At 40.7% G+C, this 576,716-nt stretch overlaps 4 protein-coding genes across 4 annotated transcripts; 2 read left to right on the forward strand and 2 right to left on the reverse strand.

Annotated features, from left to right (window-relative positions):
* Positions 1–40,790: 40,790 nt before the first annotated feature.
* On the reverse strand, positions 40,791–71,640 carry SLC15A4 (solute carrier family 15 member 4). Its single transcript, XM_009493191.2, has 8 exons — positions 71,056–71,640; positions 62,590–62,885; positions 61,572–61,740; positions 60,597–60,674; positions 55,603–55,771; positions 50,974–51,129; positions 45,463–45,621; positions 40,791–42,081 (listed from the first exon to the last, which is right to left on the reverse strand). The coding sequence occupies exons 1-8, from the start codon at positions 71,623–71,625 to the stop codon at positions 41,933–41,935; spliced, it is 1,746 nt and encodes a 581-aa protein (XP_009491466.2). The 5' UTR covers positions 71,626–71,640; the 3' UTR covers positions 40,791–41,932.
* Positions 71,641–76,046: 4,406 nt separating this feature from the next.
* On the forward strand, positions 76,047–134,747 carry GLT1D1 (glycosyltransferase 1 domain containing 1). Its single transcript, XM_075718988.1, has 12 exons — positions 76,047–76,114; positions 84,574–84,722; positions 88,222–88,327; positions 93,724–93,775; positions 98,669–98,705; positions 99,902–99,958; positions 109,549–109,644; positions 110,730–110,779; positions 117,850–117,893; positions 119,408–119,528; positions 127,495–127,593; positions 134,601–134,747. The coding sequence occupies exons 1-12, from the start codon at positions 76,047–76,049 to the stop codon at positions 134,745–134,747; spliced, it is 1,026 nt and encodes a 341-aa protein (XP_075575103.1).
* Positions 134,748–162,373: 27,626 nt separating this feature from the next.
* Positions 162,374–440,016, reverse strand: TMEM132D (transmembrane protein 132D). The gene is made up of 9 exons (XM_075718639.1): positions 439,938–440,016; positions 374,199–375,087; positions 325,807–325,953; positions 264,358–264,538; positions 205,841–205,984; positions 169,827–170,032; positions 168,409–168,682; positions 166,458–166,649; positions 162,374–163,555 (listed from the first exon to the last, which is right to left on the reverse strand). The coding sequence occupies exons 1-9, from the start codon at positions 440,014–440,016 to the stop codon at positions 162,374–162,376; spliced, it is 3,294 nt and encodes a 1,097-aa protein (XP_075574754.1).
* Positions 440,017–561,737: 121,721 nt separating this feature from the next.
* On the forward strand, positions 561,738–563,495 carry FZD10 (frizzled class receptor 10). The gene has a single exon (XM_009483160.2). It carries the CDS (start codon positions 561,738–561,740, stop codon positions 563,493–563,495), a length of 1,758 nt encoding a protein of 585 aa, XP_009481435.1.
* The last annotated feature ends 13,221 nt before the right edge of the window (positions 563,496–576,716 follow it).

Consider the following 576,716-nt stretch of genomic DNA (forward strand, 5'->3'; position numbering starts at 1 on the left):
ATGATAGTAACGTTTCAAAGTACCAAAAATATTTGTAAAAAGAAACGGGAGAATATAAGAACATGAAAAGAATAAGCAAGAGACAAACAATACCTTGTCTGTATTTCTAATAAAACATCACAATTATGGACATATGACCCACAAGGAGACTTTTTAGATTGTCACTCAAACCGTTTCTTTTTATTCCTTCATTTGAAGTGAAGATGTGTCTTTGGCATTACATACGAAGGAGGAAGAAATTACCTGGTATTTTTATTTTTACTTTTCTGTTTGTCTTGTAAGTTGAAACAGAATAATTTTCCCTCTTGTGTTTTTCTTTTAAATATCTTAAAAACAGGAAAATTTTCAATTCACTAAGCTCACAGTGGACCAAGAACATTCTGTTTCTAAGTGAGCTATAAATAATCTCCTGTCATTTAAAGAATTCAGGGGATAAGTATTGACTAATAATTTCCATGGGGTGTCTCTTCTGAATGCCTAAGCCTCCATTGTTTCACCCTAGCTAGAAATATGTTCTGTTTGAAAGAGTATTCATTTTACTTTCAGGTTTGGATTGTTTATTTAGTTGTTCGTTTTAAATTTCCACAACCAAAGTTCCCATGTTTCACCAAGGGAAGATGGTGCTGTTTTATGTTAGCATTTAGAAGTAACAACCGATGGGATTGCCCCACTGGTGCATTTTAAATGTACCTGGAACTGAGATGGTCACAGGCCAAATATGTACAGCCTGGATTTGGGGTTTTTTTGCCAAGTCCATGAATTCATAATTTTGCTCTGTAATTTTCTGTTTATTCTAATGTCACCAGCTCTCATCAAGCTCTGAAAGCTAGAAGAATGGACAGAAAGACGTTGATTGTCCCCAAACTTTTATTTCCTTGTACTGGGAGAGCTGGCCTCTGGACAGACTGTTGGAAGGGAGGGAAATATTGCTGAAGCAAGATCAAGAAATATCTGGAGCTATTTTATAGAATTTTTTTTGCCATTGGACCAGCTAAGACTGAAAATTTTAGGCTAGATTGTAAAGCTGATGTTTGAATAAAAAAATACAAACCCAGTAATAAATCTGAAGCAAATACAAAACGGAGTCGTAGATCCGTTGGGTAAACTGGCAGAACTGTGTTGACTCGGTGCCAGTTTACACTAGTGGAGGACGCAGATCAAAATCTATACAATGAGGCAACCATTGTCATCCAAAACCTTTTGTAACTGAAAGGAAGATGCTATATCCAGCCTTTTGGAAAGCAGTATTATGTCCTGACTGTTAGCCGGAAGCACTTGCATTGTCCTGTCTTTACCCATGTATTTCTTTTTTTTTTTTTTTGTATTACTAAACTCAGTAGTTTGGTTTTTTTACTTGGACAAAATCAATCCTGCCACCCAGTAACATAGATGGACGTTTTAACAAGATATGCCTAGTATGCATTGTAGACTGAAAGAATGTAATATTTATTTATACATGTTATACGAATTGTAATTAAAATGCTTTACATGGCTTGACAAATTAACCTCTCTTTTCTGAGGGGAGGGGGGTCCTTTTGTCATTTCTGTGTTGAAGTACTGCATCCACTGCCTAACAGCTGAAACAAAATTTAAGCCGCTTGCTGAAGACAGGAGAATAGAGATGTACGAAAGTTTTTCACTGCTCTGACCCTTCTTTTGTGAACAGCTTCCCCTTCCCACCCAACATGTGGTGATGATGATGGATGGCAGGAGAAGGCAGCAGTCAGACACAGTTCATGGCAGTGTCACTATTCATCTTGTTCATCTTCATGCCTACCATCGGCATGAACAACTCCAGGACTCTTGCTTCTGATGTGTGCAACTTCTGTGCAGCCCAGTCATAATTAATTATGTTGCTTCTCTGATTGATACAGTAGGTTCAGATGGAAGCAAGTTTCACTGAATCACAACTGACACATACAAAGCACCCTGTATCCCAAAGGACCCCAAGCTACTTTACAAGCTAAGCACAGCGATGCATCAGCCACACCTCAGGGATCAGTATATCTTCCTGGGAAAACGCAGGTGTCTCTGAGGTGAAAAAGGCATTTACAGCACGGAGCTGCAAAATACAACAGCAGAGGAACAAGAAAGATAGTATGGAGTAAAAATAATACACCAGGGCAGCACAGAATATAATTGTTCCAAGTGCATTTTTAAGGCGGCTCTTAGCGTGCTGAACAGCCCCTGTTACAGCACATAGGAAGCATGGCACCTCCAGTAACCCAGTGCTCCCGGCGCTTGCTGGTGTACTGGTACAGCACTGGCTGGAGAGGAAAGGGGTAACTGGTAAATCACTGTTTCTAGTCCAGGCACCTTGACTTTGCTCTTTGCTTTTGGCAGCCGAGGCTTTATAGGATCGGAAGGGAAAAGGGTATCTCCATCTAACATAAACAGTTGGCTACCGAGAGAAAACCTAGTGAGGAGAATTCATCTTGCTCTGTATTTTCATGATGACATGTGCATGTCTGTCTTGGTCTTGCTATCTCACCGCACTGTCTAAGAAGAGTATTCCACAGCGAATGAAAACATTATTCCTGATTCACCTCCTTTCCAAAAGCTCAAGTGCTTTTTTCAAGAAAGAAAAACATGTCTTCATTGAAATGAAGAGTGGGGGGAAATCAAAGTTTCCCATCAGAAACTATTTTGCAATTCCTTTTCAAAAACAGTGATGTAAATTTTTGTTGAAAGACACACTCCTGTATTAATGCAACCCAGATTGGATTCAACATTCCCAAAGAGGAGCAGAGCTCTTTGGTTATGAATAGGAAAATTATAGCTTATTCATTGAAATAATCACTATTTTTTGCTTTTTGCTTGTTGACTGCGTATATAGTTCTCTGTTGTCTGCAGATTCAGACTTAGGCAGTTTGTTTGAAATAACTACCCTTTGGAAAAATTAGTTTTAATATACAGTGATGATCATTGTGGCATTGGCCAATACACACGTGATGCCTCCTTGGGAGCAAGATTTCATTGACGATTAGCTGCCTGTCAGGTCTCAGTGACCGTATTTTGACATTGTATTTAAATTACGAAAAATAGTCTCTGTAGAGTCCCTCAGAGCAGGTAGTTTCAGAGGCTCGCACACGTAGAGTCCCTTGACTGTAGCCTGTAACACTGGGTTGGGCGCTTGCCGTTCACAAATACATACGGCATTTTACACATACTGCAGATTACTGTGGACGTTTGTTACAGTTCTCACTTACTCTTTATCTTGTCTGTGTCGTAATAATAACTTTGCAAGCGCTGATAATCGTGTACAACTGTCAGCCTGAGCACATGCATGGCCAAAGGGAGAGGCTTAAGCGGCAGTTTCTGAAGTGCTGCAGGACTCGGGGGCAGTCAGCGAGGCCACTTTCCCAAAGCAAATTAAATGGCAACATCACATCCCTGAAGCACATAAAGTGGTTTTGTCTGGTGTTTTTTTACTAACACATGCCTGTTATTGATGTCTTTTAGTTCCTGAGTTATCAACTAATGGACTTCAGCTAACCCACATGGGCAACACGGTGGGGTTTTAAAGCTGTAAGAGGAAGACACCTATCGTAATATGACGTTGTACTGTAACGAAGAGGAAGAACCAGTGCTCCAGGTTCTGTACCATATATGTGGTAGTAGTTGAAATGTGGAAACTGTGTTCAGACTGGGCATGATGTGTTTAACAACAGGCCCGCGTGGTGCAAGGCCTGTGATGGCTGGGGGGAGGAGGACTTGGGAAGCCTCTCCAGTCCCAAGGTCCTGCTTCAACTCTTTTGTTAGTCACAACTACAGCATTTCTGTCTAGATCCACACATGCTGTAAGTCTGTGTGTCTCCGTTGAAGCCATCTGGTAGAGCCATGCTAGTTGACGGCAGCCAGGAGCCCGGACTTCTGATTTCATGTATATGAGAAGTCCCTGACTGTTTAGGAAGAGTTTTAAAGCTGCTTTGCCACATGATAGAACTGAATTTGTGTGCTTCCCAGGATGAAGGGTTTGTTTTCCCCTGCCATGGAAGTGGGAAGTGATAAGGCTACCAGGAATGCTCCGGAGACTTGGGTGGGATGGGGGCAATGCCTGCCTCTCCTGGCACAGCCTGCTCTCTTCCTCTGCACCAGCAATTGTTTCATATATCTTGATATTTCCTTCACTAACATCTGCCAGCGTGGCTCTTTAGGATGTTGCTTCAAAGCAGGGGGAGCATCTCCCGCTGCTCGCAGCAGCCTGCTGCCGTCCGTACCTGCTGCCTAGGTCCGGGCTGGCTGAGCTGCAGAGCGGCTTGCTTGCTTTCCTGGAACTCTTGGCACTGTGCTCCTCTGTGCTATTTGTGGGTCTTAAGCCCCGAGGAAGCTTAGAAGAGGCCATTGATTTTGACTCCTGTAACTCGTGGCTGAACAGGAGCACGTCTTCAAAATCGCATGGTCTTTGCAAAGGAAGACAGGCTGTATTTGAAGAGACAACAGAGGGAATTAAAAAAAGGGAAAAACTCAGCCCTGCCTTCGCATTTAATTTTTCTGAAGCTACAGAACATGGTGCTTCAGAGACAGAGGCAGATACTGAAATTTTTCAATTTATCTTCCACTGACCAAAAATTCTGTCAAAGCCCAATTCTGAGTGAGCCACCGTAAATGATCATCTCAGCAGGGAGGAAACCACAGGGCTGTGAAATATCATTTATTTGAGAAATTCACATTGGGTCAAATGCCAGGATTTACATTTCTTAAGCTTTGCTGTGCTGCAGTTACAAAGGCACTGGGATAGGGCGCAGAGAGCTGCTCTGAACATCGCTCTTGGCAACGTGCCTTACTTGCCAGATGAGGGAATCTACGTGTGCCAGGGGTGCATGGTTGCAAAGATAACACACTGCAAGGTACATTTTTCTGTCAGGGAGCCAAGATGGAAATTCATTAATAATAATTTGCACTTAGAGGAGAGCCTTTCATCTGAGAAGCTCAGTGAATTCCAATTGTTGGTAAAGGATAAAAATGTGAGCTGGCTGAAGGGACCCTGTTTTCTCAAATGAGACAGTGCCAGGTGAACACATTCCCCTTCCCAAGGCCTGGGTGCACAGCTGTACCTGTCTGAGGGCTTGGCCTGTCTGCTGGAGGGAGGTAATTAGTGAAATCACCTGGTGCAGTCATTAACAAGGAGCCCAGCCTGCTGGGGGAGGGGAGGGCATTTGGGTTGTTGCAGCTGAAGGTTGAGCACTGTGTGGAAGCTGTGGTCAGGTAGTGCAGCATGGTGCAAGGCAGCCATGGGATGGGGGAGCGATGGCTGCAGGAGGATGGAGCACGTGAAGGTGAGAGAAGAAGTGAAGCTTTGCTGTTGCTGTGAGGCCACTGGCTGCTGGTACAGAGTGGACCTTGGCAAAAAGTGAGTCCTGCTTTGTTTGGCTTTTTTTTTTTTATTGATGGCTTGTGTTTAGAGGGAAGGAGAAATCACTTGCTTAGGTGTCCCAAGTTTGGGAATCAGCAAGAGAAACTGTGTGTTGATCATGCCTTACCTTTGCAAGGGGAAGGCTGCTGCTAAGGGAATAAGGTGCAATTTGGCTGGTACATGTGCATGGGAACACCTCCTAGTGCAAGGTCAACATGGTAGGTACATTCTGGATCAGATGCTGGATCCCAAATCTTTCTGATATGGCTTAATGGCTAGGAAGTCCATATTCCTTCAACTAGTGAGCATGCTGACTTGCCCTCAGCTTCTAGAAATACTTTGACATTGATTAAACTTGAGAGATGACCTGAAGAAGGCACTCACTTTTGGAAAGCAGGGATGCAGTTAGTTCATGGTGCTACACCCAGCTTGCCGGGCTGAAAATAGGACAGTGACCCCAATGCTTGCACATGTATTTCTTCTTTCCTTCTCGTCAAGCTCCAAGACTAAGTAGTCATAACAGCAAGAGTGTTGCTCTGTTTTGAAAGACTCCTAAGCTGGGTGTCAGTGCTTAAAAATAAGCTGTCAGCAAAGATGCAGCAGCAGACAGAGATAATGATGCAAATTATCAAATAACTCTCCCTTTTGATTCTTATTTTGGACAAACTCAGCCCCATTCTTTTTGTGCTTATTCTAGGGAGCGATTAAGGCTCTTTGTGTGAAGTGACAATGTCAAAGCCAGCCATGAGCATCTTGGAGACGATACATCTGATGTTCAGCTGAGCCATATCAAGTTGCAAAGACACGCTGTACTAATCATCCCCTTGACTGCTGGAGGGGTTGCTTTGTGAACTATCAGGCACATTGCAGCCAATCGTGCATCTTTCTGGAGGTGCAGTAGCATGTTTAGAGATAGTTGGTAACTTCCCCCCCCCCCTCTATTTTCCCCTCAAGCCTGTATCTGAAGGTTTTTGAGGTAGCCAGTTTCCAGCATGCTCTATGGCTATTTAGGATGGTGAGCGCAGGGGATGCTGGAGTTCCTCTGTGCTCCAGCTGCTGGAGTAGCTTCACAGCCCTCCTGAGCTTTGTGCTGCAAGACAACTGCAAGGGTCAGCGTTGATCCTCTGAATTCAAATAACGTGAGTAGCAACTGAATTCCTGGAAGCCACAATTTAGGTTGGAATCATAGAATCGTTTAGGTTGGAAAAGACCTTTAAGATCATCCAGTCCAACCATTAACCTAACACTGCCAAGTCCACCACTAAACCAAGTAAGGGTAGAGTAATAATTAATTTCATGATTCCTGGCTTGGTGGCTGGATTATTTTTAATGAAAGTAAAAACTAGGAATCATTAAGATTGGAATCCTTCATAAACAGATTGCAGCACCATAATTATCTGGGCGCTGCTGTCTGGCTACAAATGCAGGAGAGGAGGGCAATCTTACGGAAGGCTTTGGGTAGTTTTGCCCCTGTCTCACACATGGCCTAGTGGAAGAGGCACCTGGCTGAGAAATGCCTGTTCTGCTGTCAGCCATATCAAACTCTGCTCATTCACTGCTTGTTTCTTTCACTGTTGGATATTTTAAGCTGCCATCTAGCTTCCTGAGATTGCTGATTTAACTTTCAGCAATACTAATGAAAAGGCACTGGCACAAATTCATGTTATTCAGATCTCCTGCCGTCTGCGGGGAAAGAGAAGGTGGAAAGAGACGTGGACAGTTTATGTTGCAGAACTGAAGAATGAGAGCAAAGTCCCATGACGCAAAAGATAAAGACTTAAGTTGTATGAAGGCTAGGATTGCTTTTTTAGTTTGCTTTCTGTAACATATGTATCATTTCCCTGACTGTTGTGGTCTTTCCTGGTTTGGAGTGATAATTTTTCCTGGTTTGGGGGTAAGATCTACGCAACCCCCCTGAGGCTTAGGATGGCAGGGTTGCCTGGCTCTTGTTATGTGGAATGGGAGCAGCACAGCAGGTACCGCAGCCTCCGCTCTGACAATCTATGCTAACATCTGAGGAACTGCATGATGAACAGTGCTGTTGGTAAGGGCTGTCCATATAATTGATAATCTGGCCATATGTGATAGTGACTTATTCTAGGGGCAGGTCATAATTGTATGTTTTCTGATGATGGGGGAGATTTTGGTTCCCAAACTGAGTTGTACAGCTTATGAAGCTCTGGGTTGGACAGCCGCACTGCAAGCAGAAAGCCCCATTTGAGACAGACGGGCACCCAAAATGCTGTGTAGCTAACGCCTGTCGCTTCAGTGTCATTTAGTAGCAATTGCTATAGGAGCAGAATTATCTGGGGACTCTTCTTTGGTTATGATGACACTATACATCTTATAAAACTGAGCTGAGGTTACCATAATGATGAGACTCTATTAATTTAATATGATATTGCTACAGGGCCTCTTCATGGATTGTCTGAAAAGATTAATATTCTTTAACAGAAACACTTTGGCAAATCAAGTCACCATTTCCCATTCTTCCACTCCACCCCTGCATTTTGGGATCTGCCATTTACTTTTTCCATCATGCCTCTAGGTTCGTCATACCACATCCATCAGCATGGCGTGAGTTTTACACACTTTTTTTTAAAGCGCTCCAAGAATATCTTCTCTGCTTTGTAGGGCATTGTGTCTTACTATTTTAAAGCCTACTATTACAAAAATAAAATGCAAGATCACGTTGGGAGGGAGAGGGAAATGAGCGGGTCAGATAACTGTCAACTTCAGGGCTTTTTGGAAACCCACCAAGCAGACTAACAGGGAAGTTTCCCCCAAATGTGGAGCAAAAGGGATTTGTTCCCAACCGGGAAGAAACGACCGTTGCAAATCCAGACGTCTTCCCCCATCCACGTCTCTACCCGTGACTACCAGAACTCTGCAGTGTTATTTGTAGACCTGCCCTTTCCCTCGGGTAGTGCCAGTGGGACCCAGGTAGCTACAGTTGGGTGCGTGGGAGTGAGGGTTTCGTTGCTGCACGAGTTGCAAGTGGCTCTGAGGAGCTAAGGGAACCTGGATGTCTGTGCTCGGACTTCAGCTCCCCCCAAGGCTGCCCCGGTTCCTGCCCTCCAAACAAAAGCCTGTGGGCTCCGGCGATACAAGCTGGCATTGGCCCGACGCTTGTGGCTAAAGGGAAGATTCCTAGACATGTGCTAATGAGAGATCCAGTTCATCTCCAGTAGGAAGGAATTAAACGTTTATATAAGAATTACAAGTGTGCCACTCTGTAGAAGCGGCTGGAGTGAATTATCACCTGTGATAATGTGTGATCGTGAGTGAGTGCTGTGGTTTGTCGTAGCAGTGAATGGTTATGAAGCGTAGCATTTCTCATTAAGTTCCACAGAGCTCCATGTTTGCGCTGGTCTGTGAGTACAGACCTCTTGTAACACAGGTTTTTGGAGAGCCCTCCATGTTTCAGGGTCCTTCCTGGCAGTCCTTCTAGTAGCATCATCTGCCCATGAAGTAATTGCTGTAGCAAGGCTCGTATTTATTCAGCTGCTAGCTGTAAAAGGAGCGGATCGAAACACAATTCTTCTGTTTAGAAAAGGCTAAAGACACCGAGGCTTTTTGTTTTGTTTTGCTTTTTCAAGTCTTCCCCACTATCCTCTACCTACAGTGGGAACAAGCTGGGCTAAAAAATCTAGTCTAGTTAAACCGAGGTAGCTGGAAGTGCAAGGCTAAAGATGCCGATGTCCCGTGCCTCTTCTCAGTGCCGTTCTGTTCACCCAAGCAGGTGTGGGCATGTCCCGCAGTTTTTCAGTGACACAAGGATTGCCATGGTAAGCTCTTCCTGCAACTGCACCTTCTGGGTTGTGGGACTGATGGGGCCAAGGCAATGGCATGGGAGCCCCACCGGTAGGGCATAGCCAGCTGCACAGTATTTAAATATTCCTGCATTTGTCTGGTCCCTAAGTAGGTTGACAAATATTGTGTGGACCTGTAGCAAGTTATGTTTCCTTTTGCATAAGCTGCTGGAGAGTGATGGGGAGGAGAAAGTGAAAGTGTGTGTGGAAAGGGCAGGAGGAGGAGAGAAGGCCTCTGGGTCTTCCCAGCTTTTGTTGTGTCTTATTTTAGTTCAGTATTTTTAATACCTTCGTTTAAATTGCCCTTAGCTTTGGATTTATGAACCAGGTTATGCTTTGATAAAATAACCAGTCCTATGTACTTACAGGTTTCATTAAAAAGATGAGCAAATAAATATAAAATGAAGCAGGCATATTGCTAAAGTAATCCGGTACAATTTCACCAAACTACCAGAATGGAATAATGCAGCAATCAAAGGCTGCTATTAAAACTGAATCCATAAATCAGTGGATTCAAATTAACCATTCACCAAATTAAACCAGCAGGTAATCCAATTCAGTGACAGGGTTGATGCTAAGACAAATTGCTGTGTTGGTCTCATTGGAAAAACATACGGAGAAGCCAAGTCCTTTCAGTTGATGATAAAAACCAGTGCTTTGGCCAGTGCAGTCCTTCAGCTGGTGAAGGGCATGAGCACATGGGAAGTAGATGCAAATGGGACATTAAACGAAACCCTTCCCAGGGATGTACCTCAGTGCGGACAAATGCAGAAAATTGATTTGCATGGATATCTTGTATAAAATTATCAGCATCCACAGCAGAAGCGTGGCTCTTTGGGTCTTGTTCTCTTCTCCCAGTCCTCCTCTTTTACATTGGGTACCACTGAATGCTGCAGCAGACTTGCTCTGGAGACAGTGACTGAGTTGCAGGTAACCCTGGTTCTCTTTAGACCTCTCAGTGGCTGAGAAAGGGGGAATTTCACAGCCTGGTCTTCCCTTCTAGGGTACTGCTACTAAACATGCGCATGCCGCTCTCTACTACAGACCCATTCGCAGCAGAAAGGGGGGTGTGTATGGGGGAGGGAGGAGAGCCAGAGACCATCGTGCTCTGTGGTGTCTTGAGGTATCGTGATAACGCTTGCAGAAGTCTGGGGAGAGATGAGGTGGCTGTTTCCCACCTCCCCTGCTTCTAGACAAGTGCCTGTGTGAAGCAGTATCCTGCACTGCCAGCAGGATCATTCCATGGCACAGAAAAAGCAATAATAAATGACCTTTTTACTTCGCAAAACCTGTTCAGTTAGCAGTAAGCGTATGTTCTTTCAGAATTACTCTGATAGCAGCATGAGGGCAGAGAGGGGGAGGCCAGCCAGGAAGCTTGATGTCAGCCTTCTAGCTGAGGTAATGGACATAAAAATCCCCATATGCTGAGAAGTCATTTTAAGAAAAAGTATTAACCTAATTAGCCCATTTGTCTCTTCTCTCATCAAGCATCTTTCTAACAACAGTTATTTCCTGCCTTAAATTAGGAAACTAAGACAGGTAATGTCATAACTCGTGTTTTGGAGTTATTGGAAAAAGTCATCTTGCTCTTTAGAATAAATTCACTTCAAATTCTGTCTGCAAATTTGCCCACTTTGTGACTGTATGGGCTAAGAATTTCATTCTGCTAAGCTGGTACAGTGAACGCTAGATTCAGAAACACATCTATGGCCCTTTAGTAGGAAGGTCAAAATAATAACCAAAATAATCATGAATTTCAAAACAGAGCCTTTATTGGAAAGCAGGAATTCACTTACAGGTAATGGCCCCAGGGAAAAGCAGTCACATGGAGATGGCACACAAGCAGCTGCATTTGTATGTTTAAATGAAAATGGATGGTTGAACAAGGCTTGATGCCGTTTTGGTTCTAAAAAGGCCTGCAAATATGCTTGCTAGCAATTTCCCATCAGAGTCCTATGGCTTAATTAGACAAGTTTAATTATTTCAGTTCCGTGCAGCATTGCTAATCTGCAAGAATTGGAAATTCCTGAAACTCCCTCAGATATCAGTGACACTGGTTAAAAATGCAATTTGAAGGCGTTTGCAGATCCCTCAGTAATGCAGAGCTGTAGAAAATGCCTCTCTTCAGCCTTGGGCTGTTAGGCAGAATTTGGGTGCATTAGGAATGCCGCTGAACACTACAGAAGAGCAAGGGCTATTTTAGGTGTGAAGTCTTTCACTTGTAAGTGCCTGAATCCTTTGGTTTAAATGGGAACTTGGTGTTCCTGGGTTCAAGGATGTGATCTGGTAGAAAGTGGGTAAAATCTTGTTAAGTACCTGGTTCTGTGTCAGTAAGATTCAGCTCCAGAAAATCTTGATCCTTTAGCTCGTCTCTCTGAGCTCTCCACCTAGCAGAAATATTAGCAATTACCTGGCAGAAAATCTTCAAACCGAAATAGCCGGACTCATTTGGCATTGTGCAGTGCCCCTTAGGACTAGGCACTGTCTGTCCTGGGCTTCCATCCAGAGGTTTCGTCATTATGGTGTTTGTGAAGAAAAAATTCTAATGCATCTATTATAAGAAAAAGATAGCTCTAAGATTTCAAGGTTAAATAAAACCAGGCTGATAGTGGGGAAGACGAGGAGTTGGTGTATTGCTAAATGGCCAAGAAGAAATTTCAGGAGCGTGAGTGCTAACCTGATACAGTGAAGGGGAAATTACCTAGGCGGAAATCTGGGCCAAGATTGCAAGAGGTGATTAGCTGCTTAACCAGTGTCGAGACATCAAGAGCGCTGTAAGGCTGCTCTGTATACAAAGGCAGGCATGCGGTACTGTCTGCCAGAAGATGGCACTCCAAGTATGGCATGCTGCATGTTTTGGAGCCCTGTCTGCTTGGTCATAATCTATTGGGTAATAGTTTATGCGCATGCAGACCTAGAGCTGATGGAGTTCTGTGCAATCAATACAGCCTAAGGTTTTGTAAGCAGCTACATCCTTATGCCTAAAAGGGGTCTGTGATCCAGGAAATTTTTTTTTTTTTTCTGCAAACAAGAAGTCACTGCTGAAACACTGACCTTGGTGACTTAAGCTCTGAGAGACTCCGGGTTTTGTTGCACGGTTCTAGCATCGCTGTGTGTCTCTTGGGGAGAGGGGTGTGCCCTTGGATAGCACAGTCCCACTGCGGTGGAATTCCTGTCTGCAAATACAGATCTAGTTTCGTCAATCTTTATAGCTGCACCTGGAGTATAACAGGCATATTAGCTTCAGGACCTCCTGGAATAATTCAGTGTGTGGGGGCGGAAATGGAGCGTTTTTTCTGAATGAGTAAGAGTTTAAAAATGAAGATGAAAACTGTAACTATGACGGAGGTGTCTCATACCTAAGGTGGAGCTGCTGCTCTTAGCAGCAAGAAGACGTTACCAATTCCACAATGTGTCTTGTCAGTAGAAAAATTACTTTTAAGGAGGGGGCAGGGAGGGAGAACCTCTAGAACTGTTCTCTCTGCTTTACATCAACCAGCGATGCAGAAGGACCATCAGAAAAGCTTATGTTAGTTGCTAATAGTCTCTGCAGAGCGCAGATAGTTTTATGAGAGCAGCTGTTCTCAGGCTATGGGCTCTCTGCGTGTCCCTACCTGACTGAGAACATGAGTCGTAAAGAAGGAGAGAAATAGGGCTGGGACTCAGCAGCATGTGAGGTCCTCAGTGAGTGAGTTGCTGGTGGCCACGTGGGTCCTGTTGCCCCAGGGTTACTATGCTGTTGCTCCTCACGCTTACGTTGTGGCTTAGGCCATCCTGCGTGCTACCTCATTGTAAACTGGGTCCCTTCAATCATATTTCTATCCACAGATAAAGCTATAGTAAAGTAAATTGATGCTGAGGATATGGCACCCCCCATTTTCTTCCTCTCTTCTCCCAGGCTGCTCAAGTCCCTTCGCAGAAGCGCACCCCTCTTGCCCCGCTCCGGTTGCGCTTCCTCCTATGAGCGTGACCTAAGGTAACTTTAACTATAGCAGAAGAGGAGGCTGCAGGGTATCTCCTCCCTCTTGTACCCCCCCGGGTATTCGAATTAATAGCACACAGCTGTGTTGTATCCTGCTGCACTGTGAGCACTCCTGGCAGAGTGACAAAGGCAGCTCCGCACCACCCTGCTAGGGCAGGACTGAAGGGAAGCGCTTAAAGGAAGACATTACGTAGTGCTTGGGAAATGAGGATTGGATATTGTGCATAGATTTCCATACAAAATCTCCTACTGCTGTGTTTTAAACGTGCAATGGAGCAGAGCCTGAAGTGGTGGCTAGGGCATGACACCATCAGCGGGTGTTTTTCCATGACAACAGAGATCAGAATGTGAAGGATGCACGCCCCTGCTCAGCAGCGGAGCATCAGTTCCCCTCCTTGATCGATAGCTTTGAGCAACCTAGGAGATGCAGTACCAACTTCCATACCAAATGTTTTCCCAGGGAATGCTCCAGGAGTAACTGCTCCTTTCACCTGCCATCTTGCAGAGAGTTGTAACGCAGATGCCTCTTCCCTCCCTCAGCAACCCCCCCACATGCTGTTATTCCTTTCCTTTTTTGCATTATGGTCCATTCACGCAGACTCTCCTTAAGCTAAAAGCACATAAAGTTTGTGAGCAGTGGAAGATAATTACTTTTGCTTTGCAAGTACAATAAAATCTTTCTCTTTTCCCCTTCAGCATCAAGCAGAGTTGTAAAGGGGAATAAGTTAATCTTTTCCTATCAGGCCAGTAAAGGCACTGTGAAGTCCATCCAGAGCTCATCTTTGGCCACTTGGGTGAGCACAGCCGTGCAGTTTTTACAACCCAGAAACTGCCAAATCTGCACTTCTCTCCCTCATCATTTACCAGCAGATGCTTCTGTTGCGTTTAAGCCCAAATATTAATGATGCTCTTATTTTTCTTTTTACTTTTCCTTTTCTCCTTCCTTTAGCACTTGGGGAAATAATCCCATTGCTGTGATGTTAGCATGCTTTAATTTTCCTATCTGGAAACCATTCTTCTGAGGCTGAATTTAAGAAAACAAAATGACAATCAGTGGCCTCAGACTTTGTACTGCTAATACAGATTCCATGGATTTCCTTTTATCATGCTACTGAGCTAAATGAAATTGCAGAAGGCCAGTGAGCAGCCTTGGTTCATTCTGATTCCCATATGCTGCTCTTGATTATGGAGTAAAGACAGGTCAAATAGCTCATCTAAATGAGTAGCTGGTGAGGCTGGGACCTGTGAAGGACAAAGGAGGTTGGCTTAAGCCAGAAAAGGCATTAAGTTCCCAATTATACTTCTGGAAATCCTCTCCAGATCCAGGCACACCCACTGAAGAATCCCAAGAGGGGTAATCCATCTGAGCAATCAGTTCAGCCTATTGCAAAGTTAATGTGGGTCTGTGAACTTCAATTTTTATAATTTTTTTTTTTTCTTATCTCTGCTTGGTTTAGCTAAATGCTGCCAGAGCCCAGATTTCTGCCTTGGATTATACCAAGGATAAGATGGTCTTGTGTGCTAGTGGGTGGGGAACAGCCTTGGACTAGGGTTCACTTCTGGTGCTGCTACAGTTTTCTCCTTAGGGCATATAATTCTCCTCTCTGTTTTCCCTATGAGCAGCCAAAACACATGCATATAAACACGTGCCTCAACAGAAATCCATCCTCTGCCCTCTCGGGAGCGCTAGAAGGCAGCGCTGAAGAGCCCCAGCAGACTGAAATGCCTCCCCAAGCTTGCGAGAGAGCCCCGTTGCTAACTGGGGGATCCTGACATGGCTGAATCCCCAGGAATCCCTGGCTGCTCTCCAAGCCACTGCATCAGGATGACAGCCGAAAAGTAGATCTCATTTTCTTTTCATTCATCAGGAAGCCTGCCTCTGATTACACACCTTGGGGTTCCCTTTATGCTTATGCACTTCCCACAACTTATTAAGCTCTTAATGGATTGCGCAGTCATCAAGCTGCAATGTGCCACCTCATTGGGGCGGCTTGTGTTGGCTCCTCGGGCTGTGTTTTTGGGTGGATCTGGGATAGTTCTGCTGCCGCTGGTAAAGGTTTGGCGTAGGGAGCTCTTCTATGGTCCTTGAGGAGAAGAAGCTCTCGTCAGGCTCCACAAAAGTAATGCTGACGTGAATTATATCTGGATGCTTGTGAGCTGGAGGAGTAAGGTAGAAACAGTTCCTTCCCCATTTAGTTCTTTCTGCTCAATTTTGAGTATAACTTACAAACTGAAGTAATGGTAAAAACACCCCTGGGTTATCAAGGATTTGCCAGCTTGAGGCTAGAGAGGAGCATGAGCTTCTACCAGTTTTCTGCTTGGTAGAAGGGCAAAAGTGATCGAAGGCAGAACGCTCCACTCTCTCATTACAGCTGAAGCTTTAACTGTGTCGCTGATGACCCATAACTTTCCTGCAGGTTGATGGCTACTTAGTTCTTCTTAAACATCCACTTAGTCTAATGGATGGATTCACTTTCTATTTTTTTAAGAGCGTATGTGGCTGTATTCTGAACCGTGTGCAATGATTTTTCCACAAATAATCCAAGTATCTGAGTCGGCTTTTTCTTTTCGGTGCTCTAGCAGCATTCAAGCCTGCGTGGTCCATACAAAACAAACCTTGGAAAAAGCAAAGTGAGCTGCTGTCTTACAGAGAAAGGTAAGGGAAGACCTCGAAAAGGCAAATTAGAACTAGGGGGAAAAAAACAAATGTAAAAGAAATACCCTGACCTTTCCAGGAAGACTGAATTGTCATCAGTCTTCTGAAGTTTGATTGCCACTTCTGATACTCCTTGATTTGCATTTCCTCTTCATGACTTCACATATGTCCATCATCTGATCTCTGCCCCAGCTGCTAGGGTATCTTTTCTCCTTTTTCCTTACTCTGCTCTGAATAATTTTACATTTTTATTCTCTTTCTTCCATTAAAAAGGTCTAGGATTTGGGTTTTGAATGCAGACGTTGGCCAAAAAGTTCAGATTCTGAACACCATTTGGGTAGAAGTCCCACCGGTGCCATGGCCGCCTGCAGCCTCTCAGACACATCTGCCATGGAATCTGCCTTTGAGTTCCAGCCTCGGTGACAGTTCTTGTGCCATTTGGTCACCATTTGAAGCTCATTATGCCACTCTATCCCCATACTCGGCTCTTCGTTTGATCTTGTCCATGGCATCTCTTGGGGCTTTTCAAAGAGCCTCGTTGCAGGCAGGATTATTCCGCCAGTGCCCGTAGATAATGGAACGTGAGGGCTGGGACCTGAGCGCTGATACACATTTGTCTGTCTCCTTCCTTCTGCTCTCACCAGGCCCTGTTCAATTGCCCTTGTCGCTGTCTTGGTCTTTCCTGCGTACCTCTGCCCTGGACACTGCCTGTAATTGCTTTCACACAGGGTCGTTACTCTACATCTCTGCTGTGTTCAGCGAGCTTGCAGCACTGTAAATAAAACCTGTCTGCTTCTAGTGCCCTGTTACATGCATGCTTAACTCGACTGAGCTCAAAGGGTGCCATATGCTGAGTGCATCTACAGTGCACGTACAACAAGATCTGTTAATTCCAGGAGGAAGCCATGCATCATGTAAGAGATAATGAGATAATAATTTAAAGTGACCTAGGAGACCATGTAGCCAAAAACTTGACACTTTTTAGAAATATTTTAAAATTCCATCATTTTCCCAGGAATTATTCTGAAATCCTGTTCCATCTTTATAGTTGTATACAAAGTATTATTAGAATATGGTTTCAATCACTCTTGCAAGCAGAAATTAGAGTCCCGAATCACCCATCGCTTCCAGATTGTGCTTGGAAATATGAGAAAACTGTCTTTCCAACTTGAGGATTACAACCACAAAACTGCCTTGTGCCGTTAATGTGGTATTTTGGTAAACACACAGAGTTTTCCCCAAGTCTTGCATATGCCTTCTAGGGATGTATACTATCCCTTATTTAGTTGGGCAATGATTTTTATCATCGTACAATAAATACCAGATTTTGCTGCTATTTTCACTGCTCAGGCTATCAAAGGGAAGCCTTAACCTGAACACGCAGCAAGCGTAGCGGGGTTCCTTCTTTCCTCACTCATAAAAGCAGAAAACTTGGCAAAACTTAGCAGCAGAGTGTTGTAGGGAGGGCCGCTTTGGGGGAATGATTCTGTCGCATTTAGTAATCAAGGCAGAAAGGGAAGAGTCAAATACTAAGTCCCTCAAATCCCCAAGGTAAATCTGCTGCTGAAAGCTTTGTTCTACGGTTTGTTGCCAAAACCTCTGTGTGTGTGTGTATACACAAATATTATACTGGGGGTTGTTTCACTTTATACTCGAAACAGTTGCAAAGTGAAAATGGAAAATATTGGCAGTTAAAGGAGAAACAACTTTATGGATGAAATAGGTGGTGTGGTGTTGATCGTGTAGGTATTAGCTTAATTATTGCGCAAGTGCTTTCCGAAAAGAATCGTAGAGCGATCTGCTATCATAAAGTATATTAATTTCTGTACTGGAAGTTCCACACTGTCTTTCTTAAATCATTTGTGGTGCATTAGGTAATAGAAGTAAAGCAACGGTTTGTCTAAAGGTATAATTCTCCTTGATGAAGCTTCCTCAGTAAGTGCCTTCTTGAATCTGGTTTGGCTTGCATTTAAAATCTTCGTGAATGAAAAATGCCTGCCTCGAACCAAAACTTTGAATAAAGCAACAGCTGTTTGGGAAAGTTCTGGTTTTAGTAAAACTGGAGGCTTTGAAACTCTTTAATGTGCAGCAAGTGGCTAGAATGGCAGAGTAAGTTTCTGGAGAGATTCCATGCAGCAGGTGAATGCTTTAGGGATGATGCTGGTTTTATTGCTCTATGTTATTTTTTTATTATTATTTTTTGTTTAGACTTTAGGGAACTCTGGTTCAGGCAGCCAATGCACTTGTAGAGCCCTTGGGCAGCTCTGGCTCGTGCTGTTCTAGTCTAGCATGACTACCTCCCCAGGAGCCACCTCCTTGGAAAGGATGCTGGTGGAGGGTTGGGGGGACGCATGGGAGGAAAGCTTTTCCCAGAGAGGTTGTTGCAGAAGCAGGAAAGCTTGAGGGGAGGCAGGCAGCTCTCCTGCTGCTTCTAATAATAAAACAAAGCATAGAGGAGAAGAGAGGGGTTTTGATCATGTTTTCCTCCTCCACATGATTTAAAGGTCTTTAAGTCGGCAGATGTTGGTGGAAGTCACTTTCCTGTGGCTTCGGGAAGAATCTGGACCTCCCTGTGAAGCCTTAATCGCAGGACTGACCTTCTCGGAGGAAAACAGATACCACGGAGGGCAGGCGGGGGTGTGGGTCTGCCAACTCTGACCCCACTTCAGTTTGGTCTCGTACTTTATGCCCAAGAGTGTCTACATAACGTTCAGCCAGCCAAAGATGCAAAAGCCTTCTAATTAGATGGGCAGAAAACATCCTCTCTTAAGAGACTGCCGCTTTGCCTGGCGTGAGCTGCCGCGCTCTTGAGCTGAAAATGGAGCAGGCAGAGCCACCCGTCTGAAGCGTGGAGGTGACGAGGGAGAGCATCGAGCGCTGAGTATCGGTCTGTGCCTGCCGCTGCCCTCTGAACGCAGCCTGTGCCTGGCCGTGCGGGACCACTCCTGCAAACAGGGCAGAGCTACGGGGGGCTCCTTTGGCTCAATCCCCCCGAGGTCGGGAGAGTTTTGATTTGGCTGATGGGACGCGCTGCTGATTCCCAGCCTTGCTCACGCTCGGCTCCCTCTCGGCAGTTGTGAGAGCTCCGCCACAGCGAAGGGACAGCAGAGGCGGTATCTGAGACCAGGCTTTGCCCTTGCTGTGGACTTCTGTATCGCCAGGGTTGTAGCCTTGTCTGAGTTTCAATTCCTGTGAGCCAGAAACACTTGTATGAGGTACTTTAAAACACTGAAACAGTAGCATAAAAAGCTGACTGGTTGCCCTCTTTAAAATGAAGGGAAACTGAGGCTAAGGTACAAAACTACTTTTGGTGGCAGCAGATGGTGCAGAGCTGCGCTGGGGTAAGGGTGTGTGCCTGGTCCCTGTGCCGTCTCCATACGCCTTGAGCGATGCTGCCTCGCTGCGAAAACGCGTTTGGGTTCCTCTGGCTGACCTGGAGCAAAATGACTTTACAGAATGTGCAGGCGGTACCTACCAAATGTATTTGCACTGTGAAATACTCCCAGGTTCAGCCACCGAACGACTCCATCTAATCAGAAGACCTCTCCCTTCTCCTCCCCACCTGAGAGTGCCTTCAGAAAGATTACTGCCACAATAATTCTGCTTTCCGTCACAGAGGCTTCACTGCGCCATAAAAATGACACCTTCTGTTGTACGTGCGTGCTTCTCTGTCACAGATACCCAGCTCCGCAGGGCCAGCCTCGTTTCCCAGCTTCGAAGCATCATCTTCTGTCTCCTTCATACATCATCACCAGCAATGCACAGATATTAATAAAATTCAGACGGAGGGAATGATTATTGTTGGTTATGTCAAGTAAATTTAAATGGTTTTCCCTCTTTGGTAAATCACAGCCGGCAGTCTTATTTCATAAGTTATGTTGACTCCCTGGGATGGGAAGGTTGTGACTAACAGCTGTTGTTTTTACAAAGTGACTTGCCTTGACTGGAGGCAAACAGAGGCAGAGAAACGGAATGTGATTTGCGGAGTCGCGTAGCGGAGGCTTGTCAAATGGGGCCATGTAAAGCCCGGCGATAAACGTGGGCCCTTTGCTGGTTTGTGACCAACGGGAGCTTTGTGGACTGTCAAGTTCAGCTCCTGCTTTGGAGAAAGCAGCTGCTTCTCATCCGAGAGCACCCCGTGTTCCTCCTGTAAGTGGCATTAGATGCATGTATTGAATTAAATCCCAAGGTCTGCCTTTTAGGAGGTAGCTCTGCCTTTTAGGAGGTAGCTCTGCCTTTTAGGAGGTAGCTCTGCCTTTTAGGAGGTAGCTCTGCCTTTTAGGAGGTAGCTCTGCCTTTTAGGAGGTAGCTCTGCCTTTTAGGAGGTAGCTCTGCCTTTTAGGAGGTAGCTCTGCCTTTTAGGAGGTAGCTCTGCCTTTTAGGAGGTAGCTCTGCCTTTTAGGAGGTAGCTCTGCCTTTTAGGAGGTAGCTCTGCCTTTTAGGAGGTAGCTCTGCCTTTTAGGAGGTAGCTCTGCCTTTTAGGAGGTAGCTCTGCCTTTTAGGAGGTAGCTCTGCCTTTTAGGAGGTAGCTCTGCCTTTTAGGAGGTAGCTCTGCCTTTTAGGAGGTAGCTCGCAGATTGCAGAAGGCTGCCTGGTGCCGAGTGAAGAAAAGCCTTGTTTGGTACTTGCCTAGGGCCCTCGGGAGGATGAGGAGAGGAGAACTGCTGCTTGGTGCTCTCCAAGACCATGGCAGGGGCCCAGCCTCCCCCGGCATGGTGGCTCCACAGTTGTCTCAGTCAGGTGGGGTGTTTGCGTTTTAATTCAAGTCTAGGTTGTGTCTTTTTTGGTTTTTTAAAGTACCTAGTGGGCATCTAGGACCCCTGAATGCAAGACAACCTTATTCGTTCAAAGACGCTCCCTGGCCCTGGGTTGTACGGTGTTCCCAGGGGGTTATTTCTGTCATACAGTATTTAAGAAAAGAAAATGCAAATTGCAACAAAACCAGGAATAGGATCTTCCAGGCACTTCTGTCAAACAATCATTTTGCCTGTTGTCTGGGCGTTAAACGAAGCACCATTTCCTCCCAGCAGACTCCTGCCCTTCCCTGTTCCCCCTCGCGGCCTTTCTTGTATGCACCAACCCTTGTTTTGCCCAGCCGATGGTGGTTTATGTGGGTTTTTTGGGTCTTGTTTTTCTTCTTCCCCCCCCTCCCCGACATGACGTACAACAGTCTGCACTGAGGTCAGGTGCTGACAAGCTCAGAGCGTCTTTTGGCCTCCGTTGAACTCAAGGGAGCTCTCGTGGCCAGCTGCCTGCTCGCTGCCCAGGGAACGCTGCCAGCATCGGGCAGCGTGGAGCTGGGTGCTCATCTCGCTGCCGGTGCTTCAGGCTCCTGTGAGGCTTGGAGAAGCTGGTGATCCGTGTTCCTTGCTCAAGGCTTCTCTCTTTCACGCTTATTTGCCTCAAGCAGCTCTAACAGCACCTTTTGCTCTGCCCCCATCGTTTCATTAGGTAGTAACAAGCCATCCAGGCACTTGAGTTGGAGACTTTGACACTCAAATTGTTTCAATGGTAAACTTGTGCCTGCACAAGAGGCTTGTTGCCATCAAAGCTTCTTGTAAACAGTCTTGGTAATTACAGCTCTCTACAGCTGACTGAATTTTCTGCTTGACATGTTGATGGCCTTAAAAATTAGGAAAGAAAACGACTGCTAGAGAGCTAAAAAGCTGCTTTCTAAAGCTCCAGCTTGTCCTACAGCTTGTTGGTAGGGTTGTATTGGTAATTCAGTTTTGTTTTTCACTTGCTGACCAAACTGAATGGTTAGGTGGCTGGCCAAGGGCATGTTTATCTGGGGCGAATCAAAAACTACTTCATCCTTCCTTCATCTATCCCACTAAAACAAGTCCACTGTAGGTTCAGTGGTTTGCCTTTTCTGATGTGAAATAAAGTATTCAACTTCCTCTTCTTTAAACTAAGACCATTCCTAAGGACACCTATTGTTTTGATACAGATTTTTACCCCCCATGCCCTAGTTTGAATGGCTTTAGGGTTTGGCTTTTTGTTGTTTGTTGGTTTTTTTTTTTTTTTTTTAAACTGTATCTGTTGGATGGTGGCTTTTCAGAAGAGAGGTTTCAAACCACCTCTACAGAGATTGATTTGCAGAATGTGACCAGGAAGATTTCTAGCTTGTGCAAGACCCTTTTCCATTTGTTTCCCAAGTGAAGCTGGACTTAACTTTTTGCTTAAAAAGAAAGAAAAAAAAAAATTCCCCTCCCTCTCCCAAGTCTGCACTTAAAATCACATTGGATTGTTTGGGCTCAGCAAGCTGGACCATCTCAAGCTTTGTCACATTTAACACAGGGTTAACTTGATTTGCGGGAAGGAAATTTTATGGTGCAGAGCACAGTGGGTTTAGATGGTGCATGGAGTCACTGCTGCTCTCCTCAAGCACTCAAACTCCAGCGTGTGACGCTGCTAACCTTGGAGAGCGATTACATTAAGGCATGTTGCTTTCATAGTGAACCCTGTTTTGACGAAAGCATCCCCCAAAAGCAGACAATAGCTGTGCTAAAATATTCAGGCTTGTAAAATGGAAGAGGAGGTAAAAACCTCATAAATCTCATGACTGGGGTGATGGGGAAAGGCATGCACCTCGGGACTGCTCCTGATTAACAGCTCAAAGCCAGCGTACCTGCTCAGAATGTTACGGTGGCTCCCCTTTTATTTCAGCACCAGCTCTGAGCAGCAGCAATGCAGTCAGCCACGTGGCAGAATTAACTGCGCTTTCATTTCTGAGCTGTTCCCCAAGAGGAGGGGAAACTCTCGGCAAGGTGACAGCAGAGTGGGAGCTCACAGTGCTGCTGCACATCTCCGTGATTAATAGTGCACTGCAATTTCAAGAGCTGTCAAGCAAGCACCTCTTGTCTCCACTAAAAACCAGTGTTTAAATTGGGCTTCTTGCTGTCAGTGTTCCTGAGCTTATTTGGTATTCAAGGATGCAAAGAGGAACATAAATAATTTGATATTCATACTGACAACTCTAGGCGCTGCCATAGCCCCAGTTTCAACAATGTAATGGACAGTATGTTATCTCATAATGTGTTTTGAGATCAGAGCTGATTTAAAGGTTATTCATCCTGGGAGAAATTATGCTGTAATTGAATTTATCTTGCATTTATCTATTCAAGGAAACATAACTACAGTTTAAGGGAGAAAAATACATCAAGGAGCTAAATTTTTATTATCAGTTTGTATAAAAGATACAAATTATTCCAACAACCTTCCTCTGCTGAGCTGTATTACTTGCTGCATAATCGAAGTCCAGACTGGAAAATAGAGACTTCTTTCAGCAGATAAAGCTCTACGCCTTTAACTGAAAGGATGGCTGAAGATGATAGTGGGGCGAAGCAGCACAGAGCATGGAAATAATCAGGGTTATGTAAAATGAATTAGAAAGTAGCTGTCTAGGGTTTAAGGGAAAAAGAGATGTTCAGCTGTGAAACATGGAAATGGAGCTATAGCATCCCCAGCTTGTGAAACGGGAGCTTAACGCGCTTGGTGGGGGAAATGGGTAGATGGTGACTCCTGTCCCTGTTAGATGGCCAGGACTGGAAAGAGCCCTTATTCAGGTTAACAGATGGGGAAAGAGCACGTGAGAAGCCACTGACTTCTGAGAGTCGTGTCCCAGGGCTGCTCGTAACCAGCCTGTGCTCCCTCCAGGGCATGCACAGTCTCCCAAGCGTGGTGGCCTGGAAAGGGAGCGAGAAGTGATGTTTGAGCATGTTGTCCACCCTTGGCAGGTACAGCAGCACGTGGAGGCAGCGGAGCAAAGTTCTCCCTCTCGGGCATCTCTGAGTACTTGACCAAAGTCAACACAATGAGGGGTGAGAGGGGTGAAGCGACAGGACCAGGGACGCACAGCAAACCTGGGGCAAAGCCGAAGCTGGAAGGTAGGACCAGGCAGCGCGTGCGGTGCCAGACTGCGCATGGCTTCATTAGCTTTGAGTTGCTGAAGTTGCACAGAGGTGCCTGTGGCCCACTTCTTTCCAGAAGCTCCCCAAGCCCTGGCTGTGCTGCTTTCCCACAGTGGCCAGACCTGGGCTTGGATCGTGGGGCTTTTGCTTGTGAGCCCTGGCAAGTGGCTCGGGGGAAATGTGAGGATGCCCTTCTGGGTACGGCACTGCCCTGGCAGTTCCTTGGGGGCCTGTTTCAGCGCATGTAGCTTTGAGGCTTCCTGCGTGGGACTTTCAGACCATATACCGACAATGTTGAAAAACGCTGCGGAAGAATTAGACGTCATTCCCGTGACCAGATTATCTCAACAAGCTATTTTTAAAGGGAAGATTGCCCTTAGCTCATCAAAACACTCCTGAATGTGGGTCTCTCTCTTGGTTTCCTTGCCCAAATACTGCAATTTTGATAAAGGGAAAAGAATTCATTTACCTCTGAGATAACAAATTTTATGCTAAATTTCAGCCAGATGGTACAGAAAACAGCTGAGAGATTATAGCCCCCAAACCAGGCTTTAAATAGAAATAAGTTGCTATAAAGCTGCCACTAGCACAGTTCTAACGATGGAAGAGTTATTTCCCTTATTCATTTTCCCGTTCCTTATTATTTATCTTCCTGTTCTTCATTATCCATGTCATTTCACCTCTCCTACTGCTCGTTACGTCTGAGGGAAGAACTCTCGCTGTAGAGAGCCTCAGGAGCAGCAGAACTTCATGCTTTGCTTTGAAGATTTATTCAGAACCCATCTTTTACTTAAGAAAAATATTCTGAAAGATGCCGCAGCCTGGGATATTGTGCATGAGATTTGCTCTGGTACCAGGGAAGAAGTTGCTTGGATGGTCTTGGTGGCACTAGCCCTGCTTATTGCATCAGAAGTTACTTGTTTCTGGAAACCTGCAGCCTTTTGGGTGTGCTCTGATCTCTGAAATTCTCCCGTCCTGGCAGACTGGCCATGAGCTGCTGGACACAGAGTGGGCAGGGGACTCCAGGCCCCAGAGAGAGCATTTGGTTGTGATGCTCCCTCTCCTCCCCTCATGCTCCCTCTAATCCAGGCTCGTTCCAGGACCACACGTGAGCAGTCTGTACAACACCCAGATGATCTTCTGAGGTCCCTTCCAACGTGGGCCATTCTATGAGTCTCTGACACCCTGCCATTCTGGGGGCCTCTTCTGTCCTAGCCCCATCCTGCTTCTCCTGCCAGGGAGCCAGCTACTCACATGTAGCTCTCCTCAGGTGTCCCCTGCCCCAGTGCAGGCTGCTCAGCCCCTCGACATGCCAAGCTATAATGCTGTGGGGTTCCTCACTTGCTTCCCTCCTTTCCTTCACCCTACTGAGGATTATTTGTAGGCCAGCCTGTGCTTCACGTTTTCAAGTCCAGCTCTAAAACTGACTGTGGGACAATAACACTCTTCCTAAAGTGTTGTGGGTTTGTTTTTGTTTTTGTGTTTTTTTTAAAAGCAGCAGTCCAGCAAAATATTTATTCTCTCAGAGAGCTTCCACAGCCTGAAGTGATTGCACAAGCACTGAATGTTATTTTAGTGGCACTTGAGCACAGTCAATATTTGGACAGTACCAAGAAGCAGCCAGCAGCCTGAGTGATGCTTACACACAGCGCGGGCAGAGCAAGCCCGTTGTTTGTCCTCTGTGTTCAGGGATGCTCCCTGGTGAGGCTTTTACCTTTGTTCAGAGAGTGACTATGAAAATGAAGTGTCCTGAAAAATCTCAGCTCTGGGAGGTTTCCAGCTCCTCAGAGAAAATAAAAAACAAATAGATGGCAGAGCAGCCGGCAGTCCTACGAGTAACCTACCCCTCCTTCAGCACATGGGGCTGAGCCCCAAGAGGCGTTTTCAGAGTTAAGGAGTCCCCAGGCGTAGGCTTGGGGAGGTGTGGGGGGAGGCGGAAGAGCAGGGAGCGCTAAGCAGAGCTCTAGGAGAGCTGACTTGAATTGCCCATCTTCCTCCAAGCTTTCTAGGTGATCTGGGCAAATTGTTTACCCCCTTGGGTTCTTCACGTGGGATGTAGATATGGTATGTGCTGTCCGACATGCTTGTCTGGGTGAAAAGTGACTGATTAGGTTATGTGCTTGTACAAGGTCAAGCACAACGGGTCCCTTTAATTCCCAATCTTAGGCTTGAAGCTGGTGGTGGGGTGGAGCTGAGTCTTGCCAAACTGCCCATCAAGCCCTGTTACCTGCTTGGAGGTGGTGGTAACTGCTAATAGGTGGTTTTCCTTGCCAGCTTAGGTTACTCCATGCTCATATCCTCACTTCTGCTCTCAAGCCTTGGCCCTCAGTGCAGAGAAAGCAGTGAGAGGTAGGATGAAACACAGAGAAGATCTGGCCTCATGTTAGCAGGAGTGTAGGCTCATCCATTTGAATGTTTAAAGTAATTTCTTCCTAAAAGAGAGCAGTTTAGGTCTCTGCTTCAGAAATTCTGTCCCTGTTCCCTGGAGGATAATTGACAGACAGGAACGTGCCCACCTGGGTTTCTTGGAGGGAGCAAGATGGGATCCTGTGACCCCCAGAGTTCCACAAGCATCCCCCATCAGGCTGCTTGTCTTTGTTTTACTTGTGATACAATCTGTGATTGCGGTGTCACGGCTATGAGTGACGCAAGCGGAGTATGCATGGGTGAAGTCTAGGCTTTAACTGGGGGAAAAATGTTTGTCTATCTCTTTGCTTGTATACATTGGGTCAGTTAAAAATTCCAGGATACTGGGAGTTAATGAATTGGCTGAACTGTATTTGTGCCACTGGTGGAGCTCAATAGTCCCCCAACCTTTATCCTTTTTGCAAACAACCTTTCCAATATTATTCAATAAAAGAGCTTTCCAATTTAATGCATCGTTGCCTCTAGATGGCCATAAACTCTGAAAGCACACCCAAAGCCCAGATGACTTTTAATATTTTAACACATGCACTTTCATGTCTTAGTTCCATGAGTTTTTGCCTTGTCTGCGTCCCTCCAGGTGCCAGCAGCACTCAGCTTTGCTTCACGGTTCTCACACCTTCGCACAAAGCATAGCGTAGCATTGCTGACAAGCAAGAAATAGAGAAGCAAATGCATTGACTGATACAGAGTAGAGCTGGAAAATCAGTTTGATGGAAAACAAAAGGAGAATACCTCTCCGTATAATAACATTTGCTGATGGCTAAGCAGTTATCACCTGAGCTGCCCTGGGGGAAAATGAATTTTGATTTCTCAGTTGGAAAATTTCACTATGATGTTAGTGAAGGGTTTAGGTGGAAACAACTTGGGGGAGGGAGAACGTATTTCCTTCAAATGCTTCCTCATATACGGATAGCGGACTGAAAGGGGTGACTCTTACTCAGTTTTTTTCTTGAATTTTGTGAAGTCTGGAAAGACTCCTCCTGGGAACAGAAGCTGCCTTTGCTTGTTGAATGGTGCAGCCGTGCCGAAAGCGGTGTATTGGCCCTGGGAATGGAATAGCAAATGGAATAGGTAGGATAGTGTAATTGGTGCAAATCTGTGATTTAAGTATGACCGTTAAGGGAAAGCTGGATCCCCTCCTTATCACTGACAGAAGGCAAGGAGAGAGGGATTGAACTACTCGGGAGCAGTTCAGGAGGCCCCTGAAGACGCCGTGCTTCTCGTGGCAGTTGATCCATTCTGGCCACCTACAAGTGGGGGGCTGCTCCCCCAAGTGCTTAGATGAGAGGTGTTCATAGCACGCAGGACTGAAGTCCAAAGAAAGTCCTGCCACAAACAAACAAAACCAGAAGGTGTCCTAGAGCTGTTTTTTCTAGCGAGCCTGAAGCATCCAAAATACGGGCAGGGGTTCCTGCAAAGGCCAGCAGATGCCACCATCGCTGCTACAGGGAGAGGGTGGGCTCACCCAACCCAGATATGTGCTTGGAGCCGGGTCCGTGCGCGCTCGAAGGCGGGCAGCGCTGGAGCCGGGTCCGTGCGCGCTCGAAGGCGGGCAGCGCTGGAGCCGGGTCCATGCGCGCTCGAAGGCGGGCAGCGCTGGCGCCGGGTCAGTGCACGCTCGAAGGCGGGCAGCGCTGGAGCCGGGTCAGTGCGCGCTCGAAGGCGGGCAGCGCTGGAGCCGGGTCAGTGCGCGCTCGAAGGCGGGCAGCGCTGGAGCCGGGTCAGTGCGCGCTCAAAGGCGGGCAGCGCTGGAGCCGGGTCAGTGCGCGCTCGAAGGCGGGCAGCGCTGGAGCCGGGTCAGTGCGCGCTCGAAGGCGGGCAGCGCTGGAGCCGGGTCCATGCGCGCTCGAAGGCGGGCAGCGCTGGCGCCGGGTCAGTGCACGCTCGAAGGCGGGCAGCGCTGGAGCCGGGTCAGTGCGCGCTCGAAGGCGGGCAGCGCTGGAGCCGGGTCAGTGCGCGCTCGAAGGCGGGCAGCGCTGGAGCCGGGTCAGTGCGCGCTCAAAGGCGGGCAGCGCTGGAGCCGGGTCCGTGCGCGCTCAAAGGCGGGCAGCGTGCCAGGAGGGCGAGCGCTAAACGCGAGCAGGGTGGCAGTGGCAATCTCTTCCCCGATGGCTGGCTCGTCGGAGAGCGTTAGCGCTCAGGCTTGGTGTTTGCCTGGGAAGGGTGACGCAAACGCAGGCCGTCACACAGGGTGTGCTGGAGTAGCACCAGAAAGGTAACGTGAATATGCGGTTCGCGAGGGGGAAAGCATACCGAGTGGCAGGAGAAGATAACACCAGGCCAGACTTTGACTTACGTTCATTCACAGAGGGGAAGCTCTTCCCCCTACCAAATCTGGCCAAGGACCGTTGATGCATGGGCTACGTGGAGGGCGTTGGACTGGATTCCCTGGCACAAAGAAAGTTATTCGGAGCACGTGTGCTCTGGACTTGGCTGTTTGGTGTGGAAATCCTAAAAAATCATGTGTGTTGCCACACCACGGCCTTATCCCTATTTCTAATCTAGTAAAGGGTACAATACTCCAGTGCTAGATGCTGAGGCTTGCCTCTTTGCAGCTGAAGCTTGAAATTCTCATGGCTGAGATGCGTCTGATGCACAGCCGGTGGTGCTGAGTGCACGTAGCGTGTGTGGTGTAATACGCAGTTGTAAACTGTGGAGCAGGGAGTGCAGACTTGCATACTCTCGTTTTGGATGAGAAGAGAGTGTCGAGGAGGTTTCGGTGGCTAGTGAGGTGCTGCAGTCCATGGTTAGGCTTCGGTTTCCAACAGGGGTATGAAAAAGCTTTAACGGCTGGAAGAATTTCACATGTGGCTATGCTAATTATTTATTTGTCTGTTATTTTGCCACACTTGGAAAAGAAACACAATAATTACCTAAGCCTGTGATTACAGTTTACATGAAGAAGTCTTGAATCTGACAAGGTGTTGATTCTATTCTAATTCTTAGTTTAAACCCTTAAAACAAAGACTCTCAAGGTGCATTAACACAGCGACGAATTGAAGAGCGCCTCAAAACGCCCCTGTCAGATAAATCAGAATCATTACCCTCGTTATACAAATGGGGGGAGCTGAGGCACAGATAATTGCCTGTTAAAATAAATAAATAAAATAAAATAAAATTTAAAAATAATAAATAATAAATAAATAAAATAAATAAATAAAATAAATAATAAAAAAAAACCCTGTTATTTGACCTTGAAAAAGTCATGTCAGGTATGGCATCGAGGTCCTGGCCATGCCTGGCACGGCGGTGGCCTCCAGCCGACGCTGCAGTGCGAGGGCCCCTCGGCCAGGCTCTGCACAGCTCGCGCTTTCGTGCCTTGCGAGGCAAAGCTCTCGCTGGGTTGTGGCGCGACTTCCACGATCCACGCTAATAACACAGTCGCTCATTTCCGTAGATGCAGCGCTATTTCCATGGTGACAGCAAGAGTAGCAGTAGAAGGGAGCAAAAATTTGGGCTGAACAAAGGCCTTGTGATAGTAAGGAAGGAAATGGATGTTGCTGGAACTCGCTGTGCAGCTGCACCTTGGGCTACGGCTGCTGTGCAACCCCTCAAGGACGCTGAGACAGAGGCAGGGAGAAAATTGTCTGAATTACGGTCAAGGTGAGTGGCAAATTGCTCAACGGCTCATCATGGAGAAGCTGCAAGATGTGTGTGAGTAGATTGAGGCCATTCTTCAGTGGGAATTGGGGGAAGAAGGGGAATGTTCAACTTAACGCTGAGCACGAGCTTTTACGCAATCGTACCACACTGGTAGGGGGAGATGAGGCCACTCGCTGTCACGCTGACGTGTAGGACTCTGCTAAACTGGCAACAAGACAAAACGCAAATAAAGCAGTAGGTTTGGTCAGTCTCAAATGCAGCCTCAGGCTTGAGGCTCCTCCATCAGAGATGATATCGTTTTGAGGAGAACCCTAACAGACAAGTCCGGAACGTGCTAAGCACTGAACAAGCAGAAATCCTGAACTGAAGTGTCTTTTATTTCTCTCTAGATGTGCGCTTGGCTTACGGAAGGATGAGTGCTGGGAAGAGGGAAGCAATGCCACTTAAGACAGCTGAACAGTTTACTGTTTTGTTTTTTTTTATAAGTATCACAGCAATAAAGGGTGAGCTAGCAGAGAGGCTGATTTCTGGGGAAGCATATAAATGAAAGTCATCTTTTAATTGTGAGCAACCGTGATGGACCCGAAGGAGAGGGGATGGATGGGGGAAAAGGCAGTGGTTCTCTTCTGTCCTGAAATGCTTCATCCCTCAGTGCCACCCATACGGCCTGGAAGCAGCGGCCGGGGCACAGCTGCAGGCGCCCCGGGCTGGTTTTGCGGCACAGCGCTACGAGCTCTGAAGCAGCAGCCTGCTGGGTCACCACATCAGCTTCAAACTCAGCAGATAGGAAGCAGTGGCAATAAGTTAAAACCTCTCTTGCACCCCGGCGACGGCCCGCAGGGCCCTGGCTGGGTGCAGAGCCGCCGGCAGGACCTCAGACCCGTTCCCTCCCGTGCCGGGCTGCCGAGGGGCTGGGACGCTGGGCTTGAGGTCATGCTGCTGCCGACACCGGAATCGGAGCTCAGAGGCAGGTTTGCCCAACGACAAGGCGTTGGCCTGAAGAGGTGTTACTTTATCTCAGTTCACATGTGGACAGAATTCACTTGATTTTATTTAAGAAAAAGCAGTAGTGGAGTGAATGGGCATTTTCTAATACCATTTGAACCTGCTGTCTATTTTAATTTGTATCTCATGCCAACAGCGATGCCTTAATTGTAGCTGTCAGCCTCTCGGTAGATAGTCACTTTACTATGCTCGCTATAAACAAATCTATTTTAAATCCTGGCAACTAGGGGCAAACATCTCTATAAAATATCTAGAGCTGGGCAAATGCCTCAGCCACTCTTTTCCTCCCCTCTGTAAATCGCACTTGAGCACAGCTCCGGCTACGCTCACATCGCTTTTGTGTTCTCTTCCCACGGATGCTCTAGATTTGTTTTTTTCCTGGCACATACAGGGCTCTTAAGTGGGCGTAAGGAAATGTTAATGTGAAGTGAAGTGTTTTTCTCTCATGCCTGTCCCTGAGCTCCAAGCCTCCATCAGAACTGGATGAAAAATGACTAAAAATGTTCATCTGCCTTCCTTCTCCCCATGTGCTTCCCCACAGTAGATCTGAAGCATTACCAAAACTGCTGTAATTTCAACAAAGCTTAAGAGAAAGCAAATCGCCGTCTTTCTCCAACACTACCTCATTTCCCACGTTCCAAAAAAACCCCAACCAAACCCAAACCTCAGCCCCACCCCAAAGCAGTTTCCTCATCCCAAAACTCTCCCCCCGCCTCGTGCCTTGAGGAAACTCAAGAGTTCTGGCTACAGCAGGCCACCGCAGGGACTGCAAGAGACTGAGATGGTGCCTCTGCTCCTTATGGTCTAGCATTTGACATCTGGGTGGGTTCCAGCAGTAATAACCTTTTTTTTTTTTTTTTTTTTCTCTTTTTTTTCTGGGCAGACCTTTTGCTCTTCAGGTACATGAGCAGTCAGGCAGTCTCAGTTTTCCATCTGCAAAAAACCCTTTTAAACAAAGAATTTGCGTAATACTGCGTAAACCTAAACTGTATAAAGGAAGACAATACGATGTGCCTCTCATTCATAATAGCTAGTCGCATCCTACTCCTACTAGAGATGGAAAAGGCTAAGAGCAGGTCTGGCACTCTGTTAATCTAGATTTGCTTTAGACATCCCAGGCACGTGGATCCCTTGGGAGCCCACATCGTCCTGGCAGAGGCATGGGCAAGCCCTGTCTCGGTGCTCTGCCTCGCCGCGTGCCGTTACCCAGACGTCATTCCGTCGCCAGATGCTCTCTCTTGCTAGACTTGCATCGTGCTTAGCACACGTAAGGAGTTCCTTTCTCGGGGAGCCCGTAGCTGATCTCCACGAGCGGAGTGGAATAAACTCTGAGCAAGCTTAGAAGGCACGCCCGTCGTACGCAGCGCCGCTGCTCTACAGGGAGGATTGCCAACGCCGGATCTGTTCGAAGCGCTGATGCTGCTTGCGGCGGCTGGGGGCTGCGTCCCCTTCTCCAGCACTGCTGATCGCTCCTCGTCCTTTGCAAGGCGCGTTGCCCCCCGAAACAATTTCCACGTGCCCTTTCACAGAGCGGGGAGAAGGGAGGGCTCACCAGCTGGGTGGGCATACCCAGGGCAGCTGGGGACCTTCGGTACCGCCTGTCCTTCACTGCTTGTATCTGCAGCCGCTCTGCATCTCTAAATTTTATTTCGCAGGCACATTTTAAATTGCTACATGTATATGAAAAGCAGACAACAAGGTTCTCTGCCTGCCAGGGACATGAATCAGGTCAGGGAAGTGAGAATAATAAAATATTGTCTAATATACTGCAATAGACACAGCAGATGCTTAACTTTCTTTCAATAAAAATGACCCCGTATCATTTTATTAACTTCAGGGATGCATTAGGCTCTTCTTCAGAAGGCAGAAGAAAATACATCTATTGTACCCAAAATTACAGAGGAAATTGAAGGAGGATGTTATCGTGGCGTATTTTCCCACTACATAGTCTGTAGGACCAAGTGATGCGGTAGCACAAGTTTAATTAGAGGCAGCTCCTGTCAGGTCTTACTCATGTGCAAAACTAAACAAAACTAATTTGAACCCCGAATTAGCCATCTTTTCCAAGAAATGTGAAAATCAGGCTGCTGGATTCAGCAGGTATTAACTGCTGAGAAATCATGTAAAGTTTCTTAGAACTTTTCTGGCGTACGCACAGGCAGGCACGCCGCGCGTGTGGCCATGCATAGCTAAGACCACGCATTTTGGTGATAGCCAAGAGCAGACAGGCTTCCATTGATAGCCAGCTGCTGTCCTGGGTATGGAAATTTGTAAAAATTAGGACAACATAGAATCTGCAGATTATGTCATATTTTCTTTCACTACAGCAGAAGGAGATTTCAGACTACGTTGTTTGATGCTCGAGAGCACTTTTTCTTCCCGGCTCACTTGGGTTCACTGCGTTGGTCAGGTAATGGTGACTGTGAACATGAACTCCCACTAACATCAACTTCCCATGACTTGCTGAAAGAACTGATTAGGATGGCATTAATTAATGCTGGGCTTTGGGGTCACAAGTACCCCTACTATAAAAAAATGAAGCAAACGCTCGTTTGCAGGATCAGGACCCAAACACTGGAACACATCTGTAAGGGACAAAACTCTTGCTTTCACTGCATCAACATACAGACTTTTGCTTCAGGAAGCTGCAAGCTGGAGATGAGCTGAAATTATTATTTTTTTTCAAGATGCTCCAAGTGCTTTTCTTACTCTGTGGAGTGTGTTTTGATGTCTTCCGCTTTTACTTCAAAAGGCTATTTGACCACATTCCAGTTTGACAGCCTTATAAAAATATTTGAAGTGTTCCAGCAATACGAGAGTGCTTTGCAAAGCACACAGCTATTTTAAATTATTGTAGCACTTCATGCTTTTATAAGTACTTGAATTTGGACAGTTCTGTATCATGTAGAACAATTTCGTAACATTAGAGACCATCAAATTTGATGAGTTGGGATTTAGAAATGATGAGGATTGTGGACATGCACAATATAATTTTTGAAATTGTTGAACTTTTGAAAACCTAAGAGCATCACTGACAGGCTTTACCCACCATCCTCCACTGTTTCTGGGCCCAGTTAATGGCTGTAAATGATATCAGACCACTACACAACCGAAGTGCAGGCTACCGTAAGACAGCAAAGAGGGGAAAAATGGTAAAGGTTAAGCTACCAAGACTCAAATCTGTTGAAAGAGGACTTAAGTGCTTCTCTAGACTTTTACTATCTGTTTGGCTCCTCTACACTGCAAAAATGCTTTAAAATTCACAGTTTTGCTTATTCTGTGGTGTAATCGCTTGTCTGCTGACTTGCTACGTTGACCCTTCAGGTTCAGAGATGAGACTGAATTGCAGCACTTAAACAAGTTATTACCTGTCTGTGGAGCTCTTGTCAGTAGTTACAGGAGGGCTCTCAGCCTGCCCTCCGTGCGATCTGACATGGCGAGAAGGACACTCGCAGTACCAGCGAAAGGTTTGTGTTCGGTTACGTTGCTTCAAAACTGGGAGATTAAAATGACGTGCAATTAGCAGGGGCTGAGCAGTGACCAGAGTTGTCAGAAGTGACTCAAACATGTCCCTAAGCTCTCCTTCGTACTATGAATGCTTTTCTCATGTAAATCAATCCAGATAAAAGCTGCTAAAACTGGTAGTCCATAGAGAGTCAGTGTCAATATGAGGAGTCCACACAGAACAGCTATTGACAGACTAATCTAGATATCTGCCATCACAGACAATGCCCAACATAACCTATTTAGACCTTTAATCTATGACTACCCCCTCTACTTCTTTTTTCTAGTCTGATTTAGAGTAGCTCTTCAAGCACTGATTTTGAGCACTGCGCTCAAATCTACTGCTAAGTCACAGCAGAGACCATCTGCAAACAACCTCCGAAGTAATTTTTTTCGTAATAGCTTCACCTTTGACAGATGAGACAGACCAGAGGTGTAGTCCAATGGTCCATGATGCCCATCACTACTTAACTTACAAATCTAAGGTTTTGTTTTTGAATAAAAGTTATTTTTATAATCTGTGTAGCCCAGGCTGTACACTACTAATTACCATAACAAGGGGTTGGGTAATCTACAGCGGTAAGAGAAGGCAGGTATAACAAATCATGTAACATGACCACTACCGGGTTATACCTCACTGTAACTGTAGAAAAACTAACTGTACATTGTAACTGTAAAAAAAAAAGCCCAAATATTTTCTGTATTATCTGTTAGCACCAATGTTAAACTAAACCAAAGCATGGCCAGTGATTTGTCCATCTCCTGCAGTGCAGCTCTGACAGCCCTCCAGAAGTATCTCTGTAGGATTTTCATGTAGCAACAGTGAAGAAATTAGAAGATGCAGTAATAATTCAATCATTTTAAAGCTACTCAGCTTTTAAACATATATGGCATTGTAAAAGCTTGGGTTACAGCAGAGATCCCCTTCTGCTGCTTTTATTCTACTTTTTCCTGCCATTTTAAGTAATTTACCTCTTACAGTGCTTGTGCTGCATTTACAAGCAGAGGAACACCTGGTTCATGTTGCTGAGTTATGCCTTTGAGGGGAAATGTCTGCTGTTTGAGAGTAATCATCTGCCTCCCTTTAGTCCTTCAGGCTTTTACGTAGAAACATTTGGGTGGGTTTTAATTCATTTCTGGAAGAACCAAGATGAAATTTATCAACTCTTAAACTGCAGGTTGCAGCATCTAGAAGATTCCTTTTTATGCCAAACAGCTGAAATACACAACCAGCTTATTTCATCCAGGCTAGTCTGCAGGGGTTCAGACCTTCAGAACTTCAACCTTTTGAAACGTTTTCAGGCTTTCGTGCCTCAGGACATATTTGCACAAAATGCCATAGAAGTAGAAAGCGTTGAGCCCAAATGGCATGGTCCCATCCCTCGGGTCTTGTTCCACCTAAACCTACAAACAGAGAGTCCAGAGGATCACCTGTCTGTTTCTTTAATTACTTGGGAGAGAAGGGGAAGGGCACGTTCCCTCTCTTACCCCAGGAATTCTGGCCAAGCCCAGGCTATCACTCTGGTCACAAACTGCCTGCTGTACGCGGCACTGCTTCTGAGGTCTTCTGTGCCAGCTGGTGCACAGAGGCAGCAGGAACAACAAAAATGACCACCACCAATGATTTTGGTAAAGCAACAGTTAGCTGAATTCCTGCCATCTGTGACATCTAATACAATACTAAGTTCTGCATTAAAAGCCTAGAAAATTTTGGGACGCCGACCAAAAACCACATTTCTTTTAATTTGTTACGAGCTGACAGATATTTAGATGGTACGGAGGTTATCAAACAGTAAAGCCTTAAGAAACAAGCAGAAAAATTCCTGATATTTAACATAAGCGGAATACTGGGATTTGCTGAAGTCAGTGAGGGCCCTCATATTTATCCAGCCAAGAGCTGAATGGTGGGGTATAGCTGTTATTGTGAAATCGTACTGAGTCAGCAAGCTGTCAAGTACTTCACTGACAGTATGTTACACTGCAATAAAAAATAAAAAATAAAAAAAAAAAAAGAGGAAATAGAAAAACGGATGATGACTTCACTATTAGAAATGCTTTATTAGCATAGCTTTACCTTTTTAAACCTCCAAATACGATAGCCAAGCCAGTGCTCTGCAGTCATCCCTAGCCTTCAGACAATTTTCTAATGTGACCCAAAAAACCCGCCTCCCCAAATGCATGGGCAAAGCTCGAAAGAGAAGCATCACAGCTGCTGTAACGTCACGTGAAGTTGTGCATCTGTACATCTGCTTGCCGCCATCCTTTGACTGACAGCTTTCCATTTCCGACCTGACCATTACGCTTCTCCCCAGAGATGGCAGTGTGTCAGGAATCGGGGGGACACAGCTTATCAAATGCTTGGGACATCTTTTCAAAAGGAAAGAACAAGAATTTAAATGTAAAGTTGCACTTCAGAGGCGTCACTAGGATCGCACTTATGTCCCTTGGCTCCAGAATTACTGCAATTGCATGATCCTCTGCCGAGCTACAAGCGGGATGAAAACTCACTTCAAAGTCTGCCAACGTGTCATCTTAATTATGTCACCCTAGGAACTTACTCCAGACTTTCCTGCGCAGGACATTAATTTGCCAGACAACATCAGGAAGTTGCACTTTAACTCTGGATCACTTTGACAAAGTTCTAAAATGTGAAATTAATTAATGGGAACCCTTCCCCACGTTTTAATTATTGCAGTGTCTGCCTAGCAATCTGCCTAAAACTTGGAGCTATACAGCAGCCCTTAGCAGCTTCTCCCTCAAGCCCCTTCCTCCTAACGCTGAGCAGAACACTGCTCTTCACAGATGTTTAGTTTGCAGACTAGTAGTTTATAGCATCTTGCCTGACAGTAAAGCCATTTGTCATTATGATCAAGTTAATAGTTATTATTACTCAAATATGCTATAGTCATTTTGTGTTGATACACGGTATTAACCAGTTTCCATAGCTACAGCAGACAGAACAATTCAAGACCTCAGGGTCTCCCGAGAGTTGAGAGCCAAGAGAAAACTGCTCTCGAAAAGGTGATGGGACAGATAGGAAGAGATTGTGATGTACAGCATTCAGTGTGCAGAGATCGTCAAGCATATTTCACGGCTTTCAGCAAGCACGTTATCTGTTTGAAGCTCCATCTTCAAAAGCCTAAGCACTATTTACCTGGTTTTCCCTTGTTCATTAAAGTGTTCTATCCCTGTCAAAAGTGATTTATGGACTCTGTTGTATCACTAAATCTCATTACTGACTAACGCTTCCTAGTAAGGGGGATGAGAAGTCTTATCAGTAAGATAGCGTACGGCGGCTATGCACCGAAGGAGGGATACGGCACTGGAGGATGTCTATGCTACCGTCCCAATGCGCCCGCAGCGTGCGCGGACTAGAGCCAAGGCTGCGGGGTGGGCACTGGCGAGACGCACCCCTTGAGCAGCAGAGCCAGCCAAGGGCCCTCCGTACCAGCCTCGGCTGTAGCTCTTCCAACGGGTACCTAGCTAGCTCAGGACTACGGAAAACGCACAGACCTTCCTTCCACTAAAGGATGTCTGTTAACGTTGCATAGTTATTTTGAACTTACTCACTGTAGGAGAATGGCCTGATAAAGGAAACGTGTTTAAGAAAGATGATAAAAAACCCACATATAATGGAGTATGGAATTAATGAAAGAATGGAAAGAAAAGTAAGCTTTCATCCTTTAGGGTATAAAGTAGCCACTTAGACTTCCTAGTTCTTTCTATTCTGATTGTTCCTCAATATGCTAGGTTATTTTACCTCCTTTTCAAGCATTACTGCAGCCACTGGCAGAATGAAGGTAGTGGGATGGATTGTAATTAATTCCCAATTCCATGCTTGTAAAAGTGTAATGTTTTTCATCCTTCATTATGATCTTTTAAGTCCAACAAACTCTTAAGTTAGAGATTGCTAGTCACGTAGTAAGGCTCATTTGAAAACCGCTGTAAGTGGATCCAATTACTATGTAACTAGGTTTTGACAACTATTCTTTCCACTGACTTAGAGAACAAAATCTACGCTGTGAGTACTGTAATAGAAAAATTAATTCCAAGATGGAAAGGACTATTAAACCATATTGTGTACATGACATGAAAAAACTCAGCCAACAGCCAGACTGTGTTATCTGTCACTAGGCAATCTTGACTGAAGGCGCTGTTCATCACTATTCTGAACTTAGCGCTACCTGGAGCAAAGTGTCTATTTACGCACTTCTCGTTTCATAGCTGCTGACCTTAACTCTCTTCTCTGTTCTTTCACTGCAGCTACATCCTCGCTCTGGGGCCAGCCGGTACCATGCTCTCAGGTATGTGCATTATTCCACCAGCAGTGCCGAGTGTTGGTCTACAAATTCTCTGCTTCCTCGGAGATGAATTTGCATCTCAAACTATTGACTGTTCAAATGGAAAGCATTGTAATCTGTTTCCCCAGAGGGCTTGTCTGCACTAACGTAAAACTTGCCCTGCACATAAACAAAATCACTCAGATGATAGATAACATTTTTCGAAAAGCAATTTCAAAACACACACACAAAAAAATGTTAAGAACTCCATGCATCTTTTAATACAGGTTTATTGTTAAGCTGAAACCTTGTCTGACAAGTGTCAGCCCTGAGCAACTCTTGTTAAAAAAACCAGAAAGACACAAACACAACAAAAAACTCACAGGGTTCGCTACAGACTTTTAAGGGAAATACTGTAATTGAACTCACTCTGGAGGTTTATATAAGCAGAAGGAATGAAACAAAGACTCCCCTTTGCTGAGGAGGGGTACTCATTATAGAGTGTAGACGCAAAGGCATGAGAAAACTGGTCTTGCCGTACTCTTGAAAGATCCACAGTTGTAGGAGCAATGCATCCACCTTATAATCTCCAATGAAACACAGGTCCCAGGCAGCTGTTCTTCATACCTGCTTAGATTAGAGCTTGCATAGGCATTGTAAGGTACACGCTTACTCTCTTCATAACCCTTTATGAGTAAAAGCCATGAACTTTAATCAGATCCCTGCTCTCATGTTGAACGAGTACTTACTTTTCGATGTTGTGCTTTGAATTTAAGACACCTGGAAAGTCAGAGGCTTAGAAACGTCCGTTGGGGTGACTCCTGTCAGATCCTTCTATTGCGCCGGAACAATCTACGAAGTGACTGTAACTAAATTCAAACTGTACGCTTCAAGGTATTTCATTAATGAGCTGCAGTGCTCAGTCACAAAGTTAATTGATTAGTCTTACTTCTGTGACTGGAGTGGAAACACTAAAAGATAAGCCAGGGAGGAAGAATCAGCTAAGACTTTGAGTCACAAAAAAGCCTTATCCCTTTGATGAGAAGTGTCAGATTAATCTTCATAAATGGTCATAATTACTTGTGCCTGGAGCTCAGCCAAGTCATTCCAAATAAAAATTAAATTATATAACTAATTGCATGTTCAGTCTCCTCTCCAGAGTGTTAGAACCACCACAGCCCTACAGAAACATGCAGACATTTACCCTGTTACAAGCATACAGGAAAAGACATTTGCCTAAATATTGAGTAGGCTAACCTAGTATTTATTGATTATATTTTTCCTTAAGTAATAGTTTCCCTAAAGCTTGCCTATACAGACTGTCACAGTTACTGTTAGACACCTAGCTCCTTTGGTAATCTGCAGATGACTCTCCATTCTTCATTAAACGCAGTTTTAACTATAATCGGCAGACCCATATCAGATGGGAAATTTATGAATGCTGTTGAAAAATTATAGATCTCGGGGGAAAAAAATAGTGAAATTAATTAAGTTCGGTTACTGGAAAAGGGATGAGTGAGTATACAGACACCAAAGCTGATGACATCTAATACCAGAATCAAGACTCATCTTGGGGGTTCCAAGAACAGTACTAATACTTCAGAGGAAGGAACACTTCTAAAAGCAAAATCTTCGTAAATCTAGTAGACTACTACTTAGTGGGCACAACCCAGTTCTCTCCTGTGATTATATACGCTTTGGAAATGGATGAAATAAACAGGAAACACTACAGATCCACCCCCATGTCAGAAGTCCAGGACTAAATCAGTATACATTCGAGAAATTATTTGGTCCCTATACATTCCTTATGCAGCCTGTACCATCTTAGTATTACATCTTTTTAGCTGGTTGTAAATGGGATTCCAGAAACATAGCATGTGGAGCTTTTAAAACAAAGTTAGAAAAGGAAGCTGGCTTTTCCTCATATGAGATGTTGCTTACTTATTTTCTTTAGTTATTCCAATTCTAAATGATACTAAGTAACACAATAGCTGAAGCATCTCCACTGACTTACCTTGGCAAAGACAGGACAGCTTGCATACCGCTATATTATCTGACAAAACTAATAGGATGCTGCTGTACGTTCAGAAATCTAATAGGATTCCACTGTATATTTAGGAAATAAAAGCTAGAGAACAAATTATTTATAGTATAATTTTATTCACCTAGAAACAAAGGGTCAAAAGTCACAGCATGGAAGTTCACTTTATTTTGTAAACTCATTAAAAAGATGTCCATGTACAAAAGGACATTTTAACAACGTAAATGCAGACAAAGGAAACTATAAAAATTCAACACATAAAAAGTTGAGCTTTTATTTTCTTTCTGCGTAATCCCTTGCATCTTCCATACCAGTCTGTGCACAACCTTAAGTACAATTGTTAGAATCGTTAAAATTCAAGAGGCTGAACATAAAACCATTTGCTCTGCTATAGGAATGTGTTGCTGAAAGATACAAACCCTGTAGCATGTTAGCTAGAAGTAAGACACAAGACCGAAGGAACTGGCTGAAAGGCTTCTAAATTGTGCATCCATCTTCTGAGAATTCAATCTCAGTTTTCTTTCTGCAAATACTTAGAGTATTCCTTAGGGAAGTAACAGCATTGGACTGAACAGTGCTTTGTCAAAAAGATGTATGTCTCCGTATTGCCCTAATACATCTAATGCAGATTCAAAAATAAAAACATTTCTGAAGTAAAACCATTTCAGTCCCAACAAATGTTTATTTTGCACCAAAACTTACAGCAGCTGTATGACAAGCTACTGTGACATATAATGCAGTCTTCAGTATTGGCTACTGACTGCAAGTTTGGACTTAAATCCTTGAGACACTGCCAGCGAAAGGTCAATTATAAAACTACGTTTCTTTTTAATCTGAGCTAATCCGCACTTTAATTTGTCCCTGTTTCTCCCCCCAACATGACTCTCAGGATTGAAAAATTATTCTTGTAACCATTACTTGAGGTTTCTGTAAAATGCTTGCTTTCTGGTGTCCTCAACGTAGGCTTGAGACTGTTGAGTGTTTCTCTAGATCCACTGGTTCTTCACTAACCAGAGCTTTTTCAGTCAGGAAAAATCCATGTCACATGTGACTCGTTATACTCAATTTCCAAGAGTTAAGTAAACATCTCGTGATTAACAAAGAGCAACTTGAATGCCTAGAGTTAATACACTTCCAAGATTTGTTTGTCCTCTGCCAGGACTTAGTGCAAGAAACGAGCCCCGCCAACATAAGGCACTTACCTACGTTACACGAGAGGGGCAGGGGCGAGAACTCTTGTAACATGCAAGTCTAGTAAGAGTCTCACTGGAGAAAACACAAGCTCTCGCTGACTCCGGCTGCACTGCCACTTCATTGTGAGCTGCTGTAATGAAGTCTGCTCTGTAACAGGTATCAGATCCTCCCGTTGGCCGCCACTTCGTTAATCTTCGATTTTTGATGATCATATTTCACAGAAACAATAAGGAAAAGCAAGAGGGTTGCTCCTTGGATAGCAGCCAGCAAAAAAAAATAATAGTTTAATTGGCAGCCATTAATATTACCTGGAAAGAATTGGGGAGGGAAAAAAAAAAAACCCATTAATTAAAAATATACAAATAACACTGTCAATCCCTTTGAGCTTAAGTAGCGAAGACTCTTCTGCAAAACATGGGCAAAACCAAACCAAATCACATCTCCATTCGACAGCATAGTTTTGTTTTTAATTATCCAGAGCAAAAGATGGAACTTCTGAGGAAGATGCACACATACAAGGATTGCTTTCTTTTGTGCTTCAATGCATTAAACCAAGTAATGTCCCTGAACAAGCCGATATGCTGTTACTGCACGATTTCTCATGAACAAAAATTTGCTGGAAGCTCCTCCCTACCACTGTGAGAACTTTGTGCAAAGACTACACACATATAGCAGTGGGCATGCTTCGTGAGAGTCAAAAGGATTTTAAAAGGCTAATAAGCTAATAATCTCCCTTTCTTCCCCCTCTGCCCCCCCCCCTTTTTTTTTTTAAGTCTGGTTTCTATACTGCAAAAATTGCAATGCTTTGTTGACTTCAGATAAAACAGCTCAAAACATCAATGTGTATTTTCATATATGATTTACTTCCTTTGTAATGTAAGTAATAGAGATCACTTATCATTTTGAGGGGACAATTTTTGAGGGGACAACTCGTTTCAAAAGCAAAAAAAGAAAACATCCCGGTGCTGTGGCCACTAAACAGACTTGAAAAAGAAATTTCTGCAAATAAAGCCCTGGACTGTAAACTGTTCAGCAACAGCTCCCAGTGAAATGCAGCATTCAAGATGGAAGCAAAACTACACTCATACAGGTTAGTAACTTAAAGCCTTTACCATCTTTACTAGATATCATTATTATTATTAAGGAGCCTGGAGAATGCAGTGAAGTGATAAGGCTTTAGTCAAGGGAAAAAAAAAGAAAGTCTCATGTTTTACAGCTTAATTGAAACAGGTAAAAGTATGATTTTTTTGTACTATATATACACACTAGAGAGTCCTCTCTAGCAGGCTTTTCAGCCGTGCTTAAAGCTGTATGGTCTGTCTGCATCTGGAGGCCTGTACCTCCCTTCTCTGCTAAGTCAAAGATAAAATAAAAATAATCAAAAAGTGAATGCTATTAAGGAAAAAGTTTGGCAACTCTGTAGATATAAGGAAAGCAATTACTGAGATTTTCTCTCAGCCTTCTTTATGTGGTTTCTTTTTGGTTCAATTCATCTTTGACACTCCCTCAAAGTTGTTATAACTTAGTGATTTGTACCACATTAAATAATGTTGAATTAAGAAAGCTCATTGCGAAAACATTATTCCTCTATTAAGAGATGTGCACTAACTATTGCTGTACTTCCAAGAACAATATATTGTGGCTCATTTCCAACACGCCAACATGAGCCACGGCCAATTGGACCATTATGATTATCAAAAAGGTTAGGGAGAGTAAAAATAGTGAAGTATACATTGATCCTAACAAGCTGTTCATGCAGCATGCCTATAAATGTTCAGATTAAATTACTTTAATTACTGAAACTTAAGATTCAATTAAATGAACTTATAATAAAATGCAATAAAATTAAACGGAGTCTTTCCTTGACATTTAAAATACAATATACACGTGAATCTCCATTTCAAGAGCAGATACGTTTAAAGAGTAGTAATTATCCTTTATAGGAAGGGATATTAAACCTGTGAAATCTCAGTTTTTGTCAGAGAAATAACAGTCATTTCAATGGCAGCAATCAACACTGAAGTGCCAGCAGAGAGTGAGCCTTCTCAGTAGATTTTGGAGGCAGTCAGTTACCTCAAATGATATCATGAGTTAGCATAAATAGCAGAAACTTGGTGCACGTGCTTACAGTTATTTTACAGCATCTAACGAAAAATTCAGAAGAAGTCATTCATTCATAAAGACTCCTCCTTACAATTCCTACCCTGGAAGACCTAAGTAAATTTTAGATGTGACTTTGATAACTTTCAATAATGTTATACCAAATGAAAATTGAGTTATAAACAGTTACTGATGTAAGCTGTTAAAACAGTAGCTACTATGGATGCTACAAATCAAAATCACCCACTGAGCGCTTCAACCTTGAGCCAGACGTATAGCTGCTGAGAAGGCTCGATTGTGTATCGAGTCTCCGGACTAAGGAAGGTAGAAATACCCAGTTCTGACAGCTGGCCAAAGGACAATCCACTGAGCTGAGCAGCTTATTCAAAACAGATGACCAATGAGTCATGAAAGGCAACATCTTCCAGTCCTAGCCAACTCTGGCTATATTTAGCACAACCTAAATATTTTACAGAGAGAATATTAGGCACTGTCTTCTCTTAGGCTGCTTCAGAAAACAAAAGGCAAGAGGCTAAAAAAGCACCATCAAATATCCAAATATCACATATATTAATTTGTATGAAATTATTATCCTCCTACTGAGCCATTAGCAACTGAATTATCTCTATACAGAATTGGAGAAAAAGATGCTCTTCTAATTTTGAAATTGACTGGGGGAAAAAATCTCCATGTGACTGAATTTTCATTTGGTGAGGACAATTCCATAAAGTTAAGGCTACTTGTCATCTAGAGAACAACTTATAAACCAAAAGATGACAACTCGTGGCATATGTACTGTTCCAGACAACATTACTTTTTGGTAGCATGCAAATCAAGCTTCAATGGCAAATTCTCTCACACCAAATTTAAAGGAAGTTTAGGCTCCAATTTTAAGCCATGTATACACAGTAGGTCTAGCATACGTTTTAAGAACTTCTCACACTCCTTCTGCTGGAACTAATTACCCATTGATGATGGTGTGATTTTCTGAAATCCCCAAGGTGCCACCTACTGGTACCAACAATTATTTTTAATTTCAGCTGGCAACACAAAGCAGATGATACGTTGGACTTTAAGAGTATAAATAGCTAGCACACAGAAATGCAAAATTAACTCATGGTAATTCTGATGAAGTCTCTTGAGACTAAGAAGCTGAATAATCACTGAGAGAGAGATGGGTACATTTTACTCCCCATAACCGCAGAAAGTAATTTCAGTACTTTATACCAAATATATTCTTCTTCCACACATAATTTAAATATTTTTTACTAAAATACAAAAGTTTATAAGTCATTTCTAGTGATGAAATGCAGTAACAGCTGAGCAGGTAACTGACAGGCCTTACAGCAGCAAAATACTATATGCACGTTTCCCATGCTTTCACGAGGGCAATGCATCGTTGTGCATAGTCACGTTACTTCATACTTATATGCAAGATGAAACTTTGTCTTTAACAAAACAGCAGACAAATTTATATTTTTAAAATAATAACTGTGCTAAGACTCAACAGTTTCACATGCTTGATGCTTAACTGCTTCTGAAGGAAGCCTTCTACTTTATAGACTATGAATACACTGAAAATAACTTACCAAAATCCGTGTGATTACTCATCCAGCCAATTTCTTTAATAGACACCAGTGCCAACAATCCAGAGCCAACAAATGATCCAATCCCCGAAAAGAAAAAAAACAGCCCCATAATAGCACTCTGCATAGATTTGGGAGCAGCTGAATATGCAAATTCTAGACCTGTATTAAAAATATAAAAAACAATGCTATTGGAAGATCGAAGAAACAATACTAGTTCATTCTTGTTTAGTGTTGTAGAAGTTACAGATGTATACAACTTCTGGTATGTTAAAGACCTAAAACTAGCCTTGGATTTCAGGAGACAGGGAATTTAGGTAGTGAATCCCTATCAGTTCCCAGTTCCCTCTAATTGCTTTATGAACCCTGTTAACAGTCATCAATATATCAACCCATTAAATGGACAACATTTGAGACACACACTTTGATCTTATTAATATTACATGTGTAAAATCAAGAAATCTTCTGAGGAAGCGCATTCATTCTTCTGTCTAAAATTATCCTCAAAGAAATTTATTAAACTAACTCCAACCTGGCAGGTTCCGTGTTCCCCATTTCACTTGCTTCTATATTGCCTCTCTGTTGTGCAGTATCTACGAAACACACGGCATTCCCTGCTGAGAACAAAGTACTCGGGAACTGAAGGTCACTCTTGCATTGACCATGCACATTTATTTCTCACAGACTCAGTGTCTGTATCTCTGAATGTGCAAAGAAATTAATTGCAGCTGGAAAGGCAGTAATCAGTTTTAATTTAATTTTGATCTAGAATTCTCCATGCTCATTGCTTGCTGGCCTATTCTTTTTAAGGCTTGTAGAAACGGGACTTCAACTTTAAACTACACTTACTCAAATTTCAACCTATAAAACCAAGAAAAACATACCAGTGACATCAATTTGAAAATCTGTGCTACTGAATTTTAGGACCAACAGAACACAGAGGGTTAGGCTCCGCCTTGCAAAGACTAATGCCCACGATTAACTCTCCTTTTTAGAATAATACTCCTGTCAAAAATCAAATGGGATTATTCACAAGAGACAGTCAAATACATTCTTTGTAGAGCTTTTTCTCTGACAGGTGAAATGCTTGTTTGAAAACAGTCAGCTTCATACTGAAAATTAATGCTACCTCATCTAACATTTTTCTTGGCAAAGAGAGCATTATTGACCTGAAAATGGCACAAATCTTACGTCCTGCATAATAAAGGTATGCTTTATCTTCACCATTACTGGAATCTGACTTTTGCTGCTCCAGACAGAGTTTAATGGAAATACACTGGCATTTCTTTTCAAGAAAAGGCTTAACACTTCAAGCCAGATAGGTCAATTTGCCTGTTGTGAGGGAGGAACTTTGCTCTTGTAAAAGAAACAGAACTGTGTGTTCTCACTCATCTAACAGCCTTCTGCACTGCCACCTGAGACATCTCTGATAACCAACACACTGCTTCTCTTTTCCTTTGCAAAACACGTTAGAATGGGCCAACAGCAACCTGTCTGTGATTCTAGAAGGGAACCGAAACATTCTTCATGCAACTCAGCTGTGTGGGTTCCTGTAAATTCAAACCGTAACAAGAGAATCTCTACAGAGATGGAGAGACATCTGCAAATGGTGAAGGGGGGGTGGGGGCGAAATTATATTTGAGAATTAAAAACTCAGGTTTTTTTTAGGATTTGCTACTAATATAACAATTCAGATTTTTCAAGAAGTATTTATCTGGCCAATCTCACTTAGGGAAAAAAAAAAGCAGACTAAGGATAGGAGTAGCTTGGTTTTTAACCTCTTGTTAAGCTATCATAGCTGCCCCAAGTCGCCAGGGTATCAGTCACATTTTGGCCACCGGGCTTTTGTACATTCTGTACAAGTTAAGCTCAAGTATACCACAGGAAAGGATCTGGCCCATTTCTTCTCTTGTTCATTTTACAGATATACTGGATGCGAGTGTTACTGCTGGAAAAAGATCTTAAGACTCAAAACAAAAACCAAAATGGGTGTAACACTATGCACTTTTTGCAACAAAATAAGGCACGTTTCTGAACTTGAATAATGTTTCCAGCAACCCTAATATTTAATCGGGCATAAAGAATATAAAGTCTTTTCTTTGCCTTCAACGATTTTTTTTGCCTGCTGGCAGCCATTGATAACAATTTCATGCTACCTCAAACAAGCAGTTTTGAAATTAAACCCTCTAGTTGGTGTTGTCATGTGAGATTATGATTCCCAGTTAAATAAGGGTGCTTTAAGAGGATTGACAGAGTAATACAAAAGATTAATGCAATGTGTGTCATCTTTGTAAAGGTACCTCAAGTGTAACTAATGTGGCTTAATAAGAATATGCTTAGTTTTACAGTAAACAAAAAAACAAACTTATGTTTCTGCTCTTATGACATTTAGTCATTTCACATTTTCCAAATCACTACAGTTTTGTAACCACTAACACTTTGCTTATTTTAAAGCTGAATTTCATAGCACAACAGATGCCTTTATCAAATTTAGTATCAAATTGGTAAAGTATGCTCTATTAAGTCTTGAGAGGCTTTCTTAAAGATACTAAGAATTCAGTTTAGGTAACAATCAGAAGGCAGGAAAAAACACTTTGTGAAACAAATCAAATGGAAGTGTAATACACAAAGCAATTAAGATCCGCATAGAATTTCTGGTGCAAAGAGAGAGAAGCTTTTGCATTTTTCCTAACATTGACCAACAAGTTTTGAAGTTATAAAGCTGTTGGTACAGACCCAGCAAGTGCAGAACAGCAGGGTATTCACATAAGAATAGCGTTACCCTTAAACACTTCACTTTTCATAAAGAAGTTCACTAAAGCAGTTGAAAAAAACCAACCCTCAGTTTGGAGTTCACCAAATAGAGAATGCATCAAGTCCTTGACCTTTCCACAAGCTGCAGATAGGTTTGTTATTCTTTCCTTGTGAATACCTATAAACTAGTAAACAGTGACTGACAGAAACAAGAATGTGTAAGAGGGAAGAAATTTATTTAGTTTTGCAGAACACTTGCATTTCTGATAAGTCATCTGTTTATCTGAGTTCAGATTTAATTGGCACATTCCCTAAAGCTGTAACTAAGGGTAATTCATTTTACTCTTTTGATAAAAATGCTAAATACAGCCTTAGTTTTCATAAGTAACTCAATTAAGCAAGACTTCCATCTTCAGATCTTTATGGTGTTAGGGTTTGTGGTGGCTACTGTTCACACATAATGAAAGGTACTGTCATATAGGACAGCAATGACTATGCAGATACATCCTCTAGCAAAAGATATATATTGATTGCACTGCTAAAGCATACTTCCCCTTTAAGAATCTAAAGTGGTTAGCATCTTGGGTCTTAGTGTGCTTTACAGGTAACGAACTCCCCCCACATCTTTGTAGTTGTTTATTGAAGCAAATTAATTCAAGGACTTGCCTATACATCACTGGGGGGAGGCAGAAACCACACAAGGAACCAGGAATGGGGCTGTTAGCAGATACCAATGACCTCGGACCTTCAGCCATTCGGCACTTGCAGGTGCATCTACAATAATGACTGCTGCAGTACAAAAAGTGAAGAACTATGATTTCAGCTGGTGCAACCCAGCAGGACCTTACATCCAAATCTTGGTTTTACTGTCATGAGGGTTTGTGCTAGGTGCTGGTTTCCAGGTACATGCCGTGCATGCATAGAGCTCACTGTTTGTTGGAGAACCCTGCATTCAGGCTGCAAATGGGACACTCCCAACAACAACCTGGTGCGAGACATCAACCTACTGTCCACCAGGAAGGAAAGAGCACGCTGGCGGTGCATTTGAATGCATACCGCAAAACTACAAATACACACAAGACAAAGCCACATCTAAAAAGAATTCCTCCAACATACTAAATAACTAAGGTAGAGTTTAATACGTGATGGATATGCCTAATTCTTCCAGTCACATGAAATCCCAGGCCACACAGCTGGAAGAAAAGCTTAGAGCAAATGAGCAGGTAGGAAAAAAAACCCCAAACCCACATGTTCTTCTACTTGCCAGTCGATCCAACCACCTTGCTTTATTTCCTAACAGCTGTGATGACAGTAGAACACATGTAATCAAGATGGAGTAGAAGTTCTCTGTTCCACTAAGAGGGGAACAAATGGGCCATGTGGCAGCCGGGGCTACTGCCAGCAAGATCTTACAGAATTAGAGAACCTCATTTTAACCCGCTGTGATTGCCCAGCGTGAGGAATGAAAGCAGCCTCCTACAGGGGAAACGAAACCAGGAAATTCTGTCATAAGGAATCGAAGAAAAAGACCTATATGTAATGCCAGTTTGAGTGGATGATCTTCAAAGTTCAATATTCTGAAACAGTATTTCAACACATTAATAAGTAACTACAGCTAAGCAAATACTAAATGATTTTTAAATCGGGTCACTGGAGGAGATCCAATATATTGCATCAGGTAGCTCTGCAATACTATTGAAGTAGTACCAGAATAGCTACTTCTACGATCGTGAAAGGTTTCTGTTACTGGTAACTAAGCATTGCTCCCAAGCACTAGATATGCAGACACTGCGCTAAGAGATTCACAATAGCATTTCACTTGTTTAATCACAGTAAACCAGTGTCAGGCATACCACAGTGACAACAGATAAATTGCCAGTGCTTTCCTCCTGCTAATGAGCCCTGCATGTATATGAAACAGACCAGAAAATAAGATTTTATAGTCCTATTCACCCTCTCCTCCCACTTCACTTTTAGCTTAAAAATCAATATGATCACACAGCTGTCCACTACATCACACAGAACAGTATTAAGAAATTTAAGATCTCTGGTGAGATTTGAACAGTGTTTCAGTTTGCCTAGTATCACATTGAAGTACTAAAATGATGACAGAAAAACTGATCTATAAGTAAAGCAGATAAAACTGTATAAAAAATAGCTACTTCATTATTAATATTCACAAAAACCCTAGTTTAGATTGAGCGTCACATAACTTTTCTTATTTCAGAGATGTAAAAACTCAAGTAACATGAATCTAAACTGGCGATAAATCTTTCTAAAGATGGTTTATTTCTTCCTTTTTCCCTCAGAAGGGTGCTTCCACTTACTAATTGACTTTCTAAACCGTGATCTCAGTTTTTAAGCCAAAAAAATTACACAGCACAAATTTTATTTGCAACCCAGACAAAGATTCAGAGGACACAACAGTGCATTAAAACTATTCTTTAAAATACAATATTGAAAGAGTATATTGTTTTCCATTAGGGCTTGCAAATATCCAGTGCTAAGTGGATGACACGCAAATATTTAAATGTTGGTCTGCTTGAAATTCAGTCTTGAAAACATATTCTTATCTAGCCAATTTTCAAATGTGAAAGACAATTGTGTGCTTTGTCACTTATATTAAGTTATATTGTATAATATCGTATTCGGGAACATTAGAGCTTATTTATAATGATTTGAGAAGTAAATATTTCTTTTCCAGAACGCATCATTTATGATAGATGTGAAAGCAGATTTAAAACACACAAAGACTCTTACCTGCTATACTTGCAAATATTTCACTGAATCCAATCAGCACATATTGAGGAATCTGCCACCATATTGGCAAATCTGCAGCATGGTATGTAACATTTCCAATTGTCTGATTAATTGTTTTAACCTTTACAATTTTCAGTCTGTTGCTTTCCAAAATTCCTACATGGAGGCCGGGGGAAAAAAAAAAAAAAGATTGACCTAAGATGCAAACACTGTTTCTTCATATTAAGAATTAAATTAGGATTCAGTCCTGCACTGCAACTACAAATTATAAAACAGGAGTATGTATTTCCTTATTTCCTAACATAAAGCATTTCAGACTACTTTTGCTATTGTTATCTCAAGACATACAGTTCTTCCGCCATAGAATTAGTGATTATATTCTTATTCAGTAGCAATAATTATACAAATACTTAACCCTTTTCCAGATGGATTAGCTGAAAGCCTTCTCATACAAACTATGTTGTTGTTTTTAAAGACAATCTCGTTTTCACAAACTACTACAGTGTCGAACCATTGCATCTGCCACCATAGTATTAATAAATTAGAAACCATTTTGCTTATCAAAATGGCTAGGCTAGTCCTGTAAAACTATGAAAACCCTCTGTGAATATGATCATGACATTTATGTGACACTTATCATCCCAAGAGATCCAAAAGCTCATTAGAGCTTGATTTACAAGCAATATACTGCGTAGAAAGCACTTCATGTAGAATGAAAAATAGACAGGACAGTGTAAAATGTAGCAATTTTTAGCTTGCTCAACACAACAGGTTAGAGTAGAAAGTGACTATCAAATAATGCTGTAGGGTTTTTGTTGAGTTTGCCCAGATTAAAGGATTTGCCTCGCTGTTACATAAAATGCACAGAATAGCTCATAGTTAAAAAAACCTCCCTGCTTCACCCAGGAAGGACCTCTATAAAAGAAGCCTTGACATCCTTGGAAATAAGGTGGATTTATTCATCACCAATTCAGAGGAGCAAGGCTGAGTCAATGCCACTACTTCCTATAGTACGTTACACACACTGCCTCCCACTTAGTGCCTGTCAGTTTTAGTCTCTTTCTACTTTATGAGCCAAGATCTGACCTAATCGTGGGGCACAAGTTATCACTCCTGTTACAAAAAAAATTGTACAAGGCTTAGATGACAGGTGCGATGCTTCATGGATATCATACCATGTACAAGTGATTAGATCTGCTTCCTCACTTCTAGCTTTTTCTTTCCTAGAGGCAGCCGAAGGATGACATGGACACTTAATGTGATGTTGACTGAAGTTATTGACAGCACTTTTCATATAAACAAGCACAAGCAATTTCTAATGCACAATATAATATCTGCTCTCCTGTTTCTTCCCAAATATGCGACATACAAACCTCGAGGGGGCCAACCAGATCACCATCTCTCTGCTAAGTGACAGTGTTCCAAGGGAAATGCCTGATGTTCGCAAAACCACCTCCTACCATAGAATCATTTAGGTTGGAAAAGACCTTTAAGATCATCCAGTCCAACCATTAACCTAACATTACCAAGTCCACACTAAACCAATTAAGGGTAGACTAGACTAACCCATGGCCCAAAGTGCCATGTCTGCCCGTTTTTTGAACGCTTCCAGGGATGGGGACTCCACCACCTCTCTGGGCACCATGACATGCAGTTTCTTATTAGCCCTGGTCATGGCCAGAGACCCAAGCTGGGAAGAAAGCACAAGGAAAGCTCCCTGTAGTCCCTGTACATAGTCTGTAGGTGAGGCCATAACTAAACAAGAAGTTCTAGAGATCACATGCTTAAGAATAACATCGTATTTCATCATTGTAGGGAGGGAGAGCTCCGACAACCAGACTGAGGGAGCACACCTGAACAACTGCCTTAGAAAGTACTTTGAAAAGGCTGGAAACCTGCATTTGTATAGCCCATGTTTATTCATTCATAGCAGTTCAGCATCTATTCAAGTACGAAATCTCACAACAGCTCTACAGTCTAATCCGAGACACAAGAGTTGTAGAGGGAAAACAGGTCAGACTTACTGAAGTTTGTTTAAATACCACCTTGAGCCCCCAAAATGTTTCTTAGAATGAGTGTTTTCCTTAATGACATCTGGTTTTGAGGTAAAGAGTGTTCTGAACTTAGTACCTCTTAGTGCCAGGCCACCACATTTTCTCTTGCCTTCTTCAGTTCTTAGATTAGATTACCACTTACCCATCTTATTTTTAAGTATCTTTCTTCAGCTCTTCAGCCACCTCAGTGCCTTCTGAACTATGAAGAGCTGATGTAATTAAAATAAAGCTGGATTTCTTGATGTTTTGATTTTAATATAGCTGACAAACATTTTAGACTGGAACTTAATTAAAATGTAAACAAAGCAGTACAGTCAGCTAAGAATTCAGGCATAATTTCATTCATATACATTGAACACAAAATTATTGCACCTCAAAACATCTAGTGATCCTTAATGTGTTTGACACTCTACACAACATAAGCAGATTTAGGAGGCATTTAGCCACACAGGAGCATAACCACCACATACGAAACTTGGCTATAAATTTATCTTCAAAGCCGAGTACTTCAGAATCTAGAATCTATTGATTCTTTCTTAGACTTTGATAGACAAGCTTCAAGCTTAATCTTACAGTTTTAGTAGTTAAAAGAATCTTAAGCTCTTGCTATAATTGTTTAAACTCTATAAATGAAGTAGATTTTCCAGTTGAATAACCTTAAATCCTGCTGCTCAGAATTTACGATAAAATGCATGAAGCACAGCAGATGTTCATTAAATCTAATCAGTTGTATTCTCACACAGTTTATAAGATATTTAAAATAATCTAAACAATCTAATAGGCAGCCTAAATAGTATCCAGAACTAATGCCAGTTAGGTAAGTAAGTTAAAATGGACATATGGCACAAACAAATCATTAAGACACTTCCAAGATTGCAAGTTAAGATGTTAACATCTTCATGTGTTTAAGATTTTAATCAGTATCTCTAAGGCAGAAATGGTAGGAAATAATGTTGTATTTTAAGAATACTAAATTATGGCTTCTATAAATATCATTTAGTGAGAAAATAAAAATTTTATGAAACATATAAACCAACAGAAGCTTTTCCCCTTGCTAGAAATAAACAGTTTCCTATGCCCCAAATTTGTCACAACTGAAGCTCTTAAATTCATGTTATGATGAAGGGGTGCTAAATTACTCCAAAAGGTTAAACTTTCCAACCAGACTGCAGATAAGCAAAGAATTCACCTTCTCAGTTTCAACTGTGGAAGAGTTAGGGAAGGATCAAACCAACAAAAGCACCTGTTACATTTGTAGGTGACTAGAACACAAGAAGGCATTTGAAATTTTTAAGTCAGCTATATGAAACCATTCCCCAACTCAGCTATCATAGCTCAATATGCTTTTTTCCCCCCCAGTACTAATAAAGACAGATATTGCTTTTTTTGTGAGCCAGCAGGTTCTATTTAAAGAGCTGACATTTAACTGGTTTACATCATCTTCTTTTGCTGGTAGCAGTGTCCTAAGTAACATGGAATAAGAGAAACATTCCTATTTTAAGTTTAAATGACTTTGCTTTAAGAACTTGCCCACATACAAAGTGACCTTGGCCTAACAAGGTAATTATCTCTCTCATTGAGAGAAATCTTAATAGCCGTATAAAGTGTCCCTCTCTCTAAAATATAGGAGATTACAAGTGCTGAAATTAATTTATTTAATGCTATAATGCTTTATCAATATGTTCATTACAGTGATACTAGGTGAAGGCTATAGGTTCTATGAAGCATTGCTCAGAGATGTTCAGTTCCACATCAGCAGTGCTTAACAACTTTAAATCATCCCAAAAGCAGCTGATTTATGGTTTGAACAGAGTTGCCATCTTTTTCCTTTCATGCTATGGCTAAGCTATTTTACACTACAGTAATCCCCAAACATTAGGGAACATTAAAGCAGGGGTGAAAAAACCCAAAGTGGGAGGAAACTCTTGTTCGGCCATAACCTAACTTTTTTATTTCAGGCAAAGGGAAAGGGTTTTAGGTAAAATTTCACTTTTTTAATGCTTGGAAGTAAGACTATATGAAGGAAGATACTTATTTCTGAACTAATTTGTTTTTCAGGATAAATAAATTTTCAACTTCAAGATAAATGGTTAATAAATCACACAACATGGACTTGCACAATACCATAACGTTTATTTTAGGAGGACTAAGGGCCTTATATCCAAACACTGGGCAGTTTGTTCAGGCAACCCAAACCCTGATCATGAAGCTAAGGCATTTGTTGAGAAACTATGGTCAGAAAACAAATAGTTCTCCTCTACCAAGCATACTAGAAAGTAACACTCTATGTGAAAACCTTAACGAACAAGTTGGTGTTGAAAGGTATACTTGCAGTCTATTTCAGGCAGGAAAAATGGTCCAATTTTATTGCAAATGTTAAAAACACTTTAGTAAGTTTTTGGATAAAATCTCCTTCATTGTGGGAAATGCATCCATGCAATTGCATTCTAAACTATCCCATGAAAAAGACTTCTGAATAATCCTGAAGTAAAGATTCATAAAAGTTTTTTAAAAATGCTGTTGCAAGTAGCTGAGTAAATAGCTATGTAAGTAGATCTCAAAGTTGTTTTCTTACCTGCAGCAAATGCAGAACACATTACAAAGAACATTCCAACTGCAATCCTCTTCAGAGAGGACGGGAGCAAGCCATTCCTCTTTAAAATGGGGTCCACCAATTTATCTTTTAAGGGTATTAGGATCAGAATAAGCACTGCATCAAACATAGTCAACCAGGCTGCTGGAAACTGAAAGGACAGACGACTTCAGTTAGCAATTTCATACTTAATGGTTGATTTTTACTATTATTTAATAAAGGAAGAAATATTTTCCATGAAACACTGAGATCCCAAACAAACCACAGTACGCTGATAGACACTGGAGAAAGGAAAATAAGAGTGTGTAAAAGCTGAAGAAAATAAACACTCAGCTATTCAGGTTTTCATTTAATTTGGCAGTTCATAATTCTGTCAGCTCAGAAGCACAAATGATTCCTCACCACAGTAACTCCAACAGTGTTGCATATTCTCACTTTCAAGATGCATCTCCAGCTGTGCTGAGGCGGGTGCTGGCTTCTTTGGTTGGGTGGTGGTTTGTTTTTTTTTTTTTGGGGGTGGGGGGGGAGCTTTCTGCTGGAACTGAAGAACAGCAAGTGTTCAGAGCAAAAAGGTTCTTTACACAAAAGCAAATAATACTGCACATAGTTCCAAGGAAAATGAGGAATAAGAAATTACTGGGCAGATGAAGAGAGTACTCTGAGAAAACAAAATGGATTTTTTTTAAAGATTTCTAAGTTTCAGCGGGCTCATATTTTAGGTCCTTAATCTGAGTTAATTTTTGTTAAAGCAAAAGTTAACTATCTAACTAAAACTATATGAACTCCTTTTGAAACATGAAATGGCCATTAGCATTATCGCAACATCTGAGTTTTTCTGCATACATCCAGAGATATGTTTAATGGAAAAAAATCACTGTCCTTTGGGAGCTTTTCTGCCATTAAGATTTTTTTAGTCATAGAACATTTGTCCGCGGAATGATTGATTGTGCCACTCAAATCTAGTAAACAAAATGTGCAGATTATTTAAATAAATACATCCCAAGATAAATTTTTAAAAGCATTCAGAGTTAGTATTAATGGCGCACAGGTCAGGAAGTGATTTAATGTAATTAAATAGTCCAGACTGTTCTGCTTCCAATGATATACTCTGACAGAATTAAACTTTTTCCTACTTCAGTCATGAAAAATATTTCATAGGCAGGTTCTGTAGTTCTTCCACTATTAAGCTTAGAACTTTCAGAAACATGCCACAGAACAGTAGAAACAGAGTTTTACTAATGTAATACAAAATTCAATTAAAATTAAATTACACTTGTCAAATGAACAAAGAGTATTGTGTAATACATGCATCCTTTCTCATTTGCAAGATTCAGTAATTGACAATGAGACTCCCATCTGTACAAATGAGTCTATTTCTACCAAGCTTAATAATATTTACTGTCTCTTCTGAGCTAAAAAACCAAGACAGTACAGGAAGATTTATAAAAATGTTCTGGTTTGGAGATATTTTTTAAAATTGCATTTAGAACAGTGTGATACTGTACTATGCATCACACTAACTCTTTGACGTAAAATACAAGCACTGCTTGCTCTGTGCGTTTCAGCTGCAGATTCAGTTTTCGATATGAAACTGTTTCTGTGTGTGTGGAAACTCAGGGTTAGAATAGATGAAAATTTTCTAGAGATTATCCAGGATGAGCAAGGGGCCTGTAACAATCTAAAGCTACAGCCACAGTAACAGAGGGAGACAACCAGATTCCCTTAAGGCTACAAATCTGAACCACTGCAACCATCTCAATAGCCCAAGCCCTCAGCCTCTAACGCACCGTGGGCGTGCACCCCTCACGGCAGATGAGAGCCCTATTTCACTGACTGGCTGTAATCACTCCAGTATGGCTGAGATGATGATGAACTGCAAAAACAAGAGTTAGCAAAACGTGAACCTTTAGTTCTTCATAACTTGCATTATAAATAATCCAGCCACCAAGCCAGGAAACATGAAACTGCTACTCTACCCTTAACTGGTTTAGTGATGGACTTGGTAATGTTAGGTTAATGGTTGGACTGGATGATCTTTTCCAACCTAAACGATTCTATGATTCTATAATCAAAGCAGGCGCGTGCACTTTCACAGGAGTTTGCACCAAGAGCACCAAGTCTTGGAGCAACGTCAAGCCATGTCCGTATTAGGCTTTGGCAAAATCTCCAGCTAGCACTAGCGTATCTATGTGGCACATTTTTAGCACTCTCCGCATGCAGACATGTTCTAACAACAGTCATGAAAAATACTATTACTGTCTTGCTCTGCATTACAGTTGTCACTGCAGTTCTCCAAGGAACCCAGGCAAACACTTCCTGGTTCCTAGTTTGCCAACCCCAAAAAGTTATGATGATGGTGGTAACACTGAACTCATCCTAACCTCTCCTTAATGTTTCCCAGGCATTTCAAGATCATGGCTTTGAAAATGGAATAAGAAGCTGGTTTGGCTATATGAAAACATTCAGCAGTTTGATACATAAGATGACATCCATTGCTTAGGAATCTTCATGTACTTTGAAAAATGCACAGTGAATTCTGCTGAGCTAGTAAAATTCTCGCTTATTTTGAAATATTTAGCAAAACTTTAAAACTGTCCATTTCCCTCTCCCTCCCATTCACCTTTTTGTTTGCTTCAAATATCACACCAGCATTAACCTGCGTAACAAAGACTGATTTGTGTAATTAGAGTCAAGTATGTAGGAATTTTTTGTCATTGCTGAATTTGATAAGAAAGAAGAGAAATACCAAATGCCTCTGGCACTGCTGTATTTCATACAATCAATCACTTGGGGGATTTTTGTTTAAAATGTATGCTTTTCCATTTTCTATGCTATCAGGAGCCTGCAAATTAAAAGGGCATACACATATTTCACTCTTCTCATATCAAGAGAAAATATGTCTTTATTAGTATTGGGCAGAGGTGCCTAGAAGAGCTTAAGGAACACCTAGACCTGATAAGCTACAATGCTGCTCATGTGAAATGTTGTATTACCGCCCCTTTTCTTAATTACCTCAAATCACTTAAATTTGGAGACACCAAAGTAGTCAGAATTGCCTTCAAAGATACTACCTACATAATGTAGACTACAGGTCAGCATCCTTCAGGCAAACCACATACCAAGGAAGACAGCAAAAATCAAATTAACTTACTTGACTTATGCTGCTAGATCACAGCAAAGTATTTCAAAATAAAACAAGAACAACAACACAACTGATGCACTGCAGAAAAAGGAGCCAGTCACTGTTACGCAAGATAGAAAATAATTATTTAGAAGTATCAAGACAGGCTAGGATCACTGTTCCATTATCCTTGCCTCAAATTCTGCATACTTTAAGTAAAAATAAAGCCAGGTAACTAGCTTCTAAAGCCACACTTTTAAGTCAGAAAAAGTGGCTGCATAGCATGAGTGGTATTTCAAAGTCTTTTCAGCAAAACCAAACAATGAAAGCCATTATTTTTTGAACTAATTTAATTAAACGTAATGCTCTACTTACAACTTGAAAACAATTCTAACACCCAAAAAGGCAGTGAGGAAAGCTCAGTTTGATAACCAAAGTTCCAGATTCATTTCTACAATAAATAGTCAGACTGACAATATTTTTATTTTTAACATCCAGACTGACAATGGGACTCAAGTCCGGTGTGCACTTTGTTAGAAGAAAGTTCACTTCTCTAGTCCAACCATGACAATGTTCTAACAAGACAGTCATGTGGTTCATAATAACAGGAAAAAACCTAAGAGTCCCATCTCATATGCGAGCAATAAAGAAATGTGAAAAGCTCAATGAAAAGAGCAAAACAGGTGAAATATAAAAATTTAAATGTACTAACCTGTATTAAAGTAGAATTAGGTATATGCTAAAAAAACAACCATCCTGGATGTAGTCCACAATTAAAATTGATGCAACTAAAACAGAAGCCTCAGACTAACTAGAATCTTTGAATAAGAAAATATCTTATTTTTAAATGAACAGGCAACTCAAACACCACAAAACTGAACCTTGAAGTGAAAGTGGCAATGGCTTTCCATGCCCAAAAGCTATGCAAAAAAAATACAGAGAGAACTCTGTTGGAGAAATTGCTTTAGATCCTTTTGTTGATGGCACATATTTAACCGAACAAGTCTCAGACTACTCTTTCTTTAGTTTTTTTAACTGTGTAAAAGTAACTAACTAGTATTGATTGGTTTAGAAGTCTTACTTAGCCAGTATCACTAACTTCCATTAAGCCTCCAGCTGTGATTCAAAAGCAGCTCAGTTTTCAAGCAAGTTCAGAGAAAAATTAAGTGCAAGCATTTTTTATTTTTGATCTGTAAAAAGAAGACTAAAGCCATTCTGTCTTATTGATATTAATTTTAAATAAAACAGAAGAATCTTAATTTTAAAAGAACATTTAGTAAGCCTGTTAATAACTTAGATTTATACTTTTTTGGTTTTACTTCTCAGTACTGTTTCTGCAATTACGTGATGCCAGCCTTTCTTGAGAAATATTGATTGAACAACTTCCTTCAATATGCTAAACTGATTCAAGGTAAAGTGAATATTGATTAAGCAATATAAAGTTACAAATGTATCTCCGATTCCAAATTTGCAAATACTAATGTTTCAGTTAAGTATGGGTATTCCTACTGAGTTTGTAGGAATGCTTCTTTACTACTTACAACTTTGAAAACTTAGGGCATATAGATCTATAAGCTTTCTTCAAAGATCATACTTTGTCCACTGAAAGATAATGACGCTCTTAATTAAAGCAGTGAAAATTATCTGAATACATTCAAAACAGGATGGTGTGCACTCCATATACTAGGTATGCCAAAATCTCTGTATTATGCATCGTGCTTCCAAATGCCTGATGTCTGTGGCCATCGATTCCCAGGAAGTTAAGGCAGTGACTATGGGAATTTTTGTACAATACTTACCTATTTTGCATTTCAACTAAAGAAAACATACTTTTCACTTCTTTTGCCCTGCTTACCGTATGAATAGAGTTGGTGTCATTTGATATTTCAGGAATTTTCAGATGGAGACTCTGCAATACATATGTTGTCTGCATCTAGCATGAGGAAAGATGAGTTGAGATTACTTGGACAAAGAGTACTGAGAGGAAAGTATTTTTACATTTTTAATAATCAACAAAGATTATACCAGAGGTAAAGTGCTAATATGGCAAAACAAAAAAAATTATCGTTAGACCATTGCAAGATTTTTTTTAACCCTTAGATTTATTTTTACTGAAAGCACAAAGAACCGTTCACGTGACTTTAAAAACAATTTCTGCATGTTTTTCTCCCAAAACATATTTGCTATCCTAATTCATCTCACTAAGACAGAAGAACCAGAAAGGAATTAATTAAAATGAAACCTAGACCACTTACCCTGGCCTATCTGACTCTATTTACGAAAGAGCCCCCAGAAAAATGTGAAATTAGATACTCTGGCATACTGGTAAGCTAAAACAGCTTTCCACAACAATTCTACCTAGCAAATAAAAAAATTCAGAAGCAGCTACCATCACACAGTATTATTTTTGCTAACATAATGTTATTAAAATTATTCCTGAGATGCAACCCCAGGTGTGTGAAAGACAAGTAGTTAACGTTATTGAACACACGGGTATTAAACAAGTGAAACTGTCGATACCAGGGTTCTGAAAAATCCTCATCAATATTCATCATCTTTAGAATCACAGCTACTGAACACTAACTGTAAGTAAACCTTATAGAACAGTTTTCCCCCAAAAGCTTTTGTGCGTTTCCTCCAGGTAACTGCTCTGGGGGGTAGTTTTCAGACAGGAGTTAGACTTATAACCCAGGCTCAGAATTGCAACTTAATGCTACTGCCCCGAGGCCTTTCAAATACAACTGGGAGAAGAAGTAGTTATGGCCCTTAAATTAGAAATTATGGTTTTTAGACATGTAAAATAAAAATGTAACCATCTGGAACTACTCACTTGAAAATACACTGTCCAGTAAGGTATTAAAGCCAAAAAGACAGGGATAATCTTGACGAGAGCTTTCACATCTTCTACTTTATCTTCTCTGAATGGGCCCCCACGAGACAGCTTGGCCATCTCAAACAGGCTTTGCTTGCGAGGTTGCTGAAGTACTCCCTGGCCTTCGCTTTTGAAAAGAATTTGAAATGTTTAGTTAAACAACAAAAATTGATGTAACTGGCAATCTTGTGACACTTGATTATAAAAAGCTCATGCATTCCCAAAGTAAATTGCTCGTGTACACTCCAGCAAAACAGCTAGGCCAGAATGGATCATCAGCAGGTGAAAGCACAAGCTGAAAACTTCCATTATAAAGGTTTCCTTACTTCACATCCTCCCCCCACCACACATAAGTAAAGTTCTGCACTGCAGTGCCATAAGAAACAGTATCACAAAATACAGGTTATTCTAATTGACTGAATTGTTTTGCAATCTGAATACACGAAAGCCGGTTGCAGAGGAGGCACCTGACACCTCTTATCATCAGTGACTACATTCAGCCACCAGTATTCCATGGGCATCTCTTAAGAGGGGAGTAACCATTCGGAAAGCAAAAAGCCAGTACGCATTTTGGCTGCCCACCAAGCCACTTACAACATGAAGTGCAGATGATAGTGGTTTTCAGATCAGAAGGCATACAGCAGAGAAGAAAGGTAACTAATGCTTAAAAGCAGCATACTTAGGTTACGTTACACTTTCAGAAACTCTGAACTGGCAAGAAATAGCATTCAACTGAAAATAAGAGACTTCATTGGGCATGGAGATCCAGTGAACTCAAAATGCACCTCTCCTTCATCCCAGAACTCCCAGAAAATATCTCCAGGACTCCAATTTTCCAGTTCCAGTTCTCAAAGCAAAACTGCATATTCTAGTGTATTCTCTAGTGTGACTTACTGCCAGTTAGTTTGAACTAACTAGTTGCATCTTTTAGGCTGATTCACTGAATTCAGACTATACAGAAGAGCTCATTACAAACCTATTAGCTGAACGTTCCACATGTCTCTTTCTTGAGCAACAGGAATATGCAAGAATTTTAAACATGTCTGTGAAGGCACTGCCATCAGGCGGTTTTGTGATGAAGAAACTCTGACCACATAAGAAAACCATGAATGAAATCCCAATGCAAACTGTCGGGATACTATATCCAATAACAAAGCTCACATTCTGTTGAATGTATGCAATGCCTCCCAGAGAGAGAATAGCTCCCAAATTAATGCTCCAATAAAACCAATTAAAAAATCTTCTTGTGGCTTCTGGACCCCGATCTTTGACCTGGAAAAGATTAAAAGCAAGTCATTCAGTTTCTGAAGAAGATGAAGCCTGTTTATTCAAATTCAATCAAGTTCAATGCACTGAAGAGTTTAGGTTTAATTTAGAGTCATACTGAAATGATTTCAGTGGTCTGGGCTTAGCATGGTATTTGATGAAATGACACCTTACTGAGCTACCCCACTGTATAGTGATCTTACAGAAGTTCAGCACAGGGATAGAAAAGCCATACAATACTAAACCACATAGCTTCCCCACAGAGGTCGATATTATTTCTACTGCATTATCTCTGCTTTGGTCATTTCTCTAGACAAAGCTCACTCAGATTAATGTCCCACAGTCAACAGAAGTTGAAATAACTATTTTTTAGTTTAAAAAAAAAAAATCAATCTACCTAAAAATTCATGTATTAGTAGTATTGCAACAATTGCTTCTGCCAACTGTATACACATAGCAGTTAACCATATTCCATTTTCTAAGTCTCAAATGACTACTTGGTAATTAAAGCACAAATGTAAACTTTAACACAGTCCTAACGCCTCTCACCAGAACATAAATTGAAGATTTGCCATTATGATCTTAAAAAAAAAAAAAAAAAAATTAAATTTGGGTTGCCTGGGGTGTCACAAGGCCCCAGTAAGCACTTATCCCTCTATTAAGTCAGCACTGTTCATAGCGCTATTCTTCTCCCTGAAGCTCTCAATGTCTCTCCAGTGAAAGTAAAGGCATCCCTGGCTTATAGAATTATCCTGCACAGTTTTCACCATCACTCTTTATTCTGTATTGCCTACCATAAATCACCCCATGTTTTGTAATTAAGTCACAGGAACCCAGCATCACTCATAAGATGTGATGTAAGAGAAATTATGCAAGTCAAAATTTGAAATTCATTAAAAAGATCAATTAGACTATAGAAGAATTCATAATACCAATTCGTCACTGTTTTATGACTGAAAGGCCATTAACAGTGACTAGCAAGTCAGTGCCATGCACCAGTCTTGCCGAGTCAGTTGTTTTTGATTTCTAATTGCAAGTTTCTCTTCCTCATTTGCCAGATCTTCAAAAGATCTGTGTTTAGTTCACAATATGAAAAGCAAGCTATGTCTTGAAAGAAGTTTTTAACATTGTCAGTTCTGATTTACAGCTTCAAGTTTCTCAGTGGTGCACAAACCCATCTGTATCATTTAACCAAGCCTAATGAAAGAAATGTTAGGGCATCTATTCCTACACATAGGTAATAGCATTGTTAGGCATTCAGGTAGGTCTGTTAGCATGTCAAATACAACCCTGGAGCCTAAACCCAAGAAATTCTCCCTTTCCAGTTTCAACTTGGTACTCATTTCCTAATTTTAACAGTCATCACCTGCAGTAGTGCATCAAGCTACGAATTCCTTCTAGACCCCAAATGGCAGCAGGATATTAGCAAACAATTCCATCGTAAACCCAGTGCTCCAACTTATCTAAAGAGTTAGCAATCTATTTTATGAAGTTTCCATTTCTTCACCATAAAGTCTACTTCTGCAAGTAAGATGACTTTCCATCCTCCCTCTTACAAATGACCTTGCTCACATCTATGCAAAGAAAAGCTGGGAGATGAAAGCAAACTTTGATACAGGTAAGAACAGGGCAAGCACAGCATGATGTGTATCAAGTATTATCCCAGCCTACAACCATTAGCTCCTCAAAACTTCCTGAACCAGGGATGGCTTCTATCTACTTAATAAATTCCTCTCCATGAACTTGTCCAGCCTGCCTCTGAACCCAGGTCAGCTTTCAGAATCCATAATATCCTGTGGCAAAGAGTTCCCCAGCTAATACACGGTGGGAAGAACCGCCTCCGTTTGTCTGTTTTGAACCTGCCCTGTACCAGCCTCACTCGTTTTACCTAGTTCCAGGAAACAACAGAAGACTGCTGAGCTTTATCCCATCCCTGGTCCATTTCCTCCTCTCTCCCCCAACCACTATGTCCACAAACCGCCGTCACATCTTCCTTCTAGCCGCCTTTTCAGAGATAGGAAGTTGTAGACTGTTTCATGATTCCTTGCATGGAAACTACTGACCGTGTCTGTGGCCCTTCCCTGAAACTTCCTTCTCCATCTCCAGTATCCTTTTTGAAAGAGTGACCAAAAAGGAATGCAATGCTCAAGGGACAGACGCACCATAGACTTACAATGGAAAGAATCCATTTTCTGCTTCCTTATCAAACTAAAAATCACACCACAGCCACGTTTGAAATGCCACTATGGCATTTTATTGACAAACATTAATAACTTAATAAAAATCACACTGAACTAGCTGCTGGAATATCTTGTCAGAGTGGAAGAACTCTGAAGATGTCTTACCAAAACCGGAAAACACAACAGAGTCAAAAGGCAATCCTTGTAGTTCCTTGCAAACATCACATTGGCTGCCCCAAATATTAGCTATATTACATTTACAGTGGACTACTCAAAGTTTCCCCTTGCTGGCTATTACTTGAGCTGTGTGACAGCAGAAAATAGATTGGTTTATTCTCTTCCTAAGTAGACGCTACATTCTAATAAGGGACCAAGAAGAAGAAAACCTTGTTAGAATTCTATTATTTTATTTTTATCAAGGACAAGTATTTTTCATAAAACTGCAGGAATCCTCCTTTTCCCCCTTATGCTTGCATTATTTTCAATCACCCAAGCAGAAAGAAAAATCAATCACTCCCTCTGCTCAATTTTATCTGTGCTCAAGCATAGCAGCATTCTCCTTGTGGGGCCAACATCACCAGCTTCATTATATTCTTAACATCCTACCAGCAACTGCAGCAGGAAAATGATGCACGTAAATGGCGCAAGTGTGGTGTGGGTCCTGGATCGAATCTGTTCTGTGGGCTAAGGGTTCCACATCCCTGCACTGAAAGTCAAAATATGTATGTTTAAAAGATTCTGTCCCCATCACAACAAAACAGCTTAAAAACAGTAGTAGTGCCTACAAGGTACGAAAAAGGTCGCCTTCTTGGATTTACCATGGTTTAGTCAGTTCCTTACAACAGGAAAACACAAACAGTATCAGTCAAATGCCATGGCTAGAGTGCAAGGCTTCCTATCACCGAATAAACTGTAATAAAACTGTTTCAAAGGTGCCCTGACTCAAATGAACATTAGCAAGTATCTGATACACACAATTAATTTGCTCTAGGTAACATGTTGTTTTGCAAATGAGCTCAGATTCAGACATTTTCCACAGAATTTACCAGTGTTGGACAGCTGTCACTTATTTAGATCAACTCCCACTGCGTAATATCCAGCCCTGAGTCTCCAGTTCACTGTTCTGCATTCTTCAAACCTTTCACACCTTTTTTCCCTACTAAATGGGACAGCACATCATTCTCCAGGAACACTAAGGAACAATCCAGTAGTGCTGCTCCTTCAATAAAAATACAGAATGACCTACTGTACCATACAAGGAGGAACCCAGTTTCCCTAATTTTCCTCTTTTAAACTATAAGGCACATTTTAATTAAAAAAACCCAAAACACACAAAACCCAAAAGACAACCCCCCCTCCCCAAAAAAAAAACCTAAACAAAAAACCCACACAAAAAACCACCACCAAGCAAGAAATTAAGGAAATTAGCAACTCTAAGCTTTCTGGCCACAGCTGCTTTGTCAGTCATTGGCCACATGTCAATGCTGCCTGCATTCAGGTGGGCCTCTAAAGAGGAAATAAAATAATCTTGCTACTTTCAAGACACCTAATATAATTTTTGCCAAAGAAAATCTAACCTAACACTTGATTTTTCTACAGTCCAAGAGGTGTTTTTCTTGATATATCTGATAACGATCCTTTACATATAGTTAATCCAAATGCAGAAAGAAAAGCACAGTGACATTCTGAGTTTTATGACTGGGACCTACACAACACTGGATTTGAAAATAGTAAAGGAATAGTAATAGTTCTCAAAATCAAAATTTCTAATACAAAACACTTGTATCCAACTGATTACGACCAGTTTTCACGATAAAGAATCCTGAGTGGCTGGAACACTATGGGAACACACTGGGAACGGTGTAATCATTAGGTTATTTACAGCCACTTTCAGCAGAGGACACATCAGCTGTGTAACTCTGCACTGCAGTACTCTAAACTCATTTAGGACATAAGGTTAACATCTTACAATCAGAACAAAATTTTAAACGCAACTAAAACAAAGAAAGAGAGAAAGAGTAACTAGATCTTTAGTTACAACACCTGACGAGAAGTCATGACAAATATCTGACCGACAGCAACTTCCACAGCACAGCTGTCCCTAAAGTTAATACTCAGACCTCATTCTGGCTTAGAAGAAAGACGATCGCTTGCTGAATTATCCCTCCCCTGGATTTTTCAACACCAACATCTTTCTTAGGAGATGATCCAAGTACCAACCAAAGCAGTTCACACAGCTTGAAAGCAAAAATATTACACAGTTCAGATATTAAGATTCTACCAGATTCTCCTGATTTTTGTGTACAGAGCCAGGAATCTACATGAGCATCATTGCTTCTCCATAGTTTCTGTGTTTAGATGCTTTGCTTTGTCACAAAGTAATTTCCTAGCTCTCCACAGCTAGGTCAGTTTCAAAGAAGCGGTTTTCCACAGGATTTCTTATTTTTGCCGCAGCTAGTGCCTATCCGGTGCCTACCATTCTACTGTGACATCTGATTTCTGGCATCAACTTCTAATGAAGTCAAGTATTTCCTAAACCCCAACATTTCAGAGTTCCAGTATGTCATAATCTTCCCTCTCCCCCTCTTCACATCATGACAGATCCAAAGCTATGACCTCCTATTTGATTCACATAAAAGGAAAGAGAAGATTATTTAGCAGTTACTGACATTAGCAGTTTTCATTTGTTCCTACAATCAGCTGACAGTCACAAGCGACAAATGTAACAAAAACATCCAAACTTATTCCAGCCAACTATGTGAGCAGTTGCACAACAGAGCAAGGATGAAAATGTAGAAGCTTACCCTCGTCCTCAGGCTACAAAAGGAAGAGCAATGGCAACAGTTTTCCACAGTCAAATTTACGCTTACAGAATTCTGACCTTCTAATCCATCGCTACAGACACCAGTTGTTCTGTGAGAGCAGCTGGAGAGAGCTCCATAACAGAGCTACACAGTACTACTCACTTGCTGTATAATTTCAAGTTTTTATACTAAAGTTTGGCCAGTCCACATTCAAAGTCTGCTTCCTCTCACTAGCGTCATATCTATTCTATTTCTGTCAGAACCAGAAACAAATTACTACTGCCCATGTGAATGCCACAACTTCAGTTTTTAAACTGTTATCTGCAGAGTCTCAGATGTCCATAATCTCCTAAGAAGTTCAACAACAACAAAAAAGTAACTTGCAGTTAGTGACCTTCAATTCTTTATACATGGTCCCCCTATTCTTCCCCAGAGGCTGGAAAATCTAAGTTCTACAAAAAAATAAATAAAGGTTGGAAAATCACTCTAAAGCCATCTTCACACCAGCAGTTTCCAATAGCGTCCTGCCTCTGGCGATGCAACTGTAACAACAACAAAGGTAGAGGATTTTTGGCAGGTTATGGACTGATGGCTTTAATGCCTATGATGGCAATTCAGAAAGGAGATACACTGTGGGTTAAAACTAGCGCCGCTAATCACCATTATTCCCCCAAAAGATTCATCTAGAATTAGAACGACGATGATAGCTGATACTAGATCAGTAGTCTACCACTAATATTGGCGTCAACGTTGAAGCTAAACCAGCTTTCACAATAACGAGGGACAGTCATATTGTTTCCTAACTACAGAAAGTCACAAACTGCTCCATAGAACAGGAAGTGACTGCAAAACGCTCGCACTTAAAAGGGGAACTGGAAAGCGCCAGGTTATACATATCACATGATATAAAACACTATTCTGAGAACCATCAGTTCAGATTCAGACTTGTACAATGGATCAGTCTGCAACTTCTAGAAAAACAGCTCTTATTCATAAACACAGTTAAGTAAAGCTGGTCTGTACCTGGTTTGCAGTAACTGGGATTTTGCTAAGCTGACTGGCAAAAGTCATACACCAACTCTACTTAGTCACTTGTAACAGCACTTCTGAAAGCATCCATTTAACAGAAATTAAGCAACTACATCTTTTTAACCTCAGAGGAAAAGAAGTATTGGAATTCGGTTCCCAATTTTCCACAAAGTGATTCTTTTCTTCTAAATAAAAAAAATTCCTCATTATATTTGGGTTCTCCACCCAAATTATAGATCATCTGTTAAAACTGAAAAACTTACATGAATTTTTAAGAGATCTGCAATGAAATGTAATTAACAATATCTGAAAGGCAGTTCATGTCAGCTAAAGTACACAATACACAATTCGCATTTTCCTTTGTTTGGTATTTAAGGGAAAGAGGACAAATCTTACCAACACACGTCCAGCCAAAACACGTTTGCATTGTATTCTGGCCTCCCAAGAATGTGCCTCTGGGAGACAGACTTTACTCTCAGCAATATATATCCATCTACGCAGCAGTTTGCTACATTCCTATGCAGGGAGAAGGCACCCAAGAGGGCCCAAAACTGCACAACAAGGTAAGTGGTATGCTGTAATATATTTAACAATAGATAAGCCAGAAAAACAGAGAAGGGGAAAAACTCAGTCCTCAGCAGAGCTCTACTGATTATTATGAACCAGAAAGGAGTATTTCTTTTGCTTCACCCTACATAAATCACTGTGAATTATCTGCAAACCTAGCCAAAAACTGTTTTCCATGAAATCCTGGGGGGAAAGCCTTTAAGAAATCCAGCTACAACAGCTACAGTTCTATTGGCAATCGTTCCTCTTTTGCTCTGTTCCTGCCATTATTTACCTCTTATATTTAACGTTCATAAAGCGTTCGGGGGATAAGCAGTCAGTTTTGAAAAACACCTTACAAGATAAAGTCATATTAAAGCTATTTCACTTGATGGGCTCATGCTGGCTTAGACAGAACCAATACACTGGGGACACGCAATCCTAGGCTATAATAATGTTTTACATTTATATACTGCCTCTCACCCAGAACTCCAGAATTTATAATATATGAAATGCCAAAGAATGACAAATGTAAACTGCACAGCAGAGAACACAGGTATGTTCGGCAAAGATACTGAGGTAGATCCTACCTCTCCCAAGGAATTTCATGGCAGTTCTCATACCTGCACTAACCAGAACTCAATGGGCCAGTAAACAGACATGCACCTGGATTGGAGGTGTGTTCCTTGCTTTGTCATCGAGAATGGTTTGGTTAGAAAAGCTGCTCAGTACCTAAGCATCTGAAATTCTCAATTTGTAAAGCAGAAATTACATTCCAATTCAACATCAGAGTCAGCATACTACCTTAACGTAAGATTGTAAAAAAATACATGCAACAGCGCATTCCAGTTGATACGGAACTATGAGCTGTCCCTCAAATATCTTCTGTAAAGCCACTTGGTCCCGCAGTGATGATCCAATGAAAGATATCACTGAAGTGGATCCGAGTAAGATCGTTTGACAGGACGTGTCCTTATGGGAACAGCCCAGGTAACATGCTTACCATGTTGAGAGCACCTTCCCACCTGTCACTGGCGCAACATTAGCCTGCACAAAAATATCCCTCAAGGGCACAGTGAAGTCCAAAGAACATCTAAAGCATAAGAAACTGATTGTTCTCTAACCATTTACCACAGGATGATAAAGGCCTCTCACCACTGCCCTAGAATGCCCACGCTATCTTTGCCAAAGCTAAAATGTGTATCAGATATTTCACCTGATGAGCTCTGAGGTCAAGTTAACTGGATACAAACTCCACAATGGAGGATAATTAACAATCTACTTAGTGGCCGCTACATATTCAACCCAACACCTCAAGATAGCGATGGCTTAGCCAAATCAGGTACCACACCTAAGGCAGGGCTACCAGCAAACCAAGGGTCGCAAGATATCAGACACCACACAAGCCACCAAAATTATATCAAACAGCGTACAACTTAACAGCTTGCATTACACAAGCTGGATGATCTGATTCCCTCTGAGACTTCACACCTCCAGAGATGTGACGCAGTAGGCACGCTGTCCATCCCACCAAAGCCCCTCTGCATGACTGACAGCCATCCCCCGGTTCAGATCGGCACCCACCAACGATTCGGCAGCTGCCAAAGAATACTTGACCTGGTCTGCCCCAAAAGGGGTGATGTTGGCCTTGACCGACCCGACGCCCAGCCCCACGAGGACCAGTCCGACGAAGGTGGCGGTGGCACAGTAGCGGGTGGCTCCCACCTGGGAGCAAGGCGCCATGGTGGCATTGGCCGCCGGAGAGGAGCAGTTCTCTACAGGGAACAAGGGGATGTCCCCGCAGAGGCCCTGGCGGGTGTGCGGTGCGGCGATGACGGGGAAGGCCAGCATGCCCAGCAGGTAGAGCGCCATGCTGAGCAGGATGGTGCCAAACTTGCCCAGGAGGGCGTCAGCCAGCCAGCCACCGAAAGGCGACACCAGGTAGGTGATGCCCATGAAGAGCAGCAGGGCCTGGCTGGCCTGGGCACCCTCCCAGCCGTAGGGAGGCCCGTTGAGGAACAGCACCAGGTTGGAGGTGATGCCGTAGAAGGCCACTCGCTCCAGCAGCTCGGCCAGCAGCACGGCGGCGCAGGCCAACCGCCGCCCGTGGAAAGCGCTGCTCGCCGCCCGCCCGCGCTCCCCGCTGCTCAGCAAGGGGCTGCGCTCGCTCGGCTCGGCCTCCTCCATGGCGTTCCCTCCTGCCCGGCCCCACGGCAGCCCCGCCGCACTTCCCGGCCCGCCCGGAGGAAAGTTCGCCGCCGCCGTCGCACGGCGGGGCCCGGCCCGCCCACGCGGGGGGGAGGGCGCGACGCCATTGGCTAAGAGCGCCGTCGCTCCGCCGGCAGCGCCGTCACGTGGGCGACTGGGCTGCGGGGAGTGGCGGCCGAGGCCAGAGGAGGCGGGGCTAGCGGGGGGCGGGCCATGGCGGACCGGAAGCGGCGGGCTGGGAGCGCTGGGCGGTACCGGGGGGGCCGGCCGGGCGTCAGGGCCGAGCAGGCCGCGGGGCCTCTCTGCTGTGCCGGGGCAGGGCCGGGCCCGGTTCCACCGCCGGGCGTGCGGAGCTTCAGCGGGGAGGGGAGGCGGCGGCCTTCTCCCCGCAGGGCTCCCCTCGCCGCTTTCGTTAGGCTGCCAGGCGGGGTAAAGAGGGCGGGGGGGGGGGGCTGCAGCAGTGAAAATTGATTTTCTGGTTATTTCGTGCGTTAGTCCAGGCTGGGGATGACGTTTTAGGCGTTAACTGGAGCTGTGTGACTTTATTTCAGCGCGGGCTTCCATGGGAGCCCTCATTTCCTCCTTAGGTTTATCCAGCAATAACAGGGATGGCGAAATTAAAACGCGGTTTGTGTCCCTGCTTTGCTTCTCAGTCGGAAAAGCGAGGATTGCCCCTGTAAATTGGTCAGCCTGAAAAAAAGGCATGACTGTGCGTGGTAAATGACAAAGCGCATGATTCAAACGAGAAAACAGCTTAGCGGTTGCAGGATCGGGGCCCTAAATTGTTCTTCTGTTCCACCGTTGCGTATGTCGAGGTAAAGGTCCTGAAAGTGCGTGATTGTCTTCAAGAGCAGATCTTAAAGTCGTGGTTTTGGCCAGAGGAAAGTGGGAAAGGTACTCCTGGTTGTGTGTTTTCAATGGAAAAGGTAAATGGATTGACATCAAATAGTTACACCCAACATCTAGGTATGACAAAATTTTTGGAACAGCATTGGTAATTGAGCAAGCGATGCTTGTAAAAGTAAATATATTCATTTAACGATGAGCCTTTGTAAATAACATGCCGTAAAAATGACTCATTAAATATATTTGCTCTCTTAAGTAGCTACATTTCATGACCAAGGACAATGAGGACGATGCAACTAGCTGTAGAGAGATCTCTTTTTGCTAACTACTGTAACATGACTGAGTCTGTAATTTAAAAAATGACATTTCAGCTCTTCCCAGCTTAATACAGAATATCATATCAATTGTGATTACATTTTCTAAGGGGTCTGGTAGTATTTGCTAGAGACTACAAAGTAATTAAGCATGCTTCGCATTATGGTATATTTTAATATATGCAGATGTCACGTTCTAGGCCCTTTGTAATTTACCTTTGTGAGTGGGGCGAGATTTTTATATTGGCCTACCCCACCGCTGTTGCAAACATCTCGCAATGCTAAATAGTATTTGCAGTGTACATTATAAAATGTTATTTAAATCTTAAGGTATTGAGAAGTAGGTACTCTCACTAAAATTCAAAAGCTTCTGTTATAGCCTGAACATTCCCTTTGGAAATATAGCAGCGTCAGGAAAGCAATTTCTGATTTACGTCCAAACAAGAACACTTAGCTACAGGCTAGTTAGAACTTCCTTAAGATACATCCATGACCCTTTCTTCGACTACAACGAATGTACCTATTTCTATGCAGTGATACATCAGTGCCTGTACGTGTTTTCAAAGACACGACCATACTTGATGCTGCAAAGACTTGTAGATGTTTGATTTTGTCAGTCAAGGCCTATATAGCATAAAAACCATGTTTGTAGAGTAAAAGAAAAGTATTTATTATATTAGATACTACATAAACAGTAATAAAATGTTAAGATCTCTTTGACTGTTTCCTTTATTTCCTCTTTATTTCCCAGATGACTGGTTAAGTTTCCTCATTTGTCTCATGGGGCAGGCCTTGTCTTACTTTGATGTTTGCATTTTTGTCTTTTTTTGTGTTATACACTAAACGTGCTGGATAGCTGTAGTCTGGTTTTAGAGCTAGCAGCAGTGAAAAGTTACAATGGCAGATATTAAAACCGCAGCTTCCTTTTAACCCTAAATATGACTTTCTGAGCGTCGTCACAGATCCTGCTTTAGGCCGTGCAACTAGGGAATGTCCCCATTTTGGATTACGTGGGCTGTTTTAGGACTGCAGCAACGGGGCAAGGTGTGTTTCTTGCTTGGCGCACACGCTGCCAACCTTTTGTGGTGCGATGCAGCCGGATGGCAGCTGGATGAGCTGTGTTGCGTGTGGGAGATCTTGGAATTTTCTGTTGGGAAAGGATATAGAGTAGCAGGAGACTGAAAGGCAGCTGCAGAAGCTTCATGCAGTCCGTGTGATACGTCGAAGGTCTGTTAGGCTGCGAGTTGGGCAGCGGTGACTAACAGATGAGTCGTGCCAGATTTGAGGGTGGTTAAGTGCTCTCAAAAGCCCAAATATGCTTCATATCATCCACTTACAGTGAAAAAATGTCAAGGCTAGAATCCTGGCCGGATGGACAAAAGCCCTCTAAATGTGAGTGGGGCTGGGATTTCATGCCAGAAACGCTTTCTAAAATGGTGATGGAAATAGCTCCTGCCTACCCTTAAATTAGCATTTATGCTATATTTAGCATTTCTGCAAGATTTGTTGCTCTTCTCAGTTGTAGCCATCTTTTTTTAGTTCGCATGGAGTTTAAAATGGTCTGAACAATGTTGTGCTGAATTATTTCTGTGATAACTCAGCGAGATGCAGGCAGTTGAACATAGCACTGCAGCACGAAGACCCATTAGCAAAACATGAGCCGGCGTACCAAAATGCTTACATTTTGCCAGAATACACTCCGATATATCTATCACTCCTAAACCCTCAATTCCTGAATACCTGTCATCCTCAGAGATCCACACAAGTTATTTGAAGAATTAGTTTTAAAAATTATTAAGTTTAAGAGCCTTTCTCTGGATGTGGCATATTTTTCTCCCTTTACCTTGACACTGAGACTTGAAGAGTAATTTAAGCCACAATAAACAGGCACTGCAGTTTGCAGACCACCTTTCCTCAGCCTTGGGGAAACATAAGCATCTGTGTGGCCCTGTGGTGAATTACATCAGGGAACCAGAACAGGTTATAAGTATACAAGCAAAAAACTGAGTTTTCTGTTAGATCGAGCCCTCCTCCTCATCTGTCTCATGGCCATAAATGTCCTGCACGCGCTCTCAGTGTTTTTACAAAATGTCGAATCGAGTTCAAGGCCGTGGATATCTACAGTCAGCCACCTGGCTCCCAACAGACTCCCTAAACTGGCCACTCAGTCTTGCTGCCTGCTGCCCCACCCATCCCATCTTAGCTGCTCTGCCGTGTTTCTGATTATAGTTGGGGTTTATCCTGAAGACTGGCTTGATAGTTTGGGATACAGTTGTCTTGGTCCTGAGTTCAGGCTCTTCCTTCTTCTTTTCTGTGCTTCGTTGTATCTTTGGATTCTGCCTGCTGCTGTGGAGGCTGTGGTTCCTCACCGGAGCTTTCCCCTGGTCTTACACACATAGAGTCATGGAGTGCTTTGGGTGGGAAGGGACCTGTAGAGCCCACCCAGCCCAGCCCCTGCAGTGCCAGGGACAGCTTTAACCAGCCCAGGGTGCTCAGAGCCCCGTCCAGCCTGGCCTGGGATGGTGCCAGGGACGGGGCCTCCACCGCCTCTCTGGGCAACCCCTTCCAGTGCTTCACCGCCCTCATTGTAAAAAATTTCTTCCTTTGGCTCTGCTTCATCGTATGGCCTTCCTGATATTTAAGCGTGGTCTTTGACCGTCCTGTTGCCTTGTTCTTTGGACTAGCACGTTCCTCTGGCTTTTCTGGTTGTTGGCATCTCACCCCCAATGAGTTTTTTCTCCGTTCCCGCACTGAACGCGAACCACGTCCACTTTGGGAGGCACGTGGCGGCCGCGGCGCAGCGGGGGCACTGCCTCAGGAGGCGGTGGCTGGGACCAGCCTTCCCCTCACGTTCTCCTCAGGAGGCCTCCTGTGCCACCAACAACTGAAGGCTTCTCTGAGGCCGTGGTTTGAGCACATCGTCTTCGTGAGCGTTTAATGAAAACACCTAGCACTATCTGGAGGTGGGCGGACGGGGCCGGATGCTCCAGGCCCGCAGCTTGGCTCTGCAGTCAAGTGCCCTCTGCCCAGGGCCACCCGGCCGTCCCCTGCCCCCCCCGAGGGCTTCGCGGGGGCCCGGGCACCGCGGCCTTCCCGCCCCGCTGGCCGCGGCGGGCGGGCCGGGGCTGGGGCAGGTGGCACCCCCGCTCCGCCGCCCTGGTTCCGGGAGGCCGCGCCCGGGCTGCCGGCAGGTGAAGGAGGCGGCGGCGGCGGCGGCCCGGGCGGGCAGGAGGGGCCGCTATGAGGCTGCTGGTGCTGGCCTGCCTCCGGGCGCAGACCGGCAACGCGACCACGGCGGCCAGGATACGGTAAGCGCCCCGCCGCCGCGCCATGCCAGGGGAGCGGGGAGCCCCCGCCGCCCAGCCCGCCGCCCCCCTCTCGGGGTCCCGGCCGCCGCCGCTGCCTGCGCTCCCCGCTCATGGGCGGGGCGGCGGGGCCGGCGCCCCCTCCCTTCGCGCTGAGGCCTCCGCGGCGGGCGGAGGGGGCTCGGCGCTGGCGCTGGGGCAGGGGGCGGGGGGGCCGTCCGCCATTCGCCGCCCGCGCCGGCGCACGGAGGCGGTGTCCGCTCCCCGCTCCTCTCCCGCCGCGGCCGCCGGGCGCCGGGGGCGTGTGAGGGGGCCGGGGCCGGGCGCCCAGGCAGGCCCTGTCCGGCAGCGCCGGGGGATCTGCCGCTGGCCGGGGAGCCGGGGGGCTGCGGGGCCGGGCCCGTCCCCGGGGGGTCGCCCCCGCTGCGGCTTTGCTGTCCGGGCAGCGTGTGCCCCTGCGCCCGGGCTGCTGGGGAGTGAGGGAGAGGGGAGCCGCGGGCTTATAGAGTCGTAGAATCACAGAATCGGTTAGGTTGGAAAAGCCCTTTAAGATCATCCAGTCCAACCATTAACCTACACTACCAAGTCCACTCTAAACCAATCAAGGGCAGACTAGGCTAAACCATGTCCCAAAGTGCCACCTCTGCCCGTTTTTTGAACACCTCCAGGGATGGGGACTCCCCCACCTCTCTGGGCAGCCTGTTCCAATGCTTGATCACCCTTTCCGTGAAGAAATTTTTCCTAATATCCAACCTAAACCTCCCCTGGCGCAGCTTGAGCCCATTTCCTCTTGTCCTATCGCTAACTACTTGGGAGAAGAGCCCAACCCCCCCTCCCTGCCCCCTCCTGCCAGGAGCTGCAGAGCGATCAGGTCTCCCCTCAGCCTCCTCTTCTCCAGGCTGAACACCCCCAGCTCCCTCAGCCGCTCCCCATCAGCCCTGTGCTCCAGACCCTTCACCAGCTTCGTTGTCCTTCTTTTCGGGGTTCCCCCCCCCAAAAAAAAAAACCCAAACCAAACCAAAGGCCTTTCTGCCCAGGGCAGTTTGCTGGCAGAGGGGCCGTTCGCCCTCGCAGGGTGGCCTGGGCTCAGCAGGCAAGAGATCATAGAATAGAATAGAATCATCAAATCGTTTAGGTTGGAAAAGACCTTTAAGATCATCCAGTCCAACCATTAACCAGATGTCCCCTCACCAGCCGCCCCACAGAGCCCTTGCGCAACCGGTGCTGGTCAGCGGTGCAGCGCGTTTCCTACGGGCTTCCCGCTCCGCGAAATACCCGGAATAAGGTGAGAAGCCCATGTGAAAAGCAGCAGGCTCCGGGAGCTCTGAAGTAAGGGTCTGTATGGGAGCCGTCCTAGAGCAGCAGTTGTGCGAGAGCTGCTCCAGTCAGCGCCCGTGCTGCGGGGATTCAACATGCAGCTCTCACGGGGATTGCGGACGTGAATCTGTGTGCTTTGAAATTGTTTGGGCTAACAGAACTGCATAAATAGCCTTACTGTCCCCACTTAACTTTGTCTGTGCTGTGGAAAAAGGATGTGGCTGACAGCATTTCTGAGGGCTTTGCTGTGCGTGTGAGCTTTGGTTAAAAAAAAAGAAAAAAAAAAAGTCACCATAAAAATGCAACAATTTCTGAATGGTTTTGTCCTCTTGAGGCCCGAAATAAGGACTTGATTGCTTCTTACCTGTCAAAGAGTCATCCACAGTTTAGTTGTTTTTCTTAGGATGAATCTCTTAGGATAGCCGACCGCTATTACAAGTTTTCCCTGGCCTTGATCTGCGTATTATCACGCTTTCAATGTTATGCACAGAAATAGTCCTCTGACACTGGTCAGTTTTTCGCGCTAGTTGTGTCATGCCAAGTTCGGTCTTAGATTTGTGCGGGGCTGCTGTATCGTGTAAGATAGCGGTAGAACGTACCTCATGCCAGTCACCCAGGCGTTGACGATAGAAAGCAAATGGAGCGTAAAGACCAGAGAAAGCTGAAGCTTTCTGTATTTTAAAACGATAATTGTTAATAAAATGTTGAGATGAAATAAACATGTTCTTATGTTTGTAAGACACATTTTTATACCTGTGCATGTCAGCACAGAGTTTATTCATGGTGGTTTGTATCGCGTTCTGCATTTCCTTTCCTCTCTGGCCTTTTGCTCTCATCGGATGATACAAAACCAGTTAATCTTGGGGACATCAGTGCTCATTCTTCCTCCATAAGATTATTTCTTCTGCCTTTACAAATTGAATATTCGCTTACCTTCATCTTCCACTTCAACTTTGAGGAAAGTCAGGCAAACATTTAGACTGTGGAGCCATTCAGAGGTAATCTAGCGGAGAGCAGGTTTTGCACTATTTCTAGTTAAACTAAGCCTGAATAAGCCAGACAAATGTCCACATAATATTTCAAATTGTCTTTTAATCACACTGAGACTGATGGTGATCGTGTGAGCACACTGCATCGAGACGCAGTGGTTTAGCAAGGTGCCTTTGCGTGAGTCACGGTAACCAGCAATTGCGGTTAGCCTTCTCCACCCGTGACTTGTGCATGGTGGCCTAAGATAATGTGTTTTAGCGTGAAAGAGGGCATAGACTCGGTGAGATGCAACAGCTCAGTTGACAGAGGGTTTTAACGTATTACCATGTTAATGCAATCATTTGCAGCTGTGTGAACGTATCTGCAGGGATCTGCGTAGAGAACACCAACTCGCTTTAGCATCCTGGTGCTTTACAGGCATACCTTCTACAAAGTGGAAGCTGCTTTCTCGTGCGCATAGAGCTTCAAACAGAAAGAAAATAACGAGCGAAAGGTCAATTTAATTCACCTTCACAATGAAGGTGGAATAAGGATTCTAACAGAAATAGTGTTTGAGAGTCAGTAACTTATGTCATGTTCAGTTGCTGTCTTATCACCTACCATAAATGTTATTTATAGTAATAATATAAATGAGCCCGTTCAGCGAAAAAAAAAAGTCTGATCAGGAAAAAAGGAAGACTATTAGCTAGCAATTAAATCCATCTTCCTGACTAAAAGTCTAGTCAAGTAACAGCTATCGCTAAAACCATCCTACGCAGATACTTCCATCTAATACTGGTTTTCTTAAGACTTTATGCCATTTAAAAAAAAAAAAAATCTACATGTTTGGGCTCAGTGACTGTGGCAGTGGAAGTGACTGCTCAGCTTTGAGTTGTGCTCTATAGATTTAACAGTAGTTGACACATAGCTGCTTTACAGAATAGACAGCCTAGGGAAAGAGATAATATTTCTGGATAAACCCTATTTTGTGCCTTTCAGGAAGTGTCAGTGTATCTACCTACCACCACCGTTCTGGAAATCAAAAAAAAAAAAAATCTACATGTATGGCTAAACGCTTGGGCATGTCACTTCTCACACTAATCTGCCATACCTGAGGTTAAGTGCATATGGTAACCTTTGTAGCATATGTGCTAATACACAGAAAATATATATTCCAATTAATATTTGGCTTCAGTTGTGTCTGCATACACGCTTATGAATTTATTTGTTCAATCTTTTTTTTATATTGTACTCTGGCAACTTTTGGTTAAGTATAAATGAAACAATGAAGTTGTCTCTAGGTTGGACACTTGCCAGCATAGATTAATTTTATGGCTTAATATGACTGGGTATACTATGTTTATGATATTATGGCTCTTCCTATAACTGCTTCATCTTTTCATAAATACGATATTCATTTCCTGAGTTTAAAGTAACTGGTGACAAAGATACCAGAATCTAATTTGGCTAGAAATCAGCTTGCTAAAACAAGCCATATAATGAATGCGCTGTGGGCTTTATTCACATTGGTGTGCATAATCTTTAATCACCTTAAAAAATATGAGCAATGAGTAGAGAATAAAACACTAAGCGAAAGTCTTTGGTTAGGCTGCCATTCTTCAGCCTTAGAAAGGAGATCAAAGAGGGTGTTAGGAAAGAAAATGAATGCATCTTTTCTGCCCCTTGAAATGTTCTGTTCATCTTTTATTACTTGGTAGTAAGGAGCAATAGAAATCTTGAATTAATTGGTTAATTAGAAAGATTTAGAGGAAGTATTTTGTCAATATGTAAATATCTTTTGGAGAGGGAGAGATTGCTTCAGTTCTCATTTGAAATGGGACGGTTGAGATAGCCGTTCTGTAAATCTCCAGGTAATCAACTGCAAGAGAATTAAACCCACAAATTCAATAATGCTTATCATTCCTCTTTACAATTATTTTTCAGCTTAGACATTTATTGGAGTAATTCTGAGCCCCAGCTTTTCTTCTGTTTAGTCTTACCCTGTCTGCTACCATTAAAATCACACAGAAGAGCAGCACTCGTACGGCAGAAGATCCTCTTCTCTTCGTGGTAGATCACAGGAGGTCTTGCACCCACCTACGTCTGTTTGCACAGGTGCTGGCAAATTCCTGCTGCTGTTTGCGTGGCCATTCCCAGAGCAGGACAGCTGCATGGCAGGCGTACATCCTCCACCTTTGGAACTGAGATGCAGTCATTCACATGGCCTGCACTTGATGTATGCTGCATCCCAAAATGTTTCACGTTGCTAGACCTATTTATAAGGCAAGATTAAACTTTGCAAAGTTATTTTGTCCTTCCAAAGGACAGTTATTGACTTCAGCACATAGAAACAGAAGGATTCTCTCCGCGTTTTCACTCCCATTTTTAATTTCTGTTCTTATTTGCGGTGGATTTTATTCGTACTTCATTCGGGCCAACACAATTTGTCTGTGTTGTTTAAAGGAGAAGTTTGAGAGAGAAATAAAATGAAGAATACTTTGCTTTAACAAGTATGAAAAAAATTAAGATAATTTACAAAGAAAACAGAGAAGATCAAGCAGGGTTTCAACTCTTGTAATTCGATCAGCTTCAGTGGGAATTGCAAGTATTCAGCTCTGGCCGAGTTTCAGAAAAGGCACTGGAAGTGACTGCTCAGCTTTGAGTTGTGCTGTATAGATTTAACAGTAGTTGACGCATAGCTGCTTTACAGAATAGACAGCCTAGGGAAAGAGATAATATTTCTGGATAAACCCTATTTTGTGCCTTTCAGGAAGTGTCAGTGTATCTACCTATCACCACCGTTTTGGAAATCAAGCATTCTTTGTCTGCAAGTAATTCCATTGAAATAGCAGTTGAAAATTAGAACGTAAATGTTTTTGAGAGGAAGACATCACAGAAAATAAAGCAAGTTTCAAAACTATACTACTTTAGAGGTAACCATACTTTTAACTCACTTGTGTCTTAGCTTCAGCCATGCTGTGTTTGGAACTATTAAACTATTTCTGTATATGAAGGCCTGTGAACTGCAGATCCAGGTGAAGGCGGGAAGACTGCTAGCCGGGATAAGTGAGAAGTAGCAATCAATAATGTAGGAAATAAAAAACTGAAACATTGTAAAACATCATCTGGAATTTCATAGTTGTGTTAGAGAAAAAGGTTTTTCCATAGAAATCTTTAATAAAGTGAAAACGTGTCAGAAAAGGGTTGTACCTTTTAGCAGTATCTCTCTGCATATAGTTTAGATCCAGAGGAGACACTTAGAAGTTTCATGTGTAAGCCTCATGATTTCCCAAGAGTGTAAAAAATATAACAAAAAAGATGAATTCCTGGAAGACTAAAATCAGTGGGGCTGGGAAATAGTGTGTATAAATATCACAGTGTAAGCAGTGACTAATATAATGTACTCTGAGAAATGATCTTTCAAACTTACTGAATGACTGAAGTTTTCCCTGTTTGGTTACTTCCTAGCAAAACACCCAAAATCTGGAATCCGACAGCCAAACTCCATTTTAGAAATATTATTCTCCCCAGGTAGTGGCGTTGGCTTCCATGAGAGTTTTGGTAGAAGGGCAAGATAAGGCAGAGCAAAGCAAATCCTGGATCCGAGCAATGATTACTGGTTGTTAAGACACTTACTTGGAAATTTATCTACCATGTACAAAACCGTGATAGAGAGAAAATGTAGCCTTGAGATTTAGCATTTTCAGTGTTGTCTTAGATTCACAGACAGCAGCAGCCGTGCTCATTTTTATTTTTCATTCAGAAAGTATTTGTTTGTGAAATGGCAAAATAATGTGAATACACAGTTGCCAGGAGGAGAAAATATATGGGTAATGTATCTTTTCTGTCTTGGCTTGATTCAGGGACATCTGTGACTTCATAGACAGATCGGCCTTCAAAAAAAACCTCCTGCAATAGCTTTGCAGCACCCTCTTATCATGTTCCTTGATAACAGCATATGTGTGAAAATCATAGTCGGCTTTTTTTTTGGTTATAAAGATGAAAAGTCATTTAGAAAATATGAAAATACCACTGTAAATTTCAATACTTAAATACTACCCAATAACTCTGCTTCTACGCACATATATTTCCATATATGCATAATCTGCAGCCTGTGACTAATCATATTGAACTCAATGGTATGGTTATGGGAGTAAGGCCTCTTTACATCTGGGAATTCAAAGTATTCTGGGAATAATTTGATAATTTTTCCTTCTTAAGCTGTATGCACATTTTTTTACATGCTCCTGAGTCATTATGTGTAGAAAAAAAATTGAAGAAATAGAGGTAATCCACAATTGCCGAGCCTTGGAACACTTGAGGGAGTCCCCCTCTATTTACTGCAGAAACAGCTGTCACTCAGCTGTGAGATTTGGAGCTGTGGAAACTGTGGAGGAAAGGAAAAGTATTCATTCCTAGTACATTAAAAAAAAAAAAAAAGATGCTTTAGATCGAAATTCCTAGCTAAGTTTCTTGATTCCTGATGTCCTGAGAGAGTTATTTTCAAATTAATTGTAATATGCAAACATATTGCTTGTACATGATAGTGATTTATGGTAATTGGAATACTGATGGGAAAAAAATCCTTTAGACTATTTAATGAGCACCTGTGAAATTATGGAATGCATGCACGAGCATCCCTAGTATTTGCCCGAGAGATTTTCTTTCCACAGCTGCAAGATTTGGGCATCATTATTTAGATATAAATTGAGAACCTCTTTCAAAAGGCAAGCAGGTACTTGGTACAAGTTCATGGGACAACTGATGTAAATAATTGCTCAGCAGTGTAAATAAGGAGCTTACAATCTGGCTGTATTTTATTATTTATTAGTACTTATTATAATTTATTGGTCTTGTTTCAAACAGTGACGTTAAAAGTAAAATGAGTTTCTTTTTAGAATAAGGAAGAAATACAGCACCATATGTTGTGCCAATGGAGCTCTGTCTGATATAGTGCTAATACATTCCTTCCAAGGCCTCAAGACATTTTACAACATTTTTAGCACCAATTTTGCAGTAACGACTAACTTCTGCAGGACAGAAAATTACATTCCTTGGGAGGATATGAAATGATCAGGAAAGGAAAGAGCCGACATTATCCAAGAAGCTATTGAGTTAGCAGGATTTTAACACCAGAACAATTAATAAGCTATGAGAAATAAATCAACTGGAACAATATGTAATAAGCAGAAAGCATTCTTGTGGTCTTTTTGTAATATTGAAAATTGAAACACGACATGTCAGCAGATACAGTGTGCTAGTTTCTGTCAAAACGTGGATTTTTCTCCTGTATTTTCTCCTGGTTTTTGGCTGATGTAATTGGAAAGATTGGTAACTGATTCTGGTTTTGGTGGGGGAAATTATGAGCCTAGTGTATGAAAGAAAAGACTAAAACAAAGCTCACTGAAATGCCTAAAGTAAAGCTCCCGGTAGTCAATCAGTTTCTTGACTTCAGCAGTCTTTTAATCAATGTTGTAATATGAGGAACCACTGTGTATAAAGATGAATGGGTAAGCTGACGCTAGAATTGGTGGGTTTTGTTGTTTGGGTTTTTTTTTTTTTCTTTTTAGCAATTGAGATTTTAAAAAAAGACTGTGAAAGTATTTGTGTAATTACTTCTGTGTAGTTTTTTTCTCATACTTCCATTATCCTGTGCCTGTTTTACAAACGGGTAACTAAGACAAGAAGCAATCAAACCCACAATCAAACAGAAAAGGAATACAGTTTCAACTCTCCACTTCTATTTATGTATTCTTTTTTTGCCTGTTCTGTATTTTTAATAGCATTGATTAGCTGGACATATTTGTGTTTTCTTCACTTGGTGGCCTTTCTCCAGAACAAGGATCTGAGAATCTCTAAGACCAAGGTCTAACACGCTCCATTCAAAAGGAAAGGAGTCTTCTCAGCATATTAAGCTGAAGCTCAATCAGGAAAGATCCCGATCATACTTCACTTCTGCTGATTTCCAAAGGTGGTGTTGATACAATTTTCCAGGAAAAAAAAAAAACCCTTGTAAATAGCTCCATGGTTGCTTGAACAAAATTAGCATAAAGGTGAATGTTGGAGCAAAAATTATTCAGGAAAAACATTTTGATTAAGCTTATTTAATATACTGGCATGCCTACAACATTAATAGTATCTTTTTTATTCTTTTTCTATTTGTTCCCATAACAAAGGAATCATCTACATGCTGCGGGTCATATCTGTGTTCTTAAAGATGCTTTCATGTATGAAAGTCCAGCTGAAATAGCACATCTAACCTCCACAGAGAAGTTTGATGCAGCCCTGGCCATTCATCTTTATAAAGGAGGCAGACTTCTGCAAGGTAATCCTTTTTCTATTTTGCAATAAAGATACCTCTTAAACAGGTACTGAAAGAGAAGAGAATGAATACAAACAGTTATAACTGGCTATAAATGTATGAACCCATATGTAATGTAGTTACTCTGTTTATCCACTTCAACAAATGCTGAACATCTTTCTTTGTGGGAGATCTGATCCAGAGAGGAGAGAACTAAATAAATGTGCTTTTAAAGCACATAGTGCATTCATAATTAAGTTCTTTAACTACATTAAGATAAGAGCATTATATTAACAATGAGATACTTTCAGCAAGTGTGTTCTTTCAGAAGACAATGACTTGGCTAAGTATAGGCTGAGCTCAAATAGAAGAAAGCAGAGAGGCTAATTTGGTATTTCTGCTCAAAAATGAGTCAGGGTTTTTTGGACATGAAATAACTTTGCGATGTCGTTCATGCTGGCTATACTGTAGGAGACAGCATGTTACCAGACAAATAATAAAATTTTCTGTTGTATCTAGCCATGTAGAACAAAACTTAGCCTGCCATTAATGATACACTAGAAGCACTGGCTTTCAAAATTACAGACACTGTCACCTACTGAAACTGCAAGTGTGTATCCATTTTTGAGATCACATTCGTATTGTACAAATCTTTTCACTTGGACAAAGGTACATAATTTGATACTTGCATTGGATCTCAGTGTAAGTTGTTGTGCTAGTTTTCAGGCTTCAGAAATCCCCCCACAATTTCTGCTGGTGGGTTTTCAGAAAGCCTGAATTATTATGTCTGGCATGCTTGTGTATCTTTTGCTACAACGGGGCTCTGATTTCAGTAGGGATCCTAGAATACAAATAAAAAAATAATTCTGTAAGATGAGCTCTGCTAACATAAGTATTAAGACTTGTCTCGTTGGAATATAGAGGTGATTGTTTTTGTGACAAGACCTAGAATTGTTTTGGAGGAGGCTTATGGAAGGTCTTAGAACTATCTCTCTTTTTGCTAAGGAACAAAAAAACAAGGTTGGGTTTTAAATGTTTACTGTAAAACTTTATTGCAGTTTTGACTTGCATAGCATTACCCGAATGCTGTTGCTATTAGCTTTTCAAAATCCCAAGTGACCTACAAAGCCTGATACTTGAATGATTTACAAAAGCTCAGTAATTTAAATAAGTCAGAGTCACGCTGTTCCAAAAAGCATCTGCAATAACTGAAAGAAAAATAAAACAGAAATCTGTGAAAAGCAAGGCAGTAAGTAGTATGATTGCTGGGATGATCCTGGTCAAAGTGTAAAAGTTATTGTAGACTTCTTGAAAGAAAAAAGTGAGTCAGGACATTCCTGATTCTTCTAACATTTAATCTTTCCATACCCTGTATTAAGAAATACCTTAAAGAAGTTTGGTGATTACAGTAATACTACCATTACTACCATGCTACCAGTCTTTTTGGCCTCATCCTGGAAACTTTGTTTACACGATTGGGGATGTATGATCAACACATGTAATAGATGACATAAGAATTATTTACTTTTTTATTTATTAGAAAGGCAATGTATGTTTTATATTGGATTACAGAAAGTCTGTTGAAGATTAGTGCTGTGGTGCTTTGATAGCCCACATTAATTCTCTTTACCTGCAAACATTAGTGTACAATATCTAAAAATGTCAGGGAAAGTCTTTTAAGTAGCCAGAATGGCAATTAGTCTTCCATCCTTTTTGTTTGTTCTTTCATTTAGTAAAGAGAAAATTAGCAATGCTAATAAATCCTCATCTTCCAGCTCACTTAATTTTCAAATATAAATTTGAAACATATAGTATGTTTTCTATCTTTGTCAACATATTTATTTTGTTCCTCATTTGCTTTAAGATTTCCTTATTTGCTTGTTTTTAATCATAAATTTTAATTATAAGAGTTCACTGAATTTAACCTATCATTTCCCCCCCCACCCCCTAAGACACTGTGGTAGCTATGGAAAGTGTCACCAGTAGTTTTCACAGCCATGAACGTTCAAGGTCAGTTATATTATCTCTCAAAAGGAACAACCTCCATCAACACAGTAACTTCTAGTGCCCTGCTTGTTGGTCCAGTGCTGAGGACAGTGTTGTCTACTGAGTCTTTCATCCCTCTCCATCCGATAGCAAGAGGGGAAAAACAAAGCATATTTTCTGCCTTTCTTGATACACAGTGTATAGTGGCAATACAGCCTAACTGCTTATTCTTGTTCACAGTCAGAAGGAAACCTTGGCTTCATCTGTTACAGCTAACAAATCTGCAAAACCCACAAAATCAGTCACCTTAATGACAGGTTTTGTAGACTGTCTTACTGGAGACTGTTTCTTTTGCAAAACTGCAGTCCCATTTGGAATTTAAAACTATGTTCTGCATGTAGTAATTAGCCACCATGAGGTTGTTATTTGTTAGCTTAATGTGGTGTAAAACTGACCACTTAATCTGTTTCAGTGCTGAAACAATCAATGGTAAACATTATTGTCTGCTATCTTGATCAGTTTATGGAGAGAACCTGACTCCAAGTAAAGTAATACTATTAGAAAGGAATATTGCAGCACTATTGGCTTTTGTATTTTCATCTAAGCAGGCTTTGGCCTCCTCCATGCAAGTCTGGCTCCTGTTAGCATAGAAGTGCTACACTGCCTGTTTTGGTGGCTTTACCCTTAGGCAAATATGAGTTTATTCTGATGCCGTTTATCAAAACTAGGTTTTTACCAACGTGCAGACACCACTAGGATATATATGATTTTGTTGATACTCTAAAATTTGAATGTTGATAAGGTCTTGTGCACTTACTGTCCCACAACCAACATGCCTTCCTCTGCTTTTACTGTTCTGAGCACTCTAAGGCATCCTAAAACAACTTTCATAACTTGGGTGATCATAGACGGTCTTGGAACAACCAATTATAAACACAGATCCATCTTTTGGGATGGAATTAGGCAAAACAATGGTTTACTGCCTTATTTAATTTGGTGACCTTTTCCAGTGGTGTGGCTCCATCTACATTTTTTGTAGCAGTAAAATCGGCTTCAGAAGTCAATATTTAAAAAACCAACCAATATTTAAAAGACCAACTTTGCAGGATGGTCACCCAAACCACCGTATTGGAATGCTTGAGGGGGCAGTGAACGAGTGGCTGAGGCTAGATACCTGGGACCAAACTTTACAATACTCCATCTCATTAAAATGTGAATAACATTTAAAATATATATGCTGTTTGGTGGGCTGCCAAGTGTAGAAACTAATTGATTGTTTTTACTAAACGTGGAAAAGGCAACGAAAATCTCATAACTACACACAACGGACTGACATGCTGTGAAAGTGCATAGTTATTGTATGGGGTTTTTCAGTGCCAAAACCATAAAAATTTAAGTTTCTTCAGGTTTCTTTTTCAAAGGCTTTTGCTTACAGATGTGATACAGTATTAGCAATATACTTTTCACTCTTAATGTCCCCTTCTAGTCATTACCTGGACATGTTGGTCAACTTCTCATCATAGCCATTGCTTTGCAGGTAGCAGAATTCCTTTTGGAATCATCTTTGGTGGGACAGATGTAAATGAAGATATCAAATGTGAAGAGAAACATCGGGTAATGGGAGCAGTGCTAGGAGAAGCCAGGTAAAAGCATGTGTGGAAGGTTTATGACAGGAAATTGCTTTTTTTGTAATGGCAGATCTTTTAGGAGCTGTTCCATAAATGCTTGGAATCACTGGGAGATGTGTAGGCCAGCGGACAAAGGATAGACTGCTTGAAATCCCTGTGATCTCTACATATTATTTTATGATTCAGTGATGGAAGTAGAACAGTTTCTTCATAAAATGTAGTCTGTATGCCATCTATTCATTTTATATTTGCTCTGTTACAGTTGTTTCGTCGTATTTATCCATGTAAAAGTTGGCAGAGGTAGTGCTGAAACTTGGTCTTGGGCTCTAAATTTTCAAAAATACTCAAGTCCCATTAAAAGCTAATGAAATCTGTGCTCTTGCTAACTAATCCTGTACTTTGTCTGCTGAATCATAACTGTTTTCTAGAATAATAGAACTATGCATGTGATGAGGATATAAAATTCTAAGGCAGGTAAAAGAAATGAGAAGAATAATAGCAGGTAAAAGAAATGAGAAGAATAATAGCAAGAATACTTAACCTGGGATTTGGCAGCACATTGCTCGGTAGAATAATCTACTTTATGGGTAGGCATTGTAAAGTCAGCCTTTGATGGTTACTGTAACTGTGGACTGTAGCAACTTGACTGTGGTTTATTCAGCGTGTTTGTAATGGATACAATTTTATGCAATCAAGTTTTAATTTCTTACCAAAATTATTTTACTGTTTATATTTGCAAAGATTTAGGTAAAGAAATACACATCTAAGTATCTCCAACAATATCCATACAGTTTCCATTTGTACAGAACTACCCTGGCCATGACAGGACCGATATTTGGTATTTAAATAGAGAATCTTTAGTAGTGGAGGTGGTTAACGGTGGGTTAGTGGTGGAGGTATGATTATTTAAATAGCAAATCTTTGTTAGCGGTGGAGGTGTGAATATTCTCATTAAATCTTACTGTAGTAATATTATTAGCCTAAACAAGGTTGGACCCTGTTTGCCAAGGCCCTGTGCCAGAAGTGCTAAATGCTGCTCCAAGTTGTTTTTCTTTAAAACCTCTGTTTCTTAGTAAATTCTGGTTTATGTTACGCATATTCAAACATATAAAATATTCTGTATTGGCACTAACATATTTTATGCATTAAGGACTATCTGTACATACAGACCAAGCTGCCCAGCAGTTTGACTTAAGTGAGGTGACAACTAAAAATAACTGGTATGTGTCCTGTTACCTCACAAAATCAAACCTGTTCTCAGAGGCCTCCCATTTAGCTTGTTGACAGAGTGCTTGATTGAAAAACAGGTGACAAGTGTTTTGTTATTTTTTCCTGCTAGTGTGATCCATTCTCTAGATACATGAACAAAGAAGCAGAGACTGAAAAAAGTCTTTAAGCAAATTCTCTCAATTTTTTAGGTGAATTGAGAAGGGAGTATTTTCAGGGCGTTTTAAAGTCCGGAAGAGTTCTAGTGACATGTCAGTGTAGTCATCAAATTTAGTTTAAGAACTGATCAGAAATCAGAGAAAACTACTAAAAGCCAAAAAGGTTTTTTGTAGCATTTCTCATTGTTCCAACACCCCCAGAAAAGAAGTTTCCTTCTGTTTGATCCAAATGTCTGTTGACTTCAACAGCATTTGATCATGTCCATGGTGGGCCAGTAAGCCCTTTTCTTATTGGAAACTTAAGCATTTTATGTACGTAAAGCTTCCAATGGATGATATTAGTTTAATATATAGCTTAAGTCTTACCAAGATAGAGGCTAAGGTTGTCAGTTCATGTGTAGCCAGCGTAATAGCTCACTGAGGGCAGGGATGGCTCTACTGCTACCTCTCTTCCTCTCTTTCACCTTTCTTCTGCTTGTGGCTGTGTGATCCACCCTTCCTTGTGCCAGGATTGGGCTGCTTTCTGAGCAGGTTGAACTCACTAAATGGCATAAAATTGGCTTCCCCTCCCCTCCTCCCCCCGCCGCCCCGGGTTAGTTTTCTACCCCTTTAATAAGAAAAGTCAGCTTGTGGAAGGATATGAGAAGGATTTCTTTTTGGTGTCAGTAAGTTGCTACAGCGGGCCACTCAGCCTCATGGAACTGTACTGTGCCCGAGCTTCTGGTGACTTGAATGCTCTGAAGAGTCATCACTCCAGAACTGAGCTCGCATATGCAAAGGGGTCCCCAAGTGTACAAAGTGAGATAAAATTTAAGCATCTGGAATGTCTTATCAAATCCAGTGGTACTGCTTGCATACTTACTCTCGGAGAGCTTAAATATCTTGCTGAGCAAAGCTTGCTCAGGATACTATCTCTGTTCATTCATCACAGCGTTCTAGCTAAGACTGATAACTACAGTGGTTCAGATACAGCAGTATGGATTTTGGTTCATATTAGCAATGAGGAAATGCGTACAGAACCTGCATCAGGCTTATATCTTGTAGTTTTATCTTTGCTAATACCACTATATGTTCTAGCTATTATTAGCTAACTTAACGCTGGCATAGATATGCTGTTCTGTCTAGAGTGCCCTATAAAATGTGGTAGGTAAACAGATTTTAAAGACAGCACTTAATCACGCTCATTGAAAAATCATTAGGGCATGTTCTTACATCTTAGTGTGGCTTGTAGTTGAAAAGCAACTTAAGGCCCCATTCAAGACAAAATTTATGCACCTGTTTACTTTTGTTATCAAATAATCAGAAGTTATTTAAACAGGTCTGAAGGAAGAGAAAAGAGATATCTAATGTGTCAGTTAAATTTCAGCTCTGTGCAAAATGAAAGTTCTATAAAAACAGAATCTCTAAATGTGTCCATTTGATCCACTTCTGTGTTTAAAATATGATCTGTCACAAATATAGTGAATATATCTTATGTAAAAGCTGTGCTTTACTGAATGTTTTTTTTTTAATGATAGTTAAGTTAGGAACTTGAAGTATAGTTTAGTAGCTTGTATTTCCTATGTTTCAAAATATATCACTGCATCCTTATGCATTTCGTATTTTCTCTGCTACAAGAGAAGTCAGTCAGTTTTCTAGAAGTTACTCTGAATGGATCTCTTCTCCAGTATTATCACTAGTATTATTTATCGCATAGTTATTAAAAGAAACATTGATTTTTTTTTTCTTTATTGATTGCAGGGTTCTAAGCAGAAAGTATCATGAATTGTAGATTACTTGTCCAGTACAATATAGCACCACATTCCGTAAAACAAAGTATTGAACACTGTCTAGCTTTATAATGGGTGTTTCATTTTTAATCAAATTCCTCTAAATGGTGGTTGTACTCCTCTGGGGTATTTTTTTCTATTGAACAGTATTTTGTAGACTTAGGAGCAACAGTCTTTTTCTGCTTGTTAATGTGATGTATTGAAAGTGTAATTGCAAAAACTGGAAAGGGAGCATGTGCAACCTGACAAAACAAGCATTTGCAAAGGCTTTAATAACCTTAAAGCTGTCAAGTTGTATATGTGAAATTCATTGTAGTACCATAAAGCAGATACTACAAAACAAATGTATGGGAATAAGGTTTGTTTCAAGAAACAAAAGTAGAAGTTATAATTCAACATTTATGTGACTTCTAATGAATGATTGTGATTTCATGTCCTCAAATTATAACATAGCGTCTCCAATGGAAAAGCACTGTTCTGCTTAGAATGTGCTTCATATCTAACCAGAGTTGGCTCAGGACAGAAACATTACATTCATTCTATGAAAAAGAAACACTGAATCCTAAGTGTAATATGTGATAACCTCTGTTTTATATTCAATATCTATAAAAGCAATTAAAAAAAAAGGAATTTTGCTGAGCAGACACATTATGTCTCATATGAAGGAGGCGTTCAAACATTTCTATTCCACAGGACTAATAGTCTTCACAAATGGTCCCATTTGTGGTTCTAGTTAACACTAAAGTTCCATTTAAGAACAGTCAAAGGATGCGTTTATATTTCATTACAACTTAAAAGCTACATTAAAGCCCAGCATGTTCTTAAGATCTCTTCTGAACAGGGATTCTCTATTAACTCTGACTCTATAAAAATATCTCATGTGACTTCTTGGTATTACACCAAGCTCCCAGTAAGAATAACTTGTTTATCTAGTGTGTTTAGAAATCAGACTTCTGTGTCTGAAGTCTCTCTGTAATGAGACACCCAAAAATGAAAACTGTTCATATCAATGCTGCTTTTAAATGTTCTCTGACGTAACTTTTCTGTTATGTGGAACAATAGTGTACTACATAGATTTCTCAAAGGCACATAAGTAGAAGTCCAGATGAGCTGTTATAAACAGCCGTAAGGGAAAAAGTGGAAGTAAGCTTGGGAGCCGAATTCTCTTCTCCCTCGCAGATGAAAACCCTAGCCACCAACTTACTCAAGTACACTTTTGTTTGCTTGTTCTTACTTTGGTGTTATGATTTATATACATCACAGAGGAGGAGTAGGTGGTGTTCATATACTATTTTACAGTTCATTCATTTAAACACCCCTCTCATAACAAAGAAAAGTCTTAACCAGAGAACAGTCCAAATGCCCTTCTATCAGTATTACATCTGGCTAGTGTAATGGTCTCTTTGCCTGAAACGATGACTGTGGTAAATCTCATTTCTGGGCACCCAGTTCTTCCCTATTTATTATAAAGGAATATCAGGTGTCTAACTCAGCACTGCAAATTTCGTCTCCACTGCAGATGCCTAACATCAGAGCTACAGAGCTGAGTGTCCCAAGTCTGTGAGATTCCAGAGTTGGAGCCCAGTCACTGAATCATCTTTCTTCTTTTTTAGATTATTTAATTCTGGTATTTTTCCTGAAGAATAACCTTTTGGTCTCTCAGATGTTTGTTACTCATTGACAGCTTTGGCTGCTTAGAAATAAGGGGAGGACATTGGGGAAAGGTTTAAAAAAAATCCATCTGGTCATTTGAATTAAGGTCAGTTGCAATGAGTTGCAAATAGTGGGACTGGGTATTGTCAAACAACAATAGTATGAAACAAACTGGACTTAAGATCCCTTCTTAACAAGCTTTCTGGTTGTGAAGAGGGCTACTGCCACTTGCAAAGATGTAGAAACAGGAGATGCTAACTCACTACTGCAGCTGTACATATTAATTATATATTATATTATTATTATATATTAATCTAGATAAACTGGGGGATGTTCCCATTATTTGGGGTTTCTCTTACTTTAGGATATCCTCACTTTAACTCCCACGAGCTCTAAGTTGTAAAGTCTGAAGAGATACCATTTGTTTAACCACTATTTTCTGGTAAAACAAATAGAAAGCCTGCTTTCTGTCTTTCCATCTATAATCATTTGTATAAGCCTCTGCTCTTTGTTCTTATAAAGATTTTTTTCTGAAGTACTTTCCTGTTTTTATGTTGAAACACTTCAAGCAGATGATCCCAACTGTTTTTGTCCATTTAACTAGGTTTGCCGTGGCTTTCACGGTGAAAATGAAGGAACTGGCAGCAGCAGAGTGGGTATGTTTATGTGATGAGGGTGATGCTTATAGTATTAGCAGCTATGCATTCTCCTAAAATGTTTTCTAAATAATGCTAGAGAATTGCCGTAATCTTCATATTCTCTATTGCTGTTTTTCCTTTCAGAGAAAGCATTTCATATTTATGTACTTCGACAGGTCAAATAGATCTGGCATTTAAAAGCTGTTTAGTATTTGAAAAGAGTATACAGCAGTTTAGGAAGTGCTTCTCTGTAACATTTAAAACTAATCATTACTGTTGTTATCGAGTCTCCTGATGCCATATGCATATATTGTTTCTTTTTGCATCATTTAATAAACTTCTTTATGTTGCCAAAATTCAACTAAACAGCTTTACTTACAATAAAGAATTTGGAAGAATAATTTGAAAATATTTGTTTTGTCAACACTGGAAATAGAATGAACTTCTTAAGGTGAACTGCAGAGGTAGAACTGAAGTTATGCTCAGCCCAGCAATATGTGATATACAGCCCTGTTGACCAGGCCTTGAGGGATATGTAGCACATAAATAGCACTTAACTTTCTCTAAAACTCATCTCTCCTTCTGAAAACAAAATGAAACACGCTGTCCTGAATGATATATGGAAAAAATAAAATTATTTTCATCTAACAGTATAGTGGTTAAATACATTTGGCAATGTATTTGAAGGAGATCATTTAGCCAGCAAAGAACTGGGAGCAATAATGGTTCGTTCTCTTTCTCTTCATTTAGTAGGTACCATCGCATCTGCTGTATTGCAGGTCTACTTAAGACATTCAGTGCCATTATTTTTAGTATCTGATGCTCCTGCTTGAAAATAGACTGGGTCAACATTTTCACCCGTATGTGGTTGAGTTGATGGCAGGCTGCCAGTGGAGAAAATTGAGACAAATCCTTGAGGTAGACGGTGCTCAATCCTGGTTTCTGAAGAGCGGAGGAAGACCATAAAGAGCTGCCAGTCATTTGAGTACAAGGAGCGCTTTTGGGTGGTGTCAGGCTGCACTGGTGACCTGTGAAAAACTCCCCACCAGGCAGCAGGGCTTGCTGATCTAGCTTGTTAGCCCGGGTGATTTTCTGTGCACGGTTAGCTTTCCAACTAACTTGTTGGCTAAAGACTTGTACTGGATCACAGAGAACTGCAAGGGACACCAGATCCAGTGAAGGGTAAGCAGTAACTATTTGGCTGACAGTAAGGGGCAACACGCTGGGATAAAAAGAGCAAGGCAGGACCACCCTCTTCCAGCTGCAGCGAGCTGTTAGCTCCGTTCACCTCATCTTGTGAAACATCAGCTGAAGCTGAACAATAAATCCAAGAAGTAGAAACTAACTGCTTGGTATCTCTTCGGTTCTAATTTGCATCATAATATAATCACTAATACAGCCTTGCCTAAAAAAAATCACTTCGAGTGGAGCTTGCACAACAGAACAATTTTAATAGTCAATACTTTGTTTCAGCATGAATTGATTTGTTTTATCTATTTGCATTAAAAGGATACATGAGCAGACATAGGATCTGGTATTTACATTACAAATATAACTTGGTTTTAATTGTTACCACAGTGAACTTCATGATGGGTAAACATGAAAGGGTGCAGCTTCTGTCATAGATCTTATGCCAGTAAATGACAAAAGTAACAGAGTATAAGGAGGAGAAACAAACATGAACTTTGAAATCCTTTTGAAGTCAGCACCTCAAATGTTTTTAAGTACTTAACTTTGATTGATTTTACCTAAACACCTTTGTGCTCCGGGCCTATGAGACTCGCTCAGTGTTTTGGAGAAGGTCTGTGGCAGACAGGGAATTGGAGGCAAGTCTGTCAAGTCCTAAGCTGAAATACCACCTGCTGACCTGTGTCTTAAATGCTGGGGTTTTGAGTTCTTTTTCTAGCTGTATCTTCATATAAAGGGTGAGAGCAAATGCCACACATTTACTTTCAAACAGTGAGGAATATAAATATGTCTTTCCATACCTAGGTCACAGAATATTAACACTTTTTACATAATAGCTCACACGAATGTGAACTGCATTATTCCTCCAATGTGTGCTTTATTAGTTAGACAGTCAATTAAGAATTTAAGATGCGAACATGTAAGCAATTGCACTGTGCTCAAGGGCTGTATCTTCCAACAAATTCTTTTCTATTACATTGGATAAATTATCTTTATTTATGAAGTGCGTAATACAGCATTTGTAATAATCTGTATTCCAAGTGAGTTTGAAATACTGTAAAAGATCTTGTGCTTACGGTCAGTGTTTTATTTCAGTAGTGTAAACCTGGTGCATAAGAATTACCTAAGCCAATTTTATTAGCATTCAGTTTCATTTTTCCATTCTCCTCAAGGCCATTTAAAATAAAGAACATAACAGAAAATTGATCTATAAAGTGTGAATACATCTGTACGCCCTGTTACACAGTATTCCTGCTATTTTCTTCTTGATGATCCAAGCCCTGGCAGGATTATATTTACTCACCATAAGCCATTAAAGGTCCAGCAGAGCATGAAACCAGATGCTCAACTTAAGCTTATTTTTAAAACTTAGTGGTTTTAGGGAACTAAAAGCCTATCTTCACCCACCAGAGTTTGAGGCAGAACTGTACCGTGTGTCAGCTAGGGAGGCAAGGCTGGCTTAAGCTGCCCTCTGCCCCATTTGCTTTTTTCCACCTTCTGTTTTGCTCCGTCTGTGTCCTAGCGCTGAATTTCAGCTATCCCACTTACCCTGCAATTTTAAATTCTGGAGTTGGCCTCCAGCTTGCAAGGCCGTCTCCATTGTTTGCAAGGCTTTTTTTAGGATTGTAAGATCCGATATAATTTAAAATGCGACTTATTCATAGGTGAGAGAAGGATCAAGAAATGTTAAATAATAAAATAACTGAGTAAACCATTTTTCTTATTCTTAAATGCTTTGAACACAAAAGTTCATATAGCTTTTGAAAGATAAAGTCCACAGAATATCCTTAGTTTTCCACTGTACTGTAAATGGTGTTATTTTCCCCCCACTTCATTTATGTGCGGATTTGCTGCTTGTTCATGTAGTTTTTGTGACTTTTTAAATCACTGATTCTCAGAAACCGCCCCCTTCCCATCTGTGAGCCGCTTCTTGATGACTATTCACTTTTTTTATGACCTCTTTTCTGTCCATTTCTTTTTCCATTTCATTTTTAATAACTAAAATAGACTGTCATGACTGGCCAGTGGACTGGAGGGGCAGTCACATAGGAGTGATAGGGAAAAAAAAAGTTTGCAAGTAAAAAAAAAAAAAAAATCGCTTTCTTGGCTTCTTGTTTCCTGAGCTGACTGGTTCAGGAATTGGGTGCTTAGCAGTTTGTTTCTGCATTAATTCTTGTTCTCCTAATACAAGTTCTCTTCCTGCCAACAAGTCCTTATCCTGCAGTGTGATTTCACAATCTGCTAAGGATGGGGTGGAGGTGGGAGAGGAGAAGGGAAGACCAATGTGCAGCTTGACATGGTGCACTGGTATACGTGATGCTCTGCCTTGGTTAACTCTGGCTATGTTGTTCCAACAACTTCCCACATTACGAGGCAAGTCTGCATAGCAATATTTGTCTTGAAGAGTTCAGCCGTGTATCTATCGGCAGTGTATCCCACTATTCAAAAGTGGAACGGTTGGAGGGGCAATCTAGTAGTCCTTTTTCTGTCTGAAGTCTAGAAAGAGCCATGGCAGGCAAATAGTGACTCAGAGAGTCGCAGCCTGCTAGGACTGTGCCTCTCTACGGAATGGAGTTGGCACCAAAGACGAGGCAAGATTTAGTCTCACGATAAGAAGGACTGGTGCTCTAAAGAAGGTTGGTTGTTTCTAGACGCTGTGATGCTAAATTAAGCAGTAGCATTAGTGGAACTGCTTGAAAGAATGCAATTTCAAACTGAAACATTGCAGGTAATACTGAGCAAATCTATTGAAAACTGCACCAGTTGAGTAATACCTTCCTTACAAGCACTGCAACCAGTGCTTTTAAAACAACTAGGAATTGTCTGAACAGAAAGCGTAGCAAAACCACTTTGAGCTCAGAAAACTCTGCTTGTTTGCTGGGGAGTGGTGGTGTTGGATTTTTGGTTTTGTTTGTTTTTTCAATGTGGAAAGATCCCAGGAATATTTTGATGTTTTAGTGGAAAAAAATGTATTCCACAAATTCATGATTGGAGTTATAGAAAGATAATGAAATAAGAACTTGCTTATTTAATCACCTAAATTAAGTAACTAGCATAGTAGCACTTCAGGAGTAACTTTGGAAATGTAGGAATTACCTCTTTTACTATAGCTATTTTAAAATAATTTCTTACACAATTTTTATTTGGTAATATCCTGCAGTAACTACTACTGGCCAGTTTTCCTGGGTAGACAAGCCTACATATATTTGACAGCAATTTTTGAAAAGGTTAGAAGTAAATGGTGTTTGTTTCATGTCTGATGTGTTTCAAAATTCTGTTATGGATAAATGTAGACTGGGGTTTCAAAACCAGCTATAATTTTTCTTTCAAGACTAGCATTTTTTTGGGAACTAGGGCTGTTCTGTAGTTGAAAATCTTTTTATTCTAGGGAAATATTTTAATTTTCTATGCAATAAGCAGGTTAATGATTATGAGAAAGGATACAGAGATGAACTAAAAATATGTTTGTACTAACTTGGTAATTGTGTTAATTGCAAAATTGATTCATTGATACTGTAAATGTTCACAGTAAATGTAATTTAAATTGCTGACTGTTAGCTTTTGGTATTACTTAAATGTATCTTTCTAATAGTCTGTTTTGATTTTCAGTAGTCAAAATCACGTTGATGCGCATTTTGTTATACTAGTTGGGTTTTTTTGAAGATTGAACAGATCTTTTATGGTGAACTATGAAAGTTACTTTTCTTCTCCTTCTCTTTAAAGCCAGATGCTAGGAAGAAAATATATGTCCAAACTCAAGGTGAGAGTTTTGAAATACTGACTAAGGCGTTCAATTTATCTGAATCCTGTGTTTGGTACCTGCACATTTATATATCTACCCTCTTTGCCATGGAAATACTTTGCCGAAATGGGTATGGGGTTTGAAGCGCTGGCTCCGCTGAAGTTGAGCTTTTTGCCATTGACTTTAATTGAGGCAGTATTTCAGTCTCATAGCCTAAATTTTCAACTCATTTGGTGTTTTTACAAAAAATGTTTTCCCACATACCTTACAGTAGGAATCTGAAAGATAAGGTAACACCGAGCTTTCTCCTAGGTCAGTACCCTAGGAGCAGACCCTCAGTCTGATTTCACACAAGATGCTGAATGGTTATTCACTGAAGCTCCAAATTCCTGTAAATGCTTTAAGTTGAGTTCCCAGAACAACACCACCCAGCAAGTATCTAATCCAAAGGATATTGAGTAATGTAGGGAACACTCAACTCAGCATTTTAGATATGATTACTTAAGCTACAGCTCCTGATTTTGTTTGTCTAAAAATAACTGTCTACAGATTCCAAGACTCATTCCATTTTGTATATTTCGCTTTCAAAGAAAATAAAATTATTTTCAAAACTGTTGTGTTGAAATAACTCATTGTGAGGTCTATTTAGCCCATATTTAGTCTATATTTAAGCCCCTTGTGAGATAATAGTTAACTAAGAGATTAAATAAATTAATTAAATAGTTTCATTAGTAAAATAATTAATCTTTAACATAAGGCAAACCAAGTAAATTAATATTCAGTTTAGATTAATATTTAATTTTGATACAAATTTAATTTACTTACTTTGCCTTAAGTTAAGGACTTGGGTCTCAACTGACCTGTATCTGTTTTAGAATAAAATGTTCCCTCAGATAATATTATCTCCTTCGTAGATGTTAAAAGGCCAAATTTAGCATGATGTAAGTGAGCTTAATTCCCTGGGTTGCTAAAGAAGTTCATACACTGTGTGATTGTGCAAAATTTTCAGTTGGATTTCAATCTGATGACTATGGAAGGATTGTGCAGACAACCTGACATTGTTGGGAAGAGAAAGCTTGAGATGGAAATGGCTGTGTATGGAATTCAGCGTGCTTGACAGAAATACTGTTTTCTTAGGGCAAGACTTCTAAAACTGTACTTCAGCCATCCAGGGACCAATCAAACATGTTGTGTTTCTCTTTTTTTCAATACAGGAATTAAGACTACACCCAGTGAAACATTTGACTGGTATAAATTTCTACAAAATGCAGGTAAAACTCACTTTTTTTCTGTATTCACTATATTTATTCTTAGTCAGTGATGAAAGAAATTTAGAATGTGAAGGCTAACTGATTATGTAATAAATGACTCAATGATACGAAAAATTAAAACCTCTTAATATTAGATTCAGGCAAAATACCAATCAGATTAGTCTGGTTAGTAAACTACCCAACTGCCTCCCGATTTCTGGTCTGTCCGGGGCTGATTTGCACCAAAAGATAAAATGGTCATGACATATGGGTCAGTGTCCCTTAGAAGGTAAGTTAGACCGAAGCACCCATACCTGAGCATGCTGTGCTTTACCGCTGTGTGATAGAAACTGCGGATGTCTTTTGCAGAAGAGCAGGTGAGGTGAAGAAGTGGTGAAGAAGGGAAGTATGTGTTGATGTTCTGTTATTTGGTCTTGATCTAGAGCCTCTCTCTGTTTTCACCAAAGTAATGACATGTAAAGCAGATGACTTAATTTAAGGTCACCTGATCCTGGCAATGCTTTAATTGCTACAGCTGCCTTTCCCCAAAAGAAGAATTTGTAGGCATTTTACTGGGGTAAAAATATTTCAGTATTATATTCATCAATCTGATCTCTGATAGTACAGCTGTTCCCTGTGTTACGAATGAATCCTCACTATTCGATTGCTTTATCACATCAGTAAATGTGTGCCATTATTCAAAACCGGTGTCCAATTTTAAATTGAGCATTGTGAGGTTATTTAGTTCTCAGTAAATCACGGCACACAAGCACAGCACCACTAAGATTAATAATTTTCTGAAGTGAAATGATTTGTCACTTGCTAGCAGAGCCTTAGTGTTGATTGGATCTCATGTCCAACCATTTTATGATTAAAAGAGCAGTCAACAGATTGAGGAGGGGGAAGCTCCCCCTAAAGTGCATTTCATCTAATATATTAGAGACAGTTTTTTGCCTAATGTGTACTAATGCAAAAGTGCAAAATAATTCATAAATAATGTACACGAAAAGCAAACTAAAATGTGACTCTAACATCTGTGCCTATTAAATAATAACTTGAGAACTGGCGTCAGATTATTCAGTATTGTTTTTTATGACTGTTTCATCTCATTTATCTTATCAGTCTTGTCTCTATTTCCATCTCTGGTGGCAGCCTACAATTTCTACTTCTTTTAGTACTGCACACAGAGGCAGGTTTTTTGGCTGTACCTTTGCACTTACCACAGACTAATTAGGAGTTCCCACTGAATTGCTTTTCCAGGGATTTGCAGTTTTAAAGTGTTTAAAATTCCACTAAACTTGGAGCAATCAGTAGAAAACTATCAAAAATAGAAGGCAGTTTTGCTCAGAAGAAAACGATTTTGATAGTGTAGGCTCGCACAATGAAGTGCACTTAAAAAGATCACTAGCTTTTATGCAGATAAAGCTGTCCAATCTCATTCACCTCATGGCATTTATGATCCTTTTTTTTTTTTAAAAAGACTTTTTTTCATGAAGTTCTATTCCATATCTAAAGGCAGGTAATGATTTTTATGGGAAATATTTCTCCAGATAACTCTTGCCTGTATCTTTAGCAGTATGCTTGAACATTTGTCAAATTCAGAATTCCTGGGACTGAATGTAAAGAAATAGCACATGCCCTACGATAAAAATTATAATACCTTTGAGGCATCAGTATCAAACATCCTTGGTGATCAGGCCATACATTGTCAAGTTATTCGTTAAAATGAAATAGGCTCTTCAGAATATTTCAAGACTTTTTTTTTAATAGAACAGACTTCTTGTGAATATTTTTTGTACTGATTTCTTTTCAGTCATAGAAAAGCCTTAACATTTGACTCATGTTAAATATAACACCAGTACATAAATAGTCTCTTTAGATCAGTGTAATGGCTTCAAAAATAATGTAATGGTAGATTTAAGTGAGTGGCAGAATGCATCAAATACATTTTACTGTGGGAGACACTTGCCCACCCCCAGCCCTCAAATGTGAATGGTACTAAACCAAAAGCTAAGGAATGGCAGCTTTTTGTACATTCCATCTGATAGTTTGGGTTGTTAAGATAAATAGCAATTGCCTAATACAAACTGAAGCAGTGCTGGGAAAGGTTTTTTTATTGTTGTTATTACGGGCACAATACAATCTCAGTACAAAAATCACAGAATTAGTATTTTTTTCATAGTCTCAGCAGCAGACTTGAGAGTTGCAGAGGTGATGTTTGTGTAGTATTAGTGTGCTAGCTCCCAGCTGCAGTATTTTCAGTGGCTGGCTGTTAAAACATTTCTCTACAAAAAAAAAGAGCTTTTAAAGTTAATTTGCATTCTGGTTAACAGTCAGCTTCACAGCCTTTGTCTTATGTGGATGAGAGACTGTAAACAGCAATAGCCAAACCAAAAAGCTGAACCAAGTGCAGATTTCAACACAGACTTCAAGCAGCCAATATTTTCAGTATATTTAGTAACTCAGACTATTTAGGGAAGTACCACAGCCTGTGTCAGTCTGGAGGTCAAACCAGATGATCAAAATGTTTTTCTCTGACTTTATAATACAGGAATCTATGTACAGCATAATCAGTTTTGTTAGCAATTTTAGACGCCTGTCTGTAGACTTGAGAGAGACAATGGAAGTTCAGGCTTTTGCTGCAAATTGATTGACAGAAAATGACAAGACAGTCTAAGTAAATGCGAAAACTGAGACTGCTCTTCTCTAACAACTTAGCTCAAGGATGGAGCATAGCTACTTAAGATCACAGACAGGCTTGATGTCATCATACCATGATGAAAGGCTCCTTTTGATTTCAGTGGAATGTGGCTGAAGCTTGTAAGATGTAAACCCTAATAAACACTTCCACATCATGTGATTAGGAGACATAGATAACGAAGTCTATACTAATGAACTGAGAAAGGTCAGCTACCCAACAGATAAGACTAAAAACTGGTTTCCTGGAAGGTGGCAGAGGATCATAGGATCAGATGCTTATTGCACTATCAAATAAAATATGGAATATACTTTTGTAGTTTGATTTTTTCTACTCTCAGATAATTTCTGCTTCACAGCACATCTATTTTCAGAGCTTGAAAAGTTTACATAACCTGTCATGACACAGACAGGGTTTTACAGAGGCATTATATTTTCCTAAAGCTATGCTGGAAAAAAAGACCCACATAAGAAAAATTAAATAGTAAAAGTTTGTGCAGATATATAGCTGACCATAGAAATAATGATATGATAGCAGCAGTAAACTGTGTTCCCCAACAGATCTGAAAGCGCAGAGCTTTTTTATTGTCTGATCTGTTAGAAATAATGAGAAAGGGCAAAAAAGGATCAATGGAGAATTTTGCAGTCTAATTTTTCTGGGTTAGTAGCCCGCCCGTGGAAGTTAACAGGTTCATTTAACTTCTGTTGTCTTCACAAACATATCAGCAACTCTAGCAATTATTCACTGTTGAATGTGAATAGCACTATAAACACTTTGGATATAGTTATTACCGCCACTTCCCCTTAATTTCTAAGAAACAAATTGCTTTGTAAAATAAAAGCTCAACTTCATAAAACATTAATAAGTGTTTGAGATCTGCAGGTGGCCAAGTATGTTGCTGAAATAAGACCTAATTGTCAAAGTTCTGTGTCATCAGTGACTTCAATTAAAGAAGCTTGAGAGTCAGTATAAAGTAAGACAGCGTGTTGAAGCTGTACTGCAGTAGGATACCGCCATGTCAAACAAGCTGGAAAACTTCGCTGGTCTCAGCAGCTTGTTTTTAATAGTTGACTTGTGAAGGAGACATAAAATCAAACTCGTGGTGCCAAGAGACTAAAAGAGCTAATGTATGGTATTTCTGCTGTGTGTAGGGAGATGAACGTCAAGAAGAACTACGAATGGAAAGATTTAGAGTACCAAAAATACATGCCAGAGTTAGACAAATTTATCTATGTTTCAAACTAAAGAAAAGAAAATAACCATCTTAGAGACTGAAATACCAGCAATAAACCTATGGATGTCCTTTTCTAGGAGATCAGTTAATCCTTTCAGATGCCTAGCAGATATGGGTAGATGAACAATTTTCAAGAGGAGTAAAAGACCTGCTGTGGTTCAAAGTGAACAGAAAGGAAAATGAGAAAGGTCGTTCACCCTCATCATCTTGTCATGGCTTAGATTTTGTTTCTGAACAAAACCAAAAATGGATGACTAAGCCCAAATATTATGGACTTGGTATTGTTCTCTAAAGGTCCATAGAACACAACAGTGAACTTGAAGTCAGGGGTTGGAAAATCAATCTTAAAATCTTTGATCATCCTTGACCTAATATTAATAAGAAATGTTTTGACTGCAGACTGTTTCTTTATGTTACTGGGCAATCTTTGTATCCTAAATTATAATCTACACATCCAGTATTGACATTCTTGATAAAATATGCTTAACCTCTAGTACAAATTGGATTTAAAGTTGTAAAGGAATGAACACATCTTAAGAAGTTTGGCTTTGTGAGGTTGTTGGTTCAGGTCCAAAACAGTAACTTTGAATGAAAAATCACATTGTTCCTTTTTATATTTTTCTCCTCTCTAGAGATTTTGAAAACACCCTACAAAAGCACAGTAAAGACTTATTTATAAGAAAAATATTTTTATTTTCTTTATTCGAGCAAATGGTGAGAAAATTGCTCACTTAAGATGTTCTCAGACTGCTTCTTTACCTCTCAGCAAGCTGATGCTTGATATTAGTCATTCACTTAGAGGCCTGCAGCTTTCCAGTAAGATTAAAGATTTGCAGTAATATATTTATTTTTACCGTACATCTATGATTACTGCATTTTTTTCCTGATAGTACCTAGATGGGTGGAGTTAAATGAATCTGGTCTTTCAAAATCTGTTTAGATAACACTTCTACTTATTCTTGCCTTTCTTAGAAAAACAGTGTCCTTACTAATGCTTCAGAAATGATTTAGGCTTTTGTGTTAGCTGTCTGTGTTCATGTTGTGCTGTCCTGGCATCTAAGTACAGATTTTTATAAAGCCTGAAGTGTAAACTATCATAGTGCGTCATAATAGTAAAATAGTTGATGTGACAAACAGTTCTACAGTTTCAGATAAGGAACAAACTAGGAGCCAATGAAATCTTAAATAATAAACTGCGTATTTCCAGTGTTACATTATGAAAATGTTTTTCACTTTTAATATACTCCATTCTCTCATTCTGTTTTGCAACTGAAGACCTCAAAACAGTTTACCAAAAGTTAAACCAAGTGTCATTGCTTCATGTCAAGCAATTATTAACCTGCTTGCAGATGAATGGGTAAGTCTAGATGGATAAGTCTAGATTTCAGAAACTTTCTCTAGGCCACGCCATGACTCAGAATCACAGCCAGCAGGAGAGCATGAATCCTGAGTATTAACCACATTTCATCTATTAGCCAATGTGTTTTGTGCCAGGCTCCAGTACTATCAACAAATACACTGGCACAGCAGTTGGATACCCTTTTGATCATGCAATTCCACTCTGAAATTTTAAGCGCCAGTGTTACATTGCTGTATTTCAATTTTGAGCAGCGTAATGCCACTTCTGCTCCATCATGACAAAGGAGTTGCATGAATGTGGGAGTTCCGTGTCAGCCTTAATCTTCCCCTGTGTCTGTCCCGTTTCAGCTCACCTGCAGTTCATTTGTTACCATCCCCATGGTCCTGTGTGGCCTATCAGGACAACATACCGTCAAGCTGATGAGAGGAGTGAGCTTTCGTAATCCTATCAATCACTGTTCTTGTTTGGCCCTCTCACATCTTGCTGAACAGGCGAGCTGCTAAGCGGGCACAAGACTAGCTGTGGCCAATGTGCAGCTGGTTTTTATAGATAAAGCCAATGTTACAAATCGTTCCACAGCCATAGACAAATACTGACAACGCATGTTTAAAGGAGCATCTCTTACTGACATTAAACAATTATTTTTGACACTGAAAGAGCTGTTGATTACAGTGACAAGACTTGGCTTGCGTTTAGCGTATAGTGATTCTGAAGGATGGCTGGAAAACATGTACCATGCAGTTTGGTTTTTTTTTTATTGCCAGTGATTATGTGCAAATCTCTCCATTTTGTATTTTCTTTGCGAATCAAACAGAAGGGTGCATGAGCTAACAGATAATGAAGCACAGCGCGCTGTTCCAAATCTTTGCTTTTGTAACACTAACAGAAATGGGGAGAAACAGACACAAGCGTTTTTTTGTTATTTGGGTGTTTGCATGTCGTTCAAACAAGATAGTGACACAGTGAATGTATCAAAAGAGCAAATCAGTTGATTGTGCTGTATTGATATATTTCCATTTCAGAACTGAATCACACGAGGCGGTAGTATCTTATTGCAGATTAAGTAGCCTATCTGGGAAAGGCAGAATGATAGCAAAAATTCACGTACTGAAAGACATGTTTCAGCTCAAGGAAAAAGAAAAAAATGTATTCTTTCAAATACCAGTTTTCACCCAGCTGATGGCAATAACAGCTATTGCAGTTATTCTCTTAATAAGTTCCCCTTTTCAGCGTTCTTGTGAGGACAAAGCATACTAAAATGATTGCTTTCTTGTACAAATGGCTACCTTTTTTTTTTTTTTTTTTTTCCCCCCCCCCCACAGCAGGGGTGCTAGCAAGGCTTGAGAAAGCAACAGGTGGGAAAAAACTGATGCAGGCATCATCTAGATGTGTGAATTTAACCGTTTTCAGTAAATGAGCAGAAAGCTAACAAGACACACAAGCACTGCTGAAGTTTGATCTTAAATAGACAGAGAATGAGTAAACTCCCAGCACTAAACAGTGGCAGTGATGTGCTGGTAATACAATCTTCTCAGGAATGTCTTTATCTGCTTCTGAGTGGATTCGGTGGGAAAAGTCTGCCTGTAAAAATGAATTAGATGATGTCCAGGATCTACAGCATACAATAAAATAAAACTACAACTGGTTCTCGCTTCGCTAAATTAAACGGCAGAAGCAAATCCGTTTTTGACTAGCCCTTCTAGGACAGTTTTTAGCAATGCCATGTAGAATCCAGTCTGTAGTCCAGTGTACCCAATATCTGCTGTTCCAGAGAAAAGTGCATAAAATTTCATGAGAGACAAGTAGGGCTTTGTAAACTTGTATGAAGGCGATAGTCTGCAGGGAGAGTTCAAGCTTGTGACTGTCTTTTCAAAATACTAAAGGTTGAACAATTGGGCAATTTTCATTAATAAATATTATTTTAGGTAATTTCACTAGTGAAATAATTAGACTGTTATTGATGAGATTCTTGGAAGAAGTACCTTTAAATGCCACAGGAACTGAATGGCAAAATCCAAATTACAGAGTACAATTACTGTCTGTAGGGCCAGGTTCCTGTTTCTCTTTCGGGTTAAGGTTTTCATGCAGGGAGCAGAATGGCCGTCAGGACTGCACAAAATTGGTCTATGAGGGCTTTTCCTTGGCAGAGCACTTTAAACCCTTATCTAATAAAATGAAAAGACTGAACGCTATTAAGACAGAAACAAAAAGATGTTAAGAGATAAAAAGAAGCAGTTATTTCAAGCGTAGTTAATGTTGATTAGTGTACTGTCACATCAAGAGCGCAATAATTTTATAGGCTCTACGTGAGAACAGGAAGACCTGGTTTCTCACTACTCTCTGACTGAGCTTTCAGCCCTGACTTTAAGTTTATTCCAAAACAGCCAGAGCTGAACATCGATAGGTGGGAGTTCATAATTTAAAATGAATATTTGTGCCATATGGATAGTTAAAATGCAATCTGAATTTTGCTGACACTTTCTAGTAATTTGTTTTGTGTGAGTTTATATCCTGAATTGAAACCGCTGCTGCATGTCTTAAAAACAAACAGTATTAATGGCCCATTGCACCAGAAGAATGGCTTTTTCAATCCAAATGTTTGTGTATTATAAATTACAAATTATTTCTTGGTCCAATAACCAGTGAAATATCACTTACCGTGTGTGCTGCAGCCCCTCTTGACAACTCGAGCTGTTTGAGTTAAATGAAACAGACTCAGTAATGAACCCTGTGACGGGGAGCGCGTAAAAGTCCCTGAACTGGATTTTCATTTTAAAAGCAATGGCACTTGAGTATCTCATGAATCGCCACTCTTTTCATGCTCCCCCTCCCACAAAATAGGGGTTTGATACAGAGCTCATGTTAATCCAGTTCCTTGGCATGAAGGGAGGTATTCCTGGCATATTTCTTCCAGGGCCTGGAGCAGACCCTGCAGTTAAGTTATACACCACCATGAGGAAACGTAAGCTGGTACCAAGTTTGAGCGCTCTTAAATTACAAATTGCAGCAATTCAGCGGTGCTGTATAAGCAGCTGAGTTGTTCCTGCCGCTGGTGGAGCGTGGAAGGGAAAGGGAGGAGGAGGTGGCCTCGGAGAAGGGAGCTCTGCGGCGTGCAGCAGCCGCAGATCACCGAGCCACCACGACTGTCCTGCTGCCTTCCTCTGATAGACACATATCCCGCAGACAGGCATTCTGACCGTGCGGCATAGCCCTGGTAGCTATGTGACATAGCCCCGGCGTGGGACCCGTGCGTGAACGTCCCACAAACAGCCTGCTGCTGAAGAGCACCCGTTCGACGCTCCGCGTTGAACTGCCTGGTGTTAGACAGAACCTGTCATCCGTCCTTGCCATGAGCTCAATAAATAGGCGAACTGTAGGGCAGCAAACTGATTTGTTCGGTCCGGTAAATCAAACATAACATTTCAACCCCTCTAGTGTTTATTAAATTACGTTGTTGTTATGTGTGTTCATTCAGCAATTTGTGAATTACGTTGTTTTATCATAAACGCATTTTACCAAAGTTCATCACACAGTGACCCTTCTCCAGAAGTATGTTCTGAATTAATTGTGCTGTCGTAGAGCCAATGGCAACTGCAATATCATACATCAGATCTTCCTTTTCTAATATAGCCTACAACATTATTTTTTATGGGTTGTTGCTGTGTATTTGCAAGAGAGATTTTCCATGTTAAAAACTCCCACGTTGAGATTTTTTCCCAAATTATTTTTCATTTGTGTTTCTTAGCAATAAGGTTAAAATAAATGCTTTGCAATAATTTAACTTCTACTTAATTATTCTGTAGCAGTGCTGGCATATTAGGGATAGATAACTGTGGGCATTTACCTGATCTTTTATAACAAGAAGTTTCAGATCAAGAGCTCTAATCCCTACAGCCTTACATTAACTAAACCTCACAATATCCTTGAAACAGATATTGAGTTATTATATGGATGCAGTTTTTTTCTTCTTATGGGTAGAAAAATTGAGAAACACACTGATTTGTATAGTTGCCTTGTCAGTCGAAGCTGGGTTCTGGTGTTCAAGAATACCTGCCACCAGCCATTTCTCCAAATCCCACACGTTAACTGCCTCTGGAAATAAACTCCTGTGCCCTGTAAAATTATATGCATGATTAAGTTCTCCACTGAGCTGATGATTTAGGATTGATGCAAGAGCAAGAAATGGAGGGAATAATAATGGGAATTTTTCAGAATCCACCTTATTGCTGCTTTTACCGCTTTATGTGCTCATTCATGAAACAGTTTGGAGTGTTCAGCTTTTTTATCTGCATTCAGACTTCTAAAATTATTTGTTACAGACATTCCTACAGATGAAGGCACTTTACATATGTTTCTTTTGATATGCGGACTTCGAAGAGTCAAAGACCCTCTGTATTTAGTAGATGTATTTTCAGGTAGGTACCTGCTATTTGAATCCCCTTATTTTGTCCCTGGATTCAGATGCATTTCTTTTAATGTTTCTAAGTTTGGCATAAGCTGTTTTATTCATTGCAGAAAACTTCATAACTTATTTACATTTAAAAAAAGAAATGCTCATGTAACCATTGATCTGTTCAACACATTATTTCTGTACTGTGTCTTTTCCAGCCTGCTTGGAATAACAGAGCATTAAAATCAAAGTAATATTTGATGATTTTACTTGCTGGGAAAACTGTTTTGCTGTTACATACAATATTAATGGGAGAGAAAAGAAGAGTTCACCTACTTGAAAATAACTTTTTTATCTTACTGTCCTGTGGCTGTTACACTGATTTGCATGTGTGCTGATTAATATCATTGAAGTGACAAGCAAATTTCACCACCCATCGTTGTGGCTCAACACTGTAAACTAGGCTGAAGTTTTCTTGTTGTCACATAGGTGAATGTTTTGCCAGGTTCTGTTTGTGTCTGTAAAAGGTTCAGGTATTCCAGGTTGGAAATTTAGCCTCCGCTAGTCAGCTTGCTTTTATAAGCCTTTACCACCTTGTGAGGCTTAGTGACAAACATAGTTTATTAAAGTCAAGTAACTGGTTTTGTTCTATCTTGGTATTGAAAGAGCAGCAGATTTCTCTTGTGCATATAACTTGAGTATTAATTGTCATGGTTGCAGTTGCTTCCACATGTTCCTTTACATAGGAAAAAATTCAAAAAAATTTGTCTTAGTGGCCAGAGTCACTGCATTATAGAGAACATTGTTCTCTTGAGATGATTCAAAATTAATATCTGAGCTTAATTAAATAACACTTAAATCACAAGAGATTGCATGAAGCAGAAGTGCTAAATACTAACTTTCAGATATGCTAATCACTGGAATTCTGAGGAATAATGTGAGGGCTGAGCATGAAATCTGGCACACATTCAGTCTTTTAAGTAGTAATACAATATTTGCCTAATTCTTCTTTATTCATGCACTATTTACATTGATTTCAGAGAAAGAATTAAATTAAATTAAAAATTAATAATTTTGATTAATACAAAAGATGTTCCTCTTCTGTTTTAGATTGGCACAGACAGGATCCCAGTGTCCATCTGGGCATAATTGGACCTGCAGTAAGTTGTTGTTGTAATTTTTGTTTTATCTGTATGTTTATTCCTAAATACTTCTGTTCACTCTCATTTGAATATCGCAATAATTCTTTCCAAACTGAACGTGAGTCAGAGGACTTCTAACTGTTACAGAGATAAGAAGGTGTAAACCTAGCAGTTGTAAAGGCTGCTCACAACAGGTCTAAGCTGTGAAGTGGAAGCGATTCCAGTGCTCGGACTTCCAAAGTTCAGAGTTCTGCGATGAGCCACAAGGCCTCCCTCCTCACTCAGCATGTGCTCTGCTCCTGCATTGCAAAAGGGAAAGCAGCTAGGAGGGTTTTTCTAAGAGGATGTGCACTGAGATAGTCCAGTTCTATTCAGTTAGGTTTTTATTAATGCAAACTGTTATCAGTAGCACTAAAATAGTTTACAGCAGCTGTAGATTTGTTTTACATATACTGATTTTTTTTTTGTTTGGAAGACTTGGCCTGGTTTTGTAAAGGGCGTTTGCAGCTGGATCACTATAATTTTATGTCTAGCTCAAGCACATGACTTGATAATGCTATTAATCTATTATGGGCTCTTAGAACAAAATATGTAGTGTTTCATTTGACTACAGAAACAACTTCTGAAGTATCAAAATATTTGGATTCTAATATTCGCTTCTGTTTTTATACCTGTGGGCTAGTACAAAATTTATTAGAGAATCAGAAAGTATTAAAAATGTGAACTCCTGCAAATAAAAGGTTAGAAATGCCTATTTCAATATGAATAATGAACCTATCAAATATTTTGAAAGGCAACAGTTGCCATCTAGAAGAATTTTTTTGGCAGGTATTGTTAATGAGGATTTTTAATACTGTGAAGGTGATATCAGATGCTCATTATCCCTGTTCTTACATCTTTTGTTCACGTGGAGGACTGCGTCTTTGTTCCATTCCATTTAGGTTTCGGTGCCAGTTCTGGTAGTCTCAATTCATACACAATTAACAGTTGTCAGCAGGTGCAGAATGATGTTAGATTCCTGTCTGACACCAGACAGCAAGGACAGAGCTTGAGCTGACAAATAAAATTGGTGAAATCTGTTTCAAATTTAGGATCTGAGTGCACTAAAGCCTGGGATACAGATATCTGAGAGGGAAGGTGGGGTTGAATAAAATAAATAAAATCAGAAACTGAGTTGTTCTTATATGTCCACATCTCAGATTAAGCTTAGAGTTGGTATCATTCCTTCCAGATGAATTATATATGCATCAGTAAAAGTGCTGGCCAATATTAATGTGAGATTTCATTTTTTCCCCCTAAGTCATAAAGATCCTGTTTAACAAATTTGGAAGTTACAACTTCTAATTCTCTCTTTTTCACAACAGGGTTAGATGGCAGCTCTTCTGTGTTTGCTAACTCTCTTTAGATAAAACGTACAGTTGGGTTGCTGTCTCAAAATGTTGTCATGAGTTTCTCAGCAATGGTTTGCTCTTCATGAAGCACCAGCCCCTGAAAGAGTTTAAAATCAAAACTATCACAGTCATTATTAGGAAATCGTCTTCTAGTTGTGGAGGAGCGTTTGAAAACATGAGCTTATGAAGCGTGAAGATAAACAAGAAAAATTATTGAACCCTCCCAACTCCACCCCATCATTTTTAAATCAAGTAGCATGATTTCTGAGGGAGTAACAAGACTGAACTTCTCTGAAGAGGGAAGCATGTACTGCTTTAGCCAAGTCTGAGTCTGTTCTGAATGCTTAAAAGGGAGTAAAGGGTTGTATAAATTTTCTGCCAGTCCTTTCTTTTCTAATGGTCTCTTAAAACTTGGTGTTTGAGTATCCACCATTGTTTCCAGTTATTTCCACTTTGAGATGCGTCTGATCGCACCTGCAGAAACTGAGGCATTTAGAAAGGAACCATCCATGAACATGTAAATGTTTTTATGATTTCTGTTCAGTACAGTGCTGAAAAAGTACAAAGCTACCAAATGCATGGTTATGTTCAGAACCATGAGAGAAAGATGAGTATTTCCCAAATCTCAGTCTAACCAATACCCTACCTAAATATCTGCTAGCACAGTATTTGCTGTGGGCCAGATCCTCAACAGTAGCGACTGCACTGCGAATTGGTGAGGGAGAGGGGGAAAGATGCCTCTGAGCCACCGAAGTGCTTCTCCTAATTCTATGCCAAATGAGATTCGTTCCCACAGCTTCCCACAGTCCGGCACAGGGACCAGGTGGAGCTGCAGGGAGACTGTCCTGCTGCTTCTGCTTCTAGTATGTGGCTTATGTCAAGGGAACATACTTTACACTAGACTAACAAAACGAATTGCAAGACTTTCGAGAAAGAAATCAGTTGTGCTGCGTATATATCCATAGCAGCAGCAGTCTTGAAAAGGCAGCCTGTAGTGTTAATCGAGCCAGTGGAAAAAGTATGAGTAGGCAGCTGGAACAAACTCTTGCTGATGCTGGAAGGGTACTAAAAGCTTCACTGTTTCATCTGGTAATGTGTTTGTGTCCCTCTGTAAGCCTCATCTCTGATTCATCTTCACATGAACCTGAAAACTTGCAGGCAGTCTGTTTTATAAGAAAATAAATAAAATCCAAATGAGCAAATAAGAACTATTTTTCTGTTTTCTTATTCAGTTTTGTTCTTTGTAAATGTTGGGACACAGAATTTTATTTTTAAAAGATGTTTTTACATTTTTATTTTATCTGCATTTTTTCCACGCTAATACACAAAATGATTTGGAAGTGAACTGGTGTGGAAGGCAAATCTAGAGCAGGTGTAATGAAACTGTGCTTTAGAATCAAAAGATGCACTTGCTGCCTCCAGTGAGGATTTTAGACATTTTAGTCATCTTTTTAAATTTGCTTCACTTTTTCATAAGCTAACTCTTTACAGTAAGCTGCCAGAAATAACCCTGTGGCAGTGCATAGGCGGGATCAAGGACTGAACCTCCTTAAAACGTTTAAAAATGTATTTCTCCCATAGTACTAAAATATTGCTAAAGGATGAAAATAAATCTCAGCTCTATAGGTATTTAGCTCTACTTTTCTTATTCCTGTTACGTCTCAGACCACAAAATCTTAAGAAAATCCATGCCATTATCTGTGAAGCGAGTCATATTTATTGTGAAAATTTTAAAAAAGCACATTAGGATGATGTTAATTAAAAATATAAAGAACAAAAGGCCCACACGCTCATTTCTGCTTTGCTTCCATAAGATTATAACCTTTCCCCTACATTTGCTATGCGTGATAGTCTCAAATGGTGCAATCTAAGTAATGTTGAAGGATTGGATCCTGCATAATGTAAAATTTTTAGCATCTATCTCCCTTTCCAGTTTTCCTTTTGTTCTTTTCTGTAATGAAATTTGAAACAATAACTAATTTTCAGCAGCTCTATATTCCAAGAATAGAAGCTTATGAAACTTCTAAAAAGGCCACAAAATTTGTGTCCAGCTGTTGGTAACCTCTTGAAGCCCACTTTGTACTCTCTGTGTAATTCTTAACCATTCTTGTAGGCAGTACAGAATATTGCCATGTTTGTAATGATACTGTTTTTCATTGACAGCTGTTTTGCATCAACAGCTATTTTTCATCTGTCCAACTTCTTTCCATGCCTATTGAGACAGTTTTAGTTGAATATCTGCTTCCACAGATGGAAGGACCTATCAGGTCATGTAGCCCATCTATTTATAATGGATGGCTGTTACCTACTGTATATCTCCTGGGCTAGGTCTAAAATGAAACAGCTCTTCACTCAACTACACTGAGTAACTAGAGGAAGTCTAATAACCTGCTCCAGAATATCCTAGAGCACATTAATTAGGAAAATCAGATAGGGGACAAAGATACAATTTCAAATTCTTTAGCCTGCTGAGGAATATGAAATTCTGCCAGCTACATCCTGAATAAATGTCCTACTCACTGAGATATTTTTTAAAAGGTAAGAGCTACTGCTACCATTAAGCTGACAACTCTTCTAAACCTTTGTTTGCTTGTTCTTCAAGAAAAACTCCCTGAAAATGAAACTTTTGTTAGAAATGTTGAAATGAGCTGTTCCAATATGTCTTAAAAAGGTTCTATATATTTTTTTATGTGAAATTTTGTTAATTTAGATCCTACTAGCAAAATTGTTTCAGCTGAATTAAAACTATATTTTTTACAAGTTGTTAATTGTCCCAAATTGCAGTAGTAGAGCTACAGGTTAAGCCAGAAGATATGGAATTTCCTTAAGCATTTAGTATGTGGAAAAGATGATGTAGAATGGCCGAGTTTAGTATGTTTGCAAGGTTCTTGTATTTCTGGTGCATTTGCTGCAGGCAAATTGTGTTGCGTTGCAGACAACGGTTGTGTTTTCAGTTGCAGGGGAAGCTCAGTTCAACAGAGCCTGTTCAACAATCGATCAGATAAAAATTGTAATGTCGGGTCACCTGCTGCTGTGAATAAAGCCGATTCTTTTCACAGTGGTGCTGCCAAAACCTCACAAACCTGAGCAATTGAGCAAATTGTTCCTATCCGTATTGAATATGCTTGCAGATAGAGCTTTTCACTCTTTAGTACTCTGGGGGTTATTCTGACTGAACTTTAAACGTACTAAGACCTGTTTTTCCCTACAAACTATAGAGGGCCACAGTAGTCCCAGCATTATAATGAAGATGTTTCGGGACCATTTGCTTCCATCGGAGTTAATTTTTATATTACAGCAATTTAATATAGTGTATTTATAGAAGATTTCCTAGATTTTTATCATGGTAGGCCCCGTGCTTAACAGGCACCTTCATCTTCGTGCAGCGTTTGATCTGTGAGTTTCTGCACTGTCAAACACGTCTCAGTTGCCTGTCAGCAGAGCAGAACTTCCTGAATAGCATATCTGGTCCTGTTAGGTGTGGTTTCTTGCTATGTACCCACTCCCCTTTCCATGTGTCATGTTATTTCATCTGTTCTGATAGAAACTATTCACATGACGCAAGCTGCCTTCCTCTGATCTCTGCTAAACTGATGAGATGTGCAGCTCTTCCTTTGGGCGGATGATTTTTTAACAAAAGATGATAGGTAACCGATGATCATATTTGTCTGCTGCGTTGATAGGTAAAAAAATAAAATGTGGCAACAAACACTCTACCTGTGGAAGAACTGGATCACGGAGACATTTTCAGTGGAAGTAACACACTTTTCTTTTCAGTAGCTTTTTCTGAGACTGTGCTAAGTTGCTAGGCATCCTGCCATAGTCAGTTGGCTTTGGAAGCATTCACATCTTTTAAGTGCATTTCCAACTTACTGAACAGCTTATGTTGTATCTAATTTCTGTTATATTGAGCCTGTGGTTAGATAACTGTGCCCCCTCAAGTTCCTAAATGCAACTCAGGGGGATCACTTCTCTAAGTCATTGCTACACCCATCCTCAAAGGAATATTTTAACTGAATTCTCATATTCAGGCCAGGCTTCTTGGAATATCTACCAATAGAAGAATACAGCTTAAAGGATTGTTCTGTTTATGAGGCAGATGGCAATTCCTTGGCTTCCACAGAAGTAGATGGGATAGAAATTAATATCTTACAAATTTTATGAGTCACAGGCAGTAGTTTTTCTAATCCTTCTAAAGAAGAAGAACAAAAGACCATATCCCACTGCTCATTAAATCACTTGCAAGTACTCCATTGATTTTAAATGAAACAGAGTATAGTTCCTCATGAGAGGAACTCGGCATCCAAATAGTACTTTGGGCAAAAAGCTGAAAAGATATGTAGAAATAGCAATTGTGAAGTTCAGTATGAAATATCCAAGGAACCTGTGACATGACTTACTGGTTTAGTGTATGGATGTGTATCATACTTCGTCATCAGGATCAGGTAGTTCAGGAAAGGGCACTTGACTTCCCCGCCCTGCTGTTACCAAAAATACTTTCTTAAGCAGTTATGCAAGCCTTTTATTTCTTGCATTTTGTAGGAATTCATTCCTTAGTGCAAGAGTGATTTGCTTGAATCTTTTAATTTATGAAGCCCTGTTTTCATGAAATAATTAATCTTGTGTTCAAAGTACACAATCATAGTTATCAATTAAATTCTGACTTTTTTCCAAAAGTTTTCTGAAATGCTTTGTGAGTATTGTCTATCTCATAATGTGAAAAAACCCCAAACCAGAATATTAACATGTGTTAAAAAAACATAAGCCATGTTGTTCCCAGTACTTACAACTGCTGCATGCTCTGCAAGCTATCATAAGTTAATCTAATATAGTCAGTCAGCCTTTATAAAAAAAGTCTCGTTCTGTTCTTCATGTCTAGCTAAGGATTTCCAAGTTCTGTTTCTTTCTTTTAATCACGTTAAATGACAAAAACAGACATAGTTAAGCTTTGTAAGTAAGCCTGCTGGAGTTGATTGCCCAGCTTAGACAACTTTTTAATAACTGTAGCATGCCTTCATGTTAGACTGTATTTTAGAATTTTGTGTTTATTAGTTTTCAAACAAATTGTTTCTGTCAGTGCAAAGCATCTATCTGACTGTCTCAGTTTACATGCGGATTGCTTCCTGCGATAACTAAAGCCTGAAAAGTTACTTTCCTTCCTCACATTGCTTACTCCATACATAAAGGGAGACAATTGCTTGGCACATCAGTGCATTGTTCCTCACTTAGTAAGTTGTCAAATCGGTCACTTGAATCATGTTAGCCTTAGCAGAGTCATCTGAAAACAGTCATTCATGTTAAATAGATCTAGCTCTAATTAGAACCTACAGCCAGAGGGATGTCAGGGGGGAAGAAACGGAACCTCCCCTTCTGACAGTAGCCCAAAGCTACGCTGCATTAGAGTAGTCACTCAAAGGTTTAGAGTGGAGTAGGCAATTCCCGCTCTGCTATCCGGTGCACTCAGCTCCCTTAGCTGGATATTCTAAGTGTCGATCACTCATGAGAGCGTTTGTCTGAAGAGTCAAATGCTACTACCAAGTTACAGATCTGTGGTATGATTTTAAAGCTCAGCACATTCACGTGTTTAAATATTTTAGTAAAAGATATGCTAAAATTTATTTTTCTTTTCTGGGTATTTCAAACATACACTATAGTGCTAAAGTAAAGCCATATACCTGTGTGTATGTTCCTTTCTAGGTTGATCCACTTTTTACAAGTGAAGTTAAGGAAAAAGTTAAAAGGTAAGAAGTTAACATTAAGCCTTTTGTCGGCTCCAAGGGAAAGCGGCTGGCTGACTAGCTTTTTAAATCATGTGCGTAAATGCTTTTTTGTGTATACAAGTGAATATACATGCACAAATCTCTATGTAACTAACAAATGTGTACTGGTTGTTTGGCATGTAACATTCTCAGCCTAGGTATTCTACACATCTTAAGTTTTAGAATAGCCAGTAGATCTTTTCATGTTTTGTGTTAAATCACATCTGATTTAGTGTGATTTATATTTATTATTCATTTGGGTCTTTTCATTCTTTCTTTCATCCTGGCTTCTGCAAGATTTTGCATGCTTGCTGCTGTTGGGTAAACGAGTAGACGGACAAGATAACCCTGTATAGCTTTTTTCTGTCCCTAGTTTATATGCTTCCTGTTTGAAGGATATAAATGTTAGAGAATCAAGATTTTTTTGTGTGTGTCTGCAGAACCTAGAATTGTCTGACTTGAACGGAACAACCATATTATCTCTGATTGATAATATCTGATAGTAAAATCTGCATAAAATACGTGTTTTGCAATTCCATTTTTGGAGCAAGAGATGATTTTTTTTGTTTTCTATCAGGTTGTTCATGGGAAACATGACTCCTGTAATCAAGCATTTGTACTCCAGTTGATACAGTTATTTATCTCTACAGAAGCTGGATGTTACTGCACAATCAGAAAAGCAATGTTTAACCAAGTGTAGTTGGCAGGGAGCAGCCCCTAATGTCAAATGCACTTGTGTTTCCATCTGGCTTAGTGATCTCATGTTGAGGGTAAAGAGACAGGAGCAGGCTCATCAAGTGGAGGAGGTGCTGACTTTTCCAGAATGATCACTAGTCTTAAAGATCTCATTCACTTCATCTGAGACCAAACACCTAATTACCCTATTGTTCCACCCTTCACCCTTGATTTGATTGACCTTCGTTAATCTGAGGAAGATGAGGACAGTAGGAATGTAACCCTTCAGAACAGAAGAGTGCTTATAATAAAAGAGGAACCAGAAGAGATCTTTCAGAACCACATTCCATCCCCAAAAGCCAGCATCTGAAAAGTCAGCATCTCCAGCAGTTGACCATTCTGATGATCACACTCCATTTCCCCAAGTATTTAAACTGTGTGTTTTTTATAAATCTCTGCATGCATCTTCCCTATATTACACAAATTCTTTAAGGGAAAATTGCACCCCTATCCATTGATCTCGGCTCCTTCGTTTATGAGACTGATTGTGGTTAACAGAGCGTGGTGTTAAGTGATCAACTATAAAACTTCAGAACAGCAATGAAGTGGCAGATGACAATGTATAATTGAGTTTATAACCGCATTTAGATAGAAAGCTAACAAAAACATGGTAAAGTGGCTTGCCCATGAGCAAGCGATTGTTAGCATCAGAACCATGCCTGAATTGCTCTGACCACCTTCCATCGTTGCCCTAAGTTTTAGGAAGAATTGTTAGAGCATGTTCTTAGGAGGTGTCCTATTTTTGTGCATTTTATTTCTAGGGCATCTGGAGTACATTTATTACAGGAGATGCCACAAGATGATCTTCATGCTGCTATGAAAAGGTGCTTTGCTGTGGTGAACAGCTCCATTTCAGAGGGGATGTCTGCTGCAATTCTAGAGGTAATTGCATCTTGGTGGTGAGGTTTTGCAGTGAGGTTACAGTGAATCTGAAATTGTCTTTTATCACTGGAAATGTGTGTCAATATTTTATGTCCATGTTTCAAAGCTAGTGAAGACAAAACTAAAATACTTCTTTTTTGCCAGCGTTAGTAATTAAAGTTTTCTTCCCTTGAACTGACAGTTTTTTATGCGTTGGCTATTTATTTTTTGAAGGACAGAATGTAATTTTATCAATGCTGTTAAATTAACAATACAGACCTGAGATACAAGAATCATTCTGATTTACTGGGGTTGTCACTATTCTTGATTCAACATCCACTTCCTTATAATAGAGAAGTTGCTAGAATAGACTTTCATTTATTTTTACATCATTTCAAAAAGCAATCTAAGAGCTGTATTTGGTTATTTAATTCTGAAATGATTAATAAATGAATGACATGCTCTTACTTGTTTTGCCATCGGTATTGAAAATTAATAACCAGGTTTACTTCATACCTGTCAAAGTAGAGCGCTGCTTAGTATGACATGCTTTCTAGGAAAAAAAAAAATGTACTTAAAACTTAAAGTAGAAATTCTTTGGACAGATGCCTTTTACTCTTCCATTTTTTTTGGTGACTGCTGAATGTTGGTTTGTGATGATCTCAGAAGATCACAGAAACTATTGCATGATTGTATTAATGAATCTCCTATTTCTGTTTCTAATGAGCAATCACATGTTGCATTTCCAGCATGCTTTTCTTCCACACACCTGAAAGTGCTTCATAAGTAAGAACTAAGTGAGCACTGTAAGAATTATGAAAGTTAGGTGATGGTAAGATAGCAAATGTGTATTTCCTTTCTAAAATGCCAATGCTCAGAGGTGGAAGCAGATGCTGTTTCACAGCAACAATACTCTATAACCAACAATTACTACAGACTGTGACATTTCCAAACTTATCAGTGTGGCAGGCGAGACAAATTTTGTATGTTCGGTAGTTGAGATGAAATGGAGTGTACCAACACCGCACACAGCCACAACTAAGTCAGTGACTTTAGAGAAGTGGAAGTTAAGTAACTGTCACCTCCTCCTCACCAGTTACGTGTTACCTTCAGGACTGCTCACGTAACAGTTGACCAAAACCCAATCATCTGATTTACTGCCCGGGAGTGTCAGTGAGTTAGAGGAGGGGGGAAAAGAAGGGGCCAAAAAAGCAAACCAGAAAGACTGTTAAGAGACACAGCATCCGCAACAGAAGTGCAAGTGTGCTTGGCCCAATACAAATTGTTATGCAAACTCAGGACTGACGGGAGAGTTGGTATCGTTTTCCCCCAAATTTTCCCATCAGATTTGAGCAGTTAAAAGGCACTTTCCTTAGCTTTTATCAGGAGAGGGAGCTATCTTGTAAGTTCAGTGTCTTAACAAGTATGTGTAACTCAAAGCAAAAAGATAATGCCAGTTTACTTCAGAGGTAATGTTGCGCCTGCCTCAGGAATTATTGATTTTTGCTCTCCTCTTTTGAAGTTGGAATTCTGACAAGTTTTGCATCTGATAACTATAAGACTAAATCAACAAGGAAGGTTTTTATTTGAGCTTTTCTCTGTGTGGCTGAACTATTCAATTCTCCTATCAGGACTATTAAATAGTCAAATACCACCTCTAGTTGAAAGCTGTTCCTTTAAGTTTCCACTACACAGTTATGTTGAGTAATTTATTCCCAATTCATTTCCAGACCTGTCAAAAAAAAAAAAAAAACAAAACCCTCCAACAACTGTTCTTCTCACTGAAAATTGCTACACGAACAGAATAGTAAATACTTTCTGTTATATTTTTCTTCTTTCTCTAAAAATTACAAGACTGTTCTGGCAAAAGAGCATTCTATGCAGGACATTAGCTTCTTCCATTTTGATGATTTTCTTACATCAGAAAAAATTATATACTAGGATGAATCATCAAGAAGTATTTTAATTTTTTGAGCTGAATTTATTTATATATATGTATTTTTACATATATGTAGTAGATTAGTTAGTATTACTTTTTTTATCTTACATGTAGCTGTGCATATCATGTCCTAGGCCATTCTTATGATTGATACATTTAATTCTACTGAAGACAATACCTTTACTAAAAACAAAGTTAATCGACATTTAATCTACCTTTAAGTCCTAATCTGAGTTTAACAGCTAAACATGCTAAAATAAACCGGCAATTGACCATAGCGGAAAAATTAAATTATGTCTTCTGAGTGCAAGACTTGAGCTATAGTAGGCTGTTAGCTATTTCCTTGTACATGATAACTTTTTCATAAAAAGAAGAGGAAAAGATCCTGCTCTCTTTTCTTCTGTTATTACATTGGCGAAATAATGTCAAACCTAATAGTCAGGTTTGGTTTGTGTTCATGCATAATCATGAGTTGAAGATGAAATGCAATTTCAAATATTCTGAAGTGGGCTATTTCCTCCTAGAAAATCTATAACCGTAGGTGTGACCTGCTTCTTTCCACCAGCCTCAGTCCTATATTGCCTTGTTGTTCAATAGTGGAGGAAGGACAGCCTAATCGCTGAACTGATAACTCTTGGAGTAAAAAACTCATTGGATAAACTCCAATAAACTTGGAGTTTATCATGGAAGTCATGTAACAGGGAGAAAAAGAGGTGGCATGCTTCCAGAAGCCTGAGCATGCTAGTTCAGGTGCATACTGGTTACAAGCAAATGAGTTACCAGTTACGGGTGCAAACTGAAACCTTGCATTATAGGAAGGAAAGCCCAGTAGACATGGCAGAGGTGGCGTGAGACAACAGCTCCCGTCCCAGCTGAGTCAGGACTTTATACAAGCAGGGTTAGGTCTTTAGTTATCTCTTGAGAAACTAGCTGAAGCTTGCCCTTTTTAGTAGCTCAGACCTGTTTGAATTCTTCCTCTAAAGTTATAAGGGTGTTAGCGTTGTATGTCTGTTTACTAGACAGTTGTACAGTGGGATTTGATGACATGCTTATAAAATATCCTACTGTAAAAATCTCTCTCTCAGAGGAAGTGTCAATCTAATAAAGTTAAGTCCCTGCATGAGCTGGCCAGCAGTAGGAAGGGCCATCTGTTAAGATCTTGTTAGATTAACAAGGCAGAAAACTATGTATAAAAAGCTTTCGGTCCTAGGCTGGAGATAACATCTTGAATTTGGAAATGCAACTTGCATTCTCTTGAAAGTTCAAAATTTAACAAAGTCATGAATCTGTAAATAGTATTTTAGTATGAGATAAATGTATAATAGATAAATTAGATAAATATATAACCGTATCTATTTCAACTTGCCTTAAGGTATGAAAGAACTAGAAATGGTAACTAGTTACTTTGTCATCTAGTACTGCTATCTCAGAGATTTTGCCTAAAAGTGATCTATTTTTTTGTTTGGTATTTGAAGAAGAGAAAACAAACATTATAGCAAGCATTTAAAATACATCTCTTCCTCAGAAAACTCAGGAGTTCTGCATGTTCCTGGGCATGTGATGGTGAGAAAGGCACTACTATTGGAAAATTTTGTATGGTCTTTATATAGTTGGTAAGAAAAAGGTTTTGACTCCAGCACCATTTCATCAGGGTACTTTTTCTGTGCTCTCAAGAATATTCCAAGTGTTGTAAAAATCATTAGATTGTTACGCTTTTACCAAAAAAGGTCAATTAAAAAAAAATCATCATAGAAAAGGAAGATGGACAGATTCTATTCTGCTGTAGGGCGAAATCCAGTCTTACACAACATGTGAAGTACAGGCCTAGTAGTTTGGAATACAAGTCATAGCAAACTATAAAAATAGAAAAATAAAAATGAAGGGATGTTGTAGAGCAGTAAAATTGAAGAGGGGGGCCAACAAAAAGATGCATAGGCTAGGAGAAAGAAAATGAGGGACAATCCAGAAGACAAAATAGTAAATAAAGTCTGTATTTACTCTATAGGCCTTATATTGCTGGTTAGAAATACTTATTGTGTAACATGCTTTCAAAGCTGAAATTTACACCCTGCATCCTTCTGAAATAGCTTTAAAACACATTTGCAGTCAGAATAATGTAACAAAACAGATGGCCAATGGACTGAAATGTTATTTTGTGCTATTATTTGTGGAACCTAGGTCAGTAAATTATACATATTTTCAACAATGCAAATGATTCTTTTTACTGCCTAAAAATAGACTAAGTATCTAAATTAAATTCTAAGCTACTTCATGCAGTAATTATTTACAGCCCAATCCATTTGTTTAAGGCTAGCTGGTATAAAGCCAGCCCCTCATCTTATGTATTTGGCCATCTGTTCTGTCTTTCGGTAGCTATAATTCATTGGTACCTATGTGTTTTGGGACCTGAAAGTTTTCTTATGTAGCAGTTACTGCCCTCCAACTCTATGAGACAGAACAAATGTCTTTCCCTTTAGAGTTCAGAAATTACGGGAAATGAAATATAAACTTAGTGATGAACTTCAATGAGTCATCAACTATGTAGCATTCAGAAACAGAAGTGAAGGAACGTATCTTGCGACAATTTTTTTTTTTTAAATTTGCGCTACAGTTCAATCTAAACTGCAGCACAGCAATACAGTGCCAGCCTAAGCAGTCACACCATTAGGTACAGCCCAACACAGACCTGCCACAGGGCACTCACGTATTTGATGATCGCAATTGATGTGCAGCCCAGCGGCAGTGTCCACTATTCACTGCATCTGACATGCTCAAATCCAAACTCCTCTCTGTCTTGCAGGTAACTCTTGCGGGGATAGTGCCACTTCCAGCCATCAGTCCTGGGGTTGTTGTGCTGTGTTTTGTGTGTTTTCTTTCCTTCTTTCCTTCTTTCCTTCTTTCCTTCTTTCCTTCTTTCCTTCTTTCCTTCTTTCCTTCTTTCCTTCTTTCCTTCTTTCCTTCTTTCCTTCTTTCCTTCTTTCCTTCTTTCCTTCTTTCCTTCTTTCTGTTTTTTAATGGTGCTCTTTCCCTTGAACAGCCAATAGCTTGTTTGGAAAGTAGCCAGACCTGAAATACTCTTACAGTTTTGGTTTTTAAAAGGAGAAGTACAGAGAGGTGAGGAGAGGGCCTCAGGGAGGTGACAATGAACGCTGACACGCTTCGCTGCCACTATCAAGCTCTTGATTTTCAGTTCAGAAGTTCAAGTAAAATATCTTCATTCCCTGTTCATTGAACACGTTTGAATAAGATCAACAGCCAGCAGACTGAACACAAGGGCATTTAAGCCTGTCCATAGGCAGGGCTGAAAAAGAGCTGAATCAGAAATTCCATCTCTCTTTGAGATGTTCGTGCTTTTGTGGGAACCCCTTGTTAGGTCTATAGTTGGGTAATTAGAGCCAAAAGCAGGTTCCTTGACCTGAAGGTTCAAAGAGTAGAGGTATCCCTCCTTTCCCGGGTGAACTTTGAAGTTCTGTGAACTTTGCTGTACTGATAAGTAGATACTGTTGTCGTGTGTTTTGGAAATCTACCTTTGAAAAACAGATTTGTTTAACAGTGAAGTCAGAGCAAATGACAAAATAATTTGTGGATGACCAAGAACTGTATTTCCTCTCACCAAAATTACTCTTTTTTTTTATTTTAACAAAAGCTGTATCTCAAAAACTTTAGACACTTCGATAAATTCAGAAATCTGGTCTGTAGTTTTTATGTTTCTCATTTATTTATTCTGGCCTGTGTTCACTTCATCAATCTGTTTGTCTGAATTACCTCCAGCTGATCCTGTAGTTCCTGATAGAAAGTGCAGAACAGGTTATTTCATTAAGGGTTATTATTATTTTTAGAGCTAACTGCTGCAAACCAGATGTTCATGCCAGAAGGGCTATAGAATTTCTTTGTCCAGAGTAAATTCATCTGCAGTGGTGATTTAAACAGTGTTTCTCTTGGATATTTTAAGCTATTAAGACATGTTGCTAAGTCGCAGCAGTCCCTCATGTTCAAAACATAATTGGTTCTGTACGTTATCAGCCAGGGTATTTTTGTCTTCCGTTTTGTCCAAACTATAAAAAAGCATGGTTTTCTCCTTGGAGTTTTGTTTTCTTGCTACGTAGACTGAAGCAAAACTGCTCCCCATCCGGGAGTGTAATGACAGTAATTAAAAATGCATTCACTCTGAAGTGACAGGGAATCAGTATGAAGCAGATTGAAGATTTGGGGGAGTGAGTTTCTTTCTCTTGTTTGACACTGTGATAATTGTACAGTATGTGTTTTTCTGGTTTTACAGTCAGTGCATCTCAAGACTTCAAATTCATCAATAGTAATTAAAGTTTCAGATCAGGATATGCATGAGTAACAAAGTTGAGTGGCCACAGTTTGCACACTAGTTACTTCAAAATCTAAGCTGTATTTTTTAGAAGTTGCCAGGCGTTAGGTCTCTTGGAAATGATTTACTAGCTGTCGTGGTTTAGCCCTAGCCAGCAACTAAGCCCCACGCAGCCATCGCTCACTCCCCCTGCCCCAATGGGATGGGGGAGAGAATCGGAGGAGTAAGAGTGAAAAACACTCCTGGGTTGAGATAAGAACAGTTTAAGAATTGAAATAAAGTAAAATAGTAGTGATAATAATAACAATATCATAATCATAGTAGTAATAATAATAATAATATCCAAAGCAAGTGATGCCCAATGCAATTGCTCACCACCCGCCGACCGATACCCAGCCAGTTCCCGAGCAGCGACTGCTGCTCCCCGGCCAACCCCCCCAGTTTCTATACTGCCCATGACACCGTATGGTATGGAATGGCCCTTGGGGCAGTTGGGATCAACTCTTCTGGCTGTGCCCCCTCCCAGCTTCTTGTGCCCCTGGCAGAGCATGGGAAGCTGAAAAGTCCTTGACGAGCATAAGCAGTACTGAGCAACAACTAAACCATCGGTGTGTTATCAACATTCTTCTCATACTAAATCCAAAACACAGCACTGTGCCTGCTACTAGGAAGAAAACTAACACTATTCCAGTCGAAACCAGGACACTAGCTTTGAATAGATGCTGTGCTGCATCTCTGCTCCTGTTTCTGCAGGCAACCTGAAGTGCTACAATGTTGAGACCCCGCACTTCCATTCCTTTTTTTATGTATGTACATACCTGCACACGTACATATACATACAAATAAATGAATAAATTACATCAAGCAACCATCCCATAATTTGTGTGGAATTCAATTCTACTTCTTCAGATGTATTCCTTGGTCTCTGAGGAGTCCCATACCAATAGTTTTGTATATAATACATTTTGAAAGCATAATGTGTTCTGAAAGCATAACCTTTTCTCTCCCCTCCTTGCTATAGTTCAGCCAGAAGCTGCATCACTGCATACTTCCCTGCATTCCCTGAACGCTCAAAGTCCAAGACAGGCTATAGTAACAGATGTTGTCAAAAGAAAAACTTCCAGAGCCCCATATGAGCAGTAGGAATCAGAACTGAGGGGAAAGAGCCAAGTGATTTCCACGGTCACCTTCACTGTCCTTGAACTACCCACGTCTCTCCAGTTCTGCACGATGTAGAAAAGCCGTGAAAAGTGTGTGTTTAATGGAACAAAAGAACAGATACTTTGTTGGGGAGAACTGGCCTTTTATGCTATGAACTAATCTTCTTATCTATGCACAATAAGGGTAGGAGTTACAGTGAGAACCTTTGATCTGAACCTTAATTTTATCCTCTTCACACCTTCCATATGTCGGGAGCTTCCAATGGGAAACAAACTGCATACTTTGAGGTGGAAAAGAATAAAGAATGAAACAGCTATCCATTGATATTCTGGATTGATTGCTTCTGATAATATGTTCAAAGCTACAAGACTAACAAAAATATAAACAAAATATTTCAGAGAAGTTCCATATAGGAGATCACCTTAGTCACGGTGTTTTTCAACTAAAAAGTTGGAGAGATGGAAAGAGGTTTGGTTTGTTGTTTCTGCTTTTCGTTTTAAAATCATCATCATGAACATCTCAAAATCCCTGAATCCTAATAAACTGTTGTTTCCTTTATATTCCTCTAGGCAATGGATTTAGATATTCCAGTGCTGGCAAGGAACATTCCTGGGAATGCAGCAATAATAAAACATAAGGAAACAGGACTGCTATTTTCAGATCCCCAGGTAAGAAAACAACAAATCTTTAGACGTTTCCCTTCCAAAAGTTAGGTTCATTTTCCATTCCATGCTTATGTCTGTTTGGAAACTTGGCTTTTACTCTTAGCAGTTTTTCTCAGATTCTCCTAAACCTCTAGGTGTTAGACTGCCTTTCTTGAAGCTCTGCTGTTGTCTCACATTCACTTTGCAGTTCACTAAACTTTTACTAGGTGTCAGCCTTGCTGAATGTTTGTCTAGCCTGTGCTGCTTTAGAGCCCTGCCATCTGAGTGGGGCTCAGTTCTCATCAACTTGTTGCACTTTAGTTCTGAAGGTTCCATAAACAAACCCTGGAAGAGATGCCATGCATATGTCGTATTGCCCTTCAAGTACTAACTGAAATATGAGCTCATATTAGACAAGCAGTAGCTAACCAAAAGAGAACTATGAGCCTGAAGTTTTAGATAATATGTTATCTATAATTTCTAGCAGTAAGCGTTAATATAAAATGTTATTAGGTCCAAGATATTGCTCGGTCAGAAAATAATTGACTAAAATTAATCAAAGTGTTAGAATGGAGATTCTGCAAAGATAAGCAAGAGTGGGGGGAGAGGGAACACTACCCACATTTAAATGCTGGAAATTTTCACTTCAGTATACTTTCCTGCAATATGGCTTTACTGTCACATATTCATATATGTTGTGGCAGATGACTTTCAGACACAGATTCCATTAGAGTTTTTATCCAACTGAAGATTGAAAACCTTACTAGAACACTCCATTTGATAATTTTGCAAAGTAGAAAAGGTATCGTATTTATTTACCTTGTGGGGTGTGTGATTAATGCATCCTATTAAGTTGTGTTTCAGGAAGGTGAGGTCTCTCTGTTAGTTTTGGAGGCTTTTTAAATACAAAAATTCTTGCAGCTCATGATTTGGGTTTGGGTTCCCCCCCCCCAGAATATTCAGTGTTTCCAAAGGTTTCTACAACAAAATTTCTTTGCTAACTTCTGGAATTTATTTTGTTGCAGAAGTGTTCCCTCTTCTTACAATATCCCTTGGAAATAGGGTGCTTCCAGGCTAGAGGAGGCTGAGATGTAAAGCTATTTGCACAATTATTTGTACATGTATTCCCTGCAAAAAAGCCCATTGACTTCCATATGCTTCTTCAAATCTTTAAGGATATATGATCATGTTGAACACTCAAGACTGATGGCTCTCCTGATATTAATTCTGATACATTCTGTTGTTTCCCTCAACATGCCAGTTATATTTGGCTTGGAATTCAAGTACATTATTCATACCAGACCCAATTAGCTTCATCCTACATCCTTGTAAGGAGCCTCTTCTGTGATCTCCAAGCATCCTACATTCCAAGTGTTTATTTGGAATTCAAGATCAATTAAAAATATGCTATATATTTCCTCACTTAAAGGAAGGTGCAATTTTAACCACAGAAGTCCCAGTGACATCAGTGACTGTACAAATGGCTAAGGACTTTCTTCTATATCAGAACTAGAGTCACAGGCTGTAAATATGTCTAGAATGCTATAACCTTAGTTTGTATAGAATCATAGAATAATAGAATGCTTTGGGTTGGAAGGCACCTACAGAGATCATCTAGCCCTAAACCCCTTTTGTCTGTGCTTCCTTCTCTGCAGCTTGCTGTGCCAAAGATCAGAAATCCCCCTATTCTGCTGCTGCTTCTTGACCCCCTTTTTGCTGTTATTCTGTCTCTGTAGAACGCAGAATCTCATTTAAGTGAAGATGGTAACTTGCATTACCATACTGGCTATCATACTCCTAGGTGATATTTGTATTGGAATCACTGACGTTTGTGCAGTTACCCTATCTTAGAAAGGAAAGTAATATCCCTGCTTTCTCTGTAAAACAGCAATTATATCTCATTTAATAAAAGCCCTTTTATAATTTCATTGGTGTCAAATAATGTATAAACTATCAAAGTTTGCAAATGGGTCAGGAAAATACTTGTTTGCAGGCTAATGCTCTAATCCCGCTGCAGAGTTGTTGAAAAACTTGGTTCTTGCAGAGATGAGCTCAGAATGCCAATCATCGTCACTCATGGTTTCAAAGATAAAGTAACCATTTACTCTTGTTCCTTATCTCCCTAAACCATATCAAATACAGTTTCTAAACCACTTACACAGTCTATCAGAGGTTGGGAGTTATATTAGATCAAAGAAATGCTATTAAGTTAGAACACTTAACAGTTTCAAGGTATTCCTCATATTTTTACTATCGGAAGAAGGAATAGTCTGCCCATGGCACTTTGAATACCGCCTTAGAAGATTCAGTCTGACAATAGGGATGGAAAAACATATATTCTGGTAAGAAGTTTCCTGGTTTTTTGTTACACTGATTAGTTCAACATCTGAAGTATCTGGTAAACTATTTTCTGCTCTAACCTCAATTGCAGCAGGTTAGTTAGGGAAAATGGTTTTAATCATACAGAGATACTAGTGTTGTATTCAGGTGCTTGGGAAAGTCTGTCGCTGTCTTGAAGAATCTGGGCCGCCAAAGATTTTTAAGAATTTGTCAAAGAAATTTTCATTGCTAAGTTTAGTGGATCCTATCTGGTTGTGATGATACAGACTGTATCGTAGGTCAAGAGTAGAAAGCATTGCTTATTTTCAAGTTGTTACTGATCTGGGGAGGGAAAGCTTTACAATACGGTTAGCTTAGATATGAGCAATTGTGTCTGGGCTGTGGACCATCTTATCTTTTGAAAGCTAAATTAGAGGGGTATAAATTGACCATTTCACAATGAGAATAATTTTAAATTGTGAATGCTGTTGGTTTTCTTCTTTCATTCTTGCTGAAAGTGAGCTTTTGTGGCTTACAGAAAAGTAGGAAATTTTGTGCGTAAATGTAGTCATCATTAACCATTTGCACATAGGCTGAGTCTTCACGACTAGAAATAGCGAAAGCCTTGCCAATCACTGAAGACAATACTCAGATGGAAACAGTTAATGTAAAAGTGAAAGCTATGAAACATTTTGTCCTTGATACTACATCATCTGTGCACATTACTTTTAAATCATAGTTTGATCCTGCCACTACTTGAATTTACAAGTTTATGGAATATTTGACACTGAGTTAATGGGACTGAAATAAAAAAAATAAGTGAGAGATAAGAATAGCCAGCGGCTTTTGGGCAATAAATAATGCAAAACCATGTTAAAATGGAAGACAGAAAGAGTTATTCAGCATCCTAAATTTCAAAATTATATGTTCAGCGTCTGTAAAAGCTCACAGAAGAAGGAGAGCAAACAGGAGGAGGTAAATAAACTTCAAAGCCAATAAGAGAGGGGCCAAGCATAAACAGAGTTTGAGAGAGAGCAGGACCTGGAAAGACTACTGTTAGCAGAGACAACTTTTGAAGTGGTAAGAGGGAATCGCGGCTCAGTTGGGTACAGGCAGCAATACACTGAAGGTGCATTGGTCTCCTCTGCCAAACACGGGTCAATGCCACCAGGGCTTCAAGCCAGAATATAGCCGAACTTTTTAGACCATTGAACCTTCACACTGAATAGACTAATTTGCAATTTTTGGCAGTGCCGGCAATCACTGTTTATACTCCCCTAGAAATACTGGCCCATTGCCCTGTGAAGTACACAGATGTGCCAGCTAACTTCTGAGCTTTGCCTGCCATTAGGTAGATGTGTCGCTGCTCTGAATTTACATCTGGCATTTGCCTTCCCTGGGGTGATTCTCTGTTGTTTAAGAAGCATGTTCTTTTATCTGCTGAAGCTGCTATGAAATGGTTTAATTGCAGACTTACTTTCATTATATAAATAATATATTAACAATGCATCTTATTTTCATTATGCGTGAGCTGCGGCACCGGTGTAGTTCTCGAGGTAATTGAAGGACTATTCATTCTTTTTACTCAGTGCATTCATTTTCTAGCTTTATCTCCCAGATACCTGTATTTCTGGGTCTCTGCAAAATATTGTACAGAATTTCTTTTAGGTACTATATAGAGAAGCTGACATTTTCTTTAAAGATGATTGGTCAGGTTACCAGGAGAAAAATGTATTATGGATGTTGCTGTTGAAAAATGCCTGTGTTTGAAGTGAAGTACTACCCATAAAAAGGGCACATGTAATATCAGTTCTGGATGTACGTAAGATGATCTTCTCCCCTGTTTTTTCTGGGTTGTGGCCAACTACTGAGGTTCGACTTTTACACTGTGTTTTTCTGTCACATATATAGCAATTATACCCATTTCTGTATGTGAACAAAAGGCTTATTAGAAATCCGGATGTCCCCCAAGTAGTAAGCTAGCGTGCATCTCACCTCCTTCATTTTAGCTGCTGAAGTGCATACCCTTATGTTTGATAACTGAAAAGTAATTTGTGATTTTTGCCCTTCTTTCACCAAAAGTGAGGCTCACTTCACATCTACGACAAAATATGAGAATGCACAAATATTTGTGCAGATATCACTTGCACAAATACTTGCAGCATAACAGCTGATAAAGAGACATGTTATCACAACGTTAATAGTTTGTGTAGCAATGGCTTCTAGAAAAGAAAAATTAAAGGCTCGATTTTCTGAAAGAGCTCTGAGTTCCGAACGTCTGCATTCTGCACGTGGGAGCCCGTGCTTCAGACTTACCACAAAACTGCAACTGAAATGCAAGTCAGTGGGAGTTAAGGGAGGCAACTGAAAAATGAAGTTACTGCTATCTAAGGCTGAGCGTCCAAAACTGAAAACAAGCTAAGCCAGCCGCTCGAAGAGTGCGAGACAAAACCCAGATAAGTCACAGTGAATCTTCCCATTGGCTTCCAGTCAGATTGCAAGTGACTTGTAGGTGGTCACATGTGATTAGTAGAAGTAGGGATAAAGCTGAGAAGTCCTTATTCTCCGTCTCGTGGTATTTTTCCATTTGCTATTTCTCCCTCCTGCAGTTTCTCAACTTTTATGCTTTGGACTCCGTTTGGCATTTTCCTGAAATTATCCCCAGCATTAAGTATTGTAACTGTGAATAAGGATCTCATTTCTTCTATCATTTACATGTTTCCAAGTTTTTGTCCTCTATATCCACATTTTAAAAGAATGCTAATAGGACTACCTGTCAAGAAATGTTACATTGCTGCTTCTGTTCTTAGGTAATTTACATAAATTATTTTTAAACATTACTTTAAATAAAATCCTCCACAGGAGCATAAAATTAAAGTTGGAATGTAGTTCAGTGTGAACAGTACTTATTACTGTGATTATACAGGCAATTGGATGAAGCCAGCCTAAGTCGTACAAGACTTTCCCACCTTCCCTGTTCTGTATTCTTGGCAGATACGGAGGAAGGAGAAGAGCGTGTCTCTAAAGTCGGAGTCATTGGCTGTATCTGCAGTGTCTGATAAACGCAGCCTCAGGGTGCTCTCTAGACCAGACCCACCTATCTTCTTTAGGGACAGACTCACAAGCAGGCAGAAAACACCCTCTTCGCACCACACGGGTCCCAATAAGGAACTGAATACGCTAGATAAATCAGCGCGTGCCTGAGTGCAAGGTAGCTGCGGACGGAAGGCAGGCTGGATGCTGGGCATGTGGCCCTCATGGCTATTCCAGAAGCTGCTCTTTCAGTGCTGTGTGGACAGAGCAAAGATTACAAGCAGTGCTGGTTTTATGTAAAATAAGAGGTTATCGTTAATATGCATGTATGAAACTCATCTTATTCTATTACCTACTTACAAACCTTTCCAACAGAACTGATGCACATCTCTGACTATTTAAATTTCATGGCAGTGATGCATATATTGATAGTTTGTCTTGTCAGTGAGAGTCAAAGCAGTGATTATAACATGTTCAATGTGATTTCACATATCAGTGTTTCCCAGGGGTTACGTTATAGTTATGTATTATGCATAGCCATCACTTGCATTACAACAGCAACATTGATTCTGTGGTAACCAAAGAGTTTGTATCTGTGATTGTATTTATATGCACTGTGAGCTTTGGTTTGCAAGTATAGTTTGCTAGTTAACCTAGCGTTGCTATGAACTCCGGTCTTATTTGTGGTATTTCCTTTCATAGCTGACAGATTGTGTAAATAATATATCTCCTTCTGCCATCCTTTTTGTCCCCCATGTCCCTATGTGCTGATCTTCACTACGAGTTGTGTAGTAATGTATTATCTTAATTTTCCATTGACACAATAGCTATCCGCTTTTCTGAGCTGAACCAAGACACTGGTTTGCAAAGATCTGAGTACATTTGTAATCAAGCTAAAGTATTGGAAGTTGTCTCTTGATAGAAAATTAGACCAGCTGCTCAGAATAGATTAGTTCAGACATCAAATCTCCTTTCACGTGTTTGAAGTTCACAATTTCTCTTCCCTAGAACTAAATCAGAGTGGCAGAGGAGCAGGCAAAGCAATAGTTGTAATCTGCAAGGACTAGTATTTTGCCCATTCATATATGGCTTTTTTGCAGAGCTTGTTGAGCTAACACTGCTGTATCTGTAACTGCCCAGATGCAGCGACTCCGGAAGAGCTTGTTGCTGCATGCCTGCTCTTATCTTCATACTGTGACTATATTTGTGTAGTGAGTTTTTTAGTCTTACTATAAAATTAACTAAAGATGTTACAGTAGCAATTAGATACAAGTTTAGCTGAGCTGGGATCAAACAATCTGATGCCAGCTGTCCTCCATGCAGGAAGCCAGATGAATTATTTAATTTATAACCAGCCTGGTTTTCTAACACTTGGGTAGGCAATAATTTTTGTGTCATTAAATTTGTTGCCCATATTTGCCCTAATGGTCTTGGGATTGTCTTAGATTTTAAATACCTTAGTTGGTGGGCTGCATAAAATAATACATAAAATACTTGTTTATTGATCACTGTTTATAAATAAACTGTGGTACTTGACCTTGAAAAATGACTTTGAATGGCTTTATATATTGGCTCACAGTTGAAATGCTTTACTGGAACCAAGATACAGGTACAAGCTATTTCAGTATCATTAGAACTTCAAGGAACTTTTAATTTATTATTTTCTTTATCTTTTTTAGGAGTTTGTTGTTCTGTCGAAGAGTTTGATGAATGACCCCATTATGGAAAGAGAAATTGTAGCAAGGGCCAAAGACTACGTGAAGAAACATCATTCATGGGAAAGTGAAAGAAAAGCCTATCAGAATCTTGTCCTAAGACTCCAGTGAATTGCAAGACTACAGCAGTCTGTGTAGAGCACTTCAATGATGGATATGTAATTACATTTGCATTTCTCTTGGTTTCTTTTTAGAAGAGATAGTAAGACATGCATTATTATTCTATTCAAACATACCAGCATCACAGGAGTGGCCTGCTACTTCAAACTATCAAATTTATCTAATTCGGCACACTGTCTCTAGTGTACCAATTCATCACAGACCAGTATCATTTTGTAAGATCACACAGGAGAAATATACTCCTTGAGCAGACAAAAAGTTTTGTTGTTGTTAGGCCTCAAAGGGAGGATGATTTCTTGTCCACAGTGGAGCACTCCACCACATAGAGCTTACATCGAATGTTCTGGTCATGTTGCCTCCTAACCAAATAGCAGTTTTCTTTCCAATTATACCAATCTGAATGTATTTGGGTACATGTGACATGCACATAAAAGTTCATAAAGCCAAGATTAGTTATATACACAGAGTATAAAATTATTAAGATGAAAGCTTTCTTAAGACTGAAAGAGCAACATGTCTGTTGACTGCATGATGATCAGGGGGCCAGAAAGCAAACCGAGTGTTGATGCTTGGGGAAAGTGAGGAGTTTAGGGCATGTTTTGTACTGCCCTGTGAGTACCTGAATTGCTTTCAGGTAAGCTGGCATAGCCAAACAGTGTGTGCCTGCATTTTCTTGGGTCCTGGGACTAGAGCAGGAAGGTTGACACAGCACCAAACAGCCGTACATGGCTTCAGATTCCAGAACTGCACAGTGTTTCCTGCAGCAGCAAGACGTGCTTGCAGACAGAGATGATTTGTTACGTAAACTACCTCTTAGTCTGCCAGTTTCTGTGGTACCTCTGTGATTGACTTATTTACTAAAAGATTTATGAGAGCTGTAAAAAGGGGTGAAGTGGGGGGGGGAGGTATTTTCAATTTGCTATGTATTTTGGTACTGTTCGTTCTCATTTGTGGCTTTCAGGATATATTGTAATATACTGCAGCAGGCTATTTTAAAGTGAGACTTATCTGTGCTTGAAGTCCATACTAATCATTCGTGCCAGCCCAGTGATTATGGACCTATCTTTGAATCCATAATTGGTCATCAAAGGTCTTACATTTATAGAAAAAAAGAGGCTCATATTTTTAACTACTTGTTATTGGGAAACTCTTTTTGCTTTGTATAGGCTTGATCCTAGCCCCGTGAGAACCAGTGAGAATATTTCTATTGATTTGAATGGTTGTTGTATCAGGCTTATCTTTGTAATAATGAAGTTCACTGTGTATTTTAAGCTTTCCTCTTCATTTTTGATGTTTTGCAACTGTTGGGACAGTAAACAAGAAAGTAATTTGAATGTTGTATATTGACTTCTGCAAAACTTTCCCCCCATTTTATTGCAATGGGCTTCTTGCTCAGCATTGCCTTTGATAACACAATCCCCAAGGGCGATACTGGCCTGATTTCAAATGTGAGAATGGCTACATTCCCTTTTGAGCACATTTTCCCTAAATATTTCTGGTGTGTCCTTTGACATGCTGGGATGTAGGTACATCTGCGCTAGTTCTCAGTTTAAAAGCCACCAGCCAACATCAACCACTGAACAGTTTCTAAATCTGCAACTGAACCAGCCTGTTGGATTTTTTCCCTGCTGTCTCAAGAGGAGCCATATTTCTTTGGACATCTCCGTTACAGTGAGTAGTGAGGCCTCTCGTGAGATTGCAGTGTCTTCTTTTGGCCACAGCAAACTATATACTAAAGGAGGGACCCCTAGAAGATGGATTTTCAGCATGCTGTATGTAGTATGGGACCTTTATAGGCAATAGGGGAAAAAAAAAGAGACCATTTATAGCTAACTGAGCCAACTGCAGGGAGTACTGTTCTTCTCAAAATGTCTTCTCACAGATCTCCCCTGCCAGTGTCTCTCTGATAATCTGCTTGTTTGGCTTTGACGCTTAGCCCCCCTTCCTATAGGATCTGTTGTCTTCTGAGAAATACAGATTATTAAAAACAAATAAACAAGTACGTAATGTGGGATAGAAGTCTAAGCGTTGAGCTAACGGTAAATGATTAGTCATAGTAATGATTAGAAAGCTTTTTCTAAAGTGTGATATATTTATTACCAAGCTTCAAGCAACTAAATACATTGATCTGGAATTTGCGCTATTTCCAGCAAAACAAAACATGTTCAAGTGAGAAATTCTGCTACATGCTCAGAATGTAATTAACATACAATTTTTCAGGCTGTATTTAATGTATAAATATGAAATCTGCATCTGGGAAACAGCATGCTAATTTGCATGTGATAACCATACCAGAAGCACAAACAACCATTCTGAAATAGATGCATTAAGAAAAAAAAAAAACAACCAACCAGAAAACAACCAAAATAGTGGTGAGATCAGCCCTCAAGACTGTTTTACAGTCATCAAACGAGGCGGCGTTCATCAATCAAGGGCATTCAGCTTTGATATCATTTATCACACGGGCTTCTGTTCTGCAACATGAAGCCCGTCTATTAAGGCTTAAAGGTTGGGGCAACAATTGCTAGGGTATTTCATCACAATAAATTGCAATTGAATTTATGTTTTAAATTTCATCCAATCTTATATTCTAGGTCCATAAATATTCAATGAGTCTTGTAAGTCCTTGTAAAGAAAATATTGGACCCCATGCAAGCAATTTTAGGTATAATTATCTTTCAAGCAACTTCAGTCAAATGATTTTATATTTAGGAATAATCCTTTGTTGTCCTGCAGCCCTAATTATAGTATTTATCTTCCCATTTCAAAGCCCCATTTCTTATCCTAGCAGCTTTTTAAGCAAGGCACACCTCGATGAGCTACAGATACAGCTCCAAAAAATAGCCCTTGTTCTGTTCACAGGAAAAACCTGCATTGTGCATTTACCCTGCGGCTAATTCTGTATTTCAGGACCTTGAAATGTACTGTTAATTAATCCAATTACATGCATTTTATTTTGCAATTAATTCTGCCATTGAATCCACAGGAACTGAATGAAAGCGGTGGACCTGTACAATGGGTACTACTATGCTGTTTCCTCTCTTGGCACGATTACTTCAGAAGTGGAGACAATTTGGTAGTGTGTGGCAAAACCCAGCTAGAGCCTGTGGTGTGTGGAATGAGAGCTTTCTGAATTAGGATTTCACTTTAATTAGCCCTGAAGCGTACATATTCCAATTTTTAGAGTTAGTTCCCATCATGCTACATTCCCATCATAGGCTTAAGCAGTGTATGCCCTAAGAACACTGATACTGAGTTCAGTCCTCCCACTTTTGTCTGCTCCCAGGCAAAAAAATCCCAGCAAGGATTTAGCAGCTCCCACCTCCGCAGTCTGGGCTCTGCTGGGCTCCCCTCCTCTCCTTCTGCCCTGCCGCGGAGAGCATTAACAGGCCACTGCTCTTGACCCTTACAAAGGGTCTCAGTAGGAAGTAAGGGGGTCTTCGCTTCCTAGAGCGAACACAAAATTTGTCAGACTTTTGTCCTTTGCCAACAGCGCAATCAACAGCTGGCGCTCAATGCCGGCCTTTGGCAAACGGATTGTACTCATCTGTAGTGGATTATCTTAGCAATAACCAGAGCACCTTAGAGGTGGACGATACAACGTGTCTTTAGGGAAATAATGTAGTCTGATAGAATTGGGGAAAGGATTTAGAGACGTATCTCTGAGGATTTAAAGAAAAGAAAAGTCAAACTTTTCTCTTTGGACTCATTACAGCTCATTTTAGAAATTTCAGAGTATTTCAGACTGCAGAAGGCATGAATGAAACAAAGAGCAGCGGAGGAAGGAACTGGAGTATGACTATGGCTGTAAGGATATTAGCAGATTCTTTCAATGTTTTAGAAAAGGCTATATCTGGAGAGACAGCTCCAAAAATAATTAGTGACATGGCATTTAGAGCGTTAACATTTTAACTTCAGCTTTTGCACACAGCAAAAGTTGACTCTTACAGTAGTTCTCGGGGATGCCAAGGTTTGCCGGACTTCTACGTGTTCAGCCACGAGTGCTTTGGTAGCTTGGCTGACTCAGCAGATTAATTCAGAGCCCTTTGGCATGCCACTTGCCATGCGATGCTGACCATTGCGATTTCGAGTTCTAACAGAACCTCAGCTCCAAATTAGCAAAAGGGAGATTAGGGTTGATGTTCTGCCATTAACCTGCTTGACATATCAGGACTTAAAGACAACCGTCAAAAGAAAATGTTAAATTATATATTGGAAGATTTAAAAGTATTTGTGTTCCTACATAACTAACCATCAACTTAGCCTGAATATTGAGCAATCCAAACATCTGCAAATGCTACCTTTATGTTTAATGAATGCACAAGTACTTCAGTCTTTCAACATATTTTCTGCTGTCTGTTGGGCTCATAATCCATTCTGTCCCTTTCTCCCCTCAGTCTTTTTAATCTTTTGGTCAAGAACCATTCCACATGAAAATAAAGAAACAGTTTTGTCAAAGGCTTGTCAGAGGAGCTGGGTGCTTCCATGTGGAAATCAATCATTTAATGGCTCAGTGAGATCAGAGCTTTTTTTTTTTCATTAACTTGTCCAAATTAATTTCATCACTCCAGAATTCATTTCGCTTCCACCCTCCTCTGTCTGGTTGGTCCAAGCCCAGTTGCTTTAATGGTTGAAACTTAAATCCCGTGTAAGAGCAGGTCTCTGCAGCCTGAGCTGCAATTGCTTGGTATCTCCTTGCCCATGTCTCAGGATTCCTAGATGCCACGGGTACCTTTAATTCTGCCTGACGTAGCCAAAGGAAAGTCTTGGTCTTCCACAATCTTAATTGCATTTAGAATTTTAGAGTAAAGGATCTACTATAAAAAAGAAGACATGATCACCAATATAAGAGCAAACTGTAAGATAAAGCCAGGATTTCTAATTTTTAAAGATTTTTAAAAAACAATTAAATTTTCTAAAGGGGGTGGATAATTTTTATGTGCAATTTAATCCTCTTTAAATGAACCATATTTTCATCAAGTAACTATTCCATGTCATTCCTATGACGTTTAATTTTAGGTATTAAATATTGAGGGCACTTGAAATCTCTCATCCTTTCCAAAAATGTAGGCCAGCATTTGTTTTGTCCAGTGCCTGAAAAAATATTTTAGAAATTAATTTCCCCTAGAGCATTACCATTAAGCTAATTTAAAACATTCGTTTAAAATTAAACAATACGTTTTAATAAGAACAGCAGAGAACATCTGGTTACTGAGGAATCACAGTTGGGAACACCTGACCTGAAAGAGCATTTAAAACACCCCTACAGCACCCTTTAACCCTTCCTACTCCAGAAGCAAGCCGTATCACCTCTTTTATGCTCGTTTAGTCTGCTTCTTACATTGCAATTTCCATTCTTGTGTACTTCAGCACAAATCTTCTTAAGGCGTAAGTCCAGCTATAACTATAACCTTGCTAGATAGAGGTCACTTATTTCATTTGTCTGATTCAATCGAGTTACATCAGGCACTGAAACTAAATGCCTCTATACTGCTTCAAAAATTAATCCCTGCCGCTGAAAAGTTGTGCTGTTATTTTAGTGGCTTTAATGAAGTGAAATGAGTTGCGGAATCTTTAATTTAACTTGAGTAATATATCAAAAGCTTATATGCTTGGAGCATGGCCTTTGCCATCCCTTACAGCCTCCTAGTTTCTTTCCTAGTTTTTTTCCCTTTTAAAAATATGTTTAAGTAAGAAGTCACCTGAAATCACATTAAAAAATACGAATTCCTGCTTAACTTGTGCAAGTGTTCACGCCTGGCATCACCCGCTGTGGTGCACGCCTGGGTCACCTAAATAATGTTCTGGCTTTGCAGAGGTAGTGCTCAGCCGTACCCTTTCGCACCAGGGCTCAGTGCTTTTTGAGGAGGGAGGAGGCTGCAGGCTCTCCACGTGGCTTTTAGCACAACGGTGTTCTGGTCTGCAGTGGAAATAATAAATACTGGTGGCAGGAACTACTGGCTCTGCAATCCCTGTTTACGTACCTGCGGTAATCCAGCAACGGCCACACTGATTTGAAAAGCAAGGTAAGGCTGTGAAGGTAACGCACCCTAAGGAAGTAGCGATGCTCTCAAATATTGGTACAAAATATTAGCACGTCGGTCCCTATTTGCAAGTCGACTGTGCATTCAGGGAGTCAGACTGTGACACCGTCGTGGCATCACCTCTCGCTCCTCAAACAGCGTCAGCAGCTGTGGGATTACAAGGTGCTGTAGCTGACGTAAATAAAGGCATTAAAGGCTGGCTCACACTTTGTAATGTAGTTTAAAATAAGTTTGTCTTGGCCAAGTGTTAGTGGCACTACAGCTATTTACAGACTGCACTGCAAGTCAGGCAAAGACGTCGCATCTTTTTCTGTATGAAAGTATAGCAAAGTAAGAGGCAACGGGGAAATTTAATAACCATTTTCTGGAATGGGAGAACATTAGCATTACATGTTCTGAATATTCATCATCTTTTAATACCATTTCACTCTCTTTTGGATCTCAGTATGACCCTAGTAATACTTCTGTTCTGAACAGGTTTAAAGTCTTTCACCAAGCCTGGAGCTTCTTCAGTTTTTTTATTTACTGTTTCTTACTCATTACATCTCTGATTGTTGTAGCCTTGGGAAATGCTCCAAGGTATCCCTGGAGTATTATGCATCTCGTTACCTAGTGCATCTTCCATCCTTTTATAGTTACTTTTCTGTAGCTTAATGAGATCATTTTTCTATCCCTTCTGCTCTTAAAACATTTGTCCCTGCATGTCATTTGTTTGAATAAAACATCAGGATGTGTTTAAGCTTGCACGGGGAGGGGGGGAAGCCTCCCAGCCATCATTGTTAAGGTAACGTCGTTCCGTGCTGAAGCTACTTCTGTCCTTTTATCCCACTGCTTGCCAAGCTCGGATTTTGCCAATAGGCAGCTCTACGGCAGGATCGAGTCACCTACCCCAGCTGGGATACGGGATGCCCTTTGCAGCATGGGGTGCCCAGAGCACCGGGCACTTGGCACTGCTGAGAAGTGGGAGCGGTAAACGTGCCTGTGGACATACAGGGAAAACCGTAAATGAAACCGGAAAGTCAGCCAAAGCAGAAATATAAAGAGGTGTATCCTCAACCCTTCTCTTTGTTAAGTAGGGGAAGCTTTGAAGGTTCATTACTGATGTCTTTCAAGAAGTTTGCATTTGTTTTGAGGATAAAGAGAAGACCAATCTGTAGAACCATAATTCCCTTCTCCAGCAGGTGAGACTGCAAACCAAGGACTTTTTTTCTTCTTCCTTAAAAGAAAAGTGCCTTTTAGACTCTGTTCTGTGAGGCCAGGATCTCCTGATGACTGATGGTGCACATGCCTCTGCAGGTCACTGCAGGAGCTCCAGCCTGCTAATGTTGTTGCAGCACTCGGTTGAGTTTTGCCAGTGCAATGCAACATCGTTCTAAATGTCACGTCAGGAGACAACGGAGCAGACTGGGGGGCTGAACTATTGTGTGGAAGGGAAAATATCACACAGCAAGACATTCACTGGACTGGAATAAATCCTCTGCTCCTGGACTGTGGTCGCTCTGCAGCCCAGTGAGCCACAGGGGTGGGGTTTTTGTTGGGGCTGAATGCAAATGCTTGTTCATAAGGACCAGGCTGAGACTGCTGAGACCAACTGCTTTCAGCCCCTTAAAACAAAGCTTCATCATACAGCTGATCGCACTGTAAGATCCCAGCGTCATCAGGCTTTAAATGGAAGGACCGGTCGAAGAGACTCGGTCTCTATTGCCACCACACTCCTACCTCACGCTGCTAACACCTGAAAAGTTAAATCCCATTTTTAAACAGGAAGAATTGATCCTCAGGTCTGTAGCTTTTAAGCAGCAGTCATTAATTCTCGTGGATGGCTCCTATTTACGTGTCTTGTTTAATGTCTCCTGTCCCAGTCCCAGGCAGTTAATCGAACCAGTATATTAAAAGCCATGTAACGCAGATGTGCTGAGGTTCATCTGGCATCTGTGGAGCTGATGGGCAGCTCAGGGGGAAACGGGAAGGGTTTGTGCAGCACTGACCTAGCTCAGAAGAGGCTGAATTCCCAAATGTGAACTTTGGAGGTAAAGAATGGACGAGGGTGACGTGCTTGAGCCAGTAGAACGTAATTGGTGCCAGTGATGGACACACAGAGCTCAGCTGAGAGAGCGAGAACAAGTGCGTGTCCTGCTTGCAAAGAAACGAGCGGAGGCAATCTTGGATCCATGGAAGAGAAATGAAGTCTCAGCAGGGGAATTTCTGCATGTGGACAAATAGTCAGGAACTGATTTCCTCTAAACTACTTTATGGTTAGCAAGATTCTATGGTTAGCAAGATTCATCTCAGCTTCATGTGAGGATCTCATAAATACAGAAAACTATTTGTCCAGATTTCCTTTATGATCAGTGGACAGTCCAGGCATCATCGAAACGATAGTTCATCGAAACGATAGTTCATCGACACAGCCTTGGGTGAGGATGATCCACCCGCTGAAGGTATTTGTCTCCATTGGGTGAGACCTTCCCGACACCCACATCTCAGCAAGATAAATTCCGCCCCAAATTCAGGTACCGACTCTCTGACAAGGGGTTTGGAACTGGAGGATCTTTTGGTAGACAAACACCTGAAGGAGGAGCCTCAAGAAACAGGTGCCCTGGCAGCAAGAAAGCTCTCTAAGCTCTTGCGAGCTGCGCAGGCAAAAGCAATATCCTGCACGTGGGGCGTGTGCAGGGTTACTGTCGCGTGTGCGCCGTGACGGCAGCCCTGACACTAGCTGCAAATCTCTCTTAAGTTTCTCTTGATCTAGACTGGGAAGCTGTGGGATACAGGGGCAAATCTAACAGGCAGAGCAGGCAATGCTGTGTGTCCGTCCAGTGAGCACAGCTACACATCCCAAACCTTAGAAGGGTTCCCCGGGCTTTAGCCACAGTCCAACTTGCATTTTTCCCACCAGCCGTACTTTGTTACTAATTTTTCCTGTATTTATCTACATTTAAAACATTAATAAATGCTTCATTTTTGCTATAACATTTGGGGAAGGAAATGCCATCTGATTGGTTTATAAAAATTAACAATAGGTAACTTTTAATTGAAGAAAAGTTTATTTCCTAAATCACAGCAAACGAGGTTTCTACTTTAAGAAAAGAAAACATGCTGGCTTGATCTCAAATCCCACAGAAACCTGTATCCATCCGTAGCGTTGCACAGTGCAGGTGCGTAAGAGTCAGTATATATTTATTGGGACCTTCCTAAAGTGTCATGCTGTATCACCTGATACAAAATGCGTTCCCGCTCCATTACAGTTGTCGCACACAAAAAAAATAACACGTGCATGCAAGGACTTCCATTAATGTGTCTTGATATCGGAAGATTTCTGGAAAGACAGAAATTTAATCATGAGAAGCGAAAAAAAATGAAAGCCTGGAGATGAAGCAGGCACTTTTGCGACGCTCTTTCAGAAGCTGTCACATAATATAGATGCTATTCTCCCCAGCACCTTCTTAGCTTTGCCTGTAAATGCATGTCTCCCCGGTCCCATCTATTCTTGGTAAGGCCAAAAGTCCCCCAGAGCATTGTAATTATCTCCATCAGAAATGTCAGAAGGGTTTACAGCTGCAGCAGGTGTCTGCCCAGAACAGGAAAAATCAGGTAGACCCTCATGTGTGGCAGGGAGGTATTAAAATCAAGTTGCTGCACACAGTTTTCAGGAAAAGATTTGGGAATCTGGCTGTACTAGTGGGAGACATTTGTGTAGCATCGCTGCTTTAGAAAATAAGAGAAAATAAGTCATATTATCCCGCTGGGCTTTAACTTCAAGCCATTAAAGATTGAGCAAGATGATAAACTTATTTTAAATAAAGCCTTGTTGCTTCATCTGTTGGAAGGAAGAAAAATAGATGAGCCCCTTAATATAAATGCAATCATGAAGATATGCTGGTGATGCTTTCCGTGCTTTTCCCTTTGTTCATTGCCGGGTTTCCCTGCACCACATGCCAGGGTTAGAATCCCTCTGCCCACGTGTCTGGAGTAAGTGAGGTTTTACTTTTAACGAGAAAAGTCAGATTTCGTTATGGCAGTGTTACAATTCAATTACATTAAGTAAGTTTTATGTGTGACTGAGCATCCATGTACACACAAAGTGAAAAACTACATTTTCAACAACATATGTCAGCTGGCAGTATCTTGTTAAAAATGTAAAAAAAAACCACAAAACAAAACATTGTTAAAGAGGATAAGCTTTGCAAAGATGCTTTGGAAGGACAGTAATGGCTAAAACCTTGAGTTCAGATTTGAGGAATGCAGAATACCAAATAGATGCCAGGCTACAAGCAGCTTTTGCGTGTGTCTTTGCTCCGAGGTGCCAGGGCCTGATTTTCAGAGGAATTCCCATCTCCCACTGATTTTATTAAGAATATTGGCTGCATGGTACAGGCCTTTGTGTCATAGCCTGGGCACTCAACGCCAACTGCTGCTTGAAAACCGAGGAGCTGAAAACGTTCCGTCTCTTTAGTTCCCCTGTGTTTTTCAAGCCAACAGAAAATGCAGAGAAATCCAGATTTCGCAGAAAAGCGCTGTTGTGACAGGCGCCTTGTCATTTATTTGTGACGACACGCGGCACGTAACTCCAGCGGGAAAGGCTCCGTCTCTGGCCTTGGACGCACCAACCGCCTCCGTGGAGTGGGGGGTAACCGTGGGCCGGTGCAAAAGCTGCAAGGACTCATTCACGGAGGAAGGAGAGGAACACCCTAAGCCGCCGAGTAATTTCCTTTGTGTACATATGCAACTGCGTGAGCAAAATACCCGTGTTTCGCTGCGTATTATGCTCCATTATTTTTGAATACAATAGTTCTCTTGGCATCAGTACTAAATGAACGGTAAATTCATTTCGTCTGAAAGACTAAACAAACAAGCACTAACAATGAGAATAAAACAGATTGCAGCAGTACGTTCAAAGAGCCGGTAAAAATAATATTTTAATCAAATGACTCAGCTGTAACTGCCACGAACTACTGGGAAGCTTAAGGCTGTGGCTCAGTATTCCAGTGAGAAAACACACAGAATTATTCAAAACACGCAATTTCGTCGCTGCCACTTGACCGAGATTTAAAAGCAGAAGATGGCAGGCTGAGTTTCTGTCCCTACTACCAAGTTGAAGCCACCAACAAAACAAACGTCAATAGTATATTCTGAAAGACAAGCCATTCAGCAAGAAAATGCAGTGCTATATAAAAAAATACCTACGGCCAGACCGGTGTGGTTTACGCCAAAATAAAGAATTTTGGAGGGTTTATTTTGCTTTACTCCAAAATGAGGGATAAGCTCACATTTACGCCTCTGGACTAGTGTTTGTGAGCTGTGAGTTCAGTTCTGGGCTGCAGCAGGGACTGCCTGGTGTGCAGGAATACTGCAATGGGCAATAAAATGGGAATACTGCAAGGCAAACGTAGCTGGCGAGTCTGAGCTGCTCAAATACGGTGATGCTGAAAACCAAAGGGAACGCTGCAGGTAACACCGTTTGGCTGCGGGCTGGGGTAGCTAAAATTAGAATTTAGCGCTGAAGAATTTAGCGCTCACTGAAGTCTGTGGGAATCAGACTTCAGTGAACTCTGCGTCAGGCCTTTTCATGGGCAATGAGCCCAGCAAAATATATAGTTTGAAACATATTCTCAGTTAACCTCAGTGAAATGAGAAGTAACGTGACTGCAGTCCGTGCACTTGCATCAGATTAAAACCAGTGCTTAGTGTGCTTTAGATGTAACACAGTTCCTACTCAAAGGCATTAGAGCTCACTAAGAGCTGAGAACATTTTTTTGCCTTTTTTTCTACAGACAACCTTACCCAGAGACTGCCAGATTATGTTTTTTGAGACCAAAAGAAAGCACCGTGGTCATCTAATTTAAACTCCTGCAGAGCAGATACCTTCTGACTTCCTACGTCCAGCCCGGTGGCAGGACCTGAAAGCAGAACATTGCTTCCAGAAAAACATCTAAAAAACACAAGCGATGAACCTGTTGCAATCCTTGGTGACTTGTTCCCTCACCATAAGACACTTGTTTATGGTCTGCATTTGTACAGCCGCAGCTTCATCCCCTGATGGTCATGTCTTTGCCTATGGATTAAAGAGTCCATTCAAATTTATGTTCAGCGCGTAAGTACTTACGGGTTGTGATCAAAGCACCACATAAGCTCCCTTTGATACACAGCATGGATTGCGCTCTTTGACTCTCTCTCTCTATGAGATGTTTTCCAATCTTTTAATCATTCCCCTCTCTGAATCCTCTCCAGCTCCTGAACCAGCATGATTGGGAGGCAACGGCTGGAGCGAAGAAGGAGATGAAGTCCTGCACTTCTGAAAATGTTTCACTTCCAACTTAAAACCGTGCCGCACAATACCTGCTTGAGGCTGAAAATCCGGCACGGCCATGCAGACGAGGCTGGTCTGTTGAGGCCATCGGCTTCAGCAGCTATTTAAGGCTCGGACACCCACTCCGCCTCGGCTTCCCGGGCTGCGGTTTGAGCGCCGGCACCGGCAGATTGGGCTGGTAGGCAGCTCGTAACCCCATGCATGCTCCTGAGCTCCACCTCCCAGGCAGCTGCTTGGGACTAAGTTTGTCCTCCACTTCATCGGTGCATGGGAGGGCCAGGGAGCCCAAGCGAAATGTGTAAGAAAACAGGTTGCTCACCGGGGAGCTGACACCTTGCGATGCCGGCGCTCGCCCTGCGCCCAGCTCCGACGGCCTGGGATGGGGCCGTGCTTGCCCCGCGGCGGGGCGGTGGGTTGCCCGCAGGGGTAGGCACTGTTGGGGAGAAGGGGACGTGCCCGCGGTATCAGCGGTTCCCTCGCTTTTGTCCCAGGACCCATCTGCAGGTCCTGCTTCGAAACAGGCGCGCACGGTGCAGCTCACAAGGCTTTAAAAAACACCCCAAGTGGTTACTGTATAGTAATACTGTACATACTAAAAATTAGAAAAGGATCAATCTGTCACTAATTAAAATAATCGTCACCACAGGAAAAAGCTCGGTGGAATATTGCCCCGTATTGACTTTGATGGGAAACGGGGTTTCTACGAGTGATAAATCACGAGCGGACTTTTGTCCCATGAACCTCTGCTTTCCAGTAAGATCTTTAATTGACTTCTACATAAAGATTATGAACGACAAAAACTGGTTTGTGCTGCAGCCACTGAAGTGTTCTTCTTTCTCTTCGGCACCAAATATTTAAATGTCAACCTACGACAATCTTTCCTAGTCCCTCTGTGGTAATTTAAACTGAAGCAAACTAATGTGCGGGCTTACAAAAAAGCATACAATAGGAGTTTTAATCACCCACCTCTATTATTTCCACCAGAAAAAGTTAATTTGAACAGTTGCAAATGAAGCCTTTTGAGTCCAGCTTTACTTAATTAAACTTATTTAAAAGGCAAAAAATAAAAAAACCCCAACCCTCCAAAATGTTACAGAAGAATTCTCATAGGACATTCCCAAAACCAAAGCATTTTATTTTCTATTGAATATTCATTTCCGTAAGCAAAAAAAATTAAAAAAAAACCCCATGCAACCACAGAGCAAATCCAGATTTTATGAGCTGAAACTTCCCCTGCTTTGCATAGCTGCAGCAGCAGCGGGGCCAGCCCGCCTCTCGCCCTTTGGTGCCTCATGCAGCTCAAGAGCTCAGCTCCGAGAGCAACAGGTATGGTTAAAGAAAGGAAGGAGAAAAAAAAAAAAAAAACAGGTGGAAATTATTACTGCCTTGCTCTGTCTTGGCACCACGTGTAAAAGCAACAGCGATCACGTCAGGTTCCCCCAAACAGGCAGCATGAGACGCTGAAACGCCTCAATTAAGAGAATTGAAACGCAACGGCAGCCTCCAAAACCAAAAATATGGAAGAGAAACCCTAAGATGCTTTCCTACACTGCATGCAGCCCACCGTCGCCTGAGGTCGGCGGGTGAGCGGGGCCCCTCTCCAGCCCTCGCGCGGGGAAGCGCCGTGTTTTAGCACCAGCACTGTGCTCCCCGAGCTGACCCAGCGGTGCCAGCCAGCTGGGCGCAACCTGCAAGGGAAGAAGGCGAGCCCCGAGCCCTTCCTGCTAGCTCGGAAAAACCTGGCACCACCAAGGCGGCAAATAATTAACAAGAGCCTTTAAAAGGAAGTTGCTGTTAAGAACTTGTTTCCAAAAAACTGGCCCAGCCTCTTGACTGAATTGCAGTCCATGAATCAAGAGACAAGGTTCAGCTATCAACCTTGCCCTGCATTTAGGGGCAAATATAATCTAAACAGCCAAATAATCGTGCTACTCTCTCAATACGTACAAAATTTACGGTCGCTGCAATATTTCAGCAAAGGCACTTTTTGAAGGCGGAGCAGGCCGCAGAGCAATTAGGATGAAAAAGAGTTTTGGCTGCCTTTGGCTCGGCGGCTCTCATCTGTCAAAGAAAGAAATGTATGCTGCTGCAGAAAGCCCGCATGAAAAGCCTGGGAGGAGAGCACGCGCCCCCAGCTCTTGGGTGTTGCAGTGGCCAGAAGCTTCTCCGCAGCGCCAAAAATAGACATATGGAAATGACAAGCTTTTATTAGTGCTGCCATCACAGGAAATAATAAATAATCAGGTCTTTACCTCGCCCATCAGTACAATTAGTTCCTTCTGTCGCGTATTTGCAGTAGCTGTGCCAAGGGTTTGCGAGTGTGTTGCATTAGGCAGTTCCTATGGCCGATGGTTTCCTCACCTCTGTGGCTCCCGCTCCAGACGTACTGGCTCAATTGCTGCAGGAGCTGCAGCTCTTTACGTCCAGGGCCAGTCAAGAAAGCGTATTCTCCAGCGGTAAAATTATAGCTGGATGCTTCTAATTCATTGAGATCTAGCGTTACCTCCAGATGACTATTTATTTTCCAGTCCGGACAAGTACGTGCCTTTCCTCGGGTATTTTGGCTTTGAATGATGAACGGCAAAGATAAATAGAAGGGCAAATAGGTGAAACCTAGTATCTGTTTACATACATTGGGTAAACACAGGACTAGCTCTGTTACTCAAATAAGCTTAACTACGTAATTAAAATGAAAAGCATCTGTGGTTGCAATGAAAAGCACCTGGTTGCTCCAGCCCCCAACCTGGACACACGGTTCGCTCCTGAGTGTCCTGGCCGTGACAGTGCTCAAGGTACCACCGCAGCCCCATGGACGCACTATATTGATTTGGTGGTGGTGGTTTTTTGTTTTTTATTTATTGTTTTTTATTCAGACAGCCGCCCACAGAAGTCTCGACTCCCTTTCCCAAACGGCCCACACGCGCTCCATCAGCCGTGCATGTCCCCAGAGCCACAATGTTCTGACATTTTAATGCTAAACTGCCCGGAAGCGTTTTTCTGTGGCATAATTTGAGGAGAAGGATGGGCTTCATGGAGGCTCCTGCCCAACAAGCTCTCCACCTACATGGGCTGAACCCTTAGTCCTGAAAGGTTTTGGCTTCATTGACTGCTCTTTTTTGGAATTATTTTTTTTTTGTTTCCTCGCTGCCGCTGTTTTAGACTGTAATACACCGCGCACAACTGCAAGGCTTCTCGCAGCACCCCCCAAACTGCAGGCAGGCCTCCTCGCAGGGTGACAGGAGCTCCAAAAACCCGTGAGATCCCATCACCTGGGTCTTGCCCACGCCAGGAGTGATGCCGCTGGCGACAGGCGCTGCTGTACCATCCCCTCAGTGCCAGCACGGGCGGCTGGGACCGCAGGCGCGTCGCACCCATACGGGGCTGTTCACGCGTGCAAAAGGAAATCATTTAGTGGTGTAAAGGCATCATAATGTCGTATCTGTTCATAACGGGGCCCGAAGAGCCGAAAACACATTGCACATTCCTCCAAAGCTGAAACAGTGTGCAGAGCACCCCGCGGCTGAGCAAAATCCTGCTGACTAGGCTTGACACTATTGGGTCCCCACATATCACTGCCAGACACCCCCAGCCTCTGGAAGACCGTGTCGGCTGATGCTTTGCTGCTCCCTGGTGTGTTCAGTCTACACCTACGAAGCCCCTCCAGAAGTTCTGCAAGCGTTCGCCCTTTCCGACGCGCGTGCTGGGGCGGCTGGAGGCTGCAGTTTAACGGGGAGGTGTGTGGGGCCAGCTTGGAGGAGCGGGACGGACACGGGTCATCTTGTGCACCTCCTTAAAATGCAGCCAAACAGCGAGTGCAGGGGGGCCTTTATGCCCTTGCGTCTTAAATGCTGCACGGACTATTGTTATGAGGAGGCAGGACAGAAATGCTGGGAAAAAAAACCCTGGGAAGCATCGCAGTAGGTTCATTTTCTGAGCTCCGTTGCACAAAACTCACTTCTTCAACATCCATCCTGCTCACTGGAGAGACTGAGCTGCTGAGCCAAAGTCCAGCCCTTCCCTTGGAGCAATTTGCAAGCCACACCTGGGAGGAAAGCTCCCTGACATCCCTGGCAGCTCTGACAAATGCTGCGAAGCCGGGAAAACAGCAGGCCCTGAGTAAAAGGGAGAGGCTGTGTTACATCAGCCCCTCCTCGGATCACAAGCACTTGGAACACTAAAAAGGAAAAAAAAAAAATGGTTCATGCGTCTGATCTGTTGCATCTATGAAAACACTGAAAGAGGCAAGAGACTGTAGCTCGTTTTTCAGTGCTAGTAAATAGGTGTTTATTTATCCTGTCGTCTTCTGCACATCCACACCCTGTCTGTAAAGCTTTGTTTGTTTTCCTTTGCTCAAGACTTAATCGTCCTGCGTCTTTACCGCCCGCATCTACTACCTGCAAAAGATGTGTTTCAAGCCAGTTGTACTCTTTTTTTTTTTGCAGGGGGGAAGGAGGGAAGAAAGGAGAGAATCTGGAAATCAGTAAGTCAAGTCAAATAATTCATAGCTAGCCCCTTTTATAGCAAACAAGTCTATTCCCCCACCTCCCCACACGCCATATTGTTGTTGTTATATTATCTGTATGAGCCAGGCATTGGCAAGGAGACGGAAAAAAAAAAAAAAATGACAGGACATTGTAAGAGAATTTAATGAAGTGGCTCCAAATATTGTATCAAAATAAATGAAGTGAATAATGCAAGAGCTCATTCCAGGGCCCTTCTACAACAATAACTATTGTGTGAGCAGCACATCAGAGGAGATGGGGATGGATGGGTGGGTGAATACAAAGGTGCCACTCCGGCACATTACAGAGCAGGCAACAATGGGCAGCCTGAATTGCTATATTTAATTTCAGTAATACTTTGAGTCTAGATACTCAGGAAGAAAATAGCAGGTGGCAAAAGAGGAGGAGGAGGAATTATCAGCCTTTCTGATCTCACTTAACTGTTTTGCTTCTGCCTGGGATGGAGAACGGGCTGATTGCATGCCTGCATCTTGGAACTCCTGCGCGAGCCCATCGTGCGTGCTGAGGAGCTCGGCGGCCACCACCAGCAAGCAGAGCTGCTGGCCTCCCACAGGAGGAAGACACTCGCTTGGCACTTCCACTCACAAATTAGCTCCCTTTTATGAAAAATGTTCGCAATAGCATGCAACACAAACGGCCCCGAGCCAGAACACTTGGGCCTGCTGCCGCAAAGCTCCGCTCTGCGGTCTGCTCCGGGCCCGGCTCCAGCAGCAGATACAGCCGGCCTCATCGGCAGCCCGGGACCTGCAGCGGGTTGGGTTCAGCGGACCTGCTGGGTTTGCCAGCGCTCACAGCTGCACTCAGCAGAGGCCTCGGAGCTGGGCGTGGAAGCAGGGGTCCATGCTGGGGCCCTGCTTTTGCAAATGTGGCTGCTTATTATAGAACCATAGAGTCATAGAATCACAGAATCGTTTAGGTTGGAAAAGACCTTTAGGATCATCCAGTCCAACCATTAACCTACACTACCAATTCCACTCTAAACCAATCAAGGGTAGACTAGACTAAACCATGTCCCCAAGTGCCAATCTACCTGTTTTTTGAACGCTTCCAGGGATGGGGACTTCACCACCTCAATTCATGGCCCCTTGATGACCCAGGGGGAACGATCCCCCTTGGCTTGTGCACTTTGTCGGACAGGGACCTTTATTTGGAGACAGGACCAAGCACAAGGATTCAGACGTTGACAGGTTACCTATTCTCAAATTATTGGGCTTTCCCGTCACTGTCAACAGGCAGGGGTCACTCGCTATTCTCTGGCTATTTGCAAAACACCTTTTTATTTCTCCTCTCTATACGAAGAATCCTTCACGCTTGTACTACCTTTCCGGGAATGGCATTGACCTCTCAGGTAATGCACAGTGCTGTCAATAAAGCTTTCGTTCAAGCTTCTTTTAGCCCTGTCCCTGTGCCTTTGAACGCTGGCGCTGAGAGGCTTCCCAGATGTTCCCGTTTGGGTAACACAGCAGCACCCTTCTGCAGAGGCCCCCGCCGCAGGAGCACCGCGCTGCCGGCGGCCGGGAGTCGGAGCGCAACAAGTTCCTACCCGCTGTGACAGCCAGGAACAGCGACGTGAGCAAGCCAGGCGGGGAATCAGCAGCAAAAGCTGTTCCCTTTGCTTGTAAACGCTCCCTGTGCCTCTGCTCTAATTTTGCCTGACTACCTGTGCTCCCCGTGGGGCTGGCAGAGAGAGGACAGGCGGTTGGCACCTGCCCGTCCCCTCCCAGCTCTGCCACCCACGGCAGGCTCAGCGAGCAGCCTTCCCTCCCCGGGGGGTTCAACAAGGCCAAGTGCAAGGTCCTGCACCTGGGATGGGACACCCCCCCAATACCAACACAGGCTGGGGGATGCAGGGATGGAGAGCAGCCCTGCGGAGAAGGACTTGGGGGGACTGGGGGATGACAAGCTGGACACGAGCCGGCAATGTGCGCTGGCAGCCCAGCAAGCCAACCCCATCCTGGGCTGCATCCCCGGCAGCGTGGGCAGCGGGGCGAGGGAGGGGATTCTGCCCCTCTGCCCCGCTCTGGGCAGACCCCCCCAGCAGCCCTGCGCCCAGCTCTGGGCCCTCAGCACAAGGACACGGAGCTGCTGGAGCGGGGCCAGAGGAGGCCACAGAAATGCCCCGAGGGCCGGAGCCCCTCTGCTGCGGGGCCAGGCTGGGGGGCTGGGGGTGCTCAGCCTGGAGAGGAGGGGGCTGCGGGGAGGCCTGAGTGCGGCCTGGCAGCGCTGACAGGGGCCTGCGGGAAGGGGCGGGGGGGGGCGAGCTTTTTAGCAAGGCCTGTTGGGACAGGACAAGGAGTAATGGGTTTAAACTAAAGAAGAATAGATTTAGACTAGACATAAGAAAGAAATTGTTTGCACTGAGGGCGGTGAAGCACTGGAAGGGGTTGCCCAGAGAGGCGGTGGAGGCCCCATCCCCAGAACCATCCCAGGCCAGGCTGGACGGGGCTCTGAGCACCCTGCTCTGGTTAAAGCTGTCCCTGGCACTGCAGGGGCTGGGCTGGGTGGGCTCTACAGGTCCCTTCCCACCCAAAGCATTCCATGATTCCGTGAGATGGACCCTGCGCCCATCAGTGCCATCCATCACGGCTCTCCTAACCCCATTGCAATTCACTGACAGCTTTACTCGCAAATTTGCTCTCTGCACAGCTCATGCTAAGAACCTTAATATTCCGGCAGATTCGGAAAGGGGATTTCCAACAAGCATTAGGAAAATTAAACTTCTCAAGAGCTGTCTCAATCTGACAAGCTATTTCTAGCTCTTCAATGTATGGTGAGTGAAAAATATTAAAATGGGGTGTGGGGAAGTTGTAGTAAGCAAACGATAAATTAAGGCTAGAAACAAGGGCAGCATAAGGCTACTTTGCCCATACATAAGGCATACATATATGTATATACACACACAGAGAAATATATGCATATGTATGGCTTAAGGCTTCCGGCTGCCTTGTAATAGAAAATTATAATCTCCCACCCTCTGCTTCTGTCCAAAGCCACAGCAGCAGATAACACTAATGAGCAGGGCATTTCCCTCAGAGATTTCTGCTTTGCAACTGCATTAAACATGCCCAAGCACCAGCCCTCTCGGGTAGCAGACTGGGAGCTCGTGAGCAAACCAGCAACTTTTCAGCAAGGACATTTACGCTGCTGGCAGGAGCCCGAATCCAGCCGGGGCTCGGCAGACGCAGGCAGGCGCGGCGCAGCGTCGGCCCTTCCCAGACTGAGCTGGGGACGCCTGGCTTGCGGCAAATCCTACCAGATCCTCGCAGCTCAGCTCTGCTTTCAGGGGCGGGCTGGGCACTCTGCAGCACACAGACAGGCTGTTTCCACCTCCTGAAGCCCAGAAATGGCAGCGTTTATTACTGTTCCCCTTCCCCTTTTGCTCCTTTCTCCCCCTCTCTGCTGCGGTCTCTTTTTCCATCCCCTACAGAGCTTCCAAGCCTACACCCCAAACAGAGGAGAGGCTGTTTATAGCCTGGGCCATTGCTGGGGGGGTGGTGAGAACCTGAACCAGGCTTTCAAGATGCAAGGGTGTGACTCCAAAGGAGGTGCGGGTGATGTTGGTTTTTTTAGGAGCAACAAAGCAGCATAATTTAGCTGTTAGCAGGTTTTTCTGCGCTCTGGCATGGCTTTTGCTCCAAAACCTTGAAATTCCCCCTGGTTTAAGGCCTGATTTGGGTAATGGTGCTCAGCTTGTCTGTCTGTCCGCCCTCTCTGCTGCTGCTTTGCAGCAATCATCCCCAGTAGCCTCACAAATCATATTAAAATTGGGTTAAAAGAGCATCCTCTTCAATAACAGTCCCTCATCACTTGTGCTTTAGGAGTGGGGGACACCAACTCTGTACTAGACCAAGGGACAAAACAATTAGAAGAGCTGATTAAAAGCCTATTGCTCTTCAGGGGCCAGCGTGATTGTGTGAGGGCTACGCGGTGCAACGAAAAAAATCTTTCTGAGCTTGCCCTCACAGCCTGCCAAACATGGCTCTTCAGCTGTAGGAACTGGTCTTGCAAAAGACACGTTATTGAAGCTACAGTCAAGGCTAGGTGCAGAGCTAGGTCTGATCGATACTGGGGATTTTTCAATACTGTAAAATATTTTGCGTTAAGACATGGCAGTCTGATACTATTTATTTAAGGGAGGAACACAAAAGGGACTGATTCGACCTTGGTATCCTGACTGGCAGAACAGAAGGGAGAGCCAAACGCTAAGAGCAAAGCTATTGATTAGGCCTGAGAGGGAAGACTGACGAAAGCAAGCTGTAAAAAGTTATTAATGGCAGAGAGGAGCACAGTGATTTGGGGTTTTTGGCTTGATGACAACAGGACGGAAAATGGGTGTCTGCAGTCAATCAGACGAAGGATTTGCTGGAGAAACAGGAAAGCATGAGATGCATCTGTACTGGTGGGAGAATCCCACCAGGAGCGGAGTGTATGGATAGAGAGCATCCCAGGAGCATCCGCGGCAGCAGCAACATCGCTTTCCACCGAAGACCATGGCCCTGCTATGCAGCAGTGCAGGCAGGGCACAGTCCTGCAGGCTTTAAGCAATCCAGAAGGTGCAATAGAGAAAGCAGAGGCGCATGGATTATCGGTGCTGGGCGAAGACCTAAAGCTCCCAGGGACCGGTCTAGCACCCGCTGTTGAGCCCACGTTTCTCTATTAACACCTGGTGAGGTATCTAGGAGCACGGGCAGCCCTGAATGCTGACCCAGGCAGAGGTAGGTGGTGATACCCGTCAGTTCTGCAGCGGAGCCTCATGGCATAGCGCGAGGGTGGAAGAAGGGGTGATCAGCTCAGAGGAACTTTGGATTTTGATGGCTCACTGAAAGGAGGTTGAGCTGTGCTTGACTGCTGAGCGTCGCCACACAGGGGTGCAGCTGGGGCTCCCGGGACCAGCTCCTGGCACTTGGCCTCGGTATAAGCAGGCTGAGATAGAAACACGCAGGCGCAGATGGGGGATGAGCTGCAGGGAAAATCTGTAGCTACCGCTGGGCCCATGCTTCTGCTGAAGGTGGCTGGACACACCCAGTGTGTGCTAAGCTAACCAGTGCTCATGGAGAGTATAGCCCCCTCACTCCTACCCTTATTTCTCCTCCACCCTGTTCCTCTGTGCTTCCTGAGCTCAGTAAAATGTTGCAAATGGGACTCTTAGTCATCTTTGCAGTTTCCTATTGTCAGGGTTGAGCCGTGAAGCTCTTTGGATTGGTTTTTAGGTCATTAATATGTGAACTGACTGTAGGAAGCTCTAATTTAATTATTAGGAACAAAGATCTGAACATGAGTAAGCCAAGTCCCAGTTACGCTGCAAAGCTGCAGCTTTCTGCTGCTGGTAATAATGGTTTGAGTTCGGTCAGGTGCCAAAGAATTCAGGTACCAAAGAGCTAATATCCAGCCACTGTCAGCGTGCTGGCACAGCATCAGTTAGAGTTAGAGAGGCGTCTGTGATTGCAAAAAAAAAAAAAAAATAATGCAACAGGAGGCCTCATTTGCACCCACCAAAACAAGGAGGAAGTGAGTTCTGGTGCAAACAAACGTGGTTCAGTACTGAACGTGTCCCTCCAGGCGCCGGGGGCTGTTTTAAGGAGGTAGATGCAGGAACTTGTCGTATGTAATCTACCAGCCATCTTTACAATGTGACAGGAATTTCTTAATGAGCATTGGCAGTACATACAAACAGAGTAGCAGTGCTGCTTCTCCAGCCATTAATATTACATCCGTGGGCTGCTTAATTTGCTGTTCCTCACGGAGACGGAGCAGGAAGCCTGCATAATGAAGGATTTGTTGACAGAGGTCTTCATATCAAATCAGCAAAAAGGTAGCAAATGATCCAGTTGCAGGCAGGCTTGCTTGACTCCGGGAACCTTGGCCCTTCTAACTCTCCTGATTATGGGCACAGCGTACCGGGCGCTCTGCTCTTCTCAGGCCCTTATTGCTGCCGCTTTTGAACTTCATCTATTGCAGCTTTCGCCAGGAAGCCAAACAGCACAATGCTACTCACGAATTTCACAGGAAAGAGGCGTTCTTTATGCATGAGGAAGATGATGGCTGTTGGAGACCAAACACCCATTCCGAAAGGTGCTTAAACATATGCCCAGTGTTAAGTGCATAAGCAGCCCCTCCTGTGAGTTTTCAAACGGTGAGAAATGAACTGGAAGTAGAACACAAATCCTACCTCCTCAGCCCTTTGCAAGTGATATCCTAACTTGGTTTAGAGCTCTCTTGGTCTCCTACCCGTCCCCAGGAGGCAGCTCCTTCTGGGGCCAGACGTGGCTGTACAGAATGCTTAGTCCTGCTATGCCCGTGTGGGGAGCTCACGCTGGCACCAGGTCACTCTCCTGCAGGACACAAGCCTCTCCTACTTCAGACAGGTGCATTATCTCCTGTACTCCTGATAGTATCAGCTGGTCATAATATAGAACTGATTTTATATGGTAGGCGTTGTACAATAGGCAATGAGATGCGTCGCTGTGGTGCTCCACGCCATGTGTGAATAGGATATGGTACTATAATAAATGTATAGAAATACATGATAGGGTTCCTGGGCTTTCAAGGACTAAATAATTAATCTCTGAGAGGTTTTTTAAAATACTTGAGGCATTTTCTAAGCGCAATGTTTGGCAGTGACAGCTCCTTGCTGGAGTTAATTCCTCTGTGATGCTTGCTGGACTTTGCTTGATCAATACCCACGTGAGTCCAACTGATGCTCTCTCCTAAGTGACACATGGGAAAGACTCTCCTAAGTTGTGGTACATGAGTGCTTAAGCTCTCACTAAGGATCTTCCACAAAGCAGCAGCCCCGCAGACCACAGGGAATGAGAGCAGGCGGTCCTGGAGAAGCTGAACATACACGGAGCCGAGCTAAAGTGTCTCCAGTGTGCTCATTTCATTTATGTCTCATTCATTATGGAAACGAGCTGTGAAAGTAGTTTCTAGAGCTACTTAGTGCAGGTTGCACATCGATTTAATACCTATTCTGGTTTTTCAAGTCACTTACCTCCACAGAACTCTTGTTCCAAACCAATTATTTAGCTGCATTGCTCAGAATTTGAGTTCACTGGTGTATTAATGCAGCTTGGTGTAAACCACTATATATTTAAGACTGCTGAAGAGGAAGCCTTTAAAATGAAGGAAGACAATAAAGAACCAGCTTACCTGATTTATAGGACCATCAAGTTTCTACTCATTGTATTTATGCATGAAATGTCTAAAAAAAGCCAAATTGCATCAGATGGATTTTCTTCTGTTAACATGCCTGTATCAGTCTATCTACTCACATGAAAAGAGACTCAAACATGAAAATGAGGAGGCAACTGGTGAAAAAAAGTAATTAATAACACACACAGGAGACTGATTGCTATCACTCGGGTTTTTTATCAGGCTTAAGAGATTGCCAATGGGAGCCTTAGCTGCAAAATGTCACGTGTATGCAGCATCTAAACACCATCACTGCTTTTACGATGGGGAACGGAATTTAGTCCCCTTCCTTTGCCTAAGGGGATTCTCATCTGATTGCCTGAACCACAAGCTTTCCCCCTTGAGATGCTCCATGGTGCAGAAGCTCTCACTTAAAAGTCTGGGCCCTGTACAGTGAGAAAAGTGAATATACACAAATACCACCCCCCCACCAGATAGATACATGCAAAAATCTCTATAGGAAGTTGATTTATTCTGCTATTAGCAGATTAATGAAGAGTGTTTGCTGGCATACAGATGGCCACAATCTGCTCCGGCTTCTCCTTGAGCAGAGTTCAGGATCCTGCCCGGTGACAGTGACACATTAAAGGGTGTGGGGAGGAGTGACGTCTTTTTCTGCTTTTGCCGTAGATTTCCTATGTTACTTTGGGCAAATCACTTAACCTTGGTGTTCTCCGTGTCAATAAGGAATCCACCTTGCTCACAGCACTTTGAGATCTATGGACAAAGAGAGCTCTAAATACTAGGTATTATTTATAGTATTGCCCTATGGATAAGAGCAAGCTACAGCTGTTGGAGACAGCAGGGACCTCTGAGCAAGCAGAAAGGCATAAATCTGAATGTCAGTATCCTTAGCATTGTAGCGGGCGGCAGTTTTGTCCTAGGAGAACATTTCAGTGGTTTGTGCTACCAGATGAACTTGCCGTTAGTTCTTCACGTTCCCCAGAGGCAGCTAACGCAGAAATCTGGATTTACCATAGCAGGTCATTGGTAAAGCAATTCTGACAGCCTGCTCCCAGCGTGGCTTGTACCTGCGCTTTCCGGAGAAAGATTGGCCATGCAGTGACGCTTTTGCAAGGCAACCTTGCATGCATGCGCGCATCTGATCTGCACAGACTGCTAGCTGAGATGTGGCCACTTTCCCCCTGACCTCTGCATTCCTAAGGGTAAATCTCTGTGGACGCGGTGTAGTGATGTGTAAAAAGCACCCAAAATAGCTCCAGAGTTGGAGGCAAGACTGCGGGCTAGTACACTGCGGAACCTGCTGGGCAGCTGCAGTGCTTTGCTGTGGCACCAAGGCTGCTTCCCGCACCTGAGCGCTTGCCCAGAGCAAGTCTGGGCCCTGCACTGTGCTGGCCTCACTGTTGCGCGTTGTCCTTGAGCTTGCATAGGACTGAGCAATCCTGGCCCTGATGAGAGGCGCTGAAAGCAAGCAAAGACCATGTGATGCACACGTATCGATCTCCAAAGTTCGGGCACATTTGCCCTCTTTACATCAACTTACTCTTTTAAAATTGTCTTCAAAGGCACTTAGCTAAATGTGGATCTTCCCAACAGCACCAAAATCAGAAACTCACATATGAGGCTTTCAGGCTAGAAATACGCATGTGGATTTATTTGCAAATAGTTTCAAATCTTGGAACGGTGACTTGGTGCAAATACATTTGTAGCATAACACGTTGTTGATGTTATATCTTCTCCCCCCCAGCATTGCACAATGTAAAACTTTGTGACTAGATTGTGCCAAGAGCCTTAATTCACCGTTTCATCAAAGGACAAGTCTCCATATTGCTGCCAGTCTCTTTTAGGGTAAATGTTCTGACAGTGAAAGGAAAGAGGCGTTCAGAGTAGGAAAAAAGATGAAGCCACTAAAATGCAAATTTTATTCACAGTTGGCATGTTTATAAATATATATATTACATTCTTACAATCTACAGTACATTCTAAATATAGAGGGATTCAATCTAAGTGTTTGTGGGAGGGTGGGTGTGTATTAAACTGAGCAACCTAGATTCAATGACAGAAAGAGACTTAATAATAAAAGGAGGGAAAAAACACTCTGGAAAATAAAGGAAACCTTGAAATATAAGCTGGATTTTAGTTAGTGCTTTGGCACTTTGCCACTGGTCATTGGAGACTGCTTTTGGACCTCACAAATGTCATGGTTTTGGGGCTGGAGGGCACATCAGATTCAAAGGGTAGCCACTGAAATCCTACCATATGTACATCCTTATCAGAGGAAAACAAAAGATAATCATCACCTCCGGAAGAAACAAATGTTATCTACCGAGTTTAGCTGTTCAGGTTTCAACGCTGAATGTGCAGCACTTCTCTGTGACTTGCGAGTGCCCTCTAAATGTGCCGAGCAGGGGTCTAAAGAAGCATGAGCAGAAGGAACTGAACACCCTGACCTCTCCCAGGGAAGGGGATGGACAGAGAGGCAGTTGCTGTTGGTGCCCGAGTTCGGCACAAGTTACACTTACCCAAGAGAGACTGGCCAACTTTGGTAAAGGACAGCACGTAAAGCAAGTACCAGCGTGGTAGCAAGTGTCTGGGCTTGGCAAGAGCACACCGTGGAGAAGCGAGTGTGCATGGAAGGGAAGGAAGAAACCACACGCTTCCAAAGTTGACTTATGCTAGTAAGTGCCCTCAGGATACCAGATGGGGAGCGCTCCAGGGAAATGGCTGGGAATACGAATTTGAAACAGGACAATCAAATAAAGTGGGCTTTTAAAAATAGCTTGCTCTCTCAAACTTTCCAAAACAGACCTTCCTTTGTATGAGTGATATTCTCAGTATAGATAATATCTTCTCCTATTTTACAATTTAAGAAATACTGAAAATTGGCTGGCAAAGTTTATTACCTTGGCATCTACTTAAAAAGAGAGTTTCAGTTTTAACTGTATATGTGTATCCATTCTCAGTGCTTGGGAGGCAAACACGCTGGTTTGTAAACAGCCCAGTTACTCCTTTTTCCCCTCCAGATTCTTTGGAAACTCATGACTTTTCAGCTCTGGGAGCTGCTTCGCTCACACTGTTGGTTTTTCTCAGCTTTAAGTTAATGTTCTTGGATGGGTATTCTCTGCATGTGGCTTGAATGACATGCTCTCTTCGTGGATCTATTTATTCCGAGACCAATATTTTGCTTTTAACCAGAGCTTGCAATATTGAACAGTGGAGCTGTGCGAACTTTGTAATATCCAAACTGCACTGGAGTTTGTTATATTTATTGATTTGCTGGGAAAGCTCAGAGAATGAGACCATATTACTCTGCTAAGTTTTTTTTTTCATGTTACCATGCATCAAAAAACCACACACATCTCACTTCCATCTCTGAGCACAGAGAAGACTTGAATTTTAAGAGCTGTCCAGGATCTCTGCTCTCCCAGCTGCTTTTGGGTGGCTTCTTGGGGCTCCATTGAGTTACCATCCACCAGCTGATTCTTGTTATCAATGCAACATTTTGCCCCACTACCCAAAATTAAAGGCAGAAGGTGAGTGAAAAACAAATGAACGAACAAACCAAACAAAAAAGTCTGTTGTGTCTCATTACACATTTTCATGTAATCTCTCCATATAGTTTTTAAGTTCTTTGCACTCCCCCAGGTCCATATCCTGGCAGACCCATTTAATGTCATCCTCGCTACTCATCAAGATTGAGTTGACAGTTGGACACCCATCATCAGAGGAGATGGTGGTAAAGGTGGTGAATTTAACCCGTTTCCTCTTAGAGGTCGGAGAAGTGGTTGGTTCACTTTTCTGTTCTTTCCCTTCAGTGAATGTGGACTCAGTAGACCTGAAAGACTGTCCATTAATATTTTTGGCGGTGTTTGTGTTGAGGAGATATTTGCTCTCTTCATAGTCCACTCCTCTGTCAATGGCTGTGATATGTTCATCTTGTTGGGATGAGAAATTTATGTGATTCTCCAGAAGTTCTGTCCTGTTGCTCAGCCCAACCCAGTCATGAGAGTGGCTCATGCCTTCTTGCTCTTCAAAGGGAACTTGTTTGTTTCTGTACTTCAAAGCAAAAGTGACACAATTGATAAGGAAGACCAGAATTGCCAGGCAAAAGACTCCCAGAAGAGCATACATTCCTATCTCCAGATCGCTGAGTCCCCTAGGGGTCTGGACTAGGTCATTCTCTTCCAAGTCTCCATCATTTCTTGGCAGATCCACCTGTGCAGGGAAGCTCGTGAAGTCTATTGGGATGTTCTGCAGATGACTGTCATCATCCAGGAGGCTTTCTCTGTCTTCTTTTTTACTTAAAACAGACCTTTGAGTGGTGGTCCCTTTGCCTTGCTCGTGGCCCATGGAGGAGCTGTAATATTGGCCATCCAGCCCAGCTCTTTCCTGCAGAGTGGTTTTCTGACGCCGGTCACTGGCACGATTTTCCAGGTGGACACCAGCACCCCTGTGTTTACTGTCACTGATGTTAGGGTTGGCATCACTCTGCCCAAACTTGACTTTAATGCTACCACTTCCAACAGCTAGGATGCTCTTTCTTTTGGATTTCTGGCATGATTCACTGATCACCATCTCTACCTTCACCAGTGTTCCCTGGCCTTCTGTCTCAGCAGCAATCACGGGCCACTTGAATTTGGGGTCATGGTGAATGGAGACCACCTTCTCATCCAGAGATGTAGCTGACAAGGAGAAGTCTTTGGAGTCATAAATATCCAGGGGCATGACAGATCCATCACTGAACTGGATCCAGCAGCTGATGGCTGCTTCCTATAATATATAAAACAAATATACGCACACTCAGCATAAACATTGAGGAAAATATGTTCTGTCCTGGTCTATTCCCTCTGCCTCACAAGATCCATATACCATTTATAACCAAAACAAGAAATACAAAGGGAAAGCAATGAAATGAATATCTTGCCAAGATGTGAAGAGAAATACTAGTTTATAACACTCATTGATAATAAGATTTGTTTCCCCAAAGGTGCTTAAAGGAGCTGCGTCCCCTGGGCTCTGCAGGATCTACTTCAGCACCATAATAAATTGCATGTCAGAAAGCATTACCAGTGACTGAGATCATTTACTGTTGTATATTTAAATGAAAAAAGAAATTACTTTATTTCTAAACTGCTTAAAATACAAAGTCTCCTCTTGTTGCACGCAACAAGTTTTAAAAAATACCTAACATAGCAAGTAGGTCCATACATGGCTCCATACCTTCAGTCCTTGATTTTTGTCTCTCAAATTAAATAAGCGTTTCATACAAGCAGAGGAAACCAATCAGTTGCTTCTTTAGGAAATGGCCAGGGTAATTTTCATGCTTGTTAGCAATTAAAAGTAAGGCAATAATGCAGTTTAATCTCGTGTCACAGCAATGCAGATTGTATACTTCAGAGTGCATGGAGGCTTACTGAATATAAATGGGTCAGACCTGAGTACTAATTCTGTACTTGCACGTGTGTAATGGTGCAGCATTCCTGGGAACCCTGACTTTTGGTTTCTAACTTGAAACATTTTAAACTATTCTTAGATTTCAGGGAATATGTGCTCACCCATTTCTGAAAATTGGGTCCTCTAAGGACTCTCAAGTGGTTATTGAAAATTGTCGTGCTACCTGAAAAAAATCTTGGCATTCACACATTAATCATTTACAGACAAAATTCAGATTGCTCTCCTGGAATCCAATTCCTGCTTCCGATGGCCTGACTCGCTCTGTTTTGGCTGTGATGTTTGCACCTTATTAGACACGGGAGAATCCACACCAGAAAGACTCCTGGCTTGATGAGTGGCTTCTTTGGTGTCTAAAATGAGGTGAGCTCTTGTCTGGTAAGGGTTGGGATCATCCTGCTCTGAGAGCAAGCCTGACAGACAGACAAACACCCAACCAACAGATTAATAACCATACTTGCGGGAAGCGTGATTATAAAAGTCTTGGTTTTAAATAAGCATTTTTTCAAACAGATGGTATTGACATTCTAACTCAACATATATACAGAGAATAAATATATATCATTATCTTTTAAATTGTTTCTAGCACATAGTCATTCACCTGTTCAGATCACAGAGAATAAGTCTTTCAGGATTGTGTCGTGCATAATCTACTGGCCTGGTTCTGAAATCCTTACAGCTATAAAGCTCCCCGTGCTTCAATGGGAGATTTGCTTCTGTCTCTATTTCAGGACAGAGCCCTAAGACTTTGCTGACACTATCATAAATCCCGGCTTTGTGTTTATTAATCTTTGGATGTTTCTTGAAGGCTGCATAGAATTTATGTCATCAGCTCTCATCCTCCCACTGTGTTGCTTAAACCTGCATAATCGTTTAATAATTTTGCATTGCTTTGCTTATAGGGATTGTGCTCTCAAAATCACGTACTAAGCAATGGAGGGAATCAGATGCCTTTCAAAATGGAGTCAGTCCTTGAAGGGTGGAAGGTGCACATCTTCCTCGCTGGTTTAATACCGACCCAATGTTGTGCTGACTGTACCCTTGCATCCAGAAAGGGACTCATCTAGACTCCATTTCTGGGCACTGAAATGTCAGTGCTGGGCAGCATGCTGGGACTAAATGCCATCAGCCCCAGCTTTTGGGCTGATTTCAAGGCAGTTTGTTTAACTCCCCATGTCGGCAATGGATTAGCTCACTGGCCTTACTTCTAGCTGCCTGGCATGGATTTCTTAACTCCTGGAAGACTATGGTAGCCTGATTTTTATCACCCTATAAAGACAGCAGTTCTGCATTATTTCTCATCCTGCATCCCAAGGATAAGACCCTATGATGAATTAAAGCGTCTCAACAGTTGGCCAGGTTTCAAACGTGCATGTCATGATCATTTACCTTTAAAGCTCAGAACATGTTTCAGCATTAAGAGCCCACTGTATCCTTGATGTAAGTTCCAGACTGATGGATTTGGGTTGAAAAAAAGTTTAAATGTCAAATGTAGACAGAAGCACAAGGACAAATATCAAGCAGGGACTGATGGGGACATGGCAAAGTCCAAAAGCCCTTGGTAACTGTTGGTTCCCTAATACATGGACTAAGAGTAACAGGGAAAAAAAACCTGGTTTATGAAATCATGAATCAGAAAATGAGTCAATGATGCTGATTCATATTCTAGTAATGAATCAGAATGAAAGGGAAGTTCCCCAACTTCTTAAAATGCTCACAGAAAGTAACTAAAAGAAGAAGAGTTTGGCATAATGCAAAACTTTTTCTCATTTAAAGACGGACTTAAAGGGTTGGTTTGGATACCTGTGGTGGGAGGCCGAACTCGGCAACCTACTTGGCAATACGTCCTGTGCTCCAGTAGGTGCTGGATGGGACAGAAAGGGGGGTGTGGGTGTGTGTGTGTGGGTGTATGTGTAAAGGGACTTCTCTTGCTTAATTACGACACGCCATTGAGTCGCACGTGTTATTTATGGGGCGCAGCCACGACAGCTGGGGTAGGCCTGTGCGTTGACTGGGGTTGTTTAGACATAGTGCCATTTTTGTGAGATCTTTGTTTTTCCATTAGGGCACCTGGTGGCCTTCAGAAAAAAGTGCCCATAAGGAAAATATTTTACTGGCATATTTTTAACAAAAATCTGCTTGATTCCATCAGCTTGCAATGTCAGGTATAGTGAATCAGAGCGGTGTCCTTCCGCCACACAGTACATGTGGACAATAGTACCTGCTTTGGAGATTGGAGCAGCTCTTGTGCTACTGCTGTAGCAAAGATGGCTTTATTGCTTCCTGGACTGAGCTGCAGAGAAAGCGACAATCCGGTCACCAGCTGCACTCCCAGGTCAGTTATTGTCACCTTCTCGTCCAGAACTGTCACTGTCTTCTCAGCCAAGATAGCATCTGAAAGGGGGGACAATATCTGAAAAGAAAAACTGAAGTTAGCAACAGCCATTTTGCACAGCACCAAGCAAAATAGCTACACTGAGCTACTGCAACACAGATAAGTGATACTTATGTTAATAGGCAGAATTAAGCTTAGCAGACAGACACTATTAAAATATGATTAAAAAATGGCTAGTCACATTTTATGACTTCTGCAATAATAGGGTGCTTATAACATCTTTTACCACTGTAATTGTGTTCAGCTTTGCCATTCACCTCTGCGATATGCTGACCACATCTGTTTCAGATGTATTAACTATTTGTAAATGTAATCTTTATGTGAAATGCAATGATTTTATTAATGATTGTGTTTTTAGGTAGCGTATATATAATGCACTCTGTAGATTTATATAAAATACATTGAATAAATGGCATTTATTTCTATCCTATAGAAAGAAAGGATAATGTATTGCTACAATAACTGCTCATGGCACTGTATACAAAATTGACAGAGGAAACTTGTTTTTGTTAAAAAAAAGTGCATGGAGGTCAGTGCACTGATACGTGACATCCAAAGATGCTCATTAGCAAGCAAGCTGAATTTAATGATCCATATAGGGTACAGAGTGTTTTTGAAGCAGTTTATAAGAGGTATTCTTTAAATATAACTTGCTCTCATGTTTTTTTCCCTTGAATTTTTCTTTCCACAGTTTTATGTGCCTTTGTTGGAGCATTGTAAGTCCCAGACCTTTGGAAAGTCATTCGGAAAATCTTTACAGATTTTGCAGAAAGTCAGAAATCTCGAATGCCATTTCTCCATCCCTGACAACCTGTGTTATCGACAGGTGTGGTTGTTGTGTTCTGGTGTGGCAGTTTGGGATGATGAGCATGTTTGGAGAGCTAGATTTTTTTTCCTGTTCCAGGGCTTGTTAACATGTTTTCTACTTTGCAGTACCACTGGATTAATCTCAATCTCTCTCTCTCTCTCTCCCCTTTTCATTTCTTCTGGGACCCCATTTTCTAGGCCACTATTTCTCTGCACAGCAGGAATAACTATATATGAAAAGCTGTCAATGACATGATGCATAGGTTTAGGTGATTTACTTCAGAGTGGGGACGCTAAGGCACAGCCACATATACAGTATTATTTATAGGCCATATTCTTGACCATGTTGGCTGAAACTGAGGAAGCTAAATCTGCACCCCTGGAGAACATAGCTTAGTTGTCACTGATCAGTCAGTCTTCTAACATCATTCTGGAAGTGCCAGTTATTATTATTGCTTTGTGCATATTCTGAAATATACCCTAACATTTACGTTTTGTAACACAGTCCTTGAGTTCGCAAGGCGTGCAGGGATTTGATCCTATGGAACTTACATTGCAGTCTCAATTCCTCAAGCAGCACTGGGTAATGTTTACTTTAGCCTTTGCTCTGTCAATGTAGGTTTTGAGAAGACTGAGCTTTTTCACCAGCTTCATGCCTTGTGATAGTCCATATACTGGGTCCAAGTTCAAAAAAAGCCTTAGGCAAAAATAATCAGAAACAGCTTCCAAGTATACAGGGCGGACTAAATTTACTAAAACTGCAATCTACATTACTTCATGGCACAAGATAAGAAGAGAAAGCCATCTCTTCTGCATTTTCCAGTCCTTGCTGCAACTCTGCTCCATTCAGAAATTCATGGCTCCAATTTCTGTTGCTAATGCAAGAAGCTGCTGTACACCTCATCAGTACCTCAGTTCCCAAGCTGGTGGGTTAATGGAAGAAAAGGAATAAGTAATTAATTTTCCCTACCTGAATTGTCGTCATTCCAAGCTCCTGCCCAATCAAAACCTGTCCGTCCTGTAGCTTAGCGATTCTTGGCTCCTCCACCTGCATGAAGTCGCTCACCAGGTCAGTAATGTCAATCTGCCAGTCAGAACCCAGTAAATAGCTCAGCTGGCCGCCGGGGTCCGAGGCTTCAGCTACAAACTGCGTGAAGACTCGCACCATCGCATGTTGGTACTGAAGGGTGCAGCCTCTTCCCTTACGTTCATCCTCCTCTTCATCATCGCTGTCCCTGGCTGGTCTGGTAGGACACCAAGAATAAAAAATTAATGTAAAGTGGTGCTGGGAGAGCTTGCAACAGGAGAGCTATTGCTGACATAAGTCTGCAGCCTCGTTGCTGGAACAAGGGGCCATTGCCCCCTTCCATTGCTCTGCTGAAGCTGCTTCCTTCAGTGCATTTCTGAAATCAGTCATGTTCCCCCACTTTATCCTGTTTCCCTTGGTCATAACTGAGACCTCCAGACTGCCTACATCTTCAAAACAGTCACTAGAACGTCCAACTGGCCTGCTAGCTTCGCTACCACGTTGTCCTCTCCAAATATCTCTTGTTATTTTCCATGTTAAGTCCTTACTTTGAGGACCTTCACACTTTTCTCTTTCTGGATCTTCCCATAAACATCTTTGTGTTGCCATGGAAATCTCCCCTGTCTGCACCTACATACACATCCCTTTCTGTGTGGCATTCAGGTTGAAATCACATCTCCATCAAAATCCCCATCTCGTTGCTGTGACAGTAACAGAAACATGGTGATAAATGTCTTCATTGGTAGGTGGGAATAGCAAGTACCTACTTTATTAATTTGTTCTTCTGGCTCTTAAAAACACTGACCACAGATACAAACAGTCCAGATCTGCCTACATCCATCCTCTGTCTTGCCATTCACCTGCCACTGACCTGTGGGCACAGACCGTATCTTCAAAGCCCTAGTGTATCAGTGTCCTGACTTTGGGACGCTGATCAGTGCCACTGCACCCTACAGTGATATGAAACAAGGAGGTACTAGTTGTGACCATTAACAATGAATAAATTACCTGGCAGGCCCTGTGAACCAGGCTGGAGAGTGACCAGCCTTGCCGGAGCTGGTCCTTGTTGGTGTCTTCCTGCTGCCCCCGTGACTGATCCTGCCCAACCTGACCAATTGGCTCTTTCCATCTCAGTCACTAGTGCTATGAAAGGAAATCGATTTCCAATGCAGGAGCATGCAACCTGCAGTTTCCATTTCCCTCATAAGTCCAGTGCAGGAGCCTATTGAATAAATGTCTGGTGACCTTCAAATTTACACTGGAATTGCATTAAGGCCAAATGAGCATGTTCAGATCCGCTGGCCCTGACAGGTCTTTGGCAAGTGCGCAGCCCAGAATGAACATCCTCTAATGAAACCTACCTCTTATTAGAGATGATGGGGACTCTCCACCCCTTGATCTGATTTAGTTCTGTGTCAGAGACCTCTATCTGCAGCGGGAGACGAGGAACCCAGACTGTCATTTCTAAAGGGGCACTCAGATGCTGGTAAGTAAAATTAACTACGACATTCACTTTGCCTTTCATTTCCTTCCCATTGACAAAGACATAGTCACATCTGTCAGAAACCTGAAAAAAGGAGAAAGAAAAAAAAAAAAAAGTCTAATGAGTCTCTTCACAAATTATAAAGTACACCACATGCTGGGAAAGCGAGTGGGAGGAAGAGAAAGGATATAGGTTTAAACTAACTCCAAGTTCAGAGGACAACTAGGAATAACAAGAAAGGTGCCTGGTGTGCCCTTAATAGCTTGTATAATTTGGCATCATTTTAACAGGCAGGTTTTTTTCTGCTATAAACATTTCCAGTATAATCTAAGATGAAAGAACAGCTTCTTTCTGTCCTTAATTCCCACTCCAGCACTAGGATAGTCCTAGTATAACGGCACCGAGAGAGGATTCTTCTCCTCTCCCCAAAGCTCAGTCAGACTCTACTATCCTCCTCCTCTACTTCATGTGCAGCCCGAGGAATACCACATACCTGCGGGGAGGAACAGGTAACTGTGTGTACACAGAATTGAGTAGGGGACAAATTTCTCAGTCAACCCCAAATGGGGACAAAGGGTTCTTCAGGAGTCCCGTTACAGGTGCCAGGGCATGGGGCGGTCACATCGCCCAAAAACTAATCACAGGGAAGAGCTCACTGATGCCCAGGGGTGTTCACTGGGGCCAAACAGCTTCATCTCTGCTGCAAGCCTGACAAAGGTCTTACACAATGTTCTGCTCAAGCTAGTCCTGATGTCACTTTATTTATTACCTGCAGCTCTGGACATCAATATTGCTGAGAGTTACTAAATCTCACTCAAGCGATTTAGCAGCTATGGCAAGGATCTAGGTGAGCTGACAGGACCTGTTCATTGCAGCTAGTTAAAATATATGAGTAAATGTACACGTCAAATAATTTATTAACTACCACTTTACTGTGCTGATGATCTGAAGGAATGATCTATTAAAACCTTGAACTCTTTTCACAATCCATTACCGGCCAGACCTCCTATTCCATTCTGTAGATGTATTTAATATTTCTGACTCCAGAATGCATAGTCTCATCCTCATCTGAATTTAATGCCATTTTCTACTTTTCTGTTTAAATGCTAAATGCATTTAAATCGCATTTAAATATCACCATCTTTTGTAGGAGAATTTGCATTCCTAATATTATTATCTTTAAACAACAACAACCCCTCTTACAGACAGATCCGTAGCAAATCCATTTCCATCCTTGCTTGTCTGAGCCTAGGTAACGTATCAAAAAAGGTTATCATGACTCTTGCAATGCCTGTCTTGCAAGCAATGTCTGGTTTAAGGTCAAAATCTTATAGCTGCCATTGGTTTCAGCAGGAAAATAAGGAGTTTATTTACAGGCAGAATTATGTTTTTCGGGATATTCTCATGTTAGCGTGCTTTACACTGGCTTTTAATGGCTCCTGTCAGGATCCAGTCTCATTGTGCTGCACAGCAAGGAAACCTAGTTGCTGTCAAAAACAACCTCAAAGCGTGGGAGCATGCAACGCAAGGGAAGCACCTCACAGCAGGCGGCTGAGCACAGACGAGTCCTGGCTCCGGCTGGGCCTGGGTCACTGATACAATACCTACTTCATCACAACGCTGATCCAAGCTGGCCTGTGCTGAGGAAGATGAGAGCATGCAAAACTCCGGGAGAAGCTTCACGTGAGCCTGCAGACATGGCTACAGGGAAGGCTGGAGGCATGAGCACATTCCCCTCCTGGGAGCGGCATGCCTGGGCAGCAGTAGGAGAGAAGACGTTATTCTTGCATCCTTGCAGAAGGCTCGCTAATGTAAGTGTAATATTTTCAGGGCAAGAGCTACGTCATACTTACAACCTGCAACATCTAATAGCCAGTCCGAAAGGTGGGAACTCAGAAGACCTTCAGGCAGTGCCTGGTACACGTGCTCCTTCTCCAACCCCATGGGGTACCTTGCTTCCGTAAGTGGAATTTGTCTGTTCCTTGCTGGCACCACTGCCAGCATCCCTGTTGCCTTTTTGTATTTTAAGTGCTGTTCTCAAACCAGACAACTCTCCCATGCAGCAATAAGCTCTGTCTGCTGCCTTCTACCTTTCCTCTTTTCCCTGGGATGCCAGTGAGAAGCACAGCCTCAAAATGCTGATTTCCACCTGAGAGGCAACAGATCAAAGCTGAAGACAAGGTGGCCCCAAGGGAAAAATTCCACCTGGGAGCCGATTGCCCTGAGGTCCTTCACTTGTCTTTGTGCTCTGCAGGCTGGACCGCATGTACAAGTGAATGGCCTGTAGACACGGATTTTTCTTTAGTAGGGCACGGGGCCAAAAAATAGCTTTCAGTGTGACTTCCTCACCACCTCATATGCGTGAATCTTAGCTAATTAACACATTAGGCAATTAAATGTCTCCATGGGTGATCAACCCAGGACTGAAACCATTTCCTAGTGATTTAAGGTAACAGGTAAACTTCTATGCCTTGCAGCACAGAAATCATAGTTGAGGGATGTTTCCAAACCCGGTGTCCTCTGCAGAGCCGAGCAGTGAGCCCCGGGAGCCCTGCTCCCCAGCAGACCTCTCCTGCCTCCCCCTGCACTTGCAACAGGGCTTCTAGCAGGGGACCTGCCAAACATCCTTCCATCTGGTAAGGGTTCCCTGGCTTTTGACGCACACCTAGATAGCACAGGGAGGGGGTTTGCTGTTGTTTTTCTTGGTCTCTCTGTGTGTGTGAAGAGCAGTTCAGCACACAGGGGCTGAAACAAGGCTGAGACTCTCCCAGGCAATAGAGGCAACCGCTGAATTATGCTAGTAAGAGATGGGAACCAGACTCTCAGATTTTAAATTCATTAATGCTCAAGCAATAGCACGAGAAAGAAAATTTGGCAGGCAAACAGACCTCAGTTCCAACTTTATCGGGGTTTATTATAGAAAGGAGAGTTAAAATAAGAATCCATCCCTAAAAAACTACGGTATGAATGATTAAATAAATACCATGACCTTGTGCTTTCAAGATTATGATTAATAAAACAAACTGATGGTCAGGAAAAGAATGCCTAGGCTTGGGATACCTGCATTCTCCTGTTTCCCTTTCTGTAAGTGAAGACAGCAACAACTATGAGCTCATTCAGTTCCCAGCCAGCCCTTCACTGTTTGAATGAATAAGCATCACTGTTCCACTGCAGCTTGCATGCAGTCCTAACAGAGCAACATCAAAACATGGTGCAAAGTACAGTACATTTTCATAAATCAGGCCAAGACATTCAGAAACAGGTCATCAATAGAAAGGCAGATAAGCCATGCCGGTGTTATTGCAGACACATCCGAACCATTCGTCTTCCAGCACAAGAGAAAGGCTAAAAAGATGCGGAGAAAGAAGAAAAATCAAGCTTCTGTGTCTCTTTTGAGATTGAGTTTTCTAAGCTGTTTGTTGGAAACGAGTGGCTATTTTGCGAAACGAGTTTGATGGGACTCAGCTGAGCCTCCGCAGGACAAACAACGCACACGAGCGCAGACCCGTCAGATGCAGCTCGGCAGCTGGCAGCCTCCGGGCAGCCCCCGCGGCTGACACAGGCGGAGGGAGCGACCGGGTCCCCCCTCGCATGGTTTCTCCACGTTAACGTTGATGGGGTGATGGGGGCAGTGCAGAGGAGCCTCTGCTGCCACTGCCTTTGCTGAACCGGCGTGTCGCCTTTTCAATCTGTAATGGATTTCAATTCCTCAGTCTGTCAAGCGGCTCCTTCCTTTAGCGTTAATTCACATAAACAGCCTTTAACTACCAACCCACCTTCCCGTGCTACCGTTCTTGCTTTACACGCCTGGCCACACACACCAGAAATGGCTGTGGTTCAAGTTTATTAAACACACGAGCGGAGCTGCACGTCCCCTCGGCTCTGTGCGTGTGAGCGCGCAAACGAAGGACAGGGTCTGCACTAAGTCCACAAACAGCCGCCCGACATTTAGTGACTGAGGGAATTATGAGCTTGCAAAAGCCTTGTCCCAATCCAGACAGATTTCAGAAAACTATTAAACACATTATAAAATGCAACAGGAGCTACAAAGGGGCTGGAGCAAGGTGGGTGATTTGCGGGGAAACCCAACTTGTTTTCTTTCCAAAATCCAGGGACTTCCACCCATATCGCCTTTTCCTTTCCCCCTGCCTTTGAGTTTTGGTATTTCAGGGATGGCGACTCCAGCTTTCAGTAAAGATGATGAGGGCTCGAGAGAGAAAGAGTAGATTTTCTTTTACTGCTAATGTACTGCTGGAATACATCTCTCTGAGTTGTGGCCATCGTAATTCAAGGACATTATAATGCCATTAAACCCTTCTGGTGCTGTGCTCCCTCGCTAAAGCCTTTCTGGGCTTTGTGTCACAGGAGCTTTTCACACAACTACGCTGAGCTGCCTTCCATTAATTAAGGGAGGCTGTACTTAGTGCTCACAAGATGCTCCAGAAATTCTCTCAATACAGGGGACTTTTATCTCTTGAGGGAACTGGGGGTTGAATGGCTTTTTTTGGGCATGAACTTGGTAGGTTATAAAAGTGCTTTGGGTTTCGTTTGGCTCCTGCAGCTCCACCTCTTTTTCTTACATCAGTGAACAACTAAGACAGCTTCCTCTGAGTCACACACACGTATCTAATCTCCGTGCGCCGGGGCAGCAGAGGTCAGAGGTCCCTTATTGCTGGCACAGCACAGAATTAGGAATTAGATTTCTAAGTGCACCACGTACATACCAAACACCTGGCTTCTGGCAAGCTGGATGTCGAGTTCAATCACCAGCGCTACAAAATGCGCAGAGTGGAATATTTCAAATGTGCTCAGCATCGCATTTAATTCAACCCCCCAGCCCTATTGTCAGGAATTGGAACAGAGTTAAGCCGCTGCCGCTTCCTACCACGGAGTCCTCGCTGTACGTACGCATTCCTCAGCCCCGTGTGTGCTCTGTACATTGGGTACCCCACAAACTGGGCCCCAAATTCAGCTGCTGACCTTGCAGCTCTGAAAGTGATGCTGCTGTGTCACTTCAACACAGGGCTGCTTCCTTGGCAAACAAATACTGACCAGAAAAGGAGGGGGATATTGCAGGTCCCAGGCCCTTCTTTTTCACATTTACTTAAAATGCCTATTTGTGTTATTTGAAAAGAAGTCAGCACTCTCCTTCAAAACACCCCGTATTCTGTGTGCTCTTCAGGTGTGATCACAAGCAAGAGAAATCAGTTTTTATTAATTTCTCTTATTTTATTTCACAGTTTCTCCGTAGAAGAAAACACTAAGCCCTTTGAAGCCTTGTAGTATCAGGACTTCAGCCAGCCTGGGAAAAACATGGAAAAAAGCAATAAAGCCCTTCACAAATCACATGTGATCCCTATCACACTGACCTCCCGCATCCAGTTCTCCAGTGAAAATCGTTCCCATCCCTTTTGTAAAAGGATTTTGCTGCTTTTCCCATTAGCCTTTTCCAGAAGCTGTCTGTGGTAGATACGTATTCGTGTGGCTGACAATTCCTTTGGTCCCATAAACTCCGTGCTAGGTTTGGGCTGAACAGAATCCAAAGATCTAATGGGAGGGAGGGAAAGGGGAATCTACCTCATAACTCCCAGAAGAGGTACCCAGCGTTTCACTGTTAGCTCTCAGAAGTAGCTGTAACAGTCTTTCCCCACCTCATTATCATTATCAAATTCCCGCGGGATAACGGTAAAGCCCTCACAGGAAACTGCTTTTCTGCTACAGTAATTCTGTTGGAACTCTTACAAAGTCACAGCTAATAAGTCTTTGAAAATAAGATGTACCTAGAGCAGTTCTGGTTTAGACATTTCAAGGGTGGCCAATTAGGAAAGTCAGTCTCTGGTATTTCCACATAAAATCTGTATTTCGGGAACACTCTGGGACACTGTCCCCGATCCGTGCTTCCGTAAGCGATCCTTCCCCCATACAAGCACTCTCCATTTATAATATACACTGCAAACACAGCCCTGCCACCTTGGCAAGCTCACGGGATCGCTTCTGATTTAGCACTGCACACATTTTCCTTGGTCTGCCAGCATAAATGGCGATATTTAGTAACGCAAGTTATGTTAATGAGTCCTGCCTAAATCATTGCTGTCAGAAGAAGAATGGGGGAGTCTCTTATAACCATTAAAAATGAATGAGGAGGGAAATAAATAAGCAAAAGCAGCTCATTTGAGCTATAAAAGACTCCAGAACACAAGCTGTGTACCAAGGTACAAAAGGATGAGGCCATTATTAGCTCTATAAGTCACTTATAAATGACTCGGGGGAGGCGGAGTCACCTTTAATCACCCGCGCTTAACCCGCGGTGTTGGAAGGAGATTCGTTGCTGCGATAACCGAATCCAGCCTGAAATTATGCAAGGCAGAGATAAATGGCTCTAATGAAGCAGCAGCACAGGGGGTAGATCGGCCCTAAGCCCACTGCATGTCTAGAGGAGGGACGTGTCCTAGTCTGGGATTCTGTGAGGACCCTGAGGGTAAGAAATGACTGTCCTCAGATCCGACGGCAGCAGCAGATCTGCTAACCACCCTGGATGCTGCTGGAATTAGGAACAACCACTGAACAGTTGCTCTTGAGGAATAATTAAAGCACCTCTTATGTTGCAGAGAAGAGAAGGATTTTTTTTCCCCCAGAAAGAAACAGTAATGGCAAATGGGTATCACATCAAGTTTAGGGATGCTCTTCCTGTTCCCTCAGTTACTCAGTGACTTGCACGTTCGGCAGGGTTAACGTCCCAAGTCAGGCTGCTCTACAGCTGCCAAGAGAATCACAGAATCATGGAATGCTTTGGGTTGGAAGGGCCCTTCAGAGCCCACCCAGCCCAATCCCTGCAGCGAGCAGGGACAGCTTTAACCAGCCCAGGGTGCTCACAGCCCCGTCCAACCTGGCCTGGGATGTTCCCAGGGATGGGGCCTCCACCGCCTCTCTGGGCAACCCCTTCCAGTGCTTCACCACCTGCATTGTAAAGAATTTCTTCCTTATATCCAGTCTAAATCTATCCTCCTTTAGTTTAAAACAGTTGCTCCTTGTCCTGTTATAATAGACCTTGCTAAAAAGATTCTCCCCATCCTTCCTATCAGTCCCCTGTCAGCACTGCAAGACCGCACTCAGGCCTCCCCGCAGCCCCCTCCTCTCCAGGCTGAGCACCCCCAGCTCCCCCAGCCTGGCCCCGCAGCAGAGGGGCTCCAGCCCTCGGATCATTTTTGTGGCCTCCTCTGGCCCCGCTCCAACAGCTCCATGTCCTTGTGCTGAGGCCCCAGAGCTGGGCGCAGGGCTGCAGGTGAGAAGAATGACTTGGCTTGAACCCTAGCGATTGGATCCCAGGCAGATTTTAAATCTAGCATCACCTTGACAGCATTCCCCATTTGGGGGGATTTACACTGCGTAAGGTCTTCTTAATTTCAAATATTTTGAATTTTGACTGTAGTATTGAAGTATCTGCCAAAATCTGAAAATACCCTTTCAAAGTTGGTAAATGACGGGCTGCGCTCACAAGGCTTCATACCTCGCTATTCCTTGGTATCTGGTTCTCCGCTCCGTGCAGTAAGGTTTTGCTTCTTTTAGAGGAGGTGTCAAGTGACACATCTGAACTCTGCAGATTCAGAAAAAGCAGAGGCTGCTCTGAACTCTGAAGGTCCGCACCTTCCAAGCGTCCGTACTTTTCTCCAGTGGTTTTCCCATTGCAGCACGACACCAAAAAATACTGCAATCCACAACTGTATCTGCTTTTTTACCCAGAGACAAACATCTCCCTTAGTTTCTAGGGGGTCTTAAGAACTTGTTTCCTGCCAGGCACCTCCATAGCATCATGATGGAAGCACACCTAGCACTGCTCCAGGGGAAGTTCAGCAATAAATAGATAGTAGCAGAGACCTGTGCAAATGAAAGATGTTTTTTACTGCGCTAATTTACCTGAAGCACATTATAGAGTGTGTTGATTAAGAGAACTCTGATACCAATTAATTTCTAAGGAATTTTTTAGTTTGTTCTATAGCTTTGCGGCAAACATCAATATATTATCCTCAACAAAATATACCTGAGAGAAATATGCAATGGCACATTTTAAAAGGACTTAAAATTCTGGGCAAACATCCAATTCTAGCTGCAAGTTTAATACTTCCTTTGTGAACGTTATGAATCTGACACAACGTTTGCAGTGTGTTGGTGTAACTAACTGAAAAATCCCCTCATTAAAAGTCTCTCCTCAGGAATCACCTTTTGGTTTTTTGAATCGAGATTTGACGTGTAAGATTTCGGTGGATTTTTCCCTTCAGTGTTGCTTTTGCACCCATTTCCACTACTAAGAACAGTCACATTTATCTCTGTGCAGTAGATTTCACAGAGCCTAGACATCTTTGAAGGGCGGAGGGAAGAGCAGGTGACACGCAGTCGTTTGTGGACGCATTCCGAAGCCCCCGTACACGCCGTCCTCACCCATGATTTAGTATCTGCGTAAGGGCTACCTGCAGTCTGTAAAGAGCATCTTCTTTGTCCCGTTCAGCCACCGCGCTCAGGACAGCCAGGAGCCACCCAAGGGTGATGCGTTCCCGGTGTTGAGCGGCCCCTTTCCCACGGAACTGGCAGTTTTGCTGCCTGGAGGGTGGATGCTTCATTTCAAGACACCTACATTTGGTTTCATTTTTGGGTCATGAAATTCAGTTTCATTTCAATTTCAGATGATTAAAATTATGTAAAAATACTGTAACATCAAGGGAAAAGTTATTTTAAAATGAAAAATCAAAACATTTCATTTTGGAAATGTCAAAACAAGATGTTTCTTTGACACAATGGGAACCTGCTAGCATCCTTTTCTTCCTTTTTCTGTCAGAGATGAAAATCCAGGAAAATTAGCATAATTTCATGAAGCTGTTTTACATAACTACAACTCCTGACAGAAGATATTCTGCCAAATTTCCCCCAATAAGCTGTAATCAACTGGGGGCACGAATCAAAACAATACCATCACAATGAAACTCTGCTCAATTAAAATCCAATCACAGGAAATCTGGAGTACCTTTAGTGCAATGAATAGTCCTATTCTCATTTGCAGAAACGAACGTAAAAGCACAGAACAACTTTTCCGAAAGTCTGGGATTAATTCCCAACTCCATCACACACTCATTAGATGACTGTGTGTAATTTATTGAGATCCATACGCTCAAGGATTTTGAAGTGTTAACCCCCCCCACCCTCAACTCAAGGGGAGCTGGTGATTAAATCTCTTGAAGAATCTGGGCTTTAATCTGCCTTTGATGTATTCGTAAAATGAGGATACCATCCCCTTGTTTTACAGGGATTTTGCAAACCTTAATCTGTAAGAAGCAAGAAAGAGCTCAGGTGCTAGGGTTACACAAGCACATCTTATTGTTGCTTAAATTTTAGTCTGTAGTTAGAGGACAGTCCTTCACTTTTTCACTGGGAGCCGATCACAGCCTCGCTGAGGGCACGGTACGGTTCTGTGGGACGTGGTGTGGGGTGAAACTGTGTCCCTGGCAAGCAGGCAATGCGGAGAGAAATCAAATGGCTTCATTCACTCCTGCTGTTCTCCACTCCTTTTGCTGCTACGGCCATCCCTCATTTGCTGTTGGCTAGGCTGCAGTTCCTGCTTTCCAGCTGGAAAAGGAAGGTGGCGACTTCCTGCCCACCTGCTGCTCTTGATATTCAGCGAGCGGCCGTCCTGCCAGCACAGGATAAGCAAAAGAATGAGACGGCCTCAGTGTCTGCTCCTCTAAATCAGCAGGGCACGGGAATGTCAGCATCGTCACGTAGCAGAGCTTTAGACAGGCAAGTGCTGTCTGACGACTAGCCAGAGAGCCGCAGGACTCAACCCACCACCTCGTGCTCTGGATTTTAGAAGCCACAATTGTTTGCAATGAATGTGACAACACTTTCTTGCCTATGTTAATTAAGTTTCATCTTCCTATTTCTCTCTCGATCCGAAAACCGCGTGCACTCTGTATCATTCACTGCAGTCACCCAGGTGAAGTGGGAGAAGAATGATAAATGCATCCGGTACCCCAAGCTTTCTATTACTAAACTGAGAATGGCATTTCTGCCCTCCTTCCAGTAAAGCTTAAAGAGGAGTAAAGGCAAGAGAACAACTTTGCTTCACACTCATGAAAAGAAAGGAGACACACAAGCTGCTGGTTTGTCTCTGAGTAATAAATACCTGACTTCCAGGTGAAGCAGAACCGATGAAGAATGTGTTGGATGGGGCTCTGAGCACCCTGCTCTGGTTAAAGCTGCCCCTGCTCACTGCAGGGGTTGGGCTGGGGGAGCTCTAAAGGTCCCTCCCAACCCAAAGCATTCCATGATTCTATGAAATCGGGCGGACTAAACGCTGAAACAAAACTGCGCTGTAAAGGGACAGTCGGGCTTCTAGATTTGTCAGATCCAGTCAGTGAAGCAATGCTGGGGAGAGGAAGGCAACCGAGATGCACTCAGCCTGCAATAGCCTGTTCTGAGGGCAGCTCATACTGTACGTGACCCCCCCCACTTCGGGAGCAGCCGAGAGGAAAATGGGGAGAGCTGCGCGCAGTATGGATCTGAATGAATACACAGGAAGGCAAAGTATTTCAAATAACTCCTACATTCTCCCAGGGCAGCTGAAGGACCTGAGGAGATCCTGAATCTCCCCAAATGCAAAAAGGGCAGGCGAAGGGGCACCGGCAGCGCCGGTGCGGAGCAGTCCCACTGCTGCCCGGCTCTCCCGGCACGCTGGGGCTGGAGCGCTCCCGACAGCACACCGACACGTTGCTTTCAGACCCAGGCTGTGAAACTGAACAACCAGCGGCATTAACCTCCAGTCAGTAGCTTTGATTTTGTCTGTAATTATTGCAACAGTAAAACTAGGTGTGCAAAGCATCTAGTTGTCATATCCAGGATACTTCATACTTCCCTTGTCCATAGGAAACTAAAATCTCTGCCAACTCCTTTCTGTTCCACAGGCGATCCAGCATGCGATTCAGCTCAAGGCATCACATTTTTTTCACTGTATTGCTTTCATTCACAAATGGCCAAAAATATTTCTGTTGGCTACCATAACACTTATTGATTTTACACTGCTTTGTACTATATTAAGCAACAAATCTATATCTGGATGAATTTACCAGGTATGTGCTTCTGTGCTCATACGCTGACCACAGAAAGTACACGTGTCATTCTCAGTCGCCTGCTAGAATAACAAACACACAGCTGGAAGATCAATGCTAAAAGAAATGTTTCACTCGAATGCTGGTTGTTCTATACAAAAACAAAAGGTCCTTTTAAGAAAAGATTTCCCTGCATGAAAGAGAGGTTTCTCATCTGTCCCACCCAGGGAGAGTGCAGCCTCCCAAAATGTCCCTTCTTACTGCAGCAAGCTGTGGGCTTGTCCTCCCACGGAGACCAAGGCTCATCCTTGTCTCATAAGCTGGAGATGTGCTGGTAGCACAACTGGACTATAACACCGACTGTTTACTAAGTCTTTCCTAATTGGGGAATCTTCTCTTTCATACATGCTCGAGTCCTTGGTTAGTCCCAGACGAACACCCCTCTGAACTCTCCCTCCCTGTTTGGGGTGGGTGTACCAGGGATCCACCACTGAAGGTCCCACATCTTGGTTTGCTGCAGCCTTGTAACAGGTTACTCCTTGGTGAGGCATGGTTTCTGCAACGTGGAGATCATTCCCCTTTGATAATCACCCAATCCAAACGCTTCTTCCTCCTAAAAATGTTTAATTAACATATTGTAACAGCACTTTATAGACACAGAGGAGATGAGACCCCGATACCCAGCTAATGATGTTCCCTTCATAAAGCTCTTATGACATCTAACCAAGGCAGGAAAACAGACTTTTGTTTACTGTTTGAGACAAAGAGCTGAATCACGCAGAGATAAAATCGCATGCCCAAGGCTTCACAGAACATTTGTGACCCAGCCAAGAAACGAATCCCAAAATCGCAGGGCTCTCCTACCACAGTGCCCTCTCATTCAAAACCAGGGCAGAGCCCGGTCCCGCACCCAGGGAACCCAAGTTCCCTTGACCCCACTACCTGCGGGAGCACCACGCTTTTGCTGTTGGCACACACGCTGCTGCCACCCTCATGGCTTCTGGTGGCTTGACTAGCCGTGGTACCTTTTTTCTTTTCAGGTGATACCCGTGCAGTATAATCGCATAGGCAGATGTAGGGATGGGACTCTCTGAATCTCTGCAATATTTGCATAGTACAGTATTTCCATTGGCTATGCTGAGTTTTCTTTTTTGGCACTGCCATCACATATATTACAATTATGTTAACAAGCCTGCCTTTCTAAAGAACTCCTATTTTTCTCTTCATTACCCTGAGACGCACTTCCAGTCATTTCTCATCTATCCTTACCAGGTCATTTCTGATATATTGTACAAGTGCAAAGGAGAGCTCTACTTCACGAGCAAATTCAAATGACTATTACATATACGCTGCTTTTGAGGGCGTGGGTGGGGTGGAAGTGAAGCACGCATGATGTGCTGAGTAGCGTGCATTGCAGCTCCTCCGCACGCCTTGCTGCACAGACAGCGTACGATCCCACGGCTAGGCGAGCTCTGTGATTTAGCTCCCCTGTTTCAGACTGAGCTGCTAACTCAGGAGGTCCCTAGCTCAATTCTCCAAGTGTCAGCCAAGATGACAGTTGTTACAAATAGATCTTTTAAACAACCCCTGAAGAGAAATCCCTACCTCTCCAGCTGATTCGTTTCTGCCCTGAAATGTGAGCTCTAAAGGCCACTGAAGTCACTGTCCACCGACAAAAACTTCATATCATCTCCTGAGATTTCTATCTGTTACTCAGAATTGAGAACACAGTATGATTCAACACTGCCTCCAATTAAATTTATTTTTTCTCTGTTAGAAAAAATAAGATTCTCTTTTAAAGGGTTTTCATAATTTTATGGAAAATTACTAAAACAACAAAACCATGAATAAAATATAAAAATTCTTTTGCATCAACTGATGCAAAAAAATAACCACCCTTATTGTGGCTTTAAGCATGACTGCTATGAAACTTGATGTTGGTTTGGTCCAGTAAAGAGAGAGAAATAGAGAAGCCAGCTTAAAATGCATTTTCTTTAAGGCTATAAGAGGAATATAAATCCTTATAGACCGTTTTGAACTTCTAAACTAGTTTGAAAAAGGCACTGGGCTGGTATGTTCTCTGCCTCCTTGGAATCACTCATCTTTCATCTCCATCACTGCATTGCAGACTGGAAGCATTGCTATTTTTTTGACAACATTCTCATTTTTCCAGCTTCCAAGAAATCTCTAGAGAGGGATTGTCAGTTCTAATTATGTCACTCGTGCTGCAGCAACAGGTGGTTACCGAAGACTCAGAAATGGCACTTTGACTTTTGCAAACAGATTATAAAGTTTGGCCCGTGTTCTTGAGAAGAGCAGCCATAAAGGAGGGAAGACAGGAGGGTGGTGAAGGCAGTCACGTGGAACCAGGAAGATCTGGTTATGTTGCCTCCTCTGCCAAGCCTTCCCAAATTCATGTGTGCAAAGTGCACCTGGGCTGACTATGGACACGCCAATCCTCAAGCTGGGCGAGCTATGGAGATTTACAACATATCTAACCAGCTGAGCACTGAAAGCAATCGAGTTATGTTTGCATGGTGCTTTGCCCACATAAATTAGCTCCATACCTTCCTCCACAGAGTACAGCATTGGGTAGACTCACTAGCTTGGGCACCTCTGTGCCACGGCATGCCACAGACATCACAGGCATGTCATGTCTCTAGCCCTCCAGCAACAAACTGGATTGGATGTTCGGAGATCCAGTTTTTAGCAGAGCCATTTTCCATCCATTAAGTGGAGACAATAGCACTTTCTACTTCATAGGACAACCTTAATGTTTGGAGCATTAAGGATGCAATATTTCTGCCCAAGGATTTCATCCCAACCTCTGACTTTTCTTTGACTCTGGTAAGCTTTGATCCTACTCTAAAGGGCGAGCACTTCTGCCCTCAAACAAGAAGTGTCCCGCTCTTCTAATTTCTTTCCAAAGAGTAATGGGTTATACATAAAATTTATTTAGGGTCACCACTGAGAACTGATCTGACCTAAGCCAAGTGTGAGATCAGACCTCCACAGACTTAAAGGAGGTGAAAGCCACACAGAAGAAGTGAATGAAAAGACCCTGCAGTGAGAAGAGAATGCCAAGATAAAAGGAGAGGAGTTTGAACTCTTTAGTGCTCTCAGACTTCAGTGTCCTACAAGCACAGATCTGCAGGCAACTCCTTGAGTTAAGCCATGTCTCAGCTGGTATTTAATAGAACAATGACCAAATGCTGCTGAAATTACTTGTGTAACTTAGACACCATCCTGAGCAAGGGAATTGCATTTCAGTCACTCTAACACAGGGAAAAGGAGATGAAATATGTTTAGCCATGGCAGGCTTTAGAAGTTAGAGCTATAAGGACAGAGATTTCCATCTTGGTAATAGGATGACTTCAAAGAGTCTTAAAGATTCAGTCCTCTTTCTGATACAGAGTTTGCACAGGCAAAGTCTAGTTCTATTCCTCTGGCAAGTATTCAGATATCCGACATTACCACTTAGAAGAAAAAGGAAAAATCTGTTGCAATATACATACACTCATGCATGCATGCCAGGCTCTGGAAAGTTGGCCAACACCTTGCAGCAACCGGAGAAAAATAATGCAACAGCAAAGCGCAAAAAATTTCTCAGAGAGACCTATAGCTTTTTAAGCCAAAAATCACTTGCAGAGAAGCATATATAACCAGGACTGTGCTCCAACAGCAGAGCAGCAGCCATAACACACAAGTGCCAGATGAAAGCTGGCATTGGCCAACATGGACAGGCTGAAATGCCAGAGAATGTTTTCCAAAAAACACCCGCTGTAAAAGTGACTGCAAAGTTTGTATTGGAACGGGAGAGAGCATCCTTCCTCACTGGAGCTGTGGGCTAGGATGCTGAGCAACGAGGGGATTTCTGTCCTCACCTGACCCACTAACACAACCTTCTCTTTCTCCAGTTGCCTATTTCTGGACAACTGAAGCTAAATGAGTTTCCACGCTGGACTACAAAATGGCACATGGCTTTGAGCTCGGCACCCCTCGCATTGGTCAGTTGTGACACACGGAGGTCAGACTGTGACCTTGTTTGCATGAGCTGCAGCAGACTGGCGTGGCTGGGGGGCTCGCTGCCTGACACGCTTGTTTTTAACAAAGTCCTCTCTGCAGTTTACTTGTAATCAGCCAAGCTCCAGGCAGGGCTGTCCGTCCTTTCCCCTCTGCTAGGTACACGCTCTCTTTGCACTCATGTAAGTAAGATGTCAAGCTCTCAATGCCTATTGTTTTCCTTTTGATGGGGAAACAGCAATGAATCAAGGGGGGTGTGTGTGCGTGTGTGCACATGCGCACATGCACATGTACACAAGACCAAAGCTGGGAACAGGGTGGGAGTGATCCTGGCATTTCCAAGTACCCCACAGCTTGGGTAGCAGCACTGTTTCCATCAGGCTTGAAGAAAAATATCATCATCGTTCTAACATGCCTCCCACCATCTGCAAGCACCGCTGCTACTAATGCTTACCTTTCATTTCCCATCTCTAAACAAGCACCTTGCGGTGGTGCTGAGCTAAACCCAGGCTCCTCCATCATCTCTCTGGGGACAGAAATAATCCAAAACCACTTGCTCCTCACTGTGAACAAAGGTCATTATTTTGACAAATTAGTTAAATCTCTCTCAGTCAGCAACAATGACCCTGAATTATTCAGCATGCATCTGTCTTTTTCCCTTACAAAAACGGCCTGTAAAGCAATAAGTGTATTTCACTTGAACCACTTCTTAAAGATGTAAGACAGTTTGGGTTTACTCCAATGCCCCTTGAAGTCAATGGGAGTCTTTCATTTAATTTTCATTTAATTAATTTCATTAAATTTGCAGATGATGCCAAGCTGGGAGGTGTTGTAAGTACTTTGGAGAACAGGATTAGAATTCACAATGATCTTGATAGTGTAGAAAATTGTCTGAAATAAATAGATGCAATTCAAGAAAGGTAAGAGCAAAGTATAAAGTTGGATAAAAACAATTAAGTACAGGATAGGAAAAGATTGGCCCGGTGGCAGCAGTGAAGAAAAGGATCTGAACTAGAGAGGCTCATTGAGGACTGGAAGACAGCAAAATTACCATCTGCAGTAATTTTTAAGATCTGCTTTGACAAGTGACTGTCAGGAATGTTTTCCATAGCTGGACATACTGTTCCTTTCAGCTCAGCTTGAAGGTTTCAGCGATTTTTAAGCCATATATTCAAATTTGTAAGGTACAGCTTCTCCTGTGTGTAGTCCATGCATATTATCTACAAGAAATGTGGGTTTTCTGGGTAAAAAGGGAAACAAATATTTCATCTTTGTTCCTCAGATTCAATGCTGATCACAAAAGCAAAAGCACGTCGTGTTGCACTGGAAAAATTATTTTGCACACTAAAGACAGAGTAATGCAACCCATGTGAAAGCCACTCCTTAAAGCTCTTTTGAACTTGTAGACAGGAGAGCAAAGCAGACTGCAGTGTTCAGCACCCTTTCTGATGACCTGGAGTGAACTAAGTCTTTGTAGCAACATAATTTATGTTGCTAGAATGCAATTAAATAAGTTTGCAGTGCACAAAGTAAATGTTATTTCATACTTTCTTCTCTCCTTATAAGATGTGATAAAATGTTAAATATATTATTCTCACCTGTATTTATAGCAATAATGGTGTTAATTTACGTTATTTCCTGAAGTGTTCCGATGCGCAAGACAAGCCGTTGCCTGAAAATTGATTGCATTTCATTAAATCAAGGAAATTCAAGGAAGAAACATATTAAAAAGATGGGAGCATAAGCATCCTGTTTTCCTCATATACCTAAACAAAGGCCTGATTTAGGACCAGTTAAATTACTATGGATCAATACTGTTTCATTTCCGTGTCTCTCTCTTGGCGCAGTCTAATAAAATAATAACAAAAATGGTGATGATGATGAACATTTTATATTCAAACTATTCCTATTCTCTAAGCGTCTCAGCACTTTGCAAAAAAATCCCCCCAAAACACCTTTTCAAGCACGTCATAGTGAAGTCTCAGCGTTTATGGCATAAATGTGTGTCTGTGTGTGCATTTTTTCATATAAATGTGTATTTATATAGTACAGATATTATTATCCTCATTGTGCAAATGAAGGAATGAAATGTTTACGTAGCTTCCCCATGCTCACAAAGTGCTGGGGAACGCTCTCTGCGAATGCTATCTAGGGCTAGAAATGAAGCCTCGTTACTCTAAGGTTTGAGAATAATCAACCAAACCATGAAAATAGCTATATTTAGCATAAATAGGAAAGCCAGGCCAGAAACTATTTCCTCTCACAGGCATATTCTAGAAAAATTTATGAAACAAAAAACACACTCATGGAATGGATAGACGTCCAGGTGAGGACTGAAGAGACGCAGTTTCTATTTCATCTCTGCCATTTGACCTCATAAATGGTTTTGTTTTCTGCTCACTTCATTCATTCATTAATGTTTTATTCATAGCTGTTCAGATTGTCACAGGACAGTCTCTGATAGGGAACTGCAGTTCCTGGTCACTGAGACTCGGTGCTGTTGGGAGATGTAGGTGCTATCATAATATAAATGTACTAAAAGAGGCAGTAATAAACATGGTAAAGGCAAATGTCTGTCTTGTGTCTTCTGTTTGCAGAAGACAACAGGTCAGATATACAGGATTTAGGCTGTGATGTGCTTGGGGTTAAGAGTCATCAAAGCAAAGACAGTTCTTAAGATGTGCTCAGGTCAGTATAAGATTAGAAAAACATCGTCTTTTCTCACCATAACCAAAGAGAAAGGCAAATTGTGCTCTAGCTCTTCACCTGTCAGCCCTGTTGCAGCTAATGGGGTTACACGGCAGTGCAGTCAAGGTGCCACTTGGCCTTCAGGTGAAAAGGAGCTGATCTTGCTGCTAACCTGAGCCTACAGTTCCTCTGAGCTTCCTTTCACTTTCAAAGAAATGACAAGGGGAACACTTTCAATAAAACATTTCAGGAGCTGGTTTCAGTGAGGATGAAGAATTGAAGGTGGAGGATAATTTGAAAGCATTTTGTAAGATTTTAGCTGCTTGTTCCCCATTGACTCTGATGGGAGTCATGCTGCTTTGATCTTCCAAATGCTTTCACGCTCACTTCCTCCTGAGAAGCACTCGTACCACGTATCTGTTTACTGTTAAATCGAGTCCTGAACTTTGATATCTGAACTATCTTCAAACAACCAAGAAGAAAGAACAGCCAGATTATGGGAAAGGAACTCCATCTGAAAGTATACTACCCTGCTGTATTGACATCTCCTGCATGTTTAGGAATTGATGATGTTAAAAACAAAGTTGCATAACTGATCAAGAAGCTCCGGTGAAGCTGTATCTCATGTGAAGACACCGTGGTGCAGAAGCTACAGGAATGAGCAGACGTGGGTCTCTGTACTCAGTAGCTGGACCTCTTCCAGCAAACTCCTAATTAAAGCCTATGATGAGCTCTGGACACTTAATGGAAGAACCGTGCCAGTCAGCAGCTTGTCTCTCTCAGCACAGGCTGGAAGAAGCAGAGCAGCTCCATGCGTGCACTCTGGATGCAGGCAACAAAGACACGAAGAGGAAAACAGATGAAGCCATGAGGAAGTCTTTTAATCTGGATTTGGCCTTGTCATTGAAGAATGGTCTAATTGGTCAGCAAAATCTTCCAGATTCACACAGCAGTGCTGGGATTCTCAAGGCCACTAGAAGGACATGGGTGCTGAGATCCCAAGGGATCAGAAGCAGACATCAAATTCTGCTAGCTTGTGCTGAAAACCCCTCTATGGAAATTGGGATTACGCCACAGACAAAGGATGGGTGACTACTCTTGTGTCTAATCCATTACAGGTTTTAAAGTCAGAGGCATAAGAGAGGGATTTCTGAATACCAGGACTTGCAGACAGTTCTGCAGTACCCTGGAGAGACCTGCATCTCCTTTCAAAGACAGATTTTCCCAGCTCCAAAGAAACATTTATGAAAACCTGCAACAAAATTGTCAAGCAGCAGCTTCACTTGGTCCTGCAGTGCTTAGAGACATGTTACGTCTTCACTATTCCTGAAAGACTAGCTGCTGTTACTCACGTATGAGCTGGTAGAAATGAACCTTCTCAAATAAAAGATCTCCTCTCAAAAATAGCACACATGGTACAGGGGAGCGGAAAGAGGAATTAGCAGAGTTTTACATTCAGTTATTGTTATTTATTTGAACAAGGCAGGTGATGGAGCCTTAGTCCTGGACCATCTCCTGTTCTGCTACAAATCACACAAATACACAGCCACAAGCCTAAGACCAATCAATTTTTGCAACAAAGCTGAGGCACTGACTCCTCTTTCTTGACTCACTCATGTTTAAGGAAGCTGAGAATCAGACCAGACACGTCAGCCCAGGGGATGCAGGCTGTTTTCCCAAAAGCAGTGCTTCCCGAAGTACCACCGCAGCACCAGCTAATCTTCAGCACTTACCTTTGCAGGTACAGCTCACAGGAGAGGAAAAAAGCTGGCAAGAAAAGTGCATTTCATGAGGCTGGTGCTTTTTAGCTTGGCTACGAGTGCTCACATTTGTGAACTATGTTAGGGAAGTCCGAGTCCCTCATGTACACCTACACGAAAGAGCAGAGACATTTTCCTTACTTAGCGGGATGCTAAGATGACTTTTCTTCTTAAGCTTAAGAAATTGCCAGGAAGATGAGTGGAGCCATTTTTGCAGTGAGGCTCTTCAGGAATTGCTAGTTCAAGAGTTAGGTGGGTACCTGAATGTTTCACTTCTTTAGAGGGCATGCAAGTGATATGACAGTGCACCCTGTCAGATCTTCTCCGGCATTTCACAGATACATTTGCTCTTTTACAAAGACCTCATGGCCAAAACCCAGCACCGCTCACGTATTTAGTGTCGATGCTGTGCCAGACGTGCTCAGTCTTCAGTGCTTCACTTATGCTAATGCACAAGTCCCCTGCATAAGCATACCCTGGCCTACATTGCAGGCACCTGGAGCAGCTGGGCAGCTGCGCCCTCTCCTCTTGGTTTCCAGACAAAATGAACGGACTGGAGAGCTCAACTATATGCAAAGTTCCCTGGAAAAACGTACATATTAATGCCAAGCTCTCAGCACAGCGAGCTGGCAGGAGCTGACTCTGGTTTTATCCCTCACGCTCATCAGTGGGCTGAGTAGATGACTGATGACAAGGGCTAAACATTGCTGCAATTGTACTGAGCTCAACCCGGTACCGCAATTCCAGCTGCTCACAAACTTACCTTTTTTATTTAGAACAGAGCAGAGACTGGGCTCATTTGGTATCCCTGTGCTCGCTAATCATGCGATTGTCATCGCAGCTTCAAAGTGGCAGATTGCAAGGCTTGCTGGCGTCCTGTCCCTCTCCTCCCTTTCCCTGCTGGAAGCCCGCCTGCGCCATCGCTCAGTTCCACTCAACTTCAAGACCTACTATGAAAAAAGTTGCATGTATCTGGTGATTGCCACTCATCCATTCCCAGGGAGAGTAAGACTGAGAAAGAGGGAGCACTTCTTTGCGTGGGATGGCATTCAAGTGGGCTCCACAAAGCCTTCTGAACTTCGCCAAGAATTATTTGCTGTGAGATTTTTAGGTGAGTTGTTAAACTCCCTATTTCCCCCCTCAGGTGAATAAGGGTTGTCTGCCTCAGGAAGATGCTGTGAGGGACTTCCAGTACTTAAAGGGGGCCAACAGGAAAGATGGGGAGAATCTTTCTAACAAGGCCTGTTGTGACAGGACAAGGAATAATGGATTTAAACTAGACATAAAGAAATTTTTTACAATGAGGGTGGTCAAGCACTGGAAGGGGTTGCCCAGAGAGGCGGTGGAGGCCCCATCCCTGGAAACATCCCAGGCCAGGTTGGACAGGGCTCTGAGCACCCTGCTCTGGTTAAAGCTGTCCCTGCTCGCTGCAGGGGCTGGGCTGGGTGAGCTCTAAAGGTCCCTTCCAACCCAAAGCATTCTATGATTCTATGACTTGCAAAGATTATTCAGAATTTTTTTCAGAAGCAGGTGATCCTCGCCATGCAAAATCACATTATAGAAAGAGAAAAGCTGATTACAGGATATGCATAGTTCCTCCTTGGGCTCTTCTCTGTTGTGTCTCACCCTATCTCTGTGTACATATGTCTGTATTTCAGTGCTCTGAGATACAACAGTTAAGAAGAGGCTCCCTAATACTTTTCTTTTTATTTGTTTGAAAAGCAGGACTCCATATAATGGAGGGAGAAGGAAAATGAAAGATGTGACGTACAACAGAACTACGATTGCTGCAAAGGCTCAGTGTGTAGTTATTGACGCCTATAGGACTGCTGGGCACCAAGCTACACTTCAAGCTTGTTGGCTTTCATGTTTTTCTGCATAAAGCAGTACTAAAAAAGAGTTGTTCTATCATCCTCAGATATTGAGAGGATATCTTAGCACAGTTTCATCTGGATTTTTGAGCCTTCTTCCCTCAGACATGTGCAGGCAAGGGAGATTTTAGTTTCTTTGCACTTATAGATGGATATGTGTGAATCCTGAAAGCCTTTCACAAGCTAAAATAGATTTTTCCACATTAGCAGACACTTAGATGGAGACGTCACTCACATGGCATCTGTGTCTATCCTACCTGCTTTTTATGTACAAAACACCATCCACAGAAGTAGCCTGGCCAACTCATTTCACCAAGAGTGCTTTCTTCCAAATCCTCATAGCTGGCTAGCATGTAAATGTTGCTATTTAGGCTGTTTAGATTACAATTTCTCATTCCCATACCTACTTGTAAATCTTCTGACAAAATTTATGAGCAAAGATAATTTTCCAATGGATCAATGTAAGCTTCTTCCTCTTTTGCACAACTTGTTAATAGAGTGTGTGTACTGCAGAGGCATGTTCCCTTGTAATATGTTATTTCTCATACAATTTTAAAGTTCATCTACTTCAAGTAAATCTGGCTGTTTCAGCTAAAAGTTGTGTAGCCTTAGGGATTCTTTTCCAGATGAGCAGATGATCTTTTTAACACCTTGAGTTTCTGACTTTCATATCTTTCATTAAATCAATCTCCCTTTCATGATTTATATTTATGCCAATGCCCGATTCTATTACAACTCTCTCTTCTGCTTTCTCAATTTCCTCTATTATTCTTTTTTGGGTCTATAATATCGTATCTGTGGCTAACTCATAGGCTGTCACTTCACATTTATGAACTGAAACATGAATGTGCATTATTACTTTATTTTTATGAAAATCCATGATAACAAATGCACTGATTCAACTTTTACCAAGAAGCTTTATGTTTGGTTTCATGATATCTGGCCTCTAACCTCCATCCCTCCAAACTTTTACATCTATATTTACATACTGGGATCATTACAGTTCTTTTATCTCCCTGCCCCAATGACTTTCAGAAGCTATAATGGATTTAGGCAGGAGCTTAATTAGAAACTGCTCTTTTTTGTATTTCAGGCTACATTTCATGTGAAAGGGAAAAATATGACTCTAACAAATGAAAGACTTGATGTAACCCCCAAAAAGCCCCAGGCTAGCTAGATAAGTGTTTAGTGGAACAGACAATTAGACAGTGGTGCCCCATTCCCTAGGAAGCTGGCATTCATTTTATAGCAGTTTATATCTTTGTAACAAAACCAGTCTCAGTAGTTTGCCGCTGTTTTACAATGATACCAGCGCAGGCAGAACCGGATTATTTTCAGCAGTTTTTTTCCTTATTTTCCTTCTTTGATGAGCAGGGCGTATCTCTGGGTATCCTCAGAGATATAGTCAGGTCAGTCTTGGTCCCCCAGCTCCAGCCCACCTGCGCTCCTGTCATGCTGTTTAGAGGAAAGAAAACATATGAGGCCTCTCCGCTTACAGATAGCTGGACTGGTCACTGCAGTGTCAGCTTCTGACAAAAGAGCCAAGCTGGGGGTGTTCCCAGGAAGAGAAAACATACCAAACTCCACAAAAGCCTGCCTGAGTGATGGTGTCATTATGATTTAGCTCATTAAAACTCATTAAAACTTAAGACAGCCCGGAAGCACCCGTGAAATCTGCTAGCAGCAAACTGGTCTGCACAGGGACTAGGTTCCAGAAGACATAAATGTGCCTCTCTTAATTCCAACCTGTGCGCTGCAGATGCCAGGTGGGTCTGAACAGCAGACTTTGCATCTAAAGCTTTTTCAAAAGGAAAATGTAATGAGAGATGAGTAATAAGTCTGAGGATTCAGCAGAATTTTCTATACTTACTGCAGCTGGCTGGTAGATCAGAGTTTTTCTACTTTTGGGTTGGCGGACATCACCTGCTTACTGCCAGACCTTGCCAGGGACAGTTTAGATTTCATCCTGGTCATGCACTTAAACTGATCTCCTGAATTATATTTTCCAAAGTGTGCTCAATTCCCATTAGGCTATACAAGCTCAGTGACCTTAAATCACATTGAAAACCTCATCCTTACAATCAAGTTGTTTTTCTAATCCTTCCTTGGATCCTTTCACTAAACAAAAATAGAGTAAATGACAGATCACACAAAGCTAATTATTACCACCTCTGGGGATATCCATTGTAAAATAAGGGGCAGCTTATGGCCCTTAAAGGATTGACATTGTCTTGACATATTATACCAACCTCTGGCAAAAGAATATGATTAAACATAACTGTTTAAATAGAAGTTTGCAAACAGCTGATTATTTCACTCTTGACAGTGTGTAAAGCAGATAACCCACCTTTTGCTGATGACTGAGTGGGAAAGAGACCAAGACCCTTCCGCTGTGATCTCCCCTCTGCCAGCACAATAACAGATTATTTCTATATTTGTTTCTGTGCTGTTGAGTGAAAGAAGTCCTCTCCTAGCTAATTGCTTCTGGGATCGTCTTCATTCATGTCCCCCAGCAATTTCTGATTCACCTTTTCTACAGTTTTTCCGTATTGGGCACACTTTATGACGTTTAACATCTCATTTTATGCTTTCTGTTTCCTCAGAGCCTCAACAGCAACAAACCGACCAACCAGCCCATGAAGAAAACTCTTATCAGTAATTAGCCATGCTGGAGACCAGACGATAACTGTCAGATTGGGATACTAAAAAGTACAGGATGAGGTTACTCACACCTACATACAGCTTTCCTAGCTGCCTGAGCTCCAAAGAAATAAATATCGATGAACACAGTCCAGCTGAATTTACTTAGAGGAGAGAGAGCGGGAGATGAGATTAGACACACACATTGTTTAACTTGGGAACAAAGGGCAGAATTTGGAAAACTACTTGTCAAGGTGTCTTCAAAAATTAGTATAGTACATATGACTGTATTGCCAGAGGGGCTGTTTCCTATCCCGTCTGCAGGCCTGTGTGAAATCCTTGTGATGAAACTCTCAGCCCTAGGGAACGAGTTGCTTTCAAGATTTGTTACAAGCTTGAAACTTAGCTCCGCATCATCAAAATGTGTGAAGAACTTTCAAGGAAACATGGGCTGATTTATGGCTATGGCACTGAAACAGCTAAAATTGGCTCTGGCTGATCTTTGCTTTCAGCATTAATTTGATGCCAAACTAAACCATCCAGTGACGGTAAGAGCTGTGCTTAGACATAAAAAAATATTTCCCAATAAGGACTAGACTTTCTCTACTCATCATCAAAAAAAGTGCAGAGCAATCCCATTAACTACACTGGGTTAATTCTGGATTTTCAGTGGCAGAAATGAGATCCGATCATTAGCAGAAATTATATGTTTGCATGTGAGACTGGCCCTGATTTTTTTCTTTTAGTGATAGTCAAGTATAATTAATCTAATGCTTACAGGCATTGCATAAAATGTAGTTTAGTATACATCCATTGTGCCTTTAGATGCCTCGTCACCCAGGCAAATGATACCTTCCTTCATGACTGAAGTTTCACTTCTCCCTCTCTAGCTTTTAGTAGAATGAAATGGAGCATGTAATGGAACGTCATGTTCATCGGTTTCATTTTGGTATCAGCTCCAGGTCTGCACAAAATCTCAAGCACTACAACAGCTTTTCACATGCTCACAATGCTAAAAGAAATTGCTGAAGGCACTCAAATCCCAAAGTCTAAAGAAGATGCCCTAAATTTACTCAAACAAAACCCCTTTACAGTTGCAAAATAATTACCTGCTTGCAAATAATCAGGTTATTTTTAATAGTTATTATGTGGAAGAGATTATAATTTGGGAGAAAATATCAGCTTTCTATAATACCCACCTGCTCTAAATACACAGTTATACTTTTAACTAAATTTGAAAAGCCATTAAGACCAGTTTTTGTAGGTGCTTAGGTTTCTAATTCCCAATTAAATTAATTGGATTTGAATGCCTAAATAGCTTCAAAAATCAGGCTTATCATCCAATAACCAGCTAAACAAGGCAATGCTGTAAAATAAGGCTGAAGCAGGGAAGTTATACAGCATTTCTATGGATAGCTGATATGGGAAAAATAATAGTACTAATGTCTCCTACAAAAAAATACAACACTTGTGCCACAATCTTAGAAAAGGTGATAGACCAGATCCTGTCACATGTGTAAAGCATGAGAACTATTACAGATAATTATTTTTGATAATAAACTGGACTCAGATAACTCCTTGTATTCTGACATCTCAAAGCACTTTTCAGACGTGTTTTACTTCTTTACCTTCTCATGCTCTTGGAAATCCTTTGGAAGTACAATGTCAATTTTATAAGTAACTGCAAAGAGAACAAGTAAATGGGTAGCCAAAAGTCATGACAGAAAGCCAGGCAAGAGCTGAGAGCACAAGCCAGGACTACACTGCACTTGACAGAATGAAACAATGCACCTCTCTGCCCAGAGAGGTGGTGGAGTCCCCATCCCTGGAAGCGTTCAAAAAATGGGTAGGCACTTTGGGACATGATTTAGTCTAGTCTACCCTTAATTGGTTTAGTGTGGACTTGGTAATGTTAGGATAATGGTTGGACTGGATGATCTTAAAGGTCTTTTCCAACCTAACTGATTCTATGATTCTATGAAAAACATCTGACTCTAAAACATACTCATTCTGAGCTTTTTAAGGATACTTTTTTTTTTTTTATTTGATTATGCCACACCAACAAAGTATCTGGAAAACAATGAATTAGCCCTTCATAGGACACATTTGCTCTGCTGAAGCTTACCTAGCTCCCTAAGTAGAAGTCGAGCACTTCTGCAAATCTTAAATAAGGAACTGCGGGACCTAGGCATGCAGTCAATGGTGCTTATGAGACATTAGGAGACCACTAGATATTTTATTGTCTGGAAGCTTTCAGAAGAGGTTAGCGATGGGACTGATCTAAGAAGGTTAAACACTGGCAACCCAAAGGGTAGGTAAGGGCAGAAACACAGAGAAAAATATTTAAGACACGGCAAGCACAGAAAAATAGAAAAGCGGCAGCAACAGACAGTATGGAACAGGAGGAAATCCACTACGGACGAACTGCAGGAGGAGTGAGAGATGAGGCTGAGTTAAGATGATGGGTGGGCTGGATATCACCAGCTGAATGTTAGTGACCACAGCAGCTAACACAGTCAAGCACTGGAGGGAGAAGTATATCCAAAAGTGGACGCATCACCTCCCATACATCATCTTTAGATTCATTTTCTTGCACATATACGGAAGGGAAGAGAGAGATGAAAACCTGCTCTGTGGATATAGATGTTTCACCATTACAGCTGTAGCAGGACATTGATCTGCAAGATTCCTTCCTGCATTTAGAAGTGCTCTGACTGCACTCAGAAATGCAAGTATCGCTCTCCATGGTACCAAAGGGAACTGTTCACCCTCCAGATTTGTGTCTACTTTTCTTCTCTCCTTATTAATTAATCCTTGGTCTGGTAAATAGTGAGCATGATTATCTGCCTAAAACAGAATAGAAAAATAATTTGAAAAGTACCCTATTTTAGTGGATCAGCCGCAAAGATCTGAAACTCACTTTGCCTAAGTCAATTCATTTAGCCTGTGGCCTGATGTACAAAGTCCTTGCCTTTTAAGCTTCAGGCAAAAAGAGTTACATGCTTGCCTCAATGAGGTTCTAGAAAGTAATGCAAAATGGTCCAGATGGTGGATAAAAGGGAAGAAATCTTCAGTCAGTAGACCTGCACAGACTCTGTTGCATAAGAAATCCGGAAATATTTCTAAATCCTTACCCAGCCACTAGTATTTTATCACGACAGTAATTTTTATGTGCTGTGATTAAGTTAAATTCAACAGGAGTGCTTCCTAAAGAGTCCGTGCTCTGTCCTAGTTAGGGTTATGTACATTATTAACAATCATAATGGTGATGCTTAGTTAGTACATTTTATGCAAAGATCTCAAAGCATTTTTCAAGGATTTAGTATTAATGCTCTTTATCTGTCAAGGTAATTTAGAACCATTATACATCTTTTGTACATGTCTATGCTGAGACAGATCAAATAAATGACATACCAAAGATCACAATAGCACACCGATGTCACAGCTGAAAGCATATGCCAGAGCCCGCGCGATAACCAGCACATTTCAATGCAGCATCTGAAAACCCATCCAGTGGGTTATCCAATTGTTATCCAATCTCATTAAGGCAGAGGCAAATGAAATGAGAAGTAAGTGTCACGCACTGTGTGCAGACTGAGCCCTTATTAGAATCTGTAATGCCTAAAATCCCAACCCAGGTTTAACCACTAGAGCATGAGTACTTCCTTTCTTCATTCCCAATGAAGAAGCGACAACTGGACGTGATTACAAGTCCGGGCTCATTATGTCCTTTCGACCTCTTAGCCTTCCCAACGCTTGTAGGCTCTTTTTTTGTTCCTTAATATTTTTATGTCCTAAATAAGCCCCTTGTTCTTCCAATTGCCTCTGAGAACTCTAGGAGTCCTCCAAGTATCCCATAGCTAATATTCAGGATATTTCAGATCTGACCAGCAGTTTCTCTATTCACTCCAGATCACCAGCCTCATCTTCAGCTAATATTAATCAACATAGTGCTGATACAGTCCCGGGATCTAAGCATACTTAAATCAGCTGAAAATATCTTGTCACATATATTTTTATTTTAATAAGACCGATCCCTTCCACAGCTAATACAATATCTGGACAGTCCTGCAAATGATAACCAAAAGCAAAGTCATTTAGTGGCTATGCTGTATCTGATATGTCCAGAAAAATCCTAAATTGGGCTGAGAAGACAGTAATTTATATGGCATATTGTAACTTTTTACTGCATGGTAACAAAGCAACACAGAGTTTTGTGTCATGATCTGAGGATGGCTTAGAGCAGGCACGAAGAGCTATAAATACCACATCTTCTAAAGGAAAGTGGCAGACGGTCACTGGAACTGAAGAACACAAAGTTTTAAAGCTGAAGGGAACTTTTTAAGAGAAAGAATCACAACTTATAATGATTAATGCAAGTTCCTGTTTTGGAGACAGGTGCTACTGGATGATCTGAGCCCAATTTAGCTTTCATTTATATCACTGTAACATCATGTGCTTCAGTAATGCACTGCTGGCTTAGCCCGGTGGAAGAAAGAAGAAAACTAATTTCTCTTTGTATTCAGCTTGTCTGTTCCTTACTTCCTTGGCACATTTTTTCTAGAGATCAACCAATCTCTTTTCATTGAGATGATGGACCACTTCTCAATACTGGGATTCAGTATACAATGAGCTGGGTTTTGAAAGCAGCTAAAAAAAGTAAGACCCCTAATCCCCTTTGAAAGGCAAGGTGATTTTTGACATTCCTACATGGGTACCTTTTGCTGTACAAATCTGACACTCAGAAATAGGTGAGCCACTTGGAAGATCTTCTTCACGATAGTTCCTGAGCGTCTTCACTGGAGGGATTCCCAGGCACAGGGCCAGGGTAAGCCTTTTGCATGGATGGTATCAGACTAATGATGTGACAGCATGGGAATGCCTGTGCGAAGCCATAATTTCAGATGTCATTTAAGTGAATGCACAATAGAGACAAGCACTCCTGGCCACCTCTCACCCGCAGCTACTGATTCCCACTCCAATTTCTTTCCCAGTGCTGGCACAAGCATCGTGAGCATCTGAAATGAACTCAGTCAGGGCGCAGGGAGCTGAGCAGGCAGGCAGCTCATTCACAAAAAAAAAAAAAATTGATTTATTTTCACTCAGCTGCACTCCTGGCCAGCAGAAAGACGGATGGCAGCTCCATGCTAGTTTTAAACAGTCACAGAATTGCACCTTAGGAATTGTTTAACACATTAGGGACATTCATCGTCCCCTTTTGGGTTCAGCAAATTATTAAATCTGCTCACTCAGATCTCCTTTGGCATCACTGCTTGGACATTCTTTAAATTTTCCCTTATTCTTTTTAAGGATATAGACATATTCCTCCCAGTAAAGGAACAGAAATACCCACAGAAAGAAAGAGATTATCCCTGGCTCTACAGGAACATGTATTCTTTCCCATTAAGCACAAAGAGACAGATTTCTGGGTAACTTCTATAGAATTTTGAGGAAGTCTCAATTCAGGAATTATTTGGATTTTCCCGTTATAGAGAAGTTTTGTATCTTATAAGCTTATAGCCTTTCATAAATATAAAGAAACTGTAGTCAACAGCAACTGTAGCCGTCACAGTGGGATTTTCAGTATAGATGATTACAAAAAGGCAAAGAACTCCACAAAAACCTTGCTACTTCTCAAGATTGATGAATTGGTAGAATATGGAAGAGACAAATCCAGTAACTTCAACAGCTTTAGGTGAGTTTCAGATGATTCCTGGGAGATGTGGGACTGTCATATCAGTTCTACATTCAGGACTCATTTTTGCCATGTCTGCTCTTCATACCAGAGAGAGATTAAAACTGTTCCTGCTCCCTTTATAACCAACATCAACAGCACATGGGCTGAACTCAACAGTTATTATTACAACTTTTATTTTTGATAGTGCGTTTTTCTGAGTTTGTCCTGTCTCCTGATTACTAGAGCAGATCAGAAAAAGTATTTTCTTTCTCACAGTTGCTTCATCCTAAGGTGAAAAGTTCAGGAAGATTCGGATGTCAGGAATACTGAAACTGAGTTGAAATGACAGGACACGATTTCATCATTTTCTATCAAGATGAAATGTTTAGACATCACAGAAAATAAAAACATCCATTTGTTGACTTAAATCAAATGTTTGTTTCAAGACAGATCAAAATTATTTGGGATGGAATAAGGCAGTTCAGCTGGTGAGAGAAAGCACATTATATTGCGGAAAACCATGGCATGAACTTGATCTTCACTGAGCCCTCAGGGCAGAGATTTATTTTCCCATTATAAAACTCAGCCCTAGACAACCATATTCTATGCAAGTGTTCAATCTAGACAAAATCCCATTTGCTGATGGGAAAGTATTTTCTTTGATATCATTCAAACTATGCTGATTACATCTGCTTTTTCCTTCTATTTGGTTCCTCTGAACCCTGAGAGACTAAAACCCATGCGACAACCTCACCTGAGTGTGATATTGCACATTCTGGTTTTTAGCTAAAAAGACACTGAGGTGCTGGAGCGTGTCCAGAGAAGGGCAACGAAGCTGGTGAAGGGTCTGGAGCACAGGGCTGATGGGGAGCGGCTGAGGGAGCCGGGGGTGTTCAGCCTGGAGAAGAGGAGGCTGAGGGGAGACCTCATCGCTCTCTAGAACTCCCTGAAAGGAGGGGGCAGCGAGGTGGGTGTTGGGCTCCTCTCCCATGTAGTTAGTGACAGGACGAGAGGAAATGGGCTCAAGCTGTGCCAGGGGAGGTTTAGGTTGGATGTTAGGAAAAATTTCTTCACGGAAAGGGTGGTCAAGCATTGGAACAGGCTGCCCAGAGAGGTGGGGGAGTCCCCATCCCTGGAAGTGTTCAAAAAACGGGCAGAGGTGGCACTTTGGGACATGGTTTAGCCTAGTCTGCCCTTGACTGGTTTAGAGTGGACTTGGTAGTGTAGGTTAATGGTTGGACTGGATGATCTTAAAGGTCTTTTCCAACCTAAACGATTCTGTGATTCTATGATTCTACTTTAATAGATCACTGCTGCTGGAACAGGGGCTTGCTCTTCCTCACTCTTTCCCCTCTCCCACTTTGCTTTGCCCCCACTTCAGGATGCTTTCTCCTCCTTCTGTCCCTCTCCCTCTACTAATTCACTGGAGCAAGAACCAGGAAAGGGTGAATGCTTGGCTTCCTCCTTTTCACTAGATGAGCTGTTAGACTCAATCAAGCCATAACACGCGTCTCAAATCACTCCTCACTTGGCTTAAACTCTAGAGATCACGGGGAAATTGGGATTCTTCATACTCTTGTTTTTAAATTGTTGTGTGTCTTTGCAGTACCTCCATTTTGGGGGCCCATGCAGCTGTGAGGGTTTTCTTTTCCACTTGAAAGGTGGAACTGAAAACTTGTGTAATCACATGCATCTGAGAATGTGTTGTAAAAAGAATATCAAATGGACTGCCACTAGCAATATGGTTGTGAAATCTGCAGCACTGGAATTGCCAATGCTAAACTAAGGAGCAGATAAAATCCTGGACTCGATTATCTTCTCCTTTGATTTTTTTACTCTGTCACTCCATTGACTTTAGAAGAATTAAACTTTTCCCTGAAGTGCACCAGTGTAAGGAAGAAAAGAAACAGCTGTTAAAAGTTTAATGTTTTAAAACACTGTATGCTTCAGGCTATTTTAAATGCTCTGACACTTCAGTTTCTGTGAAGTCTGTCACTTGATTAAAAAGAAGTTATTTTGCCACTGATAAAACCACCCTGAGTGTTATTGAAAGATGTATTAGTCTGCAGTAATATTTTACAAAGTGCCAAGTGCATTGTTATCCCCTCTAATACAGTCCGAAGTGAACAGAACAAAGCAGCTACCAACCCTTCGCCCGATCAGCAATAACTTCCTGCCATGTAGCTGTGGCTGAGGACAAGCACAAACGCCAGGCAATCATCCCACAGCCAGGACGGATTGCAGAGCTTTGGGAAATGGGAATTCAGAGCGAGAGGCCACCCTGCAACATCTTGCACAGCCTCTGCACGTGGGACACAGCCCCACGGCTCTGTGGTAAGTCCTAGGTTGTGCAAAGGAAATCGGTAGTAACAACCCTCCTTCTGCCCCCAGGAGCTTTCTTGTAATACAGACAAAATTTAGTATGCCTGCCCTCCCATTTGCATCCTTATCTGAGATCCAAGAAAAGTACAAGATGCTGTTGAAGGAAATACGCTAAAGGTACTTTGTTAGAAAAGCATGTAATTTTGGATAACACACAGATTTGGAATGGAATCTTCTACAAAATAGGCATTGTAATATAAAAAAGGGCCAGAGAAACTGCATCCTGTTCCCAGTGTTGGCACCATTCACTGTGTGACTTCTGGCAAGTGGCTTCTGGACAGAGCTGAGAATATATTGGAATTTTTAGTTACCTGATTAAAAAAAAAAAATTAACCTAAAGGTATTTTCATTTCAGGGCAACCAAAATGCAGATTTTCAACTAACTCATCAAACTGAAAACCCAGAGCATCAGAGTGTTGCTTTGGAGACTTTTAGGCTTTGTTGAGCCTTGAAAAAGTGGCCATTTTGAAATGGAAATGTCTTTTCAAAATGAAAGATTAAAAGATGTTGATTTTTTCTCTCTCCTCTCCTCATTCTAGATTTAAATAATCTTGAGAATTTGGTCCATATTAACAACTCAACCAAAAAAGTCTGCTCACCAATCACTCTTTTCAATGAGAGCAGTAGGAGTTTTACCATCTACTTCAACGGTCAGAACTTTACAGCACTTTGAAATCCTCACCTGAACTTTTCTGTATCTCAGATTCCTCATTTGTGAAACAGAGCCTATAACATGCCTCCATTTTTTGGCATGGTTTCTGTCATGGTGAACCAAATAATTTCAGACTATCATTGGTCAATAACAATATTGGTTTAATGGACTAAATTCTGTCCTGACTTATTCAACCAAGTTCAAGTAGGTGCAGTTTGGCAGAAAACAAATCAGTGCAGAATTTGGTCTAGCTCTTTAAAGTTCTTTGAAGTCCCAGATAAAAGACTCGAGTAATAAACGTGGCCCCTGAAACTAAAAGAAGAATGAGGTATCCTCATTCTGCAAGGAAAATGAGCTTAAACTCATCATCAATCAACACAAAAAAAATCAGGACTAAAAACTAAGCCACAAAGACATAATCAATCTGTTGCATTCTACATGACAGATACATTGAAAACCAGCAACAGTGAAGACACAAAGAAATGTAATCTTAATCTTTATATTTCAACTGGTATTTTAAGCAGACTTTTTCTTCCATTTTGTATTCACTACTCTAATGCCCAGAGAACAGAAACTCTAATTACTGTTGCATGCTGAAGGCTGGCCAGTAATTACATATCTTTATCTTCATTAGATAAGATGTCTGTGAGCAGGGCTTGGTCTGAAACAGAGCAGGTAAACTGAAAACTCAGAGACACATTTTCAATTAAGAGCTCACTTTAAACTGGCGACTCATTTTAATGCTGCTGAAACCTGCCTTCCTCCTGCAGAGGAGTGAACTCCAGTGGGATGTTTGCAGAAGCCCAGAATGTCTTGATCTCTGACGGGTGATTTCCTGTTTTGACATGGGGCCTATCATTAGCACCATTGTGCAATGGTGTGTATATCAATAACATTAAGCATGCAAGCCTTTATTGGTATAGTCATGTACTTACAATTAATGAGAAATAGGCACATAAGCAGTACTACCGCTTTAACCTCTTTGCCAGGGTTAGAGCTGAGCATGTTGTATGCTACAAACTGTTGCAGATTTGTATCAGCCAAAACCATTTCACAAATATCCATTGAACATGCCAAATCATTCTGATAAACTAAAACTTTGGGAAACAAAACTGATTTTAAAAATATCTTCTAAACGATATATTTGCTTTCAAATTATTTTTTCCACTTCTCTGAAAAAGCCTAAAAAGTTAGTTAACGAGTGAGTTAGTGAGTGAAGACTTAGTCCATTAACTTCCATAACGCAAGGCAAGGACCCCAAATAATTTCTTTCTGTTTTTAAACCTAGATTCACCTAGAAACACCATCAGTTTGCTACAGTTGGCAGATACAGCAGATTCAAAAGGTCTTCATAGAAGTAAAAAAAAAAAAAAAGTCTGGATTAAGACGGCCAGAAAGACACATTTAATCAGAACATACCAGCATGGTGGCTATTCAGATAAATAGAAAACCTGAGTAGATTCTAAAAGGGAAACATAAAAAACGCGGGACTTTTAAGTTGCTTGGGTTTATCTTGTGTGTGAGAAATTATCATGAAGTTACTTAAAACAAGCCCAGTGAGTGTAAACAGTGCAATTTTTTGACAATAAAAATTAAAATCTATTTAGAGATAGCTCAAGAATGATCCTTTAAACCCAAACCAACTCAGCTCTTCAATTACCCTGCTCCAAGTTGCCACTCCCTCTGTGACATGAAGTTACTAAACTTGTAGGTACGTCTCAAACTCCCAACAGTTTCCCACATAACAGTAACAACCAAGTACCTACACTCATCTTTGCCTGTAAAGACAAAAAATGCCCACTAGGAAGAGTCTTCTCCAGCTAATGGGGCCCAGGGAGGCTTGCTTTGGAGCTAAACACTACCCTCACCTGTTTGAACCCAAAATAAAATGAACTAACATAACAGGGAGAAAGCTTAGCATTCCAGTCAGCTTTAGGCTAAGGCAAATTTCACAAAGGCCAAGTCCTCAATATGGTGCAGTTCACAAAAGTTAATAGGATAACAGTGATTTCCAGCAGCTGGAAGGGTGGCCTGTAGTATTTGTAATGGTTTTGTGACATGCTGGTTATGTTAAAAAAGTTCCATTTTATCTTTTATTTGTTGCCACGTCTCTCGTTTCCTTTTCTCAAGTGACAACCACAGATAAGTTTGTGAAAAGATAAAAGCTGCTGTAGACAAGCTAACATTTCTGTCACTATGCTGGAATACTTTCCACCATATTTCCCACAATCACCACTGCTGACCGTGTCCTTCCATTACCATTACTGTGTGTTAACCATTAACCAAGCTGAGTAGGAATACACAGGACTTCTTACAAGCTTTTAGTAGTAATATTGGTGCAAGTTGAAAGCCTTCAAGCAGCAGCAATTTTCTTGAGGGTCCAGTCTGACCCTAAGATTTCAGTAACAAAAAGGCACTTAAGGGCACTCCTGCAAGCTCTCTCCTCACCACTAGCTAGGAAATGACACACCGTGAGTCAAAACTAAGAGTAGCAGTATATTATTGCCTGCTGTTTAACTTTCAAGGAAGTTTAGGTTATAGAACTGTTGCACAGAGTAAATCCACTGGTCAAGTGTCTTATCCAGTAGTTCCCAGTCCATGATTGGTGGCCAGCATGTTTCCTGTGAGACACCCTAGTAGCAATTGTGACCAAAGAAAATTCCAAATTTAAAGCTAATGTTGTTTGCAATAGACTGCTGGGTCAGTACCAAGAAGAGGCCCAAACTTTGAGTCATACAGCTCCTGTTCCAATGTGGCAAACCAGCTTCGGAGGAATGACCTCCTGCTCTAGAACATCAGCTGACAGCATTCCTGAACCTACACAGCCCATATAGCTGAAAAATAAAAGGTAAAGGTAGAGTGAACTCCAAAAATACTTCAGAAGTGGGAAGTGACAGACAGTTCCAAGTATTTGACAGGCAGGATGGAAAATGTGTGATTTTGTGTTTTTTATTTCTCCACTGAACCAATCTATATGTAACAGTGATAATAAACCTTTGTCTTCCAGCAGTAGAAGAGTTAGGAAGATGGAAGAACTTGTCACGTTAGAGACCACCACCGTTTTGCAGGGCCTCTGCCTTTGTGCAATGGAGCAGTATGATCCTACCTTAATGACATCTTCGTCTGAAGATCTGCACTCCACAGATTCCAGAAGATCAGTCACAGTCCCATCGTCTTCCACAGAGATCACTTTGACAGGGACAGCCACTGTTTTCCCAGTGAGAATAGCTGTATTCAGGATCTCTGCTTCCTAAAAGACCAAAAAAAGCCCCTTTATTAATATATTTTACTATTTCATTAGTACCACCTAGATTCAGCTTTACTTTCACTTCTAATGGCTACGCCAAGAACTTCCAAGTCCAGCAGGCAGAAAAGACAAATTTCCTCCCTTCAATCCTGGAACCAAACTCCCAGTTCTGATTCAGGGCTGTTAATATATTTGTCATGCCCTAATTGCTATTCCATGAATGCTCATCAAGTGTCAGAGCAACCTAACACCCAAGGAACGACCCTGCACCACATAAACAAGATGTACCTTGCATCTAGCAACAGTGAAATCTCCATCCTGAGGAGCTCACTAATGATCTTTCTGAGCACATAAAAATAATGTCTTAAGTCTCACTGCTTTACCTACAAAACTGTTTTCTGAAAGTTTTTCTACACATACTGAAATTATATGATACTATTGGACAAATACTGGCAAAATTTAGACCAAAGGAGTGCTGTATAACTGTTAGGGAGCAAGTTTGGATTGAGGATAGTCAGTGTCGGGGTTCAGCCCCAGCCCCAGCTCAGCACCACGCAGCCATCGCTCGCTGCCCCTGCCCCGATGGGATGGGGGAGAGAATCGGAGGAGTGAGAGTGAGAAACACTCCTGGGCTGAGATAAGAACAGTTTAATAATTGAAATAAAGTAAAATAGTAATGATAATAATAACAGTATAATAATGATAATAATAATAACAATATACAAAGCAAGTGATGCACAATGCAATTGCTCACCACCCAGCCAGTCCCCGAGCAGCGATCGCTGCTCCCCGGCCAACCCCCCCAGTTTCTATACTGCCCATGACACCGTATGGTATGGAATGGCCCTTGGGGCAGTTGGGATCAACTCTTCTGGCTGTGCCCCCTCCCAGCTTCTTGTGCCCCTGGAGAGCATGGGAAGCTGAAAAGTCCTTGACTGGCACAAGCAGTGCTGAGCAACAACTAAACCATCAGCGTGTTATCAACATTCTTCTCCTACTAAATCCAAACCACAGCACTGTGCCTGCTACTAGGAAGAAAATTAACTCTGTCCCAGCCAAAACCAGGACAGTCAGGAATCCACTTTGCCCCAAATCTCCTGGGTGCTCTTTTACAAGTCCCTGCAGTGGGCGGTGTCTTCAGCAATACTTCAAAAGTACACTTTCCAACTTCCAGCCTGTAGACAGCCTGCTGCTACCCTGCGCTTGGACGCTCAGGCTGGCCATGTGTATGGAAGCAGCTCTAGGCTTAGAGGCAGGCTTTAGGCTGCTCTTTGGGATGCAATGTTGGCAGATTCAACTTAAGTCTCCCAATTCACAGCCTGTAAAACGGGCCAGTGGCACTGTCTGTCATGGCAGGTAAGATCTGGTTTCCTCTGCCCTGCCTCCTAGGGAATTAATTTAAGAGTACCACCATTCTGGTCCTGCATAAATGACTGTATGTATCACAGGACTGCAGGGAATCGGACCCGTGTCACGTTTTCTAGGACTTATCCTGGGTCTTGGTGGGTAATGGTGGGCAAGCACTTGTTCACAACTCTTTCTTCACCTTTTAACGAGGCTCATGAAAAACCAGCCTCTCCCAAAAAGGAAGGATGCTGAGAAGGGCCTGGGTTCTTTAAACAAAACAAGCTCTGTAGTGACCTGTGTCACTGGTACGTCATTGTTGTGATGACTGTTGCAAAATGCATTCCTTCTGTTTGATTTATCACGTCTAATTTGAAAGCGCTGAGTTAATGACTGTATGAAGAGCACGAGACTACAAAGCACTCGCAGTTACCTGGGTGTCACACCAGTCTCGCACAGCAGATATCACTGACGGGCCAAGATACACAGAGAGCACAAATTGATGCCTGAATCCTTCCGCTCCAAAGTGCAAGACACCGCTCATCAAGACCCTGGAAAAGTCTTCGAGCTTGTCAGAACCGTGCCTGAGTATCACGGACTGTCCCGTAGAACAAGAGGCTCTTGCTTTCAGCTGGCTCGTGTGAAATAAAGGCTTCCAAAGCCCCCCAAGTGCTGACTTCTCATTATCTAAGTAGCGCACGCTATGAGCTCTGAGACTAACCTGATTTCACTTGTGGGAGACAACAAGGTGGGAGATTGAAACCAAATTACCAGAAGATGATGACTCCCCCTACAGCCTCTTGGGCTAGAGAGGAGAGCTGGGATTCCTCTCATCTAAAGGACAGGAATCAAAAAGACCTTTTCTTATTACTTAAAGAAACACAGACACTTTATTTGGATTCAAAGCAATATTTAAAGAAAAAAGGAAAAAAACCTCCTGGTCTTTTGAAAGCTGCTTTGCTAAAGTTTCCCCATCCTCACCATGATCTTTAGAGGAGGGTGAAATAGGATTTCACAAAAAAGAGAACTTAAGAAGAAAATCCTCTCCCTCCCTCAGCACAAAAGCCCTTCAGACATTTTGAAATTATAATTCATACACAGGTGAGAATATCTGCCTGTACTGTAAGGCCCTTCTGTCTTGAGTGCACATTTGTTCTCAGTAGAGAATATATTATTCAAGCAACTGGGAGCTCAGAAAGATTTGCAATTAAGTTTCCCGGTTCTTCTTTTTTTTTTTTTTCTTCCAGATCTGGGCTTTGCAGCAATGCTACTGCATGCAGGTTATTTAGTTACTTTTGCTACTCCCGTATAGGCTCCACAGAGCTGCAAATGGGGGCAGCTTGACAGAACAAGTGCTATTAAGCATCCACGATAATTACAGAATCCAGGCATTGGGTCCTGGTTTTGCAAACACTTGGGCACGAATCTCATCTCATTGGGACTGTTTGAGGCCATACCACGTGCCTAGCTACTTGCACCGTGTACCAAGCTGAGAAGACCTGCTCCCCCAAGCAGGAATGGCTTTATTCCTCCAGCTGACACATTACAGTATGGCCCTTGCGATTATTTTCTAAAGCAAAGGGAAGTTTAATAACCAAGCCTTTGAAACTGTGATTAATGAGGTCTGCTTACCAAAGGCAAATGTAATTTCCCCTGGCAAGTGCTAGTAACTGAAAATGATTCTCACAAGCTTCAAGAATTTCTTTTGAGTTTCTGAATTTTCCAAGTGCATCCTAATATATCTGGCACCTGCCACTTTATGGAAACACATGTAAAAACAAACTACTTAGTACTCGGCTATTTCACTGTCACTACCCTGTTTTCCTTCTCAGCTACCTTCTAAAAGCATGTGCATAACATATCCATGGGGAATTTCTGCACGTCCAGAGTCTCAGCGGGCTTCAAAGCTCAGTAGCATGGTCTCGGGCCCTGCGCCGGAGCATTCTATCTGGGGCTGCAGTCTGCCAGATCTGTATTTAACCCAGCTGTGCAAACGATTGCAATGACTTTAACGAGAGTACTTAAATGCAAGGAGATGAGCGTCTTCATACCGGATTCTAAGGTAAGGAAGCAAATTCACATGTTGTCTCTATCCAAAATCAAAGATCCCAGATTCAAACTTTTGTAGGTTTTGTCTGTGTCCATGTCGTAGATCTACGTTCAGAACCCAAGTGCTTCCAGCGCTGTGCCTAGTCCGTATCAGCACAATGTGCAGCATGTGACGGCACTGATGGTTCTTAGACACTCATAAAAACCTCCAAAACAAACTTTGCCCCCTCTCTCTCCAAAAGAAATGAGGAAGGTGGTGGGGAAAGAAGTAATGCCTGGAGTTCATAGAAATGCCCGCGGCGATTTTCTGACTTGCTATCAGCAACTACTTGTTCAGTCACAATAAAACAAATCCACCCACTACCTCTCTAAAGCAAAAGAAAGGCAAAGCAAGCTGGCAATGGTCCGAAGCTGCACTAATCCATGCTAGAATAACAGCTGTATATGCTGTTTGCAGGGTTTTCAGCCCCTCTACATGCATGGACTTGGAGGAGGATTTTTTTTAGGCACCTGGTTTGCATCTCACCCTTGAACATAGAGGCATAATAATCATTTACACCAATTTACACAGCAGGGGCAGAGTAAAATGCTTCTTTGGTCATTTGTTTAATAGCTAGAAAGGGCTTAACGTTCCCCCAGTGAAAGCATATAAAAATTATTTCATTTTGAGGGAACAAACATGATACTTCTTTAGCTTTACAGAGATTTATAGTTCAGAGTCTCAGTATGTAAAAGCTATAAATCTACATAATTTAAAAGTGTTACCTTTTGCTGGTTAAGTGATAAAGGAATCTTCTGAAGAAATATTACATTCTTTATCCATAACTAACATAGATTATAGGAGATATAATGTCAGGGCATTGCAAAATGGGAATAGTTATGCTTCTGCAAAGCCAAATATTCTAATTGCGAAAAGCTGATTCTCTGAGCAGCTATTAAAAAGATGCTGAACTTTCTCTAACTATTGCGTAGCATATCTCTATAATTCACATACACCAAACCCCCAAATAATGAAATGAAATAATAATAGCAAACAGAGAAAAACATTTTTCTCCATGTAATAGAAATGCAAGGCCAGGTAATCTTTATCCTGAAATTGCTACCACATTAAAAAAATAGCAATACTTTTAAAGAAGATTCTGGAGGGAGCGTTCTTTGCCTACTGAAGAGATTCATATTAAATAACTGAGCATATTAAGCCCTCCAGCAGAAACATATTCAGAAGATGCACACAGTAAGCATCTATTTAAGTAGAAATGCAGAAGTGAATACCTATTAGTTTTTTTGACCTTAATTGGTAGCTTCCCTGCAATTTAATTCCCCTTCGGATATCTTTTGCCTTATCATTTCTGGGGTGAAAGAAAGGACTTTAACAATATCTTTATAAATCTTAAGGAATTTCTTTTTCTTCCCCTAGTTCTCTCTGTGTACATAACATTTCCTAGCGCTTGTATTAACAATGACTTTTAAAAGAAATAAATATATGACTAACTCATGCTTAGCTTTGAGGCCCCGCATCAGATTTATGTGACAAAGAAAAGTTCAGCGGTAACCGTCAGCATTCTTTTCCAAAAGCGTTTTAGCATGCTTCAACACATCATTTTAATGCCGAACCCGTTAGCCCTCACAAACCTCACAACACCACAAGCAGCAGCGAGCAAGGTAGCAGCTTGTTTTCAGAAAAGACCTGCAGACATGTTTCCTCAAAACAGCTTGGACTGATCTGCAGCTCATACCCTTAAGGAGGAGAAGTACTTGTCCTACTGCAATACACACGGGAAAAAGTATTAGAAAGTCTGCGCAACACTATAACGCATGTTCTATAAGCACAGCAGGTCTCCAGCTACATTTTCTGTTATAGTAGTGGAATATATTTTTGCAGGCTAAATATCTAGCTTCTAAAATCAAGCGCGTTCCTTTTTGTTTTCAATAGGTATCTTGGCTTTTGGGTTTACCGTGTACAGACTGCAACAGGGAAGAGAAAAAAATGATCTTGGAAATCTCCTGAAGTCCAGGGCATGCCACCAAACGGGAATGAATAGCTGCCTGAAAATCCATCCCATTTGGCACTCATTAATCTCCTCCATTTTCCTCTTTTTTTTTTTCATTTCTATTAATCAGCCTGCAGAGCATTAATCCAGGGTACCACCTTGAATCTTTTCACTATTTTTTTAAAAAAGGCCTAGATTTTCCTCCTCTTCAGCTAGCAGCCATCTTATTTGTATCAGAGAATCCGTGCTTCAGTCATGCATAACTAATTTCAAATCTTATTTAGCATCAAGTCTCAGAATTAAGAAGCTAAGTGACAGCTGTTTAATTAACTCCTTAAGCTGATTAGAAAGCATTACAGAAATCCCCCCAAGGAAGAGTTTATAACTGTCAAGAGAGCCTAAAGCCATGTTAATGCTTCTGTTTAAATTTAGTAAGCTTCTAAACCAATAAAGTCTAAATGCTTGACATCCTCATGGATGTGGTCAAATTCTGCTTTTTTCCTCATGCTACCACCGCAAGGATAGGAAATAGAAACGACACCGTAGAAGGGATTTGAGAAGTCAGAAAGCAGCAGGTGGACAATAAAGAAAATAGGTGCTGCCATGAGTCCATCCCACCTAACGCTCGATTAGACCGGATTAGTGCTCAGCGCCGGAGTAAAGCTGAGCTTGCACCTTAAATGCAGAGTCATCTCCCAGCTTTGGGTTGCAAGCACAAAGGTTTATTCATTGGTTCTTAAACCTTAAATCCACCTTTAATGATAAGATTATGGCAGCTGAAGTACAAGTTTTAGAAGCAGCTGGCGGGGCTAGATACATGGTGGTGCAGAGGAACTGAAAATGCTCCAAAGCAAATTTCCTCGGTTGTAGTACATTATTGTCAGCTCTGAGCTTGCAAACAGCTTGAGTTCAGTCCTAAGGTATCACCGTGCTTGGTCTGAAAGCTTGAAATAAATGAAATATAATTCTAATTTCTTTAGTTGCCCTGTGGTTTCTGAGCCTTTAGGATGCATTTAAAAAATTTGAATAATTAGCTGCAATTCTTCTGCGTCCAAAGGAATAAAGGAACTGCGGCCAGAAATAACACAAAATAATGTGTGAGGCCTTTAATATAAATAAAAGAGTTGCAAGTACAAGTTGAAATACTGTAAGTTGAGAAATGATGGTGAAACCTGAATGCAAAAATATGAAAAGACTGACATGAACTTCAAAGTTAACCGTTTGGTTTAATGCGTGCGCCTTGCACGGTGCAGAGTGAAATCTGAAGTCACTGGGAATGGGAGAGAGGAGGGGGATATAAAAGCAGATTAATCACGTTTAATTTAAGCCCTTGCTGCTTAATCAGTTTCCTTTTTTCCTCAGTACAGGCAAGAGAGCTCCACAACCAGATGTGCTGACGCAGCATTAAAAAAGAGCATAAACAGAAACCCAAATGCATGTTTCTCTGGATATATCTACCTGCTGACTCCTAGTCTTCCACACAGCTGCTAGAAAGGGAAAAATGGATTTTGGTTTTTTTTTTTAATAGCATAATGTGATTGCAAAACCATTGGTTAGCAAGAAATGGGTGGCAGAATCAATGCCTGAATGTATTTTGCATTCTTTCTTTTTCAGTCTGTGATTCCTTGAAAAGTTTAGACTGCCATGCAATGGGGGGATGATGCACCTCTAGCCATGCTCTTACTCCTCCGCCAGTGGGGCAGAATCAATGCTGACAGAGTGAGCAGATTTGGCAAGCATGAGCAGTGAAACAAAGCCACATACCCATGTGAAGCACAGCAATCACGATTTTCCAGTTAAAAACGGAGAACAGCCAACGGCTGCACTGTGCTGTAGGGGGAAAAAAAGCAACATGGGATAATCACAGAGACTGTCTGCCCCTCTCTCCTGGTTTTGGCTGGAACAGAGTTAATTTTCTTCCTAGTAGCAGGCACAGTGCTGTGGTTTGGATTTCGTAGGAGAAGAATGTTGATAACACGCTGATGGTTTAGTTGTTGCTCAGTGCTGCTTGTGCCAGTCAAGGACTTTTCAGCTTCCCATGCTCTGCCAGGGGCACAAGAAGCTGGGAGGGGGCACAGCCAGAAGAGTTGATCCCAACTGCCCCAAGGGCCATTCCATACCATACGGCGTCATGGGCAGTATAGAAACTGGGGGGGTTGGCCGGGGAGCAGCGATCGCTGCTCGGGAACTGGCTGGGCATCGGTCGGCGGGTGGTGAGCAATTGCATTGGGCATCACTTGCTTTGTGTATTATTATTATCATTATTGTATTGTTACTATTATCATTACTATTTTACTTTATTTCAATTCTTAAACTGTTCTTATCTCAACCCCGGAGTGTTTCTCACTCTCACTCCTCCGATTCTCTCCCCCGCCCCACCGGGTAGGGGCAGCGAGCGATGGCTGCATGGTGCTGAGCTGCTGCCTGGGGCTGAACCCCGACACAACACCCTCCTCATGTCATACACGAGGCATTCAGGAAAGATACCTAATTCTATTTAAACTGAGAGTTAACTTTTGCAAAGCCTTTTAGATATTTTATATTCTTACTAATGAACTTTCATCTCTGTATAGGTAAAATCTATCACTGCTAAGTTTGAGGGAGGGAAAAAAAAGCTAAATGCATCAGACTGTGCTGTGCATAGTAAATAGGGAGAGAAGGAGCAAAGTAACAGGTAGGTGTTGCAAAGGAAGTGGGATCATTAATGAGATGGCCAGCAGTGAGAGGTCTCTCATTAGACAGCCTGTGATGTTCAGTAAAAAGCTCAAGAAGGAAAGAAATGCATCTTAGAAGGAAAATCCAGGTGCTGCTGTGTTTGCCTTGGCGAAGCGAAGCTGCTGTTCAGGCCGGTGAATCCCCGCGTTTCACACGCGTGTGTCTGTACGAGCAGGCAATCCTGGCCTGTGGACACTGCCTGTTACTGCGGGCTGCAGTGCCACATCTTTAAGTGATGACAAACCAGGAAATAAATCACCTCACTCCGAAGGAGAGAAAAATGCCTTCACCTGCTGTGTCCCTTTTCCTTACCTTTGTCCGTCTCATGGATCTTGACCGGAATCACCTCAAAAAAGGGATTTTTTTTTTTTTTTTTTTTTTTTTTTTGGTATTTGTGTAGTGTCCAGTCCACAGTTCAGATCCGAGGCCAAGCTGCTGGACCAGCTCACAACAGGCAGCCATTTCTTGGAGGTGAAACGCGGCAAGCACACGGCAAACACAACAACGACGACGCGGGGGTGGTAGGACATCGCCTCTGCTTTCGGTGCTGTTATTTACAGCCCTGCTGCCAGGGAAAAGGCGCACAAGGTTTTAATGGTTTTACCGGTGACTTTACAGAGCAGAGCGTGTTATTGGAAGCCTGTAGTTTCTGCTAAGGATTTCTGGGAGCAGGCAGCACGCAGGCAAACTACCTAGAGAGGGTCAGGAACTATTTAGCAACGGGACAGTTTGTAATTTCAGCAGGAAGCTAGCCAAGCTGTGCTGGACCTGCTTTACACTCAGGTAGCTGAGGAGTCAAATCCTCCCATGGGAGTTCATTTTTTTCTAGCTACAGAGTAAACGCAAATTTGAATTTGCCTCGGGTTAAAAATGACACAGGCCCTTCAATGCCTTGATGTCTAATGTTCAGGAACTGTGGTAGCTTACTTCTGGCAAGCCCTCCTTTGGTGTTTCGGTGGTTTGCAGTGCTAAGCGGGCTACCAAGATCCCAGGGATCTGTTGTGTACGTTGGCTGTTCATCGAAGTCAGAGACTATTAGGAAGTCTGCGAATTGTCGGGCTGCGGTTCTTCAGAGAAATTGCTAATTAATTCACAGGCTCCAAACCGTAACTCCATGACACTGCGTGCGCATACTTGATTTTGGTCTCTAGACAGACTGCTTTAGCTGATAATCAACAAGGCTTGCTCTTAAAAGCAAACAAACAAACAAACTTGGGGAGGAACTCTCTTTTGCTTTCCCTAAGCAGGCTGCCAGTGCTTTTAGACGTCATTGCAGGAGGGAAAGGCATGTCTGATTGTCAAAGGAAGACCTTTCAGAAAAGCGGAGCTGGGAAATCTGGCCTAAGGTACACGAATACACCGTGTCTGATGCTCAATTGCTGAGACTGGGGAGACTGGTAGGGACACGTCATGCGAAATTAGTTAAACCCAATCAAAATTTCACACGTGGGGTCAGTATCTCGGCCCCCGGATTGATGTGCCAGCGTGAAGGCTCTTTTGATTCTCAGGCCCACAGTTGGGAAGCCTAATGCAGAGGTTTGGCGCCTGCAGGGGTTTTGGGGCTCTGTCAGGGGTGGACTATGGGATGTGATGTAGGGATTTCCAGCAACAAAATGAAGGCTCTAGGATATCACTTCAAAGAAAAGATGCCAATGAGACTCTAGCAATGCAATTTAGCAGAGTAAATATTTGGTGCGAAGTGTAGCAGAGCCAGCATGACTGGGGTCAAACTGACTGGAACAGCTTTGCTTTCATGGAGGGATGCATTAAAAATCCCAAACCAGATCACCGGCCTTGTTTAATATGGTGTTTGGTTTTTTTTTTTCCTTCTCTTTCTTCCACAGCTTGCTGCTGTCATTGCCAGGCTGCATTCTGAGCTGCAGATGAATCCTCCCCATCTTCCACGCCGTGCTACCGCCCGTGCACTCGGTGCTCTGCAGGGAACGCTGAGGGCCACGGCCGGCCAACCCCTTCCCCATCTGCCATGCAGCTCCTTGGGGGCTGGCCAACGAGGAGCCGATTAGGGCAGCCCTTGGGACGCAGGACTATCCGGCAGACAAATTTGGCAGGCTCTTTTCTGTCATTCTCTGCTTTGCAGAGCCAGACAGCCATGATATCTGCATACTGCCCTGCCTGCACAGCCTGCTCCTCTCCCCGCCCTGCCGGCGCTGCTGCCCTGGGGCTGGGGATGGGGCAGGCGCAGGGCTCTGGGCCACCAGGCTCCCTCCTGCCCCGGTCCGCGCTGTCTTGCTCTGGCCACAACCACATCTATGCCCTGTCCCAGCCAGAGAATGACAGGCTGAGAGAGCTGAGGCCGGGAAGGGTGGGAGATGGGGAGCGTGGAGGAGTCTATCCCTTCTATATCCCTATCCCTACCTATATCTGCTAGATATATCTAATCTATCCCTACCTATATCTGCTAGATATATCTAATCTATCCCTACCTATATCTGCTAGATATATCTAATCTATCCCTACCTATATCTGCTAGATATATCTAATCTATCCCTACCTATATCTGCTAGATATATCTAATCTATCCCTACCTATATCTAATAGATATATCTAATCTATCCCTACCTATATCTAATAGATATATCTAATCTATCCCTATCTATATCTGCTAGATGTATCTAATCTATCCCTACCTATATCTGCTAGATATATCTAATCTATCCCTACCTATATCTGCTAGATATATCTAATCTATCCCTACCTATATCTGCTAGATATATCTAATCTATCCCTACCTATATCTGCTAGATATATCTAATCTATCCCTATCTATATCTGCTAGATATATCTAATCTATCCCTACCTATATCTAATAGATATATCTAATCTATCCCTACCTATATCTAATAGATATATCTAATCTATCCCTACCTATATCTAATAGATATATCTAATCTATCCCTACCTATATCTAATAGATATATCTAATCTATCCCTATCTATATCTGCTAGATGTATCTAATCTATCCCTACCTATATCTGCTAGATATATCTAATCTATCCCTACCTATATCTGCTAGATATATCTAATCTATCCCTACCTATATCTGCTAGATATATCTAATCTATCCCTACCTATATCTGCTAGATATATCTAATCTATCCCTATCTATATCTGCTAGATATATCTAATCTATCCCTACCTATATCTAATAGATATATCTAATCTATCCCTACCTATATCTAATAGATATATCTAATCTATCCCTATCTATATCTGCTAGATATATCTAATCTATCCCTACCTATATCTGCTAGATATATCTAATCTATCCCTACCTATATCTAATAGATATATCTAATCTATCCCTATCTATATCTAACGTTAGCTACCCATTATAAATAAAAGTGTTCTGATCAACAGATCAAAAGCTACACTTCAGTAAAACGATGTCGTATCTGGACGAAAGTGCTGTTGTTTCATGAGCTGTAAACCGGAAGGATTTAAGAACCATGCTTTGTACTTTAATTGTAAAAGCTGAAGTTTTTAAGGGTTGATGTAGATAGAGTAACTTTTCAGAATTTTGATAGGGAAAAAGGAAAAAAGTCTCCTGCAAGGCCAGGCTGAGGGAGTTGGGGGTGTTCAGCCTGGAGAGGACGGGGCTGCAGGGAGACCTGAGTGCAGCCTTTCGGTACCTAAAGGGGGCCCACAGGAAGGGCGGGGGCAAGGTTTTTAGCAAGGTCTGTTGGGACAGGACAAGGAATAATGGATTTAAACTAAAGAAGAATAGATTTAGACTAGACATAAGGAAGAAATTCCTTACAATGAGGGTGGTGAAGCACTGGAAGGGGTTGCCCGGAGAGGCGGTGGAGGCCCCATCCCTGGGAACATCCCAGGCCAGGTTGGACGGGGCTCTGAGCACCTTGGGCTGGTTAAAGCTGTCCCTGGCACTGCAGGGGCTGGGCTGGGGGGGCTCTGAAGGGCCCTTCCCACCCAAAGCATTCCATGATTCTATGAATCTGAGGCAGAGAACAAGGGAAGGGGACAGGAAAGAAGGGGGATTCCCACAGCCTCTCCAGGGAAGTTTAGCTCCTGGGAAGAAAATACAGGAAAAATACCATCCTACTTCCCTTTGTTGAAGGATACGGGACTTTGCACATTTCTATATCATACCGTACGTGTAGCAAACATTGCAAGGGACCCTGGGCACAGCTGACAGCTGAAGGTGTTTCAGCAGTGAGACCTCCCTGCTCAACGTACGCTGCTCTCAGACTCCGTTATCTCTGCTCTCCCTCCCACGTAATCGAATGTGGGATGAAGCCTGTTTCTGCACCGACCGGAACTATTGATTAGGGATTAGGAATGCATAAACGAGTCAATGATCACAGTTGCTACATCAACTTTCTCAGAAACATATTTCTGAGTGCTTATCACAGAGGTACAAATGATGCATCTTTGCTACTGGGGAACAAGGTTTCTGTAAAAGGCTTCCCCAGACTCAGGGCACGGGGGAATCAGGTCCCATCAGAGTCCTCCGAGATACGCAGAACAGATGGAGCAAAAGGAGATTCAATGTTTTATTTTCTGAATAAGCTTAGATTTTCCTACTGTTTTACCAACAAACAAATTCACACCTGAAAACGACTTCCGTATCATCTTGTAATGTGTGATGATGCATCTGCGGAGGTCTGTCTGTCAGTGCTTTACGCAGGGTTTTGTTCGTACTTTGAAGCCCTGCCGTGGAACGTTCGATTATTTTCACACACCAGACTCCTGCCATGAGTTTGCCTCGGTGAGCCACCCCTCCTCTGCCAGCCACACGTTTACGCTGACCTATCTGAAGCCCAGCTGATGTGGGCAGAGGTGCAGATGCAGCCTTCCTTATTACAGAGCTCCATGGAGGACTCCCCTCTGCTGCTGGCTTGCCAAGCGCTGCCTTGAGCCCCAGCACCAAACACACAGCATCCACTTAGTCTTTTGAACTTGGGGATCTCCATAACCCAGGCACACAATGCAAACGCCTCATTTTCACCTCAAAGTCCATGACATTTTTGCCCCATCCTACCTAGCTGCTCTATTATCTCCTACAATTTTCCCAGCTTTTAATGTCTACCAGTCAGCTCTTTCACCAGCGCACCCGTGCTTTTTCCCATGACACCCGCAGAGCTAGTTACTTCACAACCCTCTTTAAATTCAGCTCTGCCACAGTGACTATGGGATGTTGCAAGTTTTGAACAGACACGTTTGTTCCTCTCCTCCCATCTCTCACAATCTTGGTTTAGCTCTGTGAGGTCAAGCAAGACCTGTCAGCAAAACAGGTAAATCAACGTGCGCATATGGTGTTTATTAATATATAGAGATTCTGTTTCCTCCGTGTCTAGAAAGTACTTCTCAGGGAGGAAGGCCATTTAACATTTTCTATAATAACAACAATCCTAACATACTTATCAACTCTGACTTGATTTTCACATCATTTTAAAAGTTCTGCTATCACCCTTGCAGTTTTCCAGAGGCGAAAGCTGAGAGGCAGTAAGGTTAGGGATGCTGCCCAAGCCTCCGCACGGAGCCGCTGGCAAAGCTAGGAGCAATCCCTGGAGCTCCGCCATCCCGTTTCTGCTGCTGCACATGGAAAATCCCGATAGCAACGTAGATGATGTACAAAGCATGGTGGGAAGACAAGGGGAAAATGAGGCGGTGACAATGAGAAAAAAGCAGATTTGCAAGGATGAAATCTGTCCCAATGTGGCAATTAACATAAGCTCCCATGGCAGAGCCGGAGAGCGAGGAGGACTGAACTAGTTTTTCACATTTCTAAAGAGAAGAAAAAGGTTTGTAAGGAACGAGAGAACTCCTGTTCTCCTGGTCACTGGGCAGAGGAGAAGTGACTAAGTTGCCTATTCCAAAGTTTCCTTACTTATTGGCCTTGTGGTTTTCATAGCACATTCATATTTAGGAATGTCAAGCAATAAGCAGCCTGAGCTAAATTGGGACCACCACAGGGGCCCTGGAAACCTGCCTCAAAACCAAAAATTCATTCATGAGCAGACTAAGAGCAGAGCAGCGGGGAAGCCTGCAGCCAACGGGCTCTGCTGGGTTAGCAATTAGCTCTTCATTTGAACTTTTAACAGAAACACAAAAATAAACAAAAGGGACATTCAGAAAAAAATATGATGTTCCAGCTCCCATATGGCAAATGGGGCCAAAGTCTGCTCTGAGACATGTGACCATGACCTTCGTGAGGACACCGTGACGCCCAGGGCAGAATTCAGGTCACAGTATGTCCTTAGAAAAAAATCCATGACAGTGACTGAATCAGGATGCTGGTCTCTGCCTGTAGTGGCTGCAGAGGTTGTACCCTCATGTCATCATGGGTAAACCCATCCATTCGCTGTGTCACAGCGTGTGTTGGGAAGGGCATTAACACTGTATTTCTAGGAAGAAAAGTGCAAGTGCCATTTATCCACATGTACCTTTGGCTATAACATTTATACCTTTGCCATCTCTACAGCCGAGGAGCCCAAAATTTCATCTCTTCACATTTGGTCTTGATAAGAAAATTTGGATTTTTTTTTTTTTCATATGACACAGCAACCAAAAATTTATTTCCATAAAACTCCATAGTTACAAGTCCTATGCCCATAAAGGTATTTTGGTGCCTGGATTTCAGTGGCATTACTGTTTTAGAGCTGCTTCTGTGTGTTTAGCCTGTGCAAATAACTACTGCCAGATCCTTAGCAGACATAAATGGGTGCCACTTTGCTGGTCTTGCAGATATGACAAGAAACTAACCCATACATTTATTTCCCCAGCCCTACATCAAGTCTATAGTACAGGCCAGTATAGGAATCTGAATGAAGACAGAATATTTTTAGGTCTGATGAAGTAGGCAGAGAAAGAAAGTATTGAGCCCGCAAGCTCTGCTTTGATCATTTAGCCTTTGCAGATTTGTGACAAATTGTTTTTTCTGCATGAATCTGAACTGATACAGATTTACATGAGTAGTTAAAAAGTAATACCAGTTGGGAAATAAAATCCCTAACAGCACCACAGAAAAGCAATAAACTTAAGAAGCAGTTAGACAGACAGAAGAATGATCAGAAATGTTTCACAATAGAACAAAATTAATAACAGAGCAAAAGAGCAGTTGGACACTTGTAAAGCTGGTTGTGGTAGGCTGAAAGCAGGGAATCCAAAAAGCCATTAGAAAAAAGACATGAAGAGTCTTGTAATAATATCCTGGGGAACATGCATGCTGCAGATTCAATGCCTTTAAGACTATATTGTACATTCTGCAACAATTGTTTAATGTCTAATCCTTCTGGAATGATTGGTAGAGAACTTATGTTAGTGTCAGTCCAATGTCCTCAAGGAAATAAATCTGGACTTGACATCAAATTACATATTTTGTAGCCAGGACATTTGAAGTATTTTCCTAATCTGATGTACACAGAGATCTGTATCCAATAATTCTTCTGATGTCAGTGCAAAAGTAACAGCTTCATTTTCTTTCTTCGGCTTCTTCTCATGTTAAACATGAGAAAAAATCATATGAATAAAGCACCATATTAAGCACTAGTCACTCTATAATGATTATGAAGTTGTGAGCCTGAACAGTTCGAGGCTGCAACACTCACACTGATAATAAATGCCGATATTTGTAGTGTTAGATGACTATTTGTGGTATTAGATGACTACATAGGAGGCTGTATCCAAGGTCAGACATCTGGGAAAGACTGGGATTCGTGCTGTATCTGATGACTTCCACAGCAAAATTCTCACTGATTTTAGTGAGTGTAAACCTGATGACTAACAGAACATCTATCCTACTGTGATGTGATAGTCCATAACCTTAACCAAATGCAACTAAAAGTATCTCAATGTCCTGGCCTTTTTTTGCAAATGTTGGAAACTAAGAAAGATATGATTGAGGAATGAGATTTTTCCAGAAAACTTATGCAGAGGTAAGTTTACAGTTAGGAAGGAAGGGGAAGGTACGGAGCCTTTTATCAATAGTTTATAAAGCGCTTGATCTGATAAATAACTGCCTCCAGATGCCAACATTGAGCCTGGTGTGACCATTTATCACCTTGTTACCAGCTATACAGGCTGCCTCTAGACATTTGCTCCTGCAGGAGCCAAGTTGATAAACGGTTGCGGTAGGCTCAGTACTGGTTTGTGACAAGCTTATTTATTGGGTTAAAAAAGAGGAAGAAAATCTTTAGATGACAGCAGTAAAAGCTTGGTTCTTCTTCAAGGTGCTGCCAGACACATGGGACTGAAATAATCTGAGTTTTGCTTTTATTTGCTTAGGTTTTCCTGTTTGTTCTAAATTTATTACAAGCTAGGGGCCCTGCAGCCAAAAGCTGCACAAAGCTCCTGACCTACCTTGATAAAATGACAGTTTTGCTCAACAAAAGCCTGTTTTCATGAATCAGAGTTAGTGTGATGGCTTGCACTGACTTCAGTGAGATCTGGTTTGAGCCGAGTCGGTAACATATCAGTGGTTAGATGGTAACGGCAATCTCCCCATCATTCAATGCTTCTTTTACGCCTTTCTCCTTAGGAATTTCACCCAATGTCCCCAGCATTTCAATTCCCTCTTCATAAAAAGTAAATCAACCTTTTTGCTTTTGCTCTCTAACTTCCTTTAATTATTCGCCGTTCACGTCTAGGACAACAGAGAAGGGCCCCAAAAGGGCTAAAAAGATGATGCAAGAAAAAAAGATGACTGAGAGAGGCTACAAGAGAAATCCATGGGATGATCAGCCGTCTGGTGAAAGGGAACCAAGACCGGAGATTCGTAGGCTCGCATCACAAAGGAAAAGGGGAAAATTATCAGATGGCAGGGCTCAAAACAAACAGAAGGTGATGTTTTTCCACATCCTGTAGCTGAATCATGAAATTCATTGCCACAGAGAACAGGAATGTTTGCATGGATTGACGTCCACTGCAATTTAAAGAGCAATTAAATAAATTAATGGAAGAAAGAACTAGATCACACTTCTAGATCACAAACATGCTGAGTTACATACCCTTGAAAGCAGTTTTCTTTGCTCTTGTATCACTCCCATGGCATCTGCTACCAGCCACTGTTGGACATGGGGTGATGAATCAGAAAAATCTTCGGGCTTAGCCAGTGTGATTCTCTAGATAGAAACAGTACTCTATTTACTGTAGCTGTGGTTTAAAAGCAGAATTAAAACTTCTCCCCACAGAGTTGTTCATCTATTGTCCTGCTTTTGGGGACTCATTTTGTAGATAGACTTGAAGAATTGTATTGGTTAATGGAATGGATTTTGGTATTAGTGGAAAATATAAGCCCTCAATATCAAATATTAAATTATTCCTGATTAATTCTTTTATGGGCTTGGACTTGCAACTGATTTAATACTTCTGGATAATTACTTCTATTATAACTGTGTCTTTGATTTTTAATTAACCATACAAAGTTTCTCATTCAAATCTAATATTACCTTTGTTAACACTGTCAACTCTCTGTTTAGAGATTCTGTTCACATTAAACTCTGATGCTCAGACCTTCAAGTCTGCTTTTCCACAACTGTGTGAACAGATTCCATATGAGGCATATTTATTCTACATAATCATCTACACAAATACTGTCTTTGGTATCCTGAATGCTGCTGTCTGCCAAGTAACCCCATTCTCTTAGTACTACTGCTCTCACATCACCTCATCTAACTCGCGTGGCTCCCCCAATACTAATTTGGTTTGTCATTTCAGTAATTAGACCCCTGATTTTCAGCTACTTCACTGAAACTACTGACATGGTTTAAATTAGGACATGCACAGAGCTTCATTGTTTACTGGGGGCGAGAACTTCATCCCTCTTCCCGACTAATGAAAATCTGGAATACCTATCTCCCAATACTTTATGATTATGCTGAGATAATGAGTGATACTGATGCAATGATATGTGGATGATGACTTCATTTTTCTTCTCTCTGTCCAGAGAGAAGCCTCTCCTGCAAGAGGCTTTATGATTAAAAAATACCAATAACCTATTGACTAAGTCTCTTCAGGAGCAGACGAGTTTTTGGCCAGGCTGTGTCCTGGCTATAACAGCATCACACATTTGTTGCAAGACTACTGGACAAGCCAAAGCACAACATTTTCAAACTTGGGTGCCATCACTCACCTAAATCCATATTTACAGACCTAATTAAATGATTTTGCTCCATTAAAATTCAATACAAGTGAGCTGCCTGGGAATTGCGTGCTGAGCTTTTTCAGTGATCAGGCTCCTTATAATTCAGAGTCTGGATATGAATTTAGGTGTCATACTTGAACCATTCACATTAGAATTTGATCCTTGCTTTGAAAATGTCAGTTTTTCTACTTTAACTTCCCTGTAACTAGATTCACATTTGCCTACAGAGAGAGGCTATTGACAGTACTTACAAACTGCCTTGAAATCATTGTTTGGATAAAGGGTGAGACATAATATGTAGAATGCAAAGTGCCAGCATCACTTTACAAACTATCACATTGTGACAAATAGACGGAATTTTGCATTTTTAAAACCCATGCCCTTTTTATGTTTTCGGGATTCCTTGAAGTCACCTTTATTTTGCGCATTTTCCTCCTCCAGCTGCCAGTCAGCCTGACTGTAGCACCTCTGCCACCCATCGCTGTTATTTCTGCAGCAGCTTGCAGGGTGACCCAGAGCTCTCCTTTCATCTTGGGGGTCAAGCACACCCCGCCGTGCTCCCGGTCACAACAGGCCAGTAAGGAGGATCCGAACTGAGTCTTGAGTGATCATCTGCCATTTGACAGCTTGTTTCACTACTGCAGCACGACCAGAGTGGCTTCGCGTGAGAGGCACGCGTCACTCCAGCGCAGATGGGTCTGATGCCACCCAACACAGCTGCTCTGACACAGGCTGCCGTCCCTCCAGCCAGAAACTAAGCAGCTCCGGCAGAACCCCTAAAGCTGCCTTCCAAGGTTTTTCTATTTTTAGCATGTATACATACCTGTTTTGACTCCAAAAGATACAAAAAATCTCTTATTGGTATATGGCTTAGTGGGAAAGGCTGGTAAAGCTACCTATAATCAAATTAATTTTTTTTTTTTCAGTACCTCACATTTTTACAAAAGTTGGCCTTGGAGTATTGGACACTCTCCTGTTTGACCTGCTAGCTAAATGCCAACTGTACAGAGCAAAAGCACCCAATTGGCACCTCATCTCTTGCGTACACTATATTCAACTCTACTTAATTTGGAAGGTTTTCTATATTAATTGTCAGGCTTTTCAGAGGACTGGGATTATACTGAAGGTTTTTTGCCTGAAGTACATTCAATGGTATAGATTCTGATTTTAGGGAGGATGAATTCACATTTTTCTAATCGCTGTCACATGCTGGGATTTTCCAGTCTACTTTGCTGTTTATGACACCACATGTCTTATAGAGAGAGACAAGTTTAAGGAACAGGGCAGCAATTATCAAGCGTGTAACCAAAGGAAGGAGAGGTGACCTAGACACTGACTCCTACTTCAGCCACATATGCCCTGAAAGGCCTGAAGAACAGTTATGAAGTCTAACTAAGCTTCTCAATTCCCTGTGTTTAGCAGAAGGATCATAATTCTCCGGCCTTGTAGGGTATTAGGTCACTGTAATGCAATTCACTAACTTAAAAATAAAAAAAAAAAAAAAAAAAGAAAATCTAAGTATGTGGGTGTTAGTGATAGTCAATTCTCACAAATGCTAAAGAATTTCTGAGAACGCATGAAGATCTGGCAGAATTTCTAGAGATTTTGAAGCTTTCAATTATTTCTCCATTAGGATTCCTAAAGGAGTTCAACTGAGAATCAAAAGCTTTGCAGAAAAACGTAAAAAAAAAAAAAAATGAAAACACAAGAATGACGTGCTGCTGCTCTACCTCCACCGGTTGGCACCTCAGTGAACTAGGATCGGGAACATCAGGTCTCAAGCTGTGCCCTGATTGCCCAGTCACTGAGCTGCCTCTGCACCTGCCTGCATCCCAGAGAAAGGGATGCTACAACTATTCCCATGGTTAACAAAAATAAGAAAATAGAGCCTAAGAAAATAATTCTGTTGTGCTTGAGGAGATATGGAAATAACCATGAGCTGCTGCATTTAACAGACTTTTTGAAATTAAATTATTTGTATTCAAATACATGCAAAACCAATGATCATTTTTGGTTTTGATCAGCTCAGCCTGTTCTTTGGGGAAATTAATTTGACGCTGTGGGTGTAAACATTCTTTCAAAATGCTTGCTGTAAAGCAATGTTTTCCTCCTGCTCTCCTCAGCACCAGAGCAATTTTCAAAGCGTTCCCATTGATAACACAAACAAAACAGACCGACCACTTCATCAGGAGGGCCAGAAATTGCAATCAGAGAAGTAATGCTTAAAATACAATTTAATCTATATTCACATCATCACCTGGTCTTTTCCAGGCCACGTGTGGGTGGTGTGCAGAGACTTTAAGTAGGAACAGATACATTTGTGATTGCTAAAGACTGCAAGTAGACATGTAGCAGCTTTAGACAAAATGCGGTTTGCAAAGCTACCTACCCGGACCAAAGGAAAAGCAAAGATCAGTGTCAGAAGCTCATTTGCAATGAATTGATGTAATCTCTTTCTAATTAAGTTAGAGGGACAAAGCATTTAAAGTCCAGTAATCCTGGTAACATCCTACCAGAACCCTGTACCAGATCTAGGTGCAGTATATTTAACGTCCTCTCAGAGAGTGCTGTTCAAAGAGGAGGGAATGTACAAACTGGAAATGAGCGCCTCTGAAAGCTGGCCACAATGAATGCTGGAGCTGAGTTTTGCTTCCTTGCAAGCGGAATGAATCTCACAGAATATTTCCATGTGCTGCAATGTGCAAAAGTGACAGCTGTAGTTAGAGCAGCGCCGTGCTGGAGGTTAGACGGGGCATTCTGTTCATGACTCCAGCCCCAGCCCGCTGACAAGAACATTTCATCAGGTCCATGGCAGTTCAGAGGACGGGGGGATTAAAACCTCAGGGTCTGTGATTTAGACAAGAAGCCATGAATCTGATATCCCTGCTGGGAAAGGGGGAAACATGAGCCAAGGGTGGACGGCAGTGAACAGGCAGAGCTGAAGCCTGGGAGCACTTTCTCCTGTAGGAGCTAGTAGGATCAGAGTTTTATGTTACTAGACACTGAAACAGGAACACAACACACCTTCCCTGAGGAATGCAAGTGCTGGCTGCCACAGGCCTGCCCCTCGCCTGCTTCTCAGCCCCGTGCTGACCATTTGGTCCTGCTAAGCCAGCAGAGAGTTAAGTGCATTTTATCGGGTTAGTTTTCTGCTCACTTAGCTGAAATGGCTCAGCTTCGGGTCTGGTGAGTGCTGAGCCACCGGATGGGATGGGATGGGATGGGATGGGATGGGATGGGATGGGATGGGATGGGATGGGATGGGATGGGATGGGATGGGATGGGATGGGATGGAGGTTCCTGACCAAGATAGCCAGGGAGGCACTGAGCTGTTAAATCTGTTTAAGCTGCCTCGGAAGAGCAGCCTGCAGGGGAATAGGAAGAGACACCTAAGAACTGATCTGTCCTCTGAAGTGCTCGCCACCAGCTCAGCACATCTCCACCTCCAAACTAGGTTTGTGATTGCCCAGCCCTTCCCTTTGCTAGATGAGGGGTCTGAGGCTGAAGTAGGACCCTTGCCAGGAAATAGGGCCAGGCCACGTCCTGTCCATCTTTGATCTTCATAAAAGAAGACAGAGAGTGGAATTTGAACTTCTGCCTTTCCCATGCATCACAAGAGGACTTCATTTCCTTCCTAGCTGGTCTCTGATGTCCAGAACTATCAATATCAATATCCTCATTCATCTTCCTTTATTTTCCTTCAATTCCTTCTGTAATTGCTTGGGGATATTAAGTGCTGCCAACTTTGGGGTCATTATTAACCCTAGGCAAAACGTGCATTGGAAGACCACAAATCTTCATTCTTGCCTTGTTACCATAGTTACACCTGACTAAGAGGTGACACCTGAACTCTGCCTTTAAGCTCTAAGTCAATGATGACTAATGAAGAATTAAAAAATCTCAGAAAATGAAATGACAGCATTTGAAGAATAAAAGGGCAAGCACACTTATGGTAAAAAAGTAGAAATTTAAGGTCACACTATCAATTTCTATAAACACCTTGTAATCACCCTGCCTGTCCAGATGAGATGAGATTCTTGCCAGCTCTTGATCACAGTATCATGATAGTACGTAACTGCATATTGAGAAGTTCTGCCTTTGATCACAAGGAGCACAGCTATAACAGACAATATATACATTGCAACCCTATGAGTCATCTTCTGATTTTTTCCTGTGAAATGAACAGTTCTGAAAGATGTATCTCAAGCCAGGTAACTTTTCCACTATCACTGAATAAGCAGAAAATATACATGAATCGATTTTAAACCAGACAATGATTAATACTGGTACTTACATCCCCAGATTTCCCCATCTGTCAAAATATTAGAGCAATTCCTGTAATACCACAGATGCGTAACTCCTGGGATTGAACACAAAGTTACTGTTAAAAGTTACTTGAAAACTTGAGAGCAGTTCTGTGTGTAGATTCACTATTTGACAGTATAAATTATTGTTACTCTCTTTGACAATAATTTTAAAGGCCTAGCATTTTGGCTTTTTTTTTTTAAAACGTGTTATTATTTTAACATGGGTTAAAGAAAAGTCTTCAGTGCATTTGCCTGAAAGCAGCACTTTTGAAGTAATGCTGGAACAAGGGGCAGAAGGGAAGAAAAAGTTACTTCATGCTTTGCTGGTCTTGTTTGATGGCTACTGTTGGAGAAAACCTACCGACTCTCAAACCAGCAGACTGTGCCTGAAGATGTGCTTGGCTCACTGTGTTTCTATCCCAGGTGTTGCTCTGAGTGCTAAAAATGTGACAGCCCTCCTACGCGCTTTCTCACCTTTGTATGCTCAGAGTCCCATTTTAAAGTTAAGGTTCCCAGTATGAGCTTTCTGAACTGGTAGAGTAGGATTTTCTGAGCTCCCCATTTTGGGGAGGATAGCAGTAAAGGACAGTTTTTCCTGATGCACCTGAAAATTCATTAATTCCATAAGAAACACAAGCCCAGTTCTGAAACTAATCTCCCCGGTGATAACGCACACTAAGGGTGTTTTCCTTCATGTGTGCAGTCTTCTACCTCTGCTAAGGTAAGAGAGCTAAGACTTTAGGTTAATGAGTAGGACTTGCTTTACAAATCCACAGGTCTTAAATCCTATCTCGAGAAGTCATACAAAGGTATTCATCCTCTTGATTTTCATTAGAATGGCACTAAACCCCAAGGGATGTGTTTTAGTGACAAAACACATAATGTCTGTGTTGTGAAATTTTACAGCTGGTGGAGTAGGGTGCTGAGGTTGACAAAGACGTTTTTCCCTCTATGTTACACAGTTGAATTAAATGAGTGTTAACTAAAGCATGCCAGAAACCAGGATTTAGATTAATCTGAGCACAACCACTGTCACTCAGTCTCCGCTCTCTTTTTAGGGGTGACATATGTTACTTCTCTATTGTCATAGAGCGTTTCAAGCTAGACTAGACCTGAATTTCTAAAAAAGAAAAGGAAAGAAACTTCAAAATCATATACATTATTTAAAATTTACTCCTAATGTGGAAAAGATGACCAGCCTCTCAAAGAAAGGCTCAGGAAGTGACTATCCAGAAGATGGGCACTGCTGGCTTATCTGTGTTTCAAGCACAGTCCGTGTCCGTCCATCCCCCTTTTTTTTTAATTAAAGCTAAACAAAAACAAAGCATGTATAAGAAAAGTACGTATCCTTTAACTTAATGTTACCCTTTCTTTCTGACATTTCCAATTCCTTTGTCTCCCATCTTTTCCCCACACAAACCAACCAGTCTCCTGGGTTTCTGAGGTGCATCGCAGTCTCTCACTTTACTATTTTAACATTCAAAAAGATGAGTAGGAGGAACTTACTCAAGTCTCAGACAAATTAGTCTGGTAGACATGTGACTCTAGCAATTTCAGAGGAGTTTTCCTTGCATATTGTAGGAGGTTAGATCTGAATCCTAGAAAGTTTGTATTCTGCACAGATTCACATTCCGTTATAGAGCAGGTCTTTTACAACATGCCTTACAGGACAAACGAATCTGAAAAGCCAACCTGTCAATCTAAACCCAGAGTGCTCATTTTTTTGGATAGCTTTCAAGGACATTTACTATAAATCTGTGAAAAGGGAGCTACTTACAGGTCTGGGATTTATAGAAAGTGCTGCCTATTTGTGCTCTGTCTTTTGTCAATAGCATTAAGATTTGCAGTTTGCACTGAATTATCCAATGACCTAAATCCTAGCAAGCTATCAAAATCTGTTTCCTAGATAAAGTCGTGCTACAGTTTGATACATTTATCAGTGCCAGGCACACAGCAGCGCTTACAAGCATGGCTATTCCTCAAGTCTTCTTCAACAGCAGACAAAAGGGAGGTACAAATGAATTACATCCTATTCACTCCAATGGTTTAAAATAATTATCAACCACTGGAAACACAATAATACAATTCCTGCCTCCTGATTTCACACAAACTCCCAAGTATAATGAGGCACTGTTTATTTACCTAATGTGAAGCATCCAAGTCTTATCCTGACAACTCCAGAATGATTTATTGTTCTCCCATTATGCTAAATACTTGGGATAGATCATGCCTCATTATACAAAATATAATCCGTTGCCATTCAGCTGAATAAGACTTGATATGGGAGAGACGGGGGGTTTACTAATTGTCAATATAGCTTCATGGTGACATACTCTTTCAGCATCAGGGCTAAAATATTTGACATGGGAACCGTCTCTGTCTTCGCTTCTCTCCAACATCAGCAGAATCTTGCTGAAGCCACAGGAAGTCAAGTGGGAGTTGGCAGCAGCACATGAATTTTTAAATTTATACAGCTCCTTTCTAACCCAAAGTGCTCTGTAGATTGTAGTCCTGATCTCAGAGGACATTTTCAGGAAAAACTCCTACCAGTCATGTCTTGCTAGGTAGGCTGCCTTGCCAGAATAAGGACCAGAATACTGTGAATACAACAAAAGGATCAACTGGGCATCGAATTTTTTCATACTCTCCAATTGCAATGTATTCGGGGATAAATTTTGCTTTTGGTTATTTCCTAAGCGGGCAGAGGAACGTGTGTGAGGGTCACTGCAATAACCAACAAAATTGCCACCAAACTACAGATCTCCTACGCTAAAAACGACAGCCATGTTCTCTAACACCAGCAGCAACAGACTTATGTCATGGATAGGTCAGGGTCAGAAGGCAGCACCTACTACCTGTTCACCAGTAGATTGCACAGCTGGGTGGAGGACTTGGCTTACCTTGTAATGATGGCAAGGGAGATAAGGTCCCCTTTCCTGAACCTCCAGTATTCAACCTCTTTGAATTCAACAGGAGCTTGAATCCTGTCTCAGACAGTCGACTTGACACCAGCACCTAAGCTTCCCTAACACCCAGTGCAGTGTCTTCCTCTGATATCCAACTGCTCTCCCATAGTCTGCCCTCAAAATTCAACAGTAAGGACGCGTCAGTGGGGTGACAGAGTATGGCTCTGGATAGCGAGAAAGGCACCAAATTTAGAGCTCAGTTTGGAGCTACAGAAGCAAGGAAACAGAAATGGCTCCAGCATGCATGACAAAGGGGAAACCAATATGAGACAGACACATCCCTGTAGTGATATTAAGAAGCTCCTCATATATTTTTCTCCTTCTGGCCAAACGCAATATGTATTATAAAAGGCTCCCACCATCTGAGGCCCTGGGAATGTCTGTATGGTAGCAATGCAGGCACTGCTGAGCAGAGAGTGCACTATCAAAGCCTTCAGCAGATATAGCCTATTAAAGCAAAGCCACCAAAACTCATCTCGGACTTCTGGAGGGACATCAGACTGAAGGCTGCTGGGTACTTTGGGATTTATGGGTAGAACCTAAGGCTTCCAGAGAGGTCAAAGATCAAAGCATTGACTCATAAAAATATCAATCTCTCATCCACCGCAGGGAAGGATTGTCACCCAAGCAGCGGAAATGGGGGAAAAGGAAGAGATTTAATTGAAAAAAAATCCTACACTGAGAATTTAAGTTTTTTAAGCGCCTGGGAGAGATTCTGAACAGCATTTGGAGCTTTCTAAACTCTAAATTCTGCCTTAAGCTAGGTTTATGTTGCATAAATATTTGCTTTCAAATTTATTATTATTATGAAGATACAACATGAACATAATAAATGATTGTGGTATTAAAGCACATTTTACAACATCATCTTGAGTGCTGTTTCCTTTAATGCTCTACTTACATGACACGGAGGGATTTGCTCTGAAACTGCATTAGGGTGGATAAAATTCTATAGTACAGCCCATAATATTTTTTTTCTTTTATCTCTGACCAATTCCTAGTAGCCAAAATACTGTGAAGAATACGACTTCAGTTCTGAAATACATAGATGTCAATGTTGGCTTGCTACTGGGTGGAAAGGTGTTTTGAGCTGGAGGGAATCTGCTACTAAAGCTCCTGGCTCTACCTTCATTCCCACGGCCTTTGGCTCATGCTTGGAGTAGTGCACCTACAGAGCCAAAGCAGAAGCGCAGGTTAAGTGGGCAAAAAGGTAATGAGGAGAAGAGGATGTCTATATAGTGGGAAAGAAATTAATAAATTGGAGTTTGGCCAGAATGATCCTTTGGAGCCAAGATTTCATCACGCCTCTGCTTTGTACAGTGAGAGCAGCAGGAGCGGGGGCTGGCCGAATTCCCTGCTCAGGTGTCGACTGTCCGTCTCCAACAATCCCCTGGCTGTAGCTGCTGTAAGCTACTCAATCTATCAGTTGTCATTTGAGCTGTGATCCCTGTAGCAGCTTAGTTAGCACAGAGCCAAAACAGGGCTCATTCTGCACCGTTTGTTTAGCAGTCTTTTAAACCATAATTAGTCAAACTTCTGAGTGCTCCTGGGATAGAATAAGCATTATGATTTCCCTCGTCAGTACCGGTCACATTTTCCTCTTGAAAGAAAAGAAAATCCCGGTTTAAGGAGATCACAGTTAGAGGGAAGAAACCTTCCAGCTCATGTGAATGCAGACTTCAAGCTGTATTCAAATGGACACCTCAGGCTCTGGCTCCCAGGTAACGCAGGAATTACGAACGATGTTTTGTATTCAAGCTGCAGTTTAAATGAGATGTCTAAAACCACTGTGACCTCTACGTTTATTGGAAAAAAAGAAAGGAAGAAACTGAGGATGAGATTTTCAGACACTTTATTGGTGCCTCAGTGATTACGGTGATCCGTACCTAACCAGTAATGCATCCCACTGCACAGCGGGATGAACAGAGCCATCCTAAGCTGACATAAAACTGGTCTGGGGCACTGCTCTGCCCACCTAACAGATAATTTTCAAAGTCCAGCTTGAAGGGCTGTTTCAGAATAATTCAGCTTCTTGGAAGTACCGAGCAGAATTTTGCTGTCCAAAGAGACTAAATTTCTTTTCATTCTTACTGTCCTCTTTTTTCCTTTCTTTTTTTTTTTTTTTTGAAGAGGAAAGTAGAATGTAATTTTATAGGAATGCAATTATGAAATTATGTAGCATGCCCATAATGTACAATAACAATAGACAACATCAGATAACAGAAAGGCTAAGTAGTCCATACACATTTTGTAACAAATGCGTTTTGGATCCTAGTTAGTATACGTTGCTACAGACTCCTTGATCCCCCCTGCTCCTCCCCATACTTAATCTACCTCTGATTGCTGTAATGGTCCCTATAGACAGCCAAATTGTTTTGGTTAACTTGCAGCATGTACATTATTTTTTCATTTGTGACTGTTTCAATTAGCGATGTCATCTATTTCTGAAAGCATTTTACTTTTAAATAATTAGAGCTTACCCAAGAGGTTAGCACAAAAAAGTATTTGAAATGCTAATCCAGCATCTCAGTCAAAACTGCTCAATGAAATTTAAATCCTGTTGTTTCTTAAATATATTGTAAAATATGATTATGTGTGTCCACAGCATACTGATAACCTCTGTGCAATACAAAGAAAGAGGCCAGCGTATTACATGTGATGGTTATTAAATGGAAATGCTGACAGACCCTTAAATATGCTGAGACTGGGCACACTGATTTAATGAGAGCAATAATGGGCAGGTGGGCTGAGCATTCCTGCTGAGATTAGATCCTGAGCAGCAAGTGTGTCTTTTGAAACTGTGTTTTAACACAATCTGTACACAGGACCAAGGCTGTGCATTACAGAAAAAAAAAGTGTCTTTTCATGTTAACTTTATCAGCCAGGCCTCTTACAACCTTGTTACTAACGTATATATATATTTAATGCCATAATGACTGGATTTTTTTTTGAACGTATTTCTTTTTCTAACAACATTCAAATTCTGAAAAGAGGAAGAAATCTATTGCTTTGGTGCAAACTGTGTCTTATCTCTGGAGTTACGTGCTTTTGCTCTTTTTCTTCAGAGATTTCATGCATTTGGGCCTAATTCAGTAAAACACATGCTCAGCCTAAACAGCTAGATCCACTGAAGATTTCCTAAAATAAAGCAGCTGCGTTAAAGCTTTATTCTATGCCACATACCTAGTCGCTATTGTGCTTTTTGCCAAAATTTAATTAAGAAGTTACACTTTATGGCTCGCTTGTTTGGATGGCAGCGAGTCTGGGAGTCCACTCCCAGGAAGGCACCATGTGGTGCAGGGGCCAATTTCAAAGGCTCGAGCTGGGAACCAGATGGAGACACAACTGTACGTGTCCATAATGTTTCTCTGTTTCTGAAACAACGAGTTTTACTTCTTCACAGCGAGACCAGCGAGAGAGATTTCATCTCCTCCATTTACAGCACTCCTGCAGAGCACAAGGTTTGATAGTTGTCTTTTACTTGGGAGTGATTTACAACGTCCATTACCCGGTGTTCTTTTTCTCACCTACAGGTTCCTTGGGGTTTTACCTATGGATTCCACCTGAATCCAAGCAGGACTTTGTCTTCATAGACACATTTCTCCCTAGCTGTTCGTACTAGTGATAGGCTAGTACCATAATCCACTACTCTTCTGAAACAAGTAGGTCTTAATTGGCCTTTTTTTCCTACCCTTTTTTCTCAGCTGCATTACAGTCCAGACCTCACTCCCACTCCTCAGCCTAGTGGGTCCTCAGAAAGGTTTTTCACTCATTCTCAAATGCATTCCATAGACTTTAGAGCAGAACTGCGAGCTGGGACAGACAGTGAAGCGCTGTCCATTCCCTGGGTCAATTGCTGAGTGTTTACACCCTGCGACATGACTTTGACATGAACGCATCCGCTCTATACTGAGAAAGCGAGATTTCCAAATTGATACGGACATCACCCAAAAGACTGGATTAATCTGGCTGCCTCCCATAGCCCTACCCACTGAAGATGCTATCCTTAACCATGGTAGGGACCACACTGAAAGGACAAAACCACTTACGTGCTCATGCTCCTACGCAGCCTGAGAAGGAGGCAACTGAAGAAAAGCATTGCATTAGAATAGAATCATAGAATCATAGAATCATAGAATCATCTAGGTTGGAAAAGACCTTTAAGATCATCCAGTCCAACCATTAACCTACACTACCAAGCCCACTCTAGACTAATCAAGGGTAGACCAGACTAAACCATATCCCGAAGTGCCACATCTACCCGTTTTTTAAACACCTCCAGGGATGGTGACTCCACCACCTCTCTGGGCAGCCTGTTCCAATGCCTGACCACCCTTTCCGTAAAGAAATTTTTCCTAATTTCCAGTCTAAACCTCCCCTGGCGCAGCTTAAGCCCATTTCCTCTTGTCCTAAATATATACCCTTCCTGGCCTTTTCACATTTAATTCAACTATTAATCATTGTTGCACCGATTAACCTGTGATGACCCATCTGCAGCTCACTGTTACGTAAACCAACCTGCAATCAGACCCTTGGTTGATTACAGGAGGCAATCGGCTGGTCCAAGACTGATCTCTTGGCCTGAATTAAAGTTAACTCAACCTGGAGATTCCAAACTTTGTTCACTGGGATCATTATCCAAGGCAAAATGGGCTGGAAAGTATGTTGAGAAGGAAAATTTTATCAATAATACATATTTTTGCATTCATAAAAGCTCTGTGATTATTTTTGGTTTTCTCACCCTAGAGGCAGATGATGGATGAAGAACTGTTCCTAAATGCCAAAACTAAAGGCACGTTGTAAGTGCGCTCCTAATACTGAACTGGTTTAATCCATGTTCTGCAGAATCTAGTGCCAAACCCTGCTCTTGGGTACCTAAAAGAACCAAACTGCTCATTTTCCACAGGGCTAGAATAATTCCGGTAGTGGGGGCACTCGGCTCTGCGGAAGCAGAGGGCTGGGGAAGGTGACCATTTGGGGCACCTGCCTTACACACCTCACTCCTGCTTCTGCAGTCTCTGGTGGAAACTGAAGTAAAATTGCTGAGCTTTTCATTGTGGAAATGCCTGCTCTCTTCTAAAGGCATGTTTTTCTATAAGAACCAGTAGGTTTTGCTGTCATAATGTAGTACCATTTGAGTTTATCTCCCTCTGCACACCTGGTATGCCTTCATCCTATGCCACTTATTTTTGCAGTGTTATACAGAGAGGTTTGCTATAAAAAGGTGCTCCCAACGGAGGGCAAAGCAAAACTATAATCACACCGCAGTCTCTTTTCATCATCATGGTTATTATTGTTTCAGATTTGCAGGTGCTAAAGGTTTGTCCGTGGGGGATATATAAGAACGGAAAAACAACAGCAGAGCATTTGACTTCCACATACGCGCTTCAGGGTCAGATTGTTACGTTTGCAATCAGAACAAAAAAATCAAGCATCAAGGAGTCACCTCTGGAAAAAGACGAAGATTCCAGAGGTCTGCTATGTCACTCTTTGTTTTGGGAGTGTGTTCTTGGGGTGGATTGATTGAAGGTGAAGGGAGGTTCATTACCTCACCGCAATACCATTTCTGGTGAAACATGTCCAACAACTAGCTCAGGATGGGGGTGATCCACTGACAACAGCAGAAACAATCAGAATAGTTGTTAGGAAGAATCTGTAACGGTAATTCAACAGATATGTATTACTTATTTACATCATAGCATTTTCCATAGGAAGGAACTAGTCTCTTAGTGCTAGACCCAAGCAAAGGGGAGGAAAAGAGGTATTGCTTAGGGGCCCAGAGAGGACTATAAGTAGGAGCTTTAGGATTAAAGTGGGCAACAGCAAAAGTAAACTAAACATGGGGAAATGTTTGCTACCAAGCACCTGACTGTAAAATCCCAGTGTGAAAGCAGAGAATGGTTGGACTGGATGATCTTAAAGGTCTTTTCCAACCTAAACGATTTGATGATTCTAAGTCCCAGTTGTCTCTCGCATGTCAGCATAGACTGGATATTTAAAAACACACAGAGCAGGAAAAAATCACTTAAGGCTCTGGTCCGCTGCCTGTATTTCTGATGTGGTTTTCCTTACGGGCTTTCTAAAGCACTAAAATATGCCCCAAAATCTATTGCAAATGATTCTGCAATTGTGCTGCAAGGATGGAACAGATATTGTCGATATTTTTCAGGCCTAAAAACTTAAGATACAATTGCACAGCTGTAACCTTTGAAGATAACATAGCTAAAGCAAAGAAAGTCCACCTAAAAAAGGATTTCTGGCTATCGTTCACATGTGAAAGGATGTAAACCTTGGCAAGTTTATGAACAGCAGCTGGCTTGGAAACACTTTTTACATTCTGTCCTTTTCACAAAGTGCACGCACGTAAATACGATCCCATTCATCAAGCACGCCCACAGCCAAACTGCATGACTTCATAAAGGACACGTTAGAGTTATCTTCTGTCATCAGATCATTTCATTGTATCTGAAGTTAAGTACGTTAATGTATCTTGAATTAATTTTCTTGGTGTTAAAGTGCAAACTGGGCTAATAAAAGTGACACATTGACTTTTTCCAGAGAATGATGTTCAGCTTATGGAGAATGGCAGCATAAATGAAAATTAGCCTCAAGACAATGTTAATTACGTTTTATCCATTAGTAGGAGGGTAATTGAACCACTCATTTTCACTGCAAAGAAAACCCTTCTGGCTTCATAAAGGGAAACTATGTATTTAATGTGCTAATTAAAGTCTAACAATGTAAAAATATGCAACAGAAAGAAAAGCAAAATGCAGGTAATATATATCTATAGGATATTGCAATGACCGCCTTGGACATGATACGTGTTATTACCCTCTTGCTGTGCTTAGAGGGACTTCAAAATGCATGATAGAGAACTCAAACAACTATCTAAAGCAGCAGTCGAGGATTACGGACATGAACATGAAATACCCTTAAAGACATGTGTTCAAAGTGAAACAAAGGCTTGATATAACCAAGTAAACACTACGCTAATAGCTATCAGTATTAATAATATTAGAACTAATACTACTAATAGTCATAACACCAGTTACAGAAAGTGGTCTCTGCCAATTTTAAAATCTTCCCACTCATTTCTACTAGAACTGTATGTGGTGGTAAGGCTGGTATTTGCTTATTCTTAGACAAAAAATACCCCCAAACCACCAAGGGCCTGTGGGTCAAGCCTGGCCAATCACTTGAAATAAGCAGGGAGCCCATTCTTTTTCAGTAGCTAGATCACCAATTGTTCCGATATCTATTAGAGTTACATTAATAACTTGGTTTTTGATAAACAAAGGATACGTTAATAAAAGTATGTTTTGATTGCTGGACTGCTGGAAAGCCCTTGCTGTATACCTGTATGCTATGATATCCTATGGCTTTTGGACTTTCCATGGCTAAATAGAAATATTTTGAGTTCTGGCTATTAAGCTGTTGTATAAAATTCATATTCGTCTGTCAACAAGCTCTAACTTCTTTCCAGCACTGCATATTATCTATCCTGGACTTCACTTCATTGAGACACTAGAGAAAAAGAAACGTTTTTGTCTTCAATTTTTTTAAAGGAAAGAAGTATTCTGAAGCTGCTCAGAGTTTGGAAAGATATAATATGATTTTGGTAACATGTTTCAAGGAGAACTGACAGATAAAGTTATCAAGTGCTCATGCTAACAGCTAAACATTAGTGCAGCTTATCAGCTCTATAATCACGGCACCTATGCGTATAAGCAGACACACACACTCTATCAGCGTTACAGAAAACATATATTACAAGATACGGAATTTTAGTGTCAGAAAATACAGCAGACTAATTAATTTTCTTTCATCCACACCAGCAGCAATTGGACATCCTTAGTACAGCCTGGGCCAGAATCAGCGAGACGTGGAGTGAAAGTATATGATAAACCAGAACCCTTGTTCGAGAACCTCATAGTCATCTTGACGTGTTGTCATCTTCTCTACTGTCGCTAAAGTCGATACGTTAGATAAGTGCAATCAGTCTTGGGCTGATGAAATCTGCTTGTGTACCAATACCACAAAGAAATCCCACAAGTACCACACCGTCATTTTCACCAACCAGAAAAAGTGCAGGTGGGACAAGATTTAGTTGCAGATAATATTATGGAGTATCTGCTCACTGGGCTCAGTAGAATCTAGATCAAATCCTTGAACTTACTGACCCCAGGAGCAGCATCTGGGCAGAGTTATAGTGAATTCAGAATTCCTGCTTCTACAAAAGCCAAAAATACATTCCTCTATCCAAAAATACTAATTTTAAAATCAACCTTTATCATAATATTACCATGAACATTGAAAAGGATTATCTTATTACAAAAATGAAATGACTTAAATTTACCCTCATTATTGTTTCCCAGGGAAAAAAAGAGACTTTTTTTATTTCATTGTGGATGAAGCTGCTATTTGCATTTAAATTAAGACATCTGAAGAAGAGGAGCTAGATAGAAAGTTAGGGTTTTTTCCTTTTGAGGATGAGATTTCATTTCATTTCAGTATTCTCCTATAATGCAAACCTAACTCCACTTTCTGCTTCATTAAATAGTCAATCACAAGCTGCTTTCCAAAAATTGTCATAGAGAGTGAGACACTGATTATTCCCAGTTGAGGCTTTGTAATGATGGTAACAATATAGCGTTGGTATCCCCTAAAAATCTGACATCAGCAAATAAATGAGGCATTTCCATATTTGCTGTATGGCATGGAATTTTTGTGATTTTTTTGACTTATCATAATTGACGCATTTAAACAACCTGCTTTCTTAATACTCCAATCAGAAGCAGGCTTGTATCAAAGGAACAGTTTACAAGCTGTTCCAACAGAAACATTCTGAAAAGCATATAGACACATAAATATTTGTTCTAATGTTAAAGATATTATTACAGAAAACATGCAGAATACCCAACATTGCACCACTGACATCTATAAGAAATTTGCCATTTACCTAAATGGGAAGGAAGATGCCATGGAATGGGACTTCCCTCCCGCATTAAACTTTCATACCAAGTGATATCTGAATTCTATTCTGAGCACTCAAATCTGGCTTCGTATATAGGCGAAAAAGTAGACCACTTTCAGACATGACACCTTTCACAGGCTACAGGCAAAATTTATGTTACTAAGAGGTACTGAAAAAGCCAAGGATTTGTCAATGTCATCTGAAATTTTCATTGTTGCCTACCTTTGAGAGCAGAGTTTGAGGTATGTTTTAGGAAGAAAAGACAAGAACAGAAACAGTAAAAGGTGAGGTGAAAAGAAAAGTTTACCAGTGACCAGGAAAGTAGAAAGCAAGGCAAGAGCTGTTTTTATGAGTCAGTCTGGATGGGCAAAAATTTAAGTCTTCAATGGAAGTATAAAAATACCAGTTGAAACTGGGATGGGAAACATCTCCTTTCCTTTTTTCCTCTCCTCACACTGAAAGGGAAGGCAGGACTGACGGCAAAATAGTTTTTCTATTAAAGGTCCTCTAATTTTATGAGTTTAAATGATGCACTTTAGAGATTGGTGATTAGAAACAGTCATCTTTGCAAAATAGGATTAGCTTATCTCGCAGAATGGGATGAAAATCAATGCAAGACAATACCTTCACAGCCTAATCTGTCATAGGGCAGGCCTCTGCTTACCCTGTTACACCCTTCATAGAAGGGAAGAACTGGCCAGCACGGTTATCTGGCCACCTTGTGAAGTCAGAAAGATGGTTTGAGATAGGCACTGAAACTGGCAGCAGTAGGGCAGCAGTTGTCGATTGAAATGTTCATCAAACCGAGCAAGTCTAACAAGATCTCAAGCCTTGCTGGAGGTAGGGTAGCATCAAATCACACCGGTGGGAGTCAGTGGTTTAAAGAACTCGATCTCTCTTCGTCTACCACCTGGCTCCAGCTGATTTGTTTCACTCGGTTAACAGGCTATTTCTCATTAGCTGAGCAGAGTCCAATATACAGACCCAGTGGTCAACAAAGACAAAAGGTTGATGCCCAAAGTAATATATGGGACTCCTGATCATAGGTAGAGATTTTAGGCAGATTGTCTATGCTCCATGTCTATGTTCTGAAAAACACAATGTTCCTTTCTGTTGTAACCATAAGTGGCACAGTTTCTAAGGCTATTGTATCGGCTATCTGCTGAATACACAGTGAATACAATAAAACGATTTATTTTATTATGGTAAGCATCTCATTTAAATGATTTTCCAGAATAATAATTTTAAACTAAGCAGTAAATGCTCCCGAGAAAATTCTTTTTAATGCAGCAATGCAGGAATATTTTGATTAGCTAAACCAAGAGAAAATAAAAACTTAACATAAGAGCCAAAGCAGGAAGCTGCAGAAAAGAGAGGGAATTCTAACGATGAAATTCTTCTGTCAAATGTATTCTTGCATAGCCCATCAAAGTCAATAGGAATTCTGCATGCATACTCAAGGACAGAATTTGGTCTAAAGGGATACATTTTCAAAGGATGCTGGGTTTTTTTACCCGTGCGCCCAGCATTTGCATAGGCTCATTAGTATTTGTGAAATGGGTACCTGTGCCCTTAAACAGGCATTGCAGAGTGTAATTACCTATTCTGCCTGCATAAAATGCAGGATTTTGTTGGTGCAGTCTTTCAGTATATGGTCCATTTAAGAACGCTGAGAAAGAATGGTGTATTTATTGATATACTCTAGAAACGGATTTCACAAGTTCTGAATCCTCCAAGCTATTCTCCAGCTATGCTCAAGAGAAACATTCCCCACATTCATTTTTGCTTTTTAAAATAAAGATGCAAAGAGGTATATTTAAACAGCAACAATGTTTTCAGGTCACAGTTCATGCCCTCCAAGAGTCTTTAATACGTGCATTCACTTTTGTATATGCCAAACAGCGCTGGCTGGCTGTACTAAGCTCTGCATTGCTTCAGTAATCAAATTCTTTGCAGCCAAACTGTATTTGTAACCCTTTAATGACATCCCACAAGTATTGTTATAGAAACCTCATCTACAAAAACGCTGATCCCAGAAGATCTGTTGCCAGTGCTGACTACAAGTACCTGAAAACATAACTAAAGCTGATTATAAAAGTAACGCATGCAGTAGGATTTGTTTTATAACTGAAAACAGATATAACAATCCAAATTATTAAGGAAATACTCTACAAATCAACAACAATATCTACATGTTGAGGCATTTAGCAGGCAAGAGCAGGAGCAGTAAAACTCAAACTCATGAGAGGAAGACTGTATTAAATACCTCACCAGTGCACAAAGAGCGTATAAGCATTTAACGGACAACGCGCCAGCAAGTTTTGCCTCTGGTGAGCAATTACAACCAGATCTACCAAGATATAGAATCATCGAATTGTTTAGGTTGGAAAAGACCTTTAAGATCATCCAGTCCAACCATTAACCTCACACTACCAAGTCCACCGCTAAACCAGTTAAGGGGAGAGTAGCAATTTCATGTTTCCTGGCTTGATGGCTGGATTATTTATAATGAAAGTAAAAACTAGGAATCATTAAGATTGGAAAGGATGTCTAAGATCATCAGTCCAACCACCAACCCAACACCACCATGCCCACTAAACCATGGTCCAAAGTGCCACATCTACTCGTTTTTTGAACGCTTCCAGGGATGGGGACTCCACCACCTCTCTGGGCAGCCTGTTCCAATGCTTGACCACCCTTTCCATGAAGAAGTTTTTCCTAATATCCAATCTAAACCTCCCCTGGCACAGCTTGAGCCCATTTCCTCTGGTCCTGTTGCTGGTTACTTGGGAGAAGAGACCAACACCCACCTCACTACAACCTCCAACTCACATATACTCTTTTTGTTCCCTTTTCTACTCTCTAGCACTCTCTGGATACACCTGGGTGAAACTAATAGGTGACCATAGGCCTTCTCCTTTTGCTGTACCCTCGAGGTCTCCCAGTGTCACTGCGGGGAAATGCATTTCTGTCCTTGGCCATCCCCTTCTCCTCCGCACACTACCTTTCTCTTTTAGTGGTGACCCAGCAGCAAACCTTTCTCAAGCCAAGGTTAGATTACAGTTTTTGTGCTCTGCAGACATATTCAGAGAAATATTAAGCACTGCTGTTTCTCCTGGTTTTGTCTTAGAAATAGCAATAAAACCACAACAAATATACAGACGCTTTTGAAGCTTAATTCATGTTTTCATATGGAATGTCACTGGCAAGAAACAACATAAATGGCACTCCCAGGAGAAGAAAAATAACGAACTTCAATCTTTTAAAATAATTTTCTTCTTCCACCCAACACATTCAGCCTCTACTAATTATATAGCTACAATTTTCTTGCACACTAGAAATGGCGTTTTTATCCATTTACTAAGTTTTACAGATAAAGGCAATGGAAAAGCTGTGGCCATTACATCTCATTCAGATGTCTTTAACAGCAGTTTTCATCAGATTCAGTGATGCTCACTGCAGATAAGTTAGCCATGGCCATAAAAATCAAGCTATGCAATCCTCTTCAGTGCTAAAGAAAAGAACACTTATAGATGGGGAAAAAAAAAGCCAAATATATTTATAGCTTCCATGTTCCATGCTAAATGCGATGATTCTTCAGTGCTCACTCTTCTACCTTGAAAATCTGAATCTTGCAAAATCCAACTGTACAAATGCATAGCCCTTAAACAGAGTAGAACAGAATAGAATATTTCAGTTGGAAGAGACCTAACAACAATCATCTAGTCCAAATAAAACATTCCTTATCGAGAGCTATAAGGAAGCTTTGCAAAATATTCAATGTGGCTTCATAACGTAGCTGTGAGCAAGCCAAGTAACTTTTCCACAGTGAGGGTCAACTGAAGATGGAGTTTGCCATCCCTTTAGTATAACTTGTTTTCCCAGCAAGACTCAGTTGCCATTGATCGCCACACAAGGAAATGAGCCATACACACATCTTTTAAGAGCAGAAAATTCACACTTGCAAAAATTCAGGAGTGGAAGAAGGACAAGTGATCTGTTGAGGGTATGCTAGCTGCGAGGGTTTGGTGATTGTGGAGGAGGACTGGCTGACCTAGGCTGAGCTGAAACAGGGCTCCTGGGCCCGTGGGTGTGGGGGGAGCCCCCAGGTAACACCAGTCAGGGCCATTAAGACCTATTACTACCCCCAGGGTCCCAACAGACAGTGCCTTTCAGCTCTGCCGCAGAGTCAAGGCTACCCAGAAATTCAAAAGACAAAGCAACACAAAATAAGGCGAGCCCTCTTTCCCAGGTTTGCCAAGTTCCCTGAAGGCTGTTTATTTAGCACCTGTAGCTGTACATGCAGACAGGCACATCCTTTCCCTGTCTGGCTGGCGCAGAAAGGCAACAAATCACTCGCAACTCTGAAAAGGTGCGAGAGGGAGTTCAGGTAAGTGCTAAACACTGTCTGTCTGTTCCAATTAATTTCCTCCGTGCAGACAATTTACAAATGGAAAATTATTTTTAATATATTTTGAAGATCACCTGATGATCTTTTCATACACTTCTACACCAATATCCAGGACAGAAGTCGTTTTCTTCACGCAAAACACTCATGAAACGGCAATGATTCTGACTCGAGTATACGCAAGAGAAAAAGCAAGCTGATAGTCTGCCTATAGATATGTTCAGGTGGAAGAACAAGTCAATAGGCCTGTGGCTTAGAGCTCTTATACTGATACCTTTATTAATAAACTCATTTTCATTTCTTTCCAGTGAATTCTGAAAATCAATCCTTTTCTCTAATGCCTTGTGAACAGCTTAGAGGAGGGCAGCTCAAGTAATTTGTGCAGCCATAAAGAATGGTAGCCACACAGTAGCACAGCTCCTGCGGATCTCTTCGTACATAAATAATTACATTTGTTCAATGGCGGGGATTTTTCCAACAATAGGAACTGTTTATGCAAGCAAGGTGTGAAATGTTCACTTTGGCTTTCTCTCCCGAGTTTCAGCCGAAAGGCAGAGAGGGTATGTGGAAAGAGAATCAGACACATAAAAAGAAGCAGCAAAACAAAAGCTGCTCTTTGGCCAGAGATCTATCTATCTTTAAATAAAACCAACTGGAGCCCATTAACAGACAGTTTCCTTCTTTCACAACCTTCAAAAATATGGTGACAAGGTAAAGTGCTCGCATTAGATGCAGCTAGGCTAATACTTGTTTTCCACAGCAGTTTTTTTTAGGTTGACATTTGAAGTTACTTGTCAAATGTCTGAAGCGAAACGTGAAACTACAGCCCAAACTGAAGCTGCTGGTCTAAAATCTTCCATGGTTTTGGGCAGCACCAGCCTGTATTTAACCACTCTCCAGATGTACCCCGAAATCACATAAAGTTTTTTGTACCTACATCCAACAAAACAGGGACAGATTTCTCAAGTGCTTTTTGGTCTTAAATAGGAAAGAGGAATGTGAAACTCTTTTGAGGGCCCCCCCACCCTGGGTGAGGATTTTTGGGGGGAGAGGGACGACCAGTGCTACCAGCTGCTTCCCAAGGTGCCAGGCTGCGGCTCTCCCATCCCATCTCCCAAACGGGCCGGTGTTCTCCTGGCAGCTCACTTCTGTGTAGCCACGTTTTACAGAGCTCTGCCAATATCCAAGTGGAAAGAAAGGAAAGGGTCAGAAAGCGTTTACTGTGTAGGGAAGCTGTGTACATGGCATTAGAGAGAGCTTCTCATACTACGAATTCCGCCCTGTGATACAATTAGTGCTAGTGTGGTGTAGTAGAAAAGGCGATATTGCTAGTGTAATCGTCATTAAAATTGATAAGACGTATCAAAGATTACAGAAGTGCTGTCTGCTGTATTATTATTAAGTAAATGTAATATTAGGTTCTGTTAAGTTCCCCTAAGCACTTATTGCAAGCATTCTTCAATGTTTCTTAGTATTAAGATTTTTTAAAAACAGGAAATAAGTGAAATGCTTTCTTTGAGCGATTTGTCCATCAAGCAACTCTTGATTAATCCACTTAATGGGGCAAAAAGAAAAAAAAAAAAAAAAAAAGAAGAGAGAAGAGCCCAGTGGCAGATATTTCTAAATGTCAGTTTGTTAACAGAGCATACTTCAGCTACTGTCGCATTCCCGCACTTCCTTTTCCTGCTGCCACCCTAAATCCTTTCTGCGCATTAATTACCATCACTAAAGGCATTATGCAAATACGCATTTTCAAGTGACTTTCAAAAGGGCATGACTGGGCATCCTTTTCTCTACCAGGAATACTGCAAAACAGACAAGTAAGAGAAGGGGACCGAGGAGATATTTCCAGGTGCAGTGGGAATGCTGAGGTGTGACGGGTTCGTGTCCGTGGGAAGGCTGGATCAGCCATCCAGCAGAGGGCACTGGGAAGATAGGTATGAAGTTAAACCAGCGTGTTCGCTTTAGCAGAGCATCCAAATTCTTCTCCCTGTCGTGGTTTAGCCCCAGCCAGCAACTCAGCACCACGCAGCCACTCGCTCACTCCCCCTATCCCCATGGGATGGGGGAGAAAATCGGAGGAGTAAGAGTGAGAAACACTCCTGGGCTGAGATAAGAACAGTTTAATAATTGAAATAAAGTAAAATAGTAATGATAATAATAACAATATAATAATGATAATAATAATAATAATGATATACAAAGCAAGTGATGCCCAATGCAATTGCTCACCACCCGCCGACCGATGCCCAGCCCGTCCCCGAGCAGCGATCGCTGCTCCCCGGCCAACCCCCCCAGTTTCTATACTGCCCATGACACTGTATGGTATGGAATGGCCCTTGGGGCAGTTGGGATCAACTCTTCTGGCTGTGCCCCCTCCCAGCTTCTTGTGCCCCTGGCAGAGCATGGGAAGCTGAAAAGTCCTTGACTGGCACAAGCAGTGCTGAGCAACAACTAAACCATCAGCGTGTTATCAGCATTATTCTGCTACTAAATCCAAACCACAGCACTGTGCCTGCTACTAGGAAGAAAATTTACCCCAGCTGAAACCAGGACACTCCCCTGTTTTCAGCATTTACAAAATTGCTACTGGAGGAATTCAAACTCCTTGACAAATGTTATTTGACTAAAACTTGTAGTGCTCCAGGAGAGAGAAGAAAAACCCCCACAGGATCCTTTTTACACAGGTGAGGACGCGGATGCACAGAAGGGTCAGCTGGGTTTAGAAATGACTGCATTTTGATAGAATTACTCACACACGCATTCAGAAAGCCAGTGTCAGAGGAGGAATCAAAACTACCTTCTTCTGACTCTGCACCTAACGTTAGTAAGATGTGCTTCCATATCAGTGCTTTTCCCTACCATTTTTTAAATTATCTAATTGGTCTTGTCTAAAACCTGGGGCAATCAAAGTTTTGGGTAGTTTCTCAGAGATAGCATACAGCTTTTTTGCACTATTAAATCCATGTCACTTGTAATTTGAGTTTTATATGTTTTAGCGTTGTTGTGACCGCATATACATACCCTGGTTATTTTAAGGATAAATCAGTTGTTACTTTCTCTAAGACTGTCTAACTGTAGGATTGTGAAGTACAGACCTGCACAACAGCCTTCTGTCAGGCATGCTGCTCAACAGTATGAAAAATAGCAAAAAGGTCCTAATTCAGCCCTACCAGCAGAAACCATGGCTGTGTTTGTACAGCCGAACTGCTTTTTAATGACATATTCCCCCTCCTTAGCTGGGGGAATAGCAAAAGGAGCCTTTACTTTGCTAATCTACAAGCATCTACAGACAAATAAACAAATAGCCCGTGTATCTACAGACATCTTACCACAATGTGCTACTGGTTTACTAATAGTTTGGCTAGTTGTTAAGTCTTTCTTTAGAAGATTCATGCTTACTAACTGCTTTCAGACATCAGCAGCAAGAATTGTTACAATTAAGATCTGCTCGAGGAAGTCCTTATTGGAAGGAGAACCAAAACACTATTATAAACTCATTGAAGTTTAAAGTGCCTCCACACTGGGCACTCCAAGCAAGTAACAAGAAATTCTGTAAATCCAAAAAGGATATAAATAGAAAAGGAGCACAGGATCAGAGCACCACCACCTGCTGTACGCCGGAGATAGCAAGGTGGGCGATCTTGTTCTTGACAGGACTGGATCAAACCCAGCGCCCAAAGGAGCAAGGGCACTTCTTGGCCAGCCAGATGTTGCGGAGGTGATAACTGCCCAGCTGTTTACGTGGGCATGCAGGACCATTCGGAGTAGCAATCATATTAAGGGGTGGTTTGCTGGCAATACAAAAGCAGAAAAAAGCTGGCTATCAGGTTGCACAATGCCCAGAGGGAATTTACTACAGTGATGAAATCAGGTCAGCTCTCAAGGTCTCTGGAAGAGTGCTGGCTTCTGCTTTACTCGGGCTCTGCTTGTAACAGGACAGGGAAAGGTGATAGAGCTCCAGATAGAAACCTCAGTGCCCTTGAAAAATGGCAAATGCAAGAAAAAATATTTCAGTTCTTCCCTTACTCTAGAATTTTCTGAGTTTCTCCACAGATTACATTCATCATTGATGTCCCTGTGGAATTTTATCAAGAGAAACAGAAAAGCATATCTTCTTACCTTAATCTTTGAAGTCTTCTGGACTACGAGAATCCATTAGAGATGTACAAGGCAGTAAAATCTGCCTCCTCAATCTCCTAATATAGCCCTGATGATGCTTCCTCCTATTTCGTTAATCTGGGTTATTGAGATGTAGGGAAGTGAAAGGAAAAGATTTTGTGCAGGGGTTTCCCAATCTTTTCCACTTACTAGAATCATAGAATCATTTAGGTTGGAAAAGACCTTTAAGATCATCCAGTCCAACCATCAACCCAACATTACCAACATTGCCATTAGCCCAGCTCTTTATGACTTACACTCCCAAACATTAACAAACCTCAGTTCCTGTAAGGCTCAACCTCATTCTCAGCTGCTGGGATGCCAGAAAGTGGCACCTCAGTCTGCACTGCAGAACCACTCCTTTCCTCTGCCTCCGGTAAGTTGAGTTTATCCTGGAAGAAGAATCACTTCTTCCAGCTGGAAACCCTTTCTCTTTTTGTATCTTATTGCACTTTTAAATAGAAATGTCACAAAACCAGACTAACTTGGCAGATCTTCCTCCTAAAATGAAAAAGGGAAAATTCCTGCCTGATGACTAATCATGTTATGTTTTCCTTTCATAGTACAGATACTAGCAGACAACACAGAACAGCCTTGTGTTGGACCAGGATAAGGGCAACCAGAGTCATCTGAGCACATGGATTTTTCAAAAGCAAAACAAACAAACAAAATCATCAGACTGGACATTGTCACATTTCCATGTCAGACAATGAAAAAAAGTTGAACCTATATTGAAGGACTGAAGGTTTTGGATTCCCTCTCATATAAGTTTATTGCTCAGAATCCTAGCGACATGTTCTGTTCACCACGACTCATATTTACGGTGTCCTAAATTACTTCTTCAAGCCCCCTTGCAAAAACTGAGCAGGCAGGCGATCTCCATTACTTGAGCTTGCTCATATCTTATTCTTCGCATTATATTGTAGCCCAGCCTATCCAACTGAAATGAGAGCCATGCTCTTTATGGACACTCTACATAAATAATATATTTAAAGCAGTCTCTGCCTCAGAAAGCATGCTATTTAATAAGGCTGTGGAGACACATGGAAAGGAAAACAGAAGCAAGGAAAGGAAACATTGTCAAACTCACAGAATAGTCCATCTATATTCTGGCTAAATACCAACAACACACTTTCTCATGCTTTACGTACATCTTCATGGTTTTATATGGAACAGGCACATTAGAAACAAAGATAACTGGAACTGTACTTTTTATTTCTCCTAAAGACCTTCCACTCATTCTATAGAAGCCAGGGGAACATAGACAGGGGCTGGGACAGATTGAAAGCTGAGAACTGCTTCAGAAAGCCAAGTTTAAAAAAAAAACCAAAAAAACCCAAACCAAAACAAACCTAAGTTTTTTATAATAAGAAATTAATAAATCATTTAACAGACCACAGAACAAAACATGGCCCTAAGCTGCAAAATTTGACCCTAGCTTTTACTGCACCTGCTCAACCAAGTTCCCAAAGTAGGAGAGCTTTGGTTTTCTTGGATGCCAGCTGCAATACAGATCTATTCTTTTCTGGGTTTTTTTAATGACAAAATTAGATGTATACTTTTACATATTTTTACATATGTTCAGGTTTTTTTCCTCTCTGTTTTAAGTGTTGAAATGCTTTGTTTTTCCCCTCATGTCTAAGTTTTTTACTTTTTTTAGTGATTCCTGGTTTTATCACCAAATCAGCAAAGAGCTATATACATATATTAGATTGTACCCAGTTATGACAAGGAAACTTAACTCCACTTTCTGACATCTTTTTAAGATCAAAGAGAAAATACATATGTGAAAACAACACACCTTTATTCCTCTGAAACAGAAAGAATGATTTTTAAATTCAAAGGTGACTTGCCTCACAAATACTACAAGCAGAATTTGGGATTTTTAGTATGAATTACAATGTAAAGACTTATCACTATAGTGTATTGTTGTTCTCTAAGAAACTGCACTACTTTTCTGTATATTTTAACAATTATTGGGTTTTAGTGCTGGTTTGAATATTTGAAAGTCCAGCAATCTATTTTCAAATTGTCAGGACTGATTTTCATGCAAGGTATAGAATGGTTTAAATACTTACTTTCACACTGTTTAGAGCTGATGGGTTTAGGAAATAGAAGTTTAGCATTGCAGAAAAAAGTCACTTTGAACTGTAACTACTGTATCTCCAGGGTAGTAATTTTGCAGAATCCTACTGCAGGGTAGTGATTCTGTTATTTTATGATAGAACTACTAGTAAGTGGTATGAAAAAGAACCTGATTTTTTTTATTTCACATTTACATTTCTTATATGCCTACAATTTAGTCTCTTTAAATGTCAAGCTTTTTTAAACGAACACTTTTCACATTGTGATGTTGTTGGGTTTTTGTAGTCTCCTCACAATTAGAAATGACATCAGTGATTATAAAACGTTAGGTACTCTCAAATCTCAGCTATACAGATTTCCTATTTTAATTTTTTTTCCTCATCCCATCTTCGAAGGTCACAATAAAAATGAAACAAACACCCCCTTATAAATTTATTTTCTCTGCATTCAGTAAACATTAAATTCTGAGATATTAATTCTGGGTGATTTGGGTCCATGTCATCTACCTTTAGGCAAGCCTCTACCATCCATTCACCATTCCAAGGTGAATAGAACCACTCTTCCGGAGGCCATGTGTTCATCTTGCTCCTCCTGACAACACTTCGTAGCACCTGAAAACATCCCTCTGCACAGTCCACAGACTAAATTTCTCCCTAGGCATAGTGCAAGGTGCCTTACATCAAGAGGAGCCTCAGGAGGTACGATGTACAGTCAGACATCCATCTGAATCACAGTCGGCTCTGCTTTATTCCTTCCTGGCTAAACCAAATTATTTCCCCCTCTGAGCCCCTCCTTTGCTGTTTGCTATCCCACACAGAAGGCCACTCCAACAGCTGGTGTGAAAGAAAGGAGAAAGAGGAGGTACAAGACCAAAGATCTCCATGTACGTATGCTTTCAGGTTCAGAAACAACCTGCACATAAATCCAGCTTGTCAAATTCATTTTGCACAGCCCCAAAGCAATGCAAAACAAAAATAACAAAATGACCACAAAGGCGACACCTCCATTGCTGTGTGCCTCAACCCTGTGCTTGGAGAGGACTGGCCAGAGCAGCATGCTTTTCCACCCTGTTCAGCTGTCCACGCCCTGTCCGTGTCCACGCATGACAAAAGGTGAAGCTTCCCTCCAAATCTTTTAGGCTGTTGCCAATATTTGTTCCTGAAGAGGTCGTTTCAGGAGCCATGCTGCCTGAAGTGGCTTCTGCCTCCACTTTTTAAACCACTCCTTTGTGCCACTGTTGCTTTTGTATGGGCAGGTGAGGAAGCAAACAGGGGAACCGAGCTGGGCTCAGAATGACCCAAGAAAAAAACCACAATGGTTGTTTTTAGCCAAGCTCTGGTCCTCAGCCCAGCTCCACATTTGTACTAACCCAGTCGTGAGTGGGGTGGGGGAGAAGAGGAATAAGTGTTGCTTCATTTAGCAGTGCCACTGAGAAATATTACCCTCAACTGATCAGGAACCTGTGCTCGTTCTGCTGTCTGCCTCCTGGGAAACCAGCAGCTTTCAGGCCAAATGGGTCATCAGTCCATCAGAAGGTGAGTCAAAGAGGCACACAAAGCCAGTGGTCATTTCTTCTGAATCCTGGGCCAGTGTTTAATCCATTGTCCCCCATCCTCTTTCAGGCATCCTGCCTCTGAGGACATCTCACATAGAAAAAGGAATTCTTAATACCACTGGCTGGCAATTAAAAAAAGGATGGAAAAGTCAGAGAATAATTCTCTTAATTGACTACTCTTCTTACTACTTGTAATCTAGAGGAAATCTAATTAATTCTACACGAAGAACGACTATTCTGTAGTGAAGTGTAATTCCTGATCTCTGGGGCTTCAGCTTACCAGTTGTCAAATTATTCAATTACACACTTGTTAAAATCCATTTTGGGGAGATTTTCATGGCTCGTAAATAAATAATTTCAAAAGCTTTAATCCTCAAAAGAAATCAAAAAGAAAAAAGGGAAGCCCCCAACCCCAAACAGTACCTCAAAATCACAAAACACATCTAAAAATAATGTCAAGAAGCTGAAAAGAGTGATACCCGCCTGCTTTGCTCAAGGAGCACCACAGTGGTGATGAATCTATTCCAGTAGGGAGAAATTTGCTGCTTCTTTTTCAGCTACGTTGTATTCAAATCACTAATCTGAAGGGAACCAATTAAGGCAGCATCCCTTTCATTATGCCAAACAGGAAAAATCTTTTCATAAGCACATCAATTAAGAGGTGGGAAGCCACCGGAGGCTGTAGCTCAAGCCAAGGATATTGACGCACTGGAGCAAGGCCAGCGCAAGGCCACCAAGCTGGTCAAGAGCTGGAGCACGTAATGTACACGGAGAGGTGGAGAGAGCTGGGCCTGGTCAGCTTTAAGAAGAGAAGGCAAATGGGAGACCCTACTGCTTTCTGCGGCTACCCGGTCAGAGGAGCCAGGCTGTTCCCAGGCTTGTATGGCAATAGGATGAGAGGCACAAGACACAAGTTAGAACATGGGAAATTCCATTTAGACACATGGGAAAACAAATTACCATGAGGGTGATCAAATACTGAAACAGCTTTCTCGGAGAGATTGTGGGTTCTCCACCTTTGGAAGTGTTCAAGACTCAAGTGGACGCAGCTCGGAGCACCCGGCTCTCTGGGCAGGGCACTGGACTAGCTAACGTCTGGAGCTCTCTCCAACCACAGCTGCTCTGTGATTCTAACCACTCTTTAGAAAGACTCTCTGATTAAAAAGAGGGAGGGACACACGACACTTCAATATAATATATATTTGAAGGAACGTTCTTAAATCGATGTAAACTCTGGATCCTGATGTGACTAGATTTGCCAAATCTGAACATAGAAGAAAACTTTCTGTGACCTTTTGTATTTCAGTGGAAACAGTTAAGCAGTCAGAATTAAAGATTGTTGTGCGATATTTACTACTACACTGTATGGCAGCACTGTTACAAAATCCTGTGAGTGAAATCTGACATAAAACAAAAGAGGAACAGAAGGCGGTATATCTGTTTTGTATAAACCCAATCTGACTGTATTTCCATAAAAGTAAGCAAACACCATCCCTGTTTTTCTAAACAAAAAAACTTTCAAAATTTCTTTAATATTGAGTCTGATTAACATAAAGATATAAAAATATGGGAAAAATAATCCACATTAGGTGGTGCAATATTTTCAGCGATTACTGGTGATTGTGGGCACTCAGTGTGAGACATCTTACAACGTACGGACTTGAAAATCATTCAAAGCACGCACTTTCTGAAAATGAGGTCCCTTTCAGCTGGCTGAAACTGGGCTGCACAAAAATTATCAAATTATCAAATATTTATGAGACCTGCACTCTGAAAACTCGATTCACCACCAAATTATTTCTGTTTTACACTCACAACATTTTTAATACCAATGGCTTTACAGCAGTGTGAAAACAGGCCAGGACTTCTAAATCTTGTGTCCATTGAAGCAGGGACAAGTTCTGGGTGGACCTTGCTCTAAATTCAGATCTGCCATGTTTTCCTGGTCCTTCTACATTTCATAGCATCATGTGGCTTCAGAGCAACACAGAAAGACTGTCAAGGCTGAAGGATTGGGCTTGTTTCAACCTGGTTCAACTGCATGCGTCTAATCAAGAAAAACATATGTAACTCGCACTTAAGAAAGAGCAGCAGCTGTTATGCAAAGCTATTTTTCTTAGGCTTTAATTCGTAAGAAAAATATCTCTGTGTTTGTTCCTGCTTCTCTAGGGAACCCAATTTTCAATGTTCCACATCAAATTGCGTGGCTGTCAGCAGCTTTGCCAGCAGCCAGTCCAAGCCCTCATTACTCATTCCCCAACTCAGACAAAAACTGGGTGACTGTTGCTTTCTATTATTACAGGTGATTACGGTATTAGTCAGCTAGCAACTGCAGCTCCAGATACCAAAACAAGATTTCTAACCTCGTCTTAAACAACATCATCATCAAGCTCTTTTTTCCATGAGCCTGTAGTAACCCTTGACAGCAAGAGAATTGGATTAAACTGGAAGACCTGCTTGATGGTTTTCACTGCTTGGGAATTTAAGTAGCAAAACGTCTGCACTGGTGTTGCAATGAACATAGTTACCATTTCATTGCACGCCCAACAGGTCAACGAAATGTCTAATTGTAAAGGGAAAGACGTATTGCTTGTTATTTCAAAAGTTAAGAACCCCAGGGTTGTCATTAATTTTGGAAGGAAAAATCCAAAGAATATGGCATTTGTTGGATTCTGGAGATAGGCATCTTTGATTGCCAAGTGCTTGTGTTATTTTCTCATTTCATTCTTTGTATACAAACCAAAATGCTATGCGCTAGTGACTCATGCGTCTGTCTGTTGGTAGTTAGACAATAGAGGCCTGCTAGAGCAAGGCCAATGTTTAGCATAATAGTAATAATAATAGGAAGTTGAAGACCAAGCCAAGACATTTTTTAACAGGCAATTCTAATTAGAAAATGAACCCTACACATTAGCCCCCTTGCAATTGAGTATATTCACTTCTTGAACACAGTCATGTAGGAATAGCAGAACTGTCCCACCCGATGACTACCCCACCTGCCTGGCCCGCCGTTCGGGCACAGATAGGTGCCAACGTCACATGCTCTGAAAAAGCACGAATAATGGACATCTACATATGAGAAAAATGTCTTGTAGCTTCAGATACCTGTGATTCAATTAATTTCTGAAGCATAACAGATTATTATGTGTTTACTGGATGAAACATTTTCTTCTATTAACTGTACAGGCTCATTACAGTTATTAGAATGTGAAACGGAATCTAATCAGACTCATGCATCGCAGAAAGACTGATTAACAAGCTTTTGAATACAAAGTCCTTCCTGTCGAAGTTGCCTGAACTACAGAGAACCAATCCAAAGACTGATCCAGGCAAAGCTGTGAGATCGACAGTCAGTAAGACAACCTGCTCCTCTGAACTGATACAACAATATTCCAGAATTAGCCTAGGGACAGATTTTTTTTATTGCTGTCAATAATGGTCCCGGAACAAGATGAAACGGACTACTACTGAAATTTGCTAACGGTATCAGTTTGGGAGCCATTGTTAATACAGAAGTTTGAACTATTAAATAAGAACCACCAGATAAAAACAAAGATTCAGAAAAAAGAAATGGAATGAAATGCAGTAACACACAGTGCAAAGTCCAATCGCGGGGACTGACAGCAAGAATTTCAGCCATCAGGTAAGAGGTCGTCAGCTCGAAACAGAGCAAAAGAAAGATTTCCATATAATATTCAGTCAAAGGGTTAATGTGCACCATTGTATCTCTCCCCTCCTGCCCCAACCAACCAACCAAAACCCAACAACAACCAGAACCAAACCCATGCATGTATCATTTGAGATGGAGCAGAAACATTTCCAGTGGATAAACACTTAGACAACAATGGCAAGGGACATCACCTGGTGTCCTGTAGTCATCTTGGATATCTATTTTCAAGAAAGATGAATTAAAATCTGGACTTGTAGGTGCCAAGAGATGGACAGTCTGTTTTATGAGATGAAATTGTAAGACCTTGACCTACCTAGTTTTAGGAAGCAATAGGATATACTTACGAAAAGAAAAAGGTTGCTTGCAATATCACAATGATCCAGAGGTTTCTCCCTTTCCCATGAGTAGATTTCATCTGTGATTTACTAACATAATTTTGATTTAAAAGGTTCCTCTTCAGAAATGGGTAACATTTTAATTAAATATTTGAAAACTTGCCAAATATTGTAATTGTAATTTAAAAGCGATGAATTAGGAAGGTAAAAGCTTTTAACTGCTATCTAGACATCTTTTTCATAAAGCTGACTGTCAGTGGAAGTGTTTTGAAATATTCACTCTTGAAGTTGAGTAGGGCGGCTGATTCTGGCTGACGTGATCCTGCACTTCTCAGCTGCGAGGCAGAACCCAGGCCAGTCAGCCAACTGCAGATCCTCCCTGTAATCAGTTTGTTCATCTATATCTCACAGTCAAGATGGAGATTCACATTTCAGTTCTCCCACAGAAAAGCATTAATTTCATCTAAAAGCATCCTAATCGTCAGCTTAAGATGGTAGAGAGAAGGCTGTAACAGCCTCCAACATCCTATCCCACTACCCCAGCATGGGCCCCCATTGTACCCCTGAGCAGCTCCTGACGGAAACCAGCAGCGCTCCGCCAGCATGGGCAGTGGCAAAGCACCGGAGCAGGAGGGGGGCCTAAGGAAGAGGCAGAGACAGCCACGCCATCTTTAGAGCTACGTGTGGACATACATGTTGCCCAGAGAGGTGGTGGACTCACCATCCCTGGAAGAGTTCAAAAAACAGGCAGACGTGGCACTCTGGGACATGGTTTAGTGGGCATGGTGGCGTTGGGTTGATGATTGGAATGATGATCTTAGAGCTCCTTTCTAATCTTAATGGTTCCTAGTTTTTACTTTCATTATAAATGATCCAGCCACCAAGCCAGGAAACATGAAATTGCTACTCTCCCCTTAATTGGTTTAGTGGTGGACTTGGTAGTGTTAGGTTAATGGTTGGACTGGATGATCTTAAAGGGCTTTTCCAACCTAAATGATTCTATGATTCTATAAGCTCCAAATGACAGCATTTGCACAACTAGGTCTGTGCTCCAGGGACCACCATCCACCCATCACATCTTCCGTAATGGAGAAGAGCCAAGCTGAAAGCTTGGTCTAGGAGAAGGCAATCTGGCTGACTTCAGGGGGAACTTCAGCATGCCACCCATCCCCATTCCTATTCTGTAAGAGGGGACCAATATTTTCTTTATGTTTTTATCATTAGTCTTCTCTGTCTTCTGAGTTCTTCAGGGTGAGGATGTAATTAAATATGTGTTTGCGCAGCACTGAGCACTCTGGTAGCTAAGTCTGAACTCCATATTATCCAGTCTCTAACGGAACATAAAAAGCACTAGCTAAAAATTAAGTGTTTTGGATACATATATTTATAAGGGCATTAATACCCTAAGCATTCTTAAAATCCGGTAGTGACTGGCACTGCCATGACAGCTGATTCCTGTAATTATTAGAAATAATTTTAATACAGAAACACTTCTTATATAATGGATAGCCTCTTTGCTGTAACAATTGATTTTATTTATTTATTTGGTCTATTTATCCAGCTCCTTATGCTGATGGTATGTAGAACAGCTTCCTTCCTTTCAACATTATTGTTAAATTTTTATAAAGAACATCAGGAGCAAGTTGAAAGAATAAATTATCTAAAAGGTATAATGTTAAACTGGTGTTCAGGTTTTGGATACAATTTATTTAATGTGACTGCCATAACATAACTTCTCACAAGCCAAAATGGCTCTAATGGGTCTGAGGAGAAGAGCACGTTCATCTGCAATGGGAGAATGGGTTTACAGTCAATGTTGCTTTGATAATTGTGCTAGGATGTACGAAAACAGACCTTTTAACAAAATATCTTAAATATGAAGTTCGTTACATGCTATGCATTGTAAAATATTTCTGTTCAAGAAATAAAGACATTTACTTTTTACAGCTTTATTAACCTGACCTTGTAAAATAAATATTCTACTTGTGTTTCATTTAATAGCAGCTGTGGTGACACAAACATTGCAAAAATGGTTGTGCTGCTCAAAAGGTTCTTTCACTCCAACAGTACCAGTGACCCTTTTCTGGAGGTTACTAACTGCATAAGTCACCTGAGATGAAGGATAACATGATCCTTCTTCCTAATAGCTCACCCAAGTTTCTTTTAAACCACCTTCATTCGCAGCTTCGAAACAGGTCCCTTCAATCTGCACCAAAGCAGCTCTGCTCTGCAAGAAGAGAGCTGAGTGTTTGTGTGCTTCTGAGAGCTGGGACAGCTCGCCAAGTTGGGACTCCTTGGTAGGGTCAGATGAGTTGGAATAATTCTTTGCCTTCGCTACAACCCGTTTGTTGCAAAGTAATGAGCTGGACTTTGGTCACTGACTCGGTTTAAGCCTGTCGTAAATCAGGAGTCTTCTTAGAGGTTTTTTTCCTACATTTGATTTAAATCTCTCTGCCTCACACCTCACTTGACTGTCTTGGAGGCCGATGTTGCACTGCTTAAGGATAATAAATAATGGGCCAAAACCAGAGAGATAACGGAAGCTCAGTTGCTGATACAAGTCTGTAATTCACTGTTCACCATCCACCTTTGCCTGCTAAAATATGGCTGGGAAGGATGGAAGGTTGTCTTAGGAGTTCTTGCCTCTGCCAAGCAGACTGCAACCTCACCACCGTACAATTAATCAAGTTTCAAACCCCATCTTTTCTCCCTGCCCGTTTCAGTTCTCTAATAATAAGGTTAATTTTTAGGTTGATGCTGACTAGATTATAAATGTACCTAAGAGCTGTCCCAGTGTATTCAGTAAGAAGGAAAGACAGGTGCTCCATGGACATACGGGCATAAAACTCACCAAGCCCCAGACCAGAGCCGAGTTTGATAAAGGCTGAAGGGAGCCTGTCCTGCCACTCCTTGGTAAGGTGAAACCTGCTAATTCAGCCCTAGTGCCAGGCAAGCCATCCTGCCTGCCAGCAAGTCTGAGATTCTCTGGGCAGCAACCATGCTGAATTATTGACTCCAAAATATTAATAATCATGATTGGTATGAGGTAATCCAGGGCTACTCAGCCAGTGTTACCATGACTCTGCAGTATTCAAGGATCCTTGCTCTGGAAGGCAAAACTTTTCTGCTCTTTCCTAGTTGCACAGATCATACAAGGCGGTCTCTTATAGCTGGCATCAAGCTCAGTTCATCTGTAAGGGCTGGGGAGTCTCTCAAGAAAGCAGTCCAGATTCACAGACTTTTTATACACAAGGGTGCTCGTCATCCAACTACCTGGCTTCTTCATCAGCTTCATATGCCCTACCACCACCTGAAACATCTGGTCCACATCCATGTCTTTAAATTTAACAGTGCCTTGAACGTCAAGGCAACTACATTTGTGTGAGCCAGGCTGACTCTAACATTGGCTTGCTGATTTATAAATTTGAAAGATGTATGCAGACAACAACTTATCAAAAATTGAAGGTGAGGAACTTACAATCTTTTCAAGAAATTTCTGAAGGGACATTGAGCATCCTGCATATATTTTTTCTGTATTCTAGGAGAAAGTAAAGTCGACACAACATATTCTCTAGTCAAAGGACTACTCTAATAAGGGATTTATCAACCCTGGGACCAACATCTCTCCTATGAGATTTATGAAACAGGTGTTTTGCCCTGATTCCTCACCAGATTATTAAATAAAGGGAGGGCACAGATAGAATAGGTTTAGGGCATGTACATAGGTAAGACAGGTGATTTACAGATTCAGAGCTGGTTCAGTTAAGACCCAGCTCAGGTATTTTATTAGTCTTGATTTTTATTATTATTATTTACAGAACAGATTTCAACTTATCCATTTACCAGCATGTCATATTTGCCCTCTGCCTTTCTCAGTAGGGATTATCTTGTATGTACACAGATGGCTACAGAGCTCGTCTGTCTCTCATCCTCACCTAATCATTAAGGTTCAACAAAAGGTGAACACCATAATTATGAAAGAGCTGACAGAATGTTTAAAAAGCAACAATAATCAATAGCTACAAATGTACAATCTGAGTGACCAAACCTGTGCCATTCATCACCTAACAAAATGAGAGTGAACTAAAATAGAGAAGAATCACCAGAAAGAAGCCAAATAGGAATTGGAAGCTGATTCTTTAGGATGCCAATAAAAAATAATGTCATACTCTAGAAGATTCAGGCATATTATTCTCATAGGCTGTCACACTGCATTGTGGGTCCTCAACTCAAAAAACCTCAGCAGTTTAGCATGTTCAAGACAGTTAATGAACAAATGGACCATACGCCTTTTAAATACTATATTTCAAAGGTCTTAAGAGGTGCTAGGGTTTCTGTCTCAAAGGATACCCTATTACAGTTGAATGTTAAGAGAATGACATTTAAAGAGAATTAATATGTATATTAGTTGACAACAAAGAACAACATAGAAGGTTTTTGCTTCTTCACTATTTACTCGTGACTTTTTTTTTTTTTTTTATAAAGGGCCAAATTTTCAATAATTACCATGGAGTAATCCCTCTGGCTTTCCTTATCCAGAATTCTCCACCCAGAATAAAGCAGTATTTGTTTCTATTCCTGTACCTATCAACATGTTCTTAAGACCCCTCTTCTTCAGTGCCCTGGCCACACACTACCTGGAGAGACACACCTTACAGTGAGAATGCTGGCAGGGAAATGGGGGAGTTGTGAATAGTGCCCATGCGGGAAACGCAGAAGGTACAGTGGAAAACGTGCTGGTGAAGACCATTACACCATACAAATATCCGCCTCTTCCACGGGGTTTAGCGGACGTTTTAGTTTCTGTCAACAAGGCAAGACATTGCTACGTGGCTGTAAGAGCTGCTGCAAAGCAATCATGGTAAAAGGCCAATCATTTTTTATAGCCCTGGATAAACATCTTTGCCTGTATTTCATCAGGCTTAAGGGAAAGGATCACGCATTGCAAATATCCAAACAGGTGCTCACAGGATCTTACGATGTTCACAGATCAAATATCTTCTCCCACTCTATTCCCATTCTGCTAACAAAGGCTGACTGGGGTCCCATGCACAGCTTACCAAGTTGGGTTCTGTTACACTTTAAAATTAGAAAAGGTGTTATTAAAGTTTCAGAAATATCAGCCTTTATGGTACCCACATATCCATAAAATACACCCTACAGCTTTTCTCATCAATACCCTTGAGTGCTCTACTGTGATTTGTGCTGCTGTTCTGTTACTGGTGTAGGGCTCTGCAGGGGTCTCAAAAGCTGGAATGTTAATATGCCAGAGGAAAAAAAAAAAATGCACTGGAGGAAGGTAAGGTGAGTGCAGCAAGTGTCCTAGTAACTTCAGCAGAAGGCAGGCATTTCCAGTGTGTCCTGAAGCTGATATGTACATTTAAATCTTTCTATTGCAGCATTTTGTAACTCAAAAAAAGAAAACAGGAAGCTCTAAATTGGCCAATCTTCTGCTTTGCAATTTACAAATCCATAAAAGCTAGCAGAAAAGACTACAGAAAACAAAGATTGTGCAGAGGTGGTATGTGCTAGTCTATTAAAAAACAAAGCTCTGCCTAATGTTAAAGCAGTAAAATTGTTCTTTTGAAAAATTAACCTGTAATTGAAATATTCAACAGTATTTCTGTTTGGTGCTTCTAAACATGAAATTACATGTTCCGCTAAGAAGCCCAGCAAAACTAACCCAAATTATCCCCAGTCTCCAGAAACAGAGAAATAATGTAACACTTTGTTTTCATTGTGGTTCTTCCTAAATGAAAGAGTAGAATGTATTTTTTTATTTTCAATTTGTAAATTACAAACTGGCTTTGCTAAGATCACAGGGAAATCTGAAGTACCAAACTGATCAGTTACACATCTTGAAAGGTCTGCACCCGAATCATCATTTCCTAAGCACAAAGTGAAGTACTACAAAGATTTGGAGATTTGTGATACCCCAGAGCTTCTTCCCTGACACTCCAGTTAATGCAAAGAAGGTTAAAACTATTCCCAGTCTGTCAGCAATTAGGGGACCCCTGCCATTTATCTTTGCTTTCTCTCTTATCCATTATCCCAACACCTGTTGCCTTGTAAAATGCCACCTACTGATAACTTTATAGACTTCATGTGACCTTTGAGCATAGAATTTTGTGCTTCTGGAAAATGGGTGCTTTTTTTCATCTTTTAATGGAAATTAAGAGAGTGAGTTGATTTGTAGCAACTGCCAGGAGAATCTATCTTTGTTCTTATGAACTATTTTTTGCCACTATATCACTCGATACTAAAGCAATCATGGGCATGTATGAGAAGAACTAGTATTTTCTGCAACCATTGGAACCACTGAGAAAGAAATCTGTTATCTTTTCATTAAGGGATGGAGCGAATAAACCCCCCCACACCTCAGGTTATGTAAATCAGATCACCTCTACAGCCTTAACCCTCAATACTCCCGAACTGGTGCGACTGCACATCAGGGTCCCATCTGCAGACCAGAAGGCCTCTTCTCTTATCGACAAAGCAGCAGAGATCACCCACTGTCGAATAGCAGGAGCGAGCCCATGAAAACAGTCACGCAAAACAAAAGGATTAGATGTACAACTCTGATTTGTTAGGTGGCCACAATTCCAGATGGAGAGCGCTGTTTCAGCTGTGATATACACCTTGGTTATGAAAGCATGAACCATTACAAAAGAAAAGAAAGATTTTTGGGGAAATAAAGAATCACAACATCTGAGTAGCTCTAAACTTGGGAAATAACAATAATAGCCATTATCAGTTCTGTGAGTCTGGAAGTGCAGAGAACACCTTCAGCCTTCAATAGTGACATACTTAACTGGCTATTGCTAGGTAAACATCCCGGTTACTTTTTTCTAAATGCTCTAAGATTGATTTTTGTTTTTCTCTCAGTGCTAAATAATAATGTGTCAATATTTTCTAATAGATTGTCTAAGAACAAAAATGGGGCACAGCCAGACCTTAGACAAGTACATTTCAGCCCTAACGATAAGGAAATGTGAAGGGGAGAGAAGAGGAAACGCACAAAATTTCTGTTTGCACTTGGAATTTGGGTGTCTAACAGGTTTTTTTAGGTAAGACCAAGGTTAAAGAATCAGGTATTTTTCAAGCCCTATAGTTTGCACTGTGACAGTGAGGCAACCCATTTGAACACATCTATGTAGAACAGACAGTTGGCTATGCGCTGTATTTCGTGTTCCCCAGGTAATTAAAAATTACTCAGAAGTCACACCATGACTTGCCTTTCTCTTCTCACTCTTAAATGAATATGGAGTCAGAATTCAAAAACTGTAAAAATTGTGATTCAGGAAGTCCTTGAACACTAGACCAAATGTAAGAAAGGGTACTTGTGATTCGAGTAAGACATAGACCACATCGAACCGAGTGTCCAAGTGTGCCACTTCACGCCACAACACGAGTGAGTTCTGAATACGGGAAATGCCATGAACTCAGCTTCTGCCTCCCAGAAGCCAGTGTATTGGTCAAAGAGAGCACGACTGGGCCTTCCAGGGGAAGCTATGGTTTCCCCTCATGCGGTTTTTAACCTTAGAATGGAGCAAACTTCAGAAGTTACTGTTTCTCAAGGTGCTGAAACTTTCTGTCCCCCTACCCCTTTCAGCAGATCATTTGCATCTCTCAGACACTAGAGTTGTAAAGCAATATTAAAAACTTTCAGAATGCCAGACGATTTCTTACCATAGCCAAAGGGAGAACTCCTACCAGGTCCTTCTGGCTTATGTAGATCTTGGAGATTCCTAGATCAGATGTTGCATCTCCGGGATATTCTACCTGCCACGTAATGAGCTGGGTCCCTGGTAGGTCAGTTAGGTCTTCAATTTCAAAATCAATCTGCATGATTTCAGAAGGACCATCCGCACTGCAAGACAGAAACAAAAAGAAAGGTTCCATTCACATGACTGATAAGCCAGCAATATAATTGCTTTTATATTAATAAAACATTGGATTAAGGCTCTTCCAAAGAGAGGATTTGGTGGGATGATGGATTTAATAATGAATTAATCATTTGCACTTGTCTTAAAATTCCAGGGTATTTCCCCTACATTCAAGTGGCTTATTAACACTCTGTGACATGGATCGCTAAGCGCTGCTCCATTTCACAGGTGGAGAAACAAAAACGAATCAAGGTAAAGCTAAGGCTAAAGCTACAGCCTAAAAATCCTGACTCCGAGGCTCTCCCTTTAACAAGCACATTGTATTTCTTCCCTGTTGAAGCAACACATGAGCAAATCTAAAGGGAATCACGCCTTGAAACGGGAAACCACTGCATTAAAAGTGTTTTCTGCTTTTTAAAAAGGGAGGCATGGAAGAGAGTTCAAAGCTCAGGATGGGGTCCGTGAACCAGGGCAGCAGGGAGCAGAGGACTGGAAAACCTGGAATTAATTTTTGGCTATACTGCTACCTTGCTGCGAATGTCTGTCTGAAGCTCCTTTTGTCCTTTGCTAAACTAGGAATTATAAACAATTCAGCTTGTCGCAGGAGAGGAGAGTTACAAAACTGGATTGTTTAATATCAGCCAATCCTGCCAGGATCCTTGAGTAAAAACCACTACAAAAGAACAAAGAGCTACTCAATGTGATTCTCCAGGATAGTCTGGCAACACTGGGGTTCCTGATACCTTATCAATGCTACTTTGCCTTTACATGCTGTCCTTCCTAAGGTTACACGGTTCATATAAGTGAATAGCATAAAGTGGAAGGGTAAAGAGGGAAAATTGGAAAGGGACTCACTTGCCCAATTCCTGCAAAGCTTGTTATAAAATCAGCTACTGTATAGAAAGCAATGCGGTGAAGTTTCTATTGTGTATCTTAGCAAGGTGAGCTCCATAGTCCAGTGGCATTTATAGAGACAGGAAAATACTCAATTTACTGTAAAGGTGTTGAGGAATGCAGAATTTCTTAGCAGTGCAGAAATCCAGGGGATATTGAGAATGACAGCGCTTTTAATTCTGAAGCACTGAAGGCTGAACAGATCCTCAGAGTTTGTGTGGAAGGGAAAGAGCAGAATTTCTTTCAGTGGGATAATGCTCAAGGAGAGAAAGAATGGCACAGCACTGAAGTGTCACAAGCCACTTACGCTGGAGAGTGCAACTAGAAGAAAGAGGAAACATTTCAGCAACTGATTAGAGAATTGCAGAACATGCCCAAAAGCCAGCAGGTTTTCCCAGCTGATGTGGAAAAAGAGCTAAAACTAGGCATATTTTTTATGAAGACCAGTTATGACAACAGCCCCAGTTTGGGATTCTTCCTGAAATATTCAGAGATTTTGATCATGCTGGCTAAATGCAATGCTTTATCCAAAGCTACTGCTTGAAGAGTTTCATCTGCTCATCTTTAAGGTTCAGATTTTAATGGATGCATTGAGGTCTTGCTATCCTGGATGGAATTTGAATGGAGCCTCTGTGTTTCCAAAATGGAACACATTGTGTTCACTTTCTCATTTTTTCATGTCAGGAAAAAAAAAAAAAAAAAGAGCACAATTTCTAAACTAGCACTGAATGCAGTCTTATTTCATGCTGACCCAGGTAGGATCAGAAAGCTGCTTTATGAAGCTGTGACTATTGAAACTCAGTTACCATAATTGTACGAGCAGGAATGCGCAGTGGATCGCCTATAAATACTTGGCAGTGATCCCGTTTCGTACAGTATGTTCTATCACAGTTTCTGTGTTTAAAGAACTAATTGAATCTTCATATAATGAACCTTGGGTTTGTGATTCTATTCAGGGTGCCTTTATTATTGCATTGGTGTCTGCTCCTACCAGTCACCGGCTTTGCAGAATTGGTGCTGTCACCAGAAACGTGTCCTGTAGCAGCAGGGAGGGACTGTTGCACAGGAGGTGACTGCGGGGCAGAATACCACGGCAAAAACAAATGATTGTCAAAAAAGGCAATCAGCTTAATCTTTCCCAGGTACGTTGGAGATTAGAGGAAAAGGAGAAAAGTTATTGGGATACAGGAAAACAAGGAGGGAGGAAAAGATGGGGAGAGAGGAGTGGAGCATGGTCCTTATATTCTTGAACTACAGCTCCGATATGGCACAACTACAGTAACCCCAAAATAATGGAAATATTTTAATTTCTCTAAACTAGGTATTTTAATGAAGCAGTTCTTGTAGCAACTCCCCCCCCCACGTCGCTACCAAATGTGATTTTGATAGAAATTATTTGAACTAGTTCCTCTTAGAAATACTAAACACCTCCATATGACAAGATTACAAAGCACCTCAAAAATCAATATGAATCTCATTACTGATACTGAAGTTGTACAAAAAAAAAAGTGACAGTATTGCATGACTTATGATCAGACCCAGGCTGTCAGCACCATCTCAGGAACTTTTGTTTAATTACTTTACTCATCAGTTACTATGATAATCCTTCCATGTGCAAGTCCCATGGATCCGTGCCCCCAATTTACAGCCTTTCTAAGCAGTATTTAGCAATTGAAATCTTTCAATAGAGCAGTAAGTGAAAAAGCTACACTTCAGAAAATACAGTTAAAAAACGTAAATGGAGAAATTTGGACAAACGGTATTCATTGCCGAAGTTCAGTTGCATACAAAATATTTGTGGCTTTTCTTTTAAAGTCAAGGCTGCTTGGTACAACAGGAATATTTCCACTGGGTAGTCAGCCATTGCTACTTGAAATGACGCACTGCCTAATCCTCCTCAAGGTAGGCATACGCTTTATGGTCACTATAATGCAACAGCACGTTGGCAGCTTGTCTTTGCTAACGTTAAAACCATTATTGCTATCAAGAGTACAGCAACAGTGTCAGCTACAGCACGGGAGGCTACGCGTTTAGAAAGTTTAGGACGGACAAACCCAAAGGTTCACAACAGCGATCCCAGCTGAGCTGAAGAGTGGTCAAAGCGAAACAGGTTTTGGTGCTAATGTAAAGTCAAATCCTTCTCGTGGGGTTTCGCTGTTTGTAGTTGACAGTGAACCTGTAACGGAGTGCAGTGTGGTGCCAATAAAGCCTCCTCGTGAACAGAGCCCTGCTGAGCTGTGTGCCATGTAGACACATTTTTAAAGGGTCTCAGCCCAATCTGAAGACAAGCAAGACAGAAAAAAAAAGAAAACTTCATTAGAATGGAGTAGTCTGGTCTTTCCTGCTGTCAGCCAGCACAGCACAGGCACGTTCATACTGTATTTCTTAATCTGCCTTTTATTTCCTGCCTAACAAAAGAACAAGCAGCTCTGACAAATTAAGAACAACCGGAACCTCTGTCCTGTCTCTAGGGGAGTATTTCCTACCTCCACAGAGCCATTCTGCACCTGCGTCTTCTCACACATCCCTGCCTGAGGTTTTTTTTTTTTTTTCCTTTTTTTAAAAAAAATCTCTCTTCTGCCCTTTTGGCCTGGGAGTCCTTTTCAATCTGAGAGGCTGGCATTAAGGCCCTTGGCCAGTTGCTAATGCCTGTGCCACCGTGTCAAGTTTCTTGAGAGAAAGAACCAGCCACCCTTCTGGGTCTCTAGCGATGTTATGCCCTGCAAGACACAATTTTCAAGAAGAGACCCTGTAAATCTCAGAATAGCTACTGGATGTTGGCAGCGTTAGTCAATTCAGGTATCCCATTCCGGATTTCACTAGCTGCAGTATCGGCTTTGATCTTTACATAACGCCCGCAAATCAAGATTTGTTCTGAGCCTACTAAAATGACTGGGCACGTAATGTTTCTTATAATACAACGTATAAAGTTTTATCGCTGTCTTTAGAAGGCTATAATGGACACAAGAAGCCTAAAGCCATGAATATGCTAAATAAGATGTATCATAGGAATGTTAATGAAAGAGGCTTGGGGAGAAGAGAGCAAGAAGGCAATCTTGATTCCTTTCTACCTCCACACACGTACCTAGGTCTCCAGCACATCTCTTGCAGTGCATCAAAAGAGTCTGTGGCCCAAAATGCTGCACAGGCCAGGCTGAGAGGTGGAACAGCAGCTCTCAGAAAAGGAAGAAATGTTTTCAGGGATGCCTGGAAAAACTTCCCAGCATGAGATAGGGGAGACAGCAGCACAGCTGACCCCATGAGACCTGAGGGAGTTTGTGAAAACCATTATCCTCATTTTACAGGAGAGAAAATTAAACTGAAAATTACTTTCCCATAAAAAGAGGGATAAGATGATTTATACACTGCAAAGTGTATAAGATGATTTATACACACGAAGTGGTGTATAACCACTATTTCAGAAATAAAGTGATTTAAAAATAAGTACAAATGTTTGGGTAAAAGTAAGATAATATGCTATGTTGTCAAACCAGATAAAAACACCACACTAGCTATTTCCAGCTCTATCAGCTGGGCTGCAAAAAGGTTTTACGGCTTTCTGTCATCTGTCCTGCCACTGCACAGAGCCACCAGTGGCAATACGTGTTACACATAACTTCTTCCTTCTGTGGTAGGAAAAAATATAAAACAATATGAGATGTAGAATAAAGACATAAAAAAACGCAATGAAAACACAACATTGCCGTTTAGTAACAGAACTCCACTGTTTTCTGAAACAATTCACTTCTGAGATAGTTCTTTTGAAAAGCTTTTTCTATGGTATTTTCTTCAGAAGCTGAACAATTTCACTAAGAGCAGTTTTATAAACCTTTTCTGCCCATCCCTTTTGGAATCACAAGCCATTACTCCTAATATAATCACTAAAGGCTACTTGTTTCATAACCAAACATGAGGAGGTCAAAGGGACTTCAAAGGACCACTAGAGAATCAGCCTTTCCTTGGGTATATTTGCTTTTTTGTACCTCTTCCACTTAGTAATCTCTCTCCAACCCTGGAGCTCCACTATGGCACACAAGCATTGCACTTATGCTCCTCTACAGCAGCATATCCCTAGCAGTGCCAGAAGTCTGTGGACTCCATCCATTTTGCAGTGCTACTGAGAGCATGCAACTGAGTAACATATTGTCCTCCCACCTAAATAGATTTTGGGTGGGGAAAAAAAAGGAAAAGAAAACTAGAAGAAATCAAGGGAAAAAAAAAATCACAGAGAGAAAAAGAAAAATGACCTGTTGCAGAAGGATGTGAGAGATAGAAAAGTAGAAAATGAACTTCTGTGAAATGTAGATAAAAGGAGAATGATAGAAAAATAAGTGATGAGGCTTGGAGTGCGTAGATGCTTTGTGAGAAACACCTAAAAAATCCACATGAATGGGTAACGGAGCTTGCATAGACAATAGCCAAAAAAAGAAAACAGAGTTTCAAACTTCCTTCTCAGTTGAGTCAGTCTTTCCACCTACATTTAAAGCAGTCAGGAAAGGATCCTGATAATCTTTTGGTTTATCTTCACCAAGAAAAGATTGCCTGTCTAGTCCTTGCTGAATTCTTAACAAACACCCACAACTCTGGTTCCAGGAAAGTGCATAATTTTATTTGTGGGTTGTTTTTTTTTTATTTGTTTGTTTTAAGAAGGCTTTACATGAGAGTCAAACTGTTGTGGCAGGGGGACACATTTGCATTCCTCTTCATATTTATCAGAGAGATAGAGATCACATCTCTTCTGCATAAACAGGTACTTGCAATGCAATAAGCTACTTCTGCATAGCATGTTTGATAGCATCCCAGAAATTACGCGTATAGGATGTGCAAGTGAAAAACGTGGGATCACTGACAAGGAGACCATAATACTGACATGTGAGGAATAAAAAGCACAGAATGAGACAGGAACAATCTGTGTTATGGTAGGCTAATTTATTTGGGCTTTTCTTTGGTGCTCCTCACCATACAATAAGCCATTGCTTTGGAAATGCTGATAACCTCTTCCAATTCAGCCAGGGGTGATTTAAAAATCCCTCTGCAAGAGATGATGATGGGTGTAAACTTCACATCCACATTTAATCTCTTTTTTTAATGTTTTTTTGTGTATTTTATTTTTACCTTCAGCAATCAAAACATTCTACCTTTAGGTTTGCTGTGCAGGTCTACCCTAAAACGATGCACAGAAACATGTTTGCTTCAGGCAAGATTTGAACTCTTCAATACAATATGGGAAGACAAAGCTGAGAAAAGTGTTCCACTACTGATGTGCAATCTTTGGAAGCTTTACATCTGCAGGCTGGGGTTCTTTTACCAGTCTCACACATACAAAAACCATAAGCTAAAACCCCTCAAAATAATCTTTACAGGCAAAGAGACATTCTTTATTTTAATGAATCCGATTGTCTTTTCCTTCTGGTTTCTGAGCCAGCGTGCAACCAATGAATATTTTCCAGCTTTTGTGGAAAAGCACTTGCATGGGATAAAAACTGCAGAATTTCAGTGGACTATTTTATTCCCACAACTAGGATTTAAGGTCAAAATCAAATATTACAAGATTTGACATTAAACATAACAAGTTAACAGCACGATATTGCCTTTCACCAGCTGAGGAGCTGGCTCGGCTCCAGAATGCGAGCTCAACATATCTGATGCTTGATCTCCCAAATCCATTCAGAAGGTATGAATCTAGCTGGCAAGGCTGGCAGGATTTCCACCCCTCCTTTGCAGCTGAAAAGAAAATGCCTGCGTTTACCCCAAAAGTTAGAATTTTATTAAAACAAAGCTAAACAATATGGTGCAATACCTCTACTGCGTGTTGCCGGTGAACTAGCATATACATACTAAACGCATCAGTCCCTGCTCCCAGTCTGAACAAATACCAAAAGGAAGAAATATTTTAGACAGGAAAGTGAGGCATGCAGCTTGGGGCCCTGACCTTCCCAAGGTCAGAGAGGGTATTCTAAAAAAACAATACCTGTAGAATCTAGCCTACCGCATTACAGCAAAGATCATCATTCACCATTGATGTATCAAGATAAGGTGATACATACAGCAGTACATTAAAATTTAATTTTATTCATTGTCATCTTACTATTAAAAATTCAGTGATGGGTAGGCTGAAAAGTCATTTTTCTTCAGGAATCGGTGTATTAAGTGAACCAACTAGCAAGAAAAACCACAAAAAAATGAGTCTGCTAATCATGTAATAAAGTTATTTAAAAAAATTGATCCATCTCTCTGGAGCATGACATCAGTAGTGCTGGTTGAGAAATATTTGCTGAATTATTTATTTGACTTTTTTTTTGCTATTTTCAAGTAAATTATTCAGTATACAGGTTTCCAGCTGTTGATAGCACTTTTCCCAAATAACTCAAACCATTCAAAAGTGGGTAAAAATTAGCAAACCTGTTAATATAATATAAATTTAAAACATGATTTCCCACCAAGCTAGCATTTCAGTTCAGAACCATCATTCTGAGCATCTCTTGACATAGTAAATCCAGTGATCATTTACCACATTATGCTAAGGGAATGGTAAATCAACATTGACTTTATTACATCCAGTCTAATAATCATTCAATAAATTATTCAACACAGTAGTCAGTAAACATCAAGTACTTTTGAAGTAACCCAATCATGAGGCGACAGCAGAAAAACCACAGTTACTATGCAGGGGGGATTGCATTGCAGGGCTAAGAAAACAGTTTTAGTGACGGTACGAAGTCTAATAAAACACTGCAAATACATTGTCAATCCGGGGTTCTCTACCTGCTGGTTTTTATTGTCCTCAACATAAAAATAACAATAAATATAGTATAACTCACATATAAGTGTGATAAAACTGCAAAAGAGGAAAGCAGGCATACAGCCACAAATGATCGTTATTAATTGGCAAAGTTTCTACAGGATCCATCTAAGGCTCAGACTACGCTGTACGAGACAACTGCAGAAAGTGATGCTTGTTGTCTTAACTGACAAAAACAAAAAATAGGAGAATGATAACATAATAGTCATTTTACAGGTAGGAAAACCAAGTATAAAGGCCTCAATTAAATAACACTTCAGTGCACCTGGAAGTGATGTGTTGACTCCAAATCCTTGGTTTGCCCAGGGCTGCCAGCGCTATAAGAATTTGATTCTTAGACCATGACCTCCAGACCTAAGCCTTTAGATCAATACCAGTCTTGAGCGCTCCTAGAACAAACCTTAGATATTTCATTCACATTACAGTTTCCCAGACTGTTTCCCAACACTGTTCACTATCACTGTCTCCTGAAAATGAAAGAAACCTTTTGCTGAATGGGAGGAGCCACATAAACGTAACACCGATCAGCAGGGAATGAGACACGGTATTTTCATACTAAAATACTACAGGGCCAGTGTTGCAAATATTTGCTATTGAGTAATCCCAGAGTACTAAATCATTACATTGAGCACAGTGCTCAGTACACTACCCTGCTGCAAAATTCCTTCCTCATCCTACAAATATTTATCCACTTAAAACCCCTTATATACATGAACTGCAAATTTATACTTGCGCATAAATATATGTGGGATTAAACTTGCTGAATTCAAGTTAAGTCTTTTTTAGTAATTATTTATCCCTGAAAGACAACCACATAGACCAAGTTATCTGCACATGTGCTATACAAGAAAGCTTCCTTTGAGTTCCAGAATTTTGTTTAACAAAGGCGACAGGGTTTTGTTCCCATGATGACCGCACCCAAGCCCAAGGGAAGTCCTTGGCTCACATGGGTGTACGCGCCCATGCGGGAGGCGTATGCTGCATCTGAGACCTAGCTCAATACTCTGTTGCACAACTATTACTGTTAGGTAAAATTGAGTTGAACAAAGAGATAATCCAGTCATTGACTCCGGTCCTGTGAGATCTGCCCCTCTGCAAAAGGGAACATGCAGAATATGCATAAACAGCCTTAATTCTGTCTTCGACAGAGTGCCTATCACAGGGTCTACAACAACATTTTCCCGGCTGTGATCATACTCCCGGGTAGAAGCAATCAAAAGGGCTATGAGGTGCTGAAGAGTAAAAATCATACTCCCCTAACTCCACGTGTTATTTCCTTTCATGACTGCATTCTCTTACTCATCTGCTGAAATACACACCTAATAAATCTCTTATATAAACTTATGATGGCTGCCATAGATACATTGCTTATTTTTATTTTTCTAGCAAATGTAATACATTTAAAAGGTTCAAGCAAGCAATCACCAGCCTGAACTTGTTGAGAAAATAGTCTAAAAGGTAATTCTAGAGTGAGTCTTCCCGAGAAGTGATACTTTACGAGGTTAAGTTATTACTTTCGCATTCATATCAAAGACGCAACATTTTGCTGCTTTATGATCCATGCTTCAGACATCAGCTGCTCTCCTTGATGTCCATCTTGGTCATTTAACTTTGGAATCCAAAATGATTTTAAAATTATCTCCCCTACATACTTTTTTTTTTTTTAAATTTAATTGTAGTCTTAAATCCAGAGTGGAAGATCCAGTGTCTTAGCACATAGCTCCATTCATGTCTCCAAGGTGAGATCTATAACATACCTTTTTTATGCCTTGCTTATTAGTGTCCACACTGGTTCAACAAATGCAATTATACATAAAAGCAGCATTACATTTCACAAGACTCAAGGCCTCAATATATTTCAAAATTAGTGTCTTTGGAGAGATCTGCCAAGGCATATCCAATATATGAGATTAGTATCCTCAACTATAGGAACTTCCTCTGCCGTGAACTATTCAGCAAGTATTTCTGCTGAACTCATATGTCTTGCAAAAGTGCAAAGTTATTTTCAACTAAATAAAAAATGATGTTTTCTTTACCCAAATGTTCAGTATCTGCCAAGTCTAGAATTAAAAAAGAAATGCTTTCCAGCTTCCTTATTATTAAAATAAAAGAAGCTTCCAGAATCACTTTTCTGTCTTATTTTTAAGCAATAACATGAAAAATAAGCTGAAGCGAGAATATATACATTGTGTCCCCCTTCCCCCTGCTTTTTGAAAGAGCATTAGGCTGAAATATATTTTTAAATCACAGAATTGGTGATCTTGGTTGGAAGGGACCTCTGAAAGCCATCTGGTCTAATGCCTTTCTCAAAGCAGGGCCAATTTCAGTGTTTGATTAAGTTTTAATGGTTTGACTTTTCTCACATGGTTTTCCAAAGGGCATATTTGAGTCCTTTTTGTGATCTTATGAAAATGCTGGGATAGCCTGAGTGCTTAGACCTGCACTTCATACACTAATACACTGTGTAAGGGACACAGGCATAAGAACTGAGCCTTCTCTTCCATCAGCTCTTAAAGATGTGAAACTTGGCCATGACCACATAACTAGAAGTCCTCTTGATGTCTGTTAGGTTTCTGTACTCTGCCACCACAAGTCATTTTACAAAGTATTCTGTCCCAGTTTAACTGAAAGACAGCGTTAATATGCCATGATAAGAAAGCTCCTTTCACAAACAAATTCTTACGGTGAAAATAATGGATCCAGAGGCATGCTAAGAAAGGTGATATCGAGAGACTACATTTACTAAAACCTGAAAATCAAGTAACACCATGCTCTGCCAGGCTATTTCCAAGACTGTCTGTCCTACAGCAAAACAGCATCCAACCACCAGCACTAAATGGAAAACTGCCACCTCTGCTTTTCATCCATTCACCTTCGCAGTCCCATTTGCTAGCTGCACAGCACTTGTGAGCTTCAGCATAACCAAGCTCCTTAAAATGCAGCATCTGGTTCATCAATGTCATTGGTATCTGCTGAACTATAAGGGGAAACGAGACCCTCATGACTAAAAGCATACAATAAAGGAAAGGGCCTAAAGACCTGATTGATAACATAAAGTTTAGCAAAATATATAACTATTTGGGAATTATATGGATGTACAGAAAGCCATGTTGTGCTCTACCAATTTTTATCAACTGAAGGTGACAAAGTGCATGTGCAAATATTGATCTCTGTTTTGTATATTGTACATGTTAAATTTGGCACTATGGAACAGATAGCTCTGGGCATACACTGCAGTATGTATGTTTACTTTTCTTTATCAACATATTTCAGCCTTGACCTGGTAGGCTAAGAGGTACGCTCATTAAAATACCTCAGCTGTAACGATCAAGATACAGCACCCCTTTCCTGCTCCAGCTGTGTCACAGTTTTAGTATTTGAGCAGATGTTTCCCCTCTGTATACCTTGGGATAATCTGATAGCCATGATGAAATCATACAGACAGGATGATGATACAGGTCTGCAGCTGAGTCCTAAGCCCTGTCAAATCAAATCATAGTTTTTGATGTACTTGTGATATTAAAAATTGTGTGAGTTCAAAAGCTCACAGAACTCATGTTCTCATTAGCACGAGCTGTTCCATTAAGTCAAGCAGTGTCATCATTTTGGGTCTCATTGCACCCAGTGTTGACACGCCTGACTTTTCACCACTTTGAGCCTGAGGCTGTGTGCCCCTGAGCTCAGAAGGATTGATGAGCTATGAGGGGAGATGTATGTCCTGGCAATCCTTGGATACTCTCTGAGGAATTACAATGAAGAAAATAGTAAGGGCAAGTTATGATTGCGGTTATTATGCTGCAGAGAATTATCCAATAGAAGGTGTAACCGAGACCAGTAAATGATGCCCAGGGTAGATAACAGGGTAGAGAACAGTAACAATTTGCATGGATTTATAGTACACTCAGTCACCATTGTTTGGTGAGGTCTACCTTTTCTATCTGAACATCAGCAATCACTTATCAAGAAATCCTAATCTTATTTATGCAAATGGTCCAGGAGCTGCTAAAGCAAACACAAAGACCAGCTGTCCATAAGAAAGCTATGATCATTCATTCTACATGAAAAAATTTCAGCACAGGAAGGAAGACAGAGCTACATTTATGTGCTGGTCTGGACAGGAATAGACCTTGGTCCATATGGATAGTTCCCTGCTACTGCAACCACCACATCACATAATCTTTTCATAAACTTATCAAGCTCCATTTTAAAAGCACTTAGGGATTTTAAATCCCTATTCCCATGAAAGACTTTTCCAGAACCTGATTATTCCAGTGGTTAAAGCAGTCAGAGGAGCCACCCTGGCTGGAACTGAAGCCTTCTATGAGCCATTGCTCAGAGCAACCAGACCATAGCACAGTCCAGACATTGAAATGGATAGTATGGCCAAATGCAGCTCCACTTCCTACAACAAATGCTCGTAGCAAAATATTAAATAACTCTGCAGGCCTTCTGGAAACACGTAATGGCCGATAATAGCTCCCTCATTCAAAATTATTCCTTCCACGTTTCTGTGTCCTCAAATAACCTCCAGCCAAACAACTCCTTCCCTACCCCAATATAGCTGTAAACAAAAGAATTACATTTCTGCAGATAAACCTAAGTGGACTTTAAATATTCACTAATCTAAGTAGGCAGGCTGAGAAATGGTGGGTTCTCATTACCTTATCTCAATACACTCTGTCAGAATGCGACTACAGCTGTTTGCCGTCTCCAAGAGTAAAGTACTCTTTCAGTAAAAATAATAATATGATCAAACAAAGAACTAGAAAATGGGAGGAGAGAGAAAAACCAGACATGGCATGAATTAGAAGAATGCTTCATGAAATACTAAGGAGATGTGCCAGTGTGAATAAGAAATACCACCTAACGAGAGTGAGGATCTCATGCCATCAGGCTATGTGATGGACATATCACATCACATAAGCTTCCTTACTATTTGGCAAACTTCCAGCTAACGTAATCTGGGCTTTAAAGCCACTTTTATTGATATGTTTGAAGATACTAATCTTGGATCTTAAAAGAAGATTCTGTGGGAAACCACCACCAACTCTGGGGGCTGAGCAGCAGCACAAATTGCATTGCTTCTACTTGTAAGAATCTCAGGACCGTACTTAGAAATCTTTATAATTGACAGTGGAAAGATGTACATCCAGCCCTTTAAAAAGACACATTGATTTTATTGAACTGGAGGCAAGGGAAGAGAGACCCTAATTATTACAATTATGAATTCAGTAATGCTAGTAATCATTAATAGTTTCAACAGGTTCATAAATCATTCACATAACAGGGAGAAGCAGTAAGCGAAGATCAATTTCTACTCAGAAGGGTTGCAAAATTTGCCACTCTTACCAAAATTTGTGAATCAGATTTCCCTTCATGAATAGCAGAGCTTCACAAGAAGATGACAATGAGATCAGAGGTGAAAAAGTTGTGTATCGAAACACAAGTAGGATTTCATTTCATGGCAGGCACCTAAATATTAGACTGCTTGAATTATTGACTCTTTTTTTATACTCTTACTGCTATTGTATTATAGTTTCATAGTCCAATTTTGAGTCTTTAATGTCTTAATTGAACGTAAACTCTCTTTCTTTGCAAGTCTAACATGAAACCATTGCAAATATACACACTACTACTCTTTGACTGCAATGGAAAATCCTCAAGGGTATACGAACTGGAACACACACAATCACGAAGAAAAGTAGACTTAAAATATCTCTTTCAAGCAAGATGGAAAATTTGGATAGGCCACACACTTCAGACCTCATAACTAGCATGATTCTTGGATTATGTGTGGAGAAATCCAACAGGCAGCTGTTATGAGTAATAAAAGCAACCAGATGACATGAAGAATTAAAATATAGCACTGCCAAAATGATCACCTCAGTTTATGAATATAAATAGATTTTTAGGCATAGTTTTCATTTTGCTTTACTCAAGCTGCTTGACTTATTTATGCTTTCATTGCACACCAGGACAAGGTACAAATAAGAGCCACAAAGATTGAAAGGAACGGACAAGTTTTTCTAAAAACAGTAGAAGAAATAATCTGCCAGATTTTCAGAGGGCCTGAATGTGCAATACTTGAAGTAACATCAAGAAGAGCAGAAGGTAGGTTGGTGATTTTCTGAAAAAATCAGTAGGTGAGGTTTAAAAGGCAGAAGAAACAGCAAGTGCTAACTTTCCACAAATATTTCAAGGATTTAAGCGTCAAGGAGAGAAAATTGCTAGAGCAGGTAGGCAGGAGAGTATAATTAGAAACAACAGGAAATATGGACTAAATTCAAAGCGAAAGGACAGTGGAAGAGTCTCAAATGGAAATGGCAGACAATAACTGGAAAGGTTCAAAATTAGATAGGATAAAATGCTTAGAAAGAAATATTTTTTGCAGTGGCAGATATGGCTGTAACAAGCCTTTTTCCTTTTTTGCCTAGTTCCTTAATAAAGAAAGGATTATGCAGTCAGCATATCTGTGTGTCTGTCATCCCCTCCAGTAACATTAGACCAATTTCAACAAAACTAGGCAGAAGGATAGAGGTTAAGAATTATTAAGCTTTTTGGGATCAGGCAGACAACAGAAGAGAAGAGACCAAGTGATTAACCCCTCTGACAGAAAGGATGTAGTGCACTCCCTAAGATTCCACGTATGTACTCATTCCTAAGAAGCAAACACATAGAAACCAGGCTTCTATGTTTTGACTGTTCACTGAAATACGCCTTAACTTTTACGGCTCCCTGATTCTCTTTAAAGTTCCAGCTCAGAAGTTGACCCCTGCTCAGCAAACCACTGAAGCAAGCTCTTTCAGTCTTCTGGGACTCAATCTCATTTTATAAGTTAAGCATATGTGTAAGTACTCCGCTAAATAGGAATGAATTTAAATACTCTGCTGAGCTAGGCTCTCATTTATCAGCAAAATCACCAGTTCAACTCAGTAAATTCACCAAATTATATGTGGAGAAATTACTCCTGACCCTTGTTCAATGCTGCATGAAAATGACCCCTGTAGGAATACAGAACCCTTGAAACAGGTCTCCCACATAATTAAGAGCATGACCTACACTTTTGTTCCCAGACATCCTGACTATATAAGGAAAGCAGTAAACCAAAGCTCATAATGTTATCATGAACAAATGAGTCTTCCTTGCACTACTAAGCTTCTCAGCGTACAGTACTCTTGCTATCTGATGGGTTGCTTACGATCGTTAGCACAGCTAATGTAAATTTAAAAGGCAATATGATTATTTTCTATATCACAGCATGCTAGGACACACAATGAATAGCAGTAATTCTGAAACTTAAGGAAGGGAAAAGAATCCAGTCTTTTTCATGGTAAAACCATGCAGTAACACAAATGAATCGTGTTTCTCTTTGACAATTCCAAAAGAAAAAGAGCTACCAAATATGTCTCTATCTCTTATTTCCATATTTAATAATTTAGAATTCTTACTCTTTGTTCACGGAAGAAGCATCTTGTTCTGCTAACTTTGTGGAGATGTAAAACAAGAAGCAACAAATCCATATCCAAATCTCTGGTGCACACTTTACTGATGCTAAGGAACAAAATATTCTCGAATATGAAACAGCCAAGGATTGACGCCAAAGTTTTTACATAAATGTGAGAAGTGGGCAGATGAATTGTGTAGAGAAAAGATGAAGTAGAAGAAACAATTTGGAAGCCATTTGTGTAAGAAAGGGAAATGAAGAGAATTAAAGCAGTTAGCGGTTCCATAGCAGATACTTCTCCCATAGGTATGAAAATAGTGACATCTCCATCAGTATTCATGAGTGTAAATTAAAGTGTGCTCCTATTTTCAGAAAGTCATATGTTGAAAATATGCTGATCCTTTGCTCTTCTCATCTATCTCATAAAATACAGCCAAATTCATAGCTGATGGAAAGAGAAATTTCCACTTATCCTATACCACTGCTGAAGTTCCAGGTGAAATTCACTATTAGAACTGGACTGAATTAAGTGGCTCCCATGGCAGTGGGTCCCTTCCCAAGCAGGGATAAAACAGGAGCGGCCACAGAATCATGAAATATTGCTGTTGGCATAAAGCGCTGAACTGAGGACACAGGAGACGCGTGGCTCTGTCACTCCGCTGGTGAGTGACCCTGTGGAAGCTACTTCACCACTCTTTGCTATAGTTTCCTGACATGCTGAATGCGATTCAGGGCTTTGAGATTTGTCAGTGGAAATTCTTCATAACAGGCCAGAAAGAAGAGTTCAGGGCTAAATTAGGATTTTCAGAAAAACTAAATCTCGATCATTGAGACACTACGAAAGCAGAACCTCATCCTTTTCCCTGCATAGATTAGACTTGTTTGCAGGACATCCATCAGAGTGGAATACCTTGAAGAACGGTCAGGTTTTTCTACATCCCACCTTCCTCATCTCCAGGACCTGCAAAGCCCATGGTAGTCCAGAAAAGAAGAGTTAGGTTTCAAAACCTGAGTTCTGTTCTAGCTAGATTATTCCACTCCATTGCATTCAAATGTGTAATATGTCACTGGAAAAATGGCTTTCTTAATGGCTTTATTTTAAAGACTGACATATCCTCCATTAGTGTGTTCTGAAGCCCTTCCAATCTGGGGACTGTTTAGGTGGCAATTCTGGTCTTCAACAGTACAGTGGAGTTCCACAAGATTCAGCAGGGAAAGAGAAATGAAAAAATAAAAGCAGTAGCTGATGATGCAGTTTTCTAAATGACCGGAGATCTAAGTCATCTATTTAAAGAAGAAAAGTTCAGTGGCACATCCTTTTATGACTAGATTAGGTTAGTAGCACTGATTTACAGTATCAGCTACACCAGCTCCCCCTAAAACTACAACAGAGAGAATTTTTAGCTGCGCTTCGCATTCCTAGACAATACAAAGCCCCCAGTGCTGGGAATGCTGCTGGCTTTATAAAGATATATATCATTTTGATCTGGCTGAAGCAACCCCGGCGAGGAGCCTGGGCCAATCTGACGTCCTTTCCTTCCTTCAGTTAGCATACATCACTCACGGAGGCAGGCCATAATACACAGTGACACACACAGAGCAGAAGAAAGCTTTCAAAGCATTTCAGCTCTTCTTTACGAAACATAAATACAAGACACTGAATTCGGTTGCAGCACAGTTTCCGATGTTTGACAATACAATCCACTCTCTGCAACTGAAATATTTATTCAGGCACAATTACCATATAACATTACTGTTTAAATCAAGGGTAATTTGTTTTCATTATTACTCTTATTTCTTTTTAAACAACAGTTAGGATTATAAACTGAATTAGATGATTTATTCTTAAAGTGGATCCTTAACAGTCTGCATTTATTAATACCAGTCTGAAATGCTCAGCCATTGATCAGACTCCGTATTTTCCAGAGTGATGGCTTGGAAAAAAACCCTAGCCCCTGAGCTCTGGATTTTACAGCCATTACTGTCAATTATACACCCCACTGTGGGAGCAAAAGAAATCTTCATACATGCCAGCTGCAGCCTTATCCCTGAATTTTGCAGAGGCGATTGTTATTTCAAACACTGAAGGGGGGAGAGAGAGAAAGAGGGAAAAAAACCCAGGTTAGCCATAATGCAGGCAATTGAGATTCTACCCATACGCTTGGAGACCTTGACATATGAGTTTGAAATTTTTTTAAGAGAGTACATTTTGATAGTTGTAATAATAACCACAACACTGAGGTCTCTCTAGCCTCTTTCATGCAGAGATCTTAAAGTATTTTATGAAGATGCAGGTACAGAAATAGGTATTTCACACGTTACAAAAACTACAAAACACAGAAACGCAGTGACTTGACCGAGATGATTTTGGGGAACGCTGCAGCCTGCAGCGGAGCGCGGTGCAGCACACAGAGCCCCGAGCTGCTGGTGACTGCCTGTCCCCAGGGATAGAAGCAGCATCGGCGCACCGGAGCATCCCTGCTTGGTGCCTCACTAGCACCCCTGCGTTACTTTGGAGGCAAAAGTTAGCAGCTCCGCACGGTGCTCCGCTGATCTATCAGCTTGACTGCTGCTAGCCTGCACAGCGATCCATTCGATGGAACAGAGGTGCCAGAGCAAATTACTAGAAGAGGTGGGAAGAGAGGTAAACCCCAGTCCCTGGCTGAAATAAATGGGAGTTTTACCACTTCGATGAGGATGCAGTTTCCACTGTGATAGCCTTGACTCCCTGGACTATTTTCCTATCCATCAGACCACGCTGCAGTGGCATTCAGGACAAAGTTTGAACTCACTGTCACCCTAAAGAAAAGCAGGTCTCACGCCCTGTGATTCCATCCCTCCATCCCAGTTCCTCATATTCTGACCCAATACTCTTGTGCCATTTCCAGACATAAACCATGCATCATCACAATTCCATGTATCTCCTCCCTTCGCCTTCTCTCCTTATACCTCAATGTTAATTAACTATTAATTTGCATCACTTCAAACAAGCAAATACAATTTTGCACATTTGCCTGCCTGCTTGAAGTGAGGAAGGGGCGCACCGGAGGTCAGTGGAGATACTCTGGCACAAAGCTGAGTAAAGCTGTAGTAACTTATACCTAAGATGATCCTTTCCCTTGCCAGTAACTCTTCTCTCCTTTCCAGCTGTCTTTTCTACCAGAAGGCTGTTCTAAGATTACGCAGCAAGTTTTTGTCCAAGTGGAAGAACAGACAATCAGAAACCTCCTTGGAGCTCCTGGACCCCATCAGTGTTGTGCTAAGTCCAGTCAGCGCTTCCAAATGCTGCAGGGCTCACTGCAGGTGCTGGGAAACAACGTGAAGGGCAAAACTATCAGCTGGACTCTTCATTCTAGAGCCTTAGATGATCGAAGTACCTCAGTGACGGGGTTAACATGACAATCTCTGACACAACTTACCTCTAATTATCTACTGAAAGTAGAATAGATACAGCTTGAAAGACTGAAAAAAAAAAAGCAGAAATTAATACTGCAGGCTAGCTATTAAGGTATTCAGCCATTATCTCAGGTCTCCCAATCTCTTGGTTCGTGTACTGACATAGTGATTTTTCTTTCCAATTCCACACAAACATTTCAGAGAAGGTCCTTTATACCACTTGAGTGTAGAATAGGAGTTGTCTCTAGCTTTAAAAATTTCCGTAGAATGCAAAACCCTCCTTCTTCTTCATTCCTACTTGCAGTATTTAACATCAGGTCTGGACTGAAACCAGGAGAAAATCAAGTTCCACTCCATTTCTATGAACAACTCAGTTGGCCCAGAGCATTTTTCGATTTTTCCATGCTTGTGGCTGCAACTCTCATCTATCAAGATGCAAAACCTCTTAAATTCCACTGAAATCTACAACTCAAGCGTACTTAACACAGCAGATAAGTAAGACTTTTTTAAAAGCTTAGATTAAGCAAGTCCTCCTATAAATACACTAGCATCAAAGACTTCAGGCTATGGGTTGTATATATAGCTTAACAGATGAACACGCAGGATACTGCTACTGTATAATAACTATGCTCCCATTCAAGGTGCAATTGGTAGTGTATCTACTAACAGCTCATAAAATGAGCAAATATCTTTTCTCCAAATAAGAGGTGGAAAATCTCCTATATCCACTCAGCTCAAGCCTAAACACCACAGTCAGCACTGAGTGAACAGCACATTAGGAATGAGACTGACCTGCTGAGGTGGCACCGCTACTTGAAAGGATTAAATTCTCTTTCACGGAGAGAACGCGTGACACCGCGCACAGGACAGGCAGCTGGGAACTCGACTTCCTTTACACCCTCTGCTGCTGGTTTTAAGAACCCCATTTGGGAGCTTCCACAAGTTACAAGCGCATAGTGTAGAAAAGTTAGCAAAACCAGACAAGAAAATCCCTTTGTGGCTTAAGCAACTGTTTTCTGCTAGCTTTCACTTAAAAAAACCACACATATAGCTTAAAGAAAAATAAAAACTAGATAAAGGCATACCATGTTACACTTGGGGAAGATGACTTTAAATGGACATGAATAAATTACACTAATTAAATAAATGTTGTTTTGCTACTTTGACAGAGTGGAATATTAAAAGAAGGAAAAAGGAAAAAGAAACATGGTAACAATGAGAAGGCCATAATACAGCAGAAAATGCTCATATTTGGTCACAGATTTTAGCCAAAGAAGATACCAGCTCCAGCAGGGTTCAACTGCTGTTGTATTCGGCATCAGAAATACATAAAAAGGAGGTCAAAATACAGTACGTGAGCTGACTGGCTTGCTGAGCGTTAGGACCTTCACAGGGCAATTTTACAACCTTTGACACTTGCAATTTTAAAAAGCAATTTGCTTCAATTTGAGTCTAGTGCAGTGAGAGATGAGAGAAATTGTTAGACAAGTGTTATGCAACTACCACTTATCTATACGTGAAAAAAGGAAATGAGACACCATTAGGAGACCCGAACATTTAGATCAAGATACTGTTTTAAAACGTTTTAATGGAACATCATAAGAGTCACCATAATCCCTATAGTATTTTCAACTTGCATCTCTTTCTTTTAATTTCTAGGATGAACATAGGACAAATTTCCAGACCCTGTTTTATGGTGGGATCACCCTGCCCATCAGCACTTAGTTCCTGCCCCAAGCCTTCCAGCTGCATGGCCCTTCCTCAGAGATAAATCTAGAGTATGACTGTTGAGTTTTCTGTTCCTCTTTGTTCCTCTTACAACATGTACAGTAGTAAACCACTGTGCAAAAGCCTAAAAATACCCCTGGATTCTTCTGGAACGGTAAAATGTCAAAAGAAACATATTCAGAGCTGCAGATGAAAAAAGAAAGTTGTCTAAAAAGAAGGATAAAATATATATATAAGAACTTGGATAGTTCTCATGTCTGAGAAGTGGAGCTGCCTTAAGCAATCCTATTTCATCTAGAACCCAGGGCTACATCTCAGCTAAGTTCTAGAGGGTAAGTATTCCCATCCTCCAAAATGCTTTTGTCTTTAACTCTGATTGTATTGCACCTTGCAGCAAGCTCAGATGAAGCCTTTGCAAAGTGAACGTCTTCCTCCTGCGTTCAAGGGCACGCAGGGAGAGCACACACCCACTGTTCTCTGAGGCTACCGATTTTCTGGATACAGTTGGTACATCCTAAAGCACTGCATTATACAGGTTGCTGATGAGTAAGATCTATAGTGTCCAAAATAATTTTCAGCTGTAGTCCTAGCCAGACTGGAGCCTGAAAGGCTGGCTGCAAGCTGGAAACACATAGTTCATGTATATGACCTACTTTTGTAGGGCCACAGCATGGAAGATGCTCTAGGCATGCTGTCCAGTGGCAGCTTCCTTACTGCTTCTTTGTACACTCATCACAGGCTACAAGATCCAATACTGTTGCAAAGTGCCAGTTGCTGCCCAAAGATCTTACAGTAAAACTAAGTTTTCAGACTGTAGCAAGACTGTGGGAGACAGGAATATTAAATTCTGGATTGTTCATAAGACACAACACAGGATGCCCTTGCAGGTAACCTCTACTCATCAGAGTCCAGTTACTCTTGAGAAAGACAGTAGCAGTGCTCTTTCAAAATCAGAAACCAACCCAAAGCCTCTACAATGATGATGCCAATCTTTTATACATAGTGTCATCTCTACTACAGCAGACAAGGTAGCTGGAGGCTGCCCAGGTTGTAAAGCCATGAACAGGTAAGAGTGATTTGGAGAGTTCTCCTGATACTGCTGTATCTGAAGGTTCTCCCTACAGATAGTCAAAGTCATTCCAGAACTGGCCAGGAAAGTGCTCCTGCCAGGACCAGTATACACAGGTGGTTTCTTTGGCCTCTAGGACACACTCTGCAGCAGCGTATGCTGCATTCATGATGCAAAAGCTGCTGACACACAGCACTGGTTTTTAGTGACATTGATAACAAGGATGTGTGGATATATTTGGGATCCAACTACAACCTTCATTAAAAGCTTCTTGTCCCGTGCCCACCTCAAATATTTATCTTGACAAAATGGAATCCACCTCCGAGACATTTCCGTTGCGGGGGCTGGTGTAGCTAACCCACGAAGCATGCTCATCATACAGCTCTAATGTATACTGACCTGCCCTGTCTTCAGCAAAGTCTTTTTCAGAGACTGTTCTGCCATGCTGTGAAACAATGTGACTCAGCTTGTGCGTATAAACTCTGTACGATCCTCCCCTTTCCCACTAAACCCTACTCAGTTATCTGTTTAGATCTTAGTCTGCGATGGCTTCATAGTTTAGAATATTTTAAAAGCACCTAATATATTCTTGGTACTTCAGAAAGCAAAGAATAATGATATCTGGGATTGATTTTAAATTGTGACTGCAAGGTGAAGCCTCCTCCTCTGGTGATCAACTCCTGAAAGCACCAGTTGCACACTCAAGTTTAAAGAATGCATGGCTTACATACATGCATGAATATAAACACGTCTTTGGCTTCACTGTTTGATATAATTTCATGCTAAGAAATAGTGTGGAATTTATTAACATTTTTGCCTTCGTTCTCCTATTTTTCTCTTGTAAATTACACCAATTCTAAAACCATTCAGGTATAAGAAACGTTATTTGTTTCAGTTTCAAGGCTTGCTTTTTGTGTGCTCTTAGCTTCTCGAGAGCCATTGCAAAACTCTTGGAGGCTCTGTAATCCCCCTTCAGAGCTGCTGGTAAGAACAGATGAGCATTAAATCTGAATGCCTTTAAAACAGCGCTTGTGGGTTCACAGAAGGAATTTCGCTGCGGGCCTCGAGGGTCATACGCCTGCTACACACTTGTGTGTGCTTTTCCCTGTACTTAATATTTTGCTATTGCCTCGCAAAGAATTGGAGGAGGAAAGGAAAAAAAAAAAAGTCGTCTTATAATTTATAGGAAATGTATATACTGCATGTTGCTAGGAGGAAATGTCAAGAGAGAAAAATAAATGCTTTCTGACAATTGCTAGTCATTTTGTGCCAGCAGCAAGACACGAGAGCTACGCTTTCCCTCCCTGAACACAAGAGCACACTGTAGATAAATCACTCCACTGAATTATCACTTGCAATAATTTGTGGTGGTAAATTGTCACTGACATCACAAAAGCAATGTGTAACCTTCAGGTTTTATTAACAGATAGTGAAACATTGCTGAGCTGCACCGTGTAAACAGCACCCTGTGTAAAGCCCATAATGCGCCTGCTGTCTTGGCCTCTCAGTATACATCAAACTCCAAACACTGAGCTGAAGTCTCTTAAGGTTCACTTATTTTTATAAAATGCATGATTTTTAATTACTAGCACAAGATGAAGCATCACCATAAATTATACGAACTAAATGGCAACCAGGAAAATATCAGCACATGACACATTTATGCGACATTACCTTTGCTTGGTTTACGCACGTTTGGTAACCTATTCAGTTGTTTGCAACAGGCTCTTGCAAGATTTGCCCACAGTATTCATAGATGCTTGTCCTGGTTTTGGCTGGGATAGAGTTAATTTTCTTCCTAGTAGCAGGCACAGTGCTGTGTTTTGGATTTAGTAGGAGAAGAATGCTGATCACACGCTGATGTTTTTAGCTGTTGCTCAGTACTGCTCATGCTAGTCAAGGACTTTTCAGCTTCCCATGCTCTGCCAGGGGCACAAGAAGCTGGGAGGGGGCACAGCCAGAAGAGTTGATCCCAACTGCCCAAAGGGCTATTCCATACCATACGGTGTCATGGGCAGTATAGAAACTGGGGGGGTTGGCTGGGGAGCAGCGATCGCTGCTCGGGGACTGGCTGGGTATCGGTCGGCAGGTGGTGAGCAATTGCATTGTGCATCACTTGCTTTGGATATTGTTATTATCATTATTATATTGTTATTATTATCATTACTATTTTACTTTATTTCAATTATTAAACTGTTTTTATCTCAACCCAGGAGTGTTTCTCACTCTCACTCCTCCGATTCTCATCCCCCACCGGGGCAGGGGCAGTGAGCGATGGCTGCGTGGTGCTGAGCTGCTGCCTGGGGCTGACCCACGACAGTGCTAAACCTCAGTGCGGCACGGATATCTACAGGGTGCTCCATGTCACACCAGCGTATACTCAGCCCAGGTCACAGAAGCTCTGGTTCGTTGGATGAAGTCTGCACCTTGGAAACCTGCAGTGTATCCTGCCACTCATCGAATCGTTTAGGTTGGAAAAGCCCTTTAAGATCATCCAGTCCAACCATTAACCTAACATTACCAAGTCCACCACCAAACCAATTAAGGGGAGAGTAGCAAGCCCACGCCTCCTGGCTTGGTTCTCCCTATCAAGCCCTGAGAGCAACCAGAAACCTCTCCACAGAGGACAAAGGCCTTAAGATGGGCTGTCGGCTCGTTTGTGAGGCAGTCCTCTTGCATACAGGGGCCTTCAACACCACTGGGCTTCTACACTTATTCACTCTAGGCACAGCAGATGTGTGGGGGGGTTGTTTTCCAAGCATTTTCAGGGGGACTGAAATCAAGGTAAAAGTTCCTGATGGTAAGGCAATTTTATTTATTTATAGGAAAAAACACAGATTTGCTGTCAAGTGCTATATATTAAAAATAGTCTAACAGTTTGAAGAATGACAGGGAAGAATTCACGTAAAAGCAAAGAGCAATGTAACATTTAGGCACATAAGATGTCCCATAGCATGCTCCACACTGGGATGCTTTTTGCCTTATCCTGAAAAAATAAGTGTGATATTTGCCATAGACTGGACTAGAAGCTTCTGCTAGTCATGTTGATCTTCCTTCGAGACGTGAGCCCTTCCTGGGAGATCCCTAGCAGGTATGCCAGCCTGCAGGTGATTTGCCTGTAAATGGATGGGGCACATATCTTTTTTTTCTGCCCTGTCCCTTTAATAAACTGAATTAATAAACATCTTACGTGAAAGGATACGAGCAGGGCAAGTTGGGTTTTGAATGACAATTAAGCAGCATGAGCACAGCCATACACACAGAAGGAATGCAGATTCTTTTATACACAATCCTATTTGGAGTTGTCCTTACTTTATAAGAGGAATTACTTTCACCTTGTGGGTGAAGCTCCAGATCAATCTTCCTCAAGCCTCTTCTGAAATAACACCACCGCATGTGGCACGTTTCCTGCTGTGCAACTATTTTCTTTCCTATATCCCCGCAAAGAAGCAATGCGATGCTCCCAAACAGACTGCTGAGACTACCCAGAGGGAACATCCTCAGTGCTTAACTGTTGAGGAAAATATCCCCCAAAGAGACACTGCTGTCGGTTAGTCTCAGAATGAAACTTATAAAACAATCACCGGGAGACTGAAATGGACAGTTGAAATCCAGGATGGTAGTAGGTAACACACAACCTTTTTACAAACCCTCAGTGAATCCTTCGTCGTAGCTGGGCTTTTGCAGTTTAGGTACAATCAGGGCACAGTCAGAAGAGCAGCTCGCTCAGCAGCGTGTGTACCTTCTGTCAACGTAGCGCAGACTACAGCCATTAAGCAAGAAATTAGTAAATGACGCAGCCCTGTAAATTACAATCTCATTTTTGTGTCCAAAATGCGATTACACATGAATGTGGAATATTAAGACACATAATTGTAACCTGAGGCCCCTTCTTTCTCACGAACCGCGAAAAAAGGTTAACTGGTTGGCAGCTGTCAGCCTTGAAGTTGCAGAGATTTTTAATGTATAGTATTTCCCTCAATAAAGTACACTGGGGTTCTGGTTTTGTTCATGGAGGTTTTTTGTTGTTTTTTTTTGTTTTTACACAGGAGCAATAGCCAAGAAACACCAAATCTACATGAGAAACCACTCTTTTCTTAGCATGGTAATGCCATATGAGACTTGATTTTTATGATATTTTATACAAGCAAAGCCTTCATATAAGCACAGTTAAGCTTTCAAAAAAAATGTTTTTTCAATACAGTGATTTTGCTGTGGGAACAGCTTTAAGCCATGTGGGACAAAGCAGTCTGTCTGCTGAACCTGTATCTACCTCACCTCACAGTGGTAGCAGCAAACCTTCGCAGTGCAAAGTGGGCCTCAGGTGCTAATGTCCAGGATCCGCTCAGGTCAGGAACCAAAAGGAAAAAGGCAAAAAAGAACACAGCAAACAGAGGAGAATTTGCTGCTTCCCAGCAAGACTTCACCACCTGTCAGAGCAAAGCAATGCCTAAGTGCCTACAAGTCTATGCCAACTGTTGCTGTTGCAGTGGAAAAAAAGTTTTATTATTAAAACTTTCTGGAAGGAGGTCAAGTGTTCACTATTTAGACTTGTTCAGGTGCCAGTGAAGGGGAAGTGTAAGCGCTCTGCAGTGACGAGGTGCCAAGTTTGCTTTCGCCTCCGTAAGGAAGGGGAAATCATGGCTAAGTAGGGAACTGTGAGTCAGCAGAAATGGGTTCTGCTCCAGGCCCTGCCATGGACCTCCCGTATCACCTTCAACAAATTACCTGATGCCAAATGCTTAACTTAAGATGACGTTAACGCACAAGGTAGTTTAAAATTACCTGCTTAAACCTATCTCCACTTGGAAAAACACATGCCTATGGTTAAGCACATTTTCACGTTGGAGTTGCGTGTAACAAGCCGAAGAGCGTGACTGTGCTGAAGCTAGGCGGAGCTTACTGAAGTCAAAAAGACTTACACGATTAGATACAGCAATTAGTGAACTTTCTGCACCTCGGTATTTCTACGTGCAAAACGAGGCAATGTCTGATGCTATCGCAGAAGAGGAGGTAAGGCACTGGTTGTTGGTTGTGTTGTAGACTAGGACTGGGAAAATGCAATTCCCTGCCCCATCTCAGGGTGGCGTTACAAGAGACAATGTTGGGGCTGCCTTTCAGCTCAGGTCACTGAAATGATCACTGTCAGTACCCCTTTTTCTTGAGAATTTCTGTGACTCTCTTCAGAGTTGTGCCAGTTGTCTTGGGAGGACCATGACTGCAGCCTGGGAACAAGTACTGGTGGGAGGAAATTCAGGTCAACCTCACAGCCAAACCTAGCGTGCCCTGGCTCCTTATGGCCAAAATCTTTCTGCTCCTCTGAGCCTCTAGGCATAGGTTCATGATACAAGTTGTTCCTCTGGGTAACAAAAATAAAAGTTGCCAAAAATGGGTTATTTTTAACATGGATCAGTTCACCGTCCAGGTGCTCAGCACGGTACGCCCATGAAATGGGACTGGGGGGAGAGATGCTGGTCCCAGCACAGTGTGGGTACGAACAGCTGGGTAAGAAGTGGGAATTCCTCAAGCCTACAATGCTGCTGAAGGCTTCCTACCATAAAAATACACATCCAAGTCTCTCTCCTAAAACAAGGACAATAAAGTTTCTCATTTCCTGGGGTAGATGAATGCCACAGGGGAACATGCTACAGGTTTGGAGGCATTCAAATCCAATGGTGCATCCTCATTACCAGGTGAGGATGTGAAATGATTTGTACCAGGGACTACTACAAATCTCAGCTGCGCTGAAATAATAGTGTGTCATGTATACAGTCTTTACCAGAATCTACAGGCAAATTAAAAAGTGTCCCACATCAATTACACTGCAATTACAGGGGAGAGAGAAAGGCTGCACTGAAAAATATCTTCCAAACTCATAAGGGCAAACAGAGATAGACTGGAGAAATTTATCCTCATAAGCAGTAAAAACCCATCACGATAGAAATAGGACATCATCAGAGAAGGCTCCTACCAGCTGATGTATTGAGAGGCTAAGATGCTGAAGCCAACTTTTAGAAAATGTAATGAGTACCACACAATCACATTTTCCCAAACAACACGTAGGAAGCCTGCAAAACACTTTACAGCTCTTACCTCCTGCAGCAGCTGTACACTAGAGGGAACTCTGCCTCCTGTTTTCCCATTTGTGGCAGCCCGTTAAGGATCATGGAAGAATGAGACAAATTGGGCACATAAGATGAAGACTCTAATGGAACATACAACTCTATGATACCCAAAGGCTTTCCTTTAACTAGTCTCTGCTGTCTCCATCACCATAATGATAGCATTACAAGCATATTTTTTTCTAGAACGCCTCATTTAAAATTGTTTTAAAATCACACACTTAATTTCTCGTCCACAATTGCCAAACATAATTGGTTAAATTAATCTATTATTCATTAGATCTCTCAGTTCTATCTGTACTGTGGGCCACTGCCTTGCACTTCAAAAACAAGTTTTGTCCTTGAAAACGGAGCCAGTAACTGAACAATAAATATGGATCCCTGAAAAGCTAATATTAGAGACTCAGTATTCAAAGCAGAAGTGTTTTTGAAGGGGCGTTAAATCTAGGAATCTGCAGATCAGCAATCTCGGGGTCTGCTTTAAGTCACTGCATCATTCTGCTAATAAATCAATAAATCCTAGGTTTCCTGTGACGGTGGACAAATCATGGAGTCTTTCTGGGCCTCATGTCCCCATTTCTACTTCCCTACCTGACAAAGATGTTGCGGTGATAACCGCGTGAAACATTATGTGGTGCTCAGATAGTCTGATAATCAGGACCAGACAGGGTGTGCGAAAAAGAAAAACTCCAGTACGGGAAACTCACTGTTTTAACAGAAATGCAAATACATGATGGGAAACTAGAAAGACTAATTAGCATCGCACTGAGACATCTACACTGCTTCTGGTCCCAGCATTAACTCATTCAGCACTAACTCAACTATCTTTTTATCTCAAGGGACAGTCGTGCCACCTGGGACTGAGCCAGTGCCCCCTCTCTTTTCCATAGGGGTCCTTCACAATTAAGTCCCCAGCTGGGCCTCCAAATCCTTATTGCGATGACAACAACAACAGTGATGGGGGAAGCTGGATCCTCCTCTGACAATCACATTTCAATGCTGTTTAAAATCCAATATTGTACCTGAACAAGGAATATTTTCCATGTACCTTTGTCAGCTGTTCTTTAGCATCACTCTGCCACGGCTGTGCTGATGTATAAAATGCCCTCATGCCCTTCTTTACTTGCTGTCTGGTTTCAATCTTCTTTGGAATTAATAAAGATCACTTTTGAGCTCCTTATCTTTTAAAGGATTTATGATAAAAACTGTTTCCATCCACACACAGAAACACAAAAGTAAAGCCCAACAAGAAACATTAAAGGAGTATCAGGAGGGATAGAGCTGAAGCAGATGGCTGAGCATAAGCATTTGAATTTCTAGTTAAGACAATGAGAATTTATGTTCGTGGCAAACTACATGTTTTACCATTTTTTAAATATGTTTCAAATATTAATACCTCCTTTATCGGGGTCAAGGTCCAAGTGGTGGGATGGGAAGCATGTATTAGCACAGACACAGTTATTCAAAGCTGCTGAAGTTGCAGGCAGAAGTTCAGTGCTATTTGCAAAAGTAGGCAGGCAGGCTCCTCACCTAACTCCCACTGACATGTGCCAAGGCAAGGAATTAATAGTGCTCAGGGACAACTGTTAAGCCTTTTCAGATAAAGACTACGTACCTGCGAGTTTGGCAGTAAAGCAGGAGAGTAGTAGATTATTCTCCAGATGGCTTTGGTGGAGATGCCTGGAGTTTCACAGTTAACTTCCAAGCACAGAATTACCATGAATTATATTGGCAGGTGGAATATGTTCATCCTTAGGTTTGTTGGCTTTCTTAGGCTCTGGATCAATCTCTCAACAAAGTACATCCATTTGCTTTTCTATTTAGATTGATTAATGTATTAGGAGCATGACTGGTAAGGAAAAACACTACAGTGGTCTAGAAATGGTCTAAGCTAGATAAGATTCTTATTTGGTTGTTACTGGTTGCTAAAAGCCAAGTTATATCTTTGTTTATTCCTAAAAGATATTCACATACAGACAAAAAATTCATAGATAACTCTAAGTATTCAAAATTAAGACTTTTTTCCTTAGACTGGTTAAAAACATATTCTTAAAACAAACCCCATAAATACTTCAGCACAGCAGATAGAAATGAACATGCCTGCATGATGCCGTATAATAAAAATTCACAGATGAGGCTGCAAAAATAGCAAATAACCATGAAGTGCATAAACCAGTGGTGACTTCGTGAAATTCCACTGTCTGAGGTGAATATTTTGCTCTGCAGAAAAGGATTGCAAACTGCTGCAAAAAGTGTTTAAAACCACTGCAATATATATATGTCGAGAAATAAATTACTCTGAAGTTTGCTGTCCTGCCCTGGTTTAAAGAGTTACATAAATCAGCAAATTTCTCACTTCCACTAAAATACTAATTAAAATAAAGCATGAAGAAGATTATCATTTGCCGTGGAAAACTTGCCCTGGCCTCAGATAGTGGCAATATTTCAGAAAGCACGGTGACAACGCATATTGGAATTCACCAAGGCAATAAAGTATCACAGCTGCTCTCAAAAGGGAACGCTACCCAGCCTTCAGAGTGCCTGCTCGCTGGTGGACATCTCTATGCACTGAGGGGTAAAATATCCTTTCACCACAGAAAAGACTCTTTCCCTGACTTTTCTGACATTTTACAGTCAATCTTCCAAGTCTGTTCATAATTTATAGAGAACCCCGATATGATTATTCCTTGCAGCTCCCCTCTCAGAGAACTCCTGTGCCACAGCCCAAGAGCTGTGCTGTGCACGGCTCAAATGGCACAAACGGATGCAGAAAGGTATGGATGACGTACGTTCAAGCCCACACCGTGGCTCAAAGCTGTCCTGAGGAATCCGAGAGCTACCAAAGTCGACAGTCCATTCCATTGGCTGTGCTGAGCTGGGAGTTGTTTTCCAGTTGAAGTGTGTTACAGGTTTGATCCAAAGTCAGAGGATTTAGGGTCTTAATGGCCCTTAGCTCAGATATGTACTCAGATCTCCCGATATCTCCACTGCTGAAACAGCACAAAATTGACAATGTGGAACATTCAGCTACAGCGCTTCTGCTCCGGGGCTCAGGAACGCGTTGGGACCACGACAAAGATTCCCAGTCTGCAAAAGCTCTCAGTATTTGATACAAAAAAGCTGTTCCTCTGAAATTTAAAGTCAGAGGGTTTAAGGAAAGACACCAGTGGACTTTTGCTCAGGGTTGTGAAGGTTAAAGAGTAATAGAGAAAGGGATAGAAATACCTTTTGATTCCTTTGTAGGATTGAAATGTCTTCCTGTGTTACCTGGTAGAGATGTCCTTCTGTCACTGCCAGAATGCTCCCATCACCTTTTCCTTTCCTGACCTGCTTTGCAGTCCTCTCTGGTTCATCTTTGAGTCTCACAATTAAGTTTATTCCTGTCTATCATCGCATTTGTTTGCAAAAATCTGCAAAATGTCAGAAGTCAAGGAAATGTAAAAACATGAACTCAAAGGAGAGGAAGGCAATCGATGCTTCTGCATCAAAAGTCAACTTGCCTGGTTCAAAAAGCACTCTGCTGGATTTTATACTTTGAAAGCAGCTGTGGCCCTTAGCTCAGATATGTACTCAGATCTCCCGATATCTCCACTGCTGAAACAGCACAAAATTGACAATGTGGAACATTCAGCTACAGCACTTCTGCTCCGGGGCTCAGGAACGCGTTGGGACCACGACAAAGATTCCCAGTCTGCAAAAGCTCTCAGTATTTGATACAAAAAAGCTGTTCTTCTGAAATTTAAAGCAGGACCGAGTACTCCACATGAAAGGGCAGGAGAAACTCAGCACAGACATACACGTGCAAGCCACTACCCCTACGTTGCATCTACCCAGTCACAGAAGCTGCATATGCTGTGGGTGTTCACATTGTACACACCGGCTGACCAAAGTTGTAGTTTATATATCACATAGAGTAACGGTTTGCAAATCACAGGTATGCAACAGCATCTGGCATGTATTTTAACTCATGGGAAGAAGGCGGATGATACAATATAAAGGGCATGTGTAAAGCCTAAATTCAGTTTGGAGATATGCTGTACTGACTGCTGTAAAAACAAAATCAGGTATTCTGGCAAACTAGGAATTATACTGACACATGACAAGGGCTAACCATACTGCTCAATACCATTAACTCAACACCGTGGGCATTTGTAAAGAGATTTGAGGCTCCAGAGTCCCAGTTTGCTAAAACGCTAAATAGAAGCAGCAGCTCTGCTTCTACCAAGACCTCTTTTATTTGTACTGTACCCATTTAATGAAGCATGAATTTTAATTTAGTCTGACACTTGGATATATTTTTAGATTTGATTTTTGCATCTTTCGTACACAACTCATTTTCCAAGCTAGGAGGTGTGTTACAGGGTGCTAAACCATGCACATTAAAAATCACTTTTTCATGTAAACTGTCACATGGCACATGTACAAAAGTTCATCCAAAACAAGAAGTCACTAGCACAGAAAACTGGTCTACCTGCAGATGCAAAGATTACTTCAAATGTAAGATCTGCCAGTTCTTTTAAGCTTTATTGACATAAGTATTTGCCAAAAGGTATATATTTTAACAGTAAGATTTTCAAGGTTACTTCTGTCTGTCTGCTGCATACGCATCTGAGGTACATAAATCTTTGTGCATTACATAGAGCATTTGGACAGTACGACTTTATTAGGAAGTTATCTAGAAATGATTGAAGTACTCTTTGATCATAAATATACAGCAGCAGCAGAGGCAGCCAAGGGTTCGCTTGGAAAGGAATAAGTATCATGTGGGAGACAGACTTTTGGAGAATTCATACGCTATTTTCCGCATTTCCTTGGTGCCTATACAGCTTCAGAGTAAAGGGAAGACAGACACACGGGGTGGAAGGGACAATAAATACTTCTATAGTTTACAAACCCAGCCTGTCCTCTGCAGGGCTTCATTTCCATGTTGTTTATTTTAAGGCAAATAATGAACTAATAAGCAACGGATAAATACGATAAAGCCAAAGCTAAATACAACACCAAATACTACCGTTCACTACAGCAAGATTAGAAGCAGTGCAAAGCCTCTGATGAATGCTGCTCATAAAATTTTTCTCATCAACACACGCTCCCAGGAGGATGCCCAAGTGACACAGTTAACTCAGTTCTGCACTGCTGGACGTACACATACTTAATTATGCATTTTTTCAGCAGAGGTCACACAGAACACGGTATAGGCACCAGACTGGAGTAGGTGTGGTAGCAAACACAGTGCAACAGATGGCTCCTGATCCCAGGAGCCTGCAAGGTGACTGTAAAAGGACAGAGCAAGGCTGTACACAGACCTTTAGAGAAGCACCCAGATGATACAGGGCAGGGCGAGAGGCATGGCTCTAGACAGGCCCACGAGCTACATAAGCTGTTGGTGAGCTTGGAGAGTTTTTAAGGTGAGGCTTTAAGGAGGATAAGGATATGACTTTGCAGCATCCCCAGGAATTTGCTCAAAACCTGAAGAATAATCTGAAAGAAAACTTCAAACAGCTTCTAAAAATCTAAGTGGTCACAATGGGATGGCCTCATTAGCCAAAACACCATAGCAATGGCTCTCCCAAAGCAGGTAAGGGTAAAAACAGGTGTGGGAATATCTTTTAAAACTCTGATTTAGCTCTTATAACTCAATGGGTTCTGAGCCCATTTGAAACTTTAGGTCCTTTAAATACCATCACACTGAATAATGTTCAGTGCTTAAAATCAGTTACAGAAGACGGAATTACAATAGAAAAAGTATCTGTTTAGGTATACTGCATCTGCTAGCTGGTTTTTTTCCTCTTCACTTTATTTATGCTATTTAGACTTAAATAAGCCTATGATATCAGCTTTTTTCCTGTTCAGAATTTCAACTAGATGCAAGACAGATCCTCTGCCCACAATTCAGAAACACTTTCAGATGCAACACATGGTGACACATCATTGGAGAGTTACTCAAGTCCTCTGCTATGTTATGTGCTCTCTTCGCTATCAAAACAAACAATTGGCTTTACGTCATGAACGTATGAAACCAAAATATGCAGGACACGCATGTTTTATTGTTAAAGGTTTGCGATTTCTTTTTCTTACAGTAATAAAATACTTGGAAACACTCAGATGAACAGTGCTACAAAGGGGTTCAGAATTAATATTTTTGTGTAATTAATAATCTAGCTTTCATTGTAATATGATAAGGATTGACTAAATGACCCCCGATGTCTAATTTACCTGAAGGTATGGACATAAAGTATCCTTTCATCTCCGGATTGTGAAAGTCAACTCCAGTACTCATATCTTGCCTTTCCATTCCCGTGCTTACTCACCCTGATTGGTCCTGGGGTCCTTCAGAGCTCAGCAGCAAGCTGAGGGTTAGGGACCATTTTTGTAGAGCCAGTGTGGATTAGGGTTGGCGCAATACACGCTGAGCAGTGGTTTACACAGGAATCAACACATGAAGGACCCAAATTATGAAGCTCCCCCTGGGAAATCTGCAACATGAATAAGACTGGAAAATCTAAGTCAGTAAGCCAATTAGAAGGTCTAGAATAAATTTGCCATAGAATTATTTTATTGCGACCGTGGCATGGCACTCTCCATAGACTCTCCATCCAATTCTTATAACATTATGCATAAGTTACCCTCTGCACGTTCCTAATTTCCAGGCACTCAAGTAAATGACGGGTAATGAATATATTACCAGGATTATTGTTTTATATGTTACAGTGGTGGCAAAAGCAGAGCACTAGTGATTAAATGTAGGAAATTAAAAGCTGCTGTCAACAGTTTCTTTCTCTCTCTAAAGGTTTTATTTCTTCACTGTTCTTGCTCTTGTTGCTTTAAGCAGGAAAAACGCTGTGGTAGTGATTTCTTTATTAGAAATGTCAATAGGGTCTACCAAACTTTAATCAGCTCGCTTGGCTGTTAGACCAGGCTGGCATAAACTTTCTTTATGAAATAAACACCTGCCTTATTGAGCTTAGTATTAAAACACTGCAAATACCACCAATGTTTTGAATGCAGCATTATCTCACTATCAGTTTGCATCTAAAATATGTTAATCCCCAGATGAAGAACTACTGCTGTCAAAGATTTCAGCCATTGCTGGTGACCTTCACAATTCAAACTCTCTTCTTGCTCAATTTTTAAATAATTGTGGGCAAGATGCCCCCCCTGCTCCTGGCATGTTTATACATTTAAAGCTCCTATGTCCACTAATTCAAAACCAGCTGTAGGTAACCTGCCAAGCAGCAACCTCTGAGAACAGCTGAGAAAGCTGTCACTTCACAACTTTGAAGTTGACTGATCCGTTTTCTTACTGTGATCCCAGAGGTATTAATTCCTCAGTGAGAAAGTCTGCCACAATAGTCTGGTCTAAGACTTGACAGATTTATCTCCTATTGGCCACTCTGGAACCAGATGAAAAAGAGGGAGAATATTTTCTTCTCTTTGTTCTATATCACCACTGCTGAACAGCAGTGAAACGAGAAACTGGAGGAAGCATGGCAAAAAGGGAGAAATATTTCAATTCTGTTTGGTCAAGATTGTTAAAGAAACTAATGATATACGTGCCTGACTGGGGACACCGTGACTGAACTTTTTATTCCCCCACCCTCGAAGATAGTACTCGAGCATTTCTATAAATCAGATCTCAGTTCAGTTTCTAATTTGTAAAATTCAAATTTGATGCAACCAAAATTACTACTCACTTAGAATATCTTTGTCTTGTTTATTATAAGACCCTACGTTATTATAGTGCTCCAAGGCTGCCTGTCCAAATGGCACCAGTCTCAGCAGCGGTCCAATCCAGTGCACGTGTAAGTCTAGGGGAGCCTACTGACTTAGCTGGTATTTTATCCAGCCTTTTCTGTAAATTGAGTTATCTTATTAAGCAATGGATTTCTGATGACTTACTCTAGCTAAAGATCCTTACCAGTATCTCATGACGTAGAGCCCTCGTAGCCATGATTCCATAGCTTGCATTTCATACTTGTTCTTTTTTCAATTTGACCCCATCTTAACTTGAAACATGCTCTTAAATCCACCGCTCCAATGAATTAATTTTAAATAAATATTTCAAGAAAGGATCATTGCTGAATTTCAAGCAAGTGTTCAAGATCTACCGATGCCAGTGAGATTTAAGACTAGACTTAAATACTTCAGTGAATCAGGAGCTAGGGGAAGGGGATGTAATGTGTGTTGTAGGTCAGCCTTAGAGAGGTAGGTTGCCAAGATGTGAAGATAGCAGTATAGTAATTATGCAAAAGCCACACTTCTAAACCTTCCTCTAGAGCAAAATGAGGTGTCTCCTCTTGGCTAACCATACCAGTCTGTGATGCTCTGTGAAGGGCATTCACTCTTTCTTTAGCTTTACCAGAGCTTTATCTATTGCCTACAAGATGAATATTAGTTCCAGCAACTGATCTCCCACCTCCTCTTGTGTTGTAGCAAGAGTAACCAAGAGGAGACTAAGTATGTGCATATTAATGAAATGCAGCTAAATAAATGGTGCCAATGCTAACTGAAGTGATACGTTTTTCTACCCAAAGCCCCATAAAATATTTCAAAAAAAGAACAGAAGCTCCAGCAGCTGGTGCGGCTTTCAATTTCTTCAGAACGAAACAACAGGGGCAGAGAGAAAGAAGTTGTGAATTTCACCATATAAACTTTATTGCTTCAGACTGGGTTCTTTGAGGTCGAGCTAAAAGAAGGAAACGCCATCTTTCAGCCTTGGTCTATTCTTCCTAACTACTCATTTCCTGCGAGACACTAAGAAGGAATCATGACAGATGACTCCTCTGCACTATCCGTTTGGCCCAGTTTTACAGCAGAGATCAGAAAATTTATTGGATTTTGCCTGAAAAAGAGACAGCATGTAATAACCCTTGTCTAGGAAGGATAAATAACATGCTGAGTGGAGGTAGAAAAGCACCTTATCTGTTAATTGTAAGGAAAACTGTAAAATCAATATGGATATAACAGCAGTCTAAGCAAGTTTCAAATTTCTGTTCAGGTGTGAGCAATGAAACAGCACCTATTTCCAAGAAAGGGGTCGCTCCTGTCATTTTCCATGTCAACAATGCACTGCTGGCTGCTCCTCTCCCTCACATTTTCATTGTGTGGCTGTTTAATTTGTGTAATGACTTTTCTCTGTTGTCTGCAGTGGTAGCAGCTAAAGCATCTCACGAAACTCAGGTGTGTTGATTCCTGGCTCCCTGGCACGTGCCAGAGCACCGAGTTACATACTTCTTTGTACTTAGTTTTTAGAGAGAATTACTTCTTGTTTCAGGCAGCCAGTTGCAGGGCAGGGTGGGGGAAGAAGGAATAAAAAAGAAGCATCTCAATTCTCATAAAATCATTGTTCAAAGCAACCAAAGCAGTAACATCTCCCTACCTCCACTGTTTCCTTCTCTTTCTCCCCAAAGAACCCCAAACTCCAATGCAGCTGGATAACTGTGTTCCCAAACCCTCGAATTCAAGAGCACTGCTTGTCTCCACTGCTTGAGACTCCATCTAGCAATTTTCTGCAGCAGAGAAGTAGTTTAGTTCCTCCCATGCAACTCTGCTAGCCCTAAGGCAAAGGAACTGCTGTTGGTGGCCCCCAGAAAAGAGATGATCTGAGAGCGAGCTTATTGCCCAAGGGATAGGTAGCATCACATTAAGTCACAACATGCTTTCCATATCATGTTACAAATTGACATTTTATTGTGCCTCATTCAGTACTAAGCTGTCTAAACCAGATAGGGAACTGGAGAAAGCAAGAAGAACACACCACCAGAGCCATTAAAGAGCTTCTAATGCACATAGGAACGTGACAACGTAAGTGCCTACATCAGCAGCACATTTGCATTAAGCCCTTGCAAAAGCTCCTGCAATTTTGGACAGGCAGAAAATGAGCACAAATCTTCCAGTGAGAATATGTATGCTGAATTAATTCATTCAATGTTGTTTCTCTGACCAAAACACTGTTCAAATATTTTAATCTAATGCATCTAATATAGTTAATTACCTGACAAGGAATTTAGATACTGCCCCAAGAGAAGAAGAAATAGAACGTTCTAAATAAAACATGGCTATAAATGGGGTGGAAATCACAATTTTCATTACATATAAAAGATGTTTCCTTCAGTAGAATTTATCTAAGAGAAGTGGGAAATCATATAAATTCCAAATTAAGCACTGGAGGCTTTTCACACTGTCCTTTAAATAAAATTAAACACCCACTCAGAGCTTTGGCAAACAAATTAATGTGACAAGTGAACACAGCAAAGTATTTTTTTAAGATCTCCGTGTCTTGACCTACACGGAAGAAGGGGTATTGGTTGGGCTTTGGGGTGAGCCGGCAACTTTTTCCTGTTCCAAAATCACAATTAAAAAAAAATTAGGCTAGCTGAGGTTTTCCTGGGGGTTTTAACTTTAAGAGTACATTCCATTTGAATCTGCCCCACATGCACCAACATTTAACATTTAAATTAAGCTTAGTAAAAATTGGCTGTATGATTAAAGCCACACGAGGAGCTGAACGCATATACATTTTTTCAGGTGCATGCTAGATGCAGTTTCTATTTTCCAATTAGGTCAATCACAAAAATCAAAGCAACCGGACTACCATTGATCCAAAGACTTTATGTGTGCCAAAACTGAACAGCCATTAATATAGTCACAGTGATGATTCAGTAAAGAAAACATTTTAACTATTCTGTTTCTTCAGTCATTCTGGGATGTAAAGCTGACCAAAGATAAACCCAATTAATTTAACAATAGTACTAATTATTCTTTTTGAAATGGAAAATTCCTGCATACACAATAGTCTTCAAAATTAAATGTCTTAATTCCTACTAACTAAGAGGTGGCACGAAATAATTCCTTTGACCCAGCTGCTCTTATTAAACTAATTACACGTCTAGTTTCTATTACAGACAGTTAGCAAAGGATAAGCAGATTCAACATAAATACCCTAACAAATAAAAAGGTATTAAAAAGGTAGGTGTACTTTTTCAGCCTCTGGGAAACAAAGGATCACTTTCCAAAGTGTTGCTTGCACTAAGTTAGAGCCATGTCTTGATGCCAGCCCATTGCAGGGACAAAGAAATACAGAATAGGATCCATGATGGACAAAAATGCTTGTTACTAAATTATTCCAAGCAAATGAAGAAACTGAGGGAATCATCTGTTGGTTTGAATCTAGGGAACCAAAATAACAGGCAAGGCAAACCAGGCCATTAGTTAGATTTTCCACACAGAACATGACAAGAAAAATGCTGCACTGGCTGCTGAGATGCATTAAGATTTATCAAAACCATCTGTATTTTTGGTAGTGCCAGCACCTATATCATAAAATGTCCTCTATCTCATTTCAAGTTTCCTACATTTCATAAAACAAAATTCGAAAATGGCCTATTTTTTTAAATTTGTATTTCATTATGTTGCAAGCCAATCTTTCATTTATTTGCCTAAATTAAGATTGTCTTTACTTAAACACTCTCTCCAGATAACAAGCACTAACCGTTTTTGTTAGGTAATGTTTTCCCTTTGTTTCAGACCTTTTCCATCTGTTCAGTTGTTTATTGACAGAGGAAACCAATTTCAAGGCAGAAAGCAATACTGAACTGAATATATTTTCGCATTTGTTGTGTGGTTTTTTTCTTTCGTGTCTTCCCCATATTACGTATTTGTTCAGCTATGGTCTAAAGGTAGCAAGAGGGCAGGGCCTTTTTTGATTTTTTGGCTAATTCTCAAAAAATACTTTAATATAGAAATGGTGTTATAACTTTGGCAAAACTCCATCACAACTTCAGAGTCAGACCCAAAGAGAACAAGACAACAAAGTCTTTCATGCTTTACGCTTAACTGCCTCCTGCGTTTGTTCAATAAATGAGGACTCCAAAGTCAGCAAGGCAGCATCCATATCGATAACAGGACTTGCCTGCACAAACCTCCCAACCATCTTCCTCTCTGAACTCCGCTTCTCTTTTTTCCCCTCTTAGTCTACTAAATGTATAGACAACTTCGGCTATATTTATAGAACACACAGCAACGGATCCACACATGTTAAAAAAATAAAAGAAACTAGCACTGTCCACCATCAGCTACAGGGGACTCAAAAAACTTTCCTCATCATAAGCAACAAGACCAGCCAGATGGTTCTGTTCTTTTTTAACCTGTTTTTCCCATGGAAATGATCTTACAGAGGCAACCTGTCCGTCCATTTTTCTGTCAGTCCCATCCCGACAGCGTCAGTGCCAACTCAACAGGAGACGTTGCCCACTTGTTTTGCTTGTAATGAAGGAACATAGGAAGGAGCTGGGAATTCTGGAAGGAGGATGTTGGGAATGTATAACACTAGCAGCACTGCAGAAGGGCATGAGGATGAAAAAAATGTAGGACACAAATCCATAACAAACCAAGTTTCTGAAGTTCTGCTGCTTACAGAAGGACAGGTTTACTTTTCAGAGGGAGAGCAAGCCGCCGCGCTGCCACAGTTCTGACCTTAAACTTTATGTGTGAATCATTCTACAGGATGTGATTATCTGAGATGGAAAAAGTCAAATTAGTGATTTTTCAATCCCAGAACCCACATTAGCATGCATTTTTGCTAATATCATGCAAAACATGCTATTTGGATGTCACCAGTATGTTACTTCTATATTCACCTGGGAATAAAAAGTTACAAAGTTCATTCTTTCCTGCTGTCCATTTCTCATTTAACCAGTAAAGTGATTTTTTTTTCCCCCCCCAGTAACACTTTATCAGCTATGCTTTCCTGTTCTCCAAATGACTGAAAAATAGCACTGAACCCAATTTACTAGCTATCAACAAAAACAAGTTTGCTATTCCATTTTGGGGAATACTTTCCGTGTCGGTCTCTTTCTCACTCTTCCCTTCCTAAGGCAAGTGTTTGGGAAAGCTTATTTTATAGGCTTCTTTGCCAGCCAGACATCTTAATCACATGGAATGTCTCAATTTCTGCTGGATCTTCTTTTATTTAGTTTTTATGATCCTCTAAAAGAAATTGAATGTTACCTTGTAAAACAAGAATTCCTTATTGCCAGGATGGGTATTATACTTTCTGGCTTATGCGTTCTGGTAGAAATTTGACAAAGGCACAGACAATATACATCAAGATCTATTCCAGTAACCCATTAGACACGGTAAAGGAAATTTCCTCTTAATCTCGTATCCAAACTATTTTGCAAAGTATTTGTGCAAAACGCCTTATGATTCGACTTGGCATGTTGACATCTGCACAGCATTTTAACCAGAACAACTTTTGATCTCTGCCTTTCAACCTAAGATTGAAAATATTTTATACTCCCACCCCTTTCAGTATGCTTAGTCTCCATGGAGACTAGAGGACTATCACTTTTTTTTTTTTTTTTTTTTTTTGATTAACACCATGGCCATATGCCACTTGAGTGCAAATGCAGTGAAATTTTCATGGGCTTTCCACTCCATTTCAGTAGGATTATAGGTCAGTGAACCTTGAACAGGGAGAGCTAAATACAGTGCCTCCTGATAGACTATAAAAGCGAAGTTAACGTGCCTAAGGAAAAGATTCAGTGAAAGCCAATAGTTAAGTGCAGGACTGTTAGACTTGCTGCAGAATGATGTCTGTTAAATCTTATATTTGTTTTTTATAAGCCTTCCATCCAAGGTTTTGAAAAGCTTTTATATACACTAAGCATGTAACGCTTAATATTATCACCTCAGTCTTAGGAGCTAGACAGTGTTATTGTCCCCACTCTTATATGTGAAAAAACGAAGCCGTGAATGTATCATCACTTGTCTAAGGTCACAGCGAGTGTGGTGCTGCTAACTTCCAGCTGCTGCTGGCCCGGCCATACCCATCGACTCGCTGTGCTCTCAGTACCTTCAGCTCTTACTGCAGCTCCTCCCCTCCTTCTGGCACTCAGATGGGATTTTCAATAAGACATTTTGGGGAACAAACACAATATTTCTGTAATGTTGGTTTCTGGCAGTTTAGATGCCTGCACCAGCTCCCTGTAGGGTCAGGGCACAAAGGAAAAGCAGGAGGGGAAGGAAGGTGTCTCCCCTTCGGCAGGCGCAGCCGTTAGCTCAGCCGAACCATGGCACCACATCCTCATGGCAGAGCCAAGCTCAGAGTCCGAGTCCCAGCCCCTTTCCTCCACCCTTAGCTAGCAAATCTTGTTCTACAGTTCACTGCACTACTCCTGTACATCTGACCACTGATTTTCTTTCCTAAGCACTCTGCATTTCCTCATGAATTATTATTTAGCTACCTACACATTCACCCATACTAGCCAGCCCCAAATGACCAGTGCTATTCTTTGGATGACAGTAGCACCTACAGAAACTAACCAATCAACCATCTTATGAGATCCAAGCATCACATTATAAGACATCTGTGCCTTGAAGAGCTCACAATTTTCATATGGTGGACAAAGAATAGGAAGATTATCATACACCACCCCTCCCCCCCTTACAAATCTGCAGTTGAGGCACATAATTTCCTAACTAACTTAAACTCCAAAAAAGTTGTGGACACTGTGTGACTTGCATCATGCACAAGCATGGTAAGTTACCTATGTTATAAATACAGCAATACTTATATTTGGTAGCTGAATATATAAGATGAAAATAACACAGCCCAGCCAATTATGATCAGCAAAATCTCTGACAACAGCATATACAAGGACTTAATTTTCCTTTAAAACAACCTGCCTTCTCTGACTGATGCAATGGGAACAGCATATGACACTGACTGCTGTCCCAAAATGCCTCACAAGATTCAACAGCTGCTGCGGGCCAGCAGTCTTTTGTTATCATCTTGCATTCTTCTTTTTCTTGTCTTCATTTAAAAAACAATAAAAGAAAACATGAAAGAATAAAAGCTAACAGTCTTGGCTCAATACCTTTTGTGAAATGAACCAAGAAAAGTTTGGAATTAAAATCACTTTCTTCTATCAGGGAAAGACCCCGACACCAAAACGCGTTCCTCCTCTCTGCCCTTCTTAACATATTAATTGGGGTTGTACTCTCAAGTGCTTGCAGAAATGCACAGAGGAAAAGCTATTGACTATGTGATTTTGAAGAGGGATGAGGTGATAGTGCTTTGCTTTGTATCCTGTACGTGAATCAACCAGGGATCTATACAGAAGAAGCAACGGGGCTGATCAATCTTTATTCCTAGACAATCAAGCAAAGCTGCATCTTCAAGTCCCTTTACCGACAGATCATAAAACGATGGTATTGATCACAACGCCTAAATTTGTAGTTTTGACAATAAAAGCAATTTGTTTAGGGAGGGAAATAGCTGTATGAGATGAATGCATGTGGTTTATTAACTTTCAAAAATAATTCTTCTGAGCAATAATGTGAAAGGTTAGACAAAACTTTTTAACCTTGAAGATTTGACTTCCATTTTCCCTACTGAGATATTTTCCTCTTGAGAAAACTTACATTTTAGATTTTGGAGTCAAAGCCGGGTAGCAAGGTGTGCCTCCATGCCACAGCTAATGTTTGTATGCCCTTCAAAGTGAACACCATTATGGAACTGTGGGGTTCAGACAACATTAACCTCTGAAGGGCTCATTCTGCCTTATCTAGTCTTTTCCCTTGCTATAAAGCAGAATCAAGTACAGCCGTTATACCCGACAGGCATTTAACCAACCCCATACTTCTCAAACTCCAGATATATCACCTGCACTTTGCATCCTGCTGAGAATCTGAGGGAGGAGCAAACACATTTCTAGGTTGGAGGTATAAGCAAGAAAGTTCCTCACCTCAGAGGAATTATAGAATCGTTTAGACTGGAAAAGACCTTTAAGATCATCCAGTCCAACCATTAGCCTAACACTACCAAGTCCACCACTAAACCAGCGATAGGACGAGAGGAAATGGGCTCAAGCTGCATCAGGGGAGGTTTAGGTTGGGTATTAGGAAAAATTTCTTCACGGAAAGGGTAGTCAAGCATTGGAACAGGCTGCCCAGAGAGGTGGTGGAGTCCCCATCCCTGGAAGTGTTCAAAAAACGGGTAGATATGGCACTTTGGGACATGGTTTAGTCTAGTCTACCCTTGATTGGTTTAGTGTGGACTTGGTAGTGTAGGTTAATGGTTGGACTGGATGATCTTCAAGGTCTTTTCCAACCTAAACGATTCTATGATTCTAAGAATTAATTTCATGTTTCCTGGCTTGGTGGCTGGATTATTTTTTAATGAAAATAAAGCTAGGAATCATTAAGGTTGGAAAGGACCTCTAAGATCATCAGTCCAACCATCAACCCAACACCACCATTCCTACTAAACCATGTCTCAAATTGCCACGTCTACATGTTTTTTGAACCCCTCCACGGATGAGGACTCCACCACCTCTCTGGGCAGCCTGTAATAATACAGAAGAGGAACAGGCACTGGAAATTACCACTGCTTCTCCTAACACTGTACAACTCCTCTGCCCTGAACCTCTTCACCCAGGGGCCTCCAGAGTGACCCCAGCACTGTGCTTTGCCCCAATTCAGCTAAGGCCAGTGGCTGTCCTGAAGCACCATGCTTTGACTGCGCCTGTATCTTTTCACGGTTGGATTATACTGAACCACGCTTTACCAGCTCTCAGCTTTGAGCATGCTACAAGGAGAGATGTATTTATAAATAAGTCTAATTCATGGAAAAATGAAGAGAGGATAAAAAGGGCAGCTGCACAGAGTACTGAAGATGTTATTCAGATCAGGATGCAGCTGTAGCTCCTTGCTAAGCAGCCAGGTAGATTCAGTCCTTGGAACTGGGAGCATTAGACTGTAGCACGCTGTCGTGGTTTAGCCCCCGTCAGCAACCAAGCACCACCCAGCCGCTGGCTCACCCTCGCCCCCGGTGGGATGGGGGAGAGAATGGGAAGGGCAAAAGTAAGAAAAACTGTGGGCTGAGATAAGAACAGCTTAATAATTGAAATAAAATAATAGTAGTAATAAAATAATAATAAAATTGTAATGAAAAGGAGAACAATGAGAGAGAGAAACAAAACTCGGGGGGGGAAAAAAAAAGCAAGTGATGCAACCGCTCACCACCCGCTGACCGATGCCCAGCCCGTCCCCGAGCAGCAATCACTGCTCCCCGGCCAACTCCCCCAGTTTCTATACTGAGCATGATGCCAGATGGTATGGAATGGCCCTTGGGGCAGTTGGGATCAACTCTTCTGGCTGTGCCCCCTCCCAGCTTCTTGTGCCCCTGGCAGAGCATGGGAAGCTGAAAAGTCCTTGACTGGCATAAGCAGTACCGAGCAACAACTAAACCATCAGCGTGTTATCAGTGTTATTCTCCTACTAAATCCAAACCACAGCACTGTGCCTGCTACTAGGAAGAAAATTAACTCTGTCCCAGCCGAAACCAGGACACATTCGTTCTCATATAGTGGAGAACATAGCCCAGCTCTGGTGGAGAGCACAGCCCTCCAAACCAACCTGTACTGGCACTGAACAGGAGAGCCAGGAGCGATGGAAATGTCTCCCTTGCATTCCAGTGAAAGGGAATTTTTACATCTGGCTTCCAGAGCCATGGCTTTTAGCTTTTTCCCAGTTCCACATCCTGAACGGAGTATCTCACTGCCTGGCATCACAGGCCTGTGGTCACAGGTCTCAGCTAAGACACAGCTCCTCAGAAGAGGGGTTGCAGTTTGCCGTGTCTGTGTGGAGCCTGCCAGGACACGGCAGATCTCTGGACCTGCTGTACAACACACTGCAGCAGCTCCAAGGGCACTCGCCTCCCTGAGCTCCCACGGGCATCTGGTGGTTGATCCCATGACTCTTCATCACCCAGTTCCTTGCCTCCAGCCTTCCCAGTGGCGCTTGGGAAAGGTAACGCTACTGCGGGATTCCCTAGGACTGTTTGCATTCCAGCAGAGCATACGGGGCTCAGGAAGGGATCCTGGCGATAAAAAGCCTGGAAGATTTGGGACCACTTAAATTAAAACACAAACGTAATTACTACTATTCTAGGTCATAGGCTACACATACAAATGTAAAAGCTATGCTGTAGTTTCTACACAAGAGCCCAACTTTAGTTTTCTAGTGTCACACCATTAACATTTTGGTTAGGCTTGTACAGCATTTTAGGCTGATAATTCCCCCTTCCTCCTTTTAGGATCCATCAAAGTGGAACCTTTACTGAACTCCAAATCCAGCCTACCTTATTTTTGACAAAGGGCCCTTTCAGCGTTACAACATGCTCAACTGCTATGCACTGAAGCCGGGTCTGCACTACGGAGGCAAGATTTTCTGGAAATTACATAAGCTTGAAAAAGAAGCGGCTCCACGAGGATGGAGCAAGTGTAAGGTAGTTTCCGACAGAGCTCTGTCTCATGGTTGATTGACTCTCATGTCCAAGAAAGTACAAGCTCTTTTGAAGATTTTTCCATAATTGGCTATTGATAAGAATTCAGCTGCCTGGGGACTCTCTAAAGTCTTTTTCCTCTACTGTCTGCCTGTTTTCATGAAACATGTAAGAATATAACCATCTTTGAGTCAACTACGCTGCTGTCAAATTTAAAATACACATGCACAAGCATCATGGTAGCGTAACGCTCATTTCAGTGGAAAACCTGGCTAAAATCCTCCTTTTTCCCCCAAAGAAAAAATTATGAAATTCAGGAAAAATTGGCCTATCTATAGTTACTTGCTTTATTTACTTCATTAAAAATGACAAATGTATTCTTGAGTTAGCACACGGATAGTACTGCTAGCTGGATTTATGACATAAATAAGCATAAATTCTTTACTTTGGAAAAAAACATCATACACCTATTATTAGTGATGGATCTGCACAGCATGCTAAGATACTTGAATATATATATTTGCCTGTTGACGTCTCTCTAAAATAGAAGGAATATTATAATGTTAAATATAGAAAGCATGAATATTGTTGACGTGTAAACAAAAAAGAAAGTAATATCCACAGAGTGCAGAAACAGTATGTAAATTAAGACCTAACGTAGCTACAGAAAAAAATCTTGTATTTTAGGAGAAAAAAGCTTGAAAAATTAACTTGACATCTTTATGCACATTCACTGAGATGCGGTTAAGCACAGCGCAAATGTAATCTCCAATATATTGAAATTGCAATCGCCTAATACCGCACACATATATGTAACTTAATTTGAATTATTTGTTAGTCATAGAAATAATTCTTAAGGCTTGATATGCAGCTGTACTAATTTCTTTTCAAATTTCTACCCAGGCTTTTGGAGGGGAAAAAAGCAGCAAAAGTCGTGTGCACTTCTTGCAACTACATCACATGTTTTTCTTGAAATTTTCTGGAGTTTTCCAAATCTTCACATCTCTGGGCTCAAGTTTTGGTGAAGCCTGTGGGAATTCAAGCTGCTTATGGTCAGTGCCTTCACATCTGCTTAATACCTCTCAGAGCAACCCTTGGCAATGACACTTGCTTCTACTATAACAAAAAAGAGATTCTTGCATACCTACAGTAGTGTTAAATCCTCCCCAAGTACTATCCATAAAAACATCAAAAGCATTAAATTATTGTCTCAATTCTTTTTTCGAGGTCTGTACTACATGCAGGACCTCCCTCTGCGCTCCTTTTCTCCAGCAACACTTTCCTCTAAAGTAACAGCACCTTTTAACAGAGCACATGACTCTCTCAGCTTTAATGTCTTAGTTTTGTGTCAATTAAGGAAGAGATATTCAGCAAAATAAATTAAAACTTGACATAGCAGACTGTTTGAAGTGTCCTTTAATCTTCCGGATCATTTTAAAAGTTCAGCTGGTTATTTCATTTAGAGATCAGACCAAAGCAACCCTCTCCTCCCCCTCCTGCTTTTCCTCTTGTAAAATAACTGTGACAGCCTGGAGAAATATTGTCTGTCTTGGTTCCAGCCACTGCCCTGAAGGTGTAAAGCTATAGCAGAGTTCAATACAGCCTGTTTCATCGCTAATTTCGGAGGGCATGTAGAGCTTCTTGTTCCCCTGGCTTAACAGACAAATTGACTTTCTAATTTTAGAACAGGAGAGTTCTGCACTCTCCCAGACCAGAAACGTTACTTTTCTGATGGATTTAAGTACAGATTTTTGCTTCGTAAAACCATAGCATCCGAGTGACTTCGAACTTGCCATGAAAAACGCTATTTAGGAACGTTGCCCCACAGCCAGATGTTTAAACAACAATTTTCAGATTGCTTGTTCCTTGGGAGATGACTGTTCAAAATAGCTCTGGTTAACCTCCCCTACAGCACAACACTCTGTAGCTGGTAATTGCCCTGATTTTAGAGGAAGACAGCAGGCAGGTCTCAACAGCCTATCTACTGTCACTGGAAGATGAGTGCCTCACAGCTTGGCCATGAGGTTCGTGCACGCTGTGCGGGGTCCTGCACCCCACACCCACCTGCACCACCATTAACTCTCTCCTGCGCTACCGGGAAAGCAACGTTCCCTTCCTTGCCTTCCCGCTAACCCCCTGCCTGATCCCACCCTTTGGCAGCGTTCTGGCCATGCTTTGCTAGCACCCAGCACGCATTTGCCCTGATAACATCCCACCTGTGACTCAGCTCTGCAGCCAAGGTAAATCCAGAGAGAACCAAACACACACAACTTTGCTCAGCTCACAGGTGAGTGACCAGCCACATCTCTGCCTCAGTTCCCAGGAATCCCTCTCTTTGGCACCTCAGCTAAAAGGAAGACCCCTAAAGCGTGGGCAAGGCAGATCATGCAGAGATCCAGTGCTACAGAGCTAGGCGACCTGACCGAGCAACACAGTATTAACATCCATCGGGAAAGTATTTCAGCTGTTACTACCAGAATTTTTAGCAGGATTTACAGACTAATATATAATTACAGACTAATAATATAGAAAAACAAATGCATTTATTAAAACTACATTAAAAGAATGTTAGGGTTGCAGATCAAGCAACGGAATTTAGCCCTTCCTGTGTTTGCATTGTAAGGATCTTCATAATACACATATTCTCTTAGGCTTCATCTAAATATTTACTTTCCTTATCCTGCCCCTAGCACAATTCTTCCTTCTCCACTTTCAAAGTTCTGTTTGTTGTATTTTTTTGTTACGGAAAAATAAATACTCAGGCTCTGAGGTGAAAGGGGGATGAGAGCATCATCTTTCACCCCAGCTGGCCAGCAGATCTATATACACAGGATTGTGCTTGCCAGTACATAATTCGTTATGCAAGAGTTGTTTTCACCTGTCTGATAATTGTGCATTCTTTTACAACTTAGTTCTATAATTTCTATGTTTCTGATGGAAGCATCTGGATTATCGTTAGCAGTTCATTAGGACTTTCTCAATGTGTTTACAAGTTGTGATTACAATTGCAGAGTAAAATCTTTATTTGTGGTTTATCCAAGAAGCAGAAGCAGCATTTCTTTTCATAAACAAGATTAATCCCTTAAACCCCCGAACAGGAGATATTTTATTAGCAAGTTACATAAGCATAATGAGAGTGCCAAAACTAGAAACCTAAAGAGCAAAAATACTGCTTTTCCAAAACAATTGCTGATTCCCACCATCTCAAAGGCTTGATCAGAAGGCTACGTTTCTGAAACTGTGCATTTATCTCCATGCACTAGAGACAGCTAAATCCTCGATCATTTGCTGCTTAGAGCCACTGCAAACAAGATTTATCTTCATGTCATTTATGAGAACAAAGTCTTGATTTTTGAATAAATAGTAAATTTTCATCAAGACATTGTAATTCTCTTTGAGACTCTTAAGGACTAAGTCAGGGGTTTATCTCACTAAAATATATAAACCAAATGTAGAATACACCCACAATCCCTCTCTTCCACAGAGTTCTTCATATTGAATGTCCATAAAATCCAACCTGATTCAATCTATTAGAACTGGAAAAGAATTGCCATATAGAGAGCATGTATGCACTGAGGGTGTATGTGTGTCTCTAACATAAAATAGAGATATCAGTGAGAGTATGGGAAAGTATTATTTGTGGTTTTGAGAGCTACAAAAATAATTAAGACCATTCACAATTATTTGTTGCACAGTCTTCCATTTGGTAGCTGAGAACCTTGCCAAAAATGAAGCTACTCAGATATAAATTTTCATATCCTTCACATTTTCTCAGATATAAATTTTCATCAATTTTCAGTGGTGAGTCTAGATTTAAAATTTTGGGGAAAACCAAGTTAAAACTGTAGCTATTTAGCCTCGTGCGGTACAGTTTAGGAGAACAGCATTTTCTGTTCATATTAAAAGATGTTTAGAATTGGAAATAAACATTTAAAAAATAGAAGAACAATCTGACGTTTCTTATGCTTTCAAGCAAGGACTCAAAAAATGGCAAGGGACGTATCGTTTGAATACTTGGATAAACTTTGGATTTTGCATCCAAAATGCAAAACTGCAATTTGTTTTCCCTATAAAAATCTGCCCACATTTTTCCAAACTGTAAGAGTCTTGGGGGGGGGGAGGTAAGGGGAAGACGTTATTTTGAAAAACACATCATATAGAGACTTGTCAGAGTTTGTCTGCCAAATTCTTCTCTGCCCATAATCCTATGGAAAAAGTACCATGTGTTCATGTAAGTAAAACTGTTTTTAATGAATATGCATGAAAGATTAATTCTAAGATGTCCTAATTTCTGCAACTTTTGAAAGCGTCTCTGTTATGGATGTTGACAAATGCATAATGTATGTACAACATATATAACACATTGTACATACATTATATGTATTAATTCTGTGATAGTCTTAATATTTTATTATAGTTTTCTTTTGTTCTCTTCTGTGCCTCTTGCTTACCTTACCTTAACTACTTCACACACAGATCTGCATGTGTCTGTGAGAAAATTAATTGCTTCAACAATTAACAGGAAAATGCATCTCAGAGGAAACACTTCATAATCGATCTGTTTCCAGGCACAATATTTGCCACTTAGGAATAGATTAATTGGATTGAAAATTATTCAAGCTAATTATTTTCTTTCTAGTATAAGATTAAATGCAAGATTCAAATAAACTGAAAACAAAGAAGTTCCACTCAGCACGTTAGATTGCTCGGAGCTCACAGCGATATGCCATGGATGATACGATACAGTCCTATTTTCTACGGTGCTGCTCGTTCAGTGACCAGGGCTTGCTGAATGAGCACGTGGCCCTGTGTCGCAGTCACGTTGGCCCATTTATCTCCACGTGGCACTACTCTGTGCCACACAGACACTTATTTCTTGGTCTCTTGGTATGACAGCCTTCAGCTTTAATATGGGATAAGAGCACATCTGCACTTGCTAATGCTGTTATAAACAAACCTATGGAGACTCTGGTGCATTAAGGTACAGCTGAAACAGGAACTATATAAATATCAGAAACAGATGCTTTGGGATTGATTTTACAGTTGATTTAGAAAGGCAGTGTAAGAAATAGAAGACAAAAGTAATATAGTCTCACATTTGGCAGTACAAATTGAATAGCTATCCTGTTCCACAGTCCCCATGCTGAAGTTCACAAAACCAGGATTTAGGAAAGCTTCCAGTGAATAAAGACTTTAAAAAAAGATAATATCTTGTCAACATCGAAGGTATTCTACAAGTATTTCAGCCAAACCTGAGGAGTCATGCATTCTTGCAATATGCCAGAGAAAACTTTATGTCAAGAAAGGATGGAGATAGTAATCATTCATTCAGCTAATTGCACATTTGAATATTAGCTTCAGGTAATCCCCAAAACTAAGAATAATATTAGCACATTTACATAAGTGCAGGCGATCCCTCAACTCCCACCCTGACAATGAATTTCAACCACAGAGACATCACAGCCAGCTGATCCCGTCATCATCTTTGTATTGTCAACATGAGCGCAGAAGCAGCAGTCGACCGGCTCCTTACCAGGTGGCTACATTTGCCACTGGATTGTGGCTTTGCCTCATGACCAGCCTAGGCTGGGCTTGTATCAAAGGCAAAACAGCAGAGCTGTCAGTTACTCAAATTTTAAAGTGTACCTAATATGAAATCGTATCTATACTTCTTGCATGGAAAAGTTCTCAGGGTTCCTGAGTAACAAACAGAAATACCCTGTAACGATTCCTGTACTTTTCCAAAGAATCATGCAACAAGCCAGTCTTCCTGGCTCCCTTGTTTGCCATAGAAGATATAGGCTGGTTCCCCACTCCTACGCACTCTAAAATGTAGTTTTGTCTAATTTCTTATGTAACATCTTTTCTATGCATTCCTATGCTCAGTTTTATGTCAAACTACCATACATAAAACACAAAATTCATAAACTTACACAATGAGGATGGATTGCAAATGGAAAGATTCAGACTTTAACAGAGGTGCAAATTGAAAGTGTGTTGAACATTAAACCAGCTCTATATAACACTAAAAATGTATACTCCAGATTACACCTTAGGCTGGCAAACATTTGCAGAAGATGGAGTGTGTTGGTAGAGGTGGAAGTACTGCTTGTCGTTGCAGATTACCATGCAGGGGGAGGAATGAATCACATTACACGCTCCTTTCATGTAACCCAAAATATCCAGTGATCACAGGCAGCTCTGCCTATGGAATCTTACACCTCAGTTTTCTGACCTGTTGCTGATTTTTACATAGGAGTGTGTGTATGTATGGTGGAACCAATGATGTCCACAAAGGCATCCTACTACCCTACCAAAGCCCGATTTCTTCTATTGGTATGGAAGTCAATAGAAACCCTTCAAAAAGAGCTCTAAGAGACACGCTACCAGTTCTGGAGAACTCTATATAAACTCCTGGGAGGGAAGGTGCTTCCTGACTAGAGAAAAAGAAAGCAGCATTTGGTGCAAGTTGACTTTCAAGTGACTAGCTGGCACACGAGGAGATCTCTGTTTAACTCCTGCTCTGTCAACACTTCCCACGTGACCCAGGGCAAGTTATTAAGTCTTGTGCAGTTACAGGGGGTCATAAAACAACGCACCACTGATTTTTGCATTGTCTTAGTGATTAGCTCAGTGCAGCTCCCTGCTTGGTGTATCGACCTATATGGAGCTCATCCTCAGCCCGGCTATCTAACCCCATTTCACTGCATGCACATAAACCCTAATAGGTGAGGTCGCGTATTAGCGTCAGAACTGTCCTTAAAAGTTTAGCCCATGTCCCCTCTGCGCCTCTACCAAGCTGGGGCAGCAGCTCTACCTTACCCCATTAGATGTGGTTAAAAGGCCAAGAGATGACCAAGGTGAAATAGTTGGGGGATGAGTCTATGATCTGCATCATCAGTTCATACCAACCACCCATAGGCTTTTAATATTGCAATCCTAGCTTGTTCATGTCATCAATAAATCTATAAGTTAAGAGTTGAAGCCATAAAATAACTCAAATGCCCAGTGAACGTCAACCTTGTACTTGGAATTTACTTAGGATTAGTTCTACAATTTATATGGGTGCTAGATTGTATTACATAATTCTGTTAACCTTCTGATCCACACTTTGCTGTATGTTGACTTATATGTGATAGCTAGATTTAATGACTGTTTTCATCCAAAAAATGGGAATCCCCATGCCTCAACAGCAGCAGGCATATTTTCAGCCTCAGCTCATATTTTAAGTCATCCACTCACTTTCCAACTCTCTCAGTAATTAGTATTACTTCTTACAAGATTTTCTCCAAGGAAAAGAAAATCAACAGCACCATTAGAGATATTTTCACAAGACACACTTTTGCATTTAAAATTAGATTTTTAATAGACAGGAGATTATTCATTTGCTGTCTCTCTTGCAATAGGTAGCAAACTGGTTTTGTCCCACTGAAATTGTTATTTTGAGCCTTGGGGCTACTAAAGGTTTAAGGACTACAGTGCTAAATACCACAAACACAGAGCAAGCATGATGATGAATCCTTAAGGTTCTTAAGGGAAATCATTCCTCCTCAAGTTTAAAATTATATTTATCACACTGGATAACACCAGGGTAAAAATAAAGGCACTAAATATGCATGAGGTTATCCAGACTGTTGAAAATGTCCTTTAGCTACCTCAACATTGTACAGAAAGAAGGGCATCTCCTCTACACAAGGGAGGTGGCAGAAATACCCATAAAGCACCCGCGTATCATGAAGGAGAAAGAGCAAAGAGAGGACAAAACCCCCAGCATACCTGTAAATGATCTGCCCTCTCTGTAACTGACTTCTGTCAGTAAATTACTCAGGCTTAGACCGTTTCCTTCAAATTATTTGATTCCCAGTTCTGCATGCCAAGAACTCTCAATGAAAGGGGATTAAACGCTTAACGTCATTTGTTGTTTGCAGATTTTACAGAGGCAGATCATTTAATCTGAACAATTACAGTATCTTCAGAAGACTGCCTCTAAACAACTCCTGGCATTTCAGCAAAGTCATGCTGATCATTGTGCTACAGAACCTCATTTTATGGAAGGTACTAGATATCAAAGAAAGCAAGCCTAATTACCAGCACATCACAGATGACTTTGTGTCTTGACAACTTCTTGAAATGCCAAAAACGTAACTGTGCCTTCTCTCATGTGAGCATCATAATACAGTCTCTAGTTACGTGAGCACAGGAATCATCAGAATTTCTCCCAGGACTTCTCAGGTTCATTCAACGAACCTCAACCTTTTGAGCTATCACAATAACTGTTGATGAAGATAGCAGACCTTTTCTCGAATTCCTAAGCTCATGAACAAGGGAATACTGAGTACCTGTTATACATTCAATTTTGGTATCATTACGGAACCTCATGTATGCAGTACTTATTGGACCCTTGCTTTCTGTTATTACTTTTGTATGTAAAATGAAAAACAATAAAATTTAATCCAAAAATACAAAGGGGATAACCCCACACACACACTTTCAGATGAGCTAGGCCAGGAAATTAAATTCATCCCTCCTTATAAGCATGCATCCTGCAGCCAAAATTCCTTTTTTTCAAAGCTCTGCCCTGGGGTCACAGCTGAAATGAGCTGGGAGAGGTTATCCTGATGCTAGCATATGTGAAACGTGGAACAGGTCCAACTCAAATTAAGAAACACTTCCTCAGGTTGTCTTCTGCTGTGACATTGTAAAGGATAGAGAATTTCTTCCCAGGGTTTCTGGATATACAGAGGTGGACAGCCCAGAATGGACAGAAGAGTTGGATGAGGCATCTGTACTGAAGGTGGTGGACAGTCAGTGAATGGCCACCAGCCTGTGACCAGTTCGGCCATTAGCACACCAGTCTGCAGTCACTACCATCTGTCATTATTCATTGGACTTATTTTCCACCTGGGATAGACTGTCACAAAAGCAGAGCCAAATATAATGATGCGCTAGGAAATGACCGCAGAGTCTAAGGCAAATTAGACCTAGCACAAAACCCTCTCAAAGTAACATGACGTCTTTATCAGTTTATTGTATTTTCTCATAATTTTTATCATTATGCCTACACATGCAATGAGAGCTGACAGTTGATAACTCCAGTTCTGCCTGGGGTGTGTAGTGAGCTGGCATAACTGACAGTGATCCCAACTCTCTGCTTCAAGAGTTCAAGTCCTAGAAAATCTGCAGCCTCTGGGTTGCCCCTGGAAAAGGTGGCCCTCTGTCCCTGATCCCTCTTGACCCCGCTGCAACCTCTAGAAGCTAAGGGTACAATGTGTACCAGATCAAAGTGGCTATGTCACCGAAGCTTCAATTACTCTTTTGAGTTACTTTTAGCTAGGGCAGGACCGGTGAAGATCAGGAGGAAACAGTCAAAGTATCAATGTATTCTGGAAACACGAAGCGCTATGTTAAATAATATTCTTCATCCTGCATTGCTAAAACCATATAAAGACAAAATCAGCTGCACTGCAGTAAATCCCGCCTCTGCCCTAAAACTTTTTGGCGTATTTTTATACTTTGCATTTGATGACAAAGTAGAATAAAAGCCCTTATACTATCTCTGTGCTTATCATATACCCTTCTAAAGAGGTGGTGTCTGAATTTCTCCCATGCAGCACAGAAAAAATCCTACAGGTGATGGAGAGATACCATAGTGGTATAAAAAGGTACAGGCACTACTTATAAACTCCTTTACTTTTCTGACTATTCAGTCCTGCTGTGAACTGTTAATTCATGTCCAGTTACATTTTAGGGGTGCTTCACCTCTACCACTTTCCTTAAGATGATGAGTGTAGCAATGACGTAGCTCTGAATCCCACCAACTGCAAGCCGTTAGGAGACGGTAAATGCTATATAACTGTACATTAGTATTTCAAAAGGATAATCCCTGAATGAGGGAATTATATATATCTTTTTTTAACTGCTTCAAAAGACAGCGTCAGCAATTCAATGCTAATTGTCACTTTTCCCATTTCTAGTCACATTGTGCTCACAAACAACAGGAAACAAAGGAATAGCCGCCCTCTTTAAGGAGAACCCTAAAATTCAGCTGAGATTAAAGGGAATCTTCTGCTTCGTAATGACAGCTGAATTGCCCTGTGGTATCTCCTTCGTGTAAATGTCAGGGATACAGGAACAGAGTCCACCTCTAAGATGCCAGAAGCCTATCTACATGCCTTTGAAGTGCTTTCCTGCAATCTTTTTGTTTTTAAATGAGTGAGTCTCTCTCAAACAAACAGGTGAAGAAGTTGGCTAATAATGCCTTTATCTAACAGTTGTTGGTTAATATTTCATCTCTTTACTTTTAATTTGCTTCAAGACGATAACCATAAACCTTTCTTCTAGTATATTAGCATTGAGTAGGATGATTTCAAGGGAGATTCTGCATTTCTTGATAAATAAAATAATTTTCTTTTCAAAAATTGAAAAAAGTGGGTCAGCATGTAAAAGAATGATGAACTGAGGCTTGGTTCATACAAATTTATTTTGCCTCAACATCTCAAAGGGTTCTCTCTCAGAGGGCACATTTCAGTTTTAAAATGAGAGAAGTCTGTGACTAATTGCCTTCAAACAGTGGAATGTAAACATGACTTCTGAGATGTTCAGTACTTTCGCATCATCGCAACATATAAACTCTTGCGGTACAGAGTATAAAACTCTAAAGCTACCCAGGATAAATAAGTTTACAGCTGATCACTACCCATACGCCTCAGAAGCATAAATGGAGTTAAACTGTGGTATTTCAGAATCAAATTAACATATTGTATCTGCTCAGTAATACATATCTTAACGTATTATATCAGCATCAGTGATGCTGAGCGAATAGCCAGTTTTTTAAGGCTGACTAATTATTCTCAGAAAGTAATTTTGGAACCACATAAAAGATATCTCCCTCTCCCTTCCCTCCTGCCCCCCCAATAATAAAAATAGTATTAAAAAAAAAGAACAGCAGAAATCTTTTTGCTCAGAATTCACAATTTTGAAGGAAAAAAAAAAATCAAATAATCTCTTGGGTAGTCATAAAAATACCCAAACATACAGCCTAACCCAACCCTTCACCCACGCTGCCTGTCCAGCGTTATTAATATCCTACCTGAATATATCCCATCTGAAAGCATGTATAATTTCTACAGTCTTTTTCTTGCTTTAGTTTCATCATGATAAACTGAAGCTCATGTGATTCAACCATGATGTGATGAGACAAAATATACTGGAAATTATTTTTGCTACACCATGCATCTTTTCTGTAATTCCATTGACTAGAAAATTTTCATTCCAAGCAATAACATACTTCTAGTTGATAAAGTCATGTGAGCACATGAATAGCAAGGAAAAAAATTAATGGTGATCTAAACCATAAAACTATTTTTATGAAGCATTTTGATGAACACCAGCAAGAGACATAATGTAATTATTGTGGCTATTAGGCTGTTATTTATGTCAAATTTGTTGCTTTTGTTGCTTCAGAAGCATTTTAGGAGTATAGCACTCTTGAGAGTCTATCAAATGTACTGGCAGATGCAACAAGTAAGAGAATGAGGCAATAGCTCACTGCTGTTACAAAATGAAAACTAAATGTTAAATAACTAGACCTGAAAATGAGAAATATAGGGCACTAAGGATAACGGTATAAATGTAATAAAAAGAAAGTATTGTGTAGGAAAATCAAAGGCAATGCTGCCATACATTTTCTTGTCCCCTGTTATTATCTAATATCGAGTTAATTTCTTGTATTATAAAAGCGTTAAGGAAATTTAGCATTGAAAATACAGTATCATAGAAAAAGAGAGGCGCAGGAACAAATGAGGGATGTAGCCCAGAAATACTGTCACTGTCTCCTACTGTGTCAATATTATCACAGACTGATTCAGTCACTCGTAGTTCAAACTGAAAGTAAGTTTCTCTACTAATAGCAGGACCAGCATCTGGTTTCAGGCACCGTAAGCCAATAACTCCTTTAATGCTATAGAACTGTAACCCAAAAGTGCAAGCGGAAAAGTATCAAAAGAAATGCTATCTTTGTAACATTTCCAACAATAAGCATAGCGAAAAGGAAATTGCTGAGCAAAGCTTATCCATGACAACAGTTCAAATACGTTTGGAGATAAGGCAGTAAATGGTCATATCCAGGCATTAAGGTTCTCTTCAGAGGTGGCCAAGCTTTGTCTATAATTATTTTGCACTCGCTTCGATCAATGGCCTCATTCCTGCCATAAGCACAGAGAACAATAATGTGTTCTCCAATGGAATAACAAACATTTGTACCCCAAAATATAAACATGAATAAAATATTTTAAGAGGATCATGACACCCATTAGTATCGTATCAGAACTTCTTGCTTAACGTCTCCACAGCAGCTATGGATACAGGAAACTGTTATCAATCGTGTTTTGCAGATGAGGAAAATCCAATAAATCTGCATGTAGAGCCACCTCAGTAATTTTCCAAACCCATCCCACCTGGCATGCTTCCAGTCCAACAGGAAACACTGGAGAAGAACAGACAGGAATCCAGATCTTCCACTTTTTGGCTATTCTTCTCAATCATCACTAACACAGCAGAGATGCTCAATTTCAGGTGCAATGAGAAACAGCGCTAACCCAAGAAAACATTGCGAAGATGCAGTACTCCTTTAATCTCATCTTTCTAGTCTATTCACCTCATTACAGGAGGAATTAAGAAAAGGAAAGATCCGTCAACTTCCAAAGGAAATAAGTAAAGGGCGGCACACATTAGGATGTATCTCCCTGGTTCAATCAGTGTTTAAGTGTTTCCCAAGTCCCATTCCTGAGCCACTGGTTAATTCCCATCACGCCATTTTCTGTGTGGTTTTTTGGTCATCTACATGACAATAGAGGAAGGGAAGATAGAAGCTTCCTGGAGAAGAACAGAAGTGCTGTACAAGTGCTACAAGTGGCAAGCCCATCTGATAATCTCATGGGTCAGGATTTAGAGTGTTACAAAATTATTATTGCCTGAGAATGAAATTGGAAGAATTGGGGAGAACTTTATAATTGCTTCACCATTAATCTGGAACACGGTCACAAGCCCATAATAAGCAAGGCACTGAGAACTTCAAATCATATTTGACAGATGGGCTTAATTAGTTATTCTCTCACAGACTCGTAATATTTGCTGTTAATATTCATTCTAAAACACCCTGCTGGCTGTGATAATATTTATATGTTAATCCTGTTACGATAAGCTTTCGGTGCCAAAACCTCTCCAAATAAAATGACTGATACATTGCAAACTTCGATACAGAAATGCTCAGGCACCCTGGTTAAGTTTGTCACTCGCACAAGTGCCTCCTTAATCTGTGAAATTACACCTGTTACAGTAAGTTAGCTTTATTAACACTATTTCCTGATCCATGTAAAACTATCACAAACACAAAGGTATTGAATCTTTAGTTAATTAACATTGCCACCTTTGCATTCATGTGATCAGATCTCAACTTTTAAGAGTAATTAAACAATATGCGAACAGTTTGTCACATGAGCTATGGAGGCAAACAATTTGGTAAGAGACACCAATGTTTAGCTGTCATCCATTGTGCATATTTAGTGACATCAAACATGTCTAGCTAAGGAAAAAATTGTTTCCCAAAAAATATTGAGCACACTCTCTTTCCCCATATAATGCTTGATCTTACTTCTTAAAATGAATAGCAAACCAGATATGACTAAATTTAATGAGGAAAACACATACTGAATAATACATTGCAAATATTTTACATTTGTTTACAAATAATGAGGAAGAAGTTCTCGAAAGTGAGAAAACTACAAAATCCCAACTGGGAATTCAGATGGAACAAGTCAAAACAGAATTTATGAGAGAGTTACACATATACGTTGTCTTCACTTGATTTTCTTTCCAGTAAAAGCTAATATGTATATGAGCTCACATTTCTTTTAATAAACATGAAGCAATGCTTATGCTCAGCATGTGAAAGTACACGGAATCCATAACCACTGCATGAACGGTGACATAATAATTTATTTTTTTGTGTATGAGGGGCCATTTTGAAGGCTTGCCACTGAATGATGAATAGTGAAGGGAAATAAGTTGCCAAGCTTCAATTCACCCACGTGGTTGCATTATATTTTTCTGATGAGGAAGAGAAATCAAGCAAATGCACTGTACAGACCCAACAAGATAAAGTGTGATGGAAAATTCATCGTTGATACAATCTTTGATTTTGATCCAATGCCCATTTCAGTCGATGAAAATATTCACCCTGTCTTCCAATAGCTTTGAACTGGGATTTAAAAGAATCTGTCTGACAGACTGTGCTGGACAGTAGGAAGCTCTGACCTTGGCATATATACGTGTTGTTTCTCTAACCAATAAAGTTCAGTCAGGTATGAGACAATATATGGTTTAGATGAGAAAACTCAGGACACTATAGCAGAGAAATTGTGTAGAATCTGATAATCAGAATCAGTCTCCTGACTCTTATAATCAGGAGAAAGTGATTTATGTCATGATTATGAAGGGAAATTCTTCCTTTCCTCTTTTTTTCATATACCCAGATTGCAAAGACACGAAACTTCCTAATCATTAGGCTCAGAGGGTATTTATTCAAAAATTCTAAATAACATAATAAATCCCCAAAGCCTATAAGATTTTGTAAAATTTCAGAAGTAAATCACAGCATAGAACTTCCATGCCATACGGCAAGTTTTCTAATAGCAATGCCAAACACAACACGTATGCAGGCAGTCTGATCCTTATAAATACGGCTTGACATACAGTTCCAGAAAAAATTAACCAGAAGCAGCAAATGATATAAAATTGTATTCATTAAAGCAATCAATTGTGATTAGAAAAGGAACATTCACCTGCCAGATGAAGGCTATTTAAGACACATCAGTGTCCTACCTAAGTTGTTGCACAATGGGAGTGGAAAATGGAAAGTCTGTTCCCTATTCTGCAGATTAAAAATTCATATAAATCTCACCAGCAAAAATGTGGGTTCGATACCAGGAGTACATTTTAATTTTAATTTCTAATTTCATTTTAATTTCCTCTGGATAACCCCCCAGCCCCAGCACCGCACCGCGCGCCCCCCCCCCCCCCCAAAAAAAAATCCAAAAAACCAAAAACCAAAAAAGCCCCAAGCAAATATAAAAAAAACAAACCAAAAAACACCACCACAAACAGCCCTATAATTACCCCCTGCTATAATGCCTGGCAGCAAATAATTTGAAGATATTAAACTAGTCACAACCGAATTCTAACATAGGAAACATGTTCTTCTAAATACTCTGTGAAAACAATATTTCCTGCTAGTTTTAGCTTCCTTTGAGTATTAGGCTTGAATAACATTTTGTTCAAAGTGTACGTGGTAGAATTAGCAAAGCACTACAAAATAAAGACAGCCACAGCTTTTCCAAAAAGCATTTTCATCATGCACTATAATAAAAACTTATTAAACTCATGGCAAAATGCTTTGAAATGGAAAAACAACCCTTAGTTATTAAAAGATAGACTGCTGGAAATGACCTACCTGTTTTCAGAGGCAGCAGATTTCCTCTGGCAAACAATAACAGCTGGTGCATATTTCCCGGTATAATCCATGCTCTCTCTGATGTCCCATAAGTATGGGCTGCTGGCTCGTACATTGAAAATATTCACACCTTTCTTCACCTTTGCCCTAGGAGGAACGAGAGGATATTTCACCAATTAGATACAAAATGTCAGCTTGATCTCTTACTTATTTCTTCATTATTTTCTCATTACTGCCCCACAGAAAATGCTACCGCTCATTAGAGTTCAACAGTATTACATGGAAAAAGAGTTGAGAGAATTAATGAAGAATTCCATATTTTGAAGAAACGCTATCAAGATAGAAATCTTACTGAACTAATGGTAATTATGGCTTTATTCATAGCTAAATTGCAGAGTAGATACGTTCTGGAGCAGGGTCCTCACTCCTGCTCTTCCATTATCCACGCTGTGGGCATCACTGAGCATGTTAAGGCTCTCTCTCGACTAGAAGTTATTGTACTGGAGAGGAAAGTAGCATTTTTGTCCCCAAAAGAAGTCTGTGTTGCTGAGGCTTATATGTGGAGTGAAGAGCTGAGAACCATTGCTAGGTCTTATGTTACAAGCAAAATCTACCTTTTCTTCCCCCCACCCCCCCCGATTACTCAAAGATGACATTTCCTATATTTGCTCCACTTTTCATCATCTTTCTGAGTCCACAACATTTCTGCATTTTCTTCTAATACTGTTGGGTTTAACTGTTCTATTAGCTCTGATCCTAAAAACATTTTAAAATATTCTTATTTTTCCAAAAGTAAGTGGTTGCTTGAGAAGTCTCTTTCCAAGTATAAGGTTAAACAATAGGAAAAAGTGTATGACAAAATGTTACAGTCATGACAGCTGGACTGGCTCCTACTGAGAAGTACTTTCTGGTTCCCATGTGTTAGCACAGTATTTCTGGTGTTGAATAACTAGTGGAGAAGAGGAACTATATATATATATATATAAATTATCTGGTTTACATCCTCTCAGCAGGTCTTGTAATCCTGAAGTCTTTCTCTCCCTTCCTCTAACTAAATATCTAAATATGTATCTTAAGGCTCTACTGAATTAGTCCACAGCTATGTAATGTTGGCCAATTTACTGAATTTGGAGTTTCTGGTGGTGTTAACTTTTGGGTTCTGAATGTGTTTACAAAATCAAAAGGTCCATTGTGGTCAAACAGCCTCATATATGAGCTGTCAGGAAATGACAGTTTAATTATATTTGCTTAAAATCTCATACACAAAATCCATTCAGTGCTATGGCAAGTTCTCAATTCCGGGCAAAGAAACAAAAAGGTATGTGATTTTTTGTATAAACAGCTGCTGCCATGCAGAGATGCTAATATCAGTAAAACAAGCACTACCAGCTCTGCCTCTGCATGAAATTACTTGTGAAATCTTTGAAGGACAACATCCACACAGATGTTTTCAAAATAAAAAGCCAAAGGATTCCTTCAACTTTCTTGGACAAAAAGGGTTAGATCTCATTTCTTCTACCACTAACTCAATAGCAGTGGCTGTAATTTCCTTAGCACACCTGGAAGAATTAATACATGAAGGCTAACAATTTGTGCTCAAGTTCTTCTATGCTGATTTCACAAAATGTATTTTAAGCAGGTGAGGTTACTGCTCCTAGACCACAGACATCCCTCAGGATAAGAGATCAATGGTCAAAGAGTGGAAATTAAACTGCATTCCTGGCGTCTTAGAGAAAGAGCGGGAAACAGAAAAAGGCCGGACAATCTGGATAAAACATTTTTCAGCATATGTCTTTAGCTCTTCCTAGTGATGAGCATCTGGTCCCGCCTTTCTGTTCCACCTCAAGAAAGGAAAACTGCTGGGTGTCAACTAAGACCAACGAGAGAAAAATGATTCCCACTTCACAGGGAAATGAGGGTGGTTCAGATCTTTCCAAGTTAAGCTGGCTATGATTAAGAAACTCATACCCACCCTTCTAGCTCTCTAATGTGCTAGCTGTCTCTCCAGCAGCCGATCACAGCTGATGAGAAGGTGCCGGTGTGGGATTTGGGCCACCTAGCTGAGCTTGCGTATTTGAAAAGGCAACTGTCTCGATGGAGCCAACCCACCGTCCTAGCTCTAGCACAGGGCAGTAACCAAATCGCTCCCAGCCAGCGAGTGCTTGGAAGGGCACAAGTGGGCGGCTGGTTTCATTTCACGAAGCCACATATGATATGACTTGAGCTTGTGCTGTAAGGTTGGCCCCTCAGGGTTGCTGGGCAGGTATAATAAACCATCGGCGTAGCGTGCAGTAGATTTGATCAGCGGCCGATTGCTGCCCCCGCAGTCTGCACGTGCCAATGAGTATATCCAAGATTTCTATATGCCATGGAGCCTCCCTGGGACATGTGCAGGAGCACTGATCCTGGATGTGAGACATTTGGAAGGCCTGGACAAAGAGACTAAGCCCTTGAATTCTCCTGGACAACATATCCCCCCTCCCAAAGAGTACATGTCCTGGAAACCCAAACAGACGGTAGCCTTATATACAAGCAACCATTTTCCCATGACTGGAGGTTAAGAGCAATTACTATGTTACAATTGCTACTCAAAAACACACAACAGATGATATTGACTATACAACAGCTATGTTTTTATATGTTTTATTAACAAAACTGGTAGGGAATCAAGAAAAAAGCAGCCTTAGAGCATAGCATATTCTACCTTGCTCTGCTGGCACATATGCAATAGCTTTACTGCAATCGAGAGACCTGTGCAGGGTCTCAGTACTGCAAAGTAAACAGCCACACACTGAAAATAGTGGGAACTTCTCACTTATATTTTAAAAAGCATTAAAAAACAGATTAAAATAAGTGTACACACACAGACACATAACAGATACCATCCTCTTATTTTCTGTCTGGATTCTTTTAAATGCCAGAGTGATGAGGTAAACCAGAAAAATGGACACAAAACCAGTAAGACAAGCTGAGCTGGTTTATCCTTGACATTCACTTTATCCAATGACAAACTGCCATCCTGCATGGATTTCTAATGTTTCAAAACAAATGCAGATCCTTATATACACTCCTTGGAGTAATTGCAGTCTATGGGTCAGGATTTCCTAGAAGAGTTTTTCATAAGGTCTAATTTAGTCATCTATTAAAAGCCCCAAACCCCTAATTTTACTGAAAATTAACAAAAAGATTGTTGTTTCCTACAGAATTAGAGGTTAGGAACTCTTTTTGAAGAATTGGTTAAATATACTTCTATAATTAGCACAAAAGCTTCAATTCCACGATCCCAGGAAATGCTTTTTCCTCTATTACGTCTCGATGCTGTGTTTACCACTATGGGGGAAATTGCAGAATTTTATTTAGCCAATTTGCAATGGCAGTAGCACTTTGCAATTACCAAAGAATGACCTGGATGAAACAGGGTTAACAATAACTGAAGGTATGTTATTTGTCAACAGATAAAACTGAAGATACCTGAGGTGAAAACACTATGACTGCGGTCAGGGCTCAATTACTTTCTTGCAAATCTGCTTTATTGAATTGCCTGGCTGTCACAGAGCAAGCTGGGTCTTCGACCCTTCAGCTGCTCTTGAGAGTGCTCATGAGATAGCCTCTCGGTTCAGCCACAGTTCAGCCTACTAAGATTTCTCAACCGCAATACACAGTAAGGCATCTGACAAAGCCTTTTCACTTACTTGCTCACGGTTTACAGTCTAAGTACAACAGATTGCATGGTTGCTTAAAACACTGTGGCTGGGCAGCTGAAAGTAAAGTTGTTGGAGTACTTTGTGCCCATCGCTTCATTTTGGGCCAGCTTCTACTTTGGAAAAGAGGAGGAAAGAAAAGACTTAGTAAATCTTCCAGTCATGGTTGGTTTTGGTTGGTTTCTTGTTTTGGTTTGGTTTTTTGTTTTGTTTTTAAACAAGGAACCTACCAAACACTTCCACAGGTGTTTCTACAGGCTGTTATTTCCCTCTGGATCGCCGCTCACAGCGCAGCACGTTGGTTACTGAGACTCGTTAAGTTGCTCACCCCTTGCACCAAATCAATCATGGCAAGCAAAGCCCTTGGGAGTCCTCAGTCCCTGAAAATCTGGCAGTGCTGACAGGGTACAAATCAAGGGAAGGGAGAAGGGAAAAAAAAAAAAAAAACAACCCCATAGAAGGAACTCCCAGAATCAATACATCACACCTGAAATCAAAGAAATACATTTCTTAAGTGCATAAAGATAGTGATTCCCAGTTCTATCTCATGACCCACTAAACACTGTGTTTACTCTAGTGATAACAGAGGCTTCAACTCGACCAATTAAAATGCAGGCAATGTCCTTTCTCATTTATCAAAGTGTCTGTTTTAGCATCTCTCAGTTTTTGCAGTTTACAACCAGTTAGCGCTTAGCTTTCAGCCCGTGTCATTACTGCAGGCTGGTAATGGCTGTGAAATTGTTACTTAAGTGTTGTATAAAGTGGAACAGCTGGCTGGTGAAAAAATAACAGCATTACAGCACGTGTGCTGCTAAGTGCCATGGTACAATGTCAACAAAGTGTCTGGTTTGAAGCACCACAGGGAAAGGAAAGAGGAGAGAGAGCAAGCGCACGGGCAAATTCACCCTCAAGACGTGCAAGAGATCAAAGACGGGGAGCGCGCAGAAGCTGCAGATATCCTGCCACAGGCAGGACTCCCCTCTCCGCATTTTATTCCTGACAATGTCCCTCCTGCAGCATACAAATATCGCACATCCCTCCATTCCAAAACAAAGTGCAAACAAACAGGGACTCTAACCCCTAAGCAGCTCTAAAGAAAGATGGTTTAGACCCATGACATTGAGTCTGGTTTTCTATTACTGTGAGCGCTCAGGGCAAAGATCTGTGGGAACCTTTCATGCTCCTTCCGAGAAAGTGAGCTACTTTCAACATCAAAGGAATAAAAAGAAAAGGGAGGCTGTTAACACAGGTGCTACCACTGGTTATCATCTCGTTACCAGTGGCGACTAGAAGGTGGCAGAAAAATTGTGTGCAGAGGGGTACGCTTTCGAGAGCTTCTAGGCACCTAACAGACATCGCAGTGGGCTCTGAATGTGCCTTGTCGCCGTATCGCCCCAAAGCACTTCAGAAATAACTTGTTGGGGTGGTTTCTATTTCTGTTTATCTGCCATGCTTTTTCCTGCCCAGAGCCTAATCTTAACCCAGCAATGGAGAGAGACCAAAGCCGTGTTCAGCTGTACAGGATGGCACTCTTCACGTTACTAATATTCATCGCCCTTGGACTGTGACAACAGTAATAGGTGTGGGAGAGGCTTTTTCCCCACCAGTCCATTTGAAACCCAAGACAAGCAAAATGTGAGTGGAAACGGAGCTGACCGTAGCTCTTCGTGTCATAAGACAAAGAAATCGGGTCCATTTCCACTCACTGGAAAGTCTAATGCACTGATCTAAGACAGCAGCAAAATACTCCCCACAAGGAACCCTGAAAGTATTCATGGCCCTAACCTGTAAATACCCAATATATGTCACTGCCACGAGCCAATTTTTGCTGATGGCTATGCCACAGGCTGCTCTTCATGCAGACTCTTTCAAACGACATCACCTCTTGACCCAATAAGAAATTACAGCTGGAGGTGGAAATGTCTAGTTTGTGTTTCCTGGGGCTCCACTGATGCTAGCTTCAAAGAGACCGAAGAGCTAAAATAGCCATCCTCCAGACTCTAACCATGGGCTGACAGACCTCATCAGGGTCTTTCTGAAGACCAGAGTTAAAAGTCATAGCTTGAGAACCAGGTAGTATGGGACTGGATGCTACCACAGGATCTAAAATCTAGACAGCTATTTTGGCATGACTAAGCCAGGCAACTATTCAAACAATTCCCAGGTAGCTGTCTCTTGCTGGCAAGTCAGTAAGAGCAGAATGATCACTGTCTCAACAGCTAACACTCCGGGTACACTAAATGTGGTCATGCTCTCCAGTATCTGAGGTCATTCTGTTGCTGCACATTGCATAAACGAGACCATTTTGATACCAGAACACTTCAGTCTGCCATTCGCATCCTGATGGTTCACCTCTTGCAAACAACCTCCCCCCTTCCCAGAGGCTTGCTTCTACTAAGCAATCCCAGAACCAGTTCTATTCTCTTCTCAGGCATAGAAAAAGGAATATGTGTTACTGCCCACCATCATCCCTCAGACTATTACAGGTTCAGAGTGATGATCTAGAACCAAGGGACAAAGTATAGCTTATGCTTCCTGGGAAACCTGGGGAAACCTGGGATGCTTACATGGCAGTGACCCATTTCTTACCTTACACTGCACGTGCTACATCTGCAGCTCTCTGCGCTTAACGAATCGTATTGAGATGCACTCAAACATCAGATAGCAATGGAAAACAGCAACAAATTTTCTGCCTTTACTTCAGGACAGGGTTCTTTTTCATTTTGGAGTACCAAAATTAACGACAACACAGGTAAGACAGGTTTGGGAATGCCAGAAAAGCTAGTAAGCTAATGAATAGCACTGGAATGAGAATTAAGTATGCTAGTGAGCACAGCAGACCTAACAAAAGTAAAAGAGGGTGAAGCATGGAGCCAAGCTTCCTTGTGAAAGCAAAAACCAGAGGTAATTTGGTGAACAGCAGGCCCCTTTGTCTTTCCAGTCTCCCTGAAAATCCATATTTATGGCAGAGTCTCCACCTGTTTGAGAAATCCTCAATAGATTAGAGTTTCTTGTATCAGAAGCCACCACTTCTTACACCTCAGCTAGTGCTGGAACATGTGTTACTGTGGGGGGTCTTGTAGCAAATGAGGAATCGGAGTAAACACTTTTAGCCTAAGTGTCCCAGTCACTTCCTTTTGCAAAAGTCTTGTTTTCCTATTGACTTCTAAAGACTGACCCGGACATCATTTCTTATACAAACAGAGCTGATCAAATTAACCACTCCACGGTGCAAGGAGGACTGGTTGGAATTTGCGTTCCCAGCATTTCCACTTCTAATTTTATGCCCAACGCTAGGGTGATGCTAAATTTACACACTTTAAGGCCATATTCTTCTTTTGCCTCCCTCTGCAGTTTCATTGCTTTTTATGGCTGAAGCTAATATACGACAGAATTTGAGCCTGAAAGAGATTCATCTCTTTGAACATCAGTCAAAAATAAAATGTGTCTGTCATTGAGAAAACAGGCAGAACTCAGCCTGTTTTTGTTAGACTTAAGGCTTATTTCCAGCGAGTGGATGAAAACCAAGCATACAAAGGCTTTCTGGATTCGTAACTATTGTGAACCCCTGAAGCAATAAAGACTGTTTAAAAAAAAAAAAAAAAAAATGTTTTCCCTATCAGGAGCAAGCCTTCATGGTTGAAACTCTTTCAATGGAAGGAACTGTATTTGAGAAGGGCTCATTTAAACAAACTGTTTTAGTACCGACTGAACAAGATTGCAGCTTTCTCAGTGCGACAGGAATGACGTATCACAAAAATTAGGTCATGTAGTAAGACACTTCATGCAAACCATCTGAATGTCTGGCTTTTAATTTCGTAATCAATTTTGGCATGGCTTATAAAGCTTGGATTTGGATGCCAGGATTTAATGTACAGAGTTGGCTTCTGTAAGGCTTTTTTTGTTCTGTTTTCCCCACTGAATACTTCGGGTACAAACCAGTGTTGTCAGTTGTTTTCACAGAAGGTGCCTGGAAGTTTCTTCAGATTACACTAATAGTTTCACTGATTGAAAATCCACAGCAGAAGAGAATGGGGAGTCCCTGGGATACTGATGGAGTTAGAATAATTTATGGAGAGCGGTCTAGCACAACATAAGCTATTTAAAGCCGTATAATATACCCACAAACTCTTATTAAGGTCTGCGGTTTTCAGCCCTGTGAGACAGAAACCAGTTATCATTATGCATCACCATGAAAGCAGATTAAAATTAAATCAATCTGTTTATCTATGGGTTTGCAATGCAGCTTTTCCAAAGCATAACATGTTCTCCATCTAATTAACATTTCAGAAGGAAAAACCATTCCACCCAGACACTAAACCACCCTCATTCAAATGGAGATATTACAAAAATACAGCCCAGGTGGATTTATAACAAAATTTAATTAGTAAAAGAGCACAAGACCTATTGAGGCTGCAGAAGTTGAATTGTGCATACCAGGAGTTAAATAAAATAGATCTCTCTGTACTATGTATCTCCTGGACTTGACAAAATTGCCTACTGCACTTCCAGTTTATGTGCATGCACACAGTTGCATATATATGTATACACGTACGCATTACACATGCAGATTTAGATTTTATTCCTGTGGCTTTGAAATAGAAAGCCCTTATTAAAAACATGTTTGCAAGATGTAAAAGGCCCAAGTCTCTGGAGAATTAAAAGGAAAGAACGCATACAAATCAATTTAAAGCAGAAGCAAATATAGAGTTTGTAGCTCTGACCACTCCTCGCTTACTAAACAAGGGTCTGGAGCACAGGGCTGATGGGGAGCAGCTGAGGGAGCTGGGGGTGTTCAGCCTGGAGAAGAGGAGGCTGAGGGGAGACCTGATCGCTCTGCAGCTCCTGACAGGAGGGGGCAGGGAGGGGGGGTTGGGCTCTTCTCCCAAGTAGTTAGCGATAGGACAAGAGGAAATGGGCTCAAACTGCGCCAGGGGAGGTTTAGATTGAATATAAGGAAAAATTTCTTCATGGAAAGGGTAGTCAAGCATTGGAACAGGTTGTCCAGAGAGGTGGTGGAGTCACCATCCCTGGAAGCATTCAAAAAATGGGCAGAGGTGGCACTTCGGGACATGGTTTAGTCTGGTCTACCCTTGATTGGTTTAGTGTGGACTTGGTAGTGTAGGTTAATGGTTGGACTGGATGGTCTTAAAGGTCTTTTCCAACCTAAACGATTCTGTGATTCTGTGAACAAGCCATGAGAGGGCCCAATCCTCAGTGGGAACTGGAACCCTTCATGGCCTGCAGAATTGGATCTTTTTGTTTTAGAAAGACATTAGAATTAGAGCTCAGGAAGCAAACCTTAGGAGTCATGCGAGTAGTAAGAATAGCACTGAGCCTGCCCAGGGACCCCAGCAGCAGTCATCTTGGGACTCTCAACGTGAAGGAAAAGTCAGAAACGGGTTTTTCATAAGCTTCATGCCTGTGTCAGCCAGCAGTCTGGCTGGTACACCCTTCTGTTAATTTCGTCTTGTGGACTGTACATGATGTCAAATAAGTGGCAAAACAGCGAGAAAGAGGAAAACAGCAGCGCTGTAACCTGAAGTGGCACTACAGAAATGTATGCTACTAGCAGGCAAAATCTCAGTCATACGATAGATGACACCACTGTTACAACTGAGAACGCTACTGTTAGCCATGTTCTAAGGAGCTATTATTGTGCTAAGGCACAAGCTGGTACTCCTGCCCGTAGCCATATCTCAATACAAATTATGAAACAAGCACAGAGAGGTTTAAGGGGAGATACTGTCTTAAGGTTGATAGTTAGAGGTCAAGGCAAGGAGGTAATCCGTGATCTCTTTTTACCCCAAACTACTCAGCAAATGCGGTGTTGTAACATAACGCTGACTTACTGTCACCTCTTCCAGCTGAATGGCACTTTTTCCTCCAGGAATGGATAATTGGGCAAAAATGAGCAACAATACTAAACAAACCAAAATATTTATGTATTCAAGGGTGGGAAGGAAGGTGTTTGTTTACAGAAATGAAAGACAAAGATAAATAATGCTGCCTGCTGATTTAAAGTGGTTGGGAGCCCCGTGGACTCTTTTCAACTACTGTTTCCAAAATAAATGCAAAAATATGACATAGAGTCTGAAATATATCTTTCTAAACTGCTTGTAAAAAGAAAACAATGCAACACACCCCTTCCTTTCCTGGCCAAACATCAGCAAAGCTGCTAACAGCACAGCCTGTGCAACCAACAATTTTTTAAATTAGGCTTAGATTTAAGAAAGGATAGGAAAACCAAAGCACAGTGCTGGGGACTCTATGCAGTGAAAATAGAGTGCCATCGCCCCATTCCACAGGTGAAAAAAATGGTAGGAAACAGTTACCATTAACACAGTAAGCACATGAGTGAAGTCGGTTGTGAGCAACCCCTGGAGAACCATCAAGACCACAAGATGAGTGCAATGAAGGATTACCCAGTTATCCATTGCAGGTGGAGTGAAACAGGGCATAGAACAACAAAACATTTTTTTAAGTGCTGTAGGGACATTTCTATGTGTGCGTTTATGTACACGTACATATATTTTTGTGGTAAGTGGGCAAGCAACAAGTGGAGAAATTCTTCTGGATTCACCTAAATCAGCTGAGAGCATTAGGAGCACAGTGAATAAAGACGGCAAGATTGGTGAACCGTGCAGTACGAGTCTTCCAAAACAAACGGTTGCAGAAATAGGAACAGAGCTATATATTCTCTCTATATACCAAGCAATGTGGTTGGTAAGACTATTTCTTTGGCATTATCTGCAAAGCAGTGACTGGTGCAGGAACTTTTTGTTTTGAAGTCACCCAATGAGATGCAATTGTTGAGGGATGCATATACTACTCCAGAGCCATGACCTGGCTAATCACCTTTTTACAAGACGTGAATGCAGGAATGTTGCTAGCAATCAAAACTACAAGAATTTTGACATATGAAGCAGAATTATCAAGCAGATCAACAGCCACTACCCAAACTCCCTTCAACATGACTACTAGCTGTCTGACGTGCAGTGAAAAACAGTGCGCACCTTAAAGCAAATGCTTCAAGGCTGAGGCTAAAATATATTTGCAATCACAATTATATTATAAATGCAGACAGCACGTTTATCTCAAAAGAATCTCCAAAAATGTTCCTGTTCTCTCCTGGGGAGACTTGACTGCACAAATGCTTTGTGAGCCTAATGCTGCTCCCAGGGAGAGCTCACCTCCTGCATTCCTGATGGCATTACTTAAGGTTTACAGAATCAGGTCTACAGTAAAGAAAATGTAAAGTAAGTGTATAAATAAAGGGTTCAGATTCTTTAATGGAGAAAAAAGCCCCAGGGCTTGACACTGCATCTGCCCTTTTAGTTCTTCATGGTGACACCTTGAAACTCATGGCAGTCTTGGTGAAGGGGTTGGTGCTTGGAGGTGATGTAAAAAAAAAAGGTTCTTTATTTGAAAGTTTATTTCAAACTTCATAAGCAGGACAGTTCTGAGGTATTTCCAAATCACATCCTAATGCAAAATGAAACAGCAATATCACTGAGCAACGAAAGAGAAGATTCCCTTGACAGTGCTAACAAAGGCCTATCAGTGAAAATGAGTTAGCACTGTTCCCTAGCAACTTCGCACAGCTGCAGATAAAATCATTTTCTGGACATCACAGAAATTGTGAATACTTAGTTCTCTTACACAGGAATTCACTCATCCATTGCCTATATGCAGCCCCCTCGAGGAGGTAACACAGGAACAATTTACGGCAAGCTGTACCATTACATTAACTTGTCCAAAAATTTTAGAAAAGACCCATGGATCCATGTGTGCTGTGTTTGTCCTTCATTCAATGACATGTAGGTTCAAAGAATAGCATCAGAGAGACAGAAAAACAGCATATAACAATCTTCGCTGCAAAAACCCTGAGCCTTCCAACCCTTTTTCATGAAGGTGTTTCTTCACTCATGGCAGTAATTCCAGACATTACTTAAGGTTTACAGAACCAGGTCTACAGTAAAGAAAATGTAAAGTAAGTGTATAAATAAAGGGTTCAGATTCTTTAATGGACAAAAAAAAGCCTGCATTGCTCCAAAGAGTTGCTATCGGCATAAAATAGATATTCACTAAGCAATTCAACTAGGAATTTTTGTTATATACATAAAATCTCAGGCTGAACACTATACATTCTATGCTGACATATTTAACCACCTTTCTGTCATCTGCACGAGTGGCTACCAAAGCAACATTTGCTAAATAATAGCAAGGATTTCTGCTGCAGGCAAACCCTAATAGCTCAATGAAGCCACTGATGCAGAAGGGAGTTCAATTAATACAAAAATGACACTGCCCAAAATTATTCTGTGTCCTTAACGTAGGGTACATGCCACGTTGTCTGTGTCCAGCTGCAGCAGTTAACCCTAGTGCATGTCAGAGCACAGTTACGGTTATGATTTTAATACTGCAAGAGCCGTAGAAGAGGGCTTGGCTGATCCAAGCAAGCCGAAGCAGAGATCACTTGGAATTACACAAAAACCTCCCTGTCAATTGTTCTCCAAGACAGAGCTATTTTGCAGAAACACAAAGGCAACTGGTAATCCTCTCCACATATAAATCCTGAAAACTAATAATTGTACCTCCTCTCAGCCTCAGATTTCATGCATTTCCTTGGACTGTTTTATTCCATTTGTGCATTTTAATATAAGAAAGATGAGAAGGAGTTAGAGACTTCTCATCACAGCGTACAATTGTTCTAACAACCCTACTGTGGAATTCAAATGTGTGAGAACCCCCCAATGTCCACCTGTCGGTGCTCAAACTTAGATGTCTTAAAACAGAATGTGAGAGCTTAAAATATGGACTGAGCAAGAATTATAGTGCACATACATTTTTTAATTATTATTTTATATTACAACTTTGTCGTTTTAGGCACCAAGTTTAACGTGTCACAATTTTTGGAAGCAGATTGCTCTTTTGAAAATAGAGGTTTTAAAAAGTTTTAGTGAGCTGACATACAGAAATCTCACTTGTGGCAATGACTGACATTTTTTACTGCCGCAGCAAAAGCCCAGTAGCAATCAGCCAAGAATGTTAACACTCTAAATCATTTGCCACTTTTTAAAATTCTCTAAGGCAGAAGTGACCACTAGGCAGCTGTTTCTGAAAGTAAAAAGGTTGTATCTGAAAGTAAAAAGGTTGTATCCCTGGCTACCAGCTGGTAGAACAAAATCCGCTAAGAAATACGAGCTGTTTTATCAGGCAACCAGAACATCAACACAATGGACAAAATGGCCAGATGATAAAGTGCCAAGAGGGATGGAATACATGGAGGCTGAAGAAACCACGATGGAGAGAGAAAAATTGCAGAAAGGGAGCCCAGGAAAATAACTTAAACCATAAGTTTTTCAGACATTGACTTTCCCTCATTCTTTAAACTACAAGAAATGTGAGCTATAGTTTCAGGAATCCCCCCGCTCCTTTTAGACAGTAAGAATTTTACAACACAGCATAACACTACCATTCAGCATGGGAAACCCATATGGTTGTAGTAAGAAGGAAATTAATAGTCTGCCCAGGGATTAAGGCATCGCTCAGACCTAGTAAAATCCCAGCGCCTGTTTGCTGAGCTTTGCCTCTGATCAATAAACTCCTGTGCTCTTGCCAAGAGGATGGAGGTGGAGTCACCATCCCTGGAAGTGTTCAAAAAACAGGTAGATGTGGCACTTCGGGATATGGTTTAGTCTAGTCTACCCTTGATTGGTTTAGTTGGGCTTGGTAGTGTAGGTTAATGTTTGGACTGGATGATCTTAAAGGTCTTTTCCAACCTAGATGATTCTATGGACACTCACAAACTCAAACCTGTTTGTGGGGGACTGACAGTTTTGATAGACTTGTGTCAAAATTAATGTTCAAAAAAAGATTCTCCCTTTCAGCTAGATGCAGCAGTCACCTCCTGATTATGCACTGAAGCAAGCCTGGGCCACACACTGTGTCCTCCGAGCCTGGGTCTGGAGAGCAGATGGGAGCTGCAGCACACTCCAGGTCCACCCCTGATCAGACCCTGGAGAGCATGTCATCAGTTTAAACACATTTAGTGGTGGTGTAGACCTGGCACCCAAACTCAAGCCACTTGCTTCTCTGACGTGGGGCTGCTGCAACCCTCAAGCACACCGAGACACTGCAGCTTGCCTGTTAAGTCCTAGCAGACCCAGCAGGCCTTCCTGCAGACTCTAGCACTAAGGATATAACTCACCCCTTTCCCTCCACACATGCCATGCGCTGCCTTAACTACCAGAGTTTGTAGGGGAGTCTTGGAGAGCTGGCTGTAGTGCAATAGGAGACTATTTATACAGGGAAATGATGCTGAGGACACTACAAGTCTTGTGAGGAGCAGCTGAGGGAGCTGGGGATGTTCAGCCTGGAGAAGAGGAGGCTGAGGGGAGACCTTATCGCTCTCTACAACTACCTGACAGGAGGGGGTAGTGAGGTGGGTGTTGGTCTCTTCTCCCAAGAAACAAGCAATAGGATGAGAGGAAATGGCCTCAAGTTGCATCAGGGGAGGTTTAGATTGGGCATTAGGAAACATTTCTTTACTGAAAGAGTGGTCAAGCATTGGAACAGGCTGCCCAGAGAGGTGGTGGAGTCACCATCCCTGGAAGTGTTCAAAAAACAGGCAGACGTGGCACTCTGGGACATGGTTTAGTGGGCATGGCGGCGTTGGGTTGATGGTTGGACTGATGATCTTAGAGGTCCTTTCCAACCTCATTGATTCCTAGCTTTATTTTCATTAAAAAAAACATCCAGCCACCAAGCCAGGAAACATGAAATTGATTCTTACTCTCCCCTTAATTGGTTTAGTGGTGGACTTGGTAGTGTTAGGCTAATGGTTGGACTGGATGATCTTAAAGGTCTTTTCCAGTCTAAACGATTCTATGTTTCTATGTCTATGCTATAGCAGATTCAGTGGCTGTACCTGCTGCTGCCCTAGCCTGGGTCTGTGGTTTGATGTTCCTTTAGCTGATGGAGTGCATTTGGTGACCACATCTCCTGGTTTAGCTTAATTGGAAAGGAATCTAACTTGTGTACTCCACAACTACTCTCTATTATGAATCGAAGCACATGAGACTCACTCTGAAAGTATGCTTAGGATGCAAACTGAACACTAATGTTTACATGCCAACTGACACTGTAGGATGGTAAAGAGTTAAAAATCTGTTAGCAAAAACTGGAGATGACTGAATATTACCCTTCAAAAAAAAATCACTTCTCCAAATAAGATGCCAGTAGCAGCAGAGACCTCTGTGAATACCCCAACCCCCCTTTCTGAGCCATGGTCTTGGGTTGAAGATTTGTCTTCATAGTAACTGCTTTGAGACATTCAGTGTGTTCTATTCCCATGAAAGTCACTGTAGAAGCCACAACCTAACTCTGTGACCCTCTGAAACATCACAGGCAACTGAGGTTGGCAGAATACAATACATGTTGGTATTTTGATAACTGGGTTAAAATTCACAATAACAAAAAACCTGCAAGACCTAACTGAGCTTTCTAACACAATAGACAGAAGTTAACACTAGATTTATATTTATTGGAGACTCAGGATAGAAGTCCCACAGATGATGACAGGGCAACAGAGCCATGCTGATTTGAAAGGGAAGTACCCTCATCCATGGGATCCCAGGTACAACACAGTTCTCTGACCATTTCTAGTGCAAGAGCAGAGCTGACCCATCCCCGCTTAGCTTTTAGATCAAGGTATTTCTAGGCAATTGGTGAAAAGTCAAGTCACAGGCACCACTCTCACCTCTTAGACTGTTTTAGGGGTTTTTTTGTTTTTTAATGAGTTTAAGGCAGGGGAAAGGCAGACATCTGTTTCATAAAGAACATTTTTCCAGCTGTAGCTGGAATTTCTCCTGCACAAAATGTGCACACAGTGCTATCATTCTGAAAATCACACTGTTTTATTCCCAAATTGCAGAGAGGTAAATGGTGAATCAATAAACATGGCAATGAAGAATTCGGTCCACAGTTCATTCAACTGCATTGAAATGAGCACTTCATGAGCCATTTTGCACACAGATTCTTTATACAGAAAGTTTTCTTTGAAGACCTATTTCAAGTCCACAATCAAGGTAGCTCTGTGTGCGTCACACTCCACTGCATATTCCTTTGAACGACTGCCTTTGCAAGTCGAGGCAGTTTGTAGAGAGACTAATTAAACAACGGTCCCTGCCATCACGGGTCCTACTGTGAGAAAACGGGTGATGACATGACACACGTGCTGCAAGCAAAGAGCGCAATCGAACCATGAAGATGACCATGCGTGCCAAAGGGTCGGGGGAGGGAGCGACAACTGATTTAAGTATTTAAATCTATTCCTTATCAGTGTGCTGTAGCAGGGTGTGTAGAAAGAGCCCTGCGAGTGGGGACTCCAAGGTCACTATGCAAAGTTGCAGAAGGTCAATGCGGGGCTGGCGAAACAAAGGTGCTGTAGTGCAGACTGCTATAAAAAGAAAAAGGCAAGTGTCAATCTCTTATCTGTGGCTACAAAGGTTCCCTTGGAACTGCCTTTCTTGGTCAGGAAATATGGAAAAAACAGAATAATATATGTTATTAAAAAATCCAGCTTTTCCTGTTGGCTGAAGTGCTGGCTGCTGATAACAGATTGATGGAAAGTATCTATTTTTCTGTTGATGCATTGCTTTCACTTAAGAGATAGAAACAAATGTATTAAAAAACAAAAAAAAGGTGCCGGGGGTAAATATTTTAGTAATCTCAGTCACAAACCTGTCGTATTATAAGGATTACAGTCCATTAGGATTGTATAAAATTCATGGCAAAGCTTGTAATTTGGCTATATCTCAATGACAAAAACCTCCTATTGTGTTTTAGGAATCACAATTTGCTAAATATTGCAAACACTGTGAAGAGCTGCTTGTCATAGCAGGGCTGGTTTGGGGAAAGATGGCATAAATCCAGTAATCACTGCGGATAATGTCCTACTTTTTGCCCAATCCATGGGGATGGGGAGTCTGTGACCGGCCTCCTTTGGAAAGGCTGCTTCCTGCGCACAAAGCCCCAACACCTCATCTTCTTTGTCTTGGAAGTTCCTTGCTCAAATGTTGAAAACAAATGTTGGTATCAGCTAGAAGAGCAACCGTCATGGGCACACTGGGTCCTTCATGCAAGATCTGGCATACAGCACAAATCCCTGCACAGAACGGAGTCAAGCAGGGTATTTCCAAGGGAGGAAGAGAATTGTGGGTACAAGGGGCAATAAATCAGCCCCAAGGTTTTGCTAAATAAAGAAATATTTCCTCTTCCAAAAATATCTGCCTGGAAGTCAGGGACTGACTGCTAGAGGAGATTTACTAAAATGGTACACACTAAAAAAAAAAAAATTAATCTGACAGGCCCTTCTGAAGGCTAATTTGAAGACCTTCCCTCTAGGAGACTCTGTTTCTGACAGAGCTATCACTATACATATGTATGCTCTGCAACAGTGTAGGAGGTACACCAATTAACTTTCACTCCACCCGGCCAAAAAAACCCATTCTGAAGGGAAGAAAAGCCATGAACAGCATTGGAGAGTCAGATACTAGCTAGTGCTGTTAGCAAATCCTACTTGTATTTGCAGGTAGGCAATAGCTCTGGTATATACAGTTAGAATGAATTATCGGATATCAAATGTTCATTAAGTTTGTCCTTGAAGCAGAGCAAAGTTAGACTGAAATTTGGAAACTGGGTCACTCAGTATGATACTATGTATCAGAGGCATTATCTTATTTGGTTATGCATTGACTGATCAGTGCCATGACACTGTCTTGAGATGTGCTCTGCTCTGAACAAGGGATTAATTAAAATAGAAGCTAAATGCTACTGATATTGGTGATGCAGGAAAAGACTATTACCCAGTAAAAACCAAAGATGGCTAAATGCAACATTAGACAAAACAGAAATTCATAGCAAAATATCACATAAAGAAACAGAATCCAATTTAAAATAAGATTTTAGTCCATTATTTCAATAATTCCTATTCATCCCTTCCAAATTTAAAAAGAAACCTGGTCTTCAAAATGTTATTTGCAATACATACTCAAACTAATGATAATACAGCAATATGGTAGAGTCACATTTTCAGATATTCATTAATTTCCCAGCACTGCTGAGAAGCATACCTATTTACCCCATGATATAATAGGATATTTTTAGTTCTGAATAATTGGACTTGAGCAAACAAGAGACAGACAAAAAAAGAACTAAGAATTCAGAATTTACTGGATTTTACTCATGCCTAGAGACTGAGGACAAGCACTCCATGTGGATTTTAAAAAGCTCTTCTGCACCCCCTCTCCAAATTGCTATGTCTATGCAAATTGCCAGCTCTCATCTGCACTGTCTGATTTCAATGAAATTGGGTATACGTCAGTTCAGAATTAATTTAAGCAAGATATTGGAAATGTTCCTCTTCCCAGTTTCACGTTCTGCGAAGTCACTTTGAAAGCAAAGAAGCTACAAGTCCCATCAGGATATTGTACTTCCAAAGGTCAAAAATGAAGTTTTGTCTAGCTAGTTGTAACAGAAAGAAAACTCATCAGCCTTAGGTGGGTATTTAAGAGCTAGGTGGCCTTCCTTTTGACTCGCTCACACTGGCTCTGGAGCCACTTTACCCTGTAGTCATGACACAGTGGTTTTTTTAATAGCATCATAGCAGAGGATTTCCCCCCAACTGGAACAGGAGGAGGGGAGAAAATGAACTCTACTATCCTCAGTATGTCATGTTCCTATAACAATATTATCAAGTGCTTTTGGGAGAGAAATAGAGAAACTGGGATGGCTTCACCATAGCCTATAGTATGCCAAGTAAGTGACTATGACAGTGACATAAAGCAGGGTGCCAGCAAGGCTCTAAGAAAAAGAACCCTTCCATACTGCTCCTTTGAAAGGAATATTTACAGAAAACAAAAAAACAAACAAACAAATTATCTGTACCATCCTTTGCAAAGCAAGTGCCAAAGAACATTTGGGGGAGACCATGCACCAATACAGTAGTTACTAGCAGGTCTCTTCTCCTGTCACATACTTGATAGAAAAAAAATGGAGTCAGTAGGTGGGACTATAGTATTCTGGTGTTCAAAATCCAGAAATGGTATTTCCTTCAGAAGATGTTACAAGCTCACTGTTCTTCCCAAAATCCAGTCTTGATTGTCTTTCACAGAAATATACTCCAGAATGAGACACCCAGGATGAATGCTCACATTTGCAAACATGTATGTCTAATTCAGCTCCTCCCGGGTAAGATTACAGAAGAACATAGATTAGATGGAACCCCTGCACCCACAAAGTTTATTCAGTTTTATACCAACCCTCAAGTCCTGGAACACATTCCTTGTAGTTTTCCAGGGAGTATCCAGATCCTGCTTCCCTAAACACAGAAAACTACTATTTTTCTGTGTTCTTGCCTGCTCAGAAGTTTGCAGGCCTTATTCTCATTTTCATCCCTTAGGAGCTCTCCATACCATCTCCATTCCACGTTAGTAATTTCTCGTCTCTCTTGTCTAGTCTTTTCCTTTTAGCATTCTCCCAATAAAAATACGATGTTTACTTACAATCAAGGAACGTCTCAGCCCATTAATTTCTTTCTGGCTTCCTTAGAAATCCCTTCAGAAATGTTGGCTGTTGCCATTGACACAAACTGGAGCTGCTTCAAAACTCTGCTAGCTTGCGATGAGAAAGCAGCCCCTTGCTAAATAAGCTCTAGGACCAGAAGAACACAAAAAGACTTACTCAAGAGCACTTGAATTGTAAAGCTGATATTGCTATTGCTAGAAAACTGCCCATTGATTTCATTGGTCGCTGAGGATAGCTCAGGTTCATTGCATACAAGTTTATTTTAAGACATCGGTGAAACAGGAATGTACTGCAAAGCCCTATTAAATCACATGGCTTTGCTCAGCATGATGTATTTGGAAATCAAAGGGTGTAATATGTATATTTGCTCCTGTTCCGCACAATAAATTATTTATTATGTCTGTTTCTCATTTCAAGATTCTTAGACAGGTAGTTAAAAATATGTGAAATGATTTATTCAAGGTTGGGAACACTTGCAGCATCCATAATACAACTCAAAATAAGCCGTGTTGCTTCCAGAACGTCACCAGTAGTTTTGAGACATCTATAAAACTTCTGAACAATTTAATAAATCTTCTCAAAAACAGACGTGTATAATCGATCTTATAAATTTCCCATGGAAACAGGAGGCACCATTCATTTTTTAAACCCTGAGAGGTACCACGTCTATTAGCTAAGGTACTAAAGCTTCCCAAAATTCATTCATCTAAATAAAAATTTTGCACTTTGATTCGCTTTTGCCTAACTGCTTTTCCACCCTCAGCTCACCTACTAAAGACATGAATCTATCCTTGTCATTTCTGCAGTTCCCTTTTCAGGAGAAGATTTCTGGCAGTTCTGTATCTTCAGAGCTACAGGATGTTTTTAAGGCCTTTGTAGTCAATGAAAATGTTCACAGGCTGTCTCCAGTTCGCACTCCAGAGAAAAGGACCTGTTCTAATGCTCTTGCCCAATCTTTCTTGCGTTGTTACCAGACTGTTAAAGATAGCACTTTGCCATGTAGTTACTAATTACTGCTTATTAAAGATAAATACAATTTTTTACAGCGTAAGGTAGTACATAATTTACATAAGATAAAATAAGGGGGCACTTAGTATACACAAAGGAATGTAGAAGAGATGGCACTACATATATTATGAATAAGCATATTATTATTCTAAAATTATTGCCACTTCACTAAATTAATCTTTCTCATTATAAACTTATTTTTGTGTTCCCTATCACTAAATAGAGGAAACTCTAGTTTTGAGTTCTGCCTGGAACAGGCTATTTATTAATACCAGAATCTAAATAACTTCTATGTAAGACTGACTTTAATTCTGTCATATAAGTAGAAGTTTTTTGGGATTGCAAGGATATCTGATATGTGGTTTCTTTGTGTTACTGCGATGTATTTCATCAGCCTGAGACCCACCTGGTCTGATTTGCTCCTGTGGTTTATTCTGCAGTAGCCCCCAGACTATAATTAAGAAGAAGAGTGCCATCTTTGATAAGATTTTCCAAGTTGCCTCTGTTAAATAGTAGACTACACGTTCACACATTTTTCTAAATTATTTTTGAAATCTTTGAAAAGATTTCCCATTTTAAAGGGATATATTGAATGGGTGTATTCATTTATTAGTACTTCCATAGATTAAAAAAAAAGGCCAAGCTTGTCCTTAGAGAATATGTCCTCAAATGCAGAATTCATCCCTTTCTGCTTGTTATGTTGACCCGTGGAAGACGTCAGTCACATGGACAAAGTAAACCACGTGTATACAGTTCTTCACGGAATGGGGTCCTACAAATGCTGGCTCTGTGACAACCAGAGTAAGCAGGTTTATAGCTACACAGTCCTTTGTTGATAACATTCAAACCCAGAAATCATCTATGCAAATAACCCTTCCCAACTACGCAGTCTCCGCTCAAAGATGTGCCTTTCCCATAACAGTTGCAGGAGCTTCTGAACACCATGGGGACACAGCACCATTAGCAATCAACAGGATCTAGGCTACAAAGTCACTTAGGTGCTGGAAAGTGCTCCAAAAGCATTGCCCATGAATTAAAAAGAAAAAAAAAAAAAAAATCCCAAGCCTATAATCTAAACAAAACACATCCAGGTGCCAAACCCACGTCATATCCCTTTCTGAGTCCAGCTGCAGTCTACCCTAATGACTTTCATTTGCAAAGCATGCATGACTGGAACAGAATGAGGTCTCATTCTCTACCTTGGTGCAACACCATTTTTTCTCTTCCTGAGACTGTATTGAGATTTGAGACAATCAGTCCTTTTGGCTTAATAACTTCATTTTTCAGCTTCAGAGAAATACATAGCAATCCTGACGTGTATCTGAAACAAAGTCCATTTTTGGGGGGATTGGAATATATACATCAAGTGTCTTCTCACTGTTTATATCTATTTTTTGACTTCAAGCCAACCTTTCCCTATGAACGACAAAGATTTAGTGGTTGCTTGCTGAGTTTCGTATGGCAGCTGGCCAGTTTTTAATTCCCTCAATCAGCTGATAACATATTCTTCGAAGATTAAATCATTGTATCACAGGAGCATTATAGTCAGCCTCTGTTTTTATGTTGGCTAAGCCAAAAAGAAGTCCGACATCTGAACAACTTGCTTGTGTTTCATCCTATAAAATATTGATTGCCAATAAAAGGAAAAAAGCAACAGTATACTGTAAGGTACATGAAATTTTCTGTAAATCTCAAACCTTTAAACTATAATCATTGCGAAGGAAAGGTAATGCATCTGTTGTGGTTTAACCTGGCAGGCAGCTCAACACCACCCAGCCGCTCGCTCACTCCCTGTGGTGGGATGGGGGAAGAGAATCAGAAGAGGAAAAGTGAGAAAACTCCTGGGTTGAGATAAAGGCAGTTTCATAGGCAAAGCAAAGGCCATGCACAAGCAAAGCAAAACAAGGGATTCGTTCCCTGCTTCCCACGGGCAGGCAGGTGCTCAGCCATCCCAGGGAAGCAGGGCTCCATCCCGCGTAACGGTGCCTTGGGCAGACAAACGCCATCGCTCCCAACGTCCCCCCCTTCCTCCTCCTTCCCCCAGCTCTGTGCTGAGCATGATGCCGTGCGGTGTGGGACATCCCTGGGGGCAGCTGGGCTCAGCTGTCCTGGCCGTGTCCCCCCCCAGCTCCTTGTGCCCCCCGGCCTGCTCGCTGCTGGGGTGGGGTGAGGAGCAGAAAAATCCTTGACTCTGTGTCAGCACTGCTCAGCAACAACAAAAACATCCCGGTGTTAGCAGCACTGTTCCCAGCACAAATCCAAAACATAGCCCCGTGCTAGCTACTGCGAAGAGAATTAAGTCTACCCAGCCAAAACCAGCACAGCATCTCTTAAGGATTTTGAATGCTGCCTCCTATACTCTGTCACCGGACAAATCGGAATCTAAATGGCTGTTCTCTAATACCCGCAGGATATGAATGGCCCAGTTCAGTTTACAACAGCAATAAAGAACAGACTTTCAAACCGAGTGTGGACTGATGTATACAGCAGAGTGAAAAATAAACACACTAAAGCTGCTACATAATTCTGTCAAGCATATGGTTAAGTTATGATTTTATTTAGAAAACAGATTGTAGGAGTGAAGTGATGACAGATGAGGGTATGTTGGTCAGTCATAAATAAGAGAGTATTCTAATAGGAACTGGGCTTGCTACTGATCATATGCTGCCACACAGATTTAGCGAGATCTAATCACTTAGAAAATATGGCTTCTTAAATACATGTTGCAGCTCATTTTCAACTTTAGGTTACTCAGTTGAAAAATCCATGAGCATTACTGCACCCAACTTTTAAGAGAGTGATGGTGGAGTTACATTTATGGACTCCATTAGACATCTTAGTCCCTTGTAAAAGGGTCACGTTACTCCCTTAAGAGCGCCTTTCCCAGCACCTAGTGCTCTGCATAGAGATGACTAAACCAGAAAAAAGGAAACACTGAAGACAATCTGAAATCCTTTTTCTGACCCAGACTGCCCTACAGCACTTAGGCATCGCTAGATATGTCAAAACCAAGAGACCAGGGAGCACTTCCAAGCTCCTGGGTGCTCTGGGTGCTCCATGTGCACTTGAATTTCTTTTGCAATGAGAACTAGGTACATACTGCTCACCTCTGTGACTGCTTCTGCAAAGAAGGAAAACCAGGTGTGTGATCGGGAAGGAAACCACAGCGTGCTCCTGCCAGGATCCCAAACGCTCAGCGATGCACACCTGATATTGAGGGTAGATAGAGTTTATGCTGGCAGTCCTTTATATACAATGATCCAGCTGCACAGGAGCGCTGCATGCGTAACCCCCTGGTTCGTGCACTCCTTTTACTGGGTGATGGCTCCAGCATTGGGGGATTTTCTGGCAGTGAGGGGGACCAGTACCACCATCACTGCTGCTGGCACTGGACACACAGCTTGTGCCTGCCGAGCTCCGTGCTGAAAACAGCTTCATCAAAGCATTACTACTTCTCTGAGTGCATCATCTACCCAAAGACTTTCTTAGACCGTAAATCCCGTATCAGGCAAAAAATAACCTATGAGTGCTTGGTTGAACAATTCAGGTCTCTTAGTAACGATCAGAAATCCTGCGACCACAGAACTCAAAACATTTATGGTTTATAATTCCTCCTGCTGTTTCATATTGATTCCAGAAGTTACTGCCAAAAAAATTAAGCTGGATCACCTATTGGGGCTTTCTCCCCCCAAAATCAAAATGGTTACAGTTCAGAGCATACGTAAAAGCTGCATGTCAGGTGCTAAAGCAACTTCATCTTTTTAAACTCTACGCAACTATGAACTTCCCAGTAGCTATGAAGTTAAGTAAGGGGATTTTGGATTTCTACCTGAATCTCTGCGCTCAAGTATTTCTGAGACCCAGCCAACCCCTTTGTTCAGGATTGCTTTGTTTGTACTTGTTGTAATGCAGCTCATTTCCAAAGAGCAGAGAAAATCAAATAATGCTGCAGAAGTGGAAAAATACACACATGACTTTATGAGGAGACATAAAAATTATGCTATTGGAGTATATGAGCTGCCTAAGAGGACATACAGCAATTCCTGAAGGGAACTTTTTAAGAGCAAAAAGACACTGGTAAAAATGAATCCCCTGCATAGCAAAGAAACAATGAGATGAAGGCCCAAACACCTCCTCACCCTCCCCTGCAGTGGTTATTACACAACCCTCAGTGCCTGCCAAAGCCATTCACTGCTGAGCCTGACACACTGCCCCTCCCGTATAATGCTCCATGGGACTTCACTCATTTCCAGGGTTCAAACTGAAGCGATGTCTGTGACTTTTCTTTTGTATTTTCAAAGCTAGGAAGGAATTTCACACCTCTTAGAATGTCACTCAGCCCCAGGTAGAACGCTGCAGTCCCCAGAAATGTCTGCAAAAACAAATTACAACCTCTCTTTTCCTAAACCCCTCGTGGACACAGCCCTCAAATAGTTGTGACTTGAAAGTAGTAGCATTGCTGTTTTAGCACCAACTGGCTTGTCATTAAGACCTCAGACACCTAAAGATGCAAACAGGTCTCAAGGGGGATTTATTTACAAATACTCTGAAGCAAATTATCCATTAAATGGCTTTGGAGTATCATGTGCAGCCCTAATTATGCTAGATTACACAACCAGGCAAGGATGGGTGGCAAAAGAAAACACTGCAGTACGAGGACTGCTTGGGGAGTATGTCAAACCACAACCTGTCCAACTGGAAGAGAAGCTACAGCCCCGTGCTGCAAATATGTGAAATGGCAGCGCTGTAGCAGCAAGGCATCTCTCAAATACAAAACTCATTTTGACAGCACTGCAGTCAACATTGGTCTTTCAGCAGTCACAGACATTGAAAGCTGGTGCGCAGGTTTCAGCCAAATCTGAGAGTTTCTCTTGCCAGTGGAAGCCCTAAAGCTTTTCCCTTGGTGGGGATCCCCCACGCCCCAGCTGCCGTGCAGGAGCCCCATCCTTCTTGCACCGCTTGCTGTGGGGCCAGGCTTGATGCTAACACATGCACCAGCCATGCTTAGCACAAGGAGAAAAAGACTCGGAGTTATGAAGTGCTGGGTGGGAACGGAGCCCGCTCTGCCCAGTGTAAGACCCGCTCGTGCCTAGCCCCAAACCTACACTAAGACCAATGCATCCCCCAGGAACAGGGCTGCTTTTGGAAGAAGTCTTCACTCCGAGAGCATCCCTGAGCCCCACTTTCTGCACAGGTCATAATTCTCTCCTCGGTGTCGGGCCCACAACCTTAGGAGAAAGCTGTTTATTGTTTAAATTGACTTTGTAAGAATACTTATGGTTGATAGCAGCTTATCGGTTCACATCTGAGCTCTGCTGAAATATTTCAGCCCATAGAAGAAAAATAAAGTGTCAAAAAATGGCGGCACTCTTAATGAAAACATACAGTATGAAATATAACACATACTGTTGTATTTATTTAAGCCGCTAGTTAATTGTTCCAAATGGCTTTACCATCCGCACTCTTGCCTAGTGCAGTTAGGGAACCAGACAGCTCATTTCCAGGTTGTCTGTTTGTTGCTGTTCTCTTCACTTTTTTTGTCTTTTACTATTGTTAACAAATTTGACACTAATGAACTTCTCTGAATTATTTTTCTTCTTTTACACGTTGCTTCTTTTGTAGTACAAGCTTGGGGGCTCGTGAGGGTCAGAAACAGATGGTTGCATCCTTTCTGTATCAACCAGAAAGTGCTATCTGCTCTTTCAATTTTTTGCCTGTATGGCACATATAGTATTAAAAGACTGTCACTGCTGCTACACACGTTGGACCAGAGGTAGATCAAATGCTAAATTTTGGTTATTAACACGGTTATGTTTTCAAAGCAGCGCATTCCAATTGGCATTCGCAGGGTACCGAAAGTGGCCAAATATGTTGCATTTCTTTGTTTGGTTCTGCTGTAAGTGCAATAGATGCTACACAGAAATCTGTCACTGGCCCACACTAAGATGTCCCAGTGTGCGGTACGTACCTATTAGCGAAAACAATTATAGAAGAGAGCAGACAAACAACTGATAATTACTAGGCTTTACATGTCCATTAGATTAAGTATTCTTGAAAGTATATTCATCTGGCATCCCATTTGCATTCTGATGGCAGATGAGAGAAACGGGATATTAAATCTATTGGTTCCCTTAGAGGGCAAACAGAGCAAAAGAGTCTATTAAATCACAAAAGGAGAAAAAATTCCTAGCTATTCCCCACGTATTGTCTGACCTATCTTCAAACCTGCTAGTGTGTTTAATATACCAAGCAGGGAGGCTGTAAGGCATCCTAGTACCACGTAAAAGGAAAACAATCAACTCTCCTGTTGACCTGACACTGCACGATTTAGCCTCACATTTCTTTCTTGCTTCAGCTCACCTGACTGCAAAACGGAGTCAGAGAATTTTGTAAAAGACCATGAAGCCTAAAGAAAAAACAAGTCTTTTAAATGCAAAAGTCCTTTTTATCTATTACTATTAATTTGGGGGGGGGGGCTTAGCATTTATTTTAGTTTTACACAATACCAGGCATCTGATAATCATATACTATTAATTTCTAGTTTTTCCAAAGCTTCCTAAACACATTTAGCAGTGTATTCATTAGGTTCCTGCAAAAAGCATCTTCTAGTTTGAAGGGGCCTAGAAGCCTCTTGTCAGAACCTCTGTGAAAGAATTATATGTTGCATACACACACAGGTTTTTTTTTCAAGTCACATCCAGATCCATCAGGAGACATCTCTGACATGGTTTCAAAGTTACCGGTACCTGACTTTCATGTGGTATTGCAGTCACCTATGGAAACAAATACCCCATCAGTAACAAGCTTGTGATATGCATGAACGACCAAATCCTCTTCCTCTTCATGGAGATGTCAGTCACCCGCAGACTGCGAAAGTGCCAATGAGGCACGAAAGGGCATGCATTGCATTTAAGCTGTTTATTTCAAGCTTGAACAAAATGCTTCACCAGAGCAGATAGCTTTTGGTTTAGCGGAGCTGTCTTTCCAGGCTCCAGCAAATCCAGTCCAGCTTCTAGACAAAGCCAGATCTGCTACAATATGAAGATGAGAAGTTTGCCATAATTGTAAAAGATTTTGCAAATACTGCCTTAAGAAACAAATGCACAGTCAGTCTCACAGTGCCTCTCAGAAAGAGAAATATAAAAAAGCATATTGCACCCAACAAGGGTCTGTCTTACAAGACCATTGCAATGTATGGCAAGTGCCATATCTTACAATCTTTTCCTAAGACAACTGTAGGGAAAAAAGACAAACACTGCGTTTATTCAGGAGCCGTTATTCCAAACAAAGGCTGCTGCCATCAAGCACATAATAATGCCTGGCTGGTCTGGAAACACAGAAAAATGCCTGAATGCAAGCAGAGGGGGCACAAAGCATCACGAAGGATTATCTCCATGTTCCAATGCACTCATTCAAGTTTAAAGGCTGAAGTGAAAGACTGTCTGCTAGACAAGGACTCAATAAATTGCTCGGGCTTTGAGTAGCCACTGGGAGCACCTTTCACTACATTTAGATGTAGTTTGCAAAGAAATTCTAAAGGGATTCTAAACACCTGTTATGGATGAATGGGTGTAGAAAATTGTCTATTCAAAATGGCCGGTACTCCTACACTCATAACAAGAAGCAAGCGCCAGCTACCTGTACAATTCTACACACTCATGACAGATTTTCAGGTTACACAGCTGAAACATCTGCAAGGTCACCACCCTACAGTGTTGGATATGGACAAATACTGGGTGCCATGCTGTTAGTTGCAGGTCTTGGAAATAACATTCTTTTTATATTCTCAGGATCTATACCAAAGTAACCTGGCTCTATCATAACGACTCCCGACAACCCACAAGGGTTTCTTTTGGAGATACCTGTAAGCCTGTTATTCTCTGTTGCAGTTGCATAATAGGCCAATGCCTCAACTGGAATAAACTGGCAGAGTTTCATTGACTATACAGCAATGGGCACCACACTAAGTCTCAAAAAACCCTTTGTTTTGTTCCCAACTCTCAGACAGCCTGCCTCAGAGACCACAAAGCTCAATTCAGCCTTCCTATACTTCCAATTCTCCACTGCGCATCAGCATCTGTAAATGAAAATACTGTATCGGACCTTGTTGTTACAGTTACTGTTGAACTAGGCTGATTTACAGCAAGTATTATGGTTTGGGGTTTTTTGGGGTCTTTTTGTTTGGTTTGTTTTTTTTTTTTTAAAAAAAAAAATCAAATGGATAAATAATAATACAAAGTAAAAAAAAAGAACACATGAAGTTCATTGTAAGCGGAACGCAGTGAAGGAGGATGAGATCAGCTGTAAGCAGGCTGCTGTCCTATGTGAACCTTCCATTTGATTATTATTTATCAAAGAAGCAGCACTTAGTCCCATATTCAAAGTGCCTGAGAATACTCAGTACAAAAGCTTTGGTAACTCACTCTTCTTGAAATTATTCTGAGCCACTAGAGTCATAATTACACTGTCATAATGAAGAGGAAAAAAACCCTTCTAACAACTAAATTCTTGTTGTAAATTGCATTATGAAAGTGGTAATTCCCTCTGAAGTAGGCATTATCATATCTCACTGCCCACGTCAGTTCATTATGGTGCCTCTGCTATCCCAGTGGAGCCTTCGCTTAGTAAATGAATGTTTTGGGATGATATTGCCAACTTGGGACTTATTACTTAATTGAATATGGAAACATTTAGGCCATTAGCATACATTTAGAAGTGTCTTATTTCACAGATGTTAATTTATCTTGGGGAATGCCCTTCTTTCTTTCCTTCTCCTTTTCCTCCTTCAATCCTTTCCCTGCAACCAATTTATTGATTCAGTTGGGTCCTAGTCCATCCATTTGCAAGCCTGTGGTGAACAGCTTCCTATTTTAAAACATTCCTCAATTGACATTTGGAGTCTATTTTCAAAAAAAACCTGAACAGCCAAGCTCTTCCTATCTTCCCTCACAGCTGAAAAGTATCACCAACTCTAGACGATTAGGAAAGTCTAAACCTGTTCAGCTAAATAATGAGATTTTTCAGGTATTCTAAATTGTTTTATCCAACTAATTATTACAAGATTTCAGAGCCGCGCATAAAGCACTTCTCCACAGATATTTGGCTTAGAGAATTAACTGAAAGCTAATATATTTCCTCTGTCAAAAGGGTCAAGAAGCTAGAATAATACAATGAAGGAAATTCCCCCCTTTCCCTCATTATTAATACGCATCGTAAAGTTTACAGTAAATTCACGAAAATTGCAACTGTGTACAAGATCCTGCGTGCCCTAAAATAAGCTCCCAGTCATGACAGATGTGTGAAGTCCTCGGGTGTGGTTTCTTTATCATGTTTCAGCAAAGGCTGAACATCTGTATGGTCACAAACAAGCTGCTGGGAAGCCCTGCTCTTCATTTGACACACGGTGCATGAGAACTGTTGATGGTCTCCAAAACCTAAGAGACTGTAGATTACCACAGCGAGATGTGTTCGATACAACGACTTCCTGGACGTATTTCTAGCAGCACAAACTACCTCAACTGTGTCATCTGTTTAGAACCCAGAGCGTATAAAACTCTCTGACCATTCCTTAGGCAGCAAGAAGTAAAATATTGAATGCTTCAGTAAAACAGAAAGTTGTTCACGCATCCAGTTCTGTATCAGGCCTATACCTGTATAATCTCTTAAAAAGAAAATAAAAGAGAATATGATGCCAATATTCAAAAGCATGAGGTAACTGAAATTCTTGCACCCTGAGATTTTGTGCACCCTGACTCGTCCCTGTGCCATTTCCAAATCACGCAACCTGAGTAATGAGTGCATCTAGATATTTGCACAGGTCATCTCAGTTTGCTTCCATGAATTTATAAGTGTGCAACACACCAGGTACATTCATGTTGGCACATGTTATGATACACTGTCCCAAACAAAATTATTCCTCTGAAACTACCTGCTCTCTATTGATTTCAGGCCATCACTATCCTCTGTAGGGAACAGCTTTGCTGCCCAGTTTTGAATTCCACCTGTGAGTCTGAGGCATAGGAAGGTACTGCTGGGTTCCCAAAACATTGTGCTATTGCAAATCTCCTATGACTCCTGTGAACAGCACTTCTGTGAAATGACTCTATTTCTGAAAAATGCTAGAAATCACACTGGTTACAGTCTTTCCAGACTGGCACTGGAAAAGGCCTTCCCCTGGAAGGCACCCACTGACTCTGGCCTGGAGGCCGAGCATCCTGTCTTTGTTCCTTCCTCCTCCCTCCCCTCCAGCTCACCTTGGCCCTCAGAATATCACCCCTGTAGTGCTGAACCTGGCACTTGTCTGAGTGCTTGAACGCTTGGAAAAAAGGGCTGCTTTCTGCTTCTCCAGCATGGGTGTTAGAGATGGAAATAACGCTGGAGAAGAGACAGTATTATCACAAGAAGGTGTTTTAGTCAAAGGGAGCCAGGATATATGAAAGAGGCAAATACAATAGCTGCTTTTGCAGAGACTCTGTTACAAGTTTATATTGTTCCTTCCAGCAGCTTTGATGTTTATTCTCTTCATTGTAGCTCCTTTCTCTCCAAGCATTGCACATACCTATAAGCTCACCTCCCTCCCCCTTCCATTTAAGCAGTGGAAGGCCTATTTAAACATCTCTCTGAACTGCGGTGGTAATGTTGAAAATTGGCTTTCCCCTTCTGGGTTTGAATTTGTCCACAAACAATTGCTTCAGCTGGTGGCAACTGACATTTTTCTTTCAGGTTTACAGATTGCTCCAACCTACAGACTGGCAAAGCAATTACTGTCTCTGCAAAATCTAGATCACAGGCACATTTTAGAAAGGGTATTTTAACATAGAATGGTTTTGGTTTTTTTTTTTTTTTTTTACATTGATAACTCAAATCAAAGTCAATTAGCATTTCTAGTTGGAGAGAAAAAAAAACCTTCATACGTGAAATATAAAAGTTTAAGAACTAGAGGCAAGCAATCCTATTGCTTAAATAAAACAATAAACAAAGCAAGCGAGGAAAAACCCAACAGATGATTTAAAGCCATTTTCAGTACCTGTTAGCTTGAGTAATGAATACTTAAAATAGGCAATTCCTCAAAAAGAAGACAATCCTTAAACCTAAACACTTCAGAGCTTTTAGGTATTAGATCCAAAGATTTGTAAAGAGAGATCTGTTTGTTGATAAGCTTTTACAAAGCATGTTGCACCAAAGTTCACAAGACACAGTTGAGAAAGGAATGGGAAGACCACAATTTAAAAAAAGTAGGAAAAGGAAGTTTCCTTACATTACTTAGGCACGGACATCTTTTCTCCTTACATCAGATAAATGCACAACCACATAGATAAGTCACGGAGAACAACTGAAGCAGCTACATAATATTTTGTGAGCCACTTCCTCTGACTTCACCACAACAGAACACAGCAATCTGCACAGGCTGAGGATCTCTGCCCGGTCCAGTTTGTATAGTACCAAATCCACCCCATTGTCCTCGTTAGAGCATGGGAAGAATTGCCCCTTTGTTTTTGAAAAACATGAGAATGTAAAAGATTTGCTCATCAAAGACCATTTAACAAAAAATAATGCAAACAAAATAATACTCAGAGTTGGACAATGGCTCCAAGTATTTCAGTATTTTGATAGAAGTTGACAACGAACTCTATACTGACAATAACTCTGTACTTAATGCTATTAAATATATACCCATAAATGTAACAGTAATCCTATGTTTCAGTAATGAAGCTTCTAAAGATATCTACAGTGGAGTATGTGCTGCACTAAGTGTTCAAGAGTGTTATCAATTTGGGCAAGGATGCTAGATATCTTGTCTCAAGGTGTGCAGTTTTTAATATCCTCAAGGCAACACTTTCTGTGTTGACAGCCAGCGTTTAGTTTCACCATTTTAAATTAACCGTTACAGATTTAGATCAGATTATATCTACTATAATACACTTCTGATCAATTATTTTGTGCAACAAAATGTCTACCTTAGGCTATTACTATTGATATTCTTTGCGACGGAGTTAAATAAATCCGCCAGCACAGACATTGATTTCCACTTTCCTCCATTCTCGTAGGAATTCCATGCCATGGGAAGTGGGTGTTGATGTGGCAGCCAGAAAAAAAGATATTGGAAACACATTGCAGAGCAATAGGCTGGGAAAGGCCATTGAAATGTCAACAGTATAGAGAGGCGCAAAGCAAGTATACTGTGAGAGATGCAGTTAATGAGTCGGGCTAGGTTCACTGTAGGCTTCAGGATACGACGCTGCAAAGCGAAATACTACTTAGGACTGTAAACATGACGGCAGGATGGGCTCCATGCAGGACTAGGAGACAGAAACTCTTGCCAGTGCATGAACTCACTTAAGGAGAAAGGAGTGCTCAGTCGGCACCGCTCTCCTGCACAGAAGGGCGTTCTGGCTACGCTAGTGATAAGGAGGAGATAAGGGCCTCAGAGGATACAGTGGAACCACCTGACAACAACACAGCAAGAAGGTTAGGCAGGTTTTTTTCTACAAAAAAAATAGCTTTTATATTAAGTAAGGCTTTGCTGAATGTGGAAAAGTAGAAACAAAAGCTGTTGACAAGTCTGGGGTGTAGCAGCTTTCAGCCAAAATGTCAGATTTTCAACTGCCAAAACACTGATGGGAAATAGGGGGGTAGGAGGGGGTGGGGGTGTGTGCAGGGAGTGGATCTGCATTTCCTGCTAATTTTTTTTTTTTTAAATTGAATTTTTGTTCTGCTGTTGAATTTTTCATCCGGAAAATAACTGATTAAGTTTTTCTAGCAGGCCTAGGAACCAATCATATTCTGGGAACAAAGGAAAACAAAACAACTCGATGGACAGGAAAGGCAATTGCCTCAGACATAACATTTGACAAAGCTGGAAAGCACAAAGGAACAAGAGATAGTAGCAATAAAACTGTATAAATAAGCTCAGGGAAAAAAAATGCACAGATCATTGGTTTGAAAGTAGTTAACGTCAAGAACGGATGAAGGTATTGTTCTCAACAGTGGTGGCGGCAGGAATAGCAGAATAGGAAGACATCTTAGTGACACTGCTTGCCTTATGGCTGGCAACACAGCAGCAAGGAAAAGAGAGAGAAAACTGGTCTGAAAAGTGCCTGATGCTGTGGAAACAGAGGAGGAGGAAGAGGAGAAGGAAGAGGAAGCAGTCCCCCAGGGAGCAGAGTAGGCAGACTGAAATGAAACATTTCTGCTTGAGGTCTGCCGGCACAAGATTGTCCCCAGCTCCCGCAGATCCCATGGTATTTCAAAATCAAATGAACACCGGCAGAGGAAACAGTACTTTAGGACCACAGTGCTGTACCAGGTGAAAACCCCGTATCCATTGGGTTGAAGAAGCGTTTGCTGGCAGCGGATCTCCGGGCAGCGTGCAGGACGCTTGGAGAGGTGAGCTTCCAGCATCCAGCATGGCTAACGGGGAAGAGCTAGAGAGGCCGTGCTAAGGCTGAGAGGCTACGATAACCCCGGTTTCAAACGGTACTCACTTTTGTTTAATTTTCACTCACTGTTCCTTGTAGAGCGAAGCTGAGGATTCACTCATGTACTTTATTTTAACAAGGAGCAAGAAGAGATGGGTGGATTTTATGGATTTTATGATTTTTGCAGACATGAAAGATCTTTTGTTTGGAAAGTCAATATCCATGAATAAACGGAATTTGATAAAGTTACAAGACAATTTATTAAAATATACCATGGCTTTACACAGGTGTTAAAAGGATGTGCCAGTTCTATTTAAGTAAAACATTTAAAAATCTAAATGGGCTCAGATTTGCCATTAGAAATAGGAAGCTAATGTTGCATTTCTTTGTGATCAAAAATGCACTTTGAGATTGCCTGAGGCATTTCATATGTGTGTGTTCATTCTGGATAACTCTTACCCTTAAAAAATTTGAATGCAACATTGTGAAAAGTCAAAATATTTCAATAATTTCAAACCAAAGAAGTTGAAATGTCTTTTATTTTCCATGAAATGTCTTTTATTCCTCAATGCACTTTACCTTTATTTTAAAAAGTATTTTGAAAATAGAAAAAAAATCCTTACCTGGATGGAATTTCATGTTTTACTAGAATATTAAAGGAAGATAAAAGAAGTTCATTGACCCAAAGTTCTCCAAGAATGTTTTACATATTTAGCCACCAATATTAAGATAAAAAAGAGTGATAGCTGGGTAGTTTTATGTAAAGATATATATAATTGGGCACCAACAAGAATATAGGAAGAGCACACCGGACCCAACACCCAGCTCCTGAACTTGTCAGTAATAACTAGGAAAGTACAAGAAGCTTGAACAGACATGTTCATTGAGACAACCAGACCTGGCAGAGGGGTTCTTCACAGACAGTCGGAAGGCTGATAAAATACTTCTGTAACTTTTTGCTACTGTGTGACTTCGCGCGGTGGCTGGGGCACATCAGAGCTAGAAAGTTTGCATTGGGTTTTGCGCAAGCCTTGCTTTAGAAATAGACCTCCAAAGCAGACGTGAACTCAGCACCGTGGCAGCCTCTGAACTTTCTCAAGCGGCATGTTTTCCTGTCCCACAACAACTGCACGAAACTGTTTTACTCAATGAAATGGAAGGCAGATGGGCAGTGACCCACTGTGAGGGCTGTCCCTGGCCCCAAGCTCAGAGGAGGCATTGGTGCGAGCTGTATAATCCCCTGGACCTGATAAAACAATGAGATATCCTTGTACGGATCAAGCAGCATTAGGGAGAGCGTGTGCACAACAAAACGCTCCGTGTGTTATCTTGAAACACAATGTTTGATGCTTCTTTATCTGTGTTAATACACCTTAAAGTCATGCTGTTCCCAGTACGATGCCCTCACCCAAACCCTTCTTCCTGTTCGTTTCACTTTATCAGTCAGTTGGGGATTTAAGTACATCACAGTGACATCTCCCACTATTAGGTGAAAGTGTGATGGATGACAGGAGCAGCACCTGCAAACAAGGCAGCTCACACCTTGTCAGTGCCAATCACGCTTACCATCTGTCTTCCATTTATCTAGCACAGACCTGACAGCCTTCTTTCATATTGTTTCATTTCTTACCACAAAGGAGCCTCTAATGTTTTCTCCATTGAGAACTGAGAAGTTCTACAGGAAGAAAATAAAACCTAAAGACATTGATTCCAGAAATTTTACTTGTAGCCCCCCAAATGTCCCTACTCTTAAAAAACCAACAAAACACAAAACAAAAAACAACAAATCAAACGGAAACAAACCCATATTTCCCAGCTATCACCAAGTTAAGCTGATTTCTGCTAATGTTCTTCATCTCCCTGAGTTAATGAGTTATGCTGAAAAAATAGTTTTCCCTAAATAAATCTCCCAATGTCTCTGTAATGTAGCAGGAACAACAATTCTGAAGTACTGGATCAGCAATCCAGTAGTGCAATCCCAAATAGTGCAGCTGTGGAACACAAAGTATGCTCTCAATGTGCACGTCAGTCTACTTTACATTTTTTCCTGTTATGATGGAGGTTTTATAGTAGTATGATGTGGACATTCCTTTCTCTCAGGTGGTTAGAACACGCCCACTGAAAAATACAGAATCCCTAGGAAACACGGAGGCCAGGTTCACTGTGTCCTCTCCTTAGGCTTACCTATGACAAGATGGTTGACTGAAACCATGTCAGGCATTTCTCTTTCTAGCCTCTTGGGATAAAAGCAGAACTTTGGTGTTAAGAAGATAATGTGTTATTGCATCCAAACTGAAGGCTGGTTCCTGGGATGTAACTCAAGTCCTGCTGGTTCCTTTGTCAGGAAAACACTCAGCAAAAGTTGGTATACTTAGATGGATTAAATGGGGTTCATCAGAGGCTGAAGTTTACACTGAACTCCAAGGACCAACCCGTGAAAGAGTGCTACTCATTCCACATTCAGGGTAATAAACAGGCAAAAGCAGCACCTAGAGTGACTTATACTGACCTGGCTTCACTGTCCCTAAGGACATCCACCTACTCCTGTCCACTGATGTTTGAGCTATCAAGCTGAAACCTCTTCCTGCTTGCAAAAGACTCTTCTTCAAGGCCTACAAGGCAAACTGTCTACACAAAATGCATTTGTGCATTAATAAACACACAGATTCCTTTGGAAGAGGGCTAGGAAAGGGAGAGGAGAACAGTCCAAACACACAGAGATCTCGTGGCTGGAGCACTCAGTGGACTGATGCAGAAAAACCTCCACTGCCATCATTAGACGCAGCTTAGGGTAAAGGATGCAGAACACTGAGCGTTGAATCACATTTTAGACTCTTCCCACTTGAAGATAAGGGTCAGTGGGGTAAACTCTAACTGTAGTCTACGTGTGAAACTTGAGTTTCATGGCCTGCTTTTTCGAAATGAGAAAAAAAATCCTAGGAAAATAAAGCCCCAGTGTCAAAGAGCTCCCATTACTGCAATGTTTCTTTGTTATCAAGCGATTAGGAGAGGAGCAGTAGGCAAAAAGACCCATTTCAGGAGGACAAGCAAGATAAAGCTACCCAGTCTATAACTGCATGAGCAGAACAGTGACCATGCAGCCCACTCTGACTCTTGGGAGTACCTCTGTACGCGGCAGCACAGAGGCTATCTAGCGCAAGCAGCACAGTCATCCCAGTATTTGTTAGCAGAACATCAAGGTACTGACCACACAGCTTCCCATTTATTGATGGTCCAACCAACGGTGCTTACTCCCTGCGAAGGCTGGGAGTCAGTCTTTGTTCTGCAGGTATTGACAGTAGGGTAGTAGGCCTTGGAGTGTGACAGTAGCTCTTAGGTACTACTGCAACGCAATAAACCATAATAATAAGTTAGCTGTAAAGACCACTCATGTGAGTAATGGTTTGCTTGATCTGTCTCTCTGTTTTTTGACATCTGCTTGGTCAACGTGACTTTGATTCTCAAGGCAGAGGATCTTAACTGGAATAATTTTAACTGAAAGAACTATTTTCTTCTTAATAAAATCTGCCAGTGCAACAGGAGGTAATAGAGTGCCCTAGAAGTCAATAGTTCTTAAGTACTTGTCTCCATACTGCTACTGACAATTTTGGGGCCATTAGCAAGTCATTTGGAAATGCAGGAAAGCTATTTCCCCATCTAGAAGATGGGGAAAATTATATTTGCTTGACTACCTCATAAACAGGCTATGAAAGTTAATTCATACTAGTACAGTATGCTGAACACAGCAGAAAAAAAAAGCAAAAAAAAAAGCAGTCTGACAGTGAAGCCTTTTACCAGCCAGTAGCATAGGTGTGATTTCACCTTAGCACTACTTTAGAAAGGCCATCACTGTGCAAGTTTATATTAGGAAATAACATTTATTACGATGAAACAACAAAGACACAAGACTGTCATCTTCTTAGGTGCCAGCACATAACTCCCACTTACTTCAATGTGTCACTTATCTAGTTTACGCCACTGAATACAATCTGACTGAAGCGTCAGCCCAGGAGAGCATCCAGAGTGATTCACCTTGTTAAAGGCCACCTTTACAAAAAGGGCAAACCAAGCTACAAGGCCTGGAAACCTCGAGGATACTGTACCATTGCTGTTTAAAATCTCAAGGTACTGTTAAATAGTGTCAGGCATTGTTGCCTTTCCTAAACAGTCACTTTGCCTCTAGTCTACATTAACAACAAAGGCTCAGACTGCTCTATCCTTTATCCTCTTTTCCCTCTGAAGGATTAGGCAGGTTCTAAGTTTTCGGATTTCCTTAGCACCAGAAGCTGTCTTTGGTCATTCCTTACATTTCATCAAAGGCATTTTACCAAACTTTGGCTAGGGAGCGAGGCAAGGAGAGGGAAGAAAGATCAGATCTCCTGAAGTTACCCGAAATACACTTTTTTATGCCTTCTGCAAATCAGTCACATTCAGCCACTAACACAAGATACATGAATTCTAGAAGTTGCTATAATCAGATACAGACTTCCTCATCTGCTAAGGTCATATTGCCAAAAGAAACTTCCTTTCGCTTATGGTACCATCTTTTGATGAAGAGATTATAGTAAAGGCTCCAAAAAAGTGACAAGGCAGGGGAAACAACACAACCTGGGGAGCTAGTGCTTGCTGACGTGCTGTGTATTTCCAGTTCAGCAGCCTTTTATAGTACCGCCGGACAAGATCATGACCTGGTGACCATCAGTCAGGCAACCAACTCAGTGATCTAACATGTTTTTTAAAACTGAAAAATAACCATCAATGGAAAATTTTACATTCCCTACCCTGTTCTTTGCAAGGCCAAAGAACCCAGGAAAAATATTAAATTCATTTTTACGTCAAGACTGAGCAGTGGAACAGTTGAAATTTAGAGGCTGTAATTCAAAAGAATCGGAGGGTTGTTTTTTTTTTTTTTTAATTCCTCTTCTCTCCTTCTCCTTGGTTTTAAATTGGCCAAAGTAGGCCACAAGATCAGTTAAAAGAGCAGAGAGGGGGAAAAAAAGAAAAAAAAAAAAAAAAAAGAAAAGGTCAGTTGTGTATGTTGCGGAGAAGAGAAGATTTTCGGAGTTGTTTAAACCAGAATGTGGAAGGGGATGTTTAAGTGACAGAACCACCCAAAGCTTTAGAGGAAGGAAGTGAAAAACGCATGTTAGGATTCTTTTCAATCTGGCGGAAGAGGTACAAATTCAGAGTTGGGATACCATGAAATAGCCACACAATCTAAGGCCTAGAGAAAAGCCCATCTCATTACAGAATTTTATGTGGCTGGTAACCTTTCCGATCACCACTTATTGCCTGATTGTTTCTACTACTAAAATATGATTTAGTTCAGCACTAAGCATAAAATTTGATTTAGCTCAGCACTAGAAGAGCACACAAGCAATTTGATAAAATGTCAGTCTTGTTCAAATTTTCTTGCTGTATAAATTGACTGCTAATGATCTTGATTCTGCTACCCTCATGTATTTATGCAGCCTTTTTCATGTTTGCTGGATTATTATGGATCGATTGTTAAACAAAACAACAAGTAAGAGAAGTTTATGTGACCTGAACTCTAGGGGCCTTTTTGGAAAAATTTTCCTGATTATCATTGAGCATTGCTTATTCACTACCACAATTTCACACTAGTCACTGTATTCCCACAATTACCATCAGAAAGACAACATTACAAATACCGTAGGCAGACGACAAACCCTCTCAACAGTTTAGAAAAATGGTACCTACATATCTCTGACCCCCAAGTTTGGTTTACAAATGCAGAAATATCACAGACACAGTTTACACAAACTCTCACCTTTCTCACAATATCAGAGTTTTGCAAGTTTCCAGTACAACCTTCAGTGGTTTCCTAAGAATAATGGTATTTTATACTTTTTACTTTTTTTCCTCTGGAAACCTGGTGATAGTTTGACAGTGAAACCCAAAACTATATATAGGTTAGGATAGCATAGACCAACTTAACAGTATAAAATCAGGACACTTCTTGCTGCTAGTGAAGCTACACTGGATTTCCTCCAAATGAAAAGATTTTCCAATAGCTACTCACTCAGCAGCAACAGCTAAAGAAAACATTTAAGGTCACAATGCTATGAACATGAAAAAATATGAGTAACAAAGGCAATCCTAAGCTCTTCCACTTAAGAGTTTATTCCCCTTCACCAATTTTAATGTTGATTGAGAAAATATATACACCAAAAGGAAGATCCTATAAAATGTTAAAGTATTCAAGGTCTGTTCCAATTCATTGCTGATAGGGTAGATTTCTCTCTCAAATACAAATAGAATTCAAACCAATAAGCAAATCCATCATTATTGCAGAAGTGAGCTAGCAGATGACCTGTGGGGTTTGGTGGATTATAACTGTCCTTTGTATTTATTGAATCTCTCTCAACCAAAGATCTCAGACTAGTTCATTCATCTCAGAGAAGTCGCTCATTTTACCAAGACAGATATTACTAATTTCTTCTTAGCAGACGAGGAAAGCAAAGACTAGGACTTCATTTTTCAAAACCTGTGGCTGCATGTATTTCTATCCCAAATTTCCTTTGGCAGCAGCTGTGATGCCCAAAGGTTCTCCTTTCTTTCAGTCCACCATGCACCAGCAGGCTCACCACTGGCCCTATCACCTTGTAGGCCACAGTTTGTGACTCCTCTGAAAGTTAATTTCAGAGCTCAGCATCCCCATAAAACACCCAGCAATTTCATATTGGACGCCAAGGAAACCATAATTTTGGTTTGATGAATTCCAGTGCCTAACTTTAAAGGATTTAATTTTGAAGATTGCATGTACAGACCTACACAGATAAAGCCAATAGGAAATATCAGAGAGGGATGTCTACTTCGTCAAGGCCCACCTTTTAGTAGATGCCACTTGGAAGCTAGCGCATGCAGCAATGAGGAACATGCACTGCCTCATAGACTATTAGGTCACTTTTATATCCTGTGTGCCTGGGCAAATGCATAGGGTCCTGGTGGACTGCTCACTTGAATTCAGATCATTAAATTTTATTTAAGTGCGATTTTGGAGCACCAAAGGTTCTTTTTCAGATTGGTCGTAGGCTTCCATGTCACAATCAGAACTCTATGACAGAGCTAGAAATAGCAAAGCTCACCTCCCAGCTTCCAATCACTTCTGTCAATCACAAGATTTTCTTTCTTCTCTTGGAGTTTGTTTTTTCACTCCAGCAGCACCTCTTGAACACATTAGGTCACATATATAAAGGAAAAAGCAGAGCTAAGCAGACAGCACACTTAACTAATTTTCTCTATTTAGGTCTTCATACAAAACCATTCCAATTTCTGGCAATAAAATGCCGGTGAAAAGGTCCTCTCTTCAAAACACATAATTCCCATACCCCTTTGCACTCCTACATATCCTCTAATGCACAATACATGTTCTCACTCCTTACCAACATCTCCCATGCTTGCAGCGAGGGCGTCATACACTATAATACAAACTTAACTGATCTCAGCAGGGAAGAAAGCACATTCCCAGGAAAGAGAAAAAAGTGAAAGCCCCAGGTAGGTAGGAGAGCAAAAAAGAACCGTTTGCAAAGTGTATGTTTTGCATATAAATCTACTTGCCATAAGAGAGCAAAACAGTAAGTGCTTTCACTCTGCAGGCACTTATATCAGCCCACTGGAAGCTCAGTTCAAGCCTAATCCTGGAGCACCTTGGGCTGCAGTAGCGGTAGGTGAACTCTCTCACCTCAGATATCACCCAGCCGAGCACACAACTGCCAGGAAGCCACATCCCTGCGTTGGGCCAATGTGTGAGCAACTCGGGAGAAATCCTGTGAATGTATGGGACTTCAAAGCCTAAAAACCTCTGCCTTATTACATGGCCAGATCCAAACTCCTGTTACCAACAACCCGTTCTTACCGACCCTTTCTGGGGAGCTCAGCTCTTAAATGCAAGTTTCCACCATGAAACTCTATTACTGGAGGACACAAGTATAGGAATTCGGGACATGGTTTAGTCTAGTCTACCCTTAATTGGTTTGGTGTCAGCTTGGTGGTGTTGGGTTAATGGTTGGACTGGATGATCTTAAAGGTCTTTTCCAACCTAAACGGTTCTATGATTCTATGAATTACAAGGCAGCATTGCACGCTGTAGGCTATACTGGAGGGAGAGGTGAAGCTATTGTATACTCAGTGAAAAGTCTAATTAATCCCACACTTCTGCTGCAGATACTTCTGGCAAAGTGGATGAACTGGGGGAAAAAAAAAAAAAACAAAAAAACAGAACAAAAAAACCAAAACAAACCACAGTAGAGTTGGGCTCTGCCAGATAATCAAAAGCTACAGCTCTCCCCTCATACACACTAAGCATCAGAGAAAAGCATCAGAGAGAAAAGGACATGCAACAATAGCAACACAAGCTACATTGCAGCTTAAAATAAAGACAGAATGCACTTCTTGTAAATGGGAGCTGCATTAGATCCTGCATCCCTCCCTGGGCACCGGGATGCTTCATGCTGCCCTCCCTGACACTGGCACGCTATGCCATACTGTCGGTTTCTGGCAAAGTCCACAACATAGTGTGAACGTAACAAAAAGGCGCATTTCCCAGTGTCCTGGTAAACTCTGGTATCCTGCATTCTGTTTCAGAAAGAAGAAAAGAAAAGAACTTTTTTCTACATTTTTCAGGGGAAAAAAAAAAAAAGTCAGATTTGGGAAACTAGAGGACCTATAATCATCAGTTCTGTCAGAACTTCATTTACTTCTTTCAGGGTAATAACTGCATATAATTTAGCACACAGGATTCACTAAGTATAATTATAAATTGAATAGCTGTAAAATAAAAAAGCTACAACTTTTTTCACTCATGAATATATCTATGCCTGATATTAAGTACCTTAGGGCAATTCCATCTCTATCATTTCCGTGTTGATTCATCTCCACAAACAGGAAAACGAATTTAAAAGGTTGCAAGCGGAAAGTATCGATACTGACAACTTTAAAACAAAAAGGAAGGTTATATTTATTAGGCTCAGCAAAAACATGCTAATAAAGAACTATATCTACACTGTAGATTCAGAAAACTCATGTTCCTAAGCTTGGAAAACTATGGTATCACTACATGTATTAATTGTAATGTATGTAACACAGCACAGTGTTAATAACCAGCAGTAATTTGGGCTTGCAGCAAACAGGAATTGTAACTGCATAACGCTAGAAGCTTCGAAGCATTAATTACTGAAAGCATTTTGAAGGACTGACATGAAATAATACTTTATATGTTTTCCATTCTCGGCAAAAAACTATAGATAAAGATTTCCTTTCCGTTTCCAGTATACACATCTTGAATTTTGGAGAAAAACAGTAAACCAAAATAGAGTAGAATATGTTCCACAGACTTCAGGGATCTTTCAACGCCTTTTGACGGGAAGGATAGAGAGTCTTCAGCCTCCTCTGGTCATCAGCATGCAAAAAGATGACAAAGCGGGCTCTGGGACTGCACAGGCTGTGTGTCCAGCGCTGGTCCGTGTTAAGGGACTTTGAGGTTTGCCTGTCAGAGAGGCATGGCCGTGGGCTCTACAGCAGCTTGCTGTGGGCTAGGATGTACGACACTATTTGTGCCTCTGCACACAACCCTCCCACGAGGCCAGTTACAAAGAAGACAATGAATAATTAATTTGCATTCAAAAGGAGAGAAGATAATAGGGTAAAGGCACAGGACATTCAATCACTTATTTTATAAAGGCATTTAATACTGCTTCACTGGGAAGATATAATTGCTCGTTGCTTGTATACAGCATGTCATCTTCAAATAGCTGTTGATATTAGCAGTGATAAAATGGCTTCAGAGACGTAAAGTGACTTGGCCAAGACCAAAAAGGAAGCAAGTGTGTGAATTAAGCTGAGAAATCACCCCTTTTCTTAAGGCTCAGTGCTCCAGTCCAAGCTTACAACCTGGTGCTTACAGCAGTATTCCATATTTATCCATCATTTACATTTTATCTCCTTCCTTCCTTTCTTCTAACTCTCACACCCATACAGAGCCAAGACAAATATTTTTAATTTCTCTAGTTCATTAAAAAAAAAAACCAAAACCCTAGACCTTGGCCCTTATGGTCCAACTCTTTCACAAAATTAAAAGCAGTCCATCAGTTTCACGTTCACTACTCTAAATCTTCCACTGTGCAGAACAGCACTATGAGAAAAAAAACACCAAACCAAAGCTACCTTTCCCTATATATTTTAGTATTTAGCAGTTTCTAGAAGGTTCCCCTTGGAGACAATTTCCTATGAGAAAGAGGAGAGAGTTTACTCTAAACATAATTGTTTTGAAACAAGAAATATTCGGTAGTGATGAGTAATTTTTGACTTTTGGTTGTTTTGCATGGCTGTTTCTTCTTTTTTGACCTGTATATCCTATATTTCCCATCTGTTCAAGCCACGATTTACGGTCCACTGGAGCAAAAGCAATGGTAAAAGCATTTTGCCAGCAGCTCTTGGCCTCACTTTATGAATACAGTTCCAAGTCTTGCTGCCACTCAAGGTAGAACTTCTAAAAATAAGGGACTGTTTCAAAATAAAAATTCATACAATTTTCTCATAAAAGAGTTATATTGGGGGGGGGAGGAGGAAGGGGCCCTTTCCTTTATCAGAGGGGAGATCAGAGCGAGAAGAGACCAGATAGATGCAGTACACGCTGGGTTTATTGATATTTACAATACAGGAGAAGAAACCATAAAGACCAATATCCGTTAGAGTGCACAACAGCCACCAGCACACCACTTTTGTCCCAAGGAGCAGTACTGCCATTGCCATCAGAGGACACGGCATGGAAGTAGCTGCACTGCCAGGTTAGAGAAAGAGAAAGGAGAAGGAGGCAGATTAACTGACTTGCTTAAAGTCACCCTGGAAGCTTATGGATTATTGCGTACCGAATCTGTGCCTGCAAGAAGAAATCTGATGTCTTCGTTACATGACAACGGCTGGCAGCGCTAGCCACATTAGCCTCTTATTAGCCAGATGCAACGGCTACCCACAGAATTCATTTATGGTCTTCACAAACTAAGGATCTAGCAAGGTTTTCCCTACACCCTTGGGATTCCCTTCCAAACCTTGGAACCCCAAAGCTGGAAACAGCCAGGAGTTTGTTAGAGCTAAGTCCTGCTTCTAAAGCGGCCTGTCGAAAATCAGTCCGGTGAAATAAGGTATCTTGAAACACATTACTTTCTCTGTAGCCCTTAGACACAATCTGACCACATAGTGGGTTTTATGTGCAATCCTGCGGTTTCCCCATCTAGTTTATATTGCATAACAGGCATTGTTTTTTTTCATTTAGAATATAAAAACTGGCCACCAGTTGGTGAAAATCCATACGCTGTATGGGAAAAAGGGATCATTTGGAAAATACAGAGGGACCTTCTGTGTAACAGCTGAGGCCAGACACTGCTCTTCCTCTCCCCAAACAGCAGGTTTTTTTCCTTAGACTCACCATTTCTGTCTGAGTGGACAGGGTCTGTTCTCCTTTCCTATGTATTATGATCAATCATTTTATTTATTAGTTACACAAATGGGTCATTTCTATTCCTTTTTGCTCCATCTCAACTGACAGGATGGAGAACCTTTTACATGTCTGTTCATGCCTTCATATTTACGTGTTCCAACAGGATGAAGTTTCTTTCAATCTACCCTGGCTCAAGATCTGTACCCCTACAAACCAAGAGAATTTAAAGTTTTAGAGACTTAAAACTCAGGTCACAGAAGAGGTCTCTGATTGCTTTTACACAATGCCAGCTGGAAAGTCTGTTCTGAAATCAGAACAGGCAGCATATCACAAATGCAGTCTTTTGTTTAGTTGACCGAGTCAAAAGAGAACATATATAGTATAATCATAGAATCACAGAATGGTTTGGGTTGGAATGGACCTTTGAAGATCATTTAGTTGCAGATAATGGATATACTAGACTGACACATAAGATTTCCAATCCTGAAATAGAGCCTTATTTCAGTCAAAGGCTACCTTCAACATCTAATCACTTAGAGTGACATTTACTCCTAAAGAGAGGGCCGTGAAAGAGGCGTTAGCATCTTGGCTGACATTGGGATTATAGGAGATCCCAATGTAAAAAAGAATTTAAGCCAAAGCATTTAATCAAGCTCAATTTTTGCTCTTACCTGGTAGTTGCTTTTTTCCTTACAGCAGAAGACATATCTAAATTAACAACCACCGAAAACTGAATTAGCTATGTACATGTCATGGAGGGACGAATGCAGAACGTAGATACTACAATTCTGACCAAGAAAACAACCAAACAAGAGCTTAGACATGCTGCAGCTAGATCAAAGACAGGCAATGGTGCTTTAGAAGCACACTAGAACAGATATTATAACTACTCTGATATTGCAGCAGATTATAGTCTGAAAGCCAGTTACTGTTAGAAAAGCAGGTCAAGAGAAATCAAAACTCATGAATGTGACATGAGTAACAGCAAGCTGTTACAGAAGTTTATGTTTTTAAAAACATCAGTTTGCTGTTACCTTTTGAAGAAGAAAATGCTGCATTTTTCATTTCGAACCCATATTTGCTACCTATTTTTAGCTTTTTTTGGTTTGTTTTGTGATACCTTAGATCTCAAAATAAAAACCTAAATTCAAACACATCATTTCCTTTTTGTTCCAGAAAATTAATTTTAGAAGCATTCATTTAAAAGTTCAGGTATTCAGTTTTCATCCTAATTTAAACAAAGAAAGATTTTTGAAAATTTTATAAACCTACATAATATAATTATCATGGTTATAACTAGCTCTACTTTTAACTGATCACAGCCCATGGAAATATAGATGCTTTGAAGTCAGATTTCTAAGGACCTGCATTTACAGCGTAAAAATAACGAAAGGTTTTTACCTTAATTCTCTCTTAGACAGAAGAGGCTTTTAATGTTTATATTTAAACCAATTTTCATATGTAGTAGAAGTTTCCATGCATGTCTGAAGTAATATCCCTTCAAAGTCATTAGTATAGAGGAAGATCATTAGTATAGAGAAGGCATCCCTGAATGCTTACTACGAGGAACTCAGATTGCCTGTCTTGAAATTAGTCACTGAGGAAACAAATCTTAGGCAGATTGACTCAGAAAATGAAAACCTGATATGGTAAGGAGAGTAGATATCCGACTGGTGTTTGTCTTCTACCAGATGAAGAGGAAATAACTGTCCTTGAGTCAGCAACTAAGTGTGGTTATTCAGTCTATATATCCTACACTTGCAAAGGAAAAATGACCTGATTTTATGGCAAACCACTTCCCCTGGAAATCCCACACAAATCTCCTGGGGAGCAGGGGGAGGAAAAAAAAAAAAATAATAAAGAGAATGACTAGTTTGAGCCCTTACTACTTAGGTCAGTGGAGTAAAATCTGACTCAGTCCTTACTCCAGTATGAGGTATACATCCAAGTTCAACAATGTTGCATTTACAGCTTTGTGCCATTTTAATAATTGAACCCTGAAACATATCTAGGTGACTTTAGCCAGAGATTTTTGGCGTTTGAGATGTATAACTACCAGAGAGAGTGTATTTTGTCGCAAGTCAGAGTAGGGTGTGATTTCTTAGGTGAAGGCACCAAGCATCTCTAGTGCTCAGCACAGCTGTTGACTTTGGTGCATCTGCGACATTTGTAGGAGCAGGGACTTCACTGCTCCCTCTTACGATGCACCTCCTCTTTTGGAGGTATGTTTTGTGAGCCTTTGTGAGCTTTGGCACCAACAGTCATTTCTAGGACAAACACCCATGACGAGTCAGTCTTAATCTCGGAAGCCAGAGTACAACATCTATCTCCAGTTCTAAAAGAGCTGACGTGAGTCGTTGGTAAGGGCTAAGAATGAAATCCGCTCTACACACACCAATCTTCCATGTGCCAGCCATGCAACCCTAGTTTATAGTGCTGGAACAGAGTGGCAAACTTGACAAGACAAGACAACCGGACAGCCTCACTTGCATGGAATGCACATCTCTCAGCCTGCCACAGTACAGCCTGACAGTCTTTGCTGTTCTTTCTTGTATTACATTGGTGGCTATAGCGAGCTTCCCGCTGTAATATGCCAATGCTTGGAAAGCAACAAAGTAAATCAATGCAGCACTTGATGTTACGTTCAAAAAAGCAACCACCACCTCCCTCAGGTATTTTTCATTTTCAGAAATGGTTTTTGGTATATCAATAATACTTAGGAGCCTCAAACATCCTATAAAACAGAACCAGGCTTACAACAAGTTGGGGAGAGATATTTAAGCATATAAATCCTACTTAGATGCCTAATTCTTGCCACTTCCTATAAATACATTTGTGGATTTGAGCTTTACTAATCTTAACAGGAGTTCAATGAGAGATTAGGAGCACTGCAAACTCCAGCTCAGGAGACTTTAAATGTTATCTCCTATTAGCACATAGAGAGGTCCCAGCTCTACTATTTCAATTTTTAAAAGTAGTAGTCAAAGGACAACTTTAAGAAAAGGCCTTTCTCATTCAAACAGATCACATCTCAAGCAATTGATACAATATTAGACTGAATAATAGGAGAAACGCTGAGTCAACCAAGTGCAATACAACTTCTGCAGAGCAGCAACTGAAGACTTGTTAGGCAATTTATACACGAGAAAGTGACTTCCCATACCAAGAGCAGAGAAACAAAAAATAAGGTACCAAAGGAAAAAAAAACAGCCTTACCTCAGCGTGAACTGATCTTCTGTTGAATTTTTAGCAACAGATACAAGGAAAGTCAAAATGTCACCTTGCTTGACAGTCTTTGGTGTGTACTGGATGGCAATATTATTATCCAATCTCATTTCACTTAAAGAAGGGCCAGCATGTGTCTGGTAAAGGAAAACACTTCCAATCCTCTGCAAGGGAGGTCCCGACTCATCAATGTCATTGCGCCCTGGTCGGATCCCATTACTTTTCCTTACATCCTCCTTGGTGCATTCCCCTTTCTCATCTCCTGGTTGTATGGCATAGTAAAGCTCCACAGGGCTCCCTTCAGACTGATCCATGGGTTTCTTACGGCCAGCGACAACAGTGGGGGGGTTAAACCAGCTTGGCAGGAGCTCCAGCTCTGCCACACACAACCCCAGGTCCCCTTTCAGCCGGCAGCTGCCTCTGACTTCCCGCGTCTCTCGGAAGGCAAACACCCGCAGGCAGGGCAGCCGTTCCGTGGTGCTGTAGTCATCCCAGTCCCTGCCCACGATGTAGAACAGGACCTGGACTTTGGGCTTGCTTGGGTAAATTTTGTCACTCATTATGAAGGCCTTAAGTTTCCAATTAAAGGAGAACTTGTTAGTAGATCCAAATGGATTTGAAGACAACATTAAGTCCTGGGGCACTACTTGTTCGATGGAAAAAGGTCCATAGCTGGCGTTTAACACAGGTGGCCTCTTGGATTTGTAGATCAGAAAGGATTCCACTCGGGACTGCAAGCTAGAATTCCTCATAATATCCTGGTTGGCTTCCTTAAGAAAGAAGGAAACATCCGCATTGTGGATACGATAGGTCACAGGCAAGTAAGTTGGCAGTAAAGAAAATCTCTGTATACTCTCCAGGATCCCTCGACTCTCAGTCACTGTTGAAAGGAAAGGAGAGTTTAAAAGATCAGATCTTCAAGTCATACCATGATACAACCTCACTGATTTTACTGAGGGGGTTGACAGTGCTGTAAGCTGGTATTAGTGGCAATAGCAAGCACCATCAATCCATGCAGAAGTAGCCTAGGTAGATGATGATTTATCTAGTTAGCTTGGAAAACAATGGGTTATTTTCAAACAATAGGTTACTTTCTATGTGGCAGCTAGATTAAAAGAAGTAGCCTGTGTAGGTTTACCCATGCCAAAGGTCACGTTGTCACTTGCAATATACATTTATTATTGGAGAGCAAAATTACCCAGTCAGCATCTGCAACATAAGATCACTGCACAGGCACATTTAAAAACAAATTTGATCACTAAAGCAAGCAGCACCTGTACAGGAAACCGATAAAATGGTTTTACATCAAATGCTGCACATGGACCACTTAGAGTTCACTTCAACCCTCTTTTCAACACTCTCAAGAAATGCATGGACTTTAATTGGTTTCCTGCAGAAGCCCGAATTTCGCTTTAAGAATAGTTAGCACAATAACCATTTACACAAAAGCTCCTTTACAACACATTGGTGCTAGAGGATTTCAAAAGGAGCTTTATTTGCATCCAATTTATAGTCCCTTCTATTGCACTTCATCTACAAAAAGAGGGTTTTTTCTGTAAATAGCTATCAGGGTTCACACCACTGTTGTTGTCTAACCCTACATTGTTCCTTAATACAACTGCATTATCCGTAGGCTGTACATCACTGCACACTGAAAGAACATTTTCAATGACACTGAGCCTCTCTTACTGCAAGATATCTATTTTAACTGTGCCATTGAGCAATTACCTGAGGCAGGCTATCATATTAAAGAATAAGCTCTCCATCCTTTCCAAGAACTGTCAGTCCCAAAAAGCAAAGACATACACTGTTGAAAAACACAGATGCAAATACAATATGACCTTTCCTGTTTGAACATCTGACCTTCATGCTTATGTCTTCACACCCTAATTATGAAATAAATTGCATTTTTTCCCCACAGCAAATTCAAATCCTTACCCTTATTCAGAAAAGCGTCAAAGGGTTACCACAGATGGCATTCAGAAGCAAACCAGTTTCCCAAGCTCTAGTCCACAAATGCTTTATTACTCCTAATTTTTTTGTTTGGCATCTGACCTAAATATTTATTTGCTCATCAAGTATTGTGGTGGCCTAAACTGATGTCAGTTAATCCTAATCACCAATCTATCAGTTACTCCCAACCACCAATCTACCATTTATGAACTGCAATTCATTGCAAATCCTAGAAGAGGGTAGAAGAGGCTTGTTATCTTCAAATCCTATGGGAAGGTACTGTTAGTTCCTAAAACCCCCTGATTTCAGACCGCAAGTGTTCACCAAAAACAATCTGGAAAATGCCTCTCAGACACAATCATCTTATCTACCTACGGGCTGTGTAACATGAAAGGGGAGGTCACCTGTGCAGGAGAGGAAGCCACACCGATGCTACCCATCACTAGAACGTCCATCAGGGCACCTCCACAACAGAGCAGTTCATGCAGGAGATCTCACTGCGCCATAGACTTTGCCCCATCTCAGACAAGGCACTTTTCCTGTGCCTGTTCTACATCCAACAAATAAGGGTATTACTATTTATTTCCCTTCACCCTTTGTCTGTGTAAACCGCAAATGCAACAGACTTATCTTACTATTTCTACAAGAGCATCACCTACACTAACAAGGTTGTGATCTCAGTTAAGGTCTCCAGGCACTAACATAATGCAAAACAATAAACTGGAAAACTGGAGCAAAGAACTTTCGAGATGCAAAAGCGAAACCAGCTGTCTATCAAAAAAAACCCCAACAAACCCCAAAAAACAAACACCAAACAATCAAACAAAAAAAAAACCCCAACCCAACAAACCAAAACACAAACAACCCCTAGATAAGGGTGGGCATCATTCAGCTAAAAGACAGAAGGAAAAAAAAAAAATCTCAGAATGAAAGAGGCCAGGAAGAAAGGATTGCAGAGAAGGGTTTCACAGTTTTGGAAATCTTTCTCTCCATCTTGAAAAAAACTGAAATTCCTCTCCCAATAAACAATTAAAATAAAACCTTACTTTTAAAAGTTTAATTAATGTCAAGTCTTAAACCCCACTTGGAATTAGAAATAAATTCCATCTGAAGAATCGGGAAAACGGCCTCAGCACATATCGTCATGAGACTGTAAATTGCAACAGCGATGAAAGGCTGAAGTCCCCTGATCCCTAGAGGTGGAAAATTCAGCGTAGATCTTGTTTGAATTTAGAGGAAGTCACACCCAGGGCCTTTCTGCTTGTTTTTAATCAAGAGTAAACTGCAGAGATTCTTTGCATGCAAAACACCCTTTACTTCAGCCCTGGTCTTTTCAGCATTCAGCTCCTGCCCTCTCTCCAGATATTCATGGAGAGCAGATGAAGTTTTCAAAGACCTTTTTCTAGATAAAGCCCCCAACAAAGATTTCTAACAACTCTAAATGGTTTTGCTAGTACTTAGAGTTGCAGGGATGCATCTCTCCTACCCAGCCCTAAGGCGAAATCTGTTCTGCTGCTGTACTCCTCAGATCACCCAGCCCATAACATCGTTCCTCCATCTAATGTCCCATTTATAAATTCCACGCTCATTTTGTACTCCTCCCAACAGCTTGGCAAAGCACCATTAAACACAGTGAAGCATCAAGGAGGCAACTCAGAGAGAGGGAAAAAAGCTCAGGGTATTCAATTTTTTATTTCCCTTATTTTGATTGCAGCTCCCTCCCTCGCATTCCACAGGGAGAAGTACATTATTTTTATATTAAAACTAACAGAGTGTTTTGCCTCATAATTTTTTAATCATTTATTTTAGTGCTTAATTATCTAAGGGATTAAAAATCTTCCCTCTGTATTCCCCATCTCCACAGGACAGTGTTCCTCAGAGTTCATAAATCAATGACTCTTTGGAATAGGAGCACAACACAAAATTTAAAAAAAAAACAAACCAAAAACCAAAACCAGAAGGTGAAGTGCATATTAAAAAAAGGAAACAATCTCACTAGATAGAGCAGGGTCCATTGGTTTTTAAATTTTTGGGCAATGGCAAACTGGTCTGCTCACTGTTACGCTTCCCCCTACCATCAAGCAGTGGACGTGCACTGAATATGAATTGCCTTATGCTGGAAGCTGACAGCAGCTTTCCAAACAGCCAAAGGCCAAAATTTCAAACAATTTTACACTTTTATCTGGGGAGAGTTATAATCAGCACAGACAGAAAAAAATTCTCAAAAACTACACTGAGCTCTGCAGTACCATCTGGATTTTGACCGTGAAAGTTTATTAAGGATTCTGAAGGAGAGGAAATTAAAAACAAAAACAACTATCAGCGTCCTTAATTGCAACCATGACTATTTTTGTGAAAATTATGCATGTTTTTACAAAGGCAGAATTGCAGAAGATTACAATTTTGTGTGTTATTGGGTGAGTCCCAGCGTAACAGTGGAGTTCTAAAGATTTAAGTCATATCATCTAGCCTAAATATTACATCAGATCTATACCATCATAATCAAAATTCCACAGGAATAACCCACCTGAATAAGACAAGAATCACACAGTCAAACTCTCGGTTTAAATATGTGAAACAAAATAAAGGATGGGTAACTGAAGTGCTGTTAAGGAAACAACATGAAGACAAAAAATATACCGTTAAATTTGGGAACTGCAATTTATCTTTACTGTACCACTACATCTGAAGGCTTGTCTACATGGGGAACCTGGCAGCAGAATAACCAAGTCCAAGACCGCGGCACGTTAACCAGCCTTACTAGTTCTCCGTGTGGATGTACGGCACAGAGCACGTCCTACTCGGTGTCAATAGAAAAAGCAGTGGTACCAGATTAAAACAAACTTTGAGGAGTTTAATCTATCCATATAAGGAGAGATTCCTACGATCCATAGAGATCTGCTCAACTTTGAATCGCTTAGTTGTGGCAAGCTGTAAGGTCAGTTTATCTTAAGCTGAGACATTGCCGAGGAAAAAACAGATTCTTCCGGAGGACCACAGCAAGCGATGCCTCACGGCGCTACTGAGCCTCGAGGGGCTGACCCTCAGCTGGAGGAAACTGCTTCACTGCAAGGTCTGGTGAAGACCACCTACGGCAACTGCAGAGCTGCGTTACAGCATTCTGGATTCGGGAGATGATGCCCAACGGTTTGAAGCAAACCAATAAAACTTAATTTTGATGCTGTGCTTATGCCAGGAGCTATTATTACTCAATCCCTTAGAACTACGTCTGTATTTGACTTCTCATGCTGTGAATGGTTTGTTGAGGATTTCAATCAGTGGCCACCTGGGAAGAGATGCTGTAGCAGGGTGGTTTTCTTTCCCTTCTCTTTAGTAAATCTTCCCCTGACTGACACTGTTTAAAAAATACTTGTCATTGATGGAAGAAGCAAATTCTTTGCAGGTCAGTGAATGTGAAAAAATCTGAGAAAAAGGCAGCATATGCAGTCTCCTCCCGCACAGCCAAAGCTTGCGCATATGATATATCCCCGAATACGACGCTGTAAACATGCTGCATTTACCTTCCAAAAGGTCATACTGCTTTCTTCATTAGGCTATTAATTTTCTACTGCAGTCTGGCTGAAAATCTTAAATCTTTATTTCTTTAATATCATGTAACAGCAGCTCTCAGTCAATGACAAAACCACTATTCATAGCTCAGTTTTACTGCAAAGTTATTGACCATGGCTTCAGAAAATTGAAGAAATCTGCCAGACCACTAACTTCATTCTATACTGCCAGATCCTTGGGACTTCGTTGCCTTAACAGTTACTTTATTTTTAAAACTGTTCAATCCATGATCATCTAGCATTCATGAGAAATAAAACACTCTTCCAATCAATTATATAATGCTACTATTTAAAAAAAAAAAAAAAAATTGCCTTTTTCTTGTAGATTGAAGGGAACAACTTCTTATGAAAATTGCCTTACCAGCTGCAAGCTCAGGCCGGTAATACAATAGATGAAGTTTGTTGCTGTATCTTGGGGATTGAGATAAGTGGTTCTTTTCAGTCAGGCAGAAGTTTTACCTTTTCAGTTAGTTTCAGCTGTTCTCCTGGAATCTTCTGAATGCTTTTGCTCTCCTAGGTTTGTTATGCACTGGAATTTTTTTTAGCCAAAATCTCTAGAAAAAAAACCAAACCTGGTAGTGTGATCTATTTCCAGATCTGGAAACTAATGTCACAAGGACATCTGTTCCAATAAAACTTCACGCTCGCTTTTGGAAAATTCAGACATTTCAGCCTTAACCTAGTTAACTGGCTGAATCCACTAATGCTCAAAGGCGAGGCCGTTTAAATCTAAGCTATAAACATAGTGAATACCATCCCAGGCGTATCTCAGTCTGTTAACAGAGGCATGACCTACTCTGCCAGTATATGTCACTTACTATGGGCAGAGTCAATTCAGACTGTGGTACATGAATATCGGAGTAGGATCATTTCCATCTTATAGGATTTGTTGGTTGCTTGTCATGTTCCTTCCTCAGATTCAAGCATCCTTCTGCACAGCCCTTACACATGAACAGACAAAACTGGAGCTTTCCAAGGATGACTTACTGCGTTCCCTCTTTTTGCCAGTCTTGTGGCACCTTCAGTTTTCTTAAAACAATTAGCACTGCATTTTCAAGCTTTTGATGAAGGGCTATGCTTTAGAGAAGAGCTTTACGACAGTGACAAACTGACGGGAGGTTTTGATCTCGGACAGAAAGGCAGGCAATACAGTACTTGCGGCAGTTGCTCATTTTGCTTGTTTAAAAGCAATGAAGTTGTTCCTTGGTTACACGCTGCAGGGGTGCTCAACAGAAGTCCAGAGGGAGGGAGCACGGTAGGTATGGAACAGCACAAAAGGCTGATGTTCTCATGATGTTCTCATCAGTAGCCCAGATGCATTGGAGGGCACGAGAAGAAACCCACAGGAAGAAACCCACAGCACCACATGATCAAACACCTGCAACCCCACCCAGGATCTTACTGCAGATGATTTTCTTTGAAGCCATTTTGACATAGCCACATACCTAACCTGTGCAGTAACGCAGAGTCAGGGAAGTATTTTAATGACTTGATGCCATAAACACATGAATCTATCCCACAGATATTCACATTGAAAATTGCATGCTGGAGTTATTCCCTGACAAGAAATCAAACCAAAAGCTGCAAGATTAATTTCCTGTTAGGTTATATCACGTTATATGCATCCAAAAGTGAACCTCTTGGTATCCGGTTGGCCAGGCTAGCTTTCTTCCCTAGTTAGCATCTCATTTCAGCATTGATTCTGGGAATTTAATTATATTATTAAATCTTCATTACTTCTGTGACCAGAAGCCTTAACTGAAATCAGACTTCATCAGGAAGAGCAGTCTTTGCCTGAAAGAATCTACAGTTCAAGTTAATAGACAAGGTTTTAAGAACTGGAAATCGATGCCAAAATAGCGATGGGGTTTACCAAAAGCCACGAAGGCAGTATGCATTCAGGGCTAGAAACCAGTCATAAATCACTAATTCCTCTCTGTAGTCAGTTTTTGATATGAGCATTTAAAAAAAGATTTTCAACAGCGATTTTTTTATAAAACCTGACAATATAAGGGGGGGGGCGAGGCGTGAGGACTACGTTAGCCAGATTTTCCTGTAGTCTTCCACTACTTTGCCATGTCAGCCAAAAAAAAAAAAAAAAACCCCAAAAAACCAACTCTTGTTCAACATTTTTGCCACAAACAGGTAACAGAGGAAGCTGAGCCATCACATCTCCAGCACAGTGTGATGGTGAGCTCCTGCGCACACTCCACATGAACACCACAATAGGTAAGTTTCCTGAATATGACCTATTTCTTACAGCCAAGTATTTCTTTATGAAGACATTATTACACATAAAAATCTTCAGTGATCACACTATTCTCTAAGCAGCTGTGTAACACATAAGGCTGAAGTAACAATTAATGCATTACTATCGTTATTCACACCGGAGCACTGATTTCCCATCATTCTTCGCCTACTTGCTTGGAAGAGGAGTATCAGCGTCTGTCTTCCATACCAGTACAGAAATAAAAAAAATACAGCCCATCTGGCAGCAGGAACCCTAATCTTTCCTCCTAGTGTTGTCACACGATTAGAGAATAGTTTCCAAAAAAAATCTCCTGCTTTTGGTAAAAAACCACCATCATTCTAAAGGGCAAGTACCAACAGAAGAGCGATAAGGCTAAATCAATGTGTCACAAACAGGAAAACAAAAATAGAACTCTGGAACCCAAGAGTCATGCATTTATCTCTAGCAATTTAAAAAGAAAAATGGCTTCAAAGCCAAAAGTCACCAATTTATTTTTAAGTCCTTTCCTTATTAGCATTTCAGACTGCTCTGCCTGCTTTACTTTGTAACATTCCCTATAACTGTTTCATCCTTGGGAAATTATCATTCTTCTCGGAGAACAATGCTGTTCCCAACCTGCCAACATCCCCCCCCTTCCCCCAAGTTATTACAACTCTTGTTCCAGTTCTGCGTGTCTGTGCGGAGCTTGTTACAAAGCAAGAGAAAGATTATTTGAACATCAAGGCCACGGACTATGTAGAAGAGCTTCTTTGTAAAAAGGTGACTCCTCATTTCTTGTAAGAGAATTTTAAAGAAGTTGGAGCGTTGTCTGAGGGTGCAACATATATTAAGTGACACTCACAAAGTAGATGCTGTATAAAGCAAATTAAAATTTGCACAAATGCAGACAAATCATTTGTGCCATCATTTCTAAGAGGAACACACACTTGCAAACCATTCTTTTTATGAAAACTATCAAACATTGCTACTGCGGTCAGAAACAGAAAGAATTTAAGTGCTGGGTCCTGCAAGGAAGGAAGTACTCTGACACAATGTGCTTAAACTTCACGAGAATATTCCTGTGCAGAAAGACAAGTCATTTAATGCTTTGCTGAAACAGAGGCTGCCCTCCTTTGCAAGAGGCAATGTTACAGCCTGCCCACCCAAGCACATCTTAACCTCTTGTGCTCCTGTGTTATCAATCCTGCTAGATTGCTCCTCTTGAGCAATCTTGTAGTCCATCTTGCATTTTCTCTATTAACTCCACAAAGATGTTTCCATGACCTGAGTGGGAAAGGAAGAAAACCTCCTAATGAAATACAGTATGAAATTCATCCCAGAAGGGTCTCCAAACACAATGCCTAATCAGGAAACAAGAGCTACATCTGCAGAGCAATCCTCAATTAAGAAATCTACCCCATCTTTAGTGGTGTACCATTTGGCCCACCTCAAAGAATTGTCACTCAAGGGTTTCAAGGACTCTGGCTCAAGCTTCCGATTCTACCTAAAGGGGGGGCAGTAAATCTGGATGCCAGACTTTGTACCTACTATCACTGTATCCCAGATCAAGTCACTGTCAAGTGTGTGACCGGACCATTCAACTGCTGTGACCATAACAGTGTTATTTATGTTGTTGATGGGACGTTACTAGACCACAGTGACTTATATTATATGTTTCTTCCACACAGTCTCTTTCACACAGGAACTCCAAGTTTGACTTTACGGAAAAATTGAGAAGTTACAAGCATTCAGAAAATGGTTTTCTAGGAAGGGAGCTCTTGTTCCACCAGACAAAGCAACTGGCACCACAGAAACAATCCTCAGCCTTAACACGAGCCACTATCTGATGCTTCAAAAGCAGGGCAATGAACTAAAACCAAAATGGATCTAGCAATTTCATAAGCCTGCCTGTCAGGATCAGGAACTCCTCCTGCACTGCCATAAATGATAAGTCTGAAAGTTGAATCATGACATCAAAAGATTTCCACACCTCCATGTCTGGAGTAAGAGTGAGCATCTGGCCTTGGCATGCCTAACCTTATACGCATGACCCCAAGGATCATTAACGGCCATACACTCACCCAACGCTTTTTGTACTTTAACTCTGTTATTTGACTTGATGGGTTTGTAAGTGCTCATCCTTGACACACACTCACAGGTGCAGATCGCACTCTCAGTTGTGATATCAATCCAGGAATTCCAGTAGCCTTAATGGGCCTGATTATCAGCTGGATAAGGTCTTTTTGACAACAGCACTGTAGTTTGGTGACACAATATTTTCTTTGAATATCACATTTTACTGAAGTTTAAAGAAACTTTTTTAAATTAATCATTCATGTCAGGACAGACTACACCTCATCATTCATTAGGAGACAGATGAACAACTCTGAAGTTATTTTATTATTCACACTGACAGACAGATAAAGAAATCATTTAAATAAAAGGGCCGCAGAGGAACACATATACCTTTATATTACCAAGAGATACAAAAATGATCAGAGAAAGATCATATAACAAAGGTAAGTTCCCACCTGAAAAGGCAGCAAAGTAATAATTACAGAGAAAAATATTAAGATAAAAGGATATTGCACTGTTTCACACAAGATCTGACATCAGTCTGAACATGAAAGGGCAAAGCAGTGATGGGCACCACAAAGTTTACAGTAAGAAAAACAGAAAAAAAAAAAAAACAAACCCAAACCCACAGTCATGTCAACTACTGGGGGATAGGAAAAGAGTAGCTAGGAAAATTTTTCTGAGTCTCAAATGCAAAACATCAATAAGCACACAGAGGGCTGTCCCCAGTCCATCGGCGGCATGTGATGCAAGGAGTAAAATGTACCAGACATGACAAGAAGCATCGCTCCCTTGAGTGCATCATTGCTTACAGCAAGCAGCAAGCTTTCATCACTAACTCACTGGGCCATCTTGGCACACACCATCTCTTGGCCTTTTTTGCAATTTTGATGCATTTATTTAATGAACCATAAAAATATAGAATCTCTCTTTAATGAAAATAGTACTAGACTAGGTGCTATCCATTATGGCTCAAGGCACCCTAACGGTGAAAGAACTAAGAGACGAGGGCTTCAGTGTCTAATGTCCTGAACGATTTCTCAGGCTTTCACTGGCAATAGTTTGTGTCTCCCTTTCTGTCCCCCCTCCCCTCCTATGCCTCTACTTGCAGAGGAAGAAAGAAATGATGGAGATTTCAAAGATTTAAAAAACAAAACCAAATAGACACCTCCCCTCAAACCCCCACAAACTTAGAAAGCTGAAATTTCTGCCAGGGTTATCTTGACTTAAATACTATTTCTAGGGTAATTATGTTTAGGAACCAATAAAAGGAAGGTAAGGCTGGGTAGCGGGGGAGTGCAGCGTGTCAGGAGTCCAACATCAACTGTCAAATTCCTCATGACGGCGGCAGAAATACAGGACTGCGCACGGAACAGACTTACACTGCTTAAACAGACTCTATTCAGACAATTAGAAGTCGATCAGATTCTGCCTCAAACGTCTGCAAAATTCCCCCTTCATTTTCTGCAAGGATACCAGGGACTGTGTGGAGGCTGCAGTTCTGCACCCAGGCCATTATTGATGGGAGGAAAAAAATTCTAAGCATTAAATTAACACCTGACTGCCCCAAAGTAATAGGCCAGTTTCTGCTGCCGGCCTTTTACGAGACGAGCCACGTCTGTATACCCTAATCCAATTCCAGTGGAATATGAACTGCAGCACAAAGGTTTTTGTGGCTGCTGGCTGATCATTCTCCCCCTCCAGAGTATGTTTTTTTAAAATTCATTTTAAATTTGTTAATCCATATCGTGCCTCTACATCTTGCTGTAGGCTCTGTGCCTAACACTGGATTTGTACCACCAACAATTACAATATTGATCTTCTATTGCTACATTCACTAACAAGATAAAAAGGTTGGGTTTTTTTTAATTCTTATTTAAATAACACCATAATGCTGGTATATGCAGTAGATTTCCAGGAATATCAATAAACCTAGCAATATTTCACTAAATACATAGCCATTTTACAGTCATTAAAGAAAGTGCAACTTAAAAATATTTGAGTGTGTTCTCAGAAGGAAGTGAAGATATTAATGGGTATTTGTCCTTGGAAGGCCTAGAAATGGGAAGGCACCATAGAACGCATATATGTATATACACACATGTACACACAAGCACAGATACAAGAAAGAATCTGACTTTGGTAGCTGGAACACAGCCAGAGCTAATTAACACTGCTTCTTGGGTATTTCTGTTCTTCACTATGGTCTGCGGTATAGACACACTGTGAACACGGGAATGCATAGCGTCCTGAATCCATAGGGCCCGCCTGCTTAGAAGATTCAGGAAACTAAGGTTTAATTCCTGTCCTGAAAAGCTGTTCTAAAATAACATGTACAGTCCAAATCTGTCAGCAACCACTAAGATATCTCACTAACTTTCCCCTAATACAAAGGCTATACTCATTAACGGAGATGAGCAAGAACCTTCTTGACATGTTCTTATTAGCTTCTGAATCACAAGGTCTTCATCCTTCGCACGAAGTTTTCTCTCTTTGCTGCAAGGTACATCTGTAACCCTGACACATTCATGATCTTTTTCATCTTCTTGTCAACTAAGTAGGAAGCTAAGGTTTCTCAGAAAAAGAATTTGCCTGAAAAAAAGGTACACAAACATCAGAATAACTAACCAGGCAGTTTTTCGGGAGTCTTATTTTGTCCATTGAATGATGTCAAACTTCTAGCAGGCCTGTAGCATGCTTACAGATGCTGAACTATCTCTAATAGCATCAGGCACGGTATCTCATCTCTCTCTCTACGTGCCAGAGAGGAAAAATGAACACGTACTTTTTTCTAAAGAAAGTTTTGCAGAGCTAACTAAAGCAGCTATGTGTGCTGCTAGCAATACCTCAGCTGCTTTATCATCCTCAGGAGCATCCATGATAATCCACTCCCAGATTGTGACTGAGAAGAGATGATCCAGCCTAAAACTTGCTGCTAAGTGGCTCCTCTCTTCTCATTCCTCTTTTGCTTCCTCCCAGTTGCAACATCATGCTCTCCCCACTAGCCTCATTGGCTGGTCATCTCTTCTTCCACGTGAGATCATAGAATCACAGAATCGTTTAGGTTGGAAAAGACCTTTAAGATCACCCAGTCCAACCATTAACCTACACTACCAAGTCTACTCTAAGCCAATCAAGGGTAGACTAGACTAAACCATGTCCCCAAGTGCCACATCTGCCCGTTTTTTGAACACAAGATGACGCAGTTCATCTAGATTGGCAGCAATAATCTACGTTTTCCTGGCTCATTTTCTGGTGAATTAGCAGATTGCATTGGCTCGGTAAGAGGCTGGCTGAGGTGGCAAGAGTGTGCACAGGAGGGCAGAGTTACACGCCGGAGCCCCACTGTTGGAGAGTGGGACTGATTCCTTCTGGAGGCAGGGGCCTGCTGGATCATTCCAGATTGTCTAGCAGCTCCTGGAGCCATCACCATGCAGAAACCTGCATCAGTGGCAAGCCCTTGGTTGATCACAGAAATGAAGCTCGCTGCTTGCCCTTGCCTTAGCCCAGGCACAGCGAAGTCAACCACACTGCTGCAATAATGGGTTAGCACGGTGAACTCCCAAATGTTTTTAAGAGACACAACTACTCTGGTCCTCCAGTGCATGAGAGACACACAACAGATTATGATTGTTTGAAGAGTGTCAATTTATTTACTTAGGAGTTAATTTTTCAACTGTATTTAGATCTTAAATGCACAACTAGAATTTCACTGCAAGTCACTAACCAGGTCATGTATTTTTAAATATTCAATAATGCATTATACGAATCTTTTCAGACTTAAAATACCTTTGAATAACCTGTTCTACAGGGCTGTGAATTATTATTATTTTTTAAAGACAAAACCAGTTTGCAATTTGACAGTTTGTTTTGTAATGAAACATTTTGCCTCTTTAGAAAGATATTTTACAGATACGTGGCATATTACTGTATCTTTAAAATTCTTTCTGTTCTTGTTCTTGAAATAAATCAGCGTGTTATTCCCTCAACTTTCTCAAAAGAGTAATAGAAGTGTTAAGAGGATTGAAATTATCATTTTATAGCTCCATAGTACCTTTTACCCCTATCCAGGCAAACTCCAAAGAACATGAACTCCTGAACTTACCTAGTATTCATTTAACTAAATCTAGGGAAAGTTCTTTGCTCATGCAAATCTCCAAAGTCTTATTCAGAAACTGATTCCACCTTTTCAAATCATCCTCTTTCTCTTCCTTCGCATACCTATTTAACAGTGGTTTCTAGATAAGCTGATACAGATGCTACAGCGTTTGGCGCTCTGTAAACACCTAAAAATAGAAAGATAAGCTAGAACTCTTTTTTTTTTTTTTTTTTCCTTGCCTGACAAAGTCTCCAATGTTTTCTTCAGCACTTCTTTGGGAGTTTGTTCTGTCAATTTTGAGCCAGTTTCACATCTCCTCACAGATTCTAAAGGTCATATTAAAATCTGCCTCAGCTAAATACCTTGTTTTCTTGAAGCCTGACTAGATATTGGAATGTTATACCTGGGTGTCACAGACAGAATCCTCCTAGGAGGATGCCATGAGACGTGGAGCAGAGAATTCTGGCTATTTAATTGCAGGAAAGTTCCTCCTGGAGAACATGGAGGATGTTTGAAATTCAACAGCAATAAAGACTGCAGGGGAGCTGCACAAGCAGCACCGAGAGCTCAAGACTATTTTCCCCTACCCTGCAATTATCTTGGCTACTTAAAAATCTCTGCTACTTGGACATGAATAGTTTTGCATTCTAGTACCACTGGGAAGCTTTGAACAAAAGATTTCAGAAGCACTGGTGAAAAAAAAATACAATAGAAAGCTCAGAAACAGTAATCCTACATTTAAAACAAATTACATACATTCTTTCTGCCAAGCAGGTCTTCACACTTATAAAGAGCACAAATTGAAGTCCCTGTCATAGCAAGCTCTTAGAGGCTGGCTCTCCGAGCATTCACAACAATTATCCCCATGAGCATCTCAGTGCATATTTGCACATGTGAATCTGTATGCACATTTGAAATACTTTAATTCATATTTTAGCATCTACGTTTTTGCGTGTAGTTAAGAGCAAATCCTACAGCAAGCAAACATATTAAGTTGTATACGTTAAGTCTGTACCAAATGGATTTTACGATTGTATAATTGACTGATGCTTCACATCACTGCTTGTAAAAACCAGATTAAAAGATGCAGTTCTCTAATTGAATGTCTACAGAATAAAGAGCAGTATCTACTAGGTAGAGCAAGACAGATGGTAGGATTTGTCTGCAAGCAGAAAACCAGCAGAAAGGCATTACCCTCCTTAAGGTGCATTTGCAACATGCACTGGCCACTGCATTTTATTCAGTAGGCTAATTTATAGAACTGATACCACAGTTTGGTATATTCTACTTTAAATTTGTGCAAATAACTGATTTTTCAGCTGCCCAGCTAAACTGGTCAAAACCCAAAGACAATTCTCTGAGGTCAATCTAAAGTGAAATTCCTTTTTGCACTCCATCACTACAAAAGGGAAGCCAAAAAAAAAAAAAAAAACACCACTAATAAAACCTTAATAAAGCATTATGTTACCCTTTAAAAGTAAAAAACCAAAAAAATGTAAATCCTCCAACCTTTCTTCTCAAACACCATGTTACTTTTTGAATATTACTTTCACAGAAAAGCTATTCTGTGTCTCCATTTTAATACACAACTGTTCTACTAAGCTGGTACATAAAAGAGGTAGTGGAATATTTTTTAACCTACTACATGTGTAATAAAGGCAGGCCCTTTAAAGTTTGCCATTAGCCATTCATAGGGAAGCATTCTTGAACATGCTAGCTGCCTCTCCCTGCCCTGTTTGGATAATAATCAAATCACTGGATAAATGGAATAAATAGTTGAGCAAATATTTCTATGCCTAGTTACCATGAGCCACAAATCACTACCAACTGTTGTGTTATTACATAACAACGATAAGGATTAAACCTGTATTTGGAAGACAACAAATACATAATTAAGACCAAACAGAAAAGTACTGATTACTTAATCTAATTTATATTACTATTTCTTGTTTTACAAATTAAGTTAAGCTTCTTTACATATCTATCCCTGAAGTCTACAAATACTTAAGACCCCTTTCCTGGTCCCTGAGAAATGGTTTGAGTTGCCCAAACAAATCACAGAACGTACAGACATTTACTGCCTGGCACTTTAGGAAATATCCAGGAATAAATCAAGCAAGACAAACCACTGAAAGTGAAGAAAAGCAAAAGCATGAAAATGACATATTGAAAGCGTTCTCCCAAATTACACATGGTTCACAGAGGTGCCACATATAAAATTTAAGACTTGAAGGCTTTAAATTGTATAAATAGCAAGTAGCTTTACTGATACCATAGTCATTGAAAGTGAAGAACTTCATATATCTTGAGTAATTTTGATACCTTACTATTCCACCTGAAGAAGGAAGACAGATCAGATTCATGGTAATATCTTGGGAGGAGATACTTGTAATAGGTGAAGAACTTCATATACTGTACAGAAATAGAATCATAGAATGAAAATAGGAGAAATGTTCCCAATAAAAAGGTCATCAAATAAAGTGCACATAGAGCCCCATGGGAATTAGCAGTGCAAGCAGATTGTGAGCTAAAAAAGTTACAGAGCTGGTCCTTCCAGGCTGACATGTCTCCACTGCATCCACACGCAGCTCCTTCCCCAGCACAAAAGAGCTAAGTTCCGCCTAGTTGTTACCGCAAGACAAGCTAAAAACTAAATACTTTACACCTGGAGCATCTCAGTGTTTTTATTAGCATCTTAAATCACCTAAAATCCCCTATGACCTTGTACTGTGACCACACCAGGACCTACAGGCTTATTCTGAAGAACAGTTGGACACTGTTCTCCCATCACCTAAAGATTTCAGCTGTGTTTATCCGCACAGTACCTGTGGTTTTGTTTTGGGAGGGAGCTGTTGCTTTCGTTGTTGTTGTTGCTTTTTTTGTTTGTTAAAGTACTGACCCTGCCAGGGTGTCTCAAATTATTTACATTTAAGAGGATGCGCAACCATAACACGCACTTAATTTCAGCCCTGCTTTCTGAAAAGAGGACTTTTCTCGTTTCCTCAACAGAGGACAATGTGATGTCTACTTAGGAACACACGTAATTCCATAGGCTGAATAACTGAAGGCAGCAATATATCACCTTTTTTTGTAGGTACAAAAATAGTCAACTCCCACCCTTGTTCATGCAGAAACATCCCTTAGGGCTTATGCCCTCTGGTTTCTTTCAGCCTTTTTAAAGGTCACGGTCTGACATTTCAACAGTGTTAGAAGTCATTGTCTTCCTTCCTATATGTGTGCCCCTGCTTCAGCGTTATTCCCTCCTAGTCACAAGGCCCAAGGCAACAAATTACTTCTTTGTAAGAAGACCAGATCTGGTAAACGCACTTGGAGACTGATTAAAAATAAGTCAAGGCAGCTCAGCTAAAAAAATGCTAGATGGAAAGGGGTTATGCATAAACCCAACAATCCACAGGAAACATGAAACTAAAATAGAAGATTCACCTTTCCCCTCCCCCACTTAGGTTGAAAAACAAAAGATGAAGTCAGTCTCATTCACAGAGCAGAGCAGCTCAGCTCTTTTCTCTAATGGCAAGTGTTACATTACCAGTTATTACTAATAAGTCAATTTAAATGGTTAGAATTCTCCACTCTCCACTAAAGCATGACCAAAAAATTAAAAAAAAAACAAAAACAAACCAACCCAAACCAACACTTACTTTCTTTATAAACAGGCTTTGCAGCTTTTACATGACACATTGTCCTTTCAAAGCTATTGTAACTGGTGAGAGCACCAAGTGAGAGCATGAACCACTCTTTAAATGAAGAGGGGGACTGAGGGGAGGAACTCTGTATTTAATTAGAAGCCACACCAGGGGATGGTTTGGCTAATTGCATGACTTAGCAAAACCCCAAGGCTGCTCTAGGTTAAATTAGTCTGTGAGAGCCTTCTATAAGCTTTTATGCTCTTACAGTACTCTGAATACCATGCGCTCCAGCAACGCCTTCCCTGACATCACTGCCTGCCCAGAGTTATTCATCGGAAAATCTCCTATGAGAGAATTCTTTGGAAGTGTCTGCCTCCTCACTGAAACACTCAAATAGTACTAAACGGCCACAGCAACCAGAAAGTCAGGGAGTCACCTTACCAAATTTTCCTGAAAGCATTTGAACAGTCCTACCAGGTAGTAGTTAGAGTTGGGGCGGGGGGGGGGGGGGGGGTATTGCTTTTTATTTTTTGATTGAAGGAAAAATTGCAGAAAGGTTGTTCTCTGAAAATTTCTGCAGCTGTAATTAGGGAGTGTATCAAATATGTTGCCAATTAGCTTAATTGGTGTGCATGCTGATTGAGACCTGAGTAGGAAAGGTTTCTCATTACTTAAGGGGGGGGAAGAATGAAGTAAACACCGAAAAGTCTCACAAACTTGCTAAGAGGAAAAGTAGCAGAGGAAGTATTTGACTACTGCTCATGATGAAATAACAGTTCTACACGTATTTGACAAGAATAAGCTCTTTGAAGAACAATTTCAGTTGTACCTCACTAAATGCCATACTAAGTGCTAGAATAACAATGATTTTCAGCTGGCTTTACTATGATTTCATCTAGAAGACCAGTCAGATGAGAAAAATAAAAAAAAAATTAGTCCTTTTGGTATTAGCTAAAGCTCTGATATGAATTGTAAAGATATTCAGCTTTGTCAGGACAGAGGTAATAGCTGCAATCTTAGGCACTGTGTACCCTCCAGTACCAGCAGTAGATGGCTCAGATATTGGACCACAGGAGTTCTAATGCTGCCCAATGCCTGTTAATTCTGGAGTGACAGACAATTAAAAGGCTACACTAAAGCAGTGGAGAAGTATTTATGTTGCTGTTGTGGTTTAACCCAGCAGGCAGCTAAACATCACACAGCCATTTGCTCACTCCACCTCAGTGGGATGGGGGAGAGAATCAGAAAAAAGGTAAAACTCATGGGTTGGATAAAGACAATTTCATAGGACAGACATGAGGGGGAAATAATAACAATAATGATTAAAGAATATACAAAACAAGGAAACATGAAATTGCTACTCTCCCCTTAATTGGTTTAGTGGTGGACTTGGTAGTGTGAGGTTAATGGTTGGACTGGATGATCTTAAAGGGCTTTTCCAACCTAAACGATTCCATGATTCTAAGTGACGCACAATGCAATTGCTCACCACTCACTGACCAATGCCCAGCCTGTTCCCAAGCAGCGGCCCCACGTCCCCCCGGCCAACTCCCCCTTTAAAACAGATGCGATCGCCCTACTGACTGGCATGGGAGCCTTGACCTGTGCCTTTAAAATTGATTTCATAAGGTTCACCAATAAGGCAAATGTCAGATATATTCTTCTCTTTGGTGAGCACTGTAGATGTGCTGAGCATCAACTCCTGGGGTGTGTATGTACATACGTACACACAAACACTCCCATCATAAATGTGCTAAGTAACACACAGAATTAAATCACTATCCAAGCTACAATTTTGCACAAAAGAAATCCAAACCTGTTGCTATTATTCCGTCTTATCTACATGAAGAGCAGTCTGCTTTTTGTTAGTATAGAGTGTTAAAAGTAGACCAAAGTACAACTCCTTTATTTATATAGCTTTTGAAGCTACATGTCCTGTCTCTGAGTTTAGTGAGAAGAGATCTCAGTGCCATTCAGTGCCGTGCAGCTTGGCTGTGGTTAAATTTATTCCAAGGAAGCCAAGAGTGAATCCACTAAGTCAGTAAGGCTTAGTTGGCATAAGGGAAGATAGACAAGCAGAATACTAGGGCCGACAGTGCTCCGTGATCATACTCAGAGTCTATTTCTCCACATGTTAAACTATTTTTATAATTTCTGTTCTGATTTGAGTGCAGCTCCAAACAACAGAATTTTTCTGGGATTGCCCACATGTTTGATCTTTGCATCTCAAGAGAATATAAGAAATTTCATCTCAAACCAAATCTACATTTTTTTTAATCTCAAACCTAAAACTGTGGCCTAACACAGTCAAGATCCAGAAACAACCAGCTCCTCTTTGCTTCAACCTTAACTAGGGTGGCCCCTCACCATTAGTATTCTGCATTCATAAGAAGTCAGTGAAGTAAAAAAACCCAATGTCTGAAGGCAAAGAATCTAATCAAAGCTACAACCCATGGGGACTTCGTCTCACGCATAGTGTCTCTTGACCAAAATACAGCTCAATTCACATCATCGCTTCAAGTACTTAATGATTTTCAGTCTTCTGTAGTGCGGATCAATTAGCTCGTCATTGTACTATGGTGAGATTAAGTTTAAGTAAGGTTGATTTCCTGTGTTCGTCAGCCTATATGAAAGGTTAGTCTCTGACCAATTTCCGGTGTGCAGGTATTAGTAGCACGCATTACTGATCAAAGACAGAGGGTAACCTTTAAAAGATGCTTCCTTCAGGACGATGTTGCAATAATCTGTTGAAGTAGCATGTTTTCATGCCAACAATAAACCCAAATAATATTTCTATAAACAAAGCTAAAGGAAAATACCATAAAAATCAAGCTATGTATTCCTATACCCCAATGAAAACTTTATACTATTGGGAAAAAAATTGCATAAAAATTGCATAAAAATGCATAAAAATACAAAAAAAATTTGTATTTACAACCCTCACACCTAAAGGTGACATATATCCTACTCAAAAATACACCATAGTGCTTACCGAACGCAGGCATGAAAAGGATCCTTAGCAAGAGCAGAATAGCACTTACTAATGCATAGCACACATTTCTGTCTGTAAGTAAAATCAAAATGAAAAGAACTAAAGGCGGCAAATTTATCACAATTAGGTGAAAGAATAATAAATGTCCTCCTTATATTATTTTAATATTCTTCTCTAAACTTTATATCGCTGAATTCTGCAAGAAATTTCAGAGGGGCTGTTGGAATTTCGACCTTTCTTGACAGTGTTACTTTCCTGACCAAGGTGTGAGCATTAACCGTAACTACTCCCATTCATATGAATAATGCCCATTTTAAAGTTTTGCCTGCAGTTTAACACCTAATTTGAATTACTGTCTGTGAAAAGAGTGGATTCAGCACACCTCATTTATGTGCTTATCTAAACAGGAGGCAGCCACACAATATAATTTAGTGTATACAGCAGCTTGTTAATAGAGGAACTATGCACTGAGTAGCTTTTACTCAGAAGGTTTCTGTAGCATGAAGTCTGAACACTTAATACAGCAAAAGAATTTAATTTTCTGGGGCACATTTCTCACTGACACAGGTGCTCTTACAGGAGAATTTACAGTGTCCATTATCTTCTCAAATAGGAAGCACAAGAAATGACCATGCAAGAAAAGACGTTATAAAAGACTTCGCTTAATCTGAGATTTGTGGGAGTAGGGCTCCAAGTTTAAACATCAAAAGCTAAGTTCAAAGTCCAGCTGAAATAGGATCTGCAGATGATGGTGTGTAACTCCAGGAGCATGCCCTGCCCAAATCATGACTGGAATTCTTACACAGTCATTACACAGCACCATTTATCTTGCTTAGTGTCTCTGAGTAATGGAGAGGACACAGACATTGACAGACTACGGAAGATTCATTACCTTGGCCACTGAGGAGGGGAGTAAAGAACAAACACAACGCTCTTCATTTCGCTTTGACAGAATGGCAGGGGAATAAGTAAAACTTGGTCAATACACTCCTGGGAATACCCGACTGTCGGTTTGCTAAGAAGTAAGCACACTTTTTGCCTTAGGCTGGAAAAGCAGCTCTTAATTGGAATCAGATTGTGACTACCACACTCACAAAGTAGGGAATTCACAAAGTCCCTACTTTGTGAGTAGTTCAGCAGGTGTCAGCCAGGCCACTTGAGAAGCAAGGTACCAGTCTATTCTGATTTCTTCACAGTTCAGTGGTATTTTCCTCTCTTTTGGGCATTAAGAACCTTTCAACTTTGCACATGGGGATGAAGTGTGCTAGACTGATGCAGGTCCTCTCTTTACTCCAAGAGCCTACACGTCATGGGCAATCAATGTAAAATTCCCCCTGTCAAGCTTGGCGACGGGTTTCACCTGCAGAACAGGAGCGTGAGTCAGAGCTCTCCCTGATACATTTCTCAGGAGGCCTTGACTCCTCACTGGGGATGTGCCCGTTTCCAAGCAGTTCAAAGCTGTTACTTCCGATCTGTTGTTTTTTGATGGGAAGACCCACCAAGATGCAAACGGTACAGCAAATCAAGAGAGAACCTCTGCATAAAGGAAGTACAACCTAAATAAGCTGTGATTTCATAATGTTGAGACACAAGCTAATAAACAGTAGCAAGACACAAGACAGCTGAATTTCATTGGATTAAAGGGACATGGTAGCATTCAGGCCAAAACTGAAACGTTAGCTCCATTTACTTCACCAGGGAGCAAAACATGGAACATGATGGAAACATTGCGAGCAATGAGATTGTGCAGATTTGTGGTCCTTACGCAGATGATCAGAACAAGAATAGTTCACGAGGAAAGAGCTAAGCAATACCCATAGTATTTAAAATGAAATGCACAATGTACGTTGTTGACACCACATAACCAGCACAGACAGTAGAAGCGTATCTTTATAGCAGGAATCACTGCGCAGAGATGCAAGATTATTTCTATTGAAGTTGGCATCCTGTTATTTGCATGCTTGACTTCCTTTCCTGGTCCATGCAGATCTCCACAACCGCAGAGGTGTACAACTACTACTGCAGAAACCAGCTAGCTGGGCGGGTTCACGGCAGCTCAGCCTGAACTGGCTGACATAACCAGATCCTGGGAGGTCCGGTGCAGATGTATGAAAGAGCTGCTAACTTAAGGATACCTGAGAAGAATAATTAAAGGCAGGACTTGGAGGTCCTATCAGAAATGTCCCAAAAAACAACAGGATGAGGAAAAAGCTTTAACTGAGGTTTCTTCTGTCCCTGTTTAAGTTAATAATAAAGGAACTCCAGAACAAAGTAGGGAGCTTAGGATAAGACATGGTGCATGTAGACTGCACTCATTTGCACATAATGGTAGCATACAAAACATTTACAAGCACATATACTCACTGAACCAAGAGAAACGCCCAGTTTTAGAAAGGAGTAGTTAAACCCAAAAGCTAACCTAGTTTCCAAACCTCGTACGTGGAAGCACCCTTACAGAAGTAGATTCAGTCTTGAAAACGATCAGCTGCAGCTTGCTTTAATGATCCACTAAGTAAAGAAGCTCCTGAACGCTGGTAAATGCCATCCTGGCTGGGGATGCTCGCTCTGCTTGAAACAGGACAAATTACTCTGTTAGCTGTGCAGAGTGCTTAGGAAGTTTGAGTCCCTGTCACAGATTCTGCTGTTGCTAGCACTCTACTGTGGAAACCAAGGCTAATTAACAAAGAAAGCAAGAGCCAGAGCATATTTAAGGGTGTACAGGTAGATAAATACACTTTTTACGTGCTGGAAAATTTCAAGACATGAAAAGGATAAAACCCACCATAAGCCAGCACGCAGTGGCAATCTGTCAAAGGTGCTCTGAGTTCATTATCACTTCCAAAGTACCGTTCTCCCATTGTGTTTCAGCCACGAACATAGCACCGGGAGATTTCAAAGCAGGTTACATAAAACATTTTCTTGGCAAAGATCCACAGTTTTATGTTCTGAACCGTCTTTTATGTTATGTTTGGTTTCACTGTACCATTCTGATTTTAACAACACCACGGATAATAAATGAATATGTTTCACAACTTGGTAAGATAACCAAAATGTCAGCATCTACCTAATGAGCCTTATAATTGAGTTGTAATGAATCTTATGTAGTACTGTGTAACTTGAATGGTGCAAGGGGCACTGGGAAGATATTTAAGAGGGAACAGTTCTAACACCTCAGTTTTCAAAAGAAAGGATAAAAATCATCTCTAGCTCACTCACACAGTTGTTATCCCTGACAGCATTCAACTTAAGCCAATGAGATTAGGCATGTAAGTAAATTTGTCACAGAAACAAGGCTGCAGAAATAAGCCCTGAAAAGTAAAGGTGACGATATTTAGAAAGCTTTTCTTTGTGCCTTATCTAGCTAAAACTGTGTAACACATTCCTGTGAGGAAGCGGTTTACTCTAACATGACATGAAAGCCTGGGAGTTCTGAAAAAGCTAATATCCACTTTGAAAAATATTTTCTACTGATCAGGATTCAGGCATAAAAGCAAGAAAAGTCTCTATTCTCTTTCTTGTTTTCTCCGTCTATTTGATGAACATTACTTCATTTGGATTTCAACTGGAAAAGCAATTAAAAATGAAATTAGGTCAATGAAATCAAAGAAATACTTTTAGATCTCCTAACTTGCTGACAAACTTTTTAAAAAGAGGAACAGCAGATGACAACTAACAAATAATGTGCTTTCACGCAAAACATTGCTTGAAGTAAAATGCCTGAAATTCAAACACCTGAGAGCACTTGTGTGAGTACCCACAATATTCTGAAATACTTTTAGTGACTTCGGAATAAATAGTGGAAGGCTCTGTGTTTACTAATGCAAGAGTAAATAAAACTAAAATTAAAAAAAAACCCCAAAACTAAACTTACCCACTTTTCACGATGTTTTGCCCAAGAGATTCCCTTGAGCCATTTTCCAAAAAAAGGTATGGAGACAAGATTTTCAGCCTCTAATCACCCATAGCTACAGATACATTTTCAGGAAAACGCAGTTTGTATCTGAACATCTTTCAAAACTTCATGAAAATGCTTGACATGCAGAAGGTCTGTGGCACTGCTGGGTGGATTTCCCGGAGAGGTGACTACTACAAGAGGGGAACTACTACACAACTACACAAATGGGACCAGCACGCACTGCACTGGTCGCTGCTGATGGGTAGCTCTAGTCCTTACTCTTTTCTCCAAGCCACTCCCACGGTACATCCCTAGGTGGGATTAACCCATGTCAAGCAATGGAGTCTTGAAAATATTTTGTATTTTTGAAAATACTACTAAATACTAAAACCTTTGCCTGGTAGATATTTGCTTAGATTTTAGAGCATATTCCTACATGGATACTTTTCTGCATTAGAGTTTTATTACATTATTTTTTTAATTGAGACTGCATACTGCTGGATTGCCACATAAAACCCCCAATTCAGGGGGACGCAAAAACATGCCACTAAGGAAGACGATTAACGTCGTGGTTTTCTTGTTGACACAAGTCGGGATTGGAGGATTCTGAAAAATTTTGTCGCTTTGAGCTTTCTGTATAATGTTTCTTGTATTAAAAGTGTGTGGCTACAAGAGCTGAACGGAAACCAGTAATTGCACTTCATAGGACTTTGTGTCAATATCTTATCTGGGTCTACTATGCCATGGGAATTTCATATTAGCAACGGATTTCAAAGAAAAGCTGGATGAAACTCAATTTTATGCAACCATGTGTGGTTTTGACACATGCAATCAAAAAATACAGTCTGATCCAAATCTCCAGGCAGCTAATTGAAAAGGGCTGCAAAGGACTTCGTCATCTTCAGATCGGCTTCTTTGTCTAGATTCTGTGCCGTGATACACGCCAAGCCAACAACTGATTCTCACAGAAGTACTGTATATATTCACTGCTTTTCAGAGAAGTTCTGTGGTGCATCAAGGAGAATCACACAGCTATGCTGATCCAGGAATAAGAGAGGCAAACCCAGTAATTGTTATGACAGGCATAGTCTGAGCTCTGTTGGGATTGCATCTGAAATGAAGGCTTTGTGCTTCCGTTGTCGAAGGAATGAATTGTGCCTTCCTGCCAGCAGTCTCATTTTATACCAGCAAAATATTCAAATATTGGGATCAAGTAATCAAGTGACTTACATATACCTCCACTTTCCCAGTACACATACTAAATTAAAACCAAAATCTTCCCACTGACACTATCTGTTATGTTATCAAGAAGTTCCATTCCTGCAGTTTACGAATAGAGTTGGCTTTACTCAGCTTTCCTGTTTTTTACAAGCCTGATGCTTGTACAACCTGGCAGCTTTTTAGCTCAATCATATAAATGTCTTAATACCCTGCATTGATCTGGAATCAACACAGTTGCCGACACATGGATAAAAAGCATCTGGAGAATTTTTTGGTTGTTATTTCAAGCTGTTTATTATTCCTTGAGGACTCATATGAACACTCAGAACTATCATGCCTGCATTAATACTGCTCTCCTACACCTTTGGGTACAGTAACACTGTACATTAAAGATGCTTTAGAAAATTGTTTGCGAGTTGATATTGCACTGGGATTACTTTGTACGGTCTGCAGCTTTGCACTAAATAAATACTGGAAAACTGCATGCTGTGAAGTAGGCAGTTTGAACTCCTCAGTCTGGCCTTTGGAACACAGTTAAGAGCAAAAATAAAGCATTGATACTTACCAAGTTATATTTTACATCTTGGATTTGGCAGACCTGTGATTAATAAAGACTCAAGGAATATTTGTAATGCTGTGCTTACAGACTAGCACTGGGAAACAATCGTTCACAAGCTAGTGAAGGAGCATTTTGTGAGCGGTTCTTGTTGCCCATATGGAGGCAGAGATCCCCATTTTTATCACTATGGTGCAGTATGAGAAAGAATTATGAAAAACGCTGCCACAAAGAAAGAGAGCGAAATGAGATGCAAGCATCAGGGAAAGCGTCAGGGAGGGAGAACATCCGAAAACTCCTTGCTGGACTACCTCCGATCTACTGGGAGACCATCAGCCACTACTATACAAATAAGTTTAAGTCACGCAATCATGCAATAAGAAAAATCTTATTAAGTGGAACAGATTCCGTTGCCACTAGGAAAAACAGGATCAAGAGTGGGAGCAAGAATGAATCAAAATGTCCAAATCCAGACATCCAAATCAGTCCTAATTCCATTACTACCACCGAAAATAATTTCATGCTGAAATGGGGCTATAAGGAAAATGTATTGTAGTAGTTTTTCAAGACAAATCTCAAGACAAGTCAGTAGAGTCATAAAGCAAGCTACATTTTGTGTGGAAGTATTTAGTACTACACAAACTTGAATAAAAACAACTTTACAGATCCGCTGATGGATATTTAAGCAAATAAAATTTCCACTAGTGACCTGACTGCGCAAAAAATTCAGTTCCCCTTGGCCAGGCAAGCAGTCAGTGACACATTGTAAGTTCAAGCCTCTTGTCTCAAAGGTCTTACACTCACTCTCCTACACCAGGTTTCCTCCAAGCCATAGCTGTGAAACTGCCAACTGGATAAAGGAAGCTTTGTGCTTCTAATGAAGCCCCTTTACAAAACAACAAAGTCATTAAAAATCCTAATAAAGTTTAGATACATCACAGCAGAAGTAACCACATCAAGTTGAGAGCAGGCAATTTTCTTCGGTACTGCAGAACTGCTAAAATACAGTTTACCTAAGACATTGCTCTGGTTCAAGTACAAGATTTCAGCAGTGCTTCCAGAATTTCAGGAAGAGAACAATTTGTCGTTCATTCAAGCCAGCATCTCCAGGTATCTTAGAACAAAGTTCTAATTCAACTGAAGCAGAAAGAGAATTGAAGGTGTAAGTTTAGGCTTTCATTAGACTCTAATGATATGAGATATTTTTGTCTCATCACTTTCTAATCAACCACTTCTGTGTTCTGTAGCAGAATCATGCAACACGCGGAGACATTCACCTTCTCAACTTGCTTACTTCTGAAAACCGCAAACACACTTTCCATGCTCCGGACGGACACAAGCTATGGCAAGTCACTGAGACTTAAATGTCATTCCTGAGTCCAAATACATAAAAAATACTGAATTAATTGCAAGACTTCTAAGGGAATCCAACCGCAAAATTCCTAAACCTAAAGGATGAGGCTAAAATAGCTTTTCACAGATTTTCTCAGGAATGTTAAGCTTTTTTCCTTAGAAATACTAAACTTCATCCAAATGGGGTTTAGAAAAGTAAAAAAAAAACAACAAAACTTTAAACGGTCTAACACATACTGATTTACTGTGATCTGCAAAAGTAAATATCATTATTATTATTGATGATAATATTTTTTTAAGCTATGTGCTGTTGGGAACACATCAAATGCCTCCTATATTTGGAATGAAAACAATACAGAACTCATATTAACAGCTATATAATATCTGAAATGGAACTTCTTTATTACCAATTCTAGCCAGTAACACATAATCTATCATACAATTACATAACACATTATGCAAGCCACAAAACTGCAGTCTATAAATTATGATTGTCAAAAGCCAGGAAAAGCATGTAGTTGGCAGTAACAGAGTTTTGTGTTGTCAGCTACGGTTCATGATGCAAAATACCTTACTTCGTTCATCTCAGAATTGCCTAAATTCTCATCTGTTCTAGTTCCTCAAGAAAAAGACAACCAAAGATACCTTTTATGATCCTTTTAAATCAATCTACTTCTTAGCTACTCCTGCTCCTTCTGAATGACTCTCTACTAGTTCTTTCCAATACACTTCTTAGAGTTTTAAGTAATTCACATAATAAACTCCCCGTTCAGTTTAATGTGCAAACGCCTTCTTTATTAGGACTGGAATTTGCTGACTGCATCTTTGGACATATCCTGAATAATTCTTAAACTCCTATAACATGATGTCCTTGGCCAAATCGATTCGAAACCTAAAGCCAACCTAAAGACAACAGCAGTTTGCTGTTTTGTAACGCGCCCTCCCCGAGGTGAGAAGCATACTTACAGTGAACAAAGCACATATAGATGATTCACTGGCTGGACAAGGCAAAATGCTTTAGGAAACGTCAGCAAAAGATTTCATTCAAAAGTATTTGGCTCTTTTGGCTTGGACATCAATTTTCAACAGTGATTCAAAGCTGTAAATTTCAAAACTGATTTCACATTCCAAGCCCAGAATCTCTCATTTAAAGTTTTTAAGTGCTCAGATTAGAGTTTTTAACTATAACCCATTATACTGATGGCTTATTATTTTCTATATCCATCCTATCTCCATATTACATTATGTATGCATGAACCCACATAGTAAGTAGAGAGACACTATATCTACATGTCAATCTAGACTATTATTAATCATATAAAAGGGGAAACGAGAATAATCCGCCAGGTGATATTAAAATGTCCAAGTCACTTTATCACCTAGCAAAGAATGAAGAAGCTACTATGTGGTTGTTAATATACAGTAGAAGGAAAATTATTCCTTCAGGTATGGACAACTTTGTTGTCCCAAGACTTTGGAAAGTCAGTTTGCCACTGAAATTGTTAGAGAACTGAATATTAAGAATCACATCCAGCATTTCTTCCATACTTCATCTGACCCAGGATTACCACACAAGAAAACTCAATGCCTTGAGCAAGCAGATGGAGTAAAGAACGTAAAAATTAGCCGGTGCAACAGTGCTAATTTGCGTGACTACAATTCTTAACATTAAGCATTCAAAAGAATTTTGCAGTACCAGTTAACCCTTTGAAAAAATGAAGTATTAGATCCTGTTTTAAGATCTGGGGGCAAAGCAGGCAACTATCTTATAAATCACGTGTAGAGAGCGGCAATTCCTGCAGCTTATACTAGGTGTCCGTCTAGTTGAAGGGTCAAATCTTACTTGACTTTTATGACAGAGACTGTTTCCAAAGAAAGTATTCTGTGACCATCAATCCATTTGCCCTGGAGGTAAAACCTAGATGGTGGAAAGGTTTTCCACTGAGGTGTCTGGAAAAGTAATTTTATATTAGCTTTCACTTCCTGGCCATAGATTTAAAAAAAAAAAAAAAAAAAAAACAACTTTTAAAAATCTTTAGTATCTCTTTCATAACAGATTTCCCATTTCTCATTCACCTGTAATATACATCATTTTCATGTCTTTAAATTTCAGTATACTATTTGAGAGAGTCGATAGCAAGACACAATCAAATTAGCTTCACCTCTCTGCAGGACCTACTGTAGATGAAGCTGTAAAAAAAAATCAGTAATTTCAACCTCAGTATAGACATGAAAGTAAACGCTATGCATAGAGGATGTGCTCCAGCAATCCAGCGTAGAAAGACATATGAAAAAAAGAATGAAAAATACGCATGTAAATGAAAAGAACCTTTTCTTCTCCCCCTCGATAAAGGAAGATACTTTTGCAGTTATTTATAGCACTTAAAGAGCTAAAGTTGCAACAGGGTTAGTAATAAATTAAATGGAAAAATTGTGGAAACCCAAAGCATGGTCTCCAAAAAGTGTGAGCAAAAACATGCTGCAAAACGACTCTGAAGTTGCATGTGTATTCATACAGATAGCAACACCAAAAAGTATATACCTGAAGTGCTCTTCCCTAACCCCCAGGCAATTATTTGCACAGGCTGAAACTAAACATTAAGCAATTAGTTAAAAGAGAACAAATTAGCCTGTTTGCCTTTAATACTTAGATGCATCATAGCCCTTTTGCACTCCCATAATTTCTTCACAATTTTTCTCCAAAAAATTCTTCCATAACTTTCCAGACATGCTGAGAATGGAGAGGGCCAATTCTGCTGTTTGCAAATCTCACACATAAATCTGGGATGACAGACTGTTAGCCAGATCTCCCACTCTTCTTCCAATTCCTCCTCAAAATCTCCCATTTCCTTTTGTTAATACTCCTATACTCTTTTGCAGTCATTTGCAATTGCGTTTCGTTTCAGCTGTAACTTCCTAATATTAGAGAACACGCCTTATCTATGTTTGCAAAGCACAGCATAAATTAACAGTATTATATACATATTGCTAATAATAATAATTAATATTTACCCAGCAGAGCAGAAGCTCAGCTACAACATTCAATTTCAGAAAGGCCCTGCTTATTTTACAGAATCCCAGTGGGTTGACTCAAGGGCAAATATGCTAGAAAACTACTTCAAGATCTTAACATAAGCAAATGCTTTGGTCAAGATGAAATCCCAGACTACTCACAACTTTGGGGATGATGGTTATCCCCCACAAAACACAAAAATGTGTATGCAGGACCGTGGCCAGCTGCCAGACGCCCACCCAGCCACTCTCTTGCTCCCCTCCTCAACAGGATGGGGGAGAAAATAAGACAAAAAAGCTCGTGGACTGAGGTAAAGACAAGGAGGTCACTTACTCATTACCATCACCAGCAAAACAAACTCAGCTTGGGGAAAAATAATTTATTGGCAATTAAAATAGATTTGGATAGTGAGAACCAAGAGACAGACGAAACCCCCCCCCTTCCCCACCCCTACTCTTTTTCCAGGCCAACTCCACACCTTCGTTCATACAAGCAAGTTTCTGTGTTTCTGTTTTTCCCCTTTTCATAACCTCTAACATCATACAGGTAGATATTCAAGCACTCAATCTTGGTGACTAAAGGAAACATTTTAAAACAAAGTTAATCTAATGAACTTACATCTCCCCTATTTTCTTCCAAAAAGCTAATCATACTGCTATTAAGCATTTGAGATAATTTCTAACTGTTCAAGCATATTAAAAAAAAAAAAAAAGGGAGTTTTGCAGTATTCAGAGGTATATATCAAAGGAAACAAATGGCACAATTAATATTTGTGTTGGGCTTCTATATACTTCTTCAATATTTTTTGACTCAGCTTATAATCTTGCAAAGGAGAATACAGATTTGTGGTGAGGTTTACTCCATAGTAACTAGGTATTAGAATAACATGCATTGAAGGACACTAGGTAAGTTGCCTCAATGCTTTAGATTAAATAAGAAAAAACATGGCAGACACTGGATTGGTTTTTCCTTCTTAGAGATCACTTCTCCAACTATGCCTCACTATGGAGAAAGATGGTCTTTCAGATAAAGGTACTCAAAAGCAAAGTATGTTCATTGCAAAAACGTACAGCTCTTCTCTAATCAGTCATCCATTAGCTCTGGCTCAGCAATTCTCTTCTCAGGTGGGAAAATTGGGAGCTGGAGTTAAAAGGAAACTCCAGTTTTATCATTCTTTCATACCCTCAGAAGAAATAGGTGCCAAGAGAATAAATTTTTTCCTGATTTTGTCATAATATGCTTTTGCATTGTCAGAATGGCTCAAAAATACTACTGGAATTAAGAAATGAGCCTGAAGTGAAAGCTTCAGTGAGTGAAGCTGAGCAACTGAAACACTCTACACTTGCAGGCTGCATGTAAAATGCATCTATACAATGGTGTCGTGGTTATTGCATTGCTTGGCTTTCTAGAGACAGACTGGCCTCTCACTGAAAATTTGTGGAGGGAGAGAAGGAGATATCCGTATTTATGCAAGACCCAGATGAAAGCTGTGATATGTAGGTCTTCTTGATTCTCCCATAACGTACACGGGTGTCGTGCAGCTTTTATTCTTATGTGCACCAGAGACATAAGAATGATATAAATGCAGATAAAGATCCAAGTCAGGGAAGCAGCAGAAGGTAAGATATTAGGGTCAAGTGCCCAGTAGAGCTCCAGAGATGTTGTTGACTTTACTAGCAGTAGAGCATTCTACAAAAACTGGGGAACTCATTAGGTGAGCCTGAGAAGGAAATACATACTTGGAGTAAAGTATCCGTACCGTTTGTAATTCAAGGCTGCAGATATCTTTCACATTGTTTCTTGTCTACACAGACCAGAAATAAAGTCAATAACTAAACAGTATAATCTGACTTTGCATTCTTATAACACCCCTTATTGGAGGATGCTGAAGGCATTATAACAAATATTGTTGTTCCAATAAACTTTGCAGAAAAATAAATAACAAGGAGTCAAACTGACAACATAGATTTTCATTGCCCTTCTTGAATTTCTCCTTCCACTCAAAACATCAAAGAAAAAAACCCACAAACAAAGCAATTGCAGCTGCAATGTTCCAGTCTGCACTTTCGGGCTTAAGAGTTAATACGTCTCATAACTGTAGTCTCAGTCTGTTTCTCTCCTGTCTCGGAAAGAAGGAATTGCAATAACTTGCACAGAAATATTAAGGATTCCTTTTTATTTGTCTGTAGATATAAACCTTAAAGACTCAAATATGTTCAGGGTTTCCTCCACAACCACAGAAATGTGAAGGTTTTTTTAATAAATGAAAGTGGGATTCATAGCTAAATCCATAACTTCTCAAAAGCACCAAATACCATGAGACTGGTTATTCTATCAGAGCAATCCTTCAAATGCAGAATATAACCATACTTTTAATCTTACCTATCACTATTACCGCAGAAAATTTTCCAGGCTTTGAGAGCAGGGTATTCATGATAGCCTTTAGTAAAACAGGAAGAATTGCTGTGCTCATGCATGAACGATCACAGCTGTTAGAAGGGATTTTCTGCTTAAGAAGAAAATATGCATGGTACACAGATGGACTGGAGAGAGAGAGAGAGGACCTGAATCTGCTCTGCAGAGATTCCACAACCCAAATAATATTGCAGAGAAGAGGAAACACATTCAGACCAACTGCCCCTCTTCAAAGGGCTTTTACGGAAGAAAGATCTGGAGAAAAATCTTCTCAAAGTGGAAGTACGGTGAATGGCGGGAGGGAGACATTCTCCACAGTCTCACAGGGAAACAAAAGGAAAGACACGTGAGAGAGAGATGTGATTTGGAGCTGTGTGCTCTCGATCTCGCTGACACCCCACTATGCCACAAGCAGTAAACTCGTGAACTAATGGCTTCAGCATATTCTGTAGCAGCTTTCCAATGGCTGAAGTTTCATAGATATTGGTACCTACATAGTTAGATGAAAGCCAATTCAGGTTTATCTATACTGCAACCATGCCTCTATTTGTAGCTTTAATGTATCACAAATCCAAGAAAAAACCATACCTAGCAATAACAGTGAAGACTGAAGTATTCCATATAGATCAATGAAAGGAGTATCATCTTCTAATACGGTATAAATACTTTTTCGTATTTGTTTTGGGGTGAGTATTTTTTGCCTCATAATCCTCTTCCTAACAGATGTGGAGCTACCAGAAAAGAATCATTGGCAAGTGTCTCCACACTTAAATACACATATGTGGAAACAGAGAACACATCTATTAAGGACAACAGATGTAAAAGCGCTTGCCACATCCCCTACGTGATTAAAAGGTAATCTTCATGAAGAAAAGTGCCACGTATTTGTTTATACTAATGTTAATAACTTGCTAACTCATGATAAATGTAAGATTATTTATTCCAAGTGAAAAGAAGTGTGTCCTAAAGACAGACTATGCAAATGAAAGCTTCTGCTCACACAGGCTTAGAGCACATACATTAATAACTACATATCTTGACTGCAGTGAAAATGATTGCATGAGTGATACGTTAAGGCAGATCAGGGCAGAAGTACCGCAGGGTTACCTAAAATGCTGTGCAAGCCCTAAAGTCTGCCACACGACCAGTCCCAATGTTTCAAGGCCTACAGATGCAAAACGTATAATTATTCCTCCCTCTCTTAACAAATATACTTTCCAACTTACAATGACACGCTTTTTAAAAGCTTTATACATTCAAGGTTTTGCGCAGTGCATAAGGTGAGCCCTCTTTCCTTGCAAATGGTGATAAGGACTCCATGGGAGGGTGAGTGGCCATGTCTAGCTGTGTTCCTTTCCTCACAGAACCATGAACTAGAACATATGCTCTCGTTCATCTCCGGTTTCACCTCTCCAACGCTGTTGTTTGTATTCTGGAAATACTTGTCGCTGCTGAGACAAGGATGTCACTGTGCAAACACATAGTTACTGTCTTTATATCTTACATGATACTCTAGGTATGGCTCAACACATACCTCCTCAGGTTCTTTTTGTTGTACTAAAAAAGGGGAAGGTGGCTTACGCCATCATGTTTGGGATGTTTCCCAAATTCATGCATGAGAAGCAAAAGGTAACTAGAAAATTTCCTTCATTCTCAGTAAAATTCGAGGACATCTTCGCTCACCCATCAGAATCCTTCCAGTGCAGCAGACTTAGCAGATATGGAAAACTAAACCCGTCCGATAAACTCCACAATATTTCTTTCTACAGATAATCATAGACGGAGAGACGATGCCATCTCTCCTTATGCTGAGTGGCCCCCGATTGCCTGTGGCATCATTCAAAAGAAGGATGTCAGAATACCTCTTGTCTGTGCAGTTCTTCTTCCTACAAGAAAGATCTGTGAAACACTGGAAAGCAAACACAAGTCTGAAGTTATATGCTTTCCCTGAAGATATATAAATGGGCAAGGCCATGTCAGGGAAATTCAAGTTTAAATTTGGAATGAAGTGAGCATAGCACAGCTGTCATGAAGCAAGCTGAATCTGTTGAAGTTATTTTCAAAATCAAAAATAACCTTTGCACCCCATCCACATTTATTCTCTCCTTCCTTCATTTTTCCTTCTGTCTACTTTCACACAGACATGCTTGCACAGAGCAAAATTACTAGGTATGAAACAGCACAAAACACAGTGGGAAAACTTAAATGCAGAATTTCATTAAACAAAATGTATAGACTTTAAATGGCTCCTTTTCCTCCTGTACACTCATTGCATTGTATAGTAAGAATCCATTGACTTTTCCCTTGAGCTTTGTACGCACAACTTTCTTCCCAAACAGGGACAGACCTTGTCATTAATACTGCATTTCTTTTGGAGAGACTGGGTGGCATTAAATTCTGCATAAATTATATAATGCCTGGGCCTATACAAAGTGAAGACTAAGTTCCAAAGAAGGTCAAAAGTCACTAGTAACAGTCAGGTCTCCATTTTTGCCATAGACTATCTCTGATGGTCATCCCTCGGTCTTGTGATCATAGAATCACAGAATCATTTAGGCTGGAAAGGACCTTTAAGTTCATCAAGCCCCCCGTTAACCTAGCACTGCCAAGTCCACCACTAAACCATGTCCCTAAGAGCCATGTCTACACGTCTTTTAAATGCCTCCAGGGATGGGGACTCAACCACTTCCCTGGGCAGCCTGTTCCAATGCTTGACAACCCTTTCGGTGAAGAAATTTTTCCTAGTATCCAATCTAAATCTCCTCTGGCACAACTTGAGGCCGTTTCCTCTTGCCCTAATGTTCCTGTAATGCCCTTTGTCCCATCATATTGCACTCACAATTTACTACTTGTTTGGATCAAGGCCTTATTTTGGCAAAGCTTAGTCCTGCTCTCACTGAAGTAAGTCCATGGCAATGGAAACAAGCAGATCTGCAGAGCCACCAGCTTTCAGCACCCTGGACAGAGTCCCACTGTTTTCCTCTGCCCTGCTCACGTCCCCTCCACAGTGAACAGTTAAAATCCATATCTGAATGAGAAAGATTGTCATTGTGCTGGTTTTAGCTGGGGTGGAGTTAATTCTCTTCACAGTACCTAGGCACAGGGCTGTGTTTTGGATTTGTGCTGAAAACAGTGCTGCTAACACCGGGATGTTTTTGTTGTTGCTGAGCAGTGCTGACACAGAGTCAAGGATTTTTCTGCTCCTCACCCCACCCCAGCAGCGAGCAGGCCGGGGGGCACAAGGAGCTGGGGGGGGACACGGCCAGGACAGCTGAGCCCAGCTGCCCCCAGGGATGTCCCACACCGCACGGCGTCACGCTCAGCACAGAGCTGGGGGAAGGAGGAGGAAGGGGGGGACGTTGGGAGCGATGGCGTTTGTCTGCCCAAGTCACCGTTACGCGTGATGGAGCCCTGCTTTCCTGGGATGGCTGAGCACCTGCCTGCCCATGGGAAGTGGTGAATGAATCCCTTGTTTTGCTTTGCTTGTGCGTGCAGCTTCTGATTTGCCTATTAAACTGTTTTTATCTCAACCCAGGAGTTTTCTCACTTTTACCCTTCCGATTCTCTCCCCCATCCCACTGCGGGGGACTGAGCAAGCGACTGGGTGGTGCTTAGTCGCTGGCTGGGGTTAAACCACGACAGTCATGTACCATTCTTCAGAGATTAGATCACTGACCCATAAATTTACTCCAGCCGCTTGGCCAAGCTTTAGTGAAGACTCAGCAGGAGAGAGCTCCTTTAACAGCCAAACATAAAAAAATTCTTAGTAAAAAATTGTTTCTTTACTTTGTGTAATTAATTCCTTGACCGTTACAGAAGGATACTCTGAGTGAAAACACACTCCCAGACTGTAATGATTATGCTAATCTAGTGAAGAGAAAAAATGTGTTGTGTATTAATCAAAGTCCTGAGCTCAATTTCTCATTGTTCTTGGACTAAGCGATCAATATAGTGACACTCACTTGCCACAAGTACAGAAGGACTCTCCTAGGATTTTACATTTATCTTGTGCTTGTGAATGAAATGCAACTAATGAAGGTTCACCACATAAGAAAGTTAAAAGGAGCATTTTAGGGAAAAATTGCATTGTCAGAATGTACAAAGTAGATGGTCTAACTGATCTTTCACCTCCACTCCCTATAGAGTATCATGTACACTAAAAACCACAAGAGATTAATCAAAAGTCTTTGGGGAAAGCTCGTTCTGCATCTCCTAAAGAGCACCTGGACACCATTTCTATAACAAAGATACACATTCCCTTTCTCCTGTCTACCATAACTTGTATTCTCAGGATTCCAGAGTTATTACTGTACTACCCAACAGGAAAACACAGCACAAAGTATAAGGTACCCATCAGGCCCCAAATACAGTACTAATCATCTAGGTAATGTGCGTGCCTGCAATGACCTCCTGTGTTGTCATTCTGGGATAGTAAAGTATTACTGCTGTATGCCATCCTCTCTCTGGCTGGCCTTATGCAGCCAGCTGGCTGCACTAAGCAGTTCAAATCTCAAATTATTAAGAATATGCTGTTAACAAACCCTTGTGACTTATTATATGCACAACCATAAGACGGAAAAGTGAATATAAAACAAAACAAAAAGGCAAGGGCTAACCAGCAAAGAGAGTACTAGTTGTAAAGCATGATGCGGAAATTGGCTTGGAGTATTTTTCTCTTCATAAAATTAATGTCAAACTCCAGAATCCCAACACGGCTTTGAATATCATGTCTTAGATTATTTATGTTGCCCCACAGATTTCTGCTACAGAAGGCTTTACGCAGTACAGTTTCCAACAGGCTGTTGCCAGAAAAGCCAGTCACATACTGATTTGAAGCGTGTTGTCAGAAGGACAGCTAGGCGACCACAGCCAAACGGGACCTAGTAATGGTCCCAAGGCGGTGTATGTGTGCTGTAACACACAGAACTCACAGAAGTTAGGGAAAAATCCCAGCAACCTGTAAAGCTAGTTTTACTCCATGAAAAGAAGAGAACCCTGAAACTTTCTTCTGCTGAAACTGATTTCAAACTAGTTGCTCCAAGAGTAAATTTTCATCTGTATGAAAAAGGGACTTTATTCTGAAATCACTTTCTAGGCATTTCAAAACATAAGGGGCCAATGAAAAGTACTGCAGAATTCATTATTTCCCTATTGGAGGTTATGTCATTAGAATACAAACGGCATCATAAAAGTCGCTTATATGCACATTGAAACTCTCATATTCCTAGAGCAACTGGAAACTATCCCTAGTTCACATGAAGCTGTATTAGATCATTTAACCGCATAGTCACATTGAATCTTCTCTGGTTTAAGTACAACACATTTAAGCAGGGATTTACATCCCCCTGCCCGTGTGCCCTTGCATGACCGGTCCTTGCCTTCAGGTTCAGGTTCAGACTACCAGCGTCTCTCAGCGACCCCTTGCCCAGCCCTCTCCAGCCCACAGGAAGGGGAAGGGCACAATTTGCCTCGCCGCGGAGGCTCTGCTGTGTCTGTTCTCTCTCTCAGCCATCTTTCAGTCTCTGAAAGATACACGACTACTTTATCTTCATCCTGCTTGTCACACAAATGGATCCCATCATAACATAGACAGGAAGGATTTACAATACTTGACAACTTGCTATGTAGGTTAATAGCTCATTTTGCCTCCCACTGTACATCTGACTCCCATTAGTAGTAATAACTCATAAGAAATAGACAACTGCCTTCCAAAAATCTAAGCGAGTTATCATCTTCAAAAGCTTCTTTTGTTAGCAGTAAATCTCTATGTATTTTTTCCTAATACAGCGTATAGAGATCAATAATTATTATACTCTAACCAGCAGGAAATAAGACTTACGCAGCCAGTCTTATAAATATAGCCATTAACAAACTAATTAAAGGAACCGTTAATAAATCCATCCAAATTGATTTCAACTTTTCTAAAGAATAAGGAAATCACACAAAAGGAATATCTGCTTTGAACATTGTGTCAGCTTGCAGGGCAGATGAGCAAAAGGCAGAAAAAATTCCTTTACAATTGTGTCCAATATTTTCTTTCTTTCCCATTTTTGCACACAAAATACTCTTTAACTACTACATTGGCTGAACAGAATGAAGAAACAAATGCTGAAGTCAGGCTGGCTTTCCCTTCTACTCACCTGAGCAGAAACACTGAAATTGGTTGGATTTTTTTGCGACTCCAAATGACTGCCATGAACAGGCTCTCCGGGATCAAGAGTCAGATTCTGAACTGGTATAAACTGACACAGAGAGATGTATTTATTTCATCAGTTAACTCTAATGGTGAGAAATGATCACACTAAATCTCTCAGGACTCAGTTTTGTATTGCATCTTAATTCCAAAAAGCCCTCCAAGAAATTTTTCAGTTCTTTTTTTGTGGAAGACTAAGCTCCTTGGACTCAATCCAGAATTCACTAAAGTCATTGGTTTAATACCATTGGATCAAATTTTTCTGAAGCATCTCTTGAAGACATCTCAAGAATGCTTTTAGGAAGTAATTATATAAGAATGTGTTTACTTATAGAAGATTTCGCAAATTTTCCATTCTTAGGATGTGTTATTATCTCAGTAATTCTGCAATTTTCTGTGAGCAACAGAGCTTTTTGTTAAATAAACAATAAGCAGCTCTTATCGTAATTGGAGAAAATTCATTTTCTTGTTATAAACTACCTGTATTTTAAACTGTTTGTTATCTGGTAGACTTTGTTATTTCATATATTGGCACATTTCCTGAAAAATTATTTTTAAAATATCTGCCTTTTTTAATGAGTGATAAATAACATGAGCTTAATGAAGATATTTTCCCCCAAACAGGAATTTCAAATTCTTTTTTTTGATACATCAGAAAGGTGAAAATATAAAACAAGGAATTCAAATGCAAAGTTTTCTTAAGGTAATTTTTAAAGTCAGACACAAAACAGATGCCAGCTTTTAAAGAAAAGATCCTAGAAAGGCTTACCATATTGGGGGGGGGGGGGGGGGAAACAGGAAAGCACATATATCAAATATATGTGCTGTGAAAGCAGAAGTGCCTAATTAGAAAGTTTGTCATCCTGTTAAAATCAAAGAGGATAAATTCTGTTTCCTGTTAAAGCAAAGTAAATCCACAGTAATTCCCCAGAAACTGCTCCGCCTTTACATCAAGGTAACAAGTAGCTGAATTTAGTCAGGGTTCTTGAAAATTAAGCTCCACAAATGCTACCTACACACACAGAGCATCCCATTTTATAAAAGGTTTGTCGTGTTTTAATCAGTAGAGGACGATGACATTGGCTAAAATACAATTCATATGTTGTTAATAAAACTTTAGAAGCGTCTGGTTCATTAAATGCTCGCACAATGCCCTGGTGCATTCAAGGGGTGAAAGCAGACTGTGACACAGATTGGAACATTAAACCTGGACAGAATTCAATTTTTGGACTTAGGCAAAACAAAAGCATACGTGCAATTTATTTTTTAAGGGTTCTTTCCTTTCGTCCCCTCATTTACATTATAGTCTGAAGCATAAATGCTAGAGAATTTGTCTTTTACCCATATGTAAATAGTTTATAACTTCACCGCAAACACAGAATATTTTGTCCTATCTGAGAAACATGAAACGTGCACAGAATGGTCTTATGCCACCTGCAAATGAGAAAGTCAAGTAAAATTTACAGCTCAGAGAGGCAAAACACCAAAAGCTTTGGGAAAGGCTAATTTAATACATCTGTCATAAACAATTACACAGTCAACTGTAATCCAAAACATCTATTTTTGTCCTCTTCAGACATAAAAAAGGCAATTGCCCAGGCTCAGAATTAAACATCTGTTTCACGAAACAAAGATATTAACCTCCCAGATTTTTTTTATGAAACAATGAAATTCAATCATTCAGCACTGCTCAGTAACAGTTGTTTTCTCCATTACACAAATTGCTACAGCCAATTCCTCAACATAAACCACCAGAGTGATTGGATTTTAAAGGTAGTGGGTGGGCTGTTATTAATACAGGGATAGAGATGCTTCTTCTACTAATACAATGTATTTATTAAAAAAGTTTTTGCTGCTGTTTCTGTTATTGGATACATAGATGAAACTAAGTATTTAGACATGACAGAATCAAGTATAGTAAAAGAAACAAACACAACTGGTAGCTTTACATTTTGGAAAACACGCAAATCATGTTTCCATATTAATCACAAGGCTTTTAAATGGTATAACAATTATTTCATTGTTTTAATCCTTATCCATCCTTAGTACATACAAACCAGTCAAGAATAAACCAGAAAGTAGTCCAAACCATGACTTCTATTCTTTCAAGTAAACCTTCGCAGTTTTAAAGGGAAAACCTACAATCCACACTTAATGGATTTTAGTCAGGCTCTTCAGCAGCAAAATGAATGGTAAATTTCCTAAGAGGGGGCCAAATTCTGACCCAAGCACTGCAATGTACATCCAGAGTGACTGAATGGCATCTGGAGCGGGAGCCAGTCTACTCAAGCTGTGCCAGTTTTCTTCTCACGCCTGCGGTTTTTTTATTGTCTGGGGTGCTGAAGCCAGCCCAGTGCATTCTCCGTTCTAGCAGTTCCCTGAGAGTGGAGCTCATGTTTCAAAATCGGGTCTTCGTCTTCCTGATGCTGTTTTGTTGCAGAACACAATAACTATTTTAGTCTGGAGACATGGGAACACTAAGATTCTTTTCCTTCAAAATTTTCCTAGACACCAAATCAATGAAGTACAAGCAGTTGTAATGTGTCCTTCAACAACTCAGCTCAGCAAAAATGGCAACCAAACGTAGTAGTTAACAAGGCAAACACAAGATGAGCGAGTAAGCTTTAACACAAGCTGCAACCATCATAAATCATAGAGTCATAGAATCGTTTAGGTTGGAAAAGACCTTTAAGGTCATCCAGTCCAACCATTAACCTACACTACCAAGTCTACTCTAAGCCAATCAAGGGTAGACTAGGCTAAACCATGTCCCAAAGTGCCACATCTGCCTGTTTTTTGAACACTTCCAGGGATGGGGACTCCACCACCTCTCTGGGCAGCCTGTTCCAATTCTTGACCACCCTTTCCGTAAAGAAATTTTTCCTAATTTCCAACCTAAACCTCCCCTGGCGCAGCTTAAGCCCATTTCCTCTCGTCCTATCAGACTTTATTTTCAACTTTGTCTTCGTGGTAGGTTGCAGATCTGAAATTCTCCTAATTTAAGAATATTAGAAATAAAAGTCTGTGAAAAAGGAAGCACATCTCTCACCTACACTTGTCTAATCTTGTGGCATATTATGCCACAAGGAATTTGCTTGCATAAGCAATGTTCAAATAAAGGAAGTTTTCCCTGGAGGCTTGAACTAAAATGTGCACAACACCTTAGCTGATATTTCCACTGATTGCCAAGCTGTCCAAACAAATAGAGATTTGATCGTAAAAAACCACATATTTGGCTTCTCGGTCTTCCGGGAATTACATGAACATAGATTTACACCAAAATGCCAAAGGACACCAGCATTGGAAATTGTTCTGCAATGTGAGTGGGTCAGCTCCTAAACCATACACCTGGGAACAATATTTCTCTTGCCTAAGCCTGATTATCATGGACTTCAGTGTGAATTTTGAAGCCTGATAAGTTACTGTAAACGAGAAGATGGAAAGTCTGGAGTGACTCTCTTAAACCATCAAAATTAATCTATACCACTCTCTAAGCAGAAACAGCATCTTCTCCAAAGGGTCAAGGATTAATTCCATTTCAAAACACATAATTACAATGCTTTTCTATTAGTTGTCCTCCTTGAAGAAATTCACAATTTAGTAGAGATTTTCCAAAACCAGATCTAGCATTTCTAAAATTGTGTCTATAATATATTTAAAGAGGCATTATGTTAGCTATCTCAGATTCTCCTATTAACCCTTAAATTAAGGTGATGTAGACACAAAATGAAACGCAAATTTGATTCTAAACGTATCTCTACATCTTCTTATAGCCATGCCTTAATAGAACAACTGCAGAACAAGTACCAATTAGCTCCTCAAATGTAAGAATTAAAAGTCCTTAAACTAGATGCATATTCCAGAAATCAAAACTGCAGGAAAGCAGTTTAATCCAACAGAGAGAAAAGGGACTAGGTAGGATTGTAGGAAATATGTACACTAGTCCCAAATCTCTCCCTTCTTTTAGACAAAACATGCCTTAAAATTCCTTTGTAAAGCAGTTTGAAAGCACCTGATCAAAACCACCACGTAAGAGTAAGGCATTGTTCCACTGAATCATACATTTTTGGAATTAAATCTCCTCTTTTTTACATTGGCATAACTCAAAAGCAATTTCATTAAAACATGTGTTTCCTTTTTGTACCACAGTAACAAAACCATACGGCCTTAGTCTACAAAAGAGGTGACTCCTGCTGGCTTCAGCTGGCCAGTACGCTGGACTCTTTGTGAGCACCTTCTAACACAAAACAGAGTAGGCAGCACAAAGGAAATCTCTTGGAAAAAATCCACAGCTGCATGTCCTGCTGAATATCTTTTCCTTATCAAAACAGAAGCAAGGTATTTGACCAAAATATGAACTTTCATCAGGAAAAAATTACAGAACAGGCCTCCTGAAAGTCTGTGTATTTTAATAGGCCCATTAGATGGTTTTCTGCTCAAATTTTCCTAAGCAAAGTTATCAAAAGGTTAGAATTCGAGGCCAAATTCCCTTGAGAAGAAAAATAAATCTACCAAAATATTTACAAATACATTCCATAGATTAAAGGCTATATAAAGCCAACGGGTGAGAAATACCTCTCTTCCTCCTATCCCACCACAATACCATCTAATTAGATTGAATGCCTTTTTATTTCATTCAGTGCAGAGAATTTCTGAAATCCCACTTTAATCAAGCCTGAGTCCTACTACTCCTCTGAGGCCCCATTTTCTTCAAAGCCATAAACTTCAGCCAAGGTTGTGTTAATTTTACACTCTTTTTTTTTCCCCCCCTTGAATTAATAATAACCAAAATCTAATAGTATTCCAGTGTCTCACCTACTCTTTATTAAAACACTTAATTTCTGATTTCTTTAAATATTCTCCTTTATGCCAGGATCTATCTCCTGTGTTACTGGAAGAAGAAAACATTTAGACTAGATGAGCACTATGAGGATGTCAAAGAGGGTGTCAGACGCTGGGAACATAGCTCCATGCTCTAATTTGTTGTATCCAACCACAAGCAGGTGTGCACATAAGTAGTTTAAAGAAGGCTGGGTTTCTTTTTGTAAGAATAGAATACTGGATATTGTGCAGAGTAGCTGCAAATGTGGAATGAATTAATTGTTGAGTTTTCACCCACCTGTCATTTCTCATTTTATGCATCCGCTGTAAGCCCTTAGGTCTGCACAGCTCTGAAGTCAGCAGAGTCCTACCTCCCCGTACTGATCACAGTATAAATAGCACGCGTGAGGCATCCAGAAGGAACTCTGATACATGAAACCCCAGAGAAGTTGTGGCTATGGATGCAGATGGCTGCCCACAATCACAGTTCCTCTCTAAAATCAACCATAATCATCGTGCTATCAAAGAAAGCCAAATGTGCTTTTTTAGGGCTAGACCATGCTGATACGGATTCAGAGGAGAAGAAACAATTTGATACGTCATCTCAGACAGGGACCGTACTCAACTCCAGGGGAAGATAAATACATTTCTTAGCAAGGGCTTTCATGGGAGATAACTATCCAGAAAGAAACACCATGGCACTATTTTCCACCATACCAGATAAGGTGGCCAGACAAGGAGATCCTTTGGTTCTAATGTACTATACAACTTGTGTTTTGCCCCCCTTAAAAGCCTTAAGTCTTCAGCATGCTTGTTTCTTGATGGTAAACACAAGAGTGATTACAAAGCTGTTCAGTTTAGATTACTCCTGCAGATGCTATAGCAACAAGACCCCTGATACCGCTGGAGAAACCACTCTGAGGATCTGTACATCTCACCGTCTGTTTTCTCACTGAAGGACTGCTCTGAAGGAGGTAGTCCAGCACGTGCTCCAAGGATACCATTCCAAAGGGGCCCAGGAACCTTGCAAAAGTAAATATGATTTGTTCCTTAAAGTAAAACTGAGGGCCAAGTTATGATTTTAACTGTGGCTGTGTAAACCCAAAGTTGTTAGCAGGTTGAAATCTGACTTAATATAATAAATTGTAATCCCAATAACATTAGAGCTATTTACATGATAGCTGCATCTGGCTAAAAGAGGGACTGGTCTGTAAAAAGTCCTATTTTTCAGTGTCACAGAAGGACTCAGATACGAGCTGATTTTGATACATTAAAAGGTCATCAATACTGGGCACGAAAGAGATCCTTAACCTAGCAGAGAAGGACCCTTATCGAGGCAAAACAGGACCTGTTTAAGTGGAAATCAGAAAAAATTCAAACTGGAAAGCATGTGCTTTTAATTACCAAGGTGATAATCAACAGGAACAAGCTCTGCCTCTTCAAAAGTGCCCAAAACAAGAGTAGGTCTGATTTTGTATGCTCCTTTTTAAATGTACAATATTAGACTGTACAAAGGTAAAGCAATTAATAAAAATCTAATTACACGTTTAACATCATAAATGGAGAGATGAGATGGCCTTATAGGCCATTCTGTCCATAAAATCAGTAAAGTTATAAATTTGGTTACTAGCTTTAAGCGCTTAACTCTGGACAACAATGTCACATACCTGTATGTATCCAGGGCAGGAAAACAAACCCAGAAACCTAACAAAACCACACCCAACTACATAAATATACTGTGAGGAGCCTATGAAAGTGTTATGTTATATTCCAAAAACAGTAGCTAAATGATTCCCTCTCAGCATTACTTTCTTTTCCCATTTTTTCTGCTCCCCCCCAAATAAATAAATCAGACAGACGTCTCTGTCATGGTAACCGTGGAGTTACTCGGACAAGCAGTGTCCCAAGGAGAACTGTCTCTGAACAAGATGCCCACTAGATACTCCAAGGAAAGTCATGAAGAAAATAAATACTGAAATATTCTGGTGTTTTAAATCATGTCTCAGTAGCCAATGTCTCTGAAATGGTATATAATCAGCTCACTGGCCTGCACCTTGTAAGAACATATAAAAAAAAAATAGCAGCCTGTAAATTTCTTGATAATAGAAAAAAGATTTTTCTAAAAAGTGTAAATTTGGTCAGCTTGGAAACATCTCTGATTTAACAGAATGCTCTAAATATCATTATCAGAAAGCAAAAGGAAGAAAAGCACATTCCTACTTCTGGGAGCATCAACCTGCGGAAAGTGGATATCCTAATAAGAAAGTGAACATATTAACCGGCTCTGAAACAATGTAACAAGAACTTAATTTTAGGAAGCAGATATGGACTGCACTGTGCATACAAGACACATGAAAGCTTTATTTGGGAATGATAAAAAAACCTACCATGCAAGATAGCAGTCATTTGTGTAATCCTGGGGAAAGGAGAACGCAGTTCAATTCTATGATCAATGAAAGTCTTAAGAACAATCCAATCGATGCCATTCTGCTTGGAAAGGACATCAGGAACTGCTGATGTTCAGGCCCTTCATGTTGCCTCATAGAAACCAGGAAAAGAGAGGGCTGATTTGGCATAGATGCAGCTTCCCCTTGTCTGTCCGTCCCCCCGCTCCCAAATTTTCTAATCCTCTAATCCAATCTTATTCTTCTAATACTAAACTCCCACTGCAGACAGGACTTCCACCACACTGCCTAGGATTTCTTTCATAACCACATCAATATCACTATTAGCAGGTATTTTCTTCCGTTTAAGGTTAAGACACTCAATACAACACCTGGTATTTCTCTTGCTTTAAGAACTTTAAAGAGATATAAATGTATTCTGGTGTTTCATTTCACTTTTTTTTTTTCGTATCTTAGAAACCTCAAGTGTAGTGCCAAGCTGAGGGGTACAGGATATGAAGGAATCCATAGCTCTCCACAAGAGTCAGTAAAAACAGGCAAAAGGAATATTACCGGAAGCTACATCTTGCAGGTAACAGGGGTAACATGAACTTGTAATATAGAAGATAAAAGACATAGAAACTGAGGCCTCAAAATGTAACTGTTCATGGACATTAATATCTTTCAGACTAACAATTCACTGCTGTGAGTAGAGAGATTTTTATTAGCAGTCATACAAAAATCTGAGCCTTGTAATAACGGCCCTAGCTGGTGGTGGTATAGAGCCATCCCTTCAGACAGCGTGGGGAGATTGAAAAACATCCACTCTGATGGACAGACCCCTACGCATCTCGCTTTGGCTGCTTGCACCCTGTTGATAAGCACAGTTTTGTAGATGATGCTGGGGAGGGCTGGCTCACAGTCCCTGCTCATAGCTCATTAGGTTCCTCCCGGACTTGAGAAAACTGCACTTCATAGAGCTGACAGACTAATGGCTAATGCACTCGCCCATCCATACTTTATTGAATCCATGCTCTTAACGCATTGCTCCACCTTTTCCAAAACAAGAGCGAGCTTGCAGCATCAACAGTGCACTGCGTTGTGGCTTATGACAGGGCTGAGCCAAGAAATTAAGGTAGCACAGATGCTGGAGAAAATCAGCTGCTGTGCAAAAGTTAAACAAGTCTTCAGGTATTGTATTTATTCCGAGCACTTACCTAAAATGTGGGTACTTTTTGCATATAAATAATACAAGACTTACCGCCCCATGTTAGCCATCATCTTACTATCATTTCTCTTTCAATTATGAAAAGTCAGTTTCTGCCATCCTGCGTATTTTGTGGGGGTTCCTGTTGAGTAAGAGTTCGCAAAGTATGACTAAGAGTGACTGAATCCATCCCTAAAGCAGCATTTTATTTTAATGCGATTTTTCTTCTTGGTGAATTCTAGCAGAAGAACTGGACTAGTTACTTAACCAAAGCAGGGCATGAGTGTGTAACTTCATTCATAAGACATTTCAAAATCATATAATGGACAATGCACATATTTGGTTTTATTTCCACCCCCTCCAACTCATTTTTCAAGAATAATGGGAGGAAGAAGTCTTGGTCATACTGAAGTCAATGACTGAATTTGTAGAGCTAGGATTCTATCTCACATATTGCACTCTGTATAAGATACAGGAAAACAACACCTGTCTTCAGACTGTCATCGGAAGACATCAGCAAAGCCCCCCAAACCTTCAGAGTGTCATCATATATTTTAAGATAATATGAAGCTGTTAGGTTTAGAGGAAATGTTTGGGTGAGGGACTGGAGAAGAGAAAGGGCTTCATAGTAACAACACTGGCTGTTGTAGAAAACTGTTCTGTCATCAGTCCAAGCCTTTCAGCAAAACTCAGACTTGGCTCTAATATTTAAAAATGTGATAACTGTAAAACTACATCAAAGTAGTTTTAAAGCAATCTCAAGTTCTGTATTTTGGACATTAGGAGTTTGGAGCGAATTGCAGACTTTAAGGTATTAGTGACTGATCCGATAGTGACTTTGAATTGCAAGACAAAGAAATTCTTCCAGCAGAAGATAACACAGTGAAATTTAATATATACAGTGGAACAGAAATTCTGAATTAAAAACAGAAGTATGCTGCTATTTACAATGAAAACACTAGTATGATTTCAAACTATTCTGGGGTTTTCATATACTGGCATCCTACTGTACTGCCCATTTTTGTCTCTTCTTTTCAGGCATTTAACATTTGTATCAGAAGGCGGTTTATATATCTTAACAGCTCACTGCATTACTTAAAGATCAGCCTGAAGAGACAAATACAGAATACAATAACAAAACAGAGGCTGCACTTCTTTCTTAGCTTTAAGCCAAAGAACTGCTTAAATAGACTCGTTGGTTAAGTATGAGATCACTCCCATCTCTAAATGAAGCACGCTAAAGCCAAAGTTTAAAAAAACCCTCTTCATCAACTTTTGTTGTAATATTAATAGTTCTTAATACCACATCAGCATCCTTAAACTCCAGGCAAGATTCTGTCCACTGAGCTGGGAGCTGTACTAAAGTTTTCAAAAGAGTCAAGGCCTAGATCTCCTAGTGCTCTGCTCCCCCAGTTACTGCGGGAGGGTTCACGAGCATTCAGCATTCACCGCTTCCCTCTGCGACATTCCTCGATGGACTTTCCAGAAAGCACCCATCAATGTTGAGGCTGACTGAAAATCTCTCCACTCTTTTTGGTGCTTAAATTTAAAACCAAATGCTTCTAAAAATCTAGCCTTCATCTACAGAGTGAAGAAATACAATCTCTACGTAGATATATTAATGCAATTTTGTTATCTTAAAAGAAAGGAAAAAAAAAATCAACCAAGATAAGAACAGTTCATGCCTCACATATTCATTAAACATTATATGCTTCCATGTTTGATTTTCATTATGTGGAAACAAAAGAGATTTTAATTAAAAAGAAGGCGGCTACCATAAGCCAAAATTGGAAAACAAAAAGCCTTAAGCAGTTCTTTCGAGGACTTCACAATGTCTGACAATTTCAATCTATCAGGTATCTTTCTGCCCATTGAGATCATGATTAGCCAGTAAACTTGCCCTTTCAATTCACTCAAAGCTGCTACTTCAATCTATTCCATCTGTGCTGTCTCAACCTTTCATTTCCAATAGGTTCAGACTAATTCAGAGCAGCCAGGGAGGCTGACAACATCTACCTTTCTTTCACATCCTCAGGGCTACATGCTGACATCTTAAAAAGAATTTAGAAATAAATATAATACCACTTCTTTCCCACAACAAAATCATTTATTTAAGTTCCATTAAGGAAGCACACAGGTATAATTAGGAATTGGTCCGTGACTCAAACAGCTATTTGCCCCCATGCTGGTCTAACCATTCCACTGTAATAAAATAAAAGACTCCTGGGAGCTCACAGACTTTGACCTAAAAGCTGGATGCCTTAAGAATCACGATGGACATCATTTTTAAAAAAATGGTAAGTCTGATGCAGATTAGTAAGCACTTGTAACAGTCCTTGCAGCTCGATACACACAAACTAATAGCAGTGGTACTCGTGACAGATTTACAATTCCCAGATGGCATTTGTCTACTAGTATGTGCCTTCTGGCGGTGGAAGAGAAAACGGGGGTCGGAAACAGGAAGCCTAGGCAAGATATGATGAGCCATTAAGACTTACCAATTTAGTCACAGCACTAGTTCATAAGGAAAGAAAAAAACCAAGTGACTAAGAACTGGGAGCTGCCTGGGTGATAGGCAGATGCGAGAGATCTCATACAATAGTAGTCTGTGATGCTTAGTACGGATCTGAAAGCCAAAGAGAAAATGCTAGGCTGGCCCAGATCCATGATTATGAAAGAGGGGGATGCTCAGCTTTTTGGAAACGGTTGCAATAGCAGCTATTGGTGATGGCTGAAAATGACCACGGCTATGCGACTGGGGCAAGGAAATAAAATCCAAATTTCTCCCTGGAAACTCCTGTGTCTTACATCTTCATTACCACACTTGCAGCCTCTACCATCACTGCTACAGATTTCAGCTACTCACAATTAGTTTGGCTGGATTAAGAATATAAAGAAGTTTCCAAAAATCTTTAAAACACACTCATCAAAATGCTCAGCATACAGATAAGTAGCGTCCACTTCAGGTTGGAGTGTTATAGCTGAATCCAAAAGTATAAAGTATAGCGATCACCACATTATCAACAACAGGGGGACGCCTTCCCTCCCCTTCAAAAATTTCAACCAAGCCGTGAAAAGGAATTTACTGAGGGAGGACTGAGACTCATAGTATTTGTTACATAAAATTATCATATCTTTGTCTAACTTGCATGGCTTTACCTTGGTCATCATTAAATATTACTATTATTCTTTTATTTTAAAAGTGTTGCTGTTTTGTAGATGGAATGGGATATTACTTTGGTAAGTCTTACCAGCTGAAAATGGCACTTACAAATATATCAAGTGATCACTGTCAAACTTTTTTCCATTTTGACTGGTTTCCATACCATTCCATAAGCTAGAAATCAGATGTTGTTCAATAATCATGACTTTTTCTACAAGGGCAGGAGAATGAAAAGGCCTGGGACCAGATTACTGGAGGTGTAGTTTGGTATTACAAAAAGAAAGTGTAATTGCAGGCTACTGAGGCACACACTCCTCAGACCTTCTTCATCTCAGATCTGGTGAGCACATGGCCTCAGGGTGAGATTATTCACAGTCCTATATTTGTTGGAAAGTGTTTCTTTTTGGTGGGTTAGTTTTCCATCAGATCAGGGAGCTGCACCACCTCAATACGCAACTGCGGTATTGGGCGTCTGAAAAAAAACCCTTAACCTATATAAATGAGAAAAAAAGATTACTTTTCAGCTGGGCCAGTCAGCTCTCTGCATGGTTCATTACTCAACTGCATAAATGCCAATGCCATACAAGAGAGAGAGATTGCAGCAGCCCCAGCTGAGGCTGACAGCCTGCTGAGGAGCCATACCATCCATGCTCATTTTCAGATCCGATGCAGCCTAGTAAAGAATAATTACAAATTTTCTTCCAACTGCTTACAGCCTAGATTTAAGTGAACAAAATTCAACGCCCAAAATACAGGAAAGCACCGCTGTTCAACAACTGTGCTAGCACTGTCCCTGCAAAATACATCTTTTTAATTTCCAGGAAAGGTTTGTCATAACCATTGTCCACAGCCAAGTCATAAAAATCCTGCACATTTCTCCTGTAAAACTAGACCTTGACTCCAAAGACTTATTGTTCCTTGCTGTGTTTTCACAGCACTTAGCACACTTTTCATTGCAATATGAAATACTATGTCATTTCATTATTTCTTTCTCTTAAGTTGCATGGTATCTATAGTACCACATAATGTGTCATTTCTCTGTTACCAGACATTTGATGACTACTTGTCCAGGGCAGAAGGCAAGTTCTATTGCAAGAGCTGTGCAATCTACTTCAATTGAGAAGGAAACAAAAAGATTTTCAATATCATCTTTTGCCAGCAGGTCAAGGAAGGACACTGAGGGCATTCGCGAAGTGTGAGAGCTCCCTTATGCAAAGGAAAGAATGCTGAGAAAACCCCTTTACCACTGGAAAAAGAGGTGAGAATTAAGAAGCTTGCACAAATTAGAAAATATTTTACTGCAAAAACAAAAGGAGTTATTTTCAACCACCAAATATAAAGAAGTAACTGAGCATCAGTTACTTTAGTTTTCCTTTCAGGTGGTGAAATAAAGTACAAACCATTTCACATGAGATTATTATGAAAACAAGCAAAAATCTGTCTTGGCTGTTTGTGACTTGAATTTATCATAGGCGAAATTAAGACCTATCTATTCCATGAAAAATTATGATAGTCCAATATTTGTTTTAGTCTGAAAGTAATGTTAAAATTTCGGTTGTCCCCCACCAAGGATGTTCCACTGATTTGAAAATTCCAGAGCGTTTCACTTGTTTTGCTGAACAGAGCAAATCTTTTCCAGTTTTTCAGTATTAGACTGCATGGTAGACGCCCGATTCCCTGTTCCCCTGTATCAGCTAAGTTCTTTGGCCAGAATATATCTGCAGGAAGCACGCACGGTGATTTTGGGAACCACCTCAGAAAAACAGCTCTGACCCCTGGCCATTTTGTGTAGAAGGGATTGTGTCCTCTTAGTTCAAACTGCTTTAACTAATGTGAGGGCAATTTTGCAGTTTGGTAGGATACCAGTTCTTTAGGATAAGGTCAAATATACGTGTAACTTGCCCCTGGGCTATGGTGTAGGCATGCCTGAGGGAATCTGAGGACATTAGACCTCCTGGGACCGTTCTGGCGACGGGCATTGTCTGTGCACATACTATCTGCCTGAAGCAGGTCACAGAGCACAGGAAGCAGATAGTCGGATTTTCTTTATTATGCGGTCTTTACAATCCCATTCTTCACTATCGGTTCTTACTCTGTAGAGTAGTAGCACAGAACAGAATACAGAGTTTGACCTATAGTTCTTCTTCTTGTCTTCCAACTTTAATAAACTTCTTCTTGCTTGCCCTCAATCTTAATTTCCTGGGCTCCCAGCCTAGGTTTCCAATTATCTTCTAATAACTCCTACAGGTCAGTACTACAAGTTCAATGTCATTTCAAAATCTAAGATTATACAGGCTGTTTTCCTCCATGATTCCTTCTGTTCATCTCAGCGCTAAAAACAAGGCTTGACTTGCAATTGGAAGGAAAACAGTAATGGCACTGACCTATAATTAAGGAGACAAGAGAAAGTGCAAGACCTATGGAGGAATTCACTTAGTGAGCATCTGAGAGAAACATTTATTCAGTCATTGGAGAAGAAAATGAAGAGGTACTGGAAAGCAGCATTTGCAAAGGCCCAGTCAGATTTAGACCAGGATGAATACAATAGATCAGCTATTCTTAAGACAGATGTCAAAGAAGCATAAAACATAACTGAAACTGCTATAATAATTCCATAGGCTCCAGATGAGTTTTTGGTAGTGCCTGTCTGTCAGAAGACAATAAAACAGGCATGAGAATGTATAGTTTCTTTGACAAATTGATCAAGCTGGCAGCAAACATCTGCAACAAGTCAAAGACCATACCCAAGAGGCTGAGGGAATGGTACAGTGTCACCACAGATATGAAGACTAGGATGGCTGCTATTCTCAGGTTGAAAACACAAATGAGAATGTACTTATCAGGAAAAAAATGATGGGCTTTAGCACTCCACAGTATGAACAGAAACACTAGAAAAGTCCTGTTACACCAAATAACATCCTGCAATGCTCTCTTTGCATTTTGGGGGGGGATTTTTCTTTGTCCCTTGATCTTCACTGTGTCCCAACAACCTTCCAGAGAGAAGCTGTAGGCCATAAAGACTTCAGGTTTGACAGAGAAAATTACCTGAGAGATTATCCGATGACCTACTGCAACAGCTAAAATCATCCGAGGTCTGTGAATGCTCCCCGCCGCACCTAAAGGCAGTTACTATCAGGACATCTCTGAGAGGGATCTTCAGTTTTGAATTCACTGTTCCTGATTTAGACTGCCAAAGCCCAGATTTGTTAGCACTGCAAATATGCTGCCAAATTCATCGTTCTTTTCTGAGGCTGCTGAAAACAGAACAGTTGAAAAGAATCCCTTCACAAACCATCCTTTTTATTATTATTGATGCAATTTGATTATTTGATGAGAAGCTATAATGCATATGAAGACATTCTAAACATCAAGACTATAAATACCATAACAAAGGTCTGCTATATATAGTATTCTCCACTTACAAACATTTCTCTTTTTTCAGGGTCTGATCCAAAACGCATGCATAATTCTGATAGGAATAGATGAAAGGATGAAAGGAGCATATGACTGCATAGAAATAGAAAGAAAACAAACAAATAAATGCTTCAACAGTGATTATTGTACCATTACTCTGATCTATTGCTACTTGGATAAAAAGTCTAAATAAAAAGGCAAGAAAAGACACAGCTGATGCTGATATATGTATTTTAAACTACTGCAGCAGAAACAGCAGGAAACATTTACAGCAATATCCAAAGTTATGATAGGACAAAGGGGAAAAAAAAGGTAACAGCAGCAGCAAACAACTGCATAAGGATCACAGATCTTAGGCATTTACCTTAGTTAGCATTTCATCCATTACACAAATGAAGCATTGACAAAAGCAAAGAGAAAGGAGCACTGAGATACCACTCAAAATATCAGCCTGCTGGATGGCATTTGGGAAATACCATTTTAATTCTCAAGGGCATTCGTAGTGATATTTACTTTAGATTTTTTCTAACCTGAAATTGGAACCATTAAATTCAGTCTGAATTCTGGACCTCGGGAAGCTGCTTGATTTCAAAAGACAGCAAGGCCAAAGAAATCCACAAGGACACAAACATGAGGACGTAAAGGGAACCTGCACTTGGATGCAGTATTGCTAAGATGATCCACAAGCTTTCAACCAAACTAGCCAGAAAATGTAAAATACCCTGCAAACAGCAAAGATTCACACAATTTGAAAACTTCATATGCACAGCTCTGCTGTTGACCATTTATTAAATGATGATGGAACCGTCTGTTTCTTCAGCTGCAAAGAAAGGATCTTGCCAATTTTCTCACAAATGGTATCACCATGTGCATATTCCACAGGTTAAAAATGCTAAATGTCTTTATTGCACAAAAGGTTCCAAAGCTAATGACTGTTGTGAATGGTTCTTTTATATGAAGGCATTGCACATCTCGGAATATACTGAAAAGCCGCCTTAGCCTCGTGGTCTATTCACTCAAAATGTCACAGTCGCACAGAAGATTGTTTTCCTTGGGGACCTCAGCAACAGTTATTCTCGAGTAAATGGGCAGCTAGAAATAGAGGGTCAAATATCTTGTACTGGCTCCCCACACAGAGCTACAAACCAGGACTCGTGCTGTATGGGGCAGAGAGAAGACAAAAGAAACCCTTCAGATGGAAACCTTAATCTCGGCTGGAGGTCAAACTCCATGTAATTTAGAAAACAAGAACTTAAAGACTAAAGAATAGGATTGTGTCTGATTCTCTGTGTGTTCTTATGAAGTCAGTTCAGAAGAACCCATTTATTTTGACTGCTTCAATTTTCACGTCCCATCAATAGCAGAAGAGACTAGCCAACAGTTTCTTTCACCAGTCCATCTCATCACCACCGCTACCCACTATGTTTGCAACTTGCTGACGTGAAGGAGCTTAAAATAAACGCCAAAGACTTGAAGGGGCAGAGAAGGAATGCAATATTTCGAAGATCTGTACCATCTGCCAAAAAAACATTTTTTCTTCATAAGTGGTTTGTTGCATTATTAATACAGATATTCAAAATCCTTTCTTTAATAGTTTAGTAACATGGATTATAACAGAAAAAAATATAAAAACATCTCTATGACATCTTTTTATAAGAAGCTTTTTACGCTCCCTTTATCATGTTGCTGTTTGAAAAGGTTTTGATAGCTTATTAATTGTAACATCATGGGATGGGATCTGCTTAAGGTCTTAGAATTTCTTAATTAAACAGATGCTGTCATTATATCTCCCCCCCCCCCCCCCCCTTACCTTACTCTTCTTTTCTATTCTTGGAGGCCTCCGAGTTGTTCATGTTGTCCAGCAATCAGGACAATCAGAATGCCACATTCCAATTTCTAACTCGGCCACTAGCAATTAATTATTTTAATGTGGTAAAATGTACATTCTCACCTGAGAAGAGGGCCAGATGCTATATAAACAGCAAATAAAACAGGTACTGCTCTGACCAACTTGTATTCTGAGTAGACAAGACAGTTTAAAAGGGAAAGCAAAGAACTGAAGTGATTTTTGCAAAGGTTACAGAAAGCCAATGGGTGGCCTGACTGCTAAAGCACCATTGTGAACCACTACATTCCCCAGCTTTCATAAGGAGAACTCCAACAAGGTAAAATGATTGCACTTCTGTAAAAGGATAATAATACCTGACTAAAAAATGGGACAGGAAATAATGCTTTACAAGGTCATTTAAAAAAATAAACTAGTACTATTAGAAGACTATTCCAAGCTATCAGTCACCTTCCTATTTTAAAGTCTACCAAATAGAGATATTGCTGCCTCTGCAAAATATCAGACAGTATGCAATCCTCAAATTTTTTTTGAGAAGCCAATGTTCATGGATAGCTTTTCTACAGAGATTTTGTTTATTTTGAAAAATACAGAGCATGCTGTCAGGGCTGTAGTACAGGCTGGCTCAGTGGAAACCCATTAAAACCACTTTACTGGGCAGATGGTGTCAAAGAGTCAGAAGTATATAACAGAATCCTACTGTGCGCAAGTGTTCAGTATGCAAGAAATCATCTCTTATCAGACAACTGCTGCAGGGGACACAGTCAACCACAAAGGAGAGAGCAGAGCACAGCTAAAGTCATGATAGCCTTACAACTGTTTGCCCAATAATATGGAAAAGGATATGGAATAAGAACCTTAACTGATAAATCCCAAATAGACAAGGAAAGATCTATGGAGAGCATTGGATCAAGCTTGGAAAAGCAGGACATTGCTTTTATTGTTGTTCACTGAAGGTGGTACTACTCTTTGTCATTAAGAGGGATACCACAACTCAGATAAAGTAAGATTTGAGAAGTGTCCATTAAATTTTGGATCCCCATCTTTTCATACCCTGATTTACAGGATTGCTGAGCACTTGGCATTTCAGTGGGATTTCTAAGAATGGGTACAAAGAAACTCATTAGAGACATCTAGAAATAGCGGCCTTGTCACTACAGTCTAGAAGATGACAAATTTCAATCAGGCATATATCGGATGTGCACTAGCACACCAATAGATTATAAGACTCCTTTTGCGTATGTTCCTTTTCCATTCTCTTCTACAGAAGGTAGGCCAAGTTTTTCTAGTGTTTTCATCAGCCTAATTCTGTAGGTGAGCTTAACACGTAACAAAGCAGCCAAATTAAACAGATCCTATGATCTGAGTTAAATAGATCCTAAACAGAACAGACACAGTGAAAATTAGTGTAAATGGGACAGATTAGTGAAAACTCTAAAAGCATTCATCGTATGCTGCTTACAGAGTAACAAAGTGTGGTAATAAACTTGCAGAGTGTGTATGCGCCTCTTTCCTCTGCTGGGCAGAGTCAGGATTGCTCAATTCTGCCCCAAGTCCCATATTGTTGGCCACATAAAGATATCCTTCTTCAGCTCAAGAGGTACAGACTTGTGAACCTGGGCAAACTAGACCCTATTTTTATTTCTGAAAACATGCTAAAGATGACGGGAGGGTAACGGCTGATATATGGTGGTTTTACACATTTATTACACTGGCAACTTCTGTCAGAGCCGAATAGTTCCTTCAACAGTAGCTCAAAACACAATCCATCAAGACCTCCTTCATACCAGGAAAACCTGACAATACACCCTATTTTTCTAAGAGCAATGTAGGAAGTTAAATGTAGGATTCGCCATGCATAGACAAGAAAACTAACTACCCAAAGTGTACTACCAAATTAAAATTAACCAAGCAAGACTGATTACATTAAGAGAGAGATGCAAAACTCTGAAGGATAAGTACAGATACTTCAACTGTAGGCACGTGCAAATCACCCCTATTTTCTTTTCTTGAAGACAAATGGAACGAGTCACCATGGCTCAGTAGAAAATGGAGGATACGATTATGTGCTAACCCAGGATCTTTGATAAGTGAGTGGATCGAAGACTAAGTGGCATTGTTTCCTTTCTTATACTATGGAGTGGATTAATAGTCAGAGACACTATTGGTTCGTTATCCCTGCCAGCTTTGGATTCCTCCTCTTGTACAATGAATTTATACAATGTAGACTGAAGACATAAAATGTACACTTTTAAAAATACAAATAAAAAGCAAGTGATATTGAGGGCCAACAAAATTTAAGGTTCTGAGATCATTTAGCATTAGATGAGACTAAATGCTCTGACCCGGAGGATTTTTCTAGCATGCAAGACATGCAGCCTCATCTGTGTGAATATCTGGACATCCGCCTTGTTCCCCAGCAAGAGGCCTGCAGACTGCCTGCTCAGCAGTCTGCCTATCTTGAAAGCAAATAGATCAAAAAGCATGCTGTCGAGCATCCTGGTTCAGCTGGAGAGGACACTTCTTCTGTTGCTCCTTAGTCTATCTTATAAAGAATAAAGAGTGTGTTGACATCTTTCCACGCTGCTGCTTGGCACACCCATTATTATTACCCCTGCTACTTTTTTCTACATAACTAGCTAACTCATTTATTTTGCTCTTTTTATAGGATCTATGTTATTCAATATCCTTCCCCCTTCTCATGTTTTACAGTCTACATGGTCATTTTTACATGTGGTTTTATTTTGCTTGCTCTAGCTTCAAAACTGCAAACTAATGAGGCCCATTGCATTCCACCAAGGAGTAGAAGAGCTATTAAGATTAAAAGACACCATTAGCAGAAAAGCAAATTAGTATAAAATGGCATTGACTAAATTAAGGCTGGAAAATGGTTATTAACCATTCCAATAGCAAACTTCTGGAACACCTTATCCAAACCATCTTACACATCATTGTGACAAAAGTCTTTATTTATAAATAAACCCCCAAATAACTAAACAAACCAAATCAATTCAAAGTCACTTTAAAAACAGAGCTAGATGGGCCTGTGAGAAGGTGAAGTGACTATAGGAGGAGTACTTAAAAGGGGCCTATAGGAAGGATGGGGACAATCTTTTTATCAAGGCTTGTTGTGACAGGACAAGGAATAATAGATTTAAAATAAAGAAGAATAGATTTAGACTGGATATAAGGAAGAAATTTTTCACAATTGGGGTGATGAAGCACTGGAAGGGGTTGCCCAGAGAGGCAGTGGAGGCCCCATCCCTGGGAACATCCCAGGCCAGGTTGGACGGGGCTCTGAGCACCCTGCTCTGGTTAAAGCTGTCCCTGCTCGCTGCAGGGGTTGGGCTGGATGGGCTCTAAAGGGCCCTTCCAACCCAAAGCATTCAATGATTCTAAGAGGCCTTCTATTTTGTAAGTATGGGGAAATGTGGCATCAGCATAGATGCATCCATTACCAACCATTTCTACATGGTCTGTACAAGAAACAAAAATGTGTGCATTTTGCTGAGCAACTTTCAGGGAGACAATTGTTTGCAACACAGAAAACTCCCTCCAGAAACTCTTCTGGAAATCTTAGTTTAAAAAAAAAAAAAAAAAAAAAAAAAAAAGCCACCCACAAAAAAAGACTGAGGGTGTAAGAACAAACAAACATCCTCTGTGAGTACAGTGGAAGCCTTTTGGAAAGTTAATTGACCCTACAGTGCAGATGCCGTTAAGTGACTGGCAGACTACTCCTACGTTGCTTCACTGAACCACTACTCAATGTTGATTTAAGTGAACCTATGCTGCAGTGGATTAGAAACACTCACACCATCAGTGATTGTGTCTGAAGTACTGAGGCAATACCAAACAGTACAGAGAAATACTTTAAATTACTACAGTTAGTCTCACTACAGTGTTTTTTCTCAACCCTTTTAAGGACAAGAGCCATTTAAGTTTTTGAAAGAGATCCAGACCATCTTACGCAGTATTGTCACAAAGGTCTTTGTTTACAACCAAACGCAAATTGGAATGTACTCTGAAAGCGTCCTTGTTACTTCTATTTCCTCCCCTTCTTTTTTTCTAGCTTGCATGCATAAGGTTTCTGGCACTGGCTTCACAGCGCCGCTCAGATGTTCTATGAATCACCAGTGGTGTGTGGGCCACAGGCTGAAAGATACCACTCCAGAAAACTCTGTCTACACTCTGAATTAAAGCCTACTAAAGGTAAGGAAAGCCCATATACTGACCGTAATGGGCTCTGGATCACACCCATTGTGAATGAATAGATAGTTATAACATCTTATATCGCAGAGCTGGAAGCTATATCATCCTCCAGGTCCAGTTTAAGTCACAGTACTAAAGCAGAAAGTGGAAGCTTGCATAGATACTACATAGGTTATACCTCTTTGGAGGATGAAGACTTTCAATCCATTAGCTCTGTGGGGCCATCAGACTAACACCTTACACTGGAATTCAGTCTATTCAATAAAAGAAGAATGCAAGGACAAGAAGAAGTCAATCCTCATTCTACAGTTAATCTTCCCCCCCTGGAGAAAGGTGAAGTAGCCCAACATCCTCAAATATGTACTTTAAATCTGCTCATAACAATTAGTGTTATCTAAATGTCTCTGAACTATTTAAAATTCACTTCATTTTGAACTGCCATTAATAATGCAGCAGGCAATATTATAAAGACTGTTGAAAATCAAATAGTTTAATGTAACACTTTATAAACCAAACCCGCGATGAATCTCAGCTGCCTTTTCAGCTTCTCGGCAATCAATCTGTCTGGAGTCATGTTTACGTATCCTAGGACCCGTGATAGACTGCCACTAGACTTGGCATCCACAACAACCTCAGGAGGTTGATTTTATGTGAATGCAGCATGAAAAATCAGATTATCTTTTGATTCTCTCTTTTATTAAATAAAACTGATCTTTATTGAATAAAGCTGCTTTTATTAATATCTAAAACATTGGTTGGTGTCACAGAGCCTGCCAGTCCTATGGAACTAATAAAAGAAAAGGCAGAAGTAAAAAATGAGAACATTACAGGGAAATATTAGAAACCAAATCACATTAAGCCAGTATTGCAGCTGGCAAATAAAACATGGGTCTAGCTGTAGAATTATTTAGTTTAGTCTGAATTTATTATTTTTACTGAAAGAAAAGAAATCAGAATGGGGCTTCTCCCAGAAGTACACTGTGGCAAGAAACACATTAAGAGCAAAAAAGTGCAACTTAGTTTCCCCCTTCCCTTGTACAATGTCTCAAACGACTAAGTTCAATGGAGCTGGGACACAGTACAAAACCTTTGGTTTTATGGGGACAGCTTGAGCCTTAAGCTAGAAAGATTCCCTTCGTCTTTTGCGTTTTTAAGAAAACTTTTTGGGTTTCTACACAAAGACAAAGCTTACAAGAAAAACTCCTACTGACCAAACTCGTACTTTACGCTCATCTAAGTAGTGGTCACCTGAAATCAGCAAGCAGTGAATTTTCTATCCTTACCAACTGCACAGCTAGAGCAACAGATGCCTACGATGAGTCTGTCCACAAGTAATATCAGCACTTACTTTGAAAAAAAGAGGATGTCCCTCTTCTATCATCACAACCAAAATCTGCCAACATGAACTGAAATTCCACTCTGAACTCCTGTCTAGTCACCCCCAGGGAGGAGGGGGGAAAAAAAGAATATATCTCTTAAATCACATAAAATAATCTTCAATTTTAGTCCCCTATACAGCACTAGTTTCATTAATAATATACTACCAGCGTTCCAGAGTAATGAACCCCAAAGTAAGTAGTGCTGAAACGCAGGTTGTCGCACTCCTCATCTTTTCATTTTCCATGTTTCTACTCATATTAAGTCCATTAAGTCCAATGTCAGTGGAAGGCCTGCACATAAAGATCTTCAGAAATGGCTCACAGCCTTCTGGAAGACGGAACACCATTAACAAGCTCAGCTGTGTAGTTCTTTGTACACCAGTACCGCCACTGAAGCCAGTGGATGCACAAGTGAGATTAAAGTGAAGGGAAGTGGCTCCCTATGCACCTACAATTCACAAAGATATAATCCACTGAAATCATCAGTGAAGTATTTCAGCAATGTGGACAGAATGGCATATTCTGATACTAAGTATCAACATGGAAGCAGTAAAATTGCTTAGAGAAAGCCAAAGATAGTTTGTCTGTAATGAGACAAAAACCCTACAGTATAAGATTCAATGGAAACCAAGAGGGTTCAAAGAATACCATAACATGTATAATTCCAAAGAATACCATAACATGTATAATTCCAAAGAATACCATAACATGTATAATTCCAAAGGAAACAGAGGCAATTTAAATCCAAATACCCAGATACTTCTCTCCTACGATGTAACCAAAACTAAATGTTGGGGGGGTTGGTTTCCGGGAGATTTCCCGCACACACGCTTTGCTAGAACGGGAGACTGGCATCACTGCAAATGTACTGTCCACATCTCCGGCCTACGGAGGGGTATGCAAGGTAATCCCGCCTGATACAGTTGCCAAGCCTCCACAATTATAAAAACTGAGAGAAAAAGAAAATCAAACCAGCAGCTATGTGGCCTGAGATCTCATTAGGAAGCAACTTGAGGGAAGACTTCAGCCCAGGATGACAGAGAAGAACATGGAATGCTCAGCAGAATGCAGGCAGAAAAAGTCACTAAAACATTCACTTTTTTTGTTACTATCAACCTAGACCTGATATTTAAAATTAATTAGCCAGATTTTTTTTATCTGACAACAAATATTCATAATGTAAAAGGCTTCTCAATCTTAAGTCTCATGATGTGCATCCTAAAATTGTTTAGTGTCTCAGTTCATTACAGACTCAAGCCAAGCATGGAACCTGGTGTTCAAGTAAAGTATTAAAGTTTTTATTCTACTCCAATGAAGCTAATGAGAGGTTTTGCCCTTAAACAAAGGAACAAAATGCCCGCATTATTGCGCCTGTGGTATTAGTCTGTGTTTTCATTAACGTCAGCTGGGCTTGGTTATTTTTTAATTGAAGATTTCTGAAGAATTTTTTTTCATAGTTGATGCCAAATAGCAAAATGCCCAACTGACTGAGGGTAAGCATTGGCTCCCTAGGACTGACTCAAGAAAACTCCTAGCTGAAGACAAAGCTGTGAAATGCAACTGCCCCCATAACTAGAGTTACATAGCCATAACCTCTGCCCTTTGCCTATATATATATATATATCTGTACACACGCACACATAGAGAGACTGTCAATATATTAAAATACATGGATTATATCATCAATGACAAATTGTTCTGATAAGAACATGAAGCTCATTATTGAAAACAACATTTCATTTCTCAGGCTGGAGCTATTTTCTGCATTTACAAGATAAAAGCAAAGCAAAACCGCAATTGTATTCTCAAGTCTTCAACATTATTACCCGAAAGATTTGGAAACTGTGCAGTAAAAAGGTGTGTTGCCATGGTTCTGAGTAATCAGCAACAGACCTATACACAATAGACAGCTGATTGCTGTTGCATGTTAAAAGATTTTTTTCTCTCTTCAGGAAAACTTTGTCATCATGTCATAAATGAGAGAGTTTTTCTATTAGCAACAGAAAGGCATCAAAGAAACATGCCCTGTAGTAGTAATCAAGTCTGATCAGTTTTTTGGGGTTTCATCTTCTTACGGGGTGGGGGGGGAATCAAGCTTTTACATTGCCAAGTTTATACTGTAAATCTCTGGAACACTCTGGTCTTTTCCGAGTGTACTAAGGCATCGTAGTACAGATGGAGTCTGTAACCAAGTATGGAAATAGACAACTACATTAAAGATAGATATCTGTATTACTAAACAGCAAAGACTCCCAGCAATCACGCAGCAGTATATTGGATGTCTGAAGTGCAAAATAAATAGCACAGGGAATACCAGTAATTCTAATGGGATCTTGTGTATCTGGTTTCAAGACATATCAGATTTAATGAGGCTTAACAATCACAATACATAGAGAAAGTCTCACTTGTCAGTTTTTGTAGCATTTTTTTTCCACCTAAGAGACCTCCTTTCCAAGTCCAATTTTCTGCCTGTGTTTCTCTTTCAAAGGAGATGTTAAGTAACATTTAAGAATAAAATCATATATTAATGTTATAATTGCTGAGCTGGCAATAAAACACTCTACTCGGTAGGACTGAAATGCCACTTATACTCCAATCTTGGAATAAGCTGCAATCTCAGTCAGACACTACGTTAATGCAGCGCTAAGGCTGCAAACTGAAACACACCAAAAAACAGGAGGTGAAAACATTAATATTCTTACTGCACTGTTAGCCTATCCAAAGTACTGATACTGCTTATAATAAAATACATATTTACAACCTAGCTGGGAAATCAAAAGCTAGGGGTGAATGAATGTGAATGAAGCAATCTTTTGAAAAGACTCAGGCTTCCAATCCCTGCTGCTAATGCATTTCCAATTGCAACTTTAAAACTCTACTTATGTAGGCACTGCGTTTAGGCAACGTTTGAGGAGAGTTATAATTTTGTTCCTTTCTTTCTCGACCTGTTTTAAGGAAAAAAGGAGGAGAAGTGAATTTGATACAGGGAACCACCACAGAAATACCTAGCTGTGTACTTTGCCTCCTACCAGTAAGTTCAGTTCTGGGTACAAAGTAATTAGTAAAAATAACTCACTTATGAAAAAAGAAAAGTGCTGATATCTGGGAGTGTAAAGAGGTGTTAAAAATAACTAATACCTTCTTTAAACAGCGATGTTTATAAGCAGAACTCTTTATCAGTATGTTTGCAAACCCACAATTAAATGCATATGCTTTATGCCTCTCTGAAGACTAACCACGTGTGAACTTTAATTTTGTTTTCCTGCCAATATATAGCTGTTGATGCACAAACTCTTCTCAGTAGAAAGATGTGTTTCTCCTCATTTATATTCCACAGGAACGCTCAGAATCATCTAAATTAAGTACTGCAAAAATGCCTTCACCTTTTGGCTGGGGCCATGGATGAAGACTGAAGTTCAAAGGAGGATTTAAATGCACGCAGAACCGTGTGCATTGCCTACATGCTGGTTTTCCGATTCTTGCTGTAAACGCACTCGAGGGCAGCAACAAGAAGATGCCGCGGAGCCGTCTGAAGTCATGCTGTCGGGACATTCAAACTCTATTCAGCATGCAGAGTATCAGACACCTGGTTCAGGCTCCCATCACAGCTTTTAAACATTTCAGCAAGCGCATATTCCTCTGGTCCAGGAAAACATTGCCAGCCAGCCTGAGATAGAGGATTTTTAATTTGCAAAATTACATAGAAGATAACGGTGGGGCGGCTAACTCCAATAGCCTGTAGCCCTGAAGATTTCACATTTACAGATAACAAACCCTTCGCAATCCAAAGCTGGCTGGATACCAGCTCAGCTCACCACCAGCATCTACTACACGATCAAAAGTATAACAGGCAGGAAACAAATGGTTCAGTAAACGGGTAGACTGTCACAGTCCACCAAGAAAAAATCCTGCCGCTCGGGATTTCCCATCACGGTATCTTTGTTTTTGGCTAGCACATGACTCCCCCAAGTCTTTCCGTCATGAATTGCGGGTATCAACATTCAAGGCATCGCAAAGAGAGGGGAGAGAGGCTGCGTATGCAAAACAAACAAGAAACAAGATGCAGGGAAACAGACGGAAGAGATGGAGCCTTACCTTTGGAAAAAACTGCTGCCAGGCTCAAGAGGAGAGGTGACAACAGATGCCCCATATTGCTAATCCCAGAAGTGCACATCCTAGGGTCTGTGGAGAAGTTAGGGCTCAGTTTCACACACTTTGCAGTCAAAATAAAAACCGGTCAGCTGGAGAGGCTGCATTTTCAGAAAAGGTCAGCTGGAGAGCGCAAAAGGCATTTCCTTCGGAGAGAGGACTTAGTTCTTTAGCTTTAACCCTCCCCTCTCCTCCCTCCTTTCTTCAAAGCAGATGATGCTGCGAAAGAACACCCCCCCCTCCTCTCCATAAACAAACAGGAAGCAGTTCTGGGTAAAATCTCAGTCCCGAGCCTCGGGTGCCTGAGGCAGGCAGGCAGCCCCCCCCCAGCCCCCCGCCCCCCCCGCCGCAGGGCAGGGGCTGCGGGGCTCGGCTCGGCGCACCCCGCCTCCGCCCGCAGCACCAAAGTTTTCCTTTAGGTGATGCTGATCAGCCCAGAATCAGCCCAGAAATCATCCAGACCCGGAGGCAGGGGGGTTGGTGTTGCGCTCACGCTTTCTATTTTTTTTTTTTTTTTTTTTTAAGTTCTCAATTTCCTCCCGGACTGGCGAGACTTTGTGCAGGCGGGCGGCGGGGCGAGCGCGGCTCCCCGCAGCAGGGCATGGCCCCGGGCTGCTCACGGCTGCCGGGGCCGGCGGGCGCAGCGGCCGCGGCCGGCGGGGAGCTGCGGCCCCCGCGGGAGCTGCGGGGCCGCAGAGCGGAGCGGAGCCCCGGGCCCGGCCCCCCCGCCCGCCGCCCGCCCCCGGCCCCGGCCCCGGCCCATCCTACGCGCGCCGCGGCTGCTGCGTGCGGAGCGCCGGGGGGCTCAGCCGGGAGGTGTGGCGCACAATCCCAAAAAGAGGAGGGAAACAAACACCTAAATAAGCGCCGGGGCCAAGCCCCGCCTCGCGGCAGGCGGCCCCAATGCCCGGGCAGCGCGGCGCGGAGCGGGGCGGAGCGGGGCTGCCTGGCCCGGCCCCGGCCCCCCGGGGCTGGCAGCGCGGCGGGGGCTCGCCCTCGGAGCGGGGGGGCGGCCCGCGGTGTGCCAGCCCCCCCCCAAAGCCTGCTGCCAGGGCCAGCCCCCCCCAGCGGCCCCCCCAGCCCAGCCGCCCCGGTGGGAAGCGGGGGCGGCAGCCGGGGCCCCCCCGGCCGGGGGGAGGCGGCCCCAGGGCGGGCACCGGCCCCGCTCCTCCGGCCCCCGGCTGCCCGCAGGCACCGGGGCCGCTGCTTTGGGCTTCGGCTCCTGCCCCTGGGCCAAGTATCTCCGGTGGTCGGCTCTCCCGAATCCTCGGAAGAGTCGGGAGCCAAAGGAAGCGTGGCGCAGCCAGAGCGGGAAAGAACGCGAAGGCCGGGGTGTAAAACACTTCATACTTTAGTTAGCGATCGGACGAGAGGAAATGGGCTCAAGCTGCGCCAGGGGAGGTTTAGGTTGGAAATTAGGAAAAATTTCTTCACGGAAAGGGTTGTCAAGCATTGGAACAGGCTGCCCAGAGAGGTGGTGGAGTCACCATCCCTGGAAGTGTTCAAAAAACGGGCAGAGGTGGCACTTGGGGACATGGTTTAGCCTAGTCTACCCTTGATTGGCTTAGAGTGGACTTGGTAGTGTAGGTTAATGGTTGGACTGGATGATCTTAAAGGTCTTTTCCAACCTAAGTGATTCGATGATTCTATACGTATTGCAAGAACAGCAGAAATAATGCCTACACGCGGTCTAAATAGTGTTCCAAAGTGGTGGGGAAAAATAAATGATCTTGGGGTTTTCCACTGCAGAAGGTATCAACGCGAGAACCATTCTGCTAACCCAACCCTTTGGCCAAGGCTCAGTAATGAGATTTATATTATCCCTCACAGATAGAATGGCAGCAAAATGCAATTTGCAGCCCAAACTTAAAAAAAAAAAAAAAAAAGAATAAAAAAAAAAAGAATAGAAAAGAAAGCTACAAAGAACCTGTAGCCACTTTGTTCCATCATGGAGTACATGTTTGGGAACACTAAAAACATTCTTTTTATATTCACATCCACAATGCTGAAGCTTTAAAACAGATCTATCAAAATAAAGTTTGAAACTGTGCACTTGCTGTTTGCCAACACTGAGAAATACACAATCGACAATGCAATGAGAACAGGCTGTATTTGGGCGATGGTGTGAACTCATTGTAGAAGTTCACAGCAGTTTTAGAACTGTTGCCAACCCCAGAGAGGCCCCCCAGGTCTCAAACGAAGCATACCTCTAGGACCGGCATTATGTCCGAAACACGTGTAGCATCTCAGAATGTCCACTCTCTGAAAGAGGATTAAAAAATTGTTATTGACATGATATATAGGTTAATCTGCATTCTGATGGATAAGGAGGAGCTTCCTACAGACTACAAAAAGTAAAAAAAGTGCAAAGAAGGAAGATAGAGGTGTGAGGGGTTTTGTTACCAACTTTTGTTTAAGAAAAAAAAAAAATTGTTGGAATAAAAAAAACCAAAAAACAAACCCCACAACACCCCAGATTCTCTTCTCTTTACTTTTACAGTTTCTAACTCTATGGCCAGTACTTGGCTTTTGCTTTTTGTTATTTTGTGCAACATTTGGAGATGTTTTGTACATACAGTTTTACTGCCCTCCAGTCATTCAGGGATAACTAGACCGAAAGATCATAGAATCAGAATCATTTAGGTTGGAAAAACCCTTTAAGATCATCCAGTCCAACCATTAACCTACACTACCAAGTCCACCACTAAACCAGTTAAGGTAGAATGGCAAAAGCAGTTACAGAATTGCAGAGTGAGAGGGAGTTTAATGCCAGCCATATTATATTTGCAAGGTAAGGTTCTTTCCCTTCTTTTCATGTTTTGCAACATCGCTGTTGAAACAGCAGACTTATTTAATTTTCCAGCAAAAATATGGTAAATAGGGAAGCTGGGATCCTTTATCCAGGTCCAAAGTGATGCTACTCACTGAACAGATTAATTTCCAAATCTGGTCTTGTGAAAGAAAAAAAAAAAAATGAAATCTAGACTATTATTTTTTCCTTAATGTTTTTAAAAGTCACTCTGAAAGGTCACTAGCTAATTATTAAATTTTATGCATCGATACCCTTTTCGCTCCAAAGCGCTCTGCAGACATTTTACTTGTAGTAGGTAGTAATGGACACACCATATTTTGGCAACATCCTCGTCCTCCTCCTCTTCCACTCTCCTCTTCTCCCCAGCTGTGGGTCTCAAGCCTTGACAGCCCACTCATGCCTGCGGTGGCCTCCGTCCCTCCAGAAACGAGCACGTGCAACCCTCCCTTTGCCTCCGCCGCTGGCTGACTGAAGCGGCCGCTGAAGGTGAGGCCACTTGCCAAACCTCCCTGTCCCAATTCCAGCTTCTTCCTGCGAGCGCGGGGCACACCACCTCCACCGTACAAACTCTGGCCTGGCTACCTAACGCTTTTGCGATGAAAACCTTCCCTAGACACCGCTCCTGGAAAATCACACCGATTCATACTGCTCAGTTAGGAGAAAACATCTTCCTGTTTTATTAGCAAGATGTTATTTTGGCAACTATGCCTAATCTTTTCTGGGTAATTAACACCACTAATTGTGAAGGAAGAACTGGCTTTAGGAAATCACAAGAGAGAATGAAGAGACCTGCATCCCCATAACCTATGGCTAACTGTAAAGGTAGAAACCCAATTAATCTGTATCTAACAAGTTAATGAGAAAATCCATCGTTACCCTGAGACTTCTTGTTTCATCTTCAATGTGATATATCAACTGATATATATAATCTGCTTTATGTAATTAAAATTGCTAATTGTTCTAATCAGCTTATCAATTCACATTTTTGTTTGAGGTTTTTTTTTTTTGGTTGGTTGGGTTTTTTTGAGACAGTAAAGTTCCCTCGTTGACAAGTTAGAAGTGCAAGTCTGGGAGAAACCCTATTGACACGAAGAGCAGCAGACTAGAGAAAAGATTGTAGCCAGGTGGACTAGCAAAAACATTCCCCTGCCCAATAATTCCACACTCATATACATATATGCAGAAATACAGAATGTGTCCAGTCATCTGAAAGCAAACAATTCATTTCAAACGCCAGCTGCATTCTAACAATTCTCTCTCAGTGCCCCCAGACCTGGAATAGCAGGGCATGTTATTGAGTCTTTTAAACTGAGCAGTGACACTTTTTTCTCCAAAAATATTTTTCATTTTCCATTAAACTCTGAGAGAAAAATCCTGGCGCTGCTCAAGTCAGTGAGTACTTTATCATTGATTTTTAGAGACGCAGAGTTTTACTCCTATTTTTTCCCCTCACATTGCTCGAAGATTGCTCAGAGGGTGTTGAGATTATTTGGGTTTGTTACTGCACAACATCCAAAATAAGGAGCAATTAGAACCATGGATTCAGAAGAAGAAAAGGAATCAGCAGGATCAGTTTGACCTCCCAGCAATTTTACACAATTTAATATTTTCTCTTCAAAACATTTAGCAGTCATGAAGCAGCAGGTGTACTGTGACTGCCGCTCATAAGGCAAACCGTAAGTTGTTCCACTGTTACTTTACGTTTCTATCACTCGTTTCTTCATCACACCTATCTGCGGTCTTTCCTCTCTGTCTGGGTAACGCAGAGTCTTTGGGCAAGGGGCTTTGTTCTGTTGCGTGTGCACGCTACATCTTGGCCAGCTGAGTCACAGTCAGCAGCTGAAGTCTTTTTGTGATGCTCCCACATAAACAATGTGAAAATCGGAACGAGAGAATGGGAGACGCTGCAAAGACCAAACTGAGTCACACTCTTCAATTTCGTTTTAATTTCTAGATCTTACTCTCTTTTGACATTAACCGGCACTTAGATTTTTGTTTTGATGACAGCAGGATGAAGCATTAAATCTTTGTTAATTTGTTTAATTCTCATCTGTTCACTCATACTGCATAAGAAAAAAAAAAAATTACTTGGTTTGCTTATAATGCTTCTGTTGTATGAGAAAAGCAGATTCAGTTCAAAATCTTCACCAGGCTGAAATAAAAATCTGTTTGACAGCTTGTAGTTCTACTGTCAATGGTAATACCCCTTGGAGTGCTTATCTCTCTAATGATCAAACGCTAACCTTAGCGGTGAATAGTATTCCTTTCAGGCTACTTTCTGTTGCTGGGCTTGCTGTCAGTTCACAATAGCTGCAAAAGTAGATTATGTCAGTCAGAGTTTTCACTCACCTTCACTTGTTTCCAATGAAAACTCAGAAACAGCTTAGTTCCAAATGAGTTCTAAAAGTGACAAAGAACCTTATCGCAACACAGCTAGGCTGTTATCGGCCAAATCAGCGGCACTCTAATAGACAAGAAGTGTACCTAAGGCGGCTTTTTTATTTGAATTAATGAACTAATATATTAACCTGCTTCATCTGATGGCAGGATTTTAAAAGCTGCTTTGGCTGCAAGTTACTGTACTCGCAGTACAATAAAGTGCAGTGATTTATAAGGACCAAATTTTGTAAGGTGCAGCAGCCAGCTTGAATAAAAGCTCAGTAAATAAACTAACTGGTATGTGTGCACATCGGGGGAAAAAAATCACTATAGAAATAAATATATATATATATACACACACACTCTCATGAGAAAATTAATAGGTACCGACAAAATTCCTTCTTCCTGGATGGGTTGAACTCAAGCCTATGGAATAGCAGTGAACTGCTATGTATTAGTACCAGTACTTGCCCAGTTACAACAGGTAAAGTGATCTAAGATGGCCGGAACGTGTCTAAGCGTTAGCACGCAACAGTGTCCAGTCTGAAATCAGATAACATCCTCAGTGGTGTGATGAAGGAACCGACAGTGGTTTTTAGGAGCAGCCAACATGAAATAACAGAACGGAGGATGTTCCTGTGACTGCTCCGAGATGTAACTAAAGACAAGGTGACATGATGCCTTACAAGCAAAGTGGGCAAAGCCCGTTTAAAATTACTCTGGAGACGATGAAAACATTTCCCTGCAGGCACTGCCAGCTTCCTTCAATTTTTTTTTTTTTAATATCTTTGTTTATATCAAATGAAAATAAACAGAGGCATAGGACAGACCAAAGGTCTGTGTATCCTGCTATGCTATCTCCCATGTGGCCAAAAGCAGATGCTTAGGGAAGAATGTAAGAATAAGGCCAGACTACTCAATAATTCCTTTGAATGCTCTCTCAGCCTTCAATACCTGAGCCAGAGGTGGTCTCTATGTATTTAGAAACCCTCAACACATTTTCCCTTTACAGGTCTCCTCTTGAACTCCTGTTACCTTTGGACATAACATCTTGGTTCACAAGAAAAGGATCTCCACAGCCTAACTACACCTCACACGCAGAACCGCTACCACAACCCTCACTACCCACTCTGCGCCCAAGAACTTCTGCCCTTTCCTACATGCCGGTTGTTTTGTTTTGAGAAGGAGAAGGGCTCAGCTATCATCCCTGAAAAACCTACTGTGTTTTCAATATGAACCAGAAATAAAATCTTTGCTTTATAAAAATGTCCTTATCTTTATATAGACTGAATGAAAAACTTATAATCGGAACACCCCTGGCATGTGGTGTATACAAAAAAATTATTTTCCATCTTACCTGCTGAATTCCATCCCAAGACTTTTTTCCATATTTAATTAATAAGCTACTACAGATAGTGATTTATTATCTTACAGAGGTTTTATTTATTCGTCATTTAGACCTTCAATTTTAATGAAAAAAATACTGAAAAGACAGCAATTTTATTAAACAAGATTAAAAATGCACAACTTTTATGCTTAATCAACTGACATTTTTTAGTATAAGGGTCATTAAATACACTAATTATATTTTGGTAGCGCAATACTGTGAGTAGGGGCCAGATCTTCAGTGATTAGAAATTTCTTTTGAGAACTAGTTCATGTTCTGTGCCCAACACCTCTTAGAATCAAGGAGCCGAGTCCTACAAAAACTCTCAGGTACAGCAATTATTAGCACCACATGCTGATTACTGTGAGTTAGATTTAAAAGGTACGTAGTTTCCCAAGACCCAGTGAAATATGGGTATAATAATTTATAGGCTGACCATAGGTTAGTATGAAACACGCAAAGAAACACAATACAGCCCAAGAATTTGAAAGGAAGGAGAAGCCCAAATACGCAAAGAATAGCAGCTCTGAATAGCTTGCGATCTTTCATAAACATATCTTTGTAAACACATATGGTGTCTACTTGTGTGTACACATTAGACCTCAAAACAGTTGGCTGTTTGGCGGTGCAAATATTACTGAACTTCATAGCAAAACAGGCTTTGCTACAACAAAACTCAACCCTGCTTTTGACCAGGTGCTTCTTAACGATGGAGTGCTGGTGACCCCTAGTGCCAGATCTCCTCTGCGAGGCTTGGTACCACAGCCAAGACTCCTCACAGGACGTGCAACATATTTTCTCCTTTGAAATTAAACAAGAATTGGCACCTACTGAAATAAATGACAGGTAGAAGAATGACAATGAGGAAACAGTAAAACAAAACATTAGAACAAAAAGCAGAACTTTCAGTTTGTAAGGTGCTCCATCTACAGGTATCAAAGACCAGAGCCAGTACAGCCCCTTGCAGCATGCTGACGGACCATATTGCTTAACGTGGTTTCAAATAGAATTGGATTTCTTCAATTAGCTAAGCAAATGCTGTTTTGAAGAACACGGAAAATATTTTTCTGGTTTCTCTTCCTGGATCTGTATTGGCTATTGAAAAATTGTTGTTCCCTAAAATATTTTTTTCTGAAATATTTCTGTCTGCATACTGAATTCTACGTGGTTTAGATCTTACTGTATATTAAGGGTCTATCTATAAAGTGTAAGTCTTCAATAGATTTTTCATGAAGGATAGACAACTGTTATGTATGATGGGTTCTGTCATCTGCTTATAGGTAATACCCAACACTGAAGCACTTATTACAATTTTTAGTATTATATCCATGTTGTAATGCTATTAGAGTTTAATAATTTATTGGCTTTTTATAAACTATTTATGAATGGAAGATTAAAATAAGTGTTGCAAAATGAGTAGTTATATAGAGCCAAATTCAAACCTACTGTATAAGAAAGTATACCTTCTAACAGCAAAGCTATTTTTGCTAATTTCATTCTTTTGGTATGATAAGAGATAGGAATAACACAAATGTATCAAGAGCAAAAATCTTTGCAATACTGAAACTTGTAAGAGTTAAGGGTAATTTCGATAAAGGCATTTAAAATTAAAAAGTTCCTCTTTTTCCCTTCTTGTTTGTTTGTTTGGCAGGGGTGGGGGGTGTTTAAGATATATAGCACAGACCTACGTACCTCTTCCTGCTCTAGCCTCGCTTGGATTAGAAATATCAGGTGTAACCAGGGCAGGCAGGTTTTGCAGAAAGTCTTAAAGAATTCCTAATGACGCTTGCATTTAACTTTGTCCTGGTTTCGGCTGGGATAGAGTTAATTTTCTTCCTAGCAGCAGGCACAGTGCTGTGGTTTGGATTTAGTAGGAGAAGAATGCTGATAACACGCTGATGTTTTAGTTGTTGCTGAGTACTGCTTATGCCAGTCAAGGACTTTTTCAGCTTCCCATGCTCTGCCAGGGGCACAAGAAACTGGGAGGGGGCACAGCCAGAAGAGTTGATCCAAACTGCCCAAAGGGCCATTCCATACCATATGACGTCATGCTCAGTATAGAAACTGGGGGGGTTGGCCGGGGAGCAGCGATCGCTGCTCGGGAACTGGCTGGGTATCGGTTGGCGGGTGGTGAGCAATTGCATTGTGCATCACTTGCTTCGTGTATCATTATTATTATCATTATTATACTGTTACTATTAGCATTACTATTTTACTTTCTTTCAATTATTAAACTGTTCTTATCTCAACCCAGGAGTGTTTCTCACTCTTACTCCTCCAATTCTCTCCCCCATCCCATCGGGGTAGGGGCAGTGAGCGAGCGGCTGCGTGGTGCTGAGTTGCTGGCTGGGGCTAAACCACGACAACTTTAACATATTGTTGCAGTTAATCTTTAGCACAGGTATACCCTCTCCAAAGTGTCAGTCATCACTGAAGGCCTAAAAGCCACTTCAGTCCAGTGAAGTGACTGCAGATTGTTTACTGGATTACAATTCTTGAGATGTATTCGCTTTCACCAAGGCCTCACAACCGTTATTTTTTTTTGCACAGAAAATACTTCATCAGCAACACAGAATAAAGAAGAGGTAGAAGTATTCGTGACACGTATAATACATATATTTACTTCTCAAGACTTTCTTAAAGCAGGCAGATATTGCACGCAGTTCAACTACAGTCACACACTGAAATTTTTGCCTTTTATTCCAAACCCCTCATTCTTATCACAGATGGGAGAGCATATGGTAAGAAGCCCTTACAGTATATTGGAAACAGCTTCCACATTATAGTAGATTTCATACTGAAACTGCAGAGTCAGTAAATGGGAGGAAGCAACCGAAGATATCTAGAATATTTTAACTTTCTCACTGTAAACACTGGCGGTCCTTGCAGTTGGAGCTGCTGGAGAAGGAAATTGGGGAGGGGAAAATTACACTCGTTCCATGAACATGTGGCAAAAAGCAACTCTGAAAACAAGATCCAGTTAAAAGACACAAAATTACATACAAAAGTGGAAAGCTGAGGGATTAGAACCTGCAATGAATTTACAGTAGCAAAATTGAAAGAAAAAGTAAAAGAGAATAAGATGGTTTAGGAGATTAACAAAAAACTTGATTTTTTTTTTTTTTTTTTTTTACTGGCTTGATCCTAAACCAGGTTTATTAGGAACTACCTTATGATGCTTAAAATTCCACCTGAAGGGAGCTGCTGGCATTCAGTCTAACACTGCTGTTCTAATTAGCAGTCCCCAGCCCCCAGAAGTGGCACAAGTTTGCTGGCTGGTACATTTGTTTTGTGAATAAAAGCTGCACAGCAATGCCAAGAGCCTGCTAAAACCCATATGGGGGGAAGTGAAAGTTTGGGTTTTCTTTTTCAGTTTCTATTGGGGAAAATGGAATGTAAACTTTTAAAGACATTGAACCGAGTTGATACTGCACTCTAGTGTACCACAGGAGAAACAGTCCTGCCAGGGAGGCTGGCTGAGAAGAGAAGAGGGAAAGGAAGCAAACAGTCGTTTTCTTGAGGCACCAGACAACATATATTAATGTCAAGCCAACCTAAAAAAAAGCACAAACCAGAACACTGATGAGTGACCTTGACCCTCTGTCCTCAAAACCAGTTTGGTTTTGTTATTCCCCAGGACAAAAATCATACAGGAAAGAAGTCTTTCCCAAAGAAAATCTTTCATATATAAACAAAAGCTTTCCAAATAATCAATCAAACATCAGCCAGCTATCTTATTGGGAACAGCTTGTTGTTCTGTAATTAGAGGCCTTCCCACAGCTGCCATCCAGCTAAAATGCATTAGAAAGCAAGCGTAGGAAGAACACCGACTATTCTTCCACTGGGCTGAACAATGTTAATTCTGCCATATCCTTGCATTTGCAAATTCCCTTCCTCCACATAGCTTGTGTTTTCATGATTTGGGCTGTCACCCGGGGTGTTATTTATGCACTTACATACACACAGAGGCTTGAAAATGATAGTGTTTCCCGTAGTGTTAACTACAAACAAAGAAAAAGGTTATGCTTATATTTTTATAACACTGAAAGATATCTATGACTACTTTAGCCACCAAACCTTGAGTAATTTTTTTTTTTTTTTTTTTTAAATATAAAGCTGCAGCTATCCTGAATGCTAGCCTAACCATTACCTATGCTGTTTCAACCTCCACAAGAGCAGTAAGGGATGCCTAGCCTCCAGGTCAACACAGTGACTGAATGCAGAGTAAAACTTTCTGTGAAGTGCCATCATTCTGAACACTATTTTAAGTTCACTGTATTTTGGGGGAGTACTAAACTGAATGCTGTCACCTTTCAAGTTAGCTTTGTTCCAGCAAGGTCAGCCATTACTGATAGAAGCTGCTCGAAGTTTAATTGATTTGTGCTTGTTGATATGCACAGGCCCTGGTCCTGGACGTCACAGCCTTGCCTTTGCTGCTCCTTCACTGCCACAGGTCCTAGGGCCTTACCTGTAGCCTACGGCTCCCTTAGGGTCAGAAGCATCTAGTTTTAATAGAATCTAGATTACTTTCTCCGAAACCTTGATTCAGTCTAACATGTGAGGGTATTAACTCCATGCAAACGCCCAATAATGCTGTAAGACGAGCACAAAAATAATATCCTCTGAAAACGTAACAGACCGAGTTCTCAGCTACCAGCTCAGAGTCTACTGAGGGCAAACACACTGCTCGGAGAGCACCTTAGTGGCTAAGGTCATTAACAACTAGTTTTTCCTGAGGTTAATGAACAGAAGCAAACATCTTCTGTAGAGTTAATGCTCCCAGGAAATGCCCTGAGTCATGATCATTACCATGATTTACATTCAGTATAAACGCTTTGCATTCAATTTATAGCCTTTTCTACCTCAGCATCTCAGAAGAGCTTACAAATATAATGGCATTCTTATTTCTACATCTTAAGAAGATGGAAATTTCAAACAGAATGGGAAATGAAGTAATACAGCTAGATCACTAAGTACCGTAGTACAGTTAGGAGCAAAACCTGGATTTTCTTAGTTATATCTAATCTTGAGAGGGTTTGAGAAAGTGTTGTGCCATGTTCTCATTTCTCCAGTTAGCTTTATATGTGCGCTACACTATGCAGAAGTTCAATTTCACAAAGGATTTTACATTCAATTCACTGTGTAAAAAATCTTTTCTTTCTCTATCAACTTTTATAACAAATACAAAAAAGAATATAAAAATGAAGCCATTACAAACTGAAAGACAAAGACATTTCATCACCATAGGTTCAACTGTTTTTCTTGGTATTCTTCCAAAACAAGATTCCAGCTAAATTGACCAAATCTCATGAGAGATTTTTATATCAGCATAACTAAATATGGTTCCATCTATGTTTCCCTGACCAGTGTGAATGGCAGTATGATGCCTGTAAGCAGATAAAGTACAAAGGGATGAAGATGGGGGAAAAGATCCTTTAAGAGAAAATATACCCTGATAGACACGCGCTCTTCACACTTGAAAGACAGATATTAGAATCACTGTAGATTTTTTTTTGCGTGTGTGTGTATGTGTGTAAACATCAGCTCAGTGCTCACCAATAGTCCAAAAGGCAAGAAGGAATTTAGGAATGCTTACGAGTAAAGGATGCTGTAATCACAGTAGTGTAAAGACATGAGGAAGATAAGGCATAGGGGTAGAGGCAACATCTGTCTAACTAATTTTGAGAAGTAGGCAAAGATTCAGGTAATTAGCTTTCTCTTCAGACACAAAGCACAGAGTTCTAAGTTAAATAGAAGTTAAGATCAGGATCTCTGAATGTTAATAGACACATTTGTCAGTTATACCTGAAAAAAAGATAAATGCTACATGTGGAATTAGAAGAAAATATTAGCAAGAAGAGGGGAGATGGCATGATTTTTCCTATAGAAAACATAGGTAATTTGTTAAAAAAATTACAAAAGAAACAGAGAATAAAGTTAAAGCTATCATATAAATGTACAACAAGCCTCTTAAATACCACACTCAATTCTTGTCATTGCCTCAAAAACACATAGGGAAGACACAAGAGAGTGAAGGGAAAGCAAGATCACGTGAGGTGTGAAATAACTTCCCAAGAAAAAAAAAAACAAAACAGAACAGGACTCAATCTTAAAAACAAAAGTACTAAAGGGGGCATAAGAGACTATAAACACCACCCCCACCCCCCCCCATGAATGGTGTAAAGGAAATGCACGGGGATTTACTACTAATTTTTTCCTCACAATACAAGTACTTAACAAAAAAAAAAAAAACAAACCAAAAAACACCAAAGGAAGATCTCTTTCAGACAAAGCAAGATAAGCTGCTGCCAAACTCATTGCCACAAATTCTTGTGGCAGCCAAAAATAAAAACCAGTTCAAAGAAGAGAATGGACAAAATTTGTCCATTTGTTTCCACAGAAATTCATGGAGAATATGTCCAAAGGTGGCTATTGAACATAGTCTTCAGGTTTTCAAGCTGCTGAAGCTGAGAGAATATAAAACCTCAGGGGAAGAAAGTTGTATTATAACCCAATCGATATATTTCTACCCACGTATCTGCCACTGGTCAGTGTTAGAAAGAGGAATTCTCTTCTTTAAAAACAAACAAACAAACGAAACAACACCATAAAAACACCAACAAAAAACCCCATGATAGATATTTTGTCAATGTGGATATATTACCTAGTAGTTAAAGGAAATGACTGGAAATTAGGAAGGTTTGATTATGTTTTCAACTTTTCCCTGATTTTGCTAGATGATCTTAAACAGACTGACTAAATCTTAAATTCCTGTTTACCCCATTATAAAAAAGTAGTATGTACCTTCTGACAGTTGTTTGCAAATAGTAATTAATTACATGTTTACAAGTTTATATTACCAGAATGCAATATAGCACTTTAATATTGTACTATCAGAGCCTCATCAATGTGGTAGTTTCACTGTCATAATCTCATACATAGTTATATGAAAGTTACAAGTGAATATAAACATTTAAAAGCCCTGTTTCACAGATTAAAGTATTTCTTGGGGTAAATCTAACAACTGCACAGTTGCTCTGATTGTGACTTTTACTTATTCAATCTTTCTTGCCATAGACAAGGTGTCACTAGTATCTTTGCCTCTCTCACCTTCAAATGAATCATCAGAAGTTAACATTACCTTCTCAATAAAATCTTCCAATTTACAACCTACTTCTGCCAAGCTGGGCAGAATTTCTTCACTGCAGTTAGGACAAGGACTTACAGCATGCAAAGAGTACAGGATGAAACCCATAGATTTTACTTTGCAGACATATAGGAGCTCTTCATGATAGAAGCTCCTGCCAACACTTGCTTGCTTTGAAGACTTCCACTGACTTCAAAATTGAATACATGTTTTCATAGGGCCAAAGACAAAAGGCTATATTTCTATTATTAAGTCCATTTTCTGAATGTGGTATTTCTATGAAAATCTCATAATTAGACTTATTATTACAGATATTTCAGACAAAGAGTAGTCTTTGTAACAAACAAATTGAAAGTACACATCCTTGCACCAACCATAAGGAATGGGACAGACGGTGACTGTACTTTGTCATGTTGGCATGACTCTATTTTTCTAAAGCCTTCAGCCATTTGAAAGAGATTAGGAAAAGTTATGATTTACTTCTAGCATTTTCAGAAACCTGCCAAAAAGACTTAAATGATGTAGCCAATGATCTGATAGCTTTTGTAAAAGCTCCATGAAGATCCATAGGAGGTAAAGTATAGAAAGATATTTCTTTTCTGTTAGGAAGATCAACTAGAACACTCAACTCCTTCAGGTCACAGGAGAAACACCATTATTAATCTATAGCACATTCATGATCCTTCTTTGAGATGCAGTGTTTGAGCATCAGTGAAATATATTCAATATCATCTCACTTTCATTGCTCAGGCACATTAAAAACAGCAGGGCAATTAAGAAACATGCCTGTCAGAAGTACCAGGATTCAATTAGTCCTCTGTAGTACTTGTAATTGCACAATACCTTTGAAGGTTCTGTGTTTTTTTAAAAAGCCAGTAGAGGCAAGGTGCTGATGTAGCACATGAATTGCCATACCATCCCTGATATTTTGCCATAAGCATACTATAAGCATAGTAGTACAAGCACAACAACCTACTACATTTCTGTCAGTCTCGCATTTTTACTTCTTCACCTGTCTGAAGTTTGCTTTCCAGTAAAAAGACCAGAGAGTTTTCTAAAACAGGGAGAAATAACTCTGCTCTAGTACAATCTTCACAGGAAGAAGTTAATTACCCCTCTTACAAGTAATTAAACCCCTAGCAAAATACCTGATTTTCTGTGTGTGAGAAATCCTGCCATCAGTGAGGAATCATTTCCAACTGCCTGCTCTCCTTGAGATTTTAAAGGCTGCCAACCCTCACCTAGAAACAGCTCTGAACCACTGACCTTGCCAAAGTCATGACTGGGTAGGGCTGAGCTAGTCAATGCCCAAAATAGTTACAGCTGCTCATAGTTCACTGGCTGTAGGTAATCAGGTGCAGATGAGCCTAGTTAATCTGTGAAGTAAACAGGTACGGCTGGGTTAGACAATGAATAGGACTTTGCCAAGTAGGCACAGCATGGTCCCGTGGGGCTGGAAGGATTGGTGATCAGAGTCACTGCTAGTGTTTTGATTGTTTCCAAAACACACTCATAAGTAAAGCTAAAATCCCAGGGGAAAGTACTTAGTTTGAGATCACAGCTAAATTCCCCTTTTTCTGGGTTGTGGCTAGTGAGTTACGCTGGCCCACAATAAAATAAGAGGTGACCTTCAAGAGATGAATAAAGGAATAATAATTTCCATGATACACTCCCAGTAAGAACGTTGAAGAAGTACTCAAAGCCATCATGAAAATTCCACTAACGTGAGACTGACCAATACTAGTGTAGTTACATGCAAAAAGCTTTTTAGGCACCAATTACAATGAACTATTGCAACAAAGTCTTAGGAAAAACAGGCTTCGTTCTCACATTCACAGAACTATGTGGGTTGTCTGCTACTTTGACCTAATCTTTTTGATTTTCACAAGAAATCCATCCAATAAAAGACGAGTAAGATGGTTATATGAGCTTTATCTTTTTCAAATGAAGGATAAAATATAAAAGGGAGGAGCCTGACTCAGCTTCTACTTCTCTCTTTCTTGCTTTCTAGTGGGGAAACGATCGTTACCACCTCTCCCAGGAGAGATGGAAGAAAAGTGACATACAACAAATCACTGCTTGGAGAAAAAATTTTTCATTTATAGCCTGCAGTCTACAGCCAAGCCAAGTATACTGATGCCACCATATTTGCCTATATTTTAAAAGGTCACATGGAAGGGTAAGATGTCAAACTTCATATACCAATACCTACAGGGAAAATTATATAGAAAGTTAGTATATAAGAAGAGTAAGAAATGCTTAAAAAAAGACCCTTAAAGTGTCTCCTCTCTACATCATCTCTATCCTGAATGCCCAGATGTGGATAAAGTTCTAGAGGGGCACAGCAAATAAAGTGAGCCTTCCTCTTCTGGAGCTGGGGTCTCTACTGGTATTAAATATAAAAAAGGTGGTGGTGGGGAAACAGCAGAGTAAACCCTCATTTTATATTCTGCAGAACTGGTATTGTTTCTAATACTATTTTATAGCTACCAAGCAGGCTATATAAAAAGCTGAAGAAGTATAAATAAAATTTTGTTTTTCTGAAGTGTTTTATCTTCCAAAATCATTACTTCTTTAGTTTTACAAAGAAATTAGTTAGCCTTGTTTTTTGAAAAGATAATTCTTTCATTACCTGTGTTTAAGCACTTCACCTGATTCTCATCTAACTCATATTGGCTGATATCATTAAAACATGATTAACTTCAAAAGTCTGGCTTGTGATTTGCACAAGGACAAAAATGTAATCTCTTACATCTTTGGATGAGCATCAGAAGACTTTATTTGGTCAGGAGAATTGCCACATAAAAAAGAGAGTTGCTGTTAATTGATCATCTTAAGTTTGTAAGAACAGTTATATATAGATCTTGTCACCAAGTTTGTTTTCATGGATCTCCAAAAATAAGCAAGGTGTATCCCAGGTTTAGATCAAAAGTAATCTTTATCTCAAAATCACATAAATCTAGATTTAACACTGAATCACCTAACTGGCAGCATGTTGCAAACATCGAGATCTAGCCTGAACAAGTCTGGCATAATTTTCAGTGACAATTAAAAGCTGCATTTTTCTATCAAGACTATGACACTGTAATGACTCTTGAATCTAGTGGTTAAGGCACTCAGCTGGGAGGGAATAAGGCATCTTCCTCAGGTTAATTTTATATTCAACACTCAACAGTAATTAGATAAGTACCACCTGGACTCTCCATGCTCAGCTAGATGCCCCAACCACTACAGGGCAGTTAAGCTCTTCTTTGTTTCCTCTCCTTCCCGACTCATGTGTCTTCCATTCTTTCTTGTGCTGTGACTTAGCTTCAAAAGGATGGACAGCCCATAGCTAGAGATGTGGGTGTCAGTCCCCTCAAACCTAGGCAAAACTGGGCTCTTTATGGGGTCTGATCAAAAAAACGGCCTGGGAAAACCCAGGAAATGTTTTTCCTATCCCTTAGGCTAATGTTTCAATCACAAGATTAACTGCTGACTTCAAATTTCTGAGACACTCAATTGCTATCATGCAGCTGATCTTCTTGCTTACAGATATCAGCTTAACTTGCCTTCCTAAGAGAAGTATAAGTTATGGGTATGCTCTTAGCATTTGTTTAATCCTTAAGCAGTTATTCTGCAGCATTGCAACCTTCTGACTCTTGTTGTAGGGTCAAGAATTTGAACTCTCTACTTCTATAATGAACATCAGCCCATACAGGTGGTTAGATGCAGGTCAGAAAGACTTTTTATCTGCATAGCTGCTCATCAGTGGGAGTGAGGCTATTCATAATCTGGCACTAATTGATTTTCTAATCTGCAATTTAGAAAGCAAATTAAATCTTAAATTATGTCCAGCATCATTTCAAGTTGTTTTATACTCAGAAGCTTAAACTGACATTAGTCAGGCTAGTGCCACCATTACGCAGTAAGTAATAATCTCAGCAATGCATGTTTAGGTGATTTAATCAAACAGTATCAATTAGGAGATGTAATTGGTGCAATTCATATTATTTTATCTGAAGTGATGCTATATAGGAATAAACACAATTTTTCTTTGCTTTCTGTGCTGCTGAGAATCTCGTAGTCACGTAGTCCAAGGCAAGTGCAATTTTGCTTATTGGACTATTTATATAAAATAATAGCTGTTCTGTCACTATCTCATTTTTTTAAGTTTACAGAGTTTAACAATCCTTTCACAGTACCCACTTCATGAGCAGAAATAAAGCTCTCTTCCTGGAACATTATTGCCAGCTTTTAATAGCCACATTTAATCTTTGTTTAACAAGTAGTATTCCAGAAAAATTTACAAGTACTTGTCAGAAAACATTGCCGGATCTTGTTACATTATTAGAGTTTTATATTGATTAAACACATGGTCAGTAAAAGGTGTAATAAACCAGCTGTCATTATAAAATGGAGCTCACAAGGTAAGTTACATCCTTTTGCAATTTTTATTTTATTTAATAGCAGCCAATTTCACTTTCCTTTATTTGTTCTACTCTCTCTGCATGAGCTTAGTACAACATTTTAGCTTCAGAATGTGGCACAGTGGTGTAACAATTCTTATGCTGCAGGACACTAAGAGGCCTTGTGCTTAGCAAAAATTACAACATTTGAAACAAGTATTCCTCCTGTTCATGAAGTCTGTTATAAACATCACTGGATTAAACATTAAACCACCCCATAGTAGTTTAGATTATACTAAACTTTGTAAACGGTCTGACCAGCAAAATGGACTATTTATGTCACTCAATCATCACAATTTGTTTTCTTCCTAAAGTCATTGTAGTTAATGATAGAAATTAAAGCTGTGCACTCCTCAGCAAACGGGGTTATTAGCCTATCAAAAGAATGAAGTAAACCAAACAGCGTAAACAACATACACATCCGTTCCATCTAGTTAAAAAAATGAAAATAAAGAAACTTTTTGTCATTTAAGGACACAAATGATGTACGCTACGCACATTAAGCAGCTAAGCTATTCAATTAAATGTGCCATTAATAAATAATTTAAATTATTTTGCCTACATTAGATACAAAACACTTGCATTATAGGAATTAGGAACCTTCATATTAGCAAAAGAAAAAATAATTCTAATCCCAGACTATACAAGAAAGTAACATGTTTTAGTGGCAAAGGCCATGGTATGAGATATACCTCTCTACCCATATGATCTTTAGCGTGGGAGTTGACAGAGGCCACGTCCAGATAAAATCAAATGCAAATCAGATGGCATGCCAGGCCACCATCCACCAAAGAATTACGAATTTAAAATCTGTATCTTCTCATTCCGGTGAGCAATTGCAGCTGCTTTTTCATGTAAACTAAGACTGCATGCCAATAAATGGTTGGGGCAGACTTGATGTATGTTTTTCTTCCCCTTCATCTGCTCCTAATAGAGCTGCCCCCCCCTTCAAACATCGGTCACTCAGAAAAAAGCATTGCCTTATTACACCTTTTGTTTCTTCATTAACTCCATCCAAATGACCCCTTGAGTGTTGTAAAAGCTTATCATCTATTTCCTAATTGAATCAAAGTGAAACCAGACAGCATACTGCATACAAAACCTCAGTCAGATCTTTGATCCTTCCAAAACAAAGCAAATCTGAGCACTCCAGGATTTAGCTGTGTGTTAAGACTAAAAGTACAAATTTGATTATCCACACCATGGTTGATGGGAGCAAGTAGTTCCACAACAATGCTATTAGAAAAGGCTACAACAAAATTTAATACTCCTTCCCAAGACTTTCCCCTCCTGTACTCAATATCTACAAGAATCCTCATATGTTTTTTTTAAAGTAGTTTTTTAAAGAGAAAAAGCCTAAAAAGACAAAAATCCTGCACCCTGATTAGATAAGTAGCTTAAATCTCATGATTTCATATATCTGCGAAGATGTACTCTAAAACAAATCTTCTATTCATTTGGTAATCTGAGGGACATCTAACTACTCTGCTGAAAGAACCAGTTTCAAAGAAATTGAAACATACATCAGAAAATACACACAAAGCAGCGTGAATAAATAGAACACACCAGCAACTGCTTATGATCAGCCATGCTTAGGAACTGTGGTTATTTCAGGATCACACACAAAAATGGCCTGGGATAGAATCTGGTCATCGAAAATATCTGTTCAACTTCTTTCAAGACAGCGATCTTACAAAGATATAAATGAAAGCAGATTTTGGCCTGTAGCACATACTTGCATGCAGACGTAACTTCATAGGATAAGCTGTTAGACTAGAGGATGAAAAATCTTTTTGCTTAAGTGAACTGGAAACGATACAGTGTGCATAAAGTAGCTATTTATAGATTACATTTCCTTTTCAAGTAGTTTGGTGGCATTTTTAATTTACAGAAGCTATAACATTAACTGTAAATATAAACAAGAGGAATGTTGCTATCATAACAAGAACTCTTGGCCTATAGCTCACTTACACATTCTCTTATGCCTCTGCAGAGAATTAAGCTCTTCTTTTCCAGCTATTTATTTTGATTTCTTAATCCTCAGTATGTTTGGCAGAAAAACTGAGGGAAGAGAACAGAAAGGGCATGGAAGGTTGCAGTTAATCCAAATATAAGGGGGATTGTTTTTTGTTGTTAATTGTTCATTGCATTAACAAAATTTTTTAAAGCTAGGACAAAAGGAATTATTCCTGCTACATACCTTTTGTCTTCTAAATATTATGGAAGCAAAAATGGAAAATTGTTTAATAGGTGATAGAACATAGACTTTATCTTTGATTGAAGAAAGTATGGATTTATAGATTTAGGTATAGACAGCAGTGGTAAATTTATATTGAACCCTGTATCATGTGAAAAAGTTAGGATTCTGACAAGATTTAATTCTTCTGATTTCATAGAACTAGTATTTTTTAAGTTAAATGGACCATCATCTGCATAAAATATGTCCTACAACAGATATTAGTTCTAGTGTCATGTTTCACTTTGCACCTCTGTTCGTCATAAATAAATGAGGCAGCACATTTCATTTGCAGTACCTGTAACTGGACTAAAAATCAGTCATTTTCTGCACGGTTTAGAGAGGAATCTGGTAATAGTCTAACAAAGCAAGGAAGAAATCTTTGTGAGATTTTTGCATCTCCAGAACAATCCTTTTTTTTCTTAAGTATTAAGAATTAATGTGGTAATAGAGATCCTAAGTTTTGGCTAAATACTGTAACTGTTATTACGACTACCATTCCTTTTGCACAACATATACATCAAAGAGAAAAAATGAAGATGACTTTTGCAGCCTCTTATTTCCGCTTTTCTGAATTATAATTAATTTCTACCTTGAGGCACTCACTGATAGAATAAAATGGCTCTCACGGAAGAACCTTATTATAAATAAAGAAACTGCAATTTGCAAGCTTTGTACAGTACCCCTGACACAGTGATAGCTGCAATAGTTGTATTTAACCTGTTTGCATGTACTGTGGAAAATAAGTACAAGAAACATCACAATAAAGTCTAGAAAAGCCCCTGACATTCTGCAAATTGGGGATTTAATGTATATTTCTACCATGTAGACTGGCCATCATGGAAGTAACATTTTTGATACAATCCAGGCAGATAATGCAGAAAACAGCCAAACAAAAAATTAACTGTTACTACAGTCCTTTCCTTTGCCTTTGTGACCCATATATCAGTTAATCAGCATTTTAATTGTAGCAGTGCGCAGGGCCTTACCATAACTAGGACTCCATTGTGCAGACTGTGGCATAAATGCAGAACAAATAAATTGTATTTTAAACATCAAACACTTGCAATAAGTTGCTCCAGGGTGGAGTCAAGGCATAAACATATTGCCTGATGCATTTGTTGAGGTTTTTTTTTTTTTTTTACAAACCAGCAGAACCTTCGACATAGGCAGAGATAAGAGATCAGTGTGTGAATACTCGGATGGGCTGGGAGTGCTGCCAGTTCCCACGGATGTCAAACCACGTCCTTCGCCATGCACTACGGGTGCAGCTGAACGCAGGGCATAGCAGAGGCCGTTACACCACGGAGACAAGAGTCCTGGAACTACTGTAGATACAGAATCTTCAACAAATAGGAGCGTCTAACTCTGTATGAGGACCCTACCCAGCTATTAGCTGTCTTTGTAGATGCTGCATTAAATCTGAGATTATTCGTCTATTCTATAAAGGGAAGTACCCACTGGCACTTGAGTACCTAATTCTACATGTTTTACAATTGCTGGGGCATTACTCCCTCGACCTTAGGAAAAAAGGAGGGGTAACTATTGAGGTAGCAGGGGCTGTTTCAGCCTTGAACCCGTAACAGCTGCAAAACAGTTCACAGCTGATGTGCAGGCCAAAGGTGGATAGAAGAAACGTTTCTTCCTTTGCTCTAGCGTCTGGGCTAAGTGCTAAAGCTGAGCACTAAACCCAGGATTTACTCTTCAGCAGCAGGGTATACATATGCTGGTATGAAGTGCTGGCCTGCCTCTGGAAGACGATGACCTTGGGTTGCTACTGCCCGATTTGTTAGGGGCAAATTTGGTAACACCAAATTGCCAAAAACTCTGGTGATAACAAAAGCTTGGTTGTGCTATTTTTCAAGCAAGATACACAGGAAGAACAACAAAAGGCCATCCTAGCTAGCGAAAAAAGTCAGCTTGCAACTGACAAAAGAAGTCTGAAGAATAAACAGGACCTGTACAGCTCTTCTGAGCTGCACATAGCTGTCTGCTACCAGGAGGAAGATAATTCATCATGATAAAAACAAACATCCATTTTAAACTTGCTTGGCAATGAGGATGTTCTTATTTGCATAATGATGGTTATTTGAATATGATGAGAATTTGCCTGAGCGAGACTGAAGCTCAAACACATTCAGATGTGATACAGTCTGTACAATTTTCTCAAGGATTGCAATTTAATACTATTTATCTAATGAAAGAAAAATAAATATTGGCTGTAACATCCCATTATGCTTGAGAGCCGGTTTTAAATTACACTTGAATAAAGTAACTGAGTGTGGGATGTTTGCATTTCCTCAGGGAACGGTAACATTTCCCAAAATGGTGAAAAATATCATCTTTTTCCAAGTAGCCTCTATCTCAATAATAGGACTGCAGAGATAATACTAACAAAGTGAGGCCTACTGCACTTTCAACATCGAATACCAGCAATAGCAGCACCAAACAGCATTTCATCAACAGAAAACAGTATCAAAGAGTCCGAAAGCCAAATTTAAAAAAAAAAAAAAAAAAGACTTAGAGTATTTAGAGACTGGTAAATAATCATTGACAATGTTTATACTAGAAACGAGACACACGTTTTAACAAAGAGAGGCACTGGTCGTTGGAACCATTTAGTAAGGACAGCTATGGATGGGACATCATTTATACGTTCAGAGTGTTCCTATTAGCTCTGATACAGGTATTTCTGGGTTGGAACCAGCTGATGACCAGAAAAGAGAATTTCCTGTCAGGTTTACGTGTATTCCTATGTAATTGTGAAAAAAAGATCTGTCCATATAGAGGGAAATACTACCAGAGTTACAAATATCTTAAAATTTCATACTTTCATCTGATCTAGACATTGTGACAGCCTCTATTACACAGGACAATCTCCAATTTTATTCCTGAACACTCCTAAAACCTCGGTGAGGTACAGTTCCAAATCAGAAGTTTGCCAAAAGCCCTATCAAGTACAACAATTTTTTGCTATTTTATTGTAGGAAAACCTCTAAATTTTTTCAGGCTATCGGATGCCACCTCTAGCGAGAATTAAAAGAATTTCAAAATTTTCAAAAGTGTATCGCAATGGGAAGCACAGACATGGATAAACTGGTATTGAAAGTGTAGTCACTTTGCAAGAGCCATACCTACGTAAGTCCACCAAATCAAGCCAGCATCTGGCTCTTGGTAATTTCAGATGTCAAAGTGTTTTTAGCAAGGATGCAATTTTCTGATTGCAGAGCCATATATCTGTCTCGCCAAACCTTAAATGGCATAAGACTGAATTCTGTGCTGCAGATGCTTTGGATAATTAACTAGCAAATCCATCCATGTGAGAGAGATTATTTTATTTGTGGCTTCAAAGGAATAAGAAAAAATTATGCCTAAGCTTAGTTCAAAGCTGATCCTGCTCCTATTAAAGTCTATGGGTTTCCTTGATGCTGAAGTTAACCTAAAATGACTTAATTGTTCTAATTATGTCTTGAACAAGACTGTCAAGAAAGCTTTGTTCTTGTAAAACAATTGAACTACCTGAAACGGTAATCTTGAGAAGTTAATAATGCATCTCTCAAAGAGAAAAGGCTGTAAACCGGTATTTTTATTACAATTCTAATAAAGGGTCACTTGTAAAGTTAGACAAATTCATTAAGTGGATATTTGTAAATTTTTTTTTCTTATGATGGCTTGCTCTTCTTCTGAACTTCATGAACTCCCACTATAATCTTCCACTGTGAATCCACCACATCATAGAAGCATCTACAGCTCTGATTAAAATCCCCAAAACTTCAATGGAAAGTTGCCACTCATTTCAACATGCATTGACTGAGGCTGCCGTCCTGCCACGTGTAAATGCCTCTACAGCAAACCACCTCATAAGTAGTGATCACTTCAGACCTGTTGCTGAAGTTCTGGCTCCTTCCCTTAAAGCTAGGGTTCTCTGTTACTCTTATGATAACCTAGTTCATCAAGATTGGCAAGCAGGTCATTAATAAAGACAATTACAAACCCAGTTCACATTTCAGAGAGTTAATTTGCAAAATGTGGCATTATCATCTAATATACAGAACAGTTTGGCATTATTTAAATCTACTTCGTCAACTCAAGCACATTTAAAAAAAGACGACAAATTTCTTAGCATCTAGTGCCTCAATATACTAATCTTTTTGCCTAAGCTGAGCCCATTGGCTTTCTCCACCATGGCGTGCAGGGGTTGTGGCTTTGTTGGCAATTAAATTTCAAGACGACATTTTGATCAGTTTTTACAGTTCAGTAGTGCCATTATGAGGGTCATTATCCTTGCCATTACCTCTAGAAGAGTTGAAGGAAATGGAATTTCATTCACACAACTTGACAAATCGTTTCATTAAAAAGAAGGGGAGAAATGAAGAAGAACTCTTCCTCTCATAGTGGCACGGCAAACAGAATGCCTTGCTCCAAAGAGAAGTCTGAACAAGAGTGTTGGGAACATTTGCAACTACAGTTTTAGTTAACGTGATGAAATAGAAGTGACTGTAACCATAAAGTGGGTTAGCACAGTTTAAATAATAATTTAATAGGACAGTCTTACCTGTCTGGAAAGTAGCTTGTGAGTTCATCTATTTATTTATTTAGTCACACATGAATGGCCAGTCTGCACTTACAGGAACATCAGTTCCCATTCGCATTGTGACCCATTTTAAAGATGGAACTTTAATGTTTCCCATAACATTTTTGGTGGAGAGCATATACATTACCTGTCTCTTGCTAACTCCTAATACCCCATATTACAACTCTGCCAGCATACCCTAGACTTACCATGAAAAAAAATTTAGAAAAAAATTTTCAATATAAGCCTCCTAACTATATGGAATCTAGTAAAATCCAAGTGTAAAAAATACTCAGTTTGCCAAGTTTATCTCAGCACCTCAAATATACTTTACCAACTGCTAAAAAATTTTCTTACATACTCATGTAAGACAGAAGAAATAAGTCAGTTTTACTACCCTTCACTTTGAAAATATCAACTCCCAAATAAATTTCAGAGAGCATTACGAGCACCTGAATACTAGAGAGCTGCCTTGGGAGCAATAAGTGGTACAGAGAACTTCAAAGAAAACAGCACATCATTGTTAAATGAGGCACTTACACCATTGTTATTAAATGGCCAAAATCTGAGCAGAGGCACTACTTGAGCTTCAGCTATTTGTGTATTCAGGAGTTTGCTGGATTCTACAGGCTTCCAGTGCTGAATTTGAAAGGAGCTTGTCTTTGTCTCTAATGAAACTGGTCCAGCTACATAGACTTCAGTGGAGCTATACTGATTTGCACCAACTAAGCATCTGCCCGTGTGTCTCATTAAGGATGCAATTCTCAGCTGCACAGGTAGCCAGCCACATGCTGACTTGAATAGGCATTTCTTCTGCCCATTCAGCACTTTTATTTTCACATTTAGAATCATAGAATCATTTAGGTTGGAAAGGACCTTTACGATCACCAAGTCCAACTGTTAACCTAGCACTGCCAAGTCCACCACTAAACCGTGTCCCTAAGCGCCACATCTCCGTGTCTTTTAAATCCCTCCAGGGATGGGGACTCCACCCCTTCCCTGAGCAGCCTGTTCCAGTGCTCGACAACCCTTTCACTGAAGAAATTTTTCCTAGTATCCAATCTAAACCTCCCCTGGTGCAACGTGAGGCCATTTCCTCTCGTCCTATCGCTTGTTACTTGGGAGAAGAGCCCAACACCCCCCTCACTGCACCCTCCTGTCAGGGAGTTGTAGAGAGCGATCAGGTCTCCCCTCAGCCTCCTCTTCTCCAGGCTGAACACCCCCAGCTCCCTCAGCCGCTCCCCACCAGCCCTGTGCTCCAGACCCTTCCCCAGCTCCACTGCCCTTCTCTGGACACGCTCCAGCACCTCAATGTCTTTCTTGCAGTGAGGGGCCCAAAACTAAACACCATATTCGAGGTGCAGCCTCACCAGTGCTGAGTACAGGGAGACTATCACTCCCCTAGTCTTGCTGGCCACACTATTTCTTCATATACTTAAATGTTCCTTCCAACTAAACTCTAGTTTTGCCTCTTCTGTGTTTTCATGTGGCAATTTTTTGTATTTAGGATTCTCAGACCAGTACCACAGATTTACATCCCATTTGGTAATCAGGCCCATAATCTAGATACTATCTTTAACTTTGAGTTCAAGTCTTCCATCCCAGGCTTCCTGCTAAGTTTTCTCAGGGTATAAACAAATTATCACAGGAACAATTAGGGGGATTAAAGGGGTAAACTACCTTACACTTACTAGGGGGTAAAGGGGTCAACACACATCGTATTTGTCGTCTTTTTTTTTTTTAAGAGTATATAGTTAATGGAAGTCGTGGTCCATGCCTAGCGTGCATAGGTAATATAATAAAACAAAGAACTTAAATATCTGGCAATGTTATCTGCCAGTATCAATTACAGTCGTCATGATTTTTAACTTTTCATAGCAATGCAATCATTGAACCATCCAGATTTACTGTTCCACCAGAAACCAGACTGAATAGGGATAGATAAGAAATGAATCTGAATGGCATTTATGTCCTTACAGAGGATAAACAAAACAAGGATATGTTCATGCTGTGTAGGGAGAAGTTAATCTGCATTCTCCCTTCCCCCATAGCCATTGTTCAGTATACGATAATTGCACAGAAGCAGGAAAGAAGATAAAGCTCCTGATGGAGACTTAGGAGATAAAGATCTAATTCCTAATTTCTCACAAGACATTTAAACTATCTCATGTTTAACTGTCCCATCAGTGAAGCAGGGGACAGTGCATCCGTATCTCAATCACATTATGAAGATAAAATTAATAACCAGTAGTGTATACAGGTGGCTGACTTGGCTTGGCTGTATTTTTCTATGGATTTCTTGCGTGCAAGACAAAAAAAATATGGAGTGTTGGGTTTGGTAGACCTCATGCTGTACCCATAGCTCATGTGCAATTGACTCTTGAATGCAGAATTTAATGTGTCCAAGGTAATTTGCACAAGTGCAATAGTCCCAATGAATCTCATACCTGTTGAAGCTATCATGCATCCAAAACCAGAAATCTTTTTCTGTATATTTTGTATACATGCTTTTTTTACAAACTTAAGCAGTCATATTTATGTTAATTTCTAGTGTTTGCCTGTCCTCTAATAAATACAGATATCAAAACTACCTCATGCATACGAACATATTTTTCATGTGACATAGAAGTTAAAACATTTAAAAACAGGCTAAAAGTCAACTTTAGTGACATAAATACCTCCAGCATACTAGCAATTTACCCTCTACTATTTCTCATCTGTCTTTTACAATCAGGTCTCTCTAGCCTTCTAAGAAACCTGCTCCCCTGACATCTGAATCAAACATTAGAGTGTTTCGACAGACTGTTTTCCCATGAGATTTTTTTAAAGAGCAAATTTTTCATTTAATTTGGTATGCCTCTCATTTTCTGTTGTAATTCACTTCCATTTTCCTCACAGACTTACAACAGAATGACTATGATGGATCATGCTGATTTTGTATGAGTCTTTACAACAGAAGAAAAGATAAGCCAAGTAAGGCTTTTTGTATTTCCCTCAACGTAATACTGCTTAACACAGAAGGAAGAAAGTAATGCTTGCCGGAAAGTTGCAGAGAATGAAATCAAATGCTTCAGGTCATTATCTTCAATAATGGTCAATGTTTGCCCAACATTTTTAAAATTTCATAGGTCCAGTTAAAGAGCAAAAAATGGCTGATCATGTCTTTTGTCTCAGATTTTTTAAGAAGTGTCTGTTCACTGAGAGCAAGAGTTATGATGACAAGTTAGGAGACCTTTGTAGGAAGACACCCCATCAGAGCAACAGTGCTTTAGATGAAGCCTGCTAATTAATTCTGTTATCAGAGAGACTGTCACACCATCAAGGATTCATTGAACTCCTACATGTGGAGATAGCAAGACTGTTAACAAGACACCTTGTGCTTCCCCAGATGTTCACGTTACAGAGTTCCATCATTAGGCAGAATGAGTTCTGTGCTTATTAGCACAAAAGACAGCAATCGGCTGAAACCCTCAGCACAATCTGGAGAGGAGCTAACATCTCTCTGCTAAGCCAGATGGGAACAGTTTAGACCAAACAGATCTGAGCTTGCACAGGCTGGTAAATAATAATTTTAGGTCTTGTTTGATTAGTTGAAACTTTTTTTCTACAAGGGGTTAGTGTTACTTCATTTAGATGCAATATATCTATCTAGGAAAAGGAAAGTACACGTCCACTCTTAACGGAACTACACCAGTAATCAAATACACAGCTATTCCAGTTTTTCCAGATCATATTTTTAAGTTTTAAGCAAACAACAATTTCCAACTTCTCTAGCAAATTAAATTTCCAAATCAATCCAAGGACACTATTCATTCAAAGAAGGGACTTCCTATCTCTGCTTTTTCAGATTTCTGTATATGTGTCTGTGTCATAAAATATTTATTAATCATCTAAAATTATTTGGTCTGCATATAAGACTTGAGATTGAACATTGTAGCTGCTACATTTGAGTAGGATATGATCACTAACTTATTTCTTCCCATGGCAGAAAAATTGAGCATTGCTCTTTGGAGAAATAACATTTAACATGGTGCTTTCCAAGCTTAATGGAGTGGTTGTCTGGGTTTTTTTCACCAGCAATTAGTGATAGTTTCAGAGTTGATTTGTAGGCCAGAAAAATCAGGATTTAATACTGCTGCAAAGGGAGATAATCTTCTTTTCTTGTAAGCCGTTATCTTCATGGGAGTTTCCTAAATATTTATTACTGGTCCTGCTTAAAGCGTGGATACGTTTTACTTAATAGAAAACTGAAAATACAAATGAGCCTTTTCTGAGACTGGTATGAATTCCATAGCGCCATTCAGGTCAGAAGAAGTCTGTGCAGCCAAAGACGAGGTATAATGCAAGAAGGCAAAGAGGAAGGTTTTTGCCTGCTTTATTAAAGGCAATGATAACACTTATATACCTACCTTTAAAAGGGCTGTTACAGCTATTACTGCTTTGCTCATTCAGGCCAGCAATACAATATTTCTGGTATGTTTATTATACTTCTGATCCCGACAGAAATTTTGTTGCCATTCAAAAATTAGTAGTAGATTATTATTTGTGTGTTACTGATAACCTACAACTGAAAGCACAGTCCAGATGAATCAAAGCTGCATGGAGATGAAGGTCATAATTACTTTAAACTGACTGTCTTAAATAGAAGGTTGTGTTATCTTCCATAAAGTAACCCTATCAACAAATCTTCCAGGATGCCAGCAGCATAATTATACATAAAGATCGTAGACCCTAGCAGAGTCAGGAGGTAAATCACTAGGCAGCAATAGGGAAACAATCTTCTGCATAATTAGTAAGATTTATTTGGTGTGGGAACAAAATATAGCTGTCTATAAGCTTCCATCAATTTACTATGTACACATACCTTACTCAAGTATTTACTCCTAATACAAATAGGGATCCCTGGAGGATAGGTAACTGATCAGTTTACATAAAGATCCAAATTGGAATCTGAAGCATTCTTCACAAGCCTAAGAAACTTCTAGAGCTAGATAAAGACTTTACAAAAGTCTTCCACAATGCCTAAGATCATCAGACTTCCTTGATATACCAAAATTAATGACTCAATTTGAAGTATTTTAAATTTGACTTTTGTTTGCCTAAATTCAATAGCATTTATATTAAGAAGGATTTCATTGTGTTTTTCCTGAATATTTCATAATTTAGCATGAGATCTCACACATCACTTTTTATAGTTATACATATATAAATATACATATATATAAATATGCAATTTCCTTTTGGCTCCTAAGGAAATTTGTAATTGGTAAATATTATTTTAACTGCAAGATCCTACCACTGCCTCAGTGCTTCATACCCGTTCCAAGTGTCTGAGAACTACCATTTGTTCATCTCTGGTACCACATGGCAAAAAACTGGGAAACCCCAAAGGTAATGAAACTCTGAGAACTTTAACAAATATAGTTGTAAATATACAAAAATCCATAGAATGGATATTGACAGTTTTTAATATATAAATATACTCCCTCGAGAATTTAAAGAATGGATATCCCAAAATTTCAAAGAATCCAGGTGCTAAAGGACAGTATTAGACTCCCACACGTGTTGGAGAGATTCTGCATTATGCTGAATACTTCGGCAAAATAATACCAAGAACTGAATATAGATCTACTGACTCACCTTGGGTTAAATTTATTGATGGGGTACTTCAATGCACAGCTCTGGAAAACCAAGTATCAATTATTTTGAGGGATCAAGAAATTGAATAGATGTGTATGATCCTGAAATGTGTTCTCTAATTTAAGACAGCATCATATCAATGAAAAATTTGTTGTAGCATATGTGGATTTTCACTGTGGCTGAAAGAAACCCTGCCATTGAACCAGAAATTCAGAGTTCATTCTCAGATTTTAAAAAAATACATCATACTGCCCACCATATGATAGAAAAGGCAGCTGGCTGATAATGTTGCCTGAAGGCATTAAATTGATCAGGCCCTCCATCAGAAAGGCAAGTGGGCTTAACTGTGTTCACAGACACATAGCTGGAATATGATTTGAAACAAAACAAGGATTTGAAAAGCAATTGCTAAAATAAATCTGACTTCTGTACTAAAATTTGCTGCCATTGACTGCATCTTACAACTTCATATCAACCTGTTTCTTCCTACATGCTATGCAATTTACAATTCTTTTCATGAGTGGAAAAAAAAAAAATCTTTGCAGGTAAATACTGTAATGCCAATTAGGTATACTCTTACTGTTCATATATTTTATTTCTGGAGGTCCAATTTAAGTAAGTTCCCCTCATTACACCCAGAGAAATTCCACCGTGATTCTGGCTTCATGGAATGTCACGAAAGCTGGAACAGGCCACAGGGGGATTTGAGGTACCAACTGGAAGTTCTGATGTCCCTGATTTTGATCAGAACTTAGAGTTCATGCCCCAAATGGAGCACAGGTTGTGTGACATTGGATGTCCTCACTAAAAGGTCTACCAAACCTGGCTGCAGTGACTTTCCATGCCAGTGCCCCCTCCTGTACACCTCACTTCATGCACAGGACACGACTGCTAGTAAACAAAGAACACCGGTTTGCACCCCATTTCAAATCTGTCACCCAAAGCGGTTTAAGCTAAGAATATCGACCTTGCATTGCAATGGTTGAAATGGGGGCTCACTTTCTCTTCTGCAGGGTGATCAGATGAGACAACATCCTCTGAAACCACTGCGGGAAGACTCACATGAGTCTATCTGTTCATGTCCCAAACTAAAACATCAACCCCCTTTTTCTAAACACAGATGTACTAGCAAATCTAGTCTTTTGCTAGTAGAAAACTTGTTTCATTTGCTTACCAAACTGGCACAAAGTATAGGTGTCCAAACTGTATTTTCATAAGGAACATTGGCATCCCTACTGACAACAGGATATAGACATACCCTCTTGTGTGACATGTCAGCAAAGAGCTTGCAGATTCATACTAAAAAAGCAGCCATGCATTGATAATCATGGTCAGAGTAAAATCACTTTGCTGTAGGGTTAGCTTTACTGCCATAGTTTGGAGCTTGAGTGACATTGTAACACAAATAACAACCACCTGATTTTAAATTTTTATTTAGAATATTTTACAAAAATATTTACTTTCCAAACAGGAAATAATGGGTCCATTTCAGAAAATATTTTGATATTTCAAGATGTAAGGTATTGACAGTGGTGAGGAAATGGCCACAGCAGCACTTCTGCATAATGAAGCAAAGTGTAACAGTTTGACTCTGTTGGGTTATAAATCACTGAAGCAGCTATAGATATAAAAATACTAGGCATTTTGTGGTAGCTTTTCCTTTCCTCACACCGGTTTATTTTTGCTCTGGGAATGCAGTATATTGGCAGCAATTTATATGCTAATGAATAAAGTGGTATATAAATTGTCTAACTGCATATTAATGAAGAATGAGTGGGTGTAAGTTATGATGCCTTTATGCAGTGGAGAGAGAAGCATTTTCTTATCAACTGTTGATATCTTGTTCTTGGACTGTTCTCTAAATCAAAATTCCCACAAGCTGAGTAGAAGTCAGGGAAACTATGGAAGCCAGATAGGTCTAAACTTAAACTGAACTGACTTCTTGTTGACTAAGATCTGTCCAGAAATGCTTAGTGAAAAATAGGAGTAGCTGGCCTTGGCTTCACCATTCACAGACCAGGTCTTGGGCCTTAAAACTTTTAAGCTAGAGCTGCTGATAAAAATTTGCTGCTTTTTTCAACTGTTCTGTCTGTGCTTGCTGGACAGTTAAAAAGAAAATATTTTGCTCTGAAATCTGTCTTAAAATATTCACTAAGAGACTCATTAGGAATAGTGCTCAGGCAATGTCTTTGATTATTATTTGCATTAATATAGCATCTAGAGTTAATGTACCCAGAGCCTGTTGCACTGGGTGGTATACACAGAAGAAAAGAAATGGTCATGCCTGAGAGAACAGCTTACAAATGATCACGACCCTTTCGGGAAGCAGTGTATTTTGTGTTCTCGCTCCCTATGGCATCGGAAGGCTCTGTTAAAGCAGCTACCATCTGCTCTTGAATCTGTGTCTAAAAATTGAACATCCGTGAGCAGGTCTTTGTCACACAAAGCATGGTCCACGGGCAACTGAACACGCAGCATCCAACCCAGCACCAGATTGGGGAATAGTAAGGGCTGCAGCAGTTCAGTCACGGCACTGTGCTAAGGTAACTATGCTGCTTTCAGACCCGAGCTCGTACCTCTCCCAGGCCCTCCGGAACGTGAATATAAGAGCTCAAGCCTGCATAGGTTGGCACTACCTAAGGAGAGTCCAAAGAATCATAATGCATAATGCAAACTCATCTTGTGGTTCCTATGCTTCAAATTGGTTTTAGGGAAAATGGCAGACATCTGCCATCCCTTGGAAACAAACCCAAATCTCCTCTCTTTCCCTTCAGCAGTGCATCAGGGTTATTTCCCACGCATAGGTCCCACAGTACAGCATTCCCCAGGTAAAAGCACTTTGTGCTACAAAACACAGCTACACGGGGCTGGCAGCATACAGAGATTCAGGGGGTGCAGAAGCTCAAGGATTCGATGACACCATCTCCGCTGATTATACAGGGGCAATGCCTGACATAGCAGTTAGCTCTGCAGGGCTTTCATTTGGTGCACCTCTAGCAATCATTTTTCACTGAGCTTAGTTAGGAAAACATGCATTTAAACTTGTATTTACTATTTAATTATTAATATTGTGATTATTTAACTATTAATAATTAATTTACCCTCACTCTTGCAAAACAATTCTTTCATCAGGAGTCAAATACAGTTCTTTCTGCAAATTTAGACATTTTGATAAGCAACAATAAAAAGCTAGTACCCATGTATCATTTTTTCATGAAAGAATCATGTAGCCAAGAACCTAATACCCATATAGGTCATGCCCAGCGACACATTTCTTGCAGGAATGGTGTACCCTTTTCATTTTCTCATCTTTTTTCTCAGTGCATGGGCCAGCCTCTCAACTGGTGCTAATCAGTTCCACTGCCAGAAACTACTATATGGCTTCATGTCCCTTTCTTTTACTTTACACAACATATTAGGTACTTGAACTAGGTTTTCACACATCCTGCAGAAAAGAATTTTAGGATTGTATTTGAGGACAACAGCTAAAATTACACCTTGCAACAAGCATAAGCCTGGAGTGTACCATCACAAGGAATATTTCTGCATATGCTGGGGTGCCCTTCTTGGGGGCAACTGAAACACCCAAGTCTTATGATTTTTTAATTACGGTTGAATTCAGTAGAACTGATTCAGTCATGTCTCATATGCAGAGACATGATGACAACTTGAGCATTTTGCTGTTGAGCTAGAGGGGTTTATTCACATGGCACTATTTTAAGATGACTCATCCATTATACAAGACAAAAAATAAATACTTTATTCATGTTAAGTAATTTTTAGAGCCTGGTAGAGGTTCTAGTATCACAGGATCTGTTAAGGTAACTAGATGGCATTACTTGTACTCCTACTGCCAAATAAAATCTAAGCATCCTTTCTCAGACACTTGCTTAATTCAGAGAACTGGTGCCTTTATTGTCAATCACTCTACTCACACTCATTTACCAAAAAAATCCAACACAGATGCTAGCACACACAGTGAATCTCTGCTAAACTCTACCAGCTAACCCTGCTTTTCTCTCCTAATATTGAAACCTGCAGTATAATAAACATATGGCTTCAGACACTTATTGCACAAACTAAAAGGGACGGCCATAGGAGTTTGAGTGTGCTGAATTTCTAAGGAAGCTTATGGGGAAACGATTTTATTTGGAAAAGGAATATGTTAATCCTTTGCTTTAAAGAGTTCTAGATTAGTCTGGAGAGGTGGCAGCTGGTTAAGAAATAAAAGGTAAAACAAAAAATAGTATTTTTCCTTCTGTTATTTTCCCAATTAATTCAACACATGCATGGATAAACCCTTTCTTACATCTTTTATCACTTAATTTCAAGGATTTTTCTGTATATTAAAATTAAAAAGATAAAAGAAGTTGATTGATATATCTACCTTCTCCAAAGTAGGACATGTAGGTCACTCATGACAGATGTTTGTCCAACCTCTTCTTGTGGTCCTCTAATGACGGACACGATGTATAGTGTCATACAGCCTCCCAGGACAATTAGTTGCAGGGCATTAACTCTACTACCATGGTAGTCCACAGAAGACATTTAAGTCTCTTTGCTGCAATTTCCTTCCATTTTATCTTTTTCTGTTCATCCTAGGCATGAAGAGATTATCTCCTTTGTCTCTACAGCAGCAAAAAAGCATAACCTAGTGCGTCCACTTGTTTGTAAGGACCGGTCTTGATTCCAGACTCTGTCACTGACCATTTTTACCTTATTTTTCATTGCTATTATAAGTCACTTCTCAATATACATCTATTTTCTCCCTCATCCACTGCCTTGCCCAAGATTTAACTAATCTTTTGAGCATGACACTCACACACTTGGTTCCCATCTCATACTGCTTCACAACTAAATCTCCTGTTTATGCACTACAGCAGTTTACTGACCTCTCCTTTACAACACCAGGTGCCAGAGAACCCTGCAGTTCTAATTTTAATACGATTCCTATTGTACTCAAAACGTTACATTAACAAATAGCAATACTAAACCCTAAGACATGCAGAAAATGTGAGTTTTCCTAATTAAAGATTATAGTAATAGAATCCTCTGTCAACTTCTTCATTAGGCAACAACCTAGAAAAACCTGAAAAAAATGGGAAACTAATTTGTAATTTAATTGAACATGTCCTTCAGAAAGGCAATGACAAGTTTAGTGAACTGTTAAGTGAAATGAAATCTTTATGGGGAAAAAAGATAAGGAAAGAAGAATGTGATGATTAAGATAGCTTGGAAAAGATATGTTTCTTTACTAAAAGTTCAGCTGCCAGAAATCTGAGGGCTGCATATTAACTGCCTTGGTTAGATCACGAGTAACAGAAAGGTTAAATGATCTTCCAAAGCATGCTTTTATTTGTGGCAAAGTAACAGACTGAATTTCCAAGTATTGAACTTCTTTCATACTAATAACAAATCCCTTTTTGAAAAGATAAAGTTAATATCAAGTTAGCTAGAAATAATTTGGATTCTAGAATCCTAGGTATATATTTCATATTTCTCCTGATGTGAAAGACAACTTTGAGTGAAGCAATAAATGGAGAGGGGTTTGTGGGTTTGCCTTTTTTTTTTTTTGGCAGTGCTTTTGCACCCTGGTTTCTGTTAATACAGTTGCAATCATGAAATTAATCTGTTAAATATAATTATTATTCTCTCCCAAGACTGACACAGTTGGAAATTGTTTCATTTATACTACACATCAAGACAAAATGCAAATATCCTAAAAAATAATTACATGTCATCTGTAAGATACAATGACAATTGTATTGTTGGTAATGGTTATCTGTCATTTTGTAATTACATGACTGCAGTTTTTTTCCAGAGAAACATCTGCAGGAAAAAGCAATGAACATGTAACTGAAGCTGTAAGATCTGTATATGATGTATAAAGAAAATGTTATCAAAATAGCATTTCAAACTGTTTCCTATTTCTTCTTTCTGTTTACATTTCTCCTGTTTATTTTTATTTTTCCCTCACTTAAAAGGGAAAAATGAGTTTGTGGACTTAATGGGGAGTTAGGACCAAAGTTTTGCCCCAGGCTTCAAATGACTATTAGGAAACCCTGTGTGTCCTACAAGACTGTGCATAAAGTTTAGGAAGAAGACTGACTTCATCCTTTCATGTGCAGCCTGGCTAATATAAACATATTAAATAAATATTTGCCAGTAACAAAACCAATGCAGGAAAGCATTAAGTGTGTTTAGATTGAAAGAATGAATAATCCCATAGGACAGGATTACCCCTTACTTCAACCTAATCACATTCTTAGCAGCTTTGCATAACTTCACAGTTGATGAAATTTATGCTATATGGCCTTTATACTTGTTCTGGCTTTTGAAATCTCTAAAAAGCAGTATTTCTGATGACTGGAGAAATGAGTGGGTACTGTGGGAGCACTAGCATCTTCTATCATGAAGGCAGATTTTTCTAAAACAGGATTTGGATACCCAAAGTACATTTTCTGCCTTTTGCCAGTATATCTGGATTGAACACCTTCCTTGCACTCAGTTTTGAATCTGCCTCTTTGCTTAGGAAATGGTGCATAACGACTGCTTAGTAACTGCTAAACCAAATCAGAAAAGACAACGCTCTTACCCAATACAGATTCAAATGCTTTCCACTGCCTTTAAATATAATCCTTCATCATGCTGGTTCACTCTGACATCAGTTTCATTAGATGACCGGACATTTTCTTTGCTTCAGTTCACATCTGTTTTCTCACTGAACACTTAGTACCAACCATTTAAAAGGAGAATATATTGTGAAACACCACCAGAAATTTGCTGGCTAATTATTATAATTTTACAACTCAGGTCCCAGTTCATTTTAGTTTTTCATTATTTAAGAATATTTTAGTAATTCTGCATAACTGATGGCAACCCTAGCAAGTGGTTTGTCACCTATATATATTCTTTGGAGAAAGGTACACAGTAAGAATTTTATCTGTGACAGACAGTGTTAAAAATAGTTGGGGTTTTTTTTAATATGTAACATGCCAAAATGTCAGATACTGTAGTTATTCCCTCTTCTAAGCACAGATTTAATACCATAATCCAAATATCATGTTTTATTTTATCTATAAATTTCAGCAGCTTGTGCATGTATTAGTTACACACATCTTTACTATTTGTAACTCAGAGTTCACAAGAAGATTCACATCTCTTGCCAACCTTCTGCTATTCCAATTTCTATATTATGGCAGGTGACAGGCATCTCTGGAAATCCGGAGTAAGCTAAGAGCGAATTATGTGTAAAAATCAGTATCCTTCAACTGGAAATGGAAAGGTCTCCTCCTAAAATCCAAGTGTAGCATTGCATCTAGGTAATAGACCTGTGTAGGATATGGAGAATCAGAAAATAAGTAGGGTTCCAGACTGTGTGGCACATGATATGCACGAAATAGCTGCAGTCTGAAGAAATGGACAGGCAAAAATTATGGCCCTAGTGATGAAGACTTTTTCCTTAACAAGTGAGCAATAGGTCTCTCTCTCCAGGTGACAGGTCAGAGACTATCCATAGGGGAGCTCGTGAAAGAAAAGCTTAACACACCATACCAACAGTTTCACTAAGTGTTATTCAAGGTTGTTTGTTTTTTTTTTTTTAAATCAATGTTTGCTGAAAGTATGCAGAATTTAGGTAAGAGAAGCAGCAATGTTTTCACCTCTTGTTTTCAATGTTTGGAGAAATTAATCAAGCTCTAAGGAGTTTATAGCTGCATTATAAGCAGGACTATCACATCTGTAAATCACGATAGCTTCATTAATTGTATGAAACAATTCAAACTAGTACAGCTGAAAAGCTTGTGCAAACTTAGAATTAGTACCTAAATAAACTTTCCCTAGAAAAAGGTCTTTTCCAAGTCAATTTTTCTAGCTATCTTTCTCTACAATCTTCCACCAGCTTCACATGCTTAAGATATTCACCAAAATTAAAAGCACTGGCAGGTCACCAAGGACTAGTAGATTTTTACTGAAGAGTTAGTGAGCTCATCTGCTACTGGAACAAAAATTTTGTAAAGCCAACTTGACATTATTTCCCTGTTGGTCTTTCTAAAGAAGGGGAGATGATTTGAAGATAACTTTATGACTTGAATTAAGCTTTCTAAACCATCTTTTGAAAGCAGAACAAATGACTAATTAGTTAGTGATAAAGTCTACCTTATGTGGACCTGGGATACTACTTCCCACTTACATAAACTGTTGTGGGCTTTTTGGGTTTTGGTCGTCGTTCTTCTTATTTCAGCAATAAGAAGACGGACCACTGAACTTCTGAAAATTTACATTCTTTGGCCCAAGACGTAACACAAGTACAATCTAAATAATCATTAATTGGGCTAGAAAGCTAAAAGAAAACTTTAAGCAATTTTCTCAGTGGAAGAAAATATTAGCTGTGAATTGTTCTGGTTCACACTCCAGTGGGGAGAAATACTTCTTAACCTATACTATTAGGCAGAACATGTACACATGGTGGTATTCTGTCCTGACTGTACACGAAGAAAGAGCAATAGGTATTCTTCTCTGCCTCAATATAACAGAGCAAGGTCTATAATTACACTGTAGAGGATATAGTTAATTTGATTCTAATGAAACTCCTTTAATTCTCCTGGAGTGACTGCTAATTTTGGCAGTATAGCTAAAAAGCTTACTTATTTTTGTGACTGAAAACAGGACTCTCAGCGGAGCCTCCCAGAAAATATGCTTAGTGAGAGAATGTCGTTTCTCTATCTTAAATCAGAGGGGATGGGGCTGGTGTGGGGTGTGGAGAATGTTTGAGAGTGGAGCACAATTTCATAATAATTCTTGTGATAGCCATGAAATTATTGGGTGACAGCTGTGTGGTACTGCAGGTACAAGAGGTTAGTCTTGTGACTTATGCTCTGTGGTCTGATTCAAGGAAACAGAAGCCAAGGGTGACATTTTCAACCTAGCTGCTGATTTGGCTATCTGAACTTACCTAGTTGTTAGTAATTCATTGTCTCTGCGCTATCAAGAGCGCACCCAAGTTTGTTCAGATAAAATTGTCATTAGTTTCATGGAAGGCTCAAGACTGCAAGATTGGGTTAAATGAGAAGCATCAGCCACTAGAGCTATCACCTTTCACAAGCAATGTCTGCAGGCAATTTATTTAGATTACAGATCATTAGCACCAGGTATGAAGATTCTTCAGCTTGCTTCCACAAGGAGTGAGCTAGCTCAGACTTGAATACCTATAAGCATGGCTATGAAGTTTCCAGGATTAGCTCAGCTCTGGAGGCAACACAGACATGTTAGCACAGCACTGTCTGCGCAGAGCTAGCTATTGAGGAAATAATGCAGAAAGCTCTAGTTTTTGCATAAAGGGCTGTGTAACAGTTAAAGTACAGCTCAAACACTTCCAATGCAGCTCATACCGACTAGATTTGAGGATGTTCTTCACTGAATCCTACCAATCAACTAAGGCCAAAATCAGGAAGAAAGCGCTATTTAGGCTACTGCATCAATCAAGTTTTTGTGATATAGCTTTTTTCATAATCATCTTCCTAGTTAACTGCGTCTATACATAAGTTTCACTTGTATTATTTTAAATGAGAATACGGCATACAGAAAAACTGGGAACATTTCTGTTCCATTCAACTATAAAAGTGAATCATAATTCACACTTTGATTAGGTCTGTTCTGCCCAGTTACATGGCCTGTTGTTGCGCCTCATCTCAATCAAACCCAAAGAAGGTATGATGGAAGTTTGCCAGAAACACAAGGCACGTAATGGACTCTGTTTAGGGAAGTCTAAAGTGAGGTCAAATAGAAGAGGAGCGCAGTTAATTAAGTAGTACTCCCAAATGTTGGGGAAAATTCACTGCCGCAGGCCTTGGGGCAGATCCCTAGCAGCGATCAGAATGACAAAGGGGTCTCACAACCACTTGTTCGCTTACTGTTGCTTCATACCAAGTGAAGACTTCAAGGAATGATCTTGGTGAGGAATAAATACATCCTGGTTTTGCAAGGTTTACTTAGCTCAGTTGAATTATTTTGCCTTTGAAATATAAAAAAGTTCTTAGCTGCAAAATTATCAGGTAACTTCTCTTACTGTCAACCAAGTATATTTAATGATAAAACCCACAATAAAGCCATGTTTTTTAAAAAAATGAAAATGACTAAATAGAAAGAACTTAAATCCTAACCACACAAAGTATCCCAATTCACCTTCAAGCCTAGCTCCTCCTTCTTCTCACAAAGGAAAAGTAACTGAAATACAGTTTTCAGGAAAAGCAAAAGTTTTAATAGCAGCCATCACAAGCCACTAATCTAAATCAAAACACTACACTGCTGTCAAGCTGATACTGCTAGGAAGTCTTATGGGATATTTTCATGATGGTTTTTTTTTTTTTTTGTGAGGCAAATGCTTCAAGTAACAAAACAGCAACAACAGTTAAGTATCAAATACTTTTCATTTGATTCAACGTGAAAAAGGCACTTCAGCTAAAGTGCTGCAGAAAGTAGATGCCCCTTTCATGATGGCAAAGTAGCAAAAGCCTGGGAAGGACCCTTTACTGCATGGTAGAAGGGCACACTGATGCTAGTTTAACTGTAATCAGAATAAATTCCATATAATCTTGCATCTGCATCTCTTGGAAAAATTACAGCATAATCTATGTCAACAATGTGAATTAGGCTTGAATTCCACAGCCTTTAACTCCAACGCTTTCAAACATATATCCCTAGATGTATGCTGAGAATAACAATCTCAGTTCAATTCCATGTGAATATGAAAGTGAAACAGGCTGAAGAAATAGATTTGTGTAAGCAGTATATGAACAATTGATCCTTCCCTCTTTCAATGCTATTTTCACTTCTTTAAAATACAGAAAAAGGGCATCATCATAAATACTTTAATTACTTAGCTCTAATATGTAAGATTTTTTTCACCTGAAGAACCTACACAGTTTATTAAGCCTAAGACACACCAAACAATTTTTTATGGTTCACAAGGAAAAAAACACAAGCATGTAAGCAAGAATAGTAATAAAAGACATGCTACTACATTTGCTAGCTCATTAGAAGTAAAAAAATTGCATTTGTGAGAAAATGATGCTGTTTCTTTGCCCAAACCAAATGCAAAACTGTAGTGAGATTTACAGAGGCTGAACTTTGGTCTTACAGAAAACCACGGGTGACCAACACAAAGGAAGTATGGATTTGATTTTTTTATATTGTCACATTATCAATTCATAAATTATGTCTTGGTAGATTCCATTTAATAAATCTCATCATTTTAACTATCCTTTTAAAGGAAGAGAATGAAAAAGCAGTGTTCTCCTATGAAATTTATATTCACAAGCAAAAGTAATATATTAGGCTTCAAATTTCATTTCATCTCTATCCTCTGGGACACAAGCAAATATTTAAAAGAAAATATTTAGTCATATGAATATTCCTGCTAAATCTAATGCCTAAAATTAGCCCAAATGTTTTTCAACATGAGGGTTTTCATTGGGACCTAAATGTGTGCAAGTAAAACTAAGATGCAGTTTGTTCATGTCTTAAGCACCAGCCCTTTGCATGGAAATCGGCTTGAGCATTAACTAGAAAATGAAAGGTATGAAGGAAGGTATGCAGCAAATGTAATGATGAACCCAGGAGATTTTATAAAGCCAATGAACTGAAATACTTCCAGACAAATTGACTAAAATCTTAACTGCGTATTCAATTATAGATAACGAAGAGTGTGTAACAAACACTTAGGAGTTTCAGTGGATTTGAAGCTATTACCTTTAATTACATCTCAGAAGTCTATTCCAGTGCAGTGACTTTCTGGAGGAAAAAAAAATTTCAAACCTATCCCCCAAAACAAAAGCAGGGACACCAGTCCAGATACTGTGAAGGATTTGTTCCTTTTCAAGTGTGCGTGCTTGGATTTTTTTCCAAGAAAAATTATTGGCAATTAACAGTTCATTTTAATAGTTAAATAGTTTAAGGATGTGAAAGAAGTCTGCTACTCTTTGAGAAGTTAAATTCTGATCTTTTTCCTCTATGATGCAAGGTCTACCTCAGTCAGCGATTACACTGCTAAAAAGTATCATGCTGAGAGAAAATCAGTTTTCCATATTTTTTTGTAAATGAGATCAGATAAGTCTAATTCCTTCTGTCAGAAGAATACATCATGGATTTCCAGGGATCAGCATAACTGTGGCTCAGCAGAGAAGGTAATGAGTCTTTTAGAAAATGAGGATAGTGTAGGATGAGGGGTAACGGTTTTAAACTGAAAGGGGGTAGATTTAGATTAGATATTAGGAAGGAATTCTTAACTGAGACACAGGAGCAGGTTGACCAGAGAAGCTGTGGATGCCCCTTCCCTGGAAGCGTTCAAGGCCAGGTTGGATGGGGCTTTGAACAACCCAATCTAGCAGTAGGTATCCTTGCCCATGGCAGGGGGGTTGAAACTAGATGATCCTTAAGGTCCCTTCCAACCCAAACCATTCCATTATTATGTGATAAGTGTCACAGGTTTTCTTCCCAGTCAAGGCTCTTTCACCTTCATTTAAACTTTAGTGCATGAGGCGGGGGGAGAAATCAATGCCAGCTGCCTGTTTGATATTTGAAGTCAATAGTAACTTCAGCAAAGCCACCAAAATAGAAAGGGGGAAGGCAGACAAAAAAAAATACAGGAAGAGTACAGAGTATTTTAATAATAAGGGAGCTAACAAAAGAACAGGCCAAGAAGAAACAAGTGCTTATAGCCAGCTCTCTCCTTTTCCTTTAATATTGGTGGGCTGAAACTCTACCTTTGCAGTGTTTCATTGATAGACCAACAATGACCTAGACATAGTGGCATTCTTGATCTTATGTACAAAGTAGCAATTTTACAGCATCTGCCATAGAAGGTGGGAAAGGAAAAAGGAAGAAAAGTCACTTTGCCTAATTAAATGGTTATGTTGTTCGATGCACTGTCACATGAGAAAGACTTTTAGCACATACTGGGCAAGCCACCTATGCTGTCACAACAAATATGGCAAAAATACGTTGTTAGTGTCAGCTTTAAAGAGAAACCAAGCTAATGAGAGGGAGCTGCAGGGTCTTTTGACTGTATTATCAAATATCCAATGCCTCTGCTGAACCAGAACTTTTTCATGCTGCTGTATATTTTTATATTTTGTTCTCTCCTATAGAAAGGAAGAAGTACTGATAGCATAAAGCATTTTTCACGTTTACACTGCATATTAATGGATGTGCAGAAAAACCAAAGGTGCAATGAATTCCCCTCTTTCTTATTCCTTGTCAGAAGCTGCCTGATTGCTACTATCTGATTCCTCATCAGATCATCCAGCTGTCCTCTTTGTTTATTGTTTAACCTAAGCTGCATCAGATGATTCTCTGGCTTTCCTTCCTGCCCTATTATGTTTCTGTGCCAATGTTTTTCTGTGTACAATATGAATTTTACAAATAATTACTTTTTTTTTTTAATTTGTCAAGATTTAGTTAAAATCCTGAATAGCTAAGTTCTGAAAAATGTATGGATACCGTCAAAATTTTAAATTTGTATGTGCTACCGAATTGTTTCAGGCTCCCATTATCCTTCTTGGGATGAGAACTTCAGCTACACAATGACAGCAGTATTTGTGTGATACACTATCTGGCTTTCAACAAAGACTGTTCTGTATTTTGGAAGACAGGAACATGAATATCATGTGAGCAAGAACTCAAACTATAAACATTCAAGACTATTGCTGTTTCATCCTCCTTGGAGGCAGCCAAAACTTTTTTGTTGAAATCACAGATTCCCAGGAAAGGGAGAGAAAACCACCTCTACTTGTCACAGATCAAATCCCAAGACTACTTTGTGAACTAGGAAGGTACATAAGCCCTGCCTGTTCTGCATCCTGTTCAGTTTTATCATCATGAAATCTACTGATATCCAAACACAGACAGTTCAACACGGTTAATTTCGTTTTTCTTTGTTAAGTTGTAGGTTGAGCATTCATTAAATCTGGTCTCTTCAGTTTATACAGTGAAAGAGAGGAAAACCTATTCTCATGTTTTACAGCTTCAGCTGTGAAACAGTTATCATGTTTGTCTTGCATTGCAAAGATCCACAAGTCTCTTTAATACAGAATCCTGAATTACTGCACTGTGCCACAAGATATATACTCCCTGTTATCAACCAAATTTAACAGGATCGTGACAGCTGTCCTAGACCACACAGTTAGAGCACTATTTGTCATTTGTGGCCTTTAAATGGCATACCATTTTGCTTGTTGTTAAAAAGAATATTTAAAACTTTGGTGGCCTTAACAAAGCCATGAATCTTGGTTTCAGTTAGCATGGTCCAGCTGTCGGCCCACAGGCTGAACTCAGCCCACAGGACACTTCAGTCTCAGGACACCTCTTCCCCGCATCTTGCAGCTGGTTGTCACATCAGTACAATGCATCAGCACAGTTTGTTTCATCAGTTTGGTTCTGATAAAGTCAGATCCTCTTTATAGGCTTCCTCACAATTTTACAAGTGCTGCGTATTGCGTCACAGATAAGTCTACCACTGTCTATGGCTTTTTATAATCACAGAACAAGAAAGCTTCTCTCCCCATATGAGCCAAATTCTTACATGGTGTGCCCTGTATTATTTTATGGTCCGTTAAACAATTTAAGTGAAATAGATACCTAGCTTGTGGTACAGCTCATCTTCAGCATGCAACTCCAACAGCAAACCCAAATAACTTTACAAAAACCAGAGCTGGGATAAATGCGATGGTCAGTATGATGCCGGGTTCCAGCTGTAAGGGATGCGCCTCAAGCAAACCCCAGAGTTAGTTCAAGCCCCAAGACAAGCACAGCTTAACACAGGCAGCAGGAGCGCGACAGGCATTTTCTCAGTGTCATTAAGAACGGCCATCTTACAGCAGACTGGCCTGGCTTTCCTTCTGCACAAGACCTGCTCGCTGCTTTCCTCTCTACCCTCCTTACCGCAGCCCCTTGCCAAGAGGATTCCCCAGCACCCGTGCCAGGATCCCCCCCCCCCTTCTCACACCCCCTGCAAGGGAAGAGCAGGGCAGCACCCACCCACCCTACAGCCGCTTCCCAAGGGAACGGCATGCTTTCAGCCTAGCAGCCCCCTCCAGCTCCGCCTCCCAGCACAGCCCCGCCGCTTCTCTCCCTCCCCTCAGGGGAACCGCGGCTCAGGCCAGGCACTGCCCGCAAACAGGGAACCGCACAGGGGGAAGCTCCTCCGGCTCCCCGAGCCCCTCAGGGCCGCCCGCCCCACGCCGCTGCCCTCACGCACCGCTCCCGCCGCGGCGGCCCCTGAGGGGAACGGAGCCGCGGCGCCCGCCACCGGCTAAGAAGCCGGCGGGAGAGACAGCAGCCAATCAGAGCTCGGCGGGGGCAGGCAGCAGCCAATCGGGGCTCGGAGGGGCAGGCAGCAGCCAATCAGAGCTCGGCAGGGCAGATTTAAAAAGCTGGGCGGGAAAACCACACCGTGCCGTCTGCGCTGTCTCAGCGTCGGCTGTCCGGTCGCTGAGGTAATAACGGTAGCTCGTGTGGGGGGAAGCCTCTGGCAGCGTTTCTTAGCTCTCCTGCCCTGTCGCGGGCAGCTTGCGGTGGCCTAGGGGTGTCCTCCTCCCCTGTGTAGGCAGCAGGGAGGCCTCCCGAGCCGGCTGGGTGCTGGGGTGGCTGCAGGCGCCCTGTGCTGTTCCTCAGGACCGCGGCGTTGGCGCCTGCGTCCGCCTCAGCTCGATCGGTAGGAGCGCCCTTTGCGTGCATGGAGGGCCCAGTGCTTGAGGTAACCCAGGACGGCAGGCCTGCCAGTCCCATTTGCCTTTGCCAGGTAGCAGCCCTCTCTACCTGTGCTGAGCGGGCAGGAAGGAAACGCTTCTTCCGTGTTTCTATGTTAGCTCAGTTGGTTAGAGCATGGCGCTAATAACGCCAAGTTCACAGGTTCAATCCCTGCTCACTGCAGGGGGGTTGGGCTCGAGGATCTCTCAAGGCCCCTTCCAACCCAAAGCGTTCTATGGTTCTACGACAGCTTCGTTCCCCAGGCGCTGAAGCTAGTCCAGCGGAGTCGGCGCGGTGCCTGGTGGTCTGCAATGGGAAAAACTGCGATCAGGTTGTGGTCCTGCCGTGTTTAGGCTCCCTTGTCTTTAAAATGGCGCTCTGGCCTGTTGGTAGAGTCACAGTCCGTGGTACTAGTTCAATTGCCTCTTTGCCAAAATAGTTTTCAAGTAAAAGGGGAAGGAAATAATAATTTTTGTGTTTTTCCTTCTACTTTGGCATTGTAACAGGTTTTTATTGTTTTTTATTGATACGCTAAGGCTTTCTTCCTGAGTCTAGCTTGGTAACTGACATCTTTTCAGATATATTTTTAACAAGGTGTGATGTAAGCATCTTGGAAAAAGAGGTTGTACTAGAGCAGATGACATCAAAATAGCATAAAGCTTTAAAGTTGTTTCCTTTCTTCAAAAGTGCGTAGCTACTGCCCTGAGAAATCTCTTAACACACAACTTTTAAAGATGAGGCTTGCTACTATACATGCAAGTACAACAGAAATAAAGAGCGCCAGCAATCCTGTGTGTGTGTTTTTAGACTGCTGGCATGGCAGACAGTTGCTATATGTTATGCAACAGTAAGGTCTGGACTCAAAACTTAAGGCCTTGTAATAAATAAACAATTCTAACCTGACTTGCAATCAGCTATTTAGTCATATAGTGTATGTAAGTGATAAATAAAACATTCCCTGCTGAGTTAACTTCCTGAGGGTGTTTTATTACAGTAATCATCTGCAGGTCAAACAAAAGTCTTCAAGCAACCTTAGGATGTTGACCCTCTTTGATTCTAGCGTTGCAACCCTAATTAATTCCTATTTCTGCTTAATAAGGTTTTTACAGCTGATAACTGTATCTAGTTAGTGTGCTGCTTGCCAGTACTGCAAATGAAGTATAATGCTTCTTTCTAAGTAATTGCCATTTAATCCTGACTTTAAAAAAGGCAGTAGCAGTGGTGATTGGAAAGAAGTTTTAATTTCATTAAAACTAAGCTATCTTTTGGGGAAATAAATCATACAGTACATTTGTGTACTTTATGAAGTTTTATGTCTCTGCATGGTAGTAGTTAAAGGACTATATGTTAACAAAAATAAATTCTGTCCATATTGAAATTGAGGTAAAACTTGCTGTTGATCTCTTTGGGCTCAAGATTTCACCAGCAGAGTTCTTGGAAGTGGTTGACCATGGGTAAAAGCAGCCAAGCCATCTTGTCTTGTCTGGTAAAAATGTGTATTTGCATTAAATGGAATGCAGAAAACACCAAAGCTAGGAAATGGTCTCCCTTATATCACTGGTAAAGTTGGGTAATCCAACATCCAGAAAGTATCTAAGAAAATCTTAAATGGTTTCTTATTCCTTCCTTTTTTGAACAGCTCTGCTATCTTCAATATGTGTTTCTCCTTCAGCCTCTAATATATAGAAATGTCAATAATGCCTTGTTCTCTAAAATGCATCAAGTACTTTCATATTGTATTCAGGTTCATAAAAGTGCACTTGAGCTGATAAACAACAGCTGTAAAACAGGTTGTGTTAAATCAGGACAAAAGGTGATTTTTTTTTCCTTATTGACCCAAAGGTTGTAAGAAATAAGCCTAGCTTCTTAAACTTTAATTTTTGTCAATGAAGTTTTGGAAACTGAATATCATTGTGCATTTCAGTTTTAAAGCTTAGAAAAATAATAGATCTCATCCCAACTAATAGAGAATCTGTTGTCTGTCTGACCTCTATGTTTTGAAGACTTCTGCTGGTTTAATGTAGGACAAATGAAGCAGATATCTCTGCTGGTTCTTCCCCTATGCTTAGTACTGTTAGATATGCGTAGAATAGGATTAACATTATTTTTAAAAGGAAAATCAGCTATTCTTATGTTGTCTCCTCTGTACCTATAAGATAGTGGTAAGAGGCTATAGGTGAGTTTAGAGTTCTAATTTCCCACAAAAATGATGAAACCAGATGTTTTAAGCTCACTCTTGCTATTTGGGGTTCAGCTTCAAGTCTGAGAACATGAGTTTTTGTTTTCCTTGGGATATCTTCTAAGAATAATGCTTTCCTTTGAGGAAATATTCTTGATGTACAAAGAACTTGGTGAAAAAAAAAAAAACATGAACAGTAAACGTTTTGTGCTTCACGTCCTAAAATAGCTTTGCACTTTCTTTCAGATATTTGCCACAAGTTAGTAAGTCTCAACTATCATAACAGTGTATTTCAAAATGAATAAATAATTACAGTGCTCAGGACATGAGCAATGCATGGGTTTGGTGTGGGAATGTGATGTTTCCTTTCCAGCAGGTTTTTTCAGAGCTTTTTCAGAAAACTCCCCAGAATACTTTGTCATGCACGCTTTCTGCTCTTGTAGATGCAGGAGGTACCAGATCTTTATAATTATAAATTAACTTATTTAAATTTCCAGGAGCATTTTGGAAATATAAGTTAATCCTCACTATTCTATGGGGTTGCAGGAAGTGTACTCGGAAGTAAAATGGCTTGCCCTGAGCTACAGAGTAAACAAGTTGCTGCACCCTGACTTGAATAACTAGTAGTGCCATCACCTGTAGTAGAGGAACACTGGAAGTAGTAACTAGAGTCTTAATGTGCTGTATTTGGGCGTGGTGTAAGTGGGAACAGTGCTGAAGCTGCTCTGTGATCCAGACCTGCGCAAGGCACCGGAGGCTTCCTGCTTGAGTTGGGGTTGAGATACAAGGCTTATCATTGGAGCTGTAAAGCATGAACAGCAACACCTTTTTGCAAAACACACACAAAAGATGAATCATTATTTTTTTACTTAGTATCATTTAAGTAACTTTTTTTAAGAATTTTAAGTCTCTGTTGTCAAGAAACATTTTTTGTATGTCCCAATTTGCAAATAGGTAGTTCCAGATGAAAACAAATACTTGGCATACTAATCATAAATATCTGCATGCAACTTTTCATTACCAGTAAATAATGAAATTTTTGCTATTGATTGCATCCTCCAGAGCAGGTTCTATAAAACTTACAATCCATCATTCTGCTTTCTGTGTACATGTATGTTTGAATTTCTAATAAACCGCTTTCAAGTAAAAACTTAAATCTTCTCACAGTACTGCTGAAGGCTTTGTAGAAGTGTGTACAATTTGGAGGCAAATACTACCATTATATTAGATTTATGTGGATATAAGTGGTTACACCAATGTGCAAAACACTGGTGAATCAAAAGCTTAAGTTTATTTCCTTAGGATTTAATGCTGAGGGTTTAGTGAAGCTTTTAGTTTTTAGTTTTTGAAGGACCTCTGTCAAATTTCTGCTTGCAGGCTCCTTCTACAAGGATCCAGTGTTTGAGATGTCAGAGCCAAATATCACCTAGTTTAACCTAATGTCTGAGGGCCATCCAAAAATGAGGGCATCTGGGGATAATGCCTGTGGTCAGCAGACAAGACAGTTTAGCAAAGGTGATCAGTTGTAACTGATCCTGGCTGTAGATAAGAATTTAAATTGTAATGGTGCAATTTAGTTCTGTTCATATCTCATAAGTGTGTGCTTTTAAATACCCAGAGTATGTTACTTATGGCCTTACTGGAAAACTGTATTTGGTATTAATGTACAAGTTGAAGTAATGCAAAACAAATTAATTTAAAAAAAATAAAATAATTGCCTAAGTTCCTTCTGTTTATTAATGCCTGTATTTGGTTTTTGGATTAAAATATCAGAAGAAATTTAAATTTTTTTGCCTTTTATTTGAGGACACATTATTTTATCTGGTAGTGTTTTCAATTATACAGATGTGGTCTTGTATTGGGTATCTCACTTCAGCAATTAAAAGAAAGCTTCTTTTCTGTTCTCCTTAATAGCCCTTCTGAGTCTGCCTTTATTTCTGATGCAATTATTCTGGTTTTTGACATGCACAAATCTAATTTTTCCATTCTAGCCAATACAGCATTGTCTATGTGAATTTAAAGTCTGATTCTATATTCAGAGCTTAAAAAAAAGATATTTCATGTGCAAACTGCCTTAAGTGCTGCTTTGTCATTTTAACAGGGAGACCTGCATGCATTATTACTTATACCTCAAAAAGTCTCATGTGACCCGCACAAATTTATTTTGCTGTATCTACAGTTGTATATTCATGAATCGGAACGGCATTAAAGTGAGGCTGAGAAGCCAGAATGCAGGATACCTCCACAAGCACATTGCCATACTTATTGGTGGGAAATGGCAACTGTAAATATCACTGACAGCGAAGCTTCCTTAATGCTTGTGGCAGTCCTTTAGCCCTGGTTAAGATGCTTCTGACATTTAATCCCAAGTGTTTTGTACTGTTCTACAAGGCATATTAACAAGTGGTAGCTATTTACTAAATAAAATGTTTGTCAGCCTGGTATCCAAAAAGTGTAACCGAGTAAATAGCAGTATTTGTGTGTTATTCCCAAGGGAAAAATCATAATCTAGCGAAGGCATTGCAAACTGGGAAATCGGAATATCCAGATTCCTGCTTGTGGCTGTTACTGGTCTACTGTGCAGCCTTGAACAGGACGTAAGGGACAATGTTTAGAAATGCTGAATTTACACCAATCACAGGTGCCTGTCACTTTTTAAAGTATCAAGAGTTTGAGTTTGTTTATTCTTCATCTGGAAAACAGGTGTAAAGATATTGGCATGCTTTACAAGAGTTTTTCATGGCTGTGAAAGGTTCTTTTATATCAACTAGATATGCAGTTGGGATAAGTCCCTGGCTTTTCTTCTGAAACCAAAGAACCCTCCCCAAAATAACATGGAAAGAAAGGAATGATGAGAGATTTACTTTCTGTGATCTGACAATTATGTTTGCTTGTTTATAATGTAGAAACATAAAGGATATTAATTTTTAACTTTTTTCTCTCATAGGAGCACTCCCAGAAGTACAAGAGAAGTGAAGTAAAAATGTCTTCAAACTTCTATTGAAAGGTAAGAGTTGATCTTACCAAAATGCTCTTTCCTTATTTATTTAACAGCTTTTGGAGATGGCCCTGTCTCTTACCTGCTTAAATACCACATGCAAGAAAGCAGAATTTGGATTAGCCATGAACACCTGTGCCAAGTCTCTGCCTAAAACCAATGCATAATGTCTGACATTTCTGACCTTCAGCCTAAGAAAGGCTTTTGGGGGAGAGCAGAAAAAAAATCTGGCTTCTATCATGTTGCCTATCTCTTTTTCTCTGTGTAAAGATACTCTTACGGGTGTTTTCAGAAATAGCTTTCTAATAGTGAACAGTATGTTGGCATTTCAAAGAAATATTTACTTTTTCTACCAAACCAGCTGGGTGGCTGAGTAAACAAATGTAATTATCTTCAAAGGGTTCTAGTCCTCTAAATACTTGATTTCTTTTCTATAAATGATAAAAGCTTAAACACTTGTATTATTAGGAAAGAACTATGCATGCAATATTTTTCATTCTGAGCTGGAAAGTACGAAGCTTTAGCAGCACCCAAAATCACTGTTAAAAATGTGGTTTCTTTGCACTTTATCAGTTTATGTAGTGATGGATGCTAATAAATGCCTGCTGTCACTGAAATTTGCAGTGCCAAAGTCCATCAGGAAAGGAGATAAAGCCCTTGGCCCCAGACATGTTGTTTTAGTTTGTTCACCTTAGAAAGAAAGACCCTGAAGTAGTTATTTGCTTTTGCCTGTCTCTTCAGCTCAGTCCCAAAAGAATCTAGAATAATAAGACGATTTGGTTGAATATTTGCTGAAGATAAAGTTATTACGGAAGGGCTTTGAGTATCACACTGCTATTTAGTACATAAATTCCTGGAATAAAGGTAAAAAGGGCAAGCGAGAAGATTGAGAGCACTGTTGTCTGGTGAATCTTCAGACTAATAATAGCATACTGTCTTAATCCACTCTTATTCTTGATGTTCATGTCATTATATAGTCTTAAAAGAGCTTTCTAGACAGGTGGACAAAGCATTATCAGCACAAAGATCTTGTGCACCGAATGACCAAATTGCACATGTTACGAGTGACTTTATGGTGCTGTTCTGTATGAGTTATGTCTTTCTCTTTCCCTGCTCCACAGAGGAAATGAGGCTGCTTTTGCTGTTAAAGGAAAAATAGCTGCTTCAGCACAGGGACAGGCTGAGATGCCAGCTGTTACACAGGTGTATTCCTTACAGCCACATCTGAAACATCAGTGTCTGCTAGTTACCACTGACCCTCCCTTTCTGTGGGATTTTCTCTAGGATTTGTAGTTGGAGAGGGGGGTTGCATTTTTTTTCCTCTGAAGTTGGAATGGGCTTTTGTCTGATCATTCCATATGTTGCATATTCTGGACCATCCCCATCACAGATGTTCCTCTCCATGCATTAAAACTGGGTTTCAGCTCATTCGGCTTCAGCACTTGACTTTAAAAGGCAAACAAATCAAATGCCTTTCTTGAGGGTATAATGCATCATTTTCCCCTCTTTGACTGTGTATTATCTTCTTTTACATCTGATCACATCATCAAAATCTAACTTCCTGCATCTGTGTTGGCTAATTAGTGCCTTGGCTTTAAACCTCCTCCTATCAAAAATATACATTTTTTTAACTACTCAGTATTTTTATTTATTTTATACAAAGTGTTCTAAGCACATTTAATGAAAAGATGAAGAGTGATGATTTCTCTAAATTGGACACCAAAGAGTGAAAAGATTATGGGATGCAGAAACAAAGTGGTGACTTGGGGGGAAAAAAAAGTAGGATCTTCTCACTAGGAGCTAGCAGGGCTAGTGCTTCAGTGGCAGCAACCAGTCAGGTTGGACGAAGGGTAGTGAGAGGTTTTTAAATCAAAACCACTTTTGCTCAAAGCATGTGAGAACTGTTAATGATTTGACTTTAAACCTTTTTGAAAATGCTGTTTCTCAGAGAATAAGAGGCCAACCAAAACAAAAACAAGGGAATGAAACTATTTTGTACACTCATGACCAGCAAACAGATGTATCTTTATTTGGTGTACTTGGCTAAAACTCCACTCATCTAAGCATGGTATATCAGATAGGCCAGTCTCATTTTCTTCTGTCTAAAATCATTTGGTAAGTTAGAGTGTTTCTTTTTAATGACATAAGTATAGTGGCTTTATTTATAAACAGGTCTTTGTGTTGCTATCAGATGTATCCAATGAGTTGCAGTGTATTCATTCAGTTTAATAAATGGAAAAACTAAGTGATAGATTTAAGACTGGAAACAATTTAGTGTTAAGTCTATGCTGTCATCTACTGGTCATCCCATGCAATCTTGTTTCCTATGTACAGCTTTTATGTTGCTCTTACTGGAGGAACAGGGGATCAGCTAGAAGGTTGTGTCTTTGCAGCTATCTTGATTACTGTCTCTCTTCTAGGTGATGAGAGGTGAAAAAAAATATCTGGCCAATTAAAAGAACAGATGCTTTTTCAGGCTTTAAAGAAGCACTGAGTAAGGGTGGGAGGGAAATGAAGGGCCACTGTGATAAGAGTGTACCTTCAGAAATAACACTTAGTCCCATCTTCTGATTTTTTTACATTAATCAGGAGGTGGAGGCAAGTGGTAACTTCAGGTATTATGTATTCTGTGTATATAGAAGCGATTTGATTTCACCCAAAATGAGAACTGTTTTCCAGTAAAGTTGATTGGTTTAAACGCATGTTCAAATGTTCTTTGCTTGCATTTCTTGTTTGGTTGTGAACATCAATGCCTGAAGTCATGCCTGCAAGAGCTCACACTCCTTTGGCATATTAAGCAATGTGATTACATCAGGTTTTAATCATAATACTTCAGATATGCTAAATAGAAACTTATAAGTAGTAAAAAAAGAAATGTCTCTGCTACAGGACAAAGTAGCATGTGATCAACTTGTGTTCTTGGGAAATCAGGCTGTCTGCAGAAAATATAACTTCATCTGTCTCCACTGGAAACAATAGAGCATGGAGTCATTGGGCAGAACCTATTACTGAGCCTTTATTGGAAGAGGAGGAAAAAGAAATGTTAATCAACTCTTGATTAAAATGTACGGCTCAATCTCATCAACCAGAGGAAGCAAAACCCTGACAAATGAGGATTTCCTAAATGAACTTTTGCTCAAAAAGATCATCTAAATTGAAGACAAACAGCTAGGGTGGGGAAATACATTTAAAGAATATGAAGGACTTTCACAATAATAAGCAAAGTGTTTTCCATGCTCATACACACTTTTTTCAGCATTACTCACACAATCTTTTTTAGGTAAATATGATGTGATATTACATCTAGGTTTGGAAGAGTTTGTTGAATTCACCAAACAGAACCCACTGTGACTGTTTAGCCTGTGGAACTTGTATACTTTATTTTACTACCTTCAGTAGCAAGTATTTTATCCACTAAGTAAATGCACAACTTTACACTGACCTTCATGTCTGAAAATCAACATGAGTACAACAATTCTAATTTTAGGCATATGTGCTGTAAAATCATATGAAATTACTGGGTCTTAATAAAAAGCAAGGTAGTATCTCCTTTTCATAATGTATCTCACAGAAGTATCTTTGCTCTGGATTTTTGAACATGACACTTCTGAGTATGTAAATAAGTCACAATAGAATAAACTTTTTAAAAACATCTGCCTGTAAAGCAGTATGCACAAAATTACTTTTCTAGAGTGGAAAAGACCAGGCAGAAGTTTATTTTTATATTCTGCTTTCCTTTTCTGTTTGAGCAAATCATACTTGTTGCTTAGCTGCAAGGTTGTTTAATTTCCAGTTTAATTTTTGCCAGGATTTCTGTTGAAAACTGTTTGTTCTGGATGTAGGTATAGACCCTAATAGTCAAATGTCCAGACATCAGAAGGTTCTTACTGTACTCAAACCAGTCAAATTCTATACTAAATTTCCAAATTTACTTCTGGCTTTGTTACATTTTCAGTAAAGATGGTCCTGATGGAAGTACTGCAGGCATTTTAACCATGGTTCTTCTGGATGTGGTTCTGAACTCACAACTAATGGCAGAAGAAAAAAAGATCAGGAGAGGTCAAGAAGAAACAAGTGTTATGATTTGGGTTCCCAAAGCCACATAGCAGAGTTAGGCTTTCTGGGAGGTAATGGGACTTGGCAGATGGCTCAAATTCAAAAACTTTATCTTAAGTGCCAGTGGCCTGTGTAATCCAGGACTGCCACCGGTTGAGCTGTGGCTATGTTATAGTTGTGGAGAACAGCATAAAAAAAAAGAATCTAGTGTAAACAAGGCCTTTGGGAGCAAGAGCTGCAACTCCTCCCAGGCCCCTTTGGTGACCTTGGGGACAATGGGTGGGTGCTTTGAACAGGCACAGTGTTAACTCACAGCAGGGCTTGAACTGAGGCTATTTATAAGTTTCTGCATTAAAGATTATGTGGTAGACAAATTCCCATACTTAGTTGACTAAGGAAAGGAGATGAGATTCAGACATTGTTAATTGAAATTAATGGAATTGGCAAGAGTGTGTTTAATGGCAAATTTGTCTTTGCCAATGAAAGTAACTTAAAAACATAGTCCAGGTACATAAAATGATCAGTCTTTTTTTTTCCAATCACAGCATCTTTTGCAAAATATTTGATGTGTGTCTTAGCTTTTATTTACTTTTTTCCTAGCTCACTAATAGTTATGACCTAATATATTGAAAATACATTTTATGTAGAAACACTGAAATTGAAACGGCCTGTGGTGAACATCAGGCTAAATCTGTTGGCATTGTGAATTACATTATGCATCTTCTTTTCATCTGCTAGTATACCACCTAGTAAGTAGAAATATACTTCAGGTTGAGTCAAATGAAGCCCTTACTTTGGGATCTAATCTATTAATATTCAGTAAAGAAAATACAAATGGACTTCTTGCCCTTTTGAAGAGAATAGTAAGTTTTAACAGACCTAAATTGGGTCAGAATTTCAGCTTAGGATAGGTCTTGTTGCTTTTGTTGTTTCATCTTGTGTACTTTGGTCAGTTATACTTAAGCCTTTTGTGAAATGTAAAATGTACACCTTGCATTTAAGGACAGAAAATGTTTTCACTCATTTCTTTCTAGAATCAATCCTTTATTCTTAAAATGCAAGGCTGAATGATTTTGGCCTGTTGCTAGGTACAGATTGAATTATGACCCAAGTTTGTTACCCAGGGGTAGAGCTGAGGTTGGCACCTTGTTTATTCCTACAGTGGGTACACAAATTCCAGTGTCCTTCCTCAGTGGAAAGATTATCTTGGATTCAGTTTGGGAAGAAGTGCTCCATAACTTAGGCATGCCCCACCAGCCTACCAAGATGTCATTGCTCAGATTTCTGCCTGAAAATGCAGCCTTTCTTAAATAACACAACTGAAAGATAAATGGATGGGGAATAATTTAGGGAGATTGAATAGACAGGACTTTGGACGCTTATCATAGCTTCTGCAATGCCTCATATCTGGGCAAGGAAGAATTGCTAAGCTCAGAAATGCCAGGATCATTAATCAGCCCTTCGATGTTGAAGTGATGTGAGATAATGTTCATAGCTTGTAGAATATAGAATTTTGTTTTGGCTGGATCTGCCAATCTATTTTATGTTTGGTTCAGCCTCGTTGTAAAATTCAGGGAATTAAAGTAACTGAATTCATTGATCTATGAATGTGATTTCTGAAATACCACATAAACCAACATAACAGGAAAGGATATATCTGATTGGAGTACTTTTTATGCAAATTACAGAGATAATTTATCCTTTGGTGTTAGCTGAGCTGAATGTGTAAGTCTGAAGCTGCCGTAAGCCATGGGGCCTAACCTACTGCCTATTGAAAGCAGTTAGATTAGAGGACTCCCAGCCGACTTTGCAGGATACTTTTTTGTTCCTATCAAAATGGCAAAAGCTGCCATAGATTTGTTAGTGTTGGGTCATATTAAATATGATTAAATAAAACTGAGACCAATCCTTGTTGTACATAATGACAGATGTCCACTAACAAGGAAAAATTTGGAGAGGGGTCCTGGCTTGTTTTTAAGAAATATAGTAGAGAAAGACCTAGAGGAGCTGGATATTTCTGTGGATAACAAGGATGTCCCGAGATGTCATGTTTAAGTCAATCTTCATCCTTTAAACAAGCATGAAGATTAATCTGGAGTATGAAGGAGGCACCACGAAGGTGCCTATTGTTTATATTCCCTCTGAAATTTGAACACAGACCACTGTCAGATATCTGAATAGTGACAATATGTAAACCACACATCTAATTCATTTTGTCAACTTTTTCCCTCTTCTCCGATGAAGCAGGAGGACTTGAATTTTACAGAATTTTTCCTCATAAAAATGAAATGCAGTTATGAGTTAAGATATAAAATGAGATTTCTCACCAAGGCATTCATTCACAGGGAAGTGATAATGTGATAGGATGCTATTTGTCAAAGGTATTAGCACTAAGGGAAAGCACTGGTTAAATTCAAACCCATTATTTGCATGAGAATGGAACTGTGTTTAACCTTTCTCTGTCCTAAATGTTTTAGCTAAGCAGAACTGGTCACCCCACACGCATGTAAGAAAATTCATAAGTAATTAGAAATAGCCAAGAGTGTCTCAGTGTCAAGTAGTCAGTACTTTGCCAAATCAATATGCAGTACCATTTTTGCCCACTGCAGTTCTTCAGTTTCCATCATATAAGCTTAAAAATGTAATAATTTTAAACAAACCTGGTCTAGAGTTGGACTAGCTTTCTGGACTATTTTTATTCAGAAGATATCAGTTTGCAGAATTTCAGCATCAGCTTGCCCAAGTCCTCAGGGATATCCAGAAATTGGAGGGGAGTCTTAGTTCCCCTGTCTTTAACATGTTTTAAAAAAGCATGTACTCTTTAGAATGCTTTCCCCTTTCAGCATGCACATGGTGCAAGGCCAAGTGCATGTCTGGAGCCCACACTAAACTAGCCCAGAACTCTACTATTTTTAATGGTGGTGCTCTTTCAATGACTTGGTTCCCTGGGCAATATTTGGTGAATTTTTGACACAGAAGATTTGAGGAGACTATTTAAAAAAAAAAAAAAAACCAAACAAACAGTGAAAGCTGTTTAAAGGTCCAAGTGAAGTTAGGTTCTGAATGAACCATTGCGTGGAGTAATGCTGCTAGAAAGCAAAAAAACAATTGGCTTTATAAAAGCTAGCTTTTTGCTATATAGTGTTCTTCAGTATCTGCTAGAGCCCCAGGAGGTAACAGGCTTGTGCAGGTTAGCTTGTGATGAGCAGGTGCAGGTGTTGCTTAATGCTTTCAAGTACTGTTTGAAAATCTTTTAAATGGAGGACTTCACCAATCACTTGTACTGTCTGGGAAGTGTATTCCATGTTATAAAAATAACAAAAGCTTCACTCCTGTGATGGTATGGACCTAACTTCACATGAGTCACTCATGGAAAAATAAGACTGGTAAGAATTTTAAGATGAATCAACGCAAGTTCAGCTATGTTGTGTAATTCCAGTAAATGTTTGCTCATCGGCTCTGAAGCAAAAATCCTTGACTACAGTTTTAGCTAGTGATGTGTTAACAGCCCTGCAGAATTGCTACAGTAGTCCATTGTTCTCCATCCTGTATTACTGATTGATGATACACCTTTTTAATGTACCCAAATAGTCATATTTTTTAACAAATATTGAAAAAAAAATCCCCAACTCTTGCACAGAAAGGAATGCATGTTGTCTATGTAGAATTTGAAATAGAGTTGCTTTTTTCCTTCTCTAAATGTGCTTGAAAGGTGAGATGGGTATATATAAATATATATAAAAAAATCTTTTGATATGTGCATGTGGCTGCTTCTCAAGAATAACGTCTAGGCCAAATCTCACTGACATCAGTGCTGAGTAACAGTTTTATCTATACAAAGATATAAATTCCAAATCCGAAGCTCTGAAAGATCTTCAGAAGGTCAGGATGAGCAGTAATGTGGACATAGCAGGATTTGGTGCAAAGCCAAATTCTCTGTGCATGCCATCCTCATACTCTCACTTCTTCTGGAAAGATGTATTTAAATTCTGAAAGTAGTAGACGCTGACACCTAGTGACTATCCAGCATAGGGTTTAATTCAAATTAGTCACTTATATTTTTCTAAAGGTGTGTTGAAAGGGATGAACCATGCTTTTCAGCACTGCAGCTAGGTAATAAGCTCTGTTTTTAAAACTGCAGTTTCTTTCAGTCTTCATTCTTTACTTGTAGAGGCTTTGTAGTGCCTAGTTTTAAAATCTTAATTCCGTGTTTCTCTTTGCAACTTCTCTCAACATCACGTAGTCAAAATACTCTGCAAAAGAAAATACTTTCATCTTTATGTGAGTTTGACATATGACTGTACATTGTTATCTAACTTGAATTAGAAGTAAAGAATGGTTATTAAATTGTTCCATGCAGAAATAGAATGCTGTTATATAGAAGACATTAAATGCTTGCAGCCCTGACCAATCGTTGAATCATTGTGTTCCAAGATACCCAGACAAAATCTTGAAATCCAGTTCAGAGAAGTACATTAAGAATCTCTCTTGGCTTTCCAAAGCCAATACTGACAATACATGAATTTGGTATTTTGTCAACCATTAGTGCTAATACTTAAAAACCAACTGGACAAATGGACAGAGGAAACAATTACCAAGAACTGTTAAATTCAAGCACATTTACTGGTTTGGAAGCTTCTGGAATCACAAGTTTTTGGAAGCTGGTGAAGTATTCTGAGAAGTATCACTATCTCTTTGCCTTGCTATGCCTTTGCTGGGGCCATGACCAGAGACAGGATGCTGGGCTACTGTACCTTTGGTATGACCTAATAAATCATTCCTTATGGTTAAGGGAATATTTTCATTTTCTAGATTGTAACATCCTTAACTAAGTATCACAACTACCTTTTCCCATTTTATTGCTTTTAGTGAGCTAATTTGATTTGTATGTCACATTTTAGAGATGTAATTTGCAGTTCTATCTAATGAATAAAAATGTAGAAAATGCCCCAATATAGAGAAATACAAAAGATTGTGTTACATTCTAAATGCCACATAAATCCATGTTTCCTGCCATGCATGGGGAGCTGATTTCAAAATTGTCTGATGTGATTAACCATTTTCTTCATCTGTATTCTATCACTTGTGTTATGTCAGTTTAATTTCCTTCTTTGGAAAGAGATCAATGGAAAAAGGAAATACAGAGAATGTCAAGATGCCCCCTTTAGCATTTAATGCTGTTATGTGCAGAATCTCAGCTAGCTAAAACTGAAAAAAAATCATTTGCTATTTTTCAAGATTAAATACTACAACATTTTAGGCCCAGATGGTGCCAGAATTGGGCACCTCAGCCTCTACCTCTGTTTTTATCAGATAATTTTCCTGAGATTTTAGATCTGCTGCTGCACTATCAGAAGGCCTGTCAGCCACCTATATTCCTTGATGTTTAAAGGCTTTAATCCACTCTGTTACGCACTGTTCCAGAGCAGTGACACATAATCTTACAGCAGTCCTGTCTGCTGGCTTTTGAAAGTATTTGCTGTGTTATCTTGAAGCAAAATGAGTCATGATTTCTGGTGGTATGATTACATACATTACACTCATTTTTCAACTTGGATCCCAGCTGCAATTAAACTGCATTTTTATTTGAAACTGGTTTTGGTGAATAATCTAGACCTGGAAATACCAAAACACTTTGAAGTTGTATCATTGGAAGAGGATGGTCTTAAATTTATGGTTCAAGATTTTTAGTGTACAAATAACATTTTGTTTTTAAATGAGCTCTATCTTTCTGTTGCTTCATATTCAGTTTTCCTCTAATATTGAATCTAAATCGTCTACCTAATAAGATCTGCAATTACATTACACAATTAGTTAGATGTCAGATCACGACTAGTTTCATTCCTCTGTGATCAAAAGGGTAAAAAAAAGTAGGTAGAAAGGACCAAATCTTCTGATTAACTGTGCACCAGTCATTGCAATTGACATTAGAGGCAGTAGAAATAACAACCATATTTTTTTTTAGTATTTTCCTTATAGATAAGACTATAGCAAGAAAGGTGGAAACCAAAGTGCAGTGAAGTTGTTAATGTCCCATTTTATGCAAAGAATGGAACTGTATCTCCTATTCAGAACAGTATGCTGTGTCATATACTCCCTGACACCCTTACTATGCATATCTTTGTAACACTCCTGTGAATGTAGCCAGTGCTGGTTTTTCCGCATCCAGTGGGTCGAGAATTGCTTTGGAATAAGGATAAATTCCAAGAAAGGACTTAGTTAGCTGCAAGTCAGGCCTTTCCCTGTGCATTGTGCAGGACAGACTGGGGATGATGGAGTTTATCCAGTATGCTAACTGGGGAGACAGCTAGTCACCACAGTCGACTGCCTACCTAGAACCAGGCAACAGGAGCCATTCACAAGAATGAACTTGTAATTCCATCCCAATAGTTCTTTAATCATGTCTGCCAGAAGGGGCCTTCATACCTGCGTCTGTAGCCATAATCTTCACCTCTCTGCCAGTGGCTGCATTTCTTTTGTTTCTTTCAAGGAAATTACAAAGTTCTCTTTTCTTTTAAAAAATTGCAAGCAGAGAAGTAAAAGACAACGGTGTTGCCATCTCATACCTTATTATCCTGGTTTCAGCTGGGATAGAATTAATTTTCTTCCCAGTAGCAGGCACAGTGCTGTGTTTTGGATTTAGCATGAGAATAATGCTGATAACACACTGATGGTTTAGTTGTTGCTCAGTACTGCCTAGTCTTGTCAAGGACTTTTCAGCTTCCCATGCTCTCCAGGTGCACAAGAAACTGGGAGGGGGCACAGCCAGAAGAGTTGATCCAAACTGCCCCAAGGGCCATTCCATACCATACGGCGTCATGGGCAGTATAGAAACTGGGGGGGGTTGGCTGGGGAGCAGCGATCGCTGCTTGGGAACTGGCTGGGTATCGGTCGGCAGGTGGTGAGCGATTGCATTGTGCATCACTTGCTTTGTATATTATTATTATTATCATTATTATTATCATTACTATTTTACTTTATTTCAATTATTAAACTGTTCTTATCCCAACCCAGGAGTGTTTCTCACTCTTATTCCTCCGATTCTCTCCCCCATCCCACCGGGGCAGGGGGAGTGAGCGAGCGGCTGCGTGGGGCTGAGTTGTTGGCTGGGGCTAAACCACGACAGTCCTTTTTGGTGGGGCTCGCCAAAACCCTTGGGGCTTGAAGGGTTTGAGATAATAACAGATTAACTAGAGTGTATTAAGGAGTCTGTTAACAGTTGCCAGTCACAATATTAGTTCATCTGATCTGCGCCATATTCTTTTTTTTGCAGTACACGTTAAAGCTTGTTCTCAACAAACAGTAGCATTAATTCAGTTTATCCTGCCATTTGACAGTGATTCAAACTTGTATTTCTTTCTTCAGAAGAAATTCCCTTATTGCCATCTTTAGGCAAGCAGCTCTTTCTACAGCTGTACTTCGAGCTTTACCACTATGAAGGAAAGGTTTTGTGCCAGAGGTAGAGAGTAAAAGAATACCCAAGTCACGCTTGCTAATATAATTGTAAAATCATTGGCTGGGGAAAGGGGAAGCCTTTGTTCAGTCCTTAGAGCAAGGATTCATTTCTGTATTTCACTTGAAATCTTGGTTGAATAAAATGCAAAGCAGACCTTAGAAATGAAGCAAACCCCACATCTCCAACACTGATATGACTGCCCAAACTATTGTTTCAGTGCTCAGTGGTTATACAGTTCTTTATCTTTCTGCTTTTGGGATTTACCATGTAGTTGCAATAGAAAATGTGAATAATGTCTTACAGAGAGCAACATACATGTCTGGATCTACTCCTGGAAGAAAAGGTGTGTGGATCAGAGGCTCTTAGTAGAAATTTAACCTGTATCTCCTAGTTTCTGGATGTATATTGTAACTACACAAAGATTGTGTAATGAAAATGTGAGGGCTTCCTCTCTAACTTGAAAGCAAGCTGCTGTTACAGACTTTTTTTTCCTGCAGTGCCCAGTACAGTCCGTATCTGGAGATTAGCTAATAGACTGAGGCCCTAATGGGAATCCAACAAAGAAAAACACAATTTCTAGATAGATTCCAGCTGGGTTTATGCATTTATCTAGATCCTGTGGTCCTCTTCTCTGTCATAAATGGAATAACTTGATGTTGAAATAAAAAAGTGGGTTTTGACAATGAAAGTAAAATAAGGAAGGGAGATAAGTATGTAGAGTTGTCCCAGCTGAAACCAGGACAAGAGTGTAGGCACTTCTAGGTTTAAAGAGCCAGATCATATTTTTGGACTGATAACTAAATATAACTCTATAACATCAATGATCAAAGCAACCACCACCTAAATAAATAATTTTTTGTTGCAGGCAGGTTCTTTTTGGCTAATGTTGTTGCAGTACATACATGAGGCCACCAGGTAGAGCTGCATACAATGATTAGAACCAGGTTTTGTGCTATGTAAACTTCCAAGGGGTTTAGTCACTGTTGTGGCAAGTGTATTTGAGAATGGCTTTTCACTGAAGTAATGTGAAATAATGGCTGTATACTTGTTAGTGGAGAGATTTTTCCTTTTCCTTTGTAGTTGAAAAGGTGAAAAAGGACATGTATGAATAACATTTGGTCACCAAAGCTGAAATAGACTGCAGTTTCAAAAAATAATTCCAGGGTTTTTTAAACTACCATGAGAGAAATACTTGTGGCCATTCAGAGACTTTCATTAGCATAGTATTTAAGATATTATCTAAAAGATTCAGGTTCCAGTTCCTGCCCTAAGACTGAGTATTTTACATTTAAGATAGATTGTTCTCCTAATAACTAAGCTGTTAGAGGGTAGGTCATTGCTTGATTCTGACTTCAAAAAGTTTCCTGAAATATTTTTGCATCAAACAAAAGAATGACTTGATGATTGAGGTAATATTTTTATTAGACACAATATATCTAGTGACATGATACGCTAAGAAAACAGGTTGTTCTGGGAATGCAAGAGTTTCTTCAGAGCTATTTCACAGCTGTGGACTTGTAGGCCAGAAAGCTTTCATGCTCTTCCTCGGTGTGCTTGTATTGTTAGGGCTATCACAGGTATGACATTATAGCTATTTCTTAATAATACCTATTTTGGAAAGTTTTGCATTAAACATTTCACCAAAATTTATGAAGTCTAATATGATTAACATTGGGCCCCACATTGCAGTTTGTCTTTCTTTTACCTTTGTCTTCTCCTCTGTCTCATGTAATCTTCACCTAAGAAGTCAATATATGTCTCTTCTCTCCCAGAATGCAACTGTTTGTCAGGAAAAAAAAAAAATTGATTTTCCTTATACCTTCATACCTAGATGCTGTATAGTGTATATTCTGAGTCTGATCTTGAATGTTGTGCAACGTGTAATGATGTATGCAGTGTTTATTTGGCAAGGCAGCTCTGAATTTGTTGCTATAGAATATGAAATGTTATATAAATATAATGTTCTTTTCCCTTCAGTCAGACTAATGTTTATGTGGCATTCCAAAGCAAAATATCTGCCTATTTTGACATGGTGCCCCTGAGAACATTCTTATGTAGAAGGTAGATAGCCTGATTTTTTTGTGGAAGCCATGCACCTGTTAACTTATTTGTGGTTGCATCCACAATGTGATAAGCATAATTTTGATGCTAAGGAGTTTATAGTCATGATAACTGAGAATTCTGTGTTACTCTGAAAATGATGACATGGGTATGGACAACAAATATGTGGTTGAATGACCTGAAGTAGTTCAGATGTTGTAATGCTCCAGTTATTATTTCTTGTTCTTTCAGTAGAAGAATGACAGTTAACGAGAGTTCTGTTCTAGGACTGCATGTGCTTTCTCCAGATTAGGTCAAATTTGTTATATGTAACAGGCACTGTCATTTTTTCATCATGTGCCTACACCTAGTTTTGCTTCACGTACACATAGTTCTTCTGGGGTTTCAAGTTGAAACAAACCAATAAATATATTGCATATACTATCCAGCATAAGCTTTTGATACTGAACCACCATTAATCTGTCCGGTATCTTGCAGACTGTAAGTGCAGCCCACAGGTTTGGCAGCTGTAGCCATTTTAGAGCACTGAAAGAGTAGTCTGCCATGAAATACACTGAAAAAACAATTTCCAGTGCTCAATTCCAGTATGAAGCAAATTGTGGAGAAGTATGAGTTTCAGTGCAATGTGCTGTGCCTACTGTAGTTGCTTTCAGAGCAATTTTTGGTATGGCAGGAAAGTTTCTCTGTTGTATAGGAGTGGCTGAGGAAACAAAGTATAATTATCTTGAGGTAAGAGGAAAAAATGGTGCACCTCACTTCTAAAATATAAATGATGCCGAGATTCTCTGATTAGAGAACTGATGCAGCTTTGCTCATGTAATCAGAGTGGTGTATGAGGAGCACAGTTTGAGACTGACATAGTTCAGAGACCAAAGGATCTTCAAATACATAAAAGGTTGGCAAAGAGAAAGGGATTAGGTTCTTCTTTTTATCCCCTACAGACAGGATGAGCAGTAACAGGCGTGGGCTGCAGCACAAAGTATCCAAGTCAGACATTAAGAAACACTTTCTGATGAAAGTAGAATGAAGCATTGGCATAGATTTGCTGCCATGAAACTGCAGTGTCTCCAGTGTTAAAGGCCTTTAAGTACAGGTAGATAAACATTTGTCTGTCTGGAGTGACCGAAGTAGAGCCGCTGTTGCAGTAGAGCAAAAGGCCTAGTAACCCCTGTGGTTTCTTCCAGCCGTAACGCTTCATGGAGGTTTTTGTGCACAGATTCCAGCCAGGCTTCACCTGGTTAAGCGGAAACGACCCTTCCTTGCAAGTTTGGTGTTCAGTTCCTCAAGAGTTTGTTAGTGTAATCACTCATGTATGCAAAGCAAGAAGTTCAAGGGCTTCTGTGGTTTCTCATCCCTCCTGTATTCGAAGCATTTGCTTGCCTTAAACTTGATGGACTTTGTCCACATCCTTTCCCTGCCTTCCACTTCCCAGCTCCTATTAGTCTTAATGCTTTTCATTTGCTGTATCTGGCACACACTAGTCCCTTTTATCAAAGGACTTTCACACCTGAGGCCTCCAGTCACATACTTGCAGTAAAGTAACAGCTTAAAAGCAAATCCTTTTAAATCCTGAGGCCAAACACCGTAACAAACATATCTTCTCAAGGGATCAGTTTCCAAATGTGCTTTTGAACCTAAGTCCCAGCAGGCATTTGGCTTTAAGTGTGTGATGGGGCTTTATTTATTTATTTATTGTAGAGCCATCCCCCTCCATTGTTCCCATCTCAAGACGTGCTATTTAAACCTGTAGCTCTGGTGAATTCTACCATTGAAGTGTAGATTAGCAGAGTGCTGCTGGGTGGTGAAACTTTGCAGGACAAAGACATATCAAAATAAAATCTTATGAGAAAGTGTCAGTTACAGGGAGAATGTATGTCTCTTGTTTCGGGAGGGAGGGAGAAGGTAAATCACGGTTTTGAATCAACATATCTTTGAAAATGTGCTCTGTATGGGGCAAGGTGCTCAGACTGTGGCAGTTCGAAGGAGATTTTAAAAATGTGAGTGATCTTTGTGAAATATTGTGCACGATGTGCCATAAACTACTTCAAGGTGCAAACCGGGTGTCACAGTGAGGTTGCACCTGAGATATTTTTGAATAGTAGTGTCTGGATTCTGCAGGTCAGTTTGCAAACTCGTACCTGCAAAATACACTGCATGCCTTAGGAGACAGCATGCTTCATTGTGTGTAAAATTATTACTTGTACTTGCAGATTAATATTAGCACTTTCAAGGGCCTGTTCAGACATGCAGTTTTGCAGTTTGCAATTAGTTGATGACTTCTGTGTTTTTTTTGTGGGTATTATTGCTTGGGACATTCAGCCCTGTGTGAGGTCAATGGTAGGTTGTTTATATAATATCACAGTTGTTTCAATCCATGCTAAGTATTGCCAAACTATAAAACAAGACCAACCCCACATACAGGAGCACGGTTCCCTGAGGACAGGGCTATGTACTAGGTAAGGCTTGATTTTAATCTTGCTCTTGTCAGCTGTATCTGCTGACAGTTCATTTTCAGGTGAGTACATACTATAATACTATCACATTCTTTTCCTTTCTCTCAATTAAACGCAGTCACGTTAGGTTGTTATTCTTGTTTGAGGAAGGATATCGAGTAATCACAATGGGATGGCTTAAAAAATGGTTGCACAGTTTCTTCTTTTTTGGACCTTTTTTATGCCTCACAAATCGGAGCCACTCCAGAACTTCAGTATCTGCTCACATTCTCTTATTCTAGTGAATCTATCTTTTCATTCCTTCTTTTTCTCTCTCACTTTTAAAAGAGGGTTTGTTTTTTCATGCTGTGGGACTGAAAGTACTAAGGACTCTCAGTTCTCCCCCTTTCCCTGAAAATTCCTTTATTCTCATTTTACTGAGAAGAGAAAGGGGAATTGTCAGAAGAGACAAAAGTTAGAAAGTCCAGTTCTGTAATTCTATGTAAATCTATCCCTCCAAATACCACTTTTCCATTCACCTTAAATACCCTTTGACACTTTCCAGACCCCTGACATGATTTTGTTACTGTGTCCTGTTGTTCCCCAGCTTGATGGAGGTGAGTGTCAGCTGAAAATCTGGGTCTTCTCTTCAGTACATTTTAAGACCAAAATAGCCCTTAAGATTTGTTTCTAATTCAACTCTTACTCACACATGCAAATATCTAGCTCAGTTTATCTGATGCTTCAAATTCAAGCCAGTTAGTGTATTGGAGAGTAGTTGAAGCTTTGATTGCAACTGATGCTTGATGTAATTGGCTCTCAGCAATTCAAGTTACCCAGCTTATAAAATGTTAATTTAGCTTCTCTTTGCAGACCAACGCTTTTCAGTTTGGTTATTCTTACACGAGATACAATAGTTTGAAATACATTATTTCAAGAAAGCAACTCAAGTTAGCTGTTACAGTGAATAAAAGTGCAGTAATTCATTAAGACATTGAACTGAAGAAAAGCAGGCAATACTAAAGCTAAATATGACTCTTAATACAATGACGTAAAAGTATAAAGCCCTATAAAAGTATTATGAACTTTTTTAACAAAAGAATGAAAACAAAACCAAATCCTTAAGCTAAATATGCCACAAACAATATGAGCCAGAACCCTGTCTAAACTTTTGCCATGTTGAAGGTTTCCTAATGAGGCATGTAAATAAAAAAAAAAGTACGAGAGTGATTATTTATTCCAAATCTTTTCCACCAAAAGAGGATGACTGTAGTTCAATCCTTTCTTCTTAAGAATCAGAACCCCAAAGGCAATCTAATGTAGCCTAAAGCAACAGATTCATAATAATATTAATAGCCATATGCTCCATTTCAGCTAAGTACCCCACGGCAATGTGGTAATCCTCCCTGATTCTGAAAGTTACGTATAAGTCTATAGATATGAAAACTAATATAAATTGAATCTGTAACAGAATAGAACAGATTGTAACTAAGTTGAAAGCACATCCTTTGGGCACAGTCAGCAGAGGGGATATCTGTGGGATATTGAAATGTAAATTAGTTGTAACACATAGTCTGTTGTATCATTAATTTGTTTGGTAGAGTTCAGATGTATATGTTAGTATACATCATTTCCCTTATTTCATCTCCTTAATCTAGTCTGCATTTGGTAAAAATTATTATGATTGCAGTTTTAGGTGGCCTTATACTCATTGCAATATGCAGTAGATAGTTTTCCCATAAGAATACAGGTCTAGCTGTAAGTGAAAGCCTTTGGCCTCTTCTACACTGTAATTTAGATCGTAGTTCCAGTACAGGCTGTGTCCAGATCTTGATACAAAACGTCTTTGTACTATCCTAATAAACACAACCAAGCTATATCATGAGAAATATGCTACTTTGCTGTCTTGTGTCAAAGATGTCACAAACACATGGGATTTCTACTCTTTTGGTCTGTTCATTTTTATTCTTTTGGTCTTGTCAAGCAGTATGAGCATGTCCCCAGAGAAGATATCTTCCCAGTATCACTTTCAAGTAGAATAGTTCCATTATTCCCTTTCTGCAGATTAAGATTTTTTTTGAAGCTGCAACTAAAAGGTAAATTTTGAAACAAGTTAAATGCCAAACTCGCTGAAATCAGTGGAAGAATAAAGCCGCCTTTCTGCTACTGTCTGTCTTTCTCCAAAAAACATTAATGCTACAAAAAGACTGTGAAAATGTAAATAAAAAAATCACTGTGTGACATGCATGAGCACAGGTACTTGAATATTCTTTATCTTTGTCCCCGGTGTTTTTTTTTAGTTTTCTTTACATTCCCATTCTTCCAGCAGTTTGTGCATATGAAAGCTGTAAAAGTAAGAATTTGCTCTCAGAAATTTGTCCCAAGACTGTTTTTCCTTGATTCATTCAGTGTTTCAACAGACAAGTTAGGTTTTTAAAAATCATAGAATCGTTTAGGTTGGAAAAGACCTTTAAGATCACCCAGTCCAACCATTAACCTCACACTACCAAGTCCACCACTAAACCAATTAAGGATAGAGTAGTAATTTATGTTTCCTGGCTTGGTAGCTGGATTATTTTTTAATGACAGTAAAAACTAGGAATCATTAAGGTTGGAAAGGATCTCCAAGATGCCCAAGATGTTTTTGGAAGAGACACAGGAATGTATTTAAGCATTCACACTACTCTTAGCTTCCAGTGAGCATCTGCTGCAACTCACCTGAGACGAGTTTCACTAAATGTTACCTCCCCTAATGAAGAGAGTTAGGAAAGTCATGTTAAATACGTACTGCTTTTAACCATTACGTAATTGTGGCCACACAGGGGCAGTGTTATCAGTCTAACATTCTCTAAAGCTGAAGTATATGTCCCACAGTGGATACTAACGCATGAATGATTTCTCCCAGATTAATTTAAAAATAAGACTAAAAAGAGGTATCTAATATTTTTCCTTTCTTGAATTTCTTCCTATCCATAGGAGCTAAATATACCTTGGAGAATTCCATCTAACAACACTCAAGCATACAAATGCTGTTGCAGTTACGGATATAAATGCCAAACAGACTTCCATTAAGTAAAAACATAGAGTATAAATTAAAAAATGAAAGATCGATCTCCTATCAGTGGATTTGCAAATACTGTACTCTCCTGTGGGGTGTTGGTGACATGACTTCAGATAAAGTTGATGTAAATTAGAGATCTAATAATCCAGCCAAACGTGCCCTTAATCCATATTTTGTGTTGATAGCCTAGTTCACAGATTCCTTAGATTAGGAGCTCATCTTCTTATCTTTTTAGAAACTAATAGCATAGTCCTTTTAACAAGGTAAGTTCTTATCTTGCTCAGATGGCGTTCTCAGGGCTGTATCGCCCCTTCTGCCCTAAACTATTGAGTTTAATGTCATTGTATTTATAATGATGCTCCCTGCCCTCATCCCACATTCCTTTTCCTGCTGTCCTTTCTTTGATGTAGCTCATTTTGTTGTCATACAGACTATATGCCAAATGTTCATTTAGTGATGATTATTTTAGATCAAGGATTATTCTTCATTGGCCTTGTTAAAAAAGATAGTAGGGGAATATTTTTTTGTTGGTTCCACCACAAAAGTAGCCGTAAAGAAGCAGGAAGAGGGGGACTCTGCAAACCATTTTTTTGTTCACTTGCTCTTATCAATGAGTTTAAAGACAAAGGCAGAAAGACAAATAGAAAGGACGTTTGTTGGGGTTTTTTGTTGATGTTGGGTTTTTTTGACCTTTAATGAAGATATGGTAGGACAAAATGAACTCATTTAATCAGTGGAAAGGTCGGCAGGCATTCACAGGAGCCCAGGAACTTCATATGGTTTGACTTCATTAGGCAGATTTTTAAGTTTCTTTCAGGAACTTTCACCTCTTTCTTTCCTAGCATTTTCTTTGCTCCGCACTGACTAAATTACTTTTTTTCTTTTAAATTGTCTAGCTGATTAACATAATTAGGTTAAACCTGTTTTAGCTGCTTTGTTGTCAGGACTGATGAAAGGACCACGGGCCCATACATATTTTCTAGTCAGCAGATCCAATAAAAGATACTACTTCTCCCCACAAACCTTGCATTCAGTGCTGTTTTGTGGTGATTGCAGTTGGGCAGAACTGTGAACAAGTCAACAAAAAATTCCCTGTGAGAAAGCACTGTTACATGACCGCATATTTAGAAGTATCCATTTATATGCTATCTTTTTTAGTATTATGTATTTTAATGTTTGTTTATATGTTAATATTAGCTATAATATCAACAGTTCTCTTGTTTGCCCTACCTTTCAACCAGGAAGCCTTCTAGAGTAGGCTAACCAGTCAGCACACCCACAATTTGGAATTGATGAGAGCTCATGCTGTGACTAACCCCCTAGTGAAAAGGGCATGCAAGGAATCCAGAGAAACGGATACTGTGCTGGTGCTACAATAAAAAGAAGGGCAAGCAATATAGAAGATAAGGAGGAGAGCTGGAGTTACTGTGGTGGGTGCATATGAAACCATTTTTAATAAGAATATCCTCTGTGTCTTCTCCCACATCCATCCAGCAGCAACTGTGCCTCACTGAATACTAATAATATGTAATAACAATTTCAGCCAGGCACAAACATGTATTCTCTCCTTGTGAAATAGAAGCACTCTATTTCCTATACTTAGGAATTATATGCTATTATATCAATCAGGGAGCAATCACCCTGCTCACCCTTAGAAAGAAAAGTTTCCATTTCAATTATAATCTTTTAGAAACCTAGGAACAACTGAAAATGGGAAATTAGAATAGAAATCATTCCAGACTTAGTAGTACAATGTATCAGAACCTCAATTATGGTTCTGATTAGCAAAGCTGTATTGAAGTCATTGAGCTGTATCCAGTTACCACTGATAAGACTGTAGTTTGAAATGCTCATGGATTAAATCCAGCCTCCATGGCACTGGCTCAACGATTACTGTCAATTTATAGTATTGATATTCATATTAGCAGCAGTTAGGGATCAGGAGACAGTGCTGATTAGACACCTTGGAATGTATGTTTTTTAAAGTACAGTTTCAGAATTTAATATAATATGGGATCAATCAAAAGAGAAATCATATACTTTTAAAAAAAAAAATACACTGCAGTAGTATGTGAGAGATGGAGAAGAAACTACAGAACTACAGCGCATACCGAGCCTGCAGGAAAGAAAGATCGCTTACATCCAGCTGCTGAATGGCATTAAGGTGTCACAATGCCTGTGGTAAGCTGCACAGAACCAGGGAAAGGAGCAAGCAGCTTTGCCACCTTTTGATTTCTCCATTTGTTATATACCATCCATTTACGTTAGTCCTAGGTTACTTTGATTGGAATCAGAAGCTGCCTTGTGAATAGTGTAGATATTGTGTATAGAAACATGTTTAGCTTTTCTTGACACATATAGCTGTATCTACATTCCTCCAGAAATCCTCTAATTCAAAGAAATCTTACAGTGACATCTAGACTTAGTAGAAAGCACTTCACATCCTTTACATTTTTTTACCTTCAGTATATAAAATTAATTTTAAAAACCTACATTTCTTTTCGGACACAGTTCCTTTATACAAAATCTCTGTATGTGGAAAGCAAGGGTTAGGCTTATTGCACCCACTTCACTCCTGTTTGATTTACTGAGCATTCCTTAGTGCTTTACAGAGCCAAATAAAGGGCTAAATTATTGCAGCTCTGTTGCGAAAGGGCAACAGACAAAAAAAAAAAAATCTGTGAAGAGAATCAGGACAATGATATTCTTGACCTCAACTTTACTACTCTCTGGATTTTTTAAAATTTTCTTTAAGTATGTCATCCTTCTTGTATTTATTATTCTCTCTAATATGACATGCCATAAGGATGTGTGCAGTGTAAGTAGTCCTTGCTTTTAAATTTCCTAGAACAACAACATAGAAGCAGAAAGTAATCTAAGATAGTAAAGTTGGTTGATTGGCTGCATTTTAAGCCCACTTTATGTTGGCATGCAGAACAAATGAAAGGTGAAAATATTCTGAGAAAGAGAATGTTACTGCCTTGTCAGAGAGGATATTTATGGATTGGTACAGGAAGCTGATATTGCTGTCATTTTGCGGTGAAATGTAGGCTTTCTATTTCAATTACTATCCGTCTTCAAGGATAATTAAGGGAAAACAAAGTGAAAATGAAGCCCGAAGCTTTTAATTGATTCTGTTATCAATTGGTGGTTTCTGTGTGGCTTGTTTCTGGATGGCTGGCCCCATTGCTAAAGGTGCCTAGGATGGTCAGAATTTTAGCACTGAGACCACTCTCCCTCTCTTCCTTGTCCTAGTATTTAAATAATTTTGTCACCTGATATCTCTCTCTCTTTTAAAGAGAGTTAAAGAAGTTCTGATATTATCACGCACAGGAAAGCTATACAACAGCACAGGCAGCATACTAGGAAATATTTTCACATCATCTTGGCTTTAGATGGGATATAGCCATTTTGCAGGAAAAGCTCTGTTAAAACGTTCCTGGCACAGAGTTGTATTTATTTCTAACCTTCCTGCAAACTCTTGAGCTGTTCTCTAAAACATAGATGAAAATAGCTTCTCTTAATGTTTTTCTTAAACCTTGGGAGAGCTTAGCACACACTTAGCGCTCTTACCTGGATTTGGTTTCAGTCATTCCAGCTGGCTGTTTGGACTAAATACAGTCATTCTAAACAGAGGTTGTTTCTTTCATGTTTTCAAAATGTTTCACAGTATATGATCCTTATCTGCTTCACATGGGTTCTACAGAGTAGAATGCAGTGCTTGTAACTTGCTGGCTGAATGGTGCCATTGTAGAAGAGCAAAGTGTTGGGATCCTTAGAGCGATGATGCGGGCCAGCAGGTACCACCCCCGGTGGATGTCAGGAACCAGGATTTCTATTCCTGATTCAGTCACTGACATGCTAAGGAATCTTGGGCACATCGCTCTGTACCTCTTTCTGCCTCTGTACCTCCAAATGTTTGTCTGCTATTTAGATTAAAGAAGGTGGTAAGTGGGAGGTTGCGCTATGCTCGGAATAATTATCACAGAATAAGCATGCTGTTTCTAGAATGCAATAACCTCAGAAAGACACTTTCAAGAATTATTGGAGAGGCTGGTTATTGACTATAATTAAAGCAGTGACAGTTTGTCTCAGAACAGTTACAGCCTAAGTAGACACACAAAAGGGAATGTGGTGGAAGTAGAGGAATAAGGCAGTCTATTTCAAGGCTCATAGCAAGTCAGTGGCAATAAGGATTCTTGTTTCCCCATCTTCATCAGCTGCTCATAAATGTGTTTTCTGCTGGACTACCTAGCTACTGCGGGTCACATTCTCTCTTACTAATAATACAGAATGGTATAATATGACAGATTTACTTGGTCCTCTAGAGAAACTACTACAAAAAGTATCTTTACAAAGATGACAATTTACCTTTGGCTTCCTTTGTTCTCTATTTACTAAATATTGTTCATTAAAATATGTAAAGACTGCTTAACACCTTCTATCTGAGAATACCAAGGGACATGATAAATATTAATTAAACTGCAAATCACACTTGATAAGTAGCCGATAATTATCTCCATTTTATAGCTGGGAAAATAAAGCAGGGATGGAGTTGTTTAATCTCTAAATTTTTGAGTGGTTTGGCATGACAGCTGAGTGTCCAGCCCTGAAATTCTGTCTGATTTTATGCTAATGCTGTACTTCTGAGAGGAAGCAGTGGTCTTCCATAATATGACATAACACACGATGTAAAGCATGCAAAAGCGTTATTGAAAAGATGGCTACTGTTGGGCTGCAAGTAGACTTCAGAAACTTGTGCCTAATGTTACAGAATAAAAATTAATAGAAGTGTTTCAGCTCCATGATAGCCTGTTGCATGCAAATATAGTGGGATACAGGCTTTTGTTAGAGGCTTAGTGATACATCAGACTTCACACTGGTCTGTAAAGTAACTTCAGCTTCAGAAAAGGAGCTCAAGGCGTAGTGCTTAATCACTGACTGTTCACAATTATACCTGCTTTGGCAGTTTATGTAAAGATAGTCTTGCTTCTTGCATTGGTTCATAAAAGTGTCTTTAGGAATGAAAATAATGTGTTGGAAAAAGTACTGATATTGCAAAGAGCTAATTTGCAATTTAGTTGTTTCTACATACTATATTTTGACCATGACAATTTTTGTGTTAACTTACTTAAAAATATAAAATATTATAAAGAAATAGGATTACCAAAATTGTTTGGGACTATTTGAATGTTACAACCCCAGCTGAGTCAATCTTTGTTGTCATTGCCAAAGGAAGGGTGCATGATTGAGAGAAAGGAAGAAATGAAGAAAAGTGAGCATAACTGTCTGTTCCGCTGTAAAACACTGCTGGAGGATGGGGTATTTTGTGTTTCTTTTCCCAGTGAAGGTTAAATCTTCGGAAATGTGAGCTGTACTCCAAATCTTGAAATGAAGGAAGGACAAAGAGGATAAAGGTAGAAAAAGAAAAAAAAAAAAACCCTGGAAACTTGCTAAAATATGTGTAACTGTAAATTTAACGTGTAAATTTAAATAACTACTTCAGTCTATTCGACACAACTTTTCTTTGGCTTTATTTTGAAATCCAGATAAGAAGCAGCATGAAATTCAGCATTTAGTTGTTCTGTTCTTGGGGTAACTCTCCTGCTTTTCTCTAGCTCCATGCTAAAGTGTCAAGAGTAGGTCTAAAATTTTCCCTCCGTGAATGAGGATGAAATCCTAAACTTCCTCAGAATGGTAATCTAAAACACTGAAAGAAATCTGAAGAAGAAAAGAAGAAAATCAATTACCATTTAATAGTTACATCCATGCAAGCCTTAAAGAAATCAGTGGAGGTTCCTTGGAGCATTGTTTTGCTCTTTGGAGTGGAATACTACTGTGTTTGGACATGGTTACAAGTCCATACCTGAATCCTACAACTTCAATACAGATCAAATTGATTTTGCCAGTCTAGGTAATGATGCTGAACAGACTTAAATGTGTAATGTAAAATAACCCTGCCAGTCTAGGAGAGGCCTTTTGCTGCGGATCTAGAAACAAGGACTCAGTGTGTACTGTTAAATAACAAGAAAATCTTCTACAAGTTACAGCCTTCCAGCATGCTAGACAGCTCTGAGGCACTGTGTCTGTGACAAACAAGCACAAAAAGGTTCTTAACTGCCTCTTCCTGCTTCAGTGTTATATGTGGGCTGGAAGAGTCTCTCAGAAGTATAGCCAGAGCCTACAGGAGGTTACAAACAGAGGCTGGATGGAGGGAGCTGCTAGAATGTTTGCTGAGCTGGCAGCTTTAATTCTGCACCTGAACTGTAGCTGAATTGGAAACACTTCTGTTTCCCAAGCTAAACTTTGTAAGTCCAAAGTGGATTTATTCCAAGCCATAACTAGAGGCTCTTATAAGTCACATTTTTCTGACAAGCCTGAAAACCATCACTTCTGTATTTTTTTTATCACAGCCCAAAATGTAAACCAGTGGAAACAGGCTGGTTTTCCCTTTACCATTTTTCTGAGTTTCAGATGAATTTTGAGAATGAAATAGAATTGGTAGGACATGCCTAGGATCTGCTGCTGGAGGAGCTCTGAATCAGCTTTCCTCTAACTTTGGAGTATATGTTCCTTTATTTATACCAACTGTATTTGTGCAGCCAACAGCCCAAGGACCAGAAATAAAGGAAACTCATGTCTAAGTGTATCTGAATTCTGGTGCCATTATGAGGCCTAGTACAAAACAAAGTATTGATGTCTTCAATGTACCATACTCGGTCTCAGTTCCAAAACAATTACTGTTTTACTATAGATCCTCAGTTAACCCTTTGCTTGGGGAAATCAGCTATTACATACTAGATTCTGTAGCACACATACAAAGGAAAATTTGAAGTTCCTACTCCAGCAACATATGGCTTCTGTAATGTTTCATGTTTACTAATATATGTGGGAAAAATTCAAGGCTGGGGTTCAAAGACTCTCTATTAAGAGAGTCCTAGTCTGCTTTGAAAAATATCTTCAATATAGTTTGTCACACACCCCATCAAATCATGTTTTCCTTATTCCTTTAAGCCAGCCATTTATTTCAATAGCAATAAGAGTCAGATTAGATAAACAAGGATATAATTCTTTATGGTATATAAATTGCATAATGTGTAATAAACATTTACTGTCTTGAGCTGTCATGAGATGCTCATTTGTGATATTTGCTGGAAGCCCATATGTTGCTATTTCCATTCCACTGTGATTTGAAAGACTAGACAGTGCTCAAAGCACAGCCCTGAGCAAGAATTGCACAAGCTGCACCCCCTCCCTCAGAAGGCCCCACGATTCAAACACATCCCTCTGAGTCATAATTCCCTCCCTGCTTTGCTGCTGCTCTTAGGACATAGCAATTTTCCTGCTGGTCTGTGCTAGTGACAGATTACAACACTTAACGCACACGTGCTGGCTGACCTGTACTGGCCATGGAGAAAGAGGTGAACATGACAGTAAAAAAAAAAAAGCAAGCCTTTTTTTTTTTAAATTTAATCTCTCCCATCTGACTTACTGTCCCCACAATGTAGGTAGATGTAAAGTCCATGATTCTAAGGTAAGATCCTGTACAGGTACATAGTCCCAATCTCTGTCTTGAGGTAGTCTGGGTTTTGGGAGATTTGTGCTTATAAAGAAACATACTCTTCGCTCCTTTTCAGTGTTATTTTCCATACATGAATCTCTGACTGGAACCAGTATTCCTTGGATGACTCCCACTGATTGACAGGAGTTTGAAGAAGGGGGATGCATGAAGTGAGTTTTTGCTGCTCATCAAACTAATGGGAATTTTGTGCATCTATGGCATTTAATAGGTGCAGGTCTGTCAAGAACACATATATAATGCAAAACCTGAACTTGGATCAGCAATAGAAGGTGTAGAATCCCAGCTTACGTATTCATTTTTTAAAATTGACATAGTTCTATACTAACAGGCATGTCCAAAGATTATTGCGAAGTTGCATCCACTTTGAGAAGAGCATCTTTAAAAAAACTCAAGAGATAAAACTAAAATTCCAGGCAATTTCAGGTCATAATAGATCTTCAGTTCAGTACAATCCTGGTTTTGTATTGATATCTTTATATTGACTGATCAAAACAAGGTAAGATAAAAACGCTTCCCATTTTGCTTCCTAGCTCCTGTAACAAAAAAGATTCTGGAAAATTACTCAAGGCTAAAGCCCCAATTATAAAAGTACTAAATTTTCAAAGCAATACCTTGAGTTATTCTTGCTCCCCTTCCCCCATTCCTCCTCCTTCAGGAGCAGCAGTCTTCCAGCTGCCTGATATTGTGTAAAAAAGCCAGGGTCATGTAGATGTCACTTCTTTGCTGTGTTACTTAGCTTCTTTGCACGCTCCTTGAGGTTGCTAGGGTTTGGCATTTGGATTTTACCAATGTGCTAATTACAGAGGAATTTGAGTATCTCCAACAGTCGGCTTTCTGATGTATTTAATTGTTGCAGCTGTGATATGTAATCATTGTAAGATTTACCTTAGTAAATCCATAGAAAGTCCATCTGTATGCTAGATGGAATAACCTGAAATGTGCCCTTTTAAAAAAAATTACTAATGGACAGTGTAAAACTCCCCACTAGAAAGTGATGAAATCTTGAAAGTTAGGCTTTCACATGAAATACTTCGGTGGAGTCTAAAATACTGTACAGCTTCTAGTGGGTCAGATCCAAATTCAGTGCCATGGCCATCTTTCAAAGTTTTAGAAAAGAATAAAAGGCTTCTCTTAGCTTTGTTTTCATTTTCTCAAATATCTTGGGTTTTTTAAATCTCTGTGTATGGATTTATGGATTATGCTGGAAACTGCATTTGTTCAACTGAGAGCCTAATCAAGTGCACTGTTTACTAGTGCAGTTTATAGGATTGCTTCCTTTGCTTTTTTGGGTTCTCCATCTTCTCTATGTTCTTGGGAAGTGACCTATATGGAATAATTGTTCCGACCTCACATGCACCTGAAAGCAGCACTGCAAAGCATCTCCTCATTCTTTGGACCATGGCTACAAGATCTGGATACTAAATGACAGTACATGTATACACCTGGGTAGCCTGTGACCCTCCATCCTTTCCATAATGGCAAGATTCAGTAAACTTTACAAAAAGCAGGGCTAAGTGGTTCTTAACAAATTTGAACCACCAACCATTTATTTCTACCTCCAGCACAGCAGCCAGCCAGCACAAATCCTTTCCCAATTCACACCCCTTGTGAGATTTTCAGAGTGTGTGCTTCACTCAGCATTGGCTATAGCATTTTAAGAGATTACATCTCAAAATTTTTGTTTCTATCTCTTTAAAAGGCATGTCTCCATAATTATATGGTAACGTGTGCTTTTTCTTTAACAGTCAATTTTTAAATTTTTAACTTTTTTTTAAAAGGGAAGTACAAGAAGGATTATATACAGTCCATGAGGTTTTTTGTAAAAGTAAAAGTATTTCATTAATAGGCTTCAGGTCTATAAAGCCTTGTACATGTGCTTCATTTTATTTGCAAAAGTCATCTCTTGATTTCGAGGTGATTACCCCCATCAGTAAAATTCAACACATCAGGTGCACAAATCTGAAATGGTTTTCTTAACGTTTTTTATTGAATATGAGAGATCGGTGGTTTTGCAATAAAGGTTTTTAAAAAAATGTCCACAAAACAGGCTCCAGCCTTTGCAAAAACTCCTGTTAAATTCAAAGTCCTCCACCATATCTAAATACCAGATGCTGTAGCTTCAGGATCAGACTCTTGTCAGCAGGAAACATCGCTGTCCCATAGACACTATTAGCAGTAGACTGTTCATGAATGTACATGTTAGAAGATTAAATTTTCTTGGCAAGCAAGGTAGCCCAGGGGTTAAAAAGATGTCTCTCAGAACATCTGCATGCTGGTGTCCTTCAAGTTTTAGCATGCTATCTTCAGGATTATGCCACAGATTAAAGAGGTTTATTTTACCATCAAAGTTCTATAACTAGACTCTCTTGGAATAGGAAACATGATCTGTTTTGCTGACTGCTCTGGGGGATTTCTTCTTCTTTTCAGGGGTTTGAAAATGAATGTTCTTTGACATTCACTTTAAATTGACACTTGATATCCAGTAAATCAAAATAAAAATATAAATTTGATCTGTGGAAATCAAGATTAGTTTAATGTGTACTATCCTAATGCAAATTGGATTTCTCTTCCTGTCTGCAGAGTGACTATTTCAGAGGTATTACTAATGTGTATGTTGACATCCTACAAACTGGAACAAGATTTTGGCTAACAGGAGAGTGTTTACTTAATGCTTGTCAGTTCATACATACAGCAAATCTTCTATGCATTATTGGTTTAATTTCCCTTCTGTTTCACTATGTGAAACTGTAAGATTTATATTTTTATGACAAAACTTGTCCCTGTAGTGAGAAAAATACAGTGTATGTTGATGTAACTGATGCATCTTTCTTTAGTTAATGACTTCATAACTTCTTAAATTTTTCATATAGCCAGAAGCAGAATTTTAAGACTGATACTTTTTTTTTTTTTTTAAAATAAGAGAAAGGCTAGTCATAAGCTTAAGGATCTAGATTGTGAACTGAAAAAGTGGCAGAAATTTCCACAAGGAAGCTGTGGAGATCTTGGCAAACTGTTGTACTTCTTCTCTGTACCTTCATATGCCATTCATTCATACTCTACCTTCAGTTCTACATCTGCAGCCTGACTGTCCAGCTTGCAGGTAAATAGAATCACGGGTACTGAGCTGCTCAAACCAGCTCTGAGCAGATTCTACCCTAGAAGGGCTTGCTAGCTCAGACTGTGAGTGATATGCAGATGCACTGATTCTGCTGTCAGCTCAGGTCTGCATTTGTGTGAGGCTGGGCCCAAGCTAATAAATCTACTCAGATATTAAGACAGTTTAGGTGTGCCTGTGCCATGTATCTGGAACCAGAAGCTTTGGGAAGCTTGTTGCAGATGCATCTGAGCTGGCTTTGTACATTTGCATGGCACTATGCCTCAGCTTGTAAACTTCCCTGGAAACAGCCATGCTGGGGGGATGTGTACAACACATAGACTGACCTTCTGAGAACTTACTGGAAGCAGTATGGTACCGATATGTCCATTACCTGGAATATCATAACCACTCATTGCTCTGAATATGGAGAGTGTATTTTATTTAGATTACAGCCTCCTCTGGAGAGAGACTTTCTGTATACTCTGGCAGTGCATAATAATACGGTAATGCAACAGGTCCTGAATATGTAATGGGCCACTGTGCTATTGTAATCCAGCTAGTATTTTAGAAAGATGTTTTTCATATATTTGCACTACAATTAAAATTATGAAAATAAGTGTAATAACAGAATTCCTTGAGGGTAAACAAGTAAAACAGGATTTGCCTTGTTAATAAGGAGTTTTAAAAAAAAACAAAGAAAAAAAAACAAACAACAAACTCGGACCAAAACCAAAAACCCAAACAAAAAACCCACCCAAAAACAAGAAAGAAGAAAATATTGTGTGGTAAAAACTTTAGCAGCGTGTTCTGCGATGAAAAAGTGTGCTTGGGCATGCATTTGTTTAAAACCAAGCATATAAATATCACATTTGTGATACACAGAGATATGCGAGTTTGCGCAGGACATTTTGACATATTAATATTTTCTGTGCTGGCACCAAAAAGAACATTTGCTGATCCAGATCTCAGACTATTTTAGAAAATGTGCAATTAAAAAGGGTGTGTGATGGGGGGGGAGGAGGTGGAGTTGCTGGAGTGGAATCACTCTTATTCAGGTTGCTAACCTACTTTTGAAAGGTGGAGTAATTTACTGCTGTACCATGGCCATCAGCTCATTAATGAAGCTAGAAGAAAGAACTATAAAGACTTCAAAAAAGATAACTTGGTAGAGTTCCTTCCCTATTACCATGAACTGAGAAGGAACAACTCTTTACAGTGAAGAAAGAGCAAATGCGCAGCCTTCTCAGCCCTCTGATGGAGCAATGTATGAGATCCTTCAGTACCACGTCATCAGTGAAGGCTGCTGAGAACGCACAGGACTGACGTTTTGTGGTTTGGACTATACACGCTATAATATTTAGTTATCGCTGTAAGCTGCGTCCCAGTACACAGACCGTACCCTCATTTAAATATCACTGTCCATTCCTGAGAATTGCCTATACTGTTATAAAGCATAATTAGAAGGTTTAATATGCAGTAATTTTGCCTTGGATACTGCGTGCGTTCTGTTAAGCAGAGGTCTCTGTGGATCAGATGTAAGTTGTTTCTAGTATATGAGCTGGATCTTCAGTGAGGGTAGGTCGCTGCAGCTTTGAAGTCAGTGGAGCTAAGAGAGTTTGCACCAGCTAAGGATTTGCCGACACATTTGAACTGTGAGGGGGCCACCTGCTTACCTAAGGGGCCTGTAGGGATAGCTTTTGTTGTACAAGCTAGAGAGGAGAGAATCTCATTTTGTATACAAGCAGTGAAAAATATCGAGTAGTGGTGAATATGGACAGCAGGAAATGTTTTGTTGTAGAGAAATGCAGTGAAAAGAAAGGCAAGTACATCACCCGTCGGTCAATATGGATAAACTACTGGCCAAGTGGAAAATGGTGTGCCAGTCTGTAAGTGAACATGGTAAATTAAGTGACGCTTAGGCAAATTGAAAAGTAAATACTTGGAAACTCCTGGTAACTGAATGGTTCTTTTGGTGTAGGTGAGTAGCCCCACCTAAAACCAGTCCCTATCACTCCATATTTCATTCATCAAATACAAGTTCTGTTGATAAAATTCTATACAGGACAATCTAACACCAGAAATATATAGAAAATGATGTAAGAGGTCTTCCCTTGATTTATTTTTAACTTAAGCCAAAAACACAGGTTTGATTCTGTGTGTTGATATAAGTGGGTGTGTATTATCTTCAGACAGGTCGAGTGACATTCGTAAAGGGTGCAAGTACAAACTGGATGTCTCAGTCCAGCAAAACCGTGGATGCAATAGTTAGGCATGTGGTGGCATGCACGGTGCTCTACCCGACGAGCGGAAGGGGAGAGCGCTTCTCGAAGCAAACCCGACAGGTCTGTCTGTATTCCGAGGACAGCCGGTAGGGCGGGAAACAGAAAAGAACGGGCACGCATCGGGGTTTATGAATGTACTCCATTTGACTAGCAGAGTAAGAGTAAATTAAAGCCTGGGCACTCAAGGTCATAGGAAAGTATATGTGCAATGACATACAGGTACAATTTATTAGTTTATTTTTAAATTCTTGTAATATAAGTTATTTTCTGTTCTTAAGGGTCTCTAGGTTTTAGAAATGTGAAGGTAAAAGAAGTATCCAAGAAGGTGTTGCCTTTCCTTTATCTCTCAAGGGGATTTTGTGTGCCCATGCAGTTGCTGGATAGTCTAACCCAATCGACAGAGCTAGACTAATTTGGAAAAGTTTTGGTTTCGCTGCAAACTCAGAAATGGGGATTTCTTGACTGTGGAGCCCTTTCAAAGCTGCAAATGCTCCATCCTAACACTGTGGAGTATCAAACCTTCCTTTCCTATCTGTGGTTGAGAGGGGAGGCACAATCTTTGCTAAGAATGTGTAGGTTTACCTGTGGGGTTTCTGAGACTGCCTGTTGCTGCTGAAATTGAAATGATTGTTAGGACAGCATTCCTGTTTCTAATACCGTGGGAAAGAAGGACCGTGAGAGTCAACACAGACACCAGGATTAGAAAAATAAAATTAAACACACTCTTCTGAATTGCTGTAGTTCAGTTTTACTTGACTACTGAGAAGATAAAGCAGATATGTAATCCAAATAATTCACTATTCACTGTACCTACATCAAAATTTTTCTCCCACTTTGTCCTATTTTCTGTTTGTTTTATTTTGCAATATATCCTGATCATTACGGTCCGGGTTTCAAGGGGCTCTATACACCTCCTTTTAGAGTTCAAATTTTGCTCAGGATAAAGGTTCTTGCAATAAAAATATATAACTGCTCCCCGTTGATAGAATAGCAAGAACTCAGGCCATCAATCCTTTGGTTCTTGTCACAGCCTTTCCATTTAGTTAAGTGCTGTTTTACTCTTTGTAAACATATAGTTCATCCATTTAACAAGGACTTGGTTCACACTAAGCCTGCAGATGCTTTGCCTCCTTCATATTCATCCAGGGTCTAAAACTGTCAGAATTTAAACAAAAAAGCATAAGAGGAAAGTCAAGGTCACAGAACGAAATATAGGAATGCTTTAATGGAAAAATTCAAATCCTGGGATGAAATCTTTTAAAAAAAAAAAAAAAAAAAAGTGAGAGCATCCCCTTCCCACCCCAAACAAATAGCAGTAATTCATCTGTGCCTCATTCCTCTCTTCCACAGACTATGGAATTCATGTACTTCACTGAAGTCAAAGAAAATTGCAGACTCTGCATGGAGATGAAGTAGCAACAGACAGATATCTGTAAAATCCATCCTTGTAACTGAACTTGTAGCTCCTGCACATGTCGGTCATCTATCCTCCCCGTTTCCGTAGCACCTCTCAATTCTTCTCATTCTCCTGAACTGTTTCTTATTCTGCAGGAGGTATGAGGCACATTAGTCTCCCCATTTTTGAGAAGGAATAGAGATTCTAAAAGGCTGTTTTCACTGCTAGAGTTTCTCTCACTGGGGAGTGAAGTAGATTGCCACTATACCCGCCTCACTCTTATTAAATTATACAAGACTGATATAGGAATGTATTTCAGTAACTGGCAAGGAAATCAGAAACATTTCTGGGGAGCCATTTCTAACTATCTTCCTTGGAAATTCCAGAGTCTCTTTTGCTTGTTTTGCAGTCTGTACGTAAGTTAACTGTGTACGCTTTTAAATGGACAAACAGAAGGATATGGGGTGTCTGTGAAATTCCACAGCAGATTAATAGCAGAGACCATGAGTTCAAATTGTGCTAGCCATTGACTAAGGGCCCGTAAGTAGTTTAGTGTAGCACACAGAGCTCCATGGCAATCATTGCCCTATGATGCACAGTGTTCTGCAGTTAAAATTCGTATTTCTGCAACTTGACACAGCACCTGTATTCGTCAGGAAAGTAGCTGGCATTTACTTCCATACACTCATATTGTTGCAAGGATTAGAAAAAGTTGAAGATTAAAATAAAACCCGGAAATAATATTGATTTGCAATAATGAAAGATAATTGTTTGCACTACAAAATCCATAGCATAGAACAGTGCAGTTTGTCAGGGTGGTGATGGGACAGCTACAATAGCAGCTCATGCCAAATGGCATTAATGGACAGATTCTGATGTGTAGCAGCTACTGTTAATCTTCTATTACAGATTTTTCAGTACCTTTTAACTTTTTATGCTTTCTTTTGGCTGTAATTTAAGGACTATTAATCATGGTAACTAGGTACAAATTTTTCTTCTGTTTACAGGAAAACAAAATACACAGATAGAGATATGCTAATTTTTTTATATTGTGTGTGTTCCGATGATAGGTTTTATTTTCTAAAATACAGCTTTCCAGGCGTTGTTTTCTTTAAACCCGCTCTCGCGGATGGGCAATTTCAGGGGTTATCACCTTTCCTTTTCTTGCTATCCTTTAAGTGGTACTTTCTTTGCTGTGGGCAGTGCAACAACTATGCTCTGCTCTACTTGTCGTGTCCCATTTGCTGCCACCCAAATCAAAAGCAAGTGGTTTGGCACATCTCTGAGACAGCTTTTTTAAAAAAAACAACCTTCCAAGGACATAACTAGACACAGTGCCATTCCCGGGAACCAGGCTGCGTTTCAAAGCCCATTTGCTTTATTTTATGTGCTGCTTCCTGTTCTTTTCACATTCTCCTCTCTTTTGTCTTTTAAGCCTGAACTGCAGAGATTCTCAGGGACAGATTATAACTTTCCTTCCAGGTGAGATCAAAGAGGGTCTGTTAGAGGCCTGGTTGTCTCTTTTTCACTTAAAAAAAAAAAAAAAAAGCAAACTTTCCAACATCTGCTAGAGCCAGCACAGATGTACGTACATTGTACACGTTAGAGGATTTAAGGTAACTTTCTGAAGCTGTTTTCAACGCCTTCCCCTGCCCTTGATAGTTTATTTTAAAGGATCTAAGTGCAGAATCTGAGTTTGTGGATTATGGCAGAAGAATCAATGGGGTAGGCTCTTGAATTCCTTATTTCCAGCTGCTGTGTTCCTGTTGAGATGCCGACGTACATGAACAAACTGAGATCCGATTCATTACAAAATAGGCAATGCAATGTAACTTATAAAAAGTATTCACTGATTTTGGAAATTCCACTGTTAAATTCAGAGTAATAGCTCAGTTTCTTGTAAGTGTTACCTGGGAAAAACACATTTTTATAACTGCTTTCCTGAAAGGGTTGTCCCATTTTCCCCTTTCCATCACTTTTTATTTCAAAATTTAAAGATTTTCAGTGTCAAGGTCAGCTCTGAGCTAGGAGTAGGTAATGGATGTAGGATCTGCTCATTATCAGAACTCCCATACAAAATTGATCCATTTTCCTATTTATCATTTTTCCCACTGCCATTTTCCTTTTTTTTTTCTTTCCTTTCCTCTCAGGATTCTGGATTTGAGTGATTTACTTTGGTCCCATGTGGAATAATTTCCTCCTCAGCAACCAGCTCTGACCCACTGTCACACAAATGTCACATGCCAATATGGCTGAGTTAGCAGTTTCCAGTCCCAAATGGAGTAATCGGAAACATAGTGTTGTGGGGGCTGAAATAGGCGTGTGTCACTAAAGACATAGTTTATGACAACTATGCCAATAGTTAAAAGGAGGGGAAAATATGGTCACTGGATATGGAGATCGCTGCAGAGTCCGTAGGTTGTTTTGTACAGGAAAGAGGAATGGGAGATGGCAAAACTCTGACTTTATCGTCAGCATAAGAACTTAGCAGGAGAGAAGGCATGGAGTCTGAGTTGGGATTAAGGGAACCTTCCGGAGAAAGATTGAGGAGGGGAAGAAAAAATGAAGGGAGAGATGTAATTTTGCCCTCACCTACACAGAGCCTTGAACAAGTATTTGATTTTAGTGCAGAGGAAGATGCAGTTGAATGAAAGGATTGGAGAAGGTGGGAAAAGACACAGTCGGAACAGCAGGAGCTTAAGAAAGCAACAAAGTCTCCAGGTGGCTTGAGTTGAGGAGGGCAGAGGAGGTGGCTGCAGCACTACCTTTATTCCTTCCCTGTCATTAGAGGTCATGTGTGTGCATGGAACGTCATTTCTCTTACAGCTTTTTCAAACTGCCATCCTTGGCTAGTAGCATTTGTATGACTTCCACGTAAGATCAATAACAAAACCGAGTTCCTGCTGGACTTCATAAAATCCCAGGAATGGCTCCTTTGGAAGGGTCAAAACTCTGCTGGGGAAAGACAGGATAGGAGTTTGGTTTAGATTTTTTTGTTCTGTTGTTACTCTGTAGGAGTGCAGCGGCATAAAGGGTGTTAGTTTGGTGACTGAAGTTCTGGAGATGAAAAGAGTTCTTCCTCCTATATATGCTGCTTCATCTGACAAATATCTAATTTTTATTAGCATTTTGCTTAGTTGTCCACTTCCAGAAGGGCAAAACACAGATAGGGCCAGAAGAAGTTACTGAAATTCTAAGGAAGTTCTTCTAATTCTGGAGCAAATTGTTATAGCAGCAGAGAAGTACCATTGAGGTGGTGATAATTGTGGGATGTATTGTGTTACCTAAGAATATTCTATGAAAACCTTTTTGTCATGTGCTGGAGCCTTCATCTAGGGTAACAGACTTCAGAGCCGCGGTTCCGTCGATTCAGCAAATCATAGTAGCTCTGATACAGACTCGATACCGGTATTTTTCCACTATGTTACCAAAATGTTTATGACAAAACTGCAAATTATAGCTTCAAGGCTTGCAAATGTACATGATGTTTTGAAGGAAAATGTATTGTGTGAATTCCTTGTTCCAGTTTATACTCCCTCCCTCCCCGCTCCAGTATGGACTCCTGCAGTTCTTCATTTGAGACTTCTTTTGCATATTGTACCTCAGACTGTACCAGACAATTACTTCGAAGTTTTCTTTTGTGCGCTACACTAGATCGGTTTGTTTGTTTGTTCTGCAGCCAAATGCAAAACCTTCTCCAGCTGAGGCGAGTTTAACTGAGGATCATCCTCCTGAACCTTCCGCTGAGATTCTGAAACTGTGCACTTCTGTACACGGGGAATAAGAGGTGAGACAGCACAAGAGGTTGTTATATACTGGTTTTGCTTGGCACGTGACAGAAATTGGGTATTATTTTATTCGGTATTGAGTTACTCAATCGGTGTATCCTGTCAGTCTCAGATGGCAAAGGATTATGCCACGCGTGGCATGAGTATCCTCGGTTGCAGCATCTACCCTGGTGTGCCCCAAAGCTTCCCTGTAGAATACCTGTGGTAACCTCTTAAATACACTTCTGGCTAATCTGCTAGTGAGTTCAGCAGGGATCACCATTGTATAAGTTCTGGGAGAGAATGTAGAAAAGCCAGTTATACTTGTCTTCTGGATGAAGCTGATGGAATACAGATGAATTTTGCTCTGTTTCTGAATTTCTCTGAATTCTTACCTTATAAAGGTAGTAGGATTTACTCTGTGTGTACCCGAGAACAGAATTTGGATTCGTAACTTTTTAGACACACCTCTAGATCTTCTCCCTTGATATTAGTTTGTGAGACTGCTTTTACTATCTTAAGCAGTACTCCTCACATTAGGTCTCCATGTGGCTGGTTATTAATGAGATGATGGTTCACGGAGAAGACGTCCCTGGGGAGCTCAGGATTTCTGAGTGGGTGATCTCACGATCACCAGAAGAAACCAACTATTACCTGGATGGCCTGTTCCCACTTACGTGAACATAAATGGTCAAGCACAGAAAGACATTTCAGCACGGTTCCCACGTCTGGGGTGCTGCACTTGTTAGCACATCAGCTTCTGTAGCCAGTAGCAAGCATGGGAACAGCGCAGCCACTGTTGCTGTTTCCCTTTGGTCTCTTAGACCATGAGAGCAGGTACGCAATTACAGCTGGGCTGACCGGAAAGTAGCGTTTGGCACGAGTCCAGGCTGAAACGGGTTGTGCATGCTGTCCTGCAAAAACATGTGTTATTGCAGCATCTCTTTTTAATGAAATGCGAGTTCATATTTATGCCAAACGTTGGATGTTATAGTCAGAATAAAAGACATCTCTATGAGAATGTAAGTAAAGGCACTTATCAAAAGAAGCTCAGTATGAAAGGAACTGTAATTTCAGTTGCCATTGATACTCCTTACTAAACTAGTGATAAACTCATCTGTTCAGGAAATAAATGTCAGTGTACTTTTGTAATTTAAATGAGAACTTGTAATACAGAAAATATGCTTCCTGTTCAGATCCTTGAAGGTTTGCTTTGAAATGGGAGTCCCCTGTGATGTCTATTTCATTTTCTTTTATTGTTAAAGTGTTGTGTCACTGATGACATTTCTGCTGAATGCTGCCCAATTATAACATTGAACATCTGCACAGGGACATTATACCTTCCCAGGGGGATTATGGGAAACAGGCACATTGGTAAACAACAGAGTAACTGAAATTATTTGTAGGAAATTCAGTCACTTTGTTGGCTGCCAAAGGTTGAGGCTTACTAACAAAACATTTCTGCCTTTTATAGATAGATCAAACATTAAGGGAAAGAAAGCTTTTATAATATATACAAAGAAAAAGTTGTGGTTTGCACTGTACTTTTAAAAATAATTTTCACGGGTGAGTGGGTGTTGGGGGGGGGGCAAATCGCTTTAAAATATGTGTTTGTAATATCCTTACTACCACCATATAGGGCAACTTTTAATTTATTCTTTCTGTGCAGTAAATGAAAATCTACTAAAATGCCCAGGATCACATCAGATAATATATAGATGTAAATGTCATGTAATCAGTCTAAAGTTAAACCATATTATCTTGGTGCCAAGGTTCTGGATATTTAACAATTCAGTTGATGTTTTAATTCCAATTATGGCTTTTGTGGTCAGACACTGAAATGATTATGCACAAAATTCCCATCCAAGTCGGTGGGAATCTCATGTGTGCAAGTTTTGCAGGCTTGGGGCCATAACCACATGCAGGCTATTTCCAGCGCAGCTTTCGCCAGCATCCTTTGCATTCAGACCTTTGCAAGGGAGAAACTGAGGAACCAGGTGGTGCCTCTCTGTCTCCCACTGCTACTTGGCCTTGGGGTAGAAGTGCGGAGAGGAGACAAGCATATAGTCCAGCCAGTCCGTGCTGCAGGGACCTCAATATTCTGAAAGATTTCTGCTCTCATGGCAGGAGTTTGTCTGTCTGGCGGTGGCTGTCTGTGCTATCCTCAGCCCACCTCTTCTCCTCCATTCATTTGTCCCTTCAGCTTCAGACACCTCTCCCAACCTTCCTTCTGCTCTACCACTTTCCTCTGTTTGCCTTTGGCTTTCCTTCTAGTTTATTCCCTATGAATTGACTGCACCAGAAACCCTTGAAAATCTAACTTGCTATCTGCTGTATCACACAGTGATACACACTTAAATGGTATATGTGTTTTCATAATCTATTTTGACTATAGGGTTGGAACAAGAGAAGCTGCTGACCACTGCTTAGGGCAGTGGGATCAATTCTCGCTTGGTCATTAGGGGCTGCCTTAATAAACCTGAACCATCTGCAGTAAAAGCCTGATAATTCCAAGAATTGATGTGCTTCCATTCATATTTTTTTTTATCTTTGATAGATTAAACAACAGCTTGCTCCCACCCTGGCAGTATTTCAAATTTTGAATGAAACTGATTAATTTATTTCAATGATTACTGAAATGATCTGCAAAAATTGTCCAGAATGCTACAATTTAAAGTGTTACTGTAGTGTTTAGGCTGCTGCTATGGAACATTGTTCTTTAATTCTTACCTGTTAATTTTTGTAAGTGATATAGCCATTAAAATGGGTGGGAGGGATTCTGTCACAGAGGAAGTATTCTATTTTTTTCTTAATGGATATATATTGAATGTCTCTTTTATTTTGATTTATCTCAACAATATATCTGTCTGCAGTTCCCCCTCCCTTCCTGCACCAAAATAAGTAGTCCTGCTGTTGAAATGAGAGAAAGTATCTTTCTATGTCTTCAAAATAGAACTAAAAATACCTGCTTGACCTGTGGGTTTTAAGACAGCTTGCAGTTGTGGTTAACACAAGCCCCCCTGCTGAGATCAAAGTCTGGCCCCATCCCGCTTGAAACACCACTGTCAGTACCTTGTTGTTAGGCAAAAAGTAAGCGAGCGTTCCCCTCTGCTGTGGAAAAGCAATGTTTATTTGATCTTGGGCCTCTTCTGAATAATTTTGCTAAATCTAATTGCTCTTGATGTTTTACCCAGTACATCGTGGGCTTTTTCAGAAGTAGCTCTTTATGCAATGGGTGAAGCATCAGAATACAGTAAGGACCACTTCAAATATCTCTCATCAAGGCAAAGAACTCTAGATAGATTACTGCAGATCAATCTGTATAAACCCTGCATAAACACTGAAGCTCTTTTAAGCTAAGATGTACTTTAAAAAACCCTTACGTTATGAAAGGCGAAATACTCTGTAGCTATTAAGAGAGCGTTATCGTGTGAAAAGAGGTAGAGAGGTCTGTTTAATTCACTGGTTCCTGTCAATTTATGATGAAACAAAACATATGATGAAATCCTTTCCAGTATATTTATTACCAGACATTAAGATTTTATGTTACCAAAATGTAAACTGCCTGTATGTCCGATGCCAACCCTGTACCTAAATGAGCTACAGTTCTAACGTGAATGATGCTGTTGCTGATATGTGTTGCTTGAGTGAAATCAAGAAACTTGACTTTTACTGATAATCATTGCAAAGGACTTTGCAGTGGACTGTGGCATTTGGTTGCTACTCACACTTCTGCTGGCATGCAAATGACTTACAAACTTTGCTGCACATACATAAGAAGTTTCAGGGTGAAACTATAAATGAGAATGACAGCCTACAGTGTTTTTTCAAGTAGAAATCTCCTCTGAAAACAGAAAATGTGAACTTCACTGATGGGGTATCATACTGAATGATCATACATAGGGTGATAAGCAAGGGTGATTTGTAATGCCTCCCTTAACTGTGAGACTGGAGAGTTTGGGAATCATCATAGAATGCTTTGGGTTGGAAGGAACCTTTAGAGATCATCTAGCCCAACACCCAAAAATGGAGGGGTGGAAATGTGGGTCCTCTTCCAAAGTTCATTGCTGGTTTGATGGATGACATAATCTCTGTATTTTATGTCATACAGTTATTTAAAATCTCTTCTTCATGGCACTTAAGACACCTCTGTTCATTTCATGAGTGTTTTTATGTGTGTGCCTGTGGCAAGCATGCCGTTCCCATGCATCAGTGTCTGAATGCAGGAGGGTGCTTTAGGCACGTGCAGAGCACAAAGTGGCGGGTGGCAAATTGTCTCCCTTGGGCAAGAGGACAGCAGCTGCTCAAGCACCATTTTTTTTCCTCCTTTCTATTACTTTTGCTGCAAGCAAAGAAGCTGTGAAGTTAGGTGTATATAGAGGAGTTGATAGTGATTGGGGAGGAGAGTGATCAGGAGGCCATCTCTGCAGCAGCAGTAGCACTTGTCAGCCCCATCCTTTAGCAGCTGCAGGAGGGAAAACGCCACTAGTAAGGGCTTTTGGTTTCACCTCACACCCTCTCCCTCTGTGAGACAGAAGCGGGCTCATCCCCTTCCTTTCTCTTTCCTTCCCAGGAAGGCATTAGATGGCAGAGAGAGTATGGAAGAAAGAGTGGGGGCTGCTTTGATGTCAACTCCAGTCATCCCCCATTCACCTATACAAAGCCATTTGAAACACACTTGGCCCTTGAGCCTTCTTAACTTTTCCAAAACTCTACTTCCCACCCCTGGCTTTAATTTTTCTCCCCCCCCTTCTCTCATTTTACTTCATCGAGCTGCCTCCTATTCCCCCTTTCTCCAGCCCTCAGCTGGTTAGTTAGCTGGCTAACCTTCCCAGCTTTCCTACTCTCCTAAAGACATTTCTACTGTAACTGCGTGTCGCTTCATTAATAATGTGATGTTCTTTATCTCTGGACCACAGAATTCTGTTTCATTTGCTTAATCTGATCCGCTTTGCCTGCAGATCAGTCTCTGTCTGTATATGCTGTTGGCTGTGCCTCGGGAGAGCTGAACGGGATACTGGGCTAGATGGACCTTAATTCTGAACCAATATAGCTGCTTGGATTTTGTGCTGTGTCCCGAGGCTGCAGCGGAAGTAGATCTATTGCTGCTTTGTGACCTAGGGGGAAAAGAAAACTCTTCCCTGCGCTAAGCCTGTCTACTTAATGAGTACAGGAATTAAGATCAATAAAAGAAAATAGCAGCAGGTCTAGAGGAATTCCCTAGGGCCAGATGCATCATTGCTCAGTCCTTGTACAGTAATTTGCTTCTGTGCAGTTCAAGAAGAGTTTGTCCACTGTTCTGGACACTGGACCAGGTCTTTCAGTGGCTTTTTTTGCAAAGGCTAATTTTAGCTTGGAAGATTGGAATTCCTCCACTCCTTCCATAATCACTGGTGGAAAACAGGATGCTCTCGGCCATGAATCAGAGCAGGAGCTTCTTAGGCTGAAGTTTGCTATTCCTCTCTGCAGCTCAATGCACAAGCTGTGGACTTAGCCTCTGTACAGGACTGAATTTTGTTCCGAGACGATGAAGTGATCCCTCCTGGTACACGCTTGTGAATTTTACCTTTCCATTTTATTTGATGGGAGATTTATAAAGACAGAGCTCCTCTAGTCATCATCCTTGGCATTTATTTCAACATTAGATAGAATTTGTGATTAAAATCATGACTGGTATATTAAACCAAAGTTGAGTGTGAAGAAAAGCTTTATCTTGTGTTTGTTATAATGAGTTGCTTTATTTCTAGGTTTTTCAAAGCTCCTCCCAAAAAAACTTTTTAGTTTAAAGACTTTAAATTCAAAACATTTATTAATAATGTAAAGGGCTGCCTGTCACTCAAAAGCTATAAAGAAGCTCTGAAATCAAAGTGAAATAGTTTCTTCATCAAAGCATTAAAAAAAAATATAACTTTGGTTCAAGCTTTGGTGGTGCTTTGCTTTGTTTGTAAGCCCACTTAAAAATGAATCCATATCATAGTCCTCAACACACGAATTTGCAGTCTGTCTCAGTTGGTCACTGCTAACCTGGATGGTACAAAGCACTCAATTTTAAAATTTCTGGATTCTACTTCTAGTTATGTTATTGATTTGTATGTGATTTTCAAGAAATCAATCACGTCCAGCTTTTTTAAAAGCCCTCTATTTTCGGTGCTTTAAAATTTGAGGTATCTGGGGAGAAACATCTTCAGTCACTGAAAACCTGTAGCTTCCGCAGAGTTCTTAAAGATTGAACATTTTGCTGGTTTTGAAACCGATGCTTTTGGAAAATTCCACATTTGATCCATGTGTAAACCAGGTGTGGCCGAAGAGCAGTGAAATGTATTTAACTCGATATTTATTAAGTTGTTTGAGTATCTTTGAGCAAGGTGAGCACTGAAGTGTAGGGCATAATTCAGCCTTGTTAGTACACTTGCTGATCAACTGCCTTCCCCTGAGAGTCATTAAGATAGTTACTGAGAGCGCTCCTTAGGATCAGATTACAAGAAAACAATGTTAAGGCAACCTCAAAAAAAAAAAAAAAAGGTGGCTGACAAAATGTTTTTCCTTGGTGGAAATGAGCATCGAATTACATTTCACGACTATTTGTTTGCTTTGGAAAGCGGGGCTAGGGATTTTCACCTTGTCCTTAGGGCAGCAATTTGCTCACCTTACACTTTCTACTACTGAAAACAGTTGTTCCGATTACTGTGTTTTCATTTGATTTGTTCTGTTGTTTATATAGAGGTTGCTTTTCGGTAAATTCCAATATAATTATTGACACAATTTGCTCTGCTCTATAGGTTATATCAAACTGGCTGGAACATACAGTAGAAAATTGGTTCTCTCAGTCGCTTTAGGTCACTGAAACTCCTGTTCCAAGTCAGTTGAGTCAATTGACGTACCAAGGCCTTCAAGCGGATGTCTCGCTGCGATTACAGAACCTCCAAACACGGTATTTGGAAATGGATCTAAGTATACTTAACTGACTTGAGGCTTCTCGGCAAAATAAATGCAATTTTGTGGCAGTGGCAAATTACATTGGAGGGGACAGAAAGAAGGGAGGTCGGGGGGGTTAGGCAAGGAAGCCGGAAAAGGTCAGTAGAGGTGTGAGGGAGCTGTGGGGGTGCAGGTGATCCCCAAGAATAAGTTAGGGGAGAACCTTGAGGGATCAGTAGGTTTGAGGAAAGATTTTTGTGGGTGGAATCAGGTGGATTTGGGGGAGCTTAGGGGTCTGCAGGGATTTGAACAGAGAAAGAACTTGTCAATGGAACTTGTCAGATAAGGGCAGGGCTGGCTGTTGCGCTCTGATACCAGAAGGAACCCCTGTGAAAAAGCCTTCAGCACCAGTAACTCTGGCAGTCTGGGATCTGTGACAGGAGACGGACACTTCCTCTTCCCAGCAAGGAAAAGCCTCTGAGAGCCAGAGCACTGGTCAAAGCTCTTCTTCCGTTGCTCTGATGTTGATATCGATTCCTTTTTTGACTGCTGTCTTCTGAGGCACTGAGGGTCTGGAAATTTCGCTAAAAGTAGAAAAATGCAAAGATATCCTAAAATAATCATGTTTATATGCAATTGAAGACCAATTTCCAAACAGTGCGATATTTTGACAGCGTATTGGAAATACAGTACCTTTTTAGAGGGATTCTTGAATTAGAAGGTGGCTGGTTTTTTCTTATAATTTTTTCTTATAATTAATTCTGCAGTGACACCTTCCTTGCTCTCATCAGCGTGGTTTGTGTCCTTGTCCCCTTCCATATTCCACAAAATGCACTGGCTGGAATCTGCAGTTATAGATTTGTACTCTTCTGCTGTGGGTTTCAAATATTTCTTATCCAAGTAGAAATGTTTGATCTTAGATGATGTCATGGGAGAGTAATCTCTGAAATAGCTTTGTTCCCAGGAACAGATTGTGATGATTTGGGGGATAAACCAAAACAGGAACAAAAAGAAACAAACAAACAAAAAAAAAACCCAAATGATCCAAACCCCCAAAACCTGCAAACACATAGCATTTTACAACATTGCATAAATATTCAGAATTTGAGATTTAGAGTTTCTTATTTTTTTCCAGAATATCCTTATTATAGAAAAGTTCAGGGCATATTCTTAGCCTGCTGCATAAACTGGGTAGTGGAGAGGGTTCTCCTGGCAGCATTTAAGTTACATGCTCACTTCATTCTGAAGTCATGGAAATACAGAACCAACATTTTTACATTTATAGCCACATTCAAGAAAGTACTTAAGATTTTGAAGTATTTTGCACTTTTTTTTTTCTCTTAACTGATTTTTATTTCCTGTTAATTAATTTGAATTAATTCGTTGAGCAGTTTGCCACAACAGGGACATTCCAGCCGCGTCCCAGCTCCTGGGGCACGCAGCAGTGTTAGGTCACTTGCTGTCCCCTCACCCCCTGACCCAGTTTCCATGAATTAGGAACCCAGGTGCAAACGCTGGCAGGAAGCTTTGGTACGTGCTCCTTAGTTCTGGATGATCAAGAAACTGGGATGCACTTTAGAGCGTGTTTTGTATATGGACGAAGGAACCATGATCAAATCCACATGCCTTGGTTCTGGCTTGGATTTGAAACTGCTTTCCCATCCAATAAAACTTTCATCTTTTTCTGAATATATGCAGTGTAAGCCCTAGTTATCTCCATTTCTCTTCACATTTTAAAGTTCTGACTGGCTCAGTGGCCAAACTTCTGGTCAGTCCCCAAAGTAGAATGAAAACTTTCCAGCAGATATATGGTCACTACAAGAGTAGCTCATGGCTACCTTGGTTTGGAGAGGATCATTTTTGAGGTCTAAAGTTAATTTTAATTTACATAATGCTCTTGTTAATATTTAGTAGATATTATCTTTTTAATCATAAAAATGCATCACAGGTAACATACACATTATGTCAGACACACCACTGGGAGTTTATTACGATATAACTAAATTAAAATGCTGTGACACTTTTCATACAGTTCTGTTGAAGGTAGTGACATAAAATCTCTATAAGAACTGCTGAAAATGTCTATTCTTTTGGTCCAGCAACAGTTAAAACTCCCAGCTGGCACTTCTGAGGACTTTTTTTTTTTTAATTTGTGACTCTATTTGTGACCTAGGATCATTGAAAACATTATCTGCGAGAAGAGTGGAAATCCTAAAAATGAATTTCCAGCACCAGGCTTCCTGTTTACATTGTTCAGGGGTAGCTACAGATTGTTAACATGTAGTTGCTGTTCATGGCTAATGATACAATTGAGTCATCTCTGTGCGGTTCTCAGCCATTTAAAACTGTCGTAAAATAACCCAAATAATAGGATGATCAAAGCAATATAGCCGGCTGCATGATAGTGTGACTGCAGCATTTACAACCATTAATATAGAGTACTATAAATATATTCAGAATAGTACAAAAGAGATGTTCAGGTTACAAAAACTATAGTTCAGACCAGGATAGAATCATAAAATAAAGTAAATATTCAGCTATGCTTGCACTTCTTGAATCTTCCCATAAACTGTCTTCGGATGCCTAGTATGATATGCCTAATTCTCAGTAAACAGGTACCCAGCATTTTTTTGAGAATCAGGATTCATTAAAGCATCACAAATCAAGCATACAAAAATGGAGATATCCAGAATAATTAGAAAGCCTTTGTTCTTTTTTTTTTTCCCTTCTTCCACTTTGATACTTAAGGCAGGTGACTTCTGATTTCTTTGTGAGGGCTATGATACATATGCTTTGCTGGGTCTGGATGATTTCAGAAAGTAGGGTTTTATTTTCCATTAAAAGCTTTCAGCTGTCATTGCACCGAGTGTTGCATAAGTCAATGATAAATCAAACTAATCTATTTTAAAAACTAAGCGTTAGAAGGTTTTACAGTTTAAAAGAAATCACAACAAGGCATGAGTGCTGACTTTTTATCACCTCTCCTTTGAGACCCAGTTTATTTCATCATTGATGTGAAGCATGTAGTACAAAACAAGATGACCTGTTTTCATCCCTGGTATAATTCCACTAAAGTGAAAAGCCTTATGCCAGGAATGAATTTGTCCCTATGTAAAAAAGGTCTTGGCTCTTCCCAAGAGAAGACTGAAACTGGGTCCTGTCTGTTTTCATCAACTCTCTTTATCTCACATCAAGGGTAGCTGATTGAACACAAGGAATTCCTAATATGAGTCACTTGTCATTCAAGCTCTTCTGGTTGAGGATACAGTGTTTCTAGCTTTCTTTGGCAAAGTGAAATTTACCTTGTTTAGCAGGCCCAGTGACTGAATGTAAAGTTGGCGAGAGACTCGTGCTCAGTTTCTATATGTGACAAATAATACCGAAGAGATTTTGAGGTGTGATTATAAACGAATCTTAATTATGGTGTTTTCTCCTAAATATATTTGTAGTATTGGGATGAATTGTCCATGCTTCATTCAGGGAGCACTCCAAACTTGACTGCAATAGCATACCAGCGATAACAGAAAAGATAACACGGCTTTTAGATTTTAGCTGACCGTTTAGCTGAAGGGATTTTTGATTGGCATATACTCCGGACAGTATTCACTGCATAGATCTCTCACCACATAAATTGTAGATATTTTCTAGCATGTGCTAGCCACTAAAGTGATGGGTATTAAAACGTTTCCACACTAGCTTCCATATATATAACCATTTTGTATCTGGTTTACATTACAGCAGAGTTTGCTCCTCAAACCAAGTGGAGTTCTTGTAGCTTTTTCTGGATCTTATCACAAAGGTTCTTTGAGTGTAACTCACCGGTAGACTTTTACTTTCATTTCTAGCCATTGGTAGTGGAAATATTAGAATCATAGAATCATAGAATCGTTTCAGTAGAGGCAGAGAGCACCCTTTTTTTTTAATGACAGTATAAGAGAAGCAAGAGGCAGGAAATATCTAACACGGTTGCAGTCATTTTCCTTGCCACTTTTCCATCATTTCATTTCTTGGTATAGTGAGAACTCTTCCAAAACCTTCTGGAAATAGCTGTTTCTGCTGCTTGCTATAATCAAATACTGTCAGAGTCTGAAAGGGACACTAGTTAAAGTTAGTGGGTAAGAAAAACTTTCAAAATGTTCACTATTGTAATTTATTTCAAGTTGAGTTCAGCAATTTAGGGGGAAAATAAGTTATCTCAATCCACTTGGGGTGATAAACCCTATAAATTTGTAATAGATCTGAATAATTTTATGTTTTCCTTGAGAACAGCATTTGAAAGAGCAGATGTGAGGGTCGTTATCTTAATGACACCACAGAAGTCTGGGCAGTCACAAAGGCTTTCTCACATAGTCAAACTGTCTTGGGAGAATCTAATTTGCTGTTGAGGTATAATACCAAACAAATGCTTTTCATTAAGGAGCTGCATGAAACAGTATCAGTCTAACAAGAGGACTGGGCCTTTGAAATGTAAACAAAGTAGCTCCTCAAGGTAACATCCATTGCCTTTAATTGAATCTGCCTTGAAAACAGCAGTTTCCTTGGCAGAAGAAAACAAACTTTTACTGGCACACTGCTTTACCCTTCCAGCTTTTACCTTACCAAATTTGGTGTCAGGGGAATTTGTAAGAAAATGAATACTTTTTTCTAAGTCTTATAAAATCTTATACTGCTATCACAACATTTGAATGTAGCTCAATGGTGGCAAGATGTTAACATGAGGGTCTGAACTGCGGTAGTCTTCTGTTTGAATATAGCCCATGGGCCTTTGCTTTGTCACCTACTCAGTGGAAGCTGAGCACATCTTGCACCTTGCACAGCATTTGCTAGGAGCCAAGTCAAACTTCTGGCATGCTGCTTTATCTTGGAAAGTTATGGTTTTATAGCCCATGCATGTACCTCCAGTAAAGCCCTGAGGTTATTCAAGTGAGGAAGACATCGCAGAACTGATCTGATTTTTCTGCTTTGTGACAGTCTGAGGCTTGACTATCAACAAGTATTCAATCCCTGATTGAATAGGGTCCTAACCCTACATTTACAAGGATTTTGCTGTACAGTCAGAGCTATGCAGGTGTAAAAAGAACCAAGCCCAAGCACCTACACAAAATTATTTTACGAGATTCTGTCTGTGCCTTATGACCCAGAGGTACAGACACTAAAAGCTAGGGATGAATTCAATATCATTCTGAAGTCATGCTTTCCCCCACTGTTATGCGTATTTTGTGTTCCCTTCTCCCCTCTGTCGGTGCCACGGTAGGTGCAAGGGCTGACGGTGGGCAGCGGGTTTCCTTGATTCCATGACTTGCAGAAATCAAGTCAGCTTCTGAAAACACGTGAATTGTCTCACTGACTGCATTAACTTGTGCCCCAGCAAAACTGTTGCCCTTGTGAATATGACCACCACTATCCATGACTGCTGGACTGCTTCTAATAGGACACATCTATCTGGATCTCCTACAACAGTGTACGGTCAGCTACACCTGTTGATGAAACCCTCTAAGTGGGGAATATTCTTTTTGGGTGCTTATGGCACTGCACTGCTTATGGACAACCACAGCTAAAACCACTGTTTTAGGGTATTAGGAGATTAACCATTTCTTTAAACTGGATTATAATGGATGATCTATTAGAGTAGACAGAAGTTAAGAAAACACTCAAGCTCAACCAACTGAGCAAGTGAAAAGAAGTCCATGGGCTACCATTCAGCTAGAATAAAGTATCCAACACAGGAAGAAGCATATGCAAACTTCAAATAACGTAAATGCAAAAGGATGCAATTCAAGAAGTGTGTTCATATTTTTATTTTTGTATATATACAATTAATTGTACAAAGGTAATAATGTTGCTATTTGCACATAACATTATTTCCGTATTTCTCACCATCATTATCACAGTTGACTTCTAGCTGTTCTCTCTTCTCTCTTCCTTTGGACTAATGTCATAAAGTACAGGAGAATCATGAAATGAAAATGCATCTGTTGCAACGAAATTAAACAACTTGGTAAGTTACAGGAAAAGCAAAACCATCATTTTGGATCTGGAGGCATGGTTAATGTTTTTTGAAGTCTTATCTGTGTTGACATTGTTATATGGATGGAAAGAGAATTTTATTCAGTTCTGGTTCTCCTAATGAAAGTTCTAGTTATTCTCACGGCGAGTCATCAAGACAGTCCACTGCACAGCACTGTTTCAGAGCTTGGAAATTGTAGGGGAGGGCCAACAAACAAACAGATTCCCCACAGACATTAATAAGCTATGGTTATAAACCACCAGACTCAACTCTTAAATTCTGTAATCAGTAACTGCCGTGCATTAACACATTGTTCATTAACTGCTTGTCATTTGAACTTGAATGCAAAAGAGCGTATACATTTCCACAATGCAGCCTGCTGCGTGCATGTTGTCTGCTCCGTTTCAGGTGTTAGATACTCACAGTACAGAAACAGAATTTCAGGCTAGCCAGAGAAGAAGTCATTGATTATGACAGTTATTATCTTCAAGAACATCAGAATATTGTATTATCCACCACCGTGCTATGAATTTTTTTTTACACAGAGATGCATTTACTTAGAGCACTTCTCCGCTAACAGCGTGATCCAAAGCCCAGTGGAGTCAATGGAGACGGGTTTTAGAAGGGGCCGTCAGGTAGCAAAGAGGAATCACTACACTTGTCTGCACTGTACAAAAATGTTGGTTGGGAGTCCCCACTCTTTTCCTTCCCAGGTTCTCCTGGCTTCTAATTTTTTGCCTTTTTAAGCTTTGATTTTCTATTGCACTTTTCCAGCATCATAACACAAGTTTCAGTGGAAATATAAACATTTGAGCTGGCAGACATATTCCTTCACCAATGCAGTCATCGAAGAAACACACAGTTTTGTAGAAGGGATTAGAGACAATCAGCGGTAAAAGATTTCATAAAGTTTATATTAATTTCTCTTAGAAACGAAAGTCTGCTAAATTTACAAGTCACGAAATGCAAAACATTACACGCTAGGAAATCAGCTATAGTATAAAAAAGACACTACATAAGAGATTTAGCATCTCATAGCAAAATGTCATTTATGGTTGTGATGCATTATGGAAAACGTGAAAACAACTCCTCATGGCAAAGTATGTTTTCCTTGTCATCATGCAGAAATGTTCAGCTAAGTGGAAGTGGCCTAGTATTAGTGTAGACTTTCACTACATATGCTAGTAACTTATTTGTCAGTTCTGCAGTTTTAATGAGCAGCAACACCCTAAAAATTTCCAATTTTTTTGTCCTCAATAGTGTTATTTCCTACTTTTTGGGGGGGTAAAAGCTTGTTTTACTTTTTTGAGAATAATCACTGAAGTCAGTGAAGACCCTTCTGAAGTGCATTAAATAAGATTTAAACCTGTGGTGAGGATATTTCAGGAATGTAATTCCCAAGTTTAGTCTCAGCAACTGGAACTTTTTCTTTTGTGGGGATTTTTATTCAGTATGCAGTAAACACAGCTCCAAGCCCTGGTAAAGAATGTGTTTTGACTAATTTTAGTTTTATGGGTGTCAGTTAAGAATACCATGTGCCTTGATGTCAGAAGCTGCTTCTTTGTACTTTGTGGCCTTGTAGTTAGCAGCTTGTCAAACTAGGGGGTGGTTTTCTCTGTTTGAGTTATGTCTAATGTTTATTGGAGATTTTACACCTGGACCATGAAAGCTCCCTAACAAATGGGGATCTGATTTCAAGTGCAACATCCTCAGAATTTCTGTTTGATTCTTAGGCTCCTGTGTAAGCAATAAAAGCGCACATGCCAAACCTGATGATGAATTCAAAATGCAAACTATCTAGAACTAAACCCAAATCTCCATACATGTAATAGGAAAGGATTTTCCTAGCATTTTCTTTCTGCTCACTGACATGGTTTACATCCTATTACGTGAATGAATGTGCTTCTCCTTTCCTTTAAGTATGCAAAGTCTTGGTACCAATTTGTTATTCTCTGGTAGCCTCATACTAAAACCGAGAGCTATCCTGAACAGAATGGAAAGACAGTTTATGGAATGTGATTTAAAGCTGAAAGTGAAGGAAAATGCTTGCTGTGTCTGTCCCATATGTGTATGTGAAGGGACTTCCTCAGATGTTCCGATGGGCATCTTTCTTTGGCTGGGAATTTAAACAGTGAAAGTCCAAAGAAAACAGAAGGTTCTTAGAGGAAGGAAAGAAATGAAATTACTCAACATCCACAGCACTATGGGAAGTACTGCACAGACACATCTGCCTAGCTGCGAGAGGAAAAGCAGATAGAACCTGGATTCCGTGCCGAGAGCTGGTGTATCTTTGAGGGTAAAATGAACTGCTGCTGGTCCAGATCTTTTCTACATGAACAGTTTAGATCGATTTCTGGTGAAGAAGTATGGGCATGATTTGTGTTTCCTTCTCATGCTTGCACTGCACGTTGACTCCCTGCTTACTGGGCAGGAAGGCAACACAGGATAGCTTATACTGCAGGTGGGTATGCTCAGCAGTTCACAGGCCATTATATGCGGTACTAGCATTGCCACAGTCAAAAAGACAATCCTACAGTAAAGCCTCAGAACACAGCAACTCCATGTGCCTTCAAACGTTGGGTAAATTCTGGTGTAGTATTCCTGGAACTGATATGTGGAACTCCAATTATGAACCGAAATACCTCTATGGTATGCACTGCATAAGCGGTGGGGGAAGGGGGAGATGATCAAAGGAGATGATGATCAAGGATCTTATTTCTTTGCCTTATCTAGTTCTTGTTGCTACATAAATAATGCAAGTATAAGTGCAGTCACAGGGATCCCAGTCTTCCCTCAGCTATGAATATATTCTAATAGGTTTAGTCAATTATAACAAAGAGACAAAAATGACAGAAGTCTTTATTTATTATAGCGGAGCTTCTACAACAATTAAACAACTCCAATAAACCTAAATTCTTCTTTGAAAGGTTTATTGTATGAATACCAGGCTTTGTACCGTTCTGGGACCTGAATTAAAACCATCCGTTGCGCAGTAGCATTGCTGGATAGGAATGGGAAGGTGGGAAGCTTGAAAAGAAAGAACAAAGTCATAGTTCCAGTGGCTTTAATTTGTTAAAGATCTTGTTAGGGCTATAAAACTTTACCAGGTACTGTAGTCTCTTAGTTTAAGGAGGGAGGTCTGGTCTGGTCACTTCATACCAAGCTGTTGTTTCAATTCCTGGCCTTGAGGTTTATAGGCTGTCATGTGTTGAGCTAGTCCTGAACCATGAGTTTATTGAACATTTTCCGAGTTTGAGGTTGCCTTTCCTCTCCTTCCTGCCTTAGATTATTAGTAACTACTTGAACCTGAAACAGTTCTGCCAAATCTGTAGCAGCATTTTGTATATTCTTTTGGAAGAGAGAAAAGGTTTTGTTTTCTTTTTTTACCATGCAATAATTCAAAAGAACAAAGCAATCAGGAAGCATAGCATTTTTTTCTGCTTCTAAGCACCATCTCCTTCTAATAATATGCTTAATATCTCTAGCGTTCATCAAAGGATTATTTAAAAGAAACAGAGCCCGTAGGTGTGATACTAATTATCTATGTGAAGATGGGTGTTATGCTAGGGCTAAGTGTCTGGCTTATTGGCGATGAATATGAGAGGGTAAGGCAAAGCCAAGGCCACACCACAAAACCTTCTGGTTTGCATCTCAACTTCCTCTTTGGCAATTACACTCCCAAAGTCCACAAACAGACATTTGTCATATTCTCAAACTGCCATACATAGGGTCTGCATTACAGGTAGTTCAAGTAAATCAGGAGACTATCATTTCAGCAAGCTTTGGATCAAGCCCAGAAGCACAACTCACTGCAGAGACAGGTAGAACACTGAGTCAAATGTGATCTTTCTAATCCATAAAAATCTGTACATTTGCACAAGGACTGATGCAGAGAAACAGGGTGACAGGGCTAGCTCCCTAGCAATTTACCTTTTTTGGATAAATTTTCCCATTAGATGTCTTGCAAAGAGCATTCCCCCAAGAGCAATGACCAGAACTGTTAATGGCCTGACTTAGTTCTGCCCAGTGAAGCAGGGCTGTGCTTTGGTTCCTTTCGGTAGCATGGATGAGACCTGCAGCGAGTACGCAAATACAGCAAGTGCCTTTTAGCCAGAATGAGTATCCTTTGGTCTCAGTAATGGAAGAGCTTGCAGGATGCATCTTACACTCGAGAAAAAGAAGCTTTTTGAGTTTTCCAGGAACTCTTACAAGCTTCTTGAATTCAGTTCACAGCCAGTTAGAGCAAATGGAAAGACGAATCTCAGAAAATTGATGAAAAAAATAATTTAGCAACTTCAGAGAAGTTTGTATCTGGCCTTTTGAGGACAGTGAATGGTTGTGTTTTCCTAAATTCATGTCTTTTGTAACTACATTAGCTCCAGAGAAGCTACAGAAAAAGTGAGTTTGACCCATTGTTTAGTAAATCTTGCATTGAGATTGGAATTAGATATCTTAAGCTGCCACTCCTGTTCCCTTATCACCTGTGTGTAAAGAATTTGACAGTCTGTATTTTAAAGTATTATTAATAGGATTTTTAAATTACACTTGTGCTTGAATGAACTAAATGCTTCCACATGACAAATTGATATGAATGGTTTTAATAAACAGAAAATGAGAAGTAGGTTCATCTGTCCCTGGGGGCTTAGCTGGTTCCATTCATTCTTCTTATTAAATCTTGTCTGCGTGGCACTGTTGTTTGCGTTGATTGATTACTTGCCTTAGCCCATAAACCTGGGTGGGTTTCTCCTGTGCTACCATTTCACAAGGCAGTGAGATCCTAGGCTCAAAGAAGTATCTCCACGAAGATTAATAGATGTGGAGCAAAACTTTCCTTGGCTACAGTAAGCTAATTCTCAAGGGAGACTGGACAGCAACAGATGAGTCAGAACTGTTACAGCTCAGACTATATTTTGTCAGTATAAAATGCTTCTAGCTAATTCATTTGGCAAGAGATTAGAAGCTAAACAAAATGGAGGCCACACTTTTTTCCTTTCCCTCTTTTTAAAAAAACCTGACTGTAATATCAGCTAAATAGTAATAAAATCAAACTGAACTATAGAAACAAGAGCAAGCATTCCTCTTTTCTTTCCACTGTTACAGATAACCCCCACTACATAATAGAAGGCTTTTGTTTGGGATAAATGCTATAAAGTTTATGACCTGTGTCAGCAAGCATTCATCATAAGAGTCAAGAAGGGATGTGTCTATTCGCTGCTTTTCCTTAGACGGAGCATTTTTGTAAACACTTGTTCTAGAATTGGAAGAAAGATTCTGCAGGAATACCTGGGACCAGTAGAAATAAGGAGATTATGGTAACTATATTATTTCACTGTTTTGACGTGGAAAAGCAAAATGGGAAGCAAATAACCAAACTGATGATAAAACTCTATTTACTCCAATAACATAAAGTATCATCTAATTGAATTTCAAGCTGAATTTTTAATAAAGCTAAAGCCAAGGACAGTGAAAACATTAAAAGCATTAGACTAAATTCTAGAGTCTGTAACTGAACAAAATTAGGTTTGCTGAAGCAACTTCCCACTTATGTCATGGACTTTGAATCACTGCTGACTTTTAATATATTCTGTTTTAGAGACAGAATATAAGAGGGACCCCGTTTCTCGTGGTGAAATTCTCCACTGTGCGTCACTTTGGCATTACTTAAAGAGTTCAAGTGGTGCACAGACCTTGTTCAGGCCCTTACAGAAAGATGATCTTAATTTATAGTAGAGGAGTTATGCCTGAACTCAAGTAGACTAGCTTAGATGATAAATGGCATGATTTGGATTCTCCTATCACATCGGGGTAGATGCACATCTGTGTCATTACAGTATATGCTGAAGTATCCCACCCAACTGAACGAGCCAGTGCTGATTATAGAGGGGGAAGATACACTGTAATGACCTCAGATTGTCTAAATATTGATTGGATTAATGCCCTGTGACTGATGGTAAATAGAGTGTAACTAAGGAAACTATTTAATAAATAATTATTTAAATCTTATCCATAGCTTAAGATAAAGTCACCAATCTTCCTACAGGTTATCAAAGATAACTTCTCTATCCTAAACCAGGCATCATAGACAGAAATTCTTGTTTCTATATAATGGAACTCATCTGCAGCATGGAAGGGTAACAGAACGCTCTGCTCTTTTGGATCTGTCACTCACCCTGGAGGTGTGGTCTCACTGTAGGCTCCAAAGTTGCATTTGAACATGACCTCACCAGCTGCAAAGTCCTGACTCCATGTAAGTCAGCAGGAGTTTCGATGTTGATTTCCATGAAAGCAGATTTGGCCTTTTTTGTCTGAAAGGCTAACATCCCCGTTTCTCAGAAGGCTCCTACTTGTGGAGGCGTACAGTACGTTTGCTCCTTTATTATACTTGGGCAAAGCAAACGTTAAACGATCAAACGTTGTGAAATCAGAAATTCAGTGTTTTACACTCACAACATGCTCATTATATATGGGGACAGTTAATGAAGTAAGAGGCAAAAAAATTAGTATCAGGCAGACTGAAAATAAGTAACTTGAAATCGTAATCATTATGAGTGCGTACTTTGATATTTGAGTGGTAGTTTGCCAACCAGTGTAGTGGAATGGCATAATGGAAAAGATGACAACATCAAGATTGTTGTGACAATGTCTGATTGTTATTTGTGTGTAATGTAAGGAGTAACCTAATCTTCTGTGCTAACACACATCAAAGAAACAAGAAATCAGCATTACCAAAGAGAGAGCAGTTTTATAATTTCCAGACTGTCATTCTTATAATACAATTCTTGTACAAGCTATCATTAATTTTGTGTATAAAGTACATGTTCAGCGCAGCTCACTTGCCTTCTCTTCACAACTTTTTCTCCACTAACCTCCTTTATATCCCTCAGTTTCGTGTTCTTTATCTATGGATCGCCTAGAGTTGAAGGATGTCATGTGACACAATTGCATTAAACCTATGTAAAGAACTGTAATTCAGTTAATATATGGTAAGATAAATAAGATTCTACTTTCATAGTTCTGTCTGTGCAAGATAAGGCAGTGACCAACTATTTTCAAAACATTGTCCCACCCTTTTGAAATTATATTTACCAGTTTAAAGCTGCAAACCACTTTAATAAGCAGGACATAATCAATCCCAGACCAGCAAGAACTTACAAGTACCTACAAGTAGTTCACCCGTACCAAAAGACCCTGTAGGCATTTGAGTGCCCGATACATGTGCACATAGGTATTTATTTATAAAACACACATGGTTGTACATATGTTATATGCATATACATTATAGTATTTAGGTAAACAGTTAATTCAGTTTGCCTTTTTACCATTGCTATTATAAATAAATCTATGTCCAAGAACAGGCTTTCCATGGATAAAGGCTACGCAATGCACTTACGGAGTTAAAAAAGAACTTATCAAACTGAAGAGGACTAGCCCAGGTTTAAAAAGGATGTGTTGTATGAGTGTCTGAAGTAATGTTCATGTACATAGACGCTGAAAAATATTTCTGTCTTACAAACACATACAAATAAGAGCACACGTATGCACACACATATATATACACACATTGCTCTATGTATCCACACTCACAGGCCACCATTCGAGAATGTGCTGATTCCAGAAGCAATACTAGCTGAACACTACGCATCGTGTTGGTGTTAAAAATCTGTCACTATTCCGAGGGTTGATTTTTAAGACAACTCAATTTCCTGACCCAGCGCACAGCGTGACCCCACAAACAGCTGTGTTAGCGAAACTGGTGGAACGCGCACCTCGCCTGGGAGCAGCAGCACGCAGCAGAGGCTCCTGTGGAGGGAAGGCAGGTACGTGTTAAGTCGGTATTGCTACTGGAGACGGCGTATCCTCAAACCACAGCCTTGCAGATACATACAGGCGCTTTAAAGTCCGACCTTTCTTTTGCATATTATAAGGGAATTCTGACAGCGTATTGGCACACCCACTAGGAACAAAGCTTAAACAGGCACTGTCAGCTGCCCCAGGGCATTACATAAGAATAAAAGATTGAAAGGTGTGCTGTGGGGATGATTCATATACCTGAGGCTCAGACCAGGTGCTCTGCAATTAACTGCATTAACCTGCAGCTGGAGTGAGTTCAGAGTGAAGGTTAGCTATTCACTTCAATTGGTTTAAAATCCGTACTGGGGATTATATTCAGTTATTTATACGGCTGGGGTTTTGTTGTTTTTTTGGCTTTTTCGTTTTTTTTTTTTTTGTCTGGCTCTGCTGAGAGGTTAAAAAAAAGGAGTGCTGCCTGTGTGTTGAGCGCTAATAGTGTTTAGTGCAGAGTATAGAAGAATTCTCCTTCTAAAGTTAGAGGGAGGAACCACAAAATGACATTTAAAGCTAGGATGACATTTATTTTGGAATATCCACCGACTTGGGGTAGGTGGAGAGAGCGAGATGGCTTTGAAAAGCAGAATGCTTACAGGGATAACCCTTTTTCAGTTTTGCAGAACATGGCAGGGCTTAAAAAAAATGTGCCTGCCTTAGCACATGGACAGACTACATGATCTCTTTTGAAATCTGCACAGGATCTTTTTACCCGCTGGGTTTAATTTCAGAATCCAGTGCAGTCATTAAAGAAAATAAAATTATGTTTGTTCTTTCATCTGGAGCACAGAGCAGTATCAATTTTTCATTCCCTCCTCCTTTGCATTCCCCCTTCCAAAAAAAGATGTATAGAAGGAGGAATTCACCCTATAGCTCCCTAAAATTTCTGATCTTCAACAGCTGCTTTGAATTGATTCTGTATACTTGGTTGCCTAATGTGTGCAACATGTAACACTGTTTCTGTGCTCTTGAACATGAGATTGCCAAAACTGGAATATTATGTGTGCTGAACTTGCAATCGATCTGAAAAGGTCTCTCTGTATCTTCCCAAATGTCTGAATTTTCTGATCATTCTCTCATGAAGTAAGAGTGTATTCCAACCCTGCAGTGTCTGAGCACTTCCTATTCCCTAACATGAAGCAGAATATTCTTCAGTTAAAGACAAGGGAAACACAAAGTTAGACAATGGGCTTGTGTGCACAGAGGCATTTTCCACTCGTACCATATCATTATGCTTAAACCATGCTCTTGTCTGTGCACTTCCCTATGCAGATACAAGCATTTCAGACTAAGCGGGTCTTTTCTTCCACTTTGTTTTAATAATTTCCAAATAATAATAATAATAATAAAAAAACTAAATAGGAAAAAAAAAATCTGAACATCTGAGAGTGATCTAAATGTAACACTTCCTCACCATATTTCATCCTTCTATAACTTCACTGTATAGGAGAGCTTTATGTGTCTTATTCTGTACCATGCTGGTAATTTGTGGATTTGAGCCAGATTGATTCTCAGTCTAATGCTTTAACATTTCTATCAAATTCCTGCTTTGACATGGGAAATGCAGCCTTGTCAGGTTATGTGTGATGAGTTGGGCTCCAGGATAAAAGAAGAGATTGGATTTTGTGACGTGAGGACGGACTGTGGTTTAGGCTGTGAGTGAATGTGGGGCTCAAATAGCCAACACACGCTCTGGCCCAAAACACAGCCTGACCAGGTCTCTCTTGTCCTGCAGTCTGACGTGCTAGATTACACATTCTGCCGACCAGCTACGATTAGTTTTTAGCGTCATCAGATGAGAGAAAGACTGTACTACAAACATGCCAGCTGTGGCTTTTGGACCTTTATGTTCATTTTGTGAAATTTGACATGCCTGCCTTAACTACTGCGTCAGTCTCTCTTGTGCCTCTTGCTTGCGAGATACACGAAGCATCTCTTTTTTTTTTGTGATCTGGAAATAATAAATAGCGTTCCAAACAATGGTATTTACATTTCTCGCTTTTCATGCTTGCTTCAGAGAACGTGCGATTGCCATCACACCCTTAAAATTAAAATGCCAGGTGGACAGTGTCCAAGAGCAACATACAGCGGTGATTAAACCCATACCATCTATTCATGGTACCTAAGAGCATAAGAATGTGGAATGGATATGCAGGTCAGGCCAAAAGTCCATCGAGCAGGATACCCTGTCTCTGACAGTGCCTTCTAGCAGATGGCCAGGGAAGAGTGTCAGAATGGGTAAAACACAAAGCTGTTGTGGAATTGGTACTTCCTCAATAGAGCCTACTATATATTGGGGAACAACCTATGCCTATGGGGAATATCATGCACCTACCGTATACGTATGGGAAACTTTGAATTACTAGATTTTAGTTCAGATCCATCACAGAAGCAGAACTGCATCATGGAAGTCAGTTTTCTTTTGGCCCAAACTGCTGGATACTCCTTCTAGCGCTAGTGAAATTCAAGTAGATATTGACTTATTCTGGTATAGGTGAGGATAAAATTTAGGCCCCAGACCATTTAGACAGTAATTCTCTTGAATTCTCTGCCCATATTCTGAAGAATTTTCACATAACACTACAGGTGAAAAACAAGGAAAAATATAGTTGAAAATAGAATTTGCATAAAACAAGAAGCAGGAGGAAAGCACAGACAAATCCATCCTAGAGTGGGCCAGCGCCATGATAGGAATGGGCCACAAGAGCTCTAGTTTCAAAGAACTATGTAATTGGGAAGACAATGACTGCTTCCACTGAACAGCACAGCAAAGTCTTTGCTTCCAATAAGACCAGGATTCGGCCCTTACAGTGGTGGTTATCCACCTGAAAAAGAAAACTTCATGCCATTTCACGCTGCAATAACGCATGTGCTCTTGCCTGCTTTACGGTGGCCAGTTTAGCTGACGGTGGCCAGCAAAGTTCACGACGTCACTATTGAAGACCTGCACTTTTACAGCTGCACCGATGCAAAGCTTTAGTGTGCTCAGGAAGCTCCCCGTTTACACTGGTTCTTTTTAAGCATGCTTAACCAAAATAGTTGAATTTTGTTCTATATGCTGAAGGCTATTTGCTGAGTTTGCAAGGCAGGAGTAAGCAGTAGTAAATCAGGAGACTTGCTTGGTACACACCTGTACTCCACCGATGCAGAATGCACACGAATTTGCTGCGTGGCTGCAGGAGTTGGAGAAATCCTTGGCTGTCTGTAAAAACTGTTCCCTAACGCTGACATTCAGTGACTTTCAGCAGCACGCTCCGCTTTCTTCACTTTGCTTAGCAAGAAGTACACATCGAGCAGCACACTACCAACTGCCTAGCACTAAATTAGTGTGCAGTTACCAGGGTATGCTCTCCATTTTGCCATCACCAACAAAGAATCCACTGTCGCAAGGAGACGAGATAGCCAATTCTATATGGCCCTACGTACGCCATATGTGCCTTTCAGACCTGGCTTCGGAGCGTTGTCCCGTGAATGACAAGTGTTGGTAAACATCTGAGAAAGAAAAAGATTAATCCAGGAGAAGGAGCAGGGTTTGAATTAGAATGCCAGATTCAATTTCTTACTGTGCTTTTCTTTCGGTTTCTGATGCAGCGTACATATTTTGTATCACATTTTACCCTTCTTTATATTGATTAGAATCCAACTTACCTACAATACCACACAATGCTTTTAAAAGCATGAATTAATTCACACTTGCAAAACACTGAGACGTGGGTCTCTATTACCGTCAGTTTTAAAAAGCTCTTATGAAGGGAATTGAGACAGGAAGGCAATTTATGCTAGGATTGTTTTCCACCTTCTAAGGTGGCTGATATATTAGACTATGTTTTTATTACAGTGCTCTATATCAAGCATGAGAGAAAGTACGTTGCAGGTTTCCAAACTGATTTTTTTTTCAGTTGTTTTTTTTTTAAATAATGTTAGAGTAAAAACTTTCTGAAGAGATAATGTAATAAATCAAAGAAAATCAGCCTAGTATTAGGAAAGTAAACTTCTCTTACCTGTCTTCTGAAAAATTATTTGAAAACCTTTATTCAGAACTTCAGAAAAGGGTGTTACTGTGGCTGCCACCACCTTTACTGTGAAGTGCAATACAATATAACATGCGGTGCTATAAAGGAATTCTGTTGGATAAAAGAGCCGGAGAGATCTTTACCATTTACTTAATGACCATGTAAGAATCCTGGTATCCTCTGCAGCGGGCAAAGGAGCTGGCCTAGGTCGCTCTGGCTCACGTAGCGCGGTGGCAAAGGCAGGGACAAAGGGAGGAACGTCAGAAAGCTCCCGCGTCGCAGCTGCTGTAACGCTGCAGGGCTGAAGCTGGGCCAGAATGGCCCTTGCATTAGGTTGTAAATCACTTTACAACTCTCTTCCAACATGTTTTTGTCCCTCCTCCGAGGGTTACTACTATTAATTTGACATTCAGGTAGGTAGCTAACACTTGGCCGAGGACCGTTAAAGGTTAAAATCGATACTGTTATGAAATAATGCAAACAAAAATTACCTTAAGACAACAGTGTAAGTTAGAGATGGTGAAAAGACGTGACAGCTCACCTAGGGAGGTCTGGAATTTTAGCCTACGTCCCAAACTAGAAAATTATCTTAAATGCATTGAATAGATTCCTAACACAAGTTCACCACTACGTTAGTTTTCCCTGTGTGACGGTTTAGAGACTACTGATAAGACTCTAAAATTGTTCTCTTCTTGTATGGGACAAACATACAGGCATTATGAAGTGAGGCACTGTAAAAGTATAAACTAGTCTCTGAAGTAAAAAAGACCATAGAAATAATACCAGAATAATGAATGATTCTGGAAGATAGAGGATCAAGAGAACTGACTTGCCTATTGCATCCCAACTCTCTGCTGCTGCACAGTTGATGAAACACAAAGCCATCTTCTTATGGAATAGGGATACTGCAAAAAGCATGTAAGAGAATTAAAGAGTGTAGCTGTCACTGATTTTCAATGAGGGAGATTTTTGTAGGTCAAAGCTTCTAGGTTGGGGTTTTTTTTTTAATTATTATTCCAAGTCTGAGAAGTATAGAAGTCTGAAAATATGCTGATTTTCAGATTTTTTTGTTTGTTTCTGGATAAGTGCATCATCTTCATGATTTCTTGAATCTGGCCAGTTACAGAGTACCAAAAGAATGTGTAATCCTGTTTATTGCCTTCTACCTAAACAAGTTTGGTGACCTTTACAAAGGTTTAAACAACCCTTTGATGTAGAAAGTGTTGTAAAAGTATCAAAAATTAAGAATAAGATACCGAAAAAGATGACTTAGGTAAAATAGGACGTGAGTGCTGGACACAGAATGACGCTTTGTGGTGTCTTTGAGGTTCTTAAATCCTGGGGCTGAGGATGAAAACGACACTTCATGTCAAAGCACCGGGGATCTCCAGCTCATGTTTGCTTACCCTGGCAGCTCTCTGATAATCCTCATGCCCTTTCTAATTGCATATTCTAAATCTTTACTTCTGGCCTGTCCCCAGTCTGTTCTGAATATTATAGGATGGGTACAGAAGCTGGGATGTGACCGCTTCAACAGTTATGGGCAGTTGGAAATTATCTTTTACATCAATGCCCACAGGCCGTTTCTTCCACCACCAAAACAAGTAGTAAACAAGTATGAAAGGAAAAAAGAATAAGCCTCCAACAATCTCAATCCTCAGACCTGTCCTACAGCCACATTACCCTTTCATTTAGATATTTTAAGGCCTGAAAAGTAAAGTCTGTCCTGCAACCTTCACAAGAAAGCCTAATTTCACAACATTTCTCATCAAGTTTTCACATGAGCAAAGTAGAGTAACTCCCAGATAAAGGGACTTCTCTATATTTCTTTGGAAGTTCATGAGATGTTTACTATTAGGGGAACAGATCTTGCTGACCTCTACTATAGTAGAAAGTAAGAAATGTATTTATTACCATCATTTCACTCCTGAAAGTCCCTGCCTGCACCAGAGGTGCGAAAATGCTTAAGGCATTGCATAGGCAACTAAAAGATACAATATTAGTGAGAAACCCGAACTGAATGATATTCAGGAGATCAGATGCACGGCCGGCAGGAAGACTACAGTATTGCAAAAGTTTACTAGCAGAGAAGGGAGATTTCCACAAGATTAATGCCAAGGTACGAAGGCTCTTGGTAGACTGAGGAAAGCCAGACACAACATCTTTTATCTGCTGCAAGCTCAAGTAAAATAGGATAACATGCCTATGTCAGAAATACTGCCATATCCTTCAGATGGCTTTCATCTCCCCCGTCATCTTTCCATAATCTAGATGCTAATTTAGAGAGGCACTGAAACTACAACTGGGAGCTGCCGGCACTGAGAGTGTCTTTCAGGATCTTCCAGAAGAACAAAACTAAAATTATTTCACCCGTTCTCTGCAAGCTAGGTGCTGCAAATATTTGTACTGGAGTTCTATTGGAAAGATACTTTAGCACTGCTTTACGAAACAGCATGAGGAGCAAAGATGCTTCTGTAGCAGGGTGGTTCGTCTTTTCTTAAACCAGAGAAGATTAAGGGCCAGAGACTATCGCTTTTCTCCTTTTGCACCACCCAGGCGGTACCCAAGTAATGTAGGATATAAAAGTAGTGCCCAGAATTGGGGGTTCCTAGGAACTGGTTCGTGTGCCTGCGATGCCTGATGCCATGAGACCCAAGAGACAGCTTGCCTGGGATCTTGCCACTCCTGTCTGCTCTTAGCTGCTTGCATTTGTATTTATGAAGAGGCATACACTCATACCTGAATGAGAGAGTTTTAAAAAGATTAGTTCTATCTTGAAAAGTAAGAGGGGAGAAGTAATGGATGGAAAATAAGGAATTGACTAGAAGAGAACTAATTAACCCTCACTATCATATGCAGTTTTCACTTCGTTTATGCCTTTACGAGTCTAGATTTGGCTGCAAGATACGCCAACAGCGCATGCAAAAAGAACCCTGAATGAAGTTTAGAGAATGGTGTGTATAAGAAAAGAAAACCTGTGTGCGTTTTCTTTTTTACTAGGTCTGTCCTTGTTTTTAGTCTCTATAGAAATTTCTGCTGTGATCTGTGCCTTAAAATGATAATATCCCTGTAATATTAGAGTGTAAGTGAAAAGGATATTCTCCTACCTTTATGTAATTTTAGAATTACTGGGTTTATTTCTGTCCGGGAATCTTTTTTATTCTGCTTTGCCTTTAGTGTTGTTTGTTGGTTTTGTTTCTAAGAGGAGAAAAATACTGTATCTTTAAATTAGGAGTAGCTGAATAATGAATCTTGGGCAGTGAAAAGGCTAATGTGCTGTGGAAGAGAAGGAGTTTAATCTAATTTAGTTGGAGGGTGTCTGTCTGTGGTGTTGTTTTCTGGACTGTGGGAATAGAGGAGGGAAGCTGCCCCAGTGAATGGTTCCTCCTGAGCCAGAATCAGTGGGGAGTCCCTTAGATGCCACTGATCCGAAGCCAGGCCATGAAAAGGGGATTAAAGAAATGTTCTGATTTGCAATTCACACTAATGCACCCCGTCGAACCTTTGGTAATATTTCAAACCACATTTCAAGGGAAGTGCCCTTAAAATAGCCAGCTAAATTGTATTAGAGCAATGCTATACAACCCACTCATCCATTTATGATTTGTTTTTGTTTTTAATTCTTTTAACTGTTGGTGATGGTGGCTTTCTAAGGTAATTAAAACTTTTGTGCATTGTGAATATTCGCACTGGCATGGGAATATTTCTCAGTATGCCTGTCCTATTAGGCAGACATGTTTGTTTAAATATTGGAGGCAAACTGCTATAAAGATTCTGTGGCGAGGAAAAAATAAGCCCACTTGGTTTAAAAAGTAAACACTTTTCTGCATGCCGTTTATTTTTATGAATATCTAGTGGAAATTCAATAAGAAAGGCAGGCTTATAAAATTGCTAAAATAGTTGTCAGCTTTCTTTTTGTGTCTGTGATCTTTTCCTTTTACAGTTGCTACCTTCTGTATGGCTAACATAACTTTTTTTTTTAAAATATATATGTTAGCATTTGTTACCAGAACGGAACATGTATCAGATGTAAGCAGTTAAAAAGTGTCTGAATGAGTGAATAGAAATCTAGATGAGGACAGGCTTACTGAGTGGGACTAACATTACACCGATCTCTCTTTTTTGTGTCATAAACAGCTGGCCAAAAATATTAAACCTGAAAAACAGTTATAGCTACAGGCTTCTCAAACAGCAGACTGACAATATCAGTTCATGTTCTGTCACAACACACTGTTGTTAATCGTAAGCAATTTAGACTATTTTAGTAAAAGTCTTTAATGTATTAATTAACTCTTCAACTCCCCGCGCCTATCATTTCATTTCTCTTTACTGCTGCAATGTCAGAACATTTTATCTCCAAGGGATTATTTGGGTTTTCTTTAATCCCGTTTCAGAAAAGCTTGCCTAGCACTGTAATTTCCATTGACTCTAACATGTATAGGAGAGATGCAACTTTGATTTTCACCATTACCCATATCAAAGTATTTCATTACACTGTCACTGCAATAGATTACACAGCATTAAACTTCGCCGTTGCAGGGATGCAGGGTGGTGGCATCTTTTTTCTTGTCTTGTTTATGGTTTGCTTTACCTACAAAATACGGAGTTATGGTTTGAATTATAACATGCCTTACTAAAGATTCAGGCTTTTTAATCTTTTGCTTATGGGACAGAAGAAGAGCTGGACTTTAAGATACAGATGATTCCTCTGCACATTTTTGGGAGGTGGGGAGATGGATAGCTAGAGGGAGAAAAGCATCTTTCCTGTGAGTTGGCACATTATTTGAAATCATGTTTAATTATAAAGTTTCATTAAAAATCTTTTGCTTAAAATTTTAGAAGTCTAATAAGATTTCCATTAATTTAAACATATCACTATTCCCACAACGGCCCAAATGCTTTCTTTTTCCTCTTTCATCCATGGTTAAATATGTAAATAAAATGTCTAAAGTCATTCTTCAAAGAAGACAAAAGAAAAAAGAGCTGAGGGAAAAGACAGCCATAAAATTCCTCCCAATTCTCCATAACATTTGCCAGAGGGGGGCCAACTCCTAGCCAGGGCCTAGCAGCAGGGGTGCCTGGCTGCTCCATAGAATCACACATCTCAAATCCCACACACAGGAGAGAAAAAATAAAATAAAATATCTTTTCAGCTGGAGCCATCAAAAGGCTCTTTTCATTTATTAGTTACAGAGGTATCTTCCAGTTGCTGATTTCTCAGCGCTCTCATTTTTCTATAATAATGTTCTATTTGTTGGTTTCACTGACTCAAGCTCCTGGAATGGGAGATACCCCTAGATAGCTCCTTAAAAATACAGAAAGTGAAAGAAATGATCGAAAGCGGGATGCATTGGCTAAAATAATGGCTAGAAAAACAAGGCTGATTTAAACTGGAACATAAAAGATCAATTAAGGGAGACACAACTGCAAAGGTTGGGGGGTCTCCCCCTTTTTTTCCCTCACTTTCAGTTGTATTTCTTTTTGCCTCTTAGGAGAAAAAGGTTGCTACCAGTGCTACAGAAGAAAACAGGCCATGTTTTATTGCACCTTTTTTTTCTAGATTAATGTGAATGGTGACATAATATACTTTTCAAAAATATTTGTTAAAAAAAAAAAAAGAAAAACAAGTTCCCAAACAGTCAAGGTGAACAAACCAAATATTGAATATGCTCATCTTGCGCGTTATTTAAATTCTACTTTTTATTATTATTTAAATTCCACTTTTTAAAGTAGAAGGATTTACTTGTCCCTTGTAAAAGCTTTCCCCACACTTCCCTGCTACCCCCCAGCTGAGCTCTCTAGAAGAGGAATCAGGATGCATACAAACACTAAGAAAACAGGCGCAGATTAATGAAGAATGGCAATGCCCCAACACATACTCCCTCTCACACACATACATACACACAGACACGCTAAAATAAATAAAGCTTTTTTTGCACATAACACTGCCTGCTTTTGTAACATTCCCGAAGGAATCTAAAAGTGCCCAAGGAAAGGTCAGCCCCTAAGACCAATACTTTATAATCTCCTCCATCCACTGAAAAGCCACAAAAAGGACTACTGTTTTAAAACATTTTTATGATGGCTTTTACTTCTAGGCAAAAACTAGCCACATCTTCAGGGTTTTCAAAGACAAACATTAGCCCTGGTTTGTTGTCCTTGCTTGGATCCATTTCGCCCTTATCACAATTGAGGAAGCCAACAGTTTCCTTTCTAGAGCCTGGTGGGGTATTAACTCTGACCCTGCGGGATTTGGTAGTTTCCAGGAGAATCCGTGTTCGTTTCGATAAGGAACAGGCACTAATGGAGAGGAGCCCGGTTTGTGTGGGCGAGCATGAATGAGGAGAAAGAGAGATTTTCCTTCTTCATTAATATGTTTGCTAAAACTAAGCTCAAAGGGGGGGGGGGGGGGGGGGGAGTGGAGCTAATCTTTTGACTTCTGATCACAGTGCTCCTTTTCCATCTGTAAAATCGTGAATTATAGTTTGGCTTGGGGTTTAACTCCCTCCTTCTAGCTCCGATAGACCAATAAGCAAAATAAACCTCAAAGCTTAACTGAAAAAGTAAACGCCACTCACTTCCGAATGTTCTCCGTCTCCAAAATCAGTAAGTATCTTTTCTATACTGGATGAAGTAACTTTCCCAAGGGTATGTCTCTAGTCCTCTTAGGGTTTCTTATTTAAGGAAAAGAAAAAAAGAGGGAAAAAAAGCAAGCTACTTTTCGAGTGATGCCATACTGTGATTAAAACCATAATCAGGTACTTTTTCAGCAGTCCTGCCTGTCCTGTCCATTTAGGAATCCGAGACAAAGCCCGGCATTTGAAAACAGCTGAGATTGCAGGCTGAAAGCGACCCTGTTTTACGACCCTGGCAGCGAAGAGTTTATAGCGCTCGCCATAAAACGCATCCTCCTCCCCACATCCTCCCTGCTAAAGCATTGCCCCCCCTCCAATAAAGGCAGGCAGGGAGGCACCACCTTCAACCCTCTTATTAGGAGACACGGAGTCTGAGGCCTTGGCTCTGCCTGGCTTTCCCTGGATCTCCCTGGATCTCCCTGGCTTCCTACCTGGGCGAGGGAGCAGGGAGGGAGGGAGGCAGGGAGGGAGGGAGGCTGACGCCTGCTAGAGACAGGGGCTTGTTAAACTTCCAAGGGAGGGCAACGGGAGGGAAAGGAGAATGGACGGAAAGGCAGAAGGGAGAGAGAGAAACAAATGGGGCTTTTTCTAATCTGTGCTGATCAAGGAAAACCTGTAGGGGTCCTTAAGGAGGTTTCAAGGCGTTCCGAGTGATTGGAAAGTAATCACCGTGGCAGCTTCACCTTTCTCATGCAAAGTGGATGTCGTATGCGAGGCGGATCCTGCACAGGTTTTTTTTTTTGGTTTTTTTTTTTTTTTTTGGTTGGGTTTTTTTTTTTCCCCCTCCTAATTTTATTTTACCCTTGGACTCCACCGCCCCCTAAAAAGCGCAGCTGCTCCAGCGGCGGGAGTGCCCGCTGATGCGGGGTTGCGGAGCGGGACGCAGGCAGCGCTGCCCGGAGCCAGCCGCGCTCCGCAGCGCGCAGGGAACCGGCTGCGCGCCCGGCGGGGGGGGGGGGATCCCTCAGGCCCCCCTCCGCAATGGCTTAGCCATTTCCTCCTCCTCCTCCTCTATTCCACACTCGGATAAACCAGTCCCCACCTCTCGGCAAGAAAGTACGGAGCCGTGAGCTGCTCTGGGGAGAGGGAAAGCGCCGGAGGGACCCGCTGCACCGAAAGCCGCCCGGGACGCGCGGGAGTTGGAGCGCCCGGCCCGGACCCACCCTGCCCCTGCCCCGGCACCGCTCCGCCTGCGCTTCCAGGGAGCAGGAGGAGGAGGAAGGGCGGTGGAACGACGGCTCGCAAAAGTGGAAGCCCGGGGAAAAGAAAGTTGCCGGGCTGCCCGCAGTAAGTTCCGCGCATCCGTGCAGCGGGGCCGCCGGTTCTCGCCCCGGCCGCTTGCGCCGCTGCCCCCCCCCGCCCCTGCGCGGCCGGCGGGGCGATGCTGAGCGGCGCCGGCCGCGGCCCGGGCTGTGCTGAGCGGCCTGCCGAGGGGCCCCGCCGCCGCGCTGCCCGGCCGGGGGCCATGCTGGCCCGGGCGGGAGCCGGCCGGCCGCTGCGGTGACCCCCCCGCCGCCCCGAGCCCCCCCGGCCCCGCCGCCGCCGCCGGGAGCCGCGCTCCGGCCGCACGCCCGGGAGCCGCCGCCGCCGCCGCTGCCATGGGGCCTGCGACGAGGAGGTTGGTGCGGAGCGGGCTGGTGCTGTGCTGGCTGAGCCGCCTGTGCGCGGGGATAAGCTCCATGGACATCGACCGCCCCGGGGACGGGCGGTGCCAGCCCATAGAGATCCCCATGTGCAAGGATATAGGGTACAACATGACGAGGATGCCCAACCTGATGGGACACGAAAACCAAAGGGAAGCTGCCATTCAGCTGCACGAGTTTGCCCCCTTGGTGGAGTACGGTTGCCACAGCCATCTGAAATTTTTCCTCTGCTCCCTCTATGCCCCGATGTGCACGGAGCAGGTTTCTACCCCGATCCCGGCCTGCAGGGTTATGTGCGAGCAGGCGAGGCTGAAATGCTCTCCGATCATGGAGCAGTTCAACTTCAAATGGCCGGACTCCTTAGACTGCAGCAAGCTGCCCAACAAGAACGACCCCAATTACCTGTGCATGGAAGCCCCCAACAACGGGTCGGATGAGCCGCCCAGAGGATCCAGCATGCTGCCACCCATGTTTCGTCCACAGAGGCCCAGCGGCGGCCACGATCTGCAGCAGCATAAGGACAGCCTCAGCAGAACCTCCTGTGAAAACCCGGGCAAGTTCCACCATGTGGAAAAGAGCGCTTCCTGCGCCCCGCTCTGCACGCCGGGGGTTGATGTTTACTGGAGCAAGGATGACAAACAATTCGCTGTCATTTGGATTGCCATCTGGTCCATCCTGTGCTTCTTCTCCAGTGCTTTTACTGTACTCACGTTTCTGATAGATCCTCAGCGTTTCAAGTACCCCGAGAGGCCCATTATCTTCCTCTCAATGTGCTACTGTGTCTACTCCGTGGGGTACATCATTCGCCTCTTCTCAGGTGCTGAAAGCATTGCCTGTGATAGGGACAGCGGCCAACTCTATGTCATCCAGGAAGGACTGGAGAGCACCGGCTGCACCATTGTGTTCCTGGTTCTGTATTACTTTGGTATGGCAAGCTCCTTGTGGTGGGTAATCTTGACTTTAACTTGGTTTCTAGCAGCTGGGAAAAAATGGGGGCATGAAGCAATCGAAGCGAACAGTAGCTACTTCCATTTGGCAGCGTGGGCCATTCCAGCTGTGAAGACCATAATGATCCTAGTTATGAGAAGGGTGGCTGGAGATGAGCTGACAGGGTTGTGCTATGTCGGAAGCATGGATGTGAATGCCTTGACGGGGTTTGTGCTCATTCCTTTGGCTTGCTATCTAATCATTGGCACTTCTTTCATTCTCTCGGGTTTTGTGGCCCTTTTTCATATCAGGAGGGTGATGAAAACAGGTGGAGAAAATACTGACAAGTTGGAGAAACTTATGGTCAGGATTGGCGTCTTCTCAGTCTTGTATACGGTGCCTGCAACTTGTGTGATAGCTTGCTATTTTTATGAAAGACTTAATATGGATTACTGGAAAATTGTGGCAACTCAACAGAAGTGCAAGATGAACAATCAGACTAAAAATTTAGACTGCATGATGAATAACTCTATTCCAGCAGTAGAAATTTTTATGGTCAAAATTTTTATGTTATTAGTTGTGGGCATTACTAGTGGTATGTGGATCTGGACTTCCAAGACTCTTCAGTCCTGGCAAAATGTCTGTAGTCGAAGATTAAAGAAGAGAAGTAGGAGAAAACCTGCAAGTGTTATTACAAGTAGCGGAATCTACAAAAAACCTCAACATCCACAGAAAACTCACCTTGCAAAATATGAATCGACGTTACAGCCACCCACTTGTGTGTGACCAGGTTTTAGAAAAGACTATATCTCGCCTTACAGACTTACAAATGTCCAGTCAGAAATTAAAAAAATAAACTGTGCTTTTTTTTTTTCTGTTTTGTCAGAGAACAGTTTCATATCTCAAGGCAAAAAATGTATCACGCTGAATTCAGGACCTGGTGAAATACTGAAGGTAAATGTACTTATGGAAAGGTTTTCAGTGAAAGAAATATTGTGAATTAAAACAATCTTTTCTGTTACTAATTTGTAGCTAAGTACTTCATCCAGCCCTCAGTTTTTTGTTTTGTTTTGGTTTTTTTTTAAAAAAAAAAAAACACAACCCACCCTATTTAACTTTTTCATGTAGCTGAGCTGGATTTCCTACAAGTTTCTGAGTAACAAGGTATAGTCAAGTTTTATGGAGCAATGATTTTATTTTAAAAGTCCCCAAGTGAGCATTGTCTCTTTAGGGAAACTAAGGTCCCCAAAAGGCCTATCCTCAGTAAGTATGCTATCTGTGAAAGCAACTTCCATCCTAACTTCAAAAAAAAAAAAAAAAAAAAAGAGAAATCCTTTACAACTCATCTCAGCCTAGTGGGTTTGGAGTGTCTAAAAATAGGTTCAATCTATAATGCTCACCAATATTCTTTCACTAAAAGAGAAACTTCCTGCACCAGACACAAACTTTGTGAATAAGAATAATGTGCAATACATTTTTTTTCTTACCATGACATGAAAAGAGAAACAAGTATTTTGCTGTACATAAAGACAACAAAAGAAATCTCTTAACAAAAGAACTAAGAGGTCTAGTCCTCAGAAACCCTTTAGTGTTACATTTTGTGGCTTTTTAATGGAAATCAAGCCAATGTTATACACGTTTGGACTGATTTGTGCAAAAAAAAAAAAAAAGAGGGGGGGGGGGGTCAATTCAAAGAGACCCAAAGGGCTTATTGACTCTTTCTATTGTTAAACAAATTCTCCCTATGAATAGATCAAGAAGCACTAGATTCTGCAAAGGGAAGCTTTGTATAGAGTGATGCTCTTTACTGTGCTGGGGGTGCACAGTTGTGTGCTGTATATATTTGTAATATACAATTATTTTTCATGCTCCACTATTTTATTAAAAATAAAATATGTTCTTTAGTTTGATAATTTTGTGTGTTCTAAACTTTCTCTGATGTGCTTTGTGGTTAATAAACTTGTTTTCTCAATTATTTGCTAAAAGCACACTTTGAACAGAATAGCTGTTGTTATACTTGCCTGCAAGTACAAGCAGCTAGGACAATAATTTGCTCAAAAGAAATCGCAAGCTGGCATTAAATAAATGGATTTTGACGTTGCATCTTTCTGTGAACCTCTGCAACTGAGACAACTGAAGGGGAAGAAGCTTTGGTGATGTAAAAAAAGCGGCAGTGATGTAGAGTAGCACCATGTTTACAAAGCACTGAGATTACAACAATGATCCTTGGTTAACACCCCTTTAAAATTTGCATAGGGTATGTTCAGCATGTTAAAGATAGCTGGCTCGCCGCAGCGCAGTTGGAATACGGGTCAGCCTCTACTCTCCAGGGGTGGGTTTCCCCTTCTAACACTACTGAAAGTATCACTATTATTTGGGAAAAGACTTTGGGAAGATGGGGAGGAAGAAGAGGGGAAATACAAATACAGAATTTGAGTCCTGCTTCAGGAAAGCTCTCTCATGAAGTTGTAAATACATTTCTGGAAAGTTTTCAGCCGAGCATGATTTTGTATGAACCTGAAGTTTTCCATGCAGTTGACTCGGAGGCTGCGTGACCACCTGCTGCGATAGTAATGCAACCTCACTTTCTCACAGGCTGTTCTAGAAACCCCTTTATCAGTACCTCATTGAAAGAAGAGAGGTCTTAATGGACTTCGGTAGAGTGAGGATCCCTGTGACAGTCATCTTGTGGCTAGGAACTTTATCATAAAAGGATCTTTTTTAGTGGCCTGGTTTTTCAATTTATCTGTGCAGTGCTACAGATGAATTTTTGTCGTCTCGTAGTCTTTTTCAATGTTTCTAGCAATAACTAGGAACTTGAATGACAAAAATGATGTTGCGGGTATTATTAATAATCTTCATGTCTAAAATGCACATATGCAAAGCAGCTTTCAGTATAAAATTTATCTTCTGGGGGAAGAGGAAATATATTTTTTCCTCCTTTGTGCCTACGTGCCACTGTTTGATACACAGCTTTTAGATGCCCTGGAAGTTAATCCTGCTGGAGCCAAAGTAGGACATTGCACTAAACAAATCCACTTCTGAAACTCCTGAATTAATGCCTTTGCATCTGTCTATGTTCTAGTCAAGATCAGTTACGTTAGACCCCAAGAAATACAAAGGTTTTAAATGATCCATGTGTGACAATCTGCTACAGGAATCCGTCAAATATGTGTTTTGTTATTGCAGAATCATAGAATGGTTTGGGTTGGAAGGCACCTTAAAGATCACCTAGTTCCGACCCCCCTGCCATGAGCCGGGACGCCTTGCACCAGACCAGGGTGCTCAAACTATGTGTGTCACCTTGCCAGGAGCGTATCTGCCTCCCACAAATCTCATCTCTGCCGGGAAGGTTAGCGCTGGTGTAACTAGCCACACGCTTCTTTAGAGAATGGTTTCAGGCTTCACTCTAAAATACACTAGCCACTAATAAACATCTCGCTATTTTTGTAGACGATAGAAAATTATTTGCTTTCATTGTCGAACATGTATTTTTACAGTCTGCTATGAGGATTCTGGAAGAGAAAAAAAAATGAAGATAGATGTTCAGCAGTGGCTGAATTCCTGCTGCCATTCTGAGTTTAACCAGTTGTCAGCTTAGGCCCTTCATTGTCACCAGAGCAGAACTGCAAGTTCTTCTATGAAAATGCCAAATATGAATGCTTGGCTAGATGCATCATGTTGCAAACAGATTCTTGCTAAACTGTAAACTAAGAATTTAGATTTTATTTCAGCTTTGCAGTTATTTGGGATTTTTTTTTTTTTTTACTGGTAAGCAAACTAGATTCTTCGCGTATATAATGAGGCTGGTTTCATTGCATCAGGACTAATGTACTGTAAATGCAGCAGAGTATAAAGATTGCTTTTAAGGACACCTTAAGAATGAATGAATTCAGAAATTGTACTTCTTACTGTCCCATAACTCCTAACAGTCTTCACGGTTTAATATTGAAGCTGAGTTGCTACTTAAGGAATTGGAAGCTTACAGCTGTTGAGGGAAAGTGATATACTTTTTTCCACAACATTTCAGTGATTTAATATAACATTATTAATAATTTAACAGAGAATTTTATTCTTGTCTTAGAAGTCTGCATGTTAGTTCAATGATGATGATAATGATGATGGTGATAATAATAATACCAAAAAGTCTTTAAGAAAAATATCACAAAAATATTCTATATTAAACTTCTTTACTTTTCACAGTAATTTTATATTTTAATAAAATCATGTTCGTATTTCTATTTGTTGAATTTTATAGGATTTTTCGCTAGGTACTGTCAAGGCCTATTGGGTATTTGCTTATCTGTAGACTTTTAAGAAAAGTATCTATATGTGGATATAACACATACAGTATTAACAATTCAGTCACGCCATAGCAAACTTGTTGAGGAAGGAATGCAAGTCCAGAATGTCCTTCTGGAAAGGATATTTTATCACAGTCCAGTGGCATTTCTCAGGTAAAAATATCTCAAAAAAATTCATTCTGCTAGTGTATACATGCACTGTAAATCAAGAATCAGGTATTTGCTACAGGCCTGCGTACGACTGGTCTGTTCTCTCCCGTCGGAGCTGTAGATTACCCAGGAGGGTAGAAATTCTCTCAGACTGTGTAGGTTGTGATGATGCAGATTATGGCTCAACATTCAGGTAGAGATTCATATGTTAGGGCAGGGTAGAAGAAAGGCAGATAGTTCCTTTTTTTTTGCCAAGGGTAGCTTGATCGAGTACTTTCGTTTACTGAAGAGAGATTAATGAGGTAAGAGTATGAGAGCAGCAGGGGGAAATGGGATTCAGAAAAAACCCCACAAAATTCTATTTACAATAGCATGAGTCTTGTTTCTCAGTGAAATGCCAATGCTTCTTATAACTAGAAATTAAGCTCAGTAGTTTCAAGGTTTAGTTTTAGGTAGGACGCTTTGAACAGTACAGTGCAAGCACCATGGTTGAAAGGATGTGAGGAGCTCAGGCAAGGAATGTTCAGATCCCTTATCAGATTTTTCCCAAAGTAGCATTTCATATGTATGTTATTATGAAGCCATTACTCACATATGGCTGTCATCCCATGGCTTCGAACTGTATGAAAAGCCCAGTAACAACAATGTCTGTAACATACACCCTTCTTATTCTAACACTTAAAATCCATGGCTTCAAGGGGATAGTTCTGTAATGATGGGATATTATGTGCTCAGGTGGTCTTTTGATGACAGGTGGTCTCCAACAACAGATGGCCTCAAAGGAGGAACTTCAGTGCGTTTTAGTTTAGAACATTTACGCATTTCTTCAAAAAAAATTTGAAATGTTATCCTTGTGTAATGTTCTTAAGTATTTTAGACAGAGTAGCCAAGTTATTAACACTGACAGATGATAAATCAGGGCATCCTTTAAAAGGTGGGTGATGGTGATTATGTGGTCTTGGAGCTTGCTTTGATCAGAAGTGACAGGCCTGTAAGGTCTCTGCCACTCAATCCCCCCTGAAGGGAGATCAGCACCTGTTTGCACTTTGAGGCTCCTCTACCTCCCACTGCCTTCCAGCACTATTTCATCTTTTTTAACACACTTGATGTTGATTGGCTTTAAGCAAAGTCATTATTCATTTACAAAACACTCCTTGGTGGAGCTGACTCAAAACTGTATTTCAGTAGCAGTGTTTGTGCTCTTGCAGTTAAGGTTGTATCAACATTCCCATTACAAAAGCTTTATTTTCAGCGAGCTATAAGTTAAAGTTAGCCTGGGTGCTAATATGAACATGGGTTCATTTTTTTGTGCAAGCAATAGTAGGTATTGCCCATGAGTCTGTTCAGCTTGAGCTTTCTGTATCCTTACATGTTTACCCCGAAGAGGCATAAGATCAGGTTTGTGAAACGAACAGGTCCTGGTTTGGTGGATCCGATTTTAGCGTAACAAATACCGTTCCAAATAGCTTTGTCTTACTTGTGAAATGTAATGGATATTTCTAGAAAATAGCACAAAACAAGGCTTTGACTCCATGAAGGGCCATCTGACAAACCACAGAAAGGAGTCTCCGCCGATTATTTCATGTTGTATCTGCAGGACTTTGGGATGGGCTTGCCAGTCTAGATGCAGATACCCGCTGCAGCCGGCGGTATCTCATTAGTTAATTCTGGTGTCTGAGAACAGATGTGGTTCGTGCCTGTCTGCTTTGGGAGCCCAATTCTGCTTTTCCTGTAGTAGCAAAGTTAAAGCTTTGGGGACTTGTACATCAAAGGCAGGACTGAGTGATCATTGTGTATTTTTGTAAGGCATTGTTTAAAAAGGAATTCCTTCTATTTGTTGTCACTAGTTTCTTCCTTCTATTCTTCACCATCTCCTCATAGATCTGCTCCACTGAAATCAATGGGTGTCCAAGTAATTTCAGTGTATGCTTTGAATCAAACTTCCTATCTCAGGGAAAGCACGTGCTACAGGAAAAGTCATTATTTTTTACTTTTCTTTTTTCCACATCAGAGCATTTTTTTGAAAGTCCTGATATGACATACATTTGTGGTATGGAAAAAAAAATCAGTGAGTGAAATTATTTCAATTAGATTTTCAAAAAGTACTACTGTGTTAGAATGGACAAAGTATAGTATGTTGCAAAACCAAGTGCCATTTCAAAATGAAATTCAGAAAAATTGGATGTTGATAATGGAATGGAGTGGAAATTTCTTTTTTTCTTTTTTTTTTTTTTTTAGTTTATTTAGGCTTTTTCAGAACACTGCACTTACATTTATTGCAGAACGCTCAATATTAATAAATCTGCATTTCCTGCTGGCAGGATACCCCATCAGAAATTCTTCAGTCAACTTACGTCTTTGTTCATCTTTGTCTACCTTTTCCAAGGGGCTTAGACCTATAGTATCCATGGGAGCTAACGACGAACAGCAACATTTTGAGTTGAGCCCACAACGTGCTCCTTGTTTCCTCCTGTCTTCACTGATCAGCACTCCTGCACCCCTTCCCCTCTCTTCTACTGCTGATCAGTCTTTCATCATCTGCATGTGACTTGCTTCTCTTACCCTCCTCTTAAGTGTTCCCATCCTTTTAGTCTCTAATCTGCCCACACACAGCTTTCTGTGGTACTGGCCAGTAGCTAGGACTGCTTTGAGCTTTTTTGTTCGACATAAACGAAAAGATATTTCAAAACTTGTGTTTTATCTTTCTTTTTGGATAAGGACTGTGGTAAGAAACAGAGGTTCAAAGTTGTGAGCTACCAAAGGTGCTGATGAACACAGGAGACTGTCAAGAAGAGACTGCCAGTTCTGAGCAGGTGCCTTAAACTTGAAAATACTCTTTTGTTTGGTTCTGTCCTGTGTATTTGTTATTTTATTCCTTTATCTGAGGCTAATATCTATCTGTGTGAAATAATAAACAGGAAAGGGAGAAAGAACTTTTGATCAATTGATAAAACAGGGAAAAAAAACCCACCTTGCTCTCAGAAGCTTTTAGCCTGAGGAGAGGTTTGTAAGCCTCAAAGCTTGCAAGTTTTTCTCAGTTATCCCCAGCTGGTCTAATAGAAACATTATACCTGCCTTCAGCCTGTCTTTCTCATACCCTCCGTTCCTCACAGCCGTAGCGGTGCTGCACTTACAACTACGTTACAAATAGCAATGGTGAGACTGATCTTGACCTTCATGGCTCTTTAAACAAATTTTAAAACTGGACTATGATCACTGCAATAATTTGATAACATTAGAAGTCATGGTGTTGAAATCTGGACCTTTGATATTCTTTCAGTTATACCATTTTTCTTCTTTTTAAGATTTTAGTGAATCTGGTCAAAATATTTTTATTTCATATTGTCAGCATTTTGTCATGTAAATTGATTTTTAAAGACAGGACAGATTTCTACTGAGGTTTAAGGCTTTTTAATTAATGTAGGTGTTGGGGTTTCTTTGAATCCTGTCATCTTTTTTCTTTTTTAAATTACATAAAAGAACCTTTTTTGTTCTTTAGGATACTGATTTTAGTAATGAGATATGACAGTTTCTCTAGACTCTCATCCTTTTGCATCAATCTCAATGCAGCCTTTTAGTTTCTTCAATAAGCCTTTCGTGTTTGACATAAGACGTGTTGGTAACATTTTCATAAGTTATTCATTGACAATTAGTAGAGAATAAAAACCAAACTACGTGTCTACCTACGATTCTTATACTAACTTAACTGGATCAATTTGAAACCAGATATTAAAAAAACCTATTTACGGTGATGCAATTCCCAGCGTAGGCATGGTGATAAGTATAAAGGTAATTTTAAGGACAGAGCACTGGACCAAGTAGCATAAATCTGAACCGTGGGCTTTGGAGGATTAAGCCCCACTTTAGATGGTTTATGAGCTTGCAAACCTTTTAAGGTGTTTTTCAGTAATTTCCCTCTTAGAAATTTTGGCAATTGAATTGAAGCATAATGTGAGGACCATAAGGGTAATGCAATAGTACCATTCTACTGTAACTTTATGACAATTTAAGGTAACAGGTACAGCCCATTTATGCAACAGCACTACTGCCAGGTTTGGATTTTTATTGACAAACACAGCTCTCAGATTACCTAAGTTGTATGCCGCCTTTATGATGGCGGTAGAGTTACTTTGCACAAGAGTGACTGTTACAAACACTGTCATGGTTAAGAAGGGACAGACAAAAATCTTTTCTGCAACTTGAAGTCAGCTCAAGCCAGTGTTTTTTGGGGGCTATTTAAAACTTAGCTTGCCCTTTCCCCTGTGTTCTTTTATATCTGTACAGCTCGGCTCTTTTGAATTCCAGGTGGCATTGGACAGACCAGTAGATATATTTTGTTAGTTCTATGCCAATCATAACCAAAGAATCGTAACCAAAGAAATTTTTTACAATGAGGGTGGTGAAGCACTGGAAGGGGTTGCCCAGAGAGGCGGTGGAGGCCCCATCCCCGGGAACATCCCAGGCCAGGCTGGACGGGGCTCTGAGCACCCTGGGCTGGTTAAAGCTGTCCCTGGCACTGCAGGGGCTGGGCTGGGTGGGCTCTAAAGGGCCCTTCCCACCCAAAGCATTCCATGATTCTATGATTCTATGAATCATCCAGAAAATTTCATTAGCAAGGGTGAGCCTGTGTTTCAGCTGCCTTTCAGTTTATCTAGTCTGGAGCAGTACTGAAGTGCTCGAAATCTTCGCTGAAACACATATCCAAAACTTTTGAGGTGTGCTGACTGCTACTTATAACACCATCCATAGACAGTGCAAATTACACAGTATTTGGGAAATGTCTTACAAAGAAGTAGCTGCAATCCTGGGTAGTATTTTTGCTTTGTTTCAGTCTTGCTACTGAGATAGAAATGTAAAGAGTGGACCAAATTTTGTTTCTTTTCACACTGTAATAGATCTTCAAAACCCTCCTTTGTATACTTAACAAGGAGAACTGTGTGACAGAAACTTCTGAATCTTGAATGCTGTAGGGATGTCTTTGACAGCAAATTTCACAATAAAGTAAACACTGACTGAGTGTATCTATATGGAGTGAGTTGAAACTTTGCCAATTGTGAATTTCTCCAAAAAAGAAATGAGAAAGAAAATTGAGCATAGGTAGTAAGTAGGCTAAAGATCCTGAGAACGGAACCATGGGGGAGGAGGAAGGAAGGCACGAAGTGCCTCAAGGGAGTTGTCATTATGTAAGTCCTAAAGCACAAACTTGAGTTGATACACAAACTCAACTGCTTGGGTTTTGAGCATTAATATAATCTGGTTCCCGGGAGCGCTGGCTTCCATCGTACTGCGCTGACCCACTACTCTCCGCACAGATACCAAAATGCCATTCACAGATTTTGATTCCATGATTCCCCGGTTATCGTGTATAAGTGTAGCAATCTTCACAGTGGAATCTGATTATCTAATTTTATGCACAGTATTTTACACAATGAAAAGGGAAGAGTATTACAGTGTTACATCGTTTGATAAACTGAAGTTGCCAATGTATGGTTTTTGAAACAAATCAGAATGCAGTGACAAGAGAAGGTTTGAAGAATAATCAAATTTGGAACTCCAGCCCTTACTGGTTTTGTTAATTACCTTATCTGGGACAACAGGTTCTCTGGCGTGTTGCTTTGAAATTTCCACCCTTAGAGCCCACATAGTTTGGACCATGAAGGGGTGCATTATGCAGCTCTTTGATCAGTTTTGAAAATTACTCAAAGGCCTTCATTTGCAGCTCATGCTAAAACCAAAGTTTTAAAGGCAGAAAAAAGTATGTTCTTTACTCCTTTTTTTTAACATTCAAATTTGGCTTCATATGGACTGTTAGTTGTTAGTGACCTCTGAACAAGGTACTTAACAAACCAGACTCTGCTTTCATTAAGCAGTACAGGAAACACCAGTGAGATTGGGGATTGGCACCTTTAAAGGATAAAGTGGAGATCAGCCCAAGAACGACTGGACTGGCTCCAAGCGTTTGTTTGTTTCAGCCCGTGATATTCAGAAGCCGCCCTCTTCTGCGTACGCACGTATTGGAAATATGATGGGATGGAACAATTGTCAGTTTGTCTTCCCCTCCTCAGGCTGACATCATGTTTCAGGCATGACACAACACAAAGAAGAATCACAGCTGGAGTGAGTACTCAGTGGATCATATACTCTCTGATAGAAAAGCGGATTCGATCTGTCTATAAATACTATGTGCTTCCTAGAAAAACAAAATTCTGAAAGCAATAATTTAGAAGTTATTTTGCGAACTCAAGCTTCTGTTTCCATTGTACGAATTCTGCACTCAAATCTCTGCCTGCTGAAACTTCCACGTGTCTCTGGAGCCCAGAAGGCACACTAATGGTTTTCTTTGTAACTTGGGAATCATAAGGCTCAAAAGGGCTGAAAACGTTATAGTGACCTTTTTGTGAGTCTTGTTGAAATGTTGCAGCTTTCATCTCTGCACCGCAACCCGTGCAGATTGAAGATCTCCGTTGTGCAACGTAGACGTGCCCAGACTCACTTTAACGCCAGTCAGGAACACAGCTCAGGTCCTGTGATTTCCGATCCTAGGGTGAATCCTGTGGAACCTAATCCACAGTCCACGTCCATGGCAGAATTCCTGCTTCCAGACTGGAGAGAACCAGAACTGGTTTTTCCCCTTTACCACTCACAGCAGCAGAGGTTTTAAACATCAACACTGGCAGTGACAGTTTTTGGTTTTGTGCAGACTTTTGTACTAGCTTGAAGTAACTTTGTGGTAGAAGCTGTTTCAGCTTGGCAACCCCTGTTAACGTCCCTCTCCTGCAAGTAATCTCCATTTGACTGCATGTTCCCACCTTCTTGTGTTAATGGTCACTGTTCAGCTGGGTATTTAAAGCATCAAAGAGCTGCTGTTTGAAATGCAACCTTAAGCAAACTACCCATGTCTACAGCAGAACTCAGAATGCAGGAGACTGAGGTTCTGGTTCCTTGTTTGATGTGTTTAACACAACAGACATATCTACAACTTGGCATTTAAAAACACCAACAAAAACAAACAAGTTAGTTTCATTTACATAACAAAAAGTTCCTTGGACTTGCAGGGAGGTTCCTTTGAAATGCGCAATTGTTTCTGTCGCTGATGGGAGAGGGATCCGTCTAGTCTGGAGCTCAACCTCTTGTTTCATACACACACCAAAAGGCAAAATTTCAGTAAATGAAGTCTATTCCTTCCACATGCCAGGGCATTTAAAAAAAAAAAAAAAAAAACAAACCACCACAAACAAACCAAACTAAAATCAAAGCTGCAGGGGCTCTACCATTATATATTTTTCCTAAAGTAGTTTTTTTAAAAGCACTGATCCAGTGCAAGCTTTGCAACTGATTTTAACAAGTGCAGAATCACCTTGCAGCTGATGTAGAAAGCTACAATTCATAACATGGTTCCGGTAATCACCCTAGGTCACTACAGTGAGTGATTCATTACTTGTTTTTTCATTATATCTGTTCAAAAACATACAGTACTCAAGTAGTTGTAGTCTGTGAGTAGTTTAGTAAACCTATATGACAAAATATCCCTTTCTGTCATCACCATCTGACAATACATGAAACTCTCACCATGAGAATATTGAGAATGTTGATATTTCAAATCAGTAAATCATACTTCAAGGCGGGTTTAATCTTTTGGATTTGTACTTTAAATGTACAAGCAGCACTTCAAGAAACTATGTAGTGAGGTTTTTTCTTTTCCTTTTTTTACAAAGAAGGCCTCCCTAAATTATCTCCTTTTCATTCTGGTTATTTGCAGAAGTAGTTTCTGAAAACAACAAAAGCAATCAGCAAAGCAAATTCCCAAGTCAATGAGAGCAGTTCACGTTAGGAAAGGAATGGTTGGTTTCTGTTTGTTTTCTGTGTTTCCCATGGGATGAGTGACACATGATTAATGTGTTAGTGGTATATCTCACACCTCTGATGAAAAATAAATGCTAGTACAGTAAATGTGACAGTAAAGTAATCCCTGAAAATATATTGCGGCACTCAATAGTGCAGAACATAAAAAGCTGGGCCCTTGAGTAGGGCCCAGAACCATGAAGCAGTAACTAAAATAAACGCTCAGAATTTAATGAATTTGAGTCTGCTATCTTAGATCTTTATATGGCTTCAGTTAGTGTAATATCAGATCACCTCAAACTATAACGTTTGTTAATCTAAATATTAACACCAAAGCTTTATCATCCTATTAGAGATAGGGAGCTGAAAGGCAACAGAGTGTAGCCAAGTCGTTCCCAGCTAGTGAGGCATGAACATGTTGGAAGGGAGGCACAGCTGAATCGCTGCAGGCACTGCGGAGCCACTGACTCACACACCGACCGAGGGGTAAATTACCCCCAGTCAGCTGAGCTGGGAGCCACAGGTTTTAGATACAGCATCAACAATATCTTACATCTGCATGCAGCAGTGGTTCCCACAGGTGCTGTGGAAGAGGTGCTTTGGGAACACAGCAGGAGCCGAGTGTCACCGTCTTTCAGGAACAAGTTAGAGCTGACTGATGATATCTGGCCAGTGTGCTCCCAGTTTCAGAAAATTCATGAAGCCACTAGACTTGTCTCTCATGGGGCAAGCTGGTATCTTGGCGGGGCTCCCATATCCTCCTGGATTCCTGTGGGTAATGAGGAACCAGCTTTTTTGTATAAGGGCAAGACTGGTATCTTGCCTCTGTGCTGGCTCTTTCATCTTCATAAATTCAGTGAGAACAAAATCTTGCATTACCAGTCTAAAATGTAGGAGTGAAGCTAAAGCAGAGCAAGAGAAGGGATATGGCTTGTGAAGGGGGGTTTGAATGGCAGAAGGTTGGAAGAGAGTGGAGCTTGGTCTATTGAAGATACATAAATGCCCGGTGATTTACTGAATTCTCATAGTTTACAAAATACAACACGTTATTGGGTGTCTAAAATTTTATTTTCTTATTTTATAAACATTCATAAAATAATATCTATGATGGGGTTCTGGGAGCAATCAAAACTTCGTATCGTGGGCAATAAAGATAGCAGATAGTTCTTGCTGCGACAATATGATTGCAATGTACTACACCAGCATCCCGGTTTAGCACCTCATGGAGTAGTTATTGCGCCTCAGCTTTCGCTGTTACCGTATAACCTTTGATTATCGATGATTTATTCTGCTAGTGTATAGTTACTGTACAGTCAAGAGATTCTTCATTACTGTCACTCCTTTTTGCTGGAGAAGTTTGATTCATCTGCCAAAATCTAGCATTTTCCACAGATTATCTAAGAAATCTCCCTCGGGAATTTAAGATTTACAGTTTTCATTAGTTCTTTTTGTATATATAGATATGATGGGACCTCTAGAACTGAGTTCAGAACTGCAAAAAGACAGGCAAAGTATCCCGCCCTCCCTTTGGAAAAAGCTTGTAGAGCATTTCTGGGAAAGGATGTGAAAGAAAAGATGTAGGATTATTTCCAAAACATTGGAGCAGACTGGACCTATCATGGTTGTCACTGCAGAGAGAAATCAAGCATTCTCTGAAATTTTTGCAGAAAAAGTGGTGAAAAACAGATGATGAACAAATAGTCTTAATCAC

This window comes from Pelecanus crispus, chromosome 11, assembly GCF_030463565.1.
Source record: "Pelecanus crispus isolate bPelCri1 chromosome 11, bPelCri1.pri, whole genome shotgun sequence".
NCBI classification, from domain to species: Eukaryota; Metazoa; Chordata; class Aves; order Pelecaniformes; family Pelecanidae; genus Pelecanus; species Pelecanus crispus.

What these genes read in the sequence shown, in the direction of transcription:
- SLC15A4 (XM_009493191.2), bottom strand. Translation starts at nt 71,625, where the DNA reads ATGGAGGAGGCCGAGCCGAGCGAGCGCAGCCCCTTGCTGAGCAGCGGG. An exon ending in GTGTTCTGCATTTGCTGCAG is followed by an intron (nt 51,130 to 55,602) that starts GTAAGAAAACAA and finishes GCCTCCATGTAG; the next exon opens with GAATTTTGGAAAGCAACAGA. An exon ending in GAGTAATCACACGGATTTTG is followed by an intron (nt 42,082 to 45,462) that starts GTAAGTTATTTT and finishes AATTCTTTCCAG; the next exon opens with GTAATATTAATGGCTGCCAA.
- GLT1D1 (XM_075718988.1), top strand. Translation starts at nt 76,047, where the DNA reads ATGAGGCTGCTGGTGCTGGCCTGCCTCCGGGCGCAGACCGGCAACGCG. An exon ending in GTTAAGGAAAAAGTTAAAAG is followed by an intron (nt 117,894 to 119,407) that starts GTAAGAAGTTAA and finishes TTTTATTTCTAG; the next exon opens with GGCATCTGGAGTACATTTAT. An exon ending in TGTCTGCTGCAATTCTAGAG is followed by an intron (nt 119,529 to 127,494) that starts GTAATTGCATCT and finishes ATATTCCTCTAG; the next exon opens with GCAATGGATTTAGATATTCC.
- TMEM132D (XM_075718639.1), bottom strand. Translation starts at nt 440,016, where the DNA reads ATGTGCACTTCTGGGATTAGCAATATGGGGCATCTGTTGTCACCTCTC. An exon ending in TCTGCTGCCTCTGAAAACAG is followed by an intron (nt 264,539 to 325,806) that starts GTAGGTCATTTC and finishes TCTGTCTTGCAG; the next exon opens with TGCGGATGGTCCTTCTGAAA. An exon ending in TGCTCCAATCTCCAAAGCAG is followed by an intron (nt 163,556 to 166,457) that starts GTACTATTGTCC and finishes TATATATTATAG; the next exon opens with GAAGCAGCCATCAGCTGCTG.
- FZD10 (XM_009483160.2), top strand. Translation starts at nt 561,738, where the DNA reads ATGGGGCCTGCGACGAGGAGGTTGGTGCGGAGCGGGCTGGTGCTGTGC.